The 576,716-nt window shown below is 46.3% G+C and overlaps 2 protein-coding genes across 4 annotated transcripts; one reads left to right on the plus strand and one right to left on the minus strand.

Annotated features, from left to right (window-relative positions):
• Nucleotides 1-19,313: 19,313 nt before the first annotated feature.
• On the minus strand, nt 19,314-202,018 carry IZUMO4 (IZUMO family member 4). The gene is made up of 10 exons (XM_085636999.1): nt 201,760-202,018; nt 178,321-178,401; nt 147,866-147,937; nt 143,760-143,786; nt 141,736-141,811; nt 74,586-74,633; nt 33,428-33,448; nt 24,434-24,454; nt 22,732-22,748; nt 19,314-19,582 (listed from the first exon to the last, which is right to left on the minus strand). Exons 1-10 carry the CDS (start codon nt 202,016-202,018, stop codon nt 19,314-19,316), a joined length of 891 nt encoding a protein of 296 aa, XP_085493125.1.
• Nucleotides 202,019-202,790: 772 nt separating this feature from the next.
• Nucleotides 202,791-278,272, plus strand: MOB3A (MOB kinase activator 3A). Of its 3 annotated transcripts, none has more exons than XM_085636824.1 (4): nt 202,791-202,927; nt 240,639-241,199; nt 264,219-264,421; nt 273,275-278,272. In XM_085636824.1, the coding sequence occupies exons 2-4, from the start codon at nt 240,782-240,784 to the stop codon at nt 273,302-273,304; spliced, it is 651 nt and encodes a 216-aa protein (XP_085492950.1). In that variant the 5' UTR covers nt 202,791-202,927; nt 240,639-240,781; the 3' UTR covers nt 273,305-278,272. The 3 variants fall into 3 exon arrangements, with proteins under 3 accessions (XP_085492950.1, XP_085492951.1, XP_085492952.1); XM_085636825.1 differs by lacking the exon at nt 202,791-202,927 and adding an exon at nt 203,066-205,240; XM_085636826.1 differs by lacking the exon at nt 202,791-202,927 and adding an exon at nt 203,263-203,387.
• Nucleotides 278,273-576,716: the final 298,444 nt, after the last annotated feature.

Genomic DNA, 576,716 nt, shown 5'->3' on the forward strand with positions numbered 1-576,716 from the left:
TTATTCTCTTGGTGTTGTTTTACATCTTTGAGTATGAAAGATTAGAGTATACAGATTCAAAACTTAAAGGGTAAAGATTCTCAAGAAGAACTACCTTTGGTAAAAAAAATAACCTTTATTAAAACTATTATTTCTTATTTACATGACAAGTCTACTTTCAAAGGACATATTTGGTCATTTTATGGCCCCAGCCGTAGGATATGCACGTAATGTCCTAAATTCTTTTTATTACAAGCATGTACTTTTATACATCTTTCTTGTTTGAAGTCTTTGCTAAGGCTCTGAGTCCTTGATGCCTGTGATATGGAAAAAACATTGTTGCAGTATTGTGTGGTAGATCTACTTGTTTTCACTGTGCAGGCCCAAGTGTTGCAGCTCTGCTAGATGTCAAAGTCTTACTGGTGTTGGCAGTGTCTACTTTCCTGGCCACTTTGCTACTTGCATCCCATCTTAAAGTTCTGGTTTCCACAGTACAAATCTATTGAAGCCGGTTCCTTAGGACGGAAGGAGAAAAGGAGATGGTAAACATGTGATTCTCATTCAAAATAATCATCTCCACTGTTATCAATCCCCGTATTAATAAGACACTTACCTGTAACATACTCGCTAACATTCTGTGACCAAAAAAGGTAGGATGTTTCAAGTTTTTAAAACCACTAGTTAGCATTATTAAGACATCACTTAAAAATGATCACTCACCCTTTGGCCTGGTGAGCATTGCAAAGCCCATGAACTGGCGAGAAGTCTTACTAGGATACAATTTTGTGAATTGTAGATTATAACAGTGCTTTACAGAGAGCATGTTATCCCTCTAAACTTTTTTAAACTGATTTGTATGTATGGCTAGTGTATTACACAACGACATTCCTATTGGAAGTACTCAGCTACCTTACTATTTTAATCTTAAGATCCAAAGAGGTTGGTATGGAGGGAACAACTGGATCTCTTCCTATTTACCTAAAAGAATAAATGTAATCCATACGTCTCATTTGCCATCAAAATCATCCACTTTGAAATCTGGAGCACCTCAAGGTGCTACCATCTCTCCACTCCTTCGAATGTCCACATTAAATCATTATCAGAAATAATCAACAGTTTTGACTTTACTTGCTATAATTATGCTGACAATGAACAAATAATTCTCAAAGTGGAAAACCTCAATGAATTTGAAACTCTCAGCTTCTTGGTCATTAAACAGAGGCTGATAAACATGGCCAGAAGAGCTAGGACCACCCTCATAAAAATCCAAGGAGGCACGTTATCCTGCAATCCAAACTGCCAATGAATGCCCAAGTGAACATACTATTCAGATCAAACTTTCTTACCATGAAAATATTGCAACACATCTTTCCACACCTAGGACTCACTCATAGGGTTCAAGGAACAATATCTCTCATCCTATCCAAACTAGACTATGATAATATCCTATATTGTTGCTCATGCCTATAAACTATGAGAAGATTACAGAGCATTCACAACTTTGCTTAAAAGGATCAAGCCTGTTTCTCCTCTGATGTGAAGGCCCTGGTTAGCGGTTGCCAGATCTACTTTTATGCTGCTTTGTATTACTCACAAGGCATTAAATGGTAATGGCCTAGTATTTATCCGGAAGCACATCACCAAGTACATCCAACCCAGAAACCTGAGGTCTAGACAATACAAACGTACAAGGAAAACAAATATTGGCAACACACCTTCCTCTGTACAAGCAACCAAACACGTTACCAGCAAAGATGAGGGATACTGAGTACCATATGACCTTCAGAAGGCTGGTTAACATCTGGCTCTTTCCTAGGTGATCATAAGGCTCATCAACAAACTACTTGGGAAGTTGCAAGAACAAGATAAGAAAGGCATAACCTTGTAGCTTAGATAACCCAGAAGAGGCAATTCAAGTTGTAGAAGGCCAAATCAATCTCAGAGGAATACATCAACCCAAATACCTAGACTTCCATGGACCCAGTTTCATGGAAAGAACACACACAGCTCCCTCTATAGAAATACATCTGTGTGTGATTGTGTATTCATTGCAAGTGTCTACACATGTCATAAATGTATACTTATGCTTTATGTATATATGTATGTCTTGCTTTGTAAGTATGAGGTGGCACAGATTAAGTATGTTTTCTGACCCAAGTCTTGCACTTTCTCCACTCGTTGACTCATCCGAAGCCTTTCAAACTTACATTGATTCTCAAAACTAGTTTCAAAACTCTCTATCAGTCAATCTAGTAATTGAATTAACTTGGGAACACTTGAGCCTTTCCCACTAATGGCTCACCTTACCTCTATTATTTTTATGCCTATTAATGTACTTATATCATAAAATTGGAGTAAGTGGATGAGATCTCAGGAGCACAGACATAACCCAATTAACTTAAAATGAGGCTAAAAACTGACACTCTATTGCCAAACTACTTCTAAACCCAACATTAGGCCCCCATGACCTCCTGAATTCATTCTTCCCTCTATTTGATGTTTCCAGTGTAATTATTATTTGTATATTCAGCATCTATTAGAACACCTTTTGCCACTATAAATAGAGATGCATTTATTGCTTAGGCAGAGTTTCTGAATTGACAGTGTCCACTCCTTTAGAAGCTATTTCAGATCACCTTGTTCAGTTCTTAAAGAGATTGTCAGTGTTGGGCTCTGTAGGTGATTTCCTCCAACAGCACTCTGAGCTGACTCATTTCTCCTCTTTAAAGGTAACTGCATTGAAAATTGAGAACAAATGCTCTGATGCTAAATGAACTGTTCGTTCCAGAATGAAGACATTTACCCATCACTAGTGATCTGCAGTGACCATGAGAACACCTATAACATACCCATTTATCTATTGCCTCTTTCTTCACATCGCCTCTCAGTGGATTGGGGGAGCAGACAGACACAGCCAAAGGGTGCTGGAATACTCTGAGCAGCGCATGCCAAGCCAGACCCTCCACCTTTTTTCTTTAGGTCGAAGCCTATCAGACTGCACAGTTGTCTGGTTTGTTAAAGACATCTTGGGGACATTCCGAAAGCTTCCCTGGGAATGCATTCTGCCTGTTGCATTGTGCTTTGTAACTCACAATTTCTGGCTATTTGCTTGCTTTGTTTTAGGCTCTCTATGGTGAGTTTGCCCCTCCCAAGGAGCAAAGCCTTTTCACACCAACTCCCCTTGTATTATTCCATGAGAGCTCCTTTCTGTAAACAGGACTACGAATCTTCTTCTTATCTTGTCAAATTTGCTGTGCATTAAAAGACAGAGGTCGAATTCATAGCTCTGTCTTCCAAGGGAGCTTGGTGTTTACTTTTTTTTCTCTGACTTTAAAGTGAGAGGAGTTATGATTTATGTGATAATCTTGCTGGATACTGCGGGTCGGAAAGGTTTATTAACTAGCACACAACAACATTTAAATGAACTGTGCAAGTATTTCAAAATTAGGAACGCACAAATGAAGCACATTATTTTTTAATTCTGAAGTGTGTTGGAAACAAATACATTAAAACATGCAAAACAAATGAATACACCAGGGTGATGCCATTTCCGTACATTATTGTTTGTGTGCTGTATATTTTTATTAGTAAAATTATGTCTGTGCAAATGTATTGGTGATTTCAGTTGAAAATGTGTTGTCTGTAATGGCAATGTACTACCACACCAAGCATACTCCACTCTACACCACTCCACTTTACCCTTCCACGCCATTGCACTTTACTCCACTCTGCACCACTCCACACCATTGCACTCTATGCCTCTCTACTCTATACCACTCTACTCTATGTCAATGCACTCTTTGCCACTGCATTCTACACCACTCCAGTCTAGGCCACTCCAATCTAGTCTGCACATCTCTAATCTACCCCCTTCTGCACTCTACGCCAATACATTATATGCCAATGCACTTTACTCTGTAACAGTCAACTCTACACCCCTGAACTCTACGCCAATCCACTGTACACCCCTCTAATCTACTCTGCACCACTGCACTCTACACCACTTTACTCAACACCATTACACTGTACCACTTCACTCTACACCAGAGGTCTTCAAACTTTTTTAGGTTGAGCCCCCCCAAGTTGAATTTTTTTAAATGTCGGCCCCCCCACCACCTGACAGAAATTTCTGGAATCTGATACACCTCATAATCGACCGCCATTCGGATATCCCGGGCCATATTCGGCAAATAATGTTAAACACAGTAAGACTGTAGGTATGGCAGTATGACTGTGCCCATCTTGCAGAGGACTATATTGAGTAAAACAGTCTCAACTAGCCTAAGTGGAGGAACGATATATGAATGAGGATTTCCTGTGGTCATATTAATGTGGGATTTTCGCGTTGAGGTTATGAAGCAAGTTAAAGCGTTTACGTCGACATAGCTCCCGAGTTGGACCCCATTTCTTGGTCTTACCACATCGAGCTAAGTAAAATGGGAGTGGTTCTTCATGTCCAGATGCTAGTTGGAAGTGAAGAGTGCCAGTAATAGTGAAAATGTTGAGGAGGCAGTCCCCAATGTGAGGTAGTACTATTCTAGAAAACTTAGAATGGTGTTACTACAAAAGAAGAGTGGCAGGAACCACAGCAAATGACAACATGCAAAAGTTGTATCTTATTTATATAGGCATCTTATAGAATCTGTAAATTCACCTACAACTTTGGGCTCTTTTTTCAACTTCCCATTTACTCGGTTGTTGATGGGTCGGGAACCCCCTATGTGCCTCAGAGTAAGTATAAGGTTATTTTAATGAACATTATTGTGGGCAATAGTCTGGTGTCCTTGCCTCGCTCATCATGTCCCCTATAAACAGTCTTGCTCTGTGAAATCACCCAAGTTTGATTTCTGCAACTACTTATGTGCCAATGATCCTTGAATCTCTGCCTTCCTCTAAATCACAGACTCACTCACATGTCGCATAATGCCGTTTCTTTTCAAAAACAAAAGTAATTTACAACCTACTGCTTCTAGAATGATTCAGTTTCAGCTCTCCTTTCTATGGAGTTCTATTATCCATTCCCCTTCTGTTCAAGATCATTGAAATCCACCCACACCGTGCCTTCCATTTTGGAAAAGACTTTAGAGCTGGATCTGATCGACTGCATATCATCTCACTGCTTCCTCCAATCACCCAAAAAACACCTTCCTTTCACTATGGATATCTGGTACAAGCATCAAAATTTGCATCCACTGCTCCCTACAGCCACCAAGTGAGCGAGCTCACGGTGTTCCAGAATACCCTACAAAACTTCCTCATTCTAGTATTCAAATCAGTCCCTAAACTTTAAGTGTGTGAAGAACTAACCATCCGAGATTATTAATTCCGAGAGCTGAAATGTTTCAGCTCCAGTGGGAGGCACGGAGTCTCCTGTAAGGTGAAACCGAAAGGAAACTGCTTGTGGTTTTCTTTCAAATTACCGAAATAGGGGCACGCCGGTCCCATCGATTGGGACTGTGTGAAACTAAGGTGAGATTTTTGGGTGGAGTGCGCGCCACCACTGAGATGGTGTCTACTCTGCATCACTCCACACCACTGCACTCTAAAGCACTATATTCCATTCTGAACCACTGCAATCTTTGCCACTCTACTCTGCACCACTGCACTCTACACCACTGAACTCTACGACAGTCTTCTCTACTCTGCACCACTGTACTCTACACCACTGCACTCCTGCATTCTACAATGCTGCATTATACGCTGCTAAATACTCTGCCAGTGCTCTCTATACTGCTATACACTGCACTCTACACCGAACCACACCACTGTACCCCACTCTACGCGACTCTGCTCAATGCCACTCCAATACATGACACTTCGCCATTAACTTTTAGCCATGCTGCGCAGCAGCCATGCTGGTGTACAACATGGCTAAAACACATTGGCAAAGCTAATAGCTCTTACATAGACAAGACCTATAGGATTTGCCAATTCTTGTAATTGACTGAGCACCTGATTGCCAGCTTGGGTCTCTCTCATCCTCGGTGAACTGCAAATTGCAGTTCATATTTTGCGCAAAGAACGTGGTGGCTTAGAAATGCAGTGGCTTACCCTCCAGCCTCTGAAAGAATCTGGTGGATCACCCTTAGCAGTGGACGATCCACTGAAGGCTCGAGCCAGATTCCTGGATTTGGCCTCAATCACAGTAAAACAAGCCTAGACTGTATGTCATATGTTATCCTCATTTTATGTCCAGTCATGTCAAGGAGTACGCCGGGACATACTCCCTTTACTGCACTGGCTCCCTATCTGTAAAAAAATAACTCCTAACAATGGCTCTACATTTTTGGTTGCATTCCCTGGGCTACAGAAAATGAAATTACCTCCAAAGCACAGACAAAATAAAAACAAAATTAGGACATCAGTGTATGAAGGTAGGAGCCTTCTAGCATGGTTACCCCCACTTTTTGCCCGGTGTCAGTGTGCTTTTGGCCTAGTCTACTGGGAACCTGCTGATCGGGACCCCAGCAACTGTGCTTTCTCCCCAAATTGACCATGGTAAGTACTTTGGTACCTCCACAATTGGCTACTGGAGTACTCTTATAAGTCCCTAGTATATGGTATTAAGGTACCCAGCGCATAGGTACACTAGGGGTTTCCCATGGGCAGCAGCATATATTGTGACACCCATGGGAGTCCACTTAAACTGTGACTACAGGCCTGCCATTGTAGCCTGTTTAAGGTGGTGCTTACACCTTTCAAGACAGATATTAGTTTCTTTATATCTGAGGTCACTACACTTAAACCTATGTCACCCCTATGACAGGCTCTTCAGTCCTGAGGGCAGGGTCCTTGTTTATTAGTGTGAGGGTGCTCCTGCATGAGCAGGACCCCCTACAAACCCCGGAGTCGATTCTTCAGGCTTTGTAAGTGCGGTCAGCCATTTTAATACATATGGTGGACATCAGTCATTACAAGATGTCTAACTATATAGTGGCTTCGCCGAACCCGGTCATCTTTGATATCAAACATGTTGGAATCATACCCTAATAACAATTCCAGTGGAGGAAGTTTGATCCCTTGGGGTACCCTCTGTACACCCAGTAACAGCCTTTCAGGGTCTGACAGCAAGCTAGTGCTGTTGCCGACCACAGACACGATTCTGCTCTCCTGTTGCTGAGCCAAGCTAGAGCAGGGGAAAGTAGAACAATAGGTTTCCTGCCACAGGGAGGCGTGACCACCTCCCAGACAGGACTTCGTGTATAGGGCTGGGAGGAGGGATGGGGGGCACCAGACTGCTTTGAAGGGCATATTTGGTGTCCTCCTTGCATACTCCAATTTGAGCCAGTTCAGGGATGTTAGCTCCTGCTCTGGCACAAAACCGGACAAAGTACATGGGAGTATCCTCCCCTCTGTCCCCGCCCCTCCTTTGGGAGGGAACCCTGAGTTGTTCCAAGCCTTTCCCAAGTGCACTTAAGGGCTTACCTGTGGGTGGTTCCTTAGATTCGTCGTGGGACAAGACTCAAGACTGAAACCACGTCACTCTTCAATTGTCTGGACATTTGGACTAAGTTGGACTTCGCCTGGAACCAAGACTGCACCAAGGAAGACTACTGCTGCTCCTGGTCTCACTGTTCTGCAAGTCTTGTTCGTCAGCTGTGTCTGTGCTTCTTCCAGGTTCTTCAACAGACCTGTGGACATCAAGGACACCCAAAGTAATCTTCCTTGGAGTGAAGGAGTCACTTCCCTGTATCTGCAGGCACTGCAATGAAGCTGACCGGTCTGCTGCTTCTGTCATCCTACGGACTTCCAGAGGCTCAGCAACACAGGTGATGGTTCTGCACCTCCCTCTGGGCCTGACCTGTTGTCTTTCCAATTTTGAGGCCAGTATCCGTCGTTGAAACCGCTGGGACTGAACTCCTGTGCAGCGCGTCAACTTGCCGTTGCCAAGGCTTGTGTGCTCTGCACTCCAGAGATCTTCGTACTACAATAAGCTCCAGCCTCTCTTCCCTCCAAGCTCAGCGTCCTCACCGTATCCTCTGCATTGTGGGCCTTCATTTTTGGCAAGCTGCTCGAGGTCCTCTTGCGACTCCTGTGCCTGTGGGTCCTCCTGAGGGTCTTCTACTGCTTCAGTGGGCTCCCCTGCTTTCTTGATGCCTGCTCTGATTCTCTTGCTGTTGGCGAGTCCCCTTGACCTTGCTGTTCTCAACGTTGCTCCTTCGTTCTCCACGCCAGTTGCGGCTACCAAGGCTTGATGGTGCTCCCGCCAGACAACGACCACCTAGTTACCGACATCCAATGTGGGACAGCTCGTGCATGGCTCCTGTTCTTCCTCAGTGTCACATGGTCCTCAAAGCTGCAGTGACATGGTCACCGTCGACTTTTGAACCTCCAGACAGCCGTTGGCATTGTGTCTTCGTGCCTCCTGGTCACTCCTGAATGGCATAGGCACTGTCCCCTCTGCTTACAGGTTCTTCACTTCCAGAATCCATCCTTGGATCCCACCAGACTTCTTCTCCAGAGGCATTTTCTTCCAGGTCTTCCATTGACGTCTACAGAGATTTCCGACGTCTCTTCACCCCTATGCACCTGGCTTTCCTGGTGTAGGTAACCTGGTTCCCTGGGCATCCACGGGTGGGATGGCTCTCCAACCGTCTGTCCTCCAAGGGATTTCCCCGGGGTCCTCTGGGAAGGGTCCTTCTTCTGCAAAACTACAACCACGACTTCTCCATTGGTCATGCGGCTGTGTTTCTAGTCTGAACACAGCCTCCGTGGGGTTCCTGGGTACTTACCATGGGTGGTTCCTTGTGACGCCGGCTCCTCAGGGTTTTCTGGTCCAAGTCCTGTCCTCCTTTGCAGTTCGCATTGCACTTTTTAGTATATGGTTTGGTCTCCCACTGGAGACCACTGCATTTTGTGCTACTTGATTGCATTTGAAGTATTGTTATGTACTGTGTTGATATTTCTGGGTAGGAGATACAACAATGTGTTTGTGAGTATTGTGTAATAAATAGAAGTATTTTTATATAAACACTGTGTGGTTCTTTTTCATTTAACTTACACTATTGATTAAACTGGTAAAACAAGCTGCTGAACACTCCTTCAAGATAAGGCTGCTCCCCACACCTACCACTTTGAGAGCTTTCTATGGTTATCAAAGACCACTAAAATCACCAAAAGGGTTGCCTGGATTAGTGCAAGGTGCATCACTTAAATAAGTGTGCACCATATACTAAGCCATCCTCCTACAGTTGGGGTAATCCAAATGATGTAAATAATCCAAGAACTTGCACCCACTGCTTGTCTTGCTCCTCCTGCAATGGCTGCATGTGCAGGTGGCAATTGGGGATTAACGGAATACACTAGGATAGCCCAGGAGTGACTTGTACAGTCGAACCGAAACAGGCTTTCTTTTGCCTATCCAATGAGCCAGTTGCCGATTCTTGGTCTATCATTCTTGTGAGGTGAACGCCTTGTCTTTGTTGGTATCTAGAACTACTCCCAGAAAAGTCAACATTGTTGTTGGTGTCAGATATGACGTTTGCTTGTTGACTGTGAGACCCATTTTTTTTTTAAAGTGTGAGGCAGGTTGAAGTATGTGTGTGGCCTGTCGAGATGTGGCTGCCTTAATTAACTAGTCGCCCGGGTATGGAAGTACCTGCACTCATTGTTGTCTCAGATGAGCTGCACAGGGGCCAGACACTTGGTGGAGATCCGGAGAGCAGATTGTAGACCGAAGGGGAGGACTTGGTAGTGGGTGCCGAGAAATGGAAGTATGCATCCTCGAGATCTAAAGCAGTCATGTGATCCCCATGATTGAGGAGATGTTAAATTTCCTGCCGGCTTGACCATGCAAAAGGATTGTTTTCTGAGGTATTTGTAGACATTCCAAAGGTCCAAGATAGGGCACCAGTCTTCTGACATTTTTTTAATATCAGGAAGAAACAAGAGTAGAAACTGATTCCCCTCTGGGTCTTCGAGACCTCCTCTATTGCACATTTTGCTAGCATAGTCGATATTTCCAGTAGTAGTTGTTTTAGATGGGGAGTTGGTGCCCCTTTTGGGGGAAATTTTGATGGTTTGGTGGGGGGTTCAAGTGTGCAGCCTCGAGCTGTGACATTCAGGACCCATCTGTCCGTTATTATAGGGGACCATTGATGTAGATAATAGGATACACGGCCTTCAAACTGTTTTTTCCAAATTGTAGGGGCTAACCAGTACTGTTGGAAGGTCAGGGCTTTCTGGCAGTGTCTCTGCCTCTGGGAGATTGCTTACCTCTTGCTATCTGCTTGTACGCCGCTGGAGGTGGTTGTCTGTATTGTTGGGTGTATTGGGAGCAATACTGACTTTGAAAGGGATCAGATACCAGATAATAATACTTTTATTTGATTTGTTAAAATCATAAAAAGAGTGGAACTTACCACCATGATATAAACAACATGATTCAGATACAGAATAAAATTTACAATAAAACATTTTTAGTTGTCGTGACCCTGACGTGGTATGGTACCAAGGTTCAACAGGTTGTTATACGGACAATGTAAATATGTCCGTAAAGTGCTAATGCCAATAAAAGATGGAGAAGGAGAAAAGTGCAAATCAGCTACGAATAACCTTCTTTCCAGTTTTTTAAGTCACTATCGCTTTCTAACCCAGAACCATTACTGGTATGAGCGTGTCTATGCCTCCTGGTTAAAGAGTAAGTCTTGTCGTAGAAGGGAGCTTTGAAAGAGAGGGAGTGCAAAAAAGATCTAAAAAAGACTTCGCCCGGCTGCTTTATTCCCTTCTTCCAAGTTCCTGTTTCGCTGTTTCTTTCTTTCCAAGTTCTTGTGCTGTTTCTTTCTTTTCTAGTTCTTGTGCTACTAGTGATAAGAATTTGACAGTCTTACAAGACAGTTGGACTGAAGAACCACTGAGGCATTTTATGACGGCCGCGTTGCAAGTCCGGATTGGAGTTTCTCTTAAGATTGGCCTTAAGAGTGACGTCCTTAATTTATGAGATGCCGGGCAGATGCATAATAGATGTCTTAGTGACTCAGCTCCGTTACCACATAGGCGGCAGTCCAAAGATGGCCAAGTCTGTAGCCATTTTGGAGTAAGATCTTTGTTTGAAAAAGAACCCAGTCTCAGTAAAGTCAATTTCCGCTTGTAGTGATCTCTGAAGCATTCTTGCAGAGGTAAGGTTATGGTTTCATTTGCTTGTAAGTTGGCATCACCGACCATGCATGACTTTTGCCGGCTAGTAAGGCTTTATCAGTTTGTAACAATAATTTTTTTATTGATTTATTAGTGATTTTTTTTAAGTCAGGGTACGACATAGGTGTTTGCCAGACTTCCTCTAGATTTAACGATAGAAGCGCTTGTTTTAAATTTTGGCATATAGAGTTATTGTGCCTTGATTGTATTTCGACCTCCCCCCAGCAGTGGTGAGCTAGCGTGTTGTCTTCGGTTGCCCTCATTCGCGAGTAATATTTGACCAGGGCTCCTTGTCTGGCCTGTATCTGGTTAGTTAGTCCATATTCCAGACGTATCTGTGCCTGAGAGATATGCCGCAGGATTATAAACAGTTTTTTAAATAATCTGGACTGGGCTAGATTTAGAGTTTGGGAGTCCTTGGTGTTCAGCATTTCCGAGCCGTATGTTATTGCTGGCAAAGATTTTGCAGCCTCTACCTTTAGGAGATGGTTTGTTGAGCTGCCACTTAGGCTTTTCTGTAGAGTTTTAAAAGCAAATAATAATTGTTTGATTTTTGTTTGAGCATGTTCCAGGTGCTGTTTGTAACTTAAATGGCGATCTAAGTGAACCCCCAGGCATTTGTATACTTCCACCTGCGATAAGATGCTTGAATTTATCCTGCAGATGAATTTGGGGCGTTTTTTATGAGTGCTGGAAAAACATAAGACGTTAGATTTTTTTAGATTGATTATCAGTTGTTCTTTCAAGGTGTATAGTGCTAGTTGTGAAATCAGGCACTGCAGACCAAGTGGAGTTTGGCAGAGCAGCACAATATCGTCCGCATATTGCAAACTTGCAATTGATATCTTTCCCAATTTGGGAGGGTGTTCCTGGATGAGACTAAGGCTGCTTTCTAAATCAGCAGTGTAGATGTTAAAAAGGCAGGGCGCCAGAATGCATCCTTGCTTAGCCCATTTTGTGTTGGAAATTTCTTGGTTAGACTCCGGCCATCCCCCGTTTTTATCTGAACCCAAGTTTGTGTGTATAGGTTGATGATTGCTTCTAGTAATTTGAGGGGGATTTCCCATACTTTCATTTTGGCCCATAGCTTGGTTCTCAGCACTTAGTCAAAGGCTGCTTTGAGATCTACAAAGCATGTGTAGAGGATGTTTGAATTGACAATCGCTTTCTTTGCTAAGAGGGTGAGAATATTTGTTGAAGTCCCCGTGCCAGCCCGTAATCCAGTCTGCGTTTTCGGGATCAGATTTTTGCTGCTTACCCATATCTCCAGGTCTGCCAGTAGATTTGTTGCATAGATCTTTGCCTCCACGTGTATAAGGGCTATCAGTCTATATTTGCTGGGGTCTGAACGTGTCCCTGACTATAAATGGGTTGAAGAATGCTGCCCCTCCAAGAATCGGGAAAAATTCCGGTCTCTAAGCTGTTGGAAAACAGGGGGGTTAAATGGCAGGACTAAAACTCGGGATCGTACCTGAACAATGCATTCGGTAGACCGTTGGGGCCGGGTGTCCCATCCAATCTCAAATGTTTGATTATGCTCATTATCTGCTTCTGTGTTATCTTAACAGGTTCTTCTCTTTGCGCATACTTGATAAAATCGCTGCTTTCTTTTTGTGTTTCTCTGTTTTCGATATGAAGTTTGGGTTTAGATGAGTTCTTTGAGTCGATGGCTAATGCCTCCACTGACGACCATTTTTACGTACTTTGTCTTCTGGCTTCTGATTTTATCTCCAGACTGGAGCACCTTTTGATCTCGTTTGTGTTGTCGCCAGTGCTGACCGTAGTCTGTACAGTTGTGAAGTTATATGTTTTCTCAATATGAGTGCTCCATGATTGTTCTGTTATGTTAGCGGTGAATTGACAATGTTTGCCATTTAACAGGAAGTTAATTTTTGCCCAAAACTGTTTCGAGTTTCTCTGTTTGCTTGCATGGAGCATGTTGATCTCAAATTTTTCCTTGTATGTTGGCTTGGCCACCTTTGTTTCATGTTTGAGTTCCTCTTCCGTCTTTTCTATTATTGTGAGGGTCTGTTGCGAAGGTTGGGGACCCTTAGTTCGAATTAACCTTAGTTGTTTGTTCAGACGCGTTTTTATTGCCCATATTTTTGGCGTGTACCACTGCCCCCCTCCGATTCTATGAGTTTTATGATCTCCGTAATTAGTTCGACATTTTTTATTAATGTTGATTGTAAAAGACTCTCCGGCCCCCGTAATGTCTTGAACATGGTCTGTGTCTGAAGGTGTTAACAATGACCGGCATGTCTCCATTATTTTGTCGATGTGTTTTTCATCCCAGATTAACCGTTTTAGGTTGTAGAGTTGTGTTGTTGGTGTGAGAGGCTTAGCCTGCTCTGACCCAATTGGAGTGATGGTTAATGTGAAGGTTTGAGGGTAATGATCGCTTTCGACTCGGTCCTGTATTTGAAAATCTGTTATATAATGAAATAGATCAGAATCTGCTAGCGTGAAATCGATTGTTGAACCTGTTTTACTTGTGACCCTCGTAAATACTGCTGGACTGTCCAAGGGGCCTCTAACATTTAACGTATGTAAGAAAAGGTCGTCCAATTTTGCTGAACATTTCTTACCCATAGTCTTGTCTGCTTCGATTGCCCTGTCTTGGCTGTATGAAACTCGGTAGATTGCACTCTTGTCCTTGGATTAAGTTCATATTAAAATCTCCAGTTATTATTATATTGGTACTTGGGTAAGTGCTCTTCAGTGTTTTGATCACTGCTATTAGTTGCTTGATTCTTTGGCCCTTCTGCTTTCCTGCTGGATGAATATAGAGATTCAATATTAGTAGGCCCATTGAGGGTGAAAGGTCTACTTTGGTACATTGCATCTATGTGAAGTCGAGGTCGATGCTTGTGTCTCGCCAAGAGAGGTCCGTGGATATGTAAGTCGATAAGCTCCCTTTGGCTCTGCCATACTGTGCCTCCTTTTTTTGCTGGAATAAAATTTTCTTTGTAGCCCACTAATGGAGAGTTTTTTATCTGCCAGATTTCTTGAAAAAGAAGTATGTCATGTTGTTGGATAAATTCCACAAAATCTTCTTCTTCTAACCTTGCACTTAGGCCATTAACGTTACAGGAGCAAATCCTAGTGCCCCTTGCTTTCCTTGGAAATTGGCTTGGACTGATTCATACTTCTCCCCGCTGTTTGGGTCCCAATGTTTTTTGGGGGAGTGCCTTGAGGTCCACTGCTTCTCTTTGTGCAATTGTGATTGTAATTTGTCTAAGTGGATGACTCTCTTCTACCTTGGTGCAGGAGCAAATCCTAGTGCCCCTTGCTTTCCTTGGAAATTGGCTTGGACTGATTCATACTTCTCCCCGCTGTTTGGGTCCCAATGTTTTTTGGGGGAGTGCCTCGAGGTCCACTGCTTCTCTTTGTGCAAATGTGATTGTAATTTGTCTAAGTGGATGACCCTCTTCTACCTTGGTGCAGGTCTGATCCGAGCCTTTTGGCCCTTTTAAAAGGCTCTGTTTCTGTGTCTGTTGTTGTAGTGGACTAGGGTACCGCAAGGGCTCCACCTTTTTTAATTTGATACCCCAATTAGAGAACTCTTCCCTATGCTGCAGGATCAGTTCTGTGAGGCTATGATCGGTCCATGTTAGGATTGTAGAGTCAGGACCTGTTTGGTAAGGGTTTGGTTTAAATTCTTTACTTTCCAAGTCACTGGTTTTTATATGACTCATAGATGGTAGTTCTTCAAGTAATTTTAGTATTGATCCCCTATTCAAGATGTCATGTGGCCTCCTCGTGCTATATTGCGGGACTAGCTCTACTTTTTTGCTTGTGGTTAACCGTATTAAGTCTGTGTGGTGTTTTTTTGCCCCGTTACTTGATTTGACGATTGCAGCCCGGATTAGATCTTGGTCTGGGGGGGCAGGACTTTGTTGGTTGTGGGAGCAGTGTCTTACAATGCCACAAGGTTTCAGGGCTGGTGTGGCCTTGATTCCACCCGTCGACTGCTCCCATTTCCCCCCTCCTTTGCACGTGTTGCTCTCCACTATTTCCACTTGTCTGCTGATTGATATCTCTTCTCTGATGACTGCTCCACCCAATGGTGTAAGGGAATTTTTATGTGAGTCCTTGCTGGGCAGTTTAATGTCTTCTTTCCCTGCCTGAGGATAAAACATACTGTACATTTTCATTGCTTGTTGGTTATTGCTGATGCGTTGAATTGGACATTCTGTAGTTTCGTCCTCCTTTGGGGTGGGTTTGTAGGGTATCTTTGTCCCAGTCATGGGCCTAATATTACTTTTAGAATTTTCTCTCTCTGGCTGACCCTTGTCTTTTATGTCAGGTTTGAGTTCTTGAAGGGATGTTTCAATCGGCCCTCGATTATTTAATTTACTCTTTCTTGCTTTTCTCGGGCGTTTTCTTTCCCTCTTCGTGAGGGGAATTAACCAGATGAATTGTTTGGGGCTTGCATTTTCAGACATTTCTAAAGCTTGGTTGAATGACGCCACCTCTTGTACTCCAGAGTGCACTTGTTTGATCGGGTCATCTGGCCTCCTTAGATCGTTGGTAGGGGGAGGCTTAAGAGCACAGGGGTTAGCGGTCCATCTTTTTTGCTCAGGACTCTATTAGTGCTGCCTTTTCCCTGCTGGCCGTAATGTTCATCTGATGCCTGCTTAAGGGTTTTGTTGGACTCTTTCGGGGGTTGCTTAACAGCCATTAGTATCTGCGACATCAAGGTTGGTAGTGTTGCCAATTTGTTGATTATCTAGGGGCAATGGCAGGTATGGTATGTAGTATCCCTGTCTTGATGTACTTTCTTAATCATTGAGTTCAGGTCTTGCCGATTTGCTTCTATCCCTTGTACGTGGGTAGCTAGGAGGTTTAACAGTTCGACTTGAATGTCAAGTTTATCTGCATGATATGTCATAGCTTTCCCGATCGTATCCATTGTATTTAATAGTTTAGACCATGTGGAAACCATTGATGGGTTCGTCGGGGCTTCCAGGTATGTTTGATTTGGTTGGGGTGAGTACTGACGAAACTCCATTTGTTCAATATGTTAGCTCAGTTGTTCGTTTCTTTGTGGGGTTTTGAATGGTGTGACCCCTGCCTTTACGATACTTGACTCATTGGAATCTTGTGTCGGGCGCCTGTTTTGTATAATATGTACGGTTTCTTTAGTTTCTCGTGGAGGGAGGGCTTTGGGGTTTATTGAGCCTGATGGCAAGAAAAAGTTGTTGTATTTTTCCACCCGCCCCTCTTGTTCCAATAAATAGTGTTCTGTCATTAACGAAGGAAAATGGACCATTGCGAACGGGCCTGGGGTTTGATCCTGTTGATCTTGGTAATGATTATCATTGTACGGAGAGCCTCCTTCTGTTTTTTTAATTATATTTTGCTTTGGTTTCGAATGAGTTTGTTGGTTAAGGAGAGAGTCCCAGCTTATGTCAGGCTCCCTATGGACTAGAGCGAGTGCTTGTTGGTGATAATGGGCTTGTTGAGCTTGAGGAAGTGACAGTTGTAAAGGAGGGTCGGAAACTATTAGTGGTGGTAGCCTAATTAGAGCTTCTAGACCAGGGGAACCGATATCGATGCTCCCTGTGCTCACCGTTTTTCCGATGTTATAATTGTTGCTGATCTTACTGCAACACTCTGTGTCTTTGCCTAATATTTTTTGTTTTTTGTTGCTGGATGTACGTTCCTTACGATCCTCGGTGTCATCTCCTTCCGTTCTTTCCGTGTGGCCCTTGCAACTTCCTGAAAAGAATCTGACTTTGGGATCGGAGTTGTGGGTGGATGGTGTGCCTAGTTCATCTACTTTCGACCCCTCATGAGTTTTTACTAGACTACTTAGCCAACTGCGGGAAAAACCTCAACTGCGCTGGGGGCGGGGCTCGACTTGCCTTGCTCTGACTTGTTTCGAACTTTTGGAAATTTTAAAATATCTTTTCCTAGACCAGTCACAGGCTCGGTCTCTGTCTCGACTGAAAGGGTTGCTGCTGCCTGTAAGGTTGAAATACTCCTCTATAAGTGTAGGAACCCCTGCCTCTTTGCAAGGGCTGTCTCCACATTTTCAGGGTTCCAAGAGACTTGGCCATCTCCATATCTGTCTTGATAGTTTGAAGAGCATAGTCGACATGCTTGCCGAACAATGCTTCACCGTCAAAAGTCATATCCAGGATTTTGTTCTGGATTTCTGGTCTGAAAGATGTTTCTTTCAGCCATCCTTGTTGTCTAAGTACAGCTGCTCCCGCTAGATGTCTAAATCCAGTTGAGGATATGTCAATTGCACAATCAGTTATCTCCACAGAGGCCCCCTCTCCCTACCGGAGAATCTTCCTTGCTTCAGATTTAGCCTCCTCTGGTAAAAGGTCGAGGTATTGACCAATATCAGACTACATTTGTCTGTTATATCATCCTGAAATTGCAAGAGAGTTGGCCGCTCCAACAGTGGAGGCTGCCATGGTGGAAAAGCATTTGCCAATGCCATCTTGCCGATGCCATCCCTATCTGGTGGTGTTGTGATAGGGATTGACAGATACTTTGAGCATTGCTGGGCCGCTTGCGTAATGACGTAATCCGGCTTGGGATGACCAACTAAACATGCCAGTGAATCATCGGGTGCTTTGTACTTTTATGCAAGCCCTCGTCACCAGCCGGCTGGACTACAGAAACGCACTCTAAGCCAGTACCACCACCAAACTCTTCAAAAGACTCCAGACCATACAGAATATAGCAGCCAGACTCATCCTCAACCTCCCCAAACGCACACACATCACCCTCCACCTCAGAAACCTCCACTGGCTCCCCATCCGAAAGAGATGCTAGTTCAAAATGCTGACTCATGCCTACAAAGCCTTCCACAACCAGGGTCCAGCTTACATCAACTACCGCCTGAACTTCTACCCAGCCAGTCAATTGCGCTCCACCTCCCTCACACACGTTCCCCACATCTGTTGAAGCCACAGTGGGGGTCATTGCTTCTCCTACCTTCCTGCCGAGTCTTGTACAACCTCCCCCTCCACCTGTGAACATCACCTTCAATCACGGACTTCACAAAGGGACTCAAGACCTGGCTCTTCGAATAGAGACCTTCAAGACCTCAGTGCCTGCCTACCCCCAGAGAACATTAGCCGCGCTATATAAATTATGCTTGATTGGTTGTTTTCTCATTGTCTTGATGCCTTCCTCCCAAATGAAGTCTATAATAGGGATGGCCCTTATAGATTTTTTCACGGGCTCCTTAAAATCATAGAGGAAGCAATCGAACTGCTTGGCGGTAAAGGGAAGCTGGAATCTATTTGATGTGCTCTCCATGAGGTTGTGGAAACCAGCAATGTCATCTGCTTGATGAGTCCACTGGTAGTTGGACAGGAGGGGATGGTGTTGGGATAAACAAGTCATCCCACTTGTTGGGTATTGAAGCTGAATCCCTGATTCCTCCTTCTCTATCCTCACCCAAGGAAGGTGAATCATTCACTGGCAGGTCTGCCAGTGTCCATTCTAGTGTAGGTGGAGGGGTCACTGTTATTGTTAAAGTACGCGGTCGAGTGACCGGTGTGGAGACTGGATAGGTGTCAATGGTTGTTGCAGAGGAGCATATGTTGCTGGATCTGGGAAAAATTTGCAATAGTCCTGGAGCATATGCTGGAGATTGTTGACAAACTCCAATGGCATTTCTACTGTACTGTCTGCTCCTGCTGCTGAACATAACAAGCATACTCATCCACGTATTGCTCCGGTGGGTCACCTGCAAAAGAAATTGGTCCCCACAGTATTGGTCTTCATCCTCTTCCTGGCACTTTAAATGGAGTTTAGAGGGACTACGGACTACCACAAAGGGGCCGTCATCCTCTGAATCGTCCTCATCTAGTAAATGTGCTGCAGGGTAAGGCAAAACTTTACTAGGCGAGGAATGAATAGGAAGAATTGTTGAGACAGGCCTCAGAGGGATTAGCGGCCCCTACGCCGATGGTGCTACTGTTGCTAATGTCAGCAAGATCTGTAATGGAGGTCTATTTGCTGAGAAGGCTCTCATCAGCATTGCCGCTGATGGGGTTTTCGTCGGCGTTCCCGCCAACATCCGTGTCTTAGTCAATGGGGTTTCTGTCAGTGTTGCCTTAATTGGCGGTGCCTTCGTTGACCGGGCTTCCATCATCGTTGGCGGTGTCGTCAACGGTCTCTCAGAGGTCGTAGCTGGTGCCAGTGTCTTGGTTATTTTGTGTACCTTCTTAGTTGACGACAACGTTGTCAAATCTAACCTTGATATTGTTATTGTTGTCTACGCCAATGGCGATGATGTAAGTATCATCGGTGATACCGCAGACGTGAATGTCGACATCATGGTAGTGGTGGTGGTTGTCAACTATGCAGTCATCGATGGTGTCGTTATCAGTATAATTAGTGATACTGCGGACGTGAATTTCAACATCATGATAGTGGTTGTCAACTATGCCGTCATCGAAGGTGTTATCAACAAACTCAAATTTAGGTGCAAAAACTGCTTTTTAAAATTTTATCAACGGCTGGGATTTTGATGACTTTTTATGAGAAACTTCCTTCCGAGATGCGGTTGTGGCGCAGATGGAACCTTTTCTGAGGAGAATTTCTCCTTTTTGGAAGTTTGTGGACGCTCCTCAGATCTCCCTGAATGTCCCAATGACCCACGGTGGGTAAAGAAGTTACAGACTTTTTTTGTGATTCTGGAAGCTTCCTTTCCTAAGACCTATCCCTCTTACTGGACTTTTCTGTCTGCGAGGAGCCGCCACTAGCCTCCTCAGAGAGAGGATTTTCATTAGACTTGATTTTTTGCAGCTAGATCAATAATCTTCCTTCTTTGTCTTTCAGAGTTTTTTGAGAGAAAGTGCCGAAAGTCTTGGGAGTCCTTCACTTTATTTACAGGATCGAGACAGTATATGCACTCCTTATGGGGATCTTCTAAGTGAAATCTTTTTTTGTCACAGGACCCATATGGCCTGAACAGTCATTTTTTAGGTTGTTCTGACATAGTTAGGTAGGCTAAGTCTAAACAAATGTAAATATATATCTGACCTAAAGAGAATTCTTCTTCACTGTAGATTAACTGAAGAAAACTGAGCAGAGCTCAGGGAGACTCCAATCACACAACGTGCAGTAGAAAAAATGAGGGACTGAAGCCTCTGTGGTGAGGACTCTAAAGGGTGAGGTCGCCAGACTGGCTCAACTTTGGTTCTTTTTTAATGAGCTAAGTAAGCTATTAAAGTGAATGTCTTTTATTACTGACTTCTATGTAGGTCTTTGACTACTGCTTTCTAAGGTACCATGTGACCCCCCCACTACCACGACAGGGAATGATTTAAGCATGTGAAGCTATGAAATATCCAATACTGGTGAAAGAAGGCCCACAAGAGGCTAGAATTGTACTCTCGATTTCATACGCTTTATAGGGATCCTCACAAATAATCTATTCTAAATATGTAATAGATGTATCTCCAGAATATATTCTAACACTTTGCTCATAGATTTTCAGCATTGGGATACAAAATCAATAGCACTATTAATAGAGCATCCTTTTAGTAAAATCTCACAACAATATCTGAAAGCTTTCCAGCTCTGCCTTCAGCCAATTAAAGCCCTAGCCTGTGGCAAATCAACATGTCAGTTGGCTACTTGCATCCATCTAATAACATTAATGATGATGATTGCACAGGCTTGTAAAGAGTACTACAGCCCAAGGTGTTGAGATTAGCCTACAGGACTTTCAGGCGGGGAAAGGGTAACACTTTAAAAGTCACCTTCCTTAAATTCCATTACAAATCTGACTTCCATTGAATTGGACTTTTAATGACTATAAACAAATAACTGTTAAATTATTTTTCTAACTGGTCCCTTTCTTGAGTTAGTAGTATTAATATTTTAATCTGGACTCTGTTTTTCTACAATAGACAGCTAGGCCTGCCATAATGAAAATAGTTTTTGGGCCTGCTTACTGTGAGGACATAGTAATATTAATTTTCTGCATGTCTCACCTTTAAATACCATGCACCCTACCTTGTAGGCTACAAGGCTTACAAAGGAGTGACTTACTAATATTTAAAATGGAGGCTTTTACCTGTCAAAGATGTTATTTTAACAGGTCGCATTGTAGGTTTTTCACTGCTACAGGCAGACTACACAGGGTAAGCCTGTCCCCATGTTCACACTGCCACCACAGTGAATCGCTCGATGGGTGCTGAAGTCCACAAGTGGCATTTAACTTTCAGGCCCCCGGGTGCACTTTCTTCACCATGTACTAGGGACTTACAGGCAAGTTAAATGAGCACTGGCACTTTCCTACTGGTTAGCATGGGTAAAGTGCACAGAGTTCTAAAATCAGTAAAGATATAGGGTCCAGCAAAAGGTGAAAAATCAGGGTTGACCAAGCAAAAAAGGCAGATTTCCTACAATACTGCTCAATGTAATTCTTCATTAGAGTAATACTAACTCCCACTTCTGTAAACACAGTATTGCTAGCCATCCACTAAAAAGCATTGATGTACACTGAAAATTCCATTCTCACGTCGTTAATACATTATCTATGTTTCAATACTTTGAACGTTTCCACAGAATTAAATGGTGGCTTCCTGGATCTTCTTTTTTTGTAGTTGAGATCCATTATCAATCACTTTGTCAAAACAACAACTACATACTCACACTGCCTATTTTAACATGGTTATTATGGTATGAACTAAGTAGGCAATTATTAGGCTGGCTATGCTGTATTGTGCACACTTTTAATCTATGTACATTATTGTGAGGAAATGTTGGCGTGTACTTGCTTTTCTAATTGGTGTTTGTTGTGTCTACCTCCCAAGCCTTGATGCCATTTGGATTACACTGCAGGATGAATTTGGTCTATGTCTAGGTTTGGTGTCCATTGAATTGCCCTTTGTTAGAATCCCATTAAAAAATATATTACCCTCAATATACCCACACCTAACATCTGTACTGGAAATCTGCACGGCTACTACTATGTGCACACTTTCAACAAACATATGTAATTTACTAGGAGGCCCGATTGCACGTTTGATAATGTCAGCAAGCGAAAGAGCTCTTTTAACAATCTTCCTCAGCTGCTTCATCCTGTTTTAACATCAACTCAATATTGCTTGACTTAACCAGTTTCAACGTTGCTTTAAGTTGTATGTCACATTTAGAGTTTCACAATTCCTGCCTTCCCTGTCTCTTTCCTTCTTTCTAATATTTTTATTATAAAGCTGTGTACTGATTTGCGCATGCATACTGGGGTGGTGAAAAAGAGGACACAAGCTTGAGTTTATCAATATCCAACTAAATTAGACACAATCTAATACCCACTGAGGCTTTTCACAAAGTTACTAATCAGCAAACCTAGGGTTGTGGATCAGCAACAAAAGTCATCTAATTATCATTAATTATGTTTGTCAAAGAATACATGTATGGAAAATAGTCTTGCACTGTGGAACCATATCTTCCACATGGTATTCCCTTTCTTTCCCATCCATATCTGTGGTTCTTTGCACTCTTCCTTACAGTGGAATCGCGTTCCCATTTCTGGGAAAGAGCCAGCATTAAGGCCTACAGCTCGACTAGTTTTATGTAATTTGCTGAATACTTAACCATGGTTTATGCTACAGATCTGAGAAAACATACCTGTATTATTGGGCCACCTAAATAAAGAGAAAAAGAAAACACAAGAGAAAAATAGTGAGCACTATAGCATATATATATATATATAATGCACAAAGATTCTTTGTTATATAAAACATTTGTCTTAACCTACAGGGATACCTCTCTAGTCAAGCTCTAGTTTTGAAGCAGTGTATAAGGCTAGTTAACTTCATCATTCTTGCATTGCACAAAATAGCTGACTCACATTCATGGAAGCCCAATCTTTATCTTTTTTATTTCAGTTTTTCTCACTACTGCGGACCAGCACCCTTTACATTCTGTGTCACAATTGTATCTTTTTGGATATTTAAATTCTACAACACACTTTTAAAGTAGCATTTAGATAATCCACTACATTCGTTTTGTTTGCCTCTCTATGACAATAAGATTCCAACTCATTACCTTAAAGACCTCCTAGTTTCCCATTTTCTGCCTTTACAGAATTGTCAACATACTTTGGGGCTGTCACCATGCCATGACGATTTTCATTACGTATTTATTTACAGATTATGGGTCCAACTCAAACGTCTTTCCCATCAGCTATTCCAGAATGTTTGAGAGCAATATGGCTCAAGCCATTTGGAGAAGGGCCGACACGTCCCCATTCTGGTAGCGCTGGTTGCACTAGTTTAGTCAGAGGTCAAGATTCTTAGATAACTTTGGCTGAACTGTGTGCTAGAAAAAATGGAGAGTGGCAACAGTGTAAAGTGCCTAATTGTCTGAATAAATAATTCGGATGTTTGCAATGACTTTTCTACTCACTTTGAGTTTTTATCATGTCACTCACATCACATCTCCGTTTCCTCCACATCTAAAGTTCATCATTCTAAGCAGGTCGAGGTATGTGCTAGTGGTGTTCCAGCTCTCTGAATAGTCTGTTTAGGGCAGTTTATCTATAGACAGTTAATGTCTATTTCCCTCCTTTATGGGGGATGAGGCAGGAGTTCTTTAGTAAGTATCTCTGCACTGCAGGACTCCAACAACTTTCTTGGCTAATTTGTTTTGCAATCACCAGATAGTTGCTTCGGTATTCTCAAAAGAATATCAGTTACATTAAGATATCTTGACTAAAACAGAGAGTATAACTTGCGATAAACTTTGCAATCGTGCCTTGAAAAGGAGGGGAAACCCTTGTTTACGTGTAGGTGAACATTTGGTGTGTGGTATGCTCTTTCCCATGGGTTGTTTTTACTGGTTTTATTCAATTTATCAAATATGGCAGTAATGACTTGTCGTAAGTGTCATTACTATCAGGGTATATCAAGTAAAATTCACTAACAAGTAACACGTGTTTAAAGTGACACTTCCTTTCGATGGCATTATTCAGAACTTTGGAATCTTTAACGCTCAAACGTGGCATGACAGTTCGCAGATTTCAACCCTTTGTTGTCCTCCGATTTGGAGGTTAAAGCCTTTGCAGGTGATCCCTACTGATCTTTATCTAAAATCAACTCCACTGACTCTTCTAAGATCACCTTGTGCTTTTAATTGAGTTGAGGTGAGCTGATACTATTTACTTAGTGCGCTATATGTAGCATGTCGCTTTGAAGTTGCCCTCAGCTGCCATAATCACGGAAATAACTTTAGCATACGAATGGCTAACTACAGTACGTGAGTGAGGAGATCTATGTTTGTACCATAGAATATTGTATCAAACATTTCAACATTGATGAGATATACTTACTTGTGAAATTTCCGCTTATCGCTGCAAAGCAAAAGAAAGACGGTCAATATTTTTTCTGTTGAGCTGTGCAATCATTCAGAGGAAGGATAAGGAGAAAGAAAGCAAGGATAAAAGAGGTTAATTGAGCCAGATTGTGATGCAGCATCAGAGATGAGGGATAATTAGGAACCGCAGTGGGCAGAAGCATTAGAAAAGATGAGCTAAGGGTGCTTATTACAACATTAGAGAGACAGAATCAGAAGTGATAGTAGGAAGACTCTGAGTTAGGAAAAGACAATAAGTGGATGGGGAACACTGTCCTAGGAATATCTAAACTAGGATTTCTCATCAGTAGAGGTCAAACTGTCTTTGCAATGCTCTGCTGTCGCATATTTTGAATGGCTTCAGAGGTGGAACAGTAGTTTGGAGGTATACCCTACTATAGGGCATGTGATGTATCACTTGACAATAATACTGTATCCACAACATCAACTTAGCCCTACTTTGCATGATAAGTGTAGGAGGTAGATATGCAGTGAAGGGAAAAAACGTACCCGCATGCGACCGCCCCTAATGCTACGCAGTCACACGCGATACAAACCCACACGGATGGCGCTCCCCCCTGACGCGTCACACCTACCCGGGAAAGGTTGGGTTCCTATCCCCGCCGCCCCGGTTCGCTTACCTATGCCGCATGCCCGACTGCATAATCGTACTCTTAGCAAGGGGTTCCCACTGGGATGCTTCACCGGTTACCTGACGAACCACATGTGATATGGTCCGGCTGCTTCCTTTGATAGTCCATGACAACCCCTAGTTTGATTTCCCCCCCCCCCCCCCCCCTCCGGTTTGTTCTTGATATGGCAAACACCTGTTACACTACATACTGCATATAACTGAAGTAGAAGTAATTATAACTGTCAAGATGGATATCACCTGCCTGGAAACACATTCTTAATGTTAATGCGATCCAACATTGATATGTAACAACTGTTCTAACAAATGCCAATAAAAAAAAGTTTCAAAAAAAAGGGAAAAAACTTACCTATAACTACAGTTTTCCAGTGATGGCATTTTTCATAGATTCACATGCTTGAATTGAATAATGCTTTTCGTCAGGCTTGGAAATCGTGGTAGACAATGTTATGAAGCAGTGCTTAATAAAGCACTTCAATATTTCAATAACATTGAAAACATCCATAGAGCACATGAAGTCTAGCCACCTCTTTTTATGACCCATAGTCTGACCAGTCAGGTGGACAGGCAGTGAGCTCTACTCCCCTCACAGAGGACCCACTTGCCAGAGTTTCAAAGCCTATAACTACATCATTGAGGTGAAGCACCTAGTAAAGGGATAAGCATGGGTCACACGTTAATCGAAATATTCCATTGCTGGAGTAACTTTTTCTTCTCTAGTATTGGATCTTTCAAAGATTCCCCTGCTTGAATATAGACTACAACAGCAGTATAAATTGCAAAGTGGGAGGCAGGGAAAAGGGGATCACCTTATTGAACAGGTTGTGCAGCCCGCCTGTCCTGCTGTTGTTTCTTCTCTATTATAGACAGCCATGCTTCACATTGCAGCCTTGCAAATAGATTTTATAGATGAGCCTACAAAGCAGCTTCCATAGCCATATGCCTCTGGTCCAAAGGGTAACTGGCATCAAAATTGCTGTACCTTTGTTCCTTTGACTATAACCATCAAAAGCTGGTACAACTGTCTTAAGTTCTTAGTCTTTGGTAGAAAGAACTTTAAACACCTTTTGAAAACAAAGTTTTTCATCTGTCGAAAATGGATTTAGAAAACATATTGGTAAGCAGATCTGTTCATTGAGGAATAAGATATGGGGAATCGGATGACCTGATGGATAACTGTGTGCAGTTTAGAATGCTGGAAGAGGTGATACCATATAAAACACAAAGCACCTCTTCCTCATCTTGACCCACAGCCCACTGAAGAAAGAGCAAAAACTCTCCCCAACTGGGAACAGAGGAGGGGACCCAAGGAGAAAGGAGATAGCAACCTTGGAAAGGAACAAATTACACCTTATGGACTACACAGACCTTTCCTCATTGGTAGGAACTCATAAATGAGGAGAGAATGTCACAACCGCAGAGTACCTACAAAAGATAAATCCTGCACTAATGTTGTTCAGGATCATCTCCTAGAAATTCTTGAACGGGTGCTTACCTAATAATTGCTTTGCGACAGTGACATCAATAGATATGGAGAAGGGGTTCAACCCCCTATATAGAGATTTACAACTCATTGTGTTAGAAGAGACAGGGTTTGGTGAAGCTCTTCTACATTGGATTTGCTTGTTGCACTCAAACCATACTGCTAGGATGAAAACTAGCAGAACTATTTCTGACTCATGGGGCACAAACCAGGGTCGTCTATTGTGCCCTTTTCTATTTGCCACGTCAACAGCACTACTTCCAGCAATGATTCAAAATATAGCATGGGGTCTGAGAAACATAGAACATGCAGTCTCCCTCTATGCTGATGGTATCTAATTGTTCTTGAGGGATGCAAGTAGTAATCCGGTGGGGGCACTAAGGATGCTTACAACTTACGGAGCTAAGTCTAGGCTTAGGCTGAACCTGAAAGTCATGTCTGTGTCCACTCACCACGAGGAAGCAGTGAGAGCAGCAGATCTACAAGACCTGCCCTTGAAATGGGAATTGGACAATTGCAGATATCTTGGACTTCAAGTCTACCGCACAGACGCAGATATGATACCAGGCAATGATGCTATCAACTGTCAGAGGCTCAAACTGAAGCTGTCCATGTTGCAGTGGGGCAGGGTATTCCAGAGTAGGAATTGTAATACATGTCTGCCTGGTAGCTCTGAACTAAAATACCTGACAGGAATTATTGGAGAAACATTGGTATTAACAAATTAGCCACATAGACAAAATAGAAACACCATTTTCCCGAAGCTCATAAACACAGCAAGATGCCACTGTGAGAGAGTGTTCCAACGAACAAAAGTAAAATTACGTATGCAGAGGAACTGCTGTTATGGGTCATGCCCAATTTTGATAACCTGATGGAGTGGGCAGAGATAAGCATAGGAGCACGGTCGACACATTTGGAAACTTGATAACTGGAGATCAGCTACATGCATTTCAGGCTCTTTGGTTGGAAAGAGGCATACCAGCTGGACTATTTCAGGTGTTTCACTCACTACTTGAGCTCTTCAAAAAGTATTGGGGACTGGATGGGACAATACTGCAAACACACATAGTCTTGCAGACATTACTGAAAATGAGAAGCCACGAAGGAGCAGTGAAACAATTGGATAATTCCTGAATCTGTATGGCGGTGGTCTTGCTGGTACCAACAGGTAGGAAGTTGGCTGCAGAGGTGGGTGAGGAAATGACAAATAAGGAACTTTCGAAGTGGTGTGAGATCCCAGTTTGGTTTCAAGAAATGCTAGATTCCTTTTGATCCAATATAATAGGTTACATAAAAATCACATCGCAATCAGTCTCCTACATAAAATATGGCTGACAGTGCACCACACTTTCCCCAGGTGTCAAGCTGATATGGCTGATTTGTTGCACGTTTTGCTCCTGTTCCATTATCACACTTTTCCACAAACTGTAGATGGGATTGCTTTTCAGATATAAGAATGATAACACAGTTGCAGATAACAATTGATACACATTTCCACAGGAACTGCACGTAGTTGTTTTTAATACATTGCAGCTGATTGACACTATGTAGTTCAATGTATGTGTGCTGATGCACTAATCACATTATTTTCTTGCACAAAAATGTAAAAATAGAACAAAGATAAAAAGAGGAAATACCCTTTGGAATAAATCTGAAATTAGTTTTCAAGATAACATTTCCAATTAAAAAAATTAAAATTGCTCTGTCATGAAGAAAGCTGGTAACTCGCTGACCCTTTTTGAAATTATACTTGCCATTAACATTGTATTCCATGACAGGTTTTATGGATGATTTGAATAAATAGGTTCAAATGGGGTCCTCATAACAGCTGTGAAAAATTACAACAAATTACTTTCATAAATTGTATAATGATTCTTGTTATGAATAGAGAAATTTGACTCGGTTTGCAAACATATCTCTAAATTGCAAGCAGGGGAGCACTTTTTTAAGAGTATTTTATGTTTGCCTTGCCTAGATGCAGCAGATAGGGATGGAACATATGCATAGACATGGTCGTTGGGTTTAACTGATGAGTAGCGCCCATACTAAGAGCCTAAGTCATTTTAACTTGACCATCCTCCTAGTTGATTGAGCTCTGGTCCCTTGTATATGTCTGCAATTATCTGGAATGCCAAAGGATTCATACTCTACGTCCTGTGATGCTAGGCTGTGAGATGTAAAAAATAGGGATTGTAATGAAGTATTTGACCATGTTCCGTGAAGGAAGTTGCAGGTCCTCTTTGAATTGGATTGATGTTTGTACTGACATTGCCATTAACTCAAGAGACCAGTGCTGTATGGGCCATGCTGGAGATATCAGGATCCACTTGCAGTGCTCCATTTTTAACTTGCAGATGACTTTTGGTATTATCAGTAATGGCAGAAATGCACATCGAATGTTGTCCTTCCAATCCACGGGGAACACCTACCCATCTATCTTGGGCAAGGCAAACTGTTTGTTGATAAGACTAGTAGAAAATAGATCTCATTGTAGTATTTCCCATTTGTGAAACACTGAACTTGGTTGCCGGTTGTCTAATTGCCATTGGTTGCTGGTTGTCACTTGCCATCTTTAGGCATCTGCATATAAATTGAGTGCCCCAGGAAAGTGCTGGACAGAGACGTCTACTCTGTACTTTACACCTTAGAACCAGAGACACTGAACCTCTTTCAATAGCAGTACAGATCTTGTCCTTCCTTGATTTTCTTAATATAAACATAGTGATTGTATTATCTATATAGGCTATTACCTGTTTGATTCTCACCAAGTGTATACATGCTTTTAGTGCCAATCTCTCTGTTGTTAGTTCCAGAATGTTTGTATGGAAAACATATTGTTGTTAAGACCACAGTCCACTAGCATGAAGATTGTTTGGGTAAGCTCCCCAACCTGACATCTGTTGTGAGATATACTTGTGGTTGCAAATCCAGTATCATCCATCCTGCAAACATATTATTTGGCATTCCACACCACTGCAGAGACTACTTCATTTGAGAGGTGAGCAGAAGTAAGTTCTCTCAGTCTCCTTCAACTTAAATCCACTATTTGTTCAATTCTTTCTGGATTTGCCACTTCTGTTGGCAGGATTGAGGTAAAAGGTAAATGCAAGAGGTCATGTTTCCTAGCAACGCCTTTCACTTTTCTTGTCATTACAGGATGCTGTATTTGGATGAATGAAGCCAGGTTCCTTAATTTCTGACCTTGTTTGGGTAAACGTTTCCTTCATCTGCGAGGATCCTAGCTTCGAGAAATACAATCTACATAGTTGTTGACAAGATTGACTTATGATTCATGATCAAACCTAGTTCGGCAAACAGATGCAGAATTTTTTGAACTGCATGCCTGGCCATACTGAGTGAAGGTGCTCTGATAGGGCAATCATCTAGATAGGGGTGTATAGACAGGACTTCTCTTTGAAGCTGAATGGCAAATAGTGCCATACAGTTGGTAAAAATGCAGGGGTATCACTTCAGGCCAAACAGCTTTGAACTGAAAATGGTGTCCATTTACCATGAAGTGTAGAAAATTCTGATGGTTTGGAAGGAATAGAATATTTATGTGTGTGTCTTCCAGATCTATCAACTTAAATAATTGCCTATACGTGTGAATTGGAAAACGTCCTGCAAGGTCACCATGCAAAAATGTTTTTTAATACTTGTTAAGGCTGAGTAAGTCTAGAACCACACTCCTTTCCTTAATTTTTTTCCAGCTGAGAAAAAATCCTGAGTAAAATCCTTGATTTCTATGGGCCTTTGGCACTCTTTCTTTAGGTACTCTCTTGAAGTAACTTTAAGTTCTCTTTGTTTAAAGGTATCAGATTACTTGGTTGTTTCCTCAAACTCTAGTGCATGTCCTTTTTGCACAATGTCCAGCACACATCTCTATGATGTCAAACCTTGCCTCCAATTGCCTGGAAAACTAAGGCTGCAGAAGACTGACTCATTTTGATTGGCTCCGCGACGTGGGAGGCTTGTACACTCTGTTGCTTCTGCGATTGTCGTAATGATAAGGTCCAAACCCCTGACATCATTACCTCTGTGAGTGCAGTAAAGCACACCTGATTGGTCAGGCTTCAGGTCATTAAAGGAGTTGGGTATTCTACATGTTATCTAAAGCAGTTTTCAATGGCATTGAAGTGCCTTATTTGGCAATGCTTCAAAACATGGTCTACAGAAGATTCCATTCCCAGCCAGAAAATAGCTCTGAGCTTTCCTCGCAGTGTTCACGCACCCTACTCCCTTTTTTCATTTTTTTATTTTGTTGCTTAATTTATAGCTCGCACTGGTGATACAGACAACTCCAAATTCAAATATTAGCTGTGCGCAGCAATTACAGGTCGCACACGTATGTAAAGAATGTGCCTAAATCACCAACAGTGTTGGCTTAAACGATGAAATAAAAAATTTGTCTTTCTTAATAAAATAAAGCTATTTGATAACATTTTTTAATCGCTCTTCAGATGACAAATTCTTCTGAAGGCCAGTACTAACACACTTTTATAAGCATCTAGTATTGATATCTATTGAATTATTTAATATGAGCGTGGTCTATGTTTAGTCCCCTTTTTTCGTGATACTTGCATAGATGAAATGGAAATTTTGGAATTTACTTGTTACAAGAGTCTCATGCCCCCTTCCACCTTCTTGTTGTTTCTTCTCTTCTTTTCTGTTGCCCTGCTTATAGCTCGCGCTGAGGATACAGACTATCTTGAACTTAAATATTAGATGTGCGGAGTAAATGCAGTTCGCACAGGTATGTAAATTATTAGTCACACCCTGCTATGGTGCTGAGTAAAATGATGAAGTAAGAAACGTGTCTCTTGTAATAACTAAGTTGATGACAATCCTTATAGCTTATCAGATAAAATAAATTCTGATGGCATGCAGAGGGCCTGCCTTCATAGCACACAGCATTGGTGTCTATTTGGTGATCTAATGTGGGCTTGGCCTTTGCTTAGCATTTTACCTGTGACATTGGCTAAGACAAAATGGTGTTATTGAAATCTGTCTTCTACGCAAGTGTAATGCCACCTTTCCTCTCCAGTTATCTATTCCTATACGGGACATCAAGGAGTTTATGTGATGGCCGATATGACATTTCTGTCGTTTTTGCAGCTATTGATTTATTTAATACAATCTGTACTGGGAGTAGCCAAGGAAGTTATCCACATTTCTACTTGGATGGTAAGTTAAACTCGCTTACCTGAACTCCTGAAACATGGAATGGCTGTTAAAGTGCGAGAACGTATTTGACTAGAACCAGAAAAGGCTTTGGTATTCTCTTTTGACTCGGCACGACTGTATCTGTGAGATTTGAGCAATACTGTTTATTGCTCGGGTCACTGTTCACAATTCTATGTCTAATCTTTTTAATCAAGTTTCACTGTGTGTATTTGGTTTTTGATAAAGTTGCACATGTACAAAATGATGGATGTTTAGCTTTAATTACTGCTAAACAAATTAGCTGATTAGTATCAGATCTCATATCTAATAATATATGTACAGAAAGGAACAGCCATTGTAAACAATCATGGTTTTTTAATCTTTATTCACTATTGTCTACTATAATTAATTGTTAATTAATGGATTGTACACAAAACATTTTTTAAATGATGTCATGACTTGCCAGAATAAATGGATTAACCCGTTGCATGCCTAGGACAGCCCCCGGCCGTCCGACGTCACGGTGGGTGTGTGCGTCGGACGGCCGGGGGTGGTCCGATTTGCGCACGCGTGGAATTCACACGCACAGCGGGGGAATTTCAGCCGCACCCAAAGGGTTAATGCAAGTCATATTTGTGTATATTGCAGCCCTGAAGAAGCCCGGATACGGGCGAAACACGTTGGCTGTACAGAAGTTTCCCTCTTTTAAATGGAAACTGAATAAAGGATCAAATAATTCATGACACAACATCTCTCGATTCATCTTTTTGTGCTTAGCAATTTTGCTTTGAACCTATTGTTTTTTGTGATAATCAATTATATGGTATGCTGATAAATATCAGTTTTGTGGTACCCACTAATGACTAGTAAAACACATTTTTTCATATTGTCAGATCAGATACAACCTGTCTGATGCATAATTCCATGAAAAATAATGACAGGTCCCTCACTGTCTTTTTCCAGCTTTATTTCATTCTGTTACTGGAGTATTCCAGTCTACCACCACTCTGTATGGTTTCTTACTATAGAGTCTCATTTTCACCTGTCTCATTCCCTTACTTGTACCCTCCTGCATGTCCTTCTATTCTCCTGTTTGAATTCCACTATCACTTCCCTGCAGCTCTTCGTAGTACTCCCTTCTTTGTCCCTCTGGTAAGTAATAGATATAAAACAGAGACTAACATGACCTTTTCCTTTTTTAAACCCTAAACCCTCATTTGTGCTTTTGTTTTTAAAAGTTAATTATTTTTAATCTGCCTAATATAATTTGCAATTTAAGACACTTTTACTTGTTTATTTCTCCCCATTACAGGTGATTCTAGAGTTTATATGTGATAATTGATATACTAATTGTTTTATTTATAGTTTTTCGATGGAACCTCAACTTGACCTTTCATCAAGATGCCCTTGAGATGAATTAGACTATAAGCCATTTTTGACTTATACCTCGGTGAAAGAGACCAGAGAACTACACAGGGATAGTTCTTTGACTTTGAGAAGCCAATAACATCTAAGACCACAAGATACACAAACTGTACTGAATGAGGAGAAAACACTCAGATCACTTTGTGAAGTAATGACATTCTTTAGGAAAGAGTGTGGAAAAATATGTGCTTTGTTAGTGTCTAGAGTTTATTGTTAAAGAAGCCATAAACTGTGAACTAACTTACATGTTCAGAGTAAGTTGTTTCCTGGAAATGAAACAAAAGAAAAATCAACACACTTTGCAAGGGATCACAAAATAAATCAAGATCTTGCAATATTGTCTTCTGTCATGCTGTAAATTTCACAATGGAACTGTGGAAGGGGTAGTAATAATACTGAGTTACAAGGCCCAAAGTAGAGATCATGACTTAGACCCATACTGCGTACTGAGACCCATACTGCGTACTGAGTTGGTAGAACTTGTGAATTTCAGGTAGTCAGTAGACAAATTCCTTAGTCCATGACTGCCTTTGGGCTCACTGTCAATAGCAGGATATCTCATCACAACAGGGATGAAAATCAAGAGTCAAAAAAGAGTGGAAAAAGGAGAGAAGAACAAGTTACTTACCTTGGGTAATGCCTTATCTGGTAGAGACTCTATCTAGCTGCAGATTCCTTACCTTAGAATTATCCCCTAGTGTCAGACTGGATCCGGACTTTTCGTAGGCAGTACCCCTGTGCGTCAGTAGGTGGCATAGTTCGGCTTTGCGTGTCTTTGTCCACGCCCAAAGTGACATTCACTGTGCCTATATAGGCGCCACCTAGGTGCCCTGACGTCAGGTACTTTTCATGACTATCCATGCCAGAATTGTGGAGCCACGAGGTACACGGACCACTGGTGTGGAAAACTAGGGCCCTGAAAGGCAGAAGGTGGAAACAAATGCCGTAAACATTTCAGAAACCTGTTTACAATGGGGAATTTGAAAAGGAATGGCGGAGGAAACTGCAGAAAAGCTGAAATGGCAGAGAGATAGCCCTTCAGAAACCCAAAGCCTTGCTGGGCAAGGGAAAGGATGAATAGGAGAACCTGAGAAAGGAGGGCAGAAAGGGGATCAGTTTGTCTTTCTGTACACCATGCCACAAATTTTGCCTAACGGCATGCATAAATCGTTTTGGTGGAGGGACGCCTGGCAGCCAAAATAACATCCTAGACTTCGGGTGGAAGGTAGAAAGCTGTCAACTGTCGCCGCTCAATCTCCACGCAAGACGGCGGGTTGAAAACAGTCCGCCGCTGTTGCGACCAAGATCCTCCAGAAGGGGCAGCCTGATCGAAGGACCGATTACCATTCTCAACAGTTCGAGATACCAGACTCTCGATGCCCAATCTGGAGCCACAAGGATGACTTGGGCCTAATTGTTCCTGATCTTCTTGAGAACTCTGGGCAGTAGTGGTATGGGCGGGAAGGTGCTAATAGATAGAAAGGTACCCCCTATATTATTTTAGGTCCTAGAGGAGGGAGAGGCAACACAAAACTGAGAAAACCTCTAAACCGACCTAGATCATTTATACAACTGGCTAATAAGGCTCATACATCAAACATATCCCCAAATTATCTTCTGAAGCTGAAATACGTTCATTGTATTTATTATTTGTACAAATATTTTTTCATTTTTCTTTTTCAAAAATTCATTACTATAAATTGACATGAAACATAGAACAGACATACACCATAATTAATATGCTACTTACCAGTATGCATCTGTTCTTGGCATGTAGGGCTGCTGACATTCATATCTGTGCATAGATCGCCGCCTAGTGTTGGGTCCGGATGTTTGCACGTTGTTGTCCTGGAAGAGTCTTCGAGGTATCCTGGGATAGGTGACTCCTCCCCTGGACTACAGTGCGCATGGGCATCCTCTCCATCCTCAGATTGTTTTTCGCCATTGTGGCAGTGATGGAGTAGATACAGAAAGTGATGACCATGCTTACAGTAATTCTGAGAGCTGCAGCTGCTACAGGCGCCGGGGAGGAGGGAGGGCGATATGAATGTCAGCAGCCCTACATGCCAAGAACAGATGCATACTGGTAAGTAGCATATTCAGTTCGAGGCATGTGGGCTGCTGAATTCATATCTGTGCATAGAATGTATAGCAGTGCCCTCTATTAGCGGCGGCTACCAGTGCCAGCTGCAGCGGTCTGAAAAAGGGTTTTGAGAACAGCCTGTCCTACAGCTGCCTGCTGTTTTGATTGCACATCTACACAATAGTGTTTGGTAAATGTGTGTGTGGTGGACCAGGTGGCTGCTCTACATATATCATGCAGGGGAATATTTCCTAGAAAAGCCATGGAGGCCCCTAACTTACGTGTTGAGTGGGCTCGTGGGGGAATAGTTAATGTGCGTTTTGCCTTTTGATAACAAATTTGAATACACTTAACTATCCATCTGGCTATCCCTGCTTTGGAGATGGCGTTACCTTTGTGGTGTGGGGCAAAGGCAACGAACAGTTGTTTTGTCTTCCTAAAGGGTTTAGTCCTGTCGATGTAGTACATGAGGGCCCTCCTTACGTCTAGTGTATGGAGTGCTCTTTCCGCGACAGTTTGTGGGTTTTGGAAGAAAACGGGCAGTTCAATAGTTTGATTCATGTGGAACTGCGAGATTACCTTGGGCATGAATTTGGGGTTGGTACGTAGTACGACCCTGTTGGCGTGAACCTGTATAAATGGCTCTTGAACTGTTAGTGCCTGGAGTTCACTAACTCTTCTTAAAGAAGTGATTGCTACCAGGAAAGCTACTTTCCAGGTGAGGAATTGAATCTCGCATGAGTGGAGAGGTTCAAAGGGTGGACCCATCAGGCGTGTGAGGACCAGGTTGAGGTTCCACATTGGAGCCGGTGGGTGGCTTGGTGGAATGACTCGTTTGAGTCCTTCCAAGAATGCTTTGATGGCAGGCACTCTGAATAGTGAGAGGTGCTGCCTGGTTTGCAGATAGGCTGATATTGCGGTCAAATGGACACGTATAGAGGTGTACGCCAGATTGCATCGGTATAGGTGTAAGAGGTAACAAATGATGTTTTGGATGGATGCGTCCAGCGGGTTAATGTCATTATTACTGCAATAAATGACGAACCTTTTCCATTTGGCTGCATAGCAAGCTCTTGTAGTGGGTCTCCTGGCCTCCTTGATGATGTCCATACAGTCAGGTGGCAGGTTGAGGTAGCCAAACTCTAGGACTTCAGGAGCCAGATTGCCAGGTTCAGCTGTTGCGGATCTGGGTGCTGAATCTCTCCATGGTTCTGCGTCAAATGCGCGGGTTTGATCCGCAGCCTTTGATGCGGCACCACGGAAAGTTCGAGGAAGGTGGTGTACCATGGCTGGCGTGCCCACGTAGGAGCAACTAGGACGAGTGTCAGGGAGTGTTGTCTGAGTTTGCGAGCCACCAGCGGTATCAACGGCGCTGGGGGGAAAGCGTACGCAAATCTGCCGGACCAGTTCATCCATATCGCATTGCCCTGCGACTGCGGATGTGGGAACCTGGCGGCAAAGCTTTGGCATTTTGCGTTTTCGCTTGTGGCGAAGAGGTCTATCTCTGGATGACCCCACTGCTGGAAGTACGGTTGGAGTACTGAAGGGTGTAGCTCCCACTCGTGCATCTGGTGGCTGTGTCTGCTGAGCAGATCCGCCATCTGGTTGTCCTTGCCCGGGAGGTGCTCTGCCATGAGGAACATGTTCCTCTGAATGGCCCACTTCCACATGCTCTGAGCCAGATGAGACAACTGTGGAGAGTGTGTTCCTCCCTGCTTCTGTATGTAGTACATGGCAGTCATGTTGTCCGTCCGGATCAACACGACTTTGTTGCACAGATGTACTTTGAATGCCTTCATGGCCAGGAAGATTGCCATCAGTTCCAGAAGGTTGATGTGCATCTTCTTCTGTTGTGTCGTCCATAGTCCCTGCACTGTGTAGTGGAGTACATGAGCTCCCCATCCCTGGAGAGACGCGTCCGCTGTCAGTACTATTTGTGGAACAGGCTCTTGGAACGGTCGGCCCTTGCAAAGGTTTTGTGGATTCCACCAATGCAGAGAGTTGTATGCCCGACCGCTCACCAACACTAGGTCTTTCAACTGTCATTGAGCCTGATTCCACTGACGTGCTAAGCACTCCTGAAGCGGGCGCATATGTAATCTCGCGTGTGGGACTATGAAAATGCAGGAGGCCATCATGCCTATCAACTGCATGAACACTCGCGCTGGAAGTGAGTGTTGGGGTTTGAACCTGGAGATCAGCATTTGCATGCTGTTGATCCTCACTAAATTTGGCTGAGCTGTGGCCGCCAGAGTGTCTATAGTCGCACCTAGGTACTGTTGTACGTGTGCGGGCTGGAGATGGGATTTCGGGTAATTTAGTGAGAATCCCAGACTGTGAAGGAGGTGAATGGTGCGGGACATGTGGTTGGCACATTGCTGGGCTGATTGTGCTTGAACGAGCCAGTCGTCCAGGTAGGGGTAGACGTGTACGTGCTGCCTCCGTAGATGTGCCGCCACAGTAGCTAGGCACTTCGTGAAAACCCTGGGTGCTGTTGTCACGCCGAAGGGAAGGACTTTGAATTGGTAGTGCTGCCCCTGAACAGTGAACCTGAGGTATTTTTTGTGTGAGGGGTGAATGGGTATGTGGAAATACGCATCCTTGAGGTCCAGCGTGGCTAGGAAGTCTCCCTGCTTGAGAAGCGGGAGGACTTGCTGGAGAGTGAGCATGTGAAAGTGCTCGGAAAGAATGTACCGGTTCAGGGGTCTTAGGTCTAGTATAGGTCTGAGTGACCCGTCCTTTTTCGGTATTAAAAAGTAGAGGGAGTACACTCCCGTACCCTGCTCGTGGACGGGTACGACCTCTATAGCGCCTTTTAGAAGGATACTTTGCACCTCCTGCTGTAAGAGCGTTAAGTGCTCTGAAGACATAGGACGGTTTCTTGGAGGAATTGTGGGTGGAGTGGAGGTTAGCTCTAGACAGTAACCGTATTTGACAATATCTTTGACCCACCTGTCCGTGGTGATGGAGTTCCACGTGGACAGGAACCTTTGTAGCCTTCCCCCGACAGGTGTTATGTGGTCGGGAGGAAGGGAGAGGGCGTCACTGCTTGTTCTTGGGGGAGGACCTGGTGTTGCCGTAGCCGCGTCCTCGTCCCTTTGTACTGGAGCCACGATATCCACCCCGGGTGTTTTTATCGTAGGTGGTTTGCGTATTGCCCTTGTTGTATGTCTGCTGTGACCCCTGTCCTCTACCTGCTCCTCTATTTCCGGGGCGACGAAAGGAGCTGCTCCGAAAGGACTGAGTCTGGAGAGCCCCCATGGACTTTGCGGTGTCCGTGTCCTTTTTTATTTTCTCAAGGGTGGTGTCAACCTCCGGTCTGAATAAATAGTCGGGGTTGACAGGCTGGTTGAGTATATTATTTTGCACCTCAGGTTTGAATCCGGAGATTCGCAACCAGGCATGTCGTCGCAGCATGACGCTTGTGTTTATGGCCCTGGCAGCCGTGTCTGCGGCATCTAGTGCACACTTGATGGAAGCATTTGTGAGTAGCTGTCCCTCTCTGATAAGAATTTCTGCACCTTCTTTGAACTGGTCAGGGAGATGTTGGAGTAGTTGCTCCAATGTGTCATAGTGCGCTCTATCGTAGCGAGCGAGGAGCGCTTGAGTGTTGGCTATGCGCCATATGTTGGCAGCCTGGGCGGCAACTCGCTTGCCAGAGGTCTCTAACACCTTGGACTCTTTGTCCGGGGGAGGAGCGTCACCTGTCGTTTGCGAGTGTGCCCTCTTGCGAGCATTCGCTACGACAATGGAGTCTAGTGGTAATTGGCCTCTGATGTAAGTAGGGTCCCCAGGCGCCGATCTGTATTTCTTATCGATCCTGGGGTTTATCACCCGCGCCCTGGTGGGTTCTTTGAAGATGTCCTTGGCAGGTTTGAGGACCCCTTTCAACATGGGCAGAGTTTTTACATGCCTTTCTGAGGATGCGAAGGTGTCCATAAGAAAGTCGTCCTCGACGGTGTCAGAGTGAAGCTGCACTCCATGATTATTCGCAGCACGTTCAATAAGAGCGTTGAACGCTGCAGTGTCCTCTGTGGGAGATGTTTTCGCCCCATATAGTTGTAGGTCCTGTGCATCTAGAGGTGCACCTGGGTCTACAGGGTCGCCCCAAGTTTGATCAGGGTCCTGTTGGTCATCAGGGTCTATGTCTCCGTGGTAGGGGACTTGGTCACCCATGTAGTCCTCCAACGCATCCGTGTCGGAGTGTGTGGGAGAGAATGATTGTGGATCCTGGTAGGGCGAGTGGAAAGATTCGCAGAGGACAGGTTCTGAGTCCACAGGCAGCTTTCTTTTTAGTGGGATCCGGAAAGGGTCCAAAGGTGGCTCCGAAGTTATCCTCCGTTCGTGGATAACCATCCTGCCGGTGTTGGCGTCGATGAGATGTGATGGAGACGTCTCAGCAGGTGTAATCGTGGTGTGGGTGACCCGTGTCCTGAGTTGGAACATTTTCGGGATCGTGGATGGAGGCAGGCCAAAAGTAATGTTGGCTGGCGCCGAAGAGGCTGCTGGAGCTTTTATTGGGCCGGAGCCCGACGTGTCCTGGAGGACCGTTTTGGTTTTGCTGCTTTGTGCCGCAACAGGTCGCACTTGGAGCGCCTTTGAGGCTTTAGCGCCGACCGGGTCTGTAGAGGCGGCCGTGGACTTTTTCGGCGCCGGTGGGTCATCGAGTCGAGGGGCGGGAATGGCCGTCGACGTCTTCGATGCATGAGGCTTTGGTGTTGCCGTGGAAGCGATGTGAGACGCAGCAGGCAGTGTGACCTTTGGTGTCGGAGTCGATGGCGTCGACGCCGGGAGCCGAGCAGGTTTGGTGGCACCGACGGCCTTTTTCCGTATGCCGACTCCGACATCGGCCGCTTCAAGTTCGGCACCGAAGTCTCGCTTGGTGCGCTCGGTGCCGGCGCGTTTCGCTGGCGTCGAAGGTGTGGAAGGCCTCGATCCGACCAGCGTCACTTTTGGTTTCGGTTTCAATTGAACCAGTGCAGCTTTCGGTTTCGGTTTGGAAGAAGGGAAACCAGCCGGTTTAGGTAGTAATGGCTGCCGCTGAATGTCCGAGGCCGGGCCCGAGGGCGGGGCCGAAGAACTGCGGGATAGGTCTCAGGTAAGGCCCGAAGGCGATCCCTCGACCGGAGCCATAGACTGTGGCACTGGGCTCTCTTCAGTCTGAACGGGTAGGCCTTGCTCGTCATTGGAGCTACTCTCTTCGGCCCCTAAGGCCTCATCGTAGTCTCCTACCTCGGTGTCGTCTTCATCTCTGCGAAAGAGTGATTCGTCGACATCGTCCGATCCGGAGTCATGTTCGGAAACGGGACTGGAGGGTAGGATCTCCAATTCTTCGACATCTTCGGTCTCGGCGTTGAAGATGTCTGCCGGGGCCGGTGCCGCGTGCTGCGCTTCGAGTCTTGCCGCTCGTCGATTCCGTAGAGTCTTCTTGGAACGGAACCGGGCACAGGCCATGCATGTAGATTCGTCGTGATCCGGCGAAAGGCATTTGTTGCACACCGGATGGACGTCGATGTGGGGATATTTCGCATTGCATACCGGACACCTCTTGAATGGTGTCCTCGATTCCATCGTCGATGTCGTCGATGGGCAGGTAAGATGCGAAAAGTCGGTTCTGAAAGTTAGTAAACTAACAAAGGTAGTATCGAAACCGATCGAGAAAACAGTACCGACGCGAACTAAAGGCCTTTTGGCCTCGATAAAGTTTTTCCTAACTTGAGTTAAGATAGCACATCCGAACCCAATGGCGGAAAAAAACAATCTGAGGATGGAGAGGATGCCCATGCGCACTGTACTCCAGGGGAGGAGTCACCTATCCCAGGATACCTCGAAGACTCTTCCAGGACAACAACGTGCAAACATCCGGACCCAACACTAGGCGGCGATCTATGCACAGATATGAATTCAGCACCCCACATGCCTCGAACATAACAATCCCATAATATCGATACTTCAACACATTTTATGAGCCTAGCTTCATAAATGACTTAATACCTCAGTTGGTCAAACGTGACTAAATGGAAGAGATAGTAAAATATCATAAAAAACAAATAAAAAATACAAATGCAAGAATAAGAAATACAAAGAGAACCCCACACTCATCCATCAGAGCTGAAATCATACCTATCAACTAGCTCATCCGTACTATCATACATACAATACTGAACAAGCATTGGCATAGCCAATAGGTCTCGCTTTTGGAACCTTATAAGTATTTAGTTATGCAGCACAATATCCTTGGTGCAATAACATCAACTGCTGCATGGCTAAAAACGTATAAGATCCCAAAGGCGAGACCTATTGGCTATGCCAATGCTTGTTTTTAGAGGCCCGGCATGCAGTTTTAAATGTAGGCAGGTAAGAAAGGTGCCAACCCGAGGGGCAAGGTCTAGGGAGAAATAAGATAGGAAGAGAGGTGAGTTATAATGAGATAGCACAAATAGAAAGGTGAAGCACAGAATGACAGGTCAGGTAAACAAAGTAGCGAGGCAGGTAGAGCCTGTGGGAAGAAAAATAGAAAGATATGAGAAGTAGAGAAAAAGAGGTGCAGATGAGGTAGAGAGATGAGGCTAATACAGAGGAAGTGCGAGAGAGAAGTAGAGAATGGTGAAATAGGGAGAGAGAGAGAGACAGAGGTAAGACAGATATATTAAACGAGCGAGACATTGGAAGCAGAGAGAGTGAACGGAAACAGTGAAGGAGATAGAAAGAGAGATGAAAGCAAAGGGAGTGGTGGAGTGGAAGAGGGCGAGCATTGTAGAGAAAGAAATAAAATAATGGGAAAGGCGAGGGAAAGAGGACATCAATAAAAAGAGAGACATAGAAGGCCAATAGGTGATGTAAATTGAGAGTCTAGATAGTGTATGAGAGGTGGGGAAGAGAGAGATGAGGCAGTGAGTTCTGAGGCAGAGAGAGAAATGAATGCTCCATATTAAGCAAACTTTGATTCTGAAAAAGACTCCTATGAACCCCTTAATAAAATAGATGTAACTACTAAGGAGACAGGATAAAAAGGGGACGCTACATGGTGATCTAGGTGGCTACCGGCTATATATGAGAAGCCCCAGAGAGCACCGGGTACTTGGGTGCGAGTAAACAGCACGGACAATTAGCGGAGCTTAAAATGAGTTTCTGACCTTTCTGAAAAGTTTTCGATATATGTAAAGACGCTCAGGGGGTAGATAAATACATCCTGATGCTGATACGGCAGAAGCAATATGATGCACAACTAAGCGGGTTTAAATAAGTCCGACAAGAGGGAAGACGGGGTGTTAAGTCTCCTGACGATGACGGCACCGCATAACGTAGGTAAATATGCCATTCAAAACAGGAGAAGGCATGTCATGTGATCGCGAGTGTCTAAAACAAGTATAAAAGACTAGAATGTCTATCTTGATGTGATTAAATAGCGAGTACTCTAGTATTGGTAAGCTAATTGTGAAACAAGCATTGGCCGCGCGGCCGTGAAAGCGAAAGTAATCGCGATCAAAGCGAAAGTAATCTCGATCGTGAGGACGGGACTCACTGTGTGGTAAGCACGCGAGTGGTGCGCGCGCAGCAGTGATTGGTGGCTGCGCGCGTGCACGTTAGTGAGTAATGTTTAAATATGTAAATATCTGTATCAGTCTCTCACTTTGTGTATAAGTGGCTGCATGGGTTGGTGAGTAGCTACATGAGTGTCTATATGGGTTATTAGTTGGTTTTTTGAGTATCAGTATGAGTGTCTGAGTGTCTGTATGGTTCGGTGGGGGTATTACTTAGTGCATAGATGCATGAATGAGTGACTCACTGTTTGTATGTGTTGAAGACAGCATGTGTGCAGGACTGTATAGGTGGATGAGTGTGTGTATGGGTGTGTTAGTGAGTGAATGACTGTCTCAAAAGTGTCTTTATGAGTAACTACATATGTTTTAAACTAGTATATGTGAGTATTGGTGTATATAAGTGAGTATACGTAAGAGTGAGAGATTGGAAGAGTTCCTGTACAAAGAAGTAGGTGTTTCTATAAGTGATTGTTTAAGAGAGTAAGTATGTGTATGTTTCTGTAGAAGTAAGTGTGGTAGTGTGTGTATATAACTGTATATGCAAGTAAATGGATGTTTGATACTTTGTTTGCATGTGTGACTATGTGTGTGAGTAACATGGATGAGTGGCGGTGTGCAACAGGATGTATAGGTGTATCAGTACATATGATGAGTGAGTACATGTATGAGTGACTGTATAGGGACTGTTGGTGAATGAGTGGATGTGTGTGTAGATCTTGAAATTACTGAATAGGTGTGTTGTAACTGGTATTGGTATGTCCATTATTTTGAAAATGTTCGTTTGTATTTTTGAGTGTGTGTATCAAAGGTTATATTAGGGTGAGAGGAGGTCTGCCACTCTATCACAAGGATGTTGTCTCAGTGATGTCATTTGACATGTCATGAGTGATGTCACTGACCATGTCATGAGTGATGTAATATGTGACGTCATCAGCAGTGCATTGCGGGCGCGCGAGTTATAGTTAGCTGAACTAACTATAACGGGGGAATTTCTACGGTTTTGTATGAGTGAAATGTCCAACTAACTATAACATCCCTGAAACCTATGGTTTTTTCAGTGATATATATATATATATATATATATATATCAATCATCTATTTATAATGAGAACTAAACAACAGTATCTTGTGTGTTTGAGACAAAAAAATATATTTTGTAGGAAGCGAATATGCTTTCATTAGACAAGGTACCTCTTTTAGGTAAGGGCCCCTGCATTTTTATGCAAATATGCGATAGGTGCATGCAGTGGAGTCAGTGATTGAGGGAGAGGGAGGTCATGCACCGAGCTTGTACCATGTGCAAGGCTTTGGTGTGGGCACACAGTGCACAACGTTGCAAACACATCTTCAGGCAGAGTTGTTTGAACGGAATCTAGTGCCGCTCGCGAATGCCAATCAGTAAGTGCAGTGGCCATTTTGAAGAGCTTAGAATAGTCAGGAGTTTCCAAAGGTACGCTGTGAAGCCATGTTTTAGAAATCATATTGTTCTTGTAAGCAGACTCTTCTGTGAGAGCTGGTGTTGACAGAGTGGCTTAATTTAGGGAAGAAGTTAGCCAAGAGTGCATGAAGTATACATTTTGTAGGTTTTTAATTTATACAGTGAGTATTTGGTGCACAGGAGGCACCGTGAGCTTCCAAGGCACACATTAGGGTTGATCTACGAATATATGAAAATAGGATCCTCTAAATGGCAAAGACTTTTTCATTTGCAAAGTGTTATTGCAGGCATGTTAACTGCAGCCGTCTAGAACACAGTGGTGTTCCTGGCAGATATATTTGTGTCATGTATGGGGGTGATGTAAATACACTGCAGCCCACATATCACATTTAATGTTCCGTTGCATGCTTATATTTTGGGCACCATTTCAAATGGACTATAGGGAATACCAAACAGGGGGTTCCAGGGTTAAGAACTTATTTTAGGCACAGGCACAGGTGCTTTACTTCTCTTTTGCAGGTTTCTAAAGACAGAAAAATCAAAGAAGCCACAATTGGGAGGACATTAGAAAAATGGGATTCTTTCTTACCACTGGACACGTGCTGACTCTGCCCCTATTATCTTTCTTGTTTGTGTTCTTCGTACTATCACCATTAGATGCACGCTAATCAAATTACACTTCACTTTCTCTGGATGGTTCAGCAAAAGCCAGTTCCTCTAAAGAAGTGTTCATTAGTCCTAAAAGGTCCATTTTATAGGTGCGGGTGCATCCTTCGGTGGTACAAATGAGCACTTTGCATCTGGACTTCCATATCTTGATTGACAACATCAGTATTGGTTCAAGTTCACATTTGTAAGTTAGATTTACAAATGTAGAAACATACCAGTATGGAGGAACAGCTGTATGTGTATGAGAAGTGTTAAAGACTGAATTGCCATGAATGTTTATATGACTGAGACACTGCAAAACGAGGTGAACACTGCCAAACTTGTAATTTTCCCACCCTCGAAAAACACAAGCATTTAAGGGCATTAAAAGCGTTAAAAGCAGGAATAAGTGATTTTAGTAGTGGGAAAGTGGAGGAAACATTCCCATAGTTAAGGAGGATGTAGGAGAAAATGTTTGACTAAGAGAAAAATATTTTCTCTGTAAAAAATAAAGGGAAATGCGCTAGCTCAGGCGAGACCTAAAAAGGGAGGCAAAGTGAAAAGAAAATTGGCTAGTATCACACAGTTTGGTCAAGGCGAAAGCTGAGATTGATCCCAAGTTTTCTGATTTCACATTGGGAAATTCAGCCCCAGACTCATACGGACCGCCTACTACCACCATTAGCATCTGTGCGGCCCTTGGTCACATTACAGACCCACTGGTGTAATGAAACTTGAGGCCTCCCTCCCCTGCAAGATACGTGCAGGGGGCCTCTCCGTACTCATTAAGGTGCTTGCCGGAAAGAGTACTGTGCTGAGGGGGCCCCTGCTCTGCAGGGGCTGCGGGGGGCCTGTTCTTCGCCACTACACAAATCATACTTTGTGGATCATGGGCAAATGTTTGCGAGTACTCATGATTAAGGCTCCCTGTTTTCCGTTTTACTGATGTTTACAGCTAAGTACAGACAGAAAACCATCTATTTCCTTGTTTGTATTTATTTTTACATATGGATAAAAATTGAAATTGGGTGCTTTTTGGGTGATTCTCAGTACTCTTTGCCATGACTGCCAGACCAATAGTTGTAAAGATTGATAGGTAACAGGGTTAAAAAAGAAAGGAATTTTAGTGTAGAGGGTTAAGCAGCAGTAGATATGCACAAGTTTGATATTTAATTTTTCATATTTTCATGTAAGTACATAGATTTATCTTCCACGGGTGTTCATACCTATCAGGCATTCAAGTATGAGTCCACGTTTAATTTAATGTGGAAATATACCAGTTTCAGCTTCATTTTTCTCACAAAACCCTAAATAAATATGCATAAATACAGATAAAATTTGCAGAAAATAAATATTGATAAATACTGATGGAAATGTCCAAAAAATAAACACCACTGACTTAGATTCATCATGATTTAGATCCACTGAAGTGAACCAGTACTACAGCTCCCAGAATGCAATCGGCCATTAAATGAAAACCCAGACTGACGCTCTGCATGTGTGTTGACATGGGGTCACCTGGGGTAACCTCACTAATATCTATGTTTAGTTGTTGTCTCATAGGCCAGTCGTTCTCTTGTTGCTCAACTCCGGGTTCCTAAAAACCAGCACAATGTGGAAAAGGACACTTGGTATGAACTGAAGAGGTGGGGGTCTATTGGAAAGGTATAACAGATTCAGTCGTAAGTGCAAATAAATTAAAGTATGTATCCACAAATGGAATACTAACAGATTATGGTGTACAAGATGTACATAATGGCAGAGGCATTTTAAGGCCCTCAGTTGCAGCCTCTCCTGGGGCCCCTCTTCTTGCCCCGATGAGCTTAAATAACTCAAATACCGTTTCCCAATAATTTATTTTTATTGCGGGTGATGTGTGAGTTAATTACACATATTTTGCAGAGAAAGGCTGTGTTTAGTCTCATGCAACATCCATAAAAAGTTTTTTTAAGGTCCAAAACAGTACCTCAGATAAATGGGAGAGTGTCACAGAGAATGTTTGCAGTAATATTCGTGAGCTGCTGCTGTGTTACAATATTGAAAACATCACTATCCCTAAATATTAGATGTAAATCACATTTATAATTTGGACCAGTGCACCTGTGCACTTTCGGTGACCTGGCCAAAGAGGGCATGAAACAGCTGTAATTGGAACACAAATTCAGAACTGTTCAGAATAGGGCCCCCCAAAATCCATACGCTTTCCCCTGCACAATGGTTCTTTAAATTCAAAAACGAAAGGGAGCCTGCTGGCTAATTTTCTGGCGTCATCCCCGCCCCGCCCCCAGTGCATTTTAATTAAACTGTGCCTATTGAATTGCAATTTGTAATTGGACAATATCTGGTAAGTCCACATGGTACACAGTGCCTTCTCACAGCACATATCACACTAAACATTCGCTCCTCCATAAATGAACTGCTGTTCTTTAGAAGGTGACGTTTGATCTGTGTTGTTTTATCTTTTGGTCAGGGCCGGACTGGTCATTCCGGGCACCGGGCAATCCCCCGGTAGGCTGGATGAGGTGGGGGCCGGTTTCGTGACAGGGGGGCCGGTTCTGTTGTTGGGGCCGATTTGGACCAACCGACCGTGAGTCACGGTCGGTCCAAATCGGCCCCAACAACGGAACACAGTGTTTACAGCAGTACATTAAGCACAATCAGGCCGCCTGACTGTCTGAGAGGCCTGGTGTGAACTGCGGTGCCCCGCCGATTTCAAATAAATTATTTCATTTTGATCAGGCGGCAGCCTGCTCAGCTCTGGGTGAATCTAGTGCAACAATGTTACAATTGAATCTGCCCTGGGGGCTGGGCCTGCCTGCGTTGAAATTCGCGCCCGTGAGACACTGACTGCCCAATACCGAGACCCCGGGCAGGGCGGGGCCTGGCCTGAGCAGGTCGTTGCATTAATGGCTGTGCCTACAGTGCCTGTGGCGCCGATGGGGGATGTGACCTGGTCACCTCACGTCCTGTAACAGTTAACAGGAAGTCATTCGTCGGTCAGAAGCGCGGGACTCGACTGGAGTGTTATGCTGTGTCGACGTCTCGGTCCGTCTGAGAGAGAGTGCGCTGCTGAGTGCGTATTTATCACCCGGTGTTGGACCACGGGCGGGACGGCACAGCATTGACCTCACCTGACTCACTCTCTGAGTCTCATCATGATCATGGTGGCCATGCGGCATGAGAGGCATGATCGGGCGCTGCATGCGGTGCGGAAAGACTGCGTCCCAGTGAGGCTTACCGCCGCCCGTGGCCCCCGGACTGGCGCTCAGAGACTCTGACTGAGGCAGACAGTGGATGCCACAGACTGGACTGTCTGAGACTACAGAAAGAACTAGGCGTTCACAAGTAAGGTGAGTGTGGTTTGTTGTTTGTTTGCAATCTTCCCCCGTGATTTCCCATTTGACATTGCCTATTTGACCTGTAATGAGTGCCTTGAAGTAGCATTACCCTGCTCTACATAGTTTTTCTATGTCTCCTAACTAGAGATTTGTATTATTTACATAATTGTACAACCACTCCACATCAATATGCAGAGGCCATACGGGTAAGTTACTTACCTGTAATCCTAGTTCTCTTCCAGGGGTATCCTCATCAAAGTCATAAGCACTGAATATTCCCGCCCATGTGCGGGGACCCCGGAAATAATAAAATTATATATGTAAAAAACATACATATATACAGCTCTGTATATGTATAAACATATATCATTTTTTCCAAGCAAATGCAGCTCCCATAAAAGGCTAGGCAATGTAAATATACACATCCAATAACACACATATATATATATATATATATATATATATATAAAGGTATAACAATACACCTAAATCTCTTTTTTTTTTTTTTTTTTAATGAGGTAAACACTCATGAGAAAGCAAAAAATAAAGAGAACAAACTGTGGAAAAACACAGATGTACAACACATTGCCAGCCTGCAGGCTGCATTGCAATATAATACCATAGAGACTAAAAAGCCCTGTACAGGTAAAAACTGGCACCGTGCCTTTAAGGCAGCCCTGACTTCCATATCCCATCATGCCTCAGGGGTGACCGTTAGGTCAGTTGTTCTTTGCGGGACCGTAGTCCTAAACACAAAGATATATCCTTTCCATAATGAATAATACACTTCTTCTCATTTGCCTGGGGAGGTGGGTGGGTTGCTTATGACTTTGATGAGGATACCCCTGGAAGAGAACTAGGATTACAGGTAAGTAACTTACCCTTCTCTTCCAGGGGATCCTCATCAATAGTCATAAGCACTGAATAGAGTAGCAAGCTCCCCTTCCACCTGCAGGCAAATGAAACTAAGGTTGTATCACCCATGGAGAAAGAGAATCATGAAAATGATTATGCATGGAACAGATTCTTCAAGGAGGCTTGTCCTACTTGAGTGTCTGCTCTGGTGTCCGAATCCAGACAATAGTGCCTGGTAAAAGTGTGGACAGATCTCCAAGTGGCTGCCTTGCAGATCTCGGAGAGTGGGACATTATTGAGAAAAGCCGCGGTAGCCGCTTTTCCTCTTGTCGAATGCGCTTTAGGGCGCGCCCCCAATGGTTTCTGAGCCAGTTGGTAGGCCAATGTAATACTTGAAACAATCCACCTAGCAATGGAACGTTTGGAAGCCGCAAAGCCCATACGGACAACCCCATAGTTCACAAACAATTGATCAGATTTCCTGACATTCTTAGTCCTATCTAGGTAGAATTTTAGGACCCTTTTGACATCTAGAGAATGCAACGCCCTCTCTGCCGGAGAGGAGGGGTTGGGAAAAAAGGTTGGTAAGGAGATGGCTTGGTTTACATGAAATTCCGATACCACCTTGGGTAGAAACGAAGGATGAGTTCTCATCACCACCCTATTTAGATGAAAAATTGTGTAGGGTTCTTTAGAACAGAGGGCCTGTATCTCACTGACCCTCCGTGCTGAAGTGATGGCTATTAAAAATGCTGTCTTCCATGTGAGGTGCTGTAGGGTAGCCTTATGAATAGGTTCAAAAGGCGAACCCATGAGCTTCGACAGAACCAAGTTTAGCTCCCAGGAAGGAGAGGGAGGTCTAACAGGGGGATAGACTTTCTTGAGTCCTTGCAAGAAATCCTTCACTACCTGCACTTTAAAAAATGACTGCTGTGAAGGCGAACGCCTGTATGCTGTTATGGCTGCTAGGTGAACCTTTATGGATGAAAATTTCAACCCTGCCCTTGCTAAATGTAGAAGATAGGGCAAAATTACATCCTCCTGGCATTTAGTGGGATCATAATGATGCTGAGCACACCATATATAAAATCTCTTCCACTTACAGAAGTAGGAGTGTCTTGTCGAAGGCCTCCTGGCTTCCTTCAGTATGGACATACACTCTTGAGGGAGGTTCAGATGGCCATACTGGAGGACTTCAGGAGCCATGCTGTTAAGCTCAGCGAGGGAAGGCTGGGATGGTAAATCTTCCCCTGCATCTTGGATAACAAGTCCGGCCTGCACGGCAGCCGCTTGTGGGGGCGGATCGACATGTGTAGGAGATCCGTGTACCACCACTGCCTCGGCCAGTCCGGTGCTATGAGGATCATCTTGGCAGATGAATTCTGTAGCTTGGTCACCACCTTGGGAATTAGTGGGAGAGGCGGAAAAGCGTACACAAATGTCATTGACCAATTGATCAAAAGGGCATTCCCTAGGGATCCTGGTCGATGGTATCTTGAGGCGAAGCCTCGGCATTTTGTGTTTTGCTCGTCCGCGAAGAGGTCCACTTGCGGGCGCCCCCATTCCTCGAAGATGTCTTCTAACACCTCGTCGTTGATCACCCAGTCCTCTGGTTCTTGAAAATGCCGACTGAGCAAGTCTGCTTGCACGTTGAGTTCTCCTGGTAGGTGCACCGCTTTCAATGAGATGTTCCTTGCTAGGATCCAGTGCCACAGGGACTGAGCTTCCAGCGAGAGCGTTCTGGATCGAGTACCCCCCTGCTTGTTCAGGTAGTACATTGTGGTGGTATTGTCCGTCTGTACTAGAATGGTACTCGTCGTGATCGCAGGCAGGAACGCTTTGAGGGCTAGGTGGACTGCCCTGAGCTCCAGCATGTTGATGTGGTACAACTGTTCGCTGCTGGACCACCGTCCCAGAGTTTGCAGAGACCCGAAATGCGCACCCCAGCCTTGAAGGGATGCGTCGGTGATTAAGGTCTGAGTTGGGGGTTCTTGATGGAAGGGGATCCCCATTTGTAGATTCCTTGGCTTCAGCCACCACTTGACTGACTGTTTGGCTGCAGAGGAGAGGCAAACCTTTTCTTCCCACAGGGAGTTCCTTTGATCCCATTTGTCCTCGAGATCTTGCTGGAGAGGACGCATCCTTAGCCTGGCATTGGGCACTAGGAAGATGCAGGATGCCATGGCCCCTAGCAGAGATGAGATTCGCCTTGCCGACGACAGATTGCTGGTTATGATCTGTCTGCCTTTTAGCATAATGGATGACTGTCTTTCCTCCGAAGGAAACACTTTTCCTACTACGGAGTCTATAGTTGCACCCAGGTAGTGGATCCTCTGCGTTGGTGAAAAATTGGACTTTTTGACATTCACTCTGAGACCCAACTTGCGACATAAGTTCAGGCATAGCGACAGCTGTGACCGCACATTCTGTGGTGATGAGCCCTTTATTAGCCAGTCGTCTAGGTAGGGATAGACGAAGACTCCTGCGCGTCTCAGAGCAGCCGCTACTACTGCCACGCATTTTGTGAATACTCGAGGAGCTGACTTCAGGCCAAAAGGGAGGACTTTGAACTGATAGTGAGAGTTGCCTACCACAAACCTGAGAAATTTTCGATGATTCCTTAGGATGGGAATATGGAAATATGCATCCTGAAGGTCCAGTGAACACATCCAATCGCCCATCCGGAGAAGAGGATATATTTGGTGGAGCGCCAGCATGCGAAATTTTTCCTTTCTTATGTGCTTGTTCAGTATCCGTAGGTCTAAAATGGGTCTGAACTCTACCTTCACACTCCTCTTTTGGATGAGAAAGTATCTGGAGTAAACTCCTTTTCCTCTCTGGTTTATGGGCACTTTCTCTATTGCAGATTTGAGTAGTAGCGTCGCTACCTCTTCTCTGAGCTGCTTTAGATGCTGGGATGAATTGACAGGAGGAATCGATGGGGGGTGACTTTTGAAACGAAGCGAGTACCCATGACGCAGTATATTCAGTACCCACTTGTCCTTTGTGATGGATTGCCACTCTGGAAGATGATGTGCAACACTTCCTCCCACCGGAGCGGTGGACAGCATCGGAGGAAGCGGCTTCTCATTGCTTCCCCGGAGCTTTGTTTCCAGCATTAGACTGCCTGTTGTTACCTCGTCCCCTGGATGGCTTGCGGGACTGGTATTGCTGTTTCTTTTGACCTTGCTGGTCCTGGTTCTTTTGCCAATGAGGGGTTTGAACCCTCTGTTGGTAACTGCGCCTGTCATTTCCCTTGCGGCGTCGAAACTCTTTTCTCTTTTCAAGCCCGACAGCTTTCATGGTCTCCAGCTCTGCTTTCATTCGGGCCATTTCTTCGTCTGCATGGGACCCAAAAAGAGAACTACCGGAGAAAGGCAGATTTAAAATTCTTGCCTGCGCTTCCGGTTTCAAGGACGTCAATCTAAGCCAGGATGATCTTCTGGCTGTGACTCCATGTGCATATTCATGCGCTGCCAGTGTTGCCCCGTCTGCCGCTGCACTTATGATCTGGTTAGAAACCAGACTCCCCTCATGCAAAATCTCTTCAAAGTACCCCTCTGTCCTCTGATGGAACTTTGTCAATGAACCTCTGCAGAGAGTCCCATAATGACCTGTCATAGCGCCCCAGAAGCGCCGAGGCACTCGCCACCTTAAGGCTTGAGGATGCTGAGCCGCAAACTTTCCTCCCCCAGGAGTCTTGTGTTTTACTGTCCTTATCTGGTGGTACCGTTGAAGATCCCGCTACTGCATGTGTCTTCCTGGCAGCGGCGGTGATGACAGAGTCCGGTGGAGGATCCGATTTAAGGAATAGAGGATCCTCCGGAGCTGGACGGTACTTTTTTAGAATTCTCGCCGGCGCCGTTTTGGTGGTTGCTGGTGTGAGAAAGATATCCATTACCGGTTGTAGCAAACCGGGGACTAACGGCAATAAAGGGCGTGACACTGTGCGTTCATGAAGAGTTTCAAAAATTATGGATGAAGTTGTCTCCTGAACCGGCATAGGGATATTTAATTTTGTAGCTCCTCTACACAACACTTCTTGAAACGTAGAAATATCATCTACCGGAGATACCCGAGAGGGTGGCGTCTCCGAGAGTGTCGGTGAATAATCCCTTTTGGATGATCTGGAAGAAGGGGAGGTAGAAGGGGTCCTACGGCGCCTTCTCTCTGATCTGGTCGACTCTCTTCTGCGGGAGGGAGACCTGCATCGCCTTCTTGGTGCTCGAGAGTGACTTCGGGATTCTCTTTCTCGAGATCTTGGTCTGATCGGTGTCGCTGGGAATACCACGCCCCTTATTCTTGTTAGCGATGCCTTTATTGCGTCTGGCATAGCAGGGTCCTGAGGCATCTCCCTTACGGGACTTTGAGGTACAGCATTGTCCTCCTCGTGCGAACTTTCTCTTGCAGGTACTGGAGATTGATGCACAAGCTCTGGTGATTCTGATCTTGAACCTGAGCCCTCTGATCCTGAAGGCGAGATAGATATGAGACGCGGTGATTCAGGAGTCGTATATATCAGTCTATGAGGAGATTTCCGCCTTGAGACTGGTCGAATCGTGAGGCGAATATGTGACACCTCCTGCGTACCCTCAACAGAGGGCTGCCTCGACGGTGATAGGCCTATCACCGGAGATCTTTGACTCGAATCTTCGAGGCTCCGAGCTTCTTGTCTCGACGTCGAGATTATCTTCGACGGAGGCTTCCTGTACCTCACCAAAGCTTTGGAGACCTGTGAGGACGGAGGCACCTGCCTCGACGTCGACTCCGACAGAGGCACCTGCCTCGACGTCGACTCCGACGGAGGCCTTTGCCTCGACTCCGACGGAGGCCTCTGCCTCGACGTCGACTCCGACGGAGGCTCCTGCCTCGACGTCGGCCTTGACGGAGGCGTTTGCCTCGACGTCACTCCTGACGGAGACTTCTGTCTCGACGTCGAATGCTCCGACGACGTCGAAAGCCTCTTCGCCGTCGAACGATGTTTCCTCGACGGCGATCTTGATCTTGACGGCGATCTTGGTCTCGACGTCGACTGTGGAGATCGTCTACGTACTTCTTGCGACGTCGAATGATGTCTCGCCGACCTCGACGTCGAACGATGTCTTTCTTTCGACGACGAACGATATCTCTGTGCAGACGTCGATCGATCTTTTCTTGACGTCGACAGATGCTTTCTCGACGTTGAACTATGGCGCCGAGTCCTCGACGCCGAGCTTTTAGACGCCGTCGACGTCGAACGCATCCGCTTCGACGCTGAATCTAAAGTCGACGACGATTTTCTCTTTGCAGCATGACTTCCCCTTGACTCCTCACCTCTCAGCGACGATCCCGCCGCTGGAGTCTTCGACGCCGAGCCCGACGTCGATGGGGAGCAAACGGGGACCAACTGCTTCGACGTCGACCGTTCTGCTAGGCCATACAGCCTAATCCTCTCCCTCTCCTTTAAAGTCCTTTTGGAAAGGTCTTCACAATGATGGCATGTTGCTGGAGAGTGAGAGTCCGGCAGACAGATAATACACACCTCATGTGTGTCTGAAGCCGCCTTCTTTTTTCCACAAGATGGACATGGAACAAATAAAGAAGGCATTTTTCTGACAAAATAGCAAAAAAGTCAGTCAGAAAATCACAGGATACAGACTTCCTCAAAGAAGTTCTAAGAAGAAGTCCAAAAAATCTTAAAGTAGTAATAATTCTTGACTAAAGAGTCAAAAAAGAAGAGAGCTGAATTCCAGGGTCCTGACTGAAGGAGCCGGAAAGAACAACTGACCTAACTGTCACCCCTGAGGCATGATGGGATATGGAAGTCAGGGCTGCCTTAAAGGCACGGTGCCAGTTTTTACCTGTACAGGGCTTTTTAGTCTCTATGGTATTATATTGCAATGCAGCCTGCAGGCTGGCAATGTGTTGTACATCTGTGTTTTTCCACAGTTTGTTCTCTTTATTTTTTGCTTTCTCATGAGTGTTTACCTCATTAAAAAAAAAAAAAAAAAAGAGATTTAGGTGTATTGTTATACCTTTATATATATATATATATATATATATATATATGTGTGTTATTGGATGTGTATATTTACATTGCCTAGCCTTTTATGGGAGCTGCATTTGCTTGGAAAAAATGATATATGTTTATACATATACAGAGCTGTATATATGTATGTTTTTTACATATATAATTTTATTATTTCCGGGGTCCCCGCACATGGGCGGGAATATTCAGTGCTTATGACTATTGATGAGGATCCCCTGGAAGAGAAATCATAGTTATTTTTAACGTGGCTGCTCTGAAGTGGTGTGCATGTTTTATTATTTGAGGACATTGAGCAATATGTAGTCGAGTGTCATTGCAAAGCCATTTGGCATATAATCTACTGCATTAAAAAGACGAATGGCATGCGTTTTTTCCTGGTCTGTTAGTTACATGTGTGACATGCTATATTGTTTTTAAAGGTCAGCTCTAGCAAAAAGCTGTCAGGTTCGCATCTTGTGAGAGTCGCCTGGTGTCTGCCTGCTACACCAACTTGAACACTGACCAGATATAGAAGTGCGTAAACCTAATAGAGTGCAAGGTCGGCAGTCGGTAATCTTGTAGGAATGCTTCTTTTCATAGGCTGCCAACCAGCCAAACGACTGTATTCTCGTAAACTGTACTGTGAGCGGACTGGCCGTGTGTTCTGAACTTGTGTCACGACGCCCCGTGTATGAGCAGCCTCTCTGTCCAGCCAGCTCCTTTTGACAAGGATTAACAACTGTTGCTTGTGGCATCTTGGCCGAAATGTGCAAACAGTGACTCTTCTGACCAGACGAGTGGTCCACAACAAGCTATGCTCATAAATGGTCGATCAGGTGTAGACCTTTACAGAAAACAAACTTACCCATATAAAGTACTCTTTTAATCTTACGGTGTTTTGACCAATTTTACACCATCAGTGTCCTTACCAATGTAAGATTTCCACTAAAGTTCAGAGAAAACAAACCTAATCCCATTCCCTGTAGAGTTCTATTATGAAACTACAAAATGTTGCTATTACTTGCCTAATGTTATAACCAGAAATTGTACATACTTTGACTCTCAATCCTAGCATGCTAGCTTCACCCCTGGTCCTAACGAAAGAGACTTTTCTTAAACCATGGCCCTCACTGTGGGCCTGATGTACTGTTTCCATTTATAAACCAGGAATGTGCAATTTGCTCACCGACTGCCCAATTCACCTTGCAACCTTTGTATTAATAGGTCACTTCTCATATTGTCCATTTGAAGAGATCACAAAGTGGACTACTAACCGATATTAATTTGGGATGGGGGGGGTGGATCACAGTTTGCAACCCCCAGGGACTGTAAATGAAATGCTGCTAGTGGGCCTGCAATTATTGTGCCATCCACGTAAGTAGCCTATTTAAACATCATGGCCAGGGCCTGTCATTGCAGTCTGTGCAGTTGTAAAGACCTAAAAATATTCCCTTTTACTACATATGTCACCAGGATGTCACCACTAGCGTAAGCCCTTTCCATAAGGCAGGGTGCAGTATGTAGAGTGCAGTGTCTTTAAATGGTTTGGCAAATACTTTTAAGTTTTTTATGTCCCGGAATAGGCAAGGCTGAATTGCTACCCTTGTTCTTTGTGTGATTCTTGAAGTTTTCACAATTCCATGACTTCAGTGATGTACAGGCAACATTGATGGCAGCACCCACACCCTGAAAAGTGTTCCAGTGCCACTGGCCTGGGTGCGTTTGTATGAATTTTTCATGCTTTCTAGCTAGGGTACCATGTGAGACATTCCCATGCCTTCCGGCAGCCTGAGTGCTTATGTGTGACGTTTCCATTCTCTCTGGCCTGGGTGCTTATGTGTGCTATTTCCATTGTTTCTGGTCTCAGTGACCTGCAGGCTCATGTGTGACATTTCCATGCTTACTGGCCTGGGTGCTTATGTGTGGCATTTCTGTGCTTTCTGGCCTGGTGTGACCAGGCCTGGGTCAGTGCCTAGGTGTTTGTGTGACATTTCCACAGTTTCTGGCCTCAGTGGCCTGTGAGCTCATGTGTGACATCACATGTCAGTGCTTAATGTGTGACAACGTGAGTGACCATCTATTGAAAATACAAAAAAGAATATCAGAATGTAGATTTTATGCTGTACAGTTATGACATTGAAACAGTCTTAAATAAAAAGCCTAAAACCCATAATGTAATCATTTACTGTGGTTTAAAAGTTAATACAATCTAATATGTAATGAAAAATGTGTTGAAAAATGCTTTGTTTTGGCCTTTCTGTCTCCAAAATTTCCTTGGGGTGACAACTCCCCCAGACTCCCCCAAGTTGTGGTTGTTCACTGCGCTTGCTCGCTACACACCATGTGGGGGCTGGTCTCACTTTTACTTTGTTCTCTCTGATTCACTACTTGTGTCTATTTTTGGTGTTCTCTATTAAAGAAGGTCTATGGGTACATATGACTGGGTGGGTAACCTGGTGCTCTTTAAGGTCATCATCCACTATTTACTGTGCTTTGAAAGTTAATACAATTGAATATGTAATGAAAAATGTGCTGTAAAATTCACCATTTTGGTCTGTCTTTTTCCCAAATTTTCTTGGGGGTAGAACCCCCCCCCCCCTCCCAAACCCCCCTAGTAACGGTCAGGCGCGCGAGCGTGCCGGACGGGGGCTGCTTTGGCAAAAGTTGCCAGGGCTGCTCTCAGTTCCCAGTCCGGCCCTGCTTTTGGTATACTGTGTGTGTACAGGCATAAGGATGGGAGGGGGCGGACGCCCCCCGGAAGGGTAAAGAGGTCACGGGCTCCGCGAGCCTCTTGCGGCAGCACATTTCACAGTTTTGTTATGCTGATGGGTGGAGGGGTGGGAGTGTCTCCCTGCAGCACTTGTTAACTCATTATGGGGCTTATGGGGGAAGTGGAGCAGAGCAGAAAGCTTCTCCCCGGGATGTGTTAACACAACAAAGCGGCGTTTTTGAAGGCTCGTTCTCTGTTTGATGTTCGCCATTGCACAAAAGAGATGCAAACTGCTGCCCCGGGAGACGAGCCCCCCTCCCCCCCATCTTAACCCCTTCTGTGCTTATGACGAGCCCAGCACGTCATGAGGCACAGTGGAGCTGTGCTCATGACGAGCTGGGCTCGTCATAACAGCCGCGCTCCGCCCACGCGCGATTGATTTCCCACCTGTGCAGGAGAATCAATTAGTGGGCGGAGTCGTGACGAGCTCAGCTCGTCATGAGCACAGCTCCACTGTGCCTCATGACGAGCTGGGCTCGTCACGAGCACAGTGCCGCCGCCGCCCCCCCCTCCGCGTCGCGGGGGAATTACCCCTGTGGCGAAGGGGTTAAAGAGGAGAAGCCCAGCACCCTTTGAAACGAAATGCCAGATAGGACAGCAGAGAATGGTAAACTGTAAAGAGAGCAGTGTGATGGATGAAAAGGGCATGTTCAAATTCTGCTCCAGCAAAGGAGGGGCATGTGCAAAAGGCTGTCTTCTGCGCATGCCCCCTCACCACACAAAAAATGTATCTGGCATAGTGCTGAGCAAGAGATGAAAGTCAAGTCAAATGTTGCCTAGTGGCCTCATGGCATTAGGATCCCCAATCTCAATTTTTCGCAAGCACTATGCACATTGTGACCTGTACCTCTAGTGGTGACATCATGAGCACGCGCCGCAGAATTCAAAGCGCTGTGTTGTGTTCCTTCTGTCGTGGAGCAGCTGGGACTGAAGCATGACGTGGGCAATTATAGTTGAAACAAGCATTGGCCGCGCGGCCTCATGGCATTAGGATCCCCAATCTCAATTTTTCGCCAGCACTCACTATGCACATTGTGGCCTGTACCTCTAGTGGTGGCATCATGAGCACGCGCCGCAGAATTCAAAGCACTGTGTTGTGTTCCTTATGTCGTGGAGCAGCTGGGACTGAAGCATGACGTGGGCAATTACATTTGAAACAAGCATTGGCCGCACAGCAGTAAAAGCAACGCCGCACGGCCGTAAAAGCGAAAGTCATCGCGATCGCTCTGAAAGCATGAACGCAAGCGCTAGGCCAGCCAGCAGTACTTTGAAAACTCACCTCCAAAATGTCTCTCCGAGCCAGCGCATGCGCTGGGCTCAGCGAGACCTAAAAATGATGACAAAACAGTTCAAAGCATATGCGGGATCCACTGAGTTAAAATCGAGACACTGATGGTTTAAATACGATGGGCCGATACGTCCCAGCAATTTCTTCTCTTGTGTGTGTCTCTGACAGGATTCCCGTATGTTAAATATAGGTCAACACACGTTTCGGTGGAACCTTATTAAAACCACCTTCATCAGGACCAATTTTGAGTCGATTAATTCTCAAAAGGGTGTTGGGTGGGGTTAATCTGGAAGAATGAGACAAATTTAATGGCCAAACCAACAGATAATGGGGATGGAGGAAAATCATTTATTTTCAAAAACATTTTCAAAATGTACTTAGTCCAAGTACTTCCATAGGGTGTGATAGTTATCTCGTGCGTACCTTAAATGAGATACCTTAGCTGTCATGCTAGATGACAAATTGGAACTACATTTATTTGTCTTACAAAATGGACAGATAGCCCAATGAGACAAAAGGAAACATCAAATAATTCAACAATTTGGATACAAACAACCAAAAAGAGAGAAGACTTAGCCAAATTGACCCGTGATGCAAGCAAAAATCTCTGAGTTTAGAAAAAGAAAAGAGAAAAAAGAGAAAAAATATTTTTATAAATAATAAATACAGTTCTATGAATGTAGTTCAGCTTCAGAAGATAATTAGGTGATATGTTTGATGTATGAGCCTTATTAGCCAGTTGTGTAAATGATCTAGGTCGGTTTAGAGGTGTTCTCAGTTTTTTATGGGCAGAAAGGCGTTCAGGAGGCCTGAGCTCCACTCGAGATGAAAAGCGTCCTCGAGCGAGAGCTGCCTTGGAAACTCAAACTGTTGACATTGCACGTTCTCATCAGTGGCAAACAGATCTAATCAAGGCTCTCCCCGCTGCTGAAAGAGACCTTGCACCACCTCCGGATGGAGACGTCATTCCGCGAGGCATCTTCGGCCAAGTTACTCCACTTTGACGTTCAGAGACTCCAACAGATGTTGAACCACCAGGGACATGCCCTGCTGTTCTAACCATGTCTAGAGACGCATGGCCTCTTGACAAAAGGTCCACGTCCCCAACCGCCCTGTTTATTGCAGTACCACAAAGCGGTGGTGTTGTCCGTGAACACTTGCTCCAGCCTTCCCTGGATGGAGGGTAGGAAAACTTTCAATGCTAATCAGGTCACTTGGAGCTTCAATAGGTTGATGTGTAGTTCGGGGTCTCTGCCAGAGACCAGATTCCTCTGATCTGCCCTTCTCCCAAACAGCCGCCTCAATCCAGGAGTGACGCTTCTGTCACTATTGTGAGATCTAGTTGGGGAAGGGAGATAGGTCTGCTTCTGACCCATTCTCAGTTCGTTTACCACCACGGCAGATCTTATGCAGTTCCAGCCGAGATCTTGACCATGTAGGCGAAACTCCTGATGCTGCGCCCTCTGGAACTTCAGGTCCCACTGCAGAGCCTGCATATGCCAATGGGCATGTGTCACCAGCAGGATGCAGGAGGCCATAATGCCCAGGAGCCTCAGTCTGTTTCACCAAAATTCAGGATAGAGGCTGAAACATCAGTATCATAGCCTGAATATCCTGGATTCGCCATTCGGGAGGATAGTTCCGAAATTGCACCGTGTCCATTCTCGGATGAAAGGGAGCACCTGAGGAGGAGTCAGGTGTGACTTCGGCACATTGACGGTGAACCCCAGTGAATGCATGAAGTCTGCCATAATTCGGAGGTGAGAGATGTCAGCCTGGGGTGAGCCCGCCTTCAACAGACAGTTGTCAAGATAGGGATAAACTGGCACCCCTGATCACCGCAGATATGCTGCAACCACTGCCATCACCTTGGTGAACACTTGAGGGGCACTGGTGAGGCTAAAGGGGAGCACAGAGAACTGAAAGTGCGCGTGGCCGACTGTGAACCACAGGTAACGCCTGTGGGCAGGTAGGATGGGAATATGTTAATATGCATCCTGCAAGTCCAATGCTACCATCCAGTCTCCTGGGTCAGGGGCAGATAAGACCTTAGCAGAGGTGAGCATTTTGAACTTTTCCTTCTTGAGGAAAAAGTTGAGACAGCACAGGTCTAGGATAGGGCGATGGCCTCCGTCCTTCTTGGCACCAGAAAGTAACAAAAATACCAACAATAACCCACTTCTGGCATTGGATCTCGCCCTATGGCTCCTTTGGCCGAAAGAGCCGTCACTTCCTGGTGGATAAGAGATAGGTGGTCCTTCATCAACCTGTCGTAAGTAGGTGGCATGGAGGAAGGGGTAGTCTTGAAGGGAAGGGAGTAGCCCCTTCGGACAATCTGCAAAACCCACCTGTCTGATGTTATGGACTGCCAGTGGGGCAGGTGATGGTGAATCCTGTGCCCACTGGGTGCCCATGATGGTAAATGGGCAGACTAGGAGGTTTTGGAGACTGTTGGGGGTAGTGGACTGACCCGACAACTGGCCACCCGACCCGCAGGCCGGTAGGTACCGCATCCACAGCCACGCAGAAGCTAGAAAGCTTGTGCACCGCAGTGGTCAGGAGGGTAAGGACATGGCTGTACACCCCTTCTTTGGTCACGAAGGCAGTAAAAGGTGGATTGAGGGCGTGATGAGGGACCACGGAAGAGCCCAAGGACCTGGCTACAGCCCTGCTGTCCTTAAAGCTCTACAGCGCTGAATCTTCTTTCTCTCCAAAGAGACTGGAGCCATTAAAGGGCATGTCCATGAATGATGTCTGGAAATCCCCAGAAAAGCTAGTAGTCCTCAACTAGGCATGGCGTCTCAGGGCTACTGTCTACTAAACAGATCTGAATAGTGAGTTGGTGGTGTTTAGACCCCACCTAATGGTGAACTTAGCTGCATCCCTTCTGTCAGCAACAGCCTGGGAGAACACGGCCTGGGCCACCTCTGGGACCATTGGCAGAACCTGTGCAGCCTTAACTCACAGGGCATGTGAATAGCGGCCCAAAAGTCATGCTGTGTTCACAACCTCAATGCCAGGCTAGTGGAAGAAAACATTTTGTTGCCTAAATTGTCCAGCTTGCTGGATTCCCAATCCAGCTGAGTGGTTATGAATACACCAGAATTTACATGTGAAGTGGAGGCTTGGACCACCAACCTCTCCGGGGTAGGGTGTGCCGTGAGGAATTTAAGTTCCTTCTGGAGTGGGGCAGTGGTGCCTGGGAAATTGTCCTGTTGACAGGAGCCCCTGTGTTGGGCTTGGACCAGGTCCCAGAAAGGACATGTCTGTGTGTTTTAAATTTTTTTATAGTACAGAATTTTATTCGCTTTCTCAAAGTTACACCAACATCATGGAGTGAGTTCATCATATCACAATTTGTTTACAAGCACATCTTCTTATCTTTTAGAACCCCCTCCCCCTTCACCCCCTCAGGCTCTGACATATACTATGCAGGTTTAGTGCATACTGTAATTTTATTCATATTTTCATACAGTGGAGCAAGGGACATGAATACTAGCAAAGTATGTAGGCATGCAGAAAGTGTCCAGGGTCTTCCCATAGCATCTAACGTAATCCCATCTGCTCCCCACTTCCTGGCAACCCCCTGATCTATGGGAGTAAGTCATCTGGCAGTGTCAGCAGCTCCGAGAGCATTGCCGCCGAAGCCTGCAGGTTGTCCTCCAATTTGAAATCTCTGCGTTTCTTCTTTATATGACTCCTCTCAGCATTCGTCCATTCAACCATATCCCTCAGCCAATCCGCAACTTTTTGTGCGTTCGGTGATAGCCACCCTATTACTATTCTATGCTTTGCCACCTTCAGACCCAAAATAAGGAATTTTCTATTCAATTTCTTCTTTTTACGAAAAGGGATGTGTCCCAACAGGCAAGGGCCCACCTCTCTATATATCTACCACCCCATGGCTGTGTTCAGCTTCGTCAGTACCGACTGCCAGTAATCATCTAGGTTTGGGCATCCCCAGATTATGTGTAGGAAGTCTGCCGCCTGCCCATTGAGGAACTTCGCTAAACATTCCGAATTTATAGCATGTTATCTATTGGGGGAAAGGTATTCCTGGTGAATCAACTTGTACTGCAACAATTTAATCAGTGTGTCAGTGGATGTGGTTTTTACTCCTTCATGAATCCCCTCCCAGGCTTTTGTCATTAGAGGCGTCTCTAAGGTTGTATGATATTTATGTTGTACAGGGAGTTCAGACCTCTCTCAAGGTCCTATAAATGAGAGATCAGCCTCCTGCCCTCCAACATGACTAACAGTGTTTCTAATGTATGGGAGGCCAGTGGGGCCTCGGGGAATGACGGCCATATCTTGTGCGTGGTAGTCGTTATTTTAGTGAATTGTGAGAATTGACCTTGTCCAAGTTGGAACATTTCAAAGGCATACGCCATGGTGATAAACCTATTGTTAGGGTAGAGATCACTTGGAGTATTACAGCCTCCCTCCCGCCATTTATGTAGGAACATAGACTGTTCTATAAGATTAAATGGACGCAGTGCCCAGATGCTCATGTCGGGCGAAGAGGGAACCCTCTTCAGCACGACATTTACCATCCACTCCCACTCCCATGCCCAGCAAACCAGTCTAACCGCATATGGTAAATTTGTCGGGGTCTTTGCAACCTTCATTAATATCTCTGGCAGTGTTTCCCCTTCACAGGTGCCCCTCAATAGTCTGCATTCTCAGTTGTCTTGGTTTTCCAACCAGTGGACTGCGTGCTGCAATTGTGTAGCTAGATAACGTTCCAAGCAGGGTAATTCCAGAGCGCATTTCCACCATGTATGCTTCAGTATACTCAGGCTATCTCTCTTTCTCCCGGTGGCCTACAAAAGCTCAACAATCAACTTGTCTAGCTCCAGTAAGAACCTCCTGTGTGTATATATAATAAGGTTTCTCAGAAGATATACAAACAGCGAGGAAATACTATAATCTTTACCAAGGCGACTTTCCCCATCAGGAAGAGGCAGAGTGTACTCCAGAATTTTATTGTAGGCTTCAGGCCATCAATCACCCTGCCTATATTTGCAGACTCAAAGTCTTTAGCCTCGTGTGTTACCCAAATCCCCAAGTACTTTACTATTTCTGTGTCCCAAGGGAGGTCGAGCTGCAGAGAATCTTTAACCGGTCTGCTCACCAGCATTCCCAATGGCAACATTTTTTATTTATTACGGCTCACGTGCAGCCCAGTAAGTTCACCAAACTCTGCAAGTACTGCCAGCATGATGGGGACTGAGTAGGATGGCTGCATAGCTATATTAATGCATCATCATCATATAGGGAGGCCAAGTGTGTGGTCTCTCCTATTGGAATCCCCTATCCCCGTAATGCTGTACTCAATCGTCATGCCAACATCTTCATCGCAAAAGCAAAGAGCAGGGGTGAAATGGGGCACACCTGACGGGTCCCCCGGCCCAAAGCAAAGCTCTGCAACACTATTCCCCCTACTCGCACCCTTGGCGTGGGAGCTTTATACAGTAGCTGCACCCATCTTATATAGGTCTCTCCTATGCCAACCTTGTGTAGAACCTCCCACAGAAACTCCCATTAACAGGGAGTCGAAGGCGTGTTTGATGTCCAGTAGCACAAAAGAAAACTGGTCATTATGTAGAGTAGGTGAGTGCATCACCATTGACAGTCGTCGAAGATTGCAGAGGGTTTTCAGTGAGGGAGAAACCTGCACTGTCTTCTGCAATCAACTGGGGCAGATACTCAAGTAAGTGCTTTGTTGAATGGGGAAAGCAGTTCAGGAGGGAACACTCCCAGTTGAAGCACTTCCATCGAGACATTAGTCTTGATTGCTACCAAAGGCAAACTAAGGTCGAGGACCTCAGCTGCCTTCCACACCACAATAGGGAATAAAACTCCCTCCTCTGTAGCCACGGTAGGGGAAGAAATCATGCCAGCATCTAGAGAAGTGTCGAGTCTACTGGCTTCACCCAGATCCTCACACCAGTCCATGGATTCATAAGGCTGTATTGTATTGTATTGTATTGTATGTGGATTTGTAGAGCGCGGTTGCTGCCCCAAGGGCGTCCAAGCGCTAGGTGTGCAGATGTGATCGTTGAGGAGGTGATCGGGATCAGGGAGACTGTGTGAACAACAAGGTCTTCAGTTGTTTACGAAATGAGAGCAGGTCAGGGTCAGAGCGAAGTTGCAGAGGGAGAGAGTTCCATAGCTTGGGGGCATTTAGGGAGAACATCCTTCCTCCGGTTCTGGTTCTTTTAACTTTGGGCACTGAGGCTAGAAAAGCCTCCGTAGATCGGAGATTCCTGCTAGGATGGTAGTGGGTAACTAGATTGCCACTAATTGCTGGGCTCGTGTTCCAGAAGGCTCGGTGGGAGATGCATAATGCCTTAAATGCGACTCTCTGCTTCACCGGAAGCCAATGCAATCTTTTTAATCCGAGCCTGACTGACTGTCTGCGTGGGATCTGTAGCAGGGTTCTGGCTGCACAGTTCTGCACCACTTGAAGCTTCCGCAAGGTCGATTCGGGGGCACCCAAATAAAGGGCGTTGTTGAAGTCTAGCCGGGACTGTATCAGTCCCTGTATTGCTACTTGTTTAGCTTCCATCTGCAGGAGGGGCAGGACTTTCCTCAGTGTTCTAAGTAAGCCAAAACATGTGGCAGACAGCTTGGTGGCTTGGGTAGTGAACGAGAGATTTCTGTCTAACCACACTCCCAAGCTTTTTACACTTTCCTTAGGAATTGGTGGAGGGCCTAGACAGGACGGCCAGAGGGAGATGAAAGACACTGGAGATGTTGGACCCAAGAGCATAAGCTCCGTTTTATCTCCGTTGAGCTTTAAGGAGGAGGCTGTCATCCATTCCTTAACATCCTCTAGGCATTTCATGAGGCCTGCTGAGGTGTGCCTGTTACCCTCCTGCGCCAGAGACACCACTAGCTGGGTATCGTCTGCGTATGATATGATCTTAATACCGAACGGTTGGACGACCCCAGCCAGTGGTTTCATATATATGTTGAACAACGCAGGGCTCAGAGAGGAACCTTGTGGCACCCCGCAGCTCAGTGGTTTGCTAGCTGACACTGTGTCACCATCAAAGATCTGGAATGTTCTGTTGCTCAAGAAGGAATTGAGCCACCTAAGTGCATTGCCTGTTATTCCAATCTTCGATAGACGGTTCAGCAAAATGGAGTAGCTGACCGTGTCGAAGGTTACACTTAGGTCGAGGAGGATCACTGCCACTGAACCACCTTGGTCCAGTATCCTCCGTGACTCTTCGGTAACCGTTAACAGTGCGGTTTCGGTTCCGTGCCTAGGTCTAAACCCTGTCTGGGAAGCATCCAGTAACAAGTGGTTCTCAAGAAATTTTATTAGCTGGATGTTTATGTGTTTCTCAAGGATTTTGCTTGCCCAAGGGAGCAGTGAGATTGGGCGGTAATTGGCGTGGTCTTCAGGGTCTAGATTGGGCTTTTTAAGCAAGGCCGCACCATGGCTCTCTTCCATACTGTGGGCACAGTGCAGGATGAAATGGATGAGTTTAACAGATCCAGTACCACGGGTAGGGTAGCCTGGCTAGCCTGCATCATGACATCCGGTGGTGCTGGGTCGAGTGGGGAGCCAGATTTGACTTGCCGGGCCAAATGATTAAGGGTTTCCAGATCTAAGGGGAGAAAATGTTCGAGGGTAGGCTGGTCTGGGAGAGTTATATGTTTCAGTGGTACCTGGACAGCTGTTCTTGAAGTTATGTCTACTGTCGGAAAAGAAGAGTAGATCTTGGTGACCTTATTATGGAAAAAATCCGCTAGCTCATTACACTGTGCTTGTGTTTTTCCCAAAGGTGGGGCTGAGTTATTCACTTTTGTCAGGCTTTTTACTAAGTGGAAGATTTCCTTTGGTTTGGATTTGGCTTCCATGATTTTAGCCGAAAAATAAGCGGCTTGAGCCGTCCTAATCTCGTCTTTATAAGCCTTGATTGCCTCTTTGTATTGGGAATTTTTCTCAGGTAGAAAGTCTAGGCGCCATGCTCTCTCATGTTTCCTACATAAGCGTTTTTTTGCTCTTAGGATGTCTGAAAACCAAGGGGCTGATTTGTGCAGTCTTTTCGATATGGATTTCCGAAAAGGTAGGGTGGCGTCCAAAGATTTTGTGATCCAACCCTCATATTCCTGGTTTGCTGTGTTGGGGTCTGTAAAGTGGGGTGGGCAGGTGGATTCTAAGTTGCTTATCCAGACCTTGATGGGTAGTTTCGCCCAGTTCCTTGTGAATTTGACTTGGGGGGTGGGCAAAGGGGTTTTACAGGTATACCAGGCAAAAGGTATTAAGGAGTGATCAGTCCAGGGAAGAACAATGGGTTGACTGACCACCAGCTCCGTGCAGTTGCTAAAAATCGGGTCTAGTAGATGGCCCTTTTCATGAGTGGGGGCTGAGACATGCTGAATTAATTGTAATGCTGCTAGGACATCTATTAGTTCCAACGCAGTATGGTCTGTGGAGCTGTCAAAATGAAAATTAAGATCTCCCAGAAGTGTATGGTTGACTGTCGACATGATACGTTCGGCTATAATGTTCGGGAGAGATTTATGGAACATTTTTACCGGCTCTGGGGGGCGATATTTCAAGGTGCCTGAGAAGGAGATATTTGAGGAGAAGTCGATAGTGAATGCTAGACTTTCACACTCGGGGATTGCTTCAGAGGTAGTACGGCAACTGTACTGGCCCTTTAGTATGATAGCCAGGCCTCCTCCTCTCCCTTCCGACCGGTCTAGTCTGTGGATTTGATAGCCAGGGGGTAAGGCTGTGACTAGGTACGGCTCAGAGTGGGAAGTGAGCCATGTCTCCGTCAGAAAGATGGCGTCCGGCTTCCACTCTTCTAACAGCAGGGCCATTTCCGTGCTGTGTTTCGGGAGGGACCTTCAATTCAGCAGGTACATACAGTATTTCTGAATCGTGTCTGTCGAGATTTTGGTGTTGAAGGGATGTTTACAGGCCGGGCAGCGGGAAGGGAGTTCATCTGGTGGGAACCTATGAGTGCAGCGTGCTACAGCTGCGGTTCCGATGCTGTGGATAATTGCTGGACTATAGGTCCTTAAATGGGAGGTGTGGAGTCCAGGGTTTATGGCCCCGGGTCCCGTATGGTCGCGGACGGGCGCAGACGGGCTTGCCTTTGGCGCGCCTTCGGCGCGCAGGAGGCGTGCCCGCTGCGCGGCCGTTGGCAGCACATCGCTTTATATCGTGTGGGAGGGGGCATGGCCGAGCGTCAGTGGGCGTGTCCAGGAGCGAGGGGCTTCCCTGGAATGGCGGCAATCACCGCAGCAGCGCCTTTAATCGGCTGCGCGGTCAATGTCCACGGAAATGCAGAGGCTCGAGTTTTCAGAGGTACACGTTATCACACACAAGAATTTAAAACAACTAAAATTGTTAAAAATCACCCGCTCCCGGCTTCCGCCTCAGGAGCACTGTCTGTCACCAATACGCGCTAGAGAAAAGTCGCGATTTGTATCGTGTGGGAGGGGGCGTGGCCGAGCGTCAGTGGGCGTGTCCAGGAGCGAGGGGCTTCCCTGGAATGGCGGAAATCACCGCAGCAGCGCCTTTAATCGGCTGCGCGGTCAATGTCCACGGAAATGCAGAGGCTCGAGTTTTCTGAGGTACACGTTATCACACACAAGAATTTAAATCAACTACAATTGTTAAAAATCACCCGGTCCCGGCTTCCGCCTCAGGAGCACTGTCTGTCACCAATACGCGCTAGAGAAAAGGCGCGATTTATATTGTGTGGGAGGGGGCGTGGCCGAGCGTCAGTGGGCGTGTCCAGGAGCGAGGGGCTTCCCTGGAATGGCGGCAATCACCGCAGCAGCGCCTTTAATCGGCTGCGCGGTCAATGTCCACGGAAATGCAGAGGCTCGAGTTTTCAGAGGTACACGTTATCACACACAAGAATTTAAAACAACTAAAATTGTTAAAAATCACCCGCTCCCGGCTTCCGCCTCAGGAGCACTGTCTGTCACCAATACGCGCTAGAGAAAAGGCGCGATTTATATTGTGTGGGAGGGGGCGTGGCCGAGCGTCAGTGGGCGTGTCCAGGAGCGAGGGGCTTCCCTGGAATGGCGGCAATCACCGCAGCAGCGCCTTTAATCGGCTGCGCGGTCAATGTCCACGGAAATGCAGAGGCTCGAGTTTTCAGAGGTACACGTTATCACACACAAGAATTTAAAACAACTAAAATTGTTAAAAATCACCCGCTCCCGGCTTCCGCCTCAGGAGCACTGTCTGTCACCAATACGCGCTAGAGAAAAGGCGCGATTTATATCATGTGGGAGGGGGCGTGGCCGAGCGTCAGTGGGCGTGTCCAGGAGCGAGGGGCTTCCCTGGAATGGCGGCAATCACCGCAGCAGCGCCTTTAATCGGCTGCGCGGTCAATGTCCACGGAAATGCAGAGGCTCGAGTTTTCAGAGGTACACGTTATCACACACAAGAATTTAAAACAACTACAATTGTTAAAAATCACCCGCTCCCGGCTTCCGCCTCAGGAGCACTGTCTGTCACCAATACGCGCTAGAGAAAAGGCGCGATTTATATTGTGTGGGAGGGGGCGTGGCCGAGCGTCAGTGGGCGTGTCCAGGAGCGAGGGGCTTCCCTGGAATGGCGGCAATCACCGCAGCAGCGCCTTTAATCGGCTGCGCGGTCAATGTCCACGGAAATGCAGAGGCTCGAGTTTTCAGAGGTACACGTTATCACACACAAGAATTTAAAACAACTAAAATTGTTAAAAATCACCCGCTCCCGGCTTCCGCCTCAGGAGCACTGTCTGTCACCAATACGCGCTAGAGAAAAGGCGCGATTTATATTGTGTGGGAGGGGGCGTGGCCGAGCGTCAGTGGGCGTGTCCAGGAGCGAGGGGCTTCCCTGGAATGGCGGCAATCACCGCAGCAGCGCCTTTAATCGGCTGCGCGGTCAATGTCCACGGAAATGCAGAGGCTCGAGTTTTCAGAGGTACACGTTATCACACACAAGAATTTAAAACAACTAAAATTGTTAAAAATCACCCGCTCCCGGCTTCCGCCTCAGGAGCACTCTTCAGGGTCTATCGACCTCTCCCATTCTTCCCCGAGTCCTAGCCCATAGGAATAGGGCTCAGGCTCCGGTCTGGAAGGCACGGCTCCAGTCAACGCCAGGCGACTGCCTTCTGGCTTTGTGTTGGAGTCGGAGAGATAAATAGGGATGGCTACAGGAGCATCAGCCTTGGCACTGGCGCCCGGGAAGGTCGACATGGCACAATAAGCACCAATCCAGATCCATCTGTGGATCCCTGGGGCCTGACTGGCACCAAAGGTGCCAGAATGAATCCAATAAGCGCCCTTCATGAACCCACGGCGCCCAAAGGCGCGCCAGAGGGAACAGGCTTGTAAAATATGTGGTGCATGGCCTCATAAAACTCTGGTAATTGAGCGAGGGCCACTCCATCTCCCAGAAACATGGGGAGATGAAGAGTAGGCCCAGGCGATAGTCCAACTGTGAAGCCAGGCCTCGAGTGACACTTCATTGTCTCGTCAGGAGATGGACAAGGTGAAGTTAAAGCACGCTTCGACTATTTTTTGTGGGAGCAAGACTTACCGAAACAGCTCGATGACTTGGAATGTGACGACTACCTCAGACTCCGCCACCGCTCCCGGGACCTTTCTCTCGACCAGGACCTCGAGCATTGGGGCATCGCATGTTGAGCCGCCAGGAGCTTGAGGGATCACTCCCTCAAAGATGCATGGCGAAGCAGTTGGGACAGGACTTTGGGTCATGCTCTCGTTCGAGGCACCATAGGCAAACAAGTTGCTGGTCTGTCCCTGACAGAAACCGCAATGATTGAAGCTAGCCTTTATAGAGGATATTTTTGCCACACCAAGAGGTAAGAAGACTTTGACAAAACACCCAAAAATGTTTGTCAAAAAGTGACTATGGGGTAGGATCTGCGTTGACTGGCGTGGAAGGAAAATATCTGACTTCAGCGCTCCTAGGTGGCACCTAAATAGGAACTGCGAATGTCACTTCAGGTGCAGATGACGCTAAGTGGACCAAATGAGACCACCTACTGGCGCGCAGGTGTACTGCTCACGAAAACATTTCAGAATCCAGTTTGACGCCTCGTGATAATTCGAAGGTAAGGAATCCGCAGTTTAAAGTCTCTACCAGATAGGAGTGTTTCTGGGACTCTAGCCACAGTAATTAAACCAAAGTAGAGGTACACAGACTCATACACAGTCCAGTATGTGGGAAGGGATCATTCATAGTATTCTTGAAAAACATAAGGAATCCACATTATACAACTAAGAAATTATTTAGCGAAACGTTATCCTGATAACTGTAAACAAGGCAAAATATGTGCCAAAATAAATAAAAACAAGCAATTTGTTTTCTAGGTAATGCTTAATGTGTGTTCCTAGGGGTCGAGAGTTAAGTCAACTTAACCCTGCAAGTTTGCCTATGAGAATGGTGGAAGAGGAAAATCAGATTTTGCAGACCTAGGTGCGCTGACGCACCCTCATCCTTAAGTAGGCATGCATGTGTATAAGGTGTTTGTCAGGAGCTCCCTGTCCTGTCTGGTATGTCGGCACCCTCAGGGGTCCCTGCTTGCTCATGTTTATGTCCACTAAGTTGTTTATTTTTTTCCTTTTCTTGCCGCTGCCAATGTTTGTTTCTTTTTTCGTGTTTGTTGGTGCCAGTGCTTGTTTTGCCAATGCTTTTTGTTTTTAGGTGCTAGCAACAGTGTCACATTATTGGACATGTGCCCCTGGCATGCTTATGGGCGTGGCTGAGGCACCTGACATGCTTATGGATGTGGCTGAGGCACCTGGCATGCTTATGGGCGTGGCTAGCCAATTGTGGTTAACTGCCACTGAACTGCCTATAAAAGCCCAAGCCTCGCACCTGTCAGTGCTTGGCTTAATCTCCTGGTTTCTGCTTCAGCTGGAGACTGCTTCTGTCACTGCATCAGGATTTCCTCCTTCACCATTGGACAGAAGCACGTGCCGGGTCCAGGACTGCAGCAAGCATCGGACAGCTAAGTGCAGTGCGCTTTAAGGCTGCGTGTGAAGTGAAAGGCTGTGTGACTTTGACATTTTCTCTTGGTATCGGAAGGCTCGTCCTTGCATATTTGCCATGTGAATTGGCCATCTGATATATGGCACAAGTGACTTTTGATTCAAGACTATGGCATCTACATATTTGCTTAGTGTTTGGGGTCATTTTAAGTTTGCAATTATTTCATATTTGTATTACGCTTAGCGCCATTTTATGTTTGAACTCATTTCACATTTGTTTTATGCTTAGCGCTTTGAGTCATTTTATGTTTGAACTCATTTCATATTTGTATTCAGCCAAGTGCTTGGGGTCATTTTACGTGTGAACTCATTTCCAACTTCTGAGAGTTTTGTTTCTACACTATTTACATGGAACTATGATATTAAGACGAATATTGTGAACTTGATACTGCGCCTTGCGCATGGAAGCATCTGGTTACCCCTCTGATCATCATATTGTATGGACACTGGCTTATGTAGCCCTTTGGGCATGTGCCTAGATGTGAATATTTGTTTACGGGTGTTTTGTGCAAACGAAATGAGGCGTCTAGGTGCGATTCGTTTATCTGGCTGTAAATGACAAATAATCATAGCCAGTGACTCCTTTTTGGCAGCATTGTTCTTAGAGAACTATTATTTGGATTGTATTCTCCCGCAACCTACAGACAAAGGCTTTGAGAGTATCTCAGCTCCTCTTGAGAACCAGGTGATTAACATAACTTGCTTATAATCAATGTCCTGTGTTGAGTGCGCCTGGGTGGTCCAGAAGTGTCTCTGTACTCATCTGTTGCATTTCTTATTTTATAGAAAAACGCAAGTCCCCAAAAAAGGCGACCCTACTCTGCAAACAGGTCCCCTCAAAGGTGCCGGGCTGGACAAGGCTGTGTGGAGTAGCAGTGTTCTTTCTCTTTTTCTTGTCCCATTCCCCTTCCCTTTTGGGACACCTGCCGGGACACCTGTGGCGAGCTCAGTAGTGACAAGAGGCGTTCTTGGAGGAGAGAGGACAGTTCATTGATCCTGCAGACAACCTGAACTTCAGGTGAGTGGCTGAGCCACAGTCTTACTGTATTCACATACATGCATAATGATGATAGCACGCACATGTATAATGACGTACTCACATGTCAGCATGCATGCACGGGTACGTCTGGAATAATGTGTGTGCCACTTACTTTTTTTTTTTGATTGATCCAAGATGGTGAACACCACTTACATCAGTAAATTAAAAAATGAAATTGTAAGCATGTGAAAGTATTATTCGGTGTAGCAAATGATAGCTGCCGGGTCCCGCCAAATAAATTAATGTTAAAAAAAAATGAAAATGCTCTAGAGGATGGCGGAGGAACGGAGGAGCCCATGTGGGCAGGGGGACGAAAAATAAAGCCGGGTGGGGAGCCACATTCAGCGGGAGAAGAGGGAAGTTTGTCAGGGGGAGAAACACACTACAGAGCAGTACACAAGGAGGAGAGCAAAACTGCCCTTCAGCGGAGAAGCACTTGAGGGAGAGAGCTGGAAAACACAAGTACAATCATGAATTGCTTAACCAAAAAGAAAAAAAATGTTTTATAAGAGTAAGCAGTGGGGGATACAAGTTAGCCAATCAAAAGGATGGCAAGAAGGCTGTGCGCCAGGGAAGAGACAAGCACAAGAAGGAGAACGCAACTCATCAAATATGAAGCAATCAAATGAGAGAGCAATAAGGCCACTGAGATCCCAAGCTTTTATAATGTCTTGGTTAAGGTTGCCCTCGTAGCCTCTGTGGTCTTGCTTAAATATGTAGTACAAAGTATTATTTCATTTTTTGAGTTTTATAACAGTGTGGCCTGTGTCAATGTCGACAAACCAGTACTTTACAAGGAAGAAGTGCCCATGCAAAGAATCATTTTAAAACAAATACTTCAATAAACAATATATCTTCATAAGCAAACTGAAGAAAACAACAAAATCCTCCATAAAAAAAATTAATGAATTCAACATTCTTGTAGGTGTCAATGTAAGTTTTTAACTAAGTCTTAAGCTATAAAAGTATACGACTTCTAGCATGAAATGTAAGGTATTCCTTTCTAACAAAATTAGTCTAAGCTATGACTTTAGGTAAGTAAACTTTAGAAGCAACGAACAGCAGAAACGTTCTCAATTAATCATAAATATAGCTTTGGGATTATAAATCAATATATTTTAGTAGAAATAGGCGAGATTCATTCTAAATAACAAATTATATTGCTATGTTTATAAGTAGACATGTTTTAGAAGATATAGGCAAGAGATGCAATCTGAATCTATAGGAACATACAACCATCTCTGTCAAAGTGTTGCAAATTCATGGCTTCAAATGCTTCTTTCACACTTTTCAGCCTTAAACAATGTTTTTCAAGGCCTCTTTCCCAGCAACCCCAGACTTACACATATTCAGGGATAGTTTTCAGGGCCAGTTGCCACTCTTCTACGGTCCTTAAAGAATGTAAAAAAGGTAAGAGTTGGTGGTGCAGAAATAACATGCAGTAATACAATAATGTGTGTTACTATATAAAAAATGTTTGTGATTTGTGGCAATGTAGATATGCAATTTCTTTGTCAAGACCAGTCCATTCTAAGTCACATTTTATAACTGAACAAAACACTAAAATATAAGCCAATCTGTGTGAATTTTTGGATTCTAAATTAAGACTGCACGCCAACGTCAAACGCGTTGTGTTCAAACCTATTGCATTGCTATAATTTAAGGAACAAGAACAAATTAAGAATGCTGATCATACTTGTAACTGAAACTTGACTGCACTTTTTATGTCAGATGCGGACTCCTTTACTACTGTGAGCTTATGCACATTGTACGACAATAACATCATTATTTTGTATCTCCCTGTTGATAGAGTGGTCTCAAGATACACCCTACAGGAAACAGCTCAAGAGAAAATAAGTTACTTACCAGTAACTGCAGTTCTCCAGTATTGGTATCTTTCTTATGCTTGAATCATTCCCAGTTGTTGAAGTGGGAGTCCCACGGCACCATAATAAAGCAGTGTGTATCACTATCATAGGCTATAATGGCAATGAACATGCCAGTTTAATGGCCCATCTATGCCCTTGTGAAAATAGACCAAACTTGAACTATAACCAATCAGGCGACAGCACCCTCTAGAACACTCCCAACAGAGGCTGAGTCCCTCAAATTTGCAAGCAAAAGTGGGAATAAATAATCCCACGCTATAATGGGAGCCTCTCCGGGGAGGAGGGTGGGTTGCATGGGAATCTATGAAAGATACCTATACTGGAGAACTGCAGTTACAGGTAAGTAACTTATTTTCTTCTCCAGTATTGGATCTTTCATAGATTCACATGCTTGAATCAAAATAGCAACATCACAAAATAATATGATGGACAGAGTGTTGAAACACTCACCCCCAGTCACAGATCTGTGTTTAATGCATCGATATTTTGCTCGACACATCACCCAAGTTTGGATCCAGCCATATACAAATCAGTCTTGAGCCTGCTCCCCATGGGAACAGTCCAGCCCGAACTGCCAAACAAGGTGCTCCCTGGACAGGTAACAAGCATCCTGGGACCGGTTTCGGGGCATCATCCCTCATCAGCCAGGCTAACTTGAATCCAGTGAGCAGGGGACCCATGTCTGGGCATACCCTTAGCCACTTAGGGCGCACATAGCAACATCACCAAATAAAAAGATGCAGGGTCAAGACTGATTTGCATATGGCTGGGTCTAAACTGGAATGGCAAGGTGTGCAAAAAAATGATGCATTCAGGCACAGATCCCTGTACTGGGGGTGAATGTTTGACATTCACTTTACAATCCTTACACTGGTTACCGATCAAGTCGAGAATTCATTTCAAAGTCCTATGCTTGGCTTTTAAGATCATGAAAGGAGTAGCTCCCCAGATTCTTTCGGATCTCTTATCTAGCTATGTTCCGACTCGCCCCTTAAGATCACTGGGCCAGGCACTCGCTGTGGTGCCGAGGTTTAAGCTCAGCCGAATAGGTGGTCGGTCTTTTCGGGTTAAAGCAGCAGCACTTTGGAACTCGCTTCCGTTTGAGTTTCGTGCGATGGATGATCTTTTCCTTTTTCGTAAAGCCATAAAAACCCTTTTGTTTTAATTCTCCCCTATTTAGATGTTCCCCCTCTTGGAATTCCATTTCAGTGTTAGTTGTGTTTTTACCGGTCATGCGCCAGGACGCCCCTTAGCTGGGGCAGCTGTGCGCAATATAAATACTCCTAACATAACATAACATAACATAACATAACATAACATAACATAACATAACATTGTTTCAGCATTCCGCCTATCAATTGTTCTTTTTGCATTTCTTGCCTTAAGTGGGAAGGGTATGCCCAGACGTGGGTCCCATGCTCACCATGCCACTTGAGTCACGCTAGCCTGGTTGATGAGAGTTGATACCCTGAAATCGATGCCAGGATACTTGTTTCCGGTCTAGGGAAGACCTGACCTAGGATTTCAGGCTGAACTGTTCCATGGGAAGCACGGTCAAGACTGATTTGCATATGGCTGGGTCTAAACTGGAATGGCATGGTGTGCAAAAAAACTATGGATTTTTTGCCCAGATCTCTGTGCTATGGGTGAATTAGACATTGCTTCAGCATTCTATCAATTATTCTTTTTCATGAATCAAAATAGCAAGCAGTTACTGTATATTTGTATATCTTATAGAATTAGCACAAATAGCAGATGGTGAGTAGAAAATATATAAATAACACATTCACATGCTATTTAATAAATTCATATATAAATATATATAATGAATTAAAATTTGCATAAATACATAAGCAAACACATGGAACCAAAAGAGGCTCTCCTTATTTAAATAAGTGGTGAAGTAAAACCTGTCCAACCGATGCATCACTGCGCTGTGTCACTTCCTGGTAATAATGCAGCATGAATTATATGCCAACTCTTCCAAGTTGCAGCACGACATATCTTCTCCAGAGGCACTTCCGCAAACAAAGTATTTGAGTTGGAAAATGCGCTAGTTGAGTGCACCCTGATTTGCCCTGTGAGGGGCTAGCCACCCTTTGAGTGGCAGAACTGGATTGCAGCTAAAATTAAATGAGCGACGGTTGCCATTGTGACTGGAGCATCCTTACGAGTGTGTTCATCTGAGTCCAACGGCTGGTCAGTTCCCGTGAGTTGTTTAGCAAGATGCAAGTAGAATTACAGATATCATTTGATACCTAGCGTATGAATAGACCTCTCAACTGGTGATGTTGGATTCAGGAAGAAAGTCTGAAATATTATAGGTTCATTGAGGCAAAATATGAAGGAACCTTGGGAATAAATGTTTGGATTGGCTGTGAGAAATACTAAACTGCTAAGGCACAAGAAGAATTTTGAGTTGAGAAAGCCTGTATCTCCTCTACCCTCCTGGTCGGAGTGAGAGCTAGTAACAAGGTGACCTCCATGTGAGAAATACGAGGTGTGCTCTGTGAATGGGTTCGAATAAACTCTTCATGAGTTGAGATAGAACTATGTTCAGGTACCAGTCTGGGGAAGAAGTCCATACTGGAGGAAAAAAAACTGAATAATTCTTTCATGAACTGTTTGATGATTCTGCACGAGCAGAAAGAGAGAAAATGTGATGAGCATCTATATCTTGAGGTTGCTGTAGGCCATACCTTAACAGATGCATGTTCCAACCGTAACTGAGCTAGCAAGAGGAGATAGGGTAGTTATCTGCCAAATTGTGCTAGTAAAGGATATAGGCTTCATTTCTGGTGCCATAGGCAGAAACATTTCCATTACGGTTTACATGTCTATGGTGGCCTCCACCTTGATTCGGAGAGAATACACCTGCAGTCCTGAGGAACACTGAGATCTTTGAATTCATGGAATTTAGGAGCTGTGTGCATAAGAGGAGAGAAGTCGGGTCAGGATGAAGGACATGGACTTAGTTCATCATCAAATGTTTACGGGATGTTGGAAGGTGAATGTGGTTGTATTCCGAAAGCAGGAGAAGCTCCGTGAACCAATGCTGCATGGGCCACCTGGGGGCTATCAGGATGAGACGACATCTGTCCGCTTTCCTCTTGCTGAGAACCTTCGGTATTAAAGGCTTCGGGGGGAAAAAGGTAAGCAGAGATCCCAGACAATCTGTCGAAAGGTATTCCGTCACGATTCTGGATGTGGATGCCAACTTGAATAGAATTGGCATTTGCTGATTTTATTTGTTGCAACGAGATCTAGACCTGTTTGCCCCAGAACGAGAAGATCATATTTAGCACCGATTGATGAAACGTCTATTCATAGAGGCTGTTTCATTGCAAGCTGATGGTATTGTCCAGGCAAACGAACACAGAGGACTCTGCTGTCATTGGCAGGAAAGCTTGGAGACTGATATAGATGGCTCTGAGAAGCAGCCGATTGATATGTATGCCTTTTTGATACGGAGACTGCTTCCCTTGAAATAGCAGGTTCTGTAGATGACTGCCCCAGCTCTCCAGGGTGGCATCCACAGTCATTACGAAGAGAGGTATTTGAGATAAGAACGTGAGGACCTCTGACAGGTAGGAGGTCTGGGACCACCAGGCTAGAGCTTTCATCATACTTGTGTGAAGATCACCAGGCCCTTGAACAATTCTTTTGCTTGAATCTATTGTTTTTGTAGGTGTTCCTGCAAGGCTCTTATTTTCAGGCATGCAAGAGGGATCATATTGATTGCTGAGGAAATGATGCCCAGAAGCTAACTGAACAGATGTGCAGATTGTTTTTTTTTTAGTTCGAGAGCCAGTTCCTTGAGCTTTCGTTGCTTGTCTTGGGATACAAAGTCTTTGACTTGGATAATATCTAGTGTTGCGGCCCAGGAACAGTATCTTCTTGGATGGAGGAGTTCATGATCTTTGATAATTCACAAGGAGACCTAGTTTGTGAAAGAACTTTAGGTAAGCCTCTAAGGCAGTGGTTCCCAAACTGTGCACCGCGGCTCCCTGGGGAGCCGCTAAACCCAGCCTAGGGAGCCGCGCTCCAAGCACTTAAATGCATTTAATGTTGAAGGGTCTGTTGGCTTCAATTAAACCAATTAGACTCAAATGCATGATGTTGATGATTTGTAAGTGACGTGCCTAAAGCTGTAAGGGTAAGTTACTTACCTGTAATCCTAGTTCTCTTCCAGGGGTATCCTCATCAAAGTCATAAGCACTGAATATTCCCGCCCATGTGCGGGGACCCCGGAAATAATAAAATTATATATGTAAAAACATACATATATACAGCTCTGTATATGTATAAACATATATCATTTTTTCCAAGCAAATGCAGCTCCCATAAAAGGCTAGGCAATGTAAATATACACATCCAATAACACACATATATATATAATTATATATATATAAAGGTATAACAATACACCTAAATCTCTTTTTTTTTTTTTTTTTTTTTTAATGAGGTAAACACTCATGAGAAAGCAAAAAATAAAGAGAACAAACTGTGGAAAAACACAGATGTACAACACATTGCCAGCCTGCAGGCTGCATTGCAATATAATACCATAGAGACTAAAAAGCCCTGTACAGGTAAAAACTGGCACCGTGCCTTTAAGGCAGCCCTGACTTCCATATCCCATCATGCCTCAGGGGTGACAGTTAGGTCAGTTGTTCTTTGCGGGACCGTAGTCCTAAACACAAAGATATATCCTTTCCATAATGAATAATACACTTCTTCTCATTTGCCTGGGGAGGTGGGTGGGTTGCTTATGACTTTGATGAGGATACCCCTGGAAGAGAACTAGGATTACAGGTAAGTAACTTACCCTTCTCTTCCAGGGGATCCTCATCAATAGTCATAAGCACTGAATAGAGTAGCAAGCTCCCCTTCCACCTGCAGGCAAATGAAACTAAGGTTGTATCACCCATGGAGAAAGAGAATCATGAAAAATGATTATGTATGGAACAGATTCCTCAAGGAGGCTTGTCCTACTTGAGTATCTGCTCTGGTGTCCGAATCCAGACAATAATGCCTGGTAAAAGTGTGGACAGATCTCCAAGTGGCTGCCTTGCAGATCTCGGAGAGTGGGACATTATTGAGAAAAGCCGCGGTAGCCGCTTTTCCTCTTGTCGAATGCGCTTTAGGGCGCGCCCCCAATGGTTTCTGAGCCAGTTGGTAGGCCAATGTAATACTTGAAACAATCCACCTAGCAATGGAACGTTTGGAAGCCGCAAAGCCCATACGGACAACCCCATAGTTCACAAACAATTGATCAGATTTCCTGACATTCTTAGTCCTATCTAGGTAGAATTTCAGGACTCTTTTGACATCTAGAGAATGCAACGCCCTCTTTGCTGGAGAGGAGGGGTTGGGAAAAAAGGTTGGTAAGGAGATGGTTTGGTTTACATGAAACTCCGATACCACCTTGGGTAGGAACGAAGGATGAGTTCTCATCACAACCCTATTTAGATGAAAAATAGTGTAGGGCTCTTTAGAACAGAGGGCCTGTATCTCACTGACCCTCCGTGCTGAAGTGATGGCTATTAAAAATGCTGTCTTCCATGTGAGGTGCTGTAGGGTAGCCTTATGAATAGGCTCAAAAGGAGAACCCATGAGCTTCGACAGAACCAAGTTTAGCTCCCAGGAAGGAGAGGGAGGTCTAACAGGGGGATAGACTTTCTTGAGCCCTTGCAAGAAATCCTTCACTACCTGCACTTTAAAAAATGACTGCTGTGAAGGTGAACGCCTGTATGCTGTTATGGCTGCTAGGTGAACCTTTATGGATGAAAATTTCAAGCCTGCCCTCGCTAAATGTAGAAGATAGGGCAAAATTACATCCTCCTGGCATTTAGTGGGATCATAATGATGCTGAGCACACCATATATAAAATCTTTTCCACTTACAGAAGTAGGAGTGTCTTGTCGAAGGCCTCCTGGCTTCCTTCAGTATGGACATACACTCTTGAGGGAGGTTCAGATGGCCATACTGGAGGACTTCAGGAGCCATGCTGTTAAGCTCAGCGAGGGAAGGCTGGGATGGTAAATCTTCCCCTGCATCTTGGATAACAAGTCCGGCCTGCACGGCAGCCGCTTGTGGGGTCGGATCGACATGTGTAGGAGATCCGTGTACCACCACTGCCTCGGCCAGTCCGGTGCTATGAGGATCATCTTGGCAGATGAATTCTGCAACTTGGTCACCACCTTGGGGATTAGTGGGAGAGGCGGAAAAGCGTACACAAATGTCATTGACCAATTGATCAAAAGGGCATTCCCTAGGGATCCTGGTCGATGGTATCTTGAGGCGAAGCCTCGGCATTTTGTGTTTTGCTCGTCCGCGAAGAGGTCCACTTGCGGACGACCCCATTCCCCGAAGATGTCTTCTAACACTTCGTCGTTGATTACCCAGTCCTCTGGCTCTTGAAAATGCCGACTGAGTAAGTCTGCTTGCACGTTGAGTTCTCCTGGTAGGTGCACCGCTTTCAGTGAGATGTTCCTTGCTAGGATCCAGTGCCATAGGGACTGAGCTTCCAGCGAGAGCGTTCTGGATCGAGTACCCCCCTGCTTGTTCAGGTAGTACATTGTGGTGGTATTGTCCGTCTGCACTAGAATGGTACTCGTCGTGATCACAGGCAGGAACGCTTTGAGGGCTAGGTGGACTGCCCTGAGCTCCAGCATGTTGATGTGGTACAACTGCTCGCTGCTGGACCACTGTCCCTGAGTTTGCAGAGTCCCAAAATGCGCACCCCATCCCTGAAGGGAAGCGTCGGTGATTAAGGTCTGAGTTGGGGGCTCTTGATGGAAGGGGATCCCCACTTGTAGATTCCTTGGCTTCAGCCACCACTTGACTGACTGTTTGGCTGCAGAGGAGAGGCAAACCTTTTCTTCCCACAGGGAGTTCCTTTGATCCCATTTGTCCTCGAGATCTTGCTTAAGAGGACGCATCCTTAGCCTGGCATTGGGCACTAGGAAGATGCAGGATGCCATGGCCCCTAGCAGAGAAGAGATTTGCCTTGCCGACGACAGATTGTTGGTTATAATCTGCCTGCCTTTTAGCATAATGGATGACTGTCTTTCCTCCGAAGGAAACACTTTTCCTACTACGGAGTCTATAGTTGCGCCCAGGTAGTGGATCCTCTGCGTTGGTGTAAAATTTGACTTTTTGGCATTCACTCTGAGACCCAACTTGCAACATAAGTTCAGGCATAGCGACAGCTGTGACCGCACATTCTGTGGTGATGAGCCCTTTATTAGCCAGTCGTCTAGGTAGGGATAGACGAAGACTCCTGCGCGCCTCAGAGCAGCCGCTACTACTGCTACGCATTTTGTGAATACTCGAGGAGCTGACTTCAGGCCAAATGGGAGGACTTTGAACTGATAGTGCGAGTTGCCTACCACAAACCTGAGAAATTTTCGATGATTCCTTAGGATGGGAATATGGAAATATGCATCCTGAAGGTCCAATGAACACATCCAATCGCCCATCCGGAGAAGAGGATATATTTGGTGGAGCGCCAGCATGCGAAATTTTTCCTTTCTTATGTGTTTGTTCAGTATCTGTAGGTCTAAAATGGGTCTGAACTCTACCTTCACACTCCTCTTTTGGATGAGAAAGTATCTGGAGTAAACTCCCTTTCCTCTTTGGTTTAAGGGCACTTTCTCTATTGCAGATTTGAGTAGAAGCGTCGCTACCTCTTCTCTGAGCTGCTTTAGATGCTGGGATGAATTGACAGGAGGAATCGATGGGGGGTGACTTTTGAAACGAAGCGAGTACCCATGACGCAGTATATTCAGTACCCACTTGTCCTTTGTGATGGACTGCCACTCTGGAAGATGATGTGCAACACTTCCTCCCACCGGAGCGGTGGACAGCATCGGAGGAAGCGGCTTCTCATTGCTTCCCCGGAGCTTTGTTTCCAGCATTAGACTGCCTGTTGTTACCCCGTCCCCTGGATGGCTTGCGGGACTGGTATTGCTGTTTCTTTTGACCTTGCTGGTCCTGGTTCTTTTGCCAATGAGGGGTTTGAACCCTCTGTTGGTAACTGCGCCTGTCATTTCCCTTGCGGCGTCGAAACTCTTTTCTCTTTTCAAGCCCGACAGCTTTCATGGTCTCCAGCTCTGCCTTCATACGGGCCATTTCTTCGTCTGCATGGGACCCAAAAAGAGAACTACCGGAGAAAGGCAGATTTAAAATTCTTGCCTGCGCTTCCGGTTTCAGGGCCGTCAATCTAAGCCAGGATGATCTTCTGGCTGTGACTCCATGTGCATATTCATGCGCTGCCAGTGTTGCCCCGTCCGCCGCTGCACTTATGATCTGGTTAGAAACCAGACTCCCCTCATGCAAAATCTCTTCAAAGTCCCGTCTGTCCTCTGATGGAACTTTGTCAATGAACCTCTGCAGAGAGTCCCATAATGACCTATCATAGCGCCCCAGAAGCGCCGAGGCACTCGCCACCTTTAAGCTTGAGGATGCTGAGCCGCAAACTTTCCTCCCCCAGGAGTCTTGTGTCTTACTGTCCTTATCTGGTGGTACCGTTGAAGACCCAGCTACTGCATGTGTCTTCCTGGCAGCGGCGGTGATGACAGAGTCCGGTGGAGGATCTGATTTTAGGAATAGAGGATCCTCCGGAGCTGGACGGTACTTTTTTAGAATTCTCGCCGGCGCCGTTTTGGTGGTTGCTGGTGTGAGAAAAACATCCATTACCGGTTGGAACAAACCGGGGACTAATGGCAATAACGGGCGTGACACTGTGCGTTCATGAAGAGTTTCAAAGATTATGGATGAAGTGGTCTCCTGAACCGGCATAGGGATATTTAATTTTGTAGCTCCTCTACACAACACTTCCTGAAACGTAGAAATATCATCTACCGGAGATACCCGAGAGGGTGGCGTCTCCGAGAGTGTCGGTGAATAATCCCTTTTGGATGATCTGGAAGAAGGGGAGGTAGAAGGGGTTCTACGACGCCTTTTCTCTGATCTGGTCGACTCTCTTCTGCGGGAGGGAGACCTAGATCGCCTTCTTGGTGCTCGAGAGTGACTTCGGGATTCTCTTTCTCGAGATCTTGGTCTGATCGGTGTCGCTGGGAATACCACGCCCCTTATTCTTGTTAGCGATGCCTTTATTGCGTCTGGCATAGCAGGGTCCTGAGGCATCTCCCTTACGGGACTTTGAGGTACCGCATTGTCCTTCTCCTGCGAACTTTCTCTTGCAGGTATTGGAGATTGATGCACAAGCTCTGGTGATTCGGATCTTGAACCTGAGCCCTCTGATCCTGAAGGCGAGATCGATATGAGACGCGGTGACTCAGGAGTTGTATATATCAGTCTATGAGGAGATTTTCGCCTTGAGACTGGTCGAATCGTGAGGCGAATATGTGACACCTCCTGCGTACCCTCAACAGAGGGCTGCCTCGACGGTGATAGGCCTATCACCGGAGATCTTTGAGTCGCATCTTCGAGGCTCCGAGCTTCTTGTCTCGACGTCGAGATTATCTTCGACGGAGGCTTCATGTACCTCACCAAAGCTTTGGAGACCTGTGAGGACGGAGGCACCTGCCTCGACGTCGACTCCGACGGAGGCACCTGCCTCGACGTCGACTCCGACGGAGGCTTCTGCCTCGACGTCGACTCCGACGGAGGCCTCTGCCTCGACGTCGACTCCGACGGAGGCCTCTGCCTCGACGTCGGCCCTGACGGAGGCGTCTGCCTCGACGTCACTCCTGACGGAGACTTCTGTCTCGACGTCGAATGCTCCGACGACGTCGAAAGCCTCTTCGCCGTCGAACGATGTTTCCTCGACGGCGATCTTGATCTTGACGGCGATCTTGGTCTCAACGTCGACTGTGGAGATCGCCTACGTACTTCTCGCGACGTCGAATGATGTCTCGCCGACCTCGACGTCGAACGATGTCTTTCTTTCGACGACGAACGATATCTCTGTGCAGACGTCGATCGATCTTCTCTTGACGTCGACAGATGCTTTTTCGACGTTGAACTGTGGCGCCGAGTCCTCGACGCCGAGCTTTTAGACGCCCTCGACGTCGAACGCATCCGCTTCGACGCTGAATCTAAAGTTGACGACGATTTTCTCTTTGCAGCATGACTTCCCCTTGACTCCTCACCTCTCCGCGACGATCCCGCCGCTGGAGTCTTCGACGCCGAGCCCGACGTCGATGGGGAGCAAACAGGGACCAACTGCTTCGACGTCGACCTTTCTGCTAGGCCATACAGCCTAATCCTCTCCCTCTCCTTTAAAGTCCTTTTGGAAAGGTCTTCACAATGATGGCATGCTGCTGGAGAGTGAGAGTCCGGCAGACAGATAATACACACCTCATGTGTGTCTGAAGCAGCCTTCTTTTTTCCACAAGATGGACATGGAACAAATAAAGAAGGCATTTTTCTGACAAAACCGCAAAAAATCAGTCAGAAAAACACAGGATACTAACTTCCTCACAGATGTTATAAGAAGTCCAAAAAATTTTAAAGTTGTAATAATTCTTGACTAAAGAGTCAAAAAAGAAGAGAGCTGAATTCCAGGGTCCTGACTGAAGGAGCCGGAAAGAACAATTGACCTAACTGTCACCCCTGAGGCATGATGGGATATGGAAGTCAGGGCTGCCTTAAAGGCACGGTGCCAGTTTTTACCTGTACAGGGCTTTTTAGTCTCTATGGTATTATATTGCAATGCAGCCTGCAGGCTGGCAATGTGTTGTACATCTGTGTTTTTCCACAGTTTGTTCTCTTTATTTTTTGCTTTCTCATGAGTGTTTACCTCATTAAAAAAAAAAAAAAAAAAGAGATTTAGGTGTATTGTTATACCTTTATATATATATAATTATATATATATGTGTGTTATTGGATGTGTATATTTACATTGCCTAGCCTTTTATGGGAGCTGCATTTGCTTGGAAAAAATGATATATGTTTATACATATACAGAGCTGTATATATGTATGTTTTTACATATATAATTTTATTATTTCCGGGGTCCCCGCACATGGGCGGGAATATTCAGTGCTTATGACTATTGATGAGGATCCCCTGGAAGAGAAACGTAGTGCTTGATTGATGGCATGTTGAGGGAGATGACCTCCATATTTCACTGGATCCCCAAGTTCCAACACTCCCAAAGTAAGCGGAAGATGCCTAATTTATTTTGTTGGACTAGTTAATAGTTTCGTTTTTTCCAAATGCACTTTACACCAATGCAAGTTATCAGGAAAGTACAGTTATCGTGTCTATTAAACACACTAAGTATTATTAAGTATTGATACTTGTACTTGAATCATAGGTACTTCCAGTACACATTTCTTTCAGTACACACACATTTCCAGACAGGCCTGCTCTTTCGAGCACAGTGAAGTAAAACACCATATACGGCATAATGCCTACATTTGGGAGCAAGAAAGAGGGGCGTTTAAAAAAAAAAACTCTGAAGAATTTATTTTACTTGCATTGATATGGAGGCAATTTTAGGGAGGAGACAGCAAAAATAAAGCTGCATGTGGTTTACAAAATCGTGTGTCACCCTGCTGAGACAGGTGTGTTGGCATGTATGACATGGGTAGAAATGGAAGTGCATGCAAATATTCTTCAAGCGCAGAAACACTTTGGCAATGGGGACTACATGCATAGGGGTGCTATCTAGCACTGTAAGTGGGATAAAAAAAGTTTGAGTGGGTACTCTAAAAACGGCGTGGGCAATGAAGTGTAACTATTTTAATTATAATATTAAATATTTTATTACCTACTTCAGTTCCAAAATTGAGACCATCCTTCGTTCACTCCCCCAGTTAACCGCAGTGGCAGTGCCAACTACTCAGCATAGGGCAGGTACACCGGAGTTGGATCTGTTTGGCCCTGTGACGGCGGAAGATGTACGAAGTGTGCTTGGGAAATTAAAGAGTGGCTCCCCTAAAGACCCTGTCCCGATGCGATTTTTAAAACAGGCTGCACCGACCATTGTGGCCCCAGTGACCGAGCTGATTAATCTGTCTCTGTCACAGGGAGTGGTGCCATCGGGATGGAAAGGAGCGGTTGTCAAGGCCCTCCTGAAGAAGCCGAGCCTTGACCCCACGGATCTGGCTAATTTTAGGCCGATTTCGCTGCTCCCGGGTGTAAGCAAGATTGCGGAAAGATTGGTTAACCACCAGCTATCTAATTTCTTGGAGACCAATGGCCGGCTACGGGATTCCCAGACGGGATTCCGCCCTGGACAGGGTACCGACACTGCCCTTCTGGCCGTGGTGGAAGAAGCCAGGTGCATTCTGGATACAGGAGAGTCAGTGGCAGTGATCCTCCTGGACCTGAGTGCGGCTTTTGATACCGTAAACCACCAGGTATTACTCCAACGGTTGGAAGGGCTGGGTGTCACAGGATTGGCTCTGAGATGGCTTGCCTCCTTCTTAGGAGGACGGTCATTTGAAGTGTGGGAAGGAAGTGTGAAGTCACCCTCCTTTGCCCTCCAGTGTGGGGTCCCTCAGGGCTCGTCGCTGAGCCCTACTTTATTTAATGTATATATGGCCCCCCTGGAGGATGTGGTGTCTCCGTTCGGCTTTAACATCATCAGCTACGCGGATGACACGCAGTTGGTTGTTGGGCTCTCCCAATTAGAGAAGCAACCTGCGGTACTTCATTCCTGTTTGGAGGAAGTGTTTAGGTGGATGACGACTTCATCCCTTAAACTGAATGGCTCAAAGACGGAGCTCATGATCTTAGGCCATACGTCTTTTGCTCTGTCTCCCAGTAGTTGGCCTGACTGCATGGGGGTTCCTCCCAGCCCGAAGAAAGAGATCAAGAGCCTGGGGGTGTGGCTGGAGCAGGATCTGACATTTAGAACACACACCAAAAAGACCGCTGGTGTATGTTTTGGTATGCTCCGGTCAGCCCGCAAGATTCTGTCACTCCTCCCAGACACCTCCCGTAAATTGCTTATACAGGGGCTCATCATCTCAAGGCTGGATTACAGCAATGCAATCTTTCTGGGCGCGCCGGAATCTACGTTTAAGAAGTTGCAGCAGGTGCAAAATGCTGCGGCCAGACTGCTGACAAACGTTCCCAGAAGGCAGTCCGCCAAACCTTCACTGGCTTCCGGTGCGTGAAAGAGTAACCTTCAAAGCACTCTGCATGGCACAGAAGAGTCTGCAGGGGAAGGGTCCTGCAATCCTGAGGAACATGATCCAACCCTATAAAGCAGCAAGGGCCCTCCGTTCGGATCATAAATTCCTCCTCCAGTCTCCTAGAGTAAGACGAGCCCGTACTGGAGGGAGAAGGTTCTCGGTGAACACGGCCTCCGCGTGGAACGCGCTTCCACTTGTTTTGCGGGCTGAGATTAGTACTCGGCGTTTCCGCAAACTTCTAAAAACTCATCTCTTCCCAGACTAGCGTGTCACGTGTTAGCCTCGGTTGGTCTTCGAATGGCGCTGGGATGCTCAAGGGTAACCGTGCGCGATATAAAACTCCAAATAATAATAATAATAATAAAGGCGCCGCCTTAGTAATACGAAACACCCTGCGTATATGATTATAATACCTTCATCAGCTTCATCCCAATTATTTTCAGGGAGAAAAATGCAAGTACTTCCGAAGCTGAGCTTACATCCCCCCAACCTCCCAAAAAACATAACATTGGGGAGCCACGGGCATTGGCAAATGGGTCAAGGGAGCCGCGGGTCAAAAAAGTTTGGGAACCACAGCTTTAAAGGGTGCTTCTTTCAAAATTGTAATGTGCCATAGGATCTTGCGGTGTCAGAGTCAGCCTTGACTGCTTGAAAGGCGTCATCAACGTGCCTGCCAAACAGAGCATCGCCATGGTAAAGTAAAACTATTAGATATATTTGCAGCTCAGGTTCTAAATGTTGTGGCCTTGAACCAACCTTTATGTCTAAGGACCACTGACCCTGCCAGCTGTGGGAAACCTATTGAAGCTATATCTACAGCACAATTTATGGTTTTCTGAAGAGAGTGTTTCGCCTTCCCTGCAGAAACTTTTTTGTTTCTGCCCTTTCTGTCTTTCGGTAGAAATTCTATGTATGTGGCAATGTCTGACCACATCTGGGGCCGCATTATGGAAAGTGCTCCGGGGGCGTAACCGGCATATGCGCCTGCTTAGCATGCCCTCTTGGGGCACTTTGGTATTACAGAAAGGACCGCAGACACTTGTGCTGTCCTTTCTGTAATACACATGCAGCGGCAGTGCTATCACCAGAGGGTGTTTCCTCATTTGCATGGGGGCATTACCTCATGCAAATGAGGGAATCCTTTTGCCTCTGCGCCCGTGCTGTTTTAGACACGGGTGCAGAGGCAAAGAAGCTGTCAAGAGGCGCACTGACAGTGCACCACCTAAAAGGAGGCGCACTGTTAGTGCGTATCCTGATTGCAGCCATTTGGAGGGGCAAAAGGGGTTCCTGTGGAACACCCAGACATCTCCTTGCAGGCAGGTGCAGTCACTCACTGAACCCACCTGCAAGGGGATCTCTAATCCACATTAAAAGTGCAGGCAACTTGCCGCTAGCACATTGAAAACACGGAGTGGCTGCTTCAAAGCTGCTCCATATTTCACTTGAATGCGCTGCCCCCAGGGCAGCACAAGTTTGCGGCTGCCCTGGGGGCAGCGCATTCAATATAATATGGCGCACTCTCTTTTTTTCGTGCAGGATGCATGTTTTGAAAGGTGTGCCTCGCGCACATACAGAGCACGCCGTATCTGTAATATGGCCCCTGGTGATTATACCTGCCCGTATTGCCTGTGAATTGGCAGCCGGTACAGTAGCACCAGGCATTGTTAAGAACGTCTTCTTGCTGGTTAGGTGGGGTTATGAGTGACCGGGATTTCCATGATTGTAATTCCTCCCGGATATATCAACAATTGGAATAGGTCTCACAGCTTTTCCATTTACAATCATAAAGAGAACAAACCGATTGCTTATTTGCTAGAAGGAGTTTGGTTAATCGTTCCCTACGCGTATGGAAACCATAAAAATAATCTAGTGGGATTCCACCAGTTGTGAGCCATCTCTCTATCATCACCAGATGTGAACGGGTAGTTTCCAGGAAGCACGGTAATATTTGACACTGGGATCATTCTTTCAGTGGCAGGAGCATCAGAGGAAGGCGACATATCCGGCACGATGTGACCTTGCAGGCTCTGGAAAGTGTCTGTAGCAATTCTATACCACGCCCTGTAGGTCTCGTACTAGAACTAAAGGGACCTTACCCATGCTCTGAAGTTGGAGGTGAAGCGAAGTGGTGAAATTGCTCCACATATTGCCTTGCCATATATTGCTGACTGTTGTAGACATGCTCATATTAGTTCCCTGGATTCTTGACATGACGTTATTCTGGATTATGTGTCATTTGTTCTTGTTGATGGCTAAGGTGCTTTCATTGTTGTTTGTATTGTCATTGAGATCGTAGTCAACGAGGCGGATGTAGACGACTAGGCTGATGTCGACAATGTTTGTCGTAGACGAGGCCGCTGTTGAGGATGCAGTAATAGATGAGGCCGTCGTAGACTATGTACTCGTAGACGAGGCCGTCGTAGACGTGGTTATCATAGATGAGGTTATTTTAGACAAGGCCGTCGTCGTAGATGACACCCATAGACGATCGTCATAGATGAGGCCGTCGTAGATGACGGTCATAGACGATACCATCGTAGATGAGGCCAGCCGTAGATGAAGTCATCCGTAGATGAGGTCATTCGTAGATGAGGCCATCATAGATGAGGCTGGCGTAGATGACCGTCATAGGCGACCATCGTAGATTGAGGCTGTCGTCAACAACTGTCGTACATGAGGCTGTCGTAGGTTTGGCCATTCGTAGATGAGGCTTTCGTATATGAGGCGGTCGTAGACGACCATCGTAGATTAAGCTGTCGTCAACAACTGTCGTACATGAGGCTGTCGTAGGTTTGGCCATTCGTAGATGAGGCCATCGTATATGAGGCCATCATAGACGACTGTCCCAGATAAGGCCGACGTAGACGAGGTTGTCATAGGTGAGGCAGTAATAGGAGACATGGTTGTGGTTGTCGACATTGTCATCTTAATTGTTGTCAACGATGATTTGGACAGCAGTTTTGCCGTAGAAGCCTCATTGTCAGGAAGAATACGTGATGTTCCAGGAGTGTGTATGTATGTGTGTATGTGTATATATATATATATATATATATATATATATATATATATATATATATTATCTACTGGCGGTCGCCAGTAGATAGTTATAGTTAGGACCGAGTTCCCATAGGAAATCTGAAAATTAGATTTTGAATAACTTTGGCGCCGGTTGACTTATCTTCGTGAAATTTTCAAAACTAATGGGGCGCTCCGCTCAGCTCCTACCCTGAAAGTCTCTGGGTTATTCGTAAAGCAGGGGCTGAGAAAAAAGGGGGGTCCCAAAACGCATTTTCCCCATGCATTTTCCCATAGGACCTTTAGTCGAAGGTACAGCCCGAACGGCTGAACAGAATTACTTGAAATTTGGCAAAGAGGTAGTCCTCAGGTCAGGCATGTGCCTTTGGCATATATGATGTCAATCTGTTCAGTAGTTCCTGAGAAAATTGCAGTTAAAAGTACATAAATATCAATATGCCCGCACGGTGCGCGCACCAAATGTCCGCGAGCGTAATTCTGATTGGTGGTTAGATGTCAGTCAACATTCCAATCGGTCGAAATCAGGAAGTGTCGGACGCCATTTTGTGTGTGAGAGTGAAAAAGAAAGGTGGAGAACGTGAAAAGGGGGCAGGGTAGAGAGTTCCTGACCCCCTAGCCTTTATCAGGGGGTCCCTGAAGGACCCCGAAGGGTGAAAAAAACATTTTATTTTTTTTCAAAAAATCACGGGGTGCGCGCACGGTGCGCGCACCGTGAAAATCCCTTAAAAAAAAAAACATTTTAAACTGTTTATAAGTTTATAGAAGATATTAACTAATTAACTATGCTGTTCAACTTTATCAAATTAAAAAAAAAAGAGCTGAGCCCTTCCATATTACAGGATACAGTCAATCTATAACTATATACATAGGTAGTTTATTGTAAAATAAATATATAAAAAATATAATAATACATACATAAATTAGCATTTAAAAAACCTTACAAATTCACTAAAAAAAACATAGGTTTCACACACGTTATAGTTAGAAATTAGCATTTAAAAAACCTTGCAAATTCACTTAAAAAACCATAAGTTTCACACACGTTATAGTTAGGAATTAGCATTTAAAAAACCTTGCAAATTCACTGAAAAAACCATAGGTTTCACACACGTTATAGTTAGGAATTAGCATTTAAAAAACCTTGCAAATTCACTGAAAAAACAATAGGTTTCACACACGTTATAGTTAGGAATTAGCATTTAAAAAACCTTGCAAATTCACTGAAAAAACCATAGGTTTCACACATGTTATAGTTGGCTGGACATTTCACTCGTACAAAACCATTGAAATTCCCCCGTTATAGTTAGTTCAGCTAACTATAACTCGCGCGACCGCAATCCACTGCTGATGACGTCACATATTACATCACTGTATTCACTAAGATACTGTTAATAAGTCAGTTATACAATTAATTTTACAAAAAAAAATCCATTTAGACACTTATTTACCCATTTATTCTTCCATTAACCTTTAGATATACATATATAAAAAATATTTATTTTACAGAAAGACACATATTCACTGGATGATGTCATCAGTGATGTCATTTGAGATGTCATCAGTGATGTCATGAGTGATTTCACTAACCATGTCATGAGTGATGTAATATGTGACATCATCAGCAGTGGATTGCGGTCGCGCGAGTTATAGTTAGATGAACTAACTATAACGGAGGAATTTCAATGGTTTTGTACGAGTGAAATGTCCAGCTAACTATAACATGTGTGAAACCTATGGTTTTTTCAGTGAATTTGCAAGGTTTTTTAAATGCTAATTCCTAACTATAACGTGTGTGAAACCTATGGTTTTTTCAGTGAATATATGTATGTATGTGTGTGTGTGTGTGTGTGTGTATATATATATATTCACTGAAAAAACCATAGGTTTCACACAAGTTATAGTTAGCTGTACATTTCACTCGTAAAAAACCAATGAAATTCCCCCGTTATAGTTAGTGCAGGCAACTATAACTCACGCGACCGCAATCCTCTGCTGATGCTAATACTGTATTTAGACACTTATTTGCCCATGTCTTCTTCCATTACATTTTAGCTATACATATATTACAAATATTTTTTTTTCATAAAGACACATATGTCATCAGCAGAGGATTGCGGTCGCGTGAGTTATAGTTGCCTGCACTAACTATAACGGGGGAATTTCATTGGTTTTTTACGAGTGAAATGTACAGCTAACTATAACTTGTGTGAAACCTATGGTTTTTTCAGTGAATTTGCAAGGTTTTTTAAATGCTAATTCCTAACTATAACGTGTGTGAAACCTATGGTTTTTTCAGTGAATTTGTACGGTTTTTTAAATGCTAAGTTACTTTACGCCATTCGTGGCGTGCGCGCCCAGTTAACGCAGTTCGTTCCGTGCGCGCACGGTGAGCACGCGGTGCGCTTTGCGCACCGCGCGCCCACTTTACGCAGTTAGTGCCGTGCACGCACGGTGGTCACGCGGTGCGCTGCGCGCACCGCGTGCCCACGTTATGCGGGATGGGCCATGTACGCACGATGCGCTTCGCGCACCGTGCGCACATGGGGGACATATTATGCGCATCGTTGTGAAATGTATTCTTTATTAATTTCACAGGTGAAATATGCCATGCACAAATGGTGCCCTTCAGGCACCATTTGCACACGGGGTGGGGAGAGTGTGGATAATTTTTATTTTTTTTAAATTTTTACCGTACGCGTACGGTAAGCGTAATCGGCGATTTTTCGAAAAAAAAATACTTTTTTTTTTTGGCCTTGGGGGTTGTTTGGGGACCCCTATATCAATGCTGGGTGGTTATGATCTCAATATACTGCCCCTTTAGACATTTTTTGGCTTCATTTATGCTGCCCCACTCAGAGTGCGAGAGAGAAAATGGCGGCCGCCGCTTCCTTGTTTCGACCGATTCGAATATTTACTTAGATCTAACAGCCAATAAGAATCGCGCTCGCGCACGTCACCGTACGCGTACGGTAAGCGCACCGTAAGCGCACCGTAAGCTGGCTCAGATATATATATTGATTTAAAGGCTATTTTCTCAGAATCTACTGAACAGATTTACACCAAACCTACAAAAGGCACTTCCTTGACCTGTAGACTACCTCTCTGCCAAATTTCAAGGAACTCTGTTCAGCCGTTCGGGCTGTAGCTGTGTCTAAAGGTCCTATGGAAAAATGCATGGGAAAAACGCGTTTTGGGACCCCCCTTTTATCTCAGCCCCCGCTTGACGAATCCCCCCGAGACTTTCAGGGTAGGAGCGTAGCGTAGCGCCCCACCTATTTTGAAACATTCGCGAGGATTCGTCAACCGGCGCCAAAGTTATTCAAAATAGAATGTTGCGGATTTCCTATGGAAACGTGGTCCTAACTATAACTACCTACTGGCGACCGCCAGTAGGTAATATATATATTTCACAAATTCCTTGCAGGGAAAGGAGGTTGGGTCGCACTCACGAAAGGTTTAGAATAATCCTTTTAATGAGAAGAAAACAAGTTACTTACCTGTAACTTTGGTTCCCCAGTATTGGTAACTTTCATAGATTCTCATGCTTTGTATCATTCCCCGTCGTCGGAATGGGAGCCTCGGTAAATAAAAAATATATCATAACCATAGAAACAAAAGAGAAAATAGGCTTAGGCCTCATCTCATTTTGTAGCATATCACCCTCTTTGTGTAAAAGAGCCCAAACTTTTGCCAGGACCAATCAGCACAGCCTCACCCTTTGGAACCTTCCTGAGAGAGCTCAGAGCCTCAGATTTTTCTACCGCACGTTGTGCTAGGGAGTCTCCACTGAGCTCTGCTCAGTTTTCTCAATTTTTTCTTTCAGAAATCTACATTTTAACATCTATAGTGACATTATGTCAGAAAAGGAAAAGAAAGCCTTATTCAGGCCCTGTGCTTCTTGTGGAAAGAAGAGACTTTTCATTGAGGATAAGCATGAGAGTTGTATTTACTGCTTATACCCTGAACACAAGGCCACAGACTGCAAGATTTGTCGGACCTTATCTACTAAGACTTTGCGGGACAGAGAGGGTCGATTGCTGACATGGCTGCAAAAGCTGAAGACCAGGAAGGAGGTTCTCTCTTTAGATGAGGAGGATTCGATTTCTGGCACCTCCTCCAGGAGATCAAAGAAGAGGGGTAGGTCATCTCCCTCCATAGACCTAAGGGAGCTCAACAAAACTGAAGATGCACTCAGCAAAGGATGTTTCAACAGAAATTTTACTTTCAAACCGGCATTTCATTCCAAACATTTTCCATAACCTGACGCATTTCAGTGCTATTGCTCTTTCATCAGAGGCTTGCTAACAGTCCACAGAAGCAGTAACACACCCTCTTTTTCCCCTCTGCATACTAGGAGGTAATTGTCCTCAGGTGGGCCTCCGAAGTGAGTTCCAGTGCTCATGCATGCTGGAAGTTGTGGTATGTGTTGTGCACCATTATTTCCCTCCAGTGGGATCTGTGTTCTTGTTGCAACTTTATTTAAAACATTTTCCTTGCCCTCCAGTGGGCCTCAGAATGTAATTTCGGTTTGCATTTAAAAACAAATCCCTTGTGCTGCTCCCAGGCTCAGAGTGATTCAAAGCCCTCCAGCCACAAATACCTTTTTCTTGGTGGTGCAGTCTTCCACAGCAGAACTGCCGTGATTACATGTTTCCAAGTTGTTGTCAAAAATTGAAGACACACTCAGCAAAGGATGTTTCAACAGAAACTTTACATTCAAACTGGCATTTCATTCCAAATATTTTCCATAGCCTGTCACGTTTCAGAGCGCCTGTTCTTTCATCAGAGGCTTTCTAACAGCCATATATGTATGTATATATTCAAGCCTGGTGCTGTACAATCCATGGATGTTGCCTTAGAGCCCTGTCTAAGACTGGAGGCAAGCAAATCGCATGCTGTGACCCACGGGTGCCTTGAGGCAGGGAAATACTTGGAGATATCTTCACTTTTGAGAGGGCAGTAAATTGTATTAACTTTGCAGAGTTTAAAACCTTTTGAATTTGCCCTCTGAGATAGTGTCTTGTTATAGGTCTTATGCTATTGTCAATTTCCTCCAAGCAGCTTTATGCCACAGGGGTGCAGTTGTAGCAGCCTGCAGCTGTCTAACATCTTGTGGACTAGCCTCCACGCCAGAAATAGTGAATGCAGTATGGGGTTATAGGTCTCAGTAACTGTAAGACTCTTGATGTATAATAGATTTCCGCTGTTGTACGGGGCATCTGTGCAGATTTTTTCTTTCAGTTGATGGACTAAACCACTTCCTTTCGACAGAAGTAAGACATGAAGGACTTTATAGTACACTTGTATAGTAGGGGAGCAGAATCAACCTAAAGGGGTCAAGACACGCAGTTTCGTTACTTCAGATCTTCCCAAATGAACATGTCTATCATACCATCTAGTCGCTGGAATGGTGATTGTGGTACTATTAGGAAAAACATGCTGACAAGATAGATAGTTGAATCTGGATGTAGTAGTCATTTTGACCACTTGTACATTGCGCCATACCGAGAGGTTCAGTTTGCAGCAGTGTAGGAACTCTGGATTTCCAACGCAAAGCCAGTCAAAGCTCTGTCATTGGGCACTGTAGTCCCCCCACTTCTAAAAGAGAGCCCTCCTATCTCTGCACACATCAGTGCGACAGGATTGCTCAGCCACACTGGCTCACTAGAATCAAGTTAGGGTCTGATTAACAGCTCTGTTAGCCGGGCCACAGACACCACCTTCTGTTCTTGTGGGCACTTGGAGGAAGTTGAAGAGTAATTTAGAGCAAACCATCGACAAACTTGTGGTTTTGAACCAACACATTTCCTGTGAAAACACCTCAGCAGGCTCAGCTATCGGCAGCCCTTGACCGTGAGGCCCATCAGCCACAGGAGCACCAGGCAAAAGTGTCTGTAGCCCTGTGCTATTTATAGAGATGCCACCAGGAGTCCCACCTGGGGCCCCAGAGTGGCACAAATGCTGCATCTTTGGGCTTGGTACATTGAACATCATTTGACTTTCTGAGAACTCGGTGCACCAGCACAGAACAACTGCATTGCCAGGAGCCGAACATTCCCTGTTCTCAAATTCTCCTACTCGGAAGGGAGACCGATCATAGAATCTTGGAAAAGGTAGCTGATCTGTCTGGAAAGGGGCTAGTTTGACCCGGCAAACACTGAAGTTTTCCAGTTCCTGGGAAGATATGGACAATGCACCCCTAAATGGAGACACCTCAAGAAATTGAGACAACCCAGGGACAATATGATACCCACAGCCCAACTGGCCAGGAGAAGTAAGGCAAATACTACAGACAAACATTAGCTAGGAGATGCAAAGGTACTTTTCCTTGAACTGCTGAACTGCTATCGTCCCATGTCCTACCCCTACTCCCTTAGTGTTCTCAAATAATCTTCTTGCACAGTCCAGATGAATCAGGCTGTCATGTCCTGCCTGGGTGCCTTAATTGTGGAAGTTTATCCTGATCAGGAATCACCTAAACCACCACTCTAGCAACTGGAACGTAATCTAAGGTCTAGTTTCCAATAGACACTCATCCCACCGCACTTCTTCAGTCCCTAGGGTGCTCCTGCCACTGGAAAATGTGACCTTGCATGGTAGTTTTTGAGAATCAGATTCCTTAAGATAGGAACACCCCTCCACAAAAGCAGCAATCTGTGCTGACCCACTACTACATCTCCTCTGTCCTGCAAGAACCAAAAGGCCGACAAGAGAGAAGAAGGGAGTAGGAATCCAGGGGAGGTGAGGGACCACTGGCGGTGGGTCCGACCCCGGCCACAGTAAGAGCTGAGGGGCTCATGGGGTGGGGTGTAGAACCCTAAGGCTACCGCAAGATGATGTGATCAAATCCATATTATGGGATGTTTTGTACCATGATAGATATATGCTTGCTCACATGCCTTCGACAGTATGGGGGGGGGAGGTTGGGGAGGTGGATAAGTTAGTTACCTGCAATCCTAGTTCTCTTCCAGGGGTATCCTCATCAAAGTAACAGGCACTGAATATTCCTGCCCATGTGCGGGGGCCCGGAGTACAGTCAATTATATATATATTCACTGAAAAAACCATAGGTTTCAGGGGCGTTATAGTTAGCTGGACTTTTCACTCATACAAAACCATTGAAATTCCCCTGTTATAGTTAGTTCAGCTAACTATAACTCGCGCGCCCGCAATGCACTGCTGATGACGTCACATATTACATCACTCCTGACATGATCAGTGACATCACTCATGACATCACTGATGACATCTCAAATGACATCACTGATGACATCAATTACTGAATGTGTCTTTTTCTGAAAATTAAATATGTTTTATATATGTATATCTCAAGGTCGATGGAAGAATAAATGGGTATATAAGTGTCTACATAGATGATTTGTTTTTGAAAAATTGATTGTATAACTGACTGATTAAGTGTATCTTAGTGAATACATGGCTTAGTGAGTAATGTTTAAATATGTAAATATCTGTATCAGTCTCTCACTTTGTGTATAAGTGGCTGCATGGGTTGGTGAGTAGCTACACAAGTGTCTATATAGGTTATTAGTTGGTTTTTTGAGTATCAGTATGAGTGTCTGAGTGTCTGTATGGTTCGGTGGGGGGTATTACGTAGTGCATAGGTGCATGAATGAGTGACTCACTGTTTGTATGTGTTGAAGACAGCATGTGTGCAGGACTGTATGGGTGGATGAGTGTGTGCATGGGTGTGTTAGTGAGTGAATGACTGTCTCAATAGTGTCTTTATGAGTAACTACATATGTTTTAAACTAGTATATGTGACTATTGGTGTATATAAGTGAGTATATGTGAGAGTGAGAGAATGGAAGAGTTCCTGTATGAATAGGTATGTGTTTCTATAACTGATTGTTTAAAAGACTAAGAATGTGGAAGTTTCTGTAGACGGAAGTGTGGTGGTGTGTGTATAACTGTATATGCAAGTAAATGGATGTTTGATTCTTTATTAGCATGAGTGACTATGTGTGTGAGTAACTCTATGGATGAGTGGCGTTGTGTAACAGGATGTATAGGTGTATGAGTACATATGATTAGTAAGTACATGTATGAGTGACTGTATTGGACTGTTGGTGAATGAGTGGATGTGTATGTGGATCTTAGAATTACTGAATAGGTTGTTGTAACTGGTATTGGTATGTCCATTGTTTTGAAAATTTTAGTTTCTATTTTTGAATGTGTGTATCAAAGGTTATATTAGGGTGAGAGGAGATTTGCCACTCTATCACAAGGATGATGTCATGAGTGATGTCAATTGAGATGTCATCAGTGATGTCATGAGTGATGTCACTGACCATGTGTTCTGCTTGGGTTTTCGGATCAGATAGAACCCGCTCAGCAGAGCCTCTCTAACCCAAACCAGAACGTTACCCCCTCCCTAGGGCCTATTCACACCTAAATAACCACATATATGTACCACCTAAGGACAGGGAATTCCTACTATATATACCAAGACCTACAAGTCACAGCCTCGCGGTCCCAAACGGACCCAGGACTTCCTGCCCAGACGGCAGCCACAGACTTCCTGCCCAGACGGCAGTCACAGCCTCGCGGTCCCAAACGGACCCAGGACTTCCTGCCCAGACGGCAGCCACAGCCTCGCGGTCCCAAACGGACCCAGGACTTCCTGCCCAGACGGCAGCCACAGCCTCGCGGTCCCAAATGGACCCAGGACTTCCTGCCCAGACGGCAGCCACAGCCTCGCGGTCCCAAACGGACCCAGGACTTCCTGCCCAGACGGCAGCCTTAGACAAGTCACAGCCTCGCGGTCCCAAACGGACCCAGGACTTCCTGCCCAGACGGCAGCCACAGACTTCCTGCCCAGACGGCAGTCACAGCCTCGCGGTCCCAAACGGACCCAGGACTTCCTGCCCAGACGGCAGCCACAGACTTCCTGCCCAGACGGCAGTCACAGCCTCGCGGTCCCAAACGGACCCAGGACTTCCTGCCCAGACGGCAGCCTTAACACGAGTTCATCCTATAATTACCACATCTTTAATCAGTGCTACTATATATCAGACCACACAAAGACAGCTAGTTGAGCACAACTTGTTCCCCAGTTCGAAGGGCTCCTTTCTCCCTTATTCAGTTACCACCTACCTGGATTAACATCTGTCCATGTCAAGTCACAGCTGACTAGAAGAATAGGTTACCCTCTTACACAAGAACACGTAGCACATATTGCTTTACTACTTTATTTAGTTATTACATACACACTCACGGAACATAATACATATAGTTGTACACTCTAATAGTAAGGGGTTGACATCACCTTGGTCGTATGTAGCCTGCACTCAATGGTCATCTAGGTTCCCTTCTCGTCTGCGCCTCGGCTTCGCCTGGAAGTCACACCTCCGCAATCACGGGTTTACTCCCGTCTCCCTCTCCGAGTCACTGGGACCTCTTCCTCATCGGCTACTCTCTTCTCTTTGGAATATCTATTTCTCGGTTTTTCTCCACCTCCAAGTTTGTCATCTGTCTTCCCTGGAATAAGTAGCAGCTTTACTACTAACGGCCAGGTGCCGCCCATGGACTAGAAGCAAGTGCCAGTATCTGCCTCAAACTTTCACTAATATAGATGTGCATTTCCTCATGGAAAATTCCAGCCCGTAACCTGCCGCCCACCAAATTCTTGTACCTCCCCGTGCCAAGGACACGTTCCCAGCCGGCCGGCCTGATGTAGTGTCTTCGGCATGAAGAAAAATACAATCCTTCGATAAGGGCCGGCCTGAACCGGTTCTCTCCAAGCGAATAACACTTCTTAACTAAAACACTGCCTATGACCTAGAAACATCCCAAGCTGCCAGAGCAGGAGGAAAGATGGAGTCTCTCCCGTTTAAGGCCTACCAGGCCTGAATTCAGCACGGCTCCATGAAATACCCTCACTACAGAACAGATTACCTCTAATGCTAACGAATCTATCCCCTAGGATATGTATGCAAACCCTGATCTATGGGGAAGAACACAGGATCATGTCGAAGTGCCTAATAAATAGGCTCTATACACTACTCTAACCCTTAGACTTGAATGGAAAGAGACTGAAGTCACCTAAATCACCCTTCAACACAATAAGACCGGAAAAATCGAGCAGTACACCATGTCATGAGTGATGTAATATGTGACGTCATCAGCAGTGCATTGCGGGCGCGCGAGTTATAGTTAGCTGAACTAACTATAACGGGGGAATTTCAATGGTTTTGTACGAGTGAAAAGTCCAGCTAACTATAACGCCCCTGAAACCTATGGTTTTTTCAGTGAATTTCTAAGGTTTTTTAAATGCTAATTTCGAACTATAACGTGCCTGAAACCTATGGTTTTTTGAGTGAATTTCAAAGGTTTTTTAAATGCTAATTTCTAACTATGCCTACAGAGATAGGACATGTGAAGAAAGAAGAAAAAACGCACAGAAAGAGAAAAAAGAAATGCAGAAAGAAGCAACAGAAGTCCTCAAAGACGAAGAAAAGTGCAGGAAGAAGGATAACGTGCAGAAAGAACAAACAGAAGAGCAGAAAGAAGCCTTGTTGCAAAATCATCCTGTACCCTCAACTTTTTCAGACGGATACTGGTGGTAACGGAGTCTGACTAACCAGTCCTAGAGCCAGTGCTATGTTAAAAGACACTCAGAATACAGTGAAAACACCTACATACACTAGGGAACACTATGCGTTGGGGTCCCCCTGTGATTAGCATGACCTCCTCTGTAAGCCCCTAGTATATAATAGTTCAGGGGGATTCAAACTACCTCTTAAAATGCGCCACAGGGCGTGTTTGCACACGTCACCTCAGGCCCCGTCCCCTCCCTTCCCCACTGTGTAAACACGCCCTGTAAATTGGGAGATTAAGTCCCCTTAAATCCTGAGGGTCCCTAGGGTCCAACTAGACCACTAGGTACCTCCAGTAAGCGCCACAGAGCTGCGTTGCAGAGAGGTGTAAAAAGTGGCATGGCCTGGACCACCTCTCTGCAACGCAGCTCAGTGGCGCTTACTGGAAGCACCTGGTGGGCTAGTTAGCCCCCAGGGGCCCTCAGGATTGAAGGGGAATTATTTCCCCAACTTAAAACGCACCATAGGGCATGTTTGCACACGTCACCTCAGGCCCCGTCCCCTCCCTTCCCCACTGTGTAAACACGCCCTGTGGCCGTTTTAAGTTTGGAGATTAAGTACCCTTGAATCCTGAGGGTCCCTAGGGGCAAAATAGCCCACTAGGTACGTCCACTAAGCGCCATTGCAGAGAGGTGTAAAAAGGGGCACGGCCTGCACCACCTTTCTGCAACGCAGAGCAGTGGCCCTTACTGGAAGTACCTGGTGGGCTAGTTGGCCCCCAGGGTCCCTCAGGGTTGAAAGGGAATTATTTCCCCAACTTAAAACACGCCACAGGGCGTGTTTGCACACGTCGCCTCAGGCCCCGTCCCCTCCCTTCACCACTGTGTAAACACGCCCTGTGGCCGTTCTAAGTTGAGAGATTTAGTCAAACTAGCCCACTAGGTACCTCCAGTAAGCGCCACAGAGCTGTGTTGCAGAGAGGTGTAAAAATGGGCGTGGCCTCAGAACACCTGTCTGCAACGCAGCTCCCTGGCGCATACTGGAGATACCTGTTGGGCTAGTTGGCCCTCAGCCAACTTACAACTGGCCAGGGGGCGCGTTTGCAGGGCTGTGTGGCCCTCCTTCTTTTTCTAATTCATTGGCCCTGGGGACCCCACCCCCCCAGGGCCTGCCCCCTAATTTTTTTTTGTTGAAAAAAGAAAAATTGGAAGGGGGCCGCGTGGCCCCCCTCCCAAGGCCTTAATCGGCCACGGGGACCCCAACCCCCGGGGCATGGATTATTATTTTTTTTTATTGTTCTTTAGGAGGGGGGCTGCGTTGCCCCCCTCCTCAGGCCACTTAAGGCCCCGGGGACCCCATCCCCCGGGCCGGCTTTTGTTTTTTATTATTTAAAAAATATATATATTTATAGAAACACCTAGGACATGCTGGACAAACTGTATGTACCTATCACCATGACGATTTGTGTGATATTCATTAAAAGGCGACTATGCATACAATGAATCCACGTGGAATGTATTTACACCGCTAGTGAAGCTCTGACGTGTCTGACGCCCTACCGTGCCTAATCCCGGTGCCCCCGCCGTTGGGTACTCTCCAAGTAGACACCCTTGTCATTTATTTATACAAACATGGGTAGCTATTGACGGGCACATTTAATACACATGCACACCAAGCCATTCAAAAGGCATTCGACAAAAATTAGACCAAAACTATGCAAGAAACCCCCCTCACGGTTCATAAAACACACATCCACTGCCGGATGTGTAATTCTTTTTATTTTGCTCTCTGGAAAGGAGACGAACCTCACTTGAGAGTCACAGCGCACTCATGGCTGAGCCCAATGCTGTGTTACACCCACCAGTGCTCGCCGAGTGCCACACACCTCTGTGTTGTATTCCACCAGCTAGTGCGTATGCTATGACACTCTCTAGCCCATGTGCACTGTAACACCACCCCGTGAATATGTCATGCCACACTTGCCTTCGCATGGGTTATATTGCCCCATCTAACGTGCCTTCCTCGATGCCTATGTTATAACGCACAGCGCTATGCCATACATATTACAATCTGGGATCCATATCTTTGTCACAGTGCATATGCAACGTTACACTCCCCAGCACATATTTTATATTACAACTTTAGAGACTAGTTAGGTTACACAACACTGCCCTGTGCATATTACACTCCAAGGCGCATATCACATAGCACGTGCTAGTGCCTGTGCTATCTCGTGCCCTCCAATGAATCTGTCATTGCGCACAATGTATTGCATATTATATTTCACGCCCGGTTCATCTTATATCACACTTTTTGGTGCATACACTATATCTAGTTTTCATTTTCAATCGTGCTCTCAGGACTATGTTCTATATAACACTGCGTTCACCTACCCTTTTCACGGGCATTACATTTTGCGATGGGGGGTGGAGGGTCAGGGGGTGTTTCTGCCAAGTGAGCCTGGAGTCACAGTCACAAACGTCCTTTTCTTCCTGAATAAAAGTGAGATTATGCTGCATACTTGTCCATATTTTAAGTAGTTCGCACAGACACACATTTTAAAAACAATAACGTTCCTAATACCCACCTTCTCTGAACAGTTAGCTTGCTGCCCCATCCACCTCCTCCCTATCCTCTGTTGTCTGAATCCATGGACTAGCCTCCTCCCTCCTGCCATGCATGGTCTGATGTGCTGCCACTTCCCTCCATTTAGCATGATGTACCAGTCCACTCCTCCTGCCCTCCATTGCCCAATTCTATGCCCCATCATTGACCTCCTGCTTAGCCTCTGTGCTTAGCTTGATGCCCCTATTCTCCTTCCCCCTGCCCTCCGATGTCTTTGTGCATGCCCCTGCTCCATCCTTTTTGCCCACCATGTTCCATGGACCTGCCACTCCTATCTACTCGGAGTGTTCTGTTGAGCTGCCACTCCCCTCCCACCTGCCTAGCATTGTCAGAGGATTGTAACCTGTCCCTGCCACCCCCACCCTGCCTGTCCACATGCCATGCCTGTAGGAGAGTAGGGTCTGCTTTCTATGTTCACCCCCACTTTTTGCTTTTGCTTTACTGGTTTTCGACTTAGATGTGGCTGTGGGCCTGCTAATCAGACCCACAGCCCTGCTGTTCTCTCTCTAAATTGATACTATGTACTTTAGGTGCATAACCCATTTGGATAGGATCACCTTATTGGCCCCTGTACAGTGTACCCTAGGTACCCAGGGCATAGGTGTACCCTAGGCCTACCAGGGGCTGCAGCATGTATTATGCCACCCCTGGCCTGGCTTTCCATTATGACACAACTGGCTGATCACTCAGCTGGGGCAAGGTTGTGTAATCGCCCCTTGCTTAGGTGTAGTATTCCTATACCTAACTTACATATAGACACATGTGTACCTATCAGCCACTCCTATGGCAGGCCTTAACAATCCTGGAGGCAGAGTGCTTGGTAACATGTGAGATGGTTCTCTAGCATGAGCTGAGCCTGTCTGCAGCTTTCGGAACCATGTCCTTATAGCTGTTCTATGATATAGCCTACCATATACTCTTAAAGTGCCTTATAATCTTAAACGGTTATGGTAACTATGGTTTGGCTTTATCAAAACATGTCGTGTAAGGTGTCTAACACTTTGGAATAATACCCCCATCCCATTTCTGGGGATGAGGATATTATCCCTCCCTTCTAGAGGGAGAAGACATGTTGTAACCTACTTACCCGGTTAAAGTTAACCAGAGCCCCAGCATCACAAAATGGATGCTGCTGCCACAGACACGAGTCTGACCTCCTGCTGCTGGGAGTGATCCCGGCAAGGGAGGCTTGGACAATAGGTTTCCTGCCTTGGGAGGTGCGAGCACCACCCCAGACAGGCCTTAGTGTATTGGGGCAGGGAGGGATGAATAGAATGAGACATGCCTGGGGCACACAAGGTGTCCCGTGCATAGTCCAGTTCAAACCGGTGCTGGGGCACTCCAGCCCCAGTCCTGGCGCGAAACTGGACAAAGGGAAGGGGGTGTAACCACCCCCCTCCCAGGTCCCACCCATAAGGCGTGACCTAGCAGGTAACCCAGCCCCCCAGATTTGGATAAGAGTGGTAGCTGGGCCCCAGGAGATTAGATTATCCTGAACCTGCAACTTGAACAGAAACTCTGGACCTTCGACATTCGACGAAAGAAGAAGACTGAAGAATCTCCCTTGTGGCCAAGGAGTGGCTACCCTGTGCAAACAGGCACCATCAAGAGACTACCCTTTGCTTTGCTAAAGTTCTACGAGGGACCGACTGCAGAGCCCGACCAGAGCCTTGACTTCCAGACTTCTCCGACCCTGATCCACATCCACAGCCAAGCTGAGATCCGTGGAGGCGACGAGAGACGTGGGACCGGCTACCTGGGAAAAGTGGCGAGTATCTTCCAGCGCAGCTTCTGAGGTACCCTCGAAGTTGTGCACCGGGGATTGAGAAGCCCCAACCCCAAGCACCATCTGCACAGAAGATCAGCCCCCCACACTCCACGAGTCCTGCGTGGGGCCCTTCTGCATTTTCCTGCTTGCCGCGCTTGTCCGGTTGCTTGCCCGTTGGCTAGTAACCTTTGTGACGACGCATCCAGAAATCTTCACTGCTGGTTTGGCTCCTCCAGACTGGCTCCCGCTTCCTTGCAAAAGAGAAGCACCCCAGACCTTCCTGGTCTGCACCAGAAGCAAGTCCTCCGTTCTTCGTGGGTTCCGCTTGCCAAGGCTTGGTGAGTCCTGGTTCGACTTAGACGCCGCCGACAGCAAGAGCCTTCATGGGACAGCTCGCCTCCTGGTCCTGGTCGTCCTCGACGTTCCCTGGTCCTCGTGGCTGCAGCGACAAGCTTCACCTTCACCTGCAATCTTCACGACATCACCTGGTTCCTTCCTGGTTCCACGTGGTCACTGGCTAGTGACCTTGACTCTGTCCCTTCTGCTTGCAGGTCTGATGCAAAGGCACTCCAGCAAATAAAGCAGTTGAGGAAGACATTGCTCTGGTGGAGTGAGCCCTCACTGGTGACTGCAATGGCTTGTTTGCCTTTTGATGGCAGAAGACGATGGCAGCTGAAAACTTAACGTGCAATAGTTGGTTTCGTCACTGGACGACCCTGGTGAAAGCGTCCATAAGCTATGAATAGTTGATCAGTCCTTCGTAAAGCAGCCCTTCTGCTGATGTAGAATGTTAAACATCGTTTCACATCCAGGGAATGTAATCTCTGCTCCGCAGGAGTTTGCGGATAGCAAAGAAAGTTCTTAAAATCACTGGTTCGTTAATATGACAGTCTGAAGGCACCTTCAGCAAGAAAATTGGATTTGTACGGAATACTACAGAATCTGTTTTGAACTGTAGGAAAAAGGTGGATTTATTGTAAATGCATGCATGTCACGGACGCGACGTGAAGACGTTAGCGCCCGAAGAAAAGCCACCTTCCATGTTAGATACTACAACTCGACCTTGTGAATCGGTTCGTACGGTGGTCTCATTAGTTGAGCCAATACGATGTTCAGATGCCACAATGGAGGAGGGCGTCTAACAGGAGGAAATTTGCAAAATAACCCCTAGACGAATTGATGGATAATCCTTGAAGAACAAAGGGAAGTTGAACCATCCTGACGGAAACGGAAAATTGCCGCCAGAAAAAAACCCTAAAGGTTGCATGAGAGAACCCGGAGTTAGCTAAATGCAAGAAGAACGGTAACAATTGTTCTGGTGTGGAGTGAAAACGGGTGCACCCCATTAGATGCACACCAGTGGAGAACCCTTTTCCACTTTAATTTGTACGTTTTCACCGTAGAAGGAGCCCTCGCCTGAGCTAAAATGTCTCTACAGTCCTGTGGAATATCCAAATGGGCAAATTCACAGTGCTCAGGTTCCAAGCTGATAAGCTCAGTGAGGAGGGATTCGGATGACAAATTTTCCCCTTGTCCATCGTGAGAAGATCTGCACGAGGATGTAGAATGATTGGTTCGCATTGAGACAGTAGGAGTAGTTCTGAGAACCATGCCTGCCGAGGCCAACGGGGGGCTATAGAAGTAGATGGCAAGGTTGCCTCCGCATCTTCCACAGAAACTCGAGGTACGAGTGGGATTGGGGGAAGAAAAAACGTAGTCAAACAGATCGTACCAGTCCATCAAAAAGGCATTGCCCAGAGATCTTTTGTGGGGATGCCAGCTTGCGTAATCTCGCTTTTCCGGTTCTCTAGTGTGGCAAAGAGATCCAGCTGTGGGCGACCCCATCGTTGAAATATCCTCTCTAGAGTTGGTTGATGCAACTCCCATTCGTGGGTCGATGAGGAGGACCTGGTCAGGGAATCCGCCAGGATATTGGATACCCCCGGTCGATTAACTGCTGCATATCGTGATGCGATGGTTGACAGACCAATCCCAAATCGACTGAGCTAGTCGAGACAGTTTCGGAGATTTTATCCTGCCCTGCTTGTTTGTATAGTGCATGCAGGTTGTATAGTCTGTCTGTATCAGTACTGATTCTCCTTGGATTAAAGGATGAAAAGCTTTGAGAGCCAGCAATATATAGCCATGAGATCCAACCTGTAGAAGTGCCAGGTTTTTTGACATATTGACCATTTTCCCTTTATTGATAAATCCTCCAAATGAGCACCCCATCCTTCCAGAGAGGCGTCTGTTATTGTCATGTCTGGTACCATTGTCAGAAAAGAAATGCCTTCCGTTAGATTTAATGGTTGCGTCTACCACCTTTGCGCCAACTACATCCGATCTGTGACGTTTACAACATCGTTTAAAGAACCTGTAACCTGGCGTTCTTGGACCTCCAGTACTCCTTGGATGGGGCGTGTCTGTAATCTGTAAAGAGGGATCAATGCAATGCATGATGACGCCATTTTCAGAAAGGACTTCAATATTCTTACAGAAACGGGTCTTTTTGATCTGATAAGGGTTACCAAGACGGTCTTGGGAGAGAAGTGCCCTTGCTGACACTGTCTAAAGTTGCTCCCAGAAAATCCGTGCGATAAGAAGGCTGTAGATGGGACTTTGTGGTATTTATGGAGAGCCCTAAGGCGCGAAAACACCTCCTGTCAAAGATGTGTGTGTTGTAGAAGTTGAACTTTCGATTGTGATTTTAGGAGATAGTCGTCCAGAAATGGAAAGATCTGAACACCCTGGAACGTAGGACGCTACCACAGGGGCTAGCACCCTTGTAAACACTCGAGGGGCCGAGCGTAGTCCGAATGGTAAACTTTGAACTGGAAAAAACACCTCGACCCACTCGAAAACGAAGAAATTTCCGATGTTGTCGTAGTATGGAGATATGTAAATATGCATCTTGGAGGTCGATTGTTTCCATGAAATCTCCTTGTGAAAATAATCGCAAGATCTCTACATGCGTTCGCCTACGAAAAGAATGTTTCTTTAGATACCTGCTGAGAGCCCTCAGATCTAGAATGGGCTTCCATTCCCCCTTCCCTTTTGGTGATAAGGAAGAATCGGGAATAAATCCTTTCCCTCTTTTGAGATCTTGGTACTACTCCTATGGCTCCCTTGTGTTATAGAAATTGAACTTGTTGTAACAGTTCTTCGATATGAGCCTGTGGCAGTCCGGTAGGTGGTGTGGGTGGAGGGAATTCGATGAACTCCAAAGTGTGACCTCTTTCTATAATTTACAAAACCCAACGGTTCCTTGTATGGAGGACCATTGAAAATAGTACCGATAGATTCGATCCCCAATTTTCTGGGACTGATGGAAGTCATGTCTCTTAGGAGTGTAACCCTTGTAAGAGGATTTTCCTCTGTAAGTCTTGGAAGACTGCTGTCGAGAAGTTTGCTGTTGGTTAGAGGAATATCGGTTTGAACCCTGGTTATAAGGTCGATATTGATTGATTCCTCTTCGAAAATTAGAGGAGGTGCCGCGTCCGCGTGCACCCCGAAAGGGTTGTTTTCAAAATTGCAATGTGCCCAGAGAGCGAGCAGTATCTGTATCTTTCTTTATCGATTGGAGAGCTTCATCCACCTGATTTCCGAATAAACCTCTTCTTCGTCATATGCCATGGTCTTTGACGGTTCCGGCAGTTGCTCAACTAGTGTTGACATATCCGCCCCTTGACGGTCCTAACGACCCAGGATGGCCAAAGCAATAGCTGCTCTCACCATGGTGGAAGCCATCGAAGAGAATTTTCACCCTATGGCATCCAAACGACATCAACCACGATCAGGTGGTGCAGTGATCGTAGATGCAGGGTTTCTAGCCCGGCGTTGCGCTGCCTGTGTGACTACAGAATCTGGCTTCGCTTGACCAGTGAGGCACGCTGGTGCTCCTAATGGTGATTTGTACTTTTCCTCCAATCTAGGCACCCGTGCTGGAAGACTATGAGGCCTCCATAATCTTTTTGCCTTCCTCCCCAATAAATTCGATTATAGGGATTGTATGTGTTTGTTTAACAGGCTGATCTTTGAAATCGTACAGGAAATAATCCTTCGTTAATTTGAACGTTAGTGCTGTCCTATCTCTTAACTGGTGGAACTTGCATATCAACAGGTGGTGAGTCACCAGGTAGCACCGGAGAGGGAGATGGTGTTTGGGCATGATAGTTATCCCACTCCGCCATACCATCATCATCAGCATCGCCACCATCATCGAGAATCTCACCATCCTCCCTGTCCTGAGGAATTTCTTCTTCTTCTTCAGTATCATGAGGAGGTACTGTCCGAGTTGAAGAATGTCTCAGCGGTACTGTAGGTATTACCACAGAAAGTATTGGAGCCGGTACCGGTTCCGATATAGTTGTTGGCACCACTGGAGTAAGCGGAACCACAGACACTTGTGGTGATAAAGGAAAAACCGCCGATTATAGTTGTCACAACCGATTCAGCTAAACTTTCTTCTGAATCTTGATCTGAGTCAGTGGTAAAACAATGGTGAAGGAAGGCGGGAATCCTCCACCGATATAACCTCACCCGACATATCTTGTCAAGTACTCGGTGGTAATGGTAATAAAGGAACAGCAGCAAAGGACGAAGTAGTCGTCGAAGAGATTTGGATCTTTTAATGACCTCTGTGCAGAAGTCGTCTTCACCGATGAGACTGCAGTCGACGGGCTCTGAGGCATAGAAGGCTATTGAAGAGATCTTCGTAGACGGAATCGTCGACGGAACCATCGTCGACGGAATCACCATCGAAAGATTAATTGCCGACAGAACCATCGTCGACGGAACCATCGTAGACGGAATCATCGTAGACGGAACCACCGTAGACGGAACCACCGTAGACGGAATCACCGTAGACGGAATCACCGTAGACGGAACCACCGTAGACGGAACCACCGTAGACGGAATCACCGTCGACGGAATCATCGTCGACGGAGCCATCGTCGACGGAGCCACCGTCGACGGTGGTCGACGGAGCCACCGTCGACGGAGCCACCGTCGACGGAGCCATCGTCGACGGAGCCATCGTCGACGGAATCATCGTCGACGGAATCATCGTCGACGGAATCATCGTCGACGGAGCCACCGTCGACGGAGCCACCGTCGACGGAGCCACCGTCGACGGAGCCACCGTCGACGGAGCCATCGTAGACGGAGCCATCGTAGACGGAGCCATCGTAGACGGAGCCATCGTAGACGGAGCCATCGTAGACGGAGCCATCGTAGACGATGAAGCCATCTTTGAGAAACTGGAAAGTTGAAAACCTCACTAGCCTGAGAACTATGTCTCGTGGGCGACACAGCAGTATTCAAAGAAGAAGAAGTGGCAGATGTCATAGTCAGAGACATTTTCTTCTTTTTAAGGAAAGGAGTAGGTAACTCCTGTACACTACTGCGTTTTGAGGCTGTGTGGGAACGGCCAGAAGTAAAGTTTTCTACCTCAGAAAATTACTTCATCTTTATCCTTAAGTCTCTGGAGCCACAACCAGAGACGGCCTTCCCTGTCTTTCAGAGATTTTTGTAGAAAAAAATTCTACAGAATTTACATTCACCCACTTCATGGTTAGGGTAAAGACAGTAAATACACTTACTGTGTGGATCTTCTGAGAATAACGTAGCTTTCCACAAAAGAACAAGGTCTAAACAAAGACTTCTACTTGAAGTCATCCTGAAGAGAAAAAACTGAGCAGAGCTCAGGGAGACTCCCTTTCACACGACGTGCGGTAGAAAATCTGAGGTGAGGAGCTCTGAGGAGAAGGTTATAGAGAGGAGCTGGCGCCTGATTGGCCGGAGTTCGGACTAACATAATGACCGAGATAGACTGCGAATGTCTTTTTTCTCTTTCCATGTATCTCTATGGAAATCTCATATAGGGACATTCTTGAGGTTATTATATGCTTATATCTCTGTTTTTATATGATTACGTATGTATAGGTATATATATATATATATATATATATATATATTATCACTGTATATATTGCTATATTATTTACCGTGGGACTCCCACTCCGACGACGGGGAATATTCAAGCATGTGAATCTATGAAAGACACCCCAATACTGGAGAACTTGGGTACTTCGGTGCTCACAAGGGTAGTGACTATCCTAGGGTCTAGTTTCCGAGTCTCGACTCTCTAGCTGCTTCAGAAGTGTCCTTAAACTGTTTATTTCTAAACTGTACTATTTCTATCGACTATACGTATTACGCGTGAGTGTTTCCACTCTGCACCTGAATCCCGTGGGCCTTCCACTTCCTAACTGTTGCTAGAGTAGTGTAGCCCCAGCGATTCCCTAGGCCTAGGCCTATCCTATTTCCGTGACAGTGGTCCTTATACCACTTCTTTAGTATATGGATTGCGTGGCCCCTAGGGCCTAACTGTATTACTTACCTGTGTGACTTAATGTATGCTTAAATAAGACTGTGTTGTACTTACCTCTAATCTCGTAAAGAGTGCTGAGGGTTTGACTAGAATAAATACACTTTATTTTATCTATATATCTGTTGTGGTGTCCTTTCATTTGGTATTCAAGGGATTATATATGGTATCACAGCTGGCTTCACATGCCATTCAGAGTTTAGCCTAAGACTGCTCTTGTCCATGCTACCACTAGGATAGCTGGTCTATAAGGTTGACTTTACAACCAATCACCATAAGGGTTGTTTGGACTGATATAAGGTGTACACTAGAATTAGTGACATCATACACCAGGCCAACTTCTCACAATGCCCCTATCCCCTTCCTCCTGTCCTCCATGGTCCATTTTACTGCCACACCCTTCTGCCCTCCCTGGTCTGTTGTGCTGCAACTGCTCCTCCCGCCTGCCCCGCGCGGTCTGTTGTGAGGCCCCTTCCCCTGAACTCTCTTGTCTGTGCCCAGGTCCTGACCCTCCCTTCTATCCTCCATGGTCCTTTGTGCATGCCCCTGCACCCTCCTTCTTGCTTATCATAGCCATTGTGCTGCCACTAACCCTCACGCTTGCTATGCATGGTCTTCTGTGCTGCCCCTGACCCCCTCCCACCTTCCTTCCATGGTCTGTGTGTATGCCATCATAGTCTCACTGTTGCTCTCCATGGTGTGTCTTGTTTCTAGTGCCCATCCTGCCTGACCTCCATAGTCATCTTGCTGCTCCTACCCTGCCCCCTTGCCCCCAGCCCTCTGTTTCCATGTGCAGACCCCTATTCCCTCCCTCCTGGCTTGTCTGTTCCATTGCCCTTTATGGTCTGTTATGCTGCAGCTTTCGCTCCTGTCTGTCCATTATGGTCAGCTAGCTACCATTGCCTCTTTCCCCTCTGTTTTCTGTTGTCCATGTGCATGGTCCTGTCCCCTCCCTATTGCTTTCAATGGATTGTTGTGCTGCACTCCCATCCCGCATGCCCTGTGTGGTGTATTGTGCTGCTGCAAACCCTGATGCCTGCCCTGTAGGGTCAGTTTAGTGCACCTCTCCATGTCCCTCCTGTCCTCTGTTATCCGAGTCCATGTCCCTACCCCAATTCCTCCTGCCTTCCATGATCCAATGTACCATACTTGCGAACATTTTGAACTTGGTAAGAGGGAGATTTTGAAAAAAACCTGGGGTATTGATTTTCCCCTTTGAGTTACATTGAAAAAGAGGAGATTGTAGACAGATCAAATAAAGCCCATTTGAGCTTTAAAACATTGGACGTTTCCTGGCTGAATCGGGTCTGTTGGCATGTATGGTTGTACTATCACTGCCTTTTCCGTCTGCCCACAATGGTCTATTGTATTGCCACAGCCTCTCTTGCCAGTCCTGTATTGTTGGTTTGTTGCCCCTGCCCCCCTTTCCACTGCCCTCCATAGTCTGTTGTGCTGCCACTGCCCTTCCTGCCTGCCCAGTGTGGTCAAATTGTTGCCTCTGCACCCTCCTACCTGCCTTCAATTTTCAGAGTCCTTGCCCCTGGCCTCTGCCTCTCAACAGTATCCTAATGAACAACTAGATTGCTAACATTCTATATTTATTACAAAAGTGTGGAACGCCTGACGTCATCTTGATGTAATCATAACTGTAATATCTAGAGCATTTCCTTTAGAAATTACATATATGAGAGGGTCTTATTTGCATCAAAACTAAGGTTAGTGCTCTAAAAAACAAAAATGAGGACACATTTTCTGAGTTTTCAGATAGCGACAAAGCACTTTTAAATTATTTGTTATCTTTATGTTTTTTTATCCAGTTGACCACTTGATTAAATGTTGCACTTAGGGGCGAGGATGTGGTGTTACTTCCAGAGCTGCAGACTTTGCAACTGGGGAACCAGGTTGGAGTTTCTGCTTCAGCTCAACATTCTGTGATTCTGGTCAAATCACTTAATCTCCCCATGCCTACAACCAAAATGAATTTGATCTTGTGTGATGTAACCAATGCTCATGTAAAGCACTCCAATACCTGACAAGTCTGCACTATATAAAACTGCAAAAACACAAAAAATAAGTGTTTTGCACACTTCTGTCATTGGGCTACATGTGGGCAACATCTGGGTGATATTTGTGCTGCATTTGGGCTCATTTGTCTCTGGTGGCCATCTTGGGAGATTTATTTGTTATGAAGTTTCCTAATTTCCTCATTTACTGCAGTCTCCTCAGTAGGAAATGCTTTCAGTTTTTTAACTTTGATTCCACCAAGAAGGTATTCAGATATGTCACACATTTGCCATAAATTCTGAATGTTAGCACTCTAGTTACTCATTAGATCACTGTAGTAAAGCTACTGCTCACCACGGAAGGTATTAAAAGTGCATGTTTCAGTCTGCATGTCAGAATTTTTTAATGAAATAGAAGAGGGTTTGAGAAGTCACTCCAAATGTGCCCTAATTTTTCTTTCTTCAGCACTAATCATAATTTCTATGGTAAAATGAACCCCCTCATTGTGTTCCTTTTTAAATTAAATGTTTTAAGTGTTACCAGTTTATTCCAATCAAGATGGCTTCAGGTGTGCCATACTTTTGTCATAAGTAAGACAGTAAGCGCTCTAGTTGTTCTTAAGAACACTCTGGGACATTCTGTCATTGGGCTATACTTGGGCTACATCTGGGTGATATTTGGGCTATATTTGGGCTCTTTTGTCTCTGGTGGCCATCTTGGGAGACTTATTTGTTATGAAGTTTCCTAATTTCCTCATTTACTGCAGTCTCCTCAGTAGGAAATACTTTCAGTTTTTTACTTTGGTTCCATCAAGAAGGCATTCAGATGTGTCACACATTTGCCATAAATTCTGAATGTTAGCACTCTAGTTGCTCATTAGATCACTGTAGTAAAGCTACTGCTCACCAGGGAAGTCTGCTGCTGGTATTCAAAGTGCATGTGTCAGTCTGCATGTCAGAATTTTGTTATGAAATAGAAGAGAATTTGAGAGGTCAAAATGTGCCCTAATTTTTCTTTCTGCAGCACTATTCATATTTCTATGGCAAAATGAACCCCTCATTTTGTTCCTTTGCAAATTAAATGTTTTAAGTGTTACCACTTTATTCCAATCAAGATTGCTTCAGGTGTGCCATACTTTTGTCATAAGTAAGACAGTTAGCGCTCTAGTTGGTCGTTAGAACACTCTGGGACATTCTGTCATTGGGCTATACTTGGGCTACATCTGGGTGATATTTGTGCTACATTTGGGCTCTTTTGTCTCTGGTGGCCATCTTGGGAGACTTATTTGTTATGAAGTTTCCTAATTTCCTCATTTACTACAGTCTCCTCAGTAGGAAATACTTCGTTTTGTACTTTGATTCCATCAAGAAGGCATTCAGATGTGTCACACATTTGCCATAAATTCAGAATGTTAGCACTCTAGTTGCTCATTAGATCACTGTAGTAAAGCTACTGCTCACCAGGGAAGTCTGCTGCTGGTATTGAAAGTGCATGTTTTAGTCTGCATGTCAGAATTTTTTAATGAAATAGAAGAGGATTTGAGAAGTCACTCAAAATGTGCCCTAATTTTTCTTTCTGCAGCACTAATCATACTTTCTATGGCAAAATGAACCCCCTCATGTTGTTCCTTTTTAAATTAAATGTTTTAAGAGTTACCACTTTATTCCAATCAAGATGGCTTCAGGTGTGCAATACGTTTGTCATAAGTAGGACTGTTAGCGCTCTAGTTGTTCTTTAGAACACTCTGGGAAGCTGCAGTAGAACACAAAAGAATCAACTGACAGTCTCTGCCCTTGTTGGATGTACATGTTTTACTGAGAATGTCAGACTTCATTCTCACATGACTGTGAAAGATAATGTGAATTTACAGAAAATATGCTCTCAGTTTAGCTTATAGATCACCTTCCAAACCTCTGTGGAAAAAGCATGATAAAATAGTTTTCTCTCAAACATGATTCATGATATCACAGCAGAAGGCTTTTTCGCATGGTAAAATCACCTTAGAATACACCACAATTCCTAAAATGAGTATGGTACCATCATCAAATGATTTATAATGTAACTAAAGTCTTAAAACCTTCTATTAACTGCAATGCGTTTTAATGAGGTGCAATCATGTATATTGGTCTCAAGATGGCTGCCAACACTTCTTGGATAAAGTACTGACAGCCAATCAGATCTCATGATGAGATGTGTGGTTAGGCTCCGCCCAGATATATATGTGATTTTGATTTTCTCAGGAACTACTGAATGGATTTACACCATTTAAGCAAAAGGCACGACTCTGAACCAAGGTCTACGTTTCTGCCAAATTTGGTGTAATTCCGTTCAGCAGTTCGGGCTGTAGCTGCGGCTAAAGGTCCTATGGGAAATTGCATGGGGAAAACACGTTTTGGGACCCCCCTTTTTTCTCAGCCCCCGCTACACGAATCATCTCGAGACTTTCAGGATAGGAGCGGACCGGAGCTGGCCAAAAGTTTTGAAAATTTCGCGTAGATTCGTCAACGGGCGCCAAAGTTATTCCAAATAGAATGTTGAAGATTTCCTATGGAAATGTAACGCCCTGAACGTCTCAGGATCGTTTAACAGACACGATAATGAGAACGCAACCACTTGTGAAGGTTTAGTTATTTTAATGAAGGCAAAAACAACACAAGGAATAAACAAAGTTTATAGTCACTGGAATCCTCCAGGCTAAGTACGTTACCAGCCCACAGCACGGATGGTCCTAACCGTCCTCTGCATATACGCCGATCCCGGCGTATGCCAACAGAGGGCAGAAATGAAATGGCCGACAACGCCAATCGGTAGGCTGTGAGGGGAACGAAGAGTGTTGGGGAGAATCGAGGAGTCAGGGAAACACCCAGCCGGGGTCTCTACCTGAAGGGAGCAGCCGCTCAACCTCTTCCTCAGACTGCACCGGGACGCGGAGTCACCTCCTGGTGATGCGTCACCGATACCCCAATCACAAGCAAAGAAGACTGAACCGAGAGCAGCCGCTCGATCGATCCTGTGGACTTCCGAGTCTGTAACGCGGTAAACACCTCCTGGTGTGCGTTACAGCTGGCAGTCCCTGTATCTCTGGTCGGGCTGGGAGTTACGACTCCAACCAGCGAAAGCGCCACTGCGCTTTGACTCAGCCGAGTCAAAAAAGCGAAGCTCAATGGTTATCCGGTAGAGCTTCCGGGTCCTTCACAGGTGACGATGGGGCAAGACACGGCCCAGGGAGTAACGACTCGACCCACCTCCGTTCCTGCCCCACTGGAGCACCACTCCGGAACACCGCTCTTCACCAAGCAGGTACGTCGGTGTAAACACAATATCTGACAGCGTTGGACCTCCCGGTTCCTCCCTTTATAGGTCGTGTTTTCCTTGAGTTATGTAACAGCTCTCCTGTTTACATAAGGGCGTGTTTTCCTTGAGTTATGTAACAGCTCTCCTGTTTACATAAGGGCGTGTTTTCCTTGAGTTATGTAACAGCTCTCCTGTTTACATAACCTCTCAACCGCTAAGCATCCTGGGAGATGTAGTCCGTTTTCGCTGGTTACCGTTTTCCTCCCCTCGCATGACAGGAATTCTTGACAGTACATCCTCCCTCTCAGCGGCTCCCCACGGGTCCAGCGCTGGCAGGACAACGCCGATGGAACAAGGAGACCAAGCGCGGAGCATGAACCCCTTCAGCCGGTTCCCATGACTGCTCCTCCGGGCCATAGCCTTTCCACGCAACCAGGTACCACAGCTTCCCCCTGCGCCATTTGGACGCCCGTATGCCCGACACTTCATACTCCACCTCCGACTCCACGCATACCGGCCTAGGTGTCCCAGACGGCTTGGAGGGTGCTGGTTTGAGCAATGATACATGAAAGACAGGGTGTATCCGCAATGACTGGGGCAAGCACACCTTCACGTTCACGGGACCCATACACTTGGTAATTCGATAGGGGCCCATGTACTTGGGATGGAACACACTGTTCTTTCGAAACCTCATGTTTCTTGTGGATATCCAGACGTAGTCTCCAGTGCGGTACAGTGGCCCGGGCCTTCTCTTCCTGTCTGCCGCAGCCTTGTATCTTCTCTTGGCCTCTATTAGGACAGCCCTTGAGCGCATCAACGTGTCTTTTATGTGTGCCACCCTGTCCGCTGTGGCGGGAATCCTGTCCTCTCTGAACGGATGTAGAAATGGCAAGAACCTGGGATGTTGGCCATAGTTGCTATAGAACGGAGATGACTGTGTGGAGCTGTGAGTGGCGTTGTTATGGGCTATCTCTGCAACCCATAGCAAGTCGACCCATTCTTCCCTGCCCTGGTCCACAAAACATCGCAGATACTGTTTGAGCGTTTGGTTCAGGCGCTCGGTTTGGCCGTCCGTTTGAGGGTGGTAGCTGGTGGACAGGGCGGTCTTAACATGCAGCGCAGTGCACCAAGTCTTCCAGAATTGCGCAGTAAACTGCGACCCCCGGTCCGACACGATCACCCCAGGTAATCCATGCAGTCGTACCACATTCTTTAGGAGTAGTGACGCCAATTCCCCGGCCGTAGGGACTCTCTTGCAGGGGATGAAGTGCCCCATTTTCGTCAAGTAATCCACCACCACCAGTATTGCCGTCATCCCCTGGTCTACCGGTAGGCCCACCACGAAGTCCAGTGATATGCTATCCCATGGTCTATCCGGGGTCGGAAGTGGATGTAAGAGCCCTTGGGTTCGGCCATGGTCGGCCTTCATGGTAGCACACGTAGGACACTCCTGTCCCCACCTCCTGACATCCACTCTCATGGTTGGCCACCAGAAATGCCGTCCCATGCTAGCCACCGTTTTTTCAAAGCCCAAATGACCTGCGCATGGAGAGTCATGGCACCAGATGAATGCTTGTTTCCTTAGCCTAGGCGTGGGTATCAATAGGCACCTGCCCTTCAGGGGTATCCCGTCCTTCAGCTGCCATTCTCTGTGACTGAGGAGCCACCTCCGCCATGCGAATGACCTGATCCCTCTCTTTATTCCCCTCAGGAAAGTATCCGGTTGGATAACCCCCAATACCATCCTCGGGGAAATGATGGAATGCTCGGTCGCAGGCAATGGTTCCTTAACTGCAGATTGACGGGACAGGGCGTCCGCCTTCCGGTTTTCCGTCCCCGGCCGATATGTGATGCGGAAGTTGAACCCCGCAAAGAAGATCATCCACCGCAGCTGTCTGGGAGAAAGGTGTCTTGTGGCCGTCATGAACTGTAGGTTCCGATGGTCCGTGTACACCGATACCACATGTCTCGCCCCCATCAACCAATGCCTCCATTCGGTGAAGGCGTCCTTGATTGCGAGAAGCTCCTTCTCCGCAATATGGTAGTTGCGTTCGGCGTCGTTGAGTTTGCGGGACATGTACGCAACGGGATGAAGCACCCCTGTGTCGTGGTTGCGTTGGGACAAGATAGCCCCCAGCGCCACATCCGATGTGTCCGCTTCCACCACGTAGGGGAGATCCGGATCGGGGTGAGCCAACACCGGCGCCTTACCAAAGGCGCTTTTCAGGGCCTCAAAGGCTTTGTTCGCTTCAGGGGACCAGACAAACTCCTTGGACTTCCTCAGTAGCTGTGTGACTGGGGCCACCAATCCTGAAAATCCATCTATAAACCGCCTGTAAAAGTTGGCGAAGCCAATGAAACTTTGGACGTCCTTCACGCTTTGGGGCACCGGCCATTCTTTCACCGCCTTGATCTTTCGTTCTGCCATCTCCTGTCCCTCTGGACTCAGCATCACTCCGAGGAATTCCACGGATGTGACGTGGAAGTCACACTTGCGGAGTTTACAAAACAGCATGTTTTCCCTCAGCTTTTGGAGCACAGCTTTGACGTGGTGTACGTGCTCCTCCACACTGGACGAATAGATGAGGATGTCGTCGATATATACGACCACGTAGATATCCAACTCCTCTCTGAATACCTCATTCAAAAAGTACTGAAAGGCTGCCGGGGCGTTGCACAGACCGAACGGCATGACGAGGTACTCAAAAAGGCCGAACCTGGTCTTAAAGGCGGTCTTCCACTCGTCTCCGTCCCTCATGCGCACCAGATGGTATGCCCCTTTCAAATCCAACTTGGTGTAGATACGAGCTTTCTTGACCTGTTCCAGAAGTACACTGATGAGAGGCAAGGGGTACTGATTCTTTACGGTTATCGCATTCAATGCCCTAAAGTCCACACAGGCTCTCAGCTCCCCATTAGCCTTCGGGATGAAGAAGAGTGGCGAGGCGGCCGGAGACTTGGACGGGCGGATGAATCCTAGCTTGAGGAGTTTATCCAGGTACCCCCGGAGATGCACGTTTTCAGGCTCCGTCAGGGCATACAGCCTGCCGCTGGGAACACTGGCCCCTGGCACCAGGTCGATCTGGCAGTCAAACTGTCTATGTGGTGGTAGCACTTCCGCCTTCACCTCATCAAATACATCCTCAAAACTGTGATAAGCCTGGGGGAGAGCCACATCTTTTTCTGCCGCTGTAGCCACCGTCTGACTCCCGCTCTCATCTGCGTCAAGGGATTCCGTTCTTATTCCACAATGCAGGATGCAATACGGTGACGTCAGTTCGATGCGATGTGTTGGCCAATCCACAGAGGGGTTGTGTTTCTGTAGCCACGGCAATCCCAATATGACGCCATATTGGGGCGCTCGGATGATGTTAAAATCGATTTGTTCCAAATGGTTCCTCCCACATCTCATCGGAAGGACCCCCGTGTGCTGCCCGATGGGCCCCGTCACCAATCGCCTTCCGTCTACAGCATAGACGTCTTCGGGTACAGCTTTGGGAAGAAGCACTAGCCCTAGCCTGTATGCCTCGTTGTGGTCCATAAACATGCCAGTGGCCCCTGAATCCACCATGGCCACAACGGGTATCCACTGGTCATGCACTCCCATGTGCACCGTGAGAAACAGGTGTCGTTGTCCCTTAGTGACCGAGTTGGAAAGTGAAGGGATGGATGAGAGACTCCGAGATGCCCCTTCTTTGGTCTGGGAGTCCTCTAGTTTTCCGCCGGTACGTCCACCACGGCTGTTACCGACCGGTTGGCCCGATAACGTGACGTCTTCGGTTTGGCAGGGCATTCACGTACGTAGTGGCCTTTTTTGCCACAATACAGGCACAATCCTTGTTTACGGCGTGACTCTTTCTCCGTGGCTGTGAGGCTCGCTCGTATTGCGCCGATGTCCATGGGTTCTCCCTTGGATGCGGTGGAAGTTTCAGGACTTCCCACTGTCACATAGGATGGAAGGGAGTTTCCTTTTCTCCCATGATCCCCCTTTCTTTCACTTAGCCTATGTTCCAGCCGTAATACCAGGTTGATAAGGCCCTCACATGTCTTGGGTTGTGGGTCAATATGAGCCACGGCGTCCTTGAGCTCATCGCACAGCCCGTGATGGAAGAGCGCCGTCTGTTTAGCAACAGGCCACTTGGTTTCCGCAACCAGCCTTCGGAACGCGTTGAGATACTGCACCAGGTCGTTGGATCCCTGTCTCAACTCAAGCATTTCACGGTCCGCCGTGTACGAGTCTGTCGAAGACTTTCAGGAATTCCTCGCGAAAAGCACCCCAATCACATAAGATGGGGTCGTCCCTGCTCACCAGAGGTACGGCCCATTGTGCCGCGTTTCCAGCCAAATAGGATATAAGGAAAGCCACACGAGCCTGACTCGTGGGGAACGCCCTTGGTTTGCACGATAAATGTAGCGCCACTTGTGTGAGGAATACCTGCACTGTGTTAGGATCCCCACTGTACCTCTCTGGTGTTGCCAAGGGGACGGCTACCGGCATTTCCACTACTACCGCAGGGGTCTGGTTCGTGAGGGAGGTGCTGGGCGTGAGCGGGTCCAATTGGATAGCATCCAGTCTGGCTTTTACATCGGCTGTTTCTTGCCTGGAGGCAGCCAATTCAATTTGCACGGTCGCTAAAGCAGCCAACACATCATCAAGTGTTGCCATGTCTGTTATCGACCGGGAGACAGTTAGTGTTATTACGGTCGGATATTTTGTAACGCCCTGAACTTCTCATGATCGTTTAACAGACACGATAATGAGAACGCAACCACTTGTGAAGGTTTAGTTATTTTAATGAAGGCAAAAACAACACAAGGAATAAACAAAGGTTATAGTCACTGGAATCCTCCAGGCTAAGTACGTTACCAGCCCACCGCACGGATGGTCCTAACCGTCCTCTGCATATACGCCGATCCCGGCGTATGCCAACAGAGGGCAGAAATGAAATGGCCGACAACGCCAATTGGTAGGCTGTGAGGGGCACGAAGAGTGTTGGGGAGAATCGAGGAGTCAGGGAAACACCCAGCCGGGGTCTCTACCTGAAGGGAGCAGCCGCTCAACCTCTTCCTCAGACTGCACAGGGACGCGGAGTCACCTCCTGGTGATGCGTCACCGATACCCCAATCACAAGCAAAGAAGACTGAACCGAGAGCAGCCGCTCGATCGATCCTGTGGACTTCCGAGTCTGTAACGCGGTAAACACCTCCTGGTGTGCGTTACAGCTGGCAGTCCCTGTATCTCTGGTCGGGCTGGGAGTTACGACTCCAACCAGCGAAAGCGCCACTGCGCTTTGACTCAGCCGAGTCAAAAAAGCGAAGCTCAATGGTTATCCGGTAGAGCTTCCGGGTCCTTCACAGGTGACGATGGGGCAAGACACGGCCCAGGGAGTAACGACTCGACCCACCTCCGTTCCTGCCCCACTGGAGCACCACTCCGGAACACCGCTCTTCACCAAGCAGGTACGTCGGTGTAAACACAATATCCGACAGCGTTGGACCTCCCGGTTCCTCCCTTTATAGGGCGTGTTTTCCTTGAGTTATGTAACAGCTCTCCTGTTTACATAAGGGCGTGTTTTCCTTGAGTTATGTAACAGCTCTCCGGTTTACATAAGGGCGTGTTTTCCTTGAGTTATGTAACAGCTCTCCTGTTTACATAACCTCTCAACCGCTAAGCATCCTGGGAGATGTAGTCCGTTTTCGCTGGTTACCGTTTTCCTCCCCTCGCATGACAGGAATTCTTGACAGGAAAATAGGTCCTAACTATAACTACCTACTGGCGACCGCCAGTAGGAGATATATATATATATATATATATATATAACAAAACCAGCCTTGAGCACAGGAGCCCCCGTCGCAACAGGGCGGCCGCATAACAATGGGCACGGAGCAGCCCATCCATTAACTCTCCATTAAAGAACCACACTGAGGCCCAATACAGGAGTAAGCGCATTTAATCACAGGCATAGCAGCGCATCAGAATCTCCAATTCCTTAAGCGTTTCGGCGTCATGTTTGCCTTGATCACAGGCGGAGACCATAAAGTGCACAGTGCTTTTGTGCGCACCTTTTAACTTAAAAGTCACATGACAGCTATATATATATATATCCTGCACTCAAGATGGGAAATTCAAAGTTTTATTAAGCAGCACTTGCTTTAAAATACCAGAAACGAGTTTCGGCTGTCCTTGCAGCCTTTATCAACCTGAAAAGTTCACGATGTCTACAGCACATTTTATAGTGTCCACCGGTGTTGCAGTTGAAAGGGCGTAAAAAAACAGCTGCAGTGTTATTGAGTTTTCTAGACCCCGCCTCCTTCCTCATATCTTAGGGGGTAAGTAGCGCTCCTTCCAAGTTGTGATAATATTGAATGTCTATGCACTTTAGGGGTCGTGGTAACATGAACCTGCTACACCCCGGGCCCCCTTTTATTCATCTGGTGCACATTATGATGCTATTTCAAAAAACGTGCTTCACAATGTATGTTGTACGAGCCCTTGATTTATCTAAGATATGCCACTTCTATCAACATGAAGTGTACAACCACACATTCTAAACAATCCTGGTTTAAAGAAAGACTGATCTAATAAATGTATTAGTAGTCACGGACCCAAACTCCTTAAAGTCACTTATTTATGAGGAGCATGACTATCACGTATATCGGCCCTCTGAATCGTTGAGTTAGCGTTGTTCTCCCCTAATTAACATCTCATGAGGTAGCACTGAACACCTTATAACAACATGATGCGCGACCGCCATGATTAAATGTAGGGGAAAAACGATTTGGGGATCTGCGCTGCCCGTTTTGCGAGCGGTGCATATGGCCCCATTAAGAAAGTGAAAGCGTGCATAGCGCGCGGCACATAGAAACAAGCCATGCTTGGACACCATGGTGTGCGGGTGCACTTTGAGTGTGGGACATGTATGTGCTATAGTGCGTGGGGAGGAGGGGAATGAGCACTGACATGCTGAAGATAACGGGACGGGGCGCGCGATCGCCTGGGAGGCACTCTGTGCTCCAGCCTTGGCCACTTCCTGTGTTGCACAGCTCCAGTGAGTGGCTGCCCGGCCTCGAAGAAGGGGGTGGCTGGGACAGGTGAAGCAGCGCCTGTCGTGCCTGCAGTAGGAAAAACTCATTAAAGAAAACAGTGCTTAAAGACCAAAGAAGACGTGCCACGTAACAACCAAAGTAAAAGTGCCAGTCCTCATGGGAGGTTACAAATGAAGACAAGGAGGTCCTAAGGAGGGACTGACATATCAACAAGGAGCTACAGGGGAAAAGTACAAGATTGGGTCATCCCCCACTCAAATCAGTTTTCCAGCAAAAAGACCCAATCTACTTAGTACAGAAAATACTTTCTACACTGTGTAAAGAAGGAATTGAGAAGTATCAAATTAACTTCTTCTAACCCACTCCCCACCATATAGACTTGTGAGGTGGGTTCCTAATTCACCAGAGTCTGTACTGATATAAAATCGGCAAGAACCCTGAACCAATGTAGCAGTCACTCTGTTCAAAAAATGTGAAAAACCAGGATAATCACAGGGATACACAACCCACACCGTGAATATCAGTGAAAAATGTGTGCAAAACAAGGTAGAACCTCACGTGTGCAACACCACAGCGGACTGACTCTGGTTAGATCATCACCAGTACTGCCACGTTTCTCATCATAGGTTACTACCTTGGGAAAAAAAAACTGGGCAAATATACCAGAAAAAAATAATAATCAAAATGGTGAAAATATGTGAACATCACACACCATAGTCCCGAATTAAAATTGATAAAGAGCCATGGCCACCATTATTTTATTCTTAGCTCCTGGGTCAATTCAAAGATAAAAAGTGCTGTATTTTAACGGACAGAAAGCCATTAAGCCGACATGTTTCATTGCCTTACTCTTATGGCAATTTCTTCAGGGCAACAGGACTTCATTCACCTTATCGTTACAACGAACAAATGATGGACGGAATGCTGACAATGCAGACATTCTCCCCCAGTCAAGAGATCTGGGTAAAATCCATCGTTCTTTTGCCCACTACGCCACCCCAGTTCAGACATGGCCATATGCAAATCAGTCTTGACCCTGTGCCTCATGGGAACAGTCCAGCCCGAACTGCCAAGCCATGTCTTCCCTGGACCGGAATCAAGCATCCTAGGACCGGTTTCTGGCTATCAGCCGTCATCAGCCAGGATAGCTTGACTCCAGTGGCGTAGTGAGCACGGGACCCACGTCTGGGCATACCCATCCCACTTAGGGCGAAAAGCGTTACAACGAACAAATGATGGACGGAATGCTGACAATGCAGACATTCTCCCCCAGTCAAGAGATCTGGGTTAAATCCATCGTTCCTTTGCCCACTACGCCACCCCAGTTCAGACATGGCCATATGCAAATCAGTCTTGACCCTGTGCCTCATGGGAACAGTCCAGCCCGAACTGCCAAGCCATGTCTTCCCTGGACCGGAATCAAGCATCCTAGGACCGGTTTCTGGCTATCAGCCGTCATCAGCCAGGATAGCTTGACTCCAGTGGCGTAGTGAGCACGGGACCCACGTCTGGGCATACCCATCCCACTTAGGGCGAAAAGCGTTACAACGAACAAATGATGGACGGAATGCTGACAATGCAGACATTCTCCCCCAGTCAAGAGATCTGGGTTAAATCCATTGTTCTTTTGCCCACTACGCCACCCCAGTTCAGACATGGCCATATGCAAATCAGTCTTGACCCTGTGCCTCATGGGAACAGTCCAGCCCGAACTGCCAAGCCATGTCTTCCCTGGACCGGAATCAAGCATCCTAGGACCGGTTTCTGGCTATCAGCCGTCATCAGCCAGGATAGCTTGACTCCAGTGGCGTAGTGAGCACGGGTCCCACGTCTGGGCATACCCATCCCACTTAGGGCGAAAAGCGTTACAACAAACAAATGATGGACGGAATGCTGACAATGCAGATATTCTCCCCCAGTCAAGAGATCTGGGTTAAATCCATCGTTCTTTTGCCCACTACGCCACCCCAGTTCAGACATGGCCATATGCAAATCAGTCTTGACCCTGTGCCTCATGGGAACAGTCCAGCCCGAACTGCCAAGCCATGTCTTCCCTGGACCGGAATCAAGCATCCTAGGACCGGTTTCTGGCTATCAGCCGTCATCAGCCAGGATAGCTTGACTCCAGTGGCGTAGTGAGCACGGGACCCACGTCTGGGCATACCCATCCCACTTAGGGCGAAAAGCGTTACAACGAACAAATGATGGACGGAATGCTGACAATGCAGACATTCTCCCCCAGTCAAGAGATCTGATGCCAGAAACCGGTCCTAGGATGCTTGTTTCCAGTCCAGGGAGAACCTGGCTTGGCAGTTCGGGCTGGACTGTTCCCATGAGGCACAGGGTCAAGACTGATTTGCATATGGCTGGGTTCAAACTGGAACGGCATGGTGAGCAAAAAAACGATGGATTTAGGCCCAGATCTCTGTACTGGGGTGAATGTATGACATTGTTCTGCATTCTGTCCATCAATTGTTGTTTTTGCATTCATTCACCTTATCAGCACACTTGCAATGAACTATTTGTGACTGCAAAAAACAAAAGAAAAGGGTTCTTGCCATCATGCACTGAGCCCCAAAACAGAATACCTCACGGCCACTATATTCAACCATTCACACATGTATAAGAACAACAACCACATAGGTTATCATTACCCGTTGTCAGCCAAGGTTTTTCATACCAGCTCGACACTGTGTCAAACAGGCACTGTGTATTTTTCAGTGATCCTGTATTTCACAAGCCCTCTTGTACTTTGGGCATTCTGTGGAGAAATTAATTCAAATCAGAAACCAACCACATAACAAACGTATCAAAGAACGTATCAGAAAGTCAATGACACGGGGAGCGTTTCACGTTTTGACATCCCCTTTGTTACTCAAGCATGGTAGCTAGGTGTATTCAAGCCAATCTCAACTTCGTGTCCCAAGGCAATGTTCTACGAAAACCATGTGGCCCCAGCTCACACTAAGTGCATACTAGCCATAAACGCAAAGGTGACCATTCCTACATCACTCCCCACCATTACGTCTCACCGTAAAACACTCGCGTCCCGAGCTTCGTCTCGGCTGCATCGGGATTCCCATGCGTCCACCCAATATACACGCCGGTTCCTACGTGACGCACGTTTGTTTCTAAAAATTCACGTGATGTATGGAGCAAGGAAAGGCGCCATCTTGGAGTGAGCAGTTGTTCAGTGCCCTTCCAGAAAAGCCACGGGCGCAGACCCGACCATCAGTAGATCCTACCCTCAAAATGTACCCATTTCTTGGTGTAAAAATGATTTTTTCAATATACCAGGTGATTTACACCCGTCCACCTCATATAAATGGTATCATTGATTACCCCAAAAAAACCATTCATGCAAACACGTTTGTTTCTAAAAAATCACGTGATGTATGGAGCAACGAGAGGCTCCATGTTGGAGTGAGCAGTGATTCAATGCCTTTCCAGAAAACAACGGGCGCAAGCCCTACCATCAGAAAATCCTACCCTCAAAATGTACCCATTTGTTGGTGTAAAAAATGTTTTTTTTTCAATATACCAGGTGATTTATACCAGTCAACCTCATATAGATGGTATCATTGATTTCCCCAGACAATAGATTGGGGAAAGGTCCACAAGTAGACTCAACAAGATCTCAACTCATGAAGGGAATCAAAACCAGACCGCCCAATTCTAGAAATGGAAAATACTTTCCACTATGAACCTTGGAATACACTTTATTGAGATGTCTTTCTCTCTCACCTGCCAATTATCTGTGCCATCGTGATAAATGGGCAGCATTTTTTCTAGATCGCAACTGGGCTCATTTCAAAGCACATAGAAAGGTCATGCTGACACAAAGAAGCAGTAACCAGCCTCACAGGGAAATTCTATTCCATTCAATACAGTCATTTAATCCGATCTTATCAACTCTTTCAGAAAAAATCCAGTGCGCTTCCTTATTAGCTAGTAATGTATCCATGTTTGAAACCTCACCCTTAATTCTCTCCAATACTGTCCAAGTCAAAGATCTAGCATCATGTTTCTCAGTAACAAAATGCTGCACGAATCTTGTAGTCAGTTTCCCTAACCTAATAGTGCTTAGATGTTCCTGAATTCGTATCTTAACTTTCCTCGAAGTCAAACCAATGTAATGCAGCCCGCATCTACACGTGATACGATAAATAACGTTGGCTGTGTTACGATTAGTAAACTGAGTCAAATGCCATATTCTACCAACCGTCAATGTTACTCTGTCAGATTTGGAAGTCAATCCACATACAGAGCATGACCCACACGGGTAATGGCCTGCAGGTAATGTAGATGTGGGTTGTTCCACTCTTGCACAAGAGTGCACTAGTTTATCCTTCAAGTTGCCTGCTCTTTTAAATGCAAACCTAGGGGGCGGCATCTTGAAATCTGCTGTAGACAGCAGATCCCAGTTTTTACGCATCAGTTGTCTGAGTTTGCTTGCTAACGGATCATGTGTCATAACAACTGGTAGACAGTCACTTTTTGATTTTTGATTCTTATCCAATAAAGCACTGCGTGGTGTACTGAAGGCTCTTTTTCTCGCATTTTTTACCACCTTTTTAGGATATTGTCTTTGAATCAATTTTTCACACAGACCCTCAGATTGTTGCATGAAATCAGCTGTGGAGGAACAATTTCTCCTGTAGCGGAGGAATTGACCCACTGGCAAATTATCTCTGAGGGCCCGTGGATGGAAGGAATTGAACAGTAACAGGGAATTCCTAGCAGTGGTTTTTTGATGCACCATCGTTCTCAATTGGCCCTGTTCAGCACGGATATCAAGATCCAAATAGGTGACAGACTGGCGGCTGTATGTCCAAGTAAATCTCAGGCTCGCATCTAATGTGTTCAAGCTGTTCAGAAAGAGCAACAACTCATCCTCAGTGCCTGCCCAGATACAAAGGACATCGTCAATATACCGCTTCCAGAGGAGAATATTCCTCTGGAAGGGATTAGCATGATGGTAAATGTGATGTTCTTCAAACTGGCCTACATATATGCAGGCCAGACTGGGCGCAAAGGTTGCGCCCATTGAAGTACCGGAGACTTGTAGGAACAAATCATTTTTATAACAAAAATAGTTCCTAGTTAGTGCGATCTCAATGCATTGTAATACAAATGACTGTGGTGTGTCGTAGAACCACTCTTGTTCCTCCAGAGCACGAGCTGCTGCCACCAGCGTCGCATCCTGGGGGATACAAGTGTATAATGACTCGATGTCAATAGTCACTAAAAATTCAGATTGTATGTCAAAGCTCACAGTTTCTAGTACATTCAGAATATCTCTAGTATCCTGCACAAAGGAGGTTTGTTTGATGACTGACTCTCTCAGAAAAAAATCCGCAAATTGCGAGAGAGGCTTGAGGACTGATTGTACTCCCGAGACTATAGGACGGCCGGGAGGTGGCCTTGCGGCCTTGTGAATTTTCGGTAGAATATAGAATGCCGGTGTCCTAGATTTGACGTTCACGAGAAATTCAGCTTCTTTTGCAGTAATCCATTTCTTTTCTTTCGCCGCGGATACCATAGTCTTAATGATCACCAGGAGTTCATTCAGAGGATCACGAGTCAAGGGTTGGTAATTTTCACGTTTATTCAGAAGTCTCAAGACCTCTCCTTCATAATCCCTAGTGTTCATTAGGACTATCGCACCACCCTTGTCCGCAGATTTTATAGTGACAAGGGGTTGTCCTGCAAACTTTTAACTGCTGCCCAGTCTTTTTAGGTCTCGCTGAGCCCAGCGCATGCGCTGGCTCGAAGAGACATTTTGTATGTGGGCTCCAAAAAGTGCTACCAGGCCAGCCTAAAGCTACAGTGCATGTGCGCGGGCGCGCGCGCCGCGCTTACTTTCACTTTCGCGGCCGCACGGCCGCTTTGCTGCGCAGACCCAGCCTCCTCTGCCGGCACACCCACAACTGGCAACATTACTAGCGCTTGTTTTTATTGCCACAAAACGAAGTCTGGGATATTGGAGGGAGTGTCATCTAAAGTTACACTGTGCATCAAGGACTACAGTAACACCCCAACACGCTGCTGTCACTACTAACCACGAGGCACAGGCACATAAATATCTTCCTATCCAAGTGCAAGACGAACACAGACACCCGCAGGAAGCGACACTCTAACCCACGCAAGTTGGCTATCCGAGGCTCCCATTCACATTCATTATGTTGGTTTAATTTTCTAACTCCGTTTCATTGTGTTCACTGCTGAGTTAGAATTAAGCCCTATAGCCCCTTACCCGACAAGTCGTCGGGGATACACTCACCAAAAGCAGCAGAAAGCGCGAAGCCCAGAAGGTTGCGTTTCTCATGATGCCAGTGTAACCGGGTCCTGTACTCTGCGAGGGATGGGAGACCTGCAGTAGTCCCAACTACCCGGCCTCCAGGAAGCGGGTGAGAGAGTCAGAGACATAGAAACAAGACTAGTTCCGTAGGTGTCGTCTCGCCTGGCAACCATTTGCGGATGGGAACATTTCACTTTCACTACAACTGACACTTAAAGAAGACCCTCTCTCCACTGAAAGCGAGTGTCCCTTAAGCAACACAGTTAGTTTTTACAGAAGCCATTTATCAAATAATACATTTTTTATGTATAACAAAACCTGCAACGTGATGTGTGCTACGGCTCATCTTGCTACAGTGTTAAATTAATCATACACCAATATCGCTTTTCGTTTTTTCTCCGATTTATTTTTACTCAAAATGTCTACGTGTCTTTTTCAAGACGGCTTCTCCACTGCCTTAGGAGTCAGGACTGTTACGTTGATAGTTTTCTCCTTTCCCTTCCAATTACACGGGGTGGGTGAGTGGATTGTGTATTTCTTCCGGGGTGCTTGAGTTTATCACACTGGTCTCTCTAGAAGCTGCAAATTCTTTGGCTTTATTCTACTGCTTTTGTGGCCTACACTCGTACGTCAAACGAAAATGCTGCAGTATCGATCACCGGCGTTTCTATGCCAGCTGTAATCAGTTCGTCCTTGCTTTTCTTTGCAATATTTTTCTTGTAGTTATTGTTCTTCCCTGAAAATTGTCTGTCTGTCTTCAAAAATAACAAGCATTGGTAAATGTATTCGGTTTTGCCCATGTGGTTAGAAATTTTTGTTGTAATTCGTGGTTTTGTGAGTAGTTGTGCAATATAAGTTACTGAAACTCTGCTACAAGTGTTATGACTTCTTTATTGACCAAGACAATATATTGTGCTGTATGTTCTCAAGCCAAGTCTCAAACTCTCCACTGGGCTCCGTATACACAAGATCACACACTGTGTCAACTTCATTATGAGATTGTTTTATTGGTGGCTGTGCACGTGTAACTTTTGGTGCTAATCCTTTAATTTAAGACACCAATTTAAGACACCAATAAGGCCTTGACCTATGTTAATCTTAATGTTACTTATTGAGCGCACGAATACCCGGAGTTGTCTTGGCGCTAAAGAACTAAAGTAAGCCCAAAAGATCATGCATTAATTCTGGAATAACCAAGTCCTAAGACTCTTTCTAAATTAGGCTAATGAACTTGCAGACCTGATATGCATTGGAAGAATTTTATTCTCACTATACACAAATGGAGTTGAGTCAGCAGTGAGTTCTGAGGTGATTGATGTACCTATGGTAAAAGAGAACAAGCATTGGCATAGCCAATAGGTCTCGCTTTTGGGACCTTTTAAGTATTTAGTTTTGCAGCACAATATTCTTGGTGCAACAACAACTGTTGCATGGCTAAACACTTAAAAGGTCCCAAAGGCGAGACCTATTGGCTATGCCAATGCTTGTTTACTCATATTGTTAAAAATATGATTCTCATTCTTATTTTCCAGAGTGTTAATTTCATGAAGAATTTTATTCTCAAAGACCGCCACCTCTGGACCCAAACTTGCTGATGGGGGACAAAAATGTGAGGGGCAACGTAAATCAGAAGAAAACAGAGAAGAGGGGTCCTGTATCTTATTGGCAAAGAATTTTTTGATTTTAATCTTCCTCATTGTTTCGTGAAATTCAATACGGCATTTGAATTTGTCATGTAACGGAGTAGGCACAAATCCCAAACCTTTATTCAAAACTCGTCTTTCATCGTCTGACAAATTATAGTCAGATAAATTCACTACAATGTCATTCAGAGTTGATTCCGTCCTCGACTCCGTGTTATTCGAGGGAAAAACCCTTGCCAAGTTTGATCTTCATTGAGTCTAGCCTGGCCTCTACCCCTCTGGCCTCCCCTCCCTCTGTGTCCTCTCTGATTTTGTCCTAAAAAAGACCTCAACAGTAAACCTAGATCCTCATTAGATTGCTCAGGTTGATTAAATCTTACCCTGTTGGTCTTGTCACCCTGCCCACTTGGTCCACTAACCTCATCTTCCTCAGAAGATGTGTTGTCGAAAGTCCAATTGTAGGGTGATCTTTTAAAGGGCTGTCTGCCTCCTCTGGCGGACCCACCACGGGGTCTTACATCAGTTCTTTGCTGGTAATAACTGTCTTCCACATATGGGAATGCCCATTCGTGGGTGAAGCGTTCTAAATTGCGTTTCAGACCCTTTATTTTTTGATTTATCATGTAGTTTTTATAATCAGAGAGATCCTCCTGGATTCTAGATAACTGCTCCTTTGTGTCAGCAAGTGTGGTATCCCTCTTAATACTCTCTTCCAATTCCAAGATCTCTTTTAAGAGGTCCTCACATAGTCTCTTAGCCGTATTGATAATTAAAATCAACCAGTCACGGGTGCACTTATTTGCGATGTAACTCCAATCAATCCGGAACTGGTTGTCCTCAAGAAAAATACGTGGTTCAATTCGTACAAGAAGGCTCGCAGGGGCAGCCCCTGCTCTTAAATACTCTGTCATCAGTCCCCTGTGAAGGGCTATTCTGATTTGCTTCTTTTTAAGTGTGCTCAACTTCTCCCATTCTTCCCTTGCAGTGGTGGAATTCGCAAGGGGTGTGTCTGGGAACAGCGGTTTTCGTAGAACATAGCCTTGGGACACGAAGTTGAGATTGGCTTGAATACACCTAGCTACCATGCTTGAGTAACAAAGGGGATGTCAAAACGTGAAACGCTCCCCGTGTCATTGACTTTCTGATACATTCTTTGATACGTTTGTTATGTGGTTGGTTTCTGATTTGAATTAATTTCTCCACAGAATGCCCAAAGTACAAGAGGGCTTGTGAAATACAGGATCACTGAAAAATTCACAGTGCCTGTTTGACACGGTGTCGAGCTGGTATGAAAAACCTTGGCTGACAACGGGTAATGATAACCTATGTGGTTGTTGTTCTTATATATGTGTGAATGGTTGAATATAGCGGCCGTGAGGTATTCTGTTTTGGCGCTCAGTGCATGATGGCAAGAACCCTTTTCTTTTGTTTTTTGCAGTCACAAATAGTTCATTGCAAGTGTGCTGATAAGGTGAATGAAGTCCTGTTGCCCTGAAGAAATTGCCATAAGAGTAAGGCAATGAAACATGTCGGCTTAATGGCTTTCTGTCTGTTAAAATACAGCACTTTTTATCTTTGAATTGACCCATGAGCTAAGAATAAAATGATGGTGGCCATGGCTCTTTATCAATTTTAATTCGGGACTATGGTGTGTGATGTTCACATATTTTGACCTTTTTGATTATTATTTTTTTCTGGTATATTTGCCCAGTGTTTTTTGCCCAAGGTAGTAACCTATGATGAGAAACGTGGCAGGACTGGTGATGATCTAACCAGTGTCAGCCCGCTATGGTGTTGCGCACGTGAGGTTCTACCTTGTTTGTTTTTCACTGATATTCACGGTGTGGGTTGTGTATCCCTGTGATTATCCTGGTTTTTCACATTTTTTGAACAGAGTGACTGCTACATTGGTTCAGGGTTCTTGCAGATTTTATATCAGTACAGACTCTGGTGAATTAGGAACCCACCTCACAAGTCTATATGGTGGGGAGTGGGTTAGAAGAAGTTAATTTGATACTTCTCAATTCCTTCTTTACACAGTGTACAAATAATTTTCTGTACTAAGTAGATTGGGTCTTTTTGCTGGAAACCTAAGGAGGGACTAACAAGCTTATTTAGGAATCAGAAGGCAGCATTTACAAAGGAAAATTACACAAGCCAATGACAAATCTGGTTGGAGAGTGGGAGTGGCTTCAAGTACATACTCCAATACAGCATGCCTCGCAGTAGCGCATTATCTGCCCAGGGTCGACCTAAAAATTAAAAAACGGACAACGTGCCTTTATGGCAGCCATGACCCCCTAGCCTCCCATCATGCCTCAGCAGTGACAGTTAGGTCAGTTGTTCTTTGTGGAGATCCGAAGATCAGAGCACAAGAGATGATTTATTGATGATCATTTGTCCGGGGAGTTGGATGGGTTGCTTATGACTTTGAGGAGGATACCTGAACTAGGGTTACAGGTAAGTAACTATTCCTTCTCTTCCAGGGGATCCTCATCAATAGTCATAAGCACTGAATCGAATAGCAAGCCCATCCTCTACCTCTGTGGACAAATGATCAAAAATCAAGAGCTGCTGGTCTCAGTATTGGAATACGTTTCTCAAAGAGGCCTGGCCTACTTGAGTGTCCGCTCTCCTATCTGAATTGAGACAATAGTGTCTCATGAATGTATGTACTGACCTCCAAGTGGCTGCTTTGCAGATCTCAGAGATGGGGACATTATGCACCAGGGTCACAGTAGCTGTCTTTCCTCTTGCGGAGTGAGCCTTGGGTGTAGCCACAAGAGGTTTGTTGGATAACTGGTAGGTCAGTTTGATACATGACACTATCCACCTGGAGATGGAACGTTTTGGGGCTGGAAAACCTGTTCTAATGGAACCGTAATGAACAAATAAATCATCAGATTTCCTAATGGCCTTACACTTGTCCAGGTAAAATTTTAATACTCTTTTTAGGTCTAAAGAATGGCGAGACCTTTCAGCTGGTGTGGTGGGATTAGGAAAAAAAGTGGGTAGCGAAATGGTCTGATTAATGTGAAAGTCAAACACCACCATAGGCAGAAAAGCAGGGTGGGTTCTTATTGTTGTCTACCTTGTTATGAAAAAGTGTGTATGACTCTTTAGAGCAGAGACCTTGCATCTCGCTCATCCTACGAGCTGAAGTGATCGCTACTAAAAAGGCAGCCTTCCGTGTGAGATGTTGCAGGGTCGCTCATTGAATCGGCTCAAAGGGAGGATCCACAAGCTTGCAGAGGACCAAATTAAGCTCCCAGGGAGGAGAAGTGGAGCCAAATGGAGGAAAGACTTTGTTAAACCCTTGCAAAAAATCCTTAACCAAGGGAAGCTGGAAGCATGATGGTTGGGAGGGTGACTTACTATACGCCATAATGGCTGCAAGGTGTACTTTTATGGAAGCACACTGCAAACCTGAATTGGCCAAGTGCAGGAGATATGGTAAGATTATCCTTCCCTTGCCCTTGAATCAGATGGAACCCTTTTTGCACACACCACATATAGAATCTTTTCCATTTAAACGCATAAGATCGACGAGTGGAAGGTCTCTGATTCTTTTAAAATGTTCATGCACTCCTGAGGGAGTCCTAGGTGGCCATACAGAAAGAACTCAGGAGACATGCAGCCAAGTTCAGTGAAGGAAAGTTGGGATGATGGATTCTCCCATTCAGTTTGAAGAGGAGATCTGGCCTGTACAGAAACCTCTTGTGTGGACGTTCTGAGAGGGGTAGTCGGTCCGGGCACCACCACTGGGCTGATCTCTTACCACATTCATAATGAGTTCCTTCTGGCAGTAAATATATAAGCACGTAAGGATGCGCTAGGGGGTTCGGGGCACCCTGGAGGGGCGCCCCTCTCGGTGCGTGCGGTCAAGGATAAGGTCTTTCTCCGCAAACTCTGTGACAATGTTGTGGAAGACTCAGAGTACATATTCATCCAAACGGGCCGCATCTGCCTACAGTGGTAATCCTTTGATTGTAATATTAGATCTGCGGGACCTGTTCTCTAAGTCCTCCAAGTAGTAGTTGAGATCTGTATTACGGTTTCTAAGTTCAAGAATCTCATTGCGGCATGCTTCCCTCTCCTCTTCCCTAGCATCGCTACCCTGTTCCACCGTATCCACCCGCTGCCCCAGATCATCTATCTTGCATCGAAGTTCCTTTAGACATCTCCATCTCAAGGGTCGCTAAGTCCTCACTCAGGATACAGAAAAGGGATTTCATAAAGCTGTGTGTGACCGGGGCTTCCTCACCCATGTCCTGCCCTTTAGATGGTTCGGCAGGGAACCGAGTGGGGGAGTCTGGATTAGGCCTGGGTGGTAAACTCCAATCAGTTCGCAGTGTTTTCTGCACTTTGTGCTCTGACAAGCTCGCGAAGTGCAGAGAACACCACGCTGCAGAGTGGAGTTGTTCTCCCGCTCGCCAACGGTAAATTGGCGAGCGCGAGCTGCCGCTCAGGTAGAATTTCTATCCGAGTGGCAGGAAGATCAGCGCGAAACTGCAGTTAGTGCCGCACACCCCCGCTTGGGAAACTCCGCTTCGCAGACATACTCCGCCCAGGCCTAGTCTGGATCTCTAGCTGTCTCAGTCTGCCTGGGGGTTTGGTCAATAATCCTTGATAGAAGGGCCCTTTTTAGGTCTCGCCTACGCAGAGCGCAAGCGCTACTTTAGAGTGACCTCTTGCAATCACTCTGAGCTTTTGTGGAAACTGGTGCATGTTCTGCACTGTTTCCAATCAGCCCTTGTGCATGTACGGTGTTTACCTTGCTGGAGCGAGCAGCGGCGCCATCTGTTTGCAATTATCGCGCTTGCGCTTTGGAAACAGATGGCGCCGCTGCTCGCTCCCGCAAGGTAAACGCTGTACAAAGTCCAGAGTGATCTCACTTGTAATCAGGGCTCACAGGAGCAGAGTTCTCGCCTCTGCATGTGTGTGCGTGGTTCATTGCCCCCCACAAAGACCACAGAGCCATAAAGTATCACAAGGTAAGTACGAGGGCTAAGACATGTCTTTCAATCGTGCCTGGCGCATTTCTCAAGGGCCGTCAGCCGAGCACTCCATAGAGTTTATTCTAGCCCGCCAGTTCGGGTCATTGCCTTCAAGCTGTGTTTAAATCATTAATTTTTTTATTACCCCTCTCTCACTTACCATTCCTTTTCCCACAGCCCCCTTTCCCTTTAACTATCAACATAAGGGCAACTCCCATTAAAATAAACATAATTTTCCTTTCTTTTTTTTACCTCGTGGATACAAACACAAAGACTTTGGGCTGTTATTTTCTCTGAAACACTTTTCATAAAAACATGTTCCCCAGGTGTCAATTCACAGCTGATGCTGATGCCGTTTATACCTTTAGCGGAAGCTGTAGTCTAATTCCTGAGGTCCTACCGGTGGCTGGTTGCACTTCAGACATTATACAGCCGCACGCCAAGGGAGAGAACGCCGCAGCTTGTCCACGATGTCTGTCGCTCTGGTTTTTAGGAACGTCAGGACTGCTCTCTGGGGTCCAATTATCCGTCCGAATGCTGCAGTCCAAGCGCTCGTGCACACTGCACCTCCTGGGACACGTGCGCGAGGCTCTCGACTGAAGGCTGCGGAGAACGAAAGTATCGACTGGGAGCTGGAAGAAGAGGCAGACGAAGTTCCGGACATGTAGGAGGTGGCAACGCATCACAGGCGGTGGTCAAGGGAGTTGTGGGCTGGTGCAGTCATAAGAATCAGGTGGTTCTACGAGGGAAACATATTAATGTGTCCTTTTGTAATGTAATTGGTACTCATGTACAACCCGAGTCGAGTTAGCGCTATATAAAACTGAAAAAAAGAAATCACCCTGTTGTGGCCAGTCAGGCAAGTGGCAAAATGCAAGCAGTAGAAGCTTGCCGCTTTTGGGTAGGGTGGCAGATACAGCTGTAAGGAAGATGGACTGCTCGAGAATGCGTGCCCTTGATTTGAGATCCACACACTACACCTCTAATCACAGGTTAGCGGCCAAGCTTGGGAATGGTTTTGCGTATTTGGCTTGTAGATGCAAGCTGGCTGGCTGTGTTGATATCGAAGAAGACTGAGGCTTGAGTCTCATTCCGTAGTGGTCTTTGGTTGAACTAATAGTCTCAGTTCTGTGTATTTGTTGATTTGTGTATGATACTACATTGTTACAGTAGTGTGCTCTAACACGGTCAGTGGTAGTGATCGACCGCGGAGCGGGTAACATTCATGATTGTCCAGTAATGTCAATAGGTTTCTTGGTCCGATTCCTGGTTTTGGTCGAGTCCTCCGTGGAAATCCTTCTTGAGCTTTAGGAGGAGGCTGTCTTACATCTCAACACTCAGCTCCTTGTGAAAGTCTGATTGGTATAAAGCAAGAAGTAGTTATTGCTATACTTAGCATACAAGTAAGCATTCCTGATTAGAGCGAGAGACTCATTAGGCTAAACACTTATAAGGTCCCAAAGGCGAGACCTATTGGCTATGCCAATGCTTGTTTGTTCTAGTGGTCGTCATCCTGCAAACACTCAATGGCAATGAAGAGCAATGCCTGAGGGAGCGAGCATAATGCAGGCCCGCAGACGAATCGCCTCAATGACCCAATGCGGTTAGTGCAGTTGGGCCCAGCAGAGCACACTGCCCAAATTCCCCGAGTCACCAGTAAGGGCAGGCCAGCAAGACCTCGTCCCAGCAGTCCACCCCAGGGGCCCCGGCTGCAAGCACATGGCAAAAGTCCCAATCTATGCCACCGTGGGCCACTTGGGTCCTAAAGACGAACACTGGAGGGCCTCGGCAGGCAGTAACAGAGCACGGCCAATAAGGCCGGTCTACAGAACGACACCAGTCCTCTCGGGCCATCCGCCTCAGACAGAAGTAGGCTGTGGGCCGCCATCTCCACTCTCCCTGCTCACCCCAGCTGGCCGCACAGCGTCAGGGTACCTGGCTAGTAGCCGCGCTCCCCTCACAGTCCAGCTGGGGCCTCTCTGGGGGATGCCCGCTCCATCTGCCCCAGAAGGCCTTTCCCTCCTGCAGGGCAGGCCTGGCCCTCCCTCGGGCTCCGATGCAGGCCCCACAGCAACGCTGTCTGCTCACCACCGGGGCATCCAGTCTCCTCCGAATCCTCCACTTTCTCGCCGCCTCTGCCCTCGGGGAGGCTGCCAGATACCACTGTTCCATCATGGACTCCGCCGGCTGACCGCTCACTTCTCGGCCGGTGCTCAAGCCGTTCCCCTCTGCCACCTCCTCCACCAGATGCCACTCAGACCTCGTCCACAAGCAGAGCGCTGTATACCGCCGGCAGGGCAAGGACATGGGGGAGGACGGAGCAGGTCACCCCTCCGCGCTGAAGCCCCCGGAGTCTGGACCAACAGCCTACACCGCACCACCCATCATGGCCACCATCATGGCACTGGGAGTGTTGCTCTGCATCAAATCACTGGGATCTGCAATTCGGTCTCCTCACAGCAGGAAGGATCAGCCAATCGTCCCTTCCCCGAGTCACCTCCACGCCACACTGCCGAAACTGGATCGACTGGGCTCCCCAAACCGGTCTGCAACTGAATAGGTGCAGCGGGAGCTCCGCAAGGTTCCTCCTGTACGGGTGTCATCTTGGACACACCCCGCCCATATTACACCTAGACTTTAATGTGACATTGCTGCAAAGAAATACATTAACCTTGATGAAGTCCTCTCGGATGGCGTAACGCGTTGCCTGGGCTGTTTCTTTGATGTATTGAAGAATAATAAGGAGAATTGTTTTGAGACTTCATACCATGGCTCCCGTGTTATTTTGATATTGGGGAAGAGTACATTGATATTGACACCATTGAACTATGTTAACTTCATGAAAGAAGGAGAGAACAAACAAAGAGAACAAACTACAATACAATTGTTGGACTCTTGGACTATATATATACATAACAAATTCTCAAAGAATTGTGTGAACTGTTTCACAGCTGGACACTGGTAACAGGACTCTCGGGTCACCTGTGACTTGGACACCGAGACTCTTAAAGAGTCTAAAAAACACGTCTATTGAATGGGACCCATGTTATCTGGGTGGTGGAATTTTGTGAAGAAAGGGTGTTTTGATTTGGTGACTGGCGAGTTATAAGCTGGAGGTTCAGCTCACTGAGTTGCCCAGTCTTGCTCCATGGAGCCGAGCCATTCAAATCGTGGGCTTGTTGGAGGCATATGACCGCTCAGCACCTCTGACACACTGACTATTTGTAAACACTCTATGGAAAGACCCAACAAGTCCTGAAGTTGCCTTAAATCACTAAGAAAGTAGGTCGCTAGGATGGCATCAGCCATAAGACCAGTCTTATAGAAAGTCTAGCACCTTACCTAATGTAATTGCTTGTGTATCATATTTTTAACTGGTTGCCGTAATTAACTGTTAACAAAATTTCTATTATTTTTTTAAGATATTGCTCTGTGACTGGAAATTAAGTTTATTTATTTGCTGAGTGACTATTTATCTATGCTTCAAACAACAACAAACTTCTACAGGAAACCTTGACTGTATACTTTCACTAGCTGAGGAGAGTCAAGTGAGTAAAGGGAGTAACCTGAATACTCAATCGAATATAATAGTATTGCTGGACTTAAAACCTCAGAAGTCAACAACATTATCCACAGAGAATTGTTTTCAGTAACCACTGGTCCAGGACCCTCAGAAAAGTTCTCAAGGTTAATATGCAAAGAACATGTTTCAGAGTAAAACAATAAATAATAATTGCATATGTCTAAATAGTTTCTAATTTGTATTCCTTTTTCCTTAGAATACGTACACTTGCAAACAATACAATTAGCCCATCAACCTTTCATACCTGCAGCGGTATCCAAAGCATGCTGTCACTGTAAGATTGCAGGTCCTGCAGGACACTGTCACGTACTCGTAGATCCCTAAAACACAAGCAGGTAATATGTTGGGTTCAATGATGTTGCTTCACATTGCTCGAAAGGCCATTCTCTGATTAGTAGTTCCTGTTCTGTCATGATTGGGAGAGACTGATGTCCAGATTTGTCAAAGGATTGTATTGCACTGTTCTTGCATCACGCAAGGTGACAAAAGGGCAACGCAATCCTTAAGTCAGATATACCGAGCCACACACAGTCACCTTGAATGGCCTGGTAAATATGGAGTAAAGCAAGGCAGCACAAGTCGCAGTCTTGCTTAACTCTGTGAAGCGAAGACATTACATGGGTGAAGCGTGGGTGTTCCCACACATCCACCCATGCTTATTGAGGCATGCCATGATTTAACAAGGAACGTAAACCTGGGAATGCGTCATAGTTGTATGCCTTCCCGATAAAGTCGCAACAAGGAGAAATATTCTTATTTCTACTCATTTCCTCTTTCTAAGTGTGCTGCATTTTGAAGCACACCTGGAAAAAGGAAAAAAAATCCTCTAAGAATTGTTTTTGTGCAGGAAGGTGTCCTTTTCTGCACAAAAACAATACTGCCTGCAACGCAGGCACCCCTGCTCCATGGTGCAAGGATGTCTGCAGTGAGCTAGGCAGCACACAGTGCACCAGTGCAGTGAGAGAGCAGGAATGCACCATAGGAGTTGTCCACGTTTTGAGTGTTTCACCAGAATTTTCCAGCATGGGAAACTTGACTGATGGCCATAACGAATGTACTGTCCCCTCCATGCGAAGAATTCTAGATAACTTTTATTCAAATGATCTAAATGGTGGAATGGCCAACATCCTGTGGTGGGCAAATAACTTCACCTCCCTTTGCCTCAAAAAACGATCTGACCTTGCATAATGTCACCTGGTGCTCCTGTAAAGAGCTCTAATGCTCTTAGGCCAAGCATGTGCTATACACAGATGCAAAAAAAACACAAAAAATAATTCTCTCTGCCCTTTTGACATTTGACAGGAAAAGAGTTTCAGCTATATTTTCAATTGACATATTTTGCATACAAGAACATTTGTCAGCTGTCATTAACTGAAATATTGTTCTAACATGAATGACTGTCAATAAGTCTTTTTCAGTATATCACAGAATACTGATCAGATTGAAATTGGAATAATTCCCTCATCATTCGTTTTTCAGTAGCATCTGATTGCCTCCAAGCACACCAGTGTAGAAATTAAAACCTCAATGTGTTTCATACGCAGGAACTTGGCGTTATCAAGTGTAACTGCTCTTTAGAACAACCCATTGCGTTCACTGAAGCTCCCTTTTCCCAGAGTTAACCACCTTAGCTTTCTGATTGTATCTTTCGGTTCCTGTTGTTTCCTAATTCACTCTTGTGATAGTATTGGATTGGATTGAAACGTTTATGTAGTGCTTACTACCCCTATTTGGGATGCTTGCCTACATGGATAGCATGCTACATCTTGTTGGATGTGTGGTTGGAAGGATGTTGTCTTTGTTTTGATCGTATGTGGGAAGTGTTACCATGTTGTGCTTGAAGACCACCATTGAGGCACCATTCTCATATTTTGGGATGCAACGCTTAGCAGAGTGATGGATGAAGAAGTGTGAGAGAGAGCTGTAGTTAGTGGGTTTTTTATGCATGTCTGCGCATATCTTGGCAGAGTTTTGAAGCATGTTTTCCCATCTGCAGGGGACCTGGCCAGGTAGTTCAGCTTGGACTCTTGGTATTAAAAGGGGACCAAGGGTTATTTGCCAATGGCCGGTCTATGCCTCGACTCACATACTGGGCGAAAAAAAGATAGACTGGCATGCGCCCTTAGTGATTGCCAGTTATATATGTTTGTAATACATAGGATGTGTCAAGTAATTTGCATTAACTGTCTTCAACTGGTGCTTGTTTGTTAAATTTTCCAAACTTCAAATCCATTTTAAAAAGTATACTAGAGACAAATGCATACTTACCGCACTGCTTTTCACAATCAATTCTGGCTAGAGAAAAAAAAGAAGAAAAACAGAAGATCGGTGTTTGCGATGTTCAGGAATTTGCACACTTGACAACAATAAGTCACTTCATGCACTGATACAGTGTTAAGGCGAGACCATACCTACTGACAGATCTAAAGATGTGGGATGGCTGAGGCCAGCCCACCACAAAGCACCAATGCTTCGTCAAGTGAGATACTGGTGTTTAGGGCACAGTCACTCGATTCCCTTTATCTTTTCCCGTCCTTTCCTCCCCCCTGTTTTCTCTTTTCTCCAACAATGATGATGCTGTGAAAGCACACACTCTGGGTCTGACTACAAATTGCAGAAGTGCTGAAACAACTGGATCAAAAAACAATTGCAGGTGGTAACTGGACTCCTGCCCAGGGCAATTAAGAGTTTTTGTCTCCAGAATGGAGATAACTATTTAGAGCCAGTCTTTTTCTGCACGGTTAACCCCAATTACGGACACAATTCAGCTGTTATTTACCACCTGTTCTGAGCAGACAATAATTGGGAGTGAGTGGGGCAAATGTGTGTCAGTGGATGGGAGTGTTGAGGACATATGGGCCAAAGTTACATGCACCCGGCCCGGTGTGGGTGAGGATACAGCTCTGTACCCCGACACCCACTCAATTTTACCTGGTTTGTTTCAATCTGGCAAAATTGGACTTGCTGCTGCCTCACTCGCTAATCCTGGGGGTTGAAATATTGGAGCACCTGTGATCAGCTGAGCACTAGCCTCCCCGGGTGACAGCTCCATCTGACTTGTAAATAGGGCCTTTATGACTCCCCCACCAGAACAGTCAACAAACATACCTGTTTTCTGGGTTCTTCCAGGTAGCTCCCCTCACCCTTGTGGAAGCTCACTCACAAAACCAATCAGTCTTGAGGGCAAGTTTAGAAAACTTGAAACCTCGCACTTGTTGTTACCTCCGTTTTCACAGCCAATATGTAATGAGTCACTCTGTGTAAAAACATAGCCCTATATAGAGTAATGTGGCATCTACTCCAATAATCTCACGGTCCCAGTTCGGGAATGATATCATGGAGTCCTGCTTACTTTGGCCCATCCCATGTCACCGTTGTTAATGCCTGCGGCACTACCGCCAAAATAGGGACAAAGGAGAATCACACACATCACCGGGTATGCCATGAACACCATCAGCTGGCTCCATGACACCCATCCATCCGCTTGATGGCTTCCCATACTGTGCAAATGCAAACTCTGAGCCTTCTGTTCGGGACCTCACTAATTCATGGCCACCATCATGGACTTAATTACATGTCAGATTGGGCAAGTGGATCAGTCCATATTGATTCAGTAACAGGTTTTTACATATCTAAATCATCTGTGTGGGATGCTTCAGTTCCCTGACCAAGGGACCTGATCTGTATCTCCTCCGCGCCCTATCGTGACCACAATAATCGAGCCGGCAGACAGAGTTCAGATGAGAGTGGCCATCTTCAAGTGCGGGTTTCAATTAGCGTTAAAGAGGTTTGGGTCAGAATTAGCTGCCTTGTATTATATTTCTCATTTTTCTTGTCTAGATAAGCGGAGTACGGTGTAAGGAAGATATTTGGGTTTCTCTTGACTGGATGGACAAAGGAGAACTTAAGAAAGGTATGTATACGGGGTTCAAGAATGCTGAATATTAGAGACTTCCGCTGTAGATTCAGCGGTCAGAAGGATCAGATTCCGGTGTCACCTTCACTTTCCTTTCTGGAGTGACTTACCCAGATGTTTGGACTGAATCTCCATTGGATGATTTTCCTTCCTAGTACTTTTTTGGGGGCTCTCTATGACATATTTTCCTCTGACAAGCCTCCATCAACTGCTTCTCGTTGCATCTATTGTCGTGATTCTATGAGGCCTAACTGCCTTTGGCCTTTTGTGTAAATGTTTTCTGTGAATGTACATTTCTTCCTTTGGTGATAGGGGAGTAAAGTAAAGTAGAGTGACGCAGAGTAGAGTGGTGTGCCGTAAAGTGGCATAGTGTGGGGTAGAGTGAAGTGCCATAGAGTAGATTGTTATAGAGCAGACAGGAGTGGTGTAGAATACAGTGGCATAGAGTGGGGGTCGAATAGAGTAGAGTGGCATACAGTAAAGTGTAGTAGCTTGGAGTGTAGTGATGTGGAGAAGCATTGTGTGGAATGAGTGGCATAGAGTGGAGTGGTGTAGAATTGCGTTTAGTAGAGTGGAGTGCAGAAGCATGGGGTGGCATGGAGTGGCATGGAGTGGCATAGAGGGACGTGGCATAGAGTGTCATTGTGTGGAGTGGCCAGGACTGGAGTGACATGCAGTGGAGTGACATGAAGTGGAGTGCCACAGAGTGGAGTGCCGTTGAGTGGCATAAAATGGCATTGAGTGGAGTGGAGTAGAGTGGCATGGAGTGTCGTAGAGTTGTGTACAATGAAGTGGCGTAGAGTGGCATTGTGGGAAGTAAAGTGTTGTAGAGTAGAGTGGCGTAGTATGGAATGGAGTGGCGCAAAGTGGAGTGGCGTTGTGTGGCATCGAATAGAATGACATAGCTTAGAGAAGAGGGGAGTGGCATAGAGTGGCATAGAGTAGAGTGGCGTAGAGTGGAGTGGCATAGAGTGGAGTGATGTAGGGTGCCGTTGAGTGACATTGTGTGGAGCAGAGTGGTGTTGCACAGAGTACAGTGGCGTAGAGTACAATAGTGTGGAAAAGAGTGGCTTAGAGCAGAGTGGCATAGAGTACCGTTGAGTGGCACTGTGTGGAGTGGCGTAGTGTAGAGAGCCATTGTTTAGAGTGGCTTAGTATAGAAAGCTGTTGAGTGGGGTAGAGTAAAGAGGCATAGAACAGTGTTAAATGGCTTAGAGTAGAATGACTTGGCGGAGAGTAGAGTGACAGAGTGCCATTGAGTGGCACTGAGTGGAGTGGTGTAGAAGTGGTGTTGCGTAGAGTGGTGTGGCGTGGAGTAGTATTGCATGAAGTGGCATAGAGTAGAGTGGTGTGGAGTAAAGGGACACTGAGTGGAGTGTCATAGAGTGGTGTTGTGCAGAGTAGAGTGGCATAGAAAAGAATGGCGTGAAGTGGCATAGATTATAGTGGCATAGAGCAGTGTTAAGTGGCATAGAGTGGAGTGGCGTAGAGTAGGGTGGCATCAAGTGGCATTGTGTGGCATGAAGTGGCGCTGAGTAGAGTGGCGTGGAGTAAATCGGTGTGGAGTGGAGTAGAATAGAGGGGCATACAGAGATGCTGAGTGGCATTGTGTTGAGTTGCGTAGAGTGGCGTAGAGTAGTGTGGAGTGACTTAGAGTTGAGTGGAGTAGCATAGAGTAGTACAGTTGTGGGTGTAAGTAACTTAAGCGTGAATAGAGACGGCAGATTGGATGAAGGCACCATAAATTAAAAAAGGTATGTATACTTGTGTTAAAAGTAGGAAAGCACATTGCACGTCCAGGAATAATACTGAAACACTCATAAAATACAAAATAAAATAGTGCACTGCAAAAAGACGAGGAAGAACAAAGTTGGGGAAGAACACATGTACTTGGTCCAGGCTTTAGGGAGTAGCTAACACAAGCAAGGAAGGAAAGCCTATGGAAGCTAAGCAATCAAAAGATTGCAAATGAGAGTGGCACCAAAAACAACCAATGGTATGTTGTGGGCGGGTGATAAGCCCACTGAATTGTAAACAGTTTGTCTTGCAGAACAACGTATGCGCTGTGTAGGCAAGAACTAAAAAGAGGGGCATGAGTTATTCAGAGACCTCAGCATTCAGCATCAGCAAGTTTGGGTTCCTAAGAAACATTTGCACTCTCCTACAATTCGTTTTTTATAAATTAAACACTGCTTTTCCAAACCATACAGCATAACAATAGAGCATAACATGGGACGTAATTGAATTCCTAAAGTAACAATTTTGTCGACTGCTATCCCCTGCAGTCAGGCAAAAGAGTGGAGCTTTCTATGTATGTTAGTCTTGGCAGACATTCGTTTTGAAACACTTTAGAAATGCTACTTTATTTGTAATCGTTTCTGGGGGAACAAATGGTTAGTTGATTTGACATTTCCCACTTTCAATTAGGTTTGTGCTAGAAAGTGTATTAGAACCTCACTTTCGATGATAGCCTTCTGCAGCAAGTCATTCTGGGCGTCTAAAATGGAGCGCAGATGTTTTGGGAACGTACCTGTGGGAAGACAAAAACATCTAGTCAATATTCGCAACAGTACAGACACTGAAAACTAATTGTAATCACGTACACATGCAAGGTTGTGCTAGCAACCTTCTTTCTTGCCTGTAGTGTGGCTGGTTCTTAAGAGGCTTCTTGCCCTGTTTATAGTAGAGGTTCTGCACCATGCCCATATCACAGGCCTCTTGCCGTACTTGCAGCACAACTGGTGCGTTTAGTGGGGAACGCCCAATCATTGACAGTGACCAAATTGCTTAGACCCCAGTGGTGATAATTTAAGGCAGCTAGCTCGCCATGAAGTCAGTAACTGACCTGCAAAAAAGTCAAATTCCCCATATGGTGATGCTGGCACAGATTAAGCAAACATGGGCTGAAAATGCAAAATAGCTCTGAAAATATTTTAGTACCAGCCCCGATAAGGTCTGTGAATGAATGAACGTAGAAAGTGAACTCTACACTCTCCAGTTGTTTCATTATCCATTTTATAGGACCATTTGTTAAATATATAGGCTTTACACAACAGGTTTTTCATGCTGTTCAGCGGATTATTAATTTTGATGGGACTGACCCCTACCAACTTAATAAGCACAATGTGGTTGGGCCAAAGCACCGTTCTGAGCGAATCTTTGCTCAATCCTTGGTAGTATAAACTGCAGGCAATCCCTAGAGACGTTCCCATTAAGTTTGAACAGTACAATCAATTGTAAAATAAGGAACACAACACAATGAAATTGCTAAACGAATTTTGAACAACCAGGAAACATGTAATGAGCAAAACACATCAAAGTCATCAACATTGGAAAAAGGGAACAGATTATATGAATTTTTTAAGTTTTAAGGTAAAAAAGGCCTAGAAAACGTAATGCGCTATTGAAAGACAATAATTTGCGGTTGACCCGGACCGAGGTTTGATGTCAGGATGAAGTGCAATGGAGCACAAGTCAGTTACACCAACTAAGACATTCCAGTCAAAGTTTTTAAGTTCGGACTGAGGGCCGGATTTAGCTTTTTTTTTTTTAATTCAAGTCATTTTTATTGAAATAACAATAACAATACAATAACTCTTCCAATCAAAAAAGTTCAATCAGTCTTTGGAAGACAATTACAAAACAGAAATAAATAGCACCTGACACATGATATAAAGTAGAATAAACATAAAGTAAAGTAAAGTAAACATAAAATAAAGCACCTCCGGCTTGCATCATCAATGAACAGGTACATATATATACACATACTGCACAAAATGTGGGAGAGGCGCACCTGGGTTCAAGAGGATACACCCTGTCGTACGGACAACCAACCTCGTTCAGAAAGACCAAACCACATAATAACATTTCAATATTTCAGGGTGGCTCATAATGAAAGGAGGATACGTCTAATGATTTCCAAAGCTTCCTATTGGAAGGGCTCCAAGTAGAAGCTTGTAGAGCCGGATTATTAGAACCTCTCAGGAAAGACAACCACTCCTGCCAGATTTTGAAGCTCACCTCATTCGCATTCTTCCATTTGCAAAGTACTACTTTACAAGCCATTGTGAGCATTAAGTCCAAGAGCTGACGATCCTGAGCATTTGATATTTGTGGGTCCAGCGCCCCTAAAACAACATATACAAAGTCCTGAACAGGCCTTATCTTGAACACATGATAAATGCAGTTGAATATTTTCCCCCAGTAATCCCCCAGTGAAGGACAATTAAATAGCATGTGTGCAAGATCACCAGAGCCTGCTTGACAATTCCAACACACAGAGGACTCCCTTAATTTACATTTGAAAAGTTTGTCCGGCGTCCAGAACGCCCTGTTGAGCAGCATATATTTCGTTTGGAAGAGGATGGGCGATACCTTGTGATGAAGGGCCAACTTATGTATCGCATCCCAGTCAAAAGTTATACCGGTTCGATTTGGCTCGGCCTCCCAATGTAACTCCACCCTTTTATGATTCCTCGTGGGTAAAGGCAGTAACAGTTTATACACCCTCGAAACGAAGTGGCCAGCATGCACAAGGCGTGGTATATGAGTTATTAACCATGGGGTATAAGGAGAGAAGTTACGCGCAGTCAGCATCATTTTGATTTTCAAAAAATCATAAAATTCCATTGAGGTGAGATCATGCCTTTGTTGCAGGATCGAGAACGGCAGTGGAGCCTTATCATCATATAAGTCCTTCACCAAATTGATGCCCTTCTTGGACCAGGACTCCCAAACTAGCCCACTACTATTATATTTGAGATGGGAATTCCTCCACAAGGACATATACGAAGACCCAGCGAATGTCAACTTTGTTTTATGTGTTTGATCGAGTCTAAGCAAAGCTCGTCTTGTATTTAGCATGATATATTTGGAGTGTGGTAGATGTGTCAGATCCATCGTGAGAAGGGCCTCCAAAGGAGCGTGATCTATCAGCGCCTCTTCAATGTCTACCCATAGTGGTGTATAGGCAGGGGACTTTATCAACCATTGAGCACCTTGTTTGCAAAGAAACGCTGTCTGGTAGTTCCTAAAGGAGGGGAGACCCAGGCCGCCTTTATCTTTTGCCAATTGCAGCTTCTTCAATGAAATTCTGGCTTTCTTGCCCTGCCACAGAAAGCTGCCAAACAGCTGATCCACTTTAGTAATAAAGTTATTCGAAAACGTCATAGGGAGCATGCTGGCCAGATAGTTGACCAACGGAGTTGACATCATTTTGAGTGTCTCCGCTCTACCCCACCAAGAAAGAAACTTTGGAGACCAGCCCTCCAGCAATGTAGAAATCTTTTTAAGGGTCAAATCCTCATTTACTCTCAACGTAGAGATCAAATCTTTGTCAAAGTCTAGCCCAAGATATTTAAAGCACCGAGGCTGCCAAGTGAGACCGGAGTTCCCAATAATCCCTTTATCCCCAACATTGTTCAGAAGCTTGACCTCCGTTTTGTCCTTATTGAGTTTATACCCAGATACTCTGGAAAAGTCTTCAATAACAGTCATGAGGGCAGGTATGGCCTCATCCGCTCTTTCAGACACAATAAGTACGTCGTCTGCGTAAGCAGTTAATTTAACAATGCAATCACCAAATGGCACACCCGCTATCTTAGGATCATTCCTTATATGGTATAAGAATGGTTCAATTGCTAACAAGAACAAGGAGGGAGACAGGGGACATCCCTGTCGCGTGCCCTGCTTTAAGCAAAAGGGGGAGGAGAAGGAACCACCCGCTCTGACCCTTGCCGAAGGACAACAGTATAGGGACATTACTAGTTTTGTAAACGATTCCCCAAGATTGAATTTACATAAAACTGCTTTAAGGAAGGACCAATCAACCTTGTCAAACGCTTTTTCAGCATCTAGAGTTATTGCTGCCGTGGGCGTACCAAGGAGTTTCGCTTTTTCTAAGACGTGCGCCAAAATCCTTGTATTGTCACTGGACAACCGATTTTTAAGGAAGCCAGCTTGGGAAGGGTGGATCAACTGGGGAAGAACCCTCTGGAGGCGAGCGGAGAGGATCATAGCAAGAAGTTTACAATCTATGTTAATCAGCGAAATTGGCCTATAGTTTTTCGGTAACGACGGGTCTTTCCCCTCCTTAGGAAGTACAGCAATTATTGCTTCCGCTAGTGTACCTCTGACCTCGCCAGATTCATTGATGTCTTGAAATAAGTGTAGGAGGGGTTCGACCAAAAGGGAGGGAAAAGTTTTATAAAATTTTGCCGTGAAACCATCAGGGCCAGGAGCTTTCCCTATCTTTAGCTTTTTAATTGCAGTCTCTATCTCCAGAGCATTGATTGGATTATTGAGACTGGCCTGGTCTTCAGCAGAAAGCTGCGGAAGGACACACTCGTCTAAGTACTCCTTAATCCTGGATTCCTCCACCGCCGTATTCTTTGCATAAAGGTCTTCGTAAAATACTCTGAACACCTCTGTTATTTTATCTGGGTCAGAGTGTGAGGATCCCAATGCATCCTTAACAACACTAATAGAGTTCTTCTGGACTTTGAACTTCAAGTATGAGGCTAGGGACCTACCTGCCTTATTAGATTTGCAAAGCTTAAACCTCCTACCCTTATCAAGCCAGACTCCCGCCCTTTCGCTAACTATTTTATTATATTCATATTTCTTATTCGCCAACGCCGCAAGAGACATATCATCCCTATCTTTTAAGTGTCTGATCTCAAGGTTCCTAATATCGGCCTCCAAGGCCTCCAGCTTTGCCGTATGGTTTTTGTTCATGGCAGACCTAATTTTGAGACACACACCCCTTATAGTACTTTTCAAGGCATCCCACCGAACGAGATCGGACGTGTCCCCCTTTTTGTTAATCTGAAGATAGGACGAGATCGCCTCATGTATAGTGGACCGGTGTTTATCACTGTTTAGGATTTCATCATTTAGACGCCAAGCTGTCTGACGTGAGGAAGGTTTGACATTAGCGAGTGATAAGGATATGAAAGAGTGATCAGACACTACACGGGGTTCTATGGTAGTGGACTCTACTCTAGGGACGCCGTTCTGTGTTATGAGGATATAGTCAATCCGGGAGTACGAATCATGTGGCGCGGAATAAAAAGTATAGTCTCTCCCAGTGGGATTCTGGAGCCTCCATGTATCCACCAATTGGAAGCGTTGACACAGGTTAAGAAGAGCTTTATGTGACTTATTTGACTTGAAGGGGCAGCGTGAATCTCTATCTAAAGTTGCATCCAACGGCAGATTGAAATCCCCAGCCAAGATGTGTACCGCATTATCCGGAATAGTTTCAAGATGCTTATTCAGAGCGTTCCAAAACTTCAGATCGCTAGTGTTGGGGGCATAAATGTTAGTGACATAAAACTCTATATTATCCCTACTCAATTTGGCCGTGACCCACCTTCCACCCACACACGCTTCAGAGGACAAGATCTCTACCTTAGATTTCCTCGCCACAAGTATCAGGACCCCATTCTTTTTGTTCACTGCCTCAGCCCCCACAACCTCATTATAAAATTTATTCCTTAAGTGATAAAACTGCTTCGCTTCAAGCTTTGTCTCCTGTAGTAAAACAATATCTCCCCTCATTCTTTTCACATAATCCAAAATCTTTTGTCTCTTGACAGGCTGGTTCAGGCCTTTAACATTAAGAGATAATATCTTCAATCTGTCTATATTGCATACTCCCAACGGAGAACTAATTGAGCTAATTGGCATCATAAGGTTGCAGCATCATACCGATAAACATACATTTCACACAATAAGCACATTCAGGGCAGTAGTAGAGTCCAACACCACCCACACCCACGAGCATCAATGAGATGGTGACTATGCAAGCAAGAGGAGACAAAAACAAAAAACATTGAACACACACCCTTCCCCAAAAAACCCTCAACCCCCCACCCTCCCCACCCCCACTGTACGTAGTAGGCATGGTGACTGGAAAAAGATTGCGTCACATCCCCCCGTGCTTGACCATTGCAGAATAAAAAGAAACATGGAACAGAGGAACTAACACAGTCAAATGGAGGTATACTTCTCACTATAGTAATATCAAACAACCCACATCGGGAGCTCACTCCTCAGGGACCGCATCTGCCGGTCAAGAGCCATTAACCAAACTAACAAGAAGCCACCAACGTGCTCCTCAAACCACCCTATGTGAAGCATGACCATTAGTAATCGTGGTCAAAGGAGCAGACACACATCATCATATTGATAAGCATTAATGACAACATACACTGGAACCAGGCAATGGAAACAACTACCCACAACCAACAGATCATTCATTGGAAAGTGTCCTAAAGCGGAGAGTCGCACTGACGACAACCCCTCACCGTGAGACGATGAAGCACATATAAACTTATGAATTCTGAATTGGCAAAAGAGAAGATGGACCGGTCACTTGTATCCTGATGCCGAGGCCTGATCAACTGTACCCACGGAGTTACTCGTTTCCATGTCCAAGTCTTCCGGCCCATCAAGCATACGTTTCAGTTTCAGTGGATCAGAAAAAAGGTGCGGAGAGCCATGGATCATCACACGATATTTTGCAGGGCCCACGAACCCATATTGGAAGCCTCTTTTCTTTAGCATCGGTCGGAGTGCCAAGAACGCCTTCCTAACTTCCACCGTCTCTTTACTGTAGTCCTGAGAGATGAAGATTTTGACCGATTTCCATAAGATAAGATAAGAGTTTTTCCGCATGAACCCAAGGATTTGCTCAACATGCTGGTAACGCAGCGGTTTACAGACAATAGCTCTAGGACCTTTTTGATTCTTATTTATTCTGCCCGGTACTCTATGAGCCCTATCAAACTCCAGTGGATGAGTAAAGGACATGTTAGTAGCCTGGGTGAACCACGATTCCAAAAAAGCCACACAGCTCCCATACTGATCCTCCGATCCTTCCGGAAGACCAAAAATACGTAGGTTACCCCTTCTGTTTCTGTCCTCTAACTCCGCCAGCTTCCGTGTTGTTTGATCCGCGGTTATGCACAGGCGTTTAATGGCACTACCTGATTTTACTTCCAGGTCCTCTAATCTGCCAATTCTCGATTCTGCTTCTAACAATTTTGCATTGGTTTCGCGGTTATCTTGCCGAATCGCCGCTACCTCTTCCTTGGTCGCTTTCGCCAGCTCCCTAACTTCATCTAGCTTATTAAGTATCAGGTCCATCGGGTCCGTGTTGCCTTTCCCTCCCTTGTTGGGTGAACTTGGATTCGACTGATCAGATTTGAGTCTCTTCATACTTTTCACTGAGTCCTTACCGTCCGCCATGGTCGCTAGTTACACCTCTTCCGTGGGCGTACTCAGCTGCCTCCTTGTGTACCAGCCCCCACCTGTAGAATGACTGACGGTCGCCGGGTCTTCCGTTGTCTTATAGTATCCAATTCCTTAGAGCGCACAATAAGCCCATAGGTCTACCACATGTAAAAGTATGGACGCATTACCTGTCCATTCCGTGGCTGCTACCTGCGCTGTCAGTGGATCACCATGAATAAGCACGCACTCTCATATATAAGCAGAGACGTAAAACAGCAAATATGTGCAAGGCTGGCTGCACCGACCCAGGATAAATCCGTGTAGTAAAGCACAGGGTGATCCAGAGAGAAACACAGGGTGCCAAGTTGGTAAGTCTTAGATCTCGCGTCTTGGTATCGGATTCACCCACAGCTCCCCATCTCCAGGCAGAGGATCTAAAAACCCCGATCTAGGCAGGCAGACCGTATCACAGGCAGTATGGCAGACTGGCAGACTCAGCCGAGACAGCTTAGATCCACTTGGGAGAGAGCAGGCCACCTCTCATTCTCGTCTTCGCACCAACAATCGCGCCGACACTGCCTCCATTACAAGTGACGAGCAGCGTCAGCAGAACTAATCAGAGTTAGGCGCGGCTCTGTAGCTGGCTTCCCCACCTTCCAGAACATGACACAGATAGCCGTCATTGCTCGTAGCAGGGACCCCCCTCTTCACAGGACATCACTCAGGCACCGTTGCAGTGACCTCGAGATTCCCCGACTGGGATGCGGGTGCCGCCATTTTGCGAACGCGGCAGGCATCAATGGCTCGACTAGATTTAAGCTGGTCATCTGCACCAGCCCATACGCGCACCCCTCCACATACCGGTTATCACCGCAGCAACCAGCAATCGGCAGCAAGTTCCTCCGACATTGACGAGTGACTTCCAAGCCGGTCGACAACACCCCGGCGGTCACGTGGTCACATGTCCTGCTGCACTCCTCTCGGCCATCGATCGGAGCGCACGAAGTTCCCGGAGAGCCGCTTCCCTGCGTCCAAAAACCTCCAAGTTTCACCTCGGCTGCCCCCTTACATTCCGGTTAAGGATTCCTCAACTTGTCGTTTCGTTGGGGCAGCGAGACCCGTTCCTCCGTCCTTTTTTGAAGATCGCACGGGCAGAGAGATTCACAGCGCCGCCATCTCTTTCTGCGTCCAAACCACGCCCCCGGATTTAGCTTTTGACAGACAGTATTCCACCCACTATGGTGGCAGACGGCATTACCACAGCCGTCCTGGCAGATTCCCATCCATCCATCACACCGGTTCATTTTAATGTACAAAAAGTTTGAGAGCAACCACCTTCGATTTTGACGGCAGTTCAATAAACTTTTGAAAAGTTTTTGTTTTTCTGAAACAAACTCCCAAAGCAGGGGTGTGTTACAGAAAGAAGAAAAAAAAGTAATGATTTTTTTTTTCTGTCCGGTGGACGTAGTTGCCTCTGTGAGCTAGGGTTATGATGAGCCCCCAAACATGGTCTATTACAGCCAGCAACTTAATTTGGCCCAATAAAACGTTAGGGTGCCACTGCTTTCCAATTTTTTGAAGGCCCGGAAAATTGTCTAGAGTTGGGCAGCTGAACCTGGGGCATGCTGGCAATGACAGTGTAATGCAGCGTTGTCGGTTATCTGTGGTCAAATATTTTATGTCCTCCTAATAAATTGTTTAACACCGTAGCCCATGAGTAAATGAGTATTTCCAGCACTTGGGAATGCTTCTTACCTGGTAAGGAATTTCACCTCTGTAGTTCCTTTGATTTCTGCTTGCCATGGCAATGCCAGAGGGATGCACTGCTTTCAAGGCGACTTCCACTTTTCATGGGCAATGAATGACTTCATCAAGTGATCTATGGTGCTGAGATGCAGAGAGGCCGTTGTGCATATGATGTTAGCAGGTGCCCGCCGTGTTAAAATGTAGAGAGGCTGTTGTACGTTCCCAACATGCGCCATCTTGGGAGTTACGTATGGATTTAAAACACAAGGTTTGTGTTCTTCAATGATGCGTAGAGTTGCTACCTGAGAGATACTAGTATACAATGCCTCCAGGCCCAATGACATGAGTAGTTGGTTGACTAGGTTGTACTCCAATTCCATTACTAAGTTGACTGTGTATTTAGTATCTTTGAGGTAAGATGGCAATCTTCCGAATACATGTAGTGGGAAGCGATAATCAAATTGTTCTTGGAGTTTTACGGCAACCTGGCCCCTGGCACTATTGGTCTTGCACAAGACAATTTTTTATTCTAGTAAATTTTTGGTAAGCAATAGAATTATTGTGGTATTGGAATAACTGTGATCCGGAATACGCTTCGCTTCTTTTGAAATCCAGTTATGGTGTGATAGCCTCATCCACCAAGATTTTAATTTATTTCATGATTACACTTACTGGATTCCCTGACAGTTTCCTATACTGTTGGGGTCTAATAATAACCTCTGGTAGGCGGTGTTTGTTCTGTACTACTATTGCTACTCCCCCTTTGTCTGCTGGCTTTGTCATACTGTTTTCATTATTGGATAGCGAGATCAACGATCTTCTTCTTTCACATCCTGGGAGGTTATCAAAGAACTTCTTTATTTCTTCTTCAATTTTCTACATATCTGCAAGTACTGCGTCCTCAAAAGATGATGGTGGGATCATGTTAGATGGTGGGATAAACTGGAATCTGAGTTTGAATCCAGTATCATTCATATCATTTATCCTAGATGAATGGTATTTAACGAGATAATGAAAAAGAAAAAAAACTGGTGTAGTCCTCTCCCGTGATCAAATGGACAATGTTGATTGGGGAGTACAAAGCGAAGATCTCTGTACTCTCTTTTCCATGGTGCTTATGGTAAAGTTGGAGCAACTGGCCTCTAGATCTAGGCTAGGGCTTTGCCTTTGCTCCTTGTTGTGTTATGTGTGGTTTTGGTCCTAGGTATGACTTTTTGAATATTCCACTTCCTCTGCTTCACCAACACCATTTGTTGCCTGTTCCTAAAAAAAGTTCTGATGAAGTTTGGGTTGAAAGGGAATAACGGGAGAAAATAGTTTTAATCAAGCTTCTCCAAGTAATTCGTGAGCTACGGATAGATCTCCAGCTAGCTGTAAGTAGCTCTTCCATGTGCAGTCCAGTTTACGAAATATAAGGCTTTGGCTTGGTTGAATTAATAGATGTATGCCAAAATTAAAAAGTGTGCACCTGAGACAAAAATGTGTGTATTTTCAGAGCTCATAAGCGTGTTTGGAGAAAAGGGGTTGAATTTCCAAAATATATTTAAAGCTGATATTTATGTGATGAATCATGTGGCACCAGGTGACCCGTATTACTAATAATATTATTATGAATATTATTACCTTGACCTTTGTGCTAGTGGTTATATCTATGCCTGTCTATATATTACCCATGTAAAGGAATTCCAAATTGACAGTCTTTTTTACACTGCTTGTGCCAAACCTGCCTGATGCACTGAAGTGGCATCCCTACACGGAAGTGACAACTGCCAGTAATTTTGGATAGGGGCCACCAATTTAATCTTGTTTGATGTGATCATTATTACAACACTAATGATATTAATAGCTTGGTGTAGGAAAGTAGGATCTGCTTTCATGGTCACCCCCACTTTTTGCTGGTGTCATTATGTTTTACTGACTAGTCTGACTGGGATCCTACTAATCAGGACCCCAGTATCCGTGCTTTTCCCTAAATGGGATACAGTGAATACTTAGGTACACACCAGATTGGCTACTGGTGTACCTTTGTAAGTCCTTAGTATATGGTAGCAAGGTACCCAGGGCATAGGTACATTAGGGGTCCCCCATGGGCTGAAGCATGTATTACGCCACCCATGGGAGACCACTCAAATTGTGTCTTCAGGCCTGCCATTGCAGCCTGTGTAAGCTGGTGCTAGCACCACTTATGACAGATGGAGAAGTTTCTTACCTGTAACTCCAGTTCTGTAGTAGGGGTATCTCTGTTATAGTCATAATCTGTGACTAGTCCCACCCATGTGCGTGGACCCCGGAGCAATCAAAATAGTCTCTTAAGGTGTCCTCTTCTGCAGTCCTGCATAGACACTTAATAGAAAATCAAAGACAAATAATGCAGCCTGACATTAACAAGGCTACACTGGCCAGCACTTCATCCTGAAGTGACAAAAATGATAGCCAAATAATAATTAAATTTTTACATTTAGCTAAGTTTCACACCAAGAGAAACTACCCTTCACAAAACTCCTTTGTCATGATAGAGAGGAAGGGTTGGACAGACAAGCCCCATAGGCTACCATTATGTGTCTGGAAAAGGGATACCGTGCCTTTAACCCTCTAGAGACCCTCGGTATCCCATGATGCACAGCCAAAGGCAAGTTACGTTCAGTTCTTTTTGAAGGTGTATAAAGTCAGGCCTGTAGCAACCATGATATCAACGTTTCATCCACCGGGGAGGAGGGCGGGTCGCTTATGACTATAACAGAGATACTCCTACTACAGAACTAGAGTTACAGGTAAGAAACTACTCCTTCTGTAGTAGGGGATCTCTGTGTATAGTCATAATCTGTGAATAGAATGGCAAGCCCATCCCAAACAATCCAAACCCAGCGGTGGAAGAAACGTATAGACTGTGCAAATACATTTCTCAGCGAAGCCTGCCCAACCTGCGCATCTGCCCTGGCATCAGAGTCCAAGCAGTAATGCTTAGCAAAGGTATGGACGGACTTCCAAGGGGCAGCCCTACAGATGTCTGCAATGGGAACATTACGCAGCAAAGCCATCGTAGCCGCTTTGCCCCTGGTAGAGTGAGCCTTAGGCTTACCCCCGTCTTGTTAGCTTTCTGGTAACATAATTGGATACAGGACACAATCCACCTAGAAATGGACTGTTTAGAGGTGGCAAGACCAGTCCTGACCGATCCATAATTAACAAATAACTGATCCAATCTACGAATCTCCTTGGTCTTATCTAAGTAGAATTTTAATACCCGTCTCACATCCAGTGAATGCAGGGACCTCTCCGCCGGAGAGGAATGCTGTGGAAAAAACGTTGGTAAGGTGATCGTTTGATTGACATGGAAATCAGATATCACCTTGTGGAGAAACTTCGGGTGAGTTCTCGTGACAACCTTAGATGCATGAAATACAGTATAGGGCTCTTGGCAACACAGGGCCTGAATCTCATTCACCCTGTGAGCCGATGTTATAGCTACAAGGAAAGCCGCCTTCCAGGATAGATGCTGTAACGAAGCCTTATGGATAGGCTCAAAAGGCTCCTCCATCAATTTAGACAGCACCACATTAAGCTCCCATGGAGGCGAGGGACGCCTAATGGAAGGGAACACCTTCCTCAAACCTTCCAGAAAATCTTTGATGACAGGGATTTGAAAAAAGGAAGTTTGTGAAGGGCATTTCCTATACGCAGTCCTATACGCAGTCAACGCTGCGAGGTGAACCTTATTAGAATGAAAATTAAGGCCCGATTGAGCCAAATGCAGCAAGTACGGAAAGGTGACAACCTCCTTCCAGGAAGTAGGATCAGCATCTTTAGAGGCGCACCAAATGCAGAATCTCTTCCATTTGTATGTGTAGGAAGTCCTCGTAGACTGTCTCTTTGCCTCTTTCGGTATTGTCATGCAACTTTCTGGAAGATTTAAATGTTCATACTGCACTAGCTCAGGAGCCATGCTGCCAAACTCAACGACGAGAGGTTGGGGTGCACCATCTGCCCTCCGAACTTCGTGAGAAGGTCCGGCCGACATGGAAGCCGAAGATGCGGCAGGAGAGACCGGTGTAGCAGGTCGGTGAACCACCACTGCCGAGGCCATTTCGGAGCAATGGGGATCATCTTGACCCGTGACCGGGACAGTTTGATCAACACTGTCGGGATCAGGGGAATGGGCAGAAAAGCGTAAAGAAAGCTGTTCGACCAGTTGATCCACAGTGCATTCCCCAGCGTTGCCAATTAGTAAAACCTGGAGGCGAAGTCTTGGCATTTGCGAAGACGTCTCCTAATACCACGTTGTTTAAGACCCACTCGTGGTTTTCTTGGACGAGCCTGCTGAGAGCGTCTGCATGAGCATTCTGCACACCTGGCAGATGGGTCGCCGTTATCGTCAGTCCTCTGGCTAACAGCCATTTCCAGATCGCTTGCGCTTCCAGAGACAGTGTGCGCGATCTTGAGCCTCCCTGCTTGTTGAGGTAATACATCGTTGTTGTGTTGTCCGTCTGTACAAGCAGGGAATTGGTCCGAAAGGATGGGTGGAAGGCTTTCAGTGCCAGATGAACAGCTCTGAGTTCCAAAAAATTGATGTGATACGTGGATTCTGTCTGAGACCACGTGCCTTGGATCTGAAGGTGGTCCGAATGCGCTCCCCAGCCCTGGAGAGACGCATCTGTCACAATGGTCTGAGTCGGTATCTCCTTGTGGAATGGAATCCCTTTGAGGAGATTCTCCGGTGAACTGTCCTCCCAGCTCCCTCGTCTCTGGTCCCACCGATCCTCCAGACATTCCTGCAACTGCCTCATGTGGAGGCGTACATGTGGAGTGAGAAAGATACAAGAGGCCATCGACCCCAGGAGAGAGGACACCATCCTCACCGTCGGTGATGGAACAGACATGAGAGTCCGAGCTTTCCGAAGAATCGATAAGCGTCGCTCCTCCAGAGGACACACGCTTGCCTTGAGAGTATCTATGGAGGCTCCCAAGTACTGCAGACACTGAACAGGAGTCGGGACCGATTTGGAAATGTTGATGTGTAGACCCAATTGGTTCAACAGAGCAGCCGTCCTGTTGAAATGTAGCTGCGCCTCCTGGAACGTGGATGCTTTGATCAGCCAATCGTCCAGGTACGGATAAACAAACACCTTGTTCTTTCTTAGGTGTGCTGCCACCACGACCATGCACTTCGAAAAAGTCCTGGGAGCAGACTTTAGGCCGAATGGAAGTACTGTATACTGATAGTGGTTGGTGCCAACCAGGAAACGCAGGAACTTCCGGTGTTTGTGGGCAATGGGGACATGGAAGTAGGCGTCCTGCAGATCTATGGCGCAGAGCCAGTCGCCTCGATGCAGCTGAGGATAAATCTGGTGCAGGGACAGCATACGGAACTTTTCTCTGCGAATCCATTTGTTTGCTTGCTGCAAATCCAGAATGGGCCTGAACTCGTTTTTGTCCTTTTTACGCACAAGAAAGAACCTTGAGTATAGACCCTTTCCTCTTTGAGATGTAGGAACAGGTTTTATCGCTCTTTTTCTTAACAGGGCATCGGCTTCCGCTTGGAGTTCGCGTAGCAGGTATTGTGAGCGAACTGGTGGAATAGCTGGAGGAGGGCTGATGAAGCGTAGACTGTATCCATTGCAAACAATATTCAGCACCCACTTGTTCTGAGTAATTTTTCTCCACTCTGCCAGATAGTTCTGAATGCTTCCCCCCACCAGAGTGGGTAACAGAAGAGGGGGAAGTAATCCCTTAGGGCTTAGACACAGCCGGGCCCTTGTTCCCCGATGTGGACTGTTGGTTGCCTCTGCCCCTCTGACGTGTCTGGAAAGGGTGCCTCTGAAATTGCTGCTGCTGCTGCTGTCCAGCCTGACGACCCTGCCTGCGTTGGCGCTGGGAAGAATAGCGTCGTTGGTAGGGACGGAAAGTCTTACGCTGTTCCTTGGGCTTCTCCAAGCCAACAGCCTTAAGAGTCTCAACTTCCGCCTTCATGCGAGCCATTTCCTCGTCTGCATGTGCACCAAAGAGCGTAGCACCCGAAAAGGGCAGATTAGCAATTCGCTGCTTTGCCTCCGGCTTCAGAGAGGTAAGCCGCAACCAGGCGTGTCGCCTCAAAGTCACACTGTGACAGTATTCATGGGCTGCCAGGAGAGAGGCGTCTGTGGCCGCGCTGATGATTTGTTTTGACACCTGTAATGAAAGGTCTCAGATCTCCCCTGGACCAAGGTATGTACCGTCACTTTCCCAGGGAGAGAATATCAGTTCCAAACTTATGGAATATAACATATACACAGCACTTCCTAAGGTGGGCAAACTTTCAACACTCCCCCAAAGGCAAGGCAAGAAAACAATATCACATGAGTCCCCTCTAGACCAAGGTAACACACACAACACTTCTATAGAGCGAGATATACTTTGCACATCCCTTGCCAGGAGTAGAACAACTTCCTATAACACAATTACCTGCTAGAAGGGAATTCACCCATCCTTCTACAACAGAATACTTGGCCAAGAAGAGTCCACACCTCCTGCTACAAGGAAAAGACGAATTGGTATATCTGGGATATATTTATTAGTAAATAGCACCACCCGGTAAGCCAAATGCACCTATCACAGCAGACTCTAACATAAGCAAGAGCAGTAGGAAAACTAGAAATTAGTGGAACCCCTCACCAACTGTCTGTCCATCCTGTTTCCAAAGGGGAGTCCGGTTCTTCGGCCAAAACGGGAGACAGTAGTGACACTATACGCCCCACCGCCACAGCTGCACGTCTGCCCTGTGATGAACTTCCACTGAACAGAACCCAGACACCTCCTTTAGTACAAGTGGAGACGTAAGACGAAGCTCCTGGTGAGCCTCGGCCCCTTTTCCCATCAGAGTCCGTACCACTCCGCACCAAGGCCACAGCTTCAGCTGGCCAGGCGTCTGTTATGGCTTCTGAGCAGATCGAGCACATTCCTCTGACAAGATCCAGTTCTTTCTAGTGCGAAAAACAAGTGAAAAGGAAAACATGCCCTTCTCACCTAAGGAAGCTCAGAAAATGGGGTCACTCAAGTATAAGCCTCTATTCACGCAAAAGAGCAAAATTAGTATGCAAGATGACATAAGATCATGCCAAAGCCAATAGCAAGCACTGCCGTTAAGCAAGATAAAGTCAGGATCTGAAAGAGACATAATCAAGCCCTACTTCGTAGCTTATTCTTTTACTTGCCGAGACCTGGTAGAAGATCTGTGCCGGCTACGAGAATGATGTCTTGACATCTCTGCCTTCGGGAGGGGGGGGGGGGGGGGGGGGGGGAGGGGGGTAGAGGAGGAGGAGGAGGACCACCAGCTGGGCTGTTTCTGGGAGGCATAGATGGTGAATAGAATCTGGAGTATTCAGAGTCCGAGGTACGAATCACTCTCCTCCTCTTACGGGCAGGTCTTGAAGAGAGCGCTCTGGAAGCCGTATCCCCTGATGGAGAGCACCGGTGCCGCCTTGACCTAGGGCTGTCAGATGTGGAGATGCTAATCACAGAATGTGACAGGCTCCTCGACGGCGACCTGCGCATCGACGTTGACGGCGAGCGGCGGTGTCGCCTCGACGGCGAGCGCCGATGCCTTCAGGACTCAGATCAACGCCGATGATGTGTCGACGTCGTCTGTGATGTCGTCGACCTCGTCCGAGGTCTCGACGTACTTCCCCTCGTCACCAAACGTCAACGTTATTTAGACCCAGAGCTCTGGATCGACGGGGAGCATATCGTCGTCATACTTTTCGACGTTGTAGCCATCGACGTCGACCGGGACCGGTGCTGTTTCTGGGCCTTCTTGTGACTGGGGAGCCCCCCAGAGGCCGAAGCACGGGAAGTGGAAGATGACAATTTCCCTCCATGCCCCGAGGTCCCACCTGCATCCTGATGTCTTCTCTGCTCCAGGTCTTGAAGACAAATCTTCTCCCTGTCACGCAGGGTCCTCCTGGAGAATGACTTGCAGATTACACAGGAGTCAGGAACATGAGTAGATGGAAGACAGAGTATGCAAACCCTGTGAGAGTCTGACTTGGCCTTCTTCCTGCCACACTCCGGGCACTTGTCAAATAGAGCTGGCATTTTGACAAAACGGAAGTGGCTTAACTGGCCAAAAAGGACAGCAAATGGAAGATAAAGGCCCCAGACGTCGAATGAAACACTAAAACTTTCAAAAAAGCTCCAACAATTGAAGAAATACCAATAAAGGTAGAGCTCAATGCTCCAGGGTCCTGCTAGCAGGAGCCGGAAACAATAACTAAAAGTAACTTGCCTTTGGCTGTGCATCATGGGATACCGAGGGTCTCAAGAGGGTTCCTTAAAGGCACGGTATCCCTTTTCCAGACACATAATGCCAGCCTATGGGGCTTGTCTGTCCAACCCTTCCTCTCTACCATGACAAAGGAGTTTTGTGAAGGGTCGTTTCTCTTGGTGTGAAACTTAGCTAAATGTGTAAATTTAATTATTATTTGGTTATCATTTTTGTCACTTCAGGAAGAAGTGCTGGCCAGTGCAGGGCCGGCTTTAGCACTGGTTGCGCCCTGTGCCACAATGTTTGTTGTCGCCCCCCACGGACTCCCTCACTACCACCCTTTAACAGTGCCCCCTCAAGTCTTCATAACCACTCTCTCTCAGATGTATTTGATTAGTTACATAAGGCCACCTACACCCGTTTAAGTTGTCAGAGTACTTTACATCACACACACATTACACAGAGACAATTAATCATATGTGTGTAGATCAGTGTATAGGAAATGTTACATAAGCAAGAAGACTACAAGGTGAGTCACATGTCATCCATATTGGTAGACAGTATAGTTTGAGTGCTTGGTCTCGAGAAGCACAGACTCAGAATTTAAAACATAACCCAATGGTTGGAGGTTACAGTTAATAAGAATTTTATTTTTTGCCGAAATAAACCCTTTTTGAAACATTAGAATAATGAAAGACAGAGAAACAAATCATAACGCTCTAATCTATACCTTGCAGTTTGCATGGAGCTCTTTGATGGCATTTATTAGTTCACTGTTCCATACTAGGATTTTAACATCCACACTGCTAGTAAAAAAGGAGCTCTCTGACCAAAGCACTGATATATTTAAACTATATGAACGTTATGATCTCATGGTACACATTCTTTGCAGCAGGGATATTTACCCTCTGTGCTACCATAAAATGAGTTAAAACTTCCACTAAACAAAACCCCTTCTCTCTCCCAGAAGAACGTTAATCACCGGAGTTATCTAGACATTTTTATTATTGTATGAAGACTGCTGTAGCCCAGCAATGCAGCAGCAGGTGCTTTTAAAACCATGAAATACTTCCACACACGGCACCCCTCGAAGAGTCAGCACCCGGTGCGTGGCACCGGTTGCACCGCCCTAAAGCCGGCCCTGGGCCAGTGTAGCCTTGTTAATGTCAGGCTGCATTATTTGTCTTTGATTTTCCCATAAGTGTCTATGCAGGACTGCAGAAGAGGACACCTTAAGAGACTATTTCAATTGCTTCGGGGTCCACGCACATGGGCGGGACTATTCACAGATTATGACTATACACAGAGATCCCCTACTACAGAAATAGGATTCCTTATATCTGCGGTCACTGCACTTAAAACATAAAAGTAACCACTAAGGCAGGCCTTTCAATCCTGAAGGAAGGGTGCTCGGTTATAAGTGTGAGGGTGCCCCTGCATGAGCAGGACACCCCTAAAATCCAGGGAGTCCATTCTCCCGGGCCAATACGATACATATAGTGGCCATGCGTCATTATGCGATGCCTATCGCTAAACTAGCTGGAACAAACCCTGTCGTGTTTGGGAGGTATAATTCCATGCACTGTAAAGCTCCTCTGGGACACCCTCAGAGCTCTCGATACCAGTCTTCTAGAAACAGAGACACGATTCTGGCCTCCTGCTGCTGAGCCAAGCTTGAGCAGAGGAAGGCAGAACAATAGGTTACCTGTGTGACCAACAACCAGACAGGACTTAGTGTATTGGGACAGGGTAGGGGCACTTGCCAGCTCCACTAGACTGCTTTGAAGGGCACATTTGGTGCCCTCCTTGCATACTCCAGTTGAAACCAGTTCAGGGTGCCGTTGGCTCCCGCTCTGGCACGAAACTGGACAAAGGACATTGGAGTATCCTTCCCACTGTCCAGCCCCTCCTCTGGGAAGGACCCCTGAATTGTCCTAACCATTTCCTTAGGGTGCTTAAGGCAGTGGTCTTCAAACGTTTTAATGCCGCGCCCCCCCCCCCCGTCAAAAAATGTGTAATTCATCAGGCCCCCTTCACAATTATTCTATTAAGATGGCAATGTTTAAATATGTCTTGACTTAGATAAACACAACACATATTCAAATATTGCAGGTAATTTGAAAACGGTATTCTGTTACCATTTTAAAAATGAAACCAAATACATGATTGCTTAAAAATAAAGCACTACTTTCAGCCTAATGTTTCTTTTGGTCAGAGCCTGGCGCCCCCCCTAGGATTACTTGAGGCCCCCCTAGTGGGGCCCGTCCCCCAGTTTGAAGACCTCTGGCTTAAGGGCTTACCTGTGGGTGGGTCCCTAGATTCATCGTGGGACAAGATTCCGATCCAAAACCACTTCATCTTCATCTGTCTGGGCACTCTGGACTTCGGTGGACTTGCTTTTGGAACCGAGACTGCAAGTGAGAGGACTCCTGCTGCTCCTGGTCTCGTGGTCCTACCAGTCTTCTGCGTCATCTGTGCCTGTGCTCCATACAGGTTCTTCTACAGGCCTGAGGACATCCAAGACACTCAAAGGAATCTCCCTTGAAGTGAAGGAGTCGCTTCCCTGCATCTACAGGCACCGCAACAAAACTGACCGGTCTGCTATTTCTGAGCTCCTACGGACTACGAGAGGTTCAGCAACACAGGTGGTGGTTCTGCAACTCCCTCAATGCCTGCACTGTCTTCACAGCAAGTGTGAAGCCAGTATCCCTTGTAGAAACAACTGGAGCAGTACCCTTGTGCACCGCGTCAACTTGCCATTGCCAAGGCTTGTTGACTCTCTTTACCAGAGATCTTCGGGCTCCAAGAAGCTCCAGCCTCAATCATCTCCTGCAATCAAGATCTCCACCTGCACCACATCCGCTGCACCGTGGGTCTTCATCATTTGGTGAGCTGCGCGAGGTCCTCTTGCAACTCCTGTGCCTTCGGCCCATGGGTCCTTTTGAGGGTCTTCTTTGGCTCCAGTGGGCTCCCCTGCTTGCTCGGGCCTGCTCTGCCTTACCTGCTCGTGATGAGTCCCTTGGACCTTGCTGGTTCCGACACTGCACCTTTTTGGACAATTACGTTGGTTGCCGTTGTCAAGGCTTGTTGGTGTCCCTGCCGGACACTGACCCCCCTGGCTCTTGACATCCGACATAGGACAGCTTGTGAACGGCTTCTGGTTTTCCACAGCATCGCCTGGTCCACACAGCTGCAACTTCAAGGGCACATCAACTCTCCTGCATCCCAACATCGGTGGGCATTCGTCTTCCGTGCCACCTGGTCACTCCTGAGTGGCATAGACTTTGTCCCCTCTGCTTGCAGGTACCTCTTATCTTGAATCCACCTTTGGGTTCCACCGGACTCTTTTGGGCTCTTCCCCAGCTCCATCTTCACTGAAGTCCCCCATTGTGGCCTACGGCAGTTTCTGACGTCACTTCGCACCTATGCACATGGCTTCCCTGGTGTCGGTATCCTGGTTCCTGGGGTATCCACGGGTGGGGTAACTCTTCAACCTTTCATATTCCACACGGTTTTCTTCAGGGTCCAGTGGGAAGGGTCCTTTTTCTTTAAAACTGTACCCGCGACTTACCAATTGACTTGTTTTGAGCACACGCTTGTGTTTCCACTCTGCACACGGCCTCTGTGGGGTTCCTGGGTATTTACCATGGGTGGTTCCTTGGGTCCCCGACTCTTCTACATCTTCTGGGTCCAGTCCCGACTTAAGTCGTGGTTCGCATTCCATTATTTTAGTATATGGTTTGGTCTCCCCCTGGAGACCACTGTGTATTTGTGCTACTTACGTGTTCTATTATCAAAGTATTGTGTGTTTTGTAGTTATATCTCAGAGTAGAAGATATTGCAATGTGCTAGTGAGTATTTATAATAAATTCATATTTATATAACTACACTGTGTGGTTCTATTTCACTTAACCTATACCATAAGATTAAGTACTGGTAAAACAAGCTGCTTTACAGTCCTTCTGGACTAAGCCTGAAGGCTGCTCTCCACAGCTACCACTTAGAGAGATTTCTAAGGTTGTCTAAAACAGGGTTTTCTGGATTAGTACAGGGTGCTACACTTAGATCAGTGAGCATCATATACTAAGCCAGCCTCCTATACTCGGGATGATTTTCATTGAGCATAAGTAGCTCTTATTACAGAAAAGGTTGGAGAACCCTGATTTAAATCACATGATGGTGTCCTGCTTGGACCTTCATTCTGATGCTTTCTTCACTTGATATAAAGGTCCAGTTACCCAGGTCTTGCCTCATCTTATTTACTTTCAAACTCAGTATGCATGTAGTAGTTAAACAGTTAGGTAGGTAAGTTAATTAATTGAGTATCTTGCTTTATCTTTTTTCAGTTTGCTTAATTTTGTGTTTGTCGGGAATCCTTGTCATTTTGCTACTTCTTTCTTCCAATCTTTTTTTAACAAATTGTAATTTGTAGCATTGTCTTTAGTTTAATTTCTTTTGCTAAGATTTATATTAGAATGGCATCACAGATCCTCTTAAGTATTAGGATGTTAGATTATGCCCTTGATGCTCTTTCATGTCATGTATAAGTTACCATTCGCTACGCCATTTTCTTTCAACAGACGCCATTTCATGTATTGTCCAAAACTAATCCTGCTCGATTCCGAGAAATCCCCTTTGCTAAGTTTCGTTTCTGCAACAAAGAACTGTTTGTGCCAGTACATAGCTTTCTCTCGGTAAAGGCCCTCTCCCACCTGTCTGGCAGTTTGATCGCAGCCCAGGGTGGAACGGCCTTCAAAGTGTTCTGAGCTGTGCACGATACAAGAGTAGAAACTATGGGCCATATGCATCAAGCTTTTTTTGCCTTTACAAACGGCCAATTCGCAGAATCGGCCGTTTGCGAACGCCAAAAAATGCCTTTCTGATGCAGCAAACCCTATTTTGTGATTCGGTAACCTGCTATTAGGAAGGGGCGTGTTTAAGGCACTCCTTCCCAATACCAAATCGCATCGGTATGCATGAATGTTTTGCGACCGAAATGCTGTCACAAAACGAGCGCATTTTACCACCAGTAGGTGGTAACCAATTCGCAAATGGGAAGGGGTCCCCGAGGGACCCCTTCCCCTTTGTGAATGTCTGTAAATGCATTTTCTAAGAGCAGGCAGTGGTCCAGGACCACTGCCTGCTCTTAGAAAATGAAAGGAAAAGTTTTCATTTTCTCTTTTGTAAAGCATCCTGTTTTCCTTTAAGGAAAACTGGCTGTTTTACAAAAAAAAAAGGTTTGCTTTATTTAAAAGCAATCACGAACATGGTCGTCTGCTGACCCCAGCAGGCCCCCATCCCCAGGCACAAAGCACTCCTGGTAATATTAAGGGAACAGAAGAACTTGATTAACCTAGGCGTGGTGGTGGCGTACTATCATAATGCACTGAGGTGGGGTAGCATTCCCCGCCTGAATTAGATGCCCGGCATAGAAATATAGATTGAGTATGATGGAGGTAATCTATGTAGTTAAGGGATGTCCTATAAAAGTTACCAAAATGTATGGCCAGTAGCTATACAATATTCAGCTGTATTCGAATCAAAAAGATTTCAGTCTGACCCCAGGCTTGAGTGGGTAGTTGAAGGAAGTGTATAAATCACTACTTATTTGACAATGTCCTTGAAGTTGATTTGTGAAAGTATTCTATGTCAGGGGCAAGGAAGAGGGTTGAAATTGTTTTTAAAATTCCTAACAAAGATACATAAGAAGGTTGCACTACCTCCCACCCCGGCTGTACACTCATTTGTCCCACATTTACTTTTGGGCCGCGCAGACAGTCTCGGTGAGCCAGCTCTTGAACATATTTTATAGAATGAGATCCTCTCTGAGACCTGTAAGGGTCAATCTGCAATCAGGTACTACCCATTGACTTGAAAATAAGTGGCGCATGACAGCCAAGGCCCTGTGAGGCTATCCCCCGAACATTTTGACAACAAGCTCCGTGAAAATATTGCCTACAAGCTCCTTGATCTCTTTTGAGAAAACAGGTCTGCCTTCTCAAAATCTTCAAGGCATATGTACTCTGAGTAACAAATCACACCCCTCTTTGACAAAATACGAACAATTGTTACTTACCTGTAAACAGGTGGTTCTCCAGTATTGGTGTCTTTCATAGATTCACATGCTTGAATATTCCCCGTCGTCGGAGTGGGAGTCCCACGGTAAATAATATAGCAATATATACAGTCATAATATATATATATATATATATATATACATAAGTAATCATATAAAAACAGAGATATAAGTAAGTGATAAACATCAAGAATGTCCCTATATGAAATCTCCATAGAGATACATGGAAAGAGAAAAAAGACATTCGCAGTCTATCCCTGTCATTATGTTAGTCCAAACTACGGCCAATCAGGCGCCAGCTCCTCTCTAGAACCTTCTCCTCAGAGCTCCTCCCCTCAGATTTTCGTAGCACCAAAGTGACTTTAGAGTGTATGAGGAGAAGAGAGCCTCTGAAGGGAGGAGGGAGGGTCGCATGTGAATCTATGAAAGACACCAATACTGGAGAACCACCTGTTTACAGGTAAGTAACAATTGTTCTTCTCCAGTATTGGGGTGTCTTTCATAGATTCACATGCTTGAATATAGAATAGCCAGCAGTAACAATTAATTTTGTTTCCATAGTTATAACAGCACTAAACAGTTGTAATGCCAATCAATATCCTTATATATATGATATTACTGAATATCTATATAAGTGTAAATGAACCATTATCTCAACAGTAAATGGAAACAATATGGAGGAGGGAAGGAAGAGGCTCACCTTATTTAAAAAGATTGCGAAGCACTGCCTGCCCAACTGCAGCATCCTCCTCGTTTAAAGTTGCCAAGCAGTAATGTCTTGTAAACGTATGTCTACTTGACCACGTAGCTGCTCTGCAGATCTGATGTAAAGGCACTCCAGCAAACAAGGCGGTTGAAGAAGACATCGCTCTAGTGGAGTGAGCCCTCACTGGTGACTGCAATGGCTTGTTTGCCTTTTGATGGCAGAAGACGATGGCTGCTGAAACCCAACGTGCAATAGTTGGTTTTGTCACTGGACGTTCCTTGTGATAGCGTCCATAAGCTATGAAGAGTTGATCAGTTTTCCGTAAAGAAGCTGTTCTGCTGATGTAGAACTTTAAACATCGTTTCACATCCAGGGAATGTAATCTCTGCTCCGCAGGAGTTTGAGGATTAGCAAAGAAGGTTTTCAAAATCACTGGTTCGTTAATATGAAAGTCTGAAGGTACTTTAGGCAAAAAAGTTGGATTTGTACGCAACACTACAGAATCTGGTTTGAACTGTAGGAAAGGCGGATTTATGGTAAATGCATGAATGTCACTGACACGACGTGAAGACGTTAGTGCCAGAAGAAGAGCCACCTTCCAAGTTAGAAACTTCAACTCGACCTTGTGAATAGGTTCAAATGGTGGCCTCATCAGTTGTGCCAATACGATGTTCAGATGCCACAATGGAGGTGGGCGTCTAACAGGAGGAAATTTACGAAATAACCCTTTGAAGAATTGTTGGATAAACCTTGAAGAACAAAGGGACGTTGAACCATCTTGACGGAAACGGGAGATTGCCGCCAGAAAAACCCTCAAGGTTGCATGAGACAATCCGGAGTTAGCTAAATGCAAGAAGAAAGGTAGCAATTGTTGTGGCGTGGAGTGAAATGGATGAACTCCATTAGCTGCACACCAGTGGCAGAATCTTTTCCACTTTAATTTGTACGTCTTTACCGTAGAAGGAGCCCTCGCCTGAGCCAAGATGTCTCTACAGTCCTGTGGGATGTCTAAATGGGCAAATTCACAGTGCTCAGGTTCCAAGCTGATAAGCTCAGTGAGGAGGAGTTCGGATGACAAATTTTCCCCTTGCTCATTGTCAGAAGATCTGTACGAGGATGTAGAAGGATTGGTTCGCATTGAGACATTAGGAGTAACTCTGAGAACCATGCTTGCCGAGGCCAACGGGGAGCTACTAGAAGTAGATGGCAAGGTTGCCTCCGCATTTTCCACAGGACCCGAGGTATGAGTGGGATTGGAGGAAAAGCGTAGGCAAACAGATTGCACCAGTTCATCAAAAGGGCATTGCCCCGTGATCCTTGGTGGAGATGCCAGCTTGCATAGTGTCGGCATTTGCGGTTCTCTGGTGTGGCAAAGAGATCCAGCTGTGGACATCCCCATCGTCGAAATATCATCTCCAGCGTCGGCTGATGTAACTCCCATTCTTGGGTCGACGAGGAGGACCTGCTCAGGGAATCCGCTAGGATATTGGATACCCCTGGTAGATGAACTGCTGCAATCATGATGTGATGGATGAGAGACCAATCCCAGATCGACTGGGCTAGACGAGACAGTTTCGGGGATTTTGTTCCGCCCTGCTTGTTGACGTAGTGCATGCAGGTTGAATTGTCTGTCTGTATGAGGACTGATTGTCCTTGGATTAAAGGAAGAAAGGATTTGAGAGCCAGAAATATAGCCATGAGCTCTAACCTGTTGATGTGCCAGGCTTTTTGGCATATTGTCCATTTTCCCTTGATTGATAGATCCTCCAAATGAGCACCCCATCCTTCTAGAGGGGCGTCTGTTGTTATTGTCATGTCTGGTATGATTGACAGAAATGAAATGCCTTTCATCAGATTTAATGGTTGTGTCCACCATTTCAGTGCCGACTTCATCCGATCTGTGACAGTTACGAGATCGTTGAAAGAACCCGTAACCTGACGCCATTGAACATCCAGTTCTTCTTGGATGGGGCGTGTCCGTAACCTGCAATGAGGGATCAATGCAATGCATGACGACGCCATCCCCAGAAATGACTTCAACAGTCGTACAGAAACAGACGGAGAATCCTTTGAAGACGGTCTTGGGAGGGAAGTGCCCTGGCTGGCACTGTCTCCAAAGTTGCTCCTAGAAAATCCCTGAAATGAGAAGGCTGTAGATGAGACTTCGTGGTATTTATGCTGAGCCCTAAGGCGCGAAACACCTCCTTGCAAAGACGTGTGTGCTGTCGAAGTTGAACCTCCGATTGTGATTTTAGGAGACAGTCGTCCAGATATGGGAAGATCTGCACACCCTGGAGACGTAGGAACGCTACAACAGGGGCTAGCTCCTTTGTAAACACTCGCGGGGCCGAGCGTAAGCCGAATGGTAGTACTCTGAACTGGAAATCCTTCCGACCCACTCGAAAACGAAGGAATTTCCGATGTTGTCGTAGTATGGGGGATATGAAAATAAGCATCTTGGAGATCGATTGTTGCCATGAAATCTCCTTGTGAGAGTAAGCGCAAGATCTCTACAAGCGTCAACATGCGAAAGGATTGTTTCTTGAGAAATCTGTTGAGAGCCCTCAGATCTAGAATGGGCCTCCATTCCCCGTTCTTCTTGGTGATAAGAAAAAATCGGGAATAAAATCCTTTTCCTTTTTGAGATCTTGGAACTACCTCTATAGCTCCCTTGTCTATTAGAAGTTGAACTTGATGTAAGAGTTCCTTGATATGAGCTGGTGGTGGTCCGGTAGGCGGTGTGGGTGGAGGGAATTCGGTGAACTCTAGAGTGTGACCTCTTTCTACAATGTCCAAAACCCAACGGTCCTTTGTTATGGAGGACCATTGAGAAGAGTACAGAGAGATTCGACCTCCAATTTTTTGGGACTGATACAAGTCATTGTCTCTTAGGGGTAGAACCCCTATAAGAGGATTTTCCTCTGTAAGTCTTGGAAGACTGTTGTCGAGAGGTTTGCTGTTGGTTATAGGAATAACGGTTGGAACCTTGGCTATATGATCTATACTGGTTGTTTCCTCGTCGAAAATTAGAAGAGGTGCCGCGTCCGCGTGCACCCCGAAAGGACTGTTTCCGAAATTGTAACGTGCCCAGAGAGCGGGCAGTTTCCGTATCCTTCTTTATCGATTCGAGAGCTTCATCCACATGATCTCCAAACAAAGCCTCTCCATCATATGCCATGTCCAATATTTTTGCCTGTACTTCCTGACGAAAGGATGTTGAGCGCAACCAACCTTGCCTGCGCAATACCGCTGCCCCAGCAAGCTGACGGAATCCCATACAGGCGATATCAACTGCACAGTCTATCATCTCCGCAGATGTACTCTCACCCTCCTGGAGTAGCTTTAGGGCCTCACTCTTCGATGGTTCCGGCAGTTGGTCAACTAACGCTGAAATATCCGCCCATACCTGACGGTCGTAGCGGCCTAAAATGGCCAGAGCATTAGCCGCTCTTACAGTGGTGGAAGCCATTGAAGAAAATTTCCGCCCTATGGCATCCAAACGACGTCCATCACGATCAGGTGGTGCCGTGATCGTTGACGCAGGGTTTCTAGCCCGACGTTGCGCCGCCTGTGTCACCACAGAATCTGCCTTTGCTTGATCAGTAAGACACGCTGGCGCTCCCGAAGGCGATTTGTACTTTTTTTCCAATCTGGGCACCTGTGCCGGAAGACTATTTGGGGTCTTCATAATCTTTTTGCCTTCCTCCCAAATAAATTTGATTATAGGGATTGTATGTGTTTGTTTAAAAGGCTGGTTTTTGAAATCGTAAAGGAAACAATCCTCCTCCTTATGCTACGTAGTCAATTTGAATCTCTGTTCTGCCCTATCCATTAACTGGTGAAAACTGGCAATATCCACCGGTGGTGAGTCACCAGGTATCACTGCCGAGGGAGATGGTGTTTGAGCATGATAATCATCCCACTCCGTCATACCATCATCGTCATCATCATCATCACCACCATAATCGAGAATTTCACCATCCTCCCTGTCTTGAGGAATTTCTTCCTCTTGTTCAGTGACCTGAGAAGGTACTGCCCGAGTGGAGGAATGTTGCAGCGGTAGTGAAGGTGTTACCACAGATGGAATTGGGGCTGGTACCCGTTCCGATATAGTTGTTGGCACCACTGGAAGAGGCGGGACCACAGCTTCTTGCGGTGATAACGGAAAACGTCTATTATAATCGTCCAACATGAGTTGAAGATTTGTTATGAGGGATAGTGGTAGCGTCGCAGTTTGTCTTTCTGTAGGAACTTCTTGCTGATAAAATTGTTCCTCATCCTCACTACTATCGTCTTGGCACTTTATTATTAAATCTAAGGGACTGCGGGCCGTCCCAAACGATTCAGGTAAACCTTCTTCTGAATCCTGATCAGAATCCGTGGCAAACAATGGAGAAGGAAGATGGGAATCCTCCAACAATATAACTTCACCCGACATATCAGGTCGAGAACTTGGTGGCAAAGGAATCAAAGGAGCACCGGAGATATAGAAGGTACTGAGGACATCCTTGTAGATGGACTTGTCAAAGGAACCATCGTCGACGGGACTATCGTCGACGTAACCATAGCTGATGGAATTAGCGTCGACGGGACCATCATCGACGGGACCATCGTCGACGGGACCATGGTCGACATAACCTTCGTCGACGGGACCATCGTCGACGGATCCTTTGTCGACGGAACCTTCGTCGACGGAACCTTCGTCGACGGAACCCTTGTCATCGTCGTCGGCAGAAACGACGACGAGGTCTTCTTCTTCGTCGACGGGTCACTCGACGACGTACTCGTCGACGAGGACGATTTCTCAACCTTCGACGACGACGAAGTCAATGTCGACAAGATTTTTTCCTTCTTCTTCGTCGACGACGACGATGCAATAGGTACAATAGAGGCTACAGTCTTGATGGTACTGATTAACATCGTCGACGCCGACAACGTCGACGGAACCGTCGACGACGATGTAGATGCTGTCGTCGTCGTGAGTGTCACCGTCGACGAGCAGGAAATTGCAGATCTCGTCGTCGGAAGCTTCGTCGACGACGAAGCCAGTTTTTTCTCTGAAAACTGGGAAGTGGAAGCCTCAGCAGCCTGAGAACTATGTCTCGTGGGCGACAAAGCAGTAGACAAGGCAGAAGAAGTGGCAGATGTCATAGTCAAAGACATTTTCTTCTTTTTCAGAAAAGGAGAAGGTAATTCTTGTATGCTACTGCGCTTAGAGGCTGTGTGGGAACGGCCAGAAGTAAGGCTTTCTACCTCAGAAACCACTTCATCTTTATCCTTAAGTCTCTGTAGCCACAACAAGAGACGGCCTTCCCTGTCCTTCAAAGTTTTTGTAGAAAAAGTTCTACAGAACTTACATTTAGCCACTTCATGGTCTGGGTAAAGACAGTAAATACACTTACTGTGTGGATCTTCTGAGAATAAACGTAGCTTTCCACAAGAAGAACAAGGTCTAAACAAAGACTTCTTACTTGAAGACATGTTGAATAGAACAAAACTGAGCAGAGCTCAGGGAGACTCCCTTTCACACGACGTGCGGTAGAAAATCTGAGGTGAGGAGCTCTGAGGAGAAGGTTCTAGAGAGGAGCTGGCGCCTGATTGGCCGTAGTTTGGACTAACATAATGACAGGGATAGACTGCGAATGTCTTTTTTCTCTTTCCATGTATCTCTATGGAGATTTCATATAGGGACATTCTTGATGTTTATCACTTACTTATATCTCTGTTTTTATATGATTACTTATGTATATGTATATATATATATATATATATATATATATATATATTCAAAAAGTGGGTTTCAAGTCCTCTGGTTTTCGGACTAGAAAAGGATTGCACTCACTCGTAGTAGTTAGATGGGAAGGTTTTTATTCTTGCCAATAAACCCTTTATGGCAAGAATAAAAACCTTCCCATCTAACTACTACGAGTGAGTGCAATCCTTTTCTAGTCCGAAAACCAGAGGACTTGAAACCCACTTTTTGAATAAATTAACGACTGGATCCTGTCGTATGGATTTTGCACCACGCTAAAAATAGAGCGCCGGCGCCGCAAAGGGATCCACCCTGTGTATTCATATATATATATATATATATATATATTATGACTGTATATATTGCTATATTATTTACCGTGGGACTCCCACTCCGACGACGGGGAATATTCAAGCATGTGAATCTATGAAAGACACCCCAATACTGGAGAAATACTGTTTCTGTTCATGAACCATTCCCACGTAGGAGCACACCAATCACCTTACTGCCAGGACTTTCAACCACTCAGGATGTGGCCCGATCACCTCATCCACCCAGCCAGCGATAAAATACTCTCCTGGTGAACTCATTCCTAGTGACTGACTAGAGTCCCACAAAAAAGTGTACTTGCTGCATTTACACGCTAAATCAATTCTTTATGCTCATAGGAGTGTAGATAGAACTATACCGGCTTTATGCAAGAGAGCAAAATAACTTTTCTTTGTCACCTCTGTGAGAGCACCACAAAAGGGAGCAAACTATGTTTTTCCATTGCAGATTTCAATGAAAGCCCAAATATACAGAGTAAAAGAAATTGCAGACTGCACCCAGTCAAGTCAAGCAATATTCAGATTTTTTTTAACTGTGTTTACTCATGGAGTGATCATCTGCATTCAGGTTGACACCCTTAATGTTTCTACATTAGTTGCAACACTATGTCAATCCTGATCAGTACTTCTTTGATAGCTGTCCAATATTAATTCCTGGGGGACAGTATTCTTTTCAGATTATTAGATACCCACATAGTATAAAATTACATATAATTATCTGAATGAGAATCAATTACATAGGTGGTGATCATCCTCAAAATGTACTATGGATTCAGCCATTGTGGATCATCCACAATAAAATAACTCTTTTTACAAAAAAGCAAACTTTACCCGGCGTGTACAGGAACTCCTTGTACATGTTGTCCAGCTTATCAAATACTTGCTTTGAGACTTCTTGTAGTTTATCTTGCGCTGGGAATGCAGAAAAGAAACAATGAGCGAGTTGACATGAAAAAAAAGACAACAACTGCTGACTGCTCAGTTGTTTGCAAACAACTGTTAGTAGACTCAGACTTCAAAAATAAGTGTATTTGTAATAATACATAAGTCATAAAACCTATACAAAATTCAACCATTATATATATTCCCTAAAATGTAATAAATAAAATAAATGACAGTCTTTCTTTATTAAATCATAAAACACAACAGAAAAGAAGAAATAATCTCAACACCACAAAAATAAACTCTCAGAGGCTGTAGTGCCTTAAAACACTTGCCCTAAAAAGGTGTTATCTTATGTCGCATACTAGTGCTTAAATGTTCTATTCTTTATCTTCATTGGCACTTTCTGAAAACATTCTAAAGTTTTTGACACTGTTGTACGATTTGGTGATACATGTGTTAGACGGGAATCACAATACTTTCTTATACCATTAAAAGGGGGATGTAAATATTTTTATAGGGAATTTATAACAGCAAAGTAACTGATACTTATTCAGAATAATGCAAGATTTCTGATATATCTATGTACATTAGGGAAATGACTAGTCCCCGATTAGCCATTTCTGTCCATTTTAATCTAGCACCCCTACCAACATACTTAGGAAGGAAAGCTAAGGAAAGCAAACCGACTAATGACAAGATGTTTAGCGGTCGAATATGATGTATGACAATCTTTTTTTAAATTTCTCTTGTATGCTTTTTTTAATTTTATGTACTGTATGAGTTATTTATGGTTTTAATTGACTAATAAACTAAATATATATGATATATCTAGCGTCTTCCAAGGTATGACCTATTCAATGTGCAGTTTATCTGCTCGAATGGCGCTGACACAACCTTAAGTGAGGTATTTATTATCTGTGTTCTCCACTACTTTAAGATAATATTCAATACATTTTCCATTTCTGACCACTAATTAAGCAACATAACGGGGAGGGGATATCCAGGACCCTACTCCACTCCGATGTACAACTAGAGTGAGCTAAATATAGGGTAATAAATAAGCACATTTGAACTTGTATATTTATTCTCTATAGAAATGTTGCTCTGTATAATTTACTTTAAAACACTTGATTCAATGTTATTTAAAGCATATTTTTAAAATAAGTAACATAAATCAGACGGAAACATGAGACTTTTGTTTTTAACTGTCATAGACTAAGCAATGTTCAGAGACTCAGAACAATTTACATATGTAATATAAACACAATCTCTTCATCCAGCCATTCTTCTCAGCACCCATCCACATTTCTTTCACTTGGGAGCTCCCACGGACCCCTGTCCCCACCACATTTTCATCCTCGGGAGCACAATGATTGGCAGCAAGCTCAAGAAAATCCTGAACACCTCTATTATCTCAACCTCCTTCCCTGAGGCCTGGAAACACGTTGAAGTGAGGCCCCTACTGAATAAAACATCCACCAACTGAGCGGAACCAAAGACCTACCGGCTCATCTGCCTGCTCCCCTTTCCAGCAAAGGTTCTCGAGAAGGCACCCAGCAACTCACCAGATAACTGGAACACAACACCCTCCTAGGTCCCACTCAACCTGGATACCCAGCCAACCAATCAAGTGACTAATGAAGCTCAACCACTCCCCGTAAGGGTCTCAAAGCAATGGGGGGGACTGCTGATTCATCGAAGGCACTGTAGTTCAGTCGAAGAGCCAGGTCTTGAGGTTCTTCCTGAATTGAGGCAGTGACAGTGAATGCCTGAGGTGGAGAGGCAGGATGTTCCAGGTCTTTGCTGCAAGGTAAGAGAAGGATCTTCCTCCGGGTGTGGTTTTGCGGATATGTGGGACGGTGGCCAGGGCCAGTTGGGCGGAGCGGAGGTCTCTGGTGGCTGCATGGAATGCAAGGCGGTGGGTGAGGTACGCAGGTACCGCGTCATGTAGGGCTTTGTAAGCGTCTGTTAGGAGCTCGAAGTTGATTCTTTTGTTGCCAGGGAGCCAGTGGAGGTCTTTCAGGTGGCGGGTGATGTGGCTGCAGCGGGGGATATTGAGGACGAGTCTGAGAGAGGCGTTCTGAATGTTCTGCAGTTTCTTGAGGAGTTTCAGCGTGATGCCGTTGTAGAGTGCGTTGCCGTACTCAAGTCTGCTGCTGATGAGTGCGTTTGTGAACGTCTTTCTAGACTCGGTGGGGATCCACTTGAAGATCATTTGGAGCACGCGTAGCGTGTGAAAGCAGGATGATGAGACGGCATTGATCTGGTGGTTTAAGGTGAGCGAGGAGACCAGGATGATGCCGAGGTTTCGTGAGTGGTCTGTGTGAGGGGGGGAGATCCAAGGTCTGCGGGCCACCAGGAGTCGGCCCAGGCAGAGGGGGTGGAGTCAAAATGAGGACTTTGATCTTCTCTGAGTTGGGCTTGAGGCAGCTGTCCTTCATTCAGGTGGTGACAGCCCTAATCCCGTTGTGGAAGTTGTTCTTGGCGACTGTGAGTTCGTTGGTGAGGGAGGGGTTCAGCTGGGTGTCGTCGGCATAGGAGACGATGTTGAGATCGTGGTTCCAGACGATGGCTGCGTGCGGGGCCATGTAGATGTTGAAGAGAGTGGGGCGCTTGGAGGAGCCCTGAGACACTCCGCAGCTGATCTTTGTGCGTTCAGAGTGGTACAGTGGTAGTCTGCCTTTAGTGTTCGGCCGGTGAGAAAGGAGCAGATCCATTCCAGGGCTTTGTCGCGGATGCCGGCGTCGTGGTGTCTTGTGCATATGGTGCAGTGGGAGACTTTGTCAAAGGGGGCCAAGAGATCCAGGAGGATGAGGGCTGCAGTTTCGCCTCATTCGAGGAGGATGCAGATGTCATCTATGGCGGCGAGGAGGGAGGTCTCGATGCTGTGGTTGCTTCGGAAGCCGGATTGGGATAGGTCCAGGATATGGCTCACTTCAATGAACTCGGAAAGTTTGGCGTTGATGGCAATCTCGATGACCTTGGCTGCTACAACATCAGACTCCAGAGAGACGCCCTCAAATGTATCGCCTCATACCTCACCGGAAGAACCCAGAGAATCCGTCTCCCATTGTTCACCTTGGAGCCCAAGAAGATAATTTGTTGATAATTTGTTGTGTCCCTCAAGGATCATCCGTCAGCCCCACCCTCTTCAACACGTACATGACCCCCCTGACCAACGCCGTCAGCTCGCATGGACTCAACATCATCTTCTACGCCAACGACACCCAGCTTATCCTCTTGCTGTCAGAAGACCCCTCCACCAACAGAATCAACTTTCACAGATGTATGATGAATGTCGCCGACTGGATAAAGGACAACTGTCTCTGGCTCAACACAGACTAGATGGAAGTCCTAATCTTTGGGAACAACACCTCACCTTGGAACTACGCTTGGTGGCCTGCTGAACTTGGCCCATCCCCCTTCCCGACAGGCCATGGCTGCAACCTCGGCATCATGTTGAACAGCAAGCAATCTGTGAAGAAACAGGTAAAAGCAGTCTCATCCACCTGCTTCCATATTCTACGCATGCTCCGCAAAATCTTCAGGTGGCTCCTAGTCAATGCCAGAAGGACCGTCACGCAGGCCCTCATCACCAGCAGGCTGCACGAAAGGAACACACTCTATCTAGGAATCACCACATGCCTCCTGAAGAGACTACAGACAATACAAAACTCAGCGGCAAGACTTATCCTCGACCTCCCCAGAAAGACCCACATCATACCCCACCTCAAGAAGTTACATTGGCTCCTGATCCAGAAGAGATGTCAGTTCAAGATGCTGACCCACGCATACAAGGCCTTGCACAAAGAAGGACCAGCATACATCAACAAAAGCATGAGCTTCCACCAACCGTCCAGGCACCTACGATCCATCTCACTCTTCCTCGTAGACACCCCTTTAATCCGCCGAAGCAACAGCAGAGGACGCTCCTTTTTACACCTTGTGGCCAAAGCTCAGAATGACCTTCCCCTGCACCTCAGGACTACATCATCGCTCCGGCAATTCAGGAAAACTGAAGACCTGTCTGTTCGAATCAACAAGTAAACCCCAAAGCAGTTTGCAACTCAAGCACCTCGAGACCCTCACAGGTGATTTGCAACGCTTCATAAATTGATTGATTGATTGATTCATTCATCCATCCATCATTCTCTCCATCTATCCCTCACCTATGCTTAATCCCTACAGCTCTGTATCTACCCAAGACACTGTCTATCCATCTCACATTCACCCATCTTTCCCTCCACCATCCATCCTACATCAATCCTCTCAGCCCTCACTCCCTTTTTTCAAGCTTTGTTCTACTTGTTTCATCACCGCACTACTTCATCATACTATCTTCTTCTAGTGAAATTGATGAGCTTCTGTTTGTAGACCAGCAATCTACGATCACATTAGAAAGCTATAAACATAGATTTTTAGGTTTTATGTTAAACAGCTTCCAGAGGAAACCACCGCTCAAACTGCCTAAGTGGGGGGTTCATGAAGACCCAGGATCTTAGTATGGAATCCTAAAAGAACTATTCTCCACAGCTTGAATTATTTTCTGTGCCAATTATGGGACAGCAAAATGTAAGTTCTGTTCACATAGTTTTGCGGAGTGTGTAAACCTTAGCGCTTGCAAAGTGGTAAAAGGTTGCAGACTTTGCAAAAATGTGACCTTACTCCCAAAACTATTGTAAACAAGCATTGGCAAAGCAAATAGGCGTCGCCTTTTGGTTATACCAACGCAGACCCATTTGCTTTGCCAATCCTTTTTGACTGGGCTGTCCAATAACCAATAATGACAAAAAACATGATGATATATGTGACATCAAATGCCCTTCGACTTTTGATATTACTTGTAGTAACATTACATGCAATTCGATCCTGATAACTGATCAGTGTATAGCTTTCGTTATAGAAAACATGAGTCTGTAAGACATAACAAAACAAGAATTCACAAACGGCACAGAGACAAAAAGCTCAACTAAAGGCCTACTAGCTAAAAAATTGCCCTTAGGAGTGTTGCAAACTGCAGCTTAGACAAAGGGGTAACAACTGCTGCTCCTCCCTAAATGGGTACATGAACACCCGATAACATTGCTGAATGGACACTTTGCCCCACACACAGGACGTCAACAGTTCCTATTTGCTAAACATGGATAACTTTTATTACCAAACACTGATGGGTTGAGAGTTGCGGTTGGGATACACTAGAAGAATCGATTCAGTTGTGTTTGGTAATAACAAGTCATTCATGTTTTGAAACCTGAAGTAATGTTGAGGATTGTGACCTAAGCACTTGTGTAATTCCTGCATGCCCACCCAGTTGGCATATATACACTGGGATAGTGGCTTCCAGATTCATTTTGGACTTGATTTGATAAGTGGAATTTGGAGCTTTGGGCCCAGTCTTAGGCTACCCGAGCAGGAGTCTGTCTTCGCTTTCTGTAGGTTGCCCCATTAGTTCTTCTTCACTGTCCTGATGAAGACCCGCACGCAAGGATGTAAAATCACTATATGCAACAGTTGGGTCGAAACGTCGACATTTTTGTTCTACCCTGAATTGAATACGTTGATCCTCAAGAGTGGTGCGTCAGAATTTAGTAACCACCGGCTCTTAATAATGGACTAGAATTTCTGAACTGATAATTGTGTTTTCAAACAGGCTGTTTACAGTGGCTCAGAAGAAGCACGTTAGCCATTTTATCATACTAAAAGGTGGAATTACTTCTAATTACATGATTTTACCTTCCTTTTCATCACCTTGCACATGAGCACCTCTATGATCAATTTCTTCTATGCACTTTTCGGAGCAACCGTTTTCCTAAATATATTTATATAATTTTGAAAAAAAGATGACAAATATCAATTTAATTTAATAATTTGTTGTATTGTCTCTTAATTTTCTCTCACGCCAATACCATAATACGTTTTTCATTACAATATACCTACCTTTGTTAAGAATTTGCCAGTGGATCACATTGTTATTTGTAATATACATTACCCAGGTCCTGTGGCGTATCTTGGGTTATCCCATTAGTTTATAATGGCTATTGTAAACATGTCAATTGAATAGATGAAAAATCCAGTGACTTTTTAAATGTGACAGCTACGAACTGTAGTACTCGTTAAAAATTAAACACTGGAAAATCGGGTTCCTGAATTCTGACAGAAAGGTCGGAAAACATTGGCTGGTAATGCGGTTGATGATGAACTAGTAGGGGAGTACTACTTAACTGCAGAGACAGAGGCTTCTGCGTTGAGGGCATAAAGTAACACCATTAGTTTGAGGAGATTTTCCAGATCTCCATGTTGGCGCAGATCAGTCTGAACCAGATGCAGTAAAGGAGAAGCTGAACCTCATGAGTAAAGGGAAATGTTACCCTGTAAGCCTCTGTCTGTGGCATACAGTACTGTACATTCACATGCTCTGCATACTTCCACCATCTAGTGTTGGGTCTGGATGTGTGCAAGTTGTTTAACTTTGAAGAAGTCTTTTTAGTTACTAGACAAAGTGACTCCTCCTCTTGGTGATAATGCGCATAGGCCTCAACTCCATTGTCAGATTGTTTCCCGCAGGCGTGTGATGATGGAGTGAGAGTAAGTATCAGTTAAGAGATATCCATGCAAATAAAATAGTGTATAGAAACTGCAACGGTCACGGGTGTCAGGGGAGGAGGATGGGCGCAAGTGAATCTACAGCACTACATGCCACGAACAAATGCTACAGGGTAAGCAACATATTTCGTTCGAGGCATGTGTGGCTGTAGAAACGCATGCTCTGCATAGACTGTAAAGCAGTCCCTCTCCAAAAGCGGTGGCTAACCTGTGGGTGTTCCAGTTGTTTGAAAGAGAGTACGTAGCACTGCCTGACCTCCGTTGGCTTGTTGGCGTGCTAAGACATCCACAAAGTAATGTTTAGTGAAAGGGTGTGGTGTAGACCATGTAGCTGCCTTACAAATGACAGCTATTGGGATTTGCCCAGGAAAGCCATAGAAGCCCCTACCTTATGAGTAGAGTGTTCCCTAGGGGGTGTGGGGAAAGTCCTTTTAGCTTTGGCATAACATGTCCGAGTTCATTCAATTATCCATCTAGAAATGCCTGATTTAGATATGGGCTTTCCTTTGTGAGGGTGCAAAAAAGCAACAAAGATTTATTTAGTCTTACAAAACTCTTTAGTTCTGTCAATATAATACATTAGAGCTCTTTTGACATCTAAATTATGAAGGGCTCTCTCTGCAACCGAATCTGGCTGCGGAAAGAAAACAGGTAATTCAATTGACTGATTAAGAAGGAAAGATGAAACCACTTTTGGAAGGAATATTGGGTTGGCTCTAAGGACCACCCTATCTCCGTGTAGCTAAAAGAAAGGTTCTTCAAAGGTAAATGCCTGGAGTTCACTGGCATGTCTAAGCGAGGTAATGGCCATCAAAAAAGCAACCTTCCAAGATGCGAATTGGAGAGGACAGTTATGCAATGGTTCAAATGGTGGAACTATAAGTCTGGTAAGTACGCTATTGAGATTCCATGCGGTTGTAGGTGAAACTCTAGGTGTAATTACTCTTTCCATAAATGCATCAATGACTGGTACCTTGAACAAAGATACGTGTTGCTTGATTTTTAGGCTGTGACTGAAGCTAAATGTAGACGTATTGAAGTGTAAGCCAGGCCAGAGGTCTGCAAATGAAGGTAGCATCAATGTTTTGCACACTTGCCTCAAATGGATGAATTTGTTTACTGAGACAGAGAAGACAAATCTTTTCAAATTCACTGCATAACATGCTCAAGTTGTAAGCCTACAAGCTTCTTTAAGACTGGACATTCAGGTGGGAGATTAAGATACCGAATTCTATGACTCCGGGAGCCAAATCACAAGGTTATGTTCCTTTGGATTTGGCTGCCTAATTTCTTCATGGTTCTGAGGGAGAAGGCCTGGATTGAGGGGAAGCTTCTCATGGGGAACTACAGAGAGTTTGAGTAGTGTAGTGAACCATAGCTGTTGAGCCCAAGTGGGCGCTACTAGAATAAGGGTGAGAGATGTTTGCCTGAGCTTCCGAACCACAAACAGAAGAGAGAGAGGTGGAAAAGCAGATGCACATATACCTGACCCGTTCATCCATACAGCATTTCTCTTAGATAGTGGTTGTGAAAACCTCGAGGCGAAGTTTCGTCATTTTACAGTGTCCGCAGTTGCAAACAGATCTATTTGTGGAAACCCCCAGTAGTGAATGTATGGGAGGACTTGGGGGGAGGGGGGGGGGGGGTGGAGTTCCCACTTGTGGACTTATAGCTGTATCCTGCTGAAGAGGTCGAGAAAGTGGCTGTCCATTCCTGGGAGGTGTTTGGCTAGCAACCGAATGTTGTGACGTATTGCCCAACGCCAAATCATCTGAGATAGGCATGAAAACTGTAAAAAGTGTGCCCCCCCTGTTTCTGTCAACAGTAGATGGTTGTCATATTGTTCATCCGGACCAAGACAACCTTGCCTGTTAGGTGAGTTAGAAATGATTTCAATTCTAGGTGAACAGCTTGAAGCACGAGGTAGCTGATGTGGAGACCCTGGCGGTTGGTATCCCAAAGACCCTAAACTGTGAGATCCTATAGGTGTGAACCCCATCCTGTAAGGGATGCATCTGCAGTGAGAATTATCTGGGCAATACGGTCTGGAATTGGCCGCCCCTTGGATGGGTTTTGTGTGTTCCACCACTGCAGTGAGCGATAAGTGCCGCTGTCTACCAACACTAGATCTTGTAGCTGACCCTGTGATTGAGACCACTGGTGGGCCAGACATTCTTGCAATGGGCACATATGTAGTTGATCATGTGATACTATTGCAATGCAAGATGCTATCATGCCTAAGAGTTGCATAACTGTCTTGACTGTTATGTGTTGATTGGGTTGAAACTGTTGTAGCAGCGTTTAAATATTTTGAATCCTGGCCACATTTGGGTATGCCAAACCCAACTGTGTGTTGAGCATAGCCCCCAAATACCTGTAAAGGTTGAAGGTTTGATTTCTGTATGTTGATAGTAAACCCCAGTTAATGGGGAGGTTGGAGAGTAGTTTGAGTGTGTTGTTGACGCATGAGAATTGTACTGGTATTGATAAGCCAGTCGTCCAGATATGGGTAGACTTGAATGTTCTGTCTGCGCAGATGAGCTACTACCAGGGCTAGGCATTTGGTGAACACACAGGGATGAAATAGTGACTCCAAATGGGAGTACTTTGAACTGGTAATGCTTTCCAGCTATGATGAATCTGAGGTATTTGCGGTGAGCTAGATGTATTGGGATGTGGAAGGAGGAGTCCCTTATGGTTAGTGCTAACATAAAGTCGCCTTTTTGAAGCAGTGGGATGATATCTTGAAGAGTGATCATATGGAAGTGTTGTGTTAGTATGTAATGATTTAACGGCCTGATATCTAAGATGAGCTGCAGTGATCCACCTTTCTTGGGAATTAGAAAGTATAGGGAGTACACTCCAGAATCTTGGTGTTGAAAAGGGACGGGCTCTATGGCTCCTTTGAGCAAGAGAGCCTGCACCACTTGTTTGAGTAGATTTTGATGTTCCTATGGAGAGATTGTGTCTGCAAGGTGGAAGGTTTGGAGGTGTGATTATGAGCTCCAGACAATAACCATGTTGGATAATGTCCAGCACCCACTGATCTGATGTTATAGTTTTCCAAGTGGGGAAGAAATGCAGTGGTGGCTCCTCTGCTATGGCGGAGGAGCGTTGCCCCACTGCTCTGCGAGCAGTAGTTAAAAGAAAACTAAAATGATAATAATAAGTGTTACTATCATTTTAGTTTTGTGTTGCCTGGTGTGGTGCGGGGCTAGACTGCCAGAGCAGGGACCAGGAAGTGGTGTGGTTGCTCCACAGTCTGCATAACTGTTTGGCCGGCCTTCACGACCCGACCATAATAGTCATGTGCACTTTCCATGTTGTGCACCCAGGCTGCATCACAGCCTGGGTGCACAACATGCCCAGCCCCCCATTCCCCATCTGAGTGCCAATCCACGGCGCTCAGACCAATAACAATGCTGCACTGCATCGTCATGATTGGCTAGGGGAGTCAGGAGCCTGGGTGCTTCCTGCTTCAGACGAGCAAGAGCGGGAGCAGACCAAGAGGCAGTGGCCGGCATGACGGATAAGTGTTTTTTTGTTACTATTTAAATTTACAACACCTCCTTGATCCCCCCACCTCCTCTGCTAAATAGCAGTCGCCACTAAAGAAATGTTATAGTCGGTCCCCTACAAGTGTTAAATAGTGGAAGTAATGGAATGAGAAAAGAATCACTGCTTCGAGGTGGAGGGTACACAGCGTGTTGAGGCACCCCTACTGCCACCCTTGGAATTGTTTCCTCCATATGTGCCTCTGTACTACCCCCTTGAGGGGGAGGTTTGTTGCTGCCTATACGAGGTAGTAGAGGCATCAGGTGGTGACGTTTTGGCACCCTGTTTGTATGAGGGAGATCGAAAGGAGCCACGCGAAGCAGAGGTTTGGAGTGCCCCCATTGAATTAGCTACTTCGATGTCCTTTATTTTCTACAATGCTTTGTGCACCTGGGGACCAAAGCGATGCTCTTTATCAAATGGCACAGTTTTTTTTTTTTTTTTTAATGAAATTTTATTGAACAATAAATCAATTACAAGCATGGGCCTACAACCACCAGGGCCGGCCGCTAGATGCAGAAAGGATCATACAGTTGTTAAGGCAGTAGTCGACTCCCGGGGCCCAGCCCCGTACATGGCTCCGGATAGTCCTAGGGACGCAGGATACATAGATTTAACATAAATAACAACTAAAAACAAAAGGCGAGGCATAAGGGCAAAAAGTGTGGGTCAGGCTACATCCGGGGGACTCTAATTCAGACCTTCAAATAGCTATCAAGAGGAAGGAGTACTGATAGGTCGGGGGGGGGTACGGGAGAGGAACGTCTATATTCGGTTATTCCAATAGTCGCAAGGAACCATCAAGGGTCAGGGGGACAAAGCAATATCGGTGTCCACTAGGGGGGGGGGAGTACATATACCCCCACGATACGCGTTCCATTGTCCCCAGATTCTACCCCATGCCCCCGGTTTACCACGAGCCACATACACAGTCTTCTCCCTGAACATGCACCAGTCCATGTTCTCCTTCCATACGGACACGGTGGGAGGCCGCTGGGAACCCCAAAGCTGCGCTATATCTCTCTTGGCAATCATGTTCCCCAGGGCCGCCCACCGAGTCTGAGCCGCGTTATAATCATTGGGCTCCCACACATTCAGGACACAGCGACGCACCTCGGGCAGCAGCGCAACCCCGGTGACTTGTCCCATGACCACATGAACCCGACGCCAGTAATCCGCCACCTCGCGGCACTCCCAAAGGATATGGAGAAAGGTGGCACTGAGCCCACAACCCCGCTTACAGAGCCCGTCTTCAGAAAATCCCATCGAGACCAAACGGGGACCCGTCACATACACCCGGTGGAGAATCTTAAGCTGGACCAGGCGGAGACGGGCTGGAATGGCCACTTCCTTGGGGGACGACAGTGCGGACTGCCAGTCCTCGTCGTCCAATTCCACCCCATCCCCCGTCCACGCCTCCCGAAGGCGCACCAAGAGGTCAGCCCGATGGTTGATAAGTTTTTTATAAATTAAAGAGATAGTACTGTCGGGGACATGACCATCGAGTATGCGGTCCTCGAGGGGCGAAGAAGCCGGGATCTTGGTCCCCTCCCCAAAAACAGAGAGCAGGGCATGCCGAACCTGGGCGTAGCGGAAAAACTCCCTTTCCGTAAGTTCGTATTCGCTCTGGAGAGCCGCGAATGTTTTAACCGCACCCTTAATCCATAAGTCTCCCACTCTACTAATACCAATCGTGTCCCAACGTTCAAACCCCTTCGTTGTCCAGAGGCTTCCCAGTCGGTCGGAGGCAAACAGGGGAGTAGCACATGTTAACCGCTCACTCCAGCCCATGGCTACATTGGCCGCCTTCCAGATCCGTACCGCAATCTTAGTAGGGCCCGTAAGGGTCCGTCCAGCCGAGCTGGAGTAAAGTGCCCTATTATAGTTTCCGCCGGGAAGCAGGAATTTATCCATCTCATACGCCGGATTCAAGCCAGGCGCATACGTGGCATGGTTAATGGCCGATAGCTGTGAGGCCCAATAATACCTGCGAATGTCGGGAAGCGCGATGCCCCCGTCGTACCAGGGGAGAGTAAGCTTTGCCAGAGCGATACGCGCCCGTCCGTCCCACACCAGTTTCCTCTGCAGGCTCTCCACCTCCCGAAAGTAGGACACAGGAATGACATCGAAGGAGTTCTGAAGTGCATAGAGGAATCTGGGAAGGGACATCATTTTAAACAGTGCTGCCCGACCCAGAGGGGACAAGGGCAGCTTACACCACCGAGCCGTGTCCTCCCTCAAACGCCGAAGTGGAAGCAGGAGATTCTGCTCATAGCGAGCCACCGGGTCCCTCGAGACGTATATTCCCAGGTATTTAAAACCGGACAGAGATAATTGGATCGGAAGCCGAGGCGGCAAGAGAGGAGGGTCGCCGGAGATGGGATAGACACAGGATTTAGACCAGTTGATCGTTAGACCCGAATTTCTCCCAAAGGAAGTCAGAACATCAAAGAGAACATTCAGCGACTGCCGCGGCGAGGTGAGATACAGGAGAATATCGTCCGCATACAACGAGACCCGATCCTCGAAGCCCGGGGCCCACCGGATCCCTCTGATCGAGGGCTCCCAGCGGAGCCAAGCAGCGAGCGGCTCCAGGGCAAGAGCAAAGAGCAGAGGGGACAACGGGCACCCCTGCCTCGTACCCCTACCGAGAGCGAAGGGCCGAGAGACCCGCCCATTAACCACCACCTGAGCCATGGGCCCCGTGTAAAGAAGCTTCACCCAGCCAAGAAATCTGTCCCCAAAGCCGAATTTGGTCAAGACAGCCCAGAGGAATGGCCACTCGATGGTATCAAAGGCCATTGTGGCGTCTAAAGAAACCAGCACGGCTGGTTCGGAGAGGTACTCCGCCCTGGCAAGGGCGCCGTGAAGCCGCCGCAAGTTAAGAGCGGTGTTACGGTGAGGGATGAAGCCGCATTGATCAGGATGAACCAGATCGCAGATGACGCTCAACAAACGATTGGCAAGGACTTTAGCCAGGATTTTAGGCTCTGCGTTTAGCAGTGAAATAGGCCTATAGGAGGCACAGCGGTCACGTGGCTTACCGTCCTTGGGGATCACGACTATCGTAGCCAGACGCTGGTCGTCAGGAAGGGAGCCTGCCGCAAGGGACTCCTGAAACATACGACGGAGGAAGGGCGCGAGTTTATCCGGGCGCAACTTATATAATTCAATAGGCAGACCGTTGGGACCCATCGCCTTGCCCGAACGAAGGGACCGAATCGCAGTTGCAATTTCATCGACAGACAAGGGGGCGTCCAGCTGCTCACGGTCTTCGACGGACAGGCAGGGCAAAGCAATATCCCTCAGCAGAAGGCGAGAGTCTTCCTCATCCCTATCAGTCACCGGGGAGTACACGGCCCGGAGGTGGTCAGCGAAACATTCCACAATCTCACCAGGCTCAGTCACACACACTCCATCCGAGACACGCAGCTCCGGGACCACACGATTCACTCTCTCCTTCTTATCCAGCCACGCAATCAACTTTCCCGCCTTGTCCCCGGCATCATACAATCGACCCTGCTGCTCCCTATACATCGTTTTGGCAGCGTCAGTGACAAGAGACCTGTATTCAAACTGTTTCAGGCTGAGGGCATGGAGCCCGTCCGGAGTGACACCCGTCTCCAAGGCCGACTCCAGCCCCGAGATGTCAGTCTCCAGCTTCACCACTGCCTCACTCTTGAGCTTCTTAGCCACCACTATCTGGGAGAGGGCGTGTCCGCGGATTACGGTTTTAAAGGCTTCCCACAGGGACATTGCGGACGACACCGACCCCTCGTTTTCAAGGAAGTATTGGGCCATAGCCTTAACCAGGCTGTCGCGAGTCGTAGGGTCTCGCAGGTACCACAGGTTGATGGGAGCGATCCGCCCTGCAGACCGCGACTCGGTGTCAAAGAGCAGCCACAGCGGGGAATGATCGGAGATACTCCGCGCCAGGTGCCTAACCTCTAGTATCCGACCAGTCTGTGCCGCGGGCATAAGGAAATAGTCTAACCTAGAAAGACTCCCATGCGCCCCAGAATGAAAGGTGTACTGACATTGGGTCGGATGCATTAATCTCCAACTATCTACCAGACCGAAGGTCTCCAGCAGTCCACCAAGCCATGCCTGGGCAGCGGGGAGGGCCCTGGGTGGGTGACGATCCAGGCCACCCGAAACCACCGAATTAAAGTCCCCGCCCATAAGCAAAAGACTATCCGGAAGTTCAAGCAGCATTCGACCCAAGTCCGCGAAGGTGGAGTTCTGGAGGCCCGGGGGGACGTAAACTGAGACCAGGGAAAGGGGCTGCCCCTCCCACCTCCCAATCAGACACACATAGCGCCCTCTGTCATCCGAGATTACCCTAGTGATATCCAACGGAAGTGAGGATCGCAGGAGAATGCCCACCCCCCTGGAGCCAGTTGTGAAACCAGAATGGGCCACGAGGCGGTATCCCCCCCTGTTCATTGCATGACAAACATTACCAACCAGATGCGTCTCCTGGATAAACACCACATCAGGAGTCAAACGACGCAAATACTGCAGTACTACACCCCGCTTGATACGGTCCCCCAACCCATTGACGTTCCATGACAACAGCCTCAACCCGTCCCCCCCCATCCCCTCCAATAGATCAAAGGCCCCCCAGTCAGTAGCACAGTTCCCAAATCTGGACAAAAATCAGTACCTCGCCCTGCAAACAAAAAACACACAGCAAAACAACCCCTCCCTCCCCCCAACCCCCCCCCAAATCCAACTCCCCCCACCCTGCACCCCTGCGGGCCAGAAAACCCCCCCAACTTGCAGTGTGCCTGTCGCCCTACTAACCCCATTCTACGAAAAGACCCCGGAGGAGGAAAGGGACCCGTCCCCGCCCGCCCCCCACACAGGTCCTAGCGAGACAAAATGAACAAAAGAAGTAAAACCCAGCTGAACAGTGCAAAATGGCAAAATCAAGGACCAAAAGTCACTCCAAAGGGGACCCGTCACCTCCTGCGCCTGCAGAGGGCCCGGGACGACCACCTCTGTCCGGCAGCGAGTCCAGCCAGTCACTCACGGCCACTGGAGAGTCAAAAAAGGCAGTCCGATCCTCATGTTCCACTCGGAGTTTAGCAGGGTAGAGCATAGAGTACTTTAGGCCCAGTTCACGGAGACGACGCTTCACCCCCTGGAATCCCATCCGCTGTTTCTGGACAAGTTGGGTAAAATCCGGATAAAAGTTAATGGATGAGTTCTCATGACGAACCGGGCCGTGGACCCGTGAGGCCTGCAGAATCGCATCTCGGTCTCTATAGTGGAACAGTTTGGCCACGATAGGCCTCGGGGGGGCCCCCGGCCGTGGCCGACCGCCCGGAACTCGATGGGCCCGCTCCACTGCAAAGAACTTACTTAGGCCTGCAGGGGCCAACTGTTGAAGGATGAGTTCCTCGACCAGGAGGTCAACCGGGCGGTTGTCGGAGGACTCCGGTACGCCTATGACACGGATGTTGTTGCGTCGGGCCCGTCCCTCGAAGTCCTCCAGCCGCCGAGCCATCTGATCGTTAACCGCCTTAATGTCACCAAGCGCGGCCTGCAGGTCCGACACATCCGCACCAAGGGTGGAGGTCCGCGCATCGAGAGCCTGAACCCTCTCGTTAGTTTTGGAGAGATCTGCCCGAATTAAGGTGACATCGATTGCCACCGTGTCGATTTTACGGGCCAGGGCCTCGTATTGCGTGGCGATGGTTTCCCTGATGCCATCAATGGCGCCCATGATGTCCTGCAGGGAAAGCTCCGGAGAGACGGTCGTGCCACCGCCGGCGGCATCCGGGGGGGGGCCGGACGCTCCAGGGGACCCTCTGCCCTGAGTGTAGCGGTCCATGTTGTTGGCCTGGACCGGTCCCCCGCGGAGGGAGGCCTTAGTCTTACGCCCCTCGGGGCCCCCCTTGCCCCCCATGTGGTCACGGACACCGAAGGGGACCGCCGATCAAAAGTTGTAGGGGCACCGGCACCGCAGACCAGCGCCTCACCAGGGACCACAATATAGCGGTGCGGGGGGACCCAAGGCGATGGGCACACTAGTGGCAGGTGGAGACAAGGCCTCGTGCAGAGGCCAAGGAAACACCCCGCCACATCAAATGCGTTCGCAGGCCAGCCCCCCGAAGTCCGAAAGTGAAACCGAAAGTGGTAGAGCGGCCACTGGCACCGCACTGCAGCCGCTGTTGTTCAATTACGACACGGCTCCACGGTTCACCTTCGCCCCGGGCACCTCCGTCGGGTGGGTCCCAAAAGTTCGAACAACGACAACTCAGGATTCCCAGGTCCAATTCGAGTTCTGAAAAGAGATACGTGCTCAGCCGGTCTTCATCTGCCAGATTCCATATACCACATCAGGATATTCTCAGGATAAATTCCGAGGAGCAGCAAGGGTCCGGGGAGCCCTGTGCTCACGCGACCATCTTGGATGCGCGCTAGGCTCCTCCCCCCCCCAAAATGGCACAGTTAATAGTTTCTGTTGCACTTCTGGCTTGAAGCCAGATATATGAAGCCAAGCATGTCTTCGCAACAATACACTTGTATTGATGTCCCTGGCTGCTGTGTCCTATGAATCTAGGGCACACTTGATTGAACTGTTGGAGATTAATTTGCCCTTATTTACAATATCACGTCTGCTTTTTTTATACTCCTTAGGGGGTGTTGGAGGAGCTCCTCCATCTCATCCCAATTTGTCCTGTTGTATCTTGCCAACAAAGCTTGCGTGTGTTGGAGATCCACCAGTGACTAGAGAATTGTGCTACCACACGCTTTACTGAAGCGTCAATAAGTTTGGACTCTGTCAGGTGGAGAAGCATCTGCTGAGGATTGTGAATTGGCCCTTTACGGGCATTTGGCACAACTAGTGAGTCTGGGGAAAGCTGACCCTTGATGTAAATAGGATCTGAGGGTGCTGGTTTATATATTTTGTCGACCCTGGGTGTAATAATACAAGCCCGTACTGGATCCTTAAACGTTTTATCAGAATGTCGCAGCGTGCCTTTGAGCATAGGAAGTTATTGGAATGATCTATGTGTGCTGGACAATATTTCAAAAAGAAAATCGCCCTCAATAGGGTCCTTTAATAAGGGGACCGGGTAATATGTTGTTTCCCTATCAATGAGATCTTGAAAAGATCAAGCATCATCAGGGGGTGATAGTTTGGCTGGGAAGAGATCTGGGTCAGTATCACTGGAGGGGGATCAATGTCAGAATTATCCCAAGGATCTGGGGACTGTGGATAACAATCATCTCCCCCCCCCCATGATCATCCTGGGAGACTGTCGAGACCCCTGTGGATTGATGTCTTCTGGTTCATCATATGAAGGATGTGTTGAAGGTGGGGGTGATGAGGGTGGAGGAGGGTGCTGAGGCCTGGAGAAGGAGGAAGAGGAGGATGCAGAGGGTTGGCTGTGTCTGCAATGTCCTCTCTTTCAGTTGGTACTGGTACATCTATGGCCTCTTCAAAAGAAAGCTGGTGCTTGGATAGTTAGGCCGCGGAGTGCACAGACCAGGCTAAAATATGGCTAGTGCGAGGCTGTATTTGTAATTTTTTCTGCTTTGGATCGAGACATTCCTGCATGATTTGGAGGATTGGTTCCGGAGGCAATTTGGATGCAGAAGTCGAAGGTTTCGGTGCCAAAGCAAATTTCTTTTTTGGAAAAGAGGTGGTCGGAGCCGAAGCAGCTGAGGGCGGGGTGCTTGGAAACGAAGAGGCAGCTGGTTGGCTCAGTAAGGGAGGGAGTTGTTTCGACTTTGCTTTCAGTGGCAAGCCCGAGGGCGGGGCGTCCGAAGTAGATGGTCGGTGCCTACCATGGCCTGCAGACAATGGTGGCCCAGGAGCCGCATATTTGGTTGAAGCCGAGTGTGTTTTGGCAGGTGGAATAGGGGCATGGGTACTCACTGTATGCTGGCCCGAAGGAAGATCCTGAAACTGGAGACTTTGTCAAGATTGGGATGGGAGCCGGAACTGGAATCATGGATATAAAAGGCTTCTTACTCAGCCGCAGATGCCTCATGAAGGTCTCTCTGTTCCTGCTCGAAATCTTGTTGCCCGAAGATGTTGGGTGTTTCTTCTATATCTCTGTGCTGCATCTCTCTGCGATGCACCCAATGGTCCTGCAATGTCTTTTTCTATCGAAAAGATCGACAAGCTTCACAGTACGCCTCCTGATGGTCTGGAGACAGACACAAGTTGCAAACCTGATGGAGGTTGGTTCTCGAGTACTTCGCGTGGCACCTTGGACAGAAGCGAAATGTATTTGTTCAATTAGAAGTGCATTCTCGGTTGAAGCCAGTGATATAAAAAGAAAGCCCGAACGGGTGAGGCCCAAAGGACGCGATTGGAGTAAGTCGAATAGGCGTGGTAAAGTTATCTTATTTTCAGTACACAACAAAGGAAAATGCGACCAAACCAATATGATGAGGGTGGAAATGAACAGCGAACCGAAATGAGCCCGAGGCGATCTCGAACGGAGCGCTACACAACACATCCGTACCCAACACCGGAAAGAAAACAATCTAACAATGAAGTTGATGCCCATGCGTAATATCACGAAGAGGAGTCACTTTGTCTCGTGACTCAAAAGACTGCTTTGAAGAAAAACAACTTGCACATATCCAGACCCAACACTAAATGGCGTAAGTATGTAGAGCATGTGTATCTACAGCCACACATGCCTCTAACATACATTTATCCACATAGCAGTTTCGCTGTTGGCATTTGTAGCAGTAGGAATGCAATAGCTGTTGCTTACCCTGGCCCATAGCTCTTCTCCATCACTTCCAATATCAGCCCCTCAAACTGGTGATAGGAAAGGTCACTACTCATGAAAATGCAATCGATTGATTCTCTGCTCGAGTTTCCAACCGAGGTGGTTGTTGAAGCCAATAATTGTGGAAACAACTGAGGTGTTATCATACGTTCAGGGAGAAGATGTGTGACATTACTCCAATGAGAAAATGTGTTAGTAATGGTTCAATAGGTTGAGAATTCAACATCCATCATCAATAGAGATTATGTCAAGACTGGCCCAGTGGGAAGATGTGTCAAATAGGGTAGAGTGGGAAGGGATATTAAAATCAGTGTAAGTGGAAGAGATGTGAGTACCCAACACTGATTCATTGCGAGAGATGTCCAAATTGGTTCAACAGGAAGAAATGCCAATGGAGAACTGATAGGGAGAGATGACAACACGGATACAGTAAAAAGAGATGTACCTGTTGAAAATATGTCAGCACCAATCAAATGGAAAGAGATGACAGCACTAATCAAGTGGAAACTGAATAAAGAATGACCAGTAATTTCAGTCAATACCAATAAATCAGTATTTTCCAATTCCCATCACACTAGGCCTATTTTATTTCCTATGTGTGCAGTACCACCTACTTTCATATCAATGTAGGGTAGCTCATTTGAAAACAAAGTCTGTTAAATTGACAAAACATGACAATGAGAGTGGAAGCTTTAGTGACGCTCAACTGTGTACAGATATGAATATATATATCATCATTATAAAACAATGTAATCTTTGTCAGTCCTTGAAATGGGTGTACCGTTAGAGTGCCTAATGGGGACAAAACAGATCACAGATGCAAGCAACCAAATGTAAATATAGATAACTCCGAAGCAATTAAACGAATATTATTAAATTATAGTCACAGTATTTTAAAAGACGCAGAAGGCAGACAGTGATCTTGGTATGAGTGGGACACAAAGACCATATACATGAGAATGAATGCAGCTTCTGTATTATATTAAAGTGATATTTATAAATACCTAAATATTTGTTGAGATGATGATGTTTGTCATGTGAAATATACATCTTGCCCGAAGACACTGTATTGGTTACAAGGATGTTTAATCTCATTCGTCATATAGATTAGCTTGGCAGCTTCATAAACACGGGTAGAAAAAGTTATATACTTTAAGGTTTCTCAAACCTATGATGACACTGTACATCTTTCATTCATAAAGTTTTGTTTTTTTACGGAGTTCTATATAGCGCGAACTTGACCCGAAGGTATCGGGTATCAGAGCCCTTTACACGAGCACCAGTTGTGTTTCATGAGGACACATTCATTTTTATTAGGCACAGAGAGATTAAGTGATTTGCCCAGAATCACAGGATGTTGCGCGTCCTTGCCGAGACTCGAACCTGGTTCCCCAGATTTGACATTGACCGCCCTAGCCGTTAGGCCAACTCCTTTACCCAGTTCGACAATGTTATGGCTTGTTATCATTACACAACTTGTTAGCTTTTATCTGACCCCACCAGTTTTGATATCAGCACAAACATCTTTCATCTCAGTCGAACATCTCACGTCCCCCCGGCTGGAGCTCTCTACTTTACCTATAGACTACAATCCCTCTGTCCTACACAGGGGATGTGACTGCTTTTTGGAATCATCCTTTGCTTGTTTAGCAGTTAGCCCCACTTCAATAGCTTCAGGCTAGGAGGAAGCGGAAAGCTTTTCTATTTTTAACAAGCACCTGCTCTGGAGGAAGCAGTAGATTGTGCTCTGCTGCCAGCGGTTAGTCTAAGCATGTTCAATGGTGGTCTTATTTCTGTAATTAATATGAATCTTTTTCTGGACAGTGTTTCTGGTAGAGGCTTGCAGTAGGAACCCATCAAAGTAAATAACTAAATGGATAACCCACCTTTTGGCGAAGCTGTGATTGCGCTTGATTTGGTAAGGAATGGGGGGGGGGGGGGGAGCCTAGTTCCGCATGGTCGGGTAGAGCTCCACGGCCTATGGCCTGGCGGAGTCTTCAACTAAAACTTCCTAAACTGCTGCTGGCCATCGTTTCCAGCTCACATCAAAATCCAGTCCCTTCGAACCAAAAAGTATGCTGTCCATTTGAGTAAAGTGCAGTCTATCCACAAAAAGACAGGGCTTTTCTTTCTATGCCTCTAGCATCTAATAGAACAACCACCACTTTCCTCTGAGCATTGTGCGTAGCAGGGTGTTTTCATAATACATACATGTTACATACAACTCAGCCCTGATTACATGCCAGCTTGAAAGCCACTCTTTGGAATCTGTGTGTGAAACGCTTAGGACCTAGAAAAGGAATACTCTTAAGTGTGTGTGAAACCGCAATATTATTTTAGATATTATTCTGAGAGTTGTAAGTTAACATTAGTTGCACTAACAATAAGAGCTGCAGGGCTACGTGAAATATTTAGGTTGACAAGGCTGTCCTGCCTCGTTTAAATCAGACTAAGAAGGAAATAGAAAAGGCAATATTACTCTGCCTTCTATGTGATTCTGCAACAGAAGCATTGCTAGTGTTCCAGAGGATTGATATGAGCAACTGTGCAAGAGTTCCCTCTCCCATCGCCACAGAGAACTGGAGAAAGTATAAAGGGATCTGAGGCTACGGTAGGAATAGACACAGAGACTTATTGATAAGGGGCCACGCTTAGGTGCTGCTATCCCGCTAAATACCATGGTAAAGATGATGGAGCATTTGTTATAGAATCAGATTAAAGTTCAGTATTTGAAACTAAAATTTCTGCTGCTTCAGGTCCCGCGATTGACAGTAAAGACTCTGTTGCTGAAGCCATGATCGTGAATGAAATGAGACATCTATAATATCGGTGAGTGAGTGTCGGTTATTGATGTATCTGTATATAAGCATCTATCTGCTGAGTCTTGTGAGGATTGGAGGAATTGGAAAGTCACAGGAAAGGTTTGCGTAAGGGTGTTCCCCTGAGATCTAAAGAGTTAGTGTTAGAATATGATTGAGTGTTTATTGATGCACATATTTATTTGTCTTGTCACATACTTTTTCCCTTTTTATCTTGTTTTTTTTAGTAATAAGGTGAGAGATGTGTTGTATTGTGTAGGGTAAGTTACTAGCCTTGTGTAACACCACACCCAAACCACTGTATTGCAGGTGGGAGCCTATTGTGTATTCCAGCTGCAGAGCACTGCCAAACTCGGATTCTTATTCGAGGGATCTTTCTGTTCTGTTGCCCGGTAGGGCAGTAGCAGGGTGGGCTCTGTCCTCAATAAATATTCTTTTGGTGAAGATGTGTGAAATTTCATTCATAGCACACATGTTTAGAAACTATAAGTAAGAAGACTGTGTATGCTTTTGAACCTGCCGACTGAATTGCAGATCGGAGGACTGACTGGTAACTTGTGAATTTGCAAGGCCTGAGGAGGGTTTTGTTCATCTCATGATGCTGGAAAATGTGAGGTGGCCTTGAGTGGCCTGTAGGTTTTGTTGTTAACAGGGAAGTCGATTTCTTGATATGTAAACCCAGCCATGTAAAAGAAGTCCCAGTCCCAGGAATGTTCTGACATAACCGGCTTAATAGGCCAATTTATCTCACCTTGGCTAGAAACAAATCTGTGCATGGTGGCATAAACTGTGAGAGTGGGCAAGCAGGATTTGGAACAGGTAGTACTAACTTATGATAACGTTTTAGAAAATAAGTATTTTGTGATCAACAAGAATGGCAAATTTGTGATACAAAAGTCAAGAAGTGTGAACAATTTAAAGGCCACTATGGCATAAGATTAACCATTTTTTTATTGGTTCGGATATGGTAACTGCTTTTCTCTGGGAATGGGAGTGGGGTTAGTGAGCATGGCAGTGCCCAATATACACAACTGCCGGCTCAAACAATATCGGGTTTTTGATTCAGACTTGGTTTTATGGACGACATCAATTGGCATTCTATGACTTTCCGTTTCAGTTGTCTCATTATAAGTGTGAACTAAACTATTCTAGCATTAAAGGCATTGCAATGCAGGCTGTGTAATGCCGGATTTTAAAAGCGATGTAAGTATAAATTAAAAATTAATGTAATTATTAATTATATAAACAAAATGTTGAGGGCGCCAATCACGGGCATTAGGAGATAAATTGGGGGGGGGGGAGGGGGGTTATTTAATCACTCAATTAATATGATTTGCAAAACCAGAAACAGAATGTTTAGCAGGAGAACATTTTGGGGAAGAAAATAGGCAAACAATAGGGGAGACTGATTAATTAATATAGAATGAGTATAAAAGTATGAATTAAAATCTATTTTTTTTGTTTGAAAGTTTTAATTTGTATTTGGGGGACGTGTTAAGAAATAGTCACAAAACATGCGTGGAACGTAAGCAATCTACATTGTAAATATAGGTAGAACTAATGTATATGTACATCATTCTTTTGTTTTTTTATCAAGGGTAGAGTAGTCACCCCAGCCCATCATGCCCGTAGCCTGTACTCACGGATCTCAGGGGAAATGGTAAGCTTGAGCCTCTTCAGCGTCTCTTCGCGCCAGTTCTGGAACAGCTGCTGAGCAGCTCCACGGTCGCCTGCCCACCAAGTCTTCCAGTTCATGTTCTTCTGGTAGTAGGGGAACTTATCCTTGAAGGCCGGGTCACACTGCAGACAAGCCCCAGCCAGACTACCAGCAGCGAGGGCTAAGCAGAGCCAGAGCGGCCTGGCCAGGCAGGCAGTGCAGCCCGCTGCTCGCCGCCTCCTCATGCAGCGGGGCTGCCGTGCACCCTATGCCCGCCGCCAGCGTGTCTGCTCCAGGACTTCTCTGTTTCATGGGCTGCCTCCAGCTTTCACTTCCTTGCAGCCCTTGCTTCTTCCGCGCTAGGAAGGAGCGTGGAACCCCGCCGGTGTCACAGATGAGAGAAGGCGCGTGTCACAAAGCCTGCCCGCAGGAGCACTCGAACAGAGCAGACCGAAGCGCAGAGAGTGATACACATCTGTTGCATCACCTAAACCATCACCCACAGCAATACAACTTAAAGGACGCTAAGGAAACTTACAGGACATCATAGTCCTAATTACCTCATGAACATGTATCAGGTCGGGAAAGGAATATACAAACTAATCCTTCAGATGGTGCACGCCCAAACTGACGAAGATCCCTAGTTTCTCATATCAAGGAATCCTACAACCTTGTAATTTGCACTTTCCATTCATAAAGCATGTGACGGAGGGCGCCGGGGTTACATCGTGACACCCCTGGAGGCGACAATAAAGGGATGCGAACAAAACGCGCGGCGGACCCTTTAAGAAGAAAAAGGCGGGTCCAGCAAAAAGGAAGCCGGGCACATTCTTATCGCCGAAGCCCCTGGACCAAAAGCTAAAGTAGAAGAGGACCGTGAAAAAAAGAGAAATTCCCGTCGTTGAAACCCCCTCGTCGCCGAAGGTCTGAGAGGTGTTGTTGTCCTTCTCGTTCTTACTTCACCGGGGAGACTCGGTCGTTCTTTGTGAGCCGCGGAAAACTCGCCGACGGGCTGAAAGGGGGAAGTTGGAAGGGACGGGGCTTTTGCTGGATGAGAAGAAGACAGACGTTGAGGACGAAAGTGCGCCACAGACAGCCCCGGCGCCCGGCCCGAGGGGCGCGAGAGCACCCAGCGCGAGCTCAGGAGGGCACAGGTGAGCGAGCGCGCCCCCCGTCATGCGGCAGCGGGTGTGCGGAGGTAGCGCGAGGGCCCCTGCGGGTGAGGAGAAGGAGGGCGCGCGCGCGCGCCAGAGGACATCCGGCGCTGGTGGGGTCGAGGCTTGAGACACAGTGGCCCCGGCTGCAGCCAAGGGGACAGAGCTCGGCGCAGCCCGGGCGGAGGAGATAAGTTGTGTGTTGAGCCATGGGAAATTGAAACAAGTGTCTTGTGATGAAATCGTTCACAAGTGGCGAGCCTGGGCCCCGGAGGCGAGAGGAGTCCAGCACGTCTTCAGTTTCATTAATGCGTCACTCGCAGTATTAGATAGAGACGTGTTAAAAGTGGGAGCACGCAAGATCGCTTTGAATTGTGTTGAGCAAAAGGGTTACATTTTAAAAAGATGCATACGGAACTTTAGAACGATGTTTCTGGGTCTCTCTTGTGTAATTTAGACTGTAAGTCATCAGTTATGCACCATCAATGTCCGTTCCTACTCGCTTTGTTGCTGCCCTTCGTTTTACATTTTTCATTTGAAGCACTTTGCAACCGTTTTTGGCATCTAAATATGATACACAAGGCATATAAACCACGGCAGGGAAAGGGTTCATTAAATTACTCATGTTATGCTGTTACTGAAACATATTGTTCTATTCAAGCCCACTGCGTTCCAGTGACAAAAAATAATCTGTACCATGCTTGAACACTTGGCGTAATTGCTGTTTTGTGCGCAGTATTTTAATCGAATTTGTAAGAAGTTTCCGAGTGACAATAGGATTTATGTAGTTAATTTCTCGGGCACACCCCAGAACAATGTATAACATGGTTACCGTGCCATTTCCTGGTTTAAACATTGTTAGTATTTCCTTTCGAACTTTGAATAGCACACAAAGCCCGAGGCTTGCAGGTTTTAGAATGCCAGTTCCTTGTAGCTATATTAAGCTAAAGGTTTTAATTGTTGTATTTTGTATTTATTATTTGTAATCCGTAGAGGGGCAAGCTTCACACGAGTTAACAGGAAAGGTTAAAAAGATAGGTTTTTGAGTATTGCGAAATGGGAACAGATGTGTAGTTCTCCCATGATATTATTCCATACCCTGACCAAAATATATTGAACTATTTTTTGCAAATGGGAACGGAGTGTACTTCTAATTTCAGAACATTCTGGGTTTCCATAATAGGGGAAGTAGAGTCTGTTCATATGTCTGTAACAATTGGTCAGTTGTTTTAAAAACCGGTTCTATGTGCTTTTGGCCAGTATTTATTTGATGAAAGCATTTTGGGCACATATGCAGAAATTTAGCAAGTTACACCCATTTTTTAAGGACAAAAAGAACGTTTGTTAGCAGAGATTCAGTTATTCTGTACTATTGCTTCAACTAGAAGGATCATCTTGTGGGAATATGGTAGTTAATATTGTGATTTCAGTCGCCTTCCAGTATTTTCCTTATATGTAACAACGTCTTGTTCTCTGCTTGTGCCACTTTCAGGCGCATTTTTCTTGTAACTCATAAAAAGGAACAACTTTGTATGGATCGTAGATTTGTTAGCATGAAAGGGAATGCACTGGTTCAGCAGCTGGAACCTGACAGCAGTGGCTTGGTGATGATGAGGATGGCTGTTTTACTCTGGAGTCGAAATTCCTCTTAGAGGATGTCATTATAACTGGGAGATGGAGGCAGTCAGTTGTTATGGCAGAGGACGCGCAGTAGTAATTTGGTTCAGCAGGAGAAGGTGAACATGAGTGAGGATATGGCCAACCTCTGTCTCTAGGCTGGTAAATACTCAGAATCTGGATTGGAGTTCAGGCACCAGAATGCAGAACTGATGAGTGCCACTGGTAAAGAGGAGATTAGAGAGCAGAATGTGGAGAATCCAGTGGAGGGGATGCTGGTGCTGTAATAAAATGAAAGTGCCTAAGACTTCGCCTTGGTGGTTGCCTATTGGTTTCGACGTGAGTAGGGAATTCAAGAAAGACTGGATGACCGAAGGAATGGTTTGATATGAAAAACTATTGAATGGTGCACCAGTGAAACTTTGGGAGGAGAAAACACTCGAGTATGGTTGAGTGGGTGACCAGGTCTAATGCTGCAAGGAGGATGAGGTGTAAACTGTACTTGTTGGTGGTAGATCGCTTTTCTCTGAGTGCGTGGTTTGCCACGATTAGAATCTGTAAATGTCTCTAAAGCAGTTTGGCTAAAGCACATCGGCAAAACCGTGAGTCTCAATCCTTTGATGACAAGAAATAACCTCTTTGGAATGAACTCTATGGGTCCACTTTACCTACTCGCTGTTCTGGACAGCAAAAATAGTAAGTAATGTGAAAATATGTTAATGGGTTGTGCACATGCTTAACTGATTTTAGCATATAGGTTTTTCTATGGACTGCGCTTCACCTTTATTTTACATTCTGCCCAAAAACTTCTTGTGAAAAGAAATGGTGGGTGTAAATTAAAGTAGTAGTTTCCAGTTCTTTCCTTCCCAGAAACGATGCTGGAGATGTTTATCCGAATGTGACTGGCAGCGCTCGTGGCTATGGACATTTTTTGTAGCTGAAATTCCATTGTTGCTCTAGTCTATCGAACGACTGACTCTCAACTCTTGTTATTTTCTGACTGTCCCTGATCATTGTGCTTGTGTGTAATTTCTTACAGATCTCAATCACCGCAGTTATTATCCATCACTGTACTCCACTGAGGCCAACAATTTTGGAACACTTGTTATTAATCATTCGATGATGTTTTTATGTACTGCTTAAATGCAATAATTGTTTATGCCGGGGAACCCCGCTTGATCCTCAGTGGGATGAAGAAAAACACATTTAAGCATTAGGAGCCGTTCCCTCCCCTCTTTATCACACCTGTTTAAAAAAATATATATATTAAACGTTTTTGTTAATAATGCCTTCTATATGGGATGGTCTGTGGACCAGTTTATCCTAAAGGATTTACCCATGCTTTCCTTCCCACTGGTTTACTATGTAACATTTATAGTGTAACACAATAGTTTCTGCTCTAAGTTCAGTTCATTGGTCCATTTCCCTCCACTGTCTATGTTCTCTTGCTAGCTGACACAGGTTCCTTTCAATGACAAGCTATAAGGTGAGGCGGGACATGAAATCCCACTCCAATAATAACAGACTTACTGTTGGCCCAACACGCCTAGAGCCGCTGGGCATGGGAGGAGACGAGACAGTGGCACACTCCTCTTTGACCTGGCTGGGATCTGAACAGAGCAAGTTGCTGCCCTGTTTTTGAATGTACATAATCTACTGAAAATGAAAACCACATTAAAACATGGATTTAAAAGTTCGCTTTCAAGGGGTTTGAGTGTTGCACCTTGCACAGATTTTAAGTTAGTCACTGGACTAAACATAGCTAGAGTATACTCAATCAGTTATGAATGGAATTTGTGTTGCCGTTTTCATGTATATGGTTTTGTGTTTCACTTCCTGGTTAGTTAGACATTGAAAAACAACAGAACCTTGGGTGTACTGACATGCTGTTGAAGAAAAGATTAATTACATTTGGTGACTGATCACTTCACATTTCAGCACTGATGGTTGGTTTGTGGTTATTGCTGGTGATAATGAGTTTTGTAAATAATTACACCCATTAGTTGGACCTGGGCAGTACAACATTAGGTAGAGAAGTAATATTGAAGTTACCTATCACTATGTAAACTAGAAAACAAACTAGCGCGCTCATTGGATGATGCCATGTGTGATGTCATCAATGTAGTCATAGAACATGTCATGAGTGATGTAATATGTGAGGTCATAAGTAGTGCATGTTGGGAGTGCAAGTTATAGTTAGCTCTGCTAACCATAACTGGTAAATTTCTGAGAGGGTTTTTTTTTTTTTTTTTTTTTTTTTTTTTTAGATCAATACATTTATGTTGTCACTGACCTATTCACCTAACTATAATGTTACTTTAACCAGTTTTTTTTCTTCTTCTTCAGTACATTTCTAGTTTTTTTTTAACATGAAAGTAATATTTTATTACCATGCGTAAAGCCAACCCCCTTTCGCGCATAGCCTTTGGCTGTGCACGGCATGGGATTGGCTGATTTGGAGCTGGGCTCTGCCACCAAATCCCCAGCAGGCAGCCAACCCCTAGGCTTCCATGGCCTTTGCTGTGTGCAGCATAAGGTTGGCCTTCAGCCCTGGGGGCTCCATCAGGGGTAAAATACAAAAGGGGAGGCTGTGTAGTCCTCCATCCCAAGCCTTATTAGGCCCTGGGGACTCCATCCTCTGGGCCCTGTATTTAATATAGGCGGGTGTCCTTGTGCCCACCCAGGGCATCCACCATACACTTGGGGGGTGCTCCATGGCCCCTGCCAGCTCCCCGAATGCCGCCAGAGCTGGCATTGCTCCCGCCCGCAGGGAGCAGCTAGTAAATGCTGCTCCCTCCAGGCAGGAATTGTCTCTTGATCTGCAGGAAAACAGGTGAAAAGTCTGCTCCCTGCCTACTGGGAGCAGACTTTGTGTTTCTCCCTCATATATATATATATATATATATATATATATATATATATATATATATATATATATTAATATAAAGTTGTTTTTCTTCCCACAATGTGGCTTGATCCGGATCGCTCAACAGCGGGTGCGGGTGTTGGGCCAAGCCAATGGCCAGGAGTCAATATTCAAACAAAAGACGCCCGCACTCTGGAACCTTGTAGATATTTATTTGATAAACAGAGCCCTAGTCTGTCACACCAACGCGTTTCAGCCTTTTCGGCCTTGCTCACGGTAGGTGGCATTACTTCCTGCAACTGTTATATATCATTTCCTGTGTACATAAAATTCGAAAGAAACCCATGGAATTCTGGGATTTGTAGTTCTTGTTACTACTGAACAGAACACCTTGTGACAGTAAAAAACAAATTGCTTGTTTTGAATTCATTTACAAAAATGACGGACTAATGTCAAAAACATTGGCAAATTGGCTGGTATTAGTGACCAAACTCGAAATTAAGTGATTGGCTGGTATTAGTGACCAGACTTGAAATTAATAACCATTCAATTGTATAGTACAAGGGTACAACCAGTTTGTACTAAGGAAAAAAGGGGATCTAAACTTATAAGATGAAAGCGTACAGGCCAAAACAATGATCAAAGTATACAGTCCCAAAGGCAATAAGCAGTTGGTATCTATGGGGTTGAGTCTCTTAGTGTGCCCATATCTTTCAATGGATACAGTTTGTTAATTCAATTGATTTCGAAGTTGATGATATGCCCAGATATGTTCTTGTACTTAATAGATATGTGTCAAAGATGAACATAAAGTTCTTCGTCCAGATTCATCCCTCTCGGGTTCTCTGTTCGTAATCTAATGATGTACTTCGATTCAAGTTGTCGCAGTTTTCTTTGTCGATCACCCATCCTTTCATTGCTTTCTATTGTGTCGATGGCAAAGTATGACATATTTCTCCAATTTCCTTCCTGGCATGTAAATATGTGTTTGGCGCTTTGTTTTTCACTGCTCTAATGTGTTCTAAAATACGCTTTTTTAGCATGCAGATGGTGCTGCCTATGTTCATCATGCCACAATTGCATTGGATCACATATATTACAAACTTGGTTGTGCATGTAATTTTTAGATCAATATGAATGATTTTTCCTTCTGGATCTTTGATTGTTTTCATGTTGGTCCCAATTTTACAAGCTTTGCAATTGTTGCATTTCCTAAAGCCGTTTTGTTGTATTGCAAGCCAGTTTTTTTCTTCGTTTTTCTTAGTTTGGAAATGACTCTGAGTAGTGAGATCTCTGATGGAAGGTGCCTTTCTGTATGAGATTGATGGCTGTGTTCCGATGATTTCCGCTAAGTCATGATCTTGTTGTAAGACTGGCCAGTATTTTTGGATAATGGGTTTGATTTTAAAGGATTCTTTGCTATATGTCATTATTAATCGCGGTGCTGTTTGGTTGGTGATAATGTCCTCATTGTCTGGATGTTTCTTGACGAGAATGTCTGTTCGATTCATAGTTTTAACTTTATCCATGCTCTTATTGAGATCTCTCACTCTATATCCTCGTTTTTGTAATCTAATGGCATAGTTGAGAATTTCTTTATTTGCATCCTCGTTTCTTGAACAGTTTCTTTTCATTCGAATAAATTCGCCATAAGGGATGCTTCTCAGTAAAGCTTTTGGATGGAAGCTTTCTGCATGCAGAATGCTGTTTGTGGCCATTTTTTTCCGGAAAAGTGTGGTTTCAATTTGACCATCCTCGATGTATACCGATATATCAAGGAAATCAATTTTATGACGGCTTGTATTGCAAGTAAAGGAAAGTCCAAGGTCATTATTGTTGAGTGTGTTGAAATATTGCATAAATTCATCTTTGTTCCCATTCCAAATTAGGAACAGATCATCAATGTAACGTGACCATAAAATGATTTTGTCCAGGGCCCCGTTGTTCTGTGGGGCCCCAGGCTATTTCCTTCTCCCACCAACCCATTGTCAGGTTGGCGTAGTTGGGTGAGAAGGAAATTCCCATAGCACAGCCACACAATTGATGATATAGTTCATGATTGAAAAGAAAAATATTGTTCTTTAAGCATATTTCAATCATAGTGAGCAACATTGCTGAATGTTCTAGTTCGTGTATGCTTCTTTGTCTCAAAGTATGCACAGGCATTTAATCCAATGGTATGTTCAATTGAAGTGTACAATGATACTACGTCTATAGTTACCATGAGGTATGCTGGATTCCATGATGTATTGGAAAGGATCCGTAGGAAGTCGCTTGTGTCTTGGATGTAGGAAGATATGGTTTTTACCAAGGGTGCAAGGTAGCAGTCTATGTATGATGAGATATTTTCATACAGTGAGTCGCAGGATGATACAATTGGTCTTCCTGGTGGATTTATCAGTGCTTTATAAATCTTTGCCAGGAAGTATATGGTGGGAATTGTTGGATTTTCCTTCAGTAGGAATTTTTTCTCCTCGATGTTGATTAAATTGTGTTCATGCCATTCATTCAGGTGTTTTTTTATGTCCTCAATCATTCTGTACATTGGATTGTTGGTCAGCTTGGTATATTTTTGGATATAATTTAATTGTCGGAATGCTTCTTCCTTGTAATTGCTTGTGTTTAAATTCACGATGTTGCCGCCCTTGTCTGCAGGCTTAATAATTATCTTTGGATTTTTAGCCAGATTTCGAATTGCTTGATTTTCTTTCTTGGAGGTATTTTCCCTGATTGTATTATTTCTTACTCTTTCAAGTTTGTCAATTTCGTTCATGATTTATTTCTGAGAAGAAGTCAATTTTGTTGCCTGGCGATAGCTGTGGACAGTATTTGGATTTTTGTTTTAGGCCACTTGGCTCATGTTGTTTCGTGTCGATTCCAAGATGTTGTAGTGTTTCAATTTCTGTGGTTTGTCCATTTTCAGAGTCATTTGCTAGATCGTATAGATTTTTTAAGTGTGGAATTTCCTCTATCGTCAATAATAGGTCACTTCGAGTCTGCTTGATGGTGTCTTGTGCCTCTATGTTTTGGTTACTATGTTTCCTTAGAGCATGGATTTTAGTTAGTTTTAGTTTGCGCACTAATTTTATACATGTCAATTTTAGTGGTGGTATAATCGAAATGTTTTTGTGGGCAGAAAGAGAGGCCTTTGTTTAGAATTCGATATTCAGTATCTGTTGGCACGTAATCTGATAGGTTGATTATTAAATTGTTCATGTCTAGTTCCTCTTCGTGCGGTTCCTGAGTGAGTATGCTCTTTTTTTCATTTGGATCTTCGAGTTTTCCTGAGGCTTCTGAAAACTTTATATTGCCTCTTCCAAACCCTCTGCCTCGCCCCTGGGTCCGGGATAGATTCTGGTCCAGGTTGACGAGGCGCATTTCCTCTAAAAAAGTAGTGTTGGTTGGTATATTGGTGCTAGGAGTTATTTCGTTTTCACTTCCGCTTACATCTGATTCAGTTTCAATTTCTCCCAAAGATTGTATGGGTTTTTTGGCTTGATTAATTTTGAGTACATCGAATCTTTTGGCAAATGTAAGTATTCTGCCTTGTTTGTAGTCGGCTTCGTCGCGGGCAAACTTCCTCTTTTTCCGTTGCTCAATTTCATCTTCATATTTCTCTAAACGGTCTTCCATTTCTTTCCGTAATTTGTCGGTGTCTTCCTTGTTATTTTGAGAAATTTTGGCCTCTAGCTCCTTGATTAGATTATGTATTTCTTCAAGAACTTTTTCGGCGTATTTGATTAATATGCGCATCATGTTTTGGCTGCATGCTGTGTTGTTTGCTCCCCACTCCTCAAGCATGTCAGTCCTCGTATCTGGATGTGTGGGCATTGTGAAGATCCTCAACCCTCGTGGGATTCGATTGATTTCAAGGTATTTTTGTAGAGAGAGTGCTTCCCAGCTTTTGCTTATTTCGCGCTTGTATTGTTTCTCGATTGAAAAGAGTAGTTATTTAAGGTTGGATTTGTATCGTTAGGTGGGGCTGCGTTTGCATCTGTTGACGCATTGTCGTTCCCACCGGACTGGAGAAAGGTTGCTACTTTCAATGCGCGTTTGGCTTTGCACGCTTCCATCTTTGTTCAGATCTTTTAATCTTCTAATTAGTGCCAATGTTTGTTCAAAAAATATATAGTGATGATGATTTTGTTGCCGATTTGTCAGTCCGTGTGATTCTAGTGCGGGCTGTTTTTTGAAAATTAACAAGGATTGCAAGGTTCCTACTTGGTGTTGGTCATCGCCGAATGAGCGCTTTAGTTTTCAGCGCAATGTCGGTTGACACAATGTAACACCCTCAAGTCGCTTCGGCAGAGACTGTATTGCCAACAGTTATTAGCACAATGCTTTAACACTTACCTGGTAGGGAAGCTCCCGTGAAGACGGCGCTCTCTGCCCCGTCTTTCGGCGTTCCAGCGGGTTTCCAGTGTAAATTTCGGCGTTTCGTCTGTCGGGCGCCTCCGGTTTCACTTCAATTTTCTCACAATGTGGCTTGATCCGGATCGCTCAACAACGGGTGCGGGTGTTGGGCCAAGCCAATGGCCAGGAGTCAATATTCAAACAAAAGACGCCCGCACTCTGGAACCTTGTAGATATTTATTTGATAAACAGAGCCCTAGTCTGTCACCCCAACGCGTTTCAGCCTTTTCGGCCTTGCTCACGGTAGGTGGCATTACTTCCTGCAACTGTTATATATAATTTTCTGTGTACACAAAATTCTCCCGTCGAAGAAGCGTCTGGATCATCATGGGGCAATTGGTGAAGTACTCCGAGGTATCGGGATTTTTCCAGACCGCCGCATCCACAGTAAGCAAAATGCCGCTGCGTTGGGGACACGGGAGAGGTTTTAATTTTTTGCTGCAGCATTTATCTTGTGCACCCAACATTGACTTTTAATGCGCTCTTTCAATTCATCTGCCAGCCCTCGCTACACGAGGAAATTCGAGGGGAGAGACTTACCCGAATTGCCAGGAGGGTGTATTCTGAGACTTGTGGTTTGCCGATGCTGGCTGCAAGGAAGCGTCAATCATTAACTCGGCTCAGCTGGTTCAAGGCGATTATCGCGAGAGCGAATGAACAGTTGTGGGGGAGCAATTTGTGTTGTGAAGGGCATTTGAAAAAGGCATTTATGCCGAAACGCGTCATGCCATCAGCAGTATTAAAGAAATTCTCCAGATGTCCCCGTTGTGTCCCGCCGGTTCTTTCTGAGTGGGGAGAGCGATATCGTGTTATAAATATAATGTTCTCAATCTCCTTTTGCTGGCAATCGGAGCACTCACTCCTGTGGGAGTCTGACTCCCACAGGAGTAAACTGCCCCGGGGGAAAAAAGCTCTTTGGGCCAATCAGTACGCTCTATTTTTTAAAAATTGTGTTTCAGGGACTCTCGCCAGAGTCCCTCAAACCCAGCCGTTCAGATATCAATATTTTTTTCAACCTTTTTTTCTCAAAAACGACTGAACGGATTTACACCAAATCACAAGAAGCACAATCTGGGTACCAAGATCTAGCTTTCTGACAAATTTGGTTTAATTTTGTTCAGCAGTTTTTGCTGTAGCCATGCCTAGAAAAGACTATGAAAAATGCCTGGGGATTTTACATTTTGGGACCCCTAAACTTTCCAATGCGCAAACTTGTCAAAAACTATGCTGTGGGGGGTGGTTGTTGAGGTTTGTCAAGTGGGGTCACTGGGGTAAGATATATATAATATGCTTTTAGACAATACTTCTTTTGATAGTATGTGCTTTCATTAAAAAAAAAAACACAAACAAAATGAGCATTGGCTATTGCAGGCCTATTGGCTTTGCCAGTGCATGTTTCATTTTAGAATTATAGGACTTTTACGGAACTTCAACCTTTCTTACATTGGACTGGAAGATTCTGGGTACCCTTGGTCTATTCTTTTTAGATGACTTAAGGCTTTAGTACTTAGGCAGCTTAAAAAACAAGCATTGGCATAGCCAATAGGTTTCGCCTTTGGGACCATATAAGAGGTTAGCCATGCAGCACACAAGTAGGTACTATATATAGGTATTTTATACAAGTAAAATCAAAAGGCCCTGGCTAACGAGAGACCTAAAGACACAAAAAATGCAATCTATTAAACAGCCAAAAAAGCCTGCATGTGCAAGAAGTTATCCCTCCCCACCAGACACCACAAAAACCAAGGAAAGAAGTTGGGACGATGCGTGTTCATTAACATGCTGTTGAACCATGGGCATTGCTAGTGTATGAACGGCAAGTCGTCAATCTACAAGATTATAAATAGCCAAAACTTGCCGCCTCCATTGATTTTGTTTTACCTCCAGTTCTTACGTGGTCGCACACTAACCGCACAGGCACGCCTTTGTAGGAGGACAGAAACAGGACAGCGACATCTCAATATGACACACATAAGAAGGTTGCCCACAATTTGCACATGATGAAGAAAAAACTCTTTTTAAAGTCCATTAAATGAATAAATATTCTTGAGACAGGACATAGCTCCTACAATCCTACATGTTTGACATCGATGACACTATGCATCGTTCGTGGGGACATACACTACTCCATTGCTTTGGGCAGAGGAATATTAACACCTCACCAAATTGAAACGTGGGTGAGAGCATTTACGTAATCTACGGTGAATCCAGCCGACCTAAATTCTAATTCATCTGTCAAAACTTTAAACTGCGCAATTCCATTCAAAACATGAAGCCCACACCTCTGTGAAAAAACGCGAGAAATGACACTTATGCTTTAATGTAATTCAACACACAAGAAATGCAAGCATGTGGGGACTTTGGCTTGTATTCAGTGATGGGGAAAACACCAATCAAGTTTATTCATTTTTGGCACAGTACCAAATGCAGCACCCTGAAGGCGCATTTCATCACCACCGTGTTTGGGAACGAGCACGTAAATGCCGAGGAAAGCTAGTTAAAAGAGATGATCCATTACTGCCTCGTAATATATATGTAATGTTAATATACTGATCTCAAACAAAGATCTGCTCCTGATGAGATTCGCCTTTGTGAGGGGGAAGCGAAGGGAAGAGAGCGAGAAAGAGCTGCAACAAGCGGGCTTGTAGCTAAAAGGCGCACGGCCTCCAAATTAAAATATTAAAACCTGCAATGGTGAAAATGAAAGCGGGCGTGTAGTTAAAAGGCGGCCGGCATCCAACAACGTTTGTTTACAGACTCATATCAAGCTACCTTCTGTCAGCTGAGCGTCAAACGCGTTTCACTCCAAAAGCACCACATTCCAACACCTGAGCAGAGAAGAAAAAAAACAAGCGCTGCTGCGAAGGTGAAAGTGACCGCTCTGTGTTTATTGTAACCTGATCCACGACGCGTGAAGGAATGCAGCTGCACACTGCGCGCCGCTGCTCGCTCCCGACTCCCAAACGCCATGGGAGGGAACATGTTAAGAAGAGGTGGGACATGCACCCACCTTTGGCCATTTGCGTGCTTTCATTATTGAAAGCCACACGCAAAGGCTAATCAAATGTGTGGGTGGAGTCACACCCACACAGGGAAGTTTGTAGTGCTCACTAGAAGCCTCCCATAGACCAGCACATGCACGCTGCACTAGGCTCGACCTAAGAAACTAGACCACAGGCCTAGTTTCCCTATAATGTACAGCTGCAACGCTTTGATACTGCCGGAATGTGGTGATTAGCAGTATGAGAAACATCTCTTCAATATGCTCGTTTCCTGTCCTCACTTCAGACGTGGTAGGAAGTCACGTGGAAATGAGTCAGCTGCCAATTTTTTAAGCTGAGGCATATGTGCGTTTGTGACTGGAAGTCTCGGTTTCTTCATTGATTAGAAATTGGTGACTCGCTCCTGAATGCTACGCTTGCTGTCATTCCAACAAGACTTCATCTCAGTGTAATTTTTTGCTAGTTAAGTTGATTCCTGGTATTTTGGACACTCGTGCTTGGTTTGCAGTGCTTAATCTGTGCCAGTGGTTTCAGATGGTGGGCACCAGCACACTTCTTTCTTTTGTTTTTTTTACACTACTAGGGTTTGTATTTCATCTCCAGGCTTTGACACAGAGCTAGTGAGAGGGAGGAAGAAAAGGGTGAAAATAAGAGAGAGATTGAATCCCTATGGGAGAAAACGGATGAAAACCAAGCTGCAAGAGAGATACGGAGTGTAGAGTGCCGGAAGAAAAAGACATGAGGTAGAATTAAGAATAGGCACCCTTGGTATGCAGCAACCCTGGCATTTGGCGACGCTGTGACTTTTAAGGGACAAAAATTCCCTAATTGTACTTAAAAATTCTTTAAATTGTTTACATAAATTAAACACTGTTGGCCCAGTGCAATTTGAAAAACTCCTCATATGGTACAATAAAGTTGCATGTTGGTTAGAGGCTTAGCTTCGTGATGTGCTCTTACTGTGCTTCAGTCGTGCGTTAAGGGTCCCTTTTGGCGTCTATAAACGAGCAGGAACAAAGCCAGCAGGCCTTGATTTGTATTTATACTTAAAAAGTGGTGTGTTTTTAGGCCGAAAGTGACATTTTACAAGTAACGTAAGGGTAGGCTCTGCCATTAATCCCTCATTGAGTACAGTGTAATCTCCGGCTGCTTACGTCTCTTACCATTTCTGAAAGCTGTGACCTAAATTTGCCTCCACTGTGTCCAGCGTTACTGCAAGCAGAATAACCAGAAGTTAGTCTGGACTACAATTTCTGTCTAATGAGAGCTGTGTAACTGATTTTAGTTTTGTTTTGTTTCTGATGATACTTGGAGCTGTGTAATCTGCATGCTATTTGTGATGTATTCTTTTTGTTTTTAAGTTAAAAAAAAAATGTTATTGATGAAGTAAAATTGCAGCAGTAGTTTGCATAAATACATTACAAAAAACGAATTCTATAAGTTAGCCATAAATACACATATTCAAAAAGATCGAGTGGAGAAGACATACACAAATTAATTCACTCCCAAAGTTACAAAGACCGAGCAGCTTATTTGAACAAAGATACCCAGGTCGAGAACAACTGCCAGATCGTTTTCCTTTAACCCTTCCCTTCTTGCCATTTCGTTCATAGAGTACTGTCTATATTGTAGCTATGCAGAAAGCTTCCCTACCATTGCTGAAAGGACGGGGCAGGGGATCAAGCCATGGTGAAGCCACGCATAGCCTAAAAACGGACATAGCAAAAAAATAAGTATTCCCTAACTCCATTATCCGATTCACCTGTCCCCAACAACATAAGCTGAGGTGACAGGGGTATGTTAACTTTAAGTTAATTGCCCAGAAAACCTGGTATTTCCTGGCCCAGTGGTTTTAGGTCAGGGCAGGTGGAAAACATGTGGACCTGATCCGCCCCGGATGCCTGGCATCTAAAACTGCAGGTCCCCACCCCACTTGGCAATTTTCGCTGATGTTCTATATAGGTCAAAAAGTATTTTATGATGTTGTGCTTGCAAATTTTCCGAACACAAAATTGACCCACCACACTCCAGTGATTTCAGAAAGCCAGAATCCGACAACTCAAGCCTCCACTGTCACTTCACTTCATGCCTATCCAGGTCGTCTGGGACCCCCTCTAACAAACGGCCATATAATTGCGAGATGGAGGGGCTTATGTCATTTGTTAATATTTCCATTAGGGGAATCTGCGTGAAGCCTGCTGCACTGCTTACCTTCCTCAAAAGAAAGTCCCTCAGCTGTAGATATTTTTATAAAAAATCCCAAGGGCCAATGTTGAATCTTCCCCTGATCACTTCAAAGGGCGTAATATGATCCTGATAATACTTAGAGCTGTGTAATCGGCATGTTATTTGTGGTTTCTAATGAAGTATCAAGAATTGTGTAGATTGGGGGTGTTTTTTAGTGTAGAATGTTACTGAGCCATATACCCTGTGGAATGTCTCTGCTGTTCAATGGGCTACGGAGAGTTGCTTACCCAGTGGCAAGTATCAGTTTTTTAGGACTCGACTAGACGGCACCCGTGCTGTCTCAAAGAGAGATTCTGTTTTCAATTCAGTGGGCTTCAGCCAGGCCATAGGTTTATTTATTTTCTGTTCGTGACATCGTCTATTTCGTATCCTTCGTTCCCATTTGTCCATGGCATGAACGCTTTGTGCCTCTTACTGTGTTTGGCCCACACCCAGAGCATATACCAAGTACTTATGCCCATCTACTGCTCCCGTTTTAGAAGCAGCGTGTTTTTTTTGTTTGTTTTTTTTTAACTTTGTGCACTCCACCCGTGCGCCTGTTTTTCCACCTGCTCTGTCTCCTCCCACCCTCCCCAACCCTGTTGCTGCTTTTCCTTCACCAACTGGCATTATTATTCACCTCCTTACAGCCCTCTCTCTCTTTCTGTTCCATTTTATAACTTGCTTATGGTGTTAAAAAAAAAAAAACTGAAATAGAAACTGACATTCCAAAACGTAGCAAGGCTTTTAAAATGACATTTCACAAGGCATGTTGTTTATCAGGCCAGGCGCGACCCACATGTAATTAATATATATTTTTTTAAACTTTAGTTTCATTTTCACTCTTACAGTTCACCCACTCCACCCCTCTCATTTAAAAGTAAGTGCAAGCTTCTGTCAAATGAGTAGCAACAGAGCACATTACAGCTCAAGCAGACAAAACCGGTTTGTTGTTAGGGGCTGGACTCGAGCCCTGGAATTGGAGCAGGGTTCAGGCAGTCGCTGCTCGGGCACTTTGTTTCAGTTTCTTTAAGAGCTACTCCTTGTGTGCTCTTGTCCAATATTTGATTTCACCAAAACCTATTTCTTCATTATTGCTCATGAAAGCGCTTTCAAATATGCAAGTTCAGAATACAGCGCAGGGTGGGTCATAGCGCTCTTTTACGTGACTTTCAGCCTGAAAGACTGACATCGCCAATAGCTCTCGAATTGCCAAGACCTATTGGCTTTGCTAAGCTTAGTCCTCTAGTACTTGCATTTGCATTGGGTTTTATATAACTTTGTAAACAAAAATGGGGGGAGATGGAGGTAGGCGTTAGGTTCATCCTCCAGACTGTGTATTGTTATTAACGAATCTGCAAATGACCGATCTGAGAACTTAACCAAAGGGAAGGGCTTCCGCTAAATGTGCGAAACAACGCCCTGAATCTAAGAAGAGAAAATTATCTTCTTGAGTGCCCTCACTCACCAAGGGTTGCCCCTAGGTGAGTGAGGGCTGTATCCTCCTGAGGCGGAAGCCGGGAGTAAGCTAGTTGTTTTAAATTTTGAGTGTCACAAATCATTGTATTTTAAATTGCGTTTACCTTATTCCTGGGCACTAATTAGGGCTCAAAACTCGCCTTTGACAGGGATTCGTGGCGGTTCTTGGCGCCGCTGCAGGACCTGCTTCGCACACCTCGCACGCCATCACCGTTCGATCCCTCAGGCCACGCCCCCTTAGTGTGGACACGCCCCCTACCGAGACTATTTAAGGTCTCCGACTTTAGAACCAGTCAGAGAACTGTATCCTCCTGAGGCGGAAGCCGGGAGTAAGCTAGTTGTTTTAAATTTTGAGTGTCACAAATCATTGTATTTTAAATTGCGTTTACCTTATTCCTGGGCACTAATTAGGGCTCAAAACTCGCCTTTGACAGGGATTCGTGGCGGTTCTTGGCGCCGCTGCAGGACCTGCTTCGCACACCTCGCACGCCATCACCGTTCGATCCCTCAGGCCACGCCCCCTTAGTGTGGACACACCCCCATCTACCCTTCCACCTCCCTTATAATCATGTGTATCTTCCGGTCGCGCAGCGGGCGCGCCAAAGGCGCGCCAAAGGCAAGCCCGTCTGCGCCCGTCCGCGCCTCGCCCGTGCCCAGTGCCACCCCCCCTGCACAAAAAATCATCTATTCAAGAGAAGCCCTATTAAAAATCAAACCAGACCCAACATCCTGTACCAGATCCCTTGACCTGACCACCTGGTCTGGTTCTTGGACCTGCAGGCGCTGTAGTTACAGTCTTGGCTTCAAAGCAAGTAATCAGCCACCCGTACAAGCTAGGAATCTACGATGTGGACTGATCAATGTCAGGTCTATGGGAAAGCACGCCGCACATATATTTGATCTCATAATGGAAAATAAACTTGACTGTCTCTTTATGACGGAAACCTGGCTGACACCTAATAGTAACCCTGACATAACAAACTCCTTACCCCCAGGATATCTAATCTCTAGAGAGGATAGACCTTGTCAGTGGGGTGGAGGCATTGCTATTGTTTATCGCGACACCCTGAATTGCCAAACTTTCCTTATACCTGGCTTCAAAGGGGCGGAAAATGTTGGCTTTGCTCTAAAAATACATGCCTCTTTCACCTTTACAGGGGCCCTGATTTATCGACCACCTGGCTCACATACTGACTTCATTAATAGTATCGGTGAAGCGATAGGCAACTTAGTCCTCAAATCAGCCAATTTCACCATCCTGGGAGACGCCAACATACACCTAGACGCCTACTCAGATCAGGCTACAATCTGCTTCACCGATACTATGAATGTACTCGGTCTGAAAATTCTTACCACCTCCGCCACTCATAAGGCGGGACATATACTTGACTGCATCTGTTCCAATATTGAAACACTTAAGGTAGATACCCCACAAATATTAACTTGGACAGACCATAGCTATATTCCGTTCGAATTCCCCGTAACATTTCATTCTCGGACTAAGAAAACCAACGACCTCCCAGGGTCTGACATGAAAGGACCCCGTTGGAAAGATCTGATAGGACAACCAGATTTCCTGATAAGAGCTGACATATCCAGACCGACTCTGTCGGGAGCCCCTGACAAAGACAGTCAGGCTTTTAAGGAATGGATCAACTCACTCATAAAGGGCCAGGAGTCCATCCTTCCCTGTTTGAGGACCAGGAGAAAACAGAGACCTATCGCCCCGTGGTTCTCTCTCACTCTAAAAGAGGAACAACGGAAAGTTAGGGCATTTGAACGAAAGTGGCGACTCAACTATACAGAGCATGACCAAGATTTGTATAAAATCGCCCGTCGCCAATACCACAGGTCGAATAAAACGGCCAAAAGGGAATACTACACGGAAGCCATTAATAATAGTAATAACAAACAAAAAGAAATCTTCAATATTGTTAATACATTTATTAACCCTAAAACTATGCAGAAAGACATCCCCCCCTCACAGAGTCTCTGCAACACTATTGCAGACTACTTTGAGGGAAAAATTTTAACACTGACCAAAGACTTCTCACAACCTCACAGTAATGAGGAGAACAAGGTCATCAATTCCGGACTAAAAACCAATACCTTTGCTTCCTTTCAACCGGTAAGCAAAGAAGAAACGCAGATAGAAATCCTTAAACTTACTTCAGGATCTCCCTTTGATCCCTGCCCTCCGTTAGTGCTTCATTCACTAATAGTGGTTGTTAATCCATTCATCAATAGTATCATAAATTCCTCACTCACCCAGGGTCTGGTCCCTGAGGAATGGAAACTCGCAGCAGTCAAACCCCTGCAAAAAAAAGCACTACCGGATCCCGCTACCCTTACAAACCTCCGTCCGATCTCCCTACTCCCAGCCTTCTGTAAACTTACGGAGAAAGCTGTTAACAAACAACTTACTGCCTTTATGGAAAGTAATAACATCTGGCATCCCAACCAAGCAGGTTTTAGATCCCAACACTCCACAGAATCAGCCCTAATCTTTTCCTCTGAAACCCTCCGTGGAGCATTAGATCAGGGAAAGAAAGCAGTCCTGGTTCTATTGGACCTGTCCGCGGCGTTTGATACGGTGTCCCATGCCATTCTATTAGACCGTCTAGCCGCGGCAGGAATTGTTGGAACCGCATTGAACTGGATAAAAAGCTTTCTCGTAAATAGGAGACAAGTTGTGGTCTTAGGACAGTACAGATCAGAGGAAAAGTTAGTAGGATCTGGAGTCCCTCTAGGCTCCTGCTTGAGTCCTACACTTTTCAATATATACATGGCCCCACTAATCACTCTTATCTCATCCTTTGGCATAGACACCATTGCATATGCAGATGATACTCAGCTCATTCTGATACTGGAAAAGGATACCCAAGAAGCCGAGAGAAGGCTCCAAAGCTGCCTTACCGCCACGTTCAGATGGATGAACTCGAATCATCTCAAGTGCAATACTGGGAAAACTGAAATCCTTCCCTTTGGCAAAGATAATTTCTTCAATCCCTCATTATGGTGGCCTGACGATGCCATTGCCCCCCCTAGCACTGCCTCCTCAGTCCGTAACCTAGGGATCAAATTTGACCCCACCCTGAGCTTCAAACAGCAAGCTACAGCCGTAGCAGGGACCTGCTTCGGAATCCTTAAAGGGCTCAGGAAATTCTACGACCTAATTCCCCTCTCTGCAAGGAAAACGGTCGCAGTAGCCCTCATCACCTCCCGCATTGACTATTGTAATAGCCTATATGCAGGGACTAACAAAGAAGTCCGCCATAAATTACAAATGGTACAGCATGCGGCTGCCAGACTAGTACTAGGGTGGAAAAAGAGGACCTCAGCTACGGCAGCAATGAACCTCTTACACTGGCTGCCCATTAACAAAAGGGTGCTCTTTAAAATTCTATTGATCACCTTTAGGGCTTTTAATGGAAAGGGACCCAACTACATACTAAAAATGTTCAAATATTATAACCCCACGCGATGCCTCAGGTCTCAAGCGGCCAATCTTCTTACCATTCCTAAGTTCAGACTCAAGACTAAAGGAGGAAAATCCTTGGCAGTACTTGGGTCCAAGGCCTGGAACCTTCTTCCCTCCTTTCTCCGTCAAATCTCCACAGAAGCAACTTTCAGAAAGGCCCTCAAGACTTGGATTTTTGCTCTCCCTGAATGGGAGTGCAAAAATCTAGTCTAATTACCTTCCGCCTGGATCATCATCAGGATCTGATTTTTCTCTACAGCGCAAAGATGCTCCCTGGAGTGCAACCTGCGCTTTATAAAAACCCCATTACATTACTAGGTGACATGCTTCATCACTGGGGCCATCCCAGACAGCTACTGTCTGGGGCGTGCTGCAACTTGCGGAACTATGTAGGAGCACTCTTTGTGAAAAAATGTGTAGTGCAGTGTTGGGGGGGGGGGGGGGAGTGGTGATGCTAAAAATTCCTAGCTAGTGAGCGATAAATCTATTCCTGATCCTAGTTGGTATGGAAAAAAAGGGGTTAATAGTAGGGAGGAAGTGTAACTGTTATGTGTATACTATCCGTAGTATTTGGTCGACATGTTTCGAGGTGTCCCCTAAACCTCTTCTTCAGGACCACATAGGGACCAGCCCCATGCTTACCACACCGTGAGAAAAACAATCATATACTAAAGAAATAATATAATAAAGAACAGATGCACACACAATGTGTGAGCACCAAAATTAAATACATACGGTTGAAATCGGACTCGTAGTATTTCTGTTTTGGCAACGCTGTGCCTCATGTACTGCCAGGGTGGAGGGGCTTGTAGTAACCTTGGCTCAGCACTCCTCCGTCAATGACACCTACTCGTACCCGGGCAGTCTGGGAATGCTGATCCAAGGTTACTACAAGCCCCTCCACCCTGTCTGATTACAACAGCATGTATTTAATTTTGGTGCTCACACATTAGGTTTGCATCTGTTCTTTATTTTATTATTTCTTTAGTATAGGATTGTTTTCTTTCACATATATCGATTTTTTAAATATTTTTTTTTATATATATATATATATAAACATCCCCCCCCCCCCCCCCCCCCCCCCAAAAGAGTTTAAGTGTAAATATCTGATCACGAATAACATCCAACTGGCTTTGGTGTATAGAGACCTAAAACGGACATCCGTGTCAGGGTGACCTGCCTCGTAGCATTCATGCGAAAATTGGGGATGTGTGTAATTGAGCAATATTTCTGTCGTCTAAAGGGATACTAAGAGCTGTTGTACCCGAGGCTTGTCTGTTTCTAAGAGCTATGTAGCCAACTACTTGTGGGTTACTGTCCTTGTAGGGTTTAGCGGAGAGCAGCCTAACCCTAGAGAGAAGTTAAACATAATAATGCTGTGACCTGTGCTTTTGCTCCCCCAAGGAAAGCTTAGAATACAGTGATAATTTTTATTTGACAATTATAACTAATTTAAGGATTATAGCGAGCAATTTCATATTAATAAAATCCACCCCATCGTAACTTTTCTACAGTTTTTTTTTTTTTTAATGTGCAGACATTTTGGCTCCATACAGTATTCAGCGGGCCTTCGTCGGGTCAGAGATGTTGCCGAGTCCGATATCCGCCTCATGCAACACTTCTCGGCCCACCCTCCGACTCTATTTGTCTCTGTTTTGCAGGACGGCGTAGGGCAACACTCCACAGCTTTGCAAGCAGATACGCGCACATCTTTAAACCATGAACAAGCAGAACTCCCAGACACAAGCACATGAACAAAAGAAGCCCTTCCCCAGGTCTGTGTGAAGCAGGATTCAATGCTCCACTACAGATGCTGGCACTGTTCATTTAACGGAGACCGACTGCAGTGTAGATCATTCAAATCTTGTGAAACCCACCATGATCGCTAGTTCAGATCACAAATATTTACATGCTGCATTAACAAGAACTAAATATTTTCACCCAAGAGATACTTTACTGTCCACAGCTTAAATGAGCATTAGCAAAGCCAGTAGGTTTGGGCTTAATTTACTAACACATGCAGTGTTGCATATCAGAGGCACATGGGAGGGAGCTAGCAGCAGCCAGAGGGTTATAGTTGTAAAATAGCTCATGCAGTTCAATGCGAACGCTAGGGTGGCAGTGGAAGGGTACACTCAAACAGCCATTAGTATTAGGCTAGATGAGATATGAACTCTTCCCTGGGAGGAGCCAACATATGATTGACAGTTTCAAGCTAGTGGCTGGTGGATCCAAAAACCACTGTATGTATAGTGTTAGTAATTTGACTTGGATAGCTGTGCTGTTGAAACCTACACCTAAAAAGGAAAGACTGTTGGACACTTTGAGACAAGACTTTTGTAGTTTTAGCTCTGCGCTGCTGACCTTCTGCATCATCCAATGTCCTTGCAGTGGGTGCATCGTGCTCCCGTGTTCCATAGCCCTTGCTCATCATTCCACAGCTGTACAATATTAGTATGCATCTGGTGTTAGTGCAGCACATTGACATATCCTATAGTGTGTGTTCCCCTCTGGTTCAGGTGACACTTGGTTTTCTTGTAGACCGGGATTTAGATGTTGCATTGAAACCATTTTTTTTTTTTTTTGCGGATATCTTGAGTCCGTCAAGCGTGCTTCATCGTTTGACTTTTGCTGGGTCGGCTGTTGTGTAATTGGTATTCCTGGCTTGCAGTCCGCAGTCTACTGCGACATCGCACTTCTAAGGAATTACATCAAATGTCCTTGCAGGGGCCAACAAATGTGTGCCATACATGGTGTCCTACAACATGCACTTACTCCTTGTACGTATTAACTCCTTCAGTGCCAGACTGCTTTTAAGATCCTTGCAAGCCTGTGTCTTCTGAAGTTCACTTTTGGTTTATTGAACTACACAGTTCGTCTTTTCATTGAAGTACACCAGATGGTTTGTTTCTCTATCAAATGCCCTGAGCCATACCTTAATATTTGTTTGCTTGCTGAAGAAAAGGAAATCTGAAGTTTTTGTTGTGTTTTTTTTTTTCTTCATTTTCTCATATTTAGTTTTTCTGTTTCCTGCGTTTACATGAGGGGAAAAAGACAAAAAGACAGACAAACTGGCAGCTTGAACAATCATACCAGTTTGAATCGGGTGTTGGAGTTGTGACCACAGATGTCTGTTCTTGCGTTAGATGCCGCTTCTCTGCCAGGTTCAGGTGTGACCGGCGTTAAAGGGCTGGAAATCCAAGACCTGGCTGAGGCTGCGGTTAGGCTGCGGTTTGGTAGATGTTGGGGTTGGAGAAACTAGTCATTGAAGTCACTTGGCAGGGAAGGACCAGCATCAAAACCAGTGCCTATGATTTGGGAACTCTCGTTTCCAAGCTTTGCTGCTGTGTTTTTCAGACAGAACCCCCTTCTATTCATAGCGCTTTATGTGATAAGGGGAGTCTCCGTTCTCAGTTCTCACGCTTTAATTACATTGTGGATGCAATGAATTTAGACCGAAGTGGCCCATACCTTTCGTGCTGCTACGCAGGAGAGCTTTGTGTGGTCACTAACAAAGACCTATTCAGAGACCACTCAAAGAGAATTCACTTCTCAAGCCTCGGTTTAACCTACAATAGGTGTGGCAAGACTTCCTGCCCAGGTAGGTGGATGCAAACTTAGCTCCGTTCAAGACATCCGGATTATCCCTACCAGGGTCAATGTAACGTCTTCTCAGCTGAACTAACATGTTTGTTGGAAAATGAGGAACTGGTACCTCGGACAACAGGTTTTCATCTTTTTACCCATTTCGTTAAACTCTTTCAGTACAGAAGTGGCATGCAGTGACTGCTGGTGGTTCTCCATGGACCTTGGAAATGTAAAAACAGGATTTTTTTTTTAACGCAAGAACACGAATGTAGCAGTGTTTGGTTTAAAAACATCTCTGCTCCTAGTTGGAAGAGTGTGCATTTCACTAGTTAACCTCTGTTTTCCTTGTTGTTAACTTGATTGTAGGTTTTCTCTGCTGGCTGACAAAGCTGTGGCGGCCGGATAGGTGGCTCTCAATGTGATTTGGTTATACTATTTGCACATCCTCTGCCCAGGACCCAGGTGTGTTAGTTTCCATGGACTTTGATTCCAAACAATGAATAAGGGTGTGCAGCCCCTACCACCTGAGCCTTTACAACTGAGACTGAGTGCATATTGTAGCCGACTCAATTGGGAGCGCTTTTTACAGTGGACGGGGGTATTTCTTGCTTTGATGGAACTCAGTATGAGAGTACTGTTTTTGGAAATTCATTTTGGCGTGCTCTTAATCTACGCACATAAGATGTGTGATCCTCTCGCACTATCTTGGCCCCATGTGCAAATGTTCGTTGGTGTCATTCTAACTGTTTTCAGCACTAACCATAGTGCAAAGACTACACGTTTTATCCTTAAAAGTTTATGATTTCTTTGGTAGCATATTGGTGGTCCATATTGTGGAGTCAATAGGTGTAAAGCAAGTTGAATGTAAAAAAAAAAACAAGCACTAGCTAGCGCTGACCGCATCATAGCACTGTTTTTTGTTTTTTTTTTTTAACTTTCAGCCATGCTGCACAACAGCTGGACTGCTGTACAACATGGCTAAAAAAAATCAACAAAGCCTATAGGGCTCGCCGTGAACTATTGGCTTTGCCAATGCTTGTTAGATTTGGAAGTCTTAGTCCTGTCGCCCAGCCCATCTGACCCGAACACTGACGTGTACAGCCACATGCAGGTTTTTCTCTTGAAGAGGAAATGATGAGTGCTGCAGAGATGGTTGCTGTCACAGGATGTGGTCCAGCAGCTGTGCCTGCAGCTTTTATGGTTAAAAATGTTTCTCATAAAAATGTAGAAGAAAGGGGGGGACGGAGGGTAAGAGTTTGACGCAAGTCTTGAACAGTTGATTTATTTTTAGTTTGGGGAGTGGAGAGGGCGGTTTGCATCTGTCTACCTTCTCCACAGTCCTCCTAGAACCGTCACTCCAGCCTTAACAGCGTGCCCCCGTACATGGATCTTGAGGAACAAGACTGCATGTGCCAAAATGTGTTCCCTTTTTATATTTTTCTTTGATTTCCCCCAAAGGGGTGGGTGCTAGGGGGAATCTGGGCTAGCAGCGCATGCGTAGACTAGTCAGAACTGTCTGGTAACAGGGTATTAATGGTCAAGTAAAACGAATTACTTACCAAACCGCTTTAAAATGCTCAAGGCCATCTTGCTTTGGACAAAATCTAGACCGATCCTTTATTTCAATCAGCTGGAATCTTTTCATTAATGCAAAGTTAGTGTTCTGGAAAGGGGGAGGGCGTGTTGAGTGCCATGAACACTGTTCTTTGGGATGTGATTGAGGAATACAGTAGGTACTTAGCGGCATTGCCAGTGTAGACCCCTACTGAGAGAGTCCTTTAGTAAGAGGTTTATGCTGGGCCCTAGCCAGCTGCTTAATAAAACTGCAGCCTGAGCTCACATCTGAAAGGATTATGTAATGTCTGCTCTGAGATGGGATAGAATGCCCCCGGCTGTTTTCAGCTCTTTAGTGGCGGCTCCTCCATAGGGGCGTTTGGGCGCCGCCCCCCTGCTTTCTCGCAGTGCGAGAAGGCAGAAACATAAATGGTAATAACTACCATTTATGTTTCTGCCTTCTCGCACTGCGGGAAAGCAGAAGTGCCTGATCGGGGGTGGGCGGTCCTGCTTGAGGGCAGGGGGGAGTGGCTTGCCCACTGTTGTGCATAGGGACTGTTTGGTCCCCCCTGGGGCCGATCAAACAGTCCGTATGTACAACAGTGGGCAAGCCACTCCCCCCATGCCCTCGAGCAGCACCGCCCACGGCGCCCACTCTACATAGTGAAAATGGTCCCGGCTGGGGCGCTCTCCACTGCGCCTCAGCGTTGTGATTGGCAGAACGGAGGCAGGGAGGCTGCCTTTCATTGATGACGACATGACGACGAGAGCTTCAGGACGGCGGGAGCGGCAGTTTGGACGCATCCAGAAGCTGCGGTGTTGCAGGACGGAGCGGGAGTTGAAACGCATCCAGAAGATGTTGCAGGACGTGTTGCAGGGATTCTGCTTATACACAGAACTATGCGTAGAACCCCAGGACCTCAGTGAGTTGTGGTGTACCAGAAACTCACCTCAGAACCCAGTATCCGGCTAGCATAAGTGTCCCATTCGTTATCCGAGATTTAGCTTGGAGGTCCCAATGAAAAGACAACCCAGAACACGCGACTCAGTACATACTCAGGAATGGTGGGAATCGGAAATACCTGTTCGTATATTATTCTCACATCAGTCCACAACAAGAATCAACGGAGACACGGTGAAAATAAAAAGAGTTTATTTTTATAGACCACGTGTCCTAATATGCAGTACTTTGGCTAATACAAGCAGACAAATGATTAAAATCAAAACCATCAACATAGTTACAATTCCATAGAATATAAAAGGGGTGATCATGTTATAATGACAGTGGATACTACCACTTTCCCTTTACTAAGAGGCTAATATTATTATTAGACTAACAGAAGGTCTCTTAGGCTTGAATAGGGGACCCCATACCTCAAAGATCAGCTTAGTGAAATCACATCACAGGAGCATCAGGAGTCTTCTCGCAGGAAGGCTCGTCTTCGGTCTGAATAATAAACATGATGTCCGTGATATTAAAAGCACCAACTTTCAGGTATGTGCAGCTGCTCGTGTGTTATGACTAAATAGTGGGTCGATCAACCTAGAGTGGAAAACATGCATTGTCTAACAACTCAGACTGTTTGTCACATCGTGTGCAGACCAAGGTCGCTTCGCAGAGCTCGGGATGGTAACAACAGATTGCTCTCGTGTGAGGCAAAACTCGAGTCAGCAGTTCGTTTAAGCAAGAACATGTGAACGCAGTGTCGTGTGCAAAAGCAGCAAGATGGTTTTCTAACTTCTGACGTGGTTATGCTAACTTAACAATGTATGTACGTATTAAGGGAGTCCTTACTACATGCCCCCTTGATCGAAGCACTACTTAGTATGCAAGAAAAGAGAGAACGCAGAGTTCAAGCGCGACAGAGCAGAACAAGGCGTATCCAATTTTAAAAAGGAACTGGTCAGTTCAGGCAAAGTTCGAACAGGAAAAAAAAAACCAAAAAGCCATATAAAAAATAAAAAACCTCAAACGTGCCGTGGGAGGTGAAAAATGAAAAAACGCCTCACTGGGCAGAAGTGCAGACGCACAGGGACAGTTCAAGACACGTGAGGAAAACACAGTGGAGGAAAGTTCACTCAATCCATGAAAGTATATGCAGCATATGTGGCCACAGCTTCCAGCAGAAAATCATTGGCACGGCCACTGAAGGTTTCAGCCATCCAGTTAAGTAAAGAAAAGGAACATACGTGTTCTTCCATCAGCGGAGCCTCGAGCACCATCAGAGGGCAACCAGCGTGTACTTCCAAGTAACTCATATTCAAGAAGTTATATGCCGCTCTCACGATGTCCCAATTACCCAGGATACCATGCGCCGCACCGCAGGCCCTAATCCGAACACCAGAACAGGCAGACTCGTGAGACACTAAGGGCCTCATCAGTCGATCATAATCCGGGTCCGGAGACACCATGTTGGTTAAACACAAATCCATAGGCCATTCAAAGGGACAATCTAGGCAGTGGAAGACAGGTTGCACGCAGGTGAAGTAGGAATACCGGAAGGATAATCCATATGCCAGGCTCAAAGTCGCCAACGGCAGGACACCATAGTAATCAAGCATCCTGTCACGAAGAAGCTGCAGACGGGATAGGCTGTCGTGTGGCACAGAAAGAGCAGCCATTCCGCAAGATGAAAAGTAAAAGTAGCACACCTGCCACTAGAGCCAGAATTAACGGGACACCTCCAAAGACGCTGGAGAAAATAGAATGAAAAAATGCCGGAATCACACCAAAAATAGTTTGGAAAGAGGTCACGAGGCCCGAGCCCACAAGTTTAAAAAAATGAGCCAGGCCAGTCGTGGACGAGGCATTGAAAATTGTTTGGATCAAAGCACCAAAATGCAGGGGGAGGTCAGTATTCAAAAGCGCCTGTACCTCGGTGCGCGTATTTGCTACGTGAAGGACAAATGTTTCCCGGGAGGAAGTCAATGGCACCTCCTTTTGGGACAATAGCGCTCTTATTCTGCTCATTTTGTCGAACTCTGCTTTCAAGGTTGGAATTGAAGGCCAGATAGAAGCATCCAGCCTCCCATGCGGGGGTGGAAACAGGACGTTATTGCAGCAGACAACCCTCTGTGTTACAGTTACTATATACGGGATCCCTACTAACATCCCGCAGCAAGCTTCATTGTTCAAAATTAAATAACTACCGTTTGCAAGCAGCGTGAAAGATGGCGTAATCACTGGTACCGGGATACCTTTGAGGACGCAGGCCAAATTCGGAGCGTGTACATTACAAGCACCGTGCAATTGAATGTGCCTACATACAACAGAATGATCAGGTGACGTTGTACATTCTTCACCCTTCAGATAAACCTCAGTACCGTCCCTTGTACATCTATACGTAAAGGGGAGGGACCAGACTTCATGTATGAAAGCGGTACCCAGCTGTTCATATCTACTCAGAGCATAGTGTTTCATACAAGAGGTAAACTTAAAAAGCGCAAACGGTAGACTTATCAATCCGTGTAAGAGCCACACAGCGGAATCGACTTCCGCAACAGAAAAAGGTAACGGCTCCAATTTCTCAATATGGAGCAGGGAATATGTAGCATCCTTCATGAACATGAACTGCTGTTTGTCAGTAAGGTTAAAGGGAAGAAATAACGATGTTGTATTCAGATAGTCCCAAGGGACCTTCCCTGCCTTCAATGTTTGTAATGTCCATGCAAACTGCATAACAGAACGCAACTGGTTTTGACCATGATACAACACAGACATATCATCCTGCACAATATCAACAATTGAAGATACAATATTATCTAATGTATAAATGCGAGAAGAAAGAGTGTTAATGCTGTTATCAATAACTGCTAATACTTTTTCCATATTAGCCTGATCAATAGCTCTCAATCTTGAAACTGCCTCAATTTGCGACAGTTTCCATACTTCGTTGTAAATAGCATACGCCCATCTCTTGGATCTGCCACCCACTGGACCTTTAACAAAATCATTCAAATCTATTTTGTCATGTAACTTTGATAAATGAACTTTGACAGATGCCAAGGTGGAATGTCGCAGCCAGGACTGACATAATTTCCCCACAGAGTATGTAGTCACTGTATGTGACGACTCAAACCGGGGGTCCACTCGATCCTGAGTATACCCCGGTTTCAGTCCTAGAAAACGACGTTGACAGGTATCAGAACTGCTTTGCCAAATTAACCATCCCTCACTATTAAATTTCGAAATATTGAAAGACGAATTGGAAACTGCAAAGCAGGAAGGGACAGATCTGTGTGATTATTCCAATTTGGGTAAGCACCCAGATCCGGCACAGAAGGCGAATTTAGTTTTTTAGAAGTGGCCAATCCGAAACAGGTGGTTTGGAAGATGGTTGCATTTAAAAACAACATATGATTTGGTACTAGACAGGCAAGGTGTAAAGCTTCAGTTCCCTGAACCTGCCACGGTTTGGAACCCCAAACCGACTTAAGATCAATAGTAGCCTTCCATAGATCATAACCTTTGATTGACAACTCATCCATAAAGGACTTAGAATATAGCAATTTGGTGTGTGTCAGTCTAACCTTGGAGGCAGACTCAGGCTTAACTTTAAAATAAAAGGATGCCGGGGCTGAAACACTGAAATCAGTAAAATAAGTAAACTTATCAACTAATGTGTGTGAACTGCCAAACGAGGGGGTGGGACAATGTTCCCACTGGGTAAAATTTACAAAATTTCTAAACGAATTTGATTTATGCAAGAAGTGATTGCCATAATGTTGAAAACAATACTGTTTCGCATAGTTAGCCGCATTGTCATACAAATCCTCAGCATCAAAGGCGGCATAATACTTCAAATCTGAAAACAGTGCTTCAATGGCGTGTACATCCCAATCATCAGAACGTATGTTCTGTTTAACTACATCACCCATAGAAACACGAAATACATTAGGCACATTAATGACCTCTGTAGGCCCATGAATTTGAAATTTAACTGCATCCCATGCGATTCCATCCATGACGGGCCAGGCAGTAATATTCACAAAAGTCTGGTCCCTTTTCATGATGTGGGATGAGGAGTGGGGGGCCAAAGTTCCATTGATAAGTCTAATTGTCGATCTCTCTTTGAGATAATGGCCATTCACCAAACGGAAGAAAACTACAACAAATCCAATGGACATAAACAAAAAAAATACCAAAAAGCATCAACCAGATGTATGTCCAAGGAGCTATCAAAAAATGTTTCTTAAACCAGCTCACAAAAACAGCAATGTTTGATGGGGGAGTTGAGGGCAAAGAGTTAGTGTCAAAGGAAAAACGGGACTGGCCAAGTGCTGTAGATTGTAAAACGGGCGAAGGTCCACGTGTAGGATAAGCATACTCAGTCTCATCGGACAAACCACCAGCCGGTGGTATCAGCAAGGGATCAGTAACTGAATGCATCTCGATGGCAACATCAGACAAGGTGGTAGAAGCAGGAACCAACATTGTATCTCTTTGCATTGTCTGGCATGAAACTGCCGGAGTCATACTAAGAAGTATCGGCCACTCGCTGAAGTTTGACATTGTCAATAGAGATGTACCTGTTTTCTTTGCGACCAGGAAGTGGAGGTAAAATGACTGTTCTTGTACCCTGCACTCCAAGCACTGGAACTGGTGCACAATAAGAGGGGCCGAACTCCTTCTTGTTCTCCACCTTCTCACGGACCAGATCACCAACTCGGGGTAGCCAGCCGACTACCGGAATCTGAACCTCAGCTTCAGACGTGGAGGGCAAATGTTCTTTCGATAGAGAGTCTCTGGCTTCTTGTAGAGTCTGCAAAACAGCACAGTGATCATCTACGTCAAAGGGTGCGGTCGACGCCGCAATGTCTAGACCATCAAGGTCTGGAACAAACATTCTGATTCCAAAGAGCATCATGTACGGGGTCCGCCCACCCAGAGACCTTCTAGGGAGATTATTTAGTGCACGTTGGACGTTCTACAAATGGGCTAGCCAGTTCCGGCCTGTGCCTAAAACACGTGCCGTCAATGATTGCTTTAAGTCATGGTTCATTCGCTCCACCACACTATTACCCTCAGGTCGGTAGGGAGACGAAAATTTGACTAGGACCCCCAAATTTTTCATAGCCTCCTTGTAAGCCTTAGAGGCGAACGCAGGGCCCTGATCAGAATGGAAGGTACCACACGCAAAAGTTCCCACAAAGACACGCAAATCCCTGATGACAGTCCGTGAGTCAGCACTCCTTTGTGGCCATACCCATAGAAAACGTGTGCACGAATCCACTGCAACCAAGATGTACTTGTACGCAGTATCAGAAGAAAAAGGACCGCAGTGATCTAAATAAACACAACCAAATGGCTTATTAGAGATGTACAGCTGTGTCTGTGGTGGGCGCGCAACAGTAGAAGGTTTAATCTGTTGGCAAATGTCACAATCAAGAACATAAGCGCGCGCTTGTTTATATAAACCAAACCACCAGTAACGTTGTTGTAGCAGAGATATTGTAGCTGACACACCGGCGTGGGCTGACGCCAACCCCTCGTGCGCAGCCAAGATCAGTGCTGGTCTGCAGTCCGCGTTGGGAATAATTCTATCACCAACGTCGTTAATCCTCACTAATGGGACGTTATCAGGACTTAAATGATAAATATACCGAGAGGGAAAACCCTTCGGGTAATCTCCTCCCTTCTCTGTAGCAGCAATAGCTGCCAAGATGTCATCATCAATCTTACTTTTGGATCTTGTAACTGCTGCCACTAAGTATGTAGCCACTGCTGTTTTCGCTGCCTCGTCAGCTAAGCTGTTGCCGACAGCATGGACACCAAGCCGCTGGTGACCAAGAGTGTGAATAACACTTACGAGAGGGAGACGTTCTTTAAAGTCTGCCACTCGAACCCAAAGCGTTTTATGCTTAATTGTGCTACCTTTAGTGTCTCGATAATCATTCTGAGACCAGAAGTGTAAATTGTCATTGTAGGACTGGACACAGTAGAAGGAGTCACTCACTATAAGAGTAGTGACTCGGGGATCAGCAAACTCCAGTGCAAGCACCAGAGCCCGGAGCTCCGCCAATTGCGCGGTACAATCACCCAATGACTGCGTATGCACTGCATCAGATTGGAATTCACCATTTACGAATGTACCTACGACAATTGCGCAAGCCGCAGAATAAGCGTGCTTCGATCCAATTGCGGGTTGCGCAGACCCGTCAGTGTATATGACACAATGGTATTCTTCGAGCGGGCGCAAAGACAGAGGTGCCGGATGAACGAATTCATACTGCAAGTACTCTTGAGTCTGTAATGAGGCATCAAAGATGTAAGTGACGTCTGGCGACGTCAGTGTTGTGGCCCATTGTATCCACCGTGGATGCAAAGCTTTAGAATTTGGTACACTTGCTTTAGTCACTGCCTCTAAAGCAGGATATGGAGTTACAACCAGAATCTGTTTCCCATGCGACAGTGCGCGTTCCTTGAGGATCGCCATCTGCACAGCAGTCAGAACTTTTTCGACCGTGGAAAAACGTAATTCAGCAGAGGTGTACAAGTGGGATTTGTACGCAATGGGGACTGTGTCGCCCTCATTAAACGTCAAATACGTGAACCCCACGGCGCCTGGTACTATTCTTATTACCAGGTTAGTGCGGTTATCACGTGTCAGCAAGTATTGTGAAGCAAGAAGGTCAGCCTGTAAAGACTGTAAAATTGCAGAGTGTTCTAGCTGCCAGCTAGATTTCGAAAACGAAGGCTATACCAAGGCGTAAAGCGGCTTGATACGCTGGGCATAATCAGGAATGTACGTACGGCCGAAATTCAGAAAACCCAGCAGAGATTGTAATTTCTTCAGTGTCGTAGGAGCACTTAAGCGTGCACACTTTTCCAGAAAGTGGGGGGCTAACCCCTTACCTTCATTGTTGAGCTCGTAGCCCAAAAACAACACCGTATATTCTGCGATGTGTGACTTCGCAAAATTGAATTTGTAGCCATAGTCTGCAAAACTCACGATAATATTGTCAACCCGAGACAGATGTGGCATCAGCTCATCATCCGTAAGATAGATATCGTCAACATATGAGTATGCTTCGGGGTCTATTCTTTCTAAAAGAGAAACCACGCGAGCAGAAAAGACGCCAGGGCTATTTTTGTAACCCATGGCTAATCTTGTAAACTGTTTTTGTTTTCCGCCCGAAGTAAACTCTGTCCACTGGCTACTCAGTGTGGACAGGTTGTGGCTAAAAAAGCCGAGCTATGTGTATTTTGTACCGCGCAGGTCCGGCAATGGGAGTTCAGGTGCCGGTAATCCAAAACTAAACGGTACGAGCCGTCAGGCTTCGTTACAGTGAATAAAGGGTTATTCATAGGGGACACACATGTTTCAATAACACCCTGATATTCCAATTGTTCAAGGATTGCCGCGACGTGGGGTCTCGCTTCACAACGCATAGGATATTGAGGTTGAGGCTGGGGCATAGACCGCAATGGAATCTCATGGCAGGGGGACAATCTGTCCCATCCCACCTGAGTACGATACACCGCCGGCGCAAGCGCCCACTCCTCAGCATACACTTCAGCTTGGTCCTTAGGCACTGTGTGCGCAAAGGACGGGAGGATTACTTCCTCCCCTCTAGGAGCCTCTAAAATGAAAGCTGGGGGCCAATCTGCCTCCGCTAGGAGGATATCATAGGTGGTGGTCAGATTATCCCAAAAAATCCCTTTTATTGTACGTTGTATGTCACCCTCTATTAATAAGACTATTTCATAAAGTCTGTCAGGGGGAAACACTCTGGTGTCAGCTGTTTCAACAGTAACCGATATATCAGTTGCTGTCACCGCCAGAAATGGACGCAGAGCTTGACGGACTATGGTAATTTCCGCTGCGCTGTCCAGGAGCGTCAGCGCCCATGTCCGGTTCCGAAGCTGTGTCCGCACTATCTGAGGCATACCTTGCCGTCAGAGCCGCCACTTTCTTCTTCTGAAACGGGGGTCTTTGTCGTGCAAATTCGTCCTGCTTGCCTTTACCCTCAGTCTGTCGGGGCTGGTCACGCTGTTGTGGAGCACCCCGACCTTTGCCACCGCCTCCGCCACCGGACTGTGTATCCGATGTTTCCTGTGAAGAACGAGGAGAGCGCTGTTCAGAAACCTGAAATCTATCAGGAGACTTTATAGCAGCACGATCGCGCAGATCATAAGTGCGTTCGCTACTTGACTGTATGGGAGAGGCAGGCCGAGAGCCCTGTTTCTGTTGCTGCTGCTTTCCCTGTTGTTTAACCTGCCATTTTTGTTTAGGAAAAAAGGGCCGGTCGTCCTTACCAGACGTTTCTGCCTTACCCTGCTGTTTTAGATCGGGATTCTTTATTACAGGCTTAACCCCTAAAGAGCTACGACCCAAATCCCGATATGCCTCTGCGATTATTTTCGCAAATTCCTGCGGTTTGTCCTCCTCAGGAACTCGTTTCAGTTCATTACGAACCTGGAAATGCAAAGCATCACCCTTCAGGTTACCAATTATCATGGTAGCCACCAGGTCAAATTGCCCGAGGAGCCGCATCCCTAACTCTATCGCAGACTCCGCACCATGGTTCTCTTGAACTCTTTTGATTACGGAGGGCAGCTGCAACATAGACGGAGTGCCATAGCACTGCGCGTACGTCGCTGCAAAGACCTTGCCCCAATTTGCACAATCATCAATGTGGGGGACCAAGTCCTTAGGCAAACTAATGGTGAGGATCCTGTGTTTCTCCACAGGAGTAGTATTCGGATAAACCGCTTCTATTTGGTCAAATTTTTCAGCAAGCCAAAAGGGGAAATCATCCCTAGTTTGGGGGCGCTTGCCCATAACAGAATTGACCATAACAGGACTAATGACCACCGCGTGATGATCAGTAGGCTGTCCCGCAACAGCAGGTGCCCCCGCCTGCATATTGCGCGACACATACTGCACTAACGCCCTATATACCGTAATGAGGGCAGTGTGTAGTACACGCAACTCAGCCACCGTCACCGTGAGGTAACGGGGATGAGGCGTAAATCCGGCTAGTACCGGCCAAGTGGCCCCTGCAATTGATAAAGGGCCCATTCTCAGCGGTATAACCACATGGGGAAGGGCGCCATTAAACCAAATAAGATGCTGCCAAGCAGATATTGGTATTTCCTGTGTCCTATACGGCGTATAGTTCGCTGGCACGGCAGCGGCAGTGTAAGAATGAAAGGTGTCATCATCCCCCACCGCTGGAATCGTCACCCAAGAGTAGAACAACTCATAGGGATGAGCCGCATCGGCTCCCACTACAAAGATGACGTTCATACCAGTGTCCGGTACCCCATACTGCGTCAAATGACGTTTCAGAGCTGCACGGCTATGCGCCGCAATATCCACCGACATTAGGACAACACACACGTGAAACTATCAGTAGCACAAGGGTTCACTAACCTTTTTAATTATCAAGCTTGAAAGAACCTATATCAATAGACCTAGGTAGGTTTAAATCCGTCAGACTTGTTATCCGGAAACAAGAATGAGGGTGTTGTGGACAAACGCGAGCACTACTAAGGCGTTTCAACTCATAGACCAAACGTTAGGTGCGCCATGTTGCAGGGATTCTGCTTATACACAGAACTATGCGTAGAACCCCAGGACCTCAGTGAGTTGTGGTGTACCAGAAACTCACCTCAGAACCCAGAACCCAGTATCCGGCTAGCATAAGTGTCCCATTCGTTATCCGAGATTTAGCTCGGAGGTCCCAATGAAAAGACAACCCAGAACACGCGACTCAGTACATACTCAGGAATGGTGGGAATCGGAAATACCTGTTCGTATATTATTCTCACATCAGTCCACAACAAGAGTCAACAGAGACACGGTGAAAATAAAGAGTTTATTTTTATAGACCACGTGTCCTAATATGCAGTACTTTGGCTAATACAAGCAGACAAATGATTAAAATCAAAACCATCAACATAGTTACAATTCCATAGAATATAAAAGGGGTGATCATGTTATAATGACAGTGGATACTACCACTTTCCCTTTACTAAGAGGCTAATATTATTATTAGACTAACAGAAGGTCTCTTAGGCTTGAATAGGGGACCCCATACCTCAAAGATCAGCTTAGTGAAATCACATCACAGGAGCATCAGGAGTCTTCTCGCAGGAAGGCTCGTCTTCGGTCTGAATAATAAACATGATGTCCGTGATATTAAAAGCACCAACTTTCAGGTATGTGCAGCTGCTCGTGTGTTATGACTAAATAGTGGGTCGATCAACCTAGAGTGGAAAACATGCATTGTCTAACAACTCAGACTGTTTGTCACATCGTGTGCAGACCAAGGTCGCTTCGCAGAGCTCGGGATGGTAACAACAGATTGCTCTCGTGTGAGGCAAAACTCGAGTCAGCAGTTCGTTTAAGCAATAACATGTGAACGCAGTGTCGTGTGCAAAAGCAGCAAGATGGCTTTCTAACTTCTGACGTGGTTATGCTAACTTAACAATGTATGTACGTATTAAGGGAGTCCTTACTACAGACGAGGATGGTAAGTTTTATAATATTCTTTAATAATTTACCCACCCGCCTCCACCCCCCGTGACGACCCCCACCCCCATCATGCCGGCCGTTACTGTTGACAGAAGTATGAGTTGCCCAAGGCAGACCGGCTGGAAGTCTCCGCATTGGATTATCCGCTCGGCTCCACAAATGGAAAAGCACGTTCACTTTCCAAGCGCCAGAATTAATAATAACTCCTATTAGTGGGTAACGGGGAGATGCAAAGGTACATAGCAGCTCTGTGAGATATGATTGCTCCGTACTTGTGCGCTGCACTGCAATTACGGGTTTACAACGCCTCCAGCCCGAGCTGTATTTACTAGACGCTATGTTTGTAATCATGGGCGAATTATGGTATTTAACTTCTGAATGCTCCGCGCTGGAGTCGGAATATATCCTCAAGCACTCAAGGAACGTGAGAGGCCCAGATAGCCACACTGAAACAGGAGTTAAAATGTTACTTGGTGTTTTGTACTGGTCTGCTCAGGTCTCTCATGACTTGTAGATGGCAAGTATTCAAACGTTTATACAAAACTATTTTAGGCCCTCCTTAGGCCTAAAATAGTTATGCACATTCATTACTATTTTAGACCCTCCGGTGCCGTATCAATGCCAGTCAGGGCCGGCTTTAGGGCGGTGCGATCGGTGCCACCGCACCGGCTGCTGGAATCCTGGGGGCGCCGTGTTTGAAAGTTTATTATGCCTTTGAAGCACCTGCTGCAGCGTTTCTTTCACCCCGCAATTACCAGGGCTCACATAAATGTCAAGATAACTTGTGTGATTAATTATCTTCCTGGAGAGAGAGATCAGCATTTTGTATAGTTGTGGTTTTGACTTAGGTGAACTTAGTGCAGAGGGTTAATATGCCTGCTGCAGAGAACGTGTACCATGTAGATTACAGATGTAAACAGATCAGCAGGTTACTTGCAATGTATAATTTAAAGTCCTAATATAGAATAGTGAGGTATTAACTTTCATCCTAGAACTGCATACACTCTGCAAAGTACAGAACATTGATCAATGTTGCAAAAAGGGTTAATTTGGCTAGAAATCGATTCTTATTATTAAAGAAAACTCCCAACTATGCTGTTTCTTTTTCGACTCTGAGTTTGTGCTTCTCCACACCAAGCACTCTTAAACTATGCTGCCTACCAGTATGGATGACATGTGACTCCTACACTTTTAGTCCTTTGGCTTACGTAACATTTCCTACACAGTGATTTACACATGTATGATTGAATGTCTGTGTGTAATATGCGTGTGATGCAAAGTGCTCAGACACCCTGCACTGGTATGAGTGGCGCTATATAACTAATTCAATGCATCTGAGAGAGTGTGGTTATGGAGACTTGGTCACTGTCTTCGCCACCCAATCTTTGGCCCTAATGGAGACCTGAGGTGACATATAGTTCATCTTTCTTTGGCAATAAGGTCAGGCGGCTAACGCCAATGTTCCCTATTCTTTTAAAATAATGCAGTCAGGCTAAATGGATGGCACGGGTGCAAGCAGGAATGAAGCACGATATGGGACAGTTTTAAATGTGTTTAATTATTTCAAGTCTACATATCCTACCTACTTTTATAAATATTCTTGCTTTCTGAAATGTGGTTTAACCTGCATCCTTTGGGCCTTTTTTTTTTGTTCTTCAAAATTTCCTTGGCGTGAGGGTCCTGCAGTTCCCCTTTAGTCAATCAGGCTCGCTATGACACAAAACACATTTAGACCCTTTTTTTACGCCTCACCACTTTCAAATGTCACCAGCCACCACTGCTCCTTTTCCTGGTTTGTGTTGGTGGTAGTAGGCCTACGGGGTCAAGCGAAATGTTCATGTTTGTTTTCCAAAGAGGCCCAAACTCTCGTGTCATTTGTGCATGGCAGACATTAGCATTAAAGAAGTAGAGTGGCCCTATAGCGGAGTTTTATGAAAGTAACTCCAGGTATTAAGTTGAATTATTACATTTTGTTTTTGTGTTTTTATTTTTATTTCTGCAGGCATTCAGAAAGAAGTCACTGCCTCAATGATTACAAGGTTATCACTGACCATAACACTGAGGTAATCTCTGCACCTCTTTGGTGCTTGACGTGAACAAAACATTTTGGGTGTCGGAGGATTTACAAATTCTTAAAATACAAACATGTCCAACCCTTTAAAGCAAGTATTTAACAAAGATCGCACTTTCCGGCCTAAGCGGAAGTTTGAGCCTGGCACGCAGCGCTTCGAGCTTCACAAGAAGGCACAAGCTTCCCTCAACGCGGGGCTTGACCTGAAACTGGCTGTCCAGCTACCACACGGCGAGGACCAGAATGACTGGGTGGCTGTGCATGTGGTGGACTTCTTCAACCGCATCAACCTGATCTACGGCACAGTGAGCGATAACTGCACAGAGCAGTCATGCCCGGTCATGTCTGGTGGCCCCAAGTACGAATACCGGTGGCAGGATGATCACAAGTACCGGAAGCCCACAGCCCTCTCCGCCCCCAAGTATATGAACCTGCTGATGGACTGGATCGAGGTGCAGATTAACAATGAGGACATCTTCCCAACCAATGTCGGTGAGTTTTGGGAAAGTAGTCATGCAAATTCAGTCTTCTGGGAGAAAGTGGCTGCTGTGTGGTGCTTAAGCCATCTCAAAGAATGCATTTGTGGTCGATGGTTCATCTGTTGCCATAGCGTGATCCTAGGCATCTCTGTTGCCTTGGTTATTTTGAATTGCAACTGGGGCACTGATGACCTGTGATTTGGGGCTTAATGTTCGATCTAAAATGCACCCCATGAAGGCTTTATTGTGTATACTTCTTTGCACAGTGATGTGGCAGAGTGTTGAAATGTGCTTCGCCTGGCTCTATAGAGCTGTTGATGGGTTGAGTGCTTTATTTTGAACACAGTTGTCAAGTACTTGAGGAGAATAAAACTTCCCTGCAGCCAGGTAATCAAACCACAATTTGGGGGCTGGTGGGCATGTTTTCTTTTTTTCACTTTTTTTTTTTTTTTTTTTCTTTTCTCGTACCCATTGCAAACCTTATTTTTCCTTCCCTGTGGCTGTTGTGGCATATATAGCTAACCGAAGAAATACATTGTATACTACAATGATTAACCGCTGAAAAGCATGCATTGTTCCTTTTCCGTATCACGTCCCATTTACCGGCAGTTGCTCTGTAGCCTGTTTTTTTCCATAGCTCATGTGAGTATGATCACAGAAGAGTCGTTTATTTTGTAAAAATTTTGGCAAGAATGTTGTCCTCCAGTAAATCGATTTTGATTTTACTCATATTTACTGAGTGGCAACTTTTTTCCACCAATTTTTGGCTACGTTTCGCGATTATTTGTTCTGCGTGGACACTGCAGGTGTCGAACAGTTAGCTTATAATATACATCAAGTGAGTATTAGGTCTCCACCCCCTTTAAACCTTTGGCCTTTTTTGACCAGCTTCTTTCAGCTATCGGTTTTGAGACTTTGTCAACCACTTCTTGGCTCGTCCCAGAGGAGTAATAATCTCTCATGCAGTTCTATTGGGTCTTGATTGTATCCTTCCGTGGCCATTCAAAAACTTGCATTGAACTGTAGGAGGAACTACTTTCCAACTGTACACCTGTCTGTCCGTTCTTGCTGGCTCCTTCCCATGTGTCTCGCTCTAACGTGCTAACTAATTTTGCGTAACGATATTAAAGCCAGACCTATTGGCTTTTCCAATGATTGTTCCTAGTGTTTCTGTCAAAGCACATTCATCTTGCCCAGACTATTTGAAGTGCTCTCCATGCAGCAGGGAAAAAATGTAAATAACCCACATTATTTGTATGTTGAGAGTCTGCTGTCCTCGAACTCTTAAAGATTGCAAAATATGCCTGAACATGTTCGGGGTGATTCTAAAAGACTGTGAACGGATTTTGCGTTGGAGGATACTGAAGGAACTAAGGAGCAAGGAGACGTAGACAGTGCGAGATAGGGACTACCGCCATTGTGACCTTTCCGTCAAGACCACATAAGGTTTCTTGTACATAAGAGGCACAAGCAATCTTGCAATTTGCACCACTCTGTCAACTTCTAACAATCTCCACCGTCTGTTTATGCTCTAGATATTGGAGAATAACACCCAGACTGCCCTTGCACTTCTAGCAAAAACATTATTCGTCACAATTTCTTAAAAGGAAAGGAGGGGGAGAAGGGTCTTGATCCTGCTACATTTGGGATAAATCATATGTGCAAAATCGTGGGCAATCTTGATGAGTCGGCAGAGGCTAATGCTTCGAAATTTGGTTCTGAGTTGCAAGTTCCAAAAGATCTTTTAATTGTGAAGTTGGTTACCTCATCTAGGATATTTGCCCCTGTCACTGGATGGTAACCCATATTGATCTGATGCATATCTCTTTTCTAATTCCTGGAGTGAGTGTATTCATGTGAGTTTCCATATTTGACATGAAATGGTGCTCAGTTTAATCTGCCTTCTTGATTTGGCCCATGGTAGCCAATTCATGTGTTGATATTATTTTCCCCTTGTATTTTATTGATGTTTTAATTGTGGCTCTTAAACTCTTGGATTATCTATAAATGTACACATGGTCTAATATTCCTGCTAATCTAGTATGATTTTTAACTTTTGTTGCCACCCACAAACTATCTCCGATTTTTATTTTCTTCATCCCGCTTTTGTTTATGAAACTCATTCGTTTTTTCTAAGCCTATCTTATACTAACATGGCTCGCTTCAGGTGTTCTTTCCTATTAGCCCACTTGAAGCTAGGACCGCTGAGCTGAGGGCAACCTCCATATTCCCATTGTCTTCTCAGTTTGAGCATTTTCCCTCTGTGGGATTTTTCTTCTCAATGGAACCTGTGTGTCTGCATTTTCTGACTCCATAAATGATCTTTGTGAGTCAAGTGGAAATATATTGAACCAGAGGACTTCTAAGTTCTGATCTCCTTTTGAAGGAGCCTCAGGTCAAGCGTGCAGTACAACACTTTTTTTCTTTTCCAACCTTTCAAATTTAGTTTCTCTCTCTTCTTTTTCAAAATAATACATTTAAAAATATTTTTAATATATAAACTAAACACCCCCCCACAGCACAGAATCATAAATATATAAATCTCTTAAGTTCATTACACACACATACACAAACTAACTTGATGAACTCCAGAGAACCTGAAAGACATGGCGGAGACTGCGAACGGTGAGTAGCTGCGTTACACACTCCTGGGCCCTGCACCAGAAAGTCTAAGAAAGCAGACCATATGTGGAGGAATCGTTTTGCATGATGATCACCTCAAACCTTGCTTAATGTGAGTAAAAGTTGGAGGAGAGATTGAAGGAAAGCGGGCAATATTACTTATCAACATAGATTTATGGATGTATCTCTAAATGTGTGAAAATCCTATTTTGCTAGGCCATGCTGAATGATGCTTTCCAGCCAGATAGATGACTTTAGGTTGAAGCTGACGTAGCGCAGTTGATCTCATCCCTAACATTGTATCTGCATGATGATAGTCTTCAAGGGCTATCCATTACGGTGATCTTTTTCGGCAGAATCAAACTAGTGCTTTAAACAAAGTTTGGATGTGACTTTCAAATATATTAAAAAGGCCAATCTATATTACTAACCTCCTTCAGCACCATCGGGGCTCTATATTTCTGAATGTGTGTTCTTTTCTCCACCCACTTCTTTATTTTCCTTTACCCAGCATTACCAAGTAGGGTAAGCATGAGTACATGAATCTGTGGCGCCTGCTTCCTCATTCTACTTCCTGTTTTTTTTCTACTTAATGTTGTGTCAAGTAAGCTTGACAATGTTGTTTTGTAAGAGTGCTTCCTTTCAGCAAGCCACTTGCTCAGGTAGTGGTGTACGGTGCTGTCCAACACATTCTCCCCTGCAGTTCTGTCTTGGTAGGGCTCTTGGCAGTAAGTTGCTCCAGTGGCGGAATATTTTACAATGCCAGCATCCCTATTTTTTTAGGTCTAGCCTAGCAGCAGGTCGGCATGCTGTAATAGAGTATGCACTGGAAGCCCCACTCACTCTCTGCCCATATGTCATTGTCCTTCTTAAATGCTGGCTTCTGATTCGTAAATAGGCTGGTTAGTGCATCCTTGTCTGCATTTGTTACCGCCTATAAGACTGGACCTTTTACTTTGCTTGTTACACAGTCTGCATTATAAGTGGGTGAGCACTATTTTGTTTATTGTGGCGGCTGCTTTTTTAGGTCTCGCCTGAGCCAGCGCTTTAGCTCTGGCGAGAGTTATAGAAAGCGGGATTTGGAAGTGCAGACTAGTGGCTTTTCAGGCCTCCAGCTACAGTGCATGTGCACCATTGTCAGCCTGCGTGATCACTTTCGCGGCCGCTTTGATGTTCTCAGTGAGCCGCACGGCCACTGAGAACATCAAAGCGGCCGCGACCGTGCACACCATTTTCCAGCCTGCATGCCTCTCTCGCCTTAGTGCGCGCGAGGTGCCCTACACCCCCCCCCACTTCCTGCTTGTTATTGTCTTCCTAAAATACGGCACTCGTGCATTCTGCTCTATACTATAGCTCTATAGAGCGCATGTCGTTTCCACAACCTCAGCGTTTTGTTTTATACCCGCCGTTAACATATACAATTCGGTTTCACTTTCGCAGGGTTTCACTTTCGCAGAGTTATGTATTAGAGCAGTGCTGCAATGTTTTAAAATATGGCACTCATGCGTTCTGCTCTATACTCTTGGCTTTAATAATGCAATCTCCTTTGTATGAGGGAATGCTCCTCAATCAGCGGCGCAACGTTCCTCACAAACATGTTTTGCATCTTTTTCTCGCAAAACAGCGGCACTGCGTTCTGCTCTATATTATAGCTCTCCATAGCGCATGTTGTTTCCACAACCTCAGCATCTTATTTTATACCCACGGTGATGGATCAAACCCAGATCTGTTGACTGGGTGTGAGTGTTTGATTGGTTCTGATGCTCCGTCCATCACCACCCCCTTTTGTACCGCTTTGTTCGCCATAAGCTGGCAGGGTATGCTCAGACGTGAGTCCCTTGCTCACTTTGCCACTGGATTCAAGCAAGCCTGGCTGAAGACGGCTGAAATGCCAGAAACCGGTCCTAGGAAGCTTGTTTCCGGTCCAGGGAAGGCATGGCTTGGCAGTTCGGGCTGGACTGTTCCCATGAGGCACAGGGTCAGACTGATTTGCATATGGCCATGTCTGAACTGGGGTGGCAGAGTGGGCTAAAGAACGGTGATGGATCAAACCCAGATCTGTTGACTGGGTGTGAGTGTTTGATTGGTTCTGATGCTCCGTCCGTCACCACCCCCTTTTGTACCGCTTTCCACAACCTCAGCATCTTATTTTATACCCACCGTTACCATATACAATTCGCTTTCACTTTCGCAAACATCAAGGCGTTTTATTTCTTTTGTTACTGTGTGGCCCTGCTTACAGCACCCAGTGTGTTCTACTTCGATATAATCGTGCTTTCTTGGTCAAAGCCATATCCGTCTTCCATTTTGTGGCCGGGCTGTTTGCAAACTTATCTTTCTCTCTAAAAATACTGCTTACAAGTGTTTACCTGGAGTTTTCATTAAACAAAACTTTCATTTTCATCTATTGTGAGTTTCTGCTCCCCAACGGTTGTTACCTTTGCGGCAATGCTGGGCAGACCACTACGTGAATCCCAACGACTACAATGGCTTTCTTGAGGTGGTGTTGTAAACTAAGGTGATGCCGCGTATTTTCCTTTACCAAATACCAACAAGGTATTGTCACTTTACTTTGTACTGTAAAAAACAAGCGGTTTCTTAAGAATGTAATGTGTTTATTTGTTCTTTATACCTATTGAAAATATTGTGCCCTCATTAATATGGAAGGGTGCACAACATATGCTGCAGCACACACCAGTGTGTGGGGTAACAAAAGTGTGAGAGCTGCATGCAAGAAAGGCAAACCTGCTCTTTTGTGTTTCTGCCATCGGTGCGCAACTGAAATTGTGTAACATAACTGGGGCTCATGTAAAGCGCCCCAATACCTTCGGGTCGAGTTTGCACTACATAAATCTGCAATACAATTACAAAACATACAAAACACGCAAGGTTGAAGTGATAGTTGCTTTTAAAAGAGGGTCCTTCACTCTATACTTCGAAGACAACACAGTAGCCCCTTTCTTACAAGCTGCAACGCGCAGGCTAACATTAGTTGAGGTCTATATGTTTCTTGTGAAATGTTCCTACTAAGCTTCGGTCTAATGCCAGTCTGTGAAGTGTTTATTTACTGTGGAGACTGGAGGCGTAGTCGCAGTCCAGGCAGTCACCCAGACGCTCTCTGGACTCCGGGGCCACGTAAGATAGGGAACGTGTGTCTGTCTGTCTGTCTGTCTATGGGATGGAACAGGACAAAGATGTGTTTCCCCTCTGAAGACGGAGGTGCGTACCTCCAGTTCGGCCCTCTTTGGCTAACGAGAAAAGCGCATCTCTCTTGGACGCACAGCCACAAGAGGACTACCCAGCCCTGGGGGATGGGGGGTGGGGACGTAGGGAGAGGCATGGAGAGAGCACCCTGAAACTTTGAAAGTGGAGAACAGGGTTTAAGTAGTTAGCTATAGATATTATGCAACCTGTTTTGCAGCTGTTACAATATGCAGCTACTTTCAAAACATTAACATATAAAACAAATACCGCATTTAATCCTAAACCTACTAATCCTTCAAAGAACATTCAAGATTTTTATTTTGGATATTGCATATTTCTGTAACTTTTTGCACGTCACGTTAACAAAAGTTTAGTGAGAGACGTTGAAGCGCAAATTCTTGTATACTCCCTCCCCATTGTATTAAAATGTACATTGAGAATTCGTTTGTACTCCATAACTAAACACTTTAAGGTCCCAAAGGCGAGACCTATTGGCTATGCCAATGCTTGTTTGTATTTGCATGCTGTGCGCAGCGCCTGCTTTAGGGACACCGCAATTGGTTTCATTTTTTTTTTTATAGCTTTAATAATGAGCGCGACGCCCGCTTCATGGACACCTCGCTCTGCAATATAATAGGTATTACTTTTGCAAAACTTCTAACTATTGGTATTGTAAAGGACAATGCCTTTTATCATTATAAAACGCATTGCTATTTACAATGCCAATAGCTCACAAACTTGCATTGCGAGACCTATTGCATTGTAAATGCTTGTTTGTTTTTGTTGAGAGGGAACGAAATTTAATACAGCCTAAAGGAGGTCTCAGTGACGCCAAATCTCATCAAGGTTTATATTAAAATGCAGTACTCCAGTGTCTCTTTAGATTAATAGTTCTTTTTATTCATCAATCCTTCTTTTAGTTAATGTACAATACAAAATCCAAATCGCCTCAAATCCAGAACCAGACATTTGTTTCAAGGTAACTCTATTTGTCAAGGCTCATAATAAGCGGTCACTACAATAAAATCATCATCATTTAAAACCCAATCTCCTATCGGGTCGTAGCAATGTTATTTGATTGATAATTTTCTTATCTATGTAATCATTCCAAATTTAATTATAATCTATTCCTTTGATCCAGTCTCGCTGTCATAGTCTGTATCAGGAAATTGCATGTATGGTTCTCAGGTTACGGGAACGGACTTTGATTAAATACTTACTCTGACAGCGTGTGCCTCTTCGAGTATTGTTCTAGTACGAAGGTGGGAAATGATCAATGATTGTTTCTACACTCACATGGTAGCGAACTATGTGCACCAATCGCTCATCATTCTCAAAACTCCCACGTTGACCATGTGGCCTTGCACACATGGATTGGCACCACTCAATTGAGTTTTAATCTGTTAGAAAAGCCAAAGGAGGCTTCACAGTGGACATTTTCTGTTTTCTGCTGCCTAGTTTTAGGTTACTGCTGCCAACACATTGACCTGACTAGTGCAGTGCGGGCGCCTAAGGTACGCTAGGGAGATTCTCAAGGCTCTGGTATCTCCTGCATATTGGGTGTCTCTAAGTTGGCCGCTAGAACATATCACTGCCTCTGTACCACCTTTTGGTTAGTAATCTGTTTCCATCAGTAACAATGCATCCCTTTTTGTTGGTTTGCAGACCGTCTCACTTGAGTAAATTTCAGCATCTGCCCACCTGGTACTAGACTAAATGTTCTCTCTTGGGACATTGTAAGAGTAATTGCTTATTGGAAAAGTAGGTACGTGGACTCCAAAACATTTAATAAAGTATAGAAGAGTCTCTGTGGGCCCTGGTGTGGGTCTTCCTCGTCATTCTTGGTTAAGCATGAGGAGGGGGACTGTTATCCATTGAGTTCCAATATTCTTGGGCATCCCCGATTCTCTAGAGCTGTAGGTGACAAAACATTTTTCCCAAATGGTCTGTACAATGTTTTTTCAATAGTCTTGCTAAGAATCCTTACCCTCGATGTTTTGTATTTTTCATTATTATTTAATTAAAAGCGATTATTTGGACCACTCAGACGAACATTCTCCTTTGCTCCAAGGTCCAAGACTTTGCTGTAGTGGCCTAAATCCTTGGTGCAAAATTGATGGGGGAGCTCAAGGCGTTTATAGTACCTTGTGGCTTTACATATGATAGATGTGTTTTTGAGAATATTCTTTTGTAAACAATTTGACTAAGTTTCACATTTATGTTTCCTCCTCAATGTCTATGATGCAAGTGTGAGCCATACTACTTCAGTCGCCACTATGGTCAGCTGCTCAGTTTCTACAGCCACAAGTGTTCCAATTCCACTTCTTTGTTCCAACAACCTAATACCCCATTCTGTAGGGCTCTCGTTTCAATGACTCCATCTCAATCGGCTATCCACACCGCATTACCAGTGGCGACGAATGGTGATGGGGCTGACCAGTCTGACTCCAGCCAGAGCCATTCTGTTTGTAGGGCTATCTTCTCACCATACCTTTATGGGTTCTCCATATATTGTTACTGTATTCTTTAGTCATAAAATTAACCCCTTCGGTGCTCATGACGGAATGGTTCCGTCATGACCCACGGTTGAGCTGTGCTCATGACGGAACCATTCCGTCATGACCACGCCCGCGCAAGATTCCGCCAGCACAGCGGCGGAATATGAGCAGCATCGAAGGGGTTAAACAAAGCACATGAAGTTATAAAAATAATCATTCGCTTGCTTGTGTGGTGCAGACTAGTCTGTTAGAAAATTGGTGCGCCGCAGCTGAGAAGAGGGAGCAATTTAAGAGTGACCTTAGATGTGCTGACTTGTATATTCGAATACACGAAGAGTCCTACCTCTAACCATTCATTGTGCGTTTTTCCCTCACTGAACTTCAAACTTACTTCCAAAATATTTTAAAAAATAATTATCAAACCGCAAACAGACTGCTACTCACTGAAGGAAGATCTCTGCTTCTCTTGTAATCTTTGCAATAGAACAGCAATTGCATGGCTGTCTTTAATGAAGACTGCTTCTTTCTGGTTTGGGGGGAAAAAAAATTGTCACATGACACCTGAAATCCTCGACCAAGACGACCTTGGTCTTTCAAGAAAATCAGTCCCTTATTTTCAAGGCTAAGAAATGTTATCCATGAGATCTCCATACATGACCAAGTTGTTTTTACCTCGTTATGCACTAAGTGAGAGATTGTCCAAAACGCAATTCAGGGTATTGGCCATCTTTTAATTTGTCGCACCTGGCTCTTTCTAGTAACCAGGTTGATGCCTTTTGGCATTCCATGCTAATAGTACTCTTGTCTTATTTTTGCTCAGGCATTTTTATGTGCATCCCTACTCTACCCCCTTATTGTGGAGAAACTCAGTTTAAAATTTGTTTATGGTGGTATCTGTGTTGGCTCATAAGTACTTTTAACTAGTGACCTAAAGCTTGTGATGTGGAAGACTGTCTTTCGAGTATTCACTGTTTATGCACGCTGAAAGAGCAAATGACAGGTGTCACTAGAAGAACCGAGCAGATTCACTTTCCTTCCACAAGCTGATGCTGGCAGCTTCCGAAGGCTCCCCAGTGGCCATGCTTTTGTTGTTTCCTGACACCCTAGCAACTGGCGTGCAGGAGGTGCTGTGGTCACAGTGATCAGTCTTTCTGGTTCCTCCTTTCCACCTGCCATAGCCTCCAAGGCTCATCCACTTGTATTGTCTCCTTTTTAAAGTTTTTTTTTTATTTTTTTTTTAAGGTAGTGTATCCTTTGAAACTTTGCATCCCCTCCATAGGCTGTCCCACCCACTTCTTGTATACTATTATGTGACCTCAGTTACATATTTTTCCTGCCCCCCCCCCCCCTTTCACCTGGTCTCATCTTTGCCCAGCGCCTTCGCCTTCCCTCTTTACCTCCCTGGCCCTTACTGCACACTACCGCTGCCACGTGATGTTGGATGCTAAAAGTTGTTTTATTTTTGTTTCACATCCCCTTACCATCCCATATCTATCCTTATACACCCTATAACCGTTGTATCATTGAGGTGAAGGCATGAGACTCCCACCCAATATGTGAGGCTCCTCCAGGGTGTAAAACTCACACTCTGGTGAGTGCCATTGTGCTCGAAGATTTATATCTCTCACTCGGCGAGTCATGAAAACATCCAAGGAGTGAGACTCTTCAGCAAGGTGTGAGTGTCTCATTAAATAATTGAGACCGTTCACTAAGATGTGAAAAAAGCTAACTGGATGAGTGGGGTTGCTGTCATGGAACAGATACTTCCCAACTGTGAGTGAGACTTTGACCACGACGTGAGATTTCCACTCTGAATGATGGTGTTCTTCAGGACTTAAGACTTCATCCTCCCTGTACATGGTGCTTTCCCATCTCCTGCCAGTCTGGTAGGAGATGGGAAAGTACCATGGACAGGGAGAATGAAGTCTCAAGCCTTGAAGCACACCATCATTCAGAGTGGAAATCTCCCAGTGTTGTTTTTTCTCTGCCAATACTTGCTGATCTATTTCTTCACAGAAACCTGGATGAATTCCAGTTCAGCCCCGGACATCGCAACCACCATTCCTGACGGATACACAATCATCCACAAGGACCGAGTCAACCTGACCGGGAGGAACAACAAAGAAGGCAGCCATCGAGGAACGCATCAACACCAACGCACACAACAGCAAAGATCTCTTCGCCACAGTCCAAGAATTTGCCAAATCCAGCACAGAGAAAGCAGACCTCCTCCCATCCCACCCCTCTGACAACCTCGCCACCTTCTTCCACCTCAAGATCTACTACAGCTTTGCAACCCAAGAGCCACCCTCAACCACTGCACCCAATGGATCCAGCCCCCAGCAGACATTGACCGGCTGAACTACCCTCACCTCTGACAACACCCTCTGGATCATGAAGAGCATCCACTCCGGAGCCCCCTCAGACCCCTGCCCTCACCACATCTTCAACAAAGCTGGCACCTCAATCGCTCCCAAACTCTGCCACACTATCAACTGCTCCATCGAGTCCGCAACCTTCCCTGAAGACTGGAGGCATGCAAAGATCAATTCCCTGCTGAAGAAACCTTCTGCCGACCTGACGGACCTCAAGAACTACAGACCCATCTCTCTACTCTCCTTCCTAGCCAAAGTCATCGAGAAAGCCATTAACGCCCAACTCCCCAAGTTCACTGAAACAAACAACATCCTGGACCTCTCCCAATTGGGCTTCTGAAGCAACCACAGCACTGAGACCGCTTATCTCGTCACTATAGATGATATACGCACCCTCCTCGACCCAGGCGAGACTGCAACCCTCATCCTCCTGGACCTCTCGGCCACCTTCGACACAGTCTCCCACCACACCCTCTGCGCAAGACTCCATGACGCTTGGATCCGCAACAAAGCCCTCAAATGGATCTGCTCCTTCCTCACTGGCCGAACACCGAGTCGGGCTTTTACAGTCAAAATCAGAACCCACAGAGATCCACTGTGGAGTGCCTCCAGGATCCTCCTTGGGCCCCACCCTCTTCAACATCTACATGGTCCTGTTTGCAGCCATCGTCAGAAGCCACGGACTCCACCTCATCTCCTACACCCAGCTGATTTTCTCCCTCACGGAATAACCCACATCCACCAAGAGCAACTTCTGCAACAGGATGAAGGCAGTCGCCACCTGGAAGAAGGACAGTTGCCTCAAGCTTAACTCTGACAAGACCGAAGTCCTCATCCTGGGCTCCTCCCCCTCTGCCTGTGATGACTATTAGTGGCCCGCAGCACTCTGAATCCCCTCGGACCTCGCACAAAACCTCTGCATCATCCTGGACTCCTCGATCTCAATGAACCGCCAAATCAACGCTGTCACGTCCCCCTTCCACACGCTCAGCCTCCTTCGTAAGATCTTCAAGTGGATACCCACTGAGTCCAGGAAAACAGTCAACCATGCGCTCGTCAGCAGCAAACTAGACTACGGCAGCACACTCTCTGCCGGCACCACCCAGAAACTTCAAAAGAAACTGCAGACCATCCAGAACGCTTCTGCCAGACTCTTCCTGAGCATCCCACATCACCAGCCACCTGAGAGACCTTCACTGGCTCTCTTGTCAACAAGAGAATCGCCTTAAAGCTTCTCACGCACGCCTACAAAAGCCTCCACAACGCCGGACCTGCATACCTCAACCACTGTCTCTCCTTCTACACCCTCACCAGAAATCTCTTCCCCGCCCAACTGGCCCTAGCCACTGTCCCACAGATCCCCGAAACCACGGCTGGAGGACGATCCTTCTACCTCCTTGCGAAGACCCGGAACAGTCGGAACCAGAGGCAATCGCCATCGCAATTCAGGAAGGACCTTAAGACCTGGCTCTTCAACAGGAAAGAAAAAAACACACACACCTTGAGACCCTCGCATCTTGTGCTTTATAAGTCCCTGATTGACGGACTGTTTCCGACACTAGTAGAGACCGTACTAAAAGAAGCTTTATAATAGATGAGAGAAAAAGTGGAAAGGGTCTTGAAGGGGCATCTCCCTCCTCCTTCTGATTTGAAGTGCCATGTAGAAGCAGTGGTTTGCAACAGCAGTAGTGGTCCCAAACCATTCATCAGATACTGACTCCTGAAAGGAGTTGGTAATAATTTACAAAAGGGAAGTTGTCCCTGAGGCACAGCTTTCACTAATTGAATTTGCATAGGTGCATTCCGGGATAAGTCGGGTAGTATTTAAAAAACAGTTGTCATTCTGTAAATGCACGGATGGTGATCTGCTTTACTTATAGCATTCTGCAATTGCAGCCTGTTGCTTGGGATTAGCAGTCTGATTCCTTCCCCGTTAATATTGTTTTGGCAGGATTTCGCTGAGTTGTCCTTTTGCGCTGTGACGGATTTGTACATCCACTGAACATGAAAAACTGAGGTTAGGCTGAAAGCAGTAACACTAAGCAAATTATACAGCCTGGCCTTTGTACATCAGGCCTTTATTTTGTACTTGCCCATACTCCCCACATCAACTGAAGCAGATGTGGAGGACGCTCCTTCTCCCACATTGCAGCAAAGACCTGGAACAGCCTCCCCCCTACACCCCCGGACCCTCACCTCACTTCCGGAATTCCAAATGGCTTTCAAGATCTGGCTGTTCGAGTAAGCCTCCAGGGCCTGCAAGTGACTTGTTACTCCATGGGGTGATTAGCCACACTTTATAAATCCTGATTGATTGCTTTGTTGCCTCTTTGGCTAAACCTTTGACACTCCATTAGCTGCCATTTCCTTTTTCTCCCTAAACCTCCTATCCCAACCACCTTCCCTTCAGTGTGTGCCCAATTTGTCCTTGTGGAATGGTGGTAAAACTGAAAATTCCAGAGTAAATAATGCCTAACCCAGGAGTATGAGACTAGTCTCTGTGAATCCAGACGAGTGATCTTTTCACTCTGAAGTGTCCCCACTCTTCACTAAGACTCTGGACTAAGAGTACTGAAGGCACAGGAGTGCATGATATCTACTTCATGAAATATTGTGATGAAAAAAGGAAATTATTTTATTCTGATAATTCTCACGGTAAGGTGTAGACCAGCGTTTCCCAAACTGTGGTCCGCGGACCCCCAGGGGTCCGTGACACATTCCCAGGGGGTCCGCGAACTGGAGTGCCTTCGAGTCAGCTATTTTTAAATATTACGAAGCATTTAAGCATACAAGCACTGTGAATGACAGCGCAGGGGCGGCGGGACCAAAAAAAATCGGGCCAATCACCAGTTCAGCTTAGGCCGGGGAAGCTGAAGGGTGATTGGCTTATTTTTTCATAGACGCGCACGCTCCCACGGCAGTGCGTCTTCCCTCACGTCTGCAGCCAGCCCAGGAGCATTTTGCCGCCCAATGCCCTGTCTCCGCTTCGCCTCGCTATTACCTGCATTCCGGCACCTCGGACCACTACTAGAGCACGTGAGTGTTTATTTCTTTATCATTAATTTGAAAAATGTTACATTTACACCTGTTGGGCAAGGCCAGGGGAATTAGGTCGTCGTGTGTAAAGTTTATTATGCTTTTTAGATTAGAAGCACCTGCTGCAGCGTTTCTTTCCGCCGGCAATTACCAGGCCTCACATAAATGTCAAGATAACTCCTGTGATTAATTATCTTCCTGGAGAGAGATCAGCATTTTGTGTAGTTGAGGTTTTGACTTCTGTGAAGTTAGTGCAGAGGGTTAATATGCCTGCTGCAAAGAACGTGTGCCAAGTGATTACAGAGTGCGTATGTACAGATCAGCAGGTTACTGCTTTCAAAAGAAACCTCCTTTTATTACTTGCAATTTATAACTTTAAGAAGCATGGAGCGCCAGGGCCGGCTTTAGGGCGGTGCCACCGGTGCCACCTTTCTGGGGGCGCCGTGCTTGAACGTTTATTACGCTTTTGAAGCACCTGCTGCAGCGTTTCTTTCCCCCGGCAATTATCAGGCTCACATAAATGTCACAATAACTCCTGTGATTAATTATCGTCCGAGACAGATCAGCATTTTGCATAGTTGAGGTTTTGACTTATGTGAAGTTAGTGCAGAGGGTTAATATGCCTTCTGCAAAGAACGTGTACCAAGTGATTACAGAGTGCGTATGTACAGATCAGCAGGTTACTGCTTTCAAAAGAAACCTCCTTTTGTTACTTGCAATTTATAACTTAAATTCCTAATATAGAATAGTGAGCTATTGACTTTCATCCCAGAACTGCATACACACTGCAAAGAATACATTATTAGAAAATTGATTAATGTTGCAAAAAGGATTAATTTGGCAGAAATCGATTCTTATTATTAAAGAGAACTCCCAACTATGCAGTTTCTTTTTCGACTCTGAGTTTGGGCTTCTCCACACCACGTACTCTTAAACTATACTGCCTACCAGTATGGATGACATGTGACTCCTACACTTTTAGTCTTTTGGCTTATGTAACATTTCCTATACACTGATTTACACACGTATGATTGATTGTCTCTGTGTAATGTGTGTGTGATGCAAAGTGCTCGAACACCCTGCACTGGTATGAGTGGCGCTATATAACTAATTCAATGCATCTGAGAGAGTGTGGTTATGGAGACTTCGTCACTGTTAAAGGGTGCTAGTGAGAGACTCCCTGGTGGAGGTGGTCATTGGGGGGGCGCCAACAAACATTGTCACACAGGGCGCCACCAGCACTAAAGCCGGCCTGTTTTAATTTTTTGACATTTAAATTGTAAAAATTGCTTGGGGGTCCCCGGACTCCAGTAGTGATTCAGTGGGGGTCCTCAGGAGTCAAGAGTTTGGGAACCACTGGTGTAGACAAGTTAGTTCTGTCTAACAATCTGTAATTAATAATGGCGTGCTAATGAAATGCAACTATATATTCAAAATCTGAACCCACATAGTTTGATTAGTTTTGATTTTATGTTTTTACTGAGATATATTTGGAACACCCCTTGCACTACCCTGTGATGGGAAGTTTGGATCTTGAATTCTATGTCAGGACCGGAGGGGAGGATTATGCTTTAGCTTTCTTCACTTTAATTGCAGCTCTTCAAAGTCAAATAACTACCATTCCCATGCAACACAGGGAATAAACAAAATCAATCATAGACTGTCCCAGGCTAGAGTGTCCTCCTTATGCACCAATCAGCAGTCCCCATGGGGTTGATAGTCCTTTGTTTATGACCGCCTCTCCTCTTTCTTCGCTGCTGCAGCCGAGTTAAGTCACCCTTTTTCTTGCCTTCATAACTCTATCTGCCAAGTTGCGCTGTTTACAGATAACTGCCAGTGTCGGTTCTAATGCGTTACGATTTAGAAATTACCTGTGCTTCGGCTGTGTGTTTCTAATCTGCGTGTGTATTTCCGTTGGCTGCTGTTTCCCTCAAGGAGCGTTTTCAGGTTACGCGCGCGCCGCTTCCGTTGCCGCGTTTTCACAGCCTGTGTATTATTTCTATGTTTTAACACTCTCTTGCGCAGTGATTTCTTCATTGGATACGCTCAAAGCAGTTTGCCGCTACTCGGCGCCTGCTTCAGCCGCGGGAGGTTCACCCTCCCTAGCGGCGATGTTGGTGCTGCTCGCGGTTGCCTACGAGCGCCACTAGAGGGCGCATAGTGCATCCTCTGACGCGGCGGGCGCGCTGAGAGCTCCGAGCGTTAAGAAAGCATCGGAATCCAGCGCTGACCCGCCGCGAAGCGAGCTTTGTCTTCTGTCTGCCCAGACGCCCCTGACAAGGGCCTGTAATATACTTGAAATCCTTCTTTTGAAGCTTTTACGCCCCGTGAACGCCCATAGTATTGGGTCTGTACTGCCGTTCGGCAGAGTTGCAGGTGGTGTTTCCTGCTGTGGGGTCTGTACTTGTAGGCCTTTTACACCCTATTTCCTTGGGGTCAGTGGCGCAGTTTTCTCTGCAGGGGCCTGGAATAGGCAGACTGCCCCTTTTTACAAGTATTGCACCAGGGCGTTTTAGGTCCTAGGCTTCGAGCCTCTACAATTGCGAGCTTTGCCCGCCCATATCCAGGCTGCTGCCCAGCCACCCTTACATAAGTGACCAACCTTTCAGGCTTGGCCATATTTCTACGCTTACGATGGACGCCTCCCACGCCGCTGGATACGACGAACAGTGGGAAGAGGACCCCTTGGGGGCGATGCCCTGGGGCGATGATTTCTATGAGGCGGTGGATGAGTCCATTTATAAGGCAGTGGAATTGGCCATGACTCCTTTAGAGGAGCGACTTTCGCAAAAGATTGATCAAGCCTGTGAGAAATTGTCTAAGGCCGCACAGGCCTCCACTTCTAGATCAGCTGCCATGGCTTCTACTTCAGGTGCCCAGTCACCTCCCCCCAAGCGGGCTAAGGTTGCGGCGACAGGTTCTGACCCCTTTGCTCGCCTTAAGCAGGCGTTCCTTTCCAGTTGCAACCCCCCGTTAGACTCTGTTTCCAGTCCGCCACCGGTCCCTTCTCCCCCCCCAGGAGGAGACCCGGATGATCAGGGTGATGGGGATACATCCCCGGAGCGATCCCGCCCATGGCTCCCTGCCAAGCCCCCTGTACCTGATACTAGTTTGTGTGCCGATATGTTAGACCCGGATGATGTTTTACATCCACGGTCTTCTGATTGGGCTCCGTCAGAAAAAGTCGCCCAGTATGTAGCCAACAGAATTCGCCGACCTTTGGAGCCAGCCACTCGTAACTGCCTTAGGGCAGAGTGTCCACGTCCCACCCTAAAGGGCAAAGTGGCGGCAACACCCGAAATTGACCACAGAATGGCGACATTTCTCCAGAAATTTGTCAAAGACCCCAAAAAGGGGATAGATCGCTCATGGCGTGCCTGCCAAGATAAATTGTTAGATATCTTGGGGCCAATTACCAAATTTTTAGATATGGCAGAAGAAGCCAAGGTTTCAGGTTCTCTAATTTCTCCAGACCATCTCTCTTCTTGGGCTCAGAGAGTGGTAGTTTTTCTAGGCAATGCCAACTGTGCGCTGTCCACTGAGCGACGCAGGTCCCTTCTCATTAAGGTGGATCCCAAGCTGGGAGACCTTGCAGACACGGAAGCAGGTCCCGTAGCTCAAGGGGGGCTCTTTGGGGAAACTTTCATCAAGGAGCTCGGGAAGTTTGTCAATACTTTCACCTCCCTGGACAGAGCCCAGTTTTCTATTAAGAAGGTTTTCCGCCCCCGGGTTTTCAGAGGGGCCGGACGAGGCAGGGGCCGCTCGTCCGGCCGTCCAAATCAGAACAGAGGACAAGGCTCTAATCAGGGGCAGTACCAAGATCAAACACGCTTCGGAAACTTCTACCCCACCAGGGGTAGACGAGGAAAGAACAGAGGCGGCAGAGGTGGAGGCGACTCCAATACTTCCGGTGAGTGTTCTCCCTTCTTCCCATCTAAAAGTGGGGGGCCGTCTGGCGCATTTTTTCCCAATGTGGACTTCCATCACGGGGGATGCTTGGGTGCTTCAGACAGTCAGGGGTTTTCATATAGAATTCCTCGGTTCCCCGGTGCAACAGGTGCCCCCCAGACCCCTTTCTTTTTCAGAGGTAGATGCGAAGCCCTTTTGGCCAAAGGTGCTGTAGATCGAACAGTGGTGCACCCACGAGGTTTTGTCAGCAACCTCTTTCTGGTAGACAAGGTGGACGGAGGTCAACGCCCAGTTATCAATTTACGGGAGTTCAACGAGTGGCTAGTCTACCGCCACTTCAAGATGGAAGGAATCCATCTCTTGCGAGACATTTTGCGCCCAGGGGATTGGCTGGCACGCCTCGATCTCAAGGATGCTTATTTAGCGGTGCCCGTTTTTCCACCTCATCGGAGGTTCCTTCAGTTTCAGTGGCGCGGCAGCACCTTCGAGTTCACCACACTCCCTTTCGGTCTCTCCTCCGCCCCCTGGTGTTTCACCAAGGTCCTGAGACCGGCAGTGGAACGCCTGCGGGCGTCAGGTCTCAGACTCATTGTCTATTTAGACGATATCCTGCTAATGGCGCAGGATCCGAGCACTTTGTCACGACAGCTGCAAACGGCGGTAGATCTCCTACAGAACCTGGGGTTTGTCATAAACGAGCGCAATTCCACTCTGATGCCTTCGCAAACAGTGGTTTTCCTAGGTTTTCTGATAGACTCGGTGGCGTCTACCCTCAGCCTGCCTGCTCGCAAAATGACAAATTCGCCACGAGCTTCGGAGAGCCTTAACTCTGACTCGAATCTCTCTGACAGTTGGCTCGGATAGTGGGTCTCCTATCGGCATCCATTCAGGCAATCTTCCCGGGAGCCCTACGTTACAGGGCCTTACAACGCCTGAAGGCAGTTCACCTTCGCAAGGGTCGTCCTTATTCGTTCAAAGTGTCCTTAACGGCGGAGACCAGAGAGGAACTGCAATGGTGGTTGACACACATGGAAGCCTGGAATGGGCGTCAGCACCCGACGTTGTAATCGAGTCAGACGCGAGCAGGTCCAGCTGGGGCGCGCGTTGTGGCGACTTCACCACCGGAGGAGTTTGGTCTCCGTCGGAACAGCGGTTGCACATCAACTGCCTGGAACTTTTGGCTGGTTCGTTTGCCATCAAGTGCTGGACCAGAGACTCAGTTCGTTCGTGTGTCCTCCTAAAAATGGACAACATTTCCGCGGTCCGCTATATCAATCACCTTGGGGGCACTCGCTCCAGAGCGCTTTCGGACTTGGCGGCGAGCCTCTGGCAGTACTGCCTGGACCGTCAGATTTCGGTCACAGCGGAATATCTGCCAGGACAGGACAACCAAGTGGCGGATTTCCATTCACGCCACTTCCACGTTCTCAGTCTCTGGAGGCTCCATCCCGGGGTATTTGCGGATCTGCAAACCCGTTGGGGTCCTTTCTCGGTAGATCTTTTTGCCTCTCGGCTAGACTTCCAACTTCCCCGTTTTTTCAGCTGGAGACCGGACCCCCTGGCGGAACGGACAGATGCCTTCCTTCAGGATTGGAGGAACGAGCAGGGCTACGCGTTTCCTCCATTTGCGATGATAACCCGGGTTTCAGCCCAGGTTCGCCGGCAGGCAGCGTCCATTGTTCTGATGTCGCCGATTTGGAGATCTCAAGTCTGGTTTCCGGTTCTTCTGGAACTTTCTTGGGATTCTCCAATCCTACTCCCCCTGTTTCCCACTCTTCTTCTGAGTCCGGAAGGGTTTCCTCACCCATTGATCGAGCAGGGATCCCTAGCGCTGATGGCGTGGCGGATTACAGGGGACAATGGACGGTCCCGGGGCTTTCGGGAGCGGCTGAGACTTTCCTGTCCAAGGCATGGGCGGATAGCACCCTCAAAAGATATCGATCTTCCTGGAGACGATGGTGTCGTTGGTGTCTGCGACGGACTTTCAATCCTGTGGCAGCGGATGTTACCGCCATCTTGAATTTTTTGGCCTCTCTTGCTGAGGAGGGACTGGCATATAGGACCATTAACACCTTTCGGTCCGCCATTTCCGCAGGTCACGTCTTGATTGATGGTACACCTGTTGGTAAACACCCGTTGGTTTGCAGACTCCTGAGGGGTATACGGCTGTCGCTTCCCCCGGAACCTCGGTATTCCCAGTTATGGGATGTTAATAGAGTCCTGAATCTGTTTCTGTCCTGGCAGCCAAATAGGTTTTTATCTAGGAAAGAGCTATCAGCCAAGATGGCTATGCTTCTGTGTCTAATATCCTGCAGACGTGTCTCTGATGTCAGAGCCTTGGATGTTTCCGGGAGGATATTTTCCCCCACAGGGGTCACGTTCACCATTCGCAGGCGCACTAAGTGTGGCACGACTACTGTCTCATATCCTGCTTTCCCGGATTCTCCTAAGCTCTGTGTCGTGGCCTGCCTCAAGGCGTATGAGGACATGACGGAGGAACTGAGACCTCCTGGTGAGCACCAATTGCTTATCGCGCTTAAGAAACCTCATAAAGCGGTTTCTTCCCCCACAATTGCACGTTGGATTCGTTGGATCATGCACGAAGCAGGTATAGACCTGAGTATTTTTAGTGCGCACTCCACAAGAGGAGCTATGGCCTCTAAGGCTTTTACCCTGGGAGCTCGTCTAGAGGACATCCTCAACGCAGCGGATTGGTCCTCTGACTCAACCTTTAAACGGTTTTATTTTAAACCGGTTATCGACATGGCTCATTTGGTTGTGAGCAAGCTTTAAACGAGCATAATCCTCGCCTCCGGTCCTGACATAGAATGAAAAATTTCCTAGCTAACGTAACGGAAAGTTTCAATTCTATTAAGGACTCGGAGGCGAGGATTATCCCACCCAGGGTACATCTTCGTTGTCCTCCCTCCCTTGTACTAGGGTGAGTAAAGTGTTTATGTACCTTCTAAGTGGAATGTTGATATACATGCAATGTTGTTTCCTCCACAGAGCTAATCCTTAGCCATGACGGTCGCTTACGCCTTCTTATTTTTTTCCAGGAGACTCTCACAAACAGGATTCCTGAAGCAGTTTACCTGGCTGACCGAGCGACGAAAGAGGAGGGGCGGTCATAAACAAAGGACTATCAACCCCATGGGGACTGCTGATTGGTGCATAAGGAGGACACTCTAGCCTGGGACAGTCTATGATTGATTTTGTTTATTCTCTGTGTTGCATGGGAATGGTAGTTGTTATTTGACTTTGAAGAGCTGCAATTAAAGTGAAGAAAGCTAAAGCATAATCCTCGCCTCCGAGTCCTTAATAGAATTGAAACTTTCCGTTACGTTAGCTAGGAAATTTTTCATTCCTGGCCAGAGTGAATTGAAAGCACAGTAGTCCTGATCAGCTGCATTAAGTGCTTTGAAGGAGTCTGAAGAGTGCAGCGCGTGGAACTTACCTGGCAGGCTTTCTTATTTCAAAGTTCCTGAAGCACTTCATGATTGTTTTTACAAGGATAAAGTAGTGAAACTTCAGATGTGCTTCAGAGCATGGTACAAAAGAACATGGATTTACTCATTTCTTTGATTCTTGTCTTTGTTGTTGAACAAAGAAGTCGTTGAGTTATAATTGGTTACAAAAGAAAAGTATAAGGAGGGCGTGCGCACACTGCCTCCCATCCCAGCACTCAGTTTGCCCCAATGCATTATGGTAAATGCAGTGCATGATAACACTTACTTCAGTGGTAGTCTTTAGTTTTTCACCCTTGTTGGTGCAGTCCGTGCTGTACATCTCTAGACACATGTTTCTGAATTTATTCCTTCATCATTACTGAGCAGCAACTCTTTTGGGGGGTGCTGGAAATGTTGCCTAAAGTCTTCTCCGGTCTCTGCAGGTGCATCAGCCAGAGCTTGTTGGCTCATTAGCTCAAGGGTGCCTTTTCAAACAAAAAGAGGGTGGGAGCACAGTGCCTCACATCCCAGCGCTTAGTTTGACGCACTCCCCTTAATAATGCAATATGGCTCCAGAGGATGAAATCCCCGAGGACCTAATAAGCTTCGGGGAGGGGGCTGCGTGGCCTCACTCCCCGTTTTTTATTGCCTTTGGCCACGGGAAATTGGGTCATCCTTAAGGAACACAACACTAACCTACCCAAGAAAAGCTGGTTCCCACTGTCTCCTAAAGTTGAACCATTCCTGATAAAAAATCACCTTGAGAACGGATGCTCAAACCCTCATACTCTTGCATTTGGATTGTAGCAATGTCCTGACCCATTGCCGCAGAGTCTCCACACCGGCCTCCATGTAAGGGCAGCCTACATGCTGTAGCACATTTCATTGAGAGCCTGAAGACCACACCACCCTCCCTCGGATGGAACTCCACGGACTCCTGCCAGTCTGCACCGTCTTCAAAACCAGCTGCCTCATCTCCAAAGCAATCGGGAGCAGCACACCTGCCTACCTGGCTAGCGAGTTCACCATATCCTGTGGCTCTTATTATCACGTTCAGACAGGTCACCATTAGAGTGGAGACAAAGTGCAAACCAGAACAAAACAAGCCTTCTCCAGCTATGCACCCAGTATGTGGAACAACAACCCCATATCCGTCTAGACTCCACAATCCTGATCTATAGACTTTTCTCCTTACAAAACCGCACATCCCATGACACAGCAGCAGTTCACAAACCAGCTACCACCCCTGTCACATTTTAACTGTGTCTTTGACCCTGAACAGTGTTCTGCTTCCTTTTGACTAGGGTTATTCTATATAAATATCACGTACCTGTATCCATTTGCAGGGATAAAGCACTTGGTGGTGTTATTCCAATAGTGGCAACCCTCCGTTTTAACCCTTGGACTGTGATATCTGATACCATTTGAGGACAGTGACTTTTATGGGCACCTGTCAGGGGAAAGTACGTTTCATATTAATTTTTGTCCCAGAATCTCGTTGTCACAGACTATGTTTTTAGATGTTCTCCAACCTTTGTTACCAAGACTGGTCTGTTCTCTTCAATACATTTTGGCGTGGTGTGCTTTCCAAAAAGGTGGGTGAGGTTTACTGAGGGAACTGCTCACAGTTTGGATGTCGAGATGCTTCTAGGTTTGAATTTGACCACATTAGATACTACTTTAAACACATCCCCAACTTAAAATACATTAGAGGTTCTCTATACTTTTCCAGGCTCGGTTCTTATGCATAGCAGTATTGCAGTATCTTAGCACAACATGTAGTATGATAGCAGTTGAGTAATATGAAGAAGCTGCTGCTTTGTGTATCTGAAATACCTAGACGAGTATGTTGCTCTTTTTCCTTGTTTTCTTATTTTCCAACGCAGCTGTGCCTTTCCTGGACACTTTTCACTTACTTGTTTATGTTTCACACTACTAGGTACTCCATTCCCCAAAAACTTCATGCAAGTGGTAAAGAAGATTCTGTCCAGGCTGTTCCGCGTCTTTGTCCATGTCTACATACACCACTTTGATAGAATCATTCAGATGGGGGCTGAAGCACATGTGAACACCTGCTACAAGCACTTCTACTATTTCGTCATCGAGTTTAACCTTATGGATACCAAGGAGTTAGAACCACTGGTGAGTGAGCGAAGATGGTTAAGGATTGTCTGACTTTGATCAAAGGTAAACCCAGCCCGTATGGTACTTGATTGCCATTCTAGATGAGTGCAAATATATAAAATGGAGGTCCAGAAGGTCACAGCTGAAAGAAGGACTTCTTATAGGGTTACATGAAGATTCTGTCTCATTCGGTTCACCGATGTGGATGTCTCATGCTTTCATTGATCTAAACAGTATAACCTTGGATTGGTGGGTGTGCTGACGTTTGTGTGCAGTGGTTTGTAGAAGGAATAACTGGATTTGGAACAGTCAGTATAAATACAAGGTCACCAGATGACTCCGACACTTCAAGCACTCTGTATAGATCTGGGCTAAGCCAGTTTTCTTCCAGTATTTGGTTAAATATACCACAGTACTGGTCTTGCAGAAATTTATCAACAAGCACTTTGTAACAGTGATAGTTTGGCAGTCCCTCTATTTTCCTCCTACAGATCGAAAGGTTTTGCCCCCTCTCTCTCCAGCCAAGGAATCTTAGTGGCAGTGTTATTGCAAGAAAAGCTGCATGTGTATGCGGCTTTCCAGGTGTTAACCCCATTTTATATCCTGAAAGTGGTCTTATTTGATAGATATAGATATATATAGATGTATATAGATATATATAGATATATATAGATATATTCACTTAAAAAACCATAGGTTTCACACATGTTATAGTTAGCTGGACATTTCACTCGTAAAAAACCATTGAAATTCCCCCGTTATAGTTAGTGCAGGCAACTAGAACTCACGCGACCGCAATCCTCTGCTGATGACGTCAGATATTACATCACTGTATTTAGACACTTATTTACCCATGTCTTCTTCCATTAATCTTTAGCTATACATATATTACAAATATTTATTTTTCAGAAAGACACATATGTCATCAGTGATGTAATATCTGACGTCATCAGCAGAGGATTGCGGTCGCGTGAGTTATAGTTGCCTGCACTAACTATAACGGGGGAATTTCATTGTTTTTTTACGAGTGAAATGTCCAGCTAACTATAACATGTGTGAAACCTATAGTTTTTTTAAGTGAATTTGCAAGGTTTTTTAAATGCTAATTCGTAACTATAACGTGTGTGAAACCTATGGTTTTTTTCAGTGAATTTCAAAGGTTTTTTAAATGCTAATTTATGTATGTATTTTAAAAAAAATTTATGGGATTTTTAGCGTGCGCGCACGGTGCGCGAACCTCGCTCAATTTTTCGTTAAAAAAAAAAACAAAAAAATTAAAATCTTTTTTTTGCCCTTGGGGGTCCTTCTGGGACCCCCTGACAAAGGCTAGGGGGTCAGGAACTGTCCACCCTGCCCCCTTTTCACGTTCTCCACCTTTGTTTTTCACCCCCTCAGACTGCGAGAGACAAAATGGCGGCCGACACTTCCTGGTTTCGACCGATTTGAATGTTTACCGGCATCTAACAACCAATCAGAATTGCGCTCGCGCACGGTGCGCACGTATAGATATTTATATGCTTTTAAATGCTATTTTCTCAGGAAATACTGAACAGATTTACACGAGACCTTCAAAAGGCACTTCCTTGACCTTATGGCTACCTCTCTGCCAAATTTCACGTAATTCTGTTCAGCCGTTCGGGCTGTACCTTCGACTAAAGGTCCTATGGAAAAATGCATGGGGAAAATGCGTTTTGGGACCCCCCCTTTTTCTCTGCCCCCGCTTGACGAATCACCCCGAGACTTTCAGGGTAGGAACTGAACGGGGCGCCCCATTTGTTTTGAAATTTTCGCGAGAATTCGTCAACCGGCGCCAAAGTTATTCAAAATAGAATTTTGAGATTTCCTATGGAAACTAGGTTGTAACTATAACTATCTACTGGCGACCGCCAGTAGATAATTAGTGTGAACTAGACCCGAGACATCGGGTATCGGAGCGCTTTACATGAGCACCAGTTACGTTACACAAGACCACATTAATTTTTTTTTTTGTTAGGCACGGGGAGATTGTGATTTGCCCAGAATCACAGGATGTTCAGCGTCGTTGCCGAGACTCTAACCCGGTTCCCCAGCTCTTCGAGGTCGACCGCTCGAAGGGTACAAAAGGCTGTTAAAAATGGGGCTCTCCACCGCTCGAACAGATGCACCATTACCCAGGTCTACCTTCTCACATTAAGACCACTAGTTCAGACATTTCATCACTTAACATTTGTGCTTTTCACTTTCTAGTTTTCTTCTGCATTCAGAAATTTTAGTGTTGTCTATAATTATTATTAGAGTATTCTTTTTATACCTTAGGCCGAGTATGGATTCCAGAATTTAGGGTATGGGAACGACTTCCCTCACTTGCTCCATCTATTGCTCATTCCCATTTCCCTGACAGTCCAAAGGGCCACAGGTTCAGAAATAGTCTTCCAATAAATATAAACTTTCTTTAACTCATCTCAGGGTGTCCTTTTTTTAAATAATTAGTAGTAGTAAAAACCCTCAAGACATCGCTAGTGATGCAAAGTGAAGGCTATAAATATAGCTTGCTCACCAAGGAACCCTCTGTTCAGAGGCACAGGAGAGAAGATGCAGCAGTGCGTGCCAGTCTCCCAATGTGTAGGTTAACATTCAGTGTCTTCAGAGGTTAAATGCCACAGCAGTAAACCATCTGAAACATAAGGCACGTGATGGTGTAGTGGACCTTGTAGACTCGGAGTGACTGTATCCTTCACAAAACAGTACTCTGTAGGATACGTTGTTGGCTAAAGGGCAATCATGGGTTACACGGATCTGCCTGAAAGAAACCCAATAGACTTGTAGGACCCTCACATGGGTCCACTGATTAGTAAACCAGAACTCTCAATTAATCCTTAAAGCTAGGAGAGACAGACTTTGGGGGAACAGGCACTGGATGTCACTCACTATACTTCAAAGCCTCCTTGTAGATGGAGCTGCTTGTAATCTTTCCCAGATTCAGAAGTAGTCTTCTGCTAGGCCAAGCTTTGGAAAACATTTCACATTTGTGCATTACCTTCGTTAATAAGGCACATCTAGTAAATGAAGTTCATTACATTTAGGAGTCTCCAAAAAGTAAGAATCTGCTTTTTAAAGTTTTTGTTGAATTTACTTCGAAAATCTACAAAATGCTGGTCCTCAAAAGAGCTTTTAGTTTTTCACATAACTTTTTTTTGACCTGAAAGCAAAATTCTTCTTCACCTTGTTGTATTTTACCTATCTGCTCCCCCCCTCCCCCCCGCCCGCAAATTTACCTCCCTGTTTGAAGACTTTCATTTCCATTTCCTTCAACTTTAAAGCACTCTCTCCTGGAAAAAAAAAGTCATGACATGTGACAAGGATTACCAGATATTTTACAGCATGCGCTTGTACAGGAGAATGCGGTATGCACAAACTTATGAAAAGAAAACCGTTTTAGGTTTTTACCACAAGCAGTTGCTGTGGTACTTGCCCGAGCAAATGCGTAGACCATCTCATTACGTGTGGGTTTTTTGTAGTTTTTTTTTTTTTGTGCTCCGTATTAAAATAATTCCAAATATTGTGTATTTTTGTAGCGAGATTTATTACAGTTCTGTGCCTCAGTTGCTGGTTCTTATTTTGAAGCTTAAACTCATTCAATGAGCCTATGTGTAAACTTTCTGTCCAGGTGGAAAAGTAAATCTTCTGAAATCTTTTCTGGTGGAATATCTTGAGGAACAAAGATGTTTATTGGGGGGAAGAGTTTCTTTATTTAAAATGTGAGGTTCTGCTGCACAACAAAATCTACTTACCTAGAACAGTAAAACCCCATGGTGGGTAGTTATCTAGGGCATATTTATGACACACTATCTGCCACTTCTTTTAGTAAATTGTTACTGCTCATTGAAGAAGCTATTTAGCAAAAATAAGGGGGTGACCCGGTGTCCCTCAGCACCTGGGTATGCGTATTACATAAATACAATGGTTCTGTCGGGAGTTTCTAATTTCTTAAGGGTGTTCAAAACATATATACATTACATGTAACAAGTCTCAGATGAATGAGGAAAGAAACACACACCAATAGGAAATTTCAATTTGGTAATTTAAAGGAATAAAGAGTATTATGGGCTGTCGTAAATACGTTCAAATGAAAAAGCAATATATTAGTGACTTGTGGTGATAATATAGACCATAGATTTCATTTGCGGCAAAAGTGAATATGTAAAAGGGAAGGGTACAATTTTTGTCTTTATGGATTTTCACATACACTTCGCAATCCTTTGTGAATGAATCTGTGATCAGTAGCTTTGTGTAGACATATAATGTGCGTCGATGTTTCGACCCCGTGTATTGCGCGAAATCTAATAAGCGTCACGGCGGGTCTTCTTCAGGACATTGGGGGTCGGTATACAGCCCAAATGCAGATTTTCATGAATATCTGCGAGCGCGACGGGTTTCTCAGTCAAAATGTAGTCCTTATGAATCAGGAGATGGCCTTGAAGGTATCACGAATCTTTGGGGTAAAGGATTATATCTTCATAACATTGGGACTTGAGGATTTAAGCCAGTTGCATGATTTACGCGATCTGTTGTTCTGCATGTCTGTTAAGCTCTCAGTCGGATGAAATTGTGCCCTTCCATTTTACATATTCACTTTTGCCGCATATGAAATATATTGTCTATATTATTTATCACCACAAGTCACTAATATTTTGCTTTTTCATTTGAACTTGTGTATTTAGACAGCCCATAATACTCTTTATTCCTTTAAATTACCAAATTGAAATTTCCTATTGTTTCTTTCCTCATTCATCGAAGACTTGTTACATGTAATGTATATATGTTTTGAACACCACATAGAAGCAGCTAAGCAGCACCTATAGAATATAGTACCTTTTCCCAAACATGATCTGTTAAAGGCGCTACTTCTCTATCCCCCCCCCCCCCCCCCCCCAATGAATGTAAAAAAAAAAAAAAAAAACCCTATCCCATACACTTTTTAAAGTGTCTTCTTTCCCATAACAGAGGAGGGGACGAAGTTAATCCCTCTTTACCTAAATAATAAGGGCTCTTTGCACACAACAGTGGGTCTTTTTTTTTTATTTGACTTTTCATCTTGCTTGATGAGCTCTGGTCGGGTTGTGCTTAATAAAGCTTTATAAGTGTAAACCACCTCTTGCATCCTTGATGATGTATTAGCTCCCTGACACTTATACTGCGGGTCAGACTGAATCTGTTTGTAGCTTTCAAAGAGAGCGATTGCTCTCTCTGGAACATTAACAATCTATTGGAATACATTTTGTAAGTTCAATTTGCATATCTGTATTCCGGTGCAAAAGCATCCATAAAAGTGCACGATCCAATAAAAATAAACAATAAAAATACGATGGCTACATCATGAGATACAAAGGGAAATACATTCTCTACAAGAGGTCATATTGCAGTTCCATAAATACATATACATACAGTGAAATCAAATGGGGAGAGCTGATACAATAATCAAAGTGCAGTGGGCTACTGGACCGCACAGCGGCCTTCAAAAGGGAGCCTATACAGTAACAAGTCTCCCCGCCGGTCAGTTGTTTCAAATAATTAAAAGCTGGGCTAAATTGCCTAAAATTCCAAGACTTCATTAAGGAGATTAAACATGGTTTATAATACATTCAATGAAACTTGCAAAAAAAGGTCAAAGGCAGCATAGTTTGCCCAGATTTACCATCACATGCGCAAAGACTAGTGCCAAGAGTCTTCTGATAGCCCAGTGGAAAACACAGTAAATACTTAGCTGTATCTGCCCTAAAACGACAAAATCGTCAACGTTCCCAACTCCCCATGCACTAAGTAGATAGTCAATGGGCTGTCTGAGTTCAAGCTCATGTATCCTGCAACAGTGGGCTGAAGCTTTTCCACATTAAGTCTGAGAGTTCGGGCTTGATTAGGTAGTACATGCTTTTTTGTTTATGCTGCTGCTAGAGCCAGGTTCGGAGAATGCGTAAGGCAGTCCGATCTCCTGGAAAGTTTTCTTCAGATCTGCTTTCCATGGGATGGAAGGGCCTTAGTCACGCGCAAGACAACCGTTAAGGATATCTTTTGTTATAGATGCCTCCTCATTTCTCCAAATGGATAGCCACAACAATGGGGGGGGGGGCGTATTCTAATGCGATCACCCAGATAGGTCAAACCCAGCTCCTCATGGCAAATAAAATCGGAGGATGATAAAGGGACAGAGAAGGCTTTTCTACAAAAGTGATTTTCCTCCACTTGACGATGACCCATATGCTGCAATTGGGACACATTGAGTCACACAGATCTGCAGTAGCAAAGTGAAACGCCCTCCCCCTGGTGGTTGGGGTAGACTTAAGAGGGAGCCTACTGCCCTAGATCACTTTACCCCGCACTGTGCAATAATGGGTGCCCATGAGCCAGCTGCCTCAAACGTTAACTCCTAGATAACAAAAAAGCACTAGTGCTTTACAAACAATTAGTGCTAACAGAAACAGTAGAAAGCTGGATGCGCCTAGGACCACAAGCCATAATGTATGATTTAAGAAAGTTAGTTTGCAGGTCCAGAGCAGCCATAGATTGGAGAAACTAATGCACCAGTAGACACAGTGCTTTTGGTTTATGAGCCATCAGCACTGCGTCATCTGCATATAACAATTAGGAAGCAGTTTTTCCTTATGTCGTTCAGTGGAACGAACGTCCACATCAGATGCTCCCCCTACCCTACACACCTTCAGGAAGAACCTCAAGACCCGGCAACTGGAGCTGCTCCTCCCCTCCTCCAGGCCACCCCCCCCCCCCCCCCCCCAGCGCGTTGAGACCCTCACAGGTGATGGTGATTGGCGTGCTTTATTAAAAAAAAAAAATCCTGAATTGATTGAGTGTTTTTGATATCCTGGACCAGCCCTTGAACTATACTTTGAGCCTTTGATGAGAAGAGCAATGGAAGTCTTTCCCATTATTTCTGGGTTTTCACATGCATCCAAAAATGTAGACATGTATATGCTGTTTATTCTAAGGTAAGCGCCTGTATTTTGTTAAGAAGGGTGTGATGTCCGAGGACTTGCAAGCGGGAGGTGTGGATCATTAATGGTGAAAGCTTGGATTAAATTGGAGTTTTCATTAAGTCTTCAACTTTTCTTTAATTACCAAATAACTTTCCTTATGAATACAAACAAGGTATTCTGGCAGGCCATTCAGGAGGTGGTGCAGGAGTGTTTATTGTAAATGCGGATGCATGATTGAAATGGCAGGTCCATCAGAAGGTGGTGCAGGAGTGTTTATTGTAAATGCGGATGCATGATTGAAATGGCAGGTCCATCAGAAGGTGGTGCAGGAGTGTTTATTGTAAATGCAGATGCATGATTAAAAGTATGCACCTTGTGCTGTTTTCTTTGTAGTACATACACAGGTGGTGTGATTGTGCATGGGGATGAGCCATCGTTTCAAAATGGGCTTGCTTAATGAACAAGCAAGAGTAGCTCACACTGCTCATGAACACGACCTGATTTGGCTAGCCCCCCTGTTACTCTGGGTTGAAATTCAGGGAACACCAGAGGCCGGCCTAACCAGAACCTTCATTTCAGACTGCTTGCTACTTAATAGGGCAGACCAATTATCTTGGCTTTCTTATGCGAGGGAATCTTTTGAGAAACTAGGCCTACAGGAACTATCTGAAAATCCTCTCCTAATCGGGCCAAAACATAGATTGGGTGTCAAAGAACGTTACCTGGAACATTGCATGAACATACGTCTAGAAAAGGCCCAGGCTAAAGAAACAATAGTTAAATATTCCCAATTGTGAACAACACTTGGTGTAGAGCCTTATTTGGGGTGGATTATGAATCGTATTCACTTGTATTGGCTAACACTCCTTTGGCTGGGCACCCTGCACATTTAAAATATATATATTTTTTACAAGAGTTTTATATAGCGTGAACTAGACCCGAAACATCGGGTATCGTTGCACTTTACATGAGCACCAGTTTCGTTACAGATGTACACATTCATTTTTGTTAGGCACGGGGAGATTAAGTGATTTGCCCAGAATCACAGGATGTTGAGCGTTGTTGCCGAGACTCCAACCCAGTTTCCCAGGTCCGAGGTTGACCGCTCTAGCCGCAAGGCTACCTCCTCTCCCCTAAATTAAATTTGCTTTTCCTACGCCAGGGGCCTGGAAACAGGAACTGTCACCATGTGTGTGTGACAATACTTCATCGCAATGCACTAGTCACTTTATCCTCTTTTGCATCCTGTATTCTGGGTAGAGACTTTTTTTTTTTTTGCTTGCAAAACGGCGCAAGTCAAATCTGAGATATCCCAAAGACTGGTTAATATTTCTGCCGTCCCTAGGTTCACCAGAAAGTTGTTATGAGTCATTACATTTTCTGAAATCAGCTTTTTATATTGGGAAAAGATATGAAGCTAAATGAATAGATGTTACCATAGTTTCGATTTTAACTTTTGTGCAATAATTATGTCTTAAAACTGTACTGAGCGTAAATCAATTTACATTGTTCCATGGACATTAATGTTACATTTTACTGTTATTTATGTGCTCTTATGGCTCCGGCCGAATAAAGATTTTTTTAAATTTGATTTTGAGATTAACCTTTATAAAATGTAATATTTTACAACCTATCTGTATAGAAGCTTTCCCTTTTTTTCTGGAGATTTTTTGTGAATCCGTGTTCTCCAGTGAAGTAAGCACATTCTCTAATGTACAGATGAACACTAGCTAGCCTCGTTCTTCGGGAGCCAAACAGAGCAAATCTTGTAAGTGCAAAGTAAATGGTTTTTAAAGTAACATTTAAAGAAACCAACATCTTTGTAGTGACCAATAGGGGAGGTTATTGGCAGTTTTGCATATGCACATTCATTAATCAATTTATCTTGTTTTGTTTTTGACAGAAGGAAATGACTAAAAGGATGTGCCATTAAGAAGGACTTCTTCCCCCTTACCTCCTGTTGCTTGAAGAACCTGTCGATCACTGCTGAATCCCATCTCTTCGAACAGAGATGCCACTAGGAGACCAGACTCTCGTTTTTCTTTTTTATTAAATGTATAGAAATATATTTTTGTATTAAAAGATCTTCTTGCGACAGCTGGCCCATTGCAAACTGTGACACTGCCAGAATTGGCAGTGCCGTAGAATACTTTTTGCCTCGAACAGTACTGTCGCCTACTAGATTTTTAAGTGATATTTTCGAATAATGTTGGGTACTAGAAGACAACTGTATTATCATTCCTAGACCTTGTTGAATACCTGGCATCTGAAAAGCTAGATGGGAGGCACAAACTGTTTTAGTATTCTCACTAGCGCCTTCATAGTTGTTTTATCTGATGCAGAGCACCTGTTATTTGTGTAACCCTTAGCTTTGCCCCTTATGGCCCCACTTGGAAAGCGGCTCAAACTCCCCACACCTAGCTTTTCTTTCTGCAGCTTCAACTATTACAGCTGGTTTCTAGCTCGCAGTTCTCCAATGTTGGTCCTGGATTGCCGGATTTTTAAGAGAACTGCATGTATCTAAATGTGGATATGCTAGAAATCTGGCCTGGATCCGGCCCTCCAACACGGACAGTGGAGAACTCTGTTTTAGCTCAAAAGCAGAATCTCCACTTCATTTGCTGCAGCAATTTTGTTTGTGCTCTTATGACTTTGTAAATCTTGAAGTTCCAATCCAGTGACCCTTCTTACTCTATTGTTTCTACCTCCCGTTACTCTGAAGGCAGAAGGCTGTCTTTCTGAGATTTTACAGATTTTCAAGGTGTTCGGTTCGTAGTCATTTGATTTTACGTTTTGCTGAATGAATTTTGTTTTGAAGGAGAAAACTCTGTTAACAATCTTTGCAGGCTCCGCCGTGCTGGTGGCAGAAAGTGATTCGAAACAGGCAGTTTATGATGCAGGCATTCTTTGTTTCAGCATTGTACAAGTACCAGCTGTACATTACAAGGCTCACAACTCCTCAATTTGTACGTGATGGTATTTGCCACTGGCGTCTGAACCATACCGCTTTGGGGTTGGCAGAATCAGGCGTGAATGTAATAGATTTACAACGTGGTTAAAGATCTGAAACAAAACATCGCTACTTCCCTAGTCTGGCTCGTGCTTGCGAGTGTATCATTAAGCTGCATTGTCGAAAAGGACATGATCACTGCGTACATGTGTTTTGATAACTCTTGACAAGGGCTATTGGAAGCTTTAATACAGATTGTAACTCCACGGTGCAAGGAGTTCTAGCCATGTGGAGCTTTTACAGACAGGGGAGCCCTTCGGTGAGGTGCGTACCTAAATCAATAACTTAAAGTAAATGAGCCGCTCTTACATTATGCCCGGTATGCTGCTAGTCTAATTTCAGTGGTCCAAAGGCACTGCAATGGGCTGACGTATGACTGGATCTTATTATCTCTGAGGAGACTTTATAGATTCTTTTCATGTAGCCAATGCAGGGTATTGAGGACTGATTACAGGAAGTCCTCGTGCGTGAGCTCAAGCTGCTGTATTCACGTGCAGATGTAGGTGCTGTTTACATTCCAAACAGTTCATCTGCCTCCTTTAGTCTGGGATTGGTGATGTAACCGACCACACCTGGATGATCTTTTCGTGTTGGGGAAAAGATAATACCAGTAATGCGGTTGACATCAAAGATACAGCCGCGTTCAAAACAAAACCCACATTGTTTGCTTTGCACTGGGAATAGTCTGAGAAATGCAAACTATCATAACTTTGACCTTTTGAGTAGGTGAGCTGGTGTATTTATGTAACTAAGAAAACAGTTCTGTGTTGGAGCAGTTGGTTTTAAGGCAACAGTGCTCCATCCATTTAAACATGCTTGCAAAAATTAAGACTACTCTTTTGTAGTTGTAGTGAACTGCATGTGAAAGACATAGGTCCGACTGTCGCGAAGATTGAAGTTTAAACACAAGTGTTCCATAGTAACTGAGCAAAAGACCCCTCCGGGTCATCCTAAATTGTTTAAACCTGTTTTGATTTTTTTTAAATGTTGTAACCAAACTGGAAATGTGCTGGGGACCCCAGTAACTAGCCTGTAGATAGCCAAAAGTTCATGATGATTTCTTTGGGGAGTTGGTGAGGTAATAACGGAGCAGTGGATCCCAGAGTGGCAGGGTAATTGAGTATCTCCTGGGCCATGATAGACGTACCTTTTAAAAAATCTATTAGAAAAATTGAGCAATGGCTCAGGCACTTGTAGGGTTTTATTCCTATGTAGTAGAAGTCAGCTCACAATCTAAATGATAGAGTTGTTCCGTTGACACTTGGTTACTTACCCCTCTTCATAAATTTGCAGAGTATCCACAAGGAAACCTTTCGGAAGCACATGGGTACTAGAGCCAATTTGCTGATTTGATTATTCATCTATAGAAAACAAGTGCTGATAAAGGTGTGCTCCTCGTTACTTTTTTTTCTGCTTGTGGATTGCCAGTGCCTGATGTTGTGTAATCATGTCTATTCCAGAATAACCGGGCCTTCAGCATTTAAAGGTTATCTGCCTGTAACAGTAGTTGTCTAGTTTGCATACCATGGTTCTCTGGCTCTCCCAACCTCATGGGGTGCCATTCAGTCTTCTTCTAGCTCTTAAGTGGCAGTCTGAAATCTTTTTTAGTGGTATAGAGCTTTTTGAAAGTTGCTTTAAAGTCACAAGAGAACTTACAAAATGATTATGCACAGTGTATAATGTCATTTAGTCTTCTGAGGTCTTCAGCGTGATAATGGAGGGTAAAATGCTTTTGAGCATATACTGGAGATCTTACTCATAATTAAGTAACTTTTTATTTATTATTTACTGTTTTTCTATATTTTTGGGTGCAAATGGAACAAGGGTTGTGTGTGGTGGTTCAATCTGAGAGGTATTTATACTTTTCTTGTAATAAATATAGCTGTTTTATTAGTTCCTTTGAACATTTTTAAATTCTAAATACCTTAATGTCAGATGCAACCCTTGTACCAATTTGTGCACTAAAACTGGCTCTCAGATATTCAAGATAAGATTACTATATCCTATTTCTTTCTTTTGCTTGTTCGCACTGCATTTGGAACAGTGGCATCAAATGCGTAGCAATTGGTGTTGCAAGTATTTTATTTTTCAGTCTTGCATAACCGCAGAAACTGATTGGAGCAACACATACTAGCACCAGTTCATTTGATTATAGTGTGAGATGAAGACTGTATATAGCCAGGGATTACAAATAGACTGGACAGAAGCAGGGACCAGACTTTCTAAAAGGTCAACATGTTCCAAACTCCAGCAACTAATTGTGTATCTGAGTTTGGAAAAAAAAACTTTATGGGACATTTTCTTTTCCTCACTGTATGCAGCATTTTGAAAATGCTTCGTCTGTAGAGGAAGCTATTTATAACTGGTTGCTCAATTTTTCTATGATTTTAGTGGATTGGAGAGAGAAGCTGTCAGATATTCTGCTTAAATGGGCAGATTCAGAATTCTTGGATATTGGACTGTACACATTCAGAGATTAAACCTTCTTTTCTATTCTGAGACCAGCACATTCCGTCCCCCTGTTGTAATCTGTTATGTCTTTGAAGAAAAGGTTTTTATGGGGCAAGAATAAATTAAAGTGTAGATGGGTTATCATTGTGAAAATATTTAAATGTGAATTTTTACTTTTGTATCCAACATCTTTTATTTGTTACAGAAAAGAGGTACGCTTACAGCAAGGTCTCTACTATTTCCAGTTGTAGGTACTTGGCCTTCCAAGTGGTGGACATGGAGTCTGCGGATTTGAACCGGTGTTTGTTGTTGAGCAGCTGCTGTGTATGTACCAGGCTTGGCGCATCTGGGTACCCACCACGACACTCCATCTTCTGACAGTTGGTCAGAAACGCTAGTTAAATTGATTAATGTCTTTAGTAACAATCATAGTCTTGAATCAAAATGTGCGAGTTATTTTGAGTCCATGTTTGAAGTTGAGCCACACTCTTTCCTGAATCCCAGGCAGTCTACTCGTTTTTTCCCCCCGTTTTTTTACTGGGGTGGGTTGTGACTGCAGAAATGAGCAGCTTCTGGCCATGATTCCATGAAGGGCGTGTGCCTTTGCTAGACAGCCATGGGAATTAAATCTGGCACTGTTTACCTTGCAGCAGTCAAAAGTACTGGAAAAGGAAATGTAACAGGCAGACAAACTAAGAAGACTTCATAGCACTGCCGTGCATAGGAAATCGTGTTGTAAACCACAAGCCTTTCAACTTCTGGGGAGTTTCCCCCAAATAAGTCTTTTTAATAACAAAGCCTAACTAAAATTAAAACCTTTAACTGCTGTGATGGCCTTCGGTCATGTGTGTTGCCCTGTCCGAATAACCTCTGCATAGGGGCTCATGCTGTACCTCACTGATGGGACCAAATGAGGTTGTTTCCGATTCCTGCAAAAGGGCCTTGACAATGTATTTCAGGCTGTTTGTTTAATGACCACGTTTAACACGGTTTTTTCAAATGGCAATTGTCAGTAATGGCACAGATGAGCAGAAAAAAGAGGGACTGGACTGAGATCTGAAGGAATCCTCAGTGGTATAGAGCTGTTGGCTAAAACATTTCAGCCCATTGCCTATTTCGTTGTCTCATATAATCTGGCTCTGGGGACAGTTTAAGTACACAAGGTTGGGTATGCATTGGAATGAAGAGGCGGCTGTGGTTATATCTGCAATGCCTAGAACATGCAAGTACTGGCACTGCGTTAGAAGGGAAAAAAGCAACTAACGAGGCAGTTTTTTATCCCACAAACTTATTGGCATTTCCTACTGTTGGGAATGGGGAGAACTTAAACATTTTAGGTCATTCTGAAGGTAATGTTTATATTTCATAACAAGAATGTGGTAATTTAAACTTGTCTGCACCAGCATTCTTTTCAAATGCAAATAAAGACCACTCTATTTACCTCCTAGTTGTGTTTTTCTATTTCTGAATGACTGATAAATTTATCAATTATGAATACAAGAAACAAAGTTTGCCAAATAATGTAGTGCTGTTGCCTTTTGGTCTTTCACAACATAAATAATATGCCTGGTTGAGGTGCTGGAGGTTGACTGAAAAGCTGAATGGAGGTGTACATATTTTGGAAAGATTCAATATGGGCACGAGCCACAGAGGTCAGGTTCATAAACTTTATTCGGCTAGTTCAAAACAGCTATAACAAAGTGTTAAAACATATAATAAGAACAATATAAAACTCGGCCAAATAACAGACATAATAACAATGTTTTGACATAACCAGTAACACATTCTATAAATAGTCCATCACCTTATAGTCATAACAAATTCTATAATCACAAGATCGGCTAGTACACAATACTTTTCCCACAAATTAATCGCCTTCAGGATAAAAAGAGCAACATTAAAACACACAAAGGGATCAATTAATGTAAGCAGAAACTTCAGGGCGACATAAGATCTAATATTCTGGACAAGAAGAATAGGTTTAAGATAAAAATGCTTATAGCTTAGATAAAAGTTACAAAACAGGAAGTGCAACGTGCTGTGTTTACTCGGACCATCACATGGGCAAAGAGTCGTATCTTTGGGGCAAGACTTCATATTCGGAAAATCCACCAAGTGATGCACGATACCAAATCGAAGTCTTGTCAAGACAAAACTATGCTGAATATTGGCGACACATGATAAATAACTATTGCAACCCTCCTCTGGATCAAGTGACTTATAAAAGGGAACTGTTGATTTAGTCACTTTAATGCCCATTCACTTCTATGCTGCAGAAAAGTTCCTTTAATAGTCTTCTTAGTGAGTGATAACACTTGGGTGGCAACTAAACTAACCATGTGCAGAATTTAAACAGTGTATTAAAAGAGGAATTAATATATGCTAGCCAAGGGATTCGTGAAACATTATCTAGGTTTAAACAATCCAGGATAATTGATTTGGTAAAGCCGGTTTCCTCATTTACCATAATAGCAAAGGTCTTATCAATTATGAATCCTCCAGATACTGTAAGCCAACTTCCTGGTGTGTAACTGCAGTTGAGGCAGGAACAGGGAGACCGAAGCTATTTTCCTCAACTTGCAGTGCTGTACTAGGGGCATACCCCCAAAGGCCAGCCCTATAAGTAGCGGCAGCCATCCCCCTAGCCTTGTATATGGCCACCATTTCTCTAATAGGTCAGCTACCTAACTTGGATGAGAATCTAAAAATTCTGTTAGCATTTCTACGCATTTTGGCTTTAGCATTTAATAACTGTTGTGTCCAAGAGCCATATCCCAAAAATAAAACCCCCTGATAACAAAATTAATTACGGTAGCTATTGGGGGATTATCAATAAAGAAGGTTCTGTATTTAGGTTTCTGCCCACCGAACATAGTAAACATTTTAGATTTGTTAATCAGCATTTTTATTGCAGACAAACTCCCCAAAGGAACGCGTCAATATCTGTAAGCCAACTGGGGTCCTAGACCGCAAAACAGCATCAGCCGCATATATCAACACTAGTAAAGAACATCCAACGGCACGGGGAGCATCAGCTTGCAAAGACTGCAGAAATATATCCACCCCATTAATAAAAAGAGAACAGTGAAGGAGCCAAAACACAGCCTTGACAAATACCCCGCCCGCTTTAAAAGAGGGCGAGCATTAACCATGTAGGCCAAATCAAACTTTACTGGATAACTTCTCATCAGCGAGTGCAAGGAAAGCTATATTTAGTCTAGGGGCACCAACAGAAATCAATGATGACCAAAGAAGGGTATACTCATGTAAGTCAAAGGCTCTACTTAGGTCTGCGAAGCAAAGATAAAAGGTGGCAAGTTTATCTCTGGTGTATTTCCCTATCAACAAGTCCAAGTTGACACATTGCTCAATGGTTCATAGGCCCTTTCTGAAACCATACAGAGCTGGTGATAAAATGAAATGTTCTTGTACCCATTCTTCGATCCTCATCAGTAGAATCCTACTCCTCATTTTCAGAGGAATCCAGGAGCGATATCGGACGCTAGTTTTTGAGGTCTGATTTGTCATCCTTTTTTATGGATTGGTACAATAATGGATGTATCCCAAAAGGTTGAGATCGTATCAACGGCAGCTAGGTTGAACACTCTTGCAAGAATAGGGCCGTATAATTCAGTAGGAGATTTAAAATCATCTACTGTCACCCCATTGAGTCAAGGGGCCCGCTCTTAGCACTAACCTGCAAAGCCACGAGAACCTCATCAAGAGTTCTATCCAGTGGAAGGGGCTCCCATCTATGCATCACTTCACAACCTTCTACCCCATCTATTCTGTATAAAAATTTCAGAACGGTATGCAACCCAAGCTTCAGAAGAGACGAAAGAACAGAACTCGTGGATGGTGTCATTTTTTTAAAACTGTGCATTGACCGTGTCCCAAATTACCTTTGAGTTTCTGCGGCTCGGGTCAGGTCCACGCTTAGTCCTGATGTTCTTTCTTCCTGTTGGTGAGGGCCTGTTTATACTGTAAACTAAGGGACTTAATAACCAAAGTGTCCAGAGGGGTACTGTTTCAAGCTTGTTTCAAACACCAAGAGCTCCGGGTACAGGCATGATTAACACACCCCCTCTTTCCCCCAGTACCAGTTTGTGAGCAGGTCAAAAGAAACTAAATAAAACTGCAAATGTGATTAAAACTAGCCATCAACAAATTATCGATCCCATCATCCTATAAACAGTAACTTATTTCAGTACAGTTACTTGTTACTTTTTTTTGTAATATAAGGTTTGGATCAATACCTACCCACTTAATTCATACACCATTAGGCCTTTTAGGGGTAATATTAATGGAAATAATTCATATTTATTACCCCAAAAAAGAAAGGTAAGACGATGGGGTCATGGTCCCTTAGTACGGACTGAACAGTACTGGGGGTGCCCCACATACTACTTGCAGACGCACATCATACCAGTACATGATCGACAGAAGAGGTGTTTCTTCGAGTAAACAACGGTATTTGCTTCCCATTAGCATCATATTTGCACTTAAGTTACTCTAAATCATACTTAGATATAAAGGCGTTCAATGCATCTCCATAGTCATTATGACAAAAAAAGAACAAAACCCACCCCTTCCTGACTAGTATATCCACATATACGTGTTGCCGGTAAAAGGCAAGCCTGGCAGTTGAAGTCGCCAGCCCATAATAATACAGAATTGGTATGTATAGGGCATAGAAAGCCTTCCAATCCATATTCTTATGCTTTAACTACCTTACTGCGTGTAGCATCAAAAACGTTATTCTATAAAAAATTACCAACACCAAATCACGCCCCCCCCCCCGTAATGGTAAACCACAATATTTGAGAGTGGGAAAGTTAGTAGAAATGAGAATCTGAACCACTCCTTTCGCCCACCGAGCATTAGATGGTATAGCTTCCAAAAAATGGGAAGAAAAGCCCTCCACATGTGTCTGGTTCGTACACGACGTCTCTTGTACACAAACTATTTCGAAACCAGATCCAGTATTAGCCCAAGCAATATTTCCTAGCTTTTTCATTAATACACCCACATTCCAAGTTACAAATTTGTAACATCCCTCCAAAATGTGGTTACTACCACGCGTAACAGGCATATTGGTATGCTGGATTGAGCTAGGATTAACCTCAATATTGCTAACCATAGGCTTATGAACACACATTAAGAACAGTCACCACCACAGCGGTGCTTAAAAATCCATCATTAGACAATTCAACTACAGGGTCCCTCATAATACCACCAAAAGAGTCTTCGTCCCGCCCCTGGTCATTGTGTCGGTTTAATAAAGTTAATTGTTATCTCGTAAGAAACGAGGAGCCTGATACCAATTAGATAAAACCAAAGAAGAATAAGGAACAGGATTTTTCCCCAACATTCGCTGTAAATGTAATCTGACATTATGCATTTGTAGAGAATTCCATAAGTGGCGGGGGAAAAAACTGCGGGAATAGAGCCATATTCTGGACAAACCTTGCAAATATTTCCCCAGCATAGTTAAGGTGCTGGAAGTTTATGACTATGGAATCCCCCTTCAGATTTTTCAATAAGGGCCCAATCCATCCCAACCTCCTAGTGAGCAACATTTGGTGTGCTCCATCAAATGGAAATAAACCCTTTGAGCTGAGCCAATGCACCACCTTGTTCTTCAAAGATTCGGGGCTTTCACTTGCCCCTGGTGTCAGAGGAGGAACATTAACCAGGACAGCCATATAAGGACAAAAGGCTGGAGGTAGATTAATCGTTACAGGATCACTAATTGTCATTTGGACATTGGAACCAACAATTTACTACTGGGGGCTGTGGCTGGGTGCCAGAAGAATGTGGTTGATTCGGATGAGAAAACAACGGAGAGAGTATTGGCCCAGAAACCCTGCGACAGTCCCCTGCACATGCCCTCAGAGGTTTGCTCCAAAACAAGGCAGGCCCAGCGAAGGCCCTAGCTAGTTCGTGTACCAGCACTGGGTTAGAGACATGATCGACTTGTCCAGGGTTTGGTGGAAGAAACTCAACAACACTACCATTTGACGTACTCCTATCTGACTTTTTCTGACAAAAGGAAGTTACTTTTATCAATTTCACCCTCCCCCTTTCCAACTTCTCTAAGCGTCAACAATAAAGCTTTAATGGTAGCTGTTAATTTACTCTAAAATGGGGCCCAGGAGGGCTCATCCAAGGGGATAGAATGGTTAGCAGGACGTTTTTCTCTCCCAAAGCAAGTAGGGTCATCGTAGAGGCTCTGGCCAGCAGCTACAGCCTTACGGCACTTCATTTTGCATTTGGCTGCAGGTGAACAGACTAAGGAAGAAGAGACCATAGAGCAGGCAACTGCTGCTGTTACACAAGGGGGTTGCTGATTTAATAGAAACATCTAAAACCTCATTAATACTGGTACTAAGGGGGGAGGAGCCTAGCGCGCATCCAAGATGGTCGCGTGAGCACAGGGCTCCCCGGACCCTCGCTGCTCCTCGGAATTTATCCTGACTTTATCCTGACTTGGTTGATGGAATCTGGAAGGCGAATGCTGGCTGAACACTAAACTCCTTTCGGAAACCAAATCGGACCTGGCAATCCTGAATTGTGGTGGTTTGAACTTTTGAGGCCCAACCGATGGCTGTGCCCGATGCGAAGGTGATCTGTGGAGCCGGGGCGTAGTTGAACAACAACGGCAGCGGGGCTGTGCCAGTGGCCGTCCCATCACTTTCGGTTTCACTTTTGGATCTCTGAGGGGCTGGACAGTGGAATTGCTTGGTGCGACTGGGCTTTCACTTTGCCTTCGCTTGATGCCTGTGTCTCCGCCTGCTACCAGTGTGCCCATCGACGGTGGTCCCTTCGCTCCGCCACATTGCGGCCTCTGGTGCGGCCCGCGTCTGCTTGGCCTGTGCCCCCTCGACGCTTCCTCGGTGGTCCCCTTCGGCGAGCGTGGTTCTCATGGGAGGCAAGGGAGACCCCGAGAGGCGTAAGACCAAGACATCCCTACGTGGGGGACCGGTCCAGACGAACAACATGGACCGCTACACTCAAGGTAAAGGGTCCCCCGGGACGGCCAGTGTCCCCCCGGATGATGCCAGTGGTGGCCCGTCCGTCTCTCCGGATCTGTCCCTGCAGGACATCATGGGCGCCATTAATGGCATCAGGGAGACCATCGCTACGCAGTACGAGGCCTTGGCCCGTAAAATCGACACAGTGGCCATTGATGTTACGCTAATTCGGGCGGATCTCTCTAAGACCAACGAGAGGGTTCAATCGCTGGATGTGCGGACGTCCTCCCTTGGTACGGACGTGTCGGACCTGCAGACTACTCTCGGCGATCTCAAGTCGGCCAACGATCTGATGGCCCGGCGGCTGGAGGACTTCGAGGGACGGGCTCGACGCAATAACATCCGCGTCATAGGCGTTCCGGAGACCTCCGACAACCGCCCGGTTGATCTCATGGTTGAGGAGCTCATCCTCGAACAGCTTGCCCCCGCTGGCCTGAGTAAGTTCTTCGCCGTGGAGCGGGCCCATCGAGTTCCAGGTGGTCGGCCGCGACCGGGGCCCCCCCCCCCCCCCCGAGGCCTATTGTTGCGAAACTTTTTCATTACAGAGACCGAGATGCGATTCTGCAGGCCTCACGGGTCCATGGCCCGGTCCGATACGAGAACTCGTCCATTAACTTTTTCCCGGACTTCACCCAACTTGTCCAGAAACAGCGGATGGGCTTCCAGGGGGTGAAGCGTCGTCTCCGGGACCTGGGTCTCAAGTACTCTATGCTTTTTCCTGCTAGGCTCCGAGTGGAATATGAAGATCGGACTACCTTTTTTGACTCTCCTGCGACTGTGAGTGACTGGCTGGATTCGCTGCCGGACCGGGGTGACCGGACTGGGCCCTCTGCCGGTACCGAGGGTGGCGGGTCTCCTTCGGAGTGACTTTTGGTCCTTGACTTTGCCATTTTGTATTGTTCGGCTGGGTTCTACTTCTTTTGTGCATTTTGTTTCATTCTGATCTGTGTGGGGGGCGGGCGGGGACGGGTCCCTTTCCTCCTCCGGGGTCTTTTCGTAGAATGGGGTTTGTAGGGCGACAGGCACACTGCAAGGTGGGGTGGTTTTTTGGACCGCAGGGGTGCAGGGTGGGGGGTGTTGGATTCGGGGGGGGGTTGGCGGGTGGGTGGGGTTGTTTGGATTTGTGTTTTTTGTTTTCAAGGCGAGGTATTGGCTATGGTTCAGTTTCGGGTGTTGCGCTATTTGCTAGGGGACCTTTGATCTACTGGAGGGGATGGGGGGGGACGGGTTGAGATTGATGTCTTGGAACGTCAACGGATTGGGGGACCGTATCAAACGGGGTGTTGTGCTGCAATATTTGCGTCGTCTGACTCCTGATGTGGTGTTCTTACAGGAGACGCATCTGGTTGGTAATGTTTGTCATGCCATGAACAGGGGGGGATACCGACTCGTGGCCCATTCTGGTTTCACCACTGGTTCTAGAGGGGTAGGCATTCTCCTACGATCTTCACTTCCGTTAGAGATCACCAGGGTAGTCCTAGACGATAGAGGGCGCTATGTGGCTCTGACTGGGAGGTGGGAGGGGCAGTCCCTTTCCTTGATCTCGGTCTATGTTCCCCCGGGCCTCCAGAACTCCACCTTCTCAGACTTGGGTCGTATGCTGCTTGGGCTTCCTGACAGTCTTTTGTGGAAGGCGGCGAACGTAGCGATGGGCTGGAGTGAGCGTTTAACGTGTGCCACTCCTTTATTCGCCTCCGAACGCTTGGGAAGCCTCTGGACAACGAAAGGCTTCGAGCACTGGGACACGATCGGCATCAGCAGAGTGGGGGACCTATGGGTTAAAGGTGCGGTTAAATCCTTCGCGGCGCTCCAGAGCGAGCACGAGCTTGGTGAAAGAGAGTTCTTCCGTTATGCGCAGGTTCGGCATGCCCTGCTCTCGGTCTTTGGGGAGGGGACCACGGTCCCTGCTTCTTCGCCTCTCGAGGACCGCATACTCGACGGTCACGTCCCCGACAGTACTATCTCCTTGATTTACAAAAAACTGATAAATAATCGGGCTGACCTCTTGGTGCGTCTTCGGGAGGCATGGACGGGAGATGGGGTGGAGTTGGACGACGAGGACTGGCAGACTGCACTGTCATCCCCTAAGGAGGTGGCCATACCGGCCCGTCTCCGTCTGGTCCAGCTTAAGATTCTCCATCGTGTTTATGTGACGGGCCCCCGCTTGGTCTCGATGGGGTTCTCTGACGACGGGCTCTGTAAGCGTGCCACCTTTCTCCACATCCTATGGGAATGCCGCGAGGTGGCGGAATATTGGCGCCAGGTGCATGATGTTATGAGACGAGTCACCGGGGTCGCTCTGCTGCCGGAGGTGCGTCGCTGTGTTCTGAATGTATGGGAGCCCAATGACTATAATGCGGCTCAGGCTCGGTGGGCGGCCTTGGGGAACATGATCGCAAAGAGAGATATAGCGCAGCTTTGGGGTTCCCAACGGCCTCCCACCGTGTCTGTATGGAAGGAGAACATGGACTGGTGCATGTTCAGGGAGAAAACTGTGTATGTGGCTCGTGGTAAACCGGGGGCATGGGGTAGAATTTGGGGGCAGTGGAACGTGTATCGCGGGTCTATCTGTGCTCCCCCCCCCTGGTGGATACGTCTGGGGTTGCCTCGTCCCCCTGATCCTTGAGGGTTCCTTGCTTATCTCGTACTTCGGAGTACAGATTTGGTTCTCCCGTGGCCCCCCCTCCCTCTCAGGCCTCCTTTTATTGACCGCCCTCGGGTGGTCGGGTGTGGAGTCCCCCGGCTGTGGTTCGACGCCCATTTCAAGTCGTTTCGCCTTGCATTTTGTTTTTCTTTATTTTTGTTGTTATTTATATTAAAAGTGTGTATCCTGACTTCCCTTACGTGCAGTCTGAGCTTCTGTAATATAGCGGAGCCCTTGTGGGCCAGTCATTGTTTTTGAACTGCTTGACCACTTTAACTACTAGCGGCCGGCCCTGGCGGTTGTAGGCCCTTGCTTGTAACCTTTTCTCTGCACAATAAAAAATTTTCAACAAAAAAAAAAAAAATACTGGTACTAAGCCTCTCGCCCAGGTCCTTGTTTAATCTGGGCCCAGTGTCCTCAATGGCTATCACACGGTCACTTGGCCTGGCCTAGTGTCCTCAATGGCTATCACACGGTCACTTGGCCTGGCCATCCTCAGGGATACGTTGTTCTGCCAAATCTATTTCCTTTGATATAACACCCACTGCATGTGCAAGGAATGAATCAATGGTTGTACGATTCATATCCGCTACTGGCTTAGCGCTTTCAGCCTTACCCATATTACCTGTTAAACCTAGTAAGTCTGGTAAGTTTTACAGCCGGAGAAAAAAGGCCCCAACACCGCTGATTCCCTGCCATACTACCAGGCTGCAGGAAAATATAAATATTAGGCAAGTACCACCTACTTCCAGCTTGAAGACAGGACCAGCCAACTATGGGTCACGCTGCGGGAAGAACCAATTGCCATACACAATTGCCAGAAAAACACAAAAAGCCAGGGAACCAAAACCAAGGGGGCAGGTCCAGCCCAGCCTCGTCTGGGCACAGACTGGCCCGCTCACGCAGGAGTAACTTTGCGCTTTTCTGGCATAGGGACACCCCGCCTCCTGCAGCGTAGGGCATGCTGCGGGACAGAGTCTCACCCCAGTGAGGCAGCAGAGGGTCATGGAGCCGGTGCTGGCTTCACAGAGGTCCTTTCTAGGATGTAAGAAAAAAATATTAGAGACATCAGGGTACCAAGCTCTTATATACATTAATGCTTAGGGTAATAGTTACAAAGTGGATGCAAGAGACAAAGTATAGAGGTTCACTGGAAAGGAAAATAACCTGTTTATAAAAAGTTTACTGGAAAAAGGGTTTTTTTAAAACGAGATCTGAAATGAGCCACAGGCAAAATGAAGTAAAAATTAACAGAATTCGCTTCAAAGGCTGAATAACGACCCAAAGTACTGATGTAGGTGTAGAAGTAAGATTTTTCAATTTCTGGGCATCACCATTGGCAAATGGCAACCAAAAAACGCCCAAATTCCCTTTAAAAAAACAACAACAATCTACCCCATAACTTCCAAACTGTTGCTTAAAAGAAAGCATAGCATGACACTTTAGAAGCATTTGTCAAAGGAAATTAGATATGCACACGGGGGCACGTTGATCACTATGTCTATGCACTCTGTATTCTCCCACTATTCTCCATGCTACTATTTTATTTTGAATACAGGCAGTGTTACTAGAAGGATAGGCAGTTGGAGGAAGAGGGTAATCTGCATTTTCAGCTGATAAATTGCATGGCCAGTGCAATTTCTGGACCATCATCCGATTTACAATCCTTTCTCTTCAGCAAAGGACCCTGCCTGATGCTTCACCTTGGAATAATACCTAGTTACCAGGCTTGAGCGTTCAAATCGCTTAATTTATATTCTTTTTGAACTAAAAAAAAAACAAATCTTTCTTTCAGCATCCACTTAAACTGTCTCATTATTTTTTTTCTACAGTCAGTGGAGCAAGTTATGTGAGCAAGTGGTCCATTTTACCTTTTTTTTTTTTTTTTTTTTTTTTTCGACTCTTCACAACACCACCTAAGCTTCTAGTCTTTCCACATTGATTTTACCTTCTACGTTTTTTGGCACCTTCTAAGAGGGTTAAGGAACCTTTGTTTCAGTCTTTTGAGTGCTGAGCAGAATTCCTCTTCGGGTAGCTGTAGCTTTATTTTCTCTTTGGCTCTGTCATGTACTATTGCTGAGCAGAAGGCAAGGTGTCCGTTGAAGAACTAGCACTCTAGGGGATTATACTGCCTTCTGCTTATCATGATGTTTCAACCTGGAGGCACTGTCTTACAAAGAGACCCCGGGCCATCAGGGAGTGGAAATTAAAACTTTTTCAGCTAAGCATGAGAATTCTTCGAATTCATCTTCTCGATCAATACCATTAGAGTTGGTACTAGGCCAAAGAGATACTCCCCTCTCTCTACTACACGCGTCCCTTGTGGTTTGTTTGACATCAGACTTGCCTGTATGTGACATTGTGGCTTGACCAGAGGTCAATTTGTTTTTCTTAAAGTACCTCACTGTAGCCGTCTGCATTCGTGATTGTATCATCCAATACTTCAGCTTCAAAACATGCCTCCCCCCCCCCCCCCCCAGCAGTCTGTGACACTTGGTAAGAAGGATCTGACCTGACCTGTGGCCCAGCCATCATTACATGAACCAATGTGTAACCTGGGAAAACCACACTAGAAAAATGCATAGGAGTACATTGTAGTGGGACGGATGGTCAACCCATTCTTGATCATTTTGTCTGTTGGGATGCTGAAGAAAATGTTCAACCATCTCAGTTAAGACCTCGCAAAAAGTGTCCCTTCAGTGTGGGTTGTAGGTGCTGGAAGATGGCTTTGTAGTGATCAGACTGAGGTCCTCTTCCCTCATAGATATGAAATAGATTGCATAACCCACGAAATGGAGTATCATGCTGAATCTGGGACACACTAACCAGGCGCAAAGATCCAAAGTGAGTCCGCTGAAATAAATAACTTTAAAGTCTGATAATTAACTCAAATGACTTTGTGCCGCGGAGATCAGTTTTGTCTGCAAAAAGGGTCCATGTATGCCTCTTCTAACATGAAAAGATGACAACTCTAGGTGTAGTTTGCTGAACAATTATCACCCTTGTGAGGTCAAAAGGTACCGTTCACTCTAGAATGTCAAGGAGTGTCGACTTAACTCTATTCGTTTTTGGTCCAGCATCGTCTATGTTCCAAGTTTTTTTTTAGAAAGATCTACAACTGTGTGCAAAGGACCCATTGGCAAAGAAACGAGAATGCCTGTTACTAAACCTCATTAACATTTATAGGGCTTTTTAGTTTGTGGCGACCGGCACTTTGAATTCAGAGTTGGCTGTATTCGGGTATTGAAGGTTATTAGTACTTAAGCCCAAGATTGGTTTCAATGCAGAGTGGTTCTTTTACGATGAGAAGTTCCCCTCTGGACATTTGATACTTGCACTGAATTGCGAGACACTCCTCAGCGAGCCTCAAATTGATGTAGAGTTAGTTGGTGCCAGAGATGCTGATCCCCTGTAGATAACCACCAACCCTCCTTTGACACAGCCTCATCCACAGAATTTTACGACTTTTAAGGAGCAAACTTGTACTATGAGTAGTACTTTTAGTACAGGGCATAAGCTTTAAGAAAGTAGTCGGAAGTTCATGGTCTTCTAATGGATGTCCCAATAAACAGCCTTTTTTTTACTGTTAATGGAAGACGTGTGAGGGCATTGAGAGCGCACATCAAGTTTCTCTCATCTGTTTGTACCAGATTTGATCTTGGGATCTAATATTCTGTGGGCCCTGCACCAGCACCAATCCTTCAGAGAGGTCTCCTAATTGTCCAGTTAATAGAAATTTATTTGCAGAAATCTTGTGGGAGGCATCCCCAGGTCTGAACACGGAAATTTCTACCACGTGTCCATGTGAGGCATCGGTCTCTAGAATAATCATCTGTTAGTTCCAGGTCACTTAGAACCAGTAATGTTGAATTTCCTTTATTCTTGGGTCTAGCACTGATAGTAAAAACAAAAGAAGTGGGTATCCAGGGATATTCTGGTCCTAGGACCCTATTGCCAACATGTTTCTGTCCTTATTGCCACATGAAGGGTGCACGGAAATTCTTCAGGGCGTATACCCCCTGGAAAGTTTAAGAAAGTACAAGGGAAGTTCCCTATACTATTGTGCAGTAAGGGCAGATAGCTGTCTTCTTTTGTTTTTACTATCAGTGCCAGACCCAAGAATAAAGGGATACTGGGGTCTGACACCGATTTTTAATCTTTAACCCCCTGGCCAAATATCATCTCAGTAAGTGCTCCCTGAAATATTGGTTGAGCCCACCCTGACTTTTAGGCGTCGGGGGTGTCCCGATGATGAAGCATGACACCACTAGGGTGTGTGAGGGAATATAATAACAAAAGGACTTGCTTCCTTCCCCACACTTAGGTGGTGTTATATACTTCAGATAGGGCATACCATCATTCTGGTCCGTTGTAGTTGGCGATAGATAATAATTGCTGACTGGTCTACTACGGGAGTACTTATAGTGATCTAGTGCTATTGTGAGGGAAACTGTAGAAAATCCTTTGGTTTAATATAGTTTTATTGGCCACGGCTGAGGGATGTACTGAAGAAGGTCCTTCTGAGGTTCATTAACTGCAGACTTATAGCGGGAGTGAGGATCTTTCACAGCTTTTAGAGACAAAAGCAGAAGGGCTGTAACACTATTGTGAATGTTCTAAATTAAACATGGAGAAAGAAATGCAAACATTTGAAAGTTGAAGTAGAAGGCCTCAAGCAGCCACTATTGGACATATGCCTCTCCGCTGTCTTTAAATATTCCAGTGTTCTAATACAGCATTGTATCCAGCATCTGAGGGCTATGGCAACTGTGAAAGGCCCTGTTTCTCATTAGAGGCCAGAGATGCAGGCAAGGGTATCTAAGAAAGGAGAAGGACATTAATTGTAGGTATAGCCATGATCACTGGAATTATATGAAATGTGCAGCTGCAGTGTTTTTTGCATAAATCTGGATTTGCCACAAAATCCATCCTCGTCTGCATAATCTGCAGATTTTAACACCAAAAATAGTTTCTAGCTCAAACGGTTCAAAAGTTACTAAAAATGCAGCAACGTGTTGCCGTGCAGTGGAATGCCCTTTGCAAAGGTTGACTGGTCACAGTTCTGTTGCTTACTGTTTTATATGGATATTAAACCGGTACTAAGGAGGTGTAACCTATGCCCAGTGTTAACAAGCGTCGAAATAATTAAATAACACGATCTCAAAATGTGACGCATTACAGCCTAATAAATGATGACTAGAATCAACTGAACATTCCACCTACTGAAGGTAGAATTTTCTAAATTAAATCAGACAAAATGAAGATAATCGTTGGATGTTGCAACCAAACGATAATTGATTCTGAAGCAGAAGGCCTGTACCAGTCGTTAAAGCCCTCATCCACTTCGTTGTTGTCAATATCTTGCTGACAAATTTATACTCAGATTATTTTTGAATGCCATGATCGGATCGAATACTTGTTCATTCTAAGTTTACAGCGATTCATAAGAAAAATAGGAGTTTTATAGTAAATGCATTGGAAGAGTGCGAATGATAGTTTTGAGGCAATATTAGTTTTTAATTTCTTAAAGCAGTTGTGAATGGATCTTAGAAAACTCCAGCAAAGGCCTCTCATTTTATAGTGGATCAATGGCGTGAAGGTTCTGTGCTCGGGGGACTGTTCCATGGAACCGAATATGCAGTTAAAGCAAGCACAGAGGAATTTCGTATTGTTCAACCATAATACATTTGTGAAGATCGCAAATGTCCTCGTACATTCGTGTTATAAATTATGGACGTACTGGAATATGCGGAAAAAAAGAGCTTGGCTTATTACGCAGTCTTCTAGGTGCCTTGCAATATGTTATTGCGCCACAGTTTGAAGTTTACGGTGTGAAAGAGTCAATTTTTTTTACTTTTATTTTTGCATTTTTATATAGTTCAACACAACATAAAGCACATGGTCATAGATGCCAGTAAAATAATCAGAGAATACAGGTATACAATCATGCCTCCAGCAGATTGGAGCAAGTCCTCCAACTGCCAATACATAATGAACAATTTAGCGATGAGTCACAACCTAGGTTCACTATAGCTTTCAGTCATGGATTTCCAATGGGTGTCAATATTCCATTCAATTCTAATCTTCCTGATCTAAGGCCCTGTCAGCCGTACCATATTGATTAAAGGCGGTCAACATTGCACCCCATGCCTCCAAATCCTCAACCACTTTATCATCTTTGTGGGAGAGTTTCAGATGCTGTGTCTTTGCAATTCCCCATTCCAACACATCTTTTATCCACAAACCCTCACTTGGGATGCTTGGACCCATTCAGCCTATTGTAATCCTCCGCTTCGCAAGGAGCAATGCCAATTGGAGCAGCTTGTATCCTGTTTTAAGTCCTCTGGGTTTTTTGATTCCCCCACCCCCCCAACAGACCAGCACCAGGGGGTCAAGGGGACAACAACGTCCACCGCAGCTGAGTCACGGGGCACTACTAGTTGCCAGAAATTATAGAGCCCTACAAAGTGCCAGGTCAGGTGTAAGAATGTGGCTCCATTTTCCCCACAATGCGCACAACATGCCCCCTCTGCTCGGGTGGATGCTACACAGCGTGGTTGGTGTCATGTAGGTACGGTATAAATAATTAACATGGATCAGTTTAAATATGTAATTGGAGGACACCTTCTACACTAAGGCACATGCATGCTTCCAGTCTGCATCTTCTAAAGGGCCTCCTAACTCCAACTCTCATGCAGCCCTCCCCCTTATGGCCTCTAGTAGTTTGGTCCTCACGGAGTGTCCCAGAGAAGAGGGAAATCGGATGTATACCGTCTTCCCAGCGGATCAATCCTTTGAGTGTATGTGAAGGCGCCGGTGCCGCCGGGTGTGTGTTTGAGAGTTCCTTCACCGTGTGGTCTATTTTGGCATACTGTAAGAATTGTCCCTGTCCCACCTCAAATGTGTCCTGAGCTTCCTGGAATGTAATGAAGGTTTCCCCTGGGTAAAGGTCCCCTGACACTTCACATCCGCCCTCCCTCCGTCTGTCCATGGACCTATCAATGGAATAGAAGGGCTCCAAGTCCCAAATGGGTAGTTCCCTGTCAAAGGGGGCTCTACGTAGTGTATTTTTCATTGCAGTTGCCCACAGATCGGCCCTATGGCAAATTATGTAGGGTACGGGTCCCTCTGCCCGGCCCCCCGCATCAGATGATGTGGCAGCGTCGTCCCTTTACTCCACCCCGGAGGAGGCGCTTCTCCCAACTTTCTCCATCTGCGAGCAAGCGGGCCGTATGTTGGAGATGCGCAGCATAATAATATAGGCGGATGTCAGGGATAGCTAAACCACCCTCCTCCATATCCCTTTTCAAAGTTGAGAACGTGACCCTGCTACGTTTCCCTGCCCATATCCATGAGATAAGGAGACTATCCAGAGTCCAAAAAAGGATTCCTGCAAAGGAAAAAGCGCATTTTGTACTAATTACAAACAACGTAGAAAGAAGACCTTTGCCACTGCTGCCCTTCCCGTAACTGACAGGGGGAGCATGCTCCAAAACTCTATAGAGTTAGTGAGCCCCCTCACCATTCGATCCACATTAAGGCGCCGGTGTTCCAGTTCCGTTCTAGTAACTATGATGCCAAGGTACCGAAATCCCTCGGTTTCGCACTGAATGCCCAAATCATGTTCCCGTGTCAATAGCGCCATTTGGCCCAAGGGAAATGGCAGTGTTTTATTAACATTTAGCCGCAGGCCTGATGCCAGCCCAAAGTCTTCCAAGCACTGCATCAATACAAGCACTGCCTCTGCTGGGGACCGAACATATACCAGCGCATCGTCTGCGTACAGCGATAGGTTATGAGTCTTGCCACCTACTCGAATTCCCCCCTTCTCCATCTCCTGGACGAGACAAATGGCCATGGGATCCATGAGCAAGGCAAATAAAAGTGGCAAAGGGGACAACCCTCCGCTCAATCGGCCACATCTCATAAATCTTGCCACCCCCTACCTTAACTCGAGCAGCAGGCTGTGCATACAATAGTTGTATCAAGCCCCTGAAGACTGGGCCGAAGCCCATCCCCTGCAGCACTTTCATGAGAACTCCACCGGACAGTAACAAATGCCTTCTCAATGTGTAATGACACGAGAGCCAGATCCTCTTCTGATTCCATGGTTTTGTGCAGTACATGAGTCAAACGTCGTACGTTAAAGGTTGTACTACGTGCAGGCACAAAGCTGCACTGATCCTCATGGATTAGTGCACTGACAACTCCCTGTAATCGTTTCGCCAGTAATTACAGAGACTCTTGACATTTGTGTTGATCATAGTAATAGGCCTATAGGAGGAGGGGTCCTCCGGATCCCCGCCCAATTTCAACATGAGACAAAAAATTTCCTCCCATATGGTTGGGGGCAGGAGACCAAGATTCCGTGCCTCCACAAAGACCGTCAACAGCTTCTCCTCCAACATACCCATATACACCTGGTAAAACTCTGCTGGGAGTCCATCTCCTCCTGGCGCCTTACATCTATTCAACTTCCAAACCGCGGCTTTCGTTGCTCCCTGTCCGGAGATCCATCTCCGGATTCCCGATACACACTACAAAAAGGTGTCACCTGCGCTGTGGTAGTACCAGTCTCCCACCATCGCAGATCTGTAGGATAGGTGGAATCTTTTGCTTGTTTCGCTATATTCAGGCCAACAAAAGCCCAGATTGGTCTCCTTTGCGTTGCAGACGCTGTCGATATTCAGTAATGGTATGTCTGTCAAGAAAATCTGTCAAATAATGCGTTCTCTAAATTTGGAGAACGTCCCTCTCGGCACAGCTGCAAAGGACCACTTTGCGGTATTTCCAAGTTTCGTTCAATGGTTGGTCAAATATTTGGAGGCCGTAATCCTTAATTATATTCACTCTTTATTTTTTCATAAAAATAGTTGAATTTCGTCAACCATGTGAAGCAGATTATATAATTTAGGTTGGTACATTAAGATGTAATCCCAATGCATTTCGGGCCCATTCTTGGCCCTTCATCAGGGGAAAACTAAACATAAAAGAAACTGTTATTGTTATACAATCAGTGTGAATCCATCGCTACAGATACGAGAATCTTCCCGTCATTTATTTTAATTTTCCATCTTTTAACATCATCACCAATCCCTGGGATTTTTTCGCACGGTTTTAACTTCGCACATTTTTAGTTTAGAGCACCGCGTTCCCGGCATCATTTTAGTCACATGCTTGAGCACAAAGCACCACTTTTGAAAACACGCACGCTTCGGTTATTGTTAAACTTGCCCACAAGCTCGTCACAAGAATCCAGATTTAGTGGTAACAATAGACCTCTGCTTTTTTAATTTTCCATCAAATTGTCACCCTATATTTGCACGTTAATGCACACTACCTCTTGAGCAATAGTGAGGATACATGGATGTGACCCTCAATTGATGATAACAAACAAGTTACTTACCTTCGGTAACGATGTATCTGTTAGAAACATTAGTTAGTTAGATTCCTCACCGTAGAATATCCCCAGGCGTCAGACTGGATCCGGAAGATTTTTGTAGCAATACCCCTTGCGCGTCGCTAGGCGTCGTCTGCGGCTCCGCGTCCATTGTTGGCGTCGTGCGCCGGAATGACGTCGGCGGAGTACTTAGACGCCGCCCTCGTGCGCTGACGTCAGTTCTTGTACATAGCTTTCCGCGCCAGGAACGCAGAGCCATGCAAGAGACCGACACTGTTGGCAAAATATCTAGGGCCCTGAAAAGGATAGCCTTAACCCTAGATGTCAGTTCGCAGAACGGGGAGGATGGGTGGGTCGGTGAGGAATCTAACTAACTAATGTTTCTTACAGATACATTGTTACCGAAGGTAAGTAACTTGTTCATCTGAAAGAAACACGTTAGTTAGATTCCTCACCGTAGAATAGATACCCAAGCAATACCAACCCCGGTGGTGGGTCTGCGAACCAAGATCACACCAGAAAGTCCTGGAGGACAGAACGGCCAAAGAAGCCATCCCTCCGGACTTGGCTGTCTAGGCAATAGTACCTGGCAAACGTGTGCAGTGAAACCCACGTCGCCGCCTGACAGATGTCCTGCAAAGGGATTCCCCGTCCCAAAGCAGTAGTAGCCGCTGTGGCCCGAGTAGAATGGGCTCGCAGCTCAACAGGAGGGACCTTTTTTGCCAAGGAATAACAGGGTTTTATACACAGAACGACCCACCGGGAGATGGTCCGTTTGTGCACAGCTTTCCCCTTCTTAGCACCCACGTAGCCAACGAAAAGCTGGTCGTCCACCCGGAACTGTTTCGTGCGGTCCAAATAAAAGGAGAGCGCACGTTTTGGGTCCAGACGGTGGAGCCGCTCTTCCTCTTTGGAAGGATGCGGAGGCGGAAAGAAGGTGGGCAAGGTGACAGATTGCCCAAGATGAAAGGGGGTCACCACTTTCGGTAGAAAGGAAGGACGAGGCCGAAGGACGACCTTGTCCGGATGAACAGATAGAAAAGGAGGCTTGGACGATAGAGCCTGGAGCTCACTCACCCGTCTAGCCGAGGTGATGGCTACCAGGAAAGCAGTCTTAAGAGTCAGAAGACGAAGAGGACAATTGTGAAGAGGCTCAAAGGGAGCGCACATCAGAAATGTTAGGACAAGATTCAAGTCCCACTGAGGCATTACAAAAGGGACAGGAGGGAATGTGTGAGTAATGCCTTTAAGAAAGCGTGACACTACAGGGGACTTTAAAAGAGAGTGCTGATCAGGAAGCCGTAAGAAGGCAGAGATGGCAGCAAGATAACCTTTCAAGGTGCCCAGGGCAGAGCCCTGCTGGGCCAAAGAAAGAAGAAAGAGGAGAACCTCAGAAAGAGGGGCGGAAAGGGGATCCACAGCCTTTGCTGTGCACCATGCCACAAATTTGTTCCACCGGCAGGCGTATACCGTCTTTGTGGAGGGACGCCTGGCTGCCAGAATGATATCACAGACTTCAGAAGGCAAGTCAAATGGCATCAACTGCCGCCGCTCAATCTCCACGCATGGAGGTGAAGGCTGGACAGGTTCGGGTGAAGGACCGTCCTCTACTGCTGCGACAGAAGATCCTCCCGAAGGGGCAGACGTATCGGAGGATCGGTCAACATACTGAGTAGCTCGGGATACCAGTACCTTCGTGCCCAATCACGAGCCACCAAGATGACTTGGGCCCGGTTGCGCCTGATCTTCTTCAGCACTCTGGGCAGAAGTAGTATAGGTGGAAAGGCGTACAACAGACCGCAACTCCACTCGCGACAAAGCGTCGCCGAGCGAGTGCCGCCTTGGAAATTCCAACGCGCAGAACTGCTGACATTGCGCGTTCTCATCGGTGGCGAATAGATCTAACCAAGGCTCTCCCCACTGCTGAAAGAGACCTTGCGCCACCTCGGAGTTCAGACGCCATTCGTGACCCATCATGCACCGGCGTCTGAGTTAGTCTGCTCTGGCGTTCAGAGAGCCCGCCAAATGTTGAACCACCAGGGTGATGCCCTGGTGTTCCAGCCATGTCCAGAGGCGCAGAGCCTCCTGACAAAGGGTCCACGACCCCACCCCGCCCTGTTTGTTGCAATACCACATGGCGGTGGTGTTGTCCGTGAACACCTGCACGACACTTCCCCGGACAGAGGGAAGGAAGGCTTTCAGTGCAAGTCGGATCGCTCTCAGCTCCAACAAGTTGATGTGGAGGCGAGACTCCGCCGGAGACCAGAGGCCTCTGATCTCCGCCTCTCCCATATGGCTACCCCATCCCAGGAGGGACGCATCCGTCACTACGACATGCTCCAGTAGGGGTAGGGAGAGGCTCTTGCCCGTGACCCAATCGCGGTCCGTGAGCCACCACTGCAACTGCTGTGCAGTGCCCTCCGAGATCAAGACATGGTCGGACAGGTTGCCGTGATGCTGGGCCCACTGAAACTTAAGGTCCCACTGCAGAGCTCGCATGCGCCGCCTGGCGTGATGCACTAGTAGGATGCAGGAGGCCATCAGCCCCAGAAGCCGCAACACTAGCCTGACCGAAACCCAGGATAGAGGCCGAAAGATGGGAATCGGGGCCTGTATATCCCGGACCCGCTGTTCCGGTGGATGAACCCGGAACTGTGCCGAATCGAGAACCGCTCTGATGAAGAGGAGCTTCTGAGATGGGCTCAGGTGTGACTTCGGCACGTTGATGGGAAAACCCCAGCAAATGCAGGAGATCCGCCGTAGTCTGGAGGTGGGAGACAACTGCCTGGGGCGAGCCCGCCTTCAACAGCCAGTCGTCGAGATAGGGGAAGACTGGAACCCCTGATCTGCGCAGATGAGCTGCGACCACCGCCATCACTTTCGTGAACACCCGAGGGGCACTGGTAAGGCCGAAGGGGAGCATGGTGAACTGAAAGTGCTCCTGACCCACCGTGAACCGTAGGTAACGCCGGTGGGCTGGCAGGACGGGGATGTGGAAATATGCGTCCTGCAAGTCCAACGCTACCATCCAGTCTCCAGGGTCTAGGGCAGCTAGAACCTGAGCCAAAGTCAACATTTTGAACCGTTCCTTCCGGAGGAAGGCATTGACGTTCCGGAGGTCCAAGATAGGGCGTAGGCCCCCTTTGCCCTTCTTGGGAACCAGAAAGTAGTGGGAATAACAACCACGACCTACTTCTGGGCTCGGAACGCGCTCGACGGCCCCCTTGGCCAAGAGGGCGGAAACCTCCTCGTGGAGAAGATGCAAGTGATCCCCCGATTTACGGTGGTGCTGCGGTGGCATGGCTGGAGGGGTCGTCTCGAAGGGGAGGGAGTAGCCCCTTCGGACGATTTGCAGCACCCACCTGTCCGAAGTAATGGGACGCCAGTGGAGCAGGTGATGGCGAACCCGGCCTCCCACTGGCGAGGAATGGGCCTGAAAGCTCGGACTAGTATGGCTTTGAGGCGGATGCTGCCGGGGTGGATGTGGACTGACCGCGTTGTCCTCCAGTACCGCCTCGGCAGAAACCACGTCCGCGACCACGTGCAGGCTGGTTCTGCGGCCGGTGGCTAGGCGGACGTGAGGAGGTGCCCCTTCCTTGGCCACGAAAGGAGCGAAAAGCGGAAGGTTGTGGCCGCGGGGCCGAGAGGCCCAAGGACTTGGCCGTAGCCCGGGAGTCCTTGAAGCGAGCCAGCGCACTGTCCGCTTTCTCACCAAAAAGGCGAGCGCCATCAAAAGGCATGTCTATGAGAGTGCTCTGGACATCCCCTGAAAAGGACGTGGACTGCAGCCAGGCGTGACGTCGAAGCGCCACCGTGGTAGAAATCGCCCTACCCAGCGAGTCCGTAGTGTTGAGTCCACATCGGATGGCATGGCGCGCTGCATCTCTCCCATCGGCCAGAGCCGAGGAAAGCCGTGCCCGGGCCTCCTCCGGGCACAGGGGCAGCACGTCCTCCACCGTATCCCACAGAGAGTGGGAATAACGGTCCAAGAGACAGGCGGTGTTCAAAGACCGCAGGCCCAAACTGAGCGAGGAGAACAGCTTTTTACCGAACTGTTCCAGTCTCTTGGAATCCCGGTCCGGAGGTGCGGATGGGAAGGAGGATTGGGAGGTAGAGGCCTGGATAACCAGACCCTCGGGGGTGGGGTGTTGGGACAGAAAACTGGGGTCGCCCGTAGTAGGGCGGTTGCGCCTGGCAACGTTCCTTCCACAGGAGGGACTGTGGAGGGCTTGGACCAGGTGTCCTGCAGAACGTCAATGAGGGCCTCATTGAATTGCAGCAGAGGCTCAGTGGAGCATGCGGCAGACTGAAGCACCTCAGTGAGGATGTTAGTCCTCACAGCCACGGCAGGCAGCTCAAGCCCAAGGGCTGCCTTGCGCAGCACCACAGAAAAAGCTGCACCCTCCTCCGAAGCCACAGTCGGAGGAGAGATGAATCCAGTGTCCGGTGAGGTATCCAAACCACTGGCCTCCCCCAGTTCATCTGCCCAGTCCTGTGAAAGTTGGCCCTCGAGGGCCAAAGGGTCCACGGACCCCTCCCAGTCGCCCCCGTCATCCGATTCCTGGTAAACAGGAGGAATGATCGGAGCCGGTCGATAGACAAAATGTGTCTCTAGCGGCGTCGGATGCGGCGTTGAGCGGTGCCGCACCGGTGTCGGGACCGGACAGGGACTGAACCGGGGATCGACGTCGACCGGAGTCGGCGTCGGAGGTGGTACCGGTGTCGACGCCAGCGGAGGAGGCGTGATGTAGTCGACAGGCGTCGACGGGGGCCCAGGCCTGGGCCCCTCGGGTACCTGCGGCGTCGGGGCCGGAGCGGCAGGCTCGCAAGGTCGCCCAGTCGAGTCCGCGGGGCCCGAAGGCGCGCCAGCGGGCGTCGATGGCGGGGCCAGGCTCCTCATGGCCGAGAGGAAGGCACTGACCTCCGCCGGCGTCGTGTCAGTCCCAGGGACTGGCGGGTATGGGGACGTGCGCGGCGCCTGCGGCTCCGGTGGTGGAACCACTCTGACCCTCTGCCGAGTTGCGCGACCGGCGAGGGGAGTCCGAAGAGCGGTGTCGCCTCTTGGACTTCTTGGAGCGCTTCGACTTACCCGAAGACTTCGAGCCAGACGAGCGACTATGTCGAGTGCGGCTCCGCGACCGATCCTTGGACCTCCTCCTGGACCGGGATCGAGAGGGGCGCGGAGCCGAGTGGCGAAGCTCGAGAAGCTTACGGGACCGCTCCCGCCTAGCTTTCGAGGTCAGGGCCATACAATCGGAGCACGACTCCGCGTCGTGGTCGAGGCCCAAACAGTACAGGCACCGGCGGTGATGATCGGTCACCGACATCAGTCGGTGACAGTCGTCGCAGGCCTTGAAATCAGGCATCCTACTGGCACCAGAGTCGAGAAAGTGACCAAAAAGAGTCAAAAAAGTTAGTCAAAAAATGACTAAAGGGGAAGCTCTCCCGGATCGGCGCTTACTGGCGCAGAAAAAAGAAGAACTGACGTCAGCGCGCGAAGGCGGCGTCTAAGTACTCCGACGTCATTCCGGCGCACGACGCCAACGACGGATGCGGAGCCGCAGACGACGCCTAGCGACGCGCAAGGGGTATTGCTACAAAAATCTTCCGGATCCAGTCTGACGCCTGGGGATATTCTACGGTGAGGAATCTAACTAACGTGTTTCTTTCAGATAATTTATTTTATGTTTAGATTTCCCCTGATGAAGGGCCAAGAATGGGCCCGAAATGCATTGGGATTACATCCTAATGTACCAACCTAAATGATATAATCTGCTTCACATGGTTGACGAAATTCAACTATCTTTATGAAATAATAAAGAGTGAATATAATTAAGGATTACGGCTTCCAAATATTTTACCAACCATTGAACGAAACTTGGAAATACCGCAAAGCGGTCCTTTGCAGCTGCGCAGAGAGGGACGTTCTCTAAGTTTAGAGAACACATTATTTGACAGTTCATTTCTAACACTCCCATGATCAGAGTATGATACCTCTGTGGCACGCTACAAACTGTCAGACTTCATACACAACGCTTGTGCGCGTTCAAACTCCTTTGAATCTACTATGTCAAGCAAATCTCACTCTCTCTGCAGGTCCCTTTGGACCTGTAGGACTTCCCCCTCACTGCTGGGGAGCGTGCTTGCACTAGTCGTCTCTCTTGACCGTCAGTTTTTAGCAAGGATCTGTTGTTTAATCCCACAGGTCATTCCAACACAATGGCCGCATACAACCGCCTTAAGGGCTTCCCACTCTATGGCATGTGTTTCGGTTGACCCAGTTACCATCGCGGTATGGCTGGAGTGCCTCTCGAAGTGTTTCCTTACAGGACACATCAGTCAGGAGATCTGGGGGCATACGACAGCGTCTGTTAGTACCTCCCTCCCCCAACCCAAATGAAGCACCACTGGTGCATGATCAGACATGTATCTACCCAGGTAATCAACCCTTGGTACACCCCCGGGGTCCAGTCCCATAACCAGTAGCCTTTCTAGGCGACTATATGAGGAATGCTATAGCGAGTGACAGGTTTAACCATGTACCTGTGGATGTTAAACATGTCAAGCTATCTAACTTTTGTGTCTCTGCCCCCAAAAGTGCCTTTCCTGCAAACAGGGTATTTGTATCCTGTGACATTTGAGATATGAATTGACCCGATACCTCTTTGTATAATCCCTTGGACCCGAACATTCCAGGTAAGAATTCGTATTGACTCAGCCATGTGGGATTGTAACCTCAACCCCTACTCCCACCGTACCAGGCTCCCTACCGCCATGCCGGCCCGGGTATCCCCGGCGTCTCTGGTCCCCACAGTTGGGCCTCTACCGGCCAACCAACCCGCTGCACTGCCTTTCCGACTCCGCCCTTCGTGCCTGGCGGCCGTGGGCCATGAGTCCCAGGTCACAGTGCAGCCCCGGGACTCCAGGAATACCCCCCCCTTCTTCTAACCTTGTCATGGGGTGTATGCAAGAGTTAATAAGTTGACCCACGCCGCTTATGCCAGATCCTGCAGGATTTTACAGGGCAGCCACAGCCGCTCAGGAACGCATCCTGTTGGCCATCTTGCTTGGCACGCACCCCAAAAGAGTCCATTTTTAAAACTCACACACATCCACTCAGACAAACGTGAAAATTAAGGTGCCACACATTATGTGGGAGGAGCACACGGTTTGCTTTTGTTTTAAAAGGGGGCACAGGACACTGATTTATAAGAAATAAAATACTCCAGCCATACAAGTACTTACGAAATCAAAAACCTGGAAGGTCCACTAAATAACATATTGTAGATAAGCATGTGATATCGATGTCCAGCTAAGCTTATTCCTGTAAATCAGGTGTCGATAGTGGAAAGGGCAGCTAATGTTCAAAACCCATTTCCTTCTGTTTTTGGATGAATATAATGCATTGTAATCTCTATTATTTGCAGTAATTACCTGTGCCTTACTAGGCACTGCACTTGGATATCTGACCAGAGTGTAAGGCCTGAGGTTCGCTTTACTCATGCTACCTAGAGGGGTTCTTTTTAGGTCTCGCGCCTAGCGTTGCAGTGCGCAACACTGCTCGCGCAGCGCAAGACCTTATGCAGGGCGTTTTGAAAGCTGACCACACACTCGTGCGTGTGGTTTTGCTTTTGCAGGCAGCCATTGGGTCATTTTTAAAAGGCACACAATTGGGCAAAGGCGGGCGCATGTCCAGCCTTTGCTCCACCCATTCCCTTCCGTGTCTAGCACGCGCAGCAGCACGCGTTCGACATGCTGCTGCGCTCCCTCGCCCCTGCTCCTCTGTGGTGCGCGCGCACCACTGGTTTCGATTTCCGTTCCTCTGTGGTGCGCGCACACCACTGGTTTAGATTCCATGCTTGTTAGCCTTGGATTCACTGATTATTTCCACTGAATAATTTGCCAGTTATTCTTTAACCCGTGGCATGTAGGCGGTGTGCTAGTTGACAGATCCTGCTCTTATTACACCAGTAGTCGGTAATCTGACTAGAGGGGTCAAGGAATGAATGGGCATAGCACATACAAAGATGAAGATACTACCACCAAGTGGCAGTCCACAGGTGGGTTGAGGTTAGGCCGCTTTTACCGATCTACCCTTTGCTGCGTTTGTGCATGTGAAGCACTGACCCGTTCGTGTGAATGAACCCTGTGCGCTCTCTGCCCAAAAAGCATCGCCCAGTGCGTGTGAATGAAGCTTGTGTCGTCTCTGCCCACGAAGTATCAGCCTTTGCGTGTGAATGAAGCTTGTGCTTCCCCTGCTAAAAGCGCTTTACTTTGTGTTTAAAGGAATCTCGTGCTGCAATGCCATTGACACGGTCCCTTCATACAACAATGAAGCTTTTCCTGCTCAAGAAGCACTACACTTTGTGTATGAAGGAAGTTTATTATGCACTCCCATTGAGCAGTGTCCTTTGTATATGAATGACGCTTGTGCTGCCGCTGCCGTGGTGTGCCTGTTTGTTGTGCTTTGTGTATGAATATAAATTAAGCTTGTGCTGTCGCTGCCATTGGTACACCTGTTATTTGACCTTTGTGTATGAATATGAATGAAGCTTGTGCTGTCGCTGCCCATGGTGCACCTGAACACTGCGTGTATGATTAATGCTTGTGCTGTCACTGCCAGAAGGCACCGATCTGTGGGAGAGTGGTCTCCCTCGCTGCCACAACTGCTGCCTAGTGCACCTGCACGAGGGAAACGTGGGCAGCTGCACTACGTGGTGTGTCTGCGTGATGCATGTTCTGGAAGGGAGCCTGTCCCGGCCCTCGTGCACCTCTCTTCTGTGTGTGAAGGAAGCTTGTCTCGTTACTGACTCGTCTGTTTAGTGGTCGAGTGTGAAGGGAGCATGTGCCACCCATGGCGCAACCTTCTGACGTGCATCACAGAGGCCTATGCTGCCCCTGCCACACTTGCCCAATATTAACATGAGTGTGCGTGAATAAAGCATGTGCCAATAAAAAGTGCGTAGCCATCTCTGTCCGCTGTACTGTAGAGCTGCATTAGCGAGAGGCTGGCGGTGTGTTCAGAATTGCAGACTATAAGTTGTGTTTGCCTCCAGGGGTGATTTCTGGGATCTGGTCCTGACTGGGTGTCCTTGTAAATACAGAGTTGTACAGCCTAGGCTTGGTTGTGTAACCTGTGAGTGTGCAAGGTGAGTTAGTAGAGAGTTTGTAATGCTGACAGGAGGTCCTCAGGGGTCTCCACCTAAGACGTGGGGGGAGTAAGGGGCCTTCTACCGGCAGCTGGGGAACAGCCAGAAAGAAAGGACTCAACAAATGGACCATTAGAAGCCTGCATTCCTCTGGGAGAGGTGAAGCAAACCTTCATAGTCTTCAGTGCTAATAGCCAAGTTGAGAGCCATAGCACCCACAGACAGACAGGCCTCTGCCTGCGGCTTCAAAGTAGTCCTGTCAGATTTTGAGGAGGGCAGATTTAGTGCCAGGTCATAGCCAGCAACTCCACTCTCGGGAGTCGAGAAGGCTTCGGATGCAGAGGTTAGGACTCTGGAAGCACTGGACCTAGATTTCTAGTTGGTGTAATGCCTTTTTCGCGGGTGATTGAAAATGTTCGTTCTTAATGGACCGATTTACTAGATGGGTTTGAGGCACGGTCAAGATGTTGTACGTTCTTTGAGGTGTCTTGATGGGGACGATGGTGGCAGCAGGTGAGCTGTCCACATCTTCTTGTGACATCCGACATCCTTGGTAATGGGGTTGGGCGTGAGACAAAGTGCGGCTTGGTGGCGGCTTTATTTTTCCTCAGTCTGCTTTGCAGGTATTTTTGGTGGGAGGGAGATTGTTGCTGTTCCGTTGAAGATGCTTGTTACGAGAAACGTATAGTCTGTGTCAGATTTGTTACATATTAGGTCTAAACCGGTAGAGTTCAGTGCCCGGTGATCTTCAGCAGATCAGAGTGGGTAGTTGTTGAGTGAGCTTTGAATATGAATGGTATTTTTTCAGGAAGATGGTTTTGTGTTATTCATTAGAAGTACATTTCTGTGCATAGTTGGCGGCACTATGTTTATTTGGATATTATGTATTTTTGTTTTGGGACTGCCAATGAGGTGTTGAACCAGCTGTTATTGTTCTTGTTTCTGGCCTGGATGAGAGAGCGGAGAGTGTCTTGAGTCGTGGTGAGTGATAATGATTAATGAGAGGCCACCTTGTCTTCCATCTTTGAAAAGTTGATAACAGAGTAGCATTAAAAAGTATTTTTAAGCCGTATCTCTCATATACTTCTCTCGGCGTACACTCCGTGTTGCTGTCTTTTTCTCGGGTCTCGCCCCTCTCGCTTGATTGCATATGTGCTTCTCCGCATTGCTTCCCCCTCCTGCTCTCTCCTGTTTAGCTTTAGCTTCCCCTCGCACTCTCCCTCTCGTTCCTCTTGCACCCTTTCCTCTATGCAGCTTCCAGTACCACATCTGCCTCTAAAAAAAAAAAAAAAACACTTTGCTTTGTTTTCTTTTCTTTTTGGTTAACGATCCAACAAGGATAGCTATCTAAAAAGAAAAAAAAACTTGCATCATTGGTAGATATGCGTGCACCTAAAAACTGACAGCCGACCTTGTTAAATGCTTTAGCCACGCTGTACACCAACACAGACACATTGAACATGTGGCTGTGCGCCTAACTTCAATACCAGCATCCTTCTTTCCTTGGCAGATTATGCCGTGGACACAGAAGACGCACTTCTGCGGTAAAATCCCCACCTGTGGCAAGTAATATGACAGTACTACTTATTGCAATTTGTAATACACGAGAACATTCTTGACATTTCGATAAGAGTAAAACACATTAACCAAGGTGTACCTAATTGGATCCTTTGAAACAATGTTAATCAATAACCAGCAGGTGCTCCATGATAGACAATGTCGTTTTCTTTATCTGTCGGCATAGCTTAAAGGTACCTGCCTGGATTAACAAGGGGAGGTTTAAAAAAAGAAATGCTTGTTTGGCTAAGAGATCGCTTGGCTGCTGTATAAACCTCTAACATATTCACACATGTATACATAGAGGGTCAGTTGGGTATCGCTTTACTGAAAGTTTTAGCTACTGGCATTGCATTAGCAACGGCAATAGCTCAAACCTTCAGTAATGCGAGACCTATTGCATTGCAAATGCTTAAGATTTGCGTCTTCCATCTGTTACGAGCTTTCTTCCTGCCACTAGAGGGCTCTGTTCTGTAACCTAACAACACACGAGTTGACGTGCAGCAGGAAATCCCCAAGTAGCACTTCCGCGGATGAGTTCATGGCCGCTGAAACCGCAGAGCAAGAAGCAATATTACCCTGGAAGACATTCAAGCAGCTAACCAGTTACAAGTGGTTCCTACTGGATACAGATTCTCATTCAACAAGTAGAACCTCCCCCCCCCCCCCCTCTTTTTGTACCGGTTGACGATAGCCCACGGTGAAACGTCATAAAACGTTAGGGGGGAGGGGGCACTGACAAGCTCTAAAGTTAGGTTTTATACGGTACAACACAATTGAATAACACCACAAAAACCTAGAGATGTATAGCACACAGATATAACATAGCCCCAAGCACCACATTGCAGCAACCTGAGACAATAGCAATGCTATAAATTACAACTGAAGACCAAACCACTATGACACAATAGCCATAAGTAAACCCAAAAAATGACAGCACAATAATAAAACAAATACAAAAACTATTCAGAACAATACAATGAACATAGCAAAGCAACGCAGTGCACCAGTACAAAAAACAACACAATAGCAGCATTCTAAGATACCAACACAAAAATACAAATACCCAATAAAACTACCACACAACTTCAACGGCACAAAGGATAAGTACCTCAACACACCATCATACAACAATGACATGACATAGTTCCCCAAAAGAAACATGGCAACACGGTAACAACAGATTTTAAGAAAGTGGATATCGTTTGGGCTGGGTGGTTGCCCACCTCAATGAATAATAACACTTTCTTGTCAGCGTGAACCCCAAAAGTCACCAGGTTATCTTGATCTCAATCCTCTGGTAGCTATAGCTCAGAGAAGACCGGCTTAATTTGGGGCAATGTGTAAAGTATTTATGCAGTACCAAAACAGTTAAAAATATGCAAAACACCCAAAAAGTTACATCCCAATGCATTGCAAAAGTCCCATACACAAGGCTACGCATGTGGCCTTTGCAAGGAGGTCTGGCAGCCCGGAGTTCCCAAGGTCAGGATCAGTGGGAAGAACTAGTGCTTGTTTGGGCCAAAGCACATCACTCTTTGCAATGGTGGACACCTACCAATATGAGGCGAAGTAGCACCTCAAGCGCTTCTGAGTTTTGGTAACTTTTCATCCATTTAAAATCGAAACGTGCAATTTTTTGGTTTCATCTCCAAACAATGCAGTAGATAGTGGAATGTGTGTCAAGTGCAGCAGCCTGCACCATCATGTTTCCTGTGACTCTGGTCCCATATGTCACCATTACGATGAACATCTCATTCCTGGGATGTGGTGTACCATTAGCTCACCACACAATCTACTCACAGAGGCCCTCATAATATCAGGGTCGCCCCATCAATTTTCTAGAGCTCCTAGCTACATAACTGTCTCTCAAAGCTTTCTACAGATCATTCAGGAAAAAGAGGTTCTAATCCAAACAGACCAGATGAAAGTGATATATTACATAAAAAAGCAAGGGAGCATTCATTCACTGCAACTCTTCACTTCGCAAAGACTATCTGGAATTGAGCAATTTGCTATCAGGTTCACCTAATGGCGGAACATCTCTCAGGCATGACCAGCAAATTTACAAACCTACTCAGCAGGATGCATCAACAAGTCAACAAACGGGAACTCCACCCACAAGTCCTTTACACACACTTCCAGCAGTGGGGCACTTCATAAACAGACCTATCAACTAAGGTCAAAAACTCAAAGTGTTCTGGCTTTGTAACCAGATACAGACAGTCCATGGGGAGATACTACATTTGCCTACGCTTTTCCATCCCTCCCACTGCTTCCTTTTGTGATCAGAAATCTCTGGTACAAGTCCCTCACCCTCATTCTAGTTGTACCAACCTGGGCCAGAAAGTCCTGGTTCTTCACCCTACAGGAACGGTCAGTCAGTCCACACTAGAAACAGCCTCCCTGACTAGGCCTCCTCAAGTATACACATGGACAGATAGGACACCAGGACCCAGCACAGCTCAATATTGCAATTTGCCACCCGAGGGTTGGTACCTGCATCTGACCCAAGAATGCAGGTCCATCCTTAAGGAGGCTAGACACTCAATTAACCACACTTGTCATGCAGCAAAGTGGGAATGTTTTGTCCTCTACAGCTCCGCAACTAAATCTGACCCACTAAATCCAACAGTACAAGAAATTGTCACTTATCTTCTCCACCTACAAAAGGTAGGATTAGCTCCACATCTATCCACCTTCACCTGTACACATTAATAGCTTATATGCAAAGCAGACAATCTACCTCTGTTCAGGATTCCAGTGGTCAAGGCCTTGGGTGTAGCAAAAACAATAAGAGTAATATTCCCCCGATTCCCCCCCACCAGCCACTTTCTGGAACCTTAACATAGTCCTTACCAGACTCACGGGGTACCACTTGAACCCTTGCACTCATTCATTCTTCAATTCCTTTCATAAAAAGTAGCCTTTCTAGTTGCATAAGTGAACTACAAGCCCTTACCATGCAAAAACCCTTCATACATGACCAAAAGGATAGAGCAGTTTTCAGAACCAACCCTAAATTCCTTCCTAAGGTAGTATCACCTTAGTAGCAAAATGGTCATAGTGGTTCAGGATTGACTTTGACACTAATATGCCTTGCTGAGTGTGGGAGACCTGAAAACGGAGCGCTTATAGGAAAGTTCTAGCGCAAGTATAGGTCACATCAAGCCTTTCTGCCTTTATATAAAAGTCCTACAATTTTGTGATGGTGTTATGGACTAATGAGATTTTTTTTAAACCAGATATTCAAACAATGTATAGATCAGCAAGTGTTCAGTAACAGATGTTGTGTAGTATTAATACCATTCCAGGCTTCACAAGATGTTGTAATAATTCTGTACATTTGCCTGCAAATGAAAGGAAGACATCCAACCTCCTGAGTATCTTATAAATCTCTGACACTACCTCTACCAGTTTTGGAGGGCAACCCTCATTAATCCAGGACTCAGTAATGTTGACTTTGTTTCACAGCAAATTCATGGCGGTGAGGCCTATGTTTGACATGGGCAAAAGCTCCCTTCCTTTTCATTTAGGAGCTCTGTTAATTATGGAGCAATCGTCACCCTGACCTTGCAGCATTTTTGATCCACTTAGAGCCTCCCTTGAAAGAGATGGGTCCACTTGAAGACATGGAAAAACTCTTTTAATAGTGTTTCAGATGCTTGAAATTCTTGATAACATGGAAGAGGTGTGGCACCACGGCCAGGGCGACTGACGCTGGAATCTGGGGATCACGGTTCGATCCCCGGCGCCGGCGGCAGATTAGCCCAGCACCATGTGAATCTGGGCAATAGCTTGCTTAATCTTCCCGACGGCCCCCAGCGCCTAGAGACCCTTACGGGTGATTGTTCGCGCTTTACAAATGTGGATTATTATTATTATTATTATTATAACACACAAATTAGTTCCCTACAAACCCCCTTTTCCCCTTTCCAGAAAAATTCAACCATGGTAGCCGGAGGAGGTCTCCTGTTTGCATCTATGTAGTCCTGGGGTGGGTATAATATAGGGATGCGAAGAAGTTTCTTTGCATGGAAGGTTTCCACATGCTTTTGGGGGTGATTGCTGACACAGGAGGAAACAGCCAGAATGATGTATGTTACCGGGCGGGTTTCCTCTTGACTGGTGCTCAATGTTATGCTGCTACCTCCCCTACTTGAGTCTTTCAGATGGCACCAGTGCCACGCGGCTGGCCTTGGGTTGCATCTTGATGTCCGCTATTTTCTTAAGTACCAAAAAGAAACACTATCTATTGGCATGTCACTTCTAGTGTGCATGTGATTCAGTCTTTTTCATGGGAGACCCTTGGCCAGAGATCCGTTTATTGTATTGGTTTTTTCTCCACGACTGGACATATTTATGCATCTTTTGAGTTCATTGTTAGTTCTCTGTAAAGCACTCTGCTAACATTGTGGTTTATTAAGGGCAAAGTAAATTCTTCAATAACATAAATAAGATCATGTAGACAAAGTTCCATACTTTTTATGAGTAGCTAACCCACCAGCCGCCTCACAAACTCTTCTTCTACAAACTTGTCATATCTGCCGACCTGAGGTTACTAGCCCAAGAACATCTAAACCGCCATGGTTCCTCTTGGGCTAGAATCACGAATCGTTGACACACAGGCACTTCAGAGCTAGTTCTATATTTTACTTCAGGATCTTGTAATGGTTTCTCTTTGTCAGCTCTTTATCAGTAGCTTCTTCGTATTTATGGATTTTTCGCGGGTAGCTGATTTGCTTGTGTTGATTCTATTAAATTTGTTATTGGATAATACAACTTTGTTTACCTGGTTTGCATCGCCCCCACGTGTTCCCTTGTCCAAGACTGTCTGCCACAGATTTCACTGAACTCTCCAAGAGTCCTGAGTTCTGATATCCTCAGTTCATTTTAATATGATATTTACCCTAGAAATGAAAATACCTATTCTTGTGGTACTTCAAGTGACAAGTTGAGGTTATTTCCGATTCCTTAGATACTGATGTTTCGAGGACTGGTATTACCATGTTCTAGATAATTGCGGTCCCACCTAAATCTTATCTCACTGTTGTCTTTCCATGAACCCTGAATGAGAGAGATCCAATCAAAAAGTCGCCTATTCTCTTTCATTATTTTTGTGGAAGTTTTGTAATGTGCTGTATGTGGCCTTTCGGATACTTTGAAGCTCTACAAGGAAAAAGACGGGTCTAATCAGACACGGAGCTATCAATGGTGCGGTCACCTGTGGTCCGGGGCTGTGAGGGCCCTGTCTACCCCGACTGCGAATTTCTTCAAATACCTAACAGGTGACATGCAGGCCATTTTTCTTGCTTGCAATAAAGCCTTTTGTACCCTTGCTATGCCACTGTGTACAATGGAAGAAAAACATTGAAGTGGTATTGCATGGCCACTCAATTCGATGTTCAGCAATCATGGCGCAGTACATCTATTATCATGCAAGTCTCAATAGTTCAGTTTTAGATATTTCCTGAAAAGCCCATGGTTGTGTTCAGATCTTGACGAGGTATTGGGGTACTCCACGGTCTTGATCATGTGTTCTCAGTGATCCATCTCAGTTTTCTGCCGACATCAACAACCACTGTTTGATCAAGTCGCCAGCTGATGATCGGAGGTTTCTAGATTATGTAAAGCCAGGAGCTAGTTTCTACAGGTATTTGGGCCTTTTTTCCACCTCAGACAACTTTGTGGATGGTGCACAGAACCTTGAATTTTATCCTGGCTGCTCTTTGGGGGGGTGATGTTTGTGCCCAGTATTGTTCAGTTGATTACTTATTTATTTTGCAGTTTTATACAGTGCAAATTTAGCTCATGGTGTTAGAGCACCTTAAAATGAAAGCAACAGTTACAAGATTAATTAGGGCAATCACAGATGTCCAAACTAAAGTGAAAATGGCGAATAAATGGCAAACTATTAGAAATCACATCAACTTTATACTTCTGCCTTCTGGATTTATTCCTGCTGGTGTTAGACATGTGTTCCAAGTGTTGCTCAGTTGATTGCTTCTGCTCCTGTCTGATGGATTTGTTCCTGCTGCTCAGTATTACTATTTGTAATGCTAATAGCATGTAACTCATTAAAATTAGGTATGTACTATTGCAGCATACAATCAAGTTCTCAGTTACATGGCCAACGTACTAGTTTTCTGGTTCTTAAGTCCACCTCTTCGGGTAAATAAACGGGGAAGTTAAGGTCAGGGCCAGCCTTAAATATAGATGTGATTGTCACTGGTCCATGGCATGAGACTGGCACAGATGTGGAAATTCAAGCTGTAAATCTCCCCAGCGCAGATCTAAAATTATAATCCCTCTGAGTTGGCGAGTTGTCAAAGTCTCTCAGTCCGTCAAGACTCTGCAGACTTCAGCCAAGGTCCCCTGGGCTCATTTATTGATGTGTGTCGTGATTTTAGGTATGCATCTAATGTTATACTTCGGTCCCATTGTGGACAAGTAGAGAATGAGTCCAGACATGTAGCCTTCCTTGACTTGTACATGAGGAACGAGCCAAGGTATGTAGCCTTCCTTGACTTGTACATGGAGAATGAGTCCAGACATGTAGCCTTCCTTGACTTGTACATGCAGAATGAGTCCAGACATGTAGCCTTCCCTGACTTGCACATGAAGAAAGAGTTCAGGTATGTAGCCTTCCATGACTTGTATATGAAAAACGAGCTCAGGTATGTAGCTGTCCATGACTTGTACATGAAGAACCAGTGCAGGTATGTAGCCTTCCTTGACTCGTACATGCAGAACAAGCTCAGGTATGTAGCCTTCTATGACTTGTACATGAAGAACAAGTGCATATATGTAGCCTTCCTTGACTTGTACATGAAGAACCAGTGCATGTATGTAGCCTTCCTTGACTTGTACATGCACTACGAGCTCAGGTATGTAGCCTTCCATGACTTGTACATGAAGAACAAGTGCAGGTATGTAGCCTTCCTTGACTTGTACATGAAGAACAAGTGCAGGTATGTAGCCTTTCTTGACTTGTACATGCAGAACGAGTGCAGGTATGTAGCATTCCTTGACTTTTACATGAAGAACAAGCGTAGGTATGTTGCCTTCCTTGACTTGTATATGAAGAACAAGTTCAGGTATGTAGCCTTCCTTGACTTGTATATGAAGAACTAGCGTAGGTGTGTAGCCTTCCTTGACTTGTACATGCAGAATGAGTCCAGACATGTAGCCTTCCTTTACTTGTATATGAAGAATGATTTCAGGTATGTAACCTTCTTTGACTTGTATATGAAGAACAAGTTCAGGTATGTAGACTTCCTTGACTTGTATATGAAGAACGAGTTCAGGTATGTAGCCTTTCCTGACTTGTACATGAAGAACAAGTGCAGGTGTGTAGCCTTCCTTGACTTGTACATGAAGAACAAGTGCAGGTGTGTAGCCTTCCTTGACTTGTACATGCAGAACGAGTGCAGGTATGTAGTCTTCCTTGAATTGTACATGCAGAATGAGTCCAGACATGTAGCCTTCCCTGACTTGCACATGAAGAGAGTCCAGATATTTAGCCTTCCATGACTTGTACATGCATGAAGAACGAGTTCAGGTATGTAGACTTCCTTGACTTGGACATCAAGAACAAGTGCAGGTATGTAGCCTTCCTTTACTTGTATATGAAGAACGAGTTCAGGTATGTAGCCTTTCCTGACTTGTACATGAAGAATGAGCGCAGGCATGTAGCCTTCCTTGACTTGCACATGAAGAACAAGTGCAGGTGTGCAGCCTTCCTTGCCTTGCACATGAAGAACAAGTGCAGGTGTGTAGCCTTCCTTGACTTGCACATGAAGAACCAGTGCAGGTATGCAGCCTTCCTTGACTTGTACATGCAGTACGAGTGCAGGTATGAAACCCTTCTTGACTTGTACATGAAGAACGAGCGTAGGTGTGTAGCATTTTCTTTTACATGAAGAATAAGTCCAGACATCTAGACTTCCTTGACTTGTGACTGACTCTTCCCTGGCGGTAAACAACGTTTACCACAAATCTTTTTCCCCGCAGGGAAACACAACGTGGTCATTACGACCGCGTTGTAATTCCGCATACCATTACTCCGCAAGTTGGAAAAACGACTTGCGGAGGAGGGGGAGGGGGTTTCGGGGGGGGGGGGGAGGTGTTGGGTTTAAAATCCAACACCTTCCCTATTGTCCGCACAGACTGGAGTTGGAATAGTAAATTATACTATTCCAACATCCAGCGCCCCCCCTCCACAAGTCGTTGTTCCGACTTGCGGAGTAATGGTATGCGGAATCACAACGCGGTCGTTGTAACGACGGAGTTGTGATTCCCTGCGGGGAAAAAGACTGCGGGATAACAACATACATTCTTCCCCGGCACATGCCGACAATTCAGAGGCACTGGGCAGCTGGATCTTCAGGGTTACCTAGAGGACAGCCTGCCACTGAGATTGCCTGTGTGCCAGGGTAGGCCGCTGGGATGTTGTTCAGCAGCTGTGGTGCTGCAGAGAAGGTCTGCACAGCCTCCTTCGAGGTCTGTGTATGTGAGACAGGACTCAGCTGCTTCCAACACGTCCATTTCTGCCAGGTTATGCAGGGCTGTTGCACAAAGCAAACATCACTGCTCTGGACAAATCAGAAAAGGCAAATTATGCGTCATTATGCACCACATTTTGTGATAGTATTACTTCATTATTTTTAAGCTTGTTAACACTGGTGGGGCATTGGTTACCCCTCATTAATACCAGCTTAACACCCAAATTTAGCAATAAGATACAGAAAGGTGACCAGTCAACCTATGCAAAGGGCCTTCCACTGCGTGGCAACATGTTACTGTGTTTTTACTGACTTTTGAACCGTTTGAAGTAGAAACACAGTTTTTTGTTTTGTTAAAATCTGCAAATTATGCTGTACATGATGGATTATGTGGCAAATGCGCCACATCTACAATTATGTGAAAATCGCTGTGGCCACACAATCGCATAATTTCACTGGCCCTGCTGATAATCTTCGCAGGGCAGAGAGTACACCAGGAGTGGTCTGCAGTGATGTATAGAATATAGGTAGCATTGCGTCTCTTCAGTGATGTGCATTAGGCATATAAGTATGCAAGAATGGAATTCCGCATTATGCAGCAGGGTATGAAAATTATGAGGGACATTGCAGCAGTATTATTTTGCTCTTTTGCCATTTTAACTTAAATCCATACAGAAGGGTGACCAATGCTGTTCAAAACACAAAGAACATTTGTTAAGAAAGAAAAATATAAACATTTCACCAGATCAAAGTGAAAACGTTTCCCCCAACACATAATGAGTTTGGCTTGCATAGGCGCACTGGAACCCTATTTTATCACCATTGTCTCGCCAACAACCAATGTAACCTAGTTTCCTATTTCCCACAAATCATGCTAGGAAATATTGTTAAAATACAATATATGAGAAGCAGGACATGAGGGGGGTTTAAGGGGCAGTGGAAAGAGAGAGGAGGGTATATTGTTAGGGGCAAGTTTTTCAAACTAATCAACATTTTTCGAGAGAGAGAGAGAGAGAGAGAGCAAGAAAGAGACTATTAACACTGTCAGGACAAACGTTTTACCCCATTAGTACTAGTTTAAAATCTGAATGAAGACAGAAAGAAGCAACAAAAAGGTGACTTTTTAAAAGTATCTTTCCTGCATGCACCACAAGCGCGTCTTGAGTGTTTGTAACTTTTGATCCACTTAAAGTAGAAACGTCCTATTTGTTGGTTTAATCTGCAAATAATGAACCAGATGGTGGAATCTGTGGCAGGTGCACCATTCCGTTTCCTGCGACTCTGGCATTAAGCAAGAGCTACAGTGGATATTATACAATGTGCTCAGATTCCAGGTGTCACTAAATGTTAAGGGTTGGGGCAATAGGCCCCCATAGACGTATAGTAACCCCACAGACACAGTGTTAGGGTTTCTGGAACAGGCCTAGGGCACGTGCGCCCTGCCTTTTTTATTGACAGGGTCACATGTCCTGTGACACCTGTGTTGAATGGGTGTTGGGTGATGGTGTAAGTCAGTCCTCAAGGAGTGGCTGTTAAATGCATCAATAGAGAAACACTAGAGCAGTGACCAGCCGGTCACTATATCCCTCCCAACCCAGGGGTGTGTAATTTAGTAAAATATATACTTGTCCATGGGGCAGTTTGCTTCATAAATCTACTTGTCCTGTAACAAAATCCACTTGTCCCTTAGGTGCCATGTAGTGCGGCGACAAAATATGGCAGCAATCTAATTATATAAGAGCTCTGATATAGCCTCTCTAATAATGCCAGGGCTCATACCATAGTAGTGTTTGAATACTTGCAATCCCCTTCTGTTGCCACGTTTCCGCAGATCTACATACTTGGGGCTGAAGGTAGTAGTAAGCAATGGTTCCAGGGTTAGAATGCCCTTTTGAGTCTGTGCAAACCTACTTGCTTGTATGGTTAAAGGGTTTTCAACAACTCTTCTCTATTCTTTTCCCATACTGATAAATGTTGGAAATGTATTCCTGACAATGGCAAATATAAACCTTTTTCCAAAGTTGAGAAAAAAGTGGTTGGAAGGAAAGTGAACTTGCAAATAGATTTTCGCATAAGTAAATCTACATATGCATATTTACTCATGCTGAAATGCAGTTCATAAATATTTTCTAGGAGTACTATTTCTTGTCCTAGTTCTATAAATTCTTTGGAATTCACAAAAGCCGTATAACTGCACTTAATTGAAGGACATATACCATGGGTATACTTTTGAGACTTTCTTTAATAAATGGGCCCCTAATTTGGTCTGGCGTTGACCATGACCTTTTGCGCTTATTAGAATTCTCTCTCTCATTTTACTATTTCACAACGATCATATCGGCACACAAAGTCGTTTTGTCCAGTGCTAGTAACTACTGTGGGTGGCAGTGTGTGCTTTTTGAGACCAAAAGCTATTTTTGCTTTTGCTAATGTTTGTTATAATGGAAAGGGCCCGGAAGCTCCCACACCAATGAGGTTTACCAAAAACCATAGCAAAACAAGTCACACATTGACAAAATAAAAAAGCTGACCAAAGGTGGAGGAGTGTGGCTCAATGGTTAGAGCGGCAGACCCTGAAGCAGAGTTCTGGCCAGAGACCAGGGTTCGATTCCCGCCTCGGCGGGGCTCGGGCTCAATTTACTCGGACCTGTCTATTCTCGCCTTGGTGCCTATTCTAATCACGGGCCCCACGCTGCAACTCTGGGCAATAGCTTGCTTAGCCTCCACACCGGCCCCAACAGCGCTAAGGATGCCTGACTTCACCCTGGGGGTGCCCAGGAGCGGACACTTCACAGGGAAAGCCAGGAGGGGTTCCACAGCGGTATGAGTATCAGCGCCAGGAAACCGCAAAGGCGACACCGCAAGGTGGCCGTCTGGTGACAGTGCGCTCTATAAGTACCTTGACATTTATTTACTCATTTTCATAGGAATTTCACATCCCTACCAACCTTTTATAAAAATGGGACAAGTAGTCCAACCTATGGGGAAGACCAAAATAACAAACAACAACTCCACTGAGTCCATCGAAGTTGCTGGCAAGACAGGATACTTGGACAGGAGCAGCTGGGAGCATCAGGCATCACGGCACGCCTCCGCCGTTTTAACCAGGCTGCTCTGGGCACGATTGACAGTGTAGATGAACTCTGGATTTCTCGTTCACCAGTTTGAATTGTTGCAGTTCACCTGGGCACTGTGGGTCCTGTCTCATCTGGACTCGCTGTGTGGAAATCTATATACAATGCTTGCTGTGAGGGTGCATGTGGAACAATAGTGAAGTCTGTAGCTGATACATTTTCAAAGACACCCTGGCTCCATGTACAGCAAACCGGGCCGGACTGGCCGTAGCGGGCACCGGGCAATCCCCCGGTGCGCCGCACGGGTTGGGGCCGGTTTTGGGCCCCTGGGGGCCGTTTTTGTTACAGGGCCGTTTTTGCAGCATAGTTGCAAAAACAGCCCTGTAACAAAATCGGCCGAAAACCGGCCCTGGCAAAGAGCTCGGCGGCACCCCCAACCCCTCTCCCCTCTCCCCCCCTCCCTCCCCCCACGAGGGAGGGGAGGGGGCGGCTGAGCACTTTGCCAGGGCCGGTTTTGGTACCCAGTCCGGCCCTGACAGCAAACCTCCAAAGGCTGATGACAACCTGGTTACTGTTGACGAGCCTTCCTCGGATGCCGCAGTGCTTCCTGCTGCCCGATGGTGGAACAATTTCCGACATCCTTCTGTCACCAGGATTTCCCCCACACATTAGGATTTTGCTCTGACAGGAGTCCCCTGAGATCCTCTTCACCAGGCTTCCACTGGACAGTATGGACTATGCCGTGTCGATCCAACGCTATACTATAGGCCCATGGAGGAATTGCAACGTGTCCTACCTTCAAGTCACTCGCTCCGCCAAGAAGGTAGCTATTTCCAGATTGGGTTACTCCTGCCATCCAGACTCTGGTGCTCCGGCATTGACAGAACAGTCTGTGGGTTAACCAGATTCCAACAAGAGATCTTCGCGTTTCCTGGTACCTGCGGGGGAGCCGCAGCAGACTTATCTCTCATGTCAGGATTCCTCTCTCACCGGTAATCCCCGAGGACTTTGCCCCTGGATTGCCACATGCCGGTGTGGATTACTTGGATCCTCTTTAGGCCCCATGACAGAGATTACTCAGGACGTCCGAACAGGATCACAAACCAGTCTCACGTGCAACCCCAAAGGCGGATGTTACAAATGGTCCCGCTTGCTCTCTTCCGCAGGCTTCAGGTTCGCTTGGTCTAGCCGAGGACTTCTGGGCGGCCAGCCTCTCATGGTGCCAACAATGTTTCACTGACCTATGGGTGTTTCATAGATACAGTGCTTCACTCCAAACGTTCAAGGCTCCTTAGATGTTCTTGGGGATGCACTAGATTTCAACAACACTCACAGTTGTGATATGCTAGGTGTCTATTACACACTCTTCTCGTCTTCTTTCTCCGAACTTGAGTGCTGAAGTCGCGTGCCACACTGCTACCCTTTCAGCTTCCTCCTTTTCACGACGCAGTCTGGTGACATCTTGTCTTACTCTCCTTTCTTTTGACGAGGCCTCTCCAAGTGACGTGCACTTCACATAGGTCTCTCTGGCCATGTCCTACCCGTAGGACTGAGCCTTCTCCTCGCCCATTAAACAGACATCTTGTTGTGACCTTCTTCTTTTCATGACCTCTCACAGGTCGTCTTCTTTTTATGACGTGGCACTCTCTTCTGCCTTCACTCAAGCAAGCTTTGCAGGGTCTGTCACACACTGTGACAACATGGGCCCTCTTCCACACAGGGCTCTCACTCTTGGGCTCTTGCCCGTACTGTCAGTTCTTCTGGTACGGTCTTCGTGCACTTCTGACTTTTCTGCCCTATGTTCTTTACTGGAGGGTGCTCCTTCTTCTGGTGCCTTGCACACCGGGTTCCTCCTTTTGCGGTGGCGTTCTTTTTGCCACTGGGGCGCAGTAAGTATTCTCCTCCTGAGTGCAGTGGCGGTGTTCGACCGCAGGGGCGCTCATCACCCTCCTTCTCCTAAAATCCTGGGGCCTCTTTGCTCCGGCTAACACTCTTCCAGCCTTCTCCTCAAGGCAACCAGTCTGCAGCTTTATGTGGCTGTGCTTGCGGGGATTTACATGACTTCCCTTCTCACAAGCCTGGCAGTCCTCTTAGCTATGTATCGCACAACAAGAAGCTACCCTGACTCAGTGTCTGATTCTTATTGAAAGAAGAGGCACACTATGCCGATAACTTAAGTGGTGTTGGGCATCTCAAAAAAATGTATGGACTGTCCGCACACACCACTAGGTGTCATGCCTCACCATCAGCAGTCCTTGCTCTTTAAAAACCATGTTTGATAAAGAGCGGGCCTACACCCGGAGACAAGGAGGCACTTCTATAACTAAGTGGTGGCCCGTGCTAAGAAAGTGAGTGAGTGATATTAAAAATCGATGCAAACTACTGCATGAAATTTTAATTGTGCAGAATGTGCTCCATATCAAAACTAATAGTGGGGACTAGGGGGGTTAGTACCCCATCCTCTTAGCTAGACACTGCTGTGGTCCCATGAATCAATGCACTGTATCTTCTCTGCTCACGACAGTTCCCTCACTTTGGGAGTGATACGGCACACTTTTGCCCAGTCTCTTTGCTAGTATGTGCTGACCTAACTACAGTTCAGGGCCACAGTACTCCACTTTGCGCTGCGGGCAATTTGCTTTGTCCCTGGGGTCACTAGGCTGCTGCAGTGACCACCCATGAGCAGAAGGCGTCACCACAGCATCATCATAGGCCCCAGCAGTTTTCCCTGTGCTGCGGGCATTCCTCTGGGCACCAATCACCCTCTTTATTCTTCGTTTTGTTTGGGCGGGTTTTGGGGGGTGGTGGTTCAGGCGCGGTACTACCAAATAACCACCAGGTGGCACCATTACAGTTGCCCTAGACCCCAGCAGCTTCCCTATTGCTGCAGGCCTCTTTGCTTTCTGTCACTCTTTGTCGGGACCCCCCCCCAACCCCATAGGAGGCTAGGCCCGCTGCTGCCGGGACATCGCAGTATGGGCTCCACTAGGTCTCTCCTACGCTGGCCAGGAAAACTCCTCTACCGTGGCAGACTCACCGACCCTGCTCAGCTCAGGGACTCCAGCTAAGGGCTTGTTCTGCTTGGGTTTTCGGATCAGATAGAACCCGCTCATCAGAGCCTCACTAACCCAGCCAGAACGTTACCCCCTCCCTAGAACCTATTTACAATCCTACAACCACATATATCTATCACCTAAGGACAGGGGATTCCTACTATGCATACCAAGATCTCATAAGTGGCGGCCTCGCGGTCCCATACGAACCCAGACCTCTCTGCCCATACGACAGTATTACAAGTGGCGGCCTCGCGGTCCCATACGAACCCAGACCTCTCTGCCCATACGACAGTATCAGCACAATCGGCGGCCTCGCGATCCCCTACGAATCCAGACCTCTCTGCCCATACGACAGTATCACAAGTGGCGGCCTCGCGGTCCCATACGAACCCAGACCTCTCTGCCCATACGACAGTATCACAAGTGGCGGCCTCGCGGTCCCATACGAACCCAGACCTCTCTGCCCATACGACAGTATCAGCACAATCGGCGGCCTCGCGATCCCATGCGGATCCAGACCTCTCTGCCCATACGACAGTATCACAAGTGGCGGCCTCGCGGTCCCATACGAACCCAGACCTCTCTGCCCATACGACAGTATCACAAATGGCGGCCTCGCGGTCCCATACGAACCCAGACCTCTCTACCTAGACGGCAGTCTCAGCACAATCGGCGGCCTCGCGATCCCATGCGGATCCAGACCTCTCTGCCCATACGACAGTATCACAAGTGGCGGCCTCGCGGTCCCATACGAACCCAGACCTCTCTGCCCATACGACAGTATCACAAATGGCGGCCTCGCGATCCCATACGAACCCATACCTCTCTGCCCATACGACAGTATCACAAATGGCGGCCTCGCGGTCCCATACGAACCCAGACCTCTCTACCCAGACGGCAGTCTCAGCACAATTGGCGGCCTCGCGATCCCCTACGAATCCAGACCTCTCTACCTAGACGGCAGTCTCATACGACAGTTCATCCTATGATCACCATAACATACAAAAAGGGAATCAGTCTCACTATTCATCAGATCACACAAGGATTACCAGTTCGGGCATAGCCTGTTCTCAGGTTTGAGGGGCTCCTCTTTCCCTTATTCCGTTACCACTTACCTGATCAGGGTTAACATCTGTTCATGTAGCCGCAGCTGACTAGAAGAATAGGCTACCCTCTTATACAAGAACACACAGCACATGTTGGTTCACTACAAACTGGATACTTTATTACTCATTGCACATACAATCACATAACATTACGATATACCACATAACCTGCAAAGAAAAGTGAAAGATTAAGTTGTACACTCTAATAAGAAAGGGTCGACATCACCTTAGTAGTATGTAGCCTGCACTCAGTGGTCATCTAGGCTCCCTTCTCGTCTGTGCCTCGGCTCGCCTGGAATCACCCTTCTCCGAGTCACTGGGACCTCTTCCTTATCGGCTACTCTCTCCTCTCTGGTTATTCTGTTAGGAAAGCATCTGTCTCTCAGTTCTTCTCCGCCTTCAAGATGGCGTCTGTCTTCCCTGGAATAAGTAGTAGCTTTACTGCTAACGGCTAGATGCCGCCTACGGACTGAACATGTAACTGCCTCAGACTTTCACTAATATAGAGGTGCATTTCCTCATGGAAAATTCCGGCCCGTAACCTGCCGCCCACCAAATTGTTGTACCTCCCCGTACCAAGGACACGTTCCCAGCCGGCCGGCCTGATGTAGTGTCTTTGGCATGAAGAAAAATACAATCCTTCGATAAGGGCCGGCCTGAACCGGTTCTCTCCAAGCGAATAACACCTCATAACTAAAACACCACATTTGACCTAGAAGAATCCCAAGCTGCCGAAGCAGAAAGAAAGATGGAGTCTCTCCCGTTTGAGGCCTACCAGGCCTACATTCAGCACGGCTCTATGAAATACCCTCACTACAGGACAGGTTATCCCTAATACTAACGAATCTATCCCCTAGGCTATATGTGCAAGCCCTGATCTATGGGGAAGAGCACAGAATCATGTCGAAGTGCCTAGTAAATAGGCTCCATCCACTACTCTAACCCTTAGGCTTGAATGGTAAGAGACTGAAGTCACATTCAATCACCTGTTAATACAAGAAGACCGGGAAAATCGAGCAGAACAGGGCTCCGTGCAGTGCTGGTGCTGCACTTGTGATACCAATCCCCATTTAGGCAACCGCAAGCCGCTTTCCAAGTAAGTGCAGATCGGGTAGTAATGTCCTTAGGCACGCTTCACTTGCGCTGTGCCAAAGGCCCGCAGTGTCAATGCTAACGGTCAGTCTGGCTGCAGGCACAAGTCTCTATTCTTTCCCAAGGTTGCGTAGGGGGTTGGGGCTGTGCACAGGTGTTAGCCGCTGCGGACACTGCAGGGTGGCACGCCTGGTCATTGTTTCTTGCCCATGTCTCACATTTGCGCTCGCTGCTTTTCTGTGGTGGTGTGGCGATCCTCCTTGCGAGTTACGGCCGCTCCTAATACATGGCTGCTCATATCTCTGTTCTTTCCATCGGTTCAGTTTGCAGGCTCTCGACCAGGTGTCGTCTTATGCTACTGCACCGTTCCAGGGGGCAATCTTCCTTCAGGCCACACCACTTTGTCTCTGAAAGCCTTGCGCCAGCATTCCCACACGGCCTTACTCACCGGCAGCGTTGATGTTCTTCTCCATTGACGGCCCCTCCTTGCAAGGTCACTTAGAGTCTCTGCTGTGGATATCGCTTTTCGGGCACCATTGTCCGCACTTCTCCCACATTCCGGACTCGGCATATGCAGTGTGTACCTCCACTTGCCTTGCTCACAGCCTCAGGCTGCCATCGCTGGGGGCTCACCTCACGCCCGATGACTGAATTGGCACTCTACCTCTTACTTGTCCAGGGAACCGCCACAGCTCTGCAGCACATCCTTCCCCTTCAGGCTCACCACATACCCTGCAGGCAACCAGGCGCTGCTTATGACCGCTGACAGGGGGTGGCCTTACCACAGGCTACACTGTCCCACTTTCCCCACAGTGATGGATGGGTGTGGGGTGATGGTGTAAGCCAGCCCTCAGGTAATGGCTGGTAAATACATCCATAAAGAAACACTAGAACATTGACCAGCCGGTCACTACATTTAACTACCCAGTAAACCTTCCAAACACCACTGAATCAGTAGTTTTGTTGCTTTTGCTGCCGACATTGGGAAAGAGGTTCAAATCCTGTGCTCAACATCCTCTGATTCTGGGTAAGCCAGTGCATCGCCATAAGCATAAAGAAACATTGTAGGACAGTCGGGACCTGTTGTAAATTGCTCAAAAGCCCCGCCCGGGTCAGGATAGCGCTATAAAAGCTGCAGGTATCGGAGGCTATTTCAAAGCCAGTACAACAATTTGTTGGCTCTGCTTATTCGTATCTTGAGTCAGATTTTGCTACTCACACAGATTTTTCTGGAATGGTACACAGTGTGCCTGGAACGAGAGACAGGGGATTTATACATTCCTTCTCGAATGATCGACTACTTCCCATACGTGACGTGAGCTGGTTTTGTTTATCCTCTTCGCTCTGTGGACCCGATTGGCTGGAGAAGGAACAGTGGCTGATCAAGGATTGGTCGGAGGAGGGCGACTGTTGGAATTGTTCTATTTAGATTGTCATTGGCTGTTGAAAGAGTACGTTCTTGACGTCGAGCTTCTCTCCGGCGTGCTGCTTGGCTGGCGGGGTGTTTGTTTCTGCACCGAGCAACGGTCCATGTGCCTAAAGAGTGAAAAAATAAATATATCTCCAACCGGATGGCGGCTGATGCAATATAACGCGCACAGCTGCTTGTGTCTGCACGCCTACGTGAAATTAGAAGCATGCCCAGCTTTGTAGCTTCTAGTGTGTGACTCTACGCGGAGAGCCACTGACTAACACTGGCCCTCGACTGGCCTCTCGGGGCATTTGCTGAAAGGCCTGTAGGGCCGTGCTGGAGTCAGTTACGTGTCAGCGGGGAGCGTGGTTTCTAGAACGGCTCTTCTCAGGACGACATCCCAATGATCGATAGAGTATTCGCAAATCAGGGAAGCCCAGAGTGGTCCTCCGGGCGAATCCCTTGCACCTTGTGTGTGCCAATGGACGGCCATCACACTCGTGCAGTGCTGCACATCAGTAGCAGTGTCACCTCGGATCAAATTCTGCTCAGTATCCCAAGCACCAGTTGCTTACTCGCATGCAGTTCTGCACATTAATTCCTCGGCAAGCAGGTGCATGCAGTTCTCTGCCTAGGAAGCACTGTGTGCATGCAGATCGAATCTGATATGTGCATGCAGTTCTTGAAAGAGAGATGTGCATGCAGTTCTGGAAAGAGACATGTGCATGCAGTTCCCTGCCTAGGGAGCGCTGTGTGCATTCAGATCAAATGTGCAAACTTCTGCACTCAGCAATCACAAACATGCAGTTCTGGAAAGAGATATTTGCATGCAGTTCCCTGCCTAGGGAGCACGGTGTGCATTAAGATCAAATGTGCAAACTTCTGCACTCAGCAATCACAAACATGCCGTTATGGAAAGAGATATGTGCATGCAGTTCGGGAAAGAAATGTGTGCATGCAGTCCCCTGCCTAGGAAGCACTGTGTACATTCAGATCATATGTGCATACTTCTGCATCGAGCCAGCTAGCGCTGTGCACTCAGCCATCACAAGCATGCAGTTCTGGAAAGAGAGATGTGCATTCAGTTCTGGGAAGATAATTGTGCATGCAGTTCTGGAAAGAGATATGTGCATCAGTTTTCTGCCTAGGCCCTGCTCTATAATCGTGCTTTCTACAGTGAGTAATCACATGCATGCAGCTCTGCACTATAATCGTCCTTTGTACAGTGAGTAATCGTATGCATGTACACATGCAGCTCTACACTATACTCATGCTTTGTACAGTGAGTAATCACATCCATGCAGCTCTGCACAAGAAACATGCTTTGTACAGTGTGTAATCGCATGGATGCGATTCAGCACTATAATTGTGCTTAATCTAGCGCATGCAGCTCTGCACTAGAATCGTGCTTTCTACAGTGAGTATTCGAATGCATGCAGCTCTTCACTAGAATCGTGCTTTCTACAGTGAGTAATGGCACGCATGCAGCTCTGAACTATAATCGTGCTTTGTACAGTGAGTATGTAATCGCATGCATGCGACTCTGCACTAGAATCGTGCTTTGTACAGGGAGTAATCGCATGCATGCATCTCTGCACTAGAATCATGCTTTCTACAGTGAGTAATGTGATGCATGCAGCTCTGCACTAGAATCATTCTTTCTACAATGAGTAATCGCATGCATGCAGCTCTGCACTAGAATCATGCTTTCTACAGTAATCACATGCATGTAGCTCTGCACTATAATTGTTCTTTCTACAGAGTTAATCGCATGCATGCAGTTCAGCACGAGAATCATGCTTTCTACAGTGAGTAATCGCATACATGCAGCTCTGCACTAGAATCATGCTTTCTACAATGAGTTATTTTATGCATGCAGCTCTGCACTATAATCGTGCTTACTATAGTGAGTAATTTTATGCATGCAGCTCTGCACTGGAATCATGCCTTCTACAGTGAGTAATTTTATGCATGCAGCTCTGCACAAGAATCGTGCTTTCTACAGTGAGTAATCGCGTGCATGCAGCTCTGCACTAGAATCATGCTTTCTACAGTGAGTAATCGCATGCATGCAGTTCGGCACTAGAATTGTGCTTTCTACAGTGAGTAATCGCATGCATGCAGTTCTGCACTAGAATCATGCTTTCTACAGTGAGTAATTTTATGCATGCAGCTCTGCACAATAAGTGTGCTTTCTACAGTGAGTAATCATGCCCATGCAACTCTGCACTAGAATTGTGCTTTCTACAGTGAGTAATCGCATGCATGCAGTTCTGCAGTAGAATCATGCGTTCTACAGTGAGTAATCACATGCATGCAACTCGAAAAAAACTGGATCCGTGAACGAACACCGGAAAGCTACACAGCCCACAAGAACGCCACCCACAGACACCACCACCTCATCAGAACCACCAAAAGGACCTCCTTCAAAGACCGCCTACACAACAACGCACATAACAGCAAAGAGCTCTTCAACATTGTGAAGAAACTCTCCAACACCAGCTCCAACACCAACAACATCCCACATTCACAAGACCTGTGCGACTCGCTGGCCACCTTCTTCCATCGCAAGATCGCAGACATCCACGACAGCTTCAACGCCGTCACCACCCCGGCAGCCACTGAGACCCCCGCTCCCACGACCACCAAACGCCTGATCGCCTGGACCAACATCAACGACGACTACACCATCAAGATCATGAACACCGTCCACTCCGGATCCACAGAAGACCCCTGCCCACACCACATCTTTAACAAAGCCAGCAGCACCATCGCACCCCATCTCCGGAAAACCATCAACCTCTCCTTCGAGACAGCGGCCTTCCCGGAGAGCTGGAAGCACGCAGAGATCAACACCTTACTCAAGAAACCCAAGGCGGACCCCAAGAACATCCGACCCATCTCCCTGCTCCCGTTCCCGGTGAAGATCATCGCAAAGGCCGCCAACAAACAACTGACCAGCTTCCTCAAGGAGAACAGCATCCTGGACCCGTCCCAGTCCGGGTTCCGCAGCAACCACAGCACCGAAACTGCCCTCATCGCCGCCACCGATGACATCAGGACCCTGCTAGACAACGGAGAAACTGCGGCCCTCATCCTCCTGGACCTGTCAGCCGCCTTCGACACGGTCTGCCATCGCACACTACGAACACGCCTCTACAATGTCGGAATCCAAGAGAAGGCCCTGGACTGGACCTCCTCCTTCCTCTCCGGCAGAACACAGAGCGTCCACCTCCCCCCCCCTTCCGCTCCGAAGCCACCGAGATCATCTGCGGCGTACCCCAAGGCTCATCCCTCAGCCCAACGTTGTTCAACATCTACATGGCACCACTCGCCCACATCGCACGACGGCACGACCTCAACATCATCTCCTACGCCGACGGCACCCAGCTGATCCTCTCCCTCACCAAGGACTGCCAAAACCAACCTCCACGAAGGAATGAAGTCCGTCGCCGACTGGATGAGGAACAGCCGACTGAAGCTGAACTCGGAAAAGACGGAGGTCCTCATCCTCGCATCCACCCCCTCGGCCTGGGACGACTCCTGGTGGCCGACTGCACTAGGAACACCCCCAACACCCACCGACCACACACGAAACCTAGGGGTCATCCTCGACTCTACCCTCTCCATGACAAACCAGGTCAATGCCGTCTCCTCCTCCTGCTTCAACACCCTCCGCATGCTTTGCAGGATCTTCAAGTGGATCCCCACCGAAAGGAGAAGGATGGTCACCCATGCCTTCGTCAGCAGTAGACTGGACTACTAAACGCACTCTATGCAGGAGCCCCGGCCAAACTCCTGAAACGGCTTAAACGCATTCAGAACGCCTCAGCACGCCTGATCCTTGACATCCCTCGCCGCAGCCACATCACACCCCATCTGAGAGACCTACACTGGCTCCCTGTCAACAAGAGGATAACCTTCAAACTCCTCACCCACGCACACAAGGCACTCCACAACACCGGACCAACGTACTTCAACAGCCGACTCAGCCTCTACACCCCCACCTCCAGCTCCGCTCCGCAGACCGCGCCCTCGCCACCGTCCCCCGCATCCGAAGAGTGACCGCCGGTGGCAGATCATTCTCCCACCTCGCCGCCAAAACATGGAACACCCTCCTCATCCGCCTGCGGCAGACCGAAGACTTTCTGACCTTCAGAAGTCTTCTCAAGATCTGGCTCCTTCGAACAGTAGCAGCTTCCCCCCTCCCCACCCCCTAGCGCCTTGAGACCCTCGCGGGTATGTACTTACAACCTATAAGTCACCCCTAAAGCAGACCTTTCAGTCCTGAAGGCAGGGTGCTCGGTTATAAGTATGAGGGTGCCTCTGCATGAGCAGTACACACCAACAACCTTTGGAGTTCCTTTTCCCGGGTTGTAAGTGCATCAGCCATTAAGTTATATAGTGGCCATGCGTCATTACGCAATGACCATTTCTAAACTGGCTGTAACAAACCCTGCTGTTTTTAGTATCAAACATGTTGGAATCACACCCCCACACTGTAAACGGTGTGGGAGGTATGATTACATGCACTGTAAAGCTCCTCCAGAAGGCCCTCAGTGCTCCGGTACCAGTCTTCTAGACCCGGACAGCAAACTATGGCTACTGCCGACCAAGGATACGATTCTGCCCTCCTGCTGCTGAGCGAAGCTTGAGCAGAGGAAGGCAGGACAATATCCTGTCACAGGGAAGTGTGACCACCTCCCAGACAGGACTGTGTGTATTGGGACAGGGTGGGGGCGCTTGCCAACGCCACTCAGACTGCTTCAAGGTCACATTTGGTGTCCTGGCAAACTCCAGTTCAAACCAGTTCAGGGAGCTGTTGGCTCCCGCCCTGGCACAAAACTGGACAAAGGAAATGGAAGTATCCTCACCGCTGTCCAGCTCTGGGAGGAACCCCTGAAACATGCTAGCCCTTTCCTTAGGGTGCTTTAGGGCTTACCTGTGCGTGGGTCCCTAGATGGGACAAGATTCAGATCACATAGCACTTCAACTTAAACCATCTGGGCACTTTGAAGTTCGTGTAGGGAACCAAGACTGCAACTGGGAAGACTCCTGCTGCTCCTGGTCTCATCATCCTGCAAGTCTGCTGCAAAGTCTGTGCCTGTGCTCCATACAGGTTCTTCACAGGACCTGTAGACATCCAAGACACATGAAGGAATCTCCCTTGGAGTGAAGGAATCACTCCCTTGCATCTGCAGGCACCGCAACACAGCTGACCGGTCTGCTTATCCTGGGCTCCAATGGACCCTGAAAGGCTCAGCAACACAGGTGGTGGTTTTGCAACTCCCTCAAGGCCTGCACTGTCTTCTCATTGAGTTTGAGGCTTACTATCCCTCGTCAAAAGTGCTGGAACGGAACCCCTATGCACTGTGTCGACTTGCCGTTGCCAAGGCTTGTTGACTCTCTCCTCCAGAGACCTTCAGGCTCCAAGAAGCCCCAGCCTCAAGCATCTCCTGCAGCCAAGATCCTTGCCTGTACCGCATCCTGTGCACCATGGGCCTTCATCCTTTGGTGAGCTGCTCGAGGTCCTGTTGCAACTCCTGTGCTTCCGGCATGTGGGTCCTCTTGAGGGTCTTCTTCGATTCCTGTGGGCTCCCCTGCTTGCTCGCGGCCTGCTCAGACATAGCTGCTCGTGGTGAATCACTTGTATCTTGCTGGTCCGGACACTGTAGCTTTTTCGTTGGCTACGTTGTTTGCCGCTGCCAAGGCTTTTTGGTGCCCAGCCGGACTGACCCCTTAGCTCTCGACATCTGGTGTGGGACAGCTCGTAAGCCGCTCCTGGTCTTCTACAGAGTCGCATGGTCCTCACAGCTGCAACTTTAAGGGCACCGTCAAACTCTCCTGCATCTCCAACATCAGTGGGCATTTGTCTTGTGTGCCTCCTAGTTACTCCTGAGTGGCATAGACTCTGTCCCCTCTGCTGGCAGGTACCTTCCATCTTGAATCCACCTTTGGGTACCATCGGACACTTTCACCTTCTTCGTTGGCTGCAACTTTCCTGAAGTCCTCCATTGTGGTCTACGGCGGATTCCGATGCCACTTCGCACCTATGCACCCTTCTTCCCTGGGGTAAGTATCCTGGTTCCTGGGGTATTCATGGGTGAGGTGGCTCTCCAACCTTCCATCCTCCGTGGGGTTTTTTCAGGGTCCGCTGGGCTGGGAAGAGTCCTTCTTCTTTAAAACTGCAACCACAACGTATCCATTGAATACCACTGAAAATGTGGTTGTGTTCACACTCTGCCCAAGACCTCCGTGGGGTTCCTAGATACTCACCTTGGGTGGTTCCTTGGGTCCCCGGCTCTTCTACACCTTCTGGGTCCATTCTCGACTTGGGTCGTGGGTCGCATTCCACTATTTTAGTATATGGTTTGGTCACCCCCCTGGAGACCACTGTGTATTCTGTGCTATTTACAAATTCTTTAAAAAAGTATTCTGTGTATTGTATTGGCTAAGAGATAAGTGAGTGTTAATAATAAATACAGATTTTTATAAATATACTGTGTGGTTCTTTTTCACTAAACCTATACCATAAGATTAAGTACTAGTGAAACAAGCTGCTTTACACTCCTTCTGGACTAAGCCTGAAGGCTGCTCTCCACAGCTACCACCTAGAGAGCTTTCTAAGGTTGTCTAAGACCACTAAAATCACCATAAAGGTTCTATGGATTAGTTCAGAGTGCTCCACTTACATAAGTGAGCACCATATACTAAGCCAGCTTCCCACAGTTACTCACGACCTCAGCATCTTCATCTGCCTTGAATCAGCCACAGACAAAGTCCTTGTACTGTTGGGATGGCTCATGGTGTGATCGCAACCGGATTCTGGCAAGGATCTTTCTGGACTCGGAACCTTAGCCAATCTCTGGCTCACGCTGATCATGGCTGGGGAGAGGCTTAGCTCGTTAGCGGGGTAGGGTGTCACAAATAGATCTTCTGAGTAACCACCCACCCCTCAATCAATCAGAGAATTGTAAGCACGCTATTCCCCCGGATTAGCTCTGCTCAGTTGAAAAGCCAGGTCTTAAGTGTCCTCCTGAAGATGTTCAGGGAGGGGGCGCGTCTGATGTTGATCGGTAGCTAGTTCCAGGTCTTGGCCGCGATGTAGGAGAACACTCTTCCGACTGTTCTGGCCCTGCAGATGCGCTGGGTGTCGGCGAGGTTGGCAGATCCGAGGTTTCTCTTGGGTTCGTGGAAGAAGATTCTTTCGTTGAGGTACCTGGGGCCTGTGTTGTGGAGGCATTTGTGGGTGAGCATCTTGAAGGTGACTCTTCTCGACGGGGAGCCAGTGGAGGTTACGCAGGTGTTGGGTGATGTGTTTGTGTCGGGTGTGCAGAGGACGAGTCTGGCCGTAGTGTTCTGTATGGTCTAGAGCTTGTGGAGCAGAGACTTGTTGATCCTGGAGTAGAAGGCGTTTCTGTAGTCTAGTCTGCTGGTTATGAGTGCGTGGGTGACAGTCTTCCTTGATTCGGGGCGATTCATTTGAAGGTTTTTCTGAGGATGCAGAGGGTGTAAAAGCAGCTGGAGGTTGACCTGTCGGGTCATGAAGAGGGAGGAGTTGAGAATGATGCCGAGGTTTCGGGCATGGTCCATGGGGGTCGGGGTGCTGCCGAGGGCGGTGGGCCACCAAGTGTTGTCTCATGCAGAGGGGGAGGACCTCTGTCTTCTCCGAGTTGAGCTTCATGCAGCTGCTGCTCATCCAGGATGCAACGTTCTTCATTCCTTCTTGGAAGTTGAGTCTGGTGGTGACTGGGTCCTTGGTGAGGGAGAGGATGAGCTGGGTGTTGTCGGCGTAGGATACTATGCTGAGGCCGTGCTGTCTGACGATGGCGGTGAGGGGGGCCATGTAGATTTTGAGGGCGTGGGGCTGAGTGACGATCCTTGGGCTACTCCGCAGTTGATGTCCGTGGGTCGGAGAGGTAGGGTTGTAGGCTGATCCTTTGGGTTCTGCCGGTGAGGAAGGAGCGGATTCAGTCGAGGGCGGTTCCCTGTATGCCAGCCTCGTGGAGTCTGGCGGTGAGTGTGCGTTAGAGACGGTGTCAAAAGCTGCAGAGAGGTCGAGTAGGATCAGGGATGCAGTATGTCCTTGGTCCAGGAGGGTGCGTCTGTCCTCTGTGGCGGCGAGTAAGGTGGTCTCGGTGCTGTGGTTGCTGCGGAATCCGGTTTGGGAGGGGTCGAGGATGGAGTTTTCTTCGATGAATTTTGTTAGCTAGGCGTGGACGATCTTCTTGGTGACTTTGGCTATGAAGGGGAGGAGGGAGATGGGTTGGTAATTCTTGAGGCCCGTGGGGTCTGCAAAGGTTTTTTTTAGCAGGGTCTGACTTCTGCGCATTTCCAGTCATTGGGAAAGGTGCCGGTCTTGAACGTGGTGTTGATGGTGCATTGTAGTTCTGGAGCGGTGGCGGCCCTGTGGTAGATGTGTGGGGGGCAGGGGTCTGTGTGGGGGCCCGAGTGGGTGCCTTTCATGGTCGAGGTGGTGTCTTTGGTGGTGACTAGGGTCCATGATGAGACGGTGGGCTGGCTGGCATTGCTGGAGGAGGTGGTTTCGGAGTCAGGCGTCTGGTCGTTGAAGTTGTCGTAAATGCCCTTGATTTTCAGATGGAAGTAGGATCAGAGTTTGTTGCAGAGGTCCTGGGAGGGGGTGAGGTCCGTGGTTTCACTAGGGGGTTTGGTGAATTCCTGGATGACACTGAAAAGTTCCTTGGAGTTGCTGGTGTTGGCGAGGATCTTGTTCTGGATGAAGGTCCTTTTGGTGGATCTGATACGCTGGTGGTATTCCATCATGCCGTTCTTGTAGGTGGTGTGATCTTCTGGCGTTTTACTGTTTCTCCAGTTTTTCCCAAGGCATCTGCAGGTGCGTCTGGCTTCTTGGAGGTCGCTGGTGAACCATGTGGCCTTTCTGGGGCGCTGTCTGTCGGAGTTGCGTAGGGGTGCGAGCTCGTCTGCGCAGTTGGAGATCCATCTGTGGAATTCTTTGGCTGCGTGGTTGGAGTCGGTCGAGGTGGTGGGGATGTTGAGGTCGAGGGCGGAGTTGAGTTGATCTTCAGTGATTTTGCTCCAATTCCTCCTGGGAGGGCATGGTGCAGGTTTGGGGGCGGTGGGTTTGTTGACGCTGAAGTGTACACAGTGGTGGTCTGTCCAGGGGGGTTGCGTGGTGTGGCTGAAGTGGATGTTGTTACCTCCTGTGAAGATGGGGTCGAGGATGAGCCCTGCCTTGTGGATAGGGGTGGTGACTAGCTGTTTCAGTCCGATGTTGGCGAGGTTGTCCATCAGGGTGGCGGAGCTGGGGTCGCTGGGGTGGTCGAGGTGTAAGTTTAGGTCTCCGATGAGTATGTAGTCCATGGAGGCGATGGCGTGGGGTGCAATGAGGTCGGTGATTGTTTCGGCAAACCTGGTGCAAGGTCTGGGGAGTCTGTAAGTGAGGGTGCCATGGAGTGTGGTTCTAGGGCTGGTCTGGATTTGGAAGTGAAGGTGTTTGGTGGTGGAGAGGGGGTCATTCGTGGTTGAGGTGGAGAGTCGGAGGGAGTTCTTGTGTACGATGGCAAGTCCTCCTCCTGGGCGGTTGGGGCGGTCTTTCCTCTGGATCTTGTATCCGTTGGGGATGGCGGTGGCGATGTCGGGTGCGGAGGAAGCGTTGGTCCAGGTTTCTGTAAAGGAGACATCTGGCGAGAGGGTGTCGAGGAGGTCCAAGATCTCAACGGCGTGTCTGTGCAGGGAGCGCACGTTGAGGAGGATGTACTTCAGGGCTTCGGTGGTGTTGGCGTTCATTGTGGGGGTGCAGATGGTGTTGAAGGTCTGGCGGCAGTGGAGGCAGGAGAACTGTTCGTGGGTGGTGCTCGGCATGGATAGCTGGCATTTGTTTTTCCTTACGTGGTTGAGTGTGAGGAGGGTGGCTGAGTCGTAGCGGTGGATGGTTGGAGATCTAGGGTTCCTGGCGCAGGTCGTGGGCGGGTCACGGATGGGCGCAGACGGGCTTACCATAGGCGTGCCCGCTGTGTGCACCCGCCGTTAAATAGGGGAGGAGGGAGGGAAAATCTTAGCTGGGAAGCGGGAACGTGAGCGGCCGGGGGAGGGGCTGCAGGGGAGAAGTGGGGGGAGAACACGCGAAGCAGAAAACAGTAGTCAAAACAATTTAACAGAGGGATGACAATTACATCAGAAGGAAAAAAACGTCAACAAACAATTTAACGGGAAGGATGACAATTACAAACACAATTACAGTGACGGATTACACAAGAAGGATGATAATCTAACCAGAAGGACACAGGAAGCAAAAGAAACAGGCACAGGGAGGCAGGAGGCAGGAGGCAGCAGGGCGTCGGCAGTGGAGGCACAACGCTGGAGCTACTGGGGGAGATGGCAGGTCACTGACTAGAGGTCAGAGGTCTTGATCGCTCATCCCAGCAGGGGCTGCCATTAAATAGTGGAGGAGGGAGGGAAAAGCTCAGCTGGGAGGCGGGAGCGTGAGCGACAGGGGGGAGGGGCCACGGGGGAGCACCCCTTGGTCTAGAACGCAGTCTCTCGCCTGGTCTGGGTGATTATCTGCCATGATGTCCTCCAGTATATCGATAGATGCTGGTCCTGTTGCTGAACTCGGTGGAATCTTCTTAAACTGGGACACGTTACTTGTTGTACATTTGGGGCCTTTCTGAGCAGTCACCTTCGTGCCACCTATATTGGTGACGACCCATGGGTCGAGTTCAAAATGCATTCTGAACTTTGCTCCAGGGTGACGATCCTTCACCAACACGTGGTTGCCCACTTTAATGGGACTCTCCTTCTCCCTCCATTTTTGGGATCCCTACTCAATGTTGCTGATTCTCTCGGAGGCAGATTGATCCGGAGGATTAGGCACGCTCTCGCAGGCGGGATGGTGTCCACCATGGATCTGCCAAAACACATCTTGCTGAGGGACACACCAGTCATAGAATGGGGGTGAGCCTGTATTCCCATAGGAACTGGTACAGGGCGTATTCAATGTTTCTGCCCTCTGCTACTGCAATCCGGATTACCCTGGTGAGAGTCCTCATCAGACGTTCCACTTGCCCGTTGGCTTGAGGCCACTGGGGGGTTATGGGGCAATGCCTAACGCTTCGTAAGTTCAGGTAGCCAGCCAGCTATGAGCCATTGAATGGGGGCCCATTGTCAGTGTGGATTTCCACAAATAGACCATGCATGGCCCTGAGTTTTTCGAGCTTTGGGATGACTTTGGCAGCGGATGTGGTAGCCACATGTTCTACCTCAGGATAGCGAGAGTAGTGATCTACTACGACCAGCATGTATGCTCCTTTTGAAAGGCTGCAAAAATCTGCGCTGACTGCCACGGGGCCTTGGGGCCAGCCTCCTGATGACAGTCTGGCTGGCTTGTCGCAAGGCAGGCTGGGCACCCTTGCACTACCGCTTTGACTGTCTGGTCTATCCCAGTGAACCAGACCTTGATCCTGAATCGTTTTGGGATTTTACAATGCCATGATGCGCTCCATGTGCAAGGAGAACAGCTCTCTGGGTCAGCTTTTCGGGTAGCACTACACATAGACCTCGTAGTAGACACCCTTGTCAGTGACTGACAGTTCTAGATGGACGTGGTACAGTGCTCGAAGGACTGATTGAGCAGTTTCTGTCAGAAAGGATGTTGGGCTCTGAAGCGGCCTCCAGTCGCCGGCGGAAGTTGCTTTTATGGCCATTTGTGGTTCACGAAAAAACTTGACATACTCTTCTGTTTCTTTGGCCTCAGCCATCTTGGAAAGAGTGGCTGGCCGAGCATGCCTGGAAAGGAAATATGCTGGGTGCCTGGTTGGTAGCTTACGGTGAACTGGAACTCCTGCAGCTGTAAGATCCACTTTTTGATCCTGGGAGGACGACGCGCAAGGACACCAGGAACAGTGGGACCAGTGGCTTATAGTCCATGACGACAGTGAATGGGTGTCCGTACAAGTATATGTAGAAATGTCGGCAGCCCCATAGGATGGCAATCTCTGCCCGCCCTATTTGAGAATAGTGCTGCTCTGTGGGCTTAAGCATATGGCCGGCATACGCCACTGGGGCCCACTCACCGCATTCATGACTTTGGGCCAACACTGCTCCCAAGCCGGTGGGGCTGGCGTCTACCACCAGCTGCGAGTCTCTGCGGGTTGAAGTACGCCAGGGTGGTGTCCGCGTACAGGGTCGCCTTCGTCTGTTGAAATTCTTCTTCCTGTTCTGGCCCCCATACCCAAGGACTGGACGATTTGGTGAGCTCCGAGAGAGTGCCAGTGATGTCCGATAGATTTTTCGTCACCATCCTGAGGAAGCTGCTGACCCTTGACATCGAGGAGGGGGCAGGGGCGTCTTGTATGTCCTTTACCTTCTCCGGGTCGGGACCGATACCTTTGTCTGAAAAACTGTTCCCAAATAAGCTGATATCTGTTCACAGAAAGTCGCACTTTACTCGGTGCTCTGCTAGCCTTATGAAGACTGCATGGATGCGAGTCAGGTGTTCGCATAGTGTGGCTGAGTGAACAAGGATGTCCTCGCTCACATTCAGAATGCCAGGAAGACCCTGCAGGACTGTCTTCACAATATTCTGGAACACCTCAGCTACACTGGGGATGCCAAAGTTGAGTCTGGTGTACCTCCACAGGCCAGCATGTGTTGAAAAAGTGGTAATGGGGCGAGAGTCTGGATGCAGCAGGATTTGGTGGTAGCCTGACCTGAGGGCCATTTTCACAAACCATTTGGAGCCTAACAACTCCCTGATGATGTAATCTATTGTTGGCGTCAGATGTCGTTCGCAATTGATAGTCAGGTTTGGGATCCTCATGTCAATGCAAATCTGGACCGCGTCTGGCTGCTTGGGCTTCTTCACCACGACTATCGGGGACACCTATGGTGTGGGGCTCTACACCCACTCTATGATTCCTGCTTTCTCCAAGAGTTGCAGCTTGGCTTCAACTGTGAGCCCGATGTGGAAGTCTTTCCAGCGGTGTCTGAGGCCAACGGGAGCAACAGATTTGGGCTGGAAGGCTGCGGTAGACATCCTCAGCCATAAGGTTGATCGACGCCCCGCTGTCTATTAAGGCGGAAACTATATGGTTCTGAACCTCCACCTGGCACATAGGGGTCGACTGACGATTCGGTCCTGAAGGCGTCAAGTGTCCTGACAATGTAGACAACTGCTGTGTCATCTTCATCAGCCAGGGTTTCCGGTAGTGGCTCCACTGCACAGACAGCTTTACATGAGGGTTTGGGTTGTCGTTCTTGTGAAGATCAGGAGACTTTGGCGAAGTGGTTAGGCTAGCCTCATGTGCTGCAGGTTTTTCCGTTCGCAGGGCAGGCGCCAATTTAAGGGAGGGGACCACCACACCACCCGCAGTGGTGAGATAGTGATCCTTGCCTTAGATGGCCTGGCGGGTGCTTGACGGGCTTTTGTTTGTCCGCGCGCTCTCTCTTTTGAACGACACTAACGGGCTCCTTCTTGACTGAGACCAACGAGGTGGGGTCCATATGGGTTGACCGAGATTTTTAGAGTTCTTTTGAGCAACCCACGGTTAGTATGTCCCTCATCGAGATATTGGGCTCCTGGAGGATTCTTTCCTGAAGCTTGGATGATGCACACCCTTAGATGAATTGGGCACATATTTAATCTTCTTCATCCGGGTGGGTAGAGGTGCTGGCAAGCTCTCACAGCCGACCATGGAAGACGTCCACGGATTCCTTCAGAAGCTGCCAAGCCTGGCGCAGGAGGCATCACACGTAGTCGGGATTGGCGTAAGGTTCGAAGTGGGCAGTGATGGCATCTCGCAGTGTTGCGTAGTTCTGTGGGGGACCTGCTTCTACGTCTGTCTTGGATATCTTGTGGATGTCGGCACCTCCTAGATACAAGAGCATGGGTCGCCTGCAACCTGCAGGCAATTTGACCGCTTCAGGATCATTTTCCAGTTGTTCAACCCACGATTTCCAGTGGGCAGCTGGGGAGGGAGGGGGTCCAGTGATGGTGAAGGGTTCAAGTGCTGGAATAGACGCCATGAATGCAGTGTGATGGGCCGCCCTCGAGGCACCTTAGGTAGAGAGAGGCGCTGTCCGCGAGGAGGTAGGGGATATAGGGGGTGCACGTGCCAGGACAGGCATGGGGCCTCCAATGCCTGCGAGTGGCTGGGTGTAAGCTAAACTGCAAAATCCAGTACAGGTCTGGGGTAGGCCACTCATCCAGGCTGTGAATCTTAATGCACCCTTGAATTAAACCCTCTGTATATTTGTCCTCCTAATTTGCAGTATTTGGTTCAGTCCTGGTACAGATGACAGGGGTGTAGGTACCTGCTGGCAGGGAGCCTGAAACGAGGAAGCGTGGAGGCAGGGAGTTGGCTATCCCTAATTCAGCTGAAAAGTGGCTGGGTTTGGTGCAGATTGGGGTGTACAAATTCTCCCTACTTCCACGGATAGAGTAAATTCACAGATACACGCACATACACTCATCATACGCTTGGGCCCATTTCATTAACATATACTCAATTACTCTATCAGCACAGAACCTGTGGAGAGAAAACCTTCTAAACACCCTGCATCTACACTACGGTCGATAAGACCTAATTGACACTGTCTTGAGTCATGATTTAACCAATAATAATCAACAATAATCAAAATAGAGTACTCAATAATTGACAAGAAATAACCACCAACACAGTATTTCAAATAATGATAATTTATCTAAAATTAGTTCAAAGAAAATCAATTCAAAAGCAAAATCATTATTCTCATAATTACCTATTCTAGCTAAATGTCATAAACGGGTCAGGACAGGTCTCTCGATAGAAGTCTCTCAAGTCACCGTCCTCACAGCATCGATCCTCACCAACGCAAGTTCGGAAAGAAGTGGCCTCAGAATCCAAAATGCAATGACCACAGACCCTCTCTAGTCTAGTATATTTATAATAAATTTAACAAAAGAAGGCAACATAAAATGTTTAGATATCCGCTGAACCGCTGAGCAGAGCGAGCAGGAAAGGATGTAGCATCGCTACATTTGGAAAAATCTCCGCTCAGAAAAATCACAAAAATAAAAAGACGGAAGACGGAACTAAAACTTGCAAATGTTTCTTTTTCATGTTCATATTTCCTCGGAACCAGCATGTTGATTACAAAGTTCATTGTGGCTCCTTTGTCTTCCAAGGACACTTGGATGTCCGCCTAGAGCTGCTGTCCTCACGGAAAACTTTTTAACCAGGCGAAGACTGTGGTCAGATGACTCTCGACCATGTTCAGCAAGGCCTTCTCATCACAAATCGGCTACTCAAATACAGGCTTTAAACGACAGCCATCTTTCACTAGGCCAAAACGTACCATCTTAATTAAAAGAGACAAAAACAACGTTACCACAGCATAGTGATTAAACAGTGTTAACCCCACTAATACCCTTATATGTATGTAATTATCTAGCTTTTGCAACACAAGAAAAGCATTAGTACACGACATTTTAAAAGCGTTTTGTGCTTTAAAATAAACAGTACTCAGCAACATTTATTTAATTAAACCCGCACATTATTTTTTAGCAACAGTAATGCAACCCCACGTATAGTTCTCTCTTATTAGTGTATTAGTGCGTATTGATTAATCAGAACATTTACACAAAACAAATAATTAGTAGTTATAAATTAATAATTTTAATTTCTTTCGACAATAGACAAACCAGAGCTTAAAAACCCAATAGATTTTCAACAGAAAACTCTGCTCCAGCAGGTTCACTGGCCTTGAGGCTCTCCTCCGGGCCTATCGTGATGAGGTCGGATTTAGCCTGGAGAATCTGGGGCTGGTGTAGCAGCAATGTGCCTCCGGAGCGAGTAAAGGCTTTGGGGCACATCAGGGCAGTCACATGAGGGAGCGCTGCATCCGACGTCCGCTGACGGAATGCTGCAGCATGGAGCAGATCCAAACTACACGTGCTCATGAGACGCTTCGACAGGAGGAGGTCAGGTGGGCGCTGCGAACAGCGTCGGTGCTGCAGACATGCAGCCAGCGAGACCTGGAACTGCAGGGTGAGTGGCCGGGTGTTTGGTGTAACGGAGGAGGCACACAAGGATAGAGCAGGCCCTCTCGTCGCCAGTGTAGTGTGCATGTGGAATCGCCTAGCTCACTACACCTGCCTGCAGTTTCAAAAGGTAAAAAACAAAACAATAATAAAACCGGTTTATTATTAATTCTTTTCAATTTCTAAATGCTGTATCCTGGGGCAGGGCCATCGTGGGGGCAGTCAGGAGAGGGAGTGGTGGGGAGCACTGCTATCAGTGTGCATGAGGGTTTGGTCGGCGGTCCCAGGCAGGGCAAAACCACATGCTCACTGAGCTGTCTCCAACCCAGCTGCGTTGTTGGGTTGGAGACAGCAGGCAGATGTTCCCGGTCTCCCTGGGAGCGCAAATCGAGGGCGCTCAGGCTAATCTTGAAGCTGCTCTCAAGCATGAGAGCAGCTTCAGGATTGGCTGCAGGGGAGGCTGGGAGACTGTGCCTGCCTGCAGTGGAGCCACAAGAAGAGCAGAGATGCGGCAGGTAAGCAGTGGCGGCTGGTGACCTTTGAAAGTGGTGAGCCGTAAAGTTATCATGGTACTGCACTGAGGCGAGCGAGCGAGCCCTAACAACTCCTCCGAGAAAATTTTGAAAAAAGAGTGGATAAATGGAGCATTTTCAAGCAAATTTGAGGAAGCAGGAAGGTTGCTAAAGCACTTGCGAAAGTATTATGACAGGATCTGTAATAAGATCCTTATATCCATCAACTTTACCCCAACACAAGTACAAACACACACTCAAACTCTTTCAAGTACACACCTAAAGCACGAGTCACAAACATTTGTTTAGGCTTAAAGACCTATAAACAAAAATCACGTTCTCACACATCATTGCATATGAAATGGTTTCATATATATATTAAACCAACACATCCTGGATAAAACGTAACATGCAAAAGAATGCGCTCTTCCTATTGCCAACCAGTTTAACGATCCTTCCCACAGATAAACTACATGCAGTAAACAACCTACCTAAGGCTGCGAAATCTATTGGCAGGCCTACATATGTCCTGCTAAACCCTCTCTACAACCGGGCTGATCACTCCTACGAGAAAATGTGACCGAATCTCTTTCATTTTTAACACCCTTAAATCATTAGCACAAGAAGTCAATCATCTTATAAGAGAAGCCCCTTGCGCCGCCGGTTCCTCACTTTTTTATATGGGAAAAAGTGACGCCCCGGCGGCGCAAGGGGCTTGTGAATAAGCCCCAGACTGTCTCACATATAAACCAAGGACCTAAATCCCACCATCCACCTCACACACAAACTGGAACTATTGGATAAAAACTGCACTTTAAAAAGCAAGCCTACCCTCCCTCTCACACCGCTTGCATTAATAAAAAAGTCTCCTCGACAGCACCTTCTAAGGAAATGCCCTCTGAACCTGGAATTCCCTTCCCACACTCCTGCCCCCGCACTTCAAATATTCAAGTCCAAGACACTCAACCGTCCCAAACACTGATCATGTGACGAGCCGAAGATATAGTTCAGCTTTGCAGCCTTATCACGTGTTGCTGCTGACTATATGTTTCTAAATGCACTGCGGCTAGAAACAATATCTCCTGGCTTTGACCTCCCTCAAAAGGATGAAGCGTTCACACGTGTCACCCTCTTGTACTTCTTGTAATGACTACATCCTCTTCATTGCTGCCGTTCACTCTTCTGTGTACCTTTTCCATGCCTACGACTGGATAGCTCACAACACATGCATATATCCTTTTCAAGCCTTTCTGTTTCACTCATCTTGCCATTCATACTGCGTGCGTCACACGTGAGTGCTTCTTTTCGCTGAAGTACATCTCGGCTACGAGCCTTAATGCTGTAGTGGTGTGGACTACGAGTGTATGTAACCCTCGCTTGCCTTGTACTCACTGTTGTATTTACATCATCTCCTGCAAACGTTGCACAAAAATCCCTTCTCTCTCACTAAGTGAATCATTGTTGTTAAGCGCTCTGCTGCCTCGGGGTTTCTTAGCGCTATATCAAACTCTGATAAAAACCCATCAATGAGGCCTCGCGCATTGTTTGTTCACTGTTTCACTACTCGCAAAACTAGCCGGAGAGGGGAGGAGGTTGCCGGGGGAGTTGGGGGGGGGGGATTACAATTAAAAAAATTAAGCTAAACTTACCAGACCAGATCCGCGCGGCGCCTCTCTGCTTCTCGGCCGGGTCTCGTTGGCGCCTCTTCTAAGAAACAGCACTGGTTGGCAACCCCTCTAAGCCAATACTGACGCTGCTCCAGCAGCGCCAGCATTGGCTTAGAGCAGGGTGACTCACCGCCCGCCTGCCCATTAGGAGACCGAGGTTTGAGCCTTTGCTCAACCCTCGCTCTCCTAATGGGCATGCGCCAGCCACAGCAGACAGTAGTGCGCATGACTGGGCACAGAGCGAAAATTCGCCTCCTTCACCCAGCATGCGCACTGCTGCCTGCTGTGCGCTCTGCGCCACCCCTGGTCTGCTGCATGTCAGTCACTCAGCAGCATGACGTCGGACCGCCCTCCCCCTTCAGAATCTGAAGGGGGTGGGCAGTCCGAGTTCATGCTGACTGTGACTGACATGATTGTCAGAAAATGCTCCCTCGACGCCGAGGGAGCTGCCGGTGCGGGCGGCTTGTGGGGCAACGCCCCAGCGCCCTTAATGGACGCACCGCCACTGCAAGTTATTTTTTTCTCTTCTTTCTTTCTCACCAACCTCCCCCGCACCCCCCGCCCCTACGCCCTATCCCGCCACTCTGCCCCAACGCTGGCCGCTGAGTTGGTCATCCTTTAAAACCTGCGCTAGACAAGAGGTTTCTCTCAGACTACGACACGAGTATCTTGCGGTCTGTCTTTTCCATGTGCCTCACTTGGTGATCAGAGGCTATGCCGCACAAGTCTGATGCAACACAAGCTCTGTGCTGGTTGCAAATGGCACAAGTCAAGGATAGGACTTTCCCTTTGGCTCCATTTTCACCTAGGGAGGGAATTGGCTCGGATAGATAAAGCTTTTATTGCATTCATTTGGTGCTGGGCGGGAATGATGTTTGCTAATGCTGACTGTTGCTGGCCTGGGGCTGGGCCGCTGGGCGGGGGGAGGATTTAACAACTTTGATTGACCGCCGCCAGGCCCCCAATGCGATCTCATGCATGTGGCGATGGTGGGCGCCCGCCCCAGGCCAGTATTTCCCACACAACTACATAAATCCAGCCTAAAAAGTAGCCCCCCGCCAGGCATGGGTTTTTCCTGCACAACTGGGGAAAAAGTCGCCCAATTGTGCGGGAAATAGCCCAATCTGGCAACCTTGTTCCCCCGTGTTTTCGGTATGTTTCGGTTACCTGGCTTATTGTTTGACTAATTACTCTGAGAGCAGGGAATGCCGGGTAATCCCTCCGATTCCTGCTGCCTCACGCTTGAGTTCAACTCACCGCGGTGCGTGCTTTTTAATTGGTTACGTAAAGTGGATTATGTAATAGTTTGCAAAATGCAGATAGAGGATTTCTGGGTATTTTTGGGAGCGGGAGAAAAATATCGCTGTTCGACTTAATCTAACAAAATACCAGAGTTCGGAATACACGTTTTGAATTTGTTTGCGTGTTTTGGTGACATATGGAGTGCTAGGGGCTGACACCTGGCCCCAATGAGTAGTACCGTGTCTGGACAATTGAATAAGACCTCAAAAAATGTTACTTTGGTGACAGGGGCTTAGCTTTGAAAGGGGAGGGATGTTGGGGTGTTACACCCCCCTAATAAATGTACTGCTGAGGAATAATTGGGTACAGGTACTTTCAGTCGGGTATGGTGAGGTGTCTCTTGGATTTCACTGGGATTTTTGAATACACAGACAAAATCTCACACACACGCTCTCCCGCTCTGTTTTGAAAGCCCTGAAAATGTTGATTTTCATAACATATTGTTTCTCTCAATTGGTACCCCTACCAATCCGCATCCCTCTCCCTTTCGCTGCCCTTTAAGCCCCTCTCCTGCCCCCCTGCTTGGCCAGCGTGTTGGTTGGGACATCTGAATCTCACATCCTCCTGTTTGGGGAATGCGGTTGGCAAGTGGAAAGAGGCTGTGAGACCATTTCTCTGGGTCCTCAGTCAGTGGCTGCCCTCGGTATCTGAGGAACCTCAGATTCCTCTGCACTTAACTCCAAGTGCCCGTGCTTTGTGACACTTCAACCAGTTGGGCTTTTTATCTAAACAGTAGCAATCTGCATGTTTGGATTATTGGGCCTATTCTAACAGTTAAAAGCAAACCCTGTATTATGTTTATTAAATAAAGCCTGAAGCTTAAAAAGCAAGCACAGAAGTCCATAGACTGTTGGCTAAGAAGTGAGGGTTGGATGAGAGTCACGCATGCCACGGGGACCTCTCGGTATTACTCCAGTGTGCACTTCCCACTCACAGAGGCACCTAGAGAGAGCAGCCAGGAGCCCTTCAGGAGTCTCAAGCAAGTGTGGAACTCAGGCCTAGAAGGACACAGTAAATTAACACTTAATAAAGGCAATGCCCGAGGGCAGTGGGGTGGGTGCGTTGCTTTTACAAACGGGTCAATTACAATAAACAAGCATTGGCTTTGCCAATAGGTCTCGCCTTTGGGACCTTATAAGTGTTTAGCCATGCAACAGTTAATGTTGTTGCATTAAGGATATTGTGCTGCATAACTAAATACTTCTAAGGTCTCAAAGGCGAGACCTATTGGCTATGCCAATGCTTGTTGTGATACAAGTGAAGAAAAATATGTGGTAAACAAAGGCAAACTGTGCAGCACTATGCGGCACATTCTGTGATAGCATTATGTACATGCATTGATGAGGTCCTGTTTCGAATGTTTGCTAACCAACAAATCATAATTTATCGTGCTTGGGAGCTCTGTAACGTTATTTTATCAACACTGCTCTTTCTAGCTCCATGAGTAAAATGTTGTGTTACAAGAAGTGTGCAGATGCAGGCTTGTTTTCTGTGAATGTGGCACTGCACTCAGCATACATTAAGCCTACATGTACACACTGCTTGTAATTAAAGGTGTGCCTCTTTTGTCGCATATGTCAGTAATGCTTTGAAAATAGTCCGCACATGGTAGTTTTGAAGCACCTGTAGAACAATACTGTGTATTACATATGTAAGCGTCTCAAGAAGCACCTTAAAATATCTGACCATGAAAGCAGAAGTAAAATGTTCAGGATTTTCCTGTACTTGAGTGCTTGTTTAAACAACTGATGTTCCTAGAACAGTGTCTATGGTGTAATATGAATTTACAAGGAAAATGAAAAAATAATGCACGTTTATTTCAAAGAAGTAATCCTTATTTCCACAGTCTTGAATTACATTTGAATGTGTAAGGATTTCTTTCATGGTGCATTCAAAATCCCTTCCACTTTCCATCAACTGTAGACATAAATACAGTCTGGCCAACAGTTTCATCTCTTTAGTATCAAGAAGTTTAAGACCTGGATGGACAGTAATTATCAACTTAAAGGTGACCATTTAGCTTTTGCAGAGAAACATTTTGTTCCGAAATTTCCTATGTCGCAGATGGTGAAGAATGGTGCAAGTGTGGTAAACATATTTGGGTGGCCTATGCTAGTGGCCCTGATATAGGCTTGCTCTTTAGCAGTTTTAAAATGACATTGCTGGTATTTTTAAGTCAGACCTTTTTTTTAAAAATCTTGGGATATTAACAAATCCAACATATTTTCTCAATGAAATATAATACATTATTTTTAAAATAATTTGAGATTTTCAAATTCTTTAAATTGTCATTATTGAGTGTGAAATTAAATCAGTCCTGGGGATCTGCACATGTTTATTAAATAAAGTGGTTATTCGATTTTAGCTCAAATTGTGTCCCCAATCAGATTGTCATTTATACAGCCTTAATTCACAAGCATCAATTTTAAACCACAAGTTAAGGATCACCTATGTCTTTTCTTTCACAGCTATGTGTGCCTTTACGCTGCATTGCATAATACCCAAACTTAATTTCACATATTAATCAAAAGCCTTACTTCATGCGCTACTTTTCCATGATTTCATATCATCAAATAGTTACAAGATTAATTTGATCACAAGTGCACCCATGTGTTCCAGTACTTTTTGGAGTGAACCCTTCATCTGGGGACTATTTTATGAATTTCTACGATCTAAGAAGAAGACGGAGAAGCACACAGAAGCGCTGAACACTCGCAGGCCTTGAATCAACTAAATTAATGCAATATCGAATCCAGCATAAAGACGCACACATAGCTGCCCAACAGGGATAATAGGCCAACAGTTATTTGTGCTTGTTTTGCAGTTTTATATAGTGCGAACTCGACCCGAAGGCACTGGAGGGCTTTACATCAGCACCAGAAACATTACATAAGGACATCTATATTTTTGGTAGGCAGGGGAGATTAAGGGATTTGCCCAGAATCACCAGATGTGGAGCCCATGTCGAGACTCGGAGCTTGTTCTGCAGCTCCAAAGTTGGTAGCTCTGGCCGTTAAGCCACATACTATATAAAACAGACACTAGTGATTGCAGGCTGGATAAATCAGATCCAGATTACAAGCACACTTTAAGTAACAAGAGAGACAGGCAGGCAAACCTTGACTTGTGCTTTAAAACCTAAAATTGCCTGACTTTGTTTCCTTAACCACTATGGTGGCGTCCTGTGCAGAAACATATCTAGCATTGTCTTCCTTTAACACCGGAAATAGGCCTGCATCCCCTATTTCCTATTCTAATGGTTTTGTTGGGCACATCTGGAAGCATTGTGTTGGAAGAGCTCTTCGTGCCTTCAAACGTCATCTCCTCGTCCATACACCGAGTGTTATGCACCTGGTAGGACAATAACGCCTGCATAAGGTCGCGGTATCAACAAAAGAGGCCCACTGAAAAGCTGTCCCTTTGCTGAGACACCCTCTTCTGCCTTTGCTCTTCGGAGTGGCCTAACAGCGCATATCCTGCACTTAGCCAGCTCAGGGCGACTGGAGTTGTAAATCCCACCACAATCTCCGCCATTATAGCTCACAGCTTGCTTCTGCGGAACATGGGTTCAGCTCTGGTGGGCCTAATCAAATTGGCCCGCGAAGTGGTTCTCGCTACCTTCAAATCCACGCTAAACCCCTGCGCTCATGTTTGCAGTTAACAAAATTTCTGCCCACGGTGAACAATATGACAGCTTGGAAGCAAATTCTCGGTGCAGCGGTGAAGGCAAGAGTTTGGTTTAAGGACGAAAAGTGGGTTATATACATACGAGTTTAACATTCAGAGTCAGGGACCATGAAAAAGGAGATTTAGAGAAAAATGGAAAGCATTTAATTACCCCATATACTGTGAGAGAAGAAAGTTTGAAGCCAGAGAAACCCAAAACAACAGCATTTGTTATAACAAGCATTGGCCGCGCGCGAGCGGCCGCGAGACGCGATATGTGGGGGGGAGCAAATGAAACAAGCCCGGGAGTTGGGTGCGCTCATACGCGCAAAAAAAAAACACGCGAGTGGTGCGCGCGAAAGAAGGAGAGGCCAGGGCGCTAAAAGCTGGCGGCTGTGCACGTGCACACGTGCGTAAACGCAAGCGCTAGGCCGTGTGGCAGCACTTTTAATAGCCCTAACTAAATGTCTCGCAGAGCAGCGCATGTGCTGGCTCAGGCGAGACCTAAAAACCTAGAAGGTCTGCCACATATTGGTGCTGAGATACACCTACCTAACTGTCTCTAAAGCTTATATTCAGGGTCACTAGAATCATGCAGCAAGGGAGGGCCAAATTATGCTGCAGGGTTGTGTAAATTATGCAGAAAAAATGCAAATTATGCAGGAATAATGTGGCACATTTTCGTTCATTATTTTGCCATTTGTTTACAGTGGTTAACACTGCCTGGGCATTGATTGCACCTCATTAGTACCAATTTAACACTCAAATATAGCAATAAGCAACAGAGCGGCAACCAGTCAAAGGCCCTTTCACTGCGCTGCAACACGTGTTGCTGCATTTTTTGGGGGTTAAAATCTGCAGTTTATGCAGCAGATGATGGATTATGTGGCAAATGCGGTGAATCTATAATTATGCGAGAATCGCATAGGCCACTTAATTCCAGTGGCCCTGCTTATAGGGTAAGCCGGCAAATTGAAGAAACACTGGTGTCTTTGGCCACTGTTGGCCAAAAACTTGCCATCCCTGGCCTATTGGTTATGTCCAGAAAGCTTACTTTCTCCTCCTTTTACACGCTGAACAAGATTTCTCAAGGACCAAAAGTGTCAGGAAATATGCTACACATACATCAATAGTATAAGTCGGTCTTTAGTTCTAAATTCTGTCAGCCTTTAGTAGAAGGGAGGACAGTTTAAAAGGTTTAAGTTCAGGCTAATGAAAGCTTGTCAAAAATGTTTTCAAAATCGCAAAACCCACCATTTGCCAAAAGTGGAATATAATTTTCAGACCACTCAAAACTGCTGTGTTATGCACTCTAGTTAGAGCATTTCTGTTGAAAAGACACATTTAAACAAAAATGACATTAAGCGGCTACATAAAAGATGTGCTGATAGGTGGAACACCTCTGAACATGATCAGTGCTTCAGAAAGCCATACAGTTTGAGCCATTTTTGAAGCACCCACTCCTCGATGGAGAGCAGGCCATCTAGTAAAGCTGAGGTATATGACGAACACTGGTCAGTGCAACCTAAAGTACTGTTAGGTAGGAGTCCATGTTAATAGGGTAGTGCTTTTTCCAGTTCTGGACTTGTGTGTAGCACACCGGTGCATTCCATTAGTTGTAGGCGTGCTTCAACTCTTTTGCAGCGAAATGGCAGAGAAACATGGGTCTAGATTAACTAACACTTTTCACATGGATTGCATTACTTTTGTAAGCCAAACCCTGCACAGAGCTGTTTATTTTTATTTTCTTCCCAACACAAATCAGGAATTGCGTTGGAACGTTGGCCAAATAAATGCAAAGTAGCTTTTGCGTTACTTTGCTTCAAGGGGGTGTGTTCCATGGGTGGCACATGGGCACTCCCATGCAACCCCCAATTGGTTTTGATGCAATTCCCTATCTACCCACATTGTTAGACATTTATGCCAAAACCTTATGCCCGGAAGGAGGTGCAATTGAGGAATGTTTAATTTCTCCATACTTTTTAAACTTTGCATGTGTGCTGCATTGTACAGCACACATTCAAAGGCGGAAAAGTTATTAAAGCATAGTTTTACTGCAAGAGTCTCCTTCCAGTACAAAACCTATGCTTGGGCGAATGCACAAACCCTTGCACCGTGGTGTAATGCGGTCTGCGTTGGTGAATGGCAGCCAAGAGTGCATCAGCAACGACGGAGAGAAAAAAAGCATCATATCTTTTTAGATACGGCCTTGTATTAGTCTTTTCCATTGACACAACGCAACTCAAACCTTTTATACTGCTCTGCGGTGCTCAAACAGTTTTTAAATTTGTGTCCTGGTATCAATAATTTGGTTAATGAAATCACTGCGATGGGAAAGTAGTACCCTTTAAACATTGGTAACGGTACGTAAAAAAAAACTATCAATTAGCGTCAATATCTGTGAGTTTGCCAGAGTCCTAGACCTTTTGGGAAGGAGAACAAAGTTAAATGAAGGTTTTGTCTCTTTTACCTCATTTCTACTAAGTTTGTTGTTTTGAATAACATTTCATTTGTCTTTCTAGGATACTCCTTCAGTGGGTAATGTTGGAATGTTTCCAAGTTTCTTGGTAATCCTCTCACCCTGTGTGCCCTTTAAATCATGCTCACATGTCTGATTACATCATTAGATTGTTGGCTTAGGCGGGCAGGTGATGGGCTCATGTCCAAAGCTGAAGGTGTACCTTTTTGTGTAGGTGTTGACTCACAGACCGGCAGCAATTGCTCATGCATAAGGCCTGGAGAAAAAGAGGAAGTGAGGTTGGGTGTGCCACATAAATCTATAGTAAAGTGACCACAAAGTTTGTTTAATGTATGAGTACTAAAAAGGTACTGTAGATTCGTGAACAATGCTTTTTACAAGAACTGCATACCTTTGCAGGAAATAATAGGAACCGGAACCCCCAAACGGGATTGCACCCCCTCTCAAACCCAATGAGTCAATGACAGACAAACTGCTTTAGGAAAAGGGTCATGTTCATTACAGAAAAAACACTAAAAACATGACATCTTAACATTATTATCTTTTTTAATATAAACACAGTACACATCTAAGAAAAATTGTCAGTGAGGTCAAGAAAAAACACATTTACAATTGAATGTACATAGAACAGCAAATTGTTAAAATCTAACATCTTCATGCTAAAAATTGATATTATACAGTTTGTCAAAGTGGAACCTCCATTACTTAATCATCCAACCCTAAGTTCCAGTCAACCTTCGTCCCAATGAGAATCACACAGGTGGACTTCACCTGCATCCCTGAGGGGCGGTGCGCAACCCCAGGGGCCCGCCCCTCCCACACCAGGCTGTCTGCAGGGCTCCTAGAGTGCGACCATGTGTGGGAGCCCAATGTCCTACACTGTCTAACTGTGCGCTCTTGCCCCAAGCCGGTGGGAACATTCTTCTTCGGGATTCAGATTGCTATCCACCCCTCAGTGCTGCCCCAGGAAATCTGTTGGAGGACTCCCCCCACTGTTGTAAAGCGATCTTGGGGTTCACTTTTTCACCCTGAGGGCGAACAGGGTCAACTGTGTCCTTTGCCCTCAAAACAAGGAAAAATGTGCTGCCCACTCACCTCTGGTTCTGGTCCGCGTTCCCAACCCAGTGTCGCTGCAGGGAGAAAAGGGAGCATAATTGCTCACACCAACAAGGCCAGCAGCTCAAAAAACTGTACCATGCAGGGAAGGGAGAGGGTGAGCACTCTAAATGATATGGGGAGAAAAAGGGGGAAGGGGAGCAGATTCTGAAAGAATGAGGAATAACACCAGTCAAACCTCCCACTGTGGACCCTCTATATGTGCTAGATAAAATACAGTGTTACAGCAAACAAATGATGGACGGAATGCTGACAATGCAAACATTCTCCCCCAGTCAATAGATCTGGGTTAAATCCATCGTCCCCATGGGAACAGTCCACACCAAACTGCCAGGCCAGGTCCTCCCTGGACCTGAAACAAGCAGCCATATGCAAATCATTCTTGACCCTGTGCCCCATGGGAACAGTCCAGACCAAACGGACAAACCCTGAAACCGGTCCCAGGATGCTTGCTTCTGGTCCAGGGAGGACCTGGCCTGGCAGTTTGGTCTGGACTGTTCCCAAGGGGCACAGGGTCAAGACTGATTTGCATATGGATGGGTCCAAACTTGAGTGGCATAGTGGGCAAAAGAACGATGGATTTAACCCACCGCGAGGTAGTCAGAGCTATATTAATGTTACAATACGTTAGGCCTGGGCTCTCTAAAGTCGGTCCTGGAGGGCTGGATCCATGCCAGGTTTTTAAGATAACTACATTTAGCTAAATGGGGATATGCGAAAAATCTGGCATGGGTCTAGCCCTCCAGGACCGACTTTGAAGAACCATGCGTTAGGCCATGGGTTAATAAATCCTGTTATACTGTGCGTAATATATTTGTGGCTATATGATGGTGTGTGCTGGTGGTCTGGCAGGCTAGGGTGTGACAGGGTGTATAGTATCTTGTTGTGAGATATGGTATGGCATGGTGTGGAAGGCACAAGTTAGAAGCACAGGAAAGAAGACACAGGAGAATGGAAGGTCACAAGTTCAGAGGGCAAAGGAGAGAAAGTACGTGCATTAAGCAAGCACAAGTGAGAATGCGCACGCAAGCAGGCTCAGGTGAGATGGTTTTGGCTCTGGAAATGTTAAAGGAACATATAAAAGTTATTTCACCTATTGTAAATCACATGCCCCTTTTCCACACCTTAAGGGGGGTTTCAGCTTCTTTAGACACGGAATGTACGCGTAGTTGGTACATTTTAAAATGTCCGTCAATGAGTAAAACGTGTGTTCTGGGTTTTAAAGTACTAATGTTTTGGTGCAGACGCGGATAGGAATGAGAGACAGCTTGCACTTGCAGCCTTATTTGTAGCTCACTGACTGCCCGAGGAGCTTTCAGTCATGTTAATCAATCTTTTTAAAGCCCTTCCATGTTCTTCCAGAAAGCAGCCGCCTGGCAATACGTCGCACTGTACCGCCCGGTGCTCTGTCAGCTGATCTAGCCGCTCCCTCCTCCGCTCACAGTACAGAACATGTCTGCCTCGAGCACGCTCGGCCAGGATGCATACTGTGACAGCCCCGGCCTGACCACTGGGATCCGGGCATAAAGTGGTGCTAGGGCTCGAGCTTGGCACCTGTGAGCGCTTGAGACTACTGTTAATTAACTAGATGACCCTGTGTATTGATAGATACTTTGTACTGTTTCTGTGGCGCCTCCCATCAGCTGTCTATTGGCGCTCAATGTTATCAACCTTGCCAGAATGAATGGCGGCCCCACCCCTGTAGGTTTCAAACACCTGAGCATTAGAGGCACGAGACACTGTGCTGCCTCACCTGCTGTGCCACGCCGAGGTTCCGCTGCCACATCCTCACTCTCTCTCTGTTGTTCCTCTCCAGGATGGAATCCTGTCCTGCAGCCCAGGTACATGACGTGACTGCAGCCAGCCAATCAGGAAGGAGTATTCCATCAGGCCAGCAAACCAGGATGTGCTGTTGCCTTAAGCCTCCCGAGCATGTGATCTTAGTCAGCACGGCTAATTATAAGCGTCCTTCTGTTCCCGGGCTGCGCGTGACCGCAGAGGGCTGCTCGCCCCTGATCTGCCCCAGCACACACCTGCCCGCCCGGAGTCTGGTCACAAGGCCTTGGCCACAGATGCTCCGGTGAGAATCCGCGGATACACCGGAGCTGCTCCGAATCTTATCCATAAACAGCAACAGATACAATGACGCGCTCAATTGTCTTGCTTAACATACGCTGTGTGTGTTAAGCAGTGGTCGAAGTGGGGGGGATCGATCTGAGGGGCACGACATGCCAATACTTTTTTATTCCGACAGTTGAAATGCTTTAGCTGACAGATAAGGCAGGGAGTCTTCTGTGCAGTGAAACAGAGGGAGGAGCAGAAAGCTAAACATGCCTTCTTGCCAGGGTCCTGCTTCCCTAAAAGAAATGTAAATGTGCACAACTGGCTTGGAAGCCGGTACTGGTTTTAATTAATCAAATTGCTTGAAGATTCGGGATGACACATCTTTTTTTGGGAGATATTGTAGGGATCTGCCAGCTAAGGTGTGAAGTGTGTGCTTTTAAAAGACAGTTATAAAAAATGGCACTACGTAGATTCTGGGTATTACTCAGTGGCGTAGCAAGGTCAGGTGGTAACAGGTGCGGAAGATTTCTTGTCACCTCCGGCTTGGCAAAATGGCAAAAATATGTGTTTAAAACACATATTTTTGCCATTTTGTCACCCCCCTCAGTTATGACACCTGAGGAAGCCCGCACCCACTGCACCCCTCTTCCTACACCACTGGTATTACTAAAATTTAAGGCCCTCATTACGATCGCCCTCGTATCGGGCAGGTGTCCGACTGACTACATGTCAGTGGTTACACCTGTCCAATTACAATGTGACCGCCATGCAGGTGGTCGAAAAACTGTTCTTTTGTATTGCGGGCCTAGAAAAGGGCCACAGCACCAGCCACAATGCAAAAGAGCAGTTTTCAAACATCCATGCACCGTTTGCCATGCACCATGTGGTGCCTGGCACACAGTGCATGGATGTTTGTGGGGGGGGGGGGCACCACATGTGCCCCCAGTGGCAATGGAAACGAGGGCCCTGCTAGGGGCCCCTAAAGTCCAATTCCATTTGCCTTTACATGCTGGTCGGAGCACCATGTAAAGGCAGAGGGAAATCGTAATCCCTACAGCAGTGGCTGAGCAGGCACCACCCCTATTGTAGGGAGTACGGCCCTTCCCTACCCCAACAGGCTCCTTGAGCCCACTGGAAAAGCAGCGGTCGGTCCCTATGACTAATGCCTCTGACCGCTGGATCATAATCCGGCAGTTGGCCCACTGCTATGGATGTCAGTGCGCCTGCCACCGACATCGTAATAGAGCCCTACATTTAGAAAGCCCTTTTTTGTCTTAAAGCTTTTCACGCGTTTTGTAGCAGCCTATCTAATATTGTGAGTAATGGAACTTTAAAATAATGACATTCATGTTCACAGTCTTTCTGTCATAGACCAGACTGTGGCCACGTAGCACCAAACACACATCACTATTCTCCACTGTACCAGCCAGGACTCAATTCCGTGGCTTAACTAACAGAGGTTTCATAATGTCTGATAGTGCATTTACCACTAATTAACATAACGTGCATTCAATTTTCATTTAAGCTGTGTGTTATTATATATGTATTTACCTGGATGTGAAAGACCTAAAAAAGATACAGAATATTTTTTTAGCCATATCTTTGACCACACCCCCATGCTAACAACCCCCGTCCCATTGCGCGCATCACAGTTTCCATACTTTGTTTAATGCACTTCGACCACTGGTGTTAAGTGCCCAATATACTCCTGAGCATCATTTTGTTTAATAACTACTATAAGGAAAAGTTTACTGGAATAATGCTTACGCTCTGACTTCATACTAAATACAAAATCACAGCGCACAAGCCACTTAGAACTGATGTGTTGCAGCCATTCAAATAGAGAGGGCCTACGATTTCAGCTCAAATCCCCAAAGTTTGGCCACAAGTAGGACTTTTTAGGGTGAGGAACTGAGGTAAATTAAGACTCTACGGGCCAGATGTATCAAAGGGTTTTGCCCATTCTGTGTCTATGGGGAAATGTGCTTGCAAGTCACCTGTGCTTTACTAGGCTTGTTTTTGATCCCTCAAATGATATAAGTGTGTTGCCCAGAAGAGTCGTACAGGCAGATACAGCTATACTGGGCTCAATTCACAAAAGTATTTTGGGCTATAAACATATGCATACAGACCAAAATACCTCCATTTAATACCCGACAGAAATTCACACAAAGATTCCCAACACCCACAAATGGATTTACTACTGTGGATTTCTTCACAAGGATCAAGGAGAAATCTGCAGTAGTAAATCACGCGCAAGAGTTGGGGAGAGGGTATTTCAGGAAGGGGTCAGCCTTGTAAGGTAGGGATGTCAGTTAACTTGTACATCTGTTTGGCATTCCCAAACTTTGATGCAAACCTTTCCCACTGTGGAAATGATCATAAATTTGCTGTCTTCCGAGATGTAAAAAAGACTGGAATCCCCCAGATTTGGTGGTGGTGTATGGACTGTGCTTTCTCCACGAGGAATAATGGTCAGCGGAAAATAAAATGTGCAATCTGCACAGTGGGCTCTATTCCTATTCCTGCTGTGTTTGTATCTAAGCTTGCAGATTTCCGTCGGGGGAAAAGGAGGAGCCTGTGAGAAATGTTCATGACATTCTGAGGAGCATTTATGGAAACTTGCGCCTGGCTGTGGCTTTCCAGGCCTACTACTGGGAGACATCGTGAATTGGAAAATAACGTTAGAGTATGTTCAAGCCGAGATGCAAATATCCACATGGATTTCTTTTTTCACAAATCTGACCCAACGTAAATGTCTAGAAAGCAGACATACTTGGGTCATAGCAGGATTCTTTTATACTGATTATACAAGTTTATTCTACCTATAATGCCCAAGGTTGGGCATTATCCTTTCAAAAATGAGTTTTCATGATATTTACACCTTTGAATATATTTGCCAGGCAGAAAAGATGCAACCTCTCTGTCACAGCTGCGGCCAGCCCCCATTTCCAAAGATAGCTGGCAAACAAGAATTATTTCCAGATCAGTTTCAGCAAAAACGTAATGATGGATAGTCGCCATCCCCACTGAAGATTGGCTAACTGGTTAGCATGCTTTTGTTTTCCAAACCTTAGCTTTGTTTTGAGAAAACAAAAATGTCAGTTTCCCTGGTATGCTGAGAGATTTCGAACAGCAGGTAGGAGGCTTTTTTTAGGTCGAGCCAAGTCAGCGCGCATCCGCTGCTCTGCAAGACTTGCTGTACTGAAGTATGGAATAGAAGCCCCGCCCACTCTCCGCCCATATTTGCCACTGGCTTGTGTAATTGTCCTTTGCAAATGCTGGATTCTGATTTGTAAATAGGCTTGTTAGTCCCTCCTTAGTACCACCTTGTCTTCATTTGTTACCTCCCACGGCAACTCCTACTGCAGGTACGGCGTGCTTTGCTTATTTCTTTTGAAGTGGCTCTGTGGATCATGTTGCAGACTGGCTGATGTGAAAGTTGTGTTTATTTGAGGACCTCGCGGAGATAGGCGGGTACAGGCGAGGGGATGGGGACAGCAGAGAGGCTCGCCTCGCCAGTCCGTGGCTCCCGAGTGTGAATAGCCACATTGAGTGAGCTGTCTAATCGGGCATCAGCGAGGACTCGTCTGCTTTAACTGTGGGCTTGATAATGGCAGCAGCTGCTAGTAAGGGCTTGCTGAGATGAACAGAGACGGGAACCGCAACAGAGCTGCAGTGGGGAGCAGAGACCCATTTACTCAAGGATTTTGGGAGGAATTGTGTTGGTTTTGCGCACAAGAATTTCGCAAATGAAGGTAAACTGCAACAGCCCGACGACCTGGCTGCTCTCGCCCAGCAAGGGTGAATGAATCAATGAATGAATGAATGGTACTGCAGGGTTTGGCGTTGTTGTCGCACCTTCGGGTCTACTTGGTAAAAAAATTGTTGATGTTGCGCTTGTGCTTGTCCGTTACGTTGGTAATGCCTGGACGCATGACGCAGGGCAGATGAGTTCCTTAAGAAGTGTCCGACCAATGTGCTGCTGAGCCTCCCTGCCTCGTAAGCAGTTGGGGGTTTTCTGGAGCTTGTAGTCCTGGCCTCCCTCCTGTAGCACATCCTGAGCTGCGGGGCAGATGAGGTCCTTAAGAAACGTTCGACCGCAGTCCCTTGATCGACAGATATCATGGGCAGTGCCCCACAGACCCTAACACTCAGGTGGCATTGGGTGAATACATGGCAGTTTGTCGTGGACAATGTGTCATGTGCTTGAACACGGTGTGTTCGTCATCCTGAACAGTGACTGGACCAGATAAAGGCTCATTACAGTGCCTGGCACATGAGGGAATGATGACAGGGCATAAGGGGGGGGGGGGGAGATTTCTAACAAACATTCAATGTTATGCTCTTTGGTCTTGAAATGTGTTTCTGGTGACTATGGCATTGCAGATAGAATTTGGAACGGCGTTCCATTCACAACTGAGCTGCTTTTCCTTACTTCTGCTTTGGTAGCGCTACATAAAGGAGTGTGTTCACAGTTGTGGCTCAAAAAAATCATTCTTCTGGACCTGTTCTTGGTATCGTCATCTACAGCAGAAGTGTGGTGGGTCGGGTCATTATCTCGATTCTTGCTGGCACAGCATGGTGTTTACAGTACTGCTCTTCCACTTGACAGGCTAATGCATTCTGAGAGTTGTGGCCTTGGATGGCTGCCACTGACACTCTTAAAGACAATGTTGCAGGAAATAGTGCCAGGACAGCAAACAATAGTGACATGGCACGAGGTGGTAATCGTAGTGGGCAGGAGGAGACAAGGTGGCGGGGAATCCTTACGTTCTGCCACTACACCCAAAGAAAAGAAAATCTAGTGGGCTGTAAGAGGCCTCCTTCACCGTAGTCCTCCTAGTATTTCAGCTGCGTGCACGCACAACTTGTTACACTCTGTGTAAGATGGCACATGTGTCTGGTGGCAGTGACTCCGTGCCAGGCGTGCTGGGGATGGTAATGCATGGCATCGGTGTGGTCATTTCTGTAAACTCTAATGGAATTGTGCAGTAACTCTAGTACAATACTTGACTACAAAACTAAAATTAATCTCAGTAGTGTTACGGAAGGGCACCCTTGCCAATTTCGAGATATTTGGGTATTTTTCCAACCCAGTTTACATAATTTTGTGTAAAACGCGTGCAGTTGGGTTTGCACCCATTCTAACACATGCTTCCATCAGAAGCTGAGGGAAAATTGCTTTTGCTTCTGTTTTTGCACCGTCAGTTACAACCAGTTTGGAACAAGTGTTAACTGTCCTTGTAACACACTGTAAAAGGGGTAATAACACCAGCGAATGGGGTGCAAGAACGGTTTTATATTGTTACCTTTTACTACCACAGTTCGTCATTGTGTAAAAAATACCCCTTTTACCTGGTGCTAATGTTATTTGCACCATGGTGTTTTTGCAACTATTCTTGCCTTTGGGTACAAATGACAGTACCAATATTAATGACACCTTTTTAGTTGGAGCCTAACAGACAACGCATGCACTATCTAACAGGATTTGTGCCCCTTGTTTTATTTCTAACAGAAGGTCATTGAAGTGCATCATGTGCCCTCCTCCTCCCTCATTTCACTGTTCCCTGCCCTACAGTGAGTGCCGCCCTCACGTATGACAGATGGTGCACTTCTCAGCACATCAATGAATGGCGGCCCTTGTATCCAACAGATTTATAGTGCAGTTAGTGTCCTGTCGCAAAGTGCACACTTTGCGACATGTTACAATGCACATAGCACATTACCCCCTATAAATGTCTTTCTGCACCCCCCCATTCTTCCTAACCAGTGGGACTTCACTGTCACTGTTTTGCTTCTTTTTTTATTTTTTTGGTTTTATGAACCTTCTGCGCAATACCTGTTAATTAAAATAAAAAATAAAAATACACAAAGCACAAGGCAGTTAATCAACCTAAAAATTTAAACTTAGTTCACCAGTTCCAGTGTCTGCTGCTTTACCTGTTACGTTACTCCACTGCAAACAAAAAAAACATAAGTAAAAAATGTTTTCATTTATAATGCCAATAGCTCTAACTTTCACAAATGCGAGACCGTTTGCATTGCAAATGCTTGTTTTCTCATATCAGTTACCATCATACTGTGCATGGCAGTCAATAAAGGAAAGAAACAAGTCCTGTTAGTCTATGTCAGCTGATGGCTGTTGGAGGGGGGACCTGACAGCTTCAACATGTGTCCACATAAAAACTTCGACCAAGTATTTTGTGGAATTTGTCAAAAGAATGTTCTTTCAACGGCACTTGACATTCTAGTTTCAACAGTAATCCTTATCTGTAACCTTAGTACACCCGGATGTGTACGGTTATTAAAAATAATGTGGGAAAAGTACAATGTTAAGGAATTCCTAGTTACCATCCAAGTGTGTACTCCAAACACAAAAATTGAAAATATCTATAATTCACCCTGTTGTACAGCCACACTGCATTAGGAGTGTTTTTGTGAGGGAGATTAGTGACCTATTGTCCAGCCATTGGAATTATGCGATTGCGTAACCGCAGTGTTTTTCACATAATAATCAATCAATCAGGGAATTGTAAGCGCACTACTCACCCGTGAGGGTCTCAAGGCGCTGAAGGGGGGGGTCCGCAGATCTGTTTAGCCGAAGAGCCAGGTCTTGAGGGTCTTCCTGAAGGTGTTTAGGGAGGGGTCGCGTCTTATGTCTGCTGGTAGCTCGTTCCAGGTCTTGGCTGCAGTGTGAGAGAAGGATCTTCTGCCTGCTCTGGCTCTGTGGCTGCACGGGGTTTTGGCCAATGCGGAGTTGGAAGATCGGAGGTTTCTTTTGGGTACGTGGAAGTTGATTCTGTTGTTGAGGTATTTGGGTCTGTTGTTGTGTAGGCATTTGTAGGTGTGAGTGAGGATTTTGAAAGTGACTCTTTTCTCCAGAGCCATTGGAGACTTCGCAGGTGTTGGCTGATGTGTTTGTGTTGGGGGATGCCGAGGACGAGTCTGGGGGCGGTGTTCTGTATTTTCTGGAGTTTGCGGAGTAGGGACTTGTTGATGCCGGCGTAGAGTGCGTTTCCATAGTCCAGTCTGCTGGTGATGAGTGCGTGGGTGACTGTCTTCCTTGACTCAGCGGGGATCCGCTTTAAGGTCTTGCGGAGGTTGCGCAGGGTGTTGAAGAAGCTGGAGGTGATGGGGTTGACCTGTCGGTTCATGGTGAGTGATGAGTCGAGTACGATGCCGAGGTTCTTGGCGTGGTCTGAGGGGGTAGGTGGGCTGCCGAGGGAGGTCGGCTACCAGGTGCTGTCCCATGCAGAAGGGGTGGTACCGAGGACGAGGACTTCTGTCTTCTCAGCGTTGAGCTTCAGGCAGCTGTTGGTCATCCAGACTGCAACGTCTTGCATTCCTTTCTGGAAGTTGAGTTTGGCAGTGGTGGGGTCTTAGGTGAGGGAGAGGATGAGCTGGGTGTCATCGGCATAGGATATGATGTTGCGGTCGTGTTGTTAGACGATGGCTGCGAGGGGGGCCATGTAGATGTTGAATAGGGTGGGGCTCAGTGATAAACCCTGTGGGACACCGCAGGTGATTTTCGTGGGGTCGGAGAGGAAGGGTGGGAGTCTGATCCTTTGGCTTCTTCCGGTGAGGAATGATCGGATCCAGTACAGGGCTGTTCCTTGTATGCCTGCGTCGTCTAGTCTGGCGACTAGTGTGCTGTGGGAGATGGTGTTGAAGGCTGCTGATGGGTCGAGTAGGATGAGGGCTGAGGAGTGGCCTTTGTCCAGGAGGGTACGGATGTCGTCTGTGGCAGCGAGTAGGGTGGTCTCTGTGCTGTGGTTGCTTCGGAATCCGGATTGGGATGGGTCGAGGACGGCGTTCTCTTCAATGAATCGTGACAGTTTCCTGTTGACTGTTTTCTCTGCAACTTTGGCTGCGAAGGGGAGGAGTGAGATGGGACAATAGTTGTTGAGGTCGGTGGGGTCAGCTGTGGGCTTCTTGAGCAGGGGTCTGACTTCTGCATGCTTCCAGTCATCTGGGAAGGTGCCTGTTTTTAAAGAGGTGTTGATGGTGCATTGTAGGTCGGGTGCGATGGCGGCCGCAGCTTTGTGGTAGATGTGAGGGGGCAGGGGTCCGTGGGGGCCTCCGAGTGGATGCTTTTCATGGTCGAGGTTGTGTCTTCGGCCGTGATCGGAGTCCAGTTGGAGATGGTGGGCTGGCTGGTGTTTCTGGGGGGCGGGGGCGATCTGTGGCGCCTGGTGGATGGCCGATGAAGTTGTTGTAGAGGTTTTTGATCTTGAGGTGGAAATAGGTTCCAAGCTTGTCGCAGAGGCCTTGGGATGGGGTGATGTCTGTGGCTTCGCTGCGTGGGTTGGTGAATTCTTGAATGACACTGAAAAGTTCCTTAGAGTTGGTGGAGTTGGCCAGGAGTTTGTTGTGGATGAAGTTCCACTTGGTGGCTCTGATCTGGTTGTGGTAGTCTGTTATGGCGTTCTTGTAGGCATTTGTTTCTGGCAAACTACCTTTACAACGCGTTCGGTACACCGCGATACATTTATATCGCGGTCATTACAACGCAAGTCGTTACAACGACTTACGCTGGATGGCGCTCTACTCTAAGGAATAGTATGATTTACTATTCCAACACCTTCCCTACTGTTACACACACTCGAGTTGGAATAGTAAATCATACTATTCCTAAGTCCAGCGCCTCTAGCGCAAGTCATTGTAACGACTTGCGTTGTAATAACCACGATGTAACGTACCGCGATCTAAATGATCGCGTTGTAACAACACATATTCTTTGTTTCTAGCTCAAATGGTTCAAAAGTTACAAAAAATGCAGCACATGTGTTGTCGTGCACTGGAATGCCCCTTGCATAGGTTGACTGGTCGCTTTCCTGTTGCTTATTGCTATATTTGGGGGGTACATTGGTACTAATGAGATGTAACCAATGCCCAGACAGTGTTAAGTGTAAAAGTGACAAAATAATGAAGTAATATGATCACAAAATGTGCATTACGCCGCATAATTTACTCAACCCTGCTGCATAATTTGGCCCTCCCCGCCTCATATTCCATTGGCCCTGCCTATTGTATAACTACATGCTGTCTACTATCGGAAACAGTGTTCTACCAACATACTTATTTATATCAACCAGCATTTGTCAACTCCACAATTTCAAGTATAAACATATTGTCCAGGTTTAAGAAATTAATGAATGTCTATTTATATACTATAACCAGCCCGAATGCAACCACACCGATCGTTAGACGGGAAGAGGAGGGAGAAACGGGGGAACACAGGATACTGTCCCCCTAACTTAATCCAATATACTTCAAGGTATCCTTTAACCTTGTTGCCTAAAGACTCAGAATCAAGGTCATGGCAGTACATCTGGTAATGGACCCATGTAGACCAAAAAACCTTTAAAAAAATATATATATATATTATTTAAGGTCTTTCACACACTTCAGTAGTGGCGTGCTTCACCATTGGATCGTGCGCTGGCCCCTAAAAACCAAGATGGTCTCAACCTTATTCCAGGGAGCACTTTAAGACTATTGCCCACCAGGGTCTTCTACACACTAAAAATACGTAGATATTACTTTTAATAATGGATGTTTTTGGTATGGTTAAAAACAATGACTCTGGGGTGATGCCAGGGAATTATGGTGGGAAAAGCAGGTCCTCCGTGGGCGATGTCTGCAAGCTAAGGCGGCCGTCGCCAGCCCAACCGGAGGAAGGAAAGTCCAAGCTCGAAAAGGAGGAGGGTGGGCCGATGAATGGGGAACCTGAGGCGCCTCCGGCGAAGACTGCGGGCACGGTGACGGCGAAGAGCCATCCTTAGAGGAAGCCGGGGAAAATGCCACGATGCGGCGACCCGTCTCCGGAGAAGATGAAACCAACAACCGCCGAACCTCTGGAGAAGAGGGGGCGTCCAAAGACGAATCAATGACCCGACGTCAGCCCGGCGATGTAGAGTCCACCACCGGGGTCAGGTCAACGTCGACCGGCGCCGAAGGGGACGCCAGAACGACCTCCACCGCAATGCGCGGCGCAGGTGACCAAAGCGGGGTCGGAGCCGGAGCGGCTAAGGAACGGCGCCGAAAAGGCGCCAACTCGATCTCCGACGAGGCAGCCGCCTGCGTTGAGGGACGACAAGGGCCCGGGGACACGCCCCGACCCCTAGCCGGCCCCTGCGGCACCGCCAGGGCCAGCAGCCGCCGGTGCCTGAGCAGCGTCACCTCAGCCTCGGACAAGGCCGCCGCCTGCCCAGAGGACCAAGGGGGACTCGAGGACCCCGAGCCCCGGCAACGTCCCACGACACCACAGGGACCCCCGCGGGGGTTTGCGGCGAGGCAGAGGCACTGTTGTCCGAAGGAAGGAACCCTGAAGGGCCGCACCCCGACGGCACCACATCCTCCGAACCTGTCAGCACCGGAGCCGCCGGCGACGTCGCAGGAGTCCCCGCACGCGGCAAGGGATCCGCAGATGTCCCAGGAAGAGAAGGAGAAGAAGGAAGCCGCATAGGCCTCCATCTGGGCTCTGGTCGCCCCCGCGCCGGAGAACGGCAGATAGGGTGGCGACGGGTGGGGCCGCACCACCCGCGGAGAACCCACACCCCCAACAGGCCGGGGACCAGGCCTCCAGGACAAACTGCGACACTTACCAACAGGTGAGTGACGTCCTTGAGGCCTGGGAGACAGACGATGTCGGAGACGGAAGCGGCGGTTCTTGAAGCCGTCTGCGGGGGACGGACGCGGCGACGACGACGACCTGGACATGCATGCCGAAAGGAGTTTCATCCGGTGCTCCCACCGGGACTTCGGCTTCTTTTGCTGACACACCTCACAATCTGTGGAGCCGTGGCGCTCCCCCAAACACCACAAGCAGATGGGGTGAGATTCCGTCGCCGACATCTGGCGCGCGCAAGACGAGCACGTCTTGAAGCCCGAAGGCATTCGCACACTGTTCTCAAGAAAACGCTCAAAGCGGAAAAAGAAGGCCTGAAGTAGGCCAGGAACACAATCCGGATCCGCGTTGCACGCGGAAAAGAAGAAAACTGACGTCAGCGTGCCGGGGTGGGGCTTATGTGACCTCGCTGACGTCACGCCCGCGGAGGACGTCGGGGCAGAGTCACGAGGTACCGCCCCCCGGCGCGCAGAGATGCTGGGCAAGAAAGATTTCCGGGTCCAGTCTCACGCCTGGGGATAATTCTACGTTAAGGAATCTGCAGCTAGTAGTCTCTATCAGATACAGCTACTACCTGCATATCCATGGTCAGAACCACAAGACACCCCTGAATCTGCCTTCCAACAAGTCAGTGCTTAATTTGAAAGAAAATGTGTCCACGAGTGCATCACCACTGCTGCCGAATGCCTATGTTACCGTGTACCAAGGCTACCTATTGTTAATTCCACCTCATGCCTCTTTCATCCACCACCCTACATTTGTTGATGTTTATCTCCCCCTTTTTGACTGTGCTCCCTTATCTCACTTCCTTCTTCTTTCTCCCTTTTCTGTCTATCTACCTCTTGATCTGGTTGGATATTGGAAAATAAAGGCTGGGTCCCCAAAAATGATTGCCGGTGCCCACCACCTACAATCACCAGCACATATTAAGCAATGTACTACGTGGTGATTTGTTGTGCAGCACCGTAGAGACAAAAGTTCAAATCAAGGATTGGCAGACTACGCCTTTCAGATTTTTGGGGTTTGCAAACGGAGGACTATTACATTGGATAAAAGTAACATCTGTTATTTGCAGCGCTCTGAAATGAAGGATGGCTGGTAAGCAGCGCTATTATTACAGTTGCTCCCTAAAGCACTGATCACAAAGTAAGCACATACATCACAAACACAAGTGAACATATTAAAAAGGCATGCCAAACAAAGGTTAGACTTGCCACAGAACGACATCTCACATATATGCGAACAGCATAGATACTCCAGGCAGCCGCTAAGAAGAGCACCAATAGCCATGGAGAGACATGCAACCGAACACATTAGCTTCACAACCTCACAGGCACGTCGTAAACACCTCAGACTCACCACAGAGTCGGTTACAGTTTACGCAGGCTAAATCTTCTCCCAGGGCAAGGCGAATCTCACCAATGGAACCAGTATGTAAGCCGCCTATCACATTCAACATTAAAATCATACGCGCATGCAATGAATAAGACACTTCCCTCTTTCCATCCAACATGAGCAGATGTGGAAACCACTGCTCAGTCGTCACACCACACATTGGACCTGACCACCCTATGTGCTCATTTGCCAACAGAGGAGGCTGCTTGTTGATGGCAGCAGTGAACTGCAGACTGGGGTGGCGTGCAGTGTTTGTAAAAGCACAGAACCTTCTTGTGGTGTGTTACTGCATATGTTATGAACACAATTCCTTCGGGTGTAAGTAGGGATCACAGTTGGGATTCTAAAAATGCTGTTGTCTTGGGATAGTCTGCCAGTTGTTGTCATAATTAGATGTATTGTTCTCAAGGGTGAAGTCTGCTGAGATCATATTAAACAACAACAACTTTGCTCATCCTGCTACATGGCCAACACTTATGAAACATTTTAAAAAGTAGTTCAAAGACAACATTTTCGCTTTCTTGGTTAAACCAGAGAAATCGTCACTGAATAGTCCCACTTTCCTAATTAAAAAAACAAAACAGCAAAACGCACATGAACCATTCCTTTGCTTAGTGAAGCATCGGAAGCCGAGAGGCCTGGCCTGGGTCCCATGTGAACAGTGGAGTAATGCTTTTCTCTCTTAGAGATCTCCTGGGACCCAGGCTCCTGAACATGCTTGTCAGGGTAAGCCCCAGTGTTGGCTCACAAAGGGACCTGGAAGCAGCAGAGCATTCACCCATGGGCCCCCTTTGTGTTTTTATCTCACACGGTTACCCTGAGCCTGGTAGTGCATTAGATCACTAGGCCAGACATCAGGGGACACCAGATATCCATCACATGGGGTTAATTAAGACATGCTTTATTGGTGTCAGGCATGAAGGTTGAGTTTGCACATGAGAGACACTTCCCAGCATGGCAAAGTTTTGAGGTGGGCAAGTTGTAGTACCCAGAGAGGGAATTTCACCATTAATGAAGTACAGTTCAAAGCACTGTTGAAAGAGAGCTAAGTGCACTTCCCCTTCCCTACATTGCAATTATTTATTTTAGATATTTAATATAACCATGCCTAGCACGGACAGCAGTAGAGTGTTTTCTTGTACAGGAAGACGCATACTACTACAGGTATACTACTACAAACCCTGCACATCATCTACTTCACTACCTCTTCACTAAACGTACATATGGTCGTAGTACTGGGCCACAGGTAGGGGCAGCTCCTCTGCTCTCAGAGCAGTAGAAAAAGTAAAAGTTAAATGATAATAACTTTAATATTTATTTTTCGTAGCTACGGGGCTAGGTTTGGGGCAGGACAAGGCTGGGGTCCCAGGGGGAGGAGTGGTGGGCACACTCTAAGTGCGCATGACGGTTTGACCGGCCGACTCGGCCTGGCCAATTGGTAGCTATTCGCAATTTGTTTTGCAATTCCTACATGCATAGGGATTTGCGAGTCCTAAATAGCGATTTCTTAAAATGTACTATTTGGGATTCGCAAATCCTGACTTTGATGCATGTGGCCCTCAGTGTTTAAAAAATATATATATTTTTGTTGTTTTCAATCCCTCCCGCTCCGCCATCCCCATTCCCTACCAGCCGCCACTGGTCGCAGGATGAGGCATGTACCCACTGGATACCATGGCATGGATTGGTAGACATGCCAAGGTCTTTGGGTGCTCAGTGAGGCACTGACACCAGTGAGTACACATGCGGGGAGAATATCTACTAACTTAGTCAGCCACGTTTTGTGAAGATCCGTGCAATAAAAAGATAGGGGGGTAAAAACAGATGGGATTCAATATTTTTGCTGCCTAGGAAATTTAGCTTACATCTACAGCATGAACTGCTGCACAGATACAGCAATCTTGAAGTGAAAGAAAAACTAACACCGGAAAGCGTCATTTTGTAGGTTTTTGGTTTAAATCCATTCAGTAGTTTGAGATATTAACATTTAAAAAAGTTGTAGATCGAGCTGTAATTAGAACGTTTCCGATTTGTTTACTTTCACGAATAGCACAATATCAATCGAATAATATAATTACAGAGATAAACAGCCATATTTCGCAAGCACCTGTGAAATATTATTAAGATTTTGCAGGGAATTGTAAAATATCATCCATATTTTCCTGCTCTCCATTAAACATGGGTGTTAAGACTACTTCAGTTTATGCAATAAAATAGCCCAAACATGATATATACATAATTTGCAACGATCTTTGGAGACCAACCAAAAATGATAATTTGACACTTAGGTGCTCCCTCTGCCCTGGCAACAAGACCATTCTTGAAGCCTTTTGTGCCAGTCTGGCGACCACACATGGTCTCCTGGGTTGGGGCTGTAAGGCACAGGCTGCAGAGGCCGAGTGTACCACCACCTGCTCTGATATTCGGCGCTCTGAAGAGATGCTTCGAATTGCATATTGCATGTCGCATGCTACAAATGTTCAGAAAATAGGCGCCTTTGAATCTTCACTGTGTAAAGAGCTCTACTGACATCTGCTTGTTCCAGTGGGGCACTAAGGAGAGTCGAAGCCCTGGTGCTGTTGTGCGGGATCTCAGCAGGAGATGCTCGGCTGAGCAGCCCAGGTACATGCTGCTGTGCAGCTGATGCTATGCGCAAGAGAGGCAGGGTGTGTGAGCTCCACCCCCGGGACATACTGTTTTCTCCATCCTCCTGCAAAACAATGCGGTCTAGTTGTACGAATGAAAAGGATTATATTTAACTACCCTTCGAAGTATTTAGATGAGCGAGTTAGGTATTTACTTGTATAGGGGTTCTTTATATAGCGCTTGAATCCTCTGGGATTCAAGTGCCAGCTGCAGCTGGTTGGCAAAGGCTGTAGTCAACCAGTGAGGCTGGCATTAGCTTTCATGATAGTGGCAAGCGGCAGGGAGGGCCAGGCTCTGGGCATACGCAGCAAATTTCCGCCCGCCTGTGGCTTCTTTGTTATGCTGCTGGGCTTCCAAAAGCTGTTGGCTGAAAAACAGGAGGATTGACACACTCACTTATTAAATCTGTTTATGTCATGCCCAGGGCTTTAAGTGGGAGAAAAAAACTGAGGGTGCTCTAAAAGGGGCGTGGCAAACCTCTTAAAGGGGTGTGGCCAATCCAAGTAGGGGCGTGGTCTAAATAAAGATATGTATGGATAACGCCATACACCCTCCCCAGAGGCGCAAGTAGAGCCAAATTTCGAGGGGGGCTAAGAAAACATTTCGGGGGGGGGGGGGGCTAATTCTTCAAGCAATAGGCAGAGTGGAGCTGCAGGGGCTCTACAAAAGGGTGAAAAACAACAAAGCCTCATTAACAAGCAAATGGTCTTTTAAAGACCTGTGAAGTACTCGAGTGCGGCTGTGTGTGTTTGGAGGCTGGTTGCAGGATCGCTGTAGGAGAGTGGCATCGACTGCATAGTTGCCCCCAACTTTTTGCTGATGTTTTGACTGTTTTATGACTCTAGCCAGGCTGTGGCCCAGCTATCCTGGACCCCAGCCTATCTGCTTCTTCTCTAAACTGATGTGAGTACCCTAGGTACCTACCAATTGGACACTGAGGACACCCTGTCAGTCCCTTGTAGATGGTACCCTAGGTACCCAGGGCATGGGTCCCTCAGAGGCCTACCAGGGGCTGCAGCACTTATTGTGCCACCCCTGGGACAGCCATACAAACTGACACCACCAGACCACTACTGTAGTCTGGATAAGGTGGTGCTTGCACCCCTTACAGGGATATAGGTATCCTGTATCCCACTTAATACAACACATATATCCTCATAGGTCACCCCTAAAGCAGGCCTTGCTAATCCTACAAGGCAGGGTGCTGAGATATGTGTGAGGGGGGACCCCTACCTGAGTAGGGCCCCTCTGCAACCTTTGTAAAATCATTGCTGGGTTGTTTGTAGTGTAGCCATACCAAATACTCTTAACCGCATTGTAAGTATATCGCGATAGTGTGATAACTTGAGAGTGGCTGCACAGAACCATGTCGTGTTTGTTGTCAAACATATAGGAATTATACCCCCAATCCAACCATGGGAGTGAGGGAATGATTCCCCCCTGTTAGAGGGGTGATATGGTAAAAGCAGCAGCATTTAGACACCAATTTAAAAGTGCACACGTAGTACAAAATGGATGCTACCCGCCACCCACACGACTCTGGCTGCCTGTTGATGGGCAGAACTCCAGCCACGTCAGCTGGACAATAGGGATCTTGTTGCAGGAAGGTGCTCCCACCTCCCCAGACAGACTATGTGGATTGGAACTGGGTGGGTGCACCATAGGATGTCTTTCAGACTTGCGCATAGGCTTCTCCAGTGCCTACGTCTGCATACACCGCCTCAAACCGGTTCAGGCGCATCCTGTCCCCTGCCCAGGCGGGAAACCACACAAAGGGTAGAGGGTGTAGCCACCCTTTCCCGCCTGAACTCTCATTGGTGAGCTCTGATCTGGACACTCCCCTAATCTTTGGATAAAGGTGAATACAGGGTCCCCAGAGCCTCAAATTATTCTTGGACTTCACAGACTTGAACTTCGACTTGCTGCCGCACAGCTAAAGGAAGAAATTTCCCTTGGGGTAAAGGAGTTACCCCCCTGCTTGGCAGGCACCTGAAACACTGCAAGTAACCCGGTTGGAACCTCGCTGCTCCTACGGACATCGACAACTCTTTCCTACCTTGAGGTGGGTTTCCAAGCATCCCAGAGGCCAGTGAGTGTGCACAGCAAAGTTCAGCACCGTGGACCCCGTGGGTGCTGAGATCCCCAATACCCCGGGACACCGGCCACCTCTTGCACAGCACCCGACCCCGACGAGTGGGGAAGTTGTGCTTTGGCCCATTATTGAGCCACCCTCTCAGCATCATCTGTGCCAAAGATCGACGCTCAAGCCCGCTCTGGCGACCCGTGGGCGCATCTTTACGCAGGTCAAATTGCTGCCTCCCGCGGTCCCTTGTCTCTCGACTGGTGGGCCCTAGCGGAGGTCAACCTTCACTTCCAAGAGTTCCCCTGGTTGCTCCAGGCCTGTTCTTCAGTCTCCTCGCTGGAGACCTTGCACAGACCTTGTGGGTCTGCACCAGTAGCTGTTTTGTGTTTCTTGCGTGGGTTGCGGTTGCCAAGGCTTAGTGGATCCTATCCGGACACTAGCACCGCAGCGACCCTCATCCTTCGTGGGACAGTCGCCCTCCAGAAGCTGGCCTTCCTTGACGCCTCCTGGACCCCGTGGCTGACGATCCAAGCTACACCTCTTCCACCTGGAAGCACCCGACATTGAAGGGCTCCTTCTCCTGAGCCCCCTGGTCACTGTGCCGTGACCCAGACTCTGTCCCCTCTGCTTTCAGGTCCTTCTCTTCAAGATCTACATTTTCAATCTTCACCACATCGACGACGCTTCTTGCTAGCAGCAGTTCTTCACGTTTTGCCATTGAAAATCAGCCCGCGACCCGACATCGAAAACGACCTATGCACCCGGCTTCCCTGGGGCAGGTAACAGTGGTACCTCGGTACTGTCGTGGGTGTGGGCCCTTCAAAAGCTTAACTCTAAAGTATTGAACTTGAACTCCTGCTAGAAGTGTTTTTAATCTTGTAAAATTCAACCGCGACATTCTCCATAGGCTTTAATAGAGATCCCGACAGTAGCTTCAGCCACTACCTTGGTTGGTTTCACAAGGGGCCAGTGACCCCAAATGCCCTAGGCATTGTCTGTAGAATTGTCGTGGTTCTTATACCACTTTTTTGATATATGGTTTGGTCCCCCCCCCCCCGGGGCCCTATGATTCCAGTGCTATTTATTGTAAATATCAATGCTTGTTTGAATTATATCTTTACCTGCAGCCTCATAAAGAGACTAGTGGGACTATTCTTAGAATAAATACATATTTATTTTATATATATACCTGTGTGGACTACTCTTTCATTTGGTTATTCAAGAGGTTATCTATGGTAAAACAATAAGCTTAACACTCCTTCAAGACTTAGACTGAAGGCTGCTCTCCACAGCTACCACTAGGATAGCTTTCTTTAAAGGTTGTCTTTAACCTATCACCATAAGAGTCGAATTGGACTGGTGCAACGTGTCCCCTATAACTAGTGGACAGCATATGCCAGGCCAACTTCTCACAATCGCAATCTTACGCTTACCGAAAATAAGGCGCTAAATCTATGAAATTACAAGTTTATTTTATTATCCTTAGTTCTAGGTAACTTACCCAACAAACAAAGCTTTACTCAGAATGACTCGGAGATAGGTGCCTGAAAAGTCATTAATTAAAGAGAGGACTTTCTGTCCTAAACTGTGATACTTCCCCACAGTCCCGCATCATATGATAAAAATCTGCATGGAAAGATCTACAGCGTGCACAAAGGTCAGCGGCCTCAGGATCTAGCCTGGCAATTCCAGCTAGAGCAAAATAAGGACTACCTCTGCGAGGCCCGAAAATAGAGCCCGATAGAGACCTGTTTCGAGGCCCCCTGAAAATAACTGCCGGTGTTCGGACCTGGACAGACCCGGCCCACTTAAAGCCCTGGTCATGCCAGTGAAAATAAATGTGACCCAATAAAACATGGCATGTGGAGAAAGAATACTAAGAAACAGATTCAAATAATTTATTATTGCTACAGTGCAATGGTCACATTTGTTATTACCACAGTGCAAGGCTTTCTGGGTCATCTACTACAAAATGTTGTCCTAGGGCAAAACCTGACTTTATAACTTATACACATGAAAAGGCAGCATGCAACAATGAATGCAGAGCCGTAGACAGGAGTAGGCTGCTTAATAGCAAGGGGGAGGGGAGGGGAGGAGAGGGAAGGCGGCCATCACGGCCCACACAAGGCTTGATCCCTAGAGAATCCTCCCCACGCTCAACAATGGTGATATATATCATAATGCACTATACACATCTGCATTTGCATTCTATATAAAACTGTAAGTGAACACGAAAACCATCAATTGCTGTGCAAACATCATAACTGTAATATGCCGCATCAATGCGCACTCTGTATAAAAAGGTGCGACTGGCGTGCAGAAATAAAGGCATTACAGCGCCATGGAGAGGGGAGAGGCCTAAGTAGCAACAACTGATCCTTGGAACTTAAAATGAGCAGTAACTTCACAACAAGCCCATAAGAAAGCTACAGGGCAGAGACTGAATTAAGGAGTATGAATTTACAAAGGACACGCAGATACATACATGGAATTAAAGAATTAGATGCCTTCCATTTGCCCAGCTTGGCTTCCAATTGGTAAGGGCAGTTCTACAGCACTTCATTACCATGATGCGGCACCAAAGCACTTTTGCTGAACAGGTAGCATATTTCTTATTACATTTTTGATCACAAGTGAGAACTTGATGTCATGAACAAGCACTACGAATCACTGCTCAGTCTGAAAATCGAATGCCATTTCAAGCGCCTCGCTGTCACATGACTGGTTGCTGGTTCTACTAAGCCTTCAGCTTCCCTCTGACTGCCAACTCTAAACCCACTGTGGGGTTTATTTTAATTTTGTATCTTTGCTGATATCCTTTTAGCATGGAATGCATTTACCCAGTTAACATCTACGTTTCTCCTTGTTTTCCTTTAGCCAGAAATGTGAAGACATTTCCCATGAACCTTCTGCAGCCCTGGAAGTTGGTGTCTAACATGGACGAGACCTGGTGTCCCAGCAACTGTCACTGGTTTCTGGCGATAGTGGTGTTTCTGTGGAATGGACAAGGTGGAAGATTTCTCGCTGGGCTACTACAATTTTAGAGTTTTGCTTCTGCAGAGAAATAATGTTAATTTGTTCTTTGGCAGCCCCTACACCTCTCTTTATCGAAATTTGGAGAAGGAGTACCCACTTCGCACCCATAGTCACTGCTTTAGAAGGTCAGAGTTCCTTGCTATGCTTATTTGGTACTGTATGGGTCTGGCATTACAACATTTATTTCTGCATACTTACTCCCCCCATTTCCACCTGGTGGGGAGTCATGCCGCTTTGTTGCAGCACTGCAACGCCTTCGAAAAGCTTCTTAATGCTGATGTTATCTGCACAGTACCGGGCAAGCGACAATGTCCGGGCTCTTGTGCATCCTGCTAGAGCCTTCAAGTCACCTCTCTCTATGGATAGGAATTGGGGGTCTAATTGATCAATGGGTTTTACCCACCCTGAGTCTACGTGGAAATACTTTAGTACCCAAGGGCCCTGTTTCTCTCTCTTATAAATTCCGTACTACCTAGAACTTGCTTGATGTTTATTTTTTCTAGCAGCTTTTTTCTGCTGCCTGCTTTGGTCCAGCAAGAACAGCCTATGCTACTGGGGTTTAGTATCAAGCCCAGTATGAAGCGCCACAAGCAGTTTACAGCAGCTGATATGCATACTTCCTCCTTGTACGGTCTGAGGAGTGACTATCTGGTGCATGCCTGTGCACCCTTTGCGCCTCTCAGGAGAAAATCTATAAAAAAAACAACTATTATGTACACCGGCACGGCGACTCTAGTCTTAGGAGATGTTAAGCGGTCAGTTAGGAAGAGTAGCATCTTTTCCATGGGCCTTCCACATCTTCTGAGTGTTGAAGCAGGCACAAGTAAACTTGGGACAATAAATTCCCCGGTTTCAGTGAATGTACATGACTACCTCTTCTGGCCAGGTTTGGTTGTTAAGGTCCAGGGGAAGGACGCATCTAGCCCAGGACCTGAAGGTCCTTTATAGACCATACCTTCTTAAGCCCCTCAGATACGGTTGCACTCTTCGGTGGAAGCCAACCTTGTAATGTTGGAGCCATGTCCTTAACTTGTTCAGGTGACCCTTCTACCCGCCATGGCTATAGGTTCCACTAGCCACAGATTCATGCCAGTATGGTCATTGGTATTGGGTTTTGGAGTTGAATTCATAGACCTGCCCAGTAGTGTCTCTGAGACACGTCCACTTTTTTCCCTCTACATAAAGTTGCTGGAGTTAAAATGCATTCCCCTGGCATTATGAGCATTCTTTTCAGGGTTCAGAGCAAGGAGAATACGGTGACATCAGAGAGCATTGCAAAGTCTTGCTACATCAGAAAAAGAAGGAGCACATTCTGTACCACTCTGTCTGGTGGAAGCGGACCGGTGACCCTTCTCCGGGGGCATATTACTCTGGATCCCCCAGGTAGGACAGAGGTCTGAATCAGGGAACAGAACACATGAGCAAGCACTCATCATGCTAATGGTGGATGACCCAGACAGTCATGTCACTGTTTCCAAGGCCTATGGTTGACCGGATGTTTTCATGCACCTCAACAAGAAGTGCAACAAACCTGACTATTGGGTGGACAGCAGTCTGCAATCCTTAGGAGACAGGCTCATGTTGGATTGATGAGAGCGGTTTCTTATTGTCTTTCCTCCAATTACAACCCCCAGGAGCCCTTCAAAAATCAAGGAAAGGCAAAGAGATTTAGCAATTCGGGTGTCAACAGGCTGGCCCAATCAGGCCACATTCTCAGATATCCTCATTCGCATCTCCTTACCAAGGAGGCCATCCATCTTCCACTGAGGCAAGACATGCTGACCATGGACAGAGAGGAGTCCTACACCTATCCCCACAATCCATCAGCACGACCTCCTGGTTCCTGAGCAGCAGCCTTCACTCACTTACGCCTCTTCCCTAACAATAGGAGGTTTTGTGACTGCCAGAAAATTCACCACCAGTTCTCAGTACAAGAGCATGTGGTTGGTTTTGCTGTTGGACCGTTTCCAATGGTATTAATCTACTTACATGCTATGTGCACAATGTAATATTTTTTACCAAGTTCCTGCGCAATGTTTCATTAGCCACTGTTAGACCTGCCTGGAAGTTAATGGTTTATTGAACTAGGCCATGCGAGCCAATCCCAGTGCCAACAAGGCCATCAAAGGTCTTCTAACAGGTCTCTTGCATCTAATTATTTGCTTGCCAACCTCCATGGTTAGAAGACCTTCTGTGTGGTGGGATCTCAACACCTATAGACCTTTTGAAACCCATAGCTTCCTGTGATGTAAAGTTGCTTACATGGGAACCAGTCTTCCTGACAGCGATATCATCCACAAGAGGTAATAGTGAGCTCCACCCATATGGTCTTCTGAACTGTAATCCTTTTTACACCGGTGCAAGACTGGCCTATGGGCACAAATCCTCTTGTCTATTAAGCAAAGAAAAGGATCCCTGGAAATAAATCTCATACACACTTATTCTAAACACATTCACCCTATGGGCACTATATTTCCTCTTTGGTTTAAAAACTGTCAGGCACTAATGATCATTAATGTGTACAATTGACCCACACTGAAATGCAATGCATTACATAAATTTGTTTATTAAAAATTATTTTGTTTTCTAAAAAATGTATCCATAATAAGTCTTCACAACAATGAGTTAATAAACACAAAGGAAATAAAAATAAATTAAAAAACACGGTTCTTACAATCCAATATCTTTAGTCAAAATACATTGGAACACACAAGCATGGTGACCCAGAGAGAAGTACAGTCGTAATATTCTAATTAAACATTTCAGATGAGAGACCACCGAAACGCGTCGACGCTTGTGCTTACAAAGAATCCAAAGAATAAGGGAATTTTAGATAAGAAAAAAAAAAATTCTCACTAAAGATTCCTGACAAATCATGTATTGCATTTGGATCAAATGAAATGTTTAATTAGAATATTACGACTGTACTTCTATACCTAAAGGACATGGAGCCTGCCCACTGCTTACCATTTGATGGCTTTTCTTCACTCTTCCAGCCCTCTTAATTGGCCAGTCCAGGCGAAACGTCATTTCCGATCATTTCAGTGCTACCGTCGTGAATGATGAACTACTTCTTCCCACTCCACCTGCCTGCCTATGCTTTTTCGGCATAAACATGTTCTTTTCAGCAGTACAGGGACATATACATACACTGCAGTGTAGTGGGCAAAGAGGGCGCCCAGAGGGCAGGGAGAGGTATATGTACCTCATACCCCGCCCCCCCTCTCCCCGGAAGTGACGCGGCACACCTGGACCCTTGAGGGTCCCAAACACTGGGAGGCTGCCTCCTGTGCCTCTTGTGGCACTAAATAGGCCGCCCTTTTAGTGGGTCTCCTTCGTGGACCCCGGGCAGCCTGCATACACACACACACTATCCCCCATATACATAGGAAATACTACCTACAAATGCGATTGCACCAATTAAAGAATATTTTCAATCTACGCTCTTGAAAACTGTCAGAAATGCCATTATTTCTGGGCCTATCTACTGATCAACCCATCTCACGGTGTGTTGGTTACTCGTCTATCCCTCCCTAGCCCTCATCTTATGGACGTGGATTTGTCTGCATTTTTGCGGACAGATAGGCCATTTCCGTTAATTCATATACTCTGACCTCATACATTTTACTTTCACTTTCCTTCATTTCTTTAATTGACTGTCATATTTGCCGGTGTTTCGAAGTTAGATAACCTGAGGCTATTAAACACCAGTGCTTAAGCCCTCGCTCTTCATATATATACAAGAGCCTCGGCCGCTCTGCCACATGGCTGAAAATAAAAAAGAAAATCAAAGCCTTATGACGTGGCAAGTATTGACAGTATCATAACGCTTTCATTTTCTTTACTTTCAGCCATGTGCCCAGCTGCCGCGATGCTATGCAACTCGGTTAAAAATAAAAATTGACAAGCAAATAGTTCTCTCATCGGCGAGACCCATTGGTATTGCCAATGCTTGTTAAAGATCTGTCAGTAGCCTATAAACACTGTCAAATCTACTAAAACCTGGTTGTTATAATTGTATGGGATTTGACCAATATGTTTAAAATGCACAATTTATCACTGGATTTTCTTGTATGGGCTCTTAGGGTAGCTCCGCCCATTGAATGAAGTCCTAGCTAGCCCTGCCTCCATTGGATGACCTATGAACCCCCTCTCCAAGTCTGGGTCTAGTTCCGGTCCTGATGTAGCAATGCTGTCTGTCCTCTCTCCTCAATTTTGCCCTGCCATGTTCATCTCTGAAAGGAATATGACATGTGAGGAAGGGAGGACATATAGTCTTTGGCCGGGGCAGTTGTAAGACACTATACTTCCTCTGCTTTTGAGGGGATCCCTGCACAAACATGTGGTGACAGCTATATGGGCCGTCATTGTTTCTCGAGATAAAATGCGTTTAAGACTATGGCAGCATGGATGCTTTCAGTAAGGCGAGGATGGTGCAATAACAGCATTAGATCTAGGATTAATTAGGAACATCATGTCCCACAATTTTAAATTGGCGGCTGACGCGATAATGTTCGAAATGGCGGGACGCTGGATGTCTCTGGAGTGCAAGGAGGTTTGAAATTCCTCCTAGTGTTTTGATACAAGCTGAACCAATCAGGAGCTGAGAAATCTGGGCCAGCACACTGATCCTAAGGCGGTGCTGCCCAGGCGCCTGGCACTCGCTGGGCAGGGCCTGGAAATCACCCATATGGCACAAGATGTACACAGGGCTTCACCCAGGGCACACTGGGTGCCTCAGAGGTGCGCACAACGTGTTTTATCCTGAGGCCGGATCTGCTGCCACGACCCACTTACGAAGACATGCTTTTATATACCTACGAAATGTAGGGACCGGAGGTCCTTTCTGCACTCTCAAATTCTGCGGTGCGCAAAAAAGGCGGGTTTAAACAAAAGGGCAATTGTGAGCTACACAGTTTGTGAATCACATCCTCAATTTTGCAGCTATTTCAAAATCACAAGAAGTAGCATGAAAGCGTGCTCCCCTCTTCTAATAATTCGCAAGGATGTCACTTTGGTTTTTAACTGTTAATACATTTGCAAATCACTGATTGCAACCTAGCACCTGGAACGGGTTGGTAGTCATTCGCAAAGCTGAAGCTGTCCATAAGGGAGAACTAAAAACCAACAACTAGGAGATGAAGTGACAGACATTACAGATCGCTGCATGCCCTCCTGGGGTTCCCTTACATCATGTTCTTTTTCGCCCAGTTGATTTTGCCTTCTGAACATATGAATACTGAGTTAGAGGTCTGCTCTCCCTTCTAGGCCTCCATCCTTACATTTGCAGGCTTTCGGTAGGATTCACACATGGAATCAGGTCTCGCTAATTCAGTAAATGGGGAGGGGATTCTGTAAACATTCCAACGGTTGTTTTTCTGCTGTGACTGGTTAGTGCATCTGTATGGTGGTTGGGTGCTTTTAGAATATCAATCTTTAATACTAAAAGATCGGCACTTTAGACTGTACACTTCTGTCGGCAAACTTCAGTGTTCTTGCCTGCCACGTGCATACCAGTGCCCATCAGGGACAGATTGCCCTACACAGGGGTTTGGAGAGACCGCAAAAAGATGGTGCCTTTGAGATGCCAGTAAGGCTTGGCCAGTGTAATTCACATCGCAGTTGACTGACCCACCACCAGAAATGCCGGCCTTTGAGAGAAACTGCATGTTGAGAACACAATGGATTCTTTCCTAGCCCTACAGGTGTTTTGAGGGCATAATCCTGCGTGGAACATGAGTCGCTGCGCCAACTCTAGTGGCCTTTCAAAGATTCTGGCCTGTTGTGAATGACACTCGTTGAAGGTCAAGGAGCGATTACGGTCCAGTATACGTTCTCCTGACATATAAAATTTTCAATATTGTATACGGTTCCGATATTAGTTCAACATAATATATTAAATACCCGTAAACCAATCAGTCACTTGGAGTATTTGCTCATAGGAGCACAAGCCCTCACCCACTCAAGAGTGCATGCTTCATCACCGGGTCTTGATCCTTGTTGGGCCGGCGCTGCAATACCCAACGGATCCCTCGAGGGGGCTCTTTGCATTAGATTTTTTTTCGCTAAGTGGGGTTGTAAATATGCAACCTAGGTGTGTTAACGAATACCAGCAACAGAATTGAAAGATTGTTGTAGAGTGATTAAAATTGACTATAGATTCCTCCCTATCTTTAAAAAAAATAAATAGAGGACCTATTTTGAGATTAAAAACAGAATTGAGAATCCACAGGAAATAATGTTCCTAGAGTTCTCTTTTAAGTAGCCATTCCTTCGTACATGACATGGTGAATTTAGATAAACTGTGGTTGACATGTTTCATGCCTCTTCTGTCTCTAAGGGTCAATGCCATTTCATCAGGACCTAGTGTTAAATACCAAATCTTCTCTCCAGATGGAGACCCTAACCTAATGGTGTGAAATAAGTGATCCCAACCTCTGTGAAGAACATCAAAGAATTGGTTGCCTCTCAAATTTACCACCCCTGTGAGTGGGTTTTAGTTCAAATTCTAGTGACCTAATAAAAAAACATGTGCTGCGGCAACAAATGATGGACGGAATGCTGGATAAATCAAACATTCACCCCCAGTCACGAGATCTGAGTTAAATCCATTGTTCTTTTGCTCACAACACCACCCCAGTTAGGGGTGGGTATGCCAAGACTTGGGTCCCATGCTTTCCATGCCACTGGATTCGAAGTAGCCTGGCTGATGAGAGGTAATACCCCGAAATCGGTCCCAGGATTCTTGTTTACAGTCCAGGGAGGACCTGGCCTGACAGTTCGGGCAGGACTGTTCCCATGGGGAGCAGGGTCAAGACTGATTTGCATATGGCTGGGTTTAAACTGAATGGCATGGGGAGCAATAAAACAATGGATTTAGACCCAGATCTCTGTACTGGGGTGAATGTTTAGCATTGTTCAACATTCTGTCCACCAGTTGTTCTTTTTGCACTAATACAAAATCAGACATGACAAATAAAATTAAATAAACATCAAACAAGCTCAAATGTTTTACGACTCATAACAGTAATGTATCCATTTTAAAACATGCTCAATTGGTGCAGGGTGAAATCACAATCCTAGTATAGAAATTTGTGCATCACACTCATGCATAAGGTATCTTCAAAACATAATGGAAACGAAATGTGTGTGATAAACACAACCGGGCTGGTGCAATTTGTATTGTAAACCTCATTCAAACCCTCCTACATTGGGGAATGAGCCCTACGAGAAAAGTGGAGGAACAACTGTTTTTAGGACATCTAGTAATCAGAAAGAACATTAACAAAAATCCCAGACCTGCATGCAAAGAATAGAGCACTTACCGATTACGGGAGTACTTTGCCCACCCCTCATCCACATCAGCGAAGATACGCAGTACGGAAGGGGTCCTACCTTCGGTATGCAGTGTTTTTAGGTCAAAGGGTAGGAAGCACACACGTTGTTAAAAACCTCCACGCCAAAGCCATACGTCTTTTAAAAAATTATTAGGAGGAAACAAAAGGTCACCTGTGAAAGCGGACGTTAAATCACATCGATTGCTTTCAGGGGTCGTGAACCGATCATGACAGTATGGTTTTCCATACTATTACTTTGAATGACCTGAGGTTTTTTTTTAAAGATGACCTTAAGCGCCCCAAAAAACACTATATTTTTGTGAAATATATCCTATTTTAAGATGGCGTCCAAGTGTGATTCCTAGAATCATGATCAGTAGGAATCACACTGTAGATGGAAAGGAAAAAAGATAGTACCCATTCTTGGGAAGTATGCAAAGAAGAATCAAGTATCAAAACTATTCCATTATCCACTCTCTCATAGGAGAGCAGATAGCTACTCCAGCCTGTGAATAGAAGTAATCACAACCAAAAATGCCACCTTAAAAGATAGAAATTTCAAATCTATAGATTAAAACTTTAAAGGGAGAATGTTATTAATGCTTGAAGTACCCAAAGGAGGTGCTCTAGATGAAGAGAGAGGACAAGAAATTAAAAACTCAAACAGATGTGAAACCCAACGATTGGGCTCTCTGAATGTGTGAGCAAACTCACAAAAGGCCTTAACAGCAAAGCACAGAGCTCTCACAGTGGAAAGCACCAGATTTTTTAGAAGCCCATTCGCCACGAACTTTAAAATAAAGAAAAAGAACAGTCAGTTGGAGACCGTGAGTGTGAGGCCCACATTTTAGAAAAAGAAGACCAATGCTTAGAATAGGACTTCAATGATGACTGCTTCCTTGAGCCCTGAATTGTTCTGCCAAGTCAGGAGGAAAGGATAGATGGTTGTAAAGGAGACAGAACAAGAGTAATTATCCAAGGTGAGCAAACCACTTGAGCAGTGGGCACCACAGCCTGTGTGACCAATAAGGAATCACTACAATGACTTCTGCCCTTTCCTTCCGATCCTTTAGAAGCACTTTCAGGATTAAAAGGAAGAGAGGGAATTGTTATAAGAGTTTTCTTGGTCAGTTGGTTTGAAGTTCATCCACTACCCATGCTTCCGACTCCAGGAAACATGATCAAAACCTTGTAAGCGGGGAATTGGTCTTGAACGCAGAGCGATCCAGATAAGAGGGGACCACATTTGTTGCACACCTTTTGGGAAGATTGTTTTGGAAGAGACATTTCCTGCGACGTTCAAAATATCCGACTAAGCCTGTCCGCTTTCCCATGCTCTAGGCCCTTGATATGAAGAACAGAGTTCTGCCTTGATGGTTTTTGTAAGTGATAGTTACAGTATTGTCATATAGCCTTAATCTTACCAAAACATTCCATTGATGAAAATGATTCTGAAAATGACACAAAGTTTTGCAGACAGCCCGTTAGTTCTCTTCACTCTGAAGATATGTTTGCCTCGATCTTGGACCAGCTGGCATGAACTGTCAGAGATTTCATTGTTGCTCCCCAACTAATTGAATTGTCTTTTACAGTTAACATTTCTGGTTAAAATGGATGCGGTTCTACTCCTTTTGAAAGGTTTTGAGACATATCCTTTGCTGAAGGTGACACCTGATCTTTTCTGTCACTGACACCATTAAATACATTCTTTTAAAGATGCTAGAGGATGAGAAGAGGGGGAGGGTGCAACCTTGCCCACTGAACTGTGAGGGCACACAATGCCATGTGCCCTTAGACTTTCAACCACTTTTGAGCTGGAGCTTTCTGTAAAGCTAGCAGATTGATAACATGCTTGCAAAGTCTGATTGTTTTATAGGAGACACACTGTCAATGTCTACCTTGAACCTTGCTCCAACAAATATTAGGTCCCTTGAAGGGGTCTATTAGCCTTTTGGAAGACTGAGAAGAAACCCATGCCGGTTCAGCGTTCATCTCATAACCTCAGGCAATCAAAGTAAATTCTCCGTTACGGCTGCCTGAATCAACCAATCCCAGAGGTATGGGAAGATTTACGTTCCCTGTAGTTGTAGAAAAGTTACAAGAGGGCAAACCATCTTTGTGAATACCATCAGACCCGGTCTTAGTCAGAAGGGGAGAACTTGAAACTGGCAGTGTTCTGAATGCAAAACCTTGGGAACGTCTGGTGCTCCTGCGCAATAGGAACACATACTTAAGCATCCATTTAGTCTACTGTACACATGATGTGCCCTGCTAAGATTAAATGAATCATCCTTTGGAGAGTTTCCATCTTTAAGGGACTATCCTTGACAAACTTGTTCAAACTTCTTCAATTCTATCATGCCTCTCCTGGCAGTTCGGGATGGAATGTTCCCATGAAGAGCAGGGTCACTACTGATCTACATTAGGTGAGCCTCTGTCAAGAGTGGCACAGTGGGTAAAAAAAGATGGTTGTTAATGCTACCCACACCACAGCAGTGTTTAGATCATTTGTAGCCATTACTCCCATCACCTTTTGGTGTTTAATATGACACTCTAAGTGGTCAAGTGCATGTCCCGACCAGGGTCCCTTGACCACTATGACACAGGACCTGATATACCTCACCCATAAGGCCTAACAAAATTTGACTTGTGTTGCTTGTATACCCTTTTTTGGGGGGCGGGGGGGCTTACCTGGCAGTTATGGATGGAATGTTCCATGAAGTGCAGTGTCAGTACTAATTTACACTAAATGGGTCTCTTTCTAAAGTGCCACAATGGGTAAAAAACGAAGGGCTGGAATTTCACCCAAAGTGATTGCTAATGGTTTAGACCATTTGCAGGCATTCCTCCCTTCACCTTTTGTGTGTTTGATGTGATGACTCAAGTGGCCTGGGATATGCCCAGACGGGCCCTGCTGCAAGACAGGATCCAAGCTATACCTCACTGACAAAGCCTAATAAAGCCAAATAGGTCTGGGGTTGCCCGTCTTCTCTTCTAGAGGTGACCATGCTTGGAAGTTTGAGATGGACTGTTCTCATAAGGTGCAGGGTCAGTACTGATTTGCTGATAAGGCAGGACTCTGTCTAGAGTGGCATGATGGGAGAAAAATGATGAATTGAATGTGGCATGATCGATCACCAGTGGCTGAAATTAATTAAAGCATTACCTCCATCAGCTTGTTGTTTGTTGCAGTTAAGGCTCATATTGCGACAAGTATACCAAGACATGGGTCCTGTACCCACTGTGGCATAGGACTCAAGCTGCAGCCTACTGATAGGGTCCAACTGGGATAAAAGCAGTCTGGCGCTGCTTGTGTTCCCTTCTTGAGGGGGCTGTGTTTGGGAATTTTGGATGATGCGCTCCAATGAACAAATGGATCAAGGCCGATTTGCATAAGGCAGGTCTCTGCCTAGAGTGGCATCGTGGGCAGAAAATTATGGACTGGAATGTGGCCTTGAGCGATAGCCAGTAGCTGAGACTAATTCAAGCATTTCATCCTTCACTCTGTTGTTTGCTATAGTTTAAATCTGTGCAGTGAAATAAATGAAGTGCCCAATATGCCTGTAGATGTTAAAATAAGGCCTAGCTGCTGTGTTTAATGTGGTTTTTTTAAGTATAAAGTCACAACATTTTTGCTTGCTGAGCTTCCCTAATTAGTGGGTTGCCTAGTCTTGATTCCACACTTCTTACCTCTTTGTCCACAACTGCAAACTTCCTGTCTCAAACTAAATCTTGCAGGTTGTTTTTTATCCTTGTTTTTTTCCTTTGTTGCTCTTTTTCTCTTGCCTCTTTTGACATTTTTTCTCCCTGTTCTGCCTCTCTCTCTCTTGCTCTTAAACACAGTCTCATAGTGAACTATAAGCACCACTCCAAAAAAGTGTCAGTGTCTAACATCTGGAAACTCTGCCACAAATTAGGCAGCGAGACCAGTAACCCATTCCAATAAGCCTACGTAAAAACTTTGGAAATAGTGGGTATTGGTGAGATAGGAGTTTCCTCCAAGTATCCCTTTTATGCGTGCTCCTTCACCTTCAAACTTAAACTCTTTATTGCATGAAACCTGGCATCAAAATCACAAAGTTTTACATAGGCACGCATGTGACACAGACCTTCACAGAGATGTCTTCATATAATAAAGGCCCATTGGTGCTTCTCAAAATTGTGCTTTGTTCACACAAACCTTTGTTAACATTTGGGCTCTGAATCCTGCTTTGTTTGCCGTCCCCCTCGTTTGCGGTGTCTATGAGCCCTCTGTGGCAGCTATTCGTCCATTGTTAGCATCATATGTTATTCAATAAGGGGTGTATGACGAAATATCGACTTTAGAAACATCGTGCTACAAAAATACTACATCCAAAAGATTCAGGAAAAAATATCGAGACGGTAAGTATATATTTTTACTATTCTCAACGCCACTTTTACGTACCTTGAAGATATACATATCACCAGGGGACATATATGTGACGTTACATAAAGTAAACCTATGACTCCCGATATATAACTCCTTTGCCACAGTGTTCTGGTAGCAAATATTCCGATGCCCATATTAAGGGGGAATACTGGCTTCGAAATGACTCAGTGCGGTAACGTTCGACATCTCTCATTAGAAAGTCAAGGAGTTACTCCGTTGCTGTGTCTAGTTGGGAGGAGTCGAGTGGCGTCTTTCGATATCACGTAGGACAAAGCTGGACATGTTGTTCTTATAAGCGGGTTCTTGAACTCGTGTGCAAACCGAAACTTTCTTTTAAGCCGCGGTTCTGGAGCTCCGCCCACGCACGCCCCTTCTCCTCGTCACCCCGCACTCGTGATGGTTGAGGCGCCGGGTACATTCCATTGCCAGGCGTGGAGGGGGGTGCACGCGAGCGCTGGCGTGTGCGGCCGCAGTGCAGCAGGCAGCTGATGCAACGATGGCCCAGTCCAGGCAATGCGCCTGTGAGCAACAACTGACAAATGCGCGGGAAGCTGATGCAAAGCGCAGGAAACTTTTCACTCAGCGTGATACAGCGTTCCAAGCCGAGAGCAAGAAACTCGCTGCCCTGTAGTGCTCCTCTGGCAAGCTCGAAGGTCAAAGCCTTGTTGCAGCTCTCTAGAGTTTGCTCTTCGTTGTGACTCATCAATAGGGTGACCAACTGGCATTGGTGCAAATTCAGGACGGTGAGTGTAAAAATTCAGGACAAAGGGTCAAAATTCAGGACACAAATTCAGGACAGGAGGTCAAAATTCAGGACAAAACTTCAGGACAATAGGTAAGTTTTACAGACACATCAGAGGAGTTCGCGCAATAGTATATAAGTAAGCCCAGCCATATCCAAACATATTCAACCATTTGCAAACCTATACATCATGTATCTTTCCATCTATCATTTCGGTCATCCATCCCTTCATCCATCCTTTCACTCATCCATCCATTATCCATCCATCCACCCTTTCACCCTATCCATCTGTACACTCATCCATCCACTCTTCTACCCATCCATCCACTCATCCATCCAGCCATTTACCCTTTCACCCATCCAGCCATCCTTTCACTTACTCATCCATCCACCCAGTCACTCATCCTTCCACCCATCCACCCTTTCAGTCATCCATCCATCCTCCCTTTCTCTCTCCATCGACCCTTTCAGTTAGTCATACTTCCTTCCATCCATCCACCCACCCATCTTCTCATCCACTCATGAATCCATCCATTGACCCTATCACTCATCCATCCTTTCTCTCATCCATTTATCCTTTCACTCCTTCACTAATCTATTCATCCTTTTGTCCACCTACCCTCCCTTTCACTCACTCATCCATCCTTACATCCACCCTTTCACTCATCCGTCCATCCATTCACCCTTGCACTTATCAATTCATCAATCCATCCATCATTTCACTCATCCATCCACCCACTCACTCATCATCCACCTTTTCACTCATCCATCCTTTCACTCACCCATCCACCCTTTTAGCCATCCAGCTACCCTTCCACCCATACATCCAGCTATTTACCTTTTCTCTCATCCATCCTTCCACTCACTCATCAATCTATCCATCCTCTCTCATTATCCATCTATTCAATCTTTCATTCATCCATTCACCCTTTCACTAATTCATTCAGCCATCCACCCATCCCTTCACTTACTCATTCGCTCACTTTTTCATATTAATTTTGAGCTGAGCCTTTTTGAGAAGAGGCCCATCAAGAACATCACCCTTGCTGCAGGAGCCATTCCAGGACTGGGACAGAAGCCACCCAGGGCGGAGACAGGATCCACCACAGGGGTGACAGGAGCAATCACAGGCGGGGGGGGGGGGCAGGAGCCACCACATGGGGGGACAGGAGCCATCACTGGGAGGGGGGGCAGGAGCCATCACAGGAGGGGAAACAGGATCCACCAGGGTGGGCACAGGGGTGGGCATGCAGTATTCTAGTATCATCTTGGTCTCTTCCAGAGTGGGGTAGGGCTCCTCACCCCCTCCTGGACAAGACAAAGAGACGACAGGCTCTCTTTCCAAAATGTTAGTTTTGCCACCCCCCACTGTGATGTACAGCACTTAAAGGAGATACTCCAAGAGAACTGATGCAACTGATTGTCCTCCATACTTTGTTAATCAGTGTGGGTGCGATTGTGCCATTTCTTTATTTTATTACATTATAGACTGCATGTTTGAAGAACCGCTTACAATTTAGTAACAGTAATTAAGCTCTGTGAAGAGAACCACCTGCTGCCTCAGGGTAATCAGGGCCGGTTCTAGGATGTTTGGGGCCCTGGGCAGGAAGGGAATGTATGAGGCCCCTCTAAATTGCAGAGACATGACGCATTCAGGGCTGTTTGCATCTGAATAGATGCCCCTGCTCCTGAAGCGTCAGCCCCTCCCTCTCAGTCACCTTCAAGCACTTCTTAACAGCTCATCAAGGGCTGAAGGTGTGAGGGTTGCCATCCGGCTGTGCCTCTCCAATGCTGCTGGGTATCTGAGCTTTGGTACTGCATTAGAGTCTGTTACACCCGACCTCAACAGAATCGGAGTCAAGGAGGGAGGTGGGTGGAAGCTGTGCCGGCTTTAGGGTGGTGTGACCGGTTCCCGGTTAAAATTACGGACAAATGGTGTCCGTTAAAGAATCCTTCACGGACAACGGACAGACGGGCGAAATTATGGACTGTCCGTGAAATTTACGGACGGTTGGTCACCCTACTCATCAACACGTTTCGGCCTCTTCTGAGCTCTAACTTGGCGCCAAAACAGAACAGGGCTGGCAACGTGCTGATAGCAATATCAGAAAAAGAGTTTAAGTACGCTGACGTGTTTGGGGCTTTTGTTTGTTTATGACTATTATTGTGCAAGGCGGGTTTCGTGTGTATTACACAAGAAATAGGGGGCATGTGCCTGTTGAAGTTAGAGGGCAGGGTCTTCATGCAATAGTCTGGAACCACTCAGGTAGGCGGTAAGCTCCTTATTTCACGATAGCGCTCCTAGGTTAAGCTGGTGGGTCCTCTCAGGGGTCCATCCTCCCCTCAACGGCCGTTCCTCCTAGCTTCCACGCCACACCACACACCACCGTTCTATTACATCATTCACTTTAACCACTCCAGACACCAGCTAAGACATACAAGGAAAGGGGCATCTACAGAGAATTTATAATTCTTAATCATGAACAAGCTTTTAAAGAAGTCCACCACATTTTAAGATAAAGATAAGGACACAACTGGAGGCCAAGTAGAATCTAAGGTGTTGCAGTAGGGTGAGAAATGGGCAGACTCATTTGTTAATACCGTCTTTATTTGGCGTCAGTGTGGGTGTGTACCTGTCACTCTCCACAAGTCTGTGTGTGTGTGTATATATATGTATAAGTCAAGTCAAAGGCTTTATTTCGATAAAAACATATCATAAAAGCTTTACAATTAAAAAAGAGTTTAAATTCATTTAAGTTAAAATCCAAATATCACATTAAGAGAAAGACATATCATAAATAGATGTTAAGAACGTATTAAACAATTTCTTTAAGCCTTTTGCTTCTGATGCGCCATGCCCAAGATAGAAATTTTGATAGGGCGCAAGCATACAGAGGGCGGGAGTCAGACATTAAAATACGTAACGCCTCAATGTAGTGCCTAGTGCCTAAGGAACGGCACAATTGCTTAAGCCATCTTCTTCTTGGGTATGCATACTGTGGGCATTCAAATAAAAAATGGGCCACAGACTCTTGTCTAGATAGACAAAAAGGACAAAATTCAGTGGTCTGGGCAGGGGGATTCCACCGGGAAGTAAAAACATAAAGTGGGAGAGTCCCGGTCCTAAATTTGAAATAAAGAGATCTATCAAAAGGTCTCTCAATAATGTCGAGATACAATTCTCGGATCGGCTGATCCTTGAATTCCAGAAAGTCCTCCGTGAGTCTACCCAATGTACAGTTCAATTTTCTTTGGGTCGCAATCCAATTCCAGTATAGAGACTTAAGCGTAGCTTTCGGTGGGGAAGACCTGTTTTCCCATGCTGCGCTTAGCCCCAGATTGCACAAGAGGATTTTCATGTCGCTCAGCCACTTTATCTTGTGCCATCCCGGGAGTGACATAACTTCGGAGAGGCCTTTGGCATATTTAGCTAGTTCCGGGACACGCCATAGTCGGGCCCATAGCAGTAGAGGGCGAAGTTTCGCCAGGTCATCAATAGGACGACAACCTAGATCGAGCATCAGTGGGGTCGTTGGAGTACCTTGAGGGAGTGACATGATGGCCCTACAAAACTTTCTCTCAGCTCTTGACAACTCACTAATATTGCATGAACCCCACAGCTCAGCCCCGTAAAGAGCAGAGCTGACTGCCCTTGCTGCATAAATTTCCATAACAGGGGCTATAGGTCTAATAGCACAGGAGCGCTGTTCCTTCAGTAGGGCCCCTGTTACTCTCTTGTGGGCTAGCAACATCTTGCATAAGTGGGGGGCCCATTGCATATTATGAGATAAGCGGATCCCTAGGTAATCAAACACATCCACCCTCCCCAAAGGTACGGCATTTAATTTCAAAGGGCGCACAAGTTTTTTGGGGGGGTTCATCACAAGATATTTCGTTTTGTCAGTGTTGATTACCAGGCCCCGTTTAGCGCAAAAGAGTTGGAAGTTATTTAATAATTTTTGGAGGCCCATAGGGGATTTGGAGAGTAAAAGGGTGTCGTCCGCGAAGAGGAGGGTAGGGATACGTTCCCCTGCCAGGGATGGTTCATCTGAAGGATCGTTCAGCAGATGCTCAACCACACCGTTCACATATAAGGAAAAAAGGGTGGGGGCTAGAACACATCCCTGGCGGACCCCTCTCTCTACCGGGATTCTACTAGTTCTCTCTCCATCCCTGCCCCATCTAATCTGGGCAAAGTTGTTTTCATGCAACCTTGCAATTAACAAAAGTAAGTAGTGGGGTACCCCCATGTCAGCAAGGACTCTCCAGAGGGTCTCCCTGGGTACCAAATCAAAGGCAGTCTTTAAGTCGATAAATGCGAGATAAAGACTGCCCTTGCCTAGGACCACCACCTTCCAATACACTAGTAACAATCTAAATGTCTGTTCAATGGTACCAGTGCCTGTTCTAAATCCTGCCTGGTAGTCGGAAAGGATATTGGTTTCGTCGATCCATTGTGATAATCTGACCAACAACACCTTCCCGACTACCTTTTGGGTTATATCCAGCAGGCTTATAGGTCTATAGTTAGACGGGTCGTCCCTGGCCCCCTTTTTGAAAATAGGGACGACCTCCGCCCCTTTCCACGATGCCGGAATAGGAGCTCCCCTACTAATGGCATTGATCAAACAGCAAATGAATTTGCCCCAATTCGGAATATCCGAACGTAGCAGATCCCCGGGAATACCATCTAAGCCGGCTGCTTTTTGGGGCCTAATGTTACCAATTGCATACTCGACTTCTTTGATCGAAAAAGCAGAATCTGCCAAACCTACCCCCCAGTCATTGAGTGTCGTGATTGTGCCTAACGTGTCGATTTCATAGTCTACGCTTCTTATTGGGAGGTCGGGAGTTGCTAACGCCACCCCCCGCACCAGATCATCATTAGAGGTGGCTATGGGGGAAGTTTCAAGAATATCCCCAGTGTGACTAGCATACAATTTAGTAAAATGATCGACCCATGCTTGACTTGTGATATTGCATGTGATGAGTTCGCTGTCGGGTCTTGTTTTAGCTCTAATTGCATCCCAAAAACGCCTTGGATCTTTCCCCAAGCTGGCCTCTTTTAAGGAGCACCAGTATTCAAGCTCCCACTCCTTTCTAGCGCTTGCGAGGGTTTTCTTATATAATGTCCTAGCTCCCTGAATTGCTCCTTGATTTTTACTTTTGATGGCCTTAATCAAGAGTGATTTTGCATGTCTACAGGCAGATGTATACCAGTCATGTTTCCCCCTAGGGTTCCTAGTTACCTTGTTCTTGGCCAGATGCTCCTCTTTAGAAAACACATTCCCAATAGACCTAAGGGTTTCCTCAAAGATGGAAGTGACCCGGGCAGGGGTCGAGAAGGCCGGGTCCCTGTTGTCCAACTCCATTTGTGAGGCAATAAGCAGTGTGTGTATAGTGTTGAGTTTGGTTTCATCCTTGGAGACCAAACTCCACTTCAAACGTCTCCCACAAGAGGAGACAGAGATTTTGTTAGCTACCTTAGGAGATGTTTTAATCCTATCGTTGGGCCAGGGATTCCTAAGGGACAAGGAAAGCGAATTATGGTCGCTTTCAACTGTAGACAAAACAACCATATCCTGGACAAAACCCCAGAGAAAGAAATCTAGCATGATATAGTCGATCCTTGAGGTGCAGTTAGGTCTGTTAAATGTATATATGTATATATATCACTACCACTCGCCTTCACTTTTCCTTCAGTCGAAAACAAACGAGCGCAGACCCAATGTTTCTCGTGCAGTATTTATATTTTTAGCCAAAATAATATATATATATATATATCTCGAAGAACCTCTGTTACATTATGGTAAATTTAAAAAGATTTTATTTCATTTTGCAGCTCTGGCGTTTCCTGATGCATTTCAGTCACCATTGACCTTTTTCAAAGGTGGAGCCACAGCATCTCAAAGGCTAAACAACACACCAACCATAGTTGCCCCTTTTTAAAGTGTTTGCCCACTAGTGGGCACCTCAATAGGCTGACTGCTCAAAAGCATGTTGGTTCTTGTAGTGCGCCGTTAGCCCCATAATTTTTTCCCCTTCAGTGGGCGATGCTGGTAAGTTGTGCAGCATTCTCTCTTTATCATAATCGCCTCTAAGTTGTGCAGCATTCTCTCTTTATCATAATCGCCTCTAAGTTGTGCAGCATTCTCTCTTTATCATAATCGCCTCGCATACCACTTCTCCAAAGTCCAGTCCTTGATGGATATATATTACCTACTGGCAGTCACCAGTAGGTAGTTATAGTTAGGACCTATTATCCATAGGAATTTCGTAACATTCTTTTCCCAATAACTTTGGCGGGATGACGAATCTTCGCAAAATTTTCAAAACTGGTGGGGCGCTCCATTCAGCTCCTATCCTGAAAGTTTGGGGGTGATTCATCAAGCGGGGGCCGAGAAAAAATGCTCTAGTTTGATAACAGGAGATCATGAAATAAGGGAATCATGGGTTTCATTTTCATAATGGCAGCCTCCAAACAGCTCTGCTGTGCTTTATAATTGTCAGAGCTTCTAGGAATATGCAACTAGTTTACCTAAATTATGTGGCATGGTTATTTAAATGATGGGGCAAAAACCTCATATTGTCCGGTTCCTATTCTGGCACTATTATTTGTATCCATTTAAGCTAGGAATAACATTTTTTGTAGAATCTACACATTAGGTTGCTAATGCTGTAAAGCCACAATTATACCATGAGTACTGCAAACACAGATCACATAAATCTGTGGACTCTCACCATAGCCCTTTATCAACAATTTATTTTCGAAAAGTAAACATAACCTAAACATTCTAATTCAAAGTAGTGCTATGGTAAGCAGCACTTTGAAGAAAACAGATTTTTCAAGCTAACCCCCCCCCCCAAAAAAAAACACAAAATAAAAATACATAAGGGAAACATATTCAATTCCTTTAGCCTCATGGGTTATGATGTCACTAGAACTTCCTCATGACATTAAACCATATTATACAGTTAGCTGTTATGCGTTATGCATTGGGTATGTGTGTGTGTGTGTGTGTGTATTTATATATATATATATATATATTCCAAAGAATGCCCGAAGATTCAAGGATGCCACTCCACTCAGGATAGTTCACAAGAACCTTTATTTAAAACCGGAAACACTTTCCCAATTATTCACGATCCCTGACGCGTTTCGGTGCAGCTGCACCTTAATCATAGGGAGGGGGATATGCAAAACCTGGGATGCACTTCAACATTTTTCACCTTCTTTGCATACAGTCTCCAGTGAACAGCATGCCGGTATTTGAAGTGCCAATTTCCCCCATCAGTGGAGCCCATCTGCTTTGCAGTTCTTTTCAGTCCCCATTCCATAAAATTATTTCGCAGCCCTCCGGTGGGCCTCAGGCCAGAGTTTCCGATTTTCATTTAGTAATCCTTTGTGCTGCTGGCAGGCTGCAGTCTTGATTTACAGCCACGCAGACCCATAGTCCAGTGTACAAGGCGGTGCAATCCTTCACGGCCGGAGTCGCAGTGTCTTAACATTCCAAAGAATTCCCCGAAGCTTCAACAATGCCGAGAGGGCCACCTGAGGGCTGCGAAATAATTTTATGAAATGGGGACTGAAAAGAACTGCAAAGCTGATGGGCTCCACTGATGGGGGAAATTGGCACTTCAAATACCGGCATGCTGTTCACTGGAGACTGTATGCAAAGAAGGTGAAAAATGTCCCCCTCCCAATGATGAAGGTGCAGCTGCACCGAAACGCGTCAGGGATCGTGAATAATTGGGGAAGTGTTTCCGGTTTTAAATAAAGGTTCTTGTGAACTATCCTGAGTGGAGTGGCATTCTTGAAGCTTCGGGGCATTCTTTGGAATATATATATATATATATATATATATATATATATATATATATATATATATATATATATATATATATATATATATATATATTGAAAAAAACGTCATTTACCCGCATATGGATCTATAAATTACTATGGCATTAGGTGGCATTAGAGGCCTGACAGTACGTACAAAAGAATATCGGGGCATCATTTGTGCCATCAAAGATAGAACTCCCTTAGGAGTAGAAAGCATGCATTATGTGCAACATTGACCCTATACCACATACTTTACAGGTAGCATAGTTCACATTAACAATCAATCACAGATGTATAGGAACCCCTCAATGAGCATGAAGTTCAATCTTTATACAGTATTTCAGAGAAAGCCAAGTTCCTGAAAATAGTGAATGTCACTTTCAACTACTATGGAGAGCTTTTATCTGTATCAAACACCTGTAACTCACCAAACCTACATTGAGAAATGAAGTTGTTATCAGTAGAGTACTGGGTACCTTAAATAGTGTTTACTCTATGGTGAGAGTTTACTTAATACCACACTGTTTGCAAATAGGAAACTTTCATAAGAAATGCACCACAGAGTATTTAAAAGAATCTACTAAGAACAGAGTACACTCTCTGCAACATTGTCAAAAAAAGACACAATTTTTCAAAAAATAACCAAGATCTGAATGTGCCTAACATCCTACTACCTGCACCTTTAAACTGTCTTGAAAACTTTAGAGAGAGCCCATCTTCGGAAGCAAAACAAGCACATGTATATAGGTTAGTACCTGGTGCAGTCTTCTAAGTTATGTAGAAATTGTAATTCCGATACAATTCTGTCTAATAACTGAAGGCTGCTTAAAAAGTGTGTTTCTACTACGAAGAATCTAACTCCAGTTGAAAAAGTTTTCTGCAGAACCCAAAAGCTTGTGTGGAACATAATGAACACAAGTCAACTGTTACCCGCACACAGGGTTACTCTTCAATGCAAAGATTTATAACATGTCAATACCTCTACACAGCTATGGTGCATTAGGAGCAGATGTGTTTTGTAAACACACCCATTAGCTGGACCCATGCTGTACATAATTAGGTAGACAAGACATATGATACTTACCCCTCACTATGTAAACTATAAAGCAAACTAGCATACACATTGGATGACGTCATCAGGGATGTCATAAATTATGTCATGAGCAATGTCATAAGCTGTGCATGGCAAGGGTGCAAGTTATAGTTAGCGCTGCAAACTATAACCAGTGAATTTCTTTTTTTTTGTCAGTTCAGAACGTTAATGTTATCACTGACATATTCACCTAACTATAACATTACTTTAATCTTTGTTTTTTTCAGTGAATTTCTAAGGTTTTCTTTAAAAAAAAATCCTTTTATCACACCTAACTATAACGTTACTTTAACCTTTGTTTTTTTTAGTAGATTTCTAGTTTTTTTAATGCAAAGTAATACATGATTAGGGCTCCCGGTTTTATGGTGTTTATTTTTTTGCCATTTCCGTCTGTATTTATCTGTATTTATTTTTTGGGCATTTTTTCTGTATATATCCGCATTTATTTTTTCCGCAACCAAAAGACGACGCTGCAGTTAGTATTTTTCCACATTTATTTAAGGCTTTCAACAGCTCAGTACTACCACAATTTATATTCGCATTTTAATGCAAACTAATATGATCTTACAATAGTGTCAGTGTGTGTGGAAATCGGCCACAGTCATGTACTTGCCCTAGCCTTTAAGTGCAGTTACAACTTTGCAGCTGCCATAAGACATAGAAGGGGCCGTCATGGAGAAAATGATACTCATAAAATTTACTCTTTTAAGAGACCTGCCACAGTTTGCATGGAGCTAACAGAGATGAGGGATTGTCCCTCACATGTGCAGAAACTGGCTGCGAGCAGCAGATACAGTGGCTTCTGTAGAGCCAAACACTTCTGGGGTTGAGCTGGAAATGGTTTAATTTAGGCCCATACACTTTGCAACTCGCACTAGAGTGGTTGATGGTACCGCCTCTAACCCCATATTCGAGTGCACAGAATAAATGCATCTCGAGGCTACGATTTTTAAATAAATAAAATCTTAACATTAATTTCCTCACATAAACTTACGCCTACACTTGAAGCTCATTTTCAGCATTTTTTTAAAACCACACATGCTACTGGGAAAACTGCAACAGTCTGCTTTTGAGGAAAAATTTTGTAGTGATTGGTGTTAAAGAAAATGCTATCTTAAAGGGGAAGTATAAGAGTAAACATCCCATCTAACAGCATACTTTCAAAAAGTCAAAGCTGCCTTTTCTCCCTAAAAAGCACATAGTTGTAAACTCTGTAAGCAAAGTTCCACAAATTGTAACCTCTGAATAGCGTCAGAGCTGTCCTGCAGCAAAATGGAGGGTCAATTGCTTATGGCCTCATCCCAGCCAGAGGGACTTTCATTGTTAATGTGGACACTGGAGAACGGTGATCTAAGCCTGGCTTCTGACCTCCATCAACACTGTGTGACTGGATCAACTGCTGAATGTCTAACTCCCTTTGTCACCACTGGCAGGGCCTAGAAACAGAGGAGTAGGTCCAATATTAATAGATAGGTAAATATTTCGAACGAAGCATACAAACGTATTAAGAAATGGGAAAGTCCACCAAACCGTTCAGGTTTCCATTCCCAAACTGTGACCTGCAGCAATCTTGTGGACGCTAGCATCCAACGCTGCCTTCACTCTTGCACCACGTTTTGCTCTCTGCCACTGTGGTAAGACAGGCACAGGGAAGACACAACAAAAAGCCCAGGCCGCTGCTGAGAGTCCGAACGTCGGCACAAGATCCTGGAGTTGATGTGAAGTTGTGACTAGAGGGCCAGCATGTGAAATGTCAGCCGCACCCGAGCACTTCACAGGTCTTTAAAAGACCATTTGCATGTTAATGAGGCCTCGCTGTTTCACCCCTTCTAAGAGCCCCTGCAGCTCCACTCTAACCATTGCTTAAAGATTCAGCCCCCCCCCACGAAATTTTTCCTTAGCCCCCCCCCCCCCCCCCCGAAATTTGGCTCTAGTTGCGCCTCTGCATTCTGTGACATACAGCATTCAGGTACACTTGGAAAATGCATACATTCACACATGCATCCGTGAATTCATGTTTGTACTAGAAGAATATAGTATTTGGTCACTCGTGAAACTATAAAACAATGGAATCATCGCGTTGAAGTCGGTAGTACATGGGGCTCAAACAACTAAGTCATGGAAGTAGATGGTAAAATGTACCAGCCGGGCGCAGTCTCGTCTCATTGCTGTCTGGTGCGCCCCCAGTTTATCTACCACAGATGCGCTCATTTTAGTCCAATGTGAACCCCCAGATCATAACATTACCAAGATATAAACAAATGTTAATCTTTGGCAGGGGCGGCTTCTTCATCAGGGTGGAGTGTTGCCCCACTAAATAAAAATGCCCCAGAGATAAAAAAGTAAATGGGTATAGAGCCGAGCGTCAGGGCGGGGTGATTGCTGCCGAGTGGCGGCAGCAGGGAAGAGTGGTGACCTGGGCACAAATTTAAAGTGCGGGTGTCACTTTGGCCGGCTGTCTTACGATGGTCAGATCAGGCCTGCAACACCCATTGGACTCAAAGGGCTTCAGCCACCCCTCCCCCCCCCTCCCCCCTCGTGTGTGGCAGCCCGGGATGAGAGAGCTTCCCGGGCACACACCAGCCGCAGCCGAGCACTTCACAGGTCTTTAAAAGACCATTTGCATGTTAATGAGGCCTCGCTGTTGTTTCACCCCTTCTAAGAGCCCCTGCAGCTCCACTCTGCCTAGAATCAGGGAGAGGGGCATGGCGAAGCAACTCGGCTGGAGCACGGCAGTGCAGCAAAATTTAGTAGTATTTTCCCGCTTTTAAATATAAATACAGACGAAAGAAAAAAAAATTCCGTCTGTATTTATATGTAAATATCCGTTTAAACGGAAAACCGGGAGCCCTATACATGATTAATATATGTAAATGCCATCCGGCAGTGCACAGCCTTTGGCTGTGTGAATTGGGGGAGCTGGCTGTAGACCCTGGCCTATGGTCAGGCCCTACAGCCAATACCCCCCATACAGCCAACCCCAAGCTGTAGGTGGTTGGCCAAAGGGCCTGTTTTTTTGTTGTTTTTTTTTAAGCTAAAGGGGAGGGTGGGCCATGTGGCTCCCCCTCCTGACCACTTATTTAAATAAAGGGGAAGGGGGGCATGTGGACCCCCTCCCAAAGCCTTGTTAGGTCCTGGGGACTCCATGCCCCAGGACCACTCTTTGAATAAAAGGGAGGGGGCACACATGGCCCCCCTCCTCTGGATGATTTTGGCCCCTGGAACCACCAGGGCCTGGCAATATTTTAATAGGGAAGGGTGCACATGGCTCCCTCTCTGGGCTGATTTCGGCACTGGGGACCCCATCCCCAGGGGCCCAGTGCACTTTAGAGGTGAAAGGGCCCCCCAGGGCCAGGAGCAATTAGCAGGGGATGGGGGCACAGGCCCCCTCCTAGGCCCATCCCCAGGGCCTGACAGCATTTTTAGGGGGAGGAGGGCAGAGCGTGGCCCCCGCCCTCAGGCCCATTACAGCTGTGGTGACCCATTCCCGGGGCTTAGCGTTAATATTAGGGGGAGGCGGGCACTTGGGCCCCTTCCCCAGGGTGATTTCAACCCTGGGGACCCCTACACCCAGGCTGATTTCGATCCTGGGGACCTCATCCCCCAGCACCTGCATAATTGTGAAGGGGAGGGGGGCACGCAGCCCCTCTGCTCAGGCTGATTTCAGAACCAGGGGCTCAGCACCTTAAAGGTGGGTGCCGTGGTGCCCACCCAGGACACCCACCACCCTTTTGTTGGGGTCCCCGGCAGCCCCAGCTGGCTTTTCGCAACCAGCGGGAGCTGGTATTGCTCCAACCCACCGGGAGCAGCTAATGATGCTGCTCCCTGAGGGTGGGAGCAATATTTAAATCCATTTCCCTGCCCACATCACTGCAGGCAGGGAAACAGATCTAAAGACTGCCCCCATCGGGTGAGGGCATTTTTTAAGCTCATGCCAGCTGGGACAGGACTTGGTGTTTGTTGCCGCTTGGCGGGAGATTCAAATATGCGCCTGCCAAGCAAGAGCAAAAAAAGGTTTCCCTACCCGCACTGCTGCTGGCAGTGAAACCGCTATTTTATTTATTTGAAAAGTTTTATATAGCGCTGGCTAGACCCGGAGGTATCAGAGCGGAGCGCTTTACATTAGGAAGGACAATTGTTTCAAAGCATAGTTACAAAGTTACATCAGTTTCTGGAGCGTAGTTACATAAGATACATGAGTTACAGAAGCAATTCCCAATCCTCTGCTATGTGTGACTTCCTTATTGCTGTGTACTTTCTCAGGGGGGTCTCTGAGACTCCAGGGTATAAGTATAAATGCTGGATCCCTCCCCAACAAGGGGAAAAGGAGTGCTTTGGCAAGGGGCACATTCATGGAGGCCATTTGAGGGACAGTCGAGCTGGTAGAGAAAGATCTTCACTGCAGATTGGGGGAATTGAGAGTTGGGACGCTGGTTCAGAAGCCTGGGAGACTGCTGCCCCAGTGCAGCCAATGTTGGTGGTAACAGGAAAAAAACAATAAATTAATATGTGTTGGATGCCATTTTGATCGTAGCTTATTCAGAAACAGCTACACTCACGGACTAAAACGGGTGAGCGAGCAGATTAAAGCGGGTTTAAGGGCCATAGAGTGGAGAGAGTGTTAGCAGACTATGGAGTACGCAGTAGCATGGAAACAAATGTTGGGGTGAGAAAAGGGAAGATGCGGACCGGGGGAAATTTTGGCCGCCATTTTAAGGTCAGGCAGGTATAGGCAGGATCACCGGGGACATTGGCTAGACCCGGAGGTATCAGAGTGTTTTACAAGAGTATTGGTAAGAAACAAGTTACACAGAGTTACAGTGGTTAAATACAATGTTGCACAGTAAGAACCATGGCATTAAAACATGAGAGTACTCGAGAAAGGTAGACATGACGCAAAATGAGTGATGGGATCAGGGGCATCAGCAATATTCACAAACGAGGAGCAGATCCGTAGAGAAGAGAGACGATCGAAAGGTCGCCCAGCTGGAGACAGGCAGGACCGGAGGTACGGACCAAGGTCGCTAAGATGGAGGATAGGACAAGAGTGTCTTTAGGAGATGGTCCCAAAATGGTGGGGTGCATATGAGTCCTAGTCCAAAAGTTCTAAAGAGTAGTTCCTACCTCCGCTCAAATCAAATAAATAAACCTCCCAATAGTCCCAGACGTCTTATGGGAGGCGAGGCAGGCAGGCTAACAGTAGGGAAAAGCAGCGGCAGTCAAGTCCGGAGGTGGGGCTAGGGTCAGGGGGAGAGAGTCTCAGCTCTTTCCTCTGCGGCCATCCGGAGAAAATACAGAGGCATCTGTAGCGTTGCGACGGGATCCACCGAACACTGATCGCCAGGGAAATTCGATGAAAAGGCGGGGAGGAGGAAGTCCTGGCAGCGGAGATGAGCAGGGAGCTGTGCCTGATGAGAGGGGAGGAAGAGGGAATTGGCTGTTCATAGGGGAGCCTCGGCTCAGGCACCGGAGTTCCGGCGGCGGTCCGCGCCCAAAGGCTCCTCACGGCAATCGGAGGCGATGGCACCATCAGCCCTGCCAGTGGAGGGAGTTGAAATGGCTCTTGTAGGTGGCCAGCGGAAGAGGAAGGACAAATATAGGCACCGGCAGCCCTGCCAGTGGGGGCAACCAGGGAGGACCTCACTCTGATGCCCCTCCGTGCCCACGATGTTAGCGGGAACGGCAGCGAGAGGGAGCACGTCCCAGCCCAAGGGAGAGCTCGACCAGCGATGGGGGGTGTGTCCGACTAAGGAAATTAGCCTCTGTGCATCAGGGGATGAAGGAGTCGTAATCCAGAGCGACGAGGCAGGAGCGTCAGGTCGCCTGAGGACGGCTCAGAGGGCCCAGTTCCGGTGAGGAGCGGCGAGGGAGCGTCGAGTCGCCAGGGGTCGTCTCCGGCGGTAAGATACTCTGCAGTAGTAGTCCGATGCTAGAGGAGTTAGGTTGTTTGTAGATTTGAAGTGGATGGTCGGATATGCAGAGGGATTTTTACAGATTTGGTAATCCCTGACCCGGGAGCTGCAGGGGAGAGCTCCTACGCGGCGGCCATCTTAGATAAGAAGGGGCTGGGAACCCTGGGACAATGCCTGTAAGCTGGCCATAGGAAATGGAGTTCCCAGGGCCATTAATGGCTCAGGGAGGGTGGCCATGCAGCCCCCCTCCTTAAAGGAATCGGCCCGGCAGTGGGCTCCCTGGCGCATTTTCAGGCTTGGGGTGGGGGGGCCGTGGCCTCCTCCCCATTTAGTTACATTTCTACTCTGGGGGTGGGCTCCCTTGGGCCTTTTGAGGCTTGTGGAATGGAGCTACGCAGCCCCCCTCCCCAAGAAATTAATATTGGCCTGGGACAGGCTCCCTGGAATGTCTTGAGGCACAAGGAAGGAACCTGTACGACCCTCTCCCCATAAATAAGATCGGCCCCGGGAGTAGGCACCATGAGACCTCTAATGGCTTGGGGAGGGAGGGCTCGTAGTCCACCTCCCCATAAATAATAAGATTGGCCCGGGGGTGTGCTCCCAGGGCCTCTAATGGCTCAGGGAGGGAGCCTCATGACCCTCTCCACAATACAAATTATTTTTGGCCCCCTCTGGAGGCTAAGTGAGGGAGGCCACAATGCCCTCCTCCCCCTTATAAACACAGCCCTGGGATAGGACCCCCCCGGGCTTATAATAAATAATGTAGCCGCCTTTTTTCTTTTCTTTTTTAAGTCTATGAGAGTCTTGTGAGATTGCAGCCTCTTTTGCTGTTTTTTTTTATTTTGCAGGGGGTGAGGCGGGTGTTGTCCCTTTGTGTCCCTCCCCATTGGGCATAGGGGATCAGGATATCCCTACTCAGCCTCCTTAAATCATTTTTTTAAAGAAAGAACTTCAGAACAGGGGACTTATTCCTCGAGTCCTGTAATGGCTGCCAGCAACATTTTTCTCATGTTGGCAGCCAATCAAAGCGCTCTCTTTCGCAGGAGTCTGACTCCAGCGGGAGCAAGATGGCCCAAGGGAAATAAAGCTCCCTGTGCCAATCAAAACACAATGTTTTTAAATTGGTGCTTTAGCAAGAGTCTCTGAGACTCTTGTGAACCCAGCTGCCAAAATATACAATTATATTTTGAACCTTAATATCTCAAAAAATACTCAAGGGATTTATACAAAAAGCACAATCTGACGCCCAAATTCTAGCTTCCTGCCAAATTTGGTGTAATTCGGTACAGCAGTTTTTGCTGTGGCCGTCTTAAAGAAGTCTACGGAAAATGCATGGGGATTTCGTGTTTGGGCACCCCATTTTTTTCTCAGGCTCTGCTTGATGGACCACCCCAAAACTTTCTGGGAAGTTGCTGAAGTGAATTAACTCTTTTTTGGAAAGTTATTAGAAACAGAAAATATGTATTGAAAAGTCGACCTATCTATAACTATATTTGGATGCACATAACGTAAAAATGGTGGTTCGGCATCAGGGCGTCATGTGAACAAGATCGTGGAGGCGATCGAAACGCGTCTGAGGCGGACACTTGTCTGGACCATTATAATGAATAAGAAAAGCAATATGGCACTTTGAACCCAACCGTCTTTTTGCAGTTCCTGGGAAACAAATTTGTTGTGGTCTGTACCTGCTCTGAATTCCCTCCTGGATTTGGAGGGTCAGGACTTTGTTTTCTCATAAAAAAAAAAAAATATATATATATATATATATATATATATATATATATATATATATATATATATATATATATATTCACTGAAAAAACCATAGGTTTCACACACGTTATAGTTAGGAATTAGCATTTAAAAAACCTTGCAAATTCACTGAAAAAACCATAGGTTTCACACATGTTATAGTTAGCGGAAATTTTACTGATAAAAAACCAATGAAATTGCCCCGTTATAGTTAGTGCTGGCAACTATAACTCACGCGACCGCAATCCTCTGCTGATGCTAATACTGTATTTAGACACTTATTTGCCCATGTCTTCTTCCATACATTTTTAGCTATACATATATTACAAATATTTTTTTTTATAAAGACACATATGTCATCAGCAGAAGATTGCGGTCGCGTGAGTTATAGTTGCCAGCACTGACTATAACGGGGCAATTTCATTGGTTTTTTATCAGTAAAATTTCCGCTAACTATAACATGTGTGAAACCTATGGTTTTTTCAGTGAATTTGCAAGGTTTTTTAAATGCTAATTCCTAACTATAACGTGTGTGAAACCTATGGTTTTTTCAGTGAATTTGTACGGTTTTTTAAATGCTAAGTTACTTTACGCCATTCGAGGCGTGCGCGCCCACTTAACGCAGTGCGTTCCGTGCACGGTTTTATCAACTTTAATAAGCCCTGTACATTTGGTGGCCTTCGGCCACCAAAAGCACAGGGGGTGGGGTCAATGTGGATAGTGTTTTTTTTATTTCGATTTTATAATTTCATGTTGCCAAAATATAGTTTTTTTACTGATGTAATAAGCCCTGTACATTTGGTGGCCTACGGCCACCAAAAGCACAGGGGGTGGGGTAAGTGTGGATAGTGTTTTTTTTATTTCTATTTTTTACCGTACGCTTACGGTAAGCGTACGGTAAGCGTACTCGGCGAAATTGCCAAAAAAAAAATAAAACCGTTTTGGCTCTTGGGGGATGTTTGGGGACTCCCTCAAAATGACTATGTGGGAGGGAGTTGTCAAAACAGCCCCGTAACATGTTTTTGGGCATCATGTTTGATAAATAACACTCAGTGCGAGAGACAAAATGGCGGACGCCGCTTCCTGGTTTCGGCCGATTCGAATGTTTACTAAGATCTAAGAGCCAATCAGAATCGCGCTCGCGCACGCCACCGTACGCGTACGGTAAGCGTACGGTAAGCGTACCGTAAGCGGGCTCAGATATATATATTGATTTAAAGGCTATTTTCTCAGAATCTACTGAACAGATTTACACCAAACCTACAAAAGGCACTTCCTTGACATAGGGACTACCTCTCTGCCAAATTTCTAGTAATTCTGTTCAGCCGTTCGGGCTGTAGCTCGTTCTAAAGGTCCTATGGAAAAATGCATGGGAAAAACGCGTTTTGGGACCCCCCTTTTATCTCAGCCCCCGCTTGACGAATCCCCCCGAGACTTTCAGGGTAGGAGCGGAGCGTAGCGCCCCACCTATTTTGAGAAATTCGCGAGGATTCATCGACCGGCGCCAAAGTTATTCCAAATAGAATGTTGCGGATTTCCTATGGAAAAGGGGTCCTAACTATAACTACCTACTGGCGACCGCCAGTAGGTAATATATATATATTAATATATATATATATATATCCATATCCAAACAAACTGGCCTCACTCCAAATGGGTTTCCTCACAGGAGATAATTTGCTCACACATCTTTATTGGACACCCGGCCAGCAGGACCCCTTTCAAGCAGCATGTCCTTAATCTTTCGCCAGACGCGTTTCAGGATAAAATCCTTTCTTCAGTGGCTAAGGTAAACGACCCTTTGAAGTGCTGCTCGTTGCACACATCTTCTTTTTCAACACCCGCCTCAGTGGGCGTGGTCACACTATGGCCTTTTGGGAGTTGTAGTGCGCTAACATTATTCCCAAGTGGGTACGCTTTAAACAGTCTTTTCTTCACCCAATAAAATAGCAAAACCTTGTTCAGGGACCTGCCCCGCTTTGAGGGTGCCAACAGTAGCATTCTGAAGCTGACACCACCCTGCAACGGCGCCAGCTTCACTCCGTCCCGTAGACAGCAGCACCTCCGTGGTGCCGCATCGGACCTGCAGCAATGCGGTGAGCCTCTCTCCACGACCGGGTAAGGGCCGTTATAAATCCAAACAAACAGGAAACCCATTTGGAGTGAGGCCACACAGGAGATAATTTGCTCTCACATCTTTATTGGACACCCGGCCAGCAGGACCCCTTTCAAGCAGCATGTCCTTAATCTTTCGCCAGACGCATTTCAGGATAAAATCCTTTCTTCAGTGGCTAAGGTAAACGACCCTTTGAAGCGCTGCTCGTTGCACACATTTTCTTTTTCAACAACTGCCTCAGTGGGCGTGGTCACACTATGGCCTTTGGGGAGTTTGTATTGCGCTATATATATATATATATATATATATATATATATATATATATATATATATCTCTTTCTTTAAGCAGATTGAAAGGAAACGCCACATTCGCTCCGGTATAGTCAGTTGATGTTTATTGACTACATTGCTCTTCACCTACGCGTTTCAAGCTGAACACAGCTCTTGGTCACTGTAGTTTTACAAGTCTTTTTTCAATTTCCTCATTTTATACCACAACGTCACGTGAGCCGATAATGGTGCATTGTGGACTATGTAGTATATAAACCATTTGATGGCATTTTATCAGTTATATGGGTTCATTCCAGTAAATACATGTAATAATTATTCATATTGAATTACTTAGCCTAAGTGGCCTTGTAACGTGAGCATAAATAAAGGTTCATTAAATTACGGCATATAGCATGAATGCTAGTGTCTGCTCGTATTAATGCTCATTAGTATTGAGTAATACTAAGATTGATATTAAGGGCTGAGTGCCAAATTATTACATGAGAAATGAAACCATTCAACAAAAATTGTTATACCAATGACTTCGTATATACATCTACTCATTCAAAGAAAAAGAAGAGGGGAGAGGGGGAAAAAGGGGAGGAAGAAGGAGGGAAAGGAAAAATGAAGATTTATTAGGAAGGGGGAAGAGGGAGAAGAAAGAAGGAGGGAGGAAAAAGGAGGGAGGAGGGAATAGAAAACAAAAAAAGGAGAAAAAAGAGACAAGATAAGGAAACAGGAAACATAGTGGGAGAGGAGAAAGATTAGATTATACCATTACAGTAATCCTTAAATTTCATGCGGCTTGCAAGTACAAAGTTCTATAGATGTACATGCATCTCCTCATCTCCATTAAGCCCAAACGGATTTTTGGTTTTGAACCGGATTATAAGTTTGGATTCTAGTCGTTGCAATTTCTGAGTTCTATTGCCTCCTCTTTCATGATCGGGTATCAATGCTAGACCTGAATATTTAATGTCCAACCAGGTCTTGCCCTCATGATTCTGAATATGCTTGGCTATTGCATAGGTTTTGTCTTTATTCTGAATTGCTCGGATGTGTTCCAATATACGTTTTTTCAACGGACATATTGTTGATCCTATGTATCGTTGGCCACAACAACATTCAATTAAATACACAACAAATTGGGATTCACACGTGATGGTTCCCTTGATTTCAAAGGTTTGACCTTTGGGGTCTTTGATTGTTTGCAGGTTTCTTCCCACTTTGCAAGCCTTGCATTTCAGGCATTTAGTGAATCCCTTTTGTCTTTTTTGAAGCCAAGTCTCAGTTTTTTTTATTTCAAAATTACTCCGAACCAATGAGTCCCGAATTGAAGGTGCTTTCCTATAAGAGATCAATGGTTGATTTCCTATCTTTGTCCCAATATCAGGATCCTTTTTAATTATATTCCAATATTTCATTATAGTTTTACGAATTTTGAAACTTTCTTTGGAATATGTTAGGCTAAGTCTTGGTGAATCATTATTCAATGCTGAAGTTTTCCTTTTGTTTTTGTCAATCAGAATTTGGGCTCTTGATTTATGTCTAGCTTTGATCTCTCCGTTTATAACATCCTTATGTTTGTATCCCCTCTGGAGAAATTGCTTTTTGGTATCTTCAAACTTAGCCTCCATTTCTTTGGGTTCAGAACAGTTCCTTTTCATCCTAAGGAACTCACCATATGGAATGCTTCTTTTCAAATTCTCTGGGTGGAAGCTGCTTCCATGAAGGAGACTATTAGTTGCTGTTTTTTTACGAAACAGAGTAGTATGTATCTTATTGGATTTTATGTACACCTTAGTGTCCAAAAACTCAATTTCCCTCTGTTGAATGTTAAAGGTAAATGTTAGACCAACATCATTCTGATTTAGTATCGTTATGTACTCTATCAATTTATCTTTGCATCCCCTCCATAACAGGAAGAGATCATCAATGAAACATAGCCATAATGCCACGTTTGCAGTATATGGGTCGTTCTCTTCTCTCCAAGCCACGTTTTTCTCCCACCAACCCATGGTGAGATTAGCGTAGCTTGGAGAAAAGGAAACTCCCATCGCAGTACCGCATTTCTGAGAGTACATTTGTTTGTTAAACAAAAACACATTGTTGGTTAAACATAGTTCAATCATTTCCAGCAACATATTGAAGTGCTGTAAATCCCCAATTGGTCTCTGTTTAAGAAAATACGCAATGGCAGTTAACCCAATTTTATGATTAATAGAAGTGTACAAAGACACGACATCAATTGTTAACAACAAATATTCGGGATACCAGTCTGTTTCCATCAGGATCCTCAAGAAGTCCCCAGTATCTTTAATATAGGAACTTAATGTTGGAACAATTGGTGCCAAAAAGTGATCAACATAGGATGCTATATTTTCATACAAGGATCCGCAACTAGATATTATTGGACGTGCTGGAGGTTTATTTAATGTTTTGTGCACTTTAGGCAAGAAATATATTGTTGGTGTTACGGGATTATTTATAGTTAAGAAGATCATCTCTTCGAAACTTAACAGTCCCTTTTTGTGCCATTTCATTAGCCGCTCTTGTATTTCTATAGTCATTTTTGGAATAGGGTTATGAGCCAGTATTGTATAGTTGGTCTGATCATTTAGTTGATGTTTGGCTTCATCAACATAATCCTGTTTGTTGAGGATGACAATGTTGCCACCCTTATCCGCTGGTTTGATTTCAATTAAATTATTATTTTTTAACATCATTAGAGCTTGACGTTCTTGCACCGATAAGTTTTCTTTTCTGTTGCCATGTTTAGTGTTTTCCATGACCTCAAGTTCTGCCACAACCAGGTCATGGAAAGTCTCTATCCGATTGCCAGGATGGAGTATTGGACAAAATTTCGATTTCATCTTGAATTTGGTCTTTGGATGATTGTCTGTCTGGATTGCCGATTCTTCTAATACTTGTGTGTTTGTTAGATCACCTTGATCAACATCATGAGCCAATTCATAGGCTGTTATTAAACTGTTGGTATCTGCTATGGTGTATTCTTGCATGTTTGAAATAATCTTGATGTCTTCATCTACTTCAATTTGGCCTGAATTACAAGCTGTTCTTTCAAAGAATTTCTTCAGTTTTAATTTACGGACATATTTGTATACGTCTATCTTGGTTTCAACTATGTCTTGATGTTTTTCTGGACAAAATGTTAGCCCTTTGTTAAGTAGACTTCGTTCAGCTGGTGACAGCTCATGGTGAGACAAATTGATTATTAAGTTGGGTTCCGTGACATTGTTAATCATGGTCTTTATTTTTTTGTTGTTACTATCCGATTGCGAAGCTGATATCTTTGTTTTTCTGCTTCTTCTGGTTTTCCGGAGGTTTCTCGATATGTATGTTGGCCTCGACCTCTGCTTCGTCCTCTGCCCCGTCCTCTTCCTCTGATCTGTGGACTCTGTTGGTCCTGATAGAGGATTTTCATCTCCTCTAAAAAAGAGAACTTTTTTGTGGCCGTGGCTTGATATTCATTGTCACTTATATCTGATTCCGTTTCACTTGGTATGATTTGTGGTGATTCTCGTGAAGTTGCTGTCTTTTCAAACTGTTGTTTCAAGTTGTCAAATCTCTTTGCAAATGTAAGGATGGTTCCATTTTCATAATCTGATTCGTCACGTTTGAATTTGCGTTGTTTTCTTTCCTGAACTTCATTTTCATGTTTGTCCAAATTTTTCTCCATTATCATACGGAATTTATTTATATTTTCTTCATCCTCTCCTGATGCTTTGATGTGTTGTTCAATCTCATCTGCTTGAATGTGTATATCATCTACACTCTTTTTTGCGTATTTAATGATGATTAGCATCATTGTAAGGGAGCATTCCATATTGTTTCTCCCCCATTCTTCAAGCATTTCTGGACTGGCGTCAGGATGATTGGGTAACGTGAATATACGTAAGCCACGTGGGACGCGTTCAAATTCCACATACTTTTCTAGAGTTATTATCTCCCAGCTGCGTGAGATTTCTTTACGCAGTAATCTTTCTAATTGGGAAAATAATTGTTTGGCAGTGGTTATTGTTGGATTCGTCGAAGTCGATAATATCAATCTTAGTATTACTCAATACTAATGAGCATTAATACGAGCAGACACTAGCATTCATGCTATATGCCGTAATTTAAGGAACTTTTATTTATGCTCACGTTACAAGGCCACTTAGGCTAAGTAATTCAATATGAATAATTATTACATGTATTTACTGGAATGAACCCATATAACTGATAAAATGCCATCAAATGGTTTATATACTACATAGTCCACAATGCACCATTATCGGCTCACGTGATGTTGTGGTATAAAATGAGGAAATTGAAAAAAGACTTGTAAAACTACCGTGACCAAGAGCTGTGTTCAGCTTGAAACGCGTAGGTGAAGAGCAATGTAGTCAATAAACATCAACTGACTATACCGGAGCGAGTGCGGCGTTTCCTTTCAATTTGCTTAAAGAAATTTCTACGGGGACAAGTCCTTTCCTCGACGCCGGCACCAGCATAAGCTGTTCCCCTCTCAAGGACATTTTTGCTCGTTATATATATATATATATAAATATACACTGACACACACACAATGGAAATATATAAGACCCAATAACACTTTATTCAGAGCAACTGTACTAATACACACATTCTCACATTACAGAAGAAGAGACATGAGAAAAACACATTTTACTGCCTCACGGACTACATGTAACAGTTACTTTATACAGGGCAACAACTCGCCTATTAGTCAGGTGGCATCTTCAATGTTATTTTACCTAACTGCACATTAGTAACACTTTGCATCTTGCTTTTGGTTGAACATATAAGTATTCTAAATGAGACTACCAAGGCTGGTTGTCGCCATGCCACTCCATTCATCCATGCCTCATGTCCTCGCCAGGGCTCCTGTCCTCCCCCAGCGGAGTGCCCTAGGCCACACCAGCCCTTTGCAAGCTTGAGGCCTTGTGGCCCTCATCCAAGGTTCCTCCTTGCAGGTCAACCGATCACCCCTCCTCAGTTCCTCCAGCTAAGTTTCCCATACACCATATTCAAGTCTTGTGGATCTGCCAAACAAATCAAATGGGCAAGAGGGATCCAGCCTGCTTCTTCCTCCCTCCCAAACACCAGCCCCCTACTCTCCCCATCGTTTAAGAGGAAGCTATCCTGACTACATGAGCTGTTCATGCATGGACCAGGGAAACTTTAGAGCTCTACTGAGAGCCAATCTACATGAAAGTCATTTATTTACATAGACATGTTAGTCTGAAAATCTGAAATGGAGTCATCCCTCTTGAACCTGTGCTAATCATATCACCAGGCCTACGCCAGAAAAAGAAGCGTTAAAAGAAACAGTGTTCTACCCAAATTCTGAGTAGCCAAGTTCTGAAGACTCCAGTCCTGTGACTTGCAACAAACCAAATGACTGTAATAATGCTTTACTCTTTAAAATGCATACTTCTGTTGACATCATGGGACATCATGTCTTCGTACACTTAACCTCAGAGACTGAACTGACTGACCCTTGATCTACTGTGTTTGGAAATGTAAACACAGAGCCTGGGATGCTGCCAGACTTGACTGACTCCTTTCACCTGTTGACTGCTGCATGTGGACACTACAGAGGTGAGACTATGGCCACTAATCATGGACGTAGAGAGACAAATCTCCATCGCATTTATATGGAATCCAAGTAGGATGGCAAGAGTGTTTCCTTCTTTGTCATGCATCACCTTTCTCTCAATGCGGCCGTCTTTTCAGAAGGCCCTCAATGTGAAAAAAACCCAAACATTTCTCATCCTTGTCTTGCATCTTCACTTGCTTCTGGTGATATACAGACATTTATTAAAACATATTCTAATAAAAGTTTTGATTATACAATCAAGAAATAGCTATATATTTGCTCTTGGGAAAATCTGTTTGCTGCTTGTTGGCAAATTAATTTTTCCTAAATCCCCTTATGCTCTCCCACCATGGAAAATGTTTACTTCTGCCCTTGTTAGGAGTACATTGCTAACACTTTTCTGTGTGGAGAGATATTACAGAGAAGATGCTTAATACCCTTAAACATATTAATGTGTGGGTTTGTAAAGACTCACATTGCATGCCAACCCTGGAACTACCGCTTCCCACCTATTTCCAGCCCCTGTATGTAGAATTTCAAAAAGGTGGCAAAATCAGAGCGTTCCAAAATCCAAATGCTGATCTATTGTGAACCCTAACATAATGCGAGTGGCTCTTATGAGAGCTCTGATAAAATGAGGACTCTGCCATCATTTGTCACCTCACTGCATGGCACCAAAAAGGAACAATATATTTTTTTACAGGACAAGCGGATTACAGAAGCATCCTCTCCCTTTGATAACTAGATATCTTAAAACAATTCCACACCGTTGTGGTTGTCCATAGCCATGATCAGAAATAGCGAGACCGGGTTAACCCAATCACAAAGCTACTTGCAGGCTCAAATTTAACTTACATTTGCAAATATATTTTTACTAGTGTACAATCACTTTGGGAATTCACAAAAACAATGTTCCACAAATCAATTTTCATGCGAGTAGATCTCCTTCCATTAGCAGGGAGAATGTGCACCCAGGATCTCGAACAACATCGGTGTATCCGTCGGGTACGCCACAATGTCGCTCCAATTTAGAAAAGAATTGAAGACTCGCCTCTTCCAGGAGCACTACACCACAACGCATTAGCTGTTCATAACGCTGCTACCTCTTCCATCACTCGTTGACTTAAAGCCCGTACAGCGCCCCACTGCCTTTTGGATACGTTCGCACTATAGCAATACTATAGACATACAATGCCTTGGAGGATTGTGCATGCCTGTAGGTATTCACAATGTTCGTTTTGACTCACTCCCACCCTCGAAAACGTCAGAGATGTCACCTTGCCATGGACGGACTAACATCATTATCTGCTGTGTGGAGAGAACTCAAGCAAATTTGGTGATGGTTTTGGGGAAGAGGGGGTTATCCACATAGAAAAAATGTAATATATATCCAGGGCACAAGTCCTAAACAAAGAAGTGGGGGGACGCTCCAAATTAGGTGGTGTCGCCGGACGTGACGTCACGACAGAAAGTGACGTCACGAAATGTAGTCGCCTATAATTAACAAAGGTTACAAGGCGATGGGGGCAGGTTCAAAGGGCAAAGCAGAATGTTTACGTTGGAATTCGTCACCGTATTGACACTCAAAGGAGCGGGGAAATTAAAGCTGCGCTTGTTCGGTGCGTATTTATTGCCCACAGTAAATTTGCCGGTCTCCGGTCTGAAATGCATGAATACATACTGACCTTTTCTCATATACTGCCACGAGCGACCGTCTGTCATACTGAACGGCTCTATCAACGTGAAACAACTTAACCCCTTCGACGCTTATGACGGAACGGTTCCGTCATGCACGTCGGTTGGGCTGTGCTTATGACGGAACCGTTCCGTCATGGCCCCGCCCGCGCTCAGAACCTTCAGCACCGCGCGGAAATCCGCGCAGCGCTGAAGGGGTTAAAGAGCTCTGTTCGCCCTCTCTCGACAATCAATAGGAGGTGAGGTTTGGTGACTGCTGAGCGCGCGCGCAGGTGCAGACTCGGGTACCGGCTCCATCTTTTGGGCAGGGGGACGGCGTCCACCCGGTAAAATAAGTGGGGGGACGCCGTCCACCCGCGTGGTACCCCGACTCGAGCCCTGTATATATCCAACTTCACAAACACAATGGAATTTCTCAGGTGCATCTGAGTACTCTATGCAACCTCAGAAAATAAATTCATTTGCACTGTCATGTCTGCAGTTTCACACAGGTTTTCCAAGAGCATTCCTGGAAACTTTAACTGTTCAAGGCCTCAAGGTGCATCCTTGGAAATTTTGAATTTCCAAAATGAGTAAATATACATGTATTAAAGTTGTAAACCTTGTGGTGTACATTTACCAATTTACTCTTTTTTGTAAGAATGGGGCCTAATGAGATTTTACATTTGCCTGCCCCATATACGACCCTCCCTAGAGGAGCCCCATTGCTGAAAGCCACAGATGGTGAATGTATTTATCTGGTCTCCAGCATGTGCACTTGCCCAACACCCCCACCTCGGCTTCAGTACAACATCCTTAAATGCTGAAAACATCCTAAATCAGCTTTGTTTAGACAGCAGTAGTTCTGTTACCTTTTGCTCTGCAATGTATTCTCTGTTTTTCCTTCCTTGCATCACTCTTAGCAGTCATGAGCCTGGCAGGGTGGCATGTTTGCGGATCTGTCACATGCAATCCTGGGAGGTCTCGTGGTCTGGCAGAGTCTTGGTGACCTGAAAGGGGTTTTAGGATTCATGAACATTTCTTCCAAATACCTGAGACACCTATTCACAGCTTTTGTAGCTTGGCAAACGTGCAAAGGAGTGTTTAATAAGCGCTACGCAATGGAATATGGATTACACTTTGTGAGAAACTTAGCTGCGGACTGTTTTTTTAGTGCAACAGCACAGCAACCAAAGTTGCTATATTGCACAAGGGGGAGACAGCAACACGGAACCATTTGTATGAAATGGCCTGCTGCTGTCGCCACCTGCGCTGATGCAAAAACCAGTGGCGCCGCGTAACTAGACCTTCTGACGCCCGTGGCGGTCCCTGCGTTTGCCACCCTGTGACGGGCGCAGGTAAGAGCAAGGGGGGGTTGTCGCTGGAGATTCCTGTATTTGCCGTCCCGGCAGCAGTAAGGAGCGGGGGAGGGGGCCGCTGCCCCCCAAAACTCGTGCTGCCTGGGGCGGACCACCCACCCGCCACCTCCCCCTTGCTTTGCCACTACCTCTAGCATCATGCACAACCTTTGGACCATGGTGCAGGGCTGAGTGTGTAATGTCTAGCATAGAATTTGTACTGGAAGCCTACTCTTCCACCACAAAAAATCCTGTGCCCAGACAATTTCTAAAATATTCAGCACATTGGATGTAGGGCAGCACCCAATATGTGGAAGTCTGGTGAAATGTAACGTATCCCCAAGTTTGCGCCCGCATCAAGGAGGCATTCTTTTTGACGCAGAACTACGCCTGGCAATCTTTGTAGATCTGGCTTTGCATCAAAAACATGCTTGGCAGCATTGGAACACTCAAAGCTAAGCAGCAAGAGGCACTATTTGCTCTATTTCAAGGACAACTTTCTAGTGAAAAAGGAACTACTTTGTCAAGACTTTACACCGCTGTGCGTGACAAAGATTTGATAAATCTACTACCCCTCGTTATGTGGTGTAGGTTAGCTTGGCATATTCTGCACTGTGCTGTCACAACTCTTCTGGGTCATGCGAGCAGGCGTCCATTCACTTCGATTAAATCACTCACTTTCACACAAATGCCACAGCTGCACCAAATCCAAATGTTCACACTGAAGCCCAAGCATCATTCATCTCGTGTGACACACATATTTGGGAACAAATTTTTTTTTTCCCTACAGGAACTTAAAAAGCATTAACAACAACCAGTGTGGAATTCCCCTTTGACTTTGCAGTGGTGCTTAACTTTTAGTACATTAGTAAGATGAAATGAAAGTAAAATTACTTTATAGATACAAAAAGGAGTTCCGAAATTATTAAATGCGTGAAAACAGGAACACGCTACTTAAACAATAAAATATATTTATTTTTTTCCTTCTTTTTTAGCCAGTAGGATTTTAGTGTTTTATTTAGTTTTTTTATTGTGAATCGATTAGACGTTTTTGTTGACGATGAATAAGGACTCACAGCCACGCTGACGGCTTTGAAAAAGCCTTCATGGCTCTGGCAGTCATTCGCGTTGCAGCGGCAGTGACTGACTTCGCCCTACTGCCTATTTTTGCTGCTGAACGCTTGATTTCCTGCCCTCACTGTTCAACGTGCTGCCAGCCCTCCTGCTCTCTTCCATTTGCCACCAAATTGTAATTCTGGTGCCATTTTCCACTGAACTCTGCCTATTTTCCCGCCTTTTTTTTGTAATTCTTTGATACTAATGTTACAGTGCAATCTTTGCTGCAACTGTATCCTGTGGGTTGGCCAGTCCTACGTTTTTTGGTCTCTAGCTTTTATTTTATTTAATGCAGTTTTACATAGAGCGGACTTTACCCAAAAGGTGTCAGAGCGCTTTACAATAAAACCAAGTACGTTATATAAGAATTACACACTAACAAGTTACAAATACAATCAGGATGAATACAAAGGTAAAGATAAAATAAGAGGTGCAAGAATGAGATTAATACAGGTAAATAAGACATATTTACAGCGTTGCGTTCAAATGAATGCCAAGCAACCTGAGGGACATAAGAGAGAGTTGAATTAAGCCTGGAAGTGTCTTATCAAGAGAAGAGTTTTAAGATCTGTTTTTTAGGTCCAGATAGAGGCTGTGGTTCGGAGGGATGGAGGAAGTGAGTTCCAGATTCTAGCCACATTGCCTAAGAAGGGCTGAGCCATACATCTTTCCCCTTTGAAAGTAGGGGGCTCGAGCAGTAGTTTTTCAGCATTGCGTGAAGGTCTAGAGCCGCCTGAGATTTTGAGTTTATTCGCCAGATAGTGAGGTGTGGAAGTGTGCAAGGCTTTGTGGGTTATACAGGCAGTCTTGTTAATTGACCTTGCTTCGATAGGAAGCCAGCGAAGAGAAGACAGTATGGGAGTGATGTGATCATATCTTTTAGCCCCATATACGAAACGTGCCGCTGAATGGAGGACGTATTTAAGAGGGGAAAGGTGGGTTTTGGGGAGGCCTGCAAGGAGAGAGTTGCAGTAGTCCAATCTAGAGAGAACCAGTGATTGGACCAAGGTTTTTAGGTCTTGCACAGGAAAGAAGCACCTAACTGTCCAGAGAAGGCACAGTTGGTAACGTTCATTCTTGGCGATGGTATTGATGTGGGAGTGTAGATTGAGCCTTTTGCAAATATGACACCTAGGGATTTAGCGCTGTAAGATAGGTTTGTTGTTAAGTAAATTCAGATTGCCCATCCAATATTGAGCAGGAGGAGGAGAAAGAGAGGTAGAAAGAAGAAGGAATTCCGTTATGGAAGGATTCAGAAAAAGTTGATGAGTTAACATCCAATTTTGGATGGAGTTGAGAGTGGTGTTGAGGAGTGAGATAACGTGTGCGGAAGACAACTTAAGGTAGGTTTGGGTGTCATCTGCATAGAGGTGATAGTGGATCCCTGCTTTTTAAAGGAGATTTCCCATTGGTTCCATGTAAAGATTGTACAAAGTGGGTGCGAGGATAGAACCTGGAGGGACGCCTTGTCCTACAGTTATTGAAGTAGAGAGAGCGTTTCCTATTTTAATCATTTGAGGTCTACCCGAAGGAAATGAATCAAACCATTTTAGCACTGTGCCTTCAAAACCCTTTCTTTGTTTTAAAATGTTCAGAAGAGAGTTGTGGTTGATAATGTCAAAGGCTGCAGAGAGGTCAAGAAGAATCAAGAGACAAGACTCACCAGAATTAAGTCTACGCAGGGCATCGATGATTACTTGAAGCAGGGCTGTTTCAGTGCTACAGCCTTGCATGAAACCAGATTGTATTTCGTCAAGGAGGTTGTTATTCTTGATGTGATGGGAAAGTTGCTTCACTACACAGCTTTCTGTGATTTTCGCAAGAAAAGGGAGGTTAGTGATAGGGCGGAAGTTGTTATGGTCATTCACATCAGCAGAGTGTTTTTAAGAAGTGGAGTAACCTATCCTGTTTTAAGGGCAACAGGAGGGAGCCTTGGTTGAGGAAGAAGTTTATCAGGTTGATCCAGTAGGAAAGTGTGTGGGTGTAGAAGTCACTTGCGATGTCACTAGGGAAGGGGTCGAAAGAATGATTAGAGGGTTTTGTTTCTAGAATGCTTTTGAAGAGGGCACCCTCAGTGGCGATACCAAAGTGCTGCCCTGCGACTAATGATTTGTGTTCCTCAAGGGGGGTAGGGTGAATGACCTGATCCACAAGTGATTTCACTTTCTCATCAAAGAATAGAGCGAATTCTTCTGCTTTCTTGAGAGGATAGTCAAATTTGATGGTTGAGGGAGAGAAGAATCTTTTGATGAGGTCGAATAGCTTTTTAGGTCTGTTTTTGGCTGCCTCGAGGAGGGTTCTGAAGTGCAACGCTTTTTCACAGAAGATGTGTTTGTGGTATCTCGATTTTGCTAAACATAGATTAGAGAGATTAGTGGTGGAGGGAGATTGTCTCCATTGTTTCTCCAGATACCTCAAATTCTTCCTTTCTTCATAGAGGGACTTATTGAACCATGGTGCAGAAGGAGTAGATATTTTCTTTTTGCTTTGTAGTGGAGCAACCTTTGATTGAAAGACTGGAAAGGCACTGGGAGGTGAGAACGTGGACATCAGAGTTGGGGTCTACGATTGGAAGTGATAACATAGCTGAGTTGCACAGAATGTCAAGGTCAATGTTTTTGGTGTTACGGAACCAGGAAGTAGTCCTATTAGGTTGGCCATGGGTTAAAGAGTGGGATAGGTGCAGAGAGAAAGGGATGAGGAAGTGATCAGACCAGTCTACTGGTATAGGGTCAACAGTAGTTAGCATATATGCTTTGGATAGGACAAGGTCAAGAAAGAAGCCCTTAGAGTGTGTCGGTTTTGTGATATGTTGGATAAGATCATTTCCTAAGAGAAGAGTGACCAGCCTGTTGGCAGCTGAGTCTTCCAGAGAGACCCAATCCAGATTAAAGTCTCTAAAAAAAATCTGTCTGTCATTTTCAAAATATTGGTCGCTGGCAAAGTCGGTGAATTGTTCAGTGAAAGCGGAACAGTTACCAGGCGTGTGATAAATGGCATGAAACCCGAAAGGAGAGCAGTGATGTACTTGGAGCTCCAGAGAGAGGTATTCAAATGTACAGAAGGAACTGTTGGGAAGAGCCTTGAGTTGAAGGCAGTTTCTGAAGATAATTGCCACGCCTCCCCCAACTTTATCGTCTCTATCATGTCTGATCATGGAATAGTCGGAGGGGAGGAGAAAATCGAAAGAAGTATGAGAGATTTCATTGAACTAGGTCTCAGTGAGGAGAAGTATATCAAGATTGTGAAGATTGATGGAGTCTGAGGTTTCCAACTTGTGTTTGCTTGCAGATCGCAATTGTGCATCAAACGTGCAACTCTGAAATGACTGTTTTGGTGAGAGGGGTGTTAGGGCTTTTAGGGGAGATAGGGATACAGTTCCAGACTGGTGGTGCCTGGATAGAACAGGCCTGATGTTTAGTTCGGGCAAAGGAGATGGTCAGAATAGTGCAAAGATTAGAATTATCTGGAGAGGAGCGAGTGAGGGGGCTGACGTTAGAGGTCTTGTAGCTATCCAATAAATTGGAAATGTCTGTAGGGGACAGATTGTGTGTGGCTTTTTTTGGGGCGAGGGAGCAGGGTGCTCCTCTGGAGTTTGAGGAAGTGAGTGTTCGCCAGGGGAATTGGGTTGTTGGGTAAAGTGGAGATTTTAGCATTTAGGAGTGATGGTAGCTTCAAGCTGGGAGATAGAGGAGATGAGGTAACCTAGTTTCTTTTCTAAGGAGAGTAGGGCTGAGCAGGGAGTGTTAAGTGGCTCGAAAGGTTCAGGAGGGAGAACAGCTTGAGAGGGATAGCAAGGAGAGGGGGAGGAAGGAGTGTTGGGGTGTAGGAATGTAAAGTGGAGGGAAACTCGTGTGATGTTGCTTGGTAGTGATTATTGGTGCAACTGGGGTAGAAAGAAAATTGTCTGGGCAAACATTGACCAAATTATTGAGTTCAAGTTTAGGAAGAGGCGGGTGAGGGTAGTGGTGGGAGGACAGAATGTGGGGAGGGGATGGAAAGGAGTCACAGAGGGGCAGGAGGTGGGGGAGGAGAATGGAGGAGGGGCAGGAGAGGGAACGTGGGCTACGAGAACTGAGTATAAGGGGGCTGGAAACAAGCACGGAGGGGCAGATTGACCCAAATGGTAGTCAAAGAAAGAGTATGGTTCTTCTAGGCACAAGGAAGGGAAAGGAAGAGATTGTCAAGAGGGGATAGGGGGTCGAGCAGCACTGCTGGAGAGATGGGGTGAGGAGAGAAGGGGGTTTGTGCAGGATTCGGGATAAAGGGAGAGGGGGAGAACGGGTGGGGTGGAAGAAAAGGGAGAGCATGAGGTGGACAGGTCGCTAAGTGATCAAGGAGGTCAGGCTGTTGGGAAAATAGAATGGATGAGGGGGCGATAAGCCTGGTGGTGGGGGGGTCTTACTTCGGGATTCCAGGATGGTGTTGGAGGGTAAATGAAATTGCTGTCCATTGGCATGGCTGGAATGTTGAGGGTGACGTCCCCAATGGAGAGGGGGAAATTGGGAGATGGGGAAACAGGGGTGATGGAGGGGAACCAGAATGCTAGGGGGGAGGTATGCACCTCATGAGAGAGCAGCATACTGGTGTCTGGATGGGTCGGGGAGGCGAGAGAGAATGGAGGGAGCAGTACGTTGAAGAGTCTGGAGGGATTGAAGTGCAAGGGATCGGGAGCAGAGATGGAAAAAGGTGGTAGAAAAGAGAGAGACAGGTGTCTTTGGCTTGGTTCAAGACCGTGCCATTGCTATAGAGCGAGATAGTGAGTGAGCCATTGAAACAAGTAGCGGAGATCTTTAGTTGGTGCCCGTGAGAGATTGAGCAGGAGGAAGTAATGTTGAAGGAGTTGTTGAAGATAGTGATCCAGGAGGAGCTGTTGTAGGTGAAGAACATAAGGTCAGTTTTAAGCCTGCCATAACAACCGCTGTGGTATTGGTCAAAAAAGAGGGTGCAAGGAAATTGTTCAAGGGTGTTGTGTTTGAGCCTTTTTGCTGAAGCTTTGGACAAATTGGGGGGTAAATGATCTTGAAACAGTTGACTCCAAACTTCACTCAATTGGTTAACATAGTTAAGAGATGACGTGGGAGCGGTGAGGTTAGTTGGGGGGGGGGGGGGATGAGAGCACCGCAAGGGTAGCGAAGCCGAGTAGAAGTGATGTGAAGAGAAGGTACATACTTCGGGGAGCCTTAGTGAGATTGGTAAAAGAAGAGGACAGGGTGAGGGGTAATAAACCAGTCGAAGGAAAAGGCACGTTGACGAAGCTGAGCGTTCGGGGCAGAAAGTGTACCAATCGCGGGGAGAGGCACGTTAATGCAGCAGAGCTCCGGTAGTGTAGGAGGAGACCTTCTATTGTGTCAGAAGGCTTGTGCTGCGAAGACCTTTCATTAGTGGTCATGTCGCTCCAGGAGGTCTATGTTGGATTGGAATTGGTGTGGCCATCAATATACCCAAGCAAAGTGGACCTTTGTTGCCGTGAACTCTGAGGCCAAAGATAGAGGAGGGTGATGTGAAGATTCAAGGAAGGTGAAGGTAAGATGAACGTGGGGAGCGGTCAGTGTGGGCAGAGTGGCCGACCGGACTGCCAGGGACCTGAAGCCAGCCCTCTTGGGAAAGGCTGGTAAAACACAGAACTGTGACTAGCAGGACTTGATGTGAAGATTCGAGGAAAGCAAGATGAAGGCGGGGAGCGGTCAGTGAGGGCAGAGTGGCAAACTGGGCTGCCAGGGGCCTGAAGCCAGCCCTCTTGGGAAAGGCTGGTAAAACACAGAACTGTGACTAGCATGACTCAATGTGAAGATATGAGGAAGGCAAGATGAAGGCGGGGAGCGGTCAGTGAGGGCAGAGTGGCAAACTGGACTCTCAGGGGCCTGAAGCCAGCGCTCTTGGGAAAGGCAGGTAAAACACAGAACGGTGACTAGCATGACTCAATGTGAAGATTCGAGGAAGGCAAGATGAAGGCGGGGAGCGGTCAGTGAGTGCAGAGTGGCAAAGAACAAGTTACTTACCTTCGGTAACGCTTTTTCTGGTGGATACAGTATCTGCCTGTGGATTCCTCACCTTGTGAATATCCCCTGCGCCAGCAACATTCGGAAACTTTTGTAGCAGTCCACGCCGATGGGGTCGAAGAGGACGTCACAGAGACACGGCTCCGCTCGCGACTCCGCTGACGTCACCGGCTCCATAAGAAGACCTCGTCGGCGTGATGACGTCAGTTCCGCCCCTTTTTTCCGTGCCTTCGAGGCACACGGACGGACCGACAGCAATATATATACACAGTATACACAGTACACAATATGCATATCAACACACTCAGTGTGGAAAATAAATAACAAAGCACAAGAAATAACATAATGCTTTTGACAGTGATAAACACATTTGAAACCCATCAATAGAATTACAGGCATAGAAATACCGGTATAGAAGGATGGACAACGGGGAGGCGGGTGGGTCAGTGAGGAATCCACAGGCAGATACTGTATCCACCAGAAAAAGCGTTACCGAAGGTAAGTAACTTGTTCTTCTGATGGATACATCTGCCAGTGGATTCCTCACCTTGTGAATAGATTCCCACAGCAGTCCCCACTCCCGGAGGAGGGTGTCCACCCTTCTATACCAGAAAGTCCTGAAGGACGAATCGCGCAAAATGTCCGTCTCTCCTCACCTCGGTGTCCAAGCAATAATGTTTTGCGAAGGTGTGGAGGGAGGCCCAAGTTGCCGCCCTACAAATGTCCTCCACAGGAACACCCCTAGATAAGGCAGATGTAGAAGACTTTGCCCTGGTAGAATGAGCCATCAAACCCTCCGGAGGCTCCTTACCAGCTAGGGAGTAGCAGATCTTGATGCATAGTACAATCCATCTGGAAAGGGTGCGCTTGTGCACCGCACGACCCTTTCTGCAGCCAGCAAAGCCCACAAAGAGCTGGTCATCAATCCTGTAGTCTTTTGTCCTGTCCAGGTAAAAGCTCACCGCCCTCTTAGGGTCCAAGCGGTGAAGCCTCTCCTCCTCCTTGGAAGGGTGTGGGGGAGGATAAAAGGAAGGAAGGGTAATGGACTGCCCCAGATGGAAGGGAGTTACCACCTTAGGCAAAAACGCAGCCCTGGTCCTGAGTACCATTCGTTCAGCATGAATGGTCAAGAATGGGGGTTTTGAACTTAGAGCTTGAAGCTCACTTACCCTCCTTGCCGAGGTAATTGCAACGAGGAATACCGTCTTAAAGGACAACAGCCTCAAGGGACACTTGTGTAAGGGCTCGAAGGGAGAACCCATGAGATAGGTTAAGACAAGGTTTAAGTCCCATTGAGGCACAATAAATGGAGTAGGAGGAAATTTGTTTGTAAGGCCCTTTATAAAACGAAGAACAATAGGAGACTTAAACAGCGACGGCTGATCCGGCAAACAAAGGAAAGCCGATAGAGCCGATAAATATCCTTTCACAGTAGCCACAGCAAAGCCTTGCTGGGCAAGAGAAAGAGCAAACTGTAGAATATTAGACAGACGAGCCTTTAAGGGATCAATGGACCTCCCTCCACACCAGAGAACAAATTTAGACCACCTATATGAATAAATAGATTTGGTGGAGTGTCGCCTGGCCGATAAAATAACATCCACCACATCCGGCGGGAGAGAGAAAGAACTCAGGTTGCCCCGTTCAATCTCCAGGCATGAAGGTGTAAGCTCTGGAGGTGGGGGTGTAGAACCTGCCCCTCCGACTGCGAGAGGAGGTCTGCCCTCAGAGGGAGACGGAGCGGAGGGCACGAGGAGAGGTGGAGAAGATCTGAATACCACACCCTTCTTGGCCAATCCGGGGCGATCAATATAACTTGGGCCCGGTCTTGGCGAATCTTCCTCAGAACCCGAGGAATCAAGGGTATGGGAGGAAACGCGTAAAGGAGTCGTGAGCCCCAACTCAACTGAAACGCGTCCCCCAACGCTCCCTGCATCGGATACTGAAGACTGCAGAATGACGGGCAGTGAGCATTCTCGTGAGTGGCGAACAGGTCCACCCGAGGAGTCCCCCACATCCGGAAGACGTGACGAACCACCTGCAGATGAAGCCTCCACTCGTGGTCGGCGGAGAACTGCCGACTGAGACTGTCCGCACGCACGTTTAGAACCCCGGCCAGATGATTTGCCATCAAACAAATGTGATGGTCCTGAGCCCAGGACCATAGACTCAGGGCCTCTCTGCAAAGACAAAGAGACCCCACTCCTCCCTGTTTGTTTATATACCACATCGCGGTAGTGTTGTCCGTCAGGACTTGAACAGACTGACCGCGAAGGGAAGGGAGGAAGGCCTTGAGCGCCAAGCGTATCGCCCGCAATTCCAGAAGGTTGATGTGAAGCAACCTTTCCTCTGGAGACCAAAGACCCTTGATCTCCAGATCCCCTAGATGAGCACCCCACCCTAAAGTGGATGCATCCGTTATCACCGTGGCCACCGATGGAGGTAAATGAAAGGGCTTTCCTTGGGACAGATTGCCCTCCACACTCCACCATGATAGATCCGCTGCAGCTTCTCCGGAGATCCTCACAGACTCCCTGAGATCTCCCTTGTGCTGATACCACTGCTTGCGGAGGCACCACTGGAGCGCCCTCATGTGCCAGCGTGCATGGTTGACCAACAGAATGCAGGAAGCGAACAGACCGAGCAGGCGCAGGCGAAGGACCTTCAGAACTGGAACAACCGCTCCGTTGTAAAATAAAGGAATCATTTCCTGTATGTCGAGAATCCTTTGAGGAGGAGGGAATGCCCGACACACAGTAGTGTCCAGTACTGCACCTATGAACAGGTTGCGCTGAGAGGGCACCAGGTGAGATTTGGGCACATTGATCGAAAAACCCAATCTGTACAACAGCCGAGTTGTAGCCTGCAGATGACACAGCACCTTCTCCGACGACTCCGCCTTGATCAGCCAGTCGTCCAAATAAGGGAAAACTGAAATCCCTGACCTTCTGAGATGGGCTGCTACCACTGCCATCACCTTTGTGAAGACTCGAGGTGCTGAAGTAAGACCAAACGGGAGGACCGCAAACTGATAATGTTGCGACCCTACCGTAAACCGGAGGTACTTCCTGTGCGACTTCAGAATGGGGATGTGGAAATACGCATCCTGCAAGTCGAGCGACACCATCCAATCCTCCTGATTCAGCGCCTGCAGAACCTGCGCAAGAGTGAGCATCTTGAACTTCTCCTGTTTCAGGTAAAAGTTCAAGATTCTGAGGTCCAATATTGGACGCAATCTGCCGTCCTTTTTCGGAATCAGAAAATACCGGGAGTAGCATCCCTGACCCCTCTCCTGCTCCGGAACCACCTCTATCGCACCTTTTTGAAACAGCTTCAGGACTTCCTCCTGCAGGAGAAGACGGTGGTCCTCCGAGCAAGCCCCTTGACAAGGAGGGTAATTTGGAGGGAATTCCCGAAAAGGAAGGGCGTACCCATTTTCTACAAGATCTAGAATCCAGAGATCCGTAGTTACAGACTCCCAATCTTGTAGAAAATGGGTAAGCCGGCCCCCCACAGGACCAGCATGATCCGGAATGTCGGATCTAGGGCTGCTTTGCGGTGGTGGGAGGGGCTGAGGAAGAGGAAGAGGAGGAGGAGAGTTGGCGGCCACGTGAGCGACCCCTGAACCGTCCTCTGTATCCCCTGGACGAAGAACCTTGCTGTTGCTGCTGCTGCTGCTGCTGCTGCTGCTGGGTTGGTCTATAAGTGCGAAAAGTCGCCCTTCCAAAACCTCTATACCTTTTGAAAGTTCCTCTCGGCTGGGATTGAAGGCCCAACGACCTAGCCGTAGCCTTACTTTCTTTAAAGCGTTCGAGAGCAGCATCTGCCTTCTTCCCGAACAAACCTGACCCATCAAAAGGTAAGTCCAATAAAGTCGACTGCACATCAGAAGAGAATTCAGAAGACTTCAGCCACGCACCCCTCCTGGTGGCAACCGAAGACCCCATGACTCTGGCAACTGAGTCAGCTGTGTCCAGACCACTTTGGATAACTTGGCGAGCAGCCGCCTGGGCATCAGATAATACCTCATTGAAGCCGGCCCTATCCTCTTCTGACAGCTTCGGTGCCAACTTCTTTGCCGAGTCCATAAGCGCGTGTATATAACGCCCCAACAAACACGTTGCATTTGATGACTTTAGAGCCATACTGGCCGATGAAAATACCTTTTTGGCCGATTGGTCCACCTTCTTGGCCTCCCTGTCTCCTGGAACCTGAGGAAATGCCCCTTTTGATCGCCCCGAACAAGCCGCCTGAACCACCAAGCTCTCAGGCGAAGGGTGCGAAGTTAAAAATTCAGGATCCCCTGGAGCCACTCTATATCTCCTTGCGACTGCCCTGGAGACTGCAGGAGCTGAAAAGGGTTTGCGCCATACCTCTAGCACAGGTTCCATAATAGCTTCGTTAAAAGGCAACAAAGGCTCCGAGACAGCAGCAGGTGAATGCAACACCTCAGTAAGAATATTAGATTTAAATTCCGTTGTCGGCAATTGGAGATCCAACAACTCCGCAGCTTGTCTGATCACCGCATGATATGGTGCGGCTTCTTTAGAGGGCTCATCCGATGGTGGAGTGATCTCCCACTCTGGAGACAATTCCAGCCCACTTGCCTCCTTTAATTCATCAAACACATCGTCAGAGTCAGCCAACTCACCCTCTTCAGCCTCTTCCACCAGAAAGCGTCTTTCATCCACCACTCTCTGTGCTTCCCTTCTTGAACGAATCCGAACCTGCGGCGTCGGCGCCGCCGTGATCGAATCCGACGGTGCCGGCAGTGGCGTCGAACGCGGATCAGCCGGAGCAGCCGGCGTCGAACGAAGTCGAGCCGGCGCCGGTGAAGAGGGAAGCGGCGTCGATGTCCTCGGCGCCGGTAGCTGCCAAGACGGCGTCGCTGGATAGAGGGGCATAAACGGAGCTTGAGGGTAAACCTGCGGCACTCCCAAATTGTAAGCCATTGGACCCATCGGACCCATAGGTGCACCAGGGGCATACATGGCCCTTGAAAATACCGCGTACATTGCATTCAGATAATGCGTAGGGTCTTGACCTGGACCAGGAAAAGCAGGATACTGGTCAGGTAACACCGGACTCGGGCCTGCCGGCGCCGACGGTGGAACAAGCGGCGTCACTGTCTCACCCGGAGCCTGACGATCATCATCCGGGACCGGAGACGGAGCCGGAGGACTTGCTGGAGCTGGAGATGGAACCGGCGTCGGGGATGACACCGGCACCGGAGATTCAACTGGAGCCGGCGAAGCCACTGGAGAAGGAGCCGGAGGTGAAGCCGGGACCGGAGAAGGAGACACCGACTCTCTCCGACGTCGAGCAGGCGACTTCGACTTCGGAGCCGAACCTTTATCTGAATGATGACGCGAGGAATGCCTCCTCTTCTTCTTATGCTTCTTACTCTTTGAAGCATGCCCCGAAGTCGACTTGGACGCCGACCTCGACCTCGATCTGGATCCAGACCTCCTTCTTCCTCTTTTCTCCTTCTTCTTCATTCTGGCGATGAAGAGCTTCGCCTCTCTTTCTTTAAGCTCCTTCGAGCTCATCTTTCTACAAACACAATCGTCGTGCGGGTTGGTGATAGACATGTGCTTGCCACATTCACGACAAGGCTTGAACCCAGACTTTCTCGTCGACATTTTTCAAAAGAGGAACAGAGAAAATCAGAATAAACACAAAGTAACAAGTGAAGCTACTAGCAACGATTCCCGAAATGCGTTGGCGTCGTCGGCGCGGAAAACAGGGAACTGACGTCATCACGCCGACGAGGTCTTCTTATGGAGCCGGTGACGTCAGCGGAGTCGCGAGCGGAGCCGTGTCTCTGTGACGTCATCTTCGACCCCATCGGCGTGGACTGCTACAAAAGTTTCCGAATGTTGCTGGCGCAGGGGATATTCACAAGGTGAGGAATCCACTGGCAGATGTATCCATCAGAACTGGACTGCCAGGGGCCTGAAGCCAGCCCTCTTGGGAAAGGCTGGTAAAACACGGAACTGTGACCAGCATGACTCAATGTGAAGATTCGAGGAAGGCAAGATGAAGGCGGGGAGCGGTCAGTGAGGGCAGAGTGGCAAACTGGACTGCCAGGGGCCTGAAGCCAGCCCTCTTGGGAAAGGCTAGTAAAACACGGAACTGTGACCAGCATGACTCAATGTGAAGATTCGAGGAAGGCAAGATGAAGGCGGGGAGAGGTCAGTGAGGGCAGAGTGGCAAACTGGACTGCCAAGGGTCTGAAGCCAGCTCTCTTTGGAAAGGATGGTAAAACACAGAACTGTGATTAGCATGACTCAATGTGAAGATTCGAGGAAGGCAAGATGAAGGCGGGGAGCGGTCAGTGAGTGCAGAGTGGCAAACTGGACTGCTAGGGGCCCGAAGCCAGCCCTCTTGGGAAAGGCTGGTAAAACACAGAACTGTGACTAGCATGACTCAATGTGAAGATTCGAGGAAGGCAAGATGAAGGCGGGGAGCGGTCAGTGAGCGCAGAGTGGCAAACTGGACTGCCAGGGGCCCGAAGCCAGCCCTCTTGGGAAAGGCTGGTAAAACAGAGAACTGTGACCAGCATGACTCAATGTGGAGATTCGAGGAAGGCAAGATGAAGGCGGGGAGCGGTCAGTGAGGGCAGAGTGGCAAACTGGACTGCCAGGGGCCTGAAGCCAGCCCTCTTGGAAAAGGCTGGTAAAACACAGAACTGTGACCAGCATGACTCAATGTGAAGATTCGAGGAAGGCAAGATGAAGGCGGGGAGCGGTCAGTGCGGGCAGAGTGGCAAACTGGGCAGGCTTTGCTGGCTGAATGTAAACTCTACATTGTAGAGCGCCCGAAACCCAGTTGAGGCTCTGCGCTATTCAAGACAACTCTTCTAGATAAAGAGCCTCAGTGCCTCCTAACAGCAACTGACTCTGCTCCAGCTCTTCCGGACTTTCAAAGGCACTGGTTTGTCAGAAAAAGGCCCCACGATATTATTGCAGAAAGGCACTCATATTATTAAGCTTAGAAGGACGAATGGGCAGTGATGTGGGCCACGCATGCGGCAGACCAGGCACGAATCTGACTCTGTCCGAACCCTCCCGGAACTCTCGACTGCGAACCTGCTCCCAGCATCTCTCGAGGGCCCTTTGTTACATGGCGAGAGTTCAAGTGGAGCTCTGCTGTGCATGCGGGTTTATTGATTAGATTCCGACCGTCCCGCCTCCATTATCTTCAGTCTCCCGGCGGCACCCTCTGTCACTTTGTTTTTCTGCGACATTATGTAATCCAAGCTCCTCCCGAGGCTCCCCGCCCCCTCTTCTGGACAGCTGCTTGGCTCCCAGGGAGGGGTGGGACGGGACAGTGTTGCAATGCCTTATGGCTTATGCAACAAAGCTGGGCTCTGTCTTTCTCCATGCCCCCTACCTCCTCCCCTTCCGAGAAGCCTGTTGTTTTCCAGGAATGTTTTATGGTCTCCTTTCGGCACATGGGCCCTGTGACTCCCAGGCCAGCCGTGGGGAGTCATACTAATGCAGGGGAGAGCGCTGCCACCTGTTCAGATTGTCATGGGGGCAATGCCCCTACCGTCAGTTTCATTTCGACTAATATGCCCCTTGCATTTTAAAACTAGGGACGGAGCCCGGAGATTTGACATCTCGAATACAGACACATTTACGCCAAGCTAGTGAAAATAAATGCAGCTAAAAAACACGCTGTTTGCAACAAGCACATTCATGAATACACTTTCACTTCTTTATTAGCACAGGGCAAATGTCAAATTGTCAAGTTCCTCGAAACGGCCTCGCGAAAACAATGCTTATTGTCTCCCAAATTCCATTCTATGAGCAGTGTACAGAAGCAAGCCACACACTGGGCCCTATTCACAGAGCTTGGTGAATGTAGCTCACTGCATCCTTCCTTCTAACCCCTTGTAGTCTGGAGAGATATAGAAGGGATATGGGTGTACCCTAGAGATATTTATATATATATATATATATATATGTATGTTCTTCGCTTTTGCACATTAGACCACAGCATGCCATGACCCATCCATGCAGATCTGCTCAATGGAACATGCTACCTAGTAAAATTGTTGAGGGAGGGGGGGCCCCGTTTCCCGGTCGTTCAAATTGTGTCTTAACTGCATGTGCAACAAAGGTGATAAAAAACAACCCCCACCCCACACACATTAATTTGATTAAAAAAAAAAATTGCAGGCGGCAAAAGCTTTCTTAGGCAGACACTGCTGGCGCTGTTGAATGCTGGGTTGATGGATACCATGATGCTACACTTCCAGTCTCTTTGTCTCACATTTCACAGAAGACTTTGGAGCTCTGTCTTTCTAGCTTTTTCGTCCTTTCTCGTCCTCCTTCTTTCTCCCTCTCTCTCTCTGGGTGAAAGTGCAATGAAGAAAAGTAAGTCCCAGTCTGCAAAACATGAGTGCTGTTGCACACCAACCACCAGCACACATTATGCGCACTCTGCACTCACTAGTTTCCAGCTTATACTCATTTGGTGGTCATTTCCAAAGAGTTGGCACTTTTTTGCTGTGACCCTCCAAGACATGTTTTCCTATTAAATGCTTTTCAGTGTGAAGTTCAGGCAGGGGCACTACTTTCAGGGTTCCCAGGTACATGCAAAAGCAGTCAGTATATCCGTTCCAGTTTTTTTTCTTTGCCTCCTGATACTTTTAGTCTTGTCTACCCACTTATAAATTCAGTAGCAACACAGCAAAATGCAAAGAAAACTACTGGACTAGAAAAGATACTCATAAATGAACCTTGTAAACTTGAGAGCTTTGCATTACTCACCCCTTCTATCTCTCTCTCTCCCCTTACACCTGATACATTTCTTTAAGAGGTATATGTGTCTAAGTAGAAGGTCCCTCCTGATGAGGGATAATCTGAAAGTTGCAGCTACAAAAACTTTCAAAGGGTAGAGAGCTAGTTATACTCCTTTGCGGGTCAAGCCTGGGCAGTGCAGGCGCTGCTGTGAGGCATGCAGTACAGGAGTATGGCCTTGAAGTCCCACCCACTCTCCGGCCATATTTTTAATTGGCTTGTGTCATTGTCCTTCGTAAACGCTGTCTTCCAATTTGTTATTAGGCTTGTTAGTCTCTCTTTGGTACCACCTTGTTTGCATTTGTTACCTCCCATAACAACTGGACCTTTTACTTGTCTTGTTACATGGTCTACGTTATAAGTCGGTGAGCACTATTTTGTTTATTGAATAAGGGGGACAATGGTGGCTGCTTCGTGTATTTGAAGCTCCCCCACACAGCACTTGCGGGACAATGGTGCCTACTTCTCGTATTGAGCGCTATGCTGCTCTAACTTTAAAAGTTGCTGTGGCCTACCCCTACAGCACTCACGGGACAATGGTGGACGCTTCCTGTGGACTGTGGCGACCAGCAGCAGGTAGCTAATCTCAAGGACGACACGGGCTTTAGTAATTTCGCTCCCATTTCTGTGGAGGAAACGTGTAGGTTGATTACCATAACGAAATCAGGATCACCTCTCGACCCGTGCCCCCCAGCAGTATTTTATCGTGCGGCTGAGGTTATCGCTGGAGAGCTGTCCCCGCTGATTAATCAAGTAATCGCGTCTGGTAGTTATCCTTCAAGTTGGAAGAGGGCAATAATTAGACCATTGCTAAAAAAAACTACTTTGGATCCGCGCATCTTGAAGAACTACCGTCCGATTGCTGCACTCCCTTTGGCGGCTAAGGTCATGGAGAGGGAGTTAAACCGGGCCTTAACAGAATATCTGGTTTCCCATGAGCTGCTCGACCCTTCTCAGCACGGTTTTCGCGCTCAGCATTCCACGGAGTCAGCACTCCTGGTGGCAGCGGAGAAAATTCGTAGCGTCGTGGATGGGGGAGGTAGGGCAGTGCTGGTGATGTTAGATCTGTCTGCGGCCTTCGACACTGTTAACCATACGGTGTTGAAGCGCAGACTTCAGAACATTGGTGTGCAGGGAACCGCTCTGTCGCTCCTCTCTTCTTTTCTCGAAGGTAGGGAACCGAGTCTGCTATGGGATGGCCTACAGTCTAGCACTTTCCAGCTACCCTGTGGGGTACCGCAGGGTTCTGCCTTATCACCAACACTTTTCAACATCTACGTAGCCCCCTTGGCCAAGCTCATCAGGAAATATGGTTTTACCATTATCTCCTATGCTGACGATTCCCAGCTCATAGTCTCGACCATGGATCATTCTGAACAGGTGGCTCTTAAATTCCATAGCTGCCTGTCTGAGATTATGAGCTGGATGCGGGAGAGTTTCCTGAAAATTAATACAGAGAAGACCGAGATCATTGAGTTTGGCCAGGGCAGCCCGGTGTGGAATGGATCTTGGTGGCCGGTGGAGGCCGGGGAATGTCCTAGTCCCGTCTATAAAGTCAGGAATCTGGGTATGCTCTTTGACAATCAACTCAATTTCTCAGCACATGTCAGCAATCTTGCTTCAGCATGTTCCTTTTTAATAAGGACGTTGCGGAAGACTCTTCCTCTCATCGAATTTGACCTTCGCAAGATGGTGGTGGTGGCACTTGTACTTTCGAGACTTGACTACTGCAACGCCTTGCTGCTAGGCATAGATAAGACCCAGATGAAGAGGTTGCAGACTCTGCAAAATGCTGCTGCCAGACTCCTGATTGCTGTACCCAGAGACCACTCTATCTCTGGCGGTATCAAAACATTACACTGGCTCCCGATCCAGCAGCGCATAGAATTTCAGGCAATATGTTTAGTGCACAAGGCTATATTTGGAGGAGGAGCCAAGGACGTTCAGAAGCTTTTCGTTCCATATGTGCCCAGCCGGGTTTTAAGGTCTACCACACAAAGCCTCATCAAGATAAATCGGATACGTAAAGTCAGATGGGGTGGCAGAGCCTTCTCTTTCCGGGCTGCTAGTCTTTGGAACAGGCTTCCTCATTCTATGAAATCATTAGGCAATCATTTGGACTTCAGGAAACAGTTAAAAACATGGCTTTTTGACGAGACTCGCGGATGAAGACATCCTTTCTCTCTCTCTCTCTACCAGCGCCAAGACGCTCCGGCATACGTATGCGCTCTATAAATGACCATCCTATCCTATCCTATCCTTAACACTTTGAAGCTGAAAGCAGCGTCTGCTTCAGTGACACCGCACTTTCTTTCAGCTTTTTTCTTTAAATTCGAATGCTGAACGCAGCGCCCTCTTTAGGGACACCGCGCTCCATTTAATTTTTTTTACTTTAATGGTGTGCGCGGCGCTCACTTCAGGTACACCGTGCTCCGTTTCATTTAAAAAAGAAAACTTTAATGGTGAGTGCAGCGCCTGCTTCAGGGACACCGCGCTCTGTTGATTTTTTTTTTAAAGTTCAATGGTGAGCGCAGCGCCCACTTCAGGGACACCTCGCTCTCTGTAATACGTAGGTCTCGCTTTTCCAAAACTTTGACCTATTGGTATTGTAAATGACAATGCCTTTTATTATTATAAAAGGCATTGCCATTTACAAGGCCATTAGCTCGAAATCTCGCAATTTCAAGACCTATTGCATTGCAAATGCTTGTTAGGTCTTCCCAAGCAGACAGCTCAAGCAGTCTGTTGGCAAAAAGACCTATTGTCAGCTTACAGCGGGATGAGAACCCGCCCACTTCTCAACATCAATTGTCTCTGTTGTTACTCTCATTTGCTTGCTTATTATTTATCAGCTTGTGTAGGCTTTACTTCCTCTTCTTGTGTTTGGCCCTCCCACAGGACACGGACTTATATCTTGTGTCCTTCCACTGTTGACTTTTGAAGCACTACTTTTTTCCTTTTTTTGTTTGAGCACTCCACGAGAATGAGGGTTTACCAGCAGTCTTCTTCGTGCACTGCTCTTCCACCCTCTTCACATTCAGTATTGCTCTTTCTTGTCTCTGTGCTTCTCCTTAGTCACCCTCCATGTTATGCTCGCCCTTGTGTGCTTCTCCCTCAAGTTGTATTCTCACCCATGTGCTCCCCCAACAACAGCTCCATGTTCCTCTCCCTTGTCCATGTGCTTCTCTTTCCCCCTGCTGGCATTCCTCTTACATCTTTCGCCCTTGTTAGGTTTCACTCCGTCCTGTGTATTGCTTTTACCACCCACACCATCCTAGTTGCTTCCCCTCCCCGCCCTCCGTATTCTTGTGATTCTTTGTGGTGCTCCCTCTGCACCCTCGGTATTTCGTCCACACATCAGTGTCACAAAAGAAGTTTTTTAAAAAAGTATGCGCTACTTTTTATTTTTTATTTACAGATAAAAAGAAAACAAATAGTGGCTGCATCATTTTGTAGACGTGCACATGGATGTTGCGCACGCTAACAAAATGAGGGAGGCAAATGCGCCATAGTGCCTTTTAATTTTGTTTACTTTTTAATGATGCTGTACAGCATTGCAAAAAAATATTTGCAAAGCCAATACGTATTGATAGGGAGATCTATTGGCCTTGCCCGTGGTTGTTTTTAGGGGTAGCGCTCTGTGGGCTCCGAATATCTGGTTGTAATCCTGGCACTCTCATGAGATCAAACTATATGATCTTGAGAAGGTCACTCTGTCTCGCTGTGCTTTGCATCTTGTGTTTGCCTATATTCGGAGGTCTTAAAAACAAACCAACCTGCAATATAAAGCCCTTGACTAAAACACAGGACAGCTAAATGTATATATAAAGATCAGTGACATGGTCCTAATGTGCTATATATTAAAAAAAACAATAATTACTTGAATTTTGCAAGTTTGGAAAACATTATGGAAGGGTTAATTATTTTGAGGAGATCAGGAAAATCTTTATGGCGTTTAATGGCGACGAGAATCAATTACTGCTGGATTAGAATCCTTCTGAGTTGCGTGTATGCATTTCTGATAGCGGCATACAGCAGAAGATTGATTTTTGTTAAACGCCAGTATCCACATTTCATGTACTATTTTTCAGATGCCAAAAACATTTAGCTGTCTTATTTCAATTCCTTAGTAAATCATGACCTTTAAGTGTATCAATGCATCAGTACGTTTAACTTCAATACATTATTATATGTCAAAAATAATAACTTTAAGGAACTGCTATTCCAAGAAAAGGTATTTTAATGTGACTGAGTGAGGAAGGAGCGAAGATGGCCAGACAAAGGTGTAGAACCTAAAACTAACCAGCACCACCATTGAACGAGACTGCCACCCAGGGGCGCACACAGGCGACAAGGCTATGCAGCTGAATGGGCAAAGATATTCTCAAACAAGCATTTGCAATGCAATTGGTCTCGCATTTGCCGGAGTCTATGCTTTTGGCATTGTAATGACAATGCCTTTTATTTATTTGTTTTCAAAACCCACACATAAATAAAAAGCATTGTAATCTACAATGCCAATAGCTCAAACTCTAGCAAATGCGAGACCTATTGCATTGCAAATGCTTGTTGTATATACCCTAACCCGAACCCCAAGGGCAGGCTGCTAGGGCCCGCTACGATAGCCGTTCCCTATCCTGAACCCCAAGGACGGGCTGCTAGGGCTCGCTACAATCGCCGTTCCCTATCCCGAACCCCAAGGACGGGCTGCTAGGACCCGCTACAATAGCCATTCACTATTCCGCACCCCAATGACGGGCTGTAAGCATAGGAGCCTCCCCCCCCACAGTAGTGCCACGGGTGGTTGTTGTCCACATATCCTCGGAAGCTTGGCTTTAAACCCGTCCTTGCACCAGACATGCCTCTCGCCACTCACTCGTGCACACATGTGTGGCCCTGCAAAGTGACTTACACGAGCGTGAAAGGGCGTGAATGGACGCCCGGACTCCACAGCCCCCGAGCAGGAGCCCCTCACGGGCCCCAGTCGGCGGTCTGCGGGTATCCGAGGTGCAGAGCACACGTGCGGCGAGGTGGCGCCGGGACTGGGACTCACAAGGGATACCTTCAGGCGCCTGAGCTCTGTGGTCTGTGCTGCAGTGTTCATTGTCACAAGGACACAAGCACTAGTGACGAGCTCATTAATGGCCGGGCTTTATAGTTATCGCTGTCAATGCACTCTTACTTGTACCAGTGTGGTGCGTCATTCGTTTGTCGCTGTCATGATTATTATAATTATTATTATTCACGGAACTCTATTATAGCGGACATCGTTATTATTGTTATTATCTATATCACTGTTATTAACATAAAGACTGACATCACTCTCATTATTATTATGTCATTGTAATTATTATCGTCATTATCACTCTGCTATTCTCACACTGGTTGCTGCTGCCGTTTTTATGGAGAAAGACCAGAATAAGTCTTCTATTTTCTTTCTCTGCACTCATCCGAGTGGTGCCGGAGATAAACTCTCGGCGGAACCGGGAGTCGTATTTGAGCCGCTCAAACCCACACCTCACGTCCGCGAAGGCGAAGAAAGAAACTTAACAAAGAAATGTGAACTGCTGACGAGCTAGACGTGTGCCTTTTTAATATGGGCGAGGCCTCGAGGCGCTGAGAGCCGTATCAGGTATAGAGGATGTGGCGTGAGGGTGCGCCGAGTGTGATCACACGTATCTGTGAACTCGTTGTGCACCGATACCACATGCAGCAGGGGGCCTGGCGTGTGCCAAGTGTGCAGTGTGTCTGACGGCTAGACTGCCGACTTTGTGCTGGAAACCAAGGTTCGAGCCTCGGGGTCGCGTCCACATCCTTTGATTCTGGGCAAATCACTTAATCTCCCCGTACCTGAATGTGTCCTTGTGTAACGTAACCGGGGCTCATGTAAAGTGCTCCGATACCTTCGGGTCGAGTTCGAGCTATATAAATCTGCATTTAAATAAAAAAAAGAAACAGGTGAGGGTGCGCCGAGTGTGATCACACGTATCTGTGAACTCGTCGTGCACCGATAACACGTGCAGCAGAGGCCTGGCGCCTGCACAAGCGTGTGTAGTGTGTCTGAAGAAGCGAGGGTGCGACGAGTGTGCAACACACGTATCTGTGAACTCGTCCTGCACCGATACCACGTCCGGCAGACGGCCTGACGTGTGCACAAGTGTGCAGTGTGTCTGAAGAACCCAGCCTAGGGTGAACACACATTGTATCTGTGGAGTCGTCGTGCACCGATACCACGTGCAGCAGAGAGCCTGGTGTGTGCACAAGCGCGTGCAGTATATGTGAAGTGGCGACAGTGCACAGATTCGTCGTGCATATATCATAAAGAGAGGACTTGGGTGTACGCAGAAACATGCACCGTGTTTTCACTGCATTTGCATATTATATCTCGGAGTGAAATACTCTACTTACAAACTGTAATTATTAGGATACTAGGCATGTACTTATAAAAACATGCGTGGCCCTTTGGAACATGCACGCCTTCTTCATGGACACATTAAACTCGGGTGCACGGCGTAAAACCAAGTACTGTGTGTTTCATGTACATACGGAGGCTCGGGTTTTCGAAGTGTTTGCAAGGGCTGTTTCAGAGAGAATAAAACAGATTTATCACCATAGGGGCGCTGGGAGCCCAGAGTGTCTTGGTAACATGTATGTGTGAGGGAAGTACACACTAAGTACGCACCGTGTGTGTTTGCTGGGGACCCACAACGCACACGTGTCACAGACGGATGCAACGTGTGTTTGTGTCAAAAAGAGTGTTGTACATGTAATACTTTCGAGTAACAGGGTGTAGGAAGGTGGATATCTGACTATGGTTACCCCCAAACTTTTTGCCTAGTGTCTAGCTGGTTTTTCGACTTAGTTGGCCTGAGATCCTGCCATTCAGGGTCTCAGGCTGTCTGCTCTCTCTTTAAAATGGACTCCATGTACCCTAGGTACATAACCAATTGGTAAGGATTGTAGGAGAGTAGGGTCTGCTTTCTATGTTCACCCCCCACTTTTTGCTTTTGCTTTACTGGTTTTCGACTTAGATGTGGCTGTGGGCCTGCTAATCAGACCCACAGCCCTGCTGTTCTCTCTCTAAATTAATACTATGTACTTTAGGTGCATAACCCATTTGGATAGGATCACCTTATTGGCCCCTGTACAGTGTACCCTAGGCACCCAGGGCATAGGTGTACCCTAGGCCTACCAGGGGCTGCAGCATGTATTATGCCACCCCTGGCCTGGCCTTCCATTCTGACACAACTGGCTGAGCACTCAGCTGGGGCAAGGTCGTGTAATCACCCCTTGCTTAGGTGTAGTATTCCTATACCTAACTTACATATAGACACATGTGTACCTATCAGTCACTCCTATGGCAGGCCTTAACAATCCTGGAGGCAGAGTGCTTGGTAACATGTGAGATGGTGCTCTAGCATGAGCAGAGCCTGTCTGCAGCTTTCGGAACCAAGTCCTTATAGCTGTTCTATGATATAGCCTACCATATACTCTTAAAGTGCCTTATAATCTTAGACGGTTATGGTAACTATGGTTTGGCTTTATCGAAACATGTCGTGTAAGGTGTCTAACACTGTGGAATAATACCCCCATGCCATTTCTGGACATGACGATATTATTCCCCCCTTCTAGAGGGAAAGACATGTTAAAATCATACTTCACTGTTAGCCTCTGACCAAAGCCTCAGCATCACAAAATGGATGCTGCTGCCACGACACAAGTCTGACCTCCTGCAGCTGGGAGTGATCCCAGCCAGGGAGGCCTGGACAATAGGTTTCCTGCTTGGGGAGGTGCTAGCACTTCCCCAGACAGCCTTTAGTGTATTGGGGCAGGGTGGGCTGAAAGGAATGAGACATGCCTGGGGCACACAAGGTGTTCCTTGCATAGTCCAGTTCAAACCGGCGCTGGGGCACTCCAGCCCCAGCTCTGGCGCGAAACTGGACACAGGGAAGTGGGTGTAACCACCCCCTCCCAGGTCCCACCCATAAGGCGTGACCTAGCAGGTATCCCAGCCCCCCAGATTAGTATAAGAGTGGGAGTTGGGCCTCAAGAGATTAGATTATCCTGAACCTGCAACTTGAACAGAAACTCTGGACCTTCGACATTCGACGAAAGAAGAAGACTGAAGAATCTCCCTTGTGGCCAAGGAGTGGCTACCCTGTGCAAACAGGCACCATCAAGAGACTACCCTTTGCTTTGCCCACGTTCTACGAGGAACCGACTGCAGAGCCCGACCAGAGCCTTGACTTCCAGACTTCTCCGACCCTGATCCACATCCACAGCAAAGCTGAGATCCGTGGAGGCGACGAGCGACGTGGGACCAGCTACCTGGGAAAAGTGGCTAGTAACTTAAAGCGCAGCTTCTGAGGCACCCTCGAAGTTGTGCACCGGGGATTGAGAAGCCCCAATCCCAAGCACCATCTGCACCGAAGATCAGCCCCCCACACTCCACGAGTCCTGCGTGGGGCCCTTCTGCATTTTCCTGCTTGCCGCGTCTGTCCGGTTGCTTGCCCGCTGGCTAGTGGCCTTTGTGACGACGCACCCTGAAATCTTCTGTGCTGGTTTGGCTCCTCCAGACTGGCTCCCGCTTCTCTGCAAAGAAGAAGCACCCCAGACCTTCCTGGTCTGCACCAGAAGCAAGTCCTCCGTTCTTCGTGGGTTCCGCTTGCCAAGGCTTGGTGAGTCCTAGTCCAACTTCGACGCCGCCGACAGCAAGAGCCTTCGTGGGACAGCTCGCCTCCTGGTCCTGGTCGTCCTCGACGCTTCCTGGTCCTCCTGGCTGCAGCGACAAGCTTCACCTTCACCTGCAATCTTCACGACATCGCCTGGTTCCTTCCTGGTTCCACTTGGTCACTGGCTAGTGACCTTGACTCTGTCCCTTCTGCTTGCAGGTCTCCTCTCTTCTTGATCCCAGCCTTGGGATCCACCGGACACTCTTCACTGACTGCCTGTCAGCATCTTTCTTCAGGCATCCGTAGGAGTCGACGACGAAAACCGACGCATCTTCACCCCTATGCACCCGCAGCCTGTGGGCTAGGTAACTTGGGTACTCCGGTGCTCATCAGGATAGTGACTATCCTAGTGTCTAGTTTTCCAGTCTCAACTTCCTAGCTACTCCGGAAGTGTCCTAAATCTATCGTTTTCTAAACTGTACTATTGCTAGTGACTTTTACGCATTACGCGTGAGTGTTTCCACTCTGCACACGAATCCCGTGGGCCTCCCACTTCCTAACTAACGCTAGTGTAGTGTAGCCCCAGCGATTCCCTAGGCCTAGGCCTATTCTATTTCCGTGACAGTGGTCCTTATACCACTTACTTAGTATATGGTTTGCGTGGCCCCTAGGGCCTAACTGTATTACTTACCTGTGTGACTTAATGTATGCTTAAATAAGACTGTGTTGTACTTACCTCTAATCTCATAAAGAGTGCTGAGGGTTTGACTAGAATAAATACACTTTATTTTATATATATATCTGTTGTGGTGTCCTTTCATTTGGTATTCAAGGGATTATATATGGTATCACAGCTGGCTTCACATGCCATTCAGAGTTTAGCCTAAGACTGCTCTTGTCCATGCTACCACTAGGATAGCTGGTCTATAAGGTTGACTTTACAACCAATCACTATAAGGGTATTTGGACTGATATAAGGTGTACACTAGAACTAGTGACCTCATACATCAGGCCAACTTCTCACATTGGTGAGCAGCGGTTGGGATCTGAGCTTGCTGTCGTAATACCATTGTAATCTTGAGATACTAAATTGAAAGATCACACAGATATTGTCTAGGTACATATAACATAGATTATAATACTTAAGTCCTACTGGACTTAGTAGTTGTAGGTTGAAGGGAGTAACACACCCTGACTACAACTACTAGAGAGGTTTAGTAGAAACAACTAGAGTAGGTAGGTGCACACACCACACCCTCACTAGATCATGTCTCTGAGAGGAGATCAAGTAGATGCTCTCTCAGGAGGGTCAGGTCTGCAAAAGACCCCCTCTAGATATGATACCTTAACATTCCAGGAGATGAGACACTTGTGTACCTCCAGAGGAATAAAACAGGGTGCAAACCCTACCCTCCTTCAGTTAAGACAACTCCTAGAGGAGTATGATACTCTTAGGGCATCTCAGGCAGGTACCCTAGGTACAGAGGAGGGTCTACCCACCACAGAGGAGTCAGATGGGGCTTCAGATGGAGAGGTAGACAGCCAGGGCCAAGTAGGAAGACTTAGCCAGGCTAACCTAAGTTTACATGGGAGTTTGCATGGGGTCCCCCCATACAGACCCCCAAGTGGGCTTAACCAGAGAAACAGGAGGGACAGATCCCCTTCAAGGGAATCCATCCACTCCCATGTCTCTAGCATCTCTAGTGTTTCCTCTCACAGGGGAATGACTTCCCCTGAGAGAAAGGAACATGAAGCCAGAATGAGGGAAGCTAATCTGAGGATTCAGAGGGAAGAACTTGCCCTTGCCAAGGAGAAGCTTGCTCTGGCTAGAGAGCAAAAGTTAAGTGGGTCAGAACCCACTGGTGGCAGCGATATCCCTAAGGATAGAGACAGGCACTATGATAATAGAAACCTGAGCAAGATTGTCCCTCCCTACAAGTGTGGGGATGACATCCACAAATGGATAACTGCTTTGGAGAGAGCTTGCAAAGTACAGCAGGTACCCCAAAGTCAGTGGGCAGCTATCTTGTGGCTCTCCTTCTCTGAGAAAGGTAGAGACAAGCTCCTCACAGTTAGTGATGAGGATGCAGATAATTACACTGTCCTGAAGAGTGCTCTGATTGATGGGTTTTGCCTAACCACTGAACAATACAGGTTGTTGTTCAGGGATACCCAGAAGACACAGACTCAGGACTGGACTGACTTTGTAGATTGTGCCACTAAGGCTCTGGAAGGCTGGCTAATGGGAAGTAAGGTTAAGGACTATACAGGATTGTATAATTTGATCATGAGAGAGCAAATACTTAACAACTGTCAAAACCAGCTATTGCATCAACACCTGATTGATTCTGATCTGACTTCTCCCCAAGAATTGGGAAAGAAGGCAGATAGATGGGTCAGGACTAGAGTTAAGCAGAAAAACCAGAACCAGGGCGGTGATCAGAAAAAGGCAGACCAGAAGGGTAATGATCAGAAACAAAAAGACCAGAAGTCTTCACCAGGCCCCCAAAAGGCTCAGGGGGAGGGTGGTCCCAAAAAGGATAAAAAGAAAGATGGCCAAAAGAAACCATGGTGCAACTATTGTAAGTCCAACTCACATTGGTTTAGTGAGTGCACCAAAAAGGATAAGCCCCCAGCCACCATTGCCCCTAAGGCAACTGTACCCCCTAGTTCAGCTGTAAGTGGTGGTTCCCAGCAAAAGGGTGTAGTAGGGTTAACCCTGGGAACTGAGGAGGATTCTGGCCTAGTCAGAGTACCTACTCAGGCTGTTCTGATCTGTGATGGGGACTTAGCTTTGTCCTCTACTGTAGGCCCCAGTAACCTGGGCAAGTACAGACAGACTCCTTTTATCAACCAAAGAATGGCTCAGGCCTACAGGGACACTGGAGCTAGTGTCACAATGGTGACACCTGCTTTTGTGGACCCTGGACAGATCATACTAGGTGAGAATTACCTAGTGACCAACGCTAGCAATGCCACTACCTCCCATAGTGTGGCTATTGTTAACTTCTCCTGGGGAGGGGTAACTGGCCTCAAGAAAGTTGTTGTTAGTTCAGACCTTCCTGTAGAGTGTTTACTGGGCAATGATCTTGAAACTTCAGTTTGGTCTGAAGTGGAGTATAGGACCCATGAAGAAATGCTGGGGATAGATGCACATGTCCTTGCTGTGACCAGGTCACAGGCCAAAAAGTGCACCACTGAACAAGTGCTGGATCCTGAAACTATGGACCAGTCACAACCCAAGAGAAAGAGCAGTAGGGTTAAGGCTGTGCCTTCCCCCCTGCCTCAGGTGGTGGATCAGCCCTCCCAGGAGGATGATTCTGAGAGCCCTGAAGGAACTGTCCTAGAAGAACTTGAACCTGATCAGGTTGAGTTTCTTGGGACAGGGGGACCTTCAAGGGCAGATCTGAGGCAGGCTCAATTAGACTGCCCCTCTCTTGAACCCCTCAGACAGCTGGCTGCTGCTGAGGCTGCAGGGAATGCTCAAGGTACCCATAGAGTGTATTGGGATGAAGGGCTACTGTATTCAGAGGCTAGAGACCCCAAGCCTGGTGCATCCAGGAGGTTGGTCATACCACTGAAGTTCAGAGGCTTCCTTCTTACCTTGGCCCATGATATTCCCCCCGCAGGACATCTAGGCCAGAACAAGACTTGGGACAGGCTTGTCCCTCACTTTCACTGGCCCCATATGTCAGAAGATACTAAGGAGTTTTGTCGCTCCTGTGTCACCTGCCAAGCCAGTGGCAAATCAGGTGGCACCACAAAGGCCCCCCTCATACCACTACCTGTGGTGGGGGTCCCCTTTGAAAGAGTGGGCATAGATATTGTAGGACCAATGGACCCACAAACAGCATCTGGGCACAGATTCATACTGGTGATAGTGGACCATGCCACCAGGTACCCAGAAGCAATTCCCCTGAGGACCACAACAGCTCCTGTTGTGGCAAGGGCCCTGCTTGGAGTATTCTCCAGAGTGGGCTTTCCAAAGGAGGTCATTTCTGACAGAGGTGCCAACTTCATGTCAGGATACTTGACTGCAATGTGGAAGGAGTGTGGTGTTAACTACAAGTTCACCACACCCTATCACCCACAGTGCAATGGGCTTGTTGAGAGATTCAACAAGACCCTAAAGGGAATGATAAAGGGATTACCAGACAAGCTTAGGCGAAGATGGGACATCCTTTTACCCTGCCTTCTGTTTGCTTACAGAGAGGTCCCACAAAAGGGGGTTGGCTACAGCCCTTTTGAGCTTTTGTTTGGGCATCCTGTAAGAGGACCCCTGTGTTTGGTGAAGGAAGGATGGGAGAGACCTCTCAGACAACCCAAACTAGACATAGTGGATTATGTACTTGGTCTCCGCTCCAGGATGGCAGAGTATATGAAGAAGGCTTCTAAAAACCTTGAGGCAAGCCAAGAACTCCAAAAAGCTTGGCATGACCAAAAGGCTGTACTGACTGTTTACCAGCCAGGACAGAAAGTGTGGGTGTTGGAGCCAGTGGCCCCAGCAGCACTCCAAGACAAATGGTCTGGACCCCACACTATTGTTGAGAAAAAGGGAGAAGTCACCTACTTGGTGGACCTTGGGACTCCCAGAAGCCCCCACAGGGTGCTTCATGTCAACAGATTAAAGGCATATGTTGACAGGGCAGACATGGGGCTACTCATGGCTACAGATGAGGGGCAGGAGGAAGAGAGTGACCCTCTCCCAGACCTGTTGACTCAGAACCCTGATGATGGCTCAGTTGATGGTGTGGTCTTTTCTGACAGCCTCACTGTCCATCAGCAACAGGACTGCAGACAAGTTCTGCAATCCTACAGACATATGTTCTCTCTGACCCCAAGTCAGACAAACTGGTGCACCCATGAGGTGGACACTGGTGACAGTCTGCCTGTGAAGAGTAAAATCTACAGGCAACCTGACCATGTCAGGGACTGCATAAAAGTTGAGGTACAAAAGATGTTGGAGCTGGGAGTCCATGAACCTTCAGAGAGCCCTTGGGCTAGTCCTGTAGTTCTTGTGCCAAAACCTCACACCCAAGATGGTAAGAGAGAGATGAGGTTTTGCGTGGATTACAGAGGTCTCAATGCTGTCACTAGGACAGATGCCCACCCAATACCTAGGGCAGATGAGCTCATTGACAGACTGGCAGCTGCTAAGTTTTTGAGCACATTTGACCTGACAGCAGGCTACTGGCAAATCAGACTAGCTGAGAGTGCAAAGGCCAAAACTGCTTTCTCGACCCCAGGAGGACATTATCAATTTGTGGTAATGCCCTTTGGTTTGAAGAATGCACCTGCCACTTTCCAAAGGTTGGTGAATCAAGTCCTTACTGGGTTGGATGATTATTGTGCAGCTTATCTTGATGATATTGCTGTCTTTAGCTCCACCTGGGAGGATCACCTGGTCCACCTGAGGAATGTTTTAGAGGCCCTGCAAAAGGCAGGCCTCACTATCAAGGCCACTAAGTGCCAGATAGGGCAGAGCAAGGTTGTATACCTCGGCCACCTAGTTGGTGGGGGTCAGGTTCAACCACTGGAGAGCAAGATCCAGACCATAAAGGACTGGGCTCCTCCAACTACCCAGACTCAGGTCAGAGCTTTCTTGGGCCTGACTGGGTACTACAGAAAGTTTGTTAAGAACTATGGGTCCATAGTGACACCACTTAATGACTTGACCTCCAAGAAGATGCCAAAGAAAGTTCAGTGGACAGTAAGCTGTCAAAAAGCATTTGATGACCTGAAGCAGGCCATGTGCAGTGCACCTATTCTGAAAAGTCCAGACTACTCCAAAGAGTTCATTGTCCAGACAGATGCTTCTGAGTTAGGTGTGGGAGCTGTTCTTTCACAACTGAATGTAGATGGTCAAGACCAGCCCATTGCTTTTATAAGTAGAAGGCTGACACCTAGAGAGAAACGTTGGTCAGCTATTGAGAGGGAGGCCTTTGCTGTGGTTTGGGCCCTGAAGAAGCTGAGGCCATACTTGTTTGGCACTCACTTCAAGATTCAGACAGACCATAAGCCCCTCTTGTGGCTAAATCAGATGAAGGGTGAAAATCCCAAACTTCTTAGGTGGTCCATTTCCCTACAGGGGATGGACTTCACAGTGGAACATAGACCTGGGACTGACCATGCCAATGCAGATGGACTCTCCAGATATTTCCACTTAGAACATGAAGACTCAACTGGTCAAGGTTAGTTTAATGTCCCTAAGTTTGGGGGGGGGGGTTGTGTAGGAGAGTAGGGTCTGCTTTCTATGTTCACCCCCACTTTTTGCTTTTGCTTTACTGGTTTTCGACTTAGATGTGGCTGTGGGCCTGCTAATCAGACCCACAGCCCTGCTGTTCTCTCTCTAAATTAATACTATGTACTTTAGGTGCATAACCCATTTGGATAGGATCACCTTATTGGCCCCTGTACAGTGTACCCTAGGTACCCAGGGCATAGGTGTACCCTAGGCCTACCAGGGGCTGCAGCATGTATTATGCCACCCCTGGCCTGGCCTTCCATTCTGACACAACTGGCTGATCACTCAGCTGGGGCAAGGTCGTGTAATCACCCCTTGCTTAGGTGTAGTATTCCTATACCTAACTTACATATAGACACATGTGTACCTATCAGTCACTCCTATGGCAGGCCTTAACAATCCTGGAGGCAGAGTGCTTGGTAACATGTGAGATGGTGCTCTAGCATGAGCTGAGCCTGTCTGCAGCTTTCGGAACCAAGTCCTTATAGCTGTTCTATGATATAGCCTACCATATACTCTTAAAGTGCCTTATAATCTTAGACGGTTATGGTAACTATGGTTTGGCTTTATCGAAACATGTTGTGTAAGGTGTCTAACACTGTGGAATAATACCCCCATGCCATTTCTGGACATGAGGATATTATTCCCCCCTTCTAGAGGGAAAGACATGTTAAAATCATACTTCACTGTTAGCCTCTGACCAAAGCCTCAGCATCACAAAATGGATGCTGCTGCCACGACACAAGTCTGACCTCCTGCAGCTGGGAGTGATCCCAGCCAGGGAGGCCTGGACAATAGGTTTCCTGCTTGGGGAGGTGCTAGCACTTCCCCAGACAGCCTTTAGTGTATTGGGGCAGGGTGGGCTGAAAGGAATGAGACATGCCTGGGGCACACAAGGTGTTCCTTGCATAGTCCAGTTCAAACCGGCGCTGGGGCACTTCAGCCCCAGCTCTGGCGCGAAACTGGACAAAGGGAAGTGGGTGTAACCACCCCCTCCCAGGTCCCACCCATAAGGCGTGACCTAGCAGGTATCCCAGCCCCCCAGATTAGTATAAGAGTGGGAGTTGGGCCTCAAGAGATTAGATTATCCTGAACCTGCAACTTGAACAGAAACTCTGGACCTTCGACATTCGACGAAAGAAGAAGACTGAAGAATCTCCCTTGTGGCCAAGGAGTGGCTACCCTGTCCAAACAGGCACCATCAAGAGACTACCCTTTGCTTTGCCCACGTTCTACGAGGAACCGACTGCAGAGCCCGACCAGAGCCTTGACTTCCAGACTTCTCCGACCCTGATCCACATCCACAGCAAAGCTGAGATCCGTGGAGGCGACGAGCGACGTGGGACCGGCTACCTGGGAAAAGTGGCTAGTAACTTAAAGCGCAGCTTCTGAGGCACCCTCGAAGTTGTGCACCGGGGATTGAGAAGCCCCAATCCCAAGCACCATCTGCACCGAAGATCAGCCCCCCACACTCCACGAGTCCTGCGTGGGGCCCTTCTGCATTTTCCTGCTTGCCGCGTCTGTCCGGTTGCTTGCCCGCTGGCTAGTGGCCTTTGTGACGACGCACCCTGAAATCTTCTGCGCTGGTTTGGCTCCTCCAGACTGGCTCCTGCTTCTCTGCAAAGAAGAAGCACCCCAGACCTTCCTGGTCTGCACCAGAAGCAAGTCCTCCGTTCTTCGTGGGTTCCGCTTGCCAAGGCTTGGTGAGTCCTAGTCCAACTTCGACGCCGCCGACAGCAAGAGCCTTCGTGGGACAGCTCGCCTCCTGGTCCTGGTCGTCCTCGACGCTTCCTGGTCCTCCTGGCTGCAGCGACAAGCTTCACCTTCACCTGCAATCTTCACGACATCGCCTGGTTCCTTCCTGGTTCCACGTGGTCACTGGCTAGTGACCTTGACTCTGTCCCTTCTGCTTGCAGGTCTCCTCTCTTCTTGATCCCAGCCTTGGGATCCACCGGACACTCTTCACTGACTGCCTGTCAGCATCTTTCTTCAGGCATCCGTAGGAGTCGACGACGAAAACCGACGCATCTTCACCCCTATGCACCCGCAGCCTGTGGGCTAGGTAACTTGGGTACTCCGGTGCTCATCAGGATAGTGACTATCCTAGTGTCTAGTTTTCCAGTCTCAACTTCCTAGCTACTCCGGAAGTGTCCTAAATCTATCGTTTTCTAAACTGTACTATTGCTAGTGACTTTTACGCATTACGCGTGAGTGTTTCCACTCTGCACACGAATCCCGTGGGCCTCCCACTTCCTAACTAACGCTAGTGTAGTGTAGCCCCAGCGATTCCCTAGGCCTAGGCCTATTCTATTTCCGTGACAGTGGTCCTTATACCACTTACTTAGTATATGGTTTGCGTGGCCCCTAGGGCCTAACTGTATTACTTACCTGTGTGACTTAATATATGCTTAAATAAGACTGTGTTGTACTTACCTCTAATCTCATAAAGAGTGCTGAGGGTTTGACTAGAATAAATACACTTTATTTTATATATATATCTGTTGTGGTGTCCTTTCATTTGGTATTCAAGGGATTATATATGGTATCACAGCTGGCTTCACATGCCATTCAGAGTTTAGCCTAAGACTGCTCTTGTCCATGCTACCACTAGGATAGCTGGTCTATAAGGTTGACTTTACAACCAATCACCATAAGGGTATTTGGACTGATATAAGGTGTACACTAGAACTAGTGACATCATACATCAGGCCAACTTCTCACAAGGATCACCTTATTGGACCCTGTACAGTGTACCCTAGGTACCCAGGGCATAGGTGTACCCTAGGCCTCCCAGGGGCTGCAGCATGTATTATGCCACCCCTGGTCTGTCCTTCCAATCAGACACAACTGGCTGATCACTCAGCTGGGGCAAGGTCGTGTAATCACCCCTTGCTTAGATATAGTATATCTATATCTACCTTATATATAGACACATGTGTACCTATCAGCCACTCCTATGGCAGGCCTTAACAATCCTGGAGGCAGAGTGCTTGGTAACATGTGAGATGGTGCTCTAGCATGAGCTGAGCCTGTCTGCAGCTTTCGGAACCATGTCCTTATAGCTGTTCTATGATATAGCCTACCATATACTCTTAAAGTGCCTTATAATCTTAAACGGTTATGGTAACTATGGTTTGGCTTTATCAAAACATGTCGTGTAAGGTGTCTAACACTTTGGAATAATACCCCCATACCATTTCTGGTGATGAGGATATTATTCATCCCTTCTAGAGGGAGAGACATGTTAAAATCCTACTTTGCTGTTTAACTCTAACCAAAGCCTCAGCATCACAAAATGGATGCTGCTGCCACGACACAAGTCTGACCTCCTGCTGCTGGGAGTGATCCTAGCCAGGGAGGCCTGGACAATAGGTTTCCTGCTTGGGGAGGTGCTAGCACCTCCCCAGACAACCTTTAGTGTATTGGGGCAGGGTGGGCTGAAAGGAATGAGACATGCCTGGGGCACACAAGGTGTTCCTTGCATAGTCCAGTTCAAACCGGCGCTGGGGCACTCCAGACCCAGCTCTGGCGCGAAACTGGACAAAGGGAAGTGGGTGTAACCACCCCCTCCCAGGTCCCACCCCTAAGGCGTGACCTAGCAGGTATCCCAGCCCCCCAGATTAGTATAAGAGTGGGAGTTGGGCCTCAAGACTTTAGATTATCCTGAACCTGCAAACTTGAACAGAAACTCTGGACCTTCGACATTCGACGAAAGAAGAAGACTGAAGAATCTCCCTTGTGGCCAAGGAGTGGCTACCCTGTGCAAACAGGCACCATCAAGAGACTACCCTTTGCTTTGCCCAAGTTCTACGGGGAACCGACTGCAGAGCCCGACCAGAGCCTTGACTTCCAGACTTCTCCGACCCTGATCCACATCCACAGCAGAGCTGAGATCCGTGGAGGCGACGAGAGACGTGGGACCGGCTACCTGGGAAAAGTGGCTAGTATCTTCAAGCGCAGCTTCTGAGGCACCCTCGAAGTTGTGCACCGGGGATTGAGAAGCCCCAACCCCAAGCACCATCTGCACCGAAGACCAGCCCCCCACACTCCACGAGTCCTGCGTGGGGCCCTTCTGCATTTTCTTGCTTGCCGCATCTGTCCGGTTGCTTGCCCGCTGGCTAGTGGCCTTTGTGACGATGCATCCTGTAATCTTCAGCGCTGGTTTGGCTCCTCCAGACTGGCTCCTGCTCCTTTGAAAAAGAGAAGCATCCCAGACCTTCCTGGTCTGCACCAGAAGCAAGTCCTCCGTTCTGCGTGGGTTCCGCTTGCCAAGGCTTGGGGAGTCCTAGTCCAACTTCGACGCCGCCGACAGCAAGAGCCTTCGTGGGACAGCTCGCCTCCTGGTCCTGGTCGTCCTCGACGCTTCCTGGTCCTCGTGGCTGCAGTGACAAGCTTCACCTTCACCTGCAATCTTCACGACATCGCCTGGTTCCTTCCTGGTTCCACGTGGTCACTGGCTAGTGACCTTGACTCTGTCCCTTCTGCTTGCAGGTCTCCTCTCTTCTTGATCCCAGCCTTGGGATCCACCGGACACTCTTCACTGACTGCCTGTCAGCATCTTTCTTCAGGCATCCATAGGAGTCGACGACGAAACCCGACGCAACTTCACCCCTATGCACCCGCAGCCTGTGGGCTAGGTAACTTGGGTACTCCGGTGCTCATCAGGATAGTGACTATTCTAGTGTCTAGTTTTCCAGTCTCGACTTCCTAGCTACTCCGGAAGTGTCCTAAATCTATCTATTTCTAAACTGTACTATTACTACTGACTTTTACGCATTACGCGTGAGTGTTTCCACTCTGCACACGAATCCCGTGGGCCTCCTACTTCCTAACTAACGCTAGTGTAGTGTAGCCCCAGCGATTCCCAAGGCCTAGGCCTATTCTATTTCCGTGACAGTGGTCCTTATACCACTTACTTAGTATATGGTTTGCGTGGCCCCTAGGGCCTAACTGTATTACTTACCTGTGTGACTTAATATATGCTTAAATAAGACTGTGTTGTACTTACCTCTAATCTCATAAAGAGTGCTGAGGGTTTGACTAGAATAAATACACTTTATTTTATATATATATATCTGTTGTGGTGTCCTTTCATTTGGTATTCAAGGGATTATATATGGTATCACAGCTGGCTTCACATGCCATTCAGAGTTTAGCCTAAGACTGCTCTTGTCCATGCTACCACTAGGATAGCTGGTCTATAAGGTTGACTTTACAACCACTCACCATAAGGGTATTTGGACTGATAAGGTGTACACTAGAACTAGTGACATCATACATCAGGCCAACTTCTCACATTGGTGAGCAGCGGTTGGGATCTGAGCTTGCTGTTGTAATACCATTGTAATCTTGAGATACTAAATTGAAAGATCACACAGATATTGTCTAGGTACATATAACATAGATTATAATACTTAAGTCCTACTGGACTTAGTGGTTGTAGGTTGAAGGGAGTAACACACCCTGACTACAACTACTAGAGAGGTTTAGTAGATACAACTAGTGTAGGTAGGTGCACACACCACACCCTCACTAGAATCATGTCCCTGAATGGAGATCACACTGATGCTCCCTCAGGAGAGGAGAATCCTAGACAGATTCCCTCTAGATATGATGCATTCACTTTCCAGGAGATGAGACAACTGTGTACCTCCAGGAGATTAAAACAGGGTTCCAACCCTACCCTTAGACAGCTAGTGGAGCTTCTGGAGGCCTATGATGCTGAAAGAGCTGCCAAGTATGGTGCCATAGCTGTAGATAAGGGTCTACCCACCACAGATGAGTCAGATGAAGAGGTAGACAGCCAGGGCCAAGTAGGAAGACTTAGCCAGGCTAACCTAAGCTTACATGGGAGTTTGCATGGGGTCCCCCCATACAGACCCCCAAGTAGGCTTAACCAGAGAAGCAGGAGAGACAGATCCCCTTCAAGGGAATCCATCCACTCCCATGTCTCTAGCATCCCTAGTGCTTCCTCTCACAGGGGAATGACTTCCCCTGAGAGAAAGGAGCATGCAGCCAGAATGAGGGAAGCTAATCTGAGGATTCAGAGGGAAGAACTTGCCCTTGCCAAGGAGAAGCTTGCTCTGGCTAGAGAGCAAAAATTGTGTGGGTCAGAACCCACTGGTGGCAGCAACATTCCTAGAGATAGGGATAGGTCTTATGACCATAGAAACCTAAGCAAGATAGTCCCCCCATATCAGAATGGGGATGACATCCACAAGTGGATGACTGCTTTGGAGAGGGCCTGCAAAGTACAGCAGGTACCCCAGAGTCAGTGGGCAGCTATCTTGTGGCTCTCCTTTTCTGACAAAGGTAGAGACAAGCTCCTCACAGTCAGTGATGAGGATGCTAACAATTTCAAAGTCCTGAAGAGTGCTCTGATAGATGGGTTTGGCTTAACCACTGAGCAATATAGGTTGTTGTTCAGAGACACCCAGAAGACACAGACACAGGACTGGTCTGATTTTGTGGATTGTGCCACTAAGGCTTTGGAAGGTTGGTTAACTGGCAGCAAGGTGCAGGACTATACAGGATTGTACAACTTGATTATGAGGGAGCAGATCCTTAGTAATTGTCAGAACCAGCTTCTCCATCAACACCTGGTAGACTCAGATTTGACCTCTCCCCAAGAATTGGGAAAGAGGGCAGATAAATGGGTCAGGACCAGGATTAGGCCTAAAAATCAGGGTGGTGACCAAAAGAAAGATACCACCAAGCCTCAAGAGAAGGGTGGGGATAAAACAAAAGAGAAATCTTCCTCAGGGCCCCAAAACTCCACACAGGGTGGTGGGTCCCAAGCTCCCTCCTCTACCACAGTTAAAAAGCCTTACTGCCATGAGTGTAAAACTCCTGGGCATTGGAAAACTGACAGCAGTTGCCCAAAGGCTAAAAACAAAACTGTTCCTCCAACTACTCCTGTCACACCACCTATTACTGTCAGCAGTTATCCCCCAGGTGGTGGGAGTGCCCCCAAAAATGTGGTTGGGTTTTCTTGGGGAACACAGGGGGACCCTGGCTTAGCCAATTCCCCTACAGCAGCTACTCTTGTCTGTGATGGTGGCATGGGGTTTGCCAACTTCACTGCCTGTCCCAACACTTTGGGTAGGTACAGACAGGAGCCCTACATCAATGGTAGAAAAGCTGAGGCCTACAGAGACACTGGAGCTAGCATCACTATGGTGGCCCATAGGCTAGTTCCCTCTGAGCAGCTTTTGCCTGGTTTCTCATACCAGGTAACTAACATTGATGGCAAACAGAACAGTCATCCCATGGCAGAGGTATGTCTCAGCTGGGGAGGTGTCACTGGCCCTAAAAGGGTGGCAGTGTCACCAACCTTGCCTGTGGACTGCTTACTGGGGAATGACTTAGAACTCTCAGCTTGGGCTGGAGTTGAACAAGACACCCATTCCAAAATGGTAGGCCTTTCAAAAAAGGGTAGTGGGGTTGTGCCAGCCACAACCCCTGTCCAAGTAGATTTCCTCCCTGAAAAGGTTGGAAGGGCAGTGGTAGCCACAGCCCAGGCAAAGACAGACTTCCCTGTAGAGACTGGCAGAGCTGTGACAGTCACAGCTCAAACCCAAACTGAGTGCCTCCCTGAAAAGGTTGACAAGGCTGTAATGGTCTCAGCCCATACTCAGACTGACATAGGTGTAGTGAAGCCTGAAACTATGGATCACTCCACACAAACAGAGAGTAGTGGGGAGGAAGAAAAGTCTCCCTCTCCCCAGACATTAGGAAAAGGTCAGCCTCCTCAGGGAACTGACCTCACCCCTTGTGAAGGAACTGCCCCAGAGGTAGCCAGGCCTGGCCTGGCAGAGCCTCTGGTGTCAGTGGCCCCTTCCAAGGTGGGACCCAGTCTGGTGCAGGTAGCCTGCCTCTCTCTACCCTGCCTCAGTCAGCCCAGGGCTGCAGAGGTCAGGGAGGCCAGTGGACCCCAAGAGGGCCCCTGTCCACAAGAACCCCCCCATCAAAAGAATGAGGATTGCCTGGCTAGTAGCCCTAGCCAGGTGATGGGTAAAAACATTCCTGAGGGATCCCCTTTACAGGTAGTTAGGGACTTCCCCCAGAGGGATTCTGTTGGGCACAGGCAAACATGGGACCTTAGGGCCCCACACCTGACCTGTCCCTCCAGTAAGCCCACAAAAGGGACCCAGTGTCGCGGAAGCGTCAGCGTGTCAGCAGGATACACTACCCACTAACCTGAGCCAGCCAGCAGGAACGATGCTTGCGATGAGAATCCCCCCTCTTCTCCCCTTCGCTAACGCTCCCCCCAGAAAGGCCACCAGAGTAGGGAGAGAAAGCGGTTGGGAGAAGGGGGAGGGAACCAAAGATGACCACCGGAGGATTTGCAGGGCAACCTACTGTCCAGTAGGTGTGTCAGGTAGAAGTTCTATGAGGGTTCTTGCGTCGGAGACTATGGACAAGAAAACAGAGGACACGTAAGCCACTACCGTTACCATGAATATCCCCACCCCCTGCCCCACTATCTAGAACTCACAGTTTTCAAGGAGGGTGGTCCTACAACTGGTATCCGGTAATCGTCCTCTGGGAGTACTGGGTAGTCGGGTGTGGTTCAGCTTAAAATGTACAGAGTCTTCTGTGGAAAGGGTAGGTTCTGACTCTGTGTTCTGCGCGGTGAAAGTAGATATGGAGTGACTGTCTGAAGGGAGACAAGGGAGGGCTCGCTGACCCCCTACAATCCTGCGTCTTGTCTACCTTCCCTCCCAACGTCCTGGCGTAAATCAAAAAGAATGTGTGCTCTTCACTGTTACGTCACAGCAGGGCACCCTGGTCATGAGGAGAGAATTCCCTTCTCCTTTTGCTGGCACACGCTGTTGCGCTATCACGGCAGTCGTGCTCGGTTCTCTCGGAACCATAGAGCTTTGCCAGGTCTGATTGCTTCTCCGCGGTTCCGTCACCGCGGGAGCCGTCTCCGAAATTAGGGGCTTTAGTAAATACTTACTCCGGTTCCTGTTGCTCCGGTGAATCTAGCGGGACGCCGTAGTTCTCCCACACGGCTCCTGCTGTTGTCGGCGCAAGGGGTTGTTTCTCCGGTTTCGTGGTATCCGCGAAGTCCAAGGGTTAGCGCGCACACGGCGCTCGTAGCGATGAAGGTCTCGGAAACAATACCGGAACTGGGGCGAGATTGTCAAGCGCCTCCTCTAGGGGGAGGCGGTCTTTTATTGCTGCGAGATATGCGACCCTGGCTGACGCGAGTTCTGTTCGCCAGCCCCAGGGTGTTCTGGGCAATGTAGTTCCTGGCCGGTGTTCGCGTAACCGCGACACCCAGCCTCCAGCTTTAGGTAGCCAGAGGCTGACCCTGAGAGCACAGTGCAACTCAGTTAAAGAAAGAAAGGCATCCATGGTGGAGGATGATTGGAGGAAGCTGAGGCCTCACTTTGAGGACACTCACTTCAGTACTCCATCTCAATACCATCCTTTTACTTTGCAAAGACACACCCAAGGTAGAGATTCCCTATGGTGGAGACCCTATGATACCTTTAGGATGAGGGATTGCTTAGTGGACCATGAGACAGGGGGTAACCATGCCAGTGCTGGTTCTTCCTTATATGGCCACTTAGGCAATAGAGGCTTACCTTGTCAAGGCCAGCCTTATCTCCTTTCGTTTGGGGGGGGGTTGTGTAGGAAGGTGGATATCTGACTATGGTTACCCCAAAACTTTTTGCCTAGTGTCTAGCTGGTTTTTCGACTTAGTTGGCCTGAGATCCTGCCATTCAGGGTCTCAGGCTGTCTGCTCTCTCTTTAAAATGGACTCCATGTACCCTAGGTACATAACCAATTGGTAAGGATCACCTTATTGGACCCTGTACAGTGTACCCTAGGTACCCAGGGCATAGGTGTACCCTAGGCCTCCCAGGGGCTGCAGCATGTATTATGCCACCCCTGGTGTGGCCTTCCAATCAGACACAACTGGCTGATCACTCAGCTGGGGCAAGGTCGTGTAATCACCCCTTGCTTAGATATAGTATATCTATATCTACCTTATATATAGACACATGTGTACCTATCAGCCACTCCTATGGCAGGCCTTAACAATCCTGGAGGCAGAGTGCTTGGTAACATGTGAGATGGTGCTCTAGCATGAGCTGAGCCTTGTCTGCAGCTTTCGGAACCATGTCCTTATAGCTGTTCTATGATATAGCCTACCATATACCCTTAAAGTGCCTTATAATCTTAAACGGTTGTGGTAACTATGGTTTGGCTTTATCAAAACATGTCGTGTAAGGTGTCTAACACTTTGGAATAATACCCCATACCATTTCTGGTGATGAGGATATTATTCCTCCCTTCTAGAGGGAGAGACATGTTAAAATCCTACTTTGCTGTTTAACTCTAACCAAAGCCTCAGCATCACAAAATGGATGCTGCTGCCACGACACAAGTCTGACCTCCTGCTGCTGGGAGTGATCCCAGCCAGGGAGGCCTGGACAATAGGTTTCCTGCTTGGGGAGGTGCTAGCACCTCCCCAGACAACCTTTAGTGTATTGGGGCAGGGTGGGCTGAAAGGAATGAGACATGCCTGGGGCACACAAGGTGTTCCTTGCATAGTCCAGTTCAAACCGGAGCTGGGGCACTCCAGCCCCAGCTCTGGCGCGAAACTGGACAAAGGGAAGTGGGTGTAACCACCCCCTCCCAGGTCCCATCCCTAAGGCGTGACCTAGCAGGTATCCCAGCCCCCCAGATTAGTATAAGAGTGGGAGTTGGGCCTCAAGACTTTAGATTATCCTGAACCTGCAAACTTGAACAGAAACTCTGGACCTTCGACATTCGACGAAAGAAGAAGACTGAAGAATCTCCCTTGTGGCCAAGCAGTGGCTACCCTGTGCAAACAGGCACCATCAAGAGACTACCCTTTGTTTTGCCCAAGTTCTACGGGGAACCGACTGCAGAGCCCGACCAGAGCCTTGACTTCCAGACTTCTCCGACCCTGATCCACATCCACAGCAGAGCTGAGATCCGTGGAGGCGACGAGAGACGTGGGACCGGCTACCTGGGAAAAGTGGCTAGTATCTTCAAGCGCAGCTTCTGAGGCACCCTCGAAGTTGTGCACCGGGGATTGAGAAGCCCCAACCCCAAGCACCATCTGCACCGAAGACCAGCCCCCCACACTCCACGAGTCCTGCGTGGGGCCCTTCTGCATTTTCCTGCTTGCCGCGTCTGTCCGGTTGCTTGCCCGCTGGCTAGTGGCCTTTGTGACGATGCATCCCCTAATCTTCAGCGCTGGTTTGGCTCCTCCAGACTGGCTCCTGCTCCTTTGAAAAAGAGAAGCATCCCAGACCTTCCTGGTCTGCACCAGAAGCAAGTCCTCCGTTCTGCGTGGGTTCCGCTTGCCAAGGCTTGGTGAGTCCTAGTCCAACTTCAATGCCGCCGACAGCAAGAGCCTTCGTGGGACAGCTCGCCTCCTGGTCCTGGTCGTCTTCGACATTTCCTGGTCCTCGTGGCTGCAGTGACAAGCTTCACCTTCACCTGCAATCTTCACGACATCGCCTGGTTCCTTCCTGGTTCCACGTGGTCACTGGCTAGTGACCTTGACTCTGTCCCTTCTGCTTGCAGGTCTCCTCTCTTCTTGATCCCAGCCTTGGGATCCACCGGACACTCTTCACTGACTGCCTGTCAGCATCTTTCTTCAGGCATCCATAGGAGTCGACGACGAAACCCGACACAACTTCACCCCTATGCACCCGCAGCCTGTGGGCTAGGTAACTTGGGTACTCCGGTGCTCATCAGGATAGTGACTATTCTAGTGTCTAGTTTTCCAGTCTCGACTTCCTAGCTACTCCGGAAGTGTCCTAAATCTATCTATTTCTAAACTGTACTATTACTAGTGACTTTTACGCATTACGCGTGAGTGTTTCCACTCTGCACCTGAATCCCGTGGGCCTCCCACTTCCTAATCTTTGGTAGTATAGTGTAGCCCCAGCGATTCCCTAGGCCTAGGCCTATTCTATTTCCGTGACAGTGGTCCTTATACCACTTCTTTAGTATATGGTTTGCGTGGCCCCTAGGGCCTAACTGTATTACTTACCTGTGTGACTTAATGTATGCTTACATAAGACTGTGTTGTACTTACCTCTAATCTCATAAAGAGTGCTGAGGGTTTGACTAGAATAAATACACTTTATTTTATATATATATCTGTTGTGGTGTCCTTTCATTTGGTATTCAAGGGATTATATATGGTATCACAGCTGGCTTCACATGCCATTCAGAGTTTAGCCTAAGACTGCTCTTGTCCATGCTACCACTAGGATAGCTGGTCTATAAGGTTGACTTTACAACCAATCACCATAAGGGTATTTGGACTGATATAAGGTGTACACTAGAACTAGTGACATCATACATCAGGCCAACTTCTCACACAGGGTTTTTAGTGCACTGCAACCCTCACCAGCTCTTCCACCGTACAGCGCTCTGATACTGTGATGGGCATGTTAGCGCTTTATAACACATAATAAATAAAATAAATACATAAATAGAAGGATATCTGAGGGCAGGGATACCAAGGTGCACTTAGAAAGCTTAAGTAATGTACCGGGGCACCCCCTCCCCTTTTAAAACAAATCTAAACGTGACCTGTCTCATTTACAAAAACAAAGCTAACGCCGGCGCAAGAGGGGATGAAATGTAGAGTTTGTAAAGGGTTGTATATGTAAATGTCTGGCTTAGAGAGTGTGAGAGAGCGGGGGGTTGTGATCCACGCATATGTATCACACATACACACATTCATACATAATTATTACAGCCCAGAGTTGGGATAACATGTGCACACAATGCATTCAACATGCAGGAACATTCAATAACATCGCGGTGTGTATTTGTACACTGCACAGTAATATTGGTGTGTGCAGTGTGTGCATAGGAAAACAAGGCGGCTTGTACAACAGGTAGTAACATCGCGGTGTGCGCGTAAAACATGGGTACAGCATGCTATGGCATTCGAATGTGTACAACATTTAAAAACATCTCATGAACTACAACATGCGTCATGCAAACTCTTACAAATCATAACAGTATTTATATAAAATGCAACAAATTTTGTACACAAAAAATACCCCTACGGTGTGTAGAACATAATATTGCGGTACCCACGGCATGCAAAGTATCACGGTCCATACAACTAACAATGCCGTCGCGCGAGTAACATGCAGTTGCAACGCGCTTTATAAAGCCTCAGTTATAATAAAAATAATGCAATAAAAGGAAGTGTGTGCTACATGTGAAAACATCGCGGCTTGTGTGTAGCATGCAATAACACCGCGGTGTGTGTAGCATGAAATCCATCCCAACGACACCTGCTTTCCCCAGTCCACATCTCTGGAGCAACTTAAACAAAGTAGTGTCATAAATGCAAAATGGGAAACCATCGATGCACCGTAAAAACTTTCTCCTTTAGGCTCGCTACGGCATCCATGCGAGGGAGAGGTCAGGCAATATGGAGTAAAAGAAATTGGAAGTGCACCATGCGCGCGTTGTGCTGAAGAAAACAAGTTACTTACCTGTAACTTTGGTTCCCCAGTATTGGTAACTTTCATAGATTCTCATGCTTTGTATCATTCCCCGTCGTCGGAATGGGAGCCTCGGTAAATAAAAAATATATAATAACCATAGAAACAAAAGAGAAAATAGGCCTAGGCCTCATCTCATTTTGTAGTATATCACCCTCTTTGTGTAAAAGAGCCCAAACTTTTGCCAGGACCAATCAGCACAGCCTCACCCCTTGGAACCTTCCTGAGAGAGCTCAGAGCCTCAGATTTTCGTAGCCGTTGTGCAAACAGCCACTACCTCAGTAACCCGGCAGAGCTTTCCCAGGGGAGGTGGGTGGGCGCATGAGAATCTATGAAAGTTACCAATACTGGGGAACCAAAGTTACAGGTAAGTAACTTGTTTTCTTACCCCAGTATTGGAACTTTCATAGATTCTCATGCTTTGTATCAGAATAGCTAGCAGTAAATCACAAAAGCACATTTTGGTAGACACCTGGCCTTACATAACCATCTCAGTCTACAGTTACAACTAGTACATGGTAACCAAGAGAAAACAACATTACTGAACCAAATGTGCTTACCAGGATGGAGGGATTGTAGGGAAAGCTCACCTCTCAATGAAAAAGATTCCTGAGGACTGCTTGACCAACAGCAGCGTCATCTCGTCCCACCGACTCCAGGCAGTAGTGTTTCGTGAAGGTGTGTACACTGCTCCACGTTGCTGCCCTGCAAAGGTCCTTGATAGCAACTCCAGCAAAAAGAGCCACTGAAGATGCCATCGCTCGTGTAGAATGAGCACGGGCCCTTCTGTCCAAAGGTTTGCCCGCAGCCTGATGACAGAATTGAATTGCACTGGAGATCCAGCGGGAAATGCCACTCTTAGCGAGAGGCAATCCCTTCCGTGGTGCACTGTAGGCAATAAATAGCTGTGTAGACTTCCTGAAAGAGCGTGTGCGCTCAAGATAGAATTTCAGACATCTTTGGACATCCAAAGAATGCAATATTCGTTCCGCCTGGGTCGAAGGACCTGGAAAAAAAGAATTCAAAATCAAGGGTTCATTCAGATGAAAATCCGAAGGCACCTTCGGGATGAATTTCGGGTTGGTTCTCAATATTAGCACATCCTTTTTGAACTGCAGAAAAGGCTCCACTATGGACAGAGCCTGGAGTTCACTAACCCTCCTAGCCGATGTCAACGCTAAGAGGAGGGCTAGCTTGCAAGAGAGGAACTTCAAGTCCGCCCTGTGAATCGTCTCAAAGGGAGCTTTCATGAGCTGAGCCAGTACTAGGTTGAGCTGCCAGATCGGTGGAGGTGCTTGGACCGGAGGATACATCCGAAACAACCCTTTAAGGAACTGTTTAACAATCCTTGCGGACCATAGAGATGGCCCCGATGTCTTACGTCGAAAACGGGATATGGCAGCCAGATGTACCTTGACAGAAGAGTGCGCCAAACCTGATTTAGCCAGTGACAGGATGTAAGGCAAAACCTGATGTGGCAGGGATTTATAAGGATGGAGTTTATTCCTCTGGCACCACAGACAAAATCTCTTCCATTTTGCCCTGTATGTCTTATTAGTGCTTGGCGCCCGCGCCTGAGACAAAACATCCCTGCACTCCTTGGAGAGATTCAAATGACGGAATTCTGTGTATTCAGGAGCCACGCTGTCAAGTGTAGTGACTTCGGGTCCGGATGGAGCACCTGTCCCTGAGCCCGCGACAACAGAGATGGAATCAGCGGCAAGCGAATTGGGTGATCCTGGGAGAGAAGCAGGAGTTCCGTGAACCAGAACTGCCGGGCCCACGCTGGAGCAATGAGAATCATCTTGCACGGTTCCGCCCTGACCTTCCTGAGAACTCGAGGAATGAGAGGAATGGGAGGAAAAGCGTAGCAAAATGCGCCGAACCAAGCAATCGAAAGGGCATTCCCCAGCGATCTTCGATGGGGAACCTTGCTTGCGTAAAACCGACATTTGGCGTTCTCCGGGGACGCAAAGAGGTCTATGGTCGGAGTACCCCATCTCCAGAACACTCCCTCCAGCGTGGCTTGGTCTAATTCCCACTCGTAAGTCACTTCCGTCTGACGACTCAGAGCATCCGCCGTGATGTTGAGGCACCCTGCTAGGTGCTCGGCTTGCAGGGTGATCTTGTGAGAAATCGCAAAATCCCAAATCGTCTGAGCTTCCTTGGACAGAGTCCGCGATCTTGTTCCCCCTTGCTTGTTGATATAGTGCATGGCCGTCGTGTTGTCTGTCCGGACCAGCACTGCACGATTCTGAAGTCTGGGAAGGAACGCCAGCAAGGCTAAGCGAATAGCCATCAGCTCCAAGAGGTTGATGTGGTGTAGGCTCTGCGCTGGACTCCAGTGACCGCTGATTTGAAGCTCCTGGAGTACAGCTCCCCAGCCTTCCAAGGAGGCATCTGTGGTCACCACCATAGGAGAAGGAGGGGTCCGGAATGTTAATCCTACTGCGATGTTCTCCTTTACCAGCCACCACGCGCAGGCCTTGCGCATAGCTGGTGTTACCCACACCTTGTCGTTGAACGACCCTTCTGCCTGGCGCCATTGTTTGTCTAACTCCTCCTGCAGAGGACGCATATGAAGCCTGCAATGCGGTATTAATGGTATGCAGGATGATATTGATCCGAGCAAGGACTTGTACCTGCGAACCGACACATTTTTCCTCTGCAGCACTTGACGAGCGGAGGTGATCAGCTTGCGTTGACGCTCCTCCGACGGACGAGCGGTGCATAATGTCGTGTCCAGAATAGCTCCAAGGAACCTTTGGGACCTGGAAGGTACCAGCACCGACTTGGATCTGTTGAGCTGAAGACCCAAGTGGGCGAACAATTGAATGCAAGTTGACACGGCTTGAGAAGTTGCCTTGAGCGATGGAACCTTGACGAGCCAGTCGTCCAAGTATGGGAACACTTCTAAGGATTGCTTTCTGAGAAAAGCCGCGACTGGTGCCAACATCTTCGTGAATATCCGAGGTGCAGACCGAAGGCCAAACGGAAGCACCCTGAACTGGAAATGGCTCTTGCCTACTGTGAAGCGTAGATATTGCCTGTGAGCTGGGTGGATTGGAACGTGGAAGTACGCATCCTCTAAATCCAGGGACGCCAAAAAATCGCCCGGATTCAGTAGACGGAGAATATCCTGGAGAGTGACCATCCTGAAGGAGAGCTTGATGAGATAGGTGTTGAGCTCCCTTAGGTCTAATATAGGATGCCACGTATCTTCCGTCTTCCGAACCAGGAAGAACCTGGAATAGAAACCCTTGCCCCTCTGCGAAAGAGGTACTGGTTCTATCGCCCCCTTGATGAATAGTTGGTGGGCTTCGAGATGTAACAGTCGTAGATGTTTTGAGGGACGGGCGTCCGGAGCTCTCGTTGGAGGAAGATCTTGGAATTCCAACGTATGGCCACTCTGAACAATATTCAAAACCCACCGGTCCGATGTTATAAGGACCCATCTGTCCAGACAATAGGAGATCCTGCCCCCAACCGGTGTCCTTGGTAGGGGAGGAACAGTAGTCAGAGCCAGGAGGCCGCTATTGCCTCTTGGCATTGTCTCGTCCCTGACGATTCTGACGTCCTCTCTGTGACTGACGAGAGAAAGACGCCGATTGACCTTGGCGTTGGTTTGAGTACTGATTCTTATATGACTGTCCTGACTGTGTTGAATACTGGCGTTGGTTTCCTCTATAAGTAGAGAACCCACGTCCCCGTGCACCTCTGAATGGAACCTTGCGATAATTTAAGGATCCTAAGGACTTTGCTGTGTCCGTGTCCTTCTTTATGCTTTGCAGGGCCTCATCGACATGCTTACCAAAAAGCATTTCTCCGTCAAAGGGAAGGTCCAGGATCTTATTTTGGACCTCCTGACGGAACCAGGTTGCTTTTAACCAGCCTTGACGGCGCAAGACCGCTGACCCTGCCAAAGCCCTGAAAGCAGTAGAGGCTATGTCCATAGCACAGTCAATAACTTCAGAAGAACATCTCTCTCCTTCCATGAGAATCTGCCTGGCCTCCTCCTGACTCGAATCTGGCAGTAGGTCCATAAACGGCTCCATGTCACACCACATCTGGTGGTTGTACCTGCCTAGAATTGCTAATGAATTAGCCGCTCGAACCAACAAACTGGCCATGGTGGAAATTCTCTTCCCTACATTGTCCAGCCGCCCGCCATCCTTATCCGGAGGCGTAGTTAAAGGTGTTGACAGATTCTTGGACTTGCTTTGTGCGGCCTGAGATATTACAGAGTCAGGCTTTGGTTGTCCTAGAAGACATGCAGGACTGCCCTCAGGGGCCTTGTATTTCTTCTCCAGCCGGGGAAGAACCGGGATGACCGTAGCTGGGTTCCGCATAATCTTAATTCCCTCATCCCAGACATGTTCAATGATGGGAATTGATCTGACAGACTTTTTATACTGTGCCTTAAAGTCATACAGAAAACAGTCCGACTGTTCCACCGTAAGAGGCAGACCAAACCTCTTGGATGCACGCTCCATAAGATTATGGAACCCCCCAATATCTGCCGGAGGCGACACGTTCGTCTCCCGGCCTGCAGCATCCGGATCTTGCATTCCAGTGTCATCAGGATCCACATCCGGGTCCCCTGGATCGGTTAGCGGGTCCACGTGCCCCTCATCGTCCTCATCCGTATCCACATCTTGTATATCTTCATTGGCAGGTTCCTGATATGAATTCTGAGGAACCACTACTGGTACCACCATTGGTGAGGTACGGGGTACGTCTTTAGGAAGAGGTGGCAAGTCCACTGCCGTCCCTCGCAGAACCACCAATGTAGATGGGTGCACTGGAGGAACGTCAGGGCGCGATGGAAAACGAGCTCTATAGTCCTGCAACGTCATCTGCAAGTCCGTAACCAGAGCAACTGGTAAAGCTATCATATCCTGCCTCAAAGTGCGAGGATGTACCTCCTGTTGACCATATTGTTGCTCCTCCTGCTCCTCTTGGCCATAATACTCCTCAGTATCAGTCTCTTGCTGCTTTTCATGCAGATCTGAAGGACTGTAGGCATCCCCATACTGGCAGTTCGGGCTGGACTGTTCCCATGAGGCACAGGGTCAAGACTGATTTGCATATGGCCATGTCTGAACTGGGGTGGCGTAGTGGGCAAAAGAACGATGGATTTAACCCAGATCTCTTGACTGGGGGAGAATGTCTGCATTGTCAGCATTCCGTCCATCATTTGTTTGTTGTAACGCTTCTCGCCCTAAGTGGGATGGGTATTCCCAGACGTGGGACCCGTGCTCACTACGCCACTGGAGTCAAGCTATCCTGGCTGATGACGGCTGATAGCCAGAAACCGGTCCTAGGATGCTTGATTCCGGTCCAGGGAAGACATGGCTTGGCAGTTCGGGCTGGACTGTTCCCATGAGGCACAGGGTCAAGACTGATTTGCATATGGCCATGTCTGAACTGGGGTGGCGTAGTGGGCAAAAGAACGATGGATTTAACCCAGATCTCTTGACTGGGGGAGAATGTCTGCATTGTCAGCATTCCGTCCATCATTTGTTTGTTGTAAGGCATCCCCATACTGCTCACCCTCATCCTCGTCCTCCGACTCATCTAGAAGCATAGATGGTGGTAAAGGCGTAACCCGCCTAGGTGAAGTCATGTCCGGTGCAATTTTCAACCTTTGTATTGAAAATCCTGAATTTTTCGCCGGAATCCCAAGCGTCGACGAAATCGACGACGTAATCGGCACTGTAGTCTTCGTCGACGGAGTGTGAACCGTCGTCGACAATGAGGTCGTCGACGATGCCTGAATCGTCGTCGACGGAGTCTTCTTCTTCGTCGACGGCAAGCTCGTCGACGGAGCTTTCTTCATCGTCGACGGGACAACCGTCGATGGTCTCGTCGACGAACTCGTCGTCATCTAGCATCGACGTCGCCGTCGTTGTCATCGTCGTCGTGGTCTTCGTCGTCGACACCGCCGTCGAAGACGAGAATGAAGCTGTCGTAGACGATGAAGCAGACATCGTCGACGGTCCCGTCGATGATACCAAGGAAAACAGTCTTCACTATGGAAATCGTCGTCGACGTACCTGCTTTAGTCAGCGTCGACGGACGCTGTTTCTTCACCGGAACCATCTGTGGAGTTCCTGCAGAGTGTTTCTTCGCAGGCTTTTCCTTTTGGGACGGAGGAGAAGATATGGAAACGTCCTTTTTGTCCCTAGAGGCTGTGTCCACACCAACAGCCTGTCCCTGCCTCTCCTTTTCACTTCCGTGAGGAGATTTCATGGGACCAGCCTCCTCAGACCTTTCAGAGATCCCGTGAGGGGCTTTGACAGGGGGTTCCGCAGAGATGGAGGGAGATGACCTACCCCTCTTCTTTGATCTCCTGGAGGAGGTGTCAGAAATCGAATCCTCCTCATCTGAAGAGAGAACCTCCTTCCTGGTCTTCAGCTTTTGCAGCCATGTCAGCAACCGACCTTCTCTGTCCCGCAAAGTCTTGGTAGAGAAGGTCCGACAAATCTTGCAGTCTGTGGCCTTGTGTTCCGGGTATAAGCAGTAAATACAGTTCTCATGCTTATCCTCAATGAAAAGTCTCTTCTTTCCACAAGAAGCACAGGATCTGAATAAGGCTTTCTTTTCCTTTTCTGACATAATGTCACTATAGATGGTAAAATGTAGATTTCTAACAGAAAATTTGTGAAAAAACTGAGCAGAGCTCAGTGGAGACTCCCTAGCACAACGTGCGGTAGAAAAATCTGAGGCTCTGAGGTCTCTCAGGAAGGTTCCAAGGGGTGAGGCTGTGCTGATTGGTCCTGGCAAAAGTTTGGGCTCTTTTACACAAAGAGGGTGATATACTACAAAATGAGATGAGGCCTAGGCCTATTTTCTCTTTTGTTTCTATGGTTATGATATATTTTTTATTTACCGAGGCTCCCATTCCGACGACGGGGAATGATACAAAGCATGAGAATCTATGAAAGTTCCAATACTGGGGTAAACACCGTGATCAAAGAGAGACGCTCGGGAGAAGAAAGTGTAAGCGCACCATGCACGCCCACCCTACGCATGCACATCTCCTGTCCGGGCAGGCACGGCGAGCAGGAGACAGGGAGGGAACAAAATATGTCTCCCTTCCAATGAAAAGCAAACATTTTGGAGCTGTGCCAATGAGAAGCATGGGTGGAGCTTCCACCCCCGCTTCGGAAGCTAAATCGACGACAATAGATCTCGCAAGCGAGCAACGCATGCGCTGCGTCGCTAGGCGAGACCTAAAAAGACCTCAATAAAGGCAACCATTATTTGGAACTGCATGAAGACTCCTGATAAATCGCCACATTCATAACACATCTGAGTCTAATCTGATGCAAGTGTCTAAGTTTCAAGGTATCGTCTGTGGCAGAGAGATTTCAAGAAGCAATCAAGAAAGACATCAGAGTAAAGTAAACACATGCGATTACAAGATGACGTCTAGGTGTTTGGGACTTCTGTGGAAGCACACACCAAAGCTCTAGAATGCCTAAGCCAAGTGCTGCGGGAGGTCATACCAATACTCAATGCAAACAAGAAAAAGTTTCACAAGACCAACCAGCGTTTCTACAGGCATATCCTTTCAAGAACCAAGACAAAATAACAGCCCTGAACCACACACCAAGTCCAACGGATGTGACTGATGTCAGGTCATTCCTGGGAATGTCTAGCTAATGTTCGGGATACTTACAAAACGATACCATGATGTGTTTTGCCCTGGGAGAGGTGGAAAAGCAAGGCCAGACATTTTACTGGACACCTCAGCGTGAACAATCCTCCTATGAGGTAAAACAAAGTCAGTATAACTGAGAAAATGACATTTCACCCTGAGACTATGCACAGAGATCACTCTGGATGTAAGATTAGTTGGTCTAGCTGCCATATTGGCACAATATCTATAGGGACATGATCAGTGCTATACTGTAGGCTATGCCAGCTGAGATCGAACAGACCTCGAACGAGTTTGGCTGTAGTTTAGGCATGTGAACTTTTCCAAATATCCAATCATGGAAAGCATGTGCACTTCTTGCAGGTCATACGGCTTTGCTGCCAATGTTTGGCATTTGGTCAAAGAGACTGTAAACATTGTTACAAGTGACAGGTGACTAGAAAAGTCAGTGCTTTAAATTAAAATGTAGAATGTCAGGTACTCACTACCCCCCAGACTTCCTGTCTGCTACTGAGTAGTGCACAATAAAAATATAGCAGCAGTGCTGAAAAGTGAAGGTACTCCCATTCTCGAAGAAGTGCAGGTACTCTCCCCTCAAATTAAAAAAGTGCAGGTACTCTCCCTCTCAAATTAAAATAGTGCAGGTACTCTCCCTCCAAAATTAAAGAAGTGCAGGTACTCTCCCTTTCAAATTAAAGAAGTGCAGGTACTTTGCCTCTCAAATTGAAGAAGTGCAGTTACTCTCCCTCCTAAATTAAAGAAGTGCAGATACTCCTCCTCTCAAATTAATGAAGTGCAGACACTCACCCTTTTCAAATTAAGGAAGTGCAGAACCTCCCACTCTCAAAGAAGGGCAGGTAATCTCCCTTCAAAGTAAAAAAGTGCAGGTACTCTCCCTTTCAAAATAATGAAGTGCAGGCACTTTCTATTTGAAATTAAAGAAGTACAGGTAGTTAGCACCTGGCCGTACCTGCTCCTTTAAAGCAATAATCCAAGACGGCAAACCACTTCTCCTACAAATGTCACCCCAGTCAGGGAGTCCCTAGTGCAATGAAGGCGTACCCTTCTTTGAACTACTCAAATCTGGTAAATACATCATGGGTAATGGATTGGTATTCCAGGATCTATTTATTTCTCTGAAAAGTTTTATACAGTGTGAGAAGTTGGCCTGATGTATGATGTCACTAGTTATAGTGTACACCTTATATCAGTCCAAATACCCTTATGGTGATTGGTTGTAAAGTCAACCTTATAGACCAGCTATCCTAGTGGTAGCATGGACAAGAGCAGTCTTAGGCTAAACTCTGAATGGCATGTGAAGCCAGCTGTGATACCATATATAATCCCTTGAATACCAAATGAAAGGACACCACAACAGATATATATATAAAATAAAGTGTATTTATTCTAAGCAAACCCTCAGCACTCTTTATGAGTTTAGAGGTAAGTACAACACAGTCTTATTAATGCATACAGTAAGTCACACAGGTAAGTAATACAGTTAGGCCCTAGGGGCTACGCAAACCATATACTAAAAAAGTGGTATAAGAACCACTGTCACGGAAATAGAATAGGCCTAGGCCTAGGGAATCGCTGGGGCTACACTACACTAGCGTTAGTTAGGAAGTGGGAGGCCCACGGGATTCGTGTGCAGAGTGGAAACACTCACGCGTAATGCGTAAAAGTCAATAGCAATGTTACAGTTTAGAAATAGTTAGATTTAGGACACTTCCGGAGTAGCTAGGAAGTTGAGACTTGAAAACTAGACACTAGGATAGTCACTATCCTGATGAGCACCGGAGTACCCAAGTTACCTAGCCCACAGGCTGCGGGTGCATAGGGGTGAAGATGCGTCGTTTTCGTCGTCGACTCCTATGGATGCCTGAAGAAAGATGCTGACAGGCAGTCAGGAGAGAGTGTCCGGTGGATCCCAAGCCTGGGATCAAGAAGAGAAGAAACCTGCAAGCAGAGGGGACAGAGTCAAGGTCACTAGCCAGTGACCACGTGGAACCAGGAAGGAACCAGGCGATGTCGTGAAGAGTTGCAGGAGAAGGTGAAGCTTGTCGCTGCAGCCAGGAGGACCAGGAAGCGTCGAGGACGACCAGGACCAGGAGGCGAGCTGTCCCACGAAGGCTCTTGCTGTCGGCGGCGTCGAAGTTGGACTAGGACTCACCAAGCCTTGGCAAGCGGAACCCACGAAGAACAAAGGACTTGCTTCTGGTGCAGACCAGGAAGGTCTGGGGTGCTTCTTCTTTGCAGAGAAGCGGGAGCCAGTCTGGAGGAGCCAAACCAGCGCAGAAGATTTCAGGGAGCGTCGTCACAAAGGCCACTAGCCAGCGGGCAAGCAACCGGACAGACGCGGCAAGCAGGAAAATGCTGAAGGGCCCCACGCAGGACTCGTGGAGTGTGGGGGGCTGGTCTTCGGTGCAGATGGTGCTTGGGGTTGGGGCTTCTCAATCCCCGGTGCACAACTTCGAGGGTACCTCAGAAGCTGCGCTGTAAGTTACTAGCCACTTTTCCCAGGTAGCCGGTCCCACGTCGCTCGTCGCCTCCACGGATCTCAGCTCTGCTGCAGATGTGGATGAGGGTCGGAGAAGTCTGGAAATCAAGGCTCTGGTCGGGCTCTGCAATCGGTTCCTCGTCGGACGTTTCACAAAGCAAAGGGTAGTCACTTGATGGTGCCTGTTTGCACAGGGTAGCCACTCCTTGGCTACAAGGGAGATTCTTCAGTCTTCTTCTTTCGTCGAATGTCGAAGGTCCAGAGTTTCTGTTCAGTTTTGCAGGTTCAGGATAATCTAAAATCTTGAGGCCCAACTCCCACTCTTATACTAATCTGGGGGGCTGGGATACCTGCTAGGTCACGCCTTATGGGTGGGACCTGGGAGGGGGTGGTTACACCCACTTCCCTTTGTCCAGTTTCGCGCCAGAGCTGGGGCTGGAGTGCCCCAGCGCCGGTTTGAACTGGACTATGCAAGGAACACCTTGTGTGCCCCAGGCATGTCTCATTCCTTTCAGCCCACCCTGCCCCAATACACTAAAGGCTGTCTGGGGAGGTGCTAGCACCTCCCCAAGCAGGAAACCTATTGTCCAGGCCTCCCTGGCTGGGATCACTCCCAGCTGCAGGAGGTCAGACTTGTGTCGTGGCAGCAGCATCCATTTTGTGATGCTGAGGCTTTGGTCAGAGGCTAACAGTTGAAGTATGATTTTAACATGTCTTTCCCTCTAGAAGGGGGGAATAATATTCTCATGTCCAGAAATGGCATGGGGGTATTATTCCCGAGTGTTAGACACCTTACACGACATGTTTTGATAAAGCCAAACCATAGTTACCATAACCGTCTAAGATTATAAGGTACTTTAAGAGTATATGGTAGGCTATATCATAGAACAGCTATAAGGACTTGGTTCCGAAAGCTGCAGACAGGCTCAGCTCATGCTAGAGCACCATCTCACATGTTACCAAGCACTCTGCCTCCAGGATTGTCAAGGCCTGCCATAGGAGTGACTGATAGGTACACATGTGTCTATATGTAAGTTAGGTATAGGAATACTACACCTAAGCAAGGGGTGATTACACGACCTTGCCCCAGCTGAGTGATCAGCCAGTTGTGTCAAAATGGAAGGCCAGGCCAGGGGTGGCACAATACATGCTGCAGCCCCTGGTAGGCCTAGGGTACACCTATGCCCTGGGTACCTAGGGTACACTGTACAGGGCCCAATAAGGTGATCCTATCCAAATGGGTTATGCACCTAAAGTACATAGTAGTAATTTAGAGAGAGAACAGCAGGGCTGTGGGTCTGATTAGCAGGCCCACAGCCACATCTAAGTCGAAAACCAGTAAAGCAAAAGCAAAAAGTGGGGGTGAACATAGAAAGCAGACCCTACTCTCCTACACAACCCCCCCCCCAAACTTAGGGACATTAAACTAACCTTGACCAGTTGAGTCTTCATGTTCTAAGTGGAAATATCTGGAGAGTCCATCTGCATTGGCATGGTCAGTCCCAGGTCTATGTTCCACTGTGAAGTCCATCCCCTGTAGGGAAATGGACCACCTAAGAAGTTTGGGATTTTCACCCTTCATCTGATTTAGCCACAAGAGGGGCTTATGGTCTGTCTGAATCTTGAAGTGAGTGCCAAACAAGTATGGCCTCAGCTTCTTCAGGGCCCAAACCACAGCAAAGGCCTCCCTCTCAATAGCTGACCAACGTTTCTCTCTAGGGGTCAGCCTTCTACTTATAAAAGCAATTGGCTGGTCTTGACCATCTACATTCAGTTGTGAAAGAACAGCTCCCACACCTAACTCAGAAGCATCTGTCTGGACAATGAACTCTTTGGAGTAGTCTGGACTTTTCAGAATAGGTGCACTGCACATGGCCTGCTTCAGGTCATCAAATGCTTTTTGACAGCTTGCTGTCCACTGAACTTTCTTTGGCATCTTCTTGGAGGTCAAGTCATTAAGTGGTGTCACTATGGACCCATAGTTCTTAACAAACTTTCTGTAGTACCCAGACAGGCCCAAGAAAGCTCTGACCTGAGTCTGGGTAGTTGGAGGAGCCCAGTCCTTTATGGTCTGGATCTTGCTCTCCAGTGGTTGAACCTGACCCCCACCAACTAGGTGGCCCAGGTATACAACCTTGCTCTGCCCTATCTGGCACTTAGTGGCCTTGATAGTGAGGCCTGCCTTTTGCAGGGCCTCTAAAACATTCCTCAGGTGGACCAGGTGATCCTCCCAGGTGGAGCTAAAGACAGCAATATCATCAAGATAAGCTGCACAATAATCATCCAACCCAGTAAGGACTTGATTCACCAGCCTTTGGAAAGTGGCAGGTGCATTCTTCAAACCAAAGGGCATTACCACAAATTGATAATGTCCTCCTGGGGTCGAGAAAGCAGTTTTGGCCTTTGCACTCTCAGCTAGTCTGATTTGCCAGTAGCCTGCTGTTAGGTCAAATGTGCTCAAAAACTTAGCAGCTGCCAGTCTGTCAATGAGCTCATCTGCCCTAGGTATTGGGTGGGCATCTGTCCTAGTGACAGCATTGAGACCTCTGTAATCCACGCAAAACCTCATCTCTCTCTTACCATCTTGGGTGTGAGGTTTTGGCACAAGGACTACAGGACTAGCCCAAGGGCTCTCTGAAGGTTCAATGACTCCCAGCTCCAACATCTTTTGTACCTCAACTTTTATGCAGTCCCTGACATGGTCAGGTTGCCTGTAGATTTTACTCTTCACAGGCAGACTGTCACCAGTGTCCACCTCATGGGTGCACCAGTTTGTCTGACTTGGGGTCAGAGAGAACATATGTCTGTAGGCCTGCAGAACTTGTCTGCAGTCCTGTTGCTGATGGACAGTGAGGCTGTCAGAAAAGACCACACCATCAACTGAGCCATCATCAGGGTTCTGAGTCAACAGGTCTGGGAGAGGGTCACTCTCTTCCTCCTGCCCCTCATCTGTAGCCATGAGTAGCCCCATGTCTGCCCTGTCAACATATGCCTTCAATCTGTTGACATGAAGCACCCTGTGGGGGCTTCTGGGAGTCCCAAGGTCCACCAAGTAGGTGACTTCTCCCTTTTTCTCAACAATAGTGTGGGGTCCAGACCATTTGTCTTGGAGTGCTGCTGGGGCCACTGGCTCCAACACCCACACTTTCTGTCCTGGCTGGTAAACAGTCAGTACAGCCTTTTGGTCATGCCAAGCTTTTTGGAGTTCTTGGCTTGCCTCAAGGTTTTTAGAAGCCTTCTTCATATACTCTGCCATCCTGGAGCGGAGACCAAGTACATAATCCACTATGTCTAGTTTGGGTTGTCTGAGAGGTCTCTCCCATCCTTCCTTCACCAAACACAGGGGTCCTCTTACAGGATGCCCAAACAAAAGCTCAAAAGGGCTGTAGCCAACCCCCTTTTGTGGGACCTCTCTGTAAGCAAACAGAAGGCAGGGTAAAAGGATGTCCCATCTTCGCCTAAGCTTGTCTGGTAATCCTTTTATCATTCCCTTTAGGGTCTTGTTGAATCTCTCAACCAGCCCATTGCACTGTGGGTGATAGGGTGTGGTGAACTTATAGTTAACACCACACTCCTTCCACATTGCAGTCAAGTATCCTGACATAAAGTTGGCACCTCTGTCAGAAATGACCTCCTTTGGAAAGCCCACTCTGGAGAATACTCCAAGCAGGGCCCTTGCCACAACAGGAGCTGTTGTGGTCCTCAGGGGAATTGCTTCTGGGTACCTGGTGGCATGGTCCACTATCACCAGTATGAATCTGTGCCCAGATGCTGTTTGTGGGTCCATTGGTCCTACAATATCTATGCCCACTCTTTCAAAGGGGACCCCCACCACAGGTAGTGGTATGAGGGGGGCCTTTGTGGTGCCACCTGATTTGCCACTGGCTTGGCAGGTGACACAGGAGCGACAAAACTCCTTAGTATCTTCTGACATATGGGGCCAGTGAAAGTGAGGGACAAGCCTGTCCCAAGTCTTGTTCTGGCCTAAATGTCCTGCAAGGGGAATATCATGGGCCAAGGTTAGAAGGAAGCCTCTGAACTTCAGTGGTATGACCAACCTCCTGGATGCACCAGGCTTGGGGTCTCTAGCCTCTGAGTACAGTAGCCCTTCATCCCAATACACTCTATGGGTACCTTGAGCATTCCCTGCAGCCTCAGCAGCAGCCAGCTGTCTGAGGGGTTCAAGAGAGGGGCAGTCTAATTGAGCCTGCCTCAGATCTGCCCTGGAAGGTCCCCCTGTCCCAAGAAACTCAACCTGATCAGGTTCAAGTTCTTCTAGGACAGTTCCTTCAGGGCTCTCAGAATCATCCTCCTGGGAGGGCTGATCCACCACCTGAGGCAGGGGGGAAGGCACAGCCTTAACCCTACTGCTCTTTCTCTTGGATTGTGACTGGTCCATAATTTCAGGATCCAGCACTTGCTCAGTGTTGCACTTTTTGGCCTGTGACCTGGTCACAGCAAGGACATGTGCATCTATCCCCAGCATTTCTGCATGGGTCCTATACTCTACTTCAGACCAAACTGAAGTTTCAAGATCATTGCCCAGTAAACACTCTACAGGAAGGTCTGAACTAACAACAACTTTCTTGAGGCCAGTTACCCCTCCCCAGGAGAAGTTAACAATAGCCACACTATGGGAGGTAGTGGCATTGCTAGCGTTGGTCACTAGGTAATTCTCACCTAGTATGATCTGTCCAGGGTCCACAAAAGCAGGTGTCACCATTGTGACACTAGCCCCAGTGTCCCTGTAGGCCTGAGCCATTCTTTGGTTGATAAAAGGTGTCTGTCTGTACTTGCCCAGGTTACTGGGGCCTACAGTAGAGGACAAAGCTAAGTCCCCATCACAGATCAGGACAGCCTGAGTAGGTACTCTGACTAGGCCAGAATCCTCCTCAGTTCCCAGGGTTAACCCTACTACCCCCTTTTGCTGGGAACCACCACTTACAGCTGAACTAGGGGGTACAGTTGCCTTAGGGGCAATGGTGGCTGGGGGCTTATCCTTTTTGGTGCACTCACTAAACCAATGTGAGGTAGACTTACAATAGTTGCACCATGGTTTCTTTTGGCCTTCTTTCTTCTTATCCTTTTTGGAACCACCCTCCCCCTGAGCCTTTTGGGGGCCTGGTGAAGACTTCTGGTCTTTTTGTTTCTGATCATTACCCTTCTGGTCTGCCTTTTTCTGATCACCGCCCTGGTTCTGGTTTTTCTGCTTAACTCTAGTCCTGACCCATCTATCTGCCTTCTTTCCCAATTCTTGGGGAGAAATCAGATCAGAATCAATCAGGTGTTGATGCAATAGCTGGTTTTGACAGTTGTTAAGTATTTGTTCTCTCATGATCAAATTATACAATCCTGTATAGTCCTTAACCTTACTTCCCAATAGCCAGCCTTCCAGAGCCTTAGTGGCACAATCTACAAAGTCAGTCCAGTCCTGAGTCTGTGTCTTCTGGGTATCCCTGAACAACAACCTGTATTGTTCAGTGGTTAGGCCAAACCCATCAATCAGAGCACTCTTCAGGACAGTGTAATTATCTGCATCCTCATCACTAACTGTGAGGAGCTTGTCTCTTCCTTTCTCAGAGAAGGAGAGCCACAAGATAGCTGCCCACTGACTTTGGGGTACCTGCTGTACTTTGCAAGCTCTCTCCAAAGCAGTTATCCATTTGTGGATGTCATCCCCACACTTGTAGGGAGGGACAATCTTGCTCAGGTTTCTATTATCATAGTGCCTGTCTCTATCTCTAGGAATGTTGCTGCCACCAGTGGGTTCTAACCCACTTAACTTTTGTTCTCTAGCCAGAGCAAGCTTCTCTTTGGCAAGGGCAAGTTCTTCCCTCTGAATCCTCAGATTAGCCTCCCTCATTCTGGCTGCATGCTCCTTTCTCTCAGGTGAAGTCATTCCCCTGTGAGAGGAAGCATTAGAGATGTTAGAGACATGGGAGTGGATGGATTCCCCTGAAGGGGATCTGTCCTTCCTGTTTCTCTGTGAATGTCTACTTGTGGGTCTGTATGGGGGGACCCCATGCAAACTCCCATGTAAACTTAAGTTAGCCTGGCTAAGTCTCCTTACTTGGCTCTGGCTATCTACCTCCCCATCTGAAGCCCCATCTGACTCCTCTGTGGTGGGTAGACCCTCCTCTGTGCCTAGGGCACCTTCCTGTGATGCCCTCTGAGCATCATACTCCTCTAGGAGTTGTCTTAACTGAAGGAGGGTAGGGTTTGCACCCTGTTTTATTCCTCTGGAGGTACACAATTGTCTCATCTCCTGGAATGTTAAGGTATCATACCTAGAGGGGGTCTTCTGCAGACCTGCCCCTCCTGAGAGAGCATCTACTTGATCTCCTCCCAGAGGCATGATCTAGTGAGGGTGTGGTGTGTGCACCTACCTACACTAGTTGTATCTACTAAACCTTTCTAGTAGTTGTAGTCAGGGTGTGTTATTCCCTTCAACCTACAACTACAAAGTCCAGTAGGACTTAAGTATAATAATCTATGTTATATGTACCTAGACAATATCTGTGTGATCTTTCAATTTAGTATCTCAAGATTACAATGGTATTACAACAGCAAGCTCAGATCCCAACCGCTGCTCACCAATGTGAGAAGTTGGCCTGATGTATGATGTCACTAGTTATAGTGTACACCTTATATCAGTCCAAATACCCTTATGGTGATTGGTTGTAAAGTCAACCTTATAGACCAGCTATCCTAGTGGTAGCATGGACAAGAGCAGTCTTAGGCTAAACTCTGAATGGCATGTGAAGCCAGCTGTGATACCATATATAATCCCTTGAATACCAAATGAAAGGACACCACAACAGATATATATATAAAATAAAGTGTATTTATTCTAAGCAAACCCTCAGCACTCTTTATGAGTTTAGAGGTAAGTACAACACAGTCTTATTAATGCATACAGTAAGTCACACAGGTAAGTAATACAGTTAGGCCCTAGGGGCTACGCAAACCATATACTAAAGAAGTGGTATAAGAACCACTGTCACGGAAATAGAATAGGCCTAGGCCTAGGGAATCGCTGGGGCTACACTACACTAGCGTTAGTTAGGAAGTGGGAGGCCCACGGGATTCGTGTGCAGAGTGGAAACACTCACGCGTAATGCGTAAAAGTCAATAGCAATGTTACAGTTTAGAAATAGTTAGATTTAGGACACTTCCGGAGTAGCTAGGAAGTTGAGACTTGAAAACTAGACACTAGGATAGTCACTATCCTGATGAGCACCGGAGTACCCAAGTTACCTAGCCCACAGGCTGCGGGTGCATAGGGGTGAAGATGCGTCGTTTTCGTCGTCGACTCCTATGGATGCCTGAAGAAAGATGCTGACAGGCAGTCAGGAGAGAGTGTCCGGTGGATCCCAAGCCTGGGATCAAGAAGAGAAGAAACCTGCAAGCAGAGGGGACAGAGTCAAGGTCACTAGCCAGTGACCACGTGGAACCAGGAAGGAACCAGGCGATGTCGTGAAGAGTTGCAGGAGAAGGTGAAGCTTGTCGCTGCAGCCAGGAGGACCAGGAAGCGTCGAGGACGACCAGGACCAGGAGGCGAGCTGTCCCACGAAGGCTCTTGCTGTCGGCGGCGTCGAAGTTGGACTAGGACTCACCAAGCCTTGGCAAGCGGAACCCACGAAGAACAAAGGACTTGCTTCTGGTGCAGACCAGGAAGGTCTGGGGTGCTTCTTCTTTGCAGAGAAGCGGGAGCCAGTCTGGAGGAGCCAAACCAGCGCAGAAGATTTCAGGGAGCGTCGTCACAAAGGCCACTAGCCAGCGGGCAAGCAACCGGACAGACGCGGCAAGCAGGAAAATGCTGAAGGGCCCCACGCAGGACTCGTGGAGTGTGGGGGGCTGGTCTTCGGTGCAGATGGTGCTTGGGGTTGGGGCTTCTCAATCCCCGGTGCACAACTTCGAGGGTACCTCAGAAGCTGCGCTGTAAGTTACTAGCCACTTTTCCCAGGTAGCCGGTCCCACGTCGCTCGTCGCCTCCACGGATCTCAGCTCTGCTGCAGATGTGGATGAGGGTCGGAGAAGTCTGGAAATCAAGGCTCTGGTCGGGCTCTGCAATCGGTTCCTCGTCGGACGTTTCACAAAGCAAAGGGTAGTCACTTGATGGTGCCTGTTTGCACAGGGTAGCCACTCCTTGGCTACAAGGGAGATTCTTCAGTCTTCTTCTTTCGTCGAATGTCGAAGGTCCAGAGTTTCTGTTCAGTTTTGCAGGTTCAGGATAATCTAAAATCTTGAGGCCCAACTCCCACTCTTATACTAATCTGGGGGGCTGGGATACCTGCTAGGTCACGCCTTATGGGTGGGACCTGGGAGGGGGTGGTTACACCCACTTCCCTTTGTCCAGTTTCGCGCCAGAGCTGGGGCTGGAGTGCCCCAGCGCCGGTTTGAACTGGACTATGCAAGGAACACCTTGTGTGCCCCAGGCATGTCTCATTCCTTTCAGCCCACCCTGCCCCAATACACTAAAGGCTGTCTGGGGAGGTGCTAGCACCTCCCCAAGCAGGAAACCTATTGTCCAGGCCTCCCTGGCTGGGATCACTCCCAGCTGCAGGAGGTCAGACTTGTGTCGTGGCAGCAGCATCCATTTTGTGATGCTGAGGCTTTGGTCAGAGGCTAACAGTTGAAGTATGATTTTAACATGTCTTTCCCTCTAGAAGGGGGGAATAATATTCTCATGTCCAGAAATGGCATGGGGGTATTATTCCCGAGTGTTAGACACCTTACACGACATGTTTTGATAAAGCCAAACCATAGTTACCATAACCGTCTAAGATTATAAGGTACTTTAAGAGTATATGGTAGGCTATATCATAGAACAGCTATAAGGACTTGGTTCCGAAAGCTGCAGACAGGCTCAGCTCATGCTAGAGCACCATCTCACATGTTACCAAGCACTCTGCCTCCAGGATTGTCAAGGCCTGCCATAGGAGTGACTGATAGGTACACATGTGTCTATATGTAAGTTAGGTATAGGAATACTACACCTAAGCAAGGGGTGATTACACGACCTTGCCCCAGCTGAGTGATCAGCCAGTTGTGTCAAAATGGAAGGCCAGGCCAGGGGTGGCACAATACATGCTGCAGCCCCTGGTAGGCCTAGGGTACACCTATGCCCTGGGTACCTAGGGTACACTGTACAGGGCCCAATAAGGTGATCCTATCCAAATGGGTTATGCACCTAAAGTACATAGTAGTAATTTAGAGAGAGAACAGCAGGGCTGTGGGTCTGATTAGCAGGCCCACAGCCACATCTAAGTCGAAAACCAGTAAAGCAAAAGCAAAAAGTGGGGGTGAACATAGAAAGCAGACCCTACTCTCCTACATACAGCACAAACAGGATGTAGCCTTATGGCTAGAGCGGTCGACCTCGAAGCTGGGGAACCAGATTTGAGTCTCGGCAACGACGCTCGATATCCTGTGATTCTGGGCAAATCACAAAATCTCCCTGTGCCTAACAAAAATGAATGTGTACATCTGTAATTAAACTAGTGTTCATGTAAAACGCTCTGATACCCGATGTCTTGGGTCTAGTTCGTGCTATATAAAACTCTTTAAAAAAAAAACAAGACTCGTCAGGGTATTCAGGGTATCAGAGCGCTAAACATAGAAGAAGACAGGTTAAGCAGATAAAAGAAAAATAATAAACAGACAAGAAGTTATACAAGATGTGCATTGCATAGTAGGAAGGTAGGCTAGTGCTGTAAACAACTAAAAAAAAAAGTTAGTGAGGGTGGCTACAGGTCTATTGTCGCAGGTAGCTACTCAGGAGCAATCCTTTGGCTTCTTTTTTAATGAGGCAGTCATGGGATTAGTTCTGACTTCGGGAGGGAGAACGTTCATTATTCTCGGAGCAAAACCGGAGAAGGCGCGGTTGTAGGTTCTCTTCTTTTTGAACTTTAGTGGTTTCAACAGTAGAGTGTTAGAACTTCTTAGGGCCCGCTGATAGTTCACATTTTTTGCCAATTAAGCAGGAGTATTATGATGCAGTGCTTCGAGCGTCAAGCAGGCTATCTTGTACTTGATACTTGCTTTGAGAGCGAGACAGTTAAGTTTAATGACAGCTGGTGTGATGTGATCACGTTTTCTTGATCCCATGATGAGTCTGGCAGCAGAGTTCAGAGTAGCCCTTGTAGAGGCCAGTTTAACTTTGGGTAGCCCTGCCAGGGACAATTCTGTAGTCTAAACGGGAGTTAATTAGGGATTGGACTGCTAGCAGCATGTCCTCAGGAAGCAGGAATGGTTTGGTTTTCCCTAATGTGTCGAGTTGGTGATTGGCTCCTGATCGTTGTTGCACTGATGTGGTCTTGCATATTCAGGAATTTGTCCAAAGTTATGCCTAATGATATAGTGGAGTCAAGAACATGTGGGATGCAATTGAGGGCTGTTACTTGTTTGAGCCAATCCTGAATGGGGGTAGAATGATTGTGGGGGGCAATCAGGAGGAATTCCGCCTCAAGTGTATTTAGCATAAGGCGGTTGTGAGTTAACCAATGTTGAGTTTTCAGAAGTGCACTGTTAAGATGTTTGATGTCATGAAGGAATTTTCATGTACAATTGAGTATCATCTGCATACATGTGATAGTGTATGTACGTGCGGTTCAGAATGTTGGTGAGAAGTTCCATGTAAAAGTTGAAAAGTTTGGGCGAAAGTGCAGATCCTTGAGGCACTCCAATTGAGACCGGTTTACTGTTAGAAAGGTCATGGTCGACTTTGATTCTTTGCGTTCTATTTTGAAGGAACTAATCAAACCAATTTAAAACTGAACTGGAATTCGTGGCCACATCCTAATTACTACTCAAGGCCACAAAGGATTACCAATCATTTGACGGATGCTGACATACACTCCCTATTACTATCTTACAATGCTTCTCGTAGCGACTCATCGCCCTAAACATTCAATATCCAAACTATTCCGTTCCAACCCATTTAGATAATCCAGCATCAATCTCAGATCTATGAACAAGGACAATTTATTAACTGTCCACTCATCACACCTTTAAGCTGTAGTAACCAAATCTCACATCAAACCGATGCTTATTCACTGCAGATGAGCGGTAAGGTATGCAGCTGATATTGCTGACCTCATACTTATGCAAGAACTGGACCTCTTGATAGTAACTGAAACTTGGTTCAATGACACCTCCACACCAATTTTGGACATTTTATTTTCCCCCTCCCCGAATATGACATAATTAGACTGGATAGACCTGTTAAAAATGGGGCCGGCATAGCATGCATCTATTGTTCTAGTCTCTCCATGAGACATGTAAAATTGGCACCGATGTCCTCCTGCAAACACCTGGGTGTCGAAATCTTGAACAACAACAAGATAGTATGTACACTCCACACGATTTATCACCCCCTTGGGCACAATCTTCTTTTCATTGAACAAATAATGGAGACCATATCCGCTAACTCTGACCAACTCCCTAACCATATCTTCCTTGGGGACTTCCCCTTACACTGGAACGACGAAAAAGATCCATTACTTAGCACATTCAATGCTTTCCTCTCCGACCTTAACTTCACCCAGTCATGCAACAGAACTACACATAACAAGGGTTCCACCCTAGATCTAATTATAGCTAAAGATAACGTCATACAACTGGATGCCGTATCACCTTGTGACTGGTCAGATCATTACCTAATTGCCTTTCTCATATTGGAAAGGGTGCAAATTAGACAAGGACAACCTTGTAAGACCAAACAATGGTGTAGGGATCTGAGGAACATCAACATACATGATCTTACCTACATTAGCAATAACCTTCTTCCTCCGCCCCCCAACATGACAAATCTGGATGACCTCACTGATTTATTACATTCACTCCATGACAGATATATTCGACTTATTTGCTCCAACATAACTCAAAAGGATTCCCAGCAAACAGTTCAAACTTTGGTTCAATGGCTCCCTCAACAAGGAACGACGTAAACTAAGGCTTGCAGAGAGATCTTGGAAAAACTATCCTTCAATAACAAACTTCAAGCAGTTGAGGATGACAAGAAATGCGTATAACAAACAGAGCCAACGCAGAGCCAAAACAGATCACTTTAGGTCACAGCTTGACAATGCCAAAAACAGACCAAAAAAACGATTCAAAATCATCAAACAACAAGCGAACCACTCAACATATTAACACTCTGCACTCAAGGACTCACTCCCTAGCGGTGAGGAGTTCTCAGCACACTTTATTGAAAAAATAAGAAAGATTAAACTAGAACTGCAACTCTCCTTACCATACACAAGTTCCAATCTTTCTGGCTCTGTGGATTATACTCCAAAAACTGTAGCGTCATGGACTACCTTTATACTACCAGACGATGCCGAGCTACTCAACACTATAACTTCATTAAAACCTTCAAATCATTTCAATGATCCTATGCCTGCCAAGTTTTTTAAGGAGCTCACATCTTCTATTCTCCCTCTCTGGTCTAAGATTGTCCATGAATCTCTCATGCAGGGCTTGATTCCCGATTGCCTCATGATAGGACAAGTCGCCCAATACCAAAGAAGCCAAATGAGACTTATCTGAGCCTAACAACTTCCGACCAATTTCTAATATCATGACTTTAGCCAAACTGCTTGAGAAATGAGTACACACACAATTCTGTAATCACATCAAACAATCTCAGCTCCTTGACCAATACCAATCGGGATCAGATCTGGACACAGTACTAAAACTGCTCTAACACACATTGTTGATGATGCCCTAAGACTACTTGACCAGAACGAATCTTGCCTACTTATACTGCTCGATCATTCCTCGGCGTTTGGCATGGTCAAACATGACATGATTGATCTTCTTCAAAATGCCTAAGCTGCTATAATGTCTCCAGCTTCATTTTTGCAAAAACATCTATTAAGTCTGCTCCTAGATATCCTTCTGGGTGAACACAAGCTTTACATATACACATTATGCTATGCTTCATATGCAGTAATATGTAACCAATTTCCAACCCAGGTGAGTTGAGTTTGTTTAAACCACTGCTTGCTGGCTGTTCCGCTCATCCACTGTTCTTCCGTGAAAACTGTAGGTTCGGATCATGGTGCCCAGGCCGCCTCTCTCATCAGGTTATGTAAAATAATGTCCACGTCTATAAATACCCCTCTGTGTGATGAGGCTACCTATTGAGCTTTGTTACTTTTCCAACCTTCTAGTTCAGCTAGAAGATTTTACACAGCAGCGTAGTGCCCATTGTTGTGTCACAACTTCAGCCACTTCTGGCCTTTTAGCCAACAGTAAGATGCATTCTGGAATTCGTAGTTTATTTTAGATATTAAATCTAGCCTTTAAAGGTCAGTTGGCAAAATAAAAAAATTAGGACAGACTAAAAATGTTACATTAAAAAACAAACACTTGGCAGGGATTGTGTACAGCAAGCTATAGATTAAATTTATAATGACAGATGGGTGTTATATTAAATGTATTTATTAAACATATACCTTGCATGAGAGAATTGGAGGAGTTTACTGTGGACAGAATACTTTGATAAATATAGAATTACACTTTTGTTCTCCTGTAACCGCTTCATTACTATTCTTCTTTTATATATTTGCCATCACTGGCCAACTGTATATCGTTGTGTATTCAACCCTTTTCTATTTATTTGGATCTACTCTTAAGTAACTAATGTAACCATTTTGTCCACTTATATTGTAAAGCGCTCTGATACCTCCAGGCCTAGTTAGTGCTATATAAAACTCTACAATTAATAAATAAATAAATAAGTACACTGAGCCCTTTCACTAATCCCCCCTCTCCCCCTACCCCAGTCCTCGAAATTATCCATCCTCCACACCCAAATTTAAAAACTTCAGATATTGTCTGGACACTCACCCTGCCACACTCTGTGCATTCCCTCTCACTGTGTCAAGGACTTTGACGAGAACCGATTAAGTTCCAGGCGCCATCCAGCAGATAGTTTTGTTCAAGGAGAGTGGACATTTTTGACTTTACAGCTGATTCGTTTTTTGTTTTGTTTTATAATTCCAGAGAGTAAAAAGTGTGTCTGTCATTTGAATGAACCGATGTATAATCACTGAACTACTCCAGAAGGAAGGTAGTATAGTCTGTCTCCAGGAGGCAGGGCTCGATTCTGAAGCAAGAGAAAGATTACATATTTCCAGAAGGGGGTGATGACAGAGTTAGTAGCCAGTTCCAACATAGCCAGAGGGCAGGGTTCAAGTAGGAACCCAAAAGTTAAGGACAAGTTAAGGACAAGACCTTGGAACAAGTGAATTCATCGGAAGCTGGAGAACAATAAGACCACACATAGCCTGCCTAAGATCACCAAGGATCCTGAGACCGGTAGACCACGCGTGCAAGTGTAACAACTACAAGTTCCAGCATCCTTAGCTCTCCAGGATGAATAACCTTGCTAATTGAATCTGCCCCTCGTGACATGGGGTCGGTTGCCAGCTATGCAGTGACGAGTTTTGGGGGCGGCGGCCTCCCCACTTCTTACCTGTACTCGTCACGGCTAACGCAGGGATTGCCAGCACCCCCCCCCCCCCCCGCTCTTACCTGCGGCCGTCGCGGGGCAGCAAAACACAGGGGGCGACACGGGCGGCCAAAGGTCTAGCTACGCCACTGCAGCTATGCTTCAGAGCACTCAGTGGGTAATGTCAGTATATTTGTTATCTGCACCCTTGTTGTGAGGGTGACTTTCAGCCAGGCTTGGTTTCCCAGCCACCAGCACTCTGCATACCGGGATTTCTAATGTTACTATTTCCATTATCAGGACAGGCCTACAAGTCCCAGAATACTTTGTAAACCCGTGCACGCTTGTTGTTTAGTCTTTCTGGTAAGATGGAGTAAGCTGTCAAGTCCCAGCTAAGCGTATCTTACGACTGACAGTTACCAAGGACCCAGTGCTCCTGGTCTGGATTTTTGTTTAAAAACAATGCACTCTAGTAGTTGTAGTCCTGGTTCACTTCAGTTGGTCTAACTACAAGAGGGGTTGGCACTAATGCAAACAGTTAGGCGTCATTATCATCAGGCTGTTTAATAAAAACAGCCATAATCAGAACTCTCATGTTTCCCGCTCCATGTGAGTAGTTTGCCCCCTTCCTGGTGTTTTGAGTTGCATTCTGGGACTTGCGATCCTGTTTAGCCCATAATAAAATCAAGATTAAAAGTCCCAGAATGCAAAACAAAAACAACTTGGACTGAATGAACTACTTCTGCTATGCATTCACAGCTCTGCATAATTGGTGAGTGTCCTTATTTTCAGTGACAGAAGTCATTGATGGATAGCCAAAGTACAGCTCAGGGCAGTATGCTGCCATCCTGACCTTTACATGGAGCCCATAGTCAACGGAAGCACTGGGTTGCTGTTTACTTGACTCAGCACTCATATTAAAAGACGTTAAATAAACAGGCAGGCATTTATTCAGTGGGTAACTGAAGTTAAAGAATTGAAGTTACTAGGTTGTCCTGCACGGCTCAACTATAGGAGCACCTGTATTTTAAAGACATCTTGCTGCAAAAATGTAAAACTATGGTAAAGTTTCTCCTTAGTACATCAGAATACATCAGTACATTGAGAAGTATTTTTTTTAAAAGATGTTTTAAAAATGAATGTAGAAACATTCCTTTTTCCCTGCACCTTAACAACAATGCCAATAGTGAACTAAGAGTCATGTCAGTTGTTATATGCACTCTTTTGGTGGACTGGGTTCCTGTTATACATGAACAATATTATAGTTTAATAAATTAAAAACAGGAGAAGGTTTTGTACAGCACATATCCTGAAGGTATGTATTTCAAGGTAAATACAATTGCCTAGGATCACACAATTTGGTTAAGTGGAGAAGCCAGTATTAATCGCAGGATTTCTGGTTTTATATTGAGCAATTCAGCCACTAGATGCTTTGCTTCCTTGCACCTGCCTTACTGCTAACCTCCCACCTCCACAAACGCCACTCTGCTCACATCAATTCAGCCCTGGGCCACATCAAAGACCACTCTTTATGGGCCTTGGGAAAAAGTTTGCGAGTATCCATGGCTTACACAATCGAGTTTGGACTTGTGAGCCTTTCAGGGTGTAGAACGGAAGCGGGCAAGCTATTGAAATATGTAAACTGATACCAGCTGTGGGCGTTGTAGTGACGGCCCTGTGCTGTCATGGAGTAATAGCAAAAGACACACAATTGATGGACGGAATGCAGAACAAATCAAAACATTCACCCCCATTCAAGAGATCTGGGTTAAATCCATCATTCTTTTGCTCACCATGCCACCCCAGTTTAGACCTGGCCATATGAAAATCAGTCTTGACACTGTGCCTCATGGGAACAGTCCAGCCCGAACTGCCAAGCCAGGTCCTCCCTGGACCGGAAACAAGCATCCTAGGGCTGGTTTCGGGGTTTCACCCCTCTTCAGTCAGGATAGCTTGATTCCAGTGGCACAGTGAGCCCAGGACCCACTGGTCTGGACATACCTGGCGCACTTAGGGCGAGAAAGCAAAAGACACACAATTGATGGACGGAATGCAGAAAAAATCAAAACATTCACCCCCAGTCAAGAGATCTGGGTTAAATCCATCATTCTTTTGCTCACCATGCCACCCCAGTTTAGACCTGGCCATATGAAAATCAGTCTTGACACTGTGCCTCATGGGAACAGTCCAGCCCGAACTGCCAAGCCAGGTCCTCCCTGGACCGGAAACAAGCATCCTAGGACTGGTTTCGGGGTTTCACCCCTCTTCAGCCAGGATAGCTTGATTCCAGTGGCACAGTGAGCCCAGGACCCACTGGTCTGGACATACCTGGCGCACTTAGGGCGAGAAAGCAAAAGACACACAATTGATGGACGGAATGCAGAAAAAATCAAAACATTCACCCCCAGTCAAGAGATCTAGGTTAAATCCATCATTCTTTCGCTCACCATGTCACCGAGTAATAGGGCAGGTCTCAGCGACAATTCTGCATAGGCCGCACCTCGTAATAATTGGATACGAACACAGGGGGTCTTGCTTAACTGAGCACACTGGGGGAAATGACTCCTCAGGCCTCGCCCACTTATTTATACAGATCCCGGGCATCCGGCGGGACTAGTCCATTTCCATTGTGCTCACGCACACAGGTGTACTTTACTCGACCACGCCACCGACATGGTGGAGGAGGTATCTGGAGTCCTAGTACTTCATACTTAGATAGCAGGTTAAAGTTAGCTACCGTTTGACTCACAGGGCCTCTGGTGGCCCCAGGGCTCCTAGGCCGCTGCTTCCTTCCCTGCTGGTCAGTGCTGGACTGTGACGCACTTCTTATTCGGAGTCGGGCCCGCCAGAGACCGCTGGAAAGCTCCCACAGCTCTGTCTTCTGGTTACCCTTGTGATTGGATTGGCAGGGCCTCCCTGTTGATCCCACAGTTCCTAGAAGTCTATTTGCAGCAGGCCCTGGGCTGCGGCCCGTCTTGGCCTGCTACGCGCACCGCGCGGATGCCAGCGCAGCACGCCCGCATCTGACACTTGGCCGCGGGAACAAAGCGGGCACTTGATCCGAGCCTGGAGGTGACCTTGGGGAGAGGCGATGAAGGCCGTGCACCCTCCCAGTTTCCCGCGGTGCCCGGGTTTATTGTCCTTTTGTTGCTCGTAGACCGGGGCGGGCATCCTGTAGATGACAGGCTGGATCATCGGGCTGCCCATCTTTCTGCAGGTGACGCGCGTGCTGAAGAGAGACAAGCATTGCTATAGGTCATTCAGACCCACCTTCCACAGTCGTGTCATTTAGAAGCCACAAAGCGATGGCTTCTGGCCGCCCGCCGGGTAAGGCAGCGCTAGAGTGCACTGCAGTGGGAGACATGAGCCGGACCTCCGCCCCTTATCGTCGCCCAGAAACGTGCACGGAATAAGGTATACCAAGGTCACTGGAAATATGCGGAAAAGGAATTAATTGTACTCCAACAAAAGGCAAACTATACGGTATAATGAGTCACATTGTATGGCGTATTAGCAGGGCCATAGGAACTAAGCGATTGTGCGGCCGCAGCGATTTTCGCATAATTATAGATTTGCCGCATTTGCCATATAATCAATCAACTGACACATAATCTGCTCAAATGGTTCACAAGTTACAAAAAATCAAGTAGACCGTTGCCGAGCAGTAGAAGGCAAAGCTGTACTGGTCTCCTCTCTGTTGCTTATTACTATATTTAGGTACTACACTGGAACTAATGAGCTACAACTGCTGCCCAGACAGTGTTACTATTTAAAAATGACAAAATAATGAAGTAATACTATTAGAAAATGTGCTGCTTTATACCTCATAATTTTCTTGCTGCATAATTACATTAACTCTGCCAAATAATTTGGCACTCTATTGCCGCATAATTCTAGTGGGCCTGAGTATTCGTTTGTTATTCTAACACCCAGTGATGCTGTTTGCGGAAACATTTAATGTCTCCAGTACCAATTCTACACATTAACCCAACAATAAGCAACTGAAAGGAACCTCTTAATCCTCAGCCTGCCGTGGTGCTGCACCACATGGTGCTTTTTTTGTAACTTTTGATCCATCTGAGCTAGAAGCACTTTGTTGCGATTGCAAAATAAGTAGCACATAGTTATTTGGCACATACAGGAACCCATCATTATGTGGAAAACAGTGCACCAGAAAACTGTATCAAGCAATCGACCCCAGGGTAGCTAGGCTGTAGTGGAAGATGTGGGGCCAGATTTTGGCACACTCTCACCTCCAACCAGCATGTATTGCATAAGGTATAGGGAGCTATTCCGTAGGGAGAGTTGTGAGGTCATACACCGGCGCACACTCACCGCCCGGCAGCATATATGGTAGAAGGTATAGGTGGCTGTTCCGTAGTGGAAGTTGTGAGGCCATAACCCCGTGCAAACTCACCAAACAGCAGCACATATAACACAAGGTATATAGGTCGTTATTCCATAATGAGAGTTATGAGGCCAAACACCAGCACACACTAACCGCCCAGCAGCATGTATAACACAAGGTATAGGTCGCTATTCCTGAATGAATTGTGAGGCCATACACCGGCGGACACTCACTGCCCAGTCGCATGTATAGCAGAAAGTATAAGTAGCTATTCCATAATGAGAGTTGTGAGGCCATACACCGGGGCCACTCACCGCCCAGCAGCATGTATAGTAGAAGGTATAGGTAGCTATTCCGTAGTGAAAGTTGAGAGACCATACACTGGTGCAAACTCACCGCCCAGCCGCATGCATAGCATTAGGCAGAGGTCTTCAAACTTTTTTGCTCTGAGCCCCCCCAAACAAAATGTTTTGAAGTCGGGCCCCCCTTCAAAAACGTATGTCAAGGAAATGAAGAATGGAAGGGGCAGGAGTGAGCTCCAGGACGGCGTTTAGGAGATCATTTCAGGGGTATTTTTCTGTAGCACATAATCTACACTATATGTGAGACTTATCAAAGCACAAATATATTAAACCGAAACAGAAATGGACCAAAAATACTAGGGCCCATAATTAGAGTGTTGTGAGCCTAGATTCAATGCAACCGCACCTGCTGCACAAAAAAACACACACAAAAAAGTTCTTAAAACTCCCCAAATTCCTCAAGGCATCTCTCTGAGGTAGCTGTCTCTAACATTTGTAATCTACAAAATCACCCCTCCCGCCCCCATATAGCACCATTTCCACTGGGCTGTCTCTTTGACGCTGTCTAAGGAGCTCACTACTTAACTCTTTCTCTTGGAACAAGACCCTGCTGGCCTCCTCCCTGTCATCGCCTTTACTTACCTTGAAGGACGTCTGCATGCTAACAGAGGTCGAAGCGGACGGGATCTATGGGGAGCCACATGCCCCATGGTTTTTTAATTTTTCAAAACCAGTTCTCATACTTTTCATTAAAAACACAACCACTTGTCTGTTTCAGTGTCTTATTGTTTTAACTGTTTTGAAAAAATAAAAATTCTTTAAAAAAAAAAAAAACACAACCACTTCTGAACAATTGTTGTGGCCCTTGAAGTGCCACTGTGTAAAAACGAAGGGAGGTTGGGGGCAGAGTTTTTCTGTGCTGTGAAGCTCATGATGGACACAAAGCTAAGGAGGAAACAGTCATTCTCACCAGGGTGCCTGCTACCTGAAAGAATGCAAATGTGTGCAACTGGTTAATCACCACAAGTAAAGGCAGCTTGGAAGCCAGTTTGGGATTTAATTGATGGAGGCACCTGAGGCTTCATGTGGACAATGAGCTATTCTCTTTGATATTCAGGGGCAGATTTACTATTTTTCCATGTAGCGCACTGCAGTAGACGCAAATGCTGTGCTGCGCTACGTGATAAGGAGAGAGGAGGAGAGCACCTTATTTACTAAAATAAGGCACTCTCCTCCCCTCTCACTAGCGCCGGCGCTGAAATCAGCTGCTGTGCGCCACAGAGATACCTTTGTGCCATGGTGCAAGGATATCTCTGTGAGTCTAGCATACCCAGTACAAAATACTATGCATAGACTCACTTTAACCATTTTCCCACTTTGTATGTGTGCTGTAAAGTGCAGCTCACATGCAAAGTCGGAAAAAGAAGGAGAAATGAAAGCATTTCTCCTTCCTTGTGCCTACTTGAAAAGGGGGCAGTTTTTTCACGCTAAACCCAATCTACTTTATTTAGTAAATTGGGTTTCTCATGAGAAACCTTGGGTGGTTGCATGCGAATGCCCATGCACCACCCTTGGTATGCCCCCATGGCGCAAAGTAATGTAAAGCGGCGCCATGTGCTGCTTCACATTACTTTTCCGTTACTTCCAGCACTGGAAAGTAAATTGAGAAAAAAGATTTTGTACCGATTTGCGTCACTTTTGTGACGCAAACACGGCACACAATCTAAGTACATCTCCCCCAAATGGCAGGGTGTTTGAAGCTGAGTTCTAGAAAGTGTACTTTTAATAGACAAATGTTTGCACTAGGTATAGTTTACCTATTATTAAATTATATGAATTATATATGTTGAAAGCACTTGTTTCATCTTAAAACACCAAATCATTTTGCAGCAGTCTACCTTGTGCAGTGTATAATAAAATTTTAAAATAATGACTTGTGTATTCATAGTGCTTTCTGCTCCAAACTGGGACCTTGTAGCACTATGAATACACAAGCCATCATTCCTCACATCTGCAGTGGTCACATTACTCAAATGAAATTTCAGAATGTAAAATAATGTAGTTCTATCTGATTAGCTTACCTTCTATTTCTTTTTCAGTTAAGATTTCTACATTATTTTATATGCCATTAACTGAAAGTGAAAAACAAAATACTCGAATATTTCCTTCTTTATAGCCACGTTTTTGACCCTGCCACCACATAGCTAAAAGGAAAAGAAATATTCTGTTAGCGTCTTGTTTTTCCACTTTCAGTTACCTGCATATAAAATAATACAGAAACCTTAGACGAAAAATAAATGCAAGTTAAGCTAATCCGATGGAAATGCATTCTTTTAAATTATGAGGTCCCCGTGTATGTGTTTTTTTAACCAATTCAAGGACTGCATGTAAATGAAGATAGCCTGGAAACATGCCCAGTTGCGCTTCCAGGCCATCTTCATTTACAAGTGCTTGTGAGCCAATTGCGCCCCTGCAGCCACGGCCCGCCAGGGGGGCAAGCCCCACAGCTTGAAGACCTCTGGCATAAGGTGTAATGAGCTATTCCATAGTGAAACTTGTGAGATCATACACCGGCGCACACTCACTGCCCAGCAGCATGTATAGTAGAAGGTATAGGTATCGATTGACAAACTGGAGTCGCTGGTGTAGGTGGGCCAAGGCTGCGGTGTGGGACAGGGCAGTGCGTCATGTAACTTGTGAGCGGTGCCCCCAAACCATGTTGCAGGGCCCCAATATTTATACCACATTTTCTCTTTGTGGAACAGGTCTATGAGCCCAGTCCAAACCAGTTCTCTCCTCTCTGACCCAGCTTCACTACAAGAGGTGGGGACAGCATTGTGAAGAGGAGACACTACCTATTCAGGTACTAGTGAAAACTCTTCCCACCACTCTAAATGCAAACCAGGCCTATGCGGACCAACTATGAGTCACCCAGGAAAGGCAGGACACACCTCAACCCCCCTTGTGGCTGTCTACAGTGAAAGCACATCCCAGCCCTTGTCACTCCAAAACCAGTCAATACACAAACCAGCAGAGGCTCACAGAATGGTTAAACAAGAAAATGCCTACTTTCTAAAAGTGGCATTTTCAAACACACAATTTAAAAACCATCACCCTAAAAAGATGTGTTACGAAATTCTGTGGTCAAAGAGCCTAAACTCAATTTCTCTATTTTATCTCAATGGAAAGTTATACTTGTAAGATGTTACAAAGCAGCGCCCATGTTAGCTTATGGGAAAGATAGCCTTCAATAGTGAAAAATCAGGACATGTAAAAGACACCAGTCCATGTCCTACATTTCACGTACACTGCACCCTGCCCATGGGGGTACCTTGGACCTACCTGAGGGGTGCCTTATATGTAAGAAAAGGGAAGGTTAGGGCCTGGCAAGTGGGTGCACTTGCCAGGTCGACATGGCAGTTAAAAACCGCGTGCAGGCACTGCAGTGGCAGGTCTGAGTCACCTTTGTAAAGCTACTTGTGTGGGTGGCACAACTAGACCTACAAGTCCACTAGTAGCATTTGATTTACAGGCCCTGGGCACACACAGTGCACTGTACTAGGGACTTAGTAGTAAATCAAATAAGCCAATCATGGAACCAATCCATAAACACAATTTACATGGAGAGCATATGCACTTTAGCACTGAATAGCAGTGCTAATGTGCTCAGAGTCCTAATACCAATGAAAAATAAGTAAAAAACAGGAGGTCAAAAAGAAAAAAGTCTGGGGATAAACCTGCTGAAGTCTAACACTCGCTATTCCCCAATGAGTTGTGAAGCAATACACCGGCGCACACTCACCTCCCAGCAGCATGTACAGCGTAAGGTAGAGGTAGCTATTTCGGAATGAGAGTTGTGAGGCCATACACCAGTGCACACTCACTGCCAAGCAGCATGTATAGCACAAGGTACAGGTAGCTATTCTGTAGTGAAAGTTGAGAGGCCATACACTGGCGCTCACTCACCGCCCTGCCGCATATATAACATAAGGTATAGGTAGCTATTCCATAGTGAGAGTTGTGAGGCTATACACCAGCACACACTCACTGCCTAGCAGCATGTATAGCATAAGGTACAGGTAGCTATTCCATAGTTAAAGTTGAGAGGCAATACACCAGCGCACACTCACCGCTCAGAGGCATGCATAGCACAAAGTATAAGTAGTTATTCCGTAGTGAGAGTTGTGATGCCATACACGGGGCACACTTACCGCCCAGCAGCATGTACGGTGACCGGTATAGCTATACTGTATTTGCAGGCTTGATGACGGAGACAGGCAGTGCTTAAGTTGTTAGAGAAAGAGTGCTGGTGCCCGAAGCTCTGTTCAGAAGCCTGCGGCCAATTAAATTAAATCTCGGTACACCATTTACCAAGGCTGGCAGCCTTAAATCCGCTTCCTGCCTCTTTAGTCCACTACCAGACACTACCTGCCCCTTTATCTCACTCTTGTAGGTTCTTGCTTTCTCCCATTTGTGACGGTTTAGCTGTCATTCTCTTCCTCCGTCTTTCCGATCAGTGTGTTTTTTCCTATCTTGCACACTGTAAATAATTGATGTGGAAAAATAAGTTCTGGTCACCCCCACAGGCAACCACACACTCAAAGTAAGCACTGGAGACAAGTATCATGCACTTTTTTAGGGTTGAGTCTTCGCTAGCGCATGCGCTCTTGCTTGCGAGAAGCTATTGTGTACAGTAAGGGGGTTTCACCCCGCCCATTGCTTGCCATTCGTTGGTCCCTTTGTCACTCTTCTTTACTGTCTCTTACTTGGCCAGAATGTGCCTTGGCGTCACTTCCTGTTTCATCTGGAAAGCATGGCCCAAGCACAGATTTATTCATTTTAATTAGTGTTCCTCCGCTAATCACGCCGTGATTCAGGTACTGTTTGATCATCTTTCTTTAGCCACCTAAGCACCCGTCAGTTATTCGTGTTTCTTTATGTTGTTTGCGGGTTTTTTGTAGTTTATATAGCTCAAACTGGACATAGAAGTATTGAGCCAATGCCGAGACCCGAACCTGGTTCTCCAGTGCCAAAGTTGGCTGTGCTGACCGGTACACACAACCTCTCTGTGTGTTGTTGATATTTCTTTAGTACATAGCTTGGCGACTGATTTGGGGTCGTTTTTTGTGCAGGCAGCACCTAAACAAAGTTCTTAGTTTTCTTTCTTTTGAATAAAAGGGAATCGAAATGTAATATCATTGATTACTGCTCGGGAACCATGTGTTATTGTAAGTGTTTTCTGCTGATGGAGCTTGATTTCACGATTCTGCCAGTACCTCCAAAGATAGGCTGTCGGTGTTGCTTTACACTAAATTGTTGAGTTTCTGAATGGAAAGCAGTGGACCCAGTAATGCAGGCAACTGTAATTTTTACATTGGCTTATTTACAGCACAGTCTTGCCTCATCAAAACACATTATATTCAGCAGTTTTTAGACGGACTCAAAGGCAGGGATAAAAATAGCAAAAGCTGTGTCGAGCACTCCATCCTTTCCATATTGAGCCAAATCTTTTGTTTTCTACTCTGTCTATCACTTGTGTGTCTTTTTCTTTCTGGTCCTAACTGCGCCGGGTATGCCCAGAATGGATTAATCTAAACTGGGGTGGTATGGTGAGCAAACGAACGATGGATTTAACAAAGATCTCTTGACTGGGGTCTGAATGTGTTGATTTGTTCTGCATTCTGTCCATTACTTGTGTGTCTTTTGCTTTCTTGCACCTAAGTGCTCCGGGTATGCCCATACGTGGGCACCGGGCTCACTGTGCCACTGGATTTAAGCTAGCCTGGCTGATGAAGGGTGAAAACCCGAAACCGGTCCTAGGATGCTTGCTTCCGGTCCAGGGAGGACCTGGCTTGGCAGTTCAGGCTTGACTGTTCCCATGAGGAACATGGGCAAGACTGATTTGCATATGGCTGGGTCTAAATTGGGGTGGCATGGTGAGAAAAAGAACAATGGATGTAATCCATATCTCTTGACTGGGATGAAGTTTTTGATTTGTTCTGCATTCCGTCCATCACTTGTGTGTCTTTTGTGTCTTTTGCTTTCCCGTGTGACGCATCAGCTGTTTGGGAGGTGATCTTGACTTCACAGGTGTATAAAAGCTAATCATATGTTGGCACCAAATCTCAGTGGTCCCGCTTCAATTCCAGTCAGAATAGTCAGTGCTTCAAAATGGAAAACAACAGCACCATTTTATTTTTAAAGAAGATAGTTGTACTTTTTTTACGCATAAAGACTGAGACGCAGTATTGTGATATAACTTGTTAGACAAACCAAAACACATGCAGCTTTTAGTCTATTTCAGAACTTTGTTAGAAGCCAAAGTAATAGAGCACTGTTAAAGCTCTGCGGTGTGTGTATTGAATTGTATTTAGTACTGAAATGTATTTACCTGTTTTTATTTATTCACGCTTCTTGTTTCAACCCCTTTTAATTTGTTGCATTGATACTGTGTAGGAAGCTGGCTCTGTATATACTCTACCAAAGTTAGGTATAGTGTGCACAGAGTCCAGTTGATCCCCATAGGTAGGCAGAGGTAAAAGTAGATAATACCTTGCTCTCAATTTGTGGTAGTGTGGGCGAGCAGTAAGGCTTTATCAGAGGGTAATGTTAAGCATTTACTGCAAACACTCAGGCAAGAAATGATGCCACACACTCAAAGACTGAACTCAGACCAATTTGTATAACAATTATTATTTTGTTGTATTGTATTTCTAGAACCAAGCCAGGCCTGGTGCAGGTAAGTGAAATAATACTTTGCAAAAACAATACAGCTGAATGCAGTTGTATGTACTTGTTTTGTATACAGGTAGGTCAATTATTTAGAAACAGTTGAGCTAACTTTTCAGTTACTTTGCAGGTACTGTATGAGTACTTTTTAGATTACTTTTCTTACTCAGTGTGATATGCCTAGATATCATACTGGGACATTACCTAGATGAAAGGTAAGTAAAACTGTTTTTCGCAAAACACAGTTTCTTAGGTTCCTATACAAAACACCCTCCACACTTAGAAGTTTTTCAGAGGAAAACAGTCAATGTAATTCTATGGAGGAAAATAGGGTTATCGATTTGCAGGTAAGTAAACGGTCTTGAGGGGTGAGTTTCTGGGGTTAGCACAAGGGTTCCCCCAGGGTCAAGGATGCACTCTCAAAGCACCCTCAGCAGCACTAGGGTGGCCAGGTGCAGAGTGCTGAGGCCCAATGTTATCCAATGGGGAATAGGGGGGCCTCTGGTTGGGGGCTGCCCACGAGCAGGCCACAAGGTTGAGGGAGCAACACACCTGGACTTAAGCTCAGGGCAAAAGGGGGATTCAAGTTAGCACACAAAGTGCACCCACAGCGGCACAGGGCGGCCAGGTGCAGGGTGCTGTTTTGGTGTCAGGTGCCCTGTTGTTTTCAATGGGAGTTGGCGGTTTTGGATGCAGGCTCGGTCCAGGAAGTCTTCCGGGAGGAACAAACAGCTGGGCAGGTAAGTTGAAGGGCTCGGGATGTAGGTGCACCTCAAGTCCTCTTCTCCAGGACGCAGGGCGGGCTGGATGCAGGGGTGTCTTTTGAGGTCAGATTTCACCTTACAGGGTCACTCGTGGTTGGGGGGGGTCTCCGTGCAGATGCTGCAGGAAACTTCAGGGAATCCTGGAGGGGTCAACCCATGGTGGACTCGGACTCTAGAGCGCTGAGGGACATCGCTGGGACTGGTGGGCCGCTCGGACTTGGGCCGGGTGCAGTGCTGGTTCCAGGCGTGGGGTTTCTTTGTCCTCAGCAGGCTCGGAGACATTTTTGGTGTTTCTTTTGAACAGAGCTGCTGTTCACTGAAGATCCGGTCTTTGTGGAAGGCAGTCAGTCCTCCCAGGGGTTCTGGAGGTTGCTGGCAACAGGACATGGCGACTTTTGGCGCAGGATCTCTTGAAACTGCAGACGGGCCGGTAGGGCTGGGGCCAAGTCAGTTCTTCTCTGCAGTCTCCTCTGCTGGGCGTCTTCTTTCATCCTTCTTCTTTGTAGGTTGCGGGAATCTGTCTTCTTGGTTCAGGGCTGCCTCCTAAATACTGTATTTAGGGGTGTTTTAGCGGTCTCGATGTCAGTAGCCAAAGGGCTACTGACCTTAGGGTGACTACCCCTTTGGTGTGCTCACCCCACGTGGGGGAATGGACACAGTCCCTAACCCTGATTGGAGAGTGCTTGCCATCTGCAAGATGGCGGGCACTGAAGAAGGGGCTTCACCTTGCCTCTCCCACCTGAGGGATGGGGTTGGCCGAGGTGGACACACCTGAATCTGGGCTGTTCTAACTTTTCCCGCCTGTCTTCCCACCGAAAAGGAGGGGAGACGGGAAGGGGACCAGCTCCTGATAGCAGGAGAGGCTGGGGGGATCATGTTACAAAGGCGGCAAGGCCTTTGAAGCTCCCCTGCCACAGATGGCTATTCCTGACCTGGGGGAGGTGTGACCACCTCCGCCCAGGAAAGGCCTTGTTTCTGGGCTCAGGGAGCAGAGGCTCCCACCCCTTGGGTCCAGAAACATGTCTCAGGGAAGCAGACTGGTGTTTAACAGTCAGGGAACCCACCAGAGGCTGGTCTTTTTTCAGGGGGCATCTCTAAGATGCACTCTGAGTACACTGTATAATAAATCCCACACTGGCATCAGTGTGGGTTTATTATGCTGAGAAGTTTGCTACCAAACTTCCCAGAATTCAGTAAAGCCATTATGGTGCTGCAGAGTTCGTAATGATAAACTCTCAGACCATATACTCTTTTATGGCTTTACTGTTACAATGTCTACGAATGGACTTAGAAACTGTAGGGGTACAGTACTCATGCAACTGTACCCTCACCAGTGGTATAGTGCACCCAGCTAGAGGGGTGTCTAACCTATACCATAGGCAGTGGGTTGTAGACATGGCACACCGGTATGTGTGCCATGTCGACTCTTCACTTTTCTCTGCACCATAACACGCAGCCAGTGTGTGTGTGTTAAGGTACAGGACCTCTAAGGGTGGCACACTATGCGCTGCAGCCCTTAGAGGCCTTCCCTGGTCACAGTGCCCTTAGTACCTATGGTACCTTTTACAAGGGACTTACATGTGGCCAGAGAGGTTCCAATTGGGGGTACAAAGGTACAGTTTTGGGAAAGAACACAGGCCCTGGGAACCTAATTGGCAGGGACCCAGGGCACATCAAGTCAAAGTGCATCAGAAATCTGGCAAAAAGGGGGGGGGGGTTACTGCAACAGAAACCCAGCTTCCTACATACTGGTACTGTCTAACTGTGTTGAAAGAAGTGCAAATTCTCCTGCAACGTTCTAAAGCGCCATGAAGGCTCAGTTAGGTGGCATATAGCTATAGTGCGTTAAGAAATATGCAATGCCTGCATTGACTGCAATCTCTGTAAAATGTAAAGTAACACCGTGGTTCTCCCCTCCACACAATGCTCGTATATTGTGCGCGAATCACAGATAGAACAGTGCGAAAAAAAGGTCTTTAACATATTTTTTGGTTTTCTTTTCTAGGGTTGAGCCTGCGTAAGCAGCATGCGCTAGCAAATGCGCTCTCACTTGTGAGACACTATTGTGTACATTCAGGTGCTCCCAGCCCATCCATTGCTTACCTCTTGTTGGTTTAATTGTCACTCATCTTTGTTGCCTCCTAATTGGCCAGCATGTGCCTTAGCGTCACTTCCTGTTTCTTCTGTCGAGAATGTACCAAAACCCATATTTATTCATCTTAATTAGCATCCCTCCCCTTATCGCACTGTGACTCAGGTCCTGTTTCTGAGAAATACAAAAGACAGATGAGCAGTGGACTTAAACAGATTGCCGCACCCACACCGTTATGTCCCTAAAGTAAAGTATTTTGAACAATGTGTATCATACAGTGAGAACTACACTGTATGCACCCTCTCCCCAAAGGGTGCTCCCTTCTCATAGGAAAATAATTTCAAACATTAAAACCAAAGGCGCACCACATTCAAAGTATTTCAATTCAATAATCTTTATTCTCGGTCATTTAGACCATCAAAGATAAAAATACATGACATTATTTGAAATTTGAAATTTACAATGTTAAAAAAAGATTTTAAATTGCACACAAACTTAAACATTGCATGGTTCAGACATTAAAATCCATAATAAAGATAAACCAATATCTTGGAACTTTATACAATATCCCCCTCTTTTATAACACGAGATCGTGTGTGCCACATAGCCATTAAATACTTAGCTACAGCAAAGACAATTGGAGGTGACAAGTCAGTTTTGAGGATTCTGAACGCGGGGAGATATTTCCTGAAGCCCATATTTTTGAGAATAGGCAGGAGCCAGTACCTCCTCGCTCTTTGGTAGGCTTTACAGAAGAAGAGCACATGTAGGTCACTCTCATAAGGATGTGTGCATGCTGGACACTGCTCTGCTGCTGATGAATTGGACCAAGAGCTAGTGAAGGCCCTCAATGGCAGAGAGCCATATCTCCAATGAAGATATAGCTTTCTTGCCAGCACAGGACTCATGCCATCTAATACACTTTCCATTTGGTAGGAGTCTTTAAATTGTAAAAATGTGTGGGTCAGTGATCCCACCCGTGTGTTACCTATATCAATAGTCAACTTCCGCTGGTAATAAAGTTGTGAGAGTGCCTTCCGGGAGATCCTCCTACTTGAGGTCGCAGGGTCAGTCCATAATTCCGGGAGACCCAAACTTTCACAGGTGCTCCTTATGTATTTTAGCCAGGGAATGTTACTGGTGTTTGGTAGAGCCAAGAACATTCGAAGCTCATTTCTATAGTCACCAAGGTCCTGGCTGCTCCATATTCGTCGCCAAAAAGCTAAGGGCTTTAAACCTAACTCCTCAGCAATTGGCCTTAAACCTAGATCCAGTCTGAGGGGGAGCAATGGTGTGCTCAAGGGAAGGGCCACTAACTGTCTAAGAAATTTATTTTCTGTAATTGATAACGTTTTTACAGAAACATGGCCCCAAAGTTCCGCCCCATATACAACTGAGCCCCGTGCTTGGGATTTATAAATCTGTATCATAGGGCCCAGTGGGCGGTAAGTGGATTTGCCCGCCATTCTCAGAACGCCCCCCGCCTTCTGGGATAATTTCAAATTTGCCTTAGTCGTATGTATCCCCCATGTCATTTTCTCATTCAGGGTTACCCCCAGATATTCGAATGTGGTAACCCTCTCCAGACGCACCGTGCCTAACAAAGGATTGGGGCGTGTGGAGGAGGTAGGGTTCAAAATCATAAATTTTGTCTTGGAGGCGTTTATTTCAAGGCCCCTCTCAGTACAAAACTCTAGAAACCCATCGAGTATCCGTTGGATTCCCATGGGGGATTTGGAAAGCAGCAGGGTGTTGTCTGCAAACATTATGGCGGGCACCCTGCTGCCATTCAATTTGGGGGCATCAATATCATCTAGCCTGGACAAGTGGTCGACGACCCCGTTGACAAAGAGGCAAAACAGGGTGGGTGCAAGCACGCATCCCTGCCTCACCCCCCTGTCAACGGGGAATCTTTCCGTTAGGCCTCCCATCCTGCCATACCTGACCTGCGCAAAATTGTCCTGATGTAATTTGATCAGAATAGCCAGGATGTCAGGCGGGACTCCCAAATCGCCCAGGACGCTTCAAAGTTTGGATCTGGGCACCAGGTCGAAGGCAGCCCGTAAATCCACGAATATCGTGTACAGGCACCCCCCCTCCACAAGTGCCGTCCTCCAATAAATAAGACTAAGGCGAAAAATTTGGTCCGTAGTAGATACCCCCTTTCTGAACCCAGCCTGAAGAGAACTCATAGTGGCGGTTTCCTCTATCCAATTCTCCAAGCGGTCTAGGATAAGCCTTCCAAAGAGTTTTTGCGAAACATCTATCAGGCTAATGGTATTTATAATAATCTTAAAAATTTAGCAATTAGCCATGAAAAATATCATAAATCCATAAACATTCCTCTTTTATTGATGCTTCTTGTAAGCACTGTTAAAGCCAGCCAACGCATTTCGTCCAACAGAATATGGACTTCTTCAGGGCGATAGTACGGCAAAGTGAAAGTATATCATCTGGTCCTTTGTCAAGAGTATCTGTGTATCAACTGCATACTGGGAAACAAATAGTTTTCACTGTAATCCATCCAAACAAAAAGCAACCAGAAGTCAAAACGAAGAATGACATTCCACCCCAATGTGGGTTTGGTATGTCTATGTATTCCAGGTCCACGTTATATGGAGATTTATAAACTAATGGGGTAACCCGTTCGCAGTCCGTGAACCTGGGTATCATACGGTATAGAACAACAGTTGGTCCTAGGATTCATTTAACCCCTTCCTCGCTCATGATGGAACCACTCCGTCATGAGCCACGGTTGCGCTGTGCTCATGACGGAGTGGCTCCGTCATGCTGCGGCCGTTGGCGGCCGCTCCGCCCACGCGGCGCTAATTCCCAGCCTGTGCGGGCGATAAGCGCAGTGGGCGGAGACGTGACGGAACCACTCCGTCATGAGCACAGCTCAATCGTGGCTCGTGACGGAGTGGTTCTGTCACGAGCACAGCGCCACCGCACCTGCCCCCAAACCCCCCCCCCCCCAGCGCCGCAACGGAATTCCTGCCGCGGCGAAGGGGTTAAGTGTGCATTTAAGGAAAAAAATATTTATAAGTCAAAACATGCAGCAATATATCTAGCAGACAGTACAAATACAATTATGCACCTTGGGAAAAGAATAGGGTAACCACTGTATTTAGGAAGAATGGTCTATTTTATTCATAGTACCAATATTGAAGGTAAAGACATTACCGAACATGTAATCATCAAGAATTTGCTCCAAAACGACAGGAGGTGAAAAAGGGGGTGCTCATGTGGGGTGAAACTGAAAAAAAGGCATAGAATGAAAATAGTTCAACAGAAGTTACAATATTTTGTCATATGCAACTGGTTAAAACATTAGCACCAGTTGGTTGTGGCCTGTCCAAAACATTTCATTTAATCAATGATTCAAAATAATTCACCGGGGATGTAGCAGAGAAATATCATCTGTTCAAAAGAATGGGATGGTGAAGTCGTATGGTACATGCCCCTGAAGGGCCTGTACCATACTTTTTTGCCTCCTAATTGGCCAGAGTTCCTGTTTATTCTGTCAAAACTGGCCCAAACCCAGATTTAATATTATTTTTTCTTTTTTCTTTTTTTTTCTTTTATAAAAAATTTTTTATTCCTCATATGCCACCAAATGGGAAGGGCAATCTAGATGGGGAGCCTCCTCACCTCTACCCCCAATAAGTGGAATACGGTTCCGATGTTGAGACCCTGGGGGAGAAAGAGAAGAGTCTAGCCCCACTAGCATTTTACTGTTTGCTCTGTCCATTCCAACCTTCTCTCACTGAGAGGCCCCAAACCCAGATTTATTCATCTTAATTAGCGTCCCTGCCCTTATCGCACTGTGACTCAGGTCCTGTTTCTGTTGTCCATCTTTTGTTATCCGCCTGGCGTTCGTGTTCCTTTATTGTTGTTTGTGTTTCTTTATTGTTGCACACATTTCTTTATCCCCCACCACCCACCCGTTGATCATGTTCCTTTATTCCCCCCATCCACACCGGTTGTTCGTGTTTCTTTAAAATTGTTCATGGTGATGTATCCTCTCCTCTGCCCCTTTTCGTGTTGCTTGTGTTTTTTTAACTGGAGTTTGCGTCTTCATGCACTTCTCAAATTTTAAACGCTACTATATGCCCCCCCCCCTTGAGGTGCCAGTAAAACAGTTGAGCAAACCAAACTGAGTGTGCAAGGAGTTTGATTTTAATTTAAAGTGCACTTATTTTACGCAGTTGGTACTTTTTGATTTCTCCATCTGTACACACTCTGGTGTTAGTAGTGAACTGAAGGACATGTCCCTCTCCCTGCAATTCCTCAGTACTGGCTCTTGGCAAACAGAGGTGTGCTTGAAGACTGCAGGCCAGGACGCCTACATGTAACTTATTATTTATGTGCTAAAGATATCCCTGCCATGGATACCGTTCACCTGCTCAGCCTCAGTAAGTATTGCACCAATGCGTTCTGAGATCTGCAGTCCTGGGTAACTTAAAAAGATTTCATTTGTTTAAAACACAGGCAGTAATGATTGGTAAAAAGGAAGCACAGTATTGGACTGCCTTCTGTCTGGTGACCATGGATGTCAATTCATTAACATTAAAATGCCTGGGGTAACGGAAGTGACATCTCATGCACTTTGACTTTCACTCACACACAGTCACACTCTCTCACGTAACCCCACTCTCATCCGCAAGCAGCACACAACCCAACATAACTTTTTCTTTTACTTTTTCAACATTTTCTTTTTTTTTGCTATGCTGCAAAGCATTGGGGTTGGTGTACAGCATGGATAAAACCCATTGGCAAAGCCAGTAGGTGCCAAAGGCTAGGCCCATTGGCTTTGCCAATGCTTGTTTTCTTCTGACCCTTCTGCAGTGGCCTACCTTAAAATGTTATGTTATGTGCATTTAAATAGTGTATTGCCCATTATCTGAGTGGAGCTGAAGTGCTTTTGGAGTCCGGGCACCCTTCTACTGGCTGACTGACTGCCACTGCGGTGTTAACACCTGGAGAGGCGCACATTCTCCCAGGCTCCACTTCTGGTATTGGCATTCAGTAAACAATAGGAGGTCAGATGGGCTAACCTGCCCCAGTATTGCCTACACTCAGGGGTTTCTTTCCCTGAGGGTCCCACCCATCAAATTCCTTTCTGGCTCAACTGTTTGGACCATCAGTGTCCGTATCGAACGTTTGGAACAGCTGTTGTAGAGGCTTTCCATCAAGTCTCATAGCCCCTGATTGGGAGGGAACCCTTGTTCACTACAGGAAATTCAGTGTCACTAGTCACTCCACTTCCCCCACTTCCTCTTCCAAGCACGGGCTATCCACTGGCAGTCAGTTCTTCCAAGCCCTTCCATTAAGAAGAATCCTACTATGGTCCAGGCGCGCAACGCCCATTGGAATTAAAGGCTGTTGGAGGGAGGACCACCGGGTAGTCGGGGAGACTATTCCGGGCACCTTCCTACCGCAAAGGTATAGCCGAGCGCCGCTGAGAAGCCCCCTCGGGGAGGTCCTTCTCCTATGATCGTACTAGGCCCAGTAACACCACCACACAGGACTCAATAGCAGTTGCAAGGTTAGATTCTTTATCGGCAGTAATACGGGCAGTATTTACAGAGGGATCGAGGGATCCTATCAGAGTCTCAGTGTTCGTTAAGAGGATAGGGTAGCGGGACAGTCTTAGTACCAACCAGGTACGGGAGGGCTCTGTGCCAGACCTTGGATGCTGGTCTCAGAGCGGCTCGGACGTGGAGAGCCGCGACGGCGTCTGCGGGGCTCGGATGGTAGTTCCGCTTAGGTCGAGCCGCGACACGGTCAGCAGGGCTCTGGTGGTAGGTCCGCTTCGGTCGAGCCGCGACGAGGTCAGCTGGGCTCAGGTGGTAAGGTTCAACAAGGTCGGGCCGCGACAGCGTCAGCAGGGCCCCAAGGGTTCGTGAAGGTCTTTAAGCACGTTGGAGCCGCGACGTCGTCAGCAGGGCTCAAGTGGTGGTTCAGGGTGAGTCTTCTTCCGTAGGGTCAGCCGCGATCCGATCAGCAGAGCTCTTGACTCCAGGATACAACTACTGCCCTGTTGTCGGGTCGCCCCAAACAAACAAAAGCTAAAAAATAGAAGAAAAAAGAAGAACAATTGTTACTTACCTGTAAACAGGTGGTTCTCCAGTATTGGTGTCTTTCATAGATTCACATGCTTGAATATTCCCCGTCGTCGGAGTGGGAGTCCCACGGTAAATAATATAGCAATATATACAGTCATGATATATATATATATATATATACATACGTAATCATATAAAAACAGAGATATAAATAGGTGATAAGTATCAAGAATGTCCCTATATGAAATCTCCATAGAGATACATGAAGAGAGAAAAAAGACATTCGCAGTCTATCTCTGTCATTATGTTGGTCCAAACTACAGCCAATCAGGCGCCAGCTCCTCTCTATGAACCTTCTCCTCAGAGCTCCTAACCTCAGATTATCGTAGCACCAGAGTGACTTTTGAGTGTATGAGGAGAAGAGAGCCTCTGAAGGGAGGAGGGAGGGTCGCATGTGAATCTATGAAAGACACCAATACTGGAGAACCACCTGTTTAAAGGTAAGTAACAATTGTTCTTCTCCAGTATTGGGTGTCTTTCATAGATTCACATGCTTGAATATAGAATAGCTAGCAGTAACAATTAGCATTGTTTCCATAATCATAAGAAACTGAAATCGTAATGACAATCAACATCCTTATATATATGATATTATTCAATATCTATATAAGTGCAAATGAACCATTATTCAACGGTAAATGGAAACAATACGGAGGAGGGAAGGAAGAGGCTCACCTTATTTAAAAAGATTGCGAAGCACTGCCTGCCCAACTGCAGCATCCTCTTCGTTTAAAGTCGCCAAGCAGTAGTGTCTTGTAAAAGTATGTCTGCTCGACCATGTAGCTGCTCTGCAGATTTGATGTAAAGGCACTCCAGCAAATAAGGCCGTTGAGGATGACATTGCTCTAGTGGAGTGAGCCCTCACTGGTGACTGCAAAGGCTTGTTGGGCCTTTGATGGCAGAAGACGATGGCTGCTGAAACCCAACGTGCAATAGTTGGTTTTGTAACTGGACGCCCCTTGTGAAACCGTCCATAAGCTATGAAGAGTTGATCAGATCTTCGAAAAGAAGCTGTTCTGCTAATGTAGAACTTTAAACATCGTTTCACATCCAGGGAATGTAATTTTTGTTCCGCAGGAGTTTGAGGATTAGCAAAGAAAGTTTTTAAAATGACTGGTTTGTTAATATGAAAGTCTGAAGGCACCTTCGGCAAGAATGTTGGATTAGTGCGCAATACTACAGAATCTGGTTTGAACTGTAGGAAAGGAGGATTTATTGTAAAAGTGTGAATATCACTGACGCGACGTGAAGACGTTAGTGTTAGAAGAAGAGCCACCTTCCATGTCAGATACTTCAAATCGACTTTATATATTGGTTCGAACGGTGGTCTCATTAATTGTGCCAACACGATGTTAAGGTGCCACAATGGAGGAGGGCGTCTAACAGGTGGAAATTTACGAAACAACCCTTTGAAGAATTGATGCATTATCCTTGAAGAACAAAGGGAAGTTGAACCATCTTGACGGAAACGAGAAATTGCCGCCAGAAATACTCTCAAGGTTGCATGAGAAAGTCCGGACTTAGCTAATTGTAAGAAGAACGGTAGCAATTGTTCTGATGTAGAGTGCATTGGATGAACCCCAGTAGATGCACACCAATGGCAGAATCTCCTCCACTTTAACTTGTACGTCTTCACCGTAGAAGGAGCCCTCGCCTGAGCCAAGATGTCTCTACAGTCCTGTGGAATGTCTAGATGGGCAAATTCACAGTGCTCAGGTTCCAAGCAGATAAGCTCAGTGATGAGGGATTCGGATGACAAATTTTCCCCTCGCTCATTGTAAGTAGATCTGCATGGGGATGTAGCAGGATTGGTTCGCATTGGGAAAGTAGGAGTAATTCCGAAAACCATGCCTGTTGAGGCCATCGTGGGGCTATGAGAAGTAGATGGCAGGGCTGCCTCCGCATCTTCCACAGGACACGAGGTACGAGAGGGATAGGGGGAGAAGCGTAGGCAAACAGATTGTACCAGTTCATCAAAAGGGCATTGCCCCGTGACCCTTGATGGGGATGCCAGCTTGCATAATCGCGGCATTTCCGGTTCTCTGGTGTGGCAAAAAGATCCAGCTGTGGACGACCCCATCGTCGAAATATCATCTCTAGAGTTGGCTGATGTAACTCCCATTCGTGGGTCGACGAGGAGGACCTGCTCAGAGAATCCGCCAGGATGTTGGATACCCCTGGTAGATGAACTGCTGCAATCGTGATGCGATGGTCGAGAGACCAATCCCAGATCGACTGAGCTAGTCGAGACAGTTTCGGAGATTTCGTTCCACCCTGCTTGTTTATATAGTGCATGCAGGTTGTGTTGTCCGTCTGTATTAGGACTGTTTCTCCTTGGATTAAAAGAAGGAACGACTTGAGAGCTAGAAATATAGCCATGAGTTCCAACCTGTTGATGTGCCAGGTTTTTTGACACATCGTCCACTTTCCCTTTACTGACAAATCCTCCAGATGAGTACCCCATCCTTCTAGAGAGGCGTCTGTTGTTATTGTCATGCCTGGCACTACCGACAGAAATGAAATTCCTTTTGTTATATTTAATGGTTGTGTCCACCATTTGAGTGCCGAATCCATACGGTCTGTGACGTTTACAACGTCGTTGAACGAACCAGTAACTTGACGCCATTGGATGTCTAGTTCCTCCTGTATGGGGCGTGTCTTTAATCTGCAATGAGGGATCAAGGCAATGCACGATGACGCCATCCCTATAAATTACTTTAATAGTCTTACAGAAACGTACCTTTTTGATCGTATAATGGACACCACTCGAAGAATCCTTTGAAGACGGTCTTGGGAGAGAAACGCCTTCGTTGACACTGTATCCAATGTTGCTCCTAGAAATTCCCTGCGATGAGAAGGTTGTAGATGGGACTTTATGGAATTTATGGATAGTCCTAAGGAGCGAAACACCTCTTGACAAAGACGTGTGTCCCGTAGAAGTTGAATTTCCGATTGTGATTTTAGGAGACAGTCGTCCAGATATGGGAAGATTTGAACACCCTGGAGATGTAGGAAAGCTACCACAGGAGCGAGTACTTTTGTGAACACTCGAGGGGCAGATCGTAGACCGAATGGTAACACCTTGAACTGGAAATCCTTTCGACCCACTCGACCCAAAGCGTAGAAATTTCCGATGTCGATGTAGTATGGGGATATGAAAATATGCGTCTTGGAGGTCGATTGTCGCCATGAAATCTCCCTGTGAGAGTAATCGCAAGATCTCGACAAGCGTCAACATACGAAAGGATTGCTTCTTTAAATACTTGTTGAGAGCCCTTAGATCTAGTATTGGCCTCCATTCCCCGTTCTTCTTGGTGATAAGGAAGAATCGGGAATAAAATCCTTTCCCTCTTTGAGATCTTGGTACCACCTCTATGGCTCCCTTGCGTATTAAAAGTTGAACTTGATGAAAAAGTTCTTTGATATGAGCCGGCAGTGGTCCGGTAGGTGGCGTGGGTGGGGGAAATTCAATGAACTCTAACGTGTGACCTTTTTCTACAAGGTCCAGAACCCAACGGTCCTTTGTTATGGAGGACCATTGAGAACAGCACAGTGAGATTCGACCTCCAATTTTCTGGGACTGACACAAGTCATTGTCTTTTCGGAGTGGAACCTCTGTACGAGGATTTTCCTCTGTAAGTCTTGGAAGACTGCTGCCGAGAGGACTGCTGCTGATTGTAGGTATAACGGTTGGAACCCTGGTTGTATGGTCGGTATTGATTGCTTCCTCTCCGAAAATTAGAGGAGGTGCCGCGTCCGCGTGCACCCCGAAATGGCTGTTTTCTAAATTGCAATGTACCTAGAGAGCGAGCAGTCTCTGTATCTTTTTTAATTGATTGGAGAGCTTCATCCACATGGTCTCTGAATAAAGATTCTCTGTCGTATGCCATATCCAATATTTTTGCCTGCACCTCCTGGCGAAAAGATGTTGAGCGCAACCAACCTTGCCTGCGCAATACCGCCGCTCCAGCGAGTTGACGGAAACCTGTACTAGCGATGTCCACTGCACAGTCAATTATTTCTGCAGATGTACTCTCTCCCTCTTGAAGAAGCTTCACAGCTACAGCCCTAGATGCCTCGGGTAACTTTTCATCTAAAGCCGATATATCCGCCCATATTTGACGGTCGTACCGACCTAAAATGGCTAAGGCATTAGCCGCTCTTACAGTGGTGGAAGCCATCGATGAAAATTTTCGCCCTATGGCATCCAAGCGACGTCCATCACGATCAGGTGGTGCAGTGATTGTAGATACAGGGTTTCTAGCCCGACGTTGCGCTGCCTGTGTAATTACAGAATCTGGTTTTAACTGACCAGTTAGGCACGCTGGAGCTCCTACTGGCGACTTATACTTTTTCTCCAACCTAGGTACCTGTGCCGGAAGGCTATTTGGTGTCTTCATTATCTTTTCACCTTCATCCCAAATGAACTCGATAATAGGGATTGTATGTGTCTGTTTGAAAGGTTGATTTTTAAAATCATACAGAAAACAATCCTCTTCTTTATGTTCCGTTGTTAATTTGAACCGTTGGGCCGCTCTATCCATCAACTGGTGAAAACTTGCAATGTCAACCGGGGTGAGTCTCCAGGTACTACCGGAGAGGGAGATGGTGTTTGGGCATGGTAGTCATCCCACTCCGCCATATCATCATCATCATCATCACCATCGCCACCATCATCCAGGATCTCACCATCTTCCTTGTCTTGAGGAACTTCCTCATCACTGTCATGATGAGTTAATGTCCGAGCTGATGATTGTCTCAGCGGAACTGAAGGTGTTATAACTGGCACTGGCTCCGACACAGGTGTTGGTACCACTGGAACAGCAGGAACTACAGACTCTTGTAGTGATAAAGGAAAACGCCGATTATAATCATCCAACATGAGTTGAAGATTTGTAATAAGCGATAATGGTAACGTCGCAGTCTGTCCTTCCGTAGGAATTTCTTCCTGATAAAACCGTTCCTCATCCTCACTACTTTCATCCTGGCATTTCATTATCAAATCCGATGGACTGTGTGCTGTACCGAACGATTCAGGTACACCTTCTCCTGAATCTTGATCTGAATCAGTTGCGAACAAAGGTGAAGGAAGTTGGGAATCATCCAAAGGTATGACCTCACCTAACATATCCTGACGACTACTTGGTGGCAATGGCAACAAAGGTACAGCGGCAAAGGACGAAGTAGTCGCTGAGGACGCAGAAGAAAATTGTGTATTCATTGACTTCTGCGCAGAAGTTGTCCTCTTAATCTTTATTTTCACCGACGAGATTGCCGTCGACGGGGTCGGAAGTACAGAGGCCACTGTCGAGATCTTCGTAGACGGAACTGTCGACGAAATCAACGTCGACGGTACCAGCGTCGACGGTACCAGCGTCGAAGGAACTATCGTCGACGGGATCGTCGTCGACGGAGTTGTCGTCGACGGGAACGACGACGAGGTCTTCTTTTTCTTCGTCGACGGAGCACTCGTCGACGAATCAATCGACGACGTAAGCGTCGACGAGGCAGATTTTGCAGTCTTCGACGACGACGATGGTAGCGTCGACGAGATCTTTTCCTTCTTCGTCGACGACGATGCAATAGGCAACACTGATGACACAGTCTTTATAGTACTGATAATCATCGTCGACGACGATAACGTCGACGACTTTGATGCTGACGCCGTCGTCGTCAGAGTCACCGTAGACGAGCAGGAAACGGCAGATTTCGTTGTCGGAATTCTCGTCGACGATGAAGCCAATTTTTTGCCAGAAAACTGGGAAGTCGATGCCTCAGCAGCCTGAGAACTATGTCTCGTGGGCGATATCGCAGTAGCCATGGAAGAAGACATGGCGGATGTCATAGACAGAGACATTTTCTTCTTCTTAAGGAAAGGAGAAGGTAGATCTTGTACACTACTGCATTTTGAGGCTGTGTGGGAACGGCCAGAAGTAAAGCTTTCTGCTTCAGAAACCACTTCATCCTTATCTTTCAGTCTCTGGAGCCACAACAAGAGACGGCCTTCCCGGTCTTTAAGAGTTTTTGTAGAAAAAGTTCTACAGATTTTACATTTACCCACTTCATGGTCAGGGTAAAGACAGTAAATACACTTACTGTGTGGATCTTCCGAATATAAACGTAGCTTTCCACAAGAAGAACAAGGTCTAAACAGAGACTTTTTACTTGAAGACATGCTGAAGAGAAAAAACTGAGCAGAGCTCAGGGAGACTCCCTTTCACACGACGTGCGGTAGAAAATCTGAGGTGAGGAGCTCTGAGGAGAAGGTTCATCGAGAGGAGCTGGCGCCTGATTGGCTGTAGTTTGGACCAACATAATGACAGAGATAGACTGCGAATGTCTTTTTTCTCTCTTCATGTATCTCTATGGAGATTTCATATAGGGACATTCTTGATACTTATCACCTATTTATATCTCTGTTTTTATATGATTACGTATGTATATATATATATATATATATTATGACTGTATATATTGCTATATTATTTACCGTGGGACTCCCACTCCGACGACGGGGAATATTCAAGCATGTGAATCTATGAAAGACACCCCAATACTGGAGAACATGCAGCCGCATTCGCTGCCGCAAATAAACCAAAGGCGTGGCCGCCACCGTGGTGTGCCGTGCTATGGAAAAAATAAATGAAACCCAACGAAAGAGCGTGTCCCGCAAGCAGGCAGGGAAAAGAATAAAATAAAATAGTGCTCAGAGGCTGTAATTAAAACCTACCCAGCAACAACACAGGTAACGGGGTGTCGCCATTGGAGGTTACAAATGAAGATAAGGCGGTACGAAGGAGGGACTACCAAGCCTATTAACGAATCAGAAGCTCGCATTTAATTACTAAGGACAATGACACAAGCCAATGAAAAATATGGCCGAAGAGTGGGTGGACCTTCACCTCCGTACTCCGAATACAGCATGCCTAGCAGAACAGCGATTAAGCTGCCCAGGATCAACCTCAAAACGAGTTTTCTTCCTTTCAGGCTTTTAATTCAGCAGGCGGCTTCCCCACCCACATACACAAAGGTTGACAGACCAACCGTAACAGGACCGTGGGTTTTTCCGAGCTTTAACCAAGCCCTCCCTGACTCCTCTGAACACCATCCGTTATCCTGAAGTCGGGGCTCTCTGTCACATATTGAAGTAGTTTCCAACTAGTAATGACACAGAGCTCTTCCTATTTCTGTGTTACTGGACGCCTTTCTTCCCCCATCTGCACCTACGGTACCAGTAAGCATCATCAAATTCACCTGTGGTAGCCAACAGAACTATTCACTCCAACTGCGAACCTAGCCGGCATTATCAATTCCACTTGTGATACCCACAGGCAGAATTCTTGAGCCATCTTTAACTGGTAGTTTTTTCAAAGCTGCAGAAAGAAAAATTGCTGATGCTGCTCAGTCTACCTGTCTTAGAGAAGAATTTTTTTTTTTAAGTATGCAAATTTGCATTGTGTTTGTATTGAAGGACGGGCTAAAGTGATGGGACAGGTATAGTGTGCTAAAAGTAGAGGGAACCTCTACAACTGATGAACTCTTACGGTGTTCCAAGACTTGACACAATAGTATGCCTGCACTATGGTTCCTAACTTGTGGAGGACTGGTTATACTTAAGCATTAATTCTGGGGTAGAGTTGTCTCTGTGGAACTACTAGCTTGCACTCTTAATGTTACTCGCTAGGAGGAACGGAAGGAATATGGTGACATTACTGTTAGACACTTATCGATGACCCCACAATTGACCTATCAGACGTGGGAGATAGGGGGACATGGGTTGGATTTAAGTATAGAAGACTCGAAAATGATACTGCAACGCACCCATAAAGTGTCCAAAAATATGAGATTTAAGATGCAACAACTTAATTTCTTGCATAGAATGTATCTCACCTTCTAAAAGTTATCCAGGTTGCATCTCTAACCATTGTACAACTGCCCCAGATACGATAGCCCAAAGGCACTATAGTAATACTATGTCATCGGAAGGAACAGCATATATGCCTCTTTGGGAACGGCATGCTCACAGATTCGCACACACTGTCCCAGAGTCTAATTTCCAGAGCAAGATTCTATGACGACTCAATGTTTACGGCAACATGAGTATGGACGTAAATGGCTATTGTCATTACCCAGATGTTACAGTTATAAAGTTTGTAGTTGAATAGTTATATGGTATGAATGCCAATTAGGCAGATGTGGGCTAATAATACGCACCCGAGCTGCAAATGAAAAGAACCATGATTAACAATGTGTCCGTAAGCAAGGTCTACCGTTTTGTCGTGCACTCCAAAATTCCTTAATCATGGCCCAATACCATGAGATGCGTACTGCAGTTGCTGTATCTTTCTCGCATCTCCCCCTAGTCTCTGGTACCAATGGTTAAATGTGGTTAAGATACTAAGGCGTCAAGTACCAAGGGTACATGAGCTTATAAATGGATTCCCTGTAGTGTATATTCCTACAGGTTTTTTGCTCGTCTGCCCAAAGGCCTGTCCATACCCACTCCAATCTCTGTCTGTTCTTTAGGGCGGACATTCTGGCAGAGATGTGGGAATAGCTTTTACAGTCTTCCAGCCCACTAATACATTTCTCAAATTCGTGAGCAGTCTGATGGCTGACTCTTTTGCAGGATACATGTTGTATGGCGGTATATGGTGGTGGTCACAAAGAAAGGAGATACTGGTAAGCATTTATTCCAAACCCTGGAGCACTTCAAACTACTAGTTCATGGTTTCAAAGACATCACTGATGTTGAAACATAGAATGGAAGATTTTCCTGCTCTTACAAATGTCAAGCAAGAAGATCTGGGGAAGTAGAAGGCAAGGACAGATGTCCTAAAATACATATTATTCAATATTACTTGGAAGAACCTAAAGCAGCCACCCTTTCTCTAACATATTTTGAAATATTCTGAAAAGCCTGTACATGTTTATGCTCTATGCCTATGAGTAATAAAAATAATATTACATGACAAGGAAAGCAACATTTTACGACTGTAAAAAATGTTTTAAAAAAACTAACCACATTCTTAAATAATCACATGGGGAAAATACAAAAGATTTAGCAAAAGAAAAAACGAACTGTTATAACACGAACACATTGAATTGTTTTACATTTTGTCTTTAGTGATATAAGGCAGCAACCCCTGCGAGTTTTTTTAACTTATTCAGCAGAGGAAATCTAAAAAATGTGACTTTTTACGGGATACCTTTCCCACCAAAATGCATGTCAGAGAACTTCAATCAATAGAGACCTACAGAAACTCAATAATTAATAATTCACGATTTTATTACATTTTTTATGTCATCCTTTTCCACAGGTGGGATTAAAATACAGTAAACCTCTAGTAATAAGAGCATTCGTTTCAAAAAGTGCAAACAAGCAATGATGTATGTGCTCTGCTTAAAGAAATAAATGTAGCTTGATTTGTTGCAGATAACTTTCCATGTAAAAATGGCACGTGACATGGTGGGAAAAAATATTTCTCAATTTGAGTACGCTGAATACCAGCTGTTACTATTTCCAAATTTACTGACTTTCAATTTACTGACCTCATGGAAGGCCCTTGGCAGCATTTGAGCACATGACATACAGATCACTCAATTAACATCCAGCTCACTGAGCTATTGTACATACTGGACGCTGCAACGTGAAGAATACCAAGATATTTTATGGCAAGACCAGAGGCTCAGCATTCACAAACAGCTATAACAATGACCAGAATCTACCACTTTTGTCAGTACATCAAGTGGACCCAAAGTTGGGCTTTGGAAAAAAGATGCTGGTGTTTACTGCTATGATCATCAGACAACTTTTGGTAGCTCAAGGACACCTGCGGTCAAAATGGCAATGGAGTCGGAGTTTATACAGTAGAAGCGCGCAATGGAGTCGCAGTTTATACAGTAGAAGCGCGCAATGGAGTCGCGGTTTATACAGCAGAAGCGCGCAATGGAGTTGCAGTTTATACAGTAGAAGCGCGCAATGGAGTCGGGGTTTATCCAGTCGCAGCGCACAGCTGGTGGGGTAGCTTAGTACAGTACTTTCTGTAATGTAGAAATACATGTATACCTCACAGGCACAGGTGTTCACCGATTGGTTATTTAACTGAGCATCACTGAGTTCTTGGGTGCTCCTATCACTGCAGTAGGTACAGAGGCACTAGGCCCCAGGGGTGGTTGTTACTCCCAGATCAAGTGATGGGACATGTATCTTGCTTGCAATAGGGCCCAGGGCTCCATTGCCACGCCACTGATTGACCTGAGTGATATGAACACACTTGATATTCCAAGTTCTAGGAGACCGAGGGGCTTGGAGCTGGACAAGCAGAGGTGAACATTAATGTCATCACTTTACGTGAGTGCTACATGGAACTGCACATCCCTGTGTGTGAGTACTGACCCACACCGACCGCCTACCTCACTACCTATTGATAAGTGTCTACTGCTATGTACCACTGCCATTACAGACTGCACACTGCTGCCTGTCACCACAGGCGTATATATTAATGCTATATCGCTACACGCACACTCCTGAGTACGACATCCATGAGTGCCATATCACAATATAAACCAGTGACTGATGGCAGGTGTCAATGTCCCGTGAGCATCAAAGTCAAATCAGACTACACACCTCGCATGTGATTATAGGCAAAATCAGCGTATGTAGTTTGCATTGTGAGTGCTGGTATACAGCAGCAACACGCTGCCGAGCTCTGGTTGTTAGCAGTGGGATACACTAGATGTCATATCAAACCCCACAGCTCTGGTTGTCAGAGGTGGGATACACCAAATGCAATATCAAACCCGACAGCTCTGTTCGTCAGCTGTGGTATACTCCATATGCCATGTCAAACCCCACAGCTCTGCTCGTCAGCGGTGGTATACTCCATATGCCATATCAAACCCCACAGTTCTGCTCGTCAGCGGTTGTATATTCCATATGCCATATCAAACTCCAAAGCTCTGATCGTCAGTGGAGGGATACACAAAATGCATATCAAACCCCACAGCTGTGGTTGTTAGCGGTGGGATACACCAAATGCCATATCAAACACCACAGCTCTGCTCGTCAGCGGCAGGATACACCAAATGCCATATCAAACTCCACAGTTCTGCTCGTCAGCGGTTGTATATTCCATATGCAATATCAAACTCCAAAACTCTGATCGCCAGTGGTGGGATACACAAAATGCATATCAATCCACACAGCTCTGGTTGTCAGCGATGGGATACACCAAATGCCATATCAAACCCCACAGCTCTACTCGTCAGCGGTGGTATACTCCATATGCCATATCAAACCCCACAGTTCTGCTCGTCAGTGGTGGGATACACCAAATGCCATATCAAACACCACAGCTCTGCTCATCAGTGGCAGGATACACCAAATGCCATATCAAACCCCACAGCTCTGCTCGTCAGCGGCAGGATACACCAAATGCTATATCAAACCCCGAAGCTCAACTCATCAGCGGTGGGACACACAAAATGCCATATGAAAACCCACAGCTCTGCTTCACAGTGGTGGGATATACCAAATGCCATATCAAACTCCTAAGCTCTGCCTGTCACCTGTGGGATACACCAAATGCCATATTAAACCCCACAGCTCTGCCTGTCAGCGGTGGTATACTCCATATCAAACTCCACAGCTCTGCTTGTCAACGGAGGGATACACCAAATGCCATATCAAACCCCGCAGCTCTGCTCGTCAGCAGCAGAATACACCAAATACCATATCAAACCCCACAGCTCTGCTCGTCAGTGGTGGCATACACCGAATGCCATATCAAACCCTACAGCTCTGCTCGTCAGTGGTGGGATACACCAAATGCCATATCAAACTCCACAGCTCTGCTTGTCAACGGAGGAATACACCAAATGCCATATCAAACCCCCCTGCTCTGCTCATTAGTGGTGGGATACACCAAATACCATATCAAACCCCACAGCTCTGCTCGCCAGTGGTGGGATACACCAAATGCTATATCAAACCCCACAGCTCTGTTCGTCAGCGGTGGGATACACCAAATGCCATATCAAACTCCACAGCTCTGCTTGTCAGCGGTGGGATACACCAAATGCTATATCAAACCCACACAGCTCTGCTCATCAGCGGTGGGATATACCAAACACCATGTTAAACTCCACAACTCCGCTCATCCACGGTGGGATACACCAAATGCTATATCAAACTACACAGCTCTGCTGGTCAGCGGTGGGATACACCAAATGCCATATTAAACTGCACAACTCCGCTCATCCACGGTGGGATACAGCAAACCCCATATCAAACTCCACAGCTCTGCTTGTCAGCGGTGGGATACACCAAATGCCATACCAAACTGCACAGCTCTGCTCGTCAGCGGTGGGATACACCAAATGCAATATCAAACCCCACACTTCTACTTGTTAAAGGTGGGCTACACCAAATGCCATATCAAATCCCACAGCTCTACTTATCAAAGGTGGGACACCAAATGTTATATCAAACCCCACAGCCCGGGACCCTCCCTTTGCTACTGGATTCAAGCTAGCCTGGCTGAGGGGTGATACCACAAAAGCGGTCCCAGGATGCGTGTTTCCGGTCCAGGAAAGACATGGCTTGGCAGTTCCAGCTGGACTGATCCCATGAGGCAAAGGGCCAAGACTGATTTGCATATAGCTGGGTCTGAACTGGGGTGGCGGAGTGAGCTAAAGAACGATGATGGATTCAACCAAGATCTGTCCATCATCTCCTTGTGTTTGCTTTGGTCAGCATTGGTATACCTGAGTGCAGTAACAGACTGCATAGCTCTGGCGGTCAGCATTGGTATACATGAGTGCCATAATAGACTGCACAGCTCTGGCGGTCAGCATTGGTATACATCAAAGCCATTCTAGACTGCACAGCTCTGGCTGTCGGCATTGCTATACATCAATGCCATACCAATCTTATGCCATTAGCTGCAGGGGCATACACAAGAGACGATTCTTCAGTTCTAGGTAAAAGGAGAAATAATTTATAGTTTGTCTGGTGGATAGCATCCCACATGTCTGTAGCAGAGTGGTAGCGAGAGCAGCCCCAAAGACTGCTGCTTCTGAAATGAGGAGTTTGCAACTTGGCCTGAAGGAAAGAATGTAAATAATCCACAGGAAAGGAAGGAGTACATTTCCTTTGGAGATGCAAGGGACCTTGAGAATGAACAGCCTTGTACACCATACAGAGGATTTTAAAGGTGATGCTGTTGTTCATCCAGCGAATCCTGTTGAAGTGCATATAGATCTGATTACATTTTCTTAGGCCTAAGAAGGGGTGTGCAGTTACATTCTGCACAGCCTGAAGCCTATGATTGTAATTGCATTTATACAGCGCTTACTACTACTAATGAGGCATTGAAGCACTTTTCGGCGATTAGCACGCTACTCCAGAAGCCAAAAAGGATTAGTGGTGGATTAGTATAGGGAAATATTTGTTAATTTGAGTAACAGACATGTGAGTCTGTTAGCTGGATTGAATAGGGCAATGGAGGGACAGAAGAGGGATGAGTCTAGAAAGTGTTATGTGGAAGATTATAGTAGCAAAATGAGGCTTGGAATGAGAAAAAGGAGAGCTGGAGGAGGGAAGAGTCTCTAGAAAGTTATTAGGGAGATCATAGTAGTAAAATGAGGTGTGGGATACATGCAGGAAGAATTTAGAAAGGGTTGTTTGTGAGATCTTAGAAGTAAAATGAGGTATAAGGTGAGCTAAGGAGGGATAGAGGGAGGAAGAGTCTAGAAAGGGTTATTTTGGAGTTCGTGGTAGAAGGAGGTTTGGCATGAGTCAGAGAGTGGAGGTAGAGGATATAATGAGAGAGGTATAAAGTGGGACAGAGTAATGCATTGGATAGTCTCAACTGTGTTTTTTTCTTCTTTTTCTACAGTAGGAGTAAAGTAATAAATATATAGATACATAACTACATAGAAAGGGTATACAATGCACTGGATCATTTAAGTAGAAGGGTATGGTTTTCCTAATTGTCTGCTACATACAGCAGTGCTGCTGCAAATGATAAAATAATTACAATAAATGTGCAGGTTGTTTTCTAACAAAAGAGTGTGCATTGAACTGGTGTCTTAAAAGCTGATAACTGTAAATCAATCTGATTCAAACTACGCTTCTGTGACCTTCTTGGGCTCTGAAAAATACATGCTTCCTTTGGAGATCCTGGTACCTTTCTTAATACGTAGCCACTGTCCAACCTGCATTGATCAAAACGTGAGATGACGACAACTTGAGTGACCAAACGACTGTCGCAGTGGAGGTAAGGCAGGATTTTCTTCCTGTGAGAAGTTGGCCTGGCATATGCTGTCCTCTAGTTATAGGGGACACCTTGTACCAGTGCAATTCGACTCTTATGGTGATAGGTTAAAGACAACCTTTAAAGAAAGCTATCCTAGTGGTAGCTGTGGAGAGCAGCCTTCAGGCTAAGTCTTGAAGGAGTGTTAAGCTTATTGTTTTACCATAGATAACCTCTTGAATAACCAAATGAAAGAGTAGTCCACACAGGTATATATATAAAATATATGTATTTATTCTAGGAATAACCCCACTAGTCTCTTTATGAGGCTAGAGGTGAAGATACAATTCAAACAAGCATTGATAGTTACAATAAATAGCACTGGAATCATAGGGACCCAGGGGGGGACCAAACCATATATTAAAAAAGTGGTATAAGAACCACGACAATTCTACAGACAATGCCTAGGGCATTTATGGTCGCTGGCCCCTTGTGAAACCACCCAAGGTAGTGAGGAAGGGGACCCACGGGAGACGCGTGCAGTGGCTAAAGCTACTGTCGGGATCTCTATTAAAGCCTATGGAGAATGTCGCGGTTGAATTTTACAGGTTTAAAAACACTTCTAGCAGGAGTTCAAGTTCAATACTTTAGAGTTAAGCTTTTGAAGGGCCCACACCCACGAGAGTTCCGAAGTACCACTGTTACCTGCCCCAGGGAAGCCGGGTGCATAGGTCGTTTTCGATGTCGGGTCGCGGGCTGATTTTCAATGGCAAAACGTGAAGAACTGCTGCTAGCCAAAAGCGTCGTCTTTGTCGTGAAGAATGAAAATGTAGATCTTGTAGAGAAGGACCTGAAAGCAGAGGGGACAGAGTCTGGGTCACGGCACAGTGACCAGGGGGCTCAAGAGAAGGAGCCCTTCAATGTCGGGTGCTTCCAGGTGGAAGGGGTGTAGCTTGGATCGTCAGCCACTAGGTCCAGGAGGCGTCAAGGAAGGCCAGCTTCTGGAGGGCGACTGTCCCACGAAGGATGAGGGTCGCTGCGGTGTTAGTGTCCGGATTGGATCCACTAAGCCTTGGCAACCGCAACCCACGCAAGAAACACAAAACTGCTACTGGTGCAGACCCACGAGGTCTGAGCAACGTCTCCAGCGAGGAGACTGAAGAGCAGGCCTGGAGCAACCAGGGAAACTCTTGGAATCGAAGATTGACCTCCGCTAGGGCACACAAGTCAAGAGACAAGGGACGCCCACAAGTCAAGAGACAAGGGACCGCGGGACGCAGCAATTTGGCGTTCGTAAAGATGCGCCCACGGGTCGCCGGAGCGGGCTAGGGCGTCGATCTTTGGCACAGATGGTGCTGAGAGGTTGGCTCAATAATGGGCCAAAGCACCACTCGTCGGGTGCTGTGCAAGAGGTGGCCGGTGTCCTGGGGTATTGGGGATCTCGGCATCCACGGGGTCCACGGTGCTGAGCTTTGCTGTGCACACTCACTGGCCTCTGGGATGCTTGGAAACCCACCTCAAGGTAGGAAAGAGTCGTCGATGTCCGAAGGAGCAGCGAGGTTCCAACCGGGTCACTTGCAGTGTTTCCGGTGCCTGCCAAACAGGTGGGTAACTCCTTTACCCCAAGGGAGATTTCTTCAGGTAGCTGTGCGGCAGCAAGTCGAAGTTCAAGTCTGTGAAGTTCAAGAATAATCTGAGGATCTGGGGACCCAGTATTCACCTTTATCCAAAGATTAGGGGAGTATCCAGATCAGAGCCCACCAATGAGAGGTCAGGTGGGAAAGGGTGGCTACACCCTCTCCCCTTTGTGTGTTTCCCGCCAGGGCAGGGGACAGGATACCCCTGAACCGGTTCCAGGTGGTGTATGCAGAATGTAGGCACTGGAGAAGCCTACGTGCAACTCTGAAAGGCATCCTATGGTGCACCCACCCAGTTCCAATCCACATAGTCTGTCTGGGGAGGTGGGAACACCTCCCTGCAACAGGATCCCTATTGTCCAGCTGCCGTGGCTGGAGTTCTGCCCAGCAACAAGCAGCCAGAGTCGTGTGGGTGGCGGGTAGCATCCATTTTGTACTACGTGTGCACTTTTAAATTGGTGTCTAAATTCTGCCGCTTTTCCCATATCGCCCCTCTAGCAGGGGGGAATCATGCTCTCAGTCCCATGGCTGGATTGGGGGTATGATTCCTACATGCTTGACACCAAACACAATATGGTTCTCTCTAGCCATTCTCAAGTTATCACGCTATCGCGATATACTTACAATGCGGTTAAGAGTATATGGTATGGCTACTCTACAAACAACCCAGCAATGATTTTACAAAGGTTGCAGAGGGGCCCTACTCAGGTAGGGGTCCCCCCTCACACATATCTCAGCACCCTGCCTTGTAGGATTAGCAAGGCCTGCTTTAGGGATGACCTATGAGGATATATGTGTTGTATTAAGTGGGATACAGGATACCTATATCCCTGTAAGGGGTGCAAGCACCACCTTACCCAGACTACAGTAGTGGTCTGGTGGTGTCAGTTTGTATGGTTGTCCCAGGGGTGGCAAAATAAGTGCTGCAGCCCCTGGTAGGCCTCTGAGGGACCCATGCCCTGGGTACCTAGGGTACCATCTACAAGGGGCTCACAGGGTGTCCTAAGTATCCAATTGGTAGGTACCTAGGGTACTCACATCAGTTTAGAGAGGAAGCAGATAGGCTGGGATCCTGGATAACAGGATCCCAGCCAGACTAGTCAAAAACCATTCAAATACCAGGCAAAAAGTTGGGGGCAACCATATAGTCAGATTCCACCTTCCTACACTTCCGCTTTCAGGAAGAGAAAACATGTTGACACAACTTTGTTTATTGGGGGCAACAGGAAGCCCATGGAACTCCTAAATATCATGTATTGGAGGCTGGGAAAGGCAGTAGACCTCACTGCAGCACCCACTAGGCAGTAGCCCAAATGGATGGGCGGAGGGACACCCAGAATATGAACTTCCATCTTGTCAGAGTTAAACTTCAAATGAAAAATCGCTTGGGACCCAATTCTCACAAGACTATAATGGGGCAGGTGATTGTGCCTGAGTACCGATGAGACAAACTAGGCCTCCAGTGTCATTGGTGTGAAAGGAGAATTCAAAGATCCTGGAGGGCCTTGACCTGTTGGCGGACTGGTCCAGGTAAGTCAGGGGCAAGGGCATCTGGTTAAACTCTTCGACTAACCTCTCCAGGTGTCAGCTAGCTGCCCGACTGCTAAAGCGCCTGGATACCCTAACAGGTGATTATTGCGCTATATAAATACCTATAACACAACATAACATACCAGCAATGACTTTGAGCATTGGTGTATAGCAATTCCACATCGGGCAGCACATTGTTAAATGCATGCCGTGGTACAAATCAATAGTAGACTGCACACCTGTTACTGTCAGCCACTGTATATATCAATACCAAGTTGGAATGTAATTTCTGACTGTAAGCACCAGACAGCATATTCCTGAATGGGCATTAGTGTATATCAATACCGCATTACACTATATATTCATGACACAGTGCTACAGATGCACATTCCTGACTCAGTGCGTTGATATATATCAGTATCATATCGGACTGCACATTGCTGACTGCGTGTAGGTATAATTAATGCTATATCGGATTGTAGACTATCACTGTGCTCTAGTGTATGAATGTCAATAATCAGATTGTACATTCGAGACTAAGTGCACAGCTGACTATGGTAATTTTGAGAAATCTATGCTATATCAGACTGCACATTCTCGACTGTAAGTATATATATATACCATGTGACCAATAGCTTGTTTAGTTCGAAACGTGTCGTTTGTGCCCGAAAATAAATCTATTTGCAGAACTTGGATTGGAGTAGCTCATGCTTACTGGAGTGTGTAAGCTTGGTGGTGGGTATATATATATATATATATATATCTCCATGGCACATCAGACTGCACAATATGGACTGTAAGCAAGTATATATATCCATGGCACATCAGACTGCACATTCTCGACTGTAAGCAAGTGTGGGACCCTCCTACTGCGAGGGTGACCTGAAAAATAAATAAGCCTTTTCCTTACCTTGAGTACGTGCCTCTTCTTTGTTGGAGTAGGATGTTCGACGGACGGACGCACGCACGGACACACACACACACACACACCACATTCCCGACTGTGAGCAAGTATGTATATATATATATATATATATATATCTCCATGGCTGATCTGACAGCACAATCCCGACTGTAAGCAACACTCGTCTGAAACTGTTGAGTTGTAATATATAGTTATTCTCACAATGTAAACAACCTGTGTTCACTGGTAGTCCAAAAATAAATACCAATGCCAATTGTAAAGTGCATAGGGCAGGAGAGTGCTATATTGTCAATTTTTCTTTTTACTTTATAGAACAAGACGTGCAAAGTAAGGCATAAAGCCTTTGCCAAAATATTCCATTTATAAGGATTGAAACAACCCAATCAAAAATGTAGAAAATTGGAACCAATTTATACAAAATTATAAACATTATTTAAAAAAATTATTATCCATTTCATCAATGTTTTGCAATGCATTTTTCCATTTGTTGAAAGATGGCAGCAGTGGGAGTATTCTACTCTCATCTAATATCTTCTTCAAAATTATGGGCAACTGTCCTACCGATTGATTTTATTATCCTGGCTGTCCACTGGCATCCCATAAACATCAATACATTTATATCCAAAGGCAAAATCTTCTTAGTGCACCACTGCATATATTAATCAGATAATAGCTCTTCAACTTAACGTGCTTACTAGTTCAAACGGAAAAAAAACAATCTGTTTCAAAAATCTATATTACATATACTGGCTGGCTGAATTTATTCTATAAACTGCAAACTGAATATAATAATTTATAGGTGGACATGTAGATCTCCTGCATATAAGCCATTCAGCGACTTAGAGTTAAACCTCAAAATATATGTAGATTCAAGTTTTCTCATACATTTCTCCCTGTTTCCACTTCCCTCAATCTGTTCGGCACCTGATCCCATACAAAGTATCTAAGATCTTCTATCTTATTTGCATGCATTGCTTCGAAGTCCCTAGCCACTGGATAAGTTTGATCTTTGTTTTTAATAGCTCTAACATGTTGAAGAATGCGTTGATGTGCTTGCAAAATAGTACTCTCTATGTAGAGCTTCATACAGGTACACCTCAAAGCGTAAATGGCAAAATCACTCCTACAGTTGAATGGTTGCTTGATTTTCCACATCTAATCTGAAAATGGTAGCGGTACTTCTGTAGTGTTTACTCCATAACTGCAAGCTTTGCACTTTGCATTTTCTGAATCCTCCACTTCCACTCAACTATGTCCCTTGTCGTTGTACTTCTGCACTACTTATTACAAGATACTGTCTCATTGATCTTGCTTTTTGAAATGCAATAAGTGGTCTACTTTGTATTTTCAAACCAGTCACTGGATCACTTTGCAATAGATGCCAAAGTTTTTGAAACATTGCTCTTATCTTTTTGATGATGTGTATTATAGCATGTGATAAAGCGGGATCTCTGTTCCTGCTGCATAACTAAACTTTTTGTCTTATCTGAGAATAACAACTGTTCTCTAGATTTGTTATTTGCTTTTATCCTTGCACCCGCTAGGGCTTATTGGCTGTAACCACGTCACACAAATATGTCCCCAAGTTCTTCTTGTGCTATGCGGAGCTGATCCACATTGCTACAATTTCTCCGCATACGTAGATTTTGAGCGTAAGGAATGCTATTTTTGAGTTTGTTGGGATGAAAACTGCAGGCATGCAGCACAGTATTTCCCGCTGTACTCTTGAGGTTCGTCTTTGTGTGTAAACTCCCATTCTCAATATACACCGTTAGGTCCAAAAATTGCACCTCACTTTTACTAATGTGAGATGTAAAGTGTAGGTTCAGTTTGTTCTTGTTTAGTCTGTCTAAAACATTTTCTGCTGAAACCCTAGTGCCTCGCCATATGATAAAAAGATCATAAATATAGCGTGACCATTAGATTACATTCTCCATCATTTCCAGGGCAAAGTCACAAGCCAGCACCTGCTCCTCCCACCAGCCCATATGCAGATTCACATAACTGGGGGCGAAGCAGGTGCCCATGGCTGTCCGTCTAAGTTAGCGATATAAATCAGGACCAAAAGGAAAAAAGTTATTGTACAGACACCAACGTATCATACTGAGAAGCATCTCAGTGTGTTTGTATAAAGTTAACGGTCTAGAGCTCAAAAAGTACTCCACCACTCTGATTCTATCAGAATGGGAGATGAAAACAAGTTACTTACCTGTAACTTTGGTTCCCCAGTATTGGTAACTTTCATAGATTCTCATGCGCCCACCCACCTCCCCTGGGAAAGCTCTGATAGAATTTCAGACATCTCTGGACATCCAAAGAATGCAATGTTCGTTCCGCCTGGGTAGAAGGACGTGGAAAAAAAGAATTCAAAATCAAGGGTTGATTCAGATGAAAATCCGAAGGCACCTTCGGGATGAATTTCGGGTTGGTTCTCAATATTAGCACATCCTTTTTGAACTGCAGAAAAGGCTCCACTATGGACAGAGCCTGGAGTTCACTAACCCTCCTAGCCGATGTCAACGCTAAGAGGAGGGCTAGCTTCCATGAGAGGAACTTCAAGTCCGCCCTGTGAATTGGCTCAAAGGGAGCTTTCATGAGCTGAGCCAGTACTAGGTTGAGCTGCCAGATCGGTGGAGGTGCTCGGACCGGAGGATACATCCGAAACAACCCTTTAAGGAACTGTTTAACAATCCTTGCGGACCATAGAGATGGCCCCGATGTCTTACGTCGAAAACGGGATATGGCAGCCAGATGTACCTTGACAGAAGAGTGCGCCAAACCTGATTTAGCCAGCGACAGGATGTAAGGTAAAACCTGATGTGGCAGGGATTTATAAGGATGGAGTTTATTCCTCTGGCACCACAGACAAAATCTCTTCCATTTTGCCCTGTATGTCTTATTAGTGCTTGGCGCCTGCACCTGAGACAAAACATCCCTGCACTCCCTGTAGAGATTCAGATGACGGAATTCTCTGTGTTCAGGAGCCACGCTGTCAAGTGAAGTGACTTCGGATCCGGATGGAGCACCTGCCCCTGATCTCGCGACAACAGAGATGGAATCAGTGGCAAGCGAATCGGGCGATCCTGGGAGAGAAGCAGGAGTTCCATGAACCAGAACTGCCGCGCCCATGCTGGAGCAATGAGAATCATCTTGCATGGTTCCGCCCTGACTTTCCTGAGAACTCGAGGAATGAGGGGAATGGGAGGAAAGGCGTAGCAAAATGCGCCGAACCAAGCAATCGAAAGGGCATTCCCCAGAGACCCTTGATGGGGAACCTTGCTTGCGTAAAACCGGCACTTGGCGTTCTCCGGGGACGCAAAGAGGTCTATGGTCGGAGTACCCCATCTCTTGAACACTGCCTCCAGCGTGGCCTGATATAACTCCCACTCGTGAGTCACTTCCGTCTGTCGACTTAGAGCATCCGCTGTGATGTTGAGACACCCTGCTAGGTGCTCGGCTTGTAGAGTGATCTTGTGAGAGATCGCAAAATCCCAGATCATCTGAGCTTCTTTGGACAGAGTCCGCGACCTTGTTCCCCCTTGCTTGTTGATATAGTGCATGGCCGTCGTGTTGTCTGTCCGGACCAGCACTGCACGATTCTGAAGTCTGGGAAGGAACGCCAGCAAGGCTAAGTGAATGGCCCTCAGCTCCAAGAGATTGATGTGGCGTAGTCTGTCTGCTGGACTCCAGTGACCGCTGACCTGAAGCTCCTGGAGGACAGCTCCCCATCCTTCTAGGGAAGCATCTGTGGTCACCACCATAGGAGAAGGAGGGATCCGAAACGTTAATCCTCCTGCGATGTTCTCCTTCACCAGCCACCATTCGCAGGCTTTGCGCATAGCAGGTGTTATCCACACCTTGTCGTTGAACGACCCTTCTGCCTGGCGCCATTGTTTGTCCAACTCCTCCTGCAGAGGACGCATATGAAGCCTGCAATGCCGTATTAAAGGTATGCAGGATGAGATTGATCCGAGTAAGGACTTGTACCGTCGAACCGATACATATCTCCTGTGCAGCATTTGCCGAGCGGAGGTGGTCAGTTTGCCTTGACGCTCCTCCGACGGACGAGCCGTGCATCGTTTCGTATCCAGAATAGCCCCAAGGAACTTTCGTGACCTGGAGGGTATCAGCACCGACTTGGACATGTTGGGCTGAAGACCCAAATGGGCGAACAACCGTATGCAAGTTGACACGGCCTGAGACGTTGCCTTGAACGACGGAGCCTTGACGAGCCAGTCGTCCAAGTACGGGAACACTTCCAAGGACTGCTTCCTTAGAAAAGCAGCGACTGGTGCCAGCATCTTCGTGAATATTCGGGGTGCCGACCGAAGGCCAAACGGAAGCACCTTGAACTGGAAATGGCTCTTGCCTACTGTAAAGCGTAGATATTGCCTGTGAGCTGGGTGGATCGGAACATGGAAGTATGCATCCTCCAAATCCAGGGACGCCAAAAAATCTCCCGGATTGAGTAGTCGTAGAATATCCTGGAGAGTGACCATCCTGAAAGAGAGTTTGATGAGATAGGTGTTGAGCTCCCTGAGGTCTAGTATAGGACGCCATGTATCTTCCGTCTTCCGAACCAGGAAGAACCTGGAATAAAACCCGTTGCCCCTTTATGAAAGAGGTACGGGCTCTATCGCCCCCTTGATGAAAAGTTGGTGGGCTTCGAGATGTAACAGTCGGAGATGTTTTGATGGACGGGCGTCCGGAGCTCTTGTTGGAGGAAGATCTTGGAACTCCAACGTATGGCCACTCTGAACAATATTTAAGACCCACCGGTCCAATATTAAAAGAACCCAGCTGTCCAGACAAAAAGAGATCCTGCCCCCAACCGGTGTTCTTGGTAGGGGAGGAACAGTAGCCAGAGCCAGGAGGCCGCTATTGCCTCTTGGCGTTGTCTCGTCCATGACGATTCTGACGTCCACTCTGGGACTGTCGAGAGAAAGACGCCGACTGTCCTTGGCGTTGGCTGGAGTATTGACCTTTATAGGACTGTCCTGATTGTGTGGAATATTGACGTTGGTTTCCTCTGTAATTAGAAAACCCTCGACCACGTGCCCCTCTGAATGGCACTTTGCGATAGTTCAAAGACCCCAAGGACTTAGCTGTGTCTGTGTCCTTCTTTATGCTTTGGAGGGCGTCATCCACATGCTTACCAAAAAGCATCTCCCCGTCAAATGGATGGTCCAAGATCTTATTCTGGACCTCCTGGCGAAACCAGGCCGCCTTCAACCAGCCTTGACGGCGCAAGACCGCTGACCCTGCCAGAGCCCTGAAAGCAGTAGAGGCTATGTCCATCGCACAGTCAATGACTTCCGAAGAGCATCTTTCCCCTTCCATCAGAACCTGCTTGGCTTCCTCCTGACTCGACTCTGGTAGCTGGTCCATGAACGGCTCCATGTCGCACCACATCTGGCGGTCGTACCTGCCTAGAATAGCCAGAGAATTAACCGCACGCACCAACAAGCTGGCCATGGTGGAGAATCTTTTTCCCACATTGTCCAGCCTCCTGCCATCTTTATCCGGAGGCGTGGTTAACGGAGTGGACGGATTCTTTGACTTGCTCTGTGCGGCTTGAGATATTACGGAATCCGGCTTAGGTTGTCCTAGGAGACATGCAGGACTGCCCTCAGGGGCCTTGTATTTCTTCTCCAGCCGGGGAAGAACCGGAATGACCGTCGCAGGATTCTGCATCGTCTTAATTCCCTCATCCCAGACATGTTCTATGATGGGAATTGATCTGACCGACTTCCTATACTGTGCTTTAAAGTCATATAGGAAGCAGTCGGACTGCTCCACTGTAAGGGGCAGACCAAACCTCTTGGATGCCCGTTCCATCAAATTATGGAAACCACCAATATCTGCTGGAGGCGATATATTTGTCTCCCGGCCCACAGCATCCGGATCCTGCATACCAGTGTCATCAGGGTCCCCATCCGGATCCCCTGGATCAGTAAAAGGGATCACATGCCCCTCGTCGTCCTCATCTGTATCCAAATCTTGTGTGTCTTGATCGGCAGGTTCCGTATATGAAGGTGGAGGAACCACTAACGGTACCACCGTTGAAGTGGTACGAGGTATGTCCTTTGGCAGAGGTGGCAAGTCCATTGCCATGTCTCGTGGCACCACAGACGTAGAAGGACGCACCGGAGTGAGGTCTGGTAATGACGGAAAACGAGCTTTATAGTCTTGCAGCATCATTTGCAAATCCGTCACTAAAGCCACTGGCAAGGCTATCATATCCTGCCTCAGAGAGCGGGGGTGTACTTCCTGTGTCAAGCTTTGCCGCCCCTCCTGCACCTCTGGACCATAAAAGTCCTCAGTATCCGTGTCCTGCTGTTTCACATTCAGGTCTGAAGGGCTGTAGGCGTCCCCATACTGCCCATCCTCTTCCTCCTCCTCCGAGTCATCGAGAAGCATGGATGGTGGCAAAGGCGTGACCCGCCTAGGAGAAGTCATGTCCGGCGTAATTTTTAATCTCTGGATGGCAAATCCCGAATTCTTCGTCGTCGACGGTCCCGTCGACGGTCCCGTCGACGGAGTCGTTGGCAAAGGGATTCCCTGCGTCGACGAACTCAACGACGACATCGTCGACTGAAGGGTAACTGTCGTCGACGGGGCGAGAATTGTCGTCGACGATGAGGACGTCGACAGTTCCGGAATCGTCGTCGACGGAGCAGTCGTCGACGGAGCCTTCTTCTTCGTCGACGGAGCATGTTTCATCGTCGACGGAGCAACCGTCGACGGTCTCGTCGACAAACTCGTCATCATCAACATCGACGAACTCGTCGTCGTCATCGTCATCGTCGATGTGGTCTTCGTCGTCGACACCGCCGTCGAAGACGAGAAAGTAGCCGTCGTAGACGATGAAGTAGATATCGTCGACGGTCTCGTCGACGACCCCATGGAAACAGTCTTAACTATGGAGATCGTCGTCGACGTACCTGCTTTAGCCTGCGTCGACGGATGCTGTTTCTTCACTGGAACTGACTGAGGAGTTTCTGCAGCATGTTTCTTCACAGATGTTGCAACCTCCTTCTTGTCCCTAAGGGCTACGTCCACACCAGCAGCCCGTCCCTGCCTCTCCTTTACACTGCCGTGAGGAGATTTCATGGGACCAGCCTCCTCAGACCTTTCAGAGATCTCGTGAGGGGCTTTGAGAGGGGGTTCCGCAGAGGTGGAGGGAGATGACCTACCCCTCTTCTTAGATCTCCTGGAGGAGGTACCAGAGATTGATTCCTCCTCATCCGAAGAGAGAACCTCCGTCCTGGTCTTTAGCTTCTGCAGCCACGTCAGCAACCGACCCTCTCTGTCTCTCAAGGTTTTGGTAGAGAATGTCCGACAAATTTTACAGTCTGTGGCCTTGTGTTCCGGGTACAGGCAGTATATGCAGTTTTCATGCTTATCTTCCACAAACAGTCTCTTTTTCCCACAAGAAGCACAAGATCTGAATAAGGCTTTCTTCTCCTTTTCTGACATTATGTCACAAAAGATGGCAAATAAAGATGACTAATAGTAAAATTCTGAGAAACTGAGCAGAGCTCAGTGGAGACTCCCTAGCACAACGTGCGGTAGAAAAATCTGAGGCTCTGAGCTCTCTCAGGAAGGTTCCAAGGGGTGAGGCTGTGCTGATTGGTCCTGGCAAAAGTTTGGGCTCTTTTACACAAAGAGGGTGATATACTACAAAATGAGATGAGGCCTAGGCCTATTTTTCTCTTTTGTTTCTATGGTTATATATATATATATATATATATATATTTTTTTTTTGTTTACCGAGGCTCCCATTCCGACGACGGGGAATGATACAAAGCATGAGAATCTATGAAAGTTCCAATACTGGGGTAAGCTCGTGTATAGGGAGGATACATCCAGAGTCATCAGGATGTAATCTTCCTCCCAGTTGATGTCATAAACTTTCTTTAAAAAATCCCCGGTGTCTTGGATATAAGATGATAAATTCCTGATTGAATCCTGAAGAAAGTAATCTAGGTATTTAGAAGTATTTTCAAACAGACTGCCTATTACCGAGATGACTGGACAGCCTGCTGGTTTGCTCAAATTTTTTACTTTTCGGTATTAGGTACAGAATAGGTGTGGTGGGTGAATCTGCCTTGAGGAACAGAAATTCTGCTATATGTATAGCATATCAGAATGCAAAGTCCCAACTCTAAGCAAGCATATATATCCTGGCACATCAGACTGCACAATCCCGACTGTAGGCAAGCATATGTAAATATTCATGGCACAGCAGAAGGCACATTCCAGACTGTAAGCAAGTCAGACTGCACATTCCTGACTGTAAGCAAGTAAATATATACATCATGGCAGATCAAACTGCACAATCCCGACTGTAAGCAAGTATATCTATATATATCCATGGCACATCAGACTGCACATTCCTGCTTATGGGCAATGGTATATCGATGCCACACCAGACTGCACAGTCCTAAATCTGTGCATTGGTGCGTATATATATATCTGTGCATATCAGATGGCACACTGCCACCAGTATGAACTGGTACAAATTAATGACTCATCAGACTGCACACTCCAGCCTGTATGTATCGGTGCAAATCAATGACACGTATTGCACACCCCTGCCTGTGTGCATCGGTGCAAATCAATGACACCGATTGCACACTCCTGCCTGTGTGCATCGGTGCAAATCAATGACACAAGCAGACAGCACCCTCCTGCCTATGTGCATCGGTGCAAATCAATGACACAGACTGCACACTCCTGCCTGTGCGCATCGATGCAAATCAATGACACAAGCAGACTACACACTCCTGCCTGTGTGCATCGGTGCACATCTATGACACAAGAGACTGCACACTCCTGCCTGTGTGCATTGGTGCCAATCAGTGACACAGACTGCACACTCCTGCTTGTGCGCATCGGTGCAAATCAATGACACAAGCAGACTGCACTCTCCTGCCAGTGTGCATCGGTGCACATCAATGACAGAAGTACACTGCACACTCCTGCCTGTGTGAATCGGTGCAAATCAATGACACAGACTTCCTGTGTGCATTGGTGCAAATCATTGACACCGACTGCACACTCCTGCCTGCGTGCATTGGTGCAAATCAATGACACATCAGACTGCATACGCCTGCCTGTGTGCATTGGTGCAAATCAATGACACAGATTGCACACTCCTGTTTAAGTGCATTGGTGCAAATAAATGTCACAAGCAGACTGCACACTCCTGCTTGTGTTCATTGGTGCACATCAATGACACATAAGACTGCACACTCCTGCCTGTGTGCATCGGTGCAAATCTATGACACAGACTGCACACGCCTGCCTGTGCGCATCGGTGCTAATCAATCACACAGAGTGCACACTCCTGCCTGTGCGCATCGGTGCAAATCAATGACAGAGTGCACACTCCTGCCGGTGTGCATCGGTACAAATCAATGCCGCATCTGATAGTACATTTCTGCCTGTGTGCATCGGTGCACATTAATGACACAAGCAGATTGCACACTCCTGCCGGTGTGCATTGGTACAAATCGATGCCACATAGGACTGCCCATTCCTGAGTGTGTACATCGGTGCAAATCTACGCCACAACACGCAACACACATCTGTGCCAGTGCCTGTGTGCGTCAGTGCGACGTCGAATTGCACATTACTACCTATGTGCATCAGTACTACTCGGTGACACATCGGAAAGGATACTCCTGCCTGTGCGCAAGGGTACAAATCGATGCCACATCGGGTTGCACGTTCCTGTCCGTGTGCAGAAAGGTGCTCGGGGCACTGGCTTCGCAGCACTGCTCCCCGGTGCACGACAGCGTGCTGTGTGCAGTGCACGGCGGAGCAGTGCCCCGGAGGGATCGCACCTCGTGCTTTCTTTCAGCTTCTTGTCGTTAAAGTCAATGTTTGCAGAAGGGGGCGCCTCCTTCGGAACATACTGTTCTGCCGCCCTGGGGCGGGCCTTGCATCACGCGGCTCCTTGCTGGCCGCCGTCCATACCTTACCTAATGTTTGCTTGCTGTATGTGCGGCTTGTCAGACGGGAGGAGGCGGGGCAGTCACAAGACGCGCACTCAGCCGTTGAGAGACGCAAACAGTGCTTGTTTTTCTGCTGCCTTATCTCGGGCTCCCGCATGGGAGTGTTTTCGTCCTGCGCAGGATACTGTACACATGTGGAATGTCGCACATGAGTAAAAACAGTCGCCTCCCCCCAAATCAGCCAGTGTGAGAGCTCGGAGGAAAACTGTTATGATATGTATTTATAGCGCCTAAAACGCAGCGGGCTCGTGTGTGCAGATAGTCAGCAGGGACTAGGGGCGCTGCAGAGGCATGGAAGGCTCTCCATGGACGCTTGAGGCTTTGTCAGAACAGTTCCGGATCACAAAGTAGGCACCGGCCTATGGACCCCACTCCTTTTAAGGCCCCCGCGACAACGGATCAAAATAATATTGATTTGATTTTGAAAGAAAATTACAATCAAGCTTTCTTAAATATTGTTTCCAAAAGAGAGAAAAAAATTAATCAACTCAAAGAAACGAACACTTTACATTAAAGACTCTATAGAGGAAATACTGTATTAATATAATGTACCTATTAACTTAAAGTACATAAACCAGAGACATCAGATTTACATAAGTTTGTCTCTTAAAAGCTCATCTTCTGGCAGCTATCAGTTTGTAATAAAAAAAATCCAGTGCATTGGGTATTAGCAGATAATTTGCGAGAGAGGCCCGACATTTGGACTGCCTAGGGGCACATGGCTTAATCCGGCACTGTGTCAGAGACTCCTAACGCTAGGTGAGGTCTGTTCAGAGCGATCTAAAGCTGTTGGGAGCTACAGAAGAGATCGGGAGCCCCGAGGGTACAACCGGGCTTCCAGCTAGAGCACCAACTGGCTTATGCAACCAGACACACGCATTACCCTATATAAGGCCCACACAGTCGAATTTACCCATCTGAATGACTTTTCAGGAGTTCCAGGGCAGAAGGGTAACTGAGCTCAGATTGCAAAAGCCAGAGCCTTCTACCACTGGTGCCAGGGGGATTTCTTTACTATTATGCTCAAAACTAAGCACGAAGTACATCTCCCCAGCACTTGACCCTCAGGACAGCCAAGTCTAGCCGTTAAAGGCTAACTCAGGGAGAGGACGCAGGATTAGAAATTCAGGAGACAAGAGAACGTTTAATAGCAATCAATAAATCAAAGTCCAGCTATTTCTTTTACTTGAAAAAAAGAGAAAGTATGTTCATTTCCCCACACAATAGAGTATGGTAAAAAAAAATCATCCTGGGGGACTTCAATTCATACATCCATCACTTAACTAAGAATTACGGTGACTTGGGGAGACAGCCTAGGCTACTCCTCCAGGGAGGTATCAAGTGTTAGTTCATTAGAGCGCAGACACTGGGCCTTCTGCAGTAGGAGCTTGTGGGTGGTGCCTGTGGACCCAGTTAAACCTTCCCAAGAGTAGTGGAATTTTAGTTCACAAAACAATGGTTCCCCTCGCTCTCAGTGTCGCACTTGCACAGAACCTTTCTGCCCTCTTGACTGTTGGTTTAGGGCAAGTTAGATCTGCAGCTGCCACCAGGCTGCCCCATGTGTTGTGCATCCTCAAATGGCCCACCAGTCAGAGACTGCCTTGCCTTTACCCCCAGCCGTCTTTGTCCTAGTCCACAGTGAGTGCATGCAAGCCGGCCCTGTGAGGTAGACGTCAGCAATATCGGTACCATTCGTAAGTAGGCTCGGGTCCAGCTGCTCGCCGTACAGTAGATCTTTCCATTGTTAGATCTACCTCTGGCCCGACATAAACTACAATCCTGGAGCACAGAGAGTCTGTTGCCACTGATGCAATGACTGGACGAGTGGCCCACTGAGGCAAATAGCTATGGCATGCCAATGGTCTGTCTCCTGATCAGATAATAGAATGCTAAGCATTTAGAAATGGTATCTTTCAGATACGTTCTTGACTCATTCCCCTGACATCATTGTGGTAAATGACCTCTGTATGTTAGAAATGTCGACCAGTACCCCAACGGTGCCAATACCAACTTTTCAAGGGACCGGGGGCCAAATGAGTATAATTGATTTTGTGTTAATTTCTAGCAGGTATGCTTATCTTATGGATGATTTTAAAATAGAAATAAATCCAGCCAGTGACCACAATCCACTTGTTTTAATATTGAGCACAATTGTTGACAGGGAACAGTCCTTTGAACATACGATGAAATATGATCATAATAATGGCCTTAGGTTAAAGTGGGATAGGGTAAATCCTACAAAATTGGAGGAAACAATCTTCAGAATTAATCGATCACAAGTAGATATTTGTTTAACGAGCACTTGTGATCCTGAATTGATAGTTCAGAATTTTGAAGCTCTCTCTGGGAGTGTGGCCACATACCTACTGAAACCTGCAGGGAAGGGAGATACTCAGGAGCATAAATGGTTTGATGCTGAATGCTCCGCAGCTCAAACACTATTGAGGAAGGCGTTACATGGAGTCCCTCGGGATAAGGAACTGGTTAGAAAGGCAAGAAAAAATTATAAAGAAACCATTGATAAAAGGAAATTGGAACTGAAAAAGCAAGCATGGGATGACCTCGAGAAAGCCTATGATTTAAGGGACAGTAGATTATTTTGGGAGGTAATAAATCGTCCCTTCCTCAGTAATGAAAATAGAATCATGATTGCCCATATAACTGGGGAAGCCTGGGAGATCCATTATTCCAGGATTTTCAACCCAAAGGGTGTCACATTGTTAAGCGTAGGTGAAGATGAAATTGATTTTTACATTGAGTCTGCACAACAACTTAGTCTCTCACTTTCTTTGGGATAGGTGGGGGAGGCACTGAGAAAAGGTATTCCACTTAAGGCACCAGGTCCTGATGCTGTACCCTTGGATCTGTTTAAGAACAATCTTGAAGTGTGGGCACCATTGTTGCTTAACGTTTTCAAGGCGATCATCGTGGGACGTATCCCCTTATCTTGGAAAAAGGCAGTAGTTGTGCCAATTTTCAAAAAAGGTGATAAAAGTAACCCTTGCTGTTACAGGCCAATTTCCTTGATTGATGCCTCTTGTAAACTTATGGGGAGAGTGATATTGGCACGTTTAGAGAAATGGACAAATACCTCTAGCCTTATTGTGGACTCACAGTATGGGTTTAGAAAGGGTAGGGGAATAACAGAGCAGTGTCTCAATCTGGCCCTGATCATGGGTAAGTACATGAAGGCTAGGGGAGTTTCTATACACCTGGTCTTCATGGACTTATCCAGTGCTTTCGACACTGTGTGTAGGAAGAAATTGTGGTTATTGATGGAGTCTATGGGGTTTGAGGAACCTTTGGTCACGTTGTTGCGGAGATTACATGCTGCTACCTCTGTGTCCATTCGATATGGCCCTGGGGGCAAAAAGACAGGGCCGATTCCATCAACTGAAGGCGTCCGTCAGGGTTGCATTTTGGCCCCTTTCTTGTTTTTAGTTTACACAAATGGTTTAGAAAAATTCCTATTGGAAAAAGGTGCGGACTTTCCTAAAATAAATGGCAAACAAATACCTTTATTGTCCAACGCAGACGACACTGTATTGATGACGTTAACTGCAAATAGTATGCAAATATGCCTGAATGCTTTTAATGAATTTATGCTGGGGCTAGATCTAAAGGTTAATTTTACAAAATCGTTTATTATGGTCTGTGGCCCAAATAGAACCAAAATTTGTAAATTTGTTATAGAAAATTTGATTATTGCCAAAGTCACAAATTTCAATTATTTGGGAAATCTTTTTAACAAAACTTTGAGTTGGGATCCTTTAATAACAACACGGGCACAAAAGACAACAAGATCTATAGAGGCCCTTTTTCGTTTTACAAGTAAATTAGGCCAACAACCTATGGTTGAATTAAAGACATTGAATAGATCTAAATGCTTGCCAGTCGCTACCTATGGAGCAGGGGTGTGGGGATACCATAAAAGCGTCCAATTACAAGTTATGGAGAACAAGTTTTTAAAACGTCTTTTATCAGTTTCAAATAGTTCTCCTAATATATTTTGTCATTCCGAGATGGGCCTTGACTTTGTGAGCGACAGTATCCATATGTCCCCATTGCTCCTATGGGGAAAAGCATGGTCCTCAGATGATTTGCACCTTTCAAAAGAAATTCTGAAAGATTGTGTAAATCTGGATCATGCCATGCGGATCCCATGGATAAGTTATGTAAAGGAAACCTTTCATAAAATTGGCCTTGGTAATTTATATGATAATCCTGACTCTATTAACCCAGGCTCAAAGATGGCGATTAAGAATGCATATCGTAGTATACTGGGCTCATCTAAATATGATGAACAACGATCATACCAGGCAGTTACACCACAGCATCAATTCTATTTGTCTTTCACTACACATACGCAGTGGCGTTTTTATTTGACCAGATTTCGGTTAAAAATATTGCACTTTCTGGTTGCTTTCCCGAAGCAAGGGGGTTGGTGTGAGAGGCTACCCCCTTGCCCATGTGACAATGAAGCTGAACAAAGCACTCTGCACTTTGTACTTTTTTGCACACTTTACAAAGCTCCAAGAGATCGTTTTATTAAACCTATCTTAAGGGAAATTAGACCTTGCAATTTTAAGGAAGGTTTTGAACATTTAAGAACATTACAAACTGCTGCTATATGTAGCTCTATGATCAGTTTTATTAGATTGGCACTCTCAATCAGAAATCGTTATTGATAGTATGTTCCCTGCTACAAGTTACTGAAATTCATAGAATTGATAACCTATATGAACATATTCAGCTAAAATAACCTGAGTCGTGGTAGCTACCTTACACAATCAAGTGGGTTGATGATGTAGCCTAAAAATGCACATTGCACTTTATATCTTTGTTTGTGTCTAAAGGAAGTTATTAAATGTCCGTGGAGATACAAATTGATCGTGAGTCCATTGGGAAATCTGGAGTGATAGATTTTTATAAATTGTTTGTTGTTTTTAATTTAATTTTTATTAGTGTTATCGTATTGAATTTTAAAGAACTTTTTATAAAGAATATAGTGTCCATAGAAAATGTGTTTTTGATATATGGTCTTTGCCACTTATGTATTCGTACCTTTTTGATAAGAAATACCATTTGTGAGATTGTATGTTAAATATGTATACTTTTATCATTCTTTTTCGAATCGAATAAAGTTTTTGAATGTGAAATGTATGACTCATTCCCCTCTGTCAGGCTGGGAATCCCCGGTGACTCACATTTGGAGGACTGCCTGTCCTGCTGCTGAATCAGCTGCTACATTCACATCCAGGCAGTAAAGCTTTATGAACATATGCCGGCTTCTCCAGGTACCCGTATGGTCGACTTCTTGCAAAGGCACGCCAGCATAGAGTGCTGCCGTTGTTGCCATACTCCTGGTGAAATCCACCCTCACTCTTCCCTGGCGTGAACAATTTGCTTTGTTGTGGCAAAAGGTGATGCAGGCTGACGGCCAACATGATACTCCTTGTTCGGACAGGGGTCAGCCATTCCCTTGATGGCTGAAGGACACAAATCGTTGTTCAGAAGAGCGAATGTCTTTCGTCTTGTCCATGTACAACTTGATGCACTTGTGCACATCAAGCGAGTGCAATGAGTTTTAGCTGACATTGTGGGATTTAGGAAGAAGGATCCCATAATGGGAGCCTAATGCAGGTGGATTTGGGTTTGGTCTGTAGGATGACTTTCATAAAGCGGAGAAAGGGTTCTTTCACCATAAATGCTTACATCTCTCCCACTCTGCGTGCTGATGTCATCTTCAAGAGACGTACTATTTTCCATTAAGTGAATTTTAGATGCACTCTGTGGATCGGCTCAAATGGAAGCATCATGAACTGGTTCAGGACAGTATTAAGCCCCCAGGGTACTACTGGAGGGTGCTGTAGAGGAGGAAATCCTCTGAAAAGCCCCTTCATAATTTGCTTTATAATTCTCAGTGAGAAAAGAGTGGTAGAATTGTCTTTCATTCTTCGTAAACGTGAAATTGTTGCCAGATGAACTCGTACTTCCACCGCCAATTGCACCCCCTTGTTTCCATCGAGCCACCCAACATGCCGTGCTGTGCCGTACTCTCTCTGGAAAATAAGCTAGGCTCTCTTATCATCTCCCAACTTGAAGCTACTATTTCACTTTTAAGCTCCAAGATTTCCACTTTTCCATGCACCTCAATTCCTTTGGAAAACACTCACATTCCCACGAGATGCACCTCGCCCCCACACCCCATAATAGCCAAGCATAACCTGTCATCTACAAACATCGCAAACTCACACAAGCCCTCGAACGCCACCCTTCTTCCACTTTCATCTCCAAGTAACCCTACTATCTACACTATTCCGACCATCTCCTCTGTCAGAACCACTCATCCACCTAAACCCTACCGAGCACCCTCGTATAAGTACAATATCCCTATCACCCCTCACAGCCCAAGTGCCCCCGTCACCAAAACAGTCTCGACAGAGCTGCGCTGTCTGCTCCACAACTGCAGATCTGCAATAAAACACAAACTTGAAATCTCCGATACCATCATCCTTCACAATATTGACACGCTCTTCCTCACAGAGACCTGGTTCAACGATACCTCTCACTCTATGTTTGATCTTCTATTACTCACAGGCTATTCTATATTTAGAAATGACAGAATTTACAAAGTTGGGGGAGGTGTTGCAGTCATCTTTAGAAACTCCCTTTAACTTAAGGCTTTTCCTTACAGCTCCTTCAGCACTTTTGAATGCCTATCTCTTGAGCTTCAATTGCACCACCGCTCACCCCTCAGATTCCATTTCATTTACCGCCCGCCTGGTAGCGGCCCTTCTTTTATGGAGGAAGAACAATTGTTACTTACCTGTAAACAGGTGGTTCTCCAGTATTGGTGTCTTTCATAGATTCACATGCTTGAATATTCCCCGTCGTCGGAGTGGGAGTCCCACGGTAAATAATATAGCAATATATACAGCCATAATATATATATATATATACATAAGTAATCATATAAAACAGAGATATAAGTAAGTAATAACATCAAGAATGTCCCTATATGAAATTTCCATAGAGATACATGGAAAGAGAAAAAAAGACATTCGTAGTCTATCTCTGTCATTATGTTAGTCCGAACTCCGGCCAATCAGGCGCCAGCTCCTCTCTAGAACCTTCTCCTCAGAGCTCCTCACCTCAGATTTTCGTAGCACCATAGTGACTCAGAGTGTATGAGGAGAAGAGAGCCTCTGAAGGGAGGAGGGAGGGTCGCATGTGAATCTATGAAAGACACCAATACTGGAGAACCACCTGTTTACAGGTAAGTAACAATTGTTCTTCTCCAGTATTGGGGTGTCTTTCATAGATTCACATGCTTGAATATAGAATAGCTAGCAGTAACAATATCATTGTTTCCATGATCACACAGCTTCGAAATTGTAATGACAATCAATCTTCTTATGCATATGACAGTACTGAATAACTGTAACAGTATAAATGCATCATTATGTCAATTATAAATGGAAACAATATGGAGGAGGGAAGGAAGAGGCTCATCTTATTTAAAAAGATTGCGAAGCACTGCCTGCCCAACTGCAGCATCCTCCTCGTTTAAAGTTGTCAAGCAATAGTGTCTTGTAAACGTGTGTCTGCTCGACCACGTAGCTGCTCTGCAGCTCTGATGCAAAGGCACTCCAGCAAATAAAGCAGTTGAGGAAGACATTGCTCTGGTGGAGTGAGCCCTCACTGGTGACTGCAATGGCTTGTTTGCCTTTTGATGGCAGAAGACGATGGCAGCTGAAACTTAACGTGCAATAGTTGGTTTCGTCACTGGACGACCTTTGTGAAAGCGTCCATAAACTATGAATAGTTGATCAATCCTTCGTAAAGCAGCCGTTCTGCTGATGTAGAATGTTAAACCTAGTTTCACATCCAGGGAATGTAATCTCTGCTCCGTAGGAGTTTGCGGATAGCAAAGAAAGTTCTTAAAATCACTGGTTCGTTAATATGAACGTCTGAAGGCACCTTCAGCAAGAAATTTGGATCTGTACGCACTACTACAGAATCTGGTTTGAACTGTAGGAAAAAGGTGGATTTATTGTAAATGCATGAATGTCACGGACGCGACGTGAAGACGTTAGCGCCCGAAGAAAAGCCACCTTCCATGTTAGATACTACAACTCGACCTTGTGAATCGGTTCGTACGGTGGTCTCATTAGTTGAGCCAATACGATGTTCAGATGCCACAATGGAGGAGATTTACAAAATAACCCCTAGACGAATTGATGGATAATCCTTGAAGAAACAAAAGGGAAGTTGAACCATCCTGACGGAAACGGAAAATTGCCGCCAGAAAAAACCCCTAAAGGTTGCATGAGAGAAACCCGGAGTTAGCTAAATGCAAGAAGAACGGTAAAAATTGTTCTGGTGTGGAGTGAAAACGGGTGCACCCCATTAGATGCACACCAGTGGGGAACACTTTTCCACTTTAATTTGTACGTTTTCACCGTAGAAGGAGCCCTCGCCTGAGCTAAAATGTCTCTACAGTCCTGTGGAGTATCCAAATGGGCAAATTCACAGTGCTCAGGTTCCAAGCTGATAAGCTCAGTGAGGAGGGATTCGGATGACCAATTTTCCCCTTGTCCATCGTGAGTAGATCTGCACGAGGCTGTAGAATGATTGGTTCGGATTGAGACAATAGGAGTAGTTCTGAGAACCATGCCTGCCGAGGCCAACGGGGGGCTATAGAAGTAGATGGCAAGGTTGCCTCCGCATCTACCACAGAAACTCGAGGTACGAGTGGGATTGGGGAAAGAAAAAACGTAGTCAAACAGATCGTACCAGTCCATCAAAAGGCATTGCCCAGAGATCTTTTGTGGGGAAGCCAGCTTGCGTAATCACGGCATTTCCGGTTCTCTAGTGTGGCAAAGAGATCCAGCTGTGGGCGACCCCATCGTTGAAATATCCTCTCTAGAGTTGGTTGATGCAACTCCCATTCATGGGTCGATGAGGAGGACCCGCTCAGGGAATCCGCCAGGATATTGGATACCCCCGGTCGATTAACTGCTGCATATCGTGATGCGATGGTTGATAGACCAATCCCAAATCGACTGAGCTAGTCGAGACAGTTTCGGAGATTTTATCCTGCCCTGCTTGTTTATATAGTGCATGCAGGTTGTATAGTCTGTCTGTATCAGGACTGATTCTCCTTGGATTAAAGGATGAAAAGCTTTGAGAGCCAGCAATATATAGCCATGAGATCCAACCTGTAGAAGTGCCAGGTTTTTTTTTTTTTTTTTTTTTTTTGACATATTGACCATTTTCCTTTTATTGATAAAAACCTCCAAATGAGCACCCCATCCTTCCAGAGAGGCGTCTGTTATTGTCATGTCTGGTACCATTGTCAGAAGAGAAATGCCTTCCGTTAGATTTAACAGTTGCGTCCACCACCTTTGCGCCAACTTCATCCGATCTGTGACGTTTACAACATCGTTCAAAGAACCTGTAACCTGGCGTTCTTGGACATCCAGTACTCCTTGGATGGGGCGTGTCTGTAATCTGTAATGAGGGATCAATGCAATGCATGATGACGCCATTTTCAGAAAGGACTTCAATATTCTTACAGAAACGGGTCTTTTTGATCTGATAAGGGTTACCAGTCGGAGAATTTTTTGAAGACGGTCTTGGGAGAGAAGTGCCCTTGCTGACACTGTGTCTAAAGTTGCTCCCAGAAAATCCGTGCGATGAGAAGGCAGTAGATGGGACTTTGTGGTATTTATGGAGAGCCCTAAGGCGCGAAACCACCGCCTGTCAAAGATGTGTGTGTTGTAGAAGTTGAACTTTCGATTGTGATTTTAGGAGATAGTCGTCCAGAAATGGAAAGATCTGAACACCCTGGAACGTAGGACGCTACCACAGGGGCTAGCACCCTTGTAAACCCTCGAGGGGCCGAGCGCAGTCCGAATGGTAAACTTTGAACTGGAAAATCCCCTCGACCCACTCGAAAACGAAGAAATTTCCGATGTTGTCGTAGTATGGAGATATGTAAATATGCATCTTGGAGGTTGATTGTTTCCATGAAATCTCCTTGTGAAAATAATCGCAAGATCTCTACATGCGTTCGCCTACGAAAAGAATGTTTCTTTAGATACCTGCTGAGAGCCCTCCGATCTAGAATGGGCTTCCATTCCCCCTTCCTTTTGGTGATAAGGAAGAATCGGGAATAAATCCTTTCCCTCTTTTGAAATCTTGGTACTACTCCTATGGCTCCCTTGTGTTATAGAAATTGAACTTGTAACAGTTCTTTGATATGAGCCGGTGGCAGTCCGGTAGGTGGTGTGGGTGGAGGGAATTCGATGAACTCCAAAGTGTGACCTCTTGCTATAATTTCCAAAACCCAACGGTTCCTTGTATGGAGGACCATTGAAAATAGTACCGATAGATTCGATCTCCAATTTTCTGGGACTGATGGAAGTCATGTCTCTTAGGAGTGTAACCCTTGTAAGAGGATTTTCCTCTGTAAGTCTTGGAAGACTGCTGTCGAGAAGTTTGCTGTTGGTTAGAGGAATATCGGTTTGAACCCTGGTTATAAGGTCGATATTGATTGATTCCTCTTCGAAAATAGAGGTGCCGCGTCCGCGTGCACCCCGAAAGGGTTGTTATCAAAATTGCAATGTGCCCAGAGAGCGAGCAGTATCTGTATCTTTCTTTATCGATTGGAGAGCTTCATCCACCTGATCTCCGAATAAAACCTCTTCTTCGTCATATGCCATGGTCTTTGACGGTTCCGGCAGTTGCTCAACTAGTGTTGACATATCCGCCCATACTTGACGGTCCTAACGACCCAGGATGGCCAAAGCATTAGCCGCTCTCACCATGGTGGAAGCCATCGAAGAGAATTTTCACCCTATGGCATCCAAACGACGTCGACCACGATCAGGTGGTGCAGTGATCGTAGATGCAGGGTTTCTAGCCCGGCGTTGCTCTGCCTGTGTGACTACAGAATCTGGCTTCGCTTGACCAGTGAGGCACGCTGGTGCTCCTAATGGTGATTTGTACCTTTTTCTCCAATCAAGGCACCCGTGCTGGAAGACTATGAGGCCTCCATAATCTTTTTGCCTTCCTCCCCAATAAATTCGATTATAGGGATTGTATGTGTTTGTTTAACAGGCTGATCTTTGAAATCGTACAGGAAATAATCCTTCGTTAATTTGAACGTTAGTGCTGTCCTATCCCTTAACTGGTGGAACTTGCATATCAACAGGTGGTGAGTCACCAGGTAGCACCGGAGAGGGAGATGGTGTTTGGGCATGATAGTTATCCCACTCCGCCATACCATCATCATCATCATCAGCATCGCCACCATCATCGAGAATCTCACCATCCTCCCTGTCCTGAGGAATTTCTTCTTCTTCTTCAGTATCATGAGGAGGTACTGTCCGAGTTGAAGAATGTCTCAGCGGTACTGTAGGTATTACCACAGAAAGTATTGGAGCCGGTACCGGTTCCGATATAGTTGTTGGCACCACTGGAGTAAGCGGAACCACAGACACTTGTGGTGATAAAGGAAAAACCGCCGATTATAGTTGTCACAACCGATTCAGCTAAACCTTCTTCTGAATCTTGATCTGAGTCAGTGGTAAAACAATGGTTAAGGAAGGCGGGAATCCTCCACCGATATAACTTCACCCGACCTTTGTCAAGTACTCGGTGGTAATGGTAATAAAGGAACAGCAGCAAAGGACGAAGTAGTCGCTGTATATGTCGAAGAGATTTGGATTTTTAATGACCTCTGTGCAGAAGTCGTCTTTTTTAAACCCTTATTTTTACCGATGAGACTGCAGTCAACGGGCTCTGAGGCATAGAAGGCTATTGAAGAGATCTTTGTAGACGGAATCGTCTACGGAACCATCGTCGACGGAAACCACCATCGAAAGATTCATTGCCGATGGAACCATAGTCGACGGAACCATCGTCGACGGAATCACCGTAGACGGAATCACCGTAGACGGAACCACCGTAGACGGAACCACCGTAGACGGAACCACCGTAGACGGAACCACCGTAGACGGAACCACCGTAGACGGAACCACCGTAGACGGAACCACCGTAGACGGAATCACCGTAGACGGAATCACCGTAGACGGAATCATCGTAGACGGAATCATCGTAGACGGAGCCACCGTCGACGGAGCCATCGTCGACGGAGCCATCGTCGACGGAGCCATCGTCGACGGAGCCATCGTCGACGGAGCCATCGTCGACGGAGCCATCGTCGACGGAGCCATCGTCGACGGAACCACCGTAGACGGAACCACCGTCGACGGAGCCCTCGTAGACGGAGCCCCCGTCGACGGAGCCCCCGTCGACGGAGCCCTCGTAGACGGAGCCCTCGTAGACGGAGCCCTCGTAGACGGAGCCCTCGTAGACGGAGCCCTCGTAGACGGAGCCCTCGTAGACGGAGCCCTCGTAGACGGAGCCATCGTAGACGGAGCCCTCGTAGACGGAGCCCTCGTAGACGGAGCCCTCGTAGACGGAGCCATCGTAGACGGAGCCATCGTAGACGGAGCCATCGTAGACGGAGCCATCGTAGACGATGAAGCCATCTTTGAAAAAACTGGAAAGTTGAAAACCTCACTAGCCTGAGAACTATGTCTCGTGGGCGACACAGCAGTATTCAAAGAAGAAGAAGTGGCAGATGTCATAGTCAGAGACATTTTCTTCTTTTAAGGAAGGAGTAGGTAACTCCTGTACACTACTGCGTTTTGAGGCTGTGTGGGAACGGCCAGAAGTAAAGTTTTCTACCTCAGAAAATTACTTCATATTTATCCTTAAGTCTCTGGAGCCACAACAAGAGACGGCCTTCCCTGTCTTTCAGAGTTTTTGTAGAAAAAATTCTACAGAATTTATATTCACCCACTTCATGGTAGGGTAAAGACAGTAAATACACTTACTGTGTGGATCTTCTGAGAATAACGTAGCTTTCCACAAAAGAACAAGGTCTAAACAAAGACTTCTTACTTGAAGTCATCCTGAAGAGAAAAAACTGAGCAGAGCTCAGGGAGACTCCCTTTCACACGACGTGCGGTAGAAAATCTGAGGTGAGGAGCTCTGAGGAGAAGGTTCTAGAGAGGAGCTGGCGCCTGATTGGCCGGAGTTCGGACTAACATAATGACAGAGATAGACTACGAATGTCTTTTTTTCTCTTTCCATGTATCTCTATGGAAATTTCATATAGGGACATTCTTGATGTTATTACTTACTTATATCTCTGTTTTATATGATTACTTATGTATATATATATATATATTATGGCTGTATATATTGCTATATTATTTACCGTGGGACTCCCACTCCGACGACGGGGAATATTCAAGCATGTGAATCTATGAAAGACACCCCAATACTGGAGAACTCACTGACTTCATCAGCGACCAATACTCGCAAAGTGACAATCAGATCTTCATGGGTGACTTCAATCTCCACTGGGGCTCCCTTGCAGACTCTTCTGCGAATTTGCTGGCCACCTTCCTCTCTGCAAACGACGATCTTATCCAACACTGCACAGAAACAACACACTCTAAGGGCTCAATCCTGGACCTTGTTATTTCTAAAGCAGGCATGCTTACTATCGCTACCCCTATTCATGTAGACTGGTCTGACCACCTCCTCATCCCATTCTTTCTTCACCTATCACACTCTATAACTCTCGGCCAACCTAAGAGGGCAACCTCCTGGTTCCCTGACACTAAAAATATTGACCTCGGTACCCTCCGTGAATCAGCTTTGTTATCACTTCCAAGGTTAGACCCGAACCTAGATGTTAATGAAATCACCTCCCAATGCCTCACAGTCCTTGCAGTCTAAATCAATAACGTCGCTCCTCTCCAAAGCAAAAAGAAAAGGCCTACTGCCTCAGCACCTTGGTTCAACAAATCCCTCTATGAAGAAAGGAAGTACCTAAGATGCCTGGAGAAACAATGGAGACAAGCGCCCTCCACCGATAATTTGGCCACGCTTCGTTCAGCAAGATCCAAGTACCACAAGCACATCTTCCTTGGAAAAGCGTTGCACTTCAGAACCCTCCTTGACTCAGCCAAAAATAGACCCAAAAAACGATTCAATCTCATCAAGAATCCAAACTGCTTTCCCCCAACCTCCAAGTTGGAGGATTCTACAAAGAATGTAGTGGAATTCGCTATATTCTTTGACGAAAAAGCAAAATCACTTGTGGATCAGGTCATTCATCCTACCCCTCCAGAGGAGCGCAAATCCTTAGCCATTTGGCAGAACTTTGACCCCATCTCTGAAGATGCCCTCCTCAAATGCATCCTCGAAACAAAGCCCTCCAACCATTCTCTTGACCCCATCCCTAGTGCCATTGCTATTGACTTCTATACCCATTCTCTTTCCTATTGGACCACTCTGGTTAACTTCTCCCTCTGTCAAGGCTCCCTTCCTGTTTCCTTCAAAACTGGGCAGGTCACCCCTCTGCTTAAAAAACCCACCGCTGATGCGAACGACCTCAACAACTTCCGCCCCATCACTAACCTACCTCTTCTTGCGAAAATCACAGAAAGATGTGTAGCGAAACAAGTCTCTCGTCATATCATGGATAATTATCTTCTTGAGAATTTCCAGTCCGGCTTCATTCAAAACTGCAGCACTGAAACAGCCCTACTGCAAGTGATTGATGACGCGTTGCGGATACTCGATTCGGGGGAGTCTTGTCTTCTAATTCTCCTTGACCTTTCTGCAGCCTTTGACACTGTCAATCACAACACTCTTCCACAGAGAATGGGCATGGAGGGCACTGTGCTTAAATGGTTTGCTTCCTTCCTCTCTGATAGATCCCAAGTGATCAAAATAGCGAACAGTCTTTCATCTCCTTTGGCGGTAGGTCAAGGTGTTCCTCAAGGCTCTATACTTGCACCCACATTGTTCAATCTCTATTTAGAACCATTGGGAAATCTCCTAAGTAAATCCGGGATCCACTATCATCTCTATGCGGACGACACCCAAACTACCTTAAGGTGGCCTCCACTCACGATCTCTCCATCCTAAGCTCTACTCTCGACTCCATTCAAAACTGGATGTTAACTCATCAACTGATTCTGAATCCCTCCAAAACTGAATTCCCCCTCCTCTCCTCCTCACTTTCTCCTCCCCCGGTTCAATCATGGATGGATCAGATGAATCTACTCAACAATAAACCCATCATTGTCGACAGCGCAAAATCCCTTGGTGTCATACTCGATAAAAAACTCAATCTACTCTCCCACATCAATTCCATTGCAAAGTCTGCTCGATACCAACTGCGCCTTCTTTGGGGGATTTGTCGCTTCTTCCCGGAGCAAGACCTTAAAACCCTGGTCCAATCGCTGGTTCTCTCCAGACTGGACTACTGCAATTCTCTTCTTACTGGCCTCCCCAAATCCCACCTGTCCCACCTTAAATCTGTTCTCCATTCAGCAGCTCGCTTCATATATGGGGTCAAAAGAAGCGACCACATCACACCCATTTTATCCACCCTCCGTTGGCTTCCCATCGAGACAAGATCTATCTACAAGACTGCCTGTATCACCCACAAAGCCTTGCACTCCTCCTCTCCTCGCTACCTGGCGAATAAACAAACTCTCTGGAGGCTCTAGACCATCACGTAATGCGGAAAATGTATTGCTTGAACCTCCCACTTTCAAGAAGGAAAGATCGATGGCCCAATCCTTTTCAGGCAATGCGGTGAGAATCTGGAACTCACTTCCACCTCAGCTTCGGACCACCACCTCTTCCCAGGCCTTCAAAACTGACCTCAAAGTTCTCCTCCTTCAAAGACACTTCCAAATTTAATTCACGCCCTCTCTATTATCTGAAGGAAGTCCTTCCATTATGGGAAGAGTTCTGTTCTCCATGACTATAGAAGTGCCTTCCCAGTGTGTTCTTGTGGTTTGAGTGTGTGCCATTTATTGCAGTATTATACCTCTACTTGTACTTTATACGCTTTTGTAACATGCACACGTCACTTTTTCCTCTTGTAATGTATCGTTTGCTACCTATTGTATTTTGTTTGCTCTTGATACATGCACAATTGTCACTATTGCCTCATGTAACGTAACGTTTGCTTTTGTAACATGCTCACTTGTAATTTTCTCCTCATGTATCATTACTGTTCCTATTGTGAAGCGCTCTGACACCTTCGGGTAAAGTCCGCGCTATATAAAAACGCATAAAATCAATAAAAATAAATAAAGGACTGACAAGTATTTGAAACCACTCTTGGCTAGCCTCAGCAAATGTGAAAATATTTGATGGGGTGTTATGGCCACCAAATGGAATCCTTTGGCTTTGCATCAGACACAGAAACTCTTCCACTTGGCATTGTATGACCTTGTCAGATCTGAATGATAAAATGTTAATGTTGTCAGGTACCATGCTGTCAGGCTCAATGACTGGAAGTCATAGCGGAGAATCTCTTTGTTGTTCCTGGAGTGCATCTTTAATGGAACTGCTTGGAGTACATAAAGATGCTGAAACTCAGTGAACCAGTACGGGCATAGCCTGGCCGGGACACTGAGAATCAGAGTACATTGTTGCGCCTTAGCTTTCCTTAGGATCCTGGTGATCAGCAAAACAGCAGAAAGGCTTATGCAAAAATGTTGGACGATTTGGTTGAAAAGACATGGCCCCTGTACACTGGTTGCCAAAACCAGCTGGAGGAGCACTGGTGTTTCCTGTAGTTCTGGATGACAAACAAGTCCAGTGTGGTAACAACCCTATTTGTGGAAGTAGTCATCCAGTTGTTCTTGGTGGAGCTTCAAATCGTGGCAATCTGACAATTTTCGACTGAGTGCGTCCGCCTGATCGTTTTGGTATCCAGGGAAATGCTGCAGGATGATGTCCACTTGGTGGGATATGGGCCAGTCCCATAACATCTGAGCCTCCTCCGACAGAGACCAGGACCTTGTTTCTTCCTGCTTGGCAATGTAAAACATTAATGTCGTATTGTCTGTCCTGATGAGGAATGCTTGACCAGCAAGTCTTGGTAGGAATGCCTGTAAATAGTAATTGTAGGAAGGTGGATATCTGACTATGGTTACCCCCAACTTTTTGCCTAGTGTCTAGCTGGTTTTTCGACTTAGTTGGCCTGAGATCCTGCCATTCAGGGTCTCAGGCTGTCTGCTCTCTCTGTAAAATGGACTCCATGTACCCTAGGTACATACACAATTGGTAAGGATCGCCTTATTGGACCCTGTACAGTGTACCCTAGGTACCCAGGGCATAGGTGGACCCTAGGCCTCCCAGGGGCTGCAGCATGTATTATGCCACCCCTGGTCTGGCCTTCCAATCAGACACAACTGGCTGATCACTCAGCTGGGGCAAGGTCGTGTAATCACCCCTTGCTTAGGTATAGTATGCCTATATCTACCCTTATATATAGACACATGTGTACCTATCAGTCACTCCTATGGCAGGCCTTAACAATCCTGGAGGCAGAGTGCTTGGTAACATGTGAGATGGTGCTCTAGCATGAGCTGAGCCTGTCTGCAGCTTTCGGAACCAAGTCCTTATAGCTGTTCTATGATATAGCCTACCATATACTCTTAAAGTGCCTTATAATCTTAGACGGTTATGGTAACTATGGTTTGGCTTTATCAAAACATGTCGTGTAAGGTGTCTAACACTAGGGAATAATACCCCCATGCCATTTCTGGACATGAGAATATTATTCCCCCCTTCTAGAGGGAAAGACATGTTAAAATCATACTTCAACTGCTAGCCTCTGACCAAAGCCTCAGCATCACAAAATGGATGCTGCTGCCACGACACAAGTCTGACCTCCTGCAGCTGGGAGTGATCCCAGCCAACGAGGCCTGGACAATAGGTTTCCTGCTTGGGGAAGTGCTAGCACCTCCCCAGACAGCCTTTAGTGTATTGGGGCAGGGTGGGCTGAAAGGAATGAGACATGCCTGGGGCACACAAGGTGTTCCTTGCATAGTCCAGTTCAAACCGGCGCTGGGGCACTCCAGCCCCAGCTCTGGTGCGAAACTGGACAAAGGGAAGTGGGTGTAACCACCCCCTCCCAGGTCCCACCCATAAGGCGTGACCTAGCAGGTATCCCAGCCCCCCAGATTAGTATAAGAGTGGGAGTTGGGCCTCAAGACTTTAGATTATCCTGAACCTGCAAAACTGAACAGAAACTCTGGACCTTCGACATTCGACGAAAGAAGAAGACTGAAGAATCTCCCTTGTAGCCAAGGAGTGGCTACCCTGTGCAAACAGGCACCATCAAGAGACTACCCTTTGCTTTGTGAACGTTCTACGAGGAACCGACTGCAGAGCCCGACCAGAGCCTTGATTTCCAGACTTCTCCGACCCTCATCCACATCTGCAGCAGAGCTGAGATCCGTGGAGGCGACGAGCGACGTGGGACCGGCTACCTGGGAAAAGTGGCTAGTAACTTACAGCGCAGCTTCTGAGGTACCCTCGAAGTTGTGCACCGGGGATTGAGAAGCCCCAACCCCAAGCACCATCTGCACCGAAGATCAGCCCCCCACACTCCACGAGTTCTGCGTGGGGCCCTTCAGCATTTTCCTGCTTGCCGCGTCTGTCCGGTTGCTTGCCCGCTGGCTAGTGGCCTTTGTGACGACGCTCCCTGAAATCTTCTGCGCTGGTTTGGCTCCTCCAGACTGGCTCCCGCTTCTCTGCAAAGAAGAAGCCCCCCAGACCTTCCTGGTCTGCACCAGAAGCAAGTCCTTTGTTCTTCGTGGGTTCCGCTTGCCAAGGCTTGGTGAGTCCTAGTCCAACTTCGACGCCGCCGACAGCAAGAGCCTTTGTGGGACAGCTCGCCTCCTGGTCCTGGTCGTCCTCGACGCTTCCTGGTCCTCCTGGCTGCAGCGACAAGCTTCACCTTCACCTGCAACTCTTCACGACATCGCCTGGTTCCTTCCTGGTTCCACGTGGTCACTGGCTAGTGACCTTGACTCTGTCCCTTCTGCTTGCAGGTTTCTTCTCTTCTTGATCCCAGCCTTGGGATCCACCGGACACTCTCCCCTGACTGCCTGTCAGCATCTTTCTTCAGGCATCCATAGGAGTCGACGACGAAAACGACGCATCTTCACCCCTTTGCACCCGCAGCCTGTGGGCTAGGTAACTTGGGTACTCCGGTGCTCATCAGGATAGTGACTATCCTAGTGTCTAGTTTTCAAGTCTCAACTTCCTAACTACTCCGGAAGTGTCCTAAATCTACCGTTTTCTAAACTGTACTATTGCTATTGACTTTTACGCATTACGCGTGAGTGTTTCCACTCTGCACACGAATCCCGTGGGCCTCCCACTTCCTAACTAACGCTAGTGTAGTGTAGCCCCAGCGATTCCCTAGGCCTAGGCCTATTCTATTTCCGTGACAGTGGTTCTTATACCACTTATTTAGTATATGGTTTGCGTGGCCCCTAGGGCCTAACTGTATTACTTACCTGTGTGACTTACTGTATGCATTAACAAGACTGTGTTGTACTTACCTCTAATCTCATAAAGAGTGCTGAGGGTTTGCCTAGAATAAATACACTTTATTTTATATATATATCTGTTGTGGTGTCCTTTCATTTGTTATTCAAGGGATTATATATGGTATCACAGCTGGCTTCACATGCCATTCAGAGTTTAGCCTAAGACTGCTCTTGTCCATGCTACCACTAGGATAGCTGGTCTATAAGGTTGACTTTACAACCAATCACCATAAGGGTATTTGGACTGATATAAGGTGCACACTATAACTAGTGACATCATACATCAGGCCAACTTCTCACATTGGTGAGCAGCGGTTGGGATCTGAGCTGGCTGTTGTAATACCATTGTAATCTTGAGATACTAAATTGAAAGATCACACAGATATTGTCTAGGTACATATAACATAGATTATTATACTTAAGTCCTACTGGACTTTGTAGTTGTAGGTTGAAGGGAGTAACACACCCTGACTACAACTAACTAGAAAGGTTTAGTAGATACAACTAGTGTAGGTAGGTGCACACACCACACCCTCACTAGATCATGCCTCTGGGAGGAGATCAAGTAGATGCTCTCTCAGGAGGGGCAGGTCTGCAGAAGACCCCCTCTAGGTATGATACCTTAACATTCCAGGAGATGAGACATTTGTGTACCTCCAGAGGAATAAAACAGGGTTCCAACCCTACCCTTAGACAGCTAGTGGAGCTTCTGGAGGCCTATGATGCTGAAAGAGCTGCCAGGGATGGTGCCATAGCTGTAGATAAGGGTCTACCCACCACAGATGAGTCAGATGGGGCTTCAGATGGGGAGGTAGACAGCCAGAGCCAAGTAAGGAGACTTAGCCAGGCTAACTTAAGTTTACATGGGAGTTTGCATGGGGTCCCCCCATACAGACCCCCAAGTAGGCATTCACAGAGAAGCAGGAGGGACAGATCCCCTTCAAGGGAATCCATCCACTCCCATGTTTCTAGCATCTCTAATGCTTCCTCTCACAGGGGAATGACTTCACCTGAGAGAAAGGAGCATAAAGCCAGAATGAGGGAAGCTAATCTGAGGATTCAGAGGGAAGAAATTGCCCTTGCCAAGGAGAAGGTTGCTCTGGCTAGAGAGCAAAAATTGTGTGGGTCAGAACCCACTGGTGGCAGCAACATTCCTAGAGATAGGGATAGGTCTTATGACCATAGAAACCTAAGCAAGATAGTCCCCCCATATCAGAATGGGGATGACATCCACAAGTGGATGACTGCTTTGGAGAGGGCCTGCAAAGTACAGCAGGTACCCCAAAGTCAGTGGGCAGCTATCTTGTGGCTCTCCTTTTCTGACAAAGGTAGAGACAAGCTCCTCACAGTCAGTGATGAGGATGCAAACAATTACAAAGTCCTGAAGAGTGCTCTGATAGATGGGTTTGGCTTAACCACTGAGCAATATAGGTTGTTGTTCAGAGACACCCAGAAGACACAGACACAGGACTGGTCTGATTTTGTGGATTGTGCCACTAAGGCTTTGGAAGGTTGGTTAAATGGCAGCAAGGTGCAGGACTATACAGGATTGTACAACTTGATTATGAGGGAGCAGATCCTTAGTAATTGTCAGAACCAGCTTCTCCATCAACACCTGGTAGACTCAGATTTGACCTCTCCCCAAGAATTGGGAAAGAGGGCAGATAAATGGGTCAGGACCAGGATTAGGCCTAAAAATCAGGGTGGTGACCAAAAGAAAGATACCACCAAGCCTCAAGAGAAGGGTGGGGATAAAGCAAAAGAGAAATCTTCCTCAGGACCCCAAAACTCCACACAGGGTGGTGGGTCCCAAGCTCCCTCCTCTACCACAGTTAAAAAGCCTTACTGCCATGTGTGTAAAACACCTGGGCATTGGAAAACTGACAGCAGTTGTCCACAGGCTAAAAACAAAACTGTTCCTCCAACTACTCCTGTCACACCACCTATTACTGTCAGCAGTAATCCCCCAGGCGGTGGGAGTGCCCCCAAAAATTTGGTTGGGTTTTCTTGGGGAACACAGGGGGATCCTGGCTTAGCCAATTCCCCTACAGCAGCTACTCTTGTCTGTGATGGTGGCATGGGGTTTGCCAACTTCACTGCCTGTCCCAACACTTTGGGTAGGTACAGACAGGAACCCTACATCAATGGTAGAAAAGCTGAGGCCTACAGAGACACTGGAGCTAGCATCACTATGGTGGCCCATAGGCTAGTTCCCTCTGAGCAGCTTTTGCCTGGTTTCTCATACCAGGTAACTAACATTGATGGCAAACAAAACAGTCATCCCATGGCAGAAGTATGTCTCAGCTGGGGAGGGGTCACTGGCCCTAAAAGGGTGGCAGTGTCACCAACCTTGCCTGTGGACTGCTTGCTGGGGAATGACTTAGAACTCTCAGCTTGGGCTGGAGTTGAACAAGACACCCATTCCAAAATGGTAGGCCTTTCCAAAAAGGGTAGTGGGGTTGTGCCAGTCACAACCCCTGTCCAAGTAGCTTTCCTCCCTGAAAAGGTTGGAAGGGCAGTGGTAGCCACAGCCCAGGCACAGACAGACTTCCCTGTAGGGACTGGCAGAGCTGTGACAGTCACAGCTCAAACACAAACTGAGTGCCTCCCTGAAAAGGTTGGCAAGGCTGTAATGGTCTCAGCCCACACTCAGACTGATATAGGTGTAGTGAAGCCTTAAACTATGGAGCACTCCACACAGACAGAGAGTAGTGGGGAGGAAGAAAAGTCTCCCTCTCCCCAGACTTTAGGAAAAGGTCAGCCTCCTCAGGGATCTGACCTCACCCCTTGTGAAGGAACTGCCCCAGAGGTAGCCAGGCCTGGCCTGGCAGAGCCTCTGATGTCAGTGGCCCCTTCCAAGGTGGGACCCAGTCTGGTGCAGGTAGCCTGCCTCTCTCTACCCTGCCTCAGTCAGCCCAGGGCTGCAGAGGTCAGGGAGGCCAGTGGACCCCAAGAGGGCCCCTGTCCACAAGAACCCCCCCTTCAAAAGAATGAGGATTGCCTGGTTAGTTGCCCTAGCCAGGTGATGGGTAAAAACATTCCTGAGGGATCCCCTTCACAGGTAGTTAGGGACCTCCCCCAGAGGGATTCTGTTGGGCACAGGCAAACATGGGACCTTAGGGCCCCAAACCTGACCTGTCCCTCCAGTAAGCCCACAAAAGGGACCCAGCCTCCAGCTTTAGGTAGCCAGAGGCTGACCCTGAGAGCACAGTGCAACTCAGTTAGAGAAAGAAAGGCATCCAGGGTGGAGGGTGATTGGAGGAAGCTGAGGCCTCACTTTGAGGACACTCACTTCAGTACTCCATCTCAACACCAGCCTTTTACTTTGCAAAGACACACCAAAGGTAGAGATTCCCTATGGTGGAGACCCTATGATATCTTTAGGATGAGGGATTGCTTAGTGGACCATGAGACAGGGGGTAACCATGCCAGTGCTGGTTCCTCCTTATATGGCCACTCAGGCAATAGAGGCTTACCTTGTCAAGGCCAGCCTTATCTCCTTTCGTTTTGGGGGGGGTTGTGTAGGAAGGTGGATATCTGACTATGGTTACCCCCAACTTTTTGCCTAGTGTCTAGCTGGTTTTTCGACTTAGTTGGCCTGAGATCCTGCCATTCAGGGTCTCAGGCTGTCTGCTCTCTCTGTAAAATGGACTCCATGTACCCTAGGTACATACACAATTGGTAAGGATCACCTTATTGGACCCTGTACAGTGTACCCTAGGTACCCAGGGCATAGGTGGACCCTAGGCCTCCCAGGGGCTGCAGCATGTATTATGCCACCCCTGGTCTGGCCTTCCAATCAGACACAACTGGCTGATCACTCAGCTGGGGCAAGGTCGTGTAATCACCCCTTGCTTAGGTATAGTATGCCTATATCTACCCTTATATATAGACACATGTGTACCTATCAGTCACTCCTATGGCAGGCCTTAACAATCCTGGAGGCAGAGTGCTTGGTAACATGTGAGATGGTGCTCTAGCATGAGCTGAGCCTGTCTGCAGCTTTCGGAACCAAGTCCTTATAGCTGTTCTATGATATAGCCTACCATATACTCTTAAAGTGCCTTATAATCTTAGACGGTTATGGTAACTATGGTTTGGCTTTATCAAAACATGTCGTGTAAGGTGTCTAACACTAGGGAATAATACCCCCATGCCATTTCTGGACATGAGAATATTATTCCCCCCTTCTAGAGGGAAAGACATGTTAAAATCATACTTCAACTGTTAGCCTCTGACCAAAGCCTCAGCATCACAAAATGGATGCTGCTGCCACGACACAAGTCTGACCTCCTGCAGCTGGGAGTGATCCCAGCCAGGGAGGCCTGGACAATAGGTTTCCTGCTTGGGGAGGTGCTAGCACCTCCCCAGACAGCCTTTAGTGTATTGGGGCAGGGTGGGCTGAAAGGAATGAGACATGCCTGGGGCACACAAGGTGTTCCTTGCATAGTCCAGTTCAAACCGGCGCTGGGGCACTCCAGCCCCAGCTCTGGCGCGAAACTGGACAAAGGGAAGTGGGTGTAACCACCCCCTCCCAGGTCCCACCCATAAGGCGTGACCTAGCAGGTATCCCAGCCCCCCAGATTAGTATAAGAGTGGGAGTTGGGCCTCAAGACTTTAGATTATCCTGAACCTGCAAAACTGAACAGAAACTCTGGACCTTCGACATTCGACGAAAGAAGAAGACTGAAGAATCTCCCTTGTAGCCAAGGAGTGGCTACCCTGTGCAAACAGGCACCATCAAGAGACTACCCTTTGCTTTGTGAACGTTCTACGAGGAACCGACTGCAGAGCCCGACCAGAGCCTTGATTTCCAGACTTCTCCGACCCTCATCCACATCTGCAGCAGAGCTGAGATCCGTGGAGGCGACGAGCGACGTGGGACCGGCTACCTGGGAAAAGTGGCTAGTAACTTACAGCGCAGCTTCTGAGGTACCCTCGAAGTTGTGCACCGGGGATTGAGAAGCCCCAACCCCAAGCACCATCTGCACCGAAGATCAGCCCCCCACACTCCACGAGTTCTGCGTGGGGCCCTTCAGCATTTTCCTGCTTGCCGCGTCTGTCCGGTTGCTTGCCCACTGGCTAGTGGCCTTTGTGACGACGCTCCCTGAAATCTTCTGCGCTGGTTTGGCTCCTCCAGACTGGCTCCCGCTTCTCTGCAAAGAAGAAGCCCCCCAGACCTTCCTGGTCTGCACCAGAAGCAAGTCCTTTGTTCTTCGTGGGTTCCGCTTGCCAAGGCTTGGTGAGTCCTAGTCCAACTTCGACGCCGCCGACAGCAAGAGCCTTCGTGGGACAGCTCGCCTCCTGGTCCTGGTCATCCTCGACGCTTCCTGGTCCTCCTGGCTGCAGCGACAAGCTTCACCTTCACCTGCAACTCTTCACGACATCGCCTGGTTCCTTCCTGGTTCCACGTGGTCACTGGCTAGTGACCTTGACTCTGTCCCTTCTGCTTGCAGGTTTCTTCTCTTCTTGATCCCAGCCTTGGGATCCACCGGACACTCTCCCCTGACTGCCTGTCAGCATCTTTCTTCAGGCATCCATAGGAGTCGACGACGAAAACGACGCATCTTCACCCCTTTGCACCCGCAGCCTGTGGGCTAGGTAACTTGGGTACTCCGGTGCTCATCAGGATAGTGACTATCCTAGTGTCTAGTTTTCAAGTCTCAACTTCCTAACTACTCCGGAAGTGTCCTAAATCTACCGTTTTCTAAACTGTACTATTGCTATTGACTTTTACGCATTACGCGTGAGTGTTTCCACTCTGCACACGAATCCCGTGGGCCTCCCACTTCCTAACTAACGCTAGTGTAGTGTAGCCCCAGCGATTCCCTAGGCCTAGGCCTATTCTATTTCCGTGACAGTGGTTCTTATACCACTTATTTAGTATATGGTTTGCGTGGCCCCTAGGGCCTAACTGTATTACTTACCTGTGTGACTTACTGTATGCATTAACAAGACTGTGTTGTACTTACCTCTAATCTCATAAAGAGTGCTGAGGGTTTGCCTAGAATAAATACACTTTATTTTATATATATATCTGTTGTGGTGTCCTTTCATTTGTTATTCAAGGGATTATATATGGTATCACAGCTGGCTTCACATGCCATTCAGAGTTTAGCCTAAGACTGCTCTTGTCCATGCTACCACTAGGATAGCTGGTCTATAAGGTTGACTTTACAACCAATCACCATAAGGGTATTTGGACTGATATAAGGTGCACACTATAACTAGTGACATCATACATCAGGCCAACTTCTCACATTGGTGAGCAGCGGTTGGGATCTGAGCTTGCTGTTGTAATACCATTGTAATCTTGAGATACTAAATTGAAAGATCACACAGATATTGTCTAGGTACATATAACATAGATTATTATACTTAAGTCCTACTGGACTTTGTAGTTGTAGGTTGAAGGGAGTAACACACCCTGACTACAACTAACTAGAAAGGTTTAGTAGATACAACTAGTGTAGGTAGGTGCACACACCACACCCTCACTAGATCATGCCTCTGGGAGGAGATCAAGTAGATGCTCTCTCAGGAGGGGCAGGTCTGCAGAAGACCCCCTCTAGGTATGATACCTTAACATTCCAGGAGATGAGACATGTGTGTACCTCCAGAGGAATAAAACAGGGTTCCAACCCTACCCTTAGACAGCTAGTGGAGCTTCTGGAGGCCTATGATGCTGAAAGAGCTGCCAGGGATGGTGCCATAGCTGTAGATAAGGGTCTACCCACCACAGATGAGTCAGATGGGGCTTCAGATGGGGAGGTAGACAGCCAGAGCCAAGTAAGGAGACTTAGCCAGGCTAACTTAAGTTTACATGGGAGTTTGCATGGGGTCCCCCCATACAGACCCCCAAGTAGGCATTCACAGAGAAGCAGGAGGGACAGATCCCCTTCAAGGGAATCCATCCACTCCCATGTTTCTAGCATCTCTAATGCTTCCTCTCACAGGGGAATGACTTCACCTGAGAGAAAGGAGCATAAAGCCAGAATGAGGGAAGCTAATCTGAGGATTCAGAGGGAAGAAATTGCCCTTGCCAAGGAGAAGCTTGCTCTGGCTAGAGAGCAAAAATTGTGTGGGTCAGAACCCACTGGTGGCAGCAACATTCCTAGAGATAGGGATAGGTCTTATGACCATAGAAACCTAAGCAAGATAGTCCCCCCATATCAGAATGGGGATGACATCCACAAGTGGATGACTGCTTTGGAGAGGGCCTGCAAAGTACAGCAGGTACCCCAAAGTCAGTGGGCAGCTATCTTGTGGCTCTCCTTTTCTGACAAAGGTAGAGACAAGCTCCTCACAGTCAGTGATGAGGATGCAAACAATTACAAAGTCCTGAAGAGTGCTCTGATAGATGGGTTTGGCTTAACCACTGAGCAATATAGGTTGTTGTTCAGAGACACCCAGAAGACACAGACACAGGACTGGTCTGATTTTGTGGATTGTGCCACTAAGGCTTTGGAAGGTTGGTTAAATGGCAGCAAGGTGCAGGACTATACAGGATTGTACAACTTGATTATGAGGGAGCAGATCCTTAGTAATTGTCAGAACCAGCTTCTCCATCAACACCTGGTAGACTCAGATTTGACCTCTCCCCAAGAATTGGGAAAGAGGGCAGATAAATGGGTCAGGACCAGGATTAGGCCTAAAAATCAGGGTGGTGACCAAAAGAAAGATACCACCAAGCCTCAAGAGAAGGGTGGGGATAAAGCAAAAGAGAAATCTTCCTCAGGACCCCAAAACTCCACACAGGGTGGTGGGTCCCAAGCTCCCTCCTCTACCACAGTTAAAAAGCCTTACTGCCATGTGTGTAAAACACCTGGGCATTGGAAAACTGACAGCAGTTGTCCACAGGCTAAAAACAAAACTGTTCCTCCAACTACTCCTGTCACACCACCTATTACTGTCAGCAGTAATCCCCCAGGCGGTGGGAGTGCCCCCAAAAATTTGGTTGGGTTTTCTTGGGGAACACAGGGGGATCCTGGCTTAGCCAATTCCCCTACAGCAGCTACTCTTGTCTGTGATGGTGGCATGGGGTTTGCCAACTTCACTGCCTGTCCCAACACTTTGGGTAGGTACAGACAGGAACCCTACATCAATGGTAGAAAAGCTGAGGCCTACAGAGACACTGGAGCTAGCATCACTATGGTGGCCCATAGGCTAGTTCCCTCTGAGCAGCTTTTGCCTGGTTTCTCATACCAGGTAACTAACATTGATGGCAAACAAAACAGTCATCCCATGGCAGAAGTATGTCTCAGCTGGGGAGGGGTCACTGGCCCTAAAAGGGTGGCAGTGTCACCAACCTTGCCTGTGGACTGCTTGCTGGGGAATGACTTAGAACTCTCAGCTTGGGCTGGAGTTGAACAAGACACCCATTCCAAAATGGTAGGCCTTTCCAAAAAGGGTAGTGGGGTTGTGCCAGTCACAACCCCTGTCCAAGTAGCTTTCCTCCCTGAAAAGGTTGGAAGGGCAGTGGTAGCCACAGCCCAGGCACAGACAGACTTCCCTGTAGGGACTGGCAGAGCTGTGACAGTCACAGCTCAAACACAAACTGAGTGCCTCCCTGAAAAGGTTGGCAAGGCTGTAATGGTCTCAGCCCACACTCAGACTGATATAGGTGTAGTGAAGCCTTAAACTATGGAGCACTCCACACAGACAGAGAGTAGTGGGGAGGAAGAAAAGTCTCCCTCTCCCCAGACATTAGGAAAAGGTCAGCCTCCTCAGGGATCTGACCTCACCCCTTGTGAAGGAACTGCCCCAGAGGTAGCCAGGCCTGGCCTGGCAGAGCCTCTGATGTCAGTGGCCCCTTCCAAGGTGGGACCCAGTCTGGTGCAGGTAGCCTGCCTCTCTCTACCCTGCCTCAGTCAGCCCAGGGCTGCAGAGGTCAGGGAGGCCAGTGGACCCCAAGAGGGCCCCTGTCCACAAGAACCCCCCCTTCAAAAGAATGAGGATTGCCTGGTTAGTTGCCCTAGCCAGGTGATGGGTAAAAACATTCCTGAGGGATCCCCTTCACAGGTAGTTAGGGACCTCCCCCAGAGGGATTCTGTTGGGCACAGGCAAACATGGGACCTTAGGGCCCCAAACCTGACCTGTCCCTCCAGTAAGCCCACAAAAGGGACCCAGCCTCCAGCTTTAGGTAGCCAGAGGCTGACCCTGAGAGCACAGTGCAACTCAGTTAGAGAAAGAAAGGCATCCAGGGTGGAGGGTGATTGGAGGAAGCTGAGGCCTCACTTTGAGGACACTCACTTCAGTACTCCATCTCAACACCAGCCTTTTACTTTGCAAAGACACACCAAAGGTAGAGATTCCCTATGGTGGAGACCCTATGATATCTTTAGGATGAGGGATTGCTTAGTGGACCATGAGACAGGGGGTAACCATGCCAGTGCTGGTTCCTCCTTATATGGCCACTCAGGCAATAGAGGCTTACCTTGTCAAGGCCAGCCTTATCTCCTTTCGTTTTGGGGGGGGTTGTGTAGGAAGGTGGATATCTGACTATGGTTACCCCCAACTTTTTGCCTAGTGTCTAGCTGGTTTTTCGACTTAGTTGGCCTGAGATCCTGCCATTCAGGGTCTCAGGCTGTCTGCTCTCTCTGTAAAATGGACTCCATGTACCCTAGGTACATACACAATTGGTAAGGATCACCTTATTGGACCCTGTACAGTGTACCCTAGGTACCCAGGGCATAGGTGGACCCTAGGCCTCCCAGGGGCTGCAGCATGTATTATGCCACCCCTGGTCTGGCCTTCCAATCAGACACAACTGGCTGATCACTCAGCTGGGGCAAGGTCGTGTAATCACCCCTTGCTTAGGTATAGTATGCCTATATCTACCCTTATATATAGACACATGTGTACCTATCAGTCACTCCTATGGCAGGCCTTAACAATCCTGGAGGCAGAGTGCTTGGTAACATGTGAGATGGTGCTCTAGCATGAGCTGAGCCTGTCTGCAGCTTTCGGAACCAAGTCCTTATAGCTGTTCTATGATATAGCCTACCATATACTCTTAAAGTGCCTTATAATCTTAGACGGTTATGGTAACTATGGTTTGGCTTTATCAAAACATGTCGTGTAAGGTGTCTAACACTAGGGAATAATACCCCCATGCCATTTCTGGACATGAGAATATTATTCCCCCCTTCTAGAGGGAAAGACATGTTAAAATCATACTTCAACTGTTAGCCTCTGACCAAAGCCTCAGCATCACAAAATGGATGCTGCTGCCACGACACAAGTCTGACCTCCTGCAGCTGGGAGTGATCCCAGCCAGGGAGGCCTGGACAATAGGTTTCCTGCTTGGGGAGGTGCTAGCACCTCCCCAGACAGCCTTTAGTGTATTGGGGCAGGGTGGGCTGAAAGGAATGAGACATGCCTGGGGCACACAAGGTGTTCCTTGCATAGTCCAGTTCAAACCGGCGCTGGGGCACTCCAGCCCCAGCTCTGGCGCGAAACTGGACAAAGGGAAGTGGGTGTAACCACCCCCTCCCAGGTCCCACCCATAAGGCGTGACCTAGCAGGTATCCCAGCCCCCCAGATTAGTATAAGAGTGGGAGTTGGGCCTCAAGACTTTAGATTATCCTGAACCTGCAAAACTGAACAGAAACTCTGGACCTTCGACATTCGACGAAAGAAGAAGACTGAAGAATCTCCCTTGTAGCCAAGGAGTGGCTACCCTGTGCAAACAGGCACCATCAAGAGACTACCCTTTGCTTTGTGAACGTTCTACGAGGAACCGACTGCAGAGCCCGACCAGAGCCTTGATTTCCAGACTTCTCCGACCCTCATCCACATCTGCAGCAGAGCTGAGATCCGTGGAGGCGACGAGCGACGTGGGACCGGCTACCTGGGAAAAGTGGCTAGTAACTTACAGCGCAGCTTCTGAGGTACCCTCGAAGTTGTGCACCGGGGATTGAGAAGCCCCAACCCCAAGCACCATCTGCACCGAAGATCAGCCCCCCACACTCCACGAGTTCTGCGTGGGGCCCTTCAGCATTTTCCTGCTTGCCGCGTCTGTCCGGTTGCTTGCCCGCTGGCTAGTGGCCTTTGTGACGACGCTCCCTGAAATCTTCTGCGCTGGTTTGGCTCCTCCAGACTGGCTCCCGCTTCTCTGCAAAGAAGAAGCCCCCCAGACCTTCCTGGTCTGCACCAGAAGCAAGTCCTTTGTTCTTCGTGGGTTCCGCTTGCCAAGGCTTGGTGAGTCCTAGTCCAACTTCGACGCCGCCGACAGCAAGAGCCTTCGTGGGACAGCTCGCCTCCTGGTCCTGGTCGTCCTCGACGCTTCCTGGTCCTCCTGGCTGCAGCGACAAGCTTCACCTTCACCTGCAACTCTTCACGACATCGCCTGGTTCCTTCCTGGTTCCACGTGGTCACTGGCTAGTGACCTTGACTCTGTCCCTTCTGCTTGCAGGTTTCTTCTCTTCTTGATCCCAGCCTTGGGATCCACCGGACACTCTCCCCTGACTGCCTGTCAGCATCTTTCTTTAGGCATCCATAGGAGTCGACGACGAAAATGACGCATCTTCACCCCTTTGCACCCGCAGCCTGTGGGCTAGGTAACTTGGGTACTCCGGTGCTCATCAGGATAGTGACTATCCTAGTGTCTAGTTTTCAAGTCTCAACTTCCTAACTACTCCGGAAGTGTCCTAAATCTACCGTTTTCTAAACTGTACTATTGCTATTGACTTTTACGCATTACGCGTGAGTGTTTCCACTCTGCACACGAATCCCGTGGGCCTCCCACTTCCTAACTAACGCTAGTGTAGTGTAGCCCCAGCGATTCCCTAGGCCTAGGCCTATTCTATTTCCGTGACAGTGGTTCTTATACCACTTATTTAGTATATGGTTTGCGTGGCCCCTAGGGCCTAACTGTATTACTTACCTGTGTGACTTACTGTATGCATTAATAAGACTGTGTTGTACTTACCTCTAATCTCATAAAGAGTGCTGAGGGTTTGCCTAGAATAAATACACTTTATTTTATATATATATCTGTTGTGGTGTCCTTTCATTTGGTATTCAAGGGATTATATATGGTATCACAGCTGGCTTCACATGCCATTCAGAGTTTAGCCTAAGACTGCTCTTGTCCATGCTACCACTAGGATAGCTGGTCTATAAGGTTGACTTTACAACCAATCACCATAAGGGTATTTGGACTGATATAAGGTGCACACTATAACTAGTGACATCATACATCAGGCCAACTTCTCACAGTAATGACAAAAACTCCTAGGCAATATCAATAAAGTAAACAAATTACACAATCTCTATGACAATAAGAAGACCAAGGAAGACGGAAAAAATATGTTCAAATTTGTTACTATTTTAATAATTTCTTCTCATATTATTTAAACAAATTATATTTATACAAAACATCGAAAAAACGAAACCATATTTAACACATTACATTTAATCAATATGTATAAATAAAAAGTTAAAAAGTGGCAATATGTTTATTAACTCGACGCGCGTTTCGTCGTATACAACGCCTTCTTCAGGAAAGCCACACAATTATCTAAAAAAGAAAAAACATACTCAGATTTCATCAGTGGTTGTCCATATCTTGTTATGCATTCTCATGAAAAACATCTATTTAAACAATACATATCTTTTTTTTTTTAATTATCATAAAAAGCACAATATGTATCAATAGCAACAATCTATAATCCATGATTTCTCTGGGTTTTCAGGACCACCTGTATTGCTTCTTTGAGAAGGATGAGGAGAACTTCCTGCTGCAGCTCCTTTAAGTGAAGATGAGGTTCTTTCCTGGGTGAGCAAACAGGTAGTTTCTATAGAAACTCCAACGTATGGCCGAAGTGTACAATCTGCTACACCTATCGGTCAGACGTTATGCACTCCCATACGGCCGCAAAAAAGGAAATTCTCTCACATATTCTTTGTGTTGGTGTGGCAGCTGTGAGGAGTCAAGCTGATTTTTGGCTGTCAGTTGAGGCTGTTTGCAAGGCACTCATCTTTAGCCCAAAAGATCTGATATATACTTGGTCGTAGGGGCTGCCTTGGTAATAGTATGGCCATCCTAGACCCCCGCACTTATTAAAGCCTCCACCTTAAGGCCTGGGATCTTCATGAGCAACAAACAGTTGTTGAGTCAGGATGGCGATATTGGATGGCGCCCAATGATTTGCTGTAACCTATCATTTTTAATATTTTACAAACCATCAACATGCTTTCCAAACAGGGTGATTCCATCAAACGCCATAGTCAGTATTTCTGCTTGGACTTCTGGATGGAAAGTTGTAGTTCTCAGCCGTTCCTGTCTTTTAAAACAGCTGCTCTGGCCAGCTGCCAAGGCCTGCTTTTGAAATATCCATTACAGCGTCAATGATTGCTGTTGGTATTTCTGCACCCTTTTTGACAATGATTTTAGCCGTATCCTACTTATCCTCCGATATGAGGTCGATTAGTGGCGCGATGTCATGACATATCTGCCGATCATAAAGGCCAAAATTGGCAAGGAATCTGTGACCTTGATTCATGTTGCTGCCATGGAACCAACTCTACAACCACATTATCACTGTGCCTGCCATCCCTGTCAGGGGGTGCAGACGTAGGCGTGATCGGTGTCCTTGATCTGTCCTGCGACATAGGCATGATAACCAAGTCTGGTTTTGGATGGTGCGTAAAACAGGTAGGCCAAGTATGAGACCTTGTACTTCTCTTCTAAATGCCCGCAGGCGTTTTCAGCAATTTTTAGGTCTTCTACCCAAACCAAGTCCAGTATACGTATGGACCCAACAGCTTTGCGTGGCTGCTCTGTAAATCGTACAGGAAGCATTCTTCTTCACCCTGGTCATGGGAAGATTGGAGTTTTTAGCCGCTCTTTCCATCGCTGCATGGAAACAGGCTATGTGGACCGGTAGGTAGTCTGGATGAATGAGCGATTTGTCAACTTCCTTTGAAATTATATATTCATTCCACTCCTCATTACCTGCATTGTCTGGTAGTTCCCCTCTTCCTTCAAAACAGAATACAATGAGTACTTGTCTCCCATATCCTTAGGAACAGTACTAGTGGTGGAGCAATGGCCGTTGGAAGCTTATCCATCAGAGATTAAGGGGTGGAGATCGCGATGGACGCATTGGTAGTGGTGCTGGAGACAGGCAGACATAGACTGATGATGGAGTAGTCTTAGAAAGATGTTCATCATTTGTTGTAATGTTGACAAACAAGCAAGAGACATCTGGATCACCTCAGAGGTGAATAGGATTGAGCAGGGTTAGCAGTTACGAAAGTAATTGGCTGACTATCATAAATCTGGTAAGGATTTCTTCATCCAAGGTATTTCATTCAAACTCTGGCACATCCAACTGCGTAGGGCTGTAGTCAGTCTCAAAGTCACTGAAATCCCCTTGTTATTGAGAATCCAGAATTTGGGTGGGGAGGCTTTCTGTCACCTTTATAGGTGAAAAAGTGACTAGTGTAGAAAAAAACCACAGCAAACAGTGTCGTAGACTGGGTCGATGTCCTAGATGATAAAGGAAGGGTCGACGTGATCGATGTTGGGAGTAGAGACATACTTGGTGTCGTCGATGACGGTCTTGTCGAAGGCACTGTCATCATCATCATCATCATCAAAGGTATGGTAGTCAACAATAATCTCTTCACAGACGTCGACAACAGTGGATTTTTCTTCATCATTAACGATGATGACATGGAAATCACCAGTGGGGACTGCATTTCAGTCAGGACATTAATGGAGCTGGTTTTTGCACAGGGAGGGGTTCGTCCTGTATGATGCATTTTTCTGAAGAAACTCCAGTCTTTCTGTGAGGTGGTGGCTGCAGGCACTTAACGAAGTAATTCCAGCTGTGGAAACTTCATGTTTCCGCTTTTGCACTACCTTCATGATAGTGCTTGGTGGAGCACTTTCTACGTAATCACCACCAGATGCGGGAACATCCCTCTTAGAAGGATGTTATATTAACCTCTTTGCCTATCCTTTAGGGTGTATAGGGGAAATGTTTTACATATAAAGCAATAAATGAAGTGCTCATGTGGGTCATCAGTTTAGACCTTTTTCTGACCACATGTAGAGATGGATTTGAAAAGAGATGTTTTTTTCTGTCAGTCAAGATAACTGTTGGTATCAGAGGAAAAGGTTGCACCGGTTAAGGAAAACAGAGTGCACTGACAACTGGAGATGGGGTTGGATAAGCTCAATGGGAGACGAGAACAGTGTTACAATAAGGTCAGTGAAAGGTAACAGTAGAGCGCTTCTCTGGGATAAACAACATGTAGTAGAAATCTGAGCTGTGGTGGCCTGTAATTGGAGCAGTAGAGCTCAGCACCTTATTGGCTGAAGTGTGGATTGTTTCAAATGAGGTGGATGTGCTGCTAAATTTAAAAAAAAAAACGCGGTTGATGAGGCATATGGCCATTTTAAAACTGTTTATATCTATTTAAAGTTAGTGTAGATTCCCAGCCTGACAATGGGAAAGAATGCAAGCATGTGATTATATGAAAGATCAAATACAGGAGAACCATCATTTATTTCTGTGAAGCATTCACGAAGAGGCGGAGAACCGAAGTAGGATACATGTACAAATCTTGTAAAGTTTGGATATCTGTGAAGCATTCAAGCAAGAAATGGGGTGACTAGAATGTATTTGCATGCCTGTAAGCTGTATTGTTAGAGAATCCATACATGAGGACTTCAAACCTTCCTCAAGAGCCTTGTGACAGTATAGCGGAGACAGAAAGCTAATCAATGTCGTTCTGCCCTCACATGCTATTTCTTTTGCAAATCTTGGGAGATCAGCCAAATCTCAGATTTACAGATTTCGGCTGCCATCTTGACTGGACTGGTGAATATAAACCGTGCCACTCCACGTATTGATGCTTTGAACGTAGAAGGACTGGGAGAGGCTGCGGTTTCCTGAATCCAGAGGCTGTCTTTTAATTTTGTTTATCCTCCCAACAAGTTGTTTGGTGAAACTGAGCAGGACTTCAATTCAGCAGGCTTTGTGATGGCAAGTATTCCGCTTGCATGCAATTCAGCCAAGTTCCAATTTATTTTCTGAAGGGGGTTGGTGATGTATGGGAACAGGTTCCATGGAATCTCTTTAGTGGACATTATATGTTCTGCAGGTGTGTGAGAACTAGAATTCAAGTGTTACTATGAATCACGCAGCTCTACTAACCACGGAATGCTACGTGAAAGGAAATGAAACACACTGTGTGCAAACTGCACTGAATCTAGTAAAATGAGTATGCTACGAAAATAGGTAAGCAGCAAGTTATTTGTATATATGCAGCTCAATCTCAAAGTAGTGCGCTGCAGCACACTTTGTAAGTGACCTTCGTTATACAGAACAAGTGTGCACTAAGTCAGTCTTTGTTAACACTGATTATAAATGAAAGATAACCTAGAAGGTCGGATGCTAAGCTATTTTCAGGATTCCATTTACACCTGCTGGGATTGTGCAAGCACTGCGACAAAAAGAATCCAGAGCAGGTCTGAGGGTCTACTATGTCACTTCACAAGGCATTCTTTGAAAGGCAGTGGTACAGGAGCTGTGGTGGGGATGCCACTTGGAGCTGTGGTGAGCTATCTGGAAATATGTATGAGTATAAAGCTGGGTTTGCCTTGTCTTCATCTCTATCTAGTTAACTGAAAAAAACTATTTTATTCTAATGTATTGCTTGTTCTCGACCCCATTCCCCAGGGCTACTTACTTCGCCTTCCACTGATAGTTCTTGAATCAGCAGTGGTCTGGTGCTCTTAGTGAACGGAAGGGCCCATTATGCATCTGTGAGCTGGTTGAGAGGAATGCATTCCATCAAAACCTGCCTGAAATATGGGACCCAATCAGCCACACAATGTGGTACTGTTTTGGGGGTCATGAATATCATCACTGAGCCTCAGTGTAGGTAACTAGGCTAGTGACTCTGTACTTCATGTTCCGCCTTCAAGTGTATGCAGTGTGATGTTTGTGCTTTAGCTCAGCGCGGACTATGCAACTGAGTGCTTCACCCAGTATGTAAAAGACACCTACCAGGAGCTACCATGGGTAACACTAATGGACCAATATTCAGTGCCCCTAGCTTCTCATTATTGACCTGCTCCCGGGATTTAGTTAGAGGAGGGAAACGCCGCAGATCTATTCTAATGAACTGTGTGTGTATTTTTAATGTACTATTGTAGGAAATAACCACCTTTTGCATGGCTTCCCCCCACTTTTTGCCCCATCTATTTCGCTTAATTTAAAACTCTGCCCACTTTACCCCTGCTAATCAGGAGTAAAGAGCCTGTGCTCCCCCTTTAAACATGCTGAAATTGGCTTAACCATAATTAGCATAGTTAACTATCCTATGAGGCCATAGTATATGTTGCAGAAATACACCCATGGCAAAAAAGTTAAATGTCACTTGAGGGATGCTGCACTGATTGCACCACCTACTACAGTGCAAGATAAAATGTCATGGCTTAAGGCCTACGCTGTGGAGCCTGATTTAAGATCCCTATAGCCTGCTATACAGACCTGAAAACAAAATCCCTTTTAACAGACTGGAAACCTGGCTTTTAAATATCAATAAGCCACCACTAAGTGCACCCTGGTACCCACAAAATTGTGTGTTTGATTTTTAAAAGTATAGAAATATTAAAATAGGCGTCTTTGAGTTACTAGGCCACAAAAACAGGGAGAAAACTGAATCCTAGAAAACATTAATCTGTAACACTTGACAGGCAAACTCTACAAGAGTAATTCAAAGACTATTTTTCATCTATTTGAACTCTAATTAATTGGTGAAGTTTGATTTTTGAAAATACTAAAGAAAAATAACTGTTAGAAAGCTACCTTTTCCCTGTCGGAAGCTTCTGCAAGGTGAATTTGCATTAGCTCTCCAACAGCTGCCCAGCCATCTATTGGCCTTAATGAGATGTGAAAGCTGCTCCCAGAGCAGAATACTGGTTTAGGCTTGGTGATAGGATGGACTGGGGGTGCAGTACTTGACCCCTGTCAGCTCAGGAATGATAGTTTGGGTTTGGCCATGAACATCATTAATTTAAAAGGAGCAGAGGTGAAGCCTTCCATTCATAGGATAGTATAAGGGAAGACCCGAAGAAGATTAAGCCTTTATCCTCATTGCCCACACTAGCCGGACTGCCACAAAACCAAGTGAGAGAGAACCAGAGCTGGGTTGGATTTGGACACAAGAGAGAGGAGTGGCTCAAGTTCCTGTCCACACCTCGGGGTAAACACAAGTGCTCTACATAAGGGAGAAAAGGTTTCCCTATATTGGATTTTAGGAGTGATGAGTACTGTGGGATTTGTCTGCAGTAGGGCAAACTGGAACTGCTGAAAAAGTGGGTAGGGTTACCCAAGGACCCTTTTCCTTATTGATTAGGGAGTGACCAGGAGTCACCCCACCCACTGGCTAGTGTCAGCCATAAATGTGGCACCACCAGGAACCATCCTCAGAAAACTTTCTGGACCTGGGAAAGATTAGAAGAGAACTGACCCTGCTGCCTGAGAGGAACCCTAAAGGACTAAGCCTGCTCTGTCGAACACCAAGGTCAGTTGACTGACCTTCTTTGTGGCTACAGGTGCACAACAAGCTGCAAGAGGTCTTTTTTCTGAAGTCACCAATTCCACATGGACTGGGTCTGGACCTTGCAAGTGGCCCCTAAGTGTTGGCCCTGATGTCCTGGGAGCCTTAGTAGAGACCCAGAACAGCACCCCAAGAAACCCTGAAAAGTTGGGGAATCTCTGGATTTCCAAGACCTCTAGAACCATCAGTGGGAGCTCACAGCAAAGGTGTCTGATTTTGAATCACCTTCCTCGAATACAGCTTCAGGTTTGCCACACTGGAGGATTTTGAACTCCACAACAAACAGTCAGATAGTAAATTATTTCACTATGACTAATTCGCTTGATGTATCTGCCTGCGCTGCATTGGGACCTGAAATCACACTTAGTTCCCAGTTGTTAGAAATTGGGTTTCTGGTTGGCCAGGGTATGCACCTAAGCCAGACAGAACCCACCACTCTAGTCAGGGCAAGTCAGTTACACATCAAAGATAACCTGTGCTCACCCTCCGGTTGCTTGGTGCAGAGCAGGCATGCTTATCATCAGAGCCAATATGTAAAGTGTTTGTGCCACACACTCACACAGCAACACAATGAATTCTAAATAAAAAAGCTCCACACAGGATTATATCAAACAAAACAAAATAGGTTGTTTGTCACTACCAGGGCATGCCACACAAAAAGGCACGTTCTACCTTTTAATTACATAGCACCCTACCAATAGGGCTACCTAGGGCCTACCTTAGGGGTGACCTATTTGTAATAAAAGGGGATTTTAAGGCTTGGCAAGTAGTTTTAAATGCCAAGTCAAAGTGGGAGTAAACTGCGAACACAGGCCCTGTAGTGGCAGGGCTGAGCCACGTTTGAAAGGCTACTTCTGTGGGTGGCACAAGCAGCGCTGCAAGCCCACTAGTAGCATCAATTTACAGGCCCTGGTTATATGGGATACCACTTTACAAGGAATTTACAAGTAAATCAGATTTGCCAAACAGGTGTACATCAATCATGCCATGTTTAGAGGAGAGAGCACATGAACTTTCACACAGATTAGCTGTGGTAAAGTGCCCAGAGTCCTAAAGCCAACAAAAAGAATGTCAGAAAAATAGGTGGAAGAAGGCAAAATGTTTGGGGATAACCCTGCAAAAAGGGCCAGGTCCAACACAAGTCTACTGCTTCCATAGGCTAACATCTACGCTATTTTCACTTAAAACTAAACTCCTTTCTCCAGTTCCCGTGGACTTTTATTGTTCTGTTCATTAAAATATATTCTATCTTTCTAATTCGGCTTCCAATTTTGTTTGGGGTTTTGACTTTATTACTGTTCTTGTACTGCATACCTACTTTACAAATTCTGTTAAGTGATACTGTCTGCTCAGTGCCATAGCTATCAGGGACTCTGGCCTTTGGCGTTCACTGTGCCCAGTTAGTGTTATCATTCCTTGAGGTGGCCAACTGCCTACCCCAAATAATAATCCACTTTCCTATAAAACTATCAAATAAGTTTCCAAGTTTGCAAATAGTACTGTCAGGTTGGTGACGTGGCAGGATGCTGTGAACCAATTCTAGTAGTGGTACCCATTGGACGCTAGTCTATGTCTAGTCTACTGTTGATGCCTGCCCTACAACCATCTCCTGATCTGTCAGTGCGCTGTTGGGTAATGCTTCACCCAGAAATAATTCTTATGCTCCTCTGTGAGTGTCTGTTATCTCTAGAAGTCTCAGAAATTAGTAAAAGGATGTCTTTGGTGGCTTACCTTGAATTCAGTGTCTCGCCTACCACATGGTGAAAATCTCTGTAGCATGTTCAGATCTTAATAAGCGAAAGGCCAACATGTTTCACTGTCATCTTTTATCAGCAAATTCGTCAGGGTTGGAGGCCCTTAATGGTTGTCACTGCAGTCATCTTTTCTGGATCCTATGGGTGAAAAATTGTGAGATTTGGCGAGAAGAAACTTAGTTGAGCAATACAAAGTACTGTATGGTTACCTGTTCCCTCTTAAGCTGCAGTGGCAAACAGGGAAGCTCTAGTTAAGTTACAAGTCATCACTGTTTAAATGACCAAACCGTACTGCGGGCAGCTGCACCACGCTGCACCTTATCAGCTACTTGAGGTACTTGAGTTTACAAGTGCCAGAATAGGCCATACATTGGGTGAAGATAACATCTAGTGGCGTAGGGTGTAAGGAGAGGGGTGTAGATGGCTCCCTGATGGTGATGATTTGGAGGACATTGTGTTGGGTATGGCTGGGATAGGTGTAAATAGCTCAGTGAGTTCGGCCCAGGGTGCTGTGGGCATAGATTGCGGTGTACTTGTAGTCTAGGTGGCGTCATATGTGTATGGAGGGGTATAGGGAGTTGTGTGGGTTTACGTTGAGTGGGGGAAGTGGTGTCTGAGACATGTCGTTCATGTGGGTATAAGGCAGTGATGTAAGTGGTGGTGATCTTCATTTAGGTGGTGATGCAGTTGATGTAGGCACACCCCACCACCCATAACCCAAAGCCCTCCCACAGACTTCTGTTACTCACGTGGGGCCAGCGTGCAGAAGATGCACCTCCATTACAGTGTGCAGTTAGTGACTCTTAAGCACCACTTACATCAAATCAGCCTAAGAACATGACCGTCAATTTGGTGAAAACCAAGTAAAAATGATGTTCAAGATATACACCCACAGCCTGGGGGAAAAACTTTACAGCACCATAAGAAATGGTCCTTTAGTAACCAATGAGAAGTCCTAGCGAGTGCGTAGATCTTTAAAAGCATGAAGTAAATATCTAGGCCTACGTCCGAGTAACACAAAATAATATGTTTCCATAACTAAGTTCATTGGAACAAATTCGGTAGGGAAAAATCCCAGCACATTGGGAACAATTTACCCGTTACTTTCAAGTCTCTCTGGCCCACTTCCTCCATCGACACTAGATTCTAAACTCATCCGTGAAGAACATTTTCAAAGCACGAGAAACCATTAAAAGTCTTTGCAGCCCTCACCAGACTCTGCCCAGCAAGCTTTATGACTGTGCTCGTCAACAAACAATCTGGCTCCAACAATAACAGCCCTCATAATGTGTCACTCGTAAAAAGCGACGAATTCAACAGGCAACATTCGCCCAGTGGGGAAAAAAAGCTCAATTCTGACTGGCTGGCAATGTTTACCCAGCCCTCGAGGAGATTCTAGACGCTTCCTGAGACTCTCCCTCTTACTATTGAGGTCTTAGATCCTTGCTGCACAGAAATCTGGAGCTTATTTTACACAGGGGTGTGCAAAAGAATTTCATTTGTTTTCGAAATTTCGCAGAACGTTATACAAAATTCAAAAACGATTCAGTGCAATATTTTAGAATTCAATGCAAGGGTGAATTTCGCACAAAAAAATGTTAAAAAAACACAAGGGCCGACAATATCAGCTGCTTGCGCTCTAGATATTTACGTTCTTCTCCTCCTCCTACATCACAATTTTGCTGGATCAGGAGTTATTGCAGATGCGGGGATCTGGTCCAATTAATAATTCGGAGTTTGCATCGAAATTGGTGCTATTCTGCATGTGTTTAGTATCCTTTATCTATGAATGAATGAATGAATGAAGAAGCATTTATAGAGCGCCTGGTTACCCGAGGGCAATCCCGCGCTAAAAGACACTCTAATCACTCGTAACAGTTCACGGGAAAAGTAAGGTTTTTAGCTGTTTACGGAAGTGGCGGTGGTTAGTTTGGGACCGGATATGCAAGGGGGCCATATTCCAGAATTTTGCACCACAGTGGGAGAACATACAGCCTCCACATCTGGTGCGTTTTACTTTAGGAACTATTAGCAAGTGTTTGCCCTCTGATCTTAAAGTTCTTTGTGGTTGATAGGGGTGAACCATAGCCTCAACCAGCCTAGATCCTTTCCCAGTCAGAGATTTATGTATGATGCACATAGATTTAAATTGGATCCTCTCCTGAATGTGGAGCCAATGTAGTGAGGATAACGCCGATCTGACTGATAGGCGTTTCGGAATATTCAACAGGAGACGGGCTGCGCAGTTTTGTACCGTCTGCATAACTTTGATAGTAGACAACGGGGCTCCAAGATATATGGCATTTGCGTAGTCCAACCTTGACAGGATAAGCGCCTGTACCAGCAGTCTTCTAGCCAGAAAAGGGAGCATGGGAAGGATCCTCCTAATCATCCGAAGAAGACCGTAACAAGTACCTGCGACTTTCTGCGCCTGTTCCTTAAAGTCAAGGTTGGCATCTAACACGATTCCTAGACTTTTTATAGATTTTTTTGGGGTGGGTGAGGGTCCAAGGCTAACCGGCCACCAAGAATCAATGGTCATAGGGGTTGCCTTACCAAGAAGCATAACCTCAGTTTTTGCTCCATTGAGCTTCAAGTAGGAGGCCTCCATCCAGCTAGCCACTCTTTCCAGGCAAGCTGTAAGAGCCCCTCCTGAATTGTCATTATTGTTCAGCGAGACGACTAACTGAGTATCATCCGCATAGGTGACAATTTGCACCCCAAATGGGGTGACAATACTTGCCAATGAACTCAGGTAGACGTTGAACAAGGTGGGTCTTAATGCTGAGCCCTGAGGGACTCCGCAAGAAAGAGGTACTGGGTCAGAGATGCAGTCGTCCACAAAGACGGAGAAAACTCTGTCTTCTAAAAAAGACCAAAGCCATTTCAATATAGCACCCCCAACCCCAATGCCTTGGAGTCGGTTGATCAGGAGTGAGTGGTTAACTGTGTCAAAGGCTGCACTGAGGTCTAATAAGATAATTGCAGCACAGCCTCCGTTATCTAGGATCTTCCTGGATTCCTCCACAACCGACAGGAGCGCGGTCTCAGAGCCCTGTTGCGCCCTGAAGCCGGTCTGAGATGAATGCAACAAACCGTTCTTTTCAAGGAAGTTAGATAGCACAGACTTTACATGCTTCTCGGCTATTTTACAAACACCAGGAAGCAGGGATATGGGTCTGTAATTCGAACAGTCTTCCGGGTCCAGGTTAGGCTTCTTCAGCAGGGCCCTGACCATTGCCCTTTTCCACAGAGGAGGTACAATGCCTGTACGGAACGAGGCATTGATAAGTTCAACCAAAGCTGATGAAATGGTCTTCCTGATTTTAAAAAGAGCAGTAGGAGGGGCGGGATCAGGAGGGGAGCCCGATTTGAGATGAGTTAGAATTTCATCCAACGAGAGGAAGTTCTTCCAGGAGGGGCTGTTCCTGCCTCGGCTCAATTTAGTGAAACAGTTGTAAATCTCTCTCCAGAGGAAAGGATTTGTACATGGTTTGGATTTTTTCTGAGAAGAAATCTGCCAGCTGATTACACCAGGATTGGGTATTATCTAAGATAGGTAGGAAAAGAGTAGGTGTCAAAAGAGATTCAGCAATCTGAAAGATTTCCCTTGGGGAATTAGCTGCAGATGTTATTTTTTCATGGTAGTAAATACTTTGTGCAGATTTTATCTCTATTTTATAAGATCTAATGGCATTCCTATATTTGGCTCTGTTAATAAGTGAGAAATCTTTCCTCCATTGCCTTTCGCATCTTTTGCACTCTTGCGTAAGTTTCCTAAGCTCTGGGGAATACCAAGGATTTTTCTTAGAGCAAGTTTTCACCTGTATCTCTTTGTAGAGCAGAATTTTGTTTAACGAGGACTCTAACCAGCTATTAAAAATGTAATTGGCGATTATAGGATTAGAATGAGGTGTGGGACGGGTAGATTCCAGTTCACTTTCCCACATATTCCATGGGAGGGTTGTCCTGGTACGGATAAACTTCTTTGTGTTCTGCACTAACGGTTTTAATTCCTGCCTAACCCATAAAAAAGGGATCAGGAAATGGTCCGACCAAAGAAGGGGAATAGGTTGGGACACAGTCAGAGACAGAATGTTAGAAAAAATAGGATCTAACAAATTATTTTTGTTGTGTGTAGGTCCAGGGACTTTTTGAGCAAACTGGAAGGTCTCTAACCCCTCAACGAGCTCTACTATTTGAGGATGTTGCATCTTATCAAAATGAATGTTAAAATCTCCCAAAACCGTAAAATTGGGTAGTGAGCTGGCCAAATTGGTTACACTATCTATCAAGACTTGACAGAAAGGAGCAGTCGGGCCAGGCGGGCTATAGAGTAATATACCTGAAAAGGTAGAGATTGGTGATAATTGAATTGAAAACGAAATGCTCTCACAATGAGGTATAGGGCTACTTGAGAACCGGCATTTAAATTCTTCCTTATAAATATTAGCAATACCTCCTCCACGCCCAACCTCTCGGTCTTGCCTCTGAATCACCTTTGCCAGGGGAGAACCCCCAAACCCCATTTTTTTTCCACCCAGACATTATAGGCCCCAGGTAGATGGAACTATGGAAACCTACTTTACATTTTGATTCCTGTGTAATTACAATAATTCAACATGGGCCACTGAAGATGAACATCTTCGCAAGAGGTGTTTGTATTTTATCTGCAGTTTTGTTTCTACAGTCAATGTTACCTATCAGTCAGGGAAGTACTTTAATATTAATAAAAAAAATAGACCCTTACCCATTAATGTGTTTATTATACGTGATCACATATATGGGCCTTAGATTGCCGATTTTGTAGTGTTAAAAATTGTAAACAGAGTTAGGATTGCTATGACTCCAAAACTCTTTCGTTTTGTAGCTACTCTTACTTTGAGGATCTTGTAAATTTCTTTGAGAGGCAGCTTCTCTCCCAGTCTACGGCAAAACCAAAACAAAACACACACTCTCCCTTTCAAATTAAAGAAGTGCAGGTACTCTGTACCAGACAGTACCTGCCCATTTAAAGCACTACGTTGGAGTTTAGTTAGAAGGGATTGTGGGGCTAATCTGGGTGAGCATCATATCCTATCAGCCAGTAGCAGAGGCTGGCAGCATTAAAAAACAAGCATTGGCATAGCCAATAGGTCTCGTCTTTGGGACCTTATAAGTGTTTAGCCATGCAACAGTTAATGTTGTTGCAGTAAGGATATTGTGCTGCATTACTAAATACTTATAAGGTCCCAAAGGCGAGACCTATTGGCTATGCCAATGCTTGTTTATTGCAGCCCCTGCCATGATAAATCATTGGAAAGTGTGGCAACCGTTAATGCCCTCTTTGACTAGTGATTCCAAAATGTTTGCAAAGGGTACATTGAGACTTGCAAAGACATTAGGGGGCACAACTACTAGTTTTTCAAAGTTGAAAGATTAAAAAAAAAAAAACATATTCTTTTAAGGAACATGTGCTCCTTTAAGAAATAAAACAAAGGTTCCCGAATGGAAAGAAATGCAAACGAGTGGATGCTGGCTGTTGTTTCTTGCAGGCCGCCATCGCTGTATTTGTAACCAACAGCAGAGCATCAGAAGCAGCAGCTTGCCTAATTATATA

Source organism: Triturus cristatus, chromosome 12 (genome assembly GCF_964204655.1).
Source record: "Triturus cristatus chromosome 12, aTriCri1.1, whole genome shotgun sequence".
Taxonomy (NCBI): domain Eukaryota; kingdom Metazoa; phylum Chordata; class Amphibia; order Caudata; family Salamandridae; genus Triturus; species Triturus cristatus.

What these genes read in the sequence shown, in the direction of transcription:
- IZUMO4 (XM_085636999.1), bottom strand. Translation starts at nt 202,018, where the DNA reads ATGAGGAGGCGGCGAGCAGCGGGCTGCACTGCCTGCCTGGCCAGGCCG. An exon ending in GCAGAAGGCTATCATCGAAA is followed by an intron (nt 143,787 to 147,865) that starts GTGAGGTTCTAA and finishes TTTTTTCTCTAG; the next exon opens with CCAGAATTGATTGTGAAAAG. An exon ending in AAACAACTTACTCTGAACAT is followed by an intron (nt 24,455 to 33,427) that starts GTAAGTTAGTTC and finishes TTTGCTTTGCAG; the next exon opens with CGATAAGCGGAAATTTCACA.
- MOB3A (XM_085636824.1), top strand. Translation starts at nt 240,782, where the DNA reads ATGTCCAACCCTTTAAAGCAAGTATTTAACAAAGATCGCACTTTCCGG. An exon ending in CATCTTCCCAACCAATGTCG is followed by an intron (nt 241,200 to 264,218) that starts GTGAGTTTTGGG and finishes TCACACTACTAG; the next exon opens with GTACTCCATTCCCCAAAAAC. An exon ending in CCAAGGAGTTAGAACCACTG is followed by an intron (nt 264,422 to 273,274) that starts GTGAGTGAGCGA and finishes TGTTTTTGACAG; the next exon opens with AAGGAAATGACTAAAAGGAT.